Source organism: Narcine bancroftii, chromosome 1, assembly GCF_036971445.1.
Source record: "Narcine bancroftii isolate sNarBan1 chromosome 1, sNarBan1.hap1, whole genome shotgun sequence".
Lineage (NCBI taxonomy): Eukaryota > Metazoa > Chordata > Chondrichthyes > Torpediniformes > Narcinidae > Narcine > Narcine bancroftii.
In genome coordinates, this window is record NC_091469.1 from 38,216,600 (window position 1) to 38,704,186 (window position 487,587).

General features: G+C 41.0%; 1 protein-coding gene and 1 pseudogene across 3 annotated transcripts; one reads left to right on the forward strand and one right to left on the reverse strand.

Annotated features, from left to right (window-relative positions):
• Positions 1-17,709: 17,709 nt before the first annotated feature.
• Positions 17,710-481,856, reverse strand: LOC138757214 (ADAMTS-like protein 1). 3 transcript variants are annotated; one of them, XM_069924203.1, is made up of 15 exons: positions 481,689-481,856; positions 480,780-480,937; positions 349,157-349,276; positions 175,617-175,744; positions 129,770-129,815; positions 92,606-92,842; positions 79,024-79,150; positions 56,580-56,654; positions 54,615-54,772; positions 49,774-49,885; positions 44,367-44,505; positions 35,184-35,234; positions 33,450-33,654; positions 32,128-32,275; positions 17,710-17,798 (listed from the first exon to the last, which is right to left on the reverse strand). In XM_069924203.1, exons 2-15 carry the CDS (start codon positions 480,840-480,842, stop codon positions 17,710-17,712), a joined length of 1,698 nt encoding a protein of 565 aa, XP_069780304.1. In that variant the 5' UTR covers positions 480,843-480,937; positions 481,689-481,856. The 3 variants fall into 3 exon arrangements, with proteins under 3 accessions (XP_069780304.1, XP_069780294.1, XP_069780310.1); XM_069924193.1 differs by lacking the exon at positions 17,710-17,798 and adding an exon at positions 28,434-30,480; XM_069924209.1 differs by lacking the exons at positions 17,710-17,798; positions 175,617-175,744; positions 349,157-349,276; positions 480,780-480,937; positions 481,689-481,856 and adding exons at positions 28,434-30,480; positions 167,342-167,568.
• Positions 260,208-267,401, forward strand: LOC138753947 (phosphoserine aminotransferase pseudogene; annotated as a pseudogene).
• Positions 481,857-487,587: the final 5,731 nt, after the last annotated feature.

Here is a 487,587-nt window from a genome sequence, read left to right on the forward strand (position 1 = left end):
CTTGCCAGTATTGCACCAGTCAATTAACTCTGGAAGTACAAGTAGAGGTAGCAGGTAGTTAAATTAACGTGATAAGGAGGGGAAGCGATGGCTGTTATCATGGATTCATATCGCATCAAAATGCCTTTTTAATAAATGTTAAATTGAAGAAGCTTGTGCGATGCAAATGAAGAAATGGACATTGAGAAGCTGATAGTAGGCCCTCTTTTAATCTGATGCAATCATCTGCTTTTAGTTCACTCACAATACTGTTGAAGGTGAATTCTCTGGATCGAGATCCAGCAATGAAGAAGGAATTAACAGCTCCACATCAGTAATTGCTCTGTAAATGTATGAAAAACAAATTGAGGGGGCAGAATAACTCATTTGGGGTGGGGTGGGGGCATGACTGCCAACCCTGCTTTAAAGCCATTTCAATTTGCCTACAGACTGAATAATGTCAATGACGATGAAAAAAGTCTTGGACCTCCATTCTATCCTGTCCCACTGGGAGAATGACACCTCATACGCCAGGCTCTGTTCATTGACTTCAGCTCAGTGTTTAATAAAATAATTTCCCAGCAGCTGGTGGAGAAGCTGTCCTCACTGAAACTCAACACCCCTCTCTGTAACTAGATTCTGGACTTCCTAATGGAGAGTCTACAGTTTGGCCAGGTGGGCAGCAGGACATCAAGCACAATCATGGTGAGCCTTGGAACACCTCAGGGCTGTGAGATCAGCCTGCTCCTATTCATGCTACTGACCCACGACTGCAATGCCAGATCCAGCTCCCTCTGAGGCACCAATTTGCAGGTGACTCAACAGTAGTTGGCCTCAAAGAGGGGGAAAATCCTCATGAAACGGTGCAAAAATAATAACCCGAGTCCTCATATGGGCATGACCAAAGAGATGATCGTGGACTTCAGCAAGACGGGGATGACCACCCTCCACTACATATTAATCGCTCGATAGTGTAGAAAAGGTAGTGCACCAAGTTCCTCAGAATCCATTTAAGAAATGACCTATCTTAGACATACAACATCTCCTCAATTGTTGGGAAGGCGCAACAGTGACTGCACTTCCTCAGATGGCTGAGCGGGTAAGGCGACCGGCCACCATTCTATCAACTTTCTACAGGAGCTCTATCAAGAGCATCCTGGCCGGCTGCATCACAGTGTGGTTCAGTTGCTGCAGATCATTGGACCAGAAGACAATCTACAGGACCTTCCCCCATCAATGGGATTTACTGGGATTGGTTTTAAAAGAGGGCTCAGGAGGACCCTACCATCCAGCTGCCAACTACTTCTATATAACTATATAACAGTTTATGGCATGGAAACAGGCCATCTCAGCCCTTCAAGTCCACGCCGGTTCACTCAAACAACTCCGCTAGATCCCCCCCACCTATTCTCTGCCCATAACCCTCCAACCCTCTCCTATCCATGTATATATCCAGCCTCCTCTTAAATGAAAGAATTGACTCTGCCTCAACTATTTCCTCTGGAAGATTATTCCATTCAGCCACCACTCTCTGAGTGAAGAAGCATCCTCTAATGTTTCTCCTAAAATTTTGCCCCCTTACCCTTAACTTGTGTCCTCTTGTTTCAACCTTCCCTGCTCTCAGGAGGAAGAGTCTACTTGCATCTAGTCTATCTGTTCCCTTCATAATTTTAAACACCTCTATCAAATCCCCTCTCAACCGTTTACGTTCCAATGAATAAAGTCCTAACCTTGTCAATCTTTCTCTGTACTCTAGGTATTTTAAGCCAGGCAACATCCTTGTAAATCTTCTCTGCACCCTCTCCAGCTTATCTATATCCTTCCTATAATTTGGAGACCAGAACTGAACACAATACTCCAAACCTGGCCTCACCAACACCTTAAACAGTAGCAGCATCACTTCCCAGCTCCTATACTCTATGTCAGTGGTTCCCAACCTTTTATTTTCCACTCACATATCACTTTAAGTATTCCCTATGCCATAAGTGTTCTGTGATTAGTAAGTGATTGCTTAAGGTGGTATGTGAGTAGGAAGGGAAGGTTGAGAATCACTGCTCAAGATCCAATAATTAATGAAATATTTTGCTTGAGAAAAATTGTCATTGGCCCATTTCCTTTGGAGTTATGAAACTGCACATAACAAATCAATTTGGAATGATTAAAACAGTGGTTTTCAAACTTTTTCTTTCCACCCACATATCACCTTAAACAATCCCTTACTAATCACAGAACACTTATGGCATAGGGAATACTTAAAGTGGTATGTGAGTGGAAAGTAAAAGGTTGGGAACCTCTGCTCTATGTTATGATTTATGAAGGCTAACGTACCACATGCCACCTTAACCACCCTGTCAACATGGGAATCCACCTTCAAGGAATGCTGCACCATAACTCCAAGATCTCTTTGTTCTTGTACATTCCCCAATGTCCTCCCCTTTACTACATACGTCCTATTTTGATTATTTTTACCAAAATGAAGCCCCTCACACTTCTCTACATTAAATTCCATCTGCCATCTTTCAGCCCAGTTTTCCAGACAAACCAAATCTCTCTGTAATCCCTGAAAACCTTCCTCGCTATCCACAACTCCCCCAATTTTCGTATCATCTGCATATTTACTTACCCAGTTAACCACCCCATCATCTAAATCATTAACAACCGGGGACCTAGCACTGATCCTTGAGGCACGCCACTCATCAGGCTTCCATCCTGACAGACAGTTGTCCACCATGACACTCTACTGTCTATCTTCCAGCCACCTCTGAACCCATCTTATTATTTCTCTATTAATCCCTAGTGACTGAACCTTCCTTACTAACCTTATCAAAAGCTTTGATAAAATCTAGATAGACTACATCAACTATCCTACCTTCATCCACCTTTCCTGTCACTTCTTTGAAAAACTCAACAGGGTTTGTCAAACATGACTTCCCCTTTACAAACCCATGCTGGGTGTTCCTGATCAATCCCTGCCTATCCAGACAGTTATACACACCATCTCTAAGAATACTCTCCATAACTTTTCCTACCACCGAAGTCAAGCTTACAGGCCTATAATTACTTGGCCGACACCTCATGCCTTTTTTAAAAAACAGAACTACATTAGCACCACACCCTCCTCCAGTGATCGTTGAAAAATCACTGACAGTGCCTCCGTTATTTGCTCCCTGACCTCCCTTAACGTCCTGGGGAAAATCCCATCAGGACCAGGAGACTTATCCACTTTTACTGACCATAGAAGCTCAAAAGCCCTCTCTTTACTAATCCCTATCTTTTCCATAACTAAGCCATTTGCCTCATTTATCTCACATAGTCCAATGTCCTTTTCCTTCGTGAACACAGATGAGAAAAAAATCATTTAATATCTCTCCCATCTGATACGGTTCCTCGCACAGTTCACCGCTTGTATTTTCCACCTGTCTTATTCTATCCTTAACCCTCCTTTTACTATTCACATATCTGTAAAAATCCTTAGGGTTCACTTTTACCTTATCAGCTATTGACACCTCATACCTTATTTTTGCCTTTCTAATTTCCTTCTTTTTTTTTTAAATTTTTTATTTTTCACACCATAAATCACATTAGCCATGATACACACTTTTTCCTTTTCACACATATACAGTGACATTTTCTCCCGCCCCCTCCCTCCTCCCAACCCACCCCCCCATCCCCCCCTCCCATCCATTTAAGGTATACAATCTAGGATACATTAAACCAGTCAGACAATGTTGTCACTCAACAAAAATACACCAGAAATTCTACTGAGTCCATTCTTTTCATTCCTTCTCCTTCCATCAACTTAGGTATTGATTGTCCCCGGTAGGTTTTCGCTATTATATTTAATGTAAGGCTCCCATATTTGTTCGAATATTTCAATATTATTTCTTAAACTATGTTATTTTTTCTAATGGAATACATTTATTCATTTCTATATACCATTGTTGTATTTTCAAATTATCTTCCAATTTCCAGGTTGACATAATACATTTTTTTGCTATGGCTAGAGCTATCTTAACAAATCTTTTTTGTGCATCCTCCAAATCAATTCCAAATTCTTTGTTTTTTATGTTACTCAGGAGAAAGATCTCTGGATTCTTTGGTATATTGTTTTCTGTTATTTTATTTAATATCTGATTGAGATCTTCCCAAAATTTTTCTACTTTCTCACATGTCCAGATTGCATGAATTGTTGTTCCCATTTCCTTTTTACATCGAAAACATCTATCAGATACTGTTGGGTCCCATTTATTTAACTTTTGAGGTGTAATGTATAGTCTGTGTATCCAGTTATATTGTATCATACGTAGCCTCGTATTTATTGTATTTCTCATCGTTCCAGAACATAATTTCTCCCATGTTTCCTTTTTTATCTTTATATTTAAATCTTGTTTTCATTTTTGTTTAGTTTTACCATTTGTTTCCTCATTCTCCTTTTCTTGCAGTTTAATATACATATTTGTTATAAATCTTTTGATTATCATTGTATCTGTAATCACATATTCAAGGTTACTTGCCTCTGGCAAACTCAAACTGCTTCCTAATTTATCCTTCAAGTAGGATCTCAATTGGTAATATGCCAGCGCTGTATCTTGAGTTATATTGTACTTATCTTTCATTTGTTCAAAGGATAAGAATCTATTTCCTGAAAAACAATTTTCTATTCTTTTAATCCCTTTTTTTTCCCATTCTCTAAACAAAGGTTATCTATTGTAAAAGGGAGTAACTTGTTTTGCGTCAATATTAGTTTTGGTAATTGATAATTTGTTTTATTTCTTTCTACATGAATCTTCTTCCAAATATTGAGGAGATGATGTAATACTGGAGAACTTCTATGTTGTACCAATTTTTCATCCCATTTATATAATATGTGTTCAGGTATCTTTTCCCCTATTTTATCTAATTCTAATCTCGTCCAGTCTGGTTTTTCCCTTGTTTGATAAAAATCTGATAGGTATCTTAATTGTGCGGCTCTATAATAATTTTTAAAGTTTGGCAGTTGTAAGCCTCCTTGTTTGTACCATTCTGTTAATTTATCTAGTGCTATCCTCAGTTTCCCCCCTCTCCATAAAAATTTCCTTATTATTTTGTTTAACTTCTTGAAGAATTTTTCTGTCAGTTGTATTGGCAATGCCTGAAATAAGTATAATATCCTTGGAAAAATGTTCATTTTAATACAGTTTATCCTTCCTATTAGTGTTAAATCTTTCCAATGCTCTAAATCGTCCTGTAATTTTTTCATTAGTGGATAATAATTGAGTGTATATAGTTGGCCGAGATTTTTGTTTATTTGTACACCTAGGTATCTTATTGCCTGCATTTGCCATCTAAATGGAGATTCCTTCTTAAATTTTGAGAAATCCGCATTATTCATAGGCATTGCTTCACTTTTATTTACGTTTATCTTGTAACCCGACACTTCTCCATATTCCTTCAATTTCTTATATAATTCTTTTATTGATAGTTCTGGTTCTGTTAAGAACACTATAACATCATCCGCAAATAGACTGATTTTATATTCCTTGTCTTTTATTTTTATTCCTTTTATATTATTATCTATTCTTATCAATTCTGCTAGTGGTTCTATAGCTAACGCAAACAATAAAGGTGATAGTGGGCATCCCTGCCGCGTTGACCTGCTTAAGTTAAATTGCTTTGATACATGTCCATTTACTGTCACTTTCGCTAACGGTCCCTTATATAATGCTTTAATCCAATTAATATACTTCTCCGGTAAACTGAATTTTTGCAATACTTTGAACAAATAATTCCATTCTACTCTGTCAAAGGCCTTCTCTGCGTCTAAAGCAACTGCTACTGTAGGTGCTTTATTTCCTTCTACTGCATGAATTAAGTTAATAAATTTACAAATATTGTCTGTTGTGCGTCTTTTTTTGATAAATCCAGTTTGGTCTAAATTTACCATTTTCGGTACATGCTCTGCTAATCTGTTTGCTAATAGTTTAGCTATTATCTTATAATCTGTGTTTAGTAAAGTTATTGGTCTATATGACGCTGGTGAGAGTGGATCTTTCCCTTGCTTTAGTATTACTGTAATTATTGCTGTTTTACATGAATCTGGTAAGCCTTGTGTTTCATCAATCTGGTTGATTACATCCAGGAGGGGCGGAATTAATAAGTCTTTAAATGTTTTGTAGAATTCTATTGGGAATCCATCCTCTCCTGGTGTCTTATTATTTGGTAATTTTTTTATTATCTCTTGTATTTCTACTATTCCAAATGGCTCTGTTAATTTATTTTGTTCCTCTATTTGTAGTTTTGGTAGTTCAATTTTAGTCAGAAATTCATCTATTTTCCCTTCATTCCCTTCGTTTTCAGTTCGGTATAATTGTTCATAGAATTCTCTAAAGTTTTCCTTAATTTCTTTTGGATTATATGTAATTTGTTTGTCTTTTTTCCTTGATGCCAATACCATTTTATTAGCTTGTTCTGTCTTAAGCTGCCATGCTAGGATTTTGTGCGTTTTTTCACCCAGTTCATAATATTTCTGTTTTGTCTTCATTATATTCTTCTCCACCTTATATGTTTGTAGTGTTTCATATTTTATTTTTTTATCCGCCAATTCTCTTTTTTTAGTTGTATCTTCCTTCATTGCTAATTTTTTTTCTATATTTACTATTTCCCTTTCCAACTGCTCTGTTTCCTGATTATAGTCCTTCTTCATCTTGGTTACATAACTTATTATTTGCCCTCTAATGAATGCTTTCATTGCATCCCATAGTATAAACTTATCTTCCACTGATTCCGTATTTATTTCAAAATACATTTTTATTTGTTTTTCAATAAATTCTCTAAAATCCTGCCTTTTAAGTAACATGGGGTTTAATCTCCATCTATACATTCTTGGAGGGATGTCCTCTAGCTTTACTATCAATATTAAGGGTGAATGGTCCGATAGTATTCTAGCTTTATATTCTGTTTTTCTTACTCTATCTTGCATACTAGCTGATAACAAAAATAGATCTATTCTTGAGTATGTTTTATGTCTAGCCGAGTAATATGAATATTCCTTTTCTTTTGGGTGTTGTTTCCTCCATATATCCAAAAGTTGCATTTCTTCCATTAATTTAATTATAAATTTGGTTACTTTGTTCTTTCTGTTAATTTTTTTCCCAGTTTTATCCATATTTGAATCCAAATTCAGGTTGAAATCCCCTCCTATTAATATGTTCCCTTGCGTATTTGCTACCTTCAAAAAGATATCTTGCATAAACTTTTGATCTTCTTCGTTAGGTGAATATACATTTAGTAGATTCCAAAACTCTGAATATATCTGACATTTTATCATTACATATCTCCCTGCTGGATCTATTATTTCCTCTTCTATTTTAAATGGCACATTTTTACTAATTAATATAGCCACTCCTCTTGCTTTTGAATTATACGATGCTGCTGTTACATGTCCTACCCAATCTCTCTTTAATTTCTTGTGCTCCAATTCAGTTAAGTGTGTTTCTTGCACAAATGCTATATCAATTTTTTCTTTTTTCAGTAAATTTAGCAGTTTCTTCCTTTTAATTTGGTTATGTATTCCATTAATATTTAAAGTCATATAGTTCAACGTAGCCATTTTATACTTTGTTTATCTTCCCTTTCCGTTTTTCCATCATTACCTTTCCTCCTTTTCCATTTCTGTTTTCTTATTTTAAACCCTTTATAAGACAACATTCCTAAAACATCAAACATTTTCCTTATTCTCCTATTTAAAACTTCTTTAGCCCCAATCTCCACTTCCCCTCCTGAGTTGTCCTTTATCCCTTGTCGGACAACCACATCTCCCCTCTCCATTTGGGTTTGCGAATTCACTCGCAAGCGTCAGCTGATTTTGCAGTGACCGCAACTCCTCCCCACCCAGCACCCCCAGAAAAGATTTCACTTTTCATATGTAACAAAGGTCACTCTTTTAGTTCCCTCTTATTCCCTCTATTCCATTTCCTTCCCTTATTAATTCTTGTCTATACTATCTATATTTTCCTCTAAATACGGATACATTCACGTATGCACATTATACATATACACACTTATACCTCTTTACCCACATACATATAAATCGTGGTCATTTTTACTCTCATTACACGTCTTCATCCCTCAGTCTATTATTGTAATTGTTCTGCAAATTTTCGTGCTTCTTCTGGATCTGAGAATAGTCTGTTTTGTTGTCCTGGAATAAATATTTTCAATACCGCTGGATGCTTTAGTATAAATTTATACCCTTTCTTCCATAAAATCGCCTTTGCTGTATTGAACTCCTTTCTCTTCTTTAGGAGTTCAAAACTTATATCTGGATAAATGAAGATTTTTTGCCCTTTGTACTCCAGTGACTTGTTGCCCTCTCTTACTTTTTCCATTGTCTTCTCCAGTACCTTTTCTCTTGTAGTATATCTTAGGAATTTTACTAAAATAGATCTTGGCTTTTGTTGTGGTTGTGGTTTAAAGGCCAATGCTCTATGTGCCCTTTCTATTTCCATTTCTTGCTGTAGTTCTGGACATCCTAGGATCCTAGGGATCCAATCTTTTATAAACTCTCTCATATTCTTGCCTTCTTCATCTTCCTTAAGGCCCACTATCTTTATGTTATTTCTTCTGTTATAATTTTCCATTATATCTATTTTTTGAGCTAACAGTTCTTGTGTCTCTATCGCTTTTTTATTAGATTCCTCCAATTTCTTTTTTAAGTCTTCTACCTCCATTTCTGCTGCTACTGCCCGCTCTTCCATCTTGTCCATTTTCTTTCCCATTTCTGTTCAGGTCATATCTATTTTATTCATTTTCTCTTCTGTGTTGTTTATTCTTCTTCTTAAATCATTAAATTCCTGTGTTTGCCATTCTTTAAATGACTCCATGTATCCTCTAACAAGAGAAAGTATATCCTTTATCTTGCCTTTCCCTTCTTCTTCTATTTCACTGTACTCTTCCTCTTCTTCTTCCTCTGGGTTGGCCATCTGTTGTTTCTTTGTTGCCCTTTTCTTCTCTTCTTTCTTGTTTTCATTGTCTTCTGTGTTCTCTTCTTGCTGCAGGTGTTCTGCAGCTGTCGTTGCCGGCTGTGGAGATCGACTCCCCAGCTGGTCACCCCTCCCGTCGGTGTGTTTTTTTTCATGCGCGGTTGCGCACTTTTACTCGGCTCAACGAGCCATTTTTGTAGTCCACTTTCTACCGACCTGGGGGAGCGGGTTTCTCTCTCCACCGCGGGCCTCTTCGAACAGGTAAGGCCTTCTCCTTCTTCCTCCGTTGTCTTCTCTTCCTCTCTTCTTACCATTGATTTCGATTTTTCTTTTTTTGTCGCCATCTTCTTTCCACCTTTATACTCACTTTTCTTTAACTTTTATTTCTGTGCCTTTGTGTTTTCCTTTGTTTTTTCCGACTTTTCTGGAGAGGGCTGGAGTTCACCGTCCGGCCACTACTCCATCACGTGACTCCCCCCTAATTTCCTTCTTAAGGTTTTTTCTGCAATCTACGTAATAATCATACATCTTTTCCATTTTTTGTTTCTTAAATTTACTATATGCCCCCCTTTTATCCCGAACCAACTTCCTAATTTTTCCAGAAATCCATGGTTTCCTTGAACTTTTGGCCTCGCCTTTCGATCTGACTGGCACGTAAAGATCCTGTACTCTCAAATCTCTTTTTTAAATACCCTCCAAATCTCCTCTACATCCTTTCCAGAAAAAAGATCAGCCCATACAATTTTCTGCAAATCCTTTCTCATTTCTTCAAATCTGGCCTTCCCCCCACTCGAAGACCTTCAACCTCAGACCTGACTTATCCCTTTCCATATTTAAGTTGAAGATAATGGACCCATGATCACTGGATCCTAAGTTCTCACCAAAGCACACTTCCGTCACCTGCCCTACTCCTGTCGAGAAAAAGATACAGAACCACTAGGCTGAGGAACAGCTTCTTCACACAGGCAGTGAGACTGCTGAATGATGTCTCAAACAACTCTCCGTGACTCAACTATTTATTAACAATATTTTTTAAATTATATATTCTGTGTATACGTATTTGTGTTACGTCTGTATGCATATATACAATCAGAAGAAAAAGGAACTTGAACTTGAAAACTTTCCTCGCTGTCCACAACACCTCCAATCTTTGTTATCTGCAAACCTCCTGATCTAACTTACCACATTATCATCTAGATCAGTGGCTCTCAATCTTTTTCTTTCCGCTCACATAACCACTTTAACTATTCCCTATGCCATAGGTGCTCTGTGATTAGTAAGGGATTGCTTAAGGTGGTATGTGGGTGGAAAGAAAAAGTTTGAAAACCACTGTTTTAATTGTACCTAATTGACTTGTTATGTGCACAGTTTCATAACTCCAAAGAAAATGGGCCAATGACAATTTTTCTGAAGCAAAATATTTCAGTAACAATTGGATCTAGAGCAGTGATTCTCAACCTTCCCTCCCACTCACATACCACCTTAAGCAATCCCTTACTAATCACTGAGCACTGATGGCATAGAGATTACTTAAAGTGGTATGTGAGTGGGGGAAAAAAAGGTTGAGAACCACTGATCTAGATCATTGATAGAGATGACAAACAACAAAGGACCCAGCACCGATCTTTAAGGCATACAACTAGTCATAGGTTTCCAGTCAGAAAGACAATCATCCACTACCAATCTCTGGCTTGTCCCGTAAAGCCAATGCCTAATCCAATTTACTACCTCAGCATGAATACCCAGCGACTGACTTTTCTTGACTAACCACCCATGTGGGACCTTGTCAAAGGCCTCACTAAAGTCCATCTAGACAATATCCATGACTTTCTTTTATCAATTTTCCTGGTTACCTTCTCGAAAAACTCTATGTTTAGTTCAACATGACCCACCACGCACAAAGCCATGATGACGAGCCTTAATCAGACCCTGTCTATCCGATCTCTTAGAACTCCATCCAATAACTGAACAATCTCACTGCCCATCATTTGGCCAGATTATTTTTAGAGCCCCTTTAAACAACAGAACAAGATAAGATAACCTTCAATCCTCCAGCACCTCACCCATGGCTAAGGACATGTTCAATATATCTGCCAGGCCCCTGCAATTTCACCACTAGCCTTACTGAATGTCCGAGTAAATGCCAGGGGATTTATCAACACTTATTTATCTTAATATGGTAAGCACCTCAACCTCTTTAATCTGCATAGGTTTCCATGACATCATGGACAGTATTTCTATTATAGGTTCCATGACCTCATGGACAGTTTATATCTAATCAACTCTACCTACAGTCTAGTTTTCTGTATGTTCCAAAAAAAATCACCCGTTAGCTCCTGCAAAACCACAAACGCACATGTATATACACACGCAATACCAAAGAGCTCACAAACTCTATATGCACACACATTCAAACAAACACAGTATAAACTGCACTCACTTGCTGTGTCAATTTTCCTTCCTGTTCTCTCCCTGAATGTATTTAGATGAGCAAGTCAAGAATGATTTCTAGCACAGTCCTGATGTTGGTGACAGGCAGAATTACTCCTCAAGTCATATTAACCTAGCCTGGGCCTGGAGACCTGCCATGGTGTGGGGCATGATAAGGTGCTGGAGATGACAGGAAGGAGCTTATAAATAAAATCTTCACTATAGACAGATTCCTAAGTGGACTATACACACCCTATTCTCCAGCCTGGAAACTGCCATGAGAAATCCACACTCATCTGTAAAAGTTCACTTGAGACGGAGGGACTGGGCAAATATTGGGAATATTGGGGCATTATGGGACTTTTTCGTGGAAGCATGTGACTGTGGGTGATCTGTATTTGCATGCAAGGATAGGGTGGGTGGGTGGGTGTGTGTGTGTGTGTGTGTGTGTGTGTGTGTGTGTGTTTTGGTCTTGTGTGGAGCTTGAGAGTCTACTGCCATTGGTTGTGCTTGATTGGGAAAATCCTGTGAGTGTGGATCTTGTGAGCTTGCTGATATTGAAGGTTCGGTGTGAGAGTAAAGTTTGGGTAAGCGGGGACATGTAACACAGTGTGGCACGACACTGATAAGAAATCTGAAGAAAATGTAAAAAGGCATAGATTTTCCTTTAATTGGGTCAGTTTAGACACATCAATTGTTTTAGGTTATAATTGAAATGAAAATAATTTCCCAAGTGATTACAGTCGTTTCTCTGTAAATGTATTAAAACTGATGTTATTTTGTAATTTCCAAGATTCCATTATTGTTATGTAATAGTACAGAATAATTAATGTTACACAAATTGGCTTCTGCCTGCCTTAAGGTAGACAAAGAGTCACCAATAGTGTTGCCTGTTAGCCCTTCCAGTACGAGATCAAGAAGCAAAAGAGAGTCCCTTCAGAGTCACTGAGAGTTGGTGGGTTTTCCACCAGCTCATCCGCAGCCTCTGCAGCAGATTCTTGTTCGATCCACCAGCAACCTGAGCTCCAGGCTCAAACCTCCTATATGATCAGGAAGCCTTCAGCACCCGGGGTCCTTTGGGAACACTCCTTTCCCTCAACATTCTCCTGAATCCTGGTTCTGACACCTGGTTTCTATGAGCCAGTCTCCAGCAGCCCACAACCCGTGCAGGTCCCCCAACCGCAAGTTGCCCGTAGCCTGTGTGGGTCCCTCAGCCGCTGAGCCCTTTGCTGGTTCGCCACTGTGGTCACCACGTTGTAGGATCATCTCCTCTACTTCTTGTTCTCAACAGGGGCCGTTCCCGCCATTTCTGGGGCCCTGCACAGGTCCTCGTGGCTGATGCTGAGCACAGGCACAGCCATCTTTGGAGCAGACCCTGCGGATGCAGAATTTTAAAAGAGTCGGTCCTTTAACAGACTGTTTAAAACCTGTATGGAGCTGTCAGCATACCAAGCTGTGCCTCTGCTCTCCTGGGACTGCACCAGCAGCAGTGCTGCTGTTACATCAGCTCTGCCAACACCGTTATTTCTCCTGATTTTGCAGTTTCAAAGGTTGCTCATATGAGTATCTGCTCCATACATTGATTTCTATTGGAATACTCATTACTGTCACAGAACAAGGTTAGTGGCAGCAAAACTACTGCACAATATTTAAATGCAAAAATACTGAGGGATGCTCATAAGTTAAAGCGTTGTTTTGATTTTATTTGTAACTGTAACCAGGAATATCTCTCTATTCCTAAAGCAGTGAAGAGCAAATAAGATCCAACACATGGCTTCCAGATTTAAAAGTTGATTTAATGCTTAGAGCACAGAAGCCTGGTGTTACTACATTTTGCTGGCTAAATTCTAACAGTTTGAGCAGAAATGCTTAAATCACTTAGCGAATAATATCACCTGCAAGAAATTACTCCTGAAGAATCGCCTGACCTAGATGCTGGAACGTATAAAGCACTGTCCAGAGTGAAAATTAAGAGAGATTCCTTCAGTGGAAGTGTCTCCATGCACCAATTTGCTAAGGGCCTCTCCGAGGAAAGGAGTCACAGAGGACTCTTGGAATTAGAGTGCTCCAAGCTGAAATGGATCAAATCACAACTGAAAGTCAGCTCCTGACACCTGCCCAATGGTTATGATTCCATAAGGAATGTAATGCTTCAACTGTTGGAGGTTTGAGTGAAACAGGCTGCACCTGGGGACACAATAATGCATTCATCCCCCTAATTGAGAAATAATGTGCTCTAGGGCTGAAGGAGTGAACACCAACCCACGTAAAGCAAGAAGTTAATATAAAATGCCAAATCAAAAACAGGGAATTGGAAGAAGCACACATTTAGAGCAGGCTAACATTAAAGTACCTGGTTTAAAAACACAAATCCTACAGGTCCATCACTGAGAGGGACCCAATTTTCTAAGAAACTTAACAATGACTCTCCAGCAAAATTTCCTCAATGGCAAGCAATAATTAGTAAAAACATTAATTTCACAATTTTAGCCTTAATATAGCTAGAACAATCCTCCAGAGGAGGACTATTCATTTGAACAGAATTGTGATCCTTGTGTTGGCTGGACATAACTCCATTTGGAAGAGATGTAGAGGGCAAAGTGTACATCCTCTCAAACATTCTGATACATTCATCATGGAACTGGTGGGAGGAAGGGGTACACTTGTTGGCTAGTTATGGCTGTCATATTAACCACCCTATTAGGATAGCCAGAGAGGATTAAGGGTAGTGAAAGAATTAATTGTGAAGAGTGTCCCCTCATCCCAGAGACTGCTTGAAGACATGGCATTTCAAGGCGTAAAGCTTCTTTCTGCAGAGGACAAATTACCATTTTAAAACTCTAGTTTCTTTCCTACTGAATAAGATCTTTCACTGAGGATGAGGTAACTGATACTCAACTTTTATACAGGAGCATTAATGTGAAAGGAAAGATTCTCCTCAATTTGTCTGAACTGCACATAGTCGGAGTATGTGGCTTGTGCACAACTTGAACTACAGCTCTCACAGGACATTTGGAATTGAGACTCAACAACACAATAAAATCAGAGCAGCAGCAGGCCCCCTTAACATCTCTTGAGCCAGATCCCCATATACCTAATGCTTTTGATTTGTCAAAAGTTTATCTACTTCCACTTTAAAGGAGATAGCCTCCAAAACACTCTGGGGCAAAATGTCCAGATGTCTATGAACCCCTGTGAGAAGAATTTTCTCTGTAACCCAGTTTTAAATGATCAGTCGCTTTTCTTGAAACTATGACCCTGGTTCAATAATCTCCCACATATGAAAAAAAACCCTCCGTTGGAGTCAATATGTCTGGAGCTGTTTGAAATAGCTAACAGGTTGACAGCTTAACGTAGGAGCTTGGAGTAAGAACAGTCTGACTGATATGTGCCCTGATTCAAAACATAGTTATTTCAATAGGTACAGATAGAGCACCAGTTATTGCCATTAACAGTTTCATCCATCCTCACCAGCCATCATCAAAAGTCCAACCCACATTATCCCTACCCTCATCACTCTGCATCATGATTCCTATCTCTGGATTCACCCTTGGCATCACATCTCAGTTTGACGTTGTTCTTTATTCCAAGTCCTTCTTGCACGTTGAATTACTTCTGTATGCCTATCACCACTAGTGCCACCCTTGCCCTCCCAATCCAATGTCTTCCTCAGGTGTTAGATTGATGTAGAGTGTCATGCTGACAGGAAAAAAAGTCTTGAAAATGGACCAGGCCCAGCTCCCCTTCTGTTGCTTCACTCTTCTGCCTCTCCCTTCCATCATTCCAGCACCTTGTCCAATAATGTGAAGCAGATTGATGCTGGTGAGTTTATGAGGTTGGTGGGAACACTCTAGCTGGAATTGGTGGCCCATGATGCACCAAAAGAACTGGACACAATAGACGTGAACATTAATAAATGTGGACTTCTTCTCTACTACCAGTGATGAAGCTCACACCCATATCGCCTTCATTTCTCATATTTCTTCCCTCACCCTGGCCAGAATAAGGCCAGAGTCCCTTTGTTCCTCACTTTCCACCTCACCACCCTCTGACACTTCCTCCAATATCAGCAAAATTACAGCAGTGGCCACATCTTCCTCACTCCATGTTTTTCATTGGCATTCGGGGTGGCATGGTAGGGGTAGCAGTTAGCGCAACACCTCTACCGCACCAATGATCAGACCAGGGATCATATCCCGCTCTGTCTGTAAGGAGTTTATACATTCTCCCTCTGTCTGCGTGGGTTTTCCCTGGGGGCTCCAGTTTCCTCCCACCATTCGAAATGTACTGGGTGTTTAGGTTAATTGGGTGTAAATTGGGCGGTACGGACACATGGGCCGAAATGGCCTTTTACTGTGCTGTATATCTAAATTTATATATTAAAAAAATTCCCTCTGTGACTCTGGTCCTCTCTTTTCTCTTCACCCACCCTTCCACCTCCTTAGGCATTTCTCATTGAAACCACAGAAAGTGCAAAACCTTCCCTACATCTCCCTCTTATCTTCCCACAGGGCACAAACAGATCTTTATGTAAATAAAATCATGAAGAAAGCTCGCCACTGGGTATATTTTGTTAGGAGTCTGAGGAGATTTGGTACATCACCAAAGACTCCTACAAATTTCTATAGATTTACCGTAGAGAGCATTCTGACTGGTTGCATCTCTGTCTGGTATGGAGGTGCCAATGCACAGGGCAGGAAAAGGCAACAGAGAGTTTTGAACTTTGCCAGCACCTGAAACCCAATGGCATGAACATCATTTTTTCTAATTTAGGTCAGCTTCGATCTTAATCCACTTCATTAAGGACATCTACAAGAGGCCATGTCTCAAGAAAGCAGCTTTGATCATCAAGAACCCTCACCACCCAGGCCATGCCCTCTTTTCACTGCTACATCAGGAAGGAGGTACAGAAATCTATAGACGAACACCCATTGGTTAAAAAAAATTCTTTCCTTCCACCATCAGATTTCTGAATGAACAATAAACCACAGACACTTCCTTGATTTATCTCCACTTTTCACTAATTTATTTATTTATTTCAAATATGTAATTTAGACCTGTAATACTGCTTCAAACAGTACATTTTGTGACACATGTTCATGACAGATTCTTATTCTGATATGATCCACTACACTCAGTGTTCTAGGCATAGCCTCCTCTACATTGATGAGACAGAAGATAGATGGGTAACTGTTTCCTGAACACCTGCATTTTCTCCATAGGTTTAACCTTGAACTCCAGTCACCAACCATTTCACTATTCACACACAGACATGTCTACCCTCAGCCTCCTCCATTGCCAGAGTGAAGCCAAACACAAACTTGAGCAACAACACATCATATTCCTCCCGGACCACCTGAAACCCAATGACATGAACATCAATTTTTCTAATTTAGGTCACCTTCGATCTGATTTCATTTATTCCATATCTTCTTTAACCACTCCAGTATTTATTTTGTCTCTATCCTTTCTCCCTTTACAGTGGTCTCTCCCTTTTTCTGTCTATGCAGCTTTCCCACCTTCTGTCCAATACCCTATCACGTTTTAGCCCCTCCCTAGTTTCTTCCAAACCTTGATATAGTCCCTTCTCACTTTAGTCTCAAAAAAAATTGACTGATCATTTCTCCCAATATGTAGGAGCTGTCTGACCCGCTGAGTTTATCCAGCAGCTCATGAGTTCAGTGTCTGCAGTTTTTGTTTCTCAGACCTAAGCAGGTATTTTTGATCCTGAGAGAGCATCATCAACTGCAAGTTCCCTCCAAGTTGCACACTATTCTAAATTGGAAATATATCGTTGCTCCTTCATCCTCACTGGGTCCTCCCCAACAGCACGGTAGAATGGCCTCAGCTGTAGTTCAAGGAAGAGACTCCTCATCACTTTCTTCAGGACAACTTGGGATAGACAATAATGCTTGCCTTCCAATTGAAACAACCAGATCCTGTTAAATAAATGGATAAAACTACAGTACTAACTTTTCTACTGTGAGATTCAGACAGGTACAAAACATGCCTGGGCAATGTGCCGGAAGGCACACTGCATCCAGCAAATAATCTGAGTCTCGAAAGGTCAGATGGGATTGTTGGGCTGCGTTAGCTGGTTGATTCAGACAGACAGTTATTTGGTAATGTGCACTGCTGAAGGGGAAATAGAGAACATGAAAAGCAAACCCACCCTGGGTAGATGTAATGTGACTCTCCCTTCCTGTATGGCCATGGCTGTATGCACACATCAGATCATTGCTGCATGATCTATGTGGCAGGCAGTATTAGAACTGAATTAACAGCCTTGTTCTTATTAACTTGATGCTTTCTGCTGAATAGAAATAAAATTCCAAAAGACTCACGAAGGCTCCTCAGAAACAACCAGCAACTCCTCCAGCTCCTGCGCCTGTTTGTACCACGGCAGCTTTGCTTCCACGGGGAGTTTCTCTATAAACCAAACAAACAAATTAGCTGCAGGTTTGAGAAAGAGAGGAAGAAACTATATGTTCTGACAAGGTCCTAGTCTCCTGTCACAAATTGTTTAATGTAATTGGGTTGTCTTTTCTGATTGTCTTCAAGTGTTCACTAACGCTCATTGTTTTATATTTCAAAATTATTTGAGAAGTCAGGAAGTCTAAGATATTATGCTTCAAGGTGTAATTACTTCTCTGCACCTGCACTGACTGGACATGATTAAATAATAACTAGACCCACAGAGTGGGTCTTTGACATTCCTGATCGTTGCACTGATAGCAATTATTTTGCCATGCAAAGGCAAGATTATAATATACATTTCTCTAGTAAAAGGCCATTGTTAATTGCAATGACAAATCTGTCATCCAATATTAATAGCTAATTGCACAAATACAACACATCATCACTGATGATGAAGCATTAACTCAATTAATCCCACAACAATTTCCCTAGCACCATTCTGTTCACTGAACCTTTGTTTAGATCATGTTCACCACTTTGTCCTCGTCAATTCTCTTCATCATTTCTTTAAAATACAAATTAGATTTGTGAGAGATGATTTTCTATATTCAAAGCCTTGGTGACTATCCCTAATCAGTTCTTAACTTTCCAAATGCAGAGAGATTGTGTTCCACCGAATACATTCTTGTGACTTTCCCACCACAGATGTGAGGCTCATCAACTTGTAGCTTCCTGTCTTGTCCTTGCAGCCGTTCTTAAATAAAAACACAATATTTGCCATCCTCCAGCCTTCGGTACTTCATCTGTGACTAAAGATGAAGCAAATATCTCTGCCAGGGTCCCAGAAATTTCTTACCCATCTTCCCACAATGTCCAAGGATACACTTGATAAGACCCCAGGGATTGATCTATGTGTGCGCCCTTTATTATTTCCAGTAGCTCCTCTTTTATAATACAGTTATGTTTCAAAACATTACTATTCACTTCCCTTAATTCTTTAGATTTGTGACCTTTTCCATGTTAGATACTGATATGAAATATTCAATTGAGAACCAAATGATCTTCTGTGGCTCCACACAAAAAGACACTCTTTGAGAGTGATCCCTAATAGGACCTATACTCTCCCTTGTTACCCTTTTGCTGTGCATATTTTTGTAGAATCTCTAAGGATTTTCCTTGAACTTATCTGCCAGAGCCATCTCATGTCCCCTTTGTTCCCTCCTGATTTCCATCTTGCTAACTCCAACATATATGTTACAGGTACACGATCCTTTATCTGGAACCCCTGGGGGACAGTATGTTCTGAATTTTGGATTTTTCCGGATTTCGGAAAGCCCACCCAAATTGTGCTGCCATATCCACCCCCACCCCCTTCCAGTCACCCGGCCATCTCCCCCAATCGCAGTCCATTGGCTGTCTGGATGGCACCCCCGGCCGCCCGGACGGCTCCCCCAGCCGCCTTCCCCGACTGCCAGTCCCTTGGCCTCCCGGCCGCCTCCCCCAACTGCGGTTCCCCGGCTGCCTCCCCCAATTGTCGGTCCCTTGGCCGCCTCCTGCAACCGCCGGTCCCTTGGCTGCCTCCCCCAACCATTGGCTGCCCAGCTGCCTCCCCCAACCACGGTTCCCTGGCCGCCTCCCCCAACCGCGGTCCCTCAGCCACCTCTCTCGACTGCCTCTCCCAACCACTGGCCCCTCGGCTGCCTCCCCCCGACCGCCAGTCCCTTGGCCGCCCGGTAGTCTCCCCTGGCCACCGGACCCCACTTGATAGATTTTGGAGCTTTCCAGAATTTAAATGTCCGGATAAAGGATTGTGTACCTGTACCTCTAAAGGCATTTGTTTGATTCCAGCTGCTGATACCTGACATAAAGCTCCTTTTTGCAATCCAGAACCTCAATAGTTCCTTTCCCCAAACCCTCACACATCCTGCCAGTTGTGCTCCTACCCTACCTGCTTATTTTGGGGTCTGTCTGATTTTCTACACTCCTGAAGAAGAGCCCAGGGCCAAAACATCAACTGCCTTTTACTATCGGTGAATGCTGCGTAACCTGCTGAGTTACTTCAGTGCTCTTGTGTACTGCACTAGACCCCAGTATCTGCACATTTCTTGTTCACCTCAATATCCATCAGCAACCATGATTCTGTAATCTTGCTGTTCTTGCCCTTCATTCCAACAGAAACATGCTGGCCCTGAGCTCATCCTTGTGGTGGAACACTGTAAAACATACAGTGTACTGGTTGGTCCGCCCCGATACTGTAGCTCCTCCCCCTTAGAATCCCTAATAAAGGCAGTATCGTCCAATCACCTCCTTTAGTACTGCCTTCGAAATGGGCCAACAGCATACAAGAGATGTCTGTAAGTTTATAGTGATTAAAGCCTGTTAATCTTGACTTCTGGTCTGTCGGGTCTAATTGATAGCACTACAATCCTAATACATTTTTAAAAGCCTCCTTTACCAGTAAACAGCCTCTCCAAAACAATGACAGTTCATGTCTGATCCCCAGCTTGAGGTCCTCTCCTATCTTTTACCAGAACTCCTCTAAATGTAATTGAATTTTGGTCATTATCCCAAAGTGCTTCCCCACTGAATCATCAATCACTTGAACTGCTTCATTTCCTCGTTGGAGATTCAGTGTTATTTCCACACCCACACCCCCCACCCCCCCATCCCACAACCACGCTGTGGTCGGGTCCTCTACATATTATTTGAGAAAACCTTACTGGACACTTTCAACAAATTTCTTCCCATCAACCTCAGCACCATGGCAGTCACCATGGAGAATTGAAATCTCCTATCTTTATTATCTTATTATGCTGAGATCCATCTGTATTCTCCTTACATATTTGCTCCTCTAATTTCTACTGACTATTGGGGTACCTTTAATATAATCCCATCAAGTGATCATCCCCTTCTTATTTACAAGTTCCATACATTAGCCTCACTGGATGATTTTCCACAGAATATCTTCTCTAACTATGGCCCTCCTCTCTTCCCTTCATTTTTATCACCTCTGTATCACCTGATGATGTTTAGATACTTTCATAAACTGATGCCAAACAAAGGTTGTGCATAGCCAGGTTTCATACTGTTCAATATTTTTAGCTTGAATCCACATTAACCTTTCTCAGAACAGAAGCTACATGAAATGTCAATACAATTTGAGGGTGGCATTCATCTGGTGCTAATGAGATTGCTTATTTTTGTCTGTGTGGAAGTAAACACAAAGAAGTTGTATGGAAGAACAGCATGGAAGAATGGAGGAACCTTGGAGTCCAAATCCAGTGCAGGATGGTGGGGTAGTTAAAAATGATGATGGTATGCTGGCTCTCATTAGTAGGGGGATTGAGTTCATGAGTTGAGAGGTAATGTTGAAGCTCTATAAAACTCTGGTTAGTCCACACAAAATATTATCTTCAGTTCTGATCGATTCATTACAGGAAAGGATGAAAGCTTTAGAGAGGATGCAGAGATCACTCTCCAGGATGTTGCCTGGATTGGGGAATGTGTTTTATGAGGCAAGGTTAACAAAGTTAGGAGTTTTAAGAGGCACAGATAGGATGGACAGCCAGCACCTTTTCTCCTCTGTAACAGTAGCAAACACCAAAGGACCTCTATATAAGGTGAGAGGAGGACTGTTTAAGGTTTGGGTAGGTTTGTTTGTCAATGTTTTTTTATACACAGAGTGTAGTGGGTGCCTGGAATGCAGTGCCAAGGGTGGTGGAAAAGGCTGGTAAAATAGGGATATTTAAAAGAATCTTGGATAAGCACATGGATGCAATAAAAATAGAGGGTTATGGGTGTGAAGACTTTTTTTTGGAATATTTTATTTATATTTTCACACAAGCTTGAACAGTCATATACAGTGTCACGCCAACAATGGCAGCTCACATTCAAATATACATTTATTCATTTTCTTTATGACTATATATACAATCCGTGTCTCTACCAACTCCCTTCCCCCAACACTTAAAACAAGATGGCTCACTCAAATTTCAACCAACAACAACAAAACTTTAACATCAGGAAAATAAATAATAAATAAGGGGCAAGGAGGGTCACAGCTCAGTGGGTGGCTTCTGGGGCAATATTCATTCCTGGCTTTCCTTGATCAGGATCAGTGTGAGGGAGAGGAAACCGTAGCAAGGAATGGGGAAACCAATCACTGCCATGGGTCTATGTAGTGCATAAATGGCTGCCAGATCTTATGAAAGGTACCATATTTGTTTCACAGGTTATAAGTTATTTTCTCCAGGGGAATGCAGCTCTGCATTTCCTTGTTCCATCGTTCGATACTAAGACTAGGGTTGGACTTCCAAGTCGCCGCAATGCACTGCCAATGCAATTAACATAAATTGGATTTGAAATTTGGACAGCTTCATTGTAAGCCTTATGTCCATTATGTTTCCCAGCAGGAACAACTCTGGGTCCTGTGGGAATTGCTTGCCTATAATTTTCTCCAGGACTTGGTCTAGATGTACCCAAAAGGGCCTCACCTTGGTACATGACCAGGTTGCGTGCACGAATGTCCTGGTCACAACGCCACATCTGAAGCATTGGTCCGAGAGTTCCGGTTTAGATCTGTTTATTTTCTGTGGCATTACACAGCTGGTCCAAAAGTTATACTGGACCAGCCTGTACCTTGCATTGATGACCGTGTTCATGCTTTCCCGGCACAAGTCGGACCAGCGTCTCTCATCAATTGCAATGCCCAAGTCTGACTCCCATCTTTCTCTCGACCTATGAAGGCCCAGTTTGGGTCCCTCCAATTGGAAACGGCAATACATTGCCGAAATAAATTTCTTACCAATCACCCTTCAAATAAAGGCCTCTATGTTATTGCATCGAGGTAGAGCCATATTTAGACCCAATACGTCCCATAGAAAAGTCCTTGTTTGAAGATAGCAGTGAAATGCTGATTTGGCAAAGCATATTAATTTTTTAACTGCTTGTGGTGAATGTCTGCCAAGCTGCCTGTCTTCTCCCCTCTGGTGAGCCTTGCTGTACTAACATTGGCTATGCATTATCTCTACTGTTAAGGACACTCCCCTTGGATATAACTGTATATGCATCAATTGTCTTTCATTATTGTACCATTAGTTTCTGCTAATAAAAGCCATGATTATTTTATTAGCAGAAATGGATACAGCCTTTGAGGCTGATGGGGGGGCTATACCAGTTTAAAAGGGTATCTTTCGGAGTCACTAATGGTGTGTAGGTGTTTCAGAGGGAAATGGATAAGATTGTTAGGACGCATGAGTTACAGGGTACGTTTTCCTATCTGGATAATGTCATTATCTGTGGGAAAACACAGGCTGAGCATGACAACAACTTAAAGAAATTTTTAGCAACAGCTAAAGAACTCAACCTTACATTTAACGAGGGCAAATGTGTGTTTAATGCAACAGAGCTACCCATTCTGGGCTACATTGTCCGCAAGAGTGAAATCCGCACCGACCCGGAAAGAATGGCCCTTTAAAATCTAAGCTAATCCTCTCAAAAAGTCGGGTTGCCTTGATGAGAGTGGCCTCTGGCGCTTTGAAGTATTGCGGTGTTGCACATTGACTGCCCTGACATCACATTCATTTGCCAGCGAGTCGAGAGCCAGTGCATAGGCAGCATCACTTTCCCTGGGTTTCTGGCATCTTGTCAGCAACTGGTGTCGAGCAAGCACCACATTCCGTGGCGCTGCATAATAAGCAGTCAGACGTTCCCGGGCTCTTGCCAGAGCAGTAGCTCCTTGCGTTATGGCGAGAGGGACCTCACCCAGCAGAGAGTTCAGGTGGCCCCACTGTATCACCTCATCGACCACGTTGTTTCGAGCCAAGTAATCGAAACAAGCAATCCAGTGGTTGAAAATTTCTCTGGGCCTCAGGGCAGACTGGTCGATTATCAGCCGCTCTAGCTTGAGGGCTGCATCCACGAAAGAGTGGACATTAATTTCCCTTGCTCATTACAGTCCTCTATTCACCTGATGCCATTACAGCGCCAGGTGTCCAGGATCTTGTTACTTACTTTTATTAGGAGTCAGGGGCGTTTTTGGTGACTGAAGGTTTAGATTGTTGAGTAGGTCAGCACAACATCGTGGGCCAAAGGACCTGTACTATACTGTAATGTTCTAAGCTCTAAATAACAAGTTTTAATATTTAGTTTCAGAATGAACTTGCGTCAAGCCGCAATGACCACGTAATGCTTTTCTTGGTATTGGTTTATTGTTAAGAAATGCTGCAGGATCAAGAGTTTCAGCATTTGCTCCACGTTCCTTCTGTTGTCACAGTTACAACCACAAGGCTGCATCAAATATCGCCTTTGTAGTAATGGATTATTTCAGTGTATTAACATTGCCACATTGCAAAGGCTCTTGTTTGGGATGCTGAATCCTTTTATATATATTATATATATATATATATATATAGACTGAGCTGACATATAAGTCTCTGCACTCTAAAAAAAACTTTTCAGGCAATGGGCCTCAAAGAAAATCAAAAAGAATTGATTGTTGTTGAAATCCAAAGAAGCAGGAGCCACTACTATCAACCTGGGACAGGTAAGCTGGTTTGTCCATTGTTGGTCTTCTGATTGCTACCCAATGCAATGATCTCTCCTTACCTGAGGAAATGGAGTCTGTCTTCTTTCTGCTAATAAAAATATTAACTCCTTCCTGCCCCTGTAGAAATGACTGATCTTCTTCCTTCCACAGTAAAAGTGCCCAGCCCTATCTGCCACAGTGGAAATGACCCCTCCTCCTTTGACTCACCAATAAGCATGTGTGACTGTGGATTATTTTCCTCAAAACAAGAGTAAAGGAAATATAAGACACGTGATCCCACAATCCTTGCTGAGTGCTCAATTAATCTGGAAAGGCCTGGGTTGAAGCAGTGAAATCTTCTTCTCCCAAAGCAAGAATTTGGAAAGAAGTAAGTCTGATAGCAAAATGGAAATATGGAGCATTAGAGGCAATGATGGGTAAATTGGAGTGATAATTGGAGAACTGAAGGGTCAGGCTGCAAGTTCATTGAGTGCCAATGAAGGGATGTTTTGGTAGAATCCTCAGAATTGGTCCATGCATTATGTTAACTCTGTAATATTGGGAGTCCTGCAAGAGCACACAGAAGGAAGCCTAATCTATTTTAGGACTTGGGGATTACAGTAATAGGCATCACCTTTTTGTTGACTGTCTTGTCTCCAGAGTACTACCATAATCATCCACTGTCTCTTGTAATTTTTAATGAACTGTTTTCAAGGTTAACATCTGAGAATTGCAGCAGTACAATCTCAGAGCAGACACAACATGCTGCATCACCCCCTAAAAACAGCAATTGATCTGCTAAGTGGAATTCCCTTAAAAAAATACAGGTTGTTACAATTACAGATCTTATTTTGGAACCACTCATTAGAATAATGAGCTCCTGAGAAAAGAAAAAGAAACATTTTGATTTTACTTTTGAATAAATGACAGCTTTCTGATTCAACCACCAAGAGATCAAAAGGCATTCCTTATGAATTGGTCCCAAATGCCCACTGGAACTAAGTTTGGATGCAACGGATTTAATAAGAATTGCTTGAAGTGTGGATGAGCTTAGATTGGAATTTGTTTCTGCACCTGGAGTGAATTTGATGATTTTATGCTCCCAGCCTTGAAGTTCCTGGTTTAGAAAATTCAGGAAAGTTTTTCCCCTGACAGTCCATAGTTTGTCATCTGTCATCCATTATGAAAGTTAATTTCATGAGAATGAACAAATGCAAAGCAGGTCAAGCCTGCAGGATTCACCAGATGACCAGTGACGAGTTTGATCAGGCCAATAGTGGATTAGGCATTGGCTGTAATTTCCACAAGACTGTTGTGTCACACACTGGAGTCCTGGCTGATCTTGGCTCCAGTCCTTTGAAGGAACAACACCTGGGCAACCTCGAACCGGATGGCATTAATTACTGCATCTGGTGGTCCTGTTATAGTCTCCTCTACATTGGAGAGACTGCTTTATTGAGCATCTTGGCTCTGTCCACTGCAATAATATGAATCTCCCAGTAGATATCCATTTCAATTCCCCATCCCTGCCTCTAAAATGTAAAAAAAAATAATACCATGAAATGTTCAGGCAGACTATTTTTTAGTGTGGCTACAAAAATGGCACACAACAGTGCAAGTGCAGTCAAAACAGTGTTTTATAAATCTCCTACATAGCATCTCAACTTTTATATTCTATGCTTCAATCTATGAAGGCAAGCATCCAATATGCCTTCTACAACACCCTGTCTTCCTGTGTGGCCATGTTCAGGGAACAAGATCCAACTGTTCAGCAGGGTAGGAAGGGTGAGGAGGCCCTGCAAGAAGAGTTAAGGGAGTTAGACGCAAGATGGAAGGATAGAACTTCCAGGGTTGTGATCTCAGGATTGCAAACCATGCCGCATGCTAGTAAGGTTAGAAATAGGAGGATAATCCTGCTTAAAATATGGCTAACGACATGGTGCAGGAAGGAGGGCTTCAGGTTGCTGGATCATTAGGCTCTCTTCTTGAGAAGGTGGGATCTGTTCCGACGGGACGGTTTGCATCTGATCTGGAAGGGGACTAATATCCTTGTGGGAAGATTTGCTTGTGCTGCTCTGGTGGGTTTAAACTAGATTTGCAGGGAGAGGGGAGCCAGAGAGCCAGAGCAGATAGAGGAGTTGTTGGAAATGATCTCAAGTGCTTCTATTTCAATGCAAGGAGTATTGTAAGAAAAGCAGATAAGCTGAGAGTATGGATTGACATGTGGAATTATGACAATTTGGCCATTAGTGAAACTTGGTTGCAGAAGGGGCAGGACTGGAAGCTCAATGTTCCAGAATTCTGTTGTTTTAGACGTGATAGAACAGGGGTGGGGTGGGGGGGGGGGAAATGAATGGCATTGCTCATCAGGGAAAACATCACAGTTGTACTCAGGCGGGATAGACCAGAGGGCTCATCTACTGAGGCTATATGGAGCTGAGGAATGGGAAAAGTATGACCACACTCATGGGGTTGTATTATAGACTGGTCAGTAGTCAATGAGAATTGGAGGAACAAATCTGTAGAGAGGTATCAGACCAATGTAAGAAACAGAAAGTTGTGATAGTAGGAGATTAAAATTTTCCACATGTTGACTGGGACTCCTAGACTGTACAAAGGTTGGATGCCTTGGAGTTTGTCAAATGTATTCAGGAAAATTTTCAAAATCAATATAGAGAGGTACCAACGAGAGAGGATGCAATACTGGATCTCCTATTAGGGAACGAGGTAGGACAGGTGACAGAAGTATGTGTAAGGGAACATTTTAGTCCAGAGATCATAATGCCATTAGTTTCAAGTTAATTATGGAGAAGGATGGGTCTGGGCCTTGGGTTAAGATTTTAAATTGGAGAAAGGCCAGTTTTGAGGAAATGAGAAAGAATCTAGAATGCACGGACTGGGATGTTATTTTCGGGGAAGGATGTACTCGATAAGTGGTGGACCTTCAAAGGTGAAATTTTGAAAGTACAGTGTTTCTACGTTCCTGTCAGGAGTAAAGGCAAGGTTAGCAGGCATAGGGAACCTAGGGTTTTTTTAGGGATATTGGGGATCTGGTTCGAAAGAAGAGAAATGTGTATAGCAGGTATAGGCAACATGGAGCAACATGATACTTGAGGAGTGTAAAAAAAATGCAAGAAAAACCTCAAGAAGGAAATCAGGAAGGCTAAAAGAATAGTGGATAGAGTTGTAAAGAGAGGATTTAGCATATTGGCCTTCACAAATCAAAATATTGAGTATAGGGGTTGGGCTGTTATATTGGTGAGGCCAAATTTGGAGTATTGTGTGCAGTTTTGGTCACCTATCTATGAATAAGATTGAAAATATGCAGAGAAGATATGTAGGATGTTGCTCAGACTTCAGGAACTGAGTTACAGGGAAAGGCTAAACACGTTAGGACTTTATTCCCTGGAGTGTAGAAGAATGATAGGGGTATTTAAAATTATGAGAGGATAGACAGAGTAAATGAAGATAGGCTTCTTCCACTGAGAGTAAGTGAGAAACAAACCAGAAGACATGGGTTAAGAGTGAAAGGGGAAAGGTTTAGGGGGAACTTCTTAATTCAGGGAGAGGTAGGAGTGTGGAATGAGCTGCCAGCTGAGGTGGTGAATGCGGGGTCAGTTTTAATTTTTAAGAAGAATTTGGACAGGTACATAGATGGGAGAGGTATGAAGGGCTATGGACTGGGAGCAGGTTGATGGGACTAAGCAAATAAAATAGTTCAGCACAGAATAGAAGGGCTGATGGGTCCTGTTTCTGTGCTGTAGTGTTCTATGGTTCTACAATTCTTCATTTACTCTGTGTCCTACTCCCTTTTGACTTCCCAAGATACATCATCTCACATTTATCAGGATAAAATTCCATCTCCAACACTCCACTCAACTTTCTATCTGATCTTAGACTTAGTCTACCTTCCTCACTATTCACAAAACCAATTTTCAAGTATCTAAAAATTTACCAATCCCACTACCTACATTCACATCTAAGTTGCTAATAAATACCATAAACAACAAAAGCCCCAGCACTGATCTCTGGCCACAATATTCTAATTCAATGTCTTCAACCACTGATCCAATGAAGCAGCTCACCCTGATCTTCCAGAGAAGCCTACAATGCAAGATTTTAATCGAATATCTCACTAAAGTTCATGTCAACGATGTCAGTCTTCTTTGTTACCTCTTTCAAACATTCAATCAAATTAGTGAAACAAGATCTTTTTTTCTGCACAAAATGCTGCTGACTGGTCCTGATCAACCTCCACCTTCCCAAAGGTTCATAAATCCTATCCCTTAGAATTTTCTCCAATAATTTCCTTATAATTGATGTAAGGTTAACTGGCTTACAGTTACTTGCTGCCTTCTTAAATAAATGAGCTATCCTTGGGTTTTTGTTACAGCAACTGAGTGAATGAAATTGCATCATTCTTCATCAAGGCCCCCACTAGTTCCTCCATTGTTTCCCACAGCATCCTGGGATTGATGTCACCTGACCCTGATTTTTTAAATCTAACTTCTGGTGTTCCAAGTCATGGAACACTTCAACTTTCTTGAGACTGATATGCTCCAGACTATCATCATAACCCTTCCTGAACTCACTATCTTTCTCTTCTGTCTCCTTGCTGAGTACCGCCAAGTAGTATTTATTTTGAAATCTCCCACATTCCCCCCAGCTCGCACACAGATTACACTTTTGTTTCCTAAGGGATCCACTCTTTCCCTGGATATTCTCTTGCTCCTTACTCCTAATAAAGAATGTGTTGAAAGTCTCCTTGTCAAGGATATTGTATGGCCACTTTTGGCCCTTGTAATCACTTCCTTAAATTCTCTCATCCAACCCTCAATATTCCTTAAGAGATTCCTTTGATTCTCATTGCCTGTAACTGCCATCTGCTTCTTTCCTTTTTCTGATTCAACTATCCTTTGTCAAGCAAGGTTCCTTAATCTTGCCATCAATACCTTTCACCTTTGGCTTAATAATTGACTCTAATATTACTCCAGTATGTTAAGCTATCGACCACTTGTTCCCCACTTTTTTTTGCCTTCCCGCCTTTTTGAATGGGAATGTCTCAATGGCAGTTTCCCAACTCTTTGGCACTTTCCCAGAAACTACACGTATTTGGAAAGATCAGAACTAATGGAATGACCATCTTTGCAGCTATTTCTTTAAGGATTCAAGGGTACAGCCATTCTGTCTAAGGGATTTATTGCCTTTAGCTCTATTGGTTCGCCAATTATATCTCATTCCTGGGAGATACTTTAATGAGTATCATGAATTGCCATTCCCTTTAATCCATTAACCCAGTACAGTTTAGTTCACTGTGTACTCCATTGTAATACCCTTTAGTTAAATACAGTTCCTTGTGACCCAAGTTCCTCCCTCTCACACTAAATACAAAATTCTATGATATTAATGCTATTTTGAATACATTTTTTAAAACTTTGTGGTCATTTATTGAATCTTCCTCATTATCAAATGCAACACTGCCCGAGCAACCCAGCATTCAGGGAATCAAAGGCTGCCATTTAGCTATGAGAGAAGAAAGCTGCAGTACTTTACTATCTCCCACATAATTTCATCACCATTAGCTATGATCAAAAGCCAAAGAAATGCCAGAAAACATAAAAACTGAAAGTGTTGGAAATACTCAGTAGGTCAGGCAGCATCTTTAGAGAAAGAAAAACAGGGTGAACATTTCATTGAAAAGTCATCAACCTGAAATGTTACCATTTTGACCTTGCGATTTGAGAAGGAAGCAAAAGACAATGTGACATGTGGTCAAAAGGTACAGACCATATACTGTATATGATGACCCATAATTGTTGAGAGACATTGACCAGACGTTAGTGAGATGACACAGGCCAACAAGTAGTACAGTAGCACAGCTAACACAACTGCCTCACAGCTCCAGAGACCCAGGTTTAATCCTGACTTTAGGCTTTTTGTGGAGTTTGTATGATCGGCCAGAGTTTCCTTCGGGTGCCCTGCTCTTCATCCACATCCCAAAGATACACGGAATGAAGGCGCAATTGGACACTCGTGCAGGTGAGTGTAGAAACTGGGGAAGATTTACAGGAATATGGGGAGAATAAAAATGGGATCCATGGATGACTGGTGGGCTGAGGGTCCTGTTTCTGTTTGATTTTTCTCCATGATTCGATGAGTCTGTGGCACCTGTGATTAAAGAGGGACACTAACCATATTTTACCTGAGAGGACATGGATCACACTTCGATCTTACATCAGAAAAGACACAGATTACATTTGACCTGAAATAAAAACAGTACTTATTTTTCAGACATAGAGCATGGTAATAGACTCTTCCGGCCCATGAGCCAGTGCTGTCCAAATACCCCAATTACCGACAACCCTCATATGTTTTTTGAAAGGTGGAGGAAACCAGAGCACCTGGAGGAAACCCACACAGTCATGGGGAGAACATTCAAACTCCTTACAGACAGCGTCAGATTCAAACCCAGGTTGTTGGCGCTGTAATGGCGTGGCGCTAATCACTACACTAACCAAGCCACTAAACATTTAATGGATCAAAGCATCTGTGGGAAGAAAAACATATACCACAGATGATGCAGGACTTACTCAGTATTTTCAGCATCATTTGTTTTTATTTCCGATTTCCAGCTTCTGCAGTTTTATTATAATATTTACACTTTGTTATGAAGTTAGAGTGGGCACTCTCACACTTTGGCCTCATGTCTAAGAAAGCTCTGTTAGCATGTTTTCCTGTCAGAGTGCACAGATACATTTTTGACCAGAGGTCAAATGAAGACAGATTTTATACGTGATCAGAGAGGACCTTGGCTACACTTTGACCTGAGCTTAAACAGGGTGCTGATTACATTTCATCCTGAGGTCTGACAGGGAAATGATTTCATTTTGACTGTTGTAGAAGACCGAGATTACTCTTTGTTGTTTCATTGTGAATGACAGAGAGGTCAAGTAAAAATACAGAGTTCCAATAATGACCTTCTTGGGCAAAATGCTGGTGGTAAGATGCAAAATGACCGAGGTAGCTTTAAGGGCAAAGTACAATGGTTGTTCTCCTTTTTGTTATACCCTAGTCTTAATGTTTCTGGAGAGGGTATGTACTTTACAAATAAACCATGGCTTGAATCATAGATAGACTTGGGGCCAATAAAAAAATCCTCTGAATGAGGCAGTCAATGAATTGCTAAAGTTGACAGACTCAGACTAGGAGTTAAGATCATTAAAATCATCCGGAAAAAAATTAATATTCATTGAATATACTTCACAGAGGCCATCCAATCAACTATCTCTGTGGCACTTGGCCCTTCTCCTTAAACTTTCATCTCATGACGGGCTCATTATCAAATTTCATTCAATATATTTTACCCTATGAACTGTTTTGGTTAAAGTTATTGCAAATCTTGTTGTTACCTCTCATACTTTTATTTTGACAGATTTAGAATCCCTTCCCAAGGTGAGAAAACATAGATTTACTGATTAACAGCCCAGATTTAAGAAGAAACACTACAGCTAAGAATTTTTTTTGCCATCAGAAGTTTAGGTCAATTGTCATCAACTCTTATTTACTTACAGACACCCTAACTAGTCTGGACTAAAGCACAACTCTAAGATTAATCCAATCCATTCTTCTGTAATTTGAACTGTACGATATTCTTGTAGGAGTACAATTAAAATGCATCTTTGTACAACATTTCTCCACTTACAACATTAACAAAGTCACAACCTGCCTTTAAAGAATTATTAAAACTTTTGTTAAGATAAAGGGATTTGACAGTGCACTTATGAACATCATGCAGGATGAAACTGCTGGGCTTACCTTTTGGTTTATAACATGGAACCATAACAGTACATTCTTCTTTTACATGAGGCTTTGTCTTGGGATTGCAGCCCCCAGCATGCAGTCCTCTGTGATCAATACATAGGACCACCCGATATCGGAGGCCTTGTCCACATGTCACCGTACACTAGAGAGAGACAGACAGACAGACTGTCAACACACAGCAGCTCAGAGCTCACACATCTGCTGCAAGAAAATTCTTGGTAACTGGGAAAGTGAACCAAATAAATTAAGTAAAATCAAAGTAACAGAATAAAAGGCAGCATTTGATAATTCCAATTACTGCTATAAAAAAAAGGCCCTTAACATAAATTCTGAGCAGTACACCCCTCTATTAAAATGTCTTAAATGATTGATTAATGAGGCTGACCAGCTGTGCGCAAGCCCTGTTGACAAATTCTTAAGGTTATTCACTGCTGGGATTCAGTGGGAGAATGATGTATGCAGATTCAAATAATTCTGAGCAGATGGGAATAGCTGGAGTGGCAATTCATTGCAATGAGAATATGTTCAATCAGTATAGTTGCATAGTCTACTAACACCAACTGCACAGATTCTATGTGGAGAATAACTACTTGATAAAATGATGATGGAAATGAGCTCATCTTGAATACCACCTTCAGCAGCATGACAGAGAGAAAAATAAGCACTAACTCGCCTTTAACTTAATAACATAATGACATAAAATCAATTAATTATTCACATTATTGCCTAAACATATTTACCTACTTCTTTACTGAATTATATACATGCTGGGTCTGTCAGTAAATGCCATGAAAACAAGCTGTGAATGTGACCGAATGATCCTGATTTAATAAAAATGCATTCCTTCAAACCATGTCTAAACTGACAGCAGTTTTTGACATGCTTATAGCAGCATCTTACCCCACCTCAACCACCCTAAATGTTCTCTCCTTCACCATCAGAACATAATGGCTTTTCTGATAGCATCACCAAGCCTGTGAGCTGTACCAACATGGACAAGGGCAAGAGGCAAATAGGAACCTGTCTGCTGCCCTCCAAGATGCATAGCATTCTGACTTAGAATTCTTTCACCGTTGGAACTAAATCCTGGAGCTCCAACCCCAGCTGCACCATGACAATGTGATAATAGCAGCTCACCCCCATCTTCTCATGGAGAATTAGAGTAAGATGAACAAATGCTAGCCTTCTCCATAATGTCCAGATCCCCCCAAAATGAACAATTACAGAAGTGCCTGTGAAGGCATTTACTTTCGTTGGTGACTAGTACACTTATCAGAATCTTGAGACCATAAAACCCAAGAGTAAAAATTACTCACAGGAGACCATTCCTGAGACAACCATTTTGGACAATCAAAGAGGTTACAGGGCTGCATGACCGGAAACTTCTGTATGTACATGCACTTCCACTCCTCTGCATTATTGATTTGTCCATTGATATCTTCTTCTACACAGGAGACAGTGCGGAGTTGAGCACCTCCTCCACATGAACTTGAGCAGGCAGTCCAAGGGCTACTGTCCCACCTGCCAACACAGAACAGCAAGTGTTTTTTCTCGCATACTATGATAGTAAGTCTGAATACTGCAAAATATGAGTGTCACAACCTCCTTTCCTCAGCTAAAATCATTTGTGAATCAAGCATTTTGATAAGAAAGTTGGAAAATCAATTGCACAATTTTCATTTCAGAAGATAAAAGACCAGAAAGTTTAAACAAAGGCATAAAAAATCAAAAATGCATTACTGGGGAAATATGTCAAGGTTCTGAATTAAACTTTTTATCAGGACCTAAAACCAAAAGTCTGGAACAGCCTCAAACCAAAAATATTGACCTCTTTTCTTTGACATGCTGAATGACCGATTGCACATTCCGAACATTCCTGTTTCTGCTTTATTATCTTTTCCATGTGCTGGAAATTATTTCTCAGAGCAGAATATTACTGACACATGTGACACTGGAAAAAAAAAAGTATTTGCAACTTGTAAATTGCAGAAAATTGGAAACCCAGTTGGGTCAGCCAACATTTGCCACAATTCACAATTGCATCATTTCTGTGATAGTGTGTGTGGTGGGATGTATGGGGTGATGTGGGGGGGTGGGGGGAATGTGGGATGTGTGGGGGGGTGTGTTTGTGGGGGATGTGTGGGGGTGAAATGTGGGGGATGTGTGGAGAGGTGTGTGTGTGGAGGTATGGGGGTGTGTGTGTGTGTGGGGGTATTGGGGGTGTGTGGGGGGATGTGTGGGTGTGTGTGGGGGGATGTGGGATGTGTGTTTGTGGGGCTATGGGGGTGTGGGGAGGATGTGTGGGGGAATATGTGGGGGGATGTGTGGGGGGTATGTGGGGTGTGTGTGTGTGTGGGGATGTGGAGCATGTGGGGGATATGTGTGGAGAGGTGTGTGTGTGGGGGTATGGGTGTGTGTATGGGGGGATGTGTAGGGGATATGTGGGGGGAGATTTGGGGGTATGGGGGCTGTGTGTGGGGGTATGGGGTGGAGTGTGTGTGTATGTGTGGGGTTATGGAGTGTGTGTTTGAGGGGTATGAGGTATGTGTGTGTTTGGGAGTATGGGATGTGTGTTTGGAGGTATGGGGGGTTTGTGGAGGTGTGGGGTGTGTGTGGGGATATGAGGGGTGTGTGGGGGTATGGGAGGTGTGTGTGGGAGGTGTGTCGGGGGAGGTGGGGCAAGATGTGTGTGTGGTGGAGAGGTGGGGTGTGTGGGGGGGAGGTCTGTGTGTGTGGGGGGAGATGGGGTGTGTGGGGGGAGGTGGGCTGTGTGGGGTGTTAAAAGAAACACAAAAAGCTTGCAATGGCAATCTAGCTCCAAAGAATTGGCCCTTACATTTTCTGGAGTTTTGTTTTAGCAATGTAAGTAAACCAGAGTTTAAATGAAAGTTCAACAAATTCCAATGATTTTAAACCATTTTCTCTGCTTCATTCATTAATTTATTCTCACAATCAATCATCCTTAATTTCTTTCTCATTCTCTTATATTTTCTCTTTAATTTTGGAGGTAGCTTACCAACAGCATCAGTATCATTTCAAGTATTACGTACCGAGGAAGCGGATGGAAGTGGTCAAATGGAATGATCTGTTTGTAGCCATCACTGTTGGGAATAGCAATGAGTTATTCATTGTTAACAATGAGTGCATGAAAAGCACTCACAACAAAGCACATTCAATGATCATAGCCTAACCAAAGTGATACTTACATCAGTGAAGTACCAAAACTGGAGATGCAGGATACATTTTGGGAGAAAGAACGAGGACAAGAAAGATCAAATTATATAGCAAAAATGGGTTCGAACCAAAAGAGGGACCTTGGTTTACATGTAGTTAAATCTTTGAAAGCAGTTGGAATCCAAAATAGAGATCTGTCATATGAAGCTAGATAAAATACTTATTGGAGTACAACTAAAATCGTGGTGCATAGCTTTAAGGTAAGGGTTAATTAATTGAGAGTGAATTTGCAAAATACCTTTTCAGCAAGAAGATCTGGAACACACACTGAATGGATCGTGGACAAGGAATTCTTACAATATTCAAGTATCTCGAAGAGCACTTGGACTACCAAGACATAAAGGCTATTCATAGGCTGGCCTGCAGTTGACACCGAACACGGCTGATTAGATCACCTAAAGATGCATTCAGCAACATGCGAGGGTGTAGAGGAGATTCACCAGGATAATGCTTGAGATGAAGTACTTTAGTTATGAAGAGAGAATCAAAAGCTCGGTCGTTTTTCTCTGGAATGGATGCATTTTGGAGGGGACATGATGCAGATATATAAAATTATGAGTATCAATTCAATAAGCTCCAGGAATTCTTTCCCCATATCAAAGATAGATGGAAATGGAAGACAATTAGGGTAAGGAGTAAAAGATTTACTGCTACATGGGGTCCGATAGAGACCTTTTATCATCTGGAGAGCTGAGAGCACCTGGAATGCACTGCTTGAGAAAACGGTGAAGTGAAATTGCTGACTATGTTTTAAAAATGTGTAGATGTGTGCATGAATTATCTAGGCATAGAAGGCTATTAACCAAGTGCTGAAAGGCTGGATTAATACGGAGAGGTGTCCTGTGTTTGCATGGATGTGGTGGTTGAATGAACTGTTTCCACTCTGTCTGACTCTATTGTTCCATGCCCATAACAAATTGACTCTGTGGTTCACTATGTTGAGGAAGAATGAATTGCCTTAATGATGGAGAAGGTTAAAGTCATATTACATGGAAAAGTTTATAGAAAAGTGATGTATTTTCATTCGGAAACCTGCCTGTGCTTACAAAGGCACATCTGGAATAAAGATCTCCCCCCACCCCCCCCACCCCATACAAGCACCAAGTTGGCGTAGAAAGGGAATTTTCTATAACCTATTTCACATATTATCCATCTCCGAGCATGACACACTGATTAAAGACTAAAGGAGATCCACCCAGTGATAAATGTACCATGCACTCTCAATTAAGGCTTTCTTCTACATTTCACGGCACACTTCCATGCAGCTTTAGCTTCTATTCCATAATGACAATTATTTTATGAAATGTAAGTTTACGTTTGAGTTTATGTCACAGGAAACTCAGGTCTCCTATAATAATAATTGTATATCCAATGCTTTAGTTCAGTGACAACCTTTCAAGTTGTAATACTGCACAGGATTTGTTTTGTTTCAGTCATTGCAAGAGCAGATGCTATGATGTGAATTATGTGGAACTCCAGGCCTGACCCATAGGCAAGTCACGTTAGATGGTAAAAAGGGCTTAAGGCATGCTTGTCTTAATCATTTGGGACATTGAGCACTAAAGTAGGGAAGTCATGATGCATCTTGTATGAGATTTTAATAAGGTCACATCTGAAGAATTGTGAGCAGTTGTTCACTAAAGGAAGGATATGGAGGCATTGGAGAGGGTGCAGAAGAGGTTCCTCAGGATGTTGCCTGGATTAGAGTGCATTACTATAAGAAATTTGACAAACGTGAATTGTTTTCTCTGGAGTGCCAGAGGCTAAAGGGGCCAGGTGATGTAAAACAAATATGTATCAAATTAAGAGGCATTGATAGGAAGGATAAGGGATTTTTCACTGGGAGGAAATATCAAATAGTAGAAGGCATAGACTTCAGGTGGCTGGGAGAAAGTTTAAAGGAGATTTGAGAGGATATTTTTTTTTAATGCTGAGTGGTTGGTTCCTGCAATGAGCTGCCTGGGGAGGTGGTAGATGCAGATCTGATAGCAATGCATAAGAAGCAATTGAGACAGACACATAAACAGGCAGACAATAGAAGGACATGGACCACGTGCAGGCAGATGGGGTTAGATTAGCATCATGATCAGTGCAGATATCGTGGGCCAGAGGGCCAGTTTCAGTGTTGTACTGTTTTTTGTGGTTTATTAAAACTAAGTTAAATATGAACATATGAGAGAAAATGGGTGATAATATGAATCGAATTGCCATGCCAAAGTACACTTTGTCTGCTATAATGGAGGGAATGTCTCCAGAATCCCACTGATTATCCATTGCATTTCAAGGAAAAAAGAATTGTGCATAACCACATCCCATCTTGCTGCCCAGCTTAGTGGTTTCTTTTCTGATAATAGTCAACTCCTCAATTAAAGTTGTTGAATACAAATTTTCTGGAAGATTTTTTTCCAATCTGATGCCTTTTTCTGGGTTTTATGCCATCTAAATACAGAGGAACAGAGAAATTTTGTAAACATTGGAGACTTCAGGAAAACATACACAGGAGAATTGGCAGGCATGTTGCAGATGCAATACCACCTAACTGGCACAATTAAGTTCTTGGTCTTCGTAAATTGGGGCACAAATCTTTGACGGTGGCAGGGCAAGTGAACAAAGATGTTGATAAAGCATATGCAAGCCAGGAAGTTACACTGAACTGATGAAATTGGTTAGTCTCAGCAGGACTGTGAACATTCCTCAGTACTGTACACTGGGAAGAATGTGAAGAGCTTTGACAGGGTGGTGAAGAGCTGACATAAGGAAGGAAAGACGAGTTATGTAGAAAGACTAAAGTAGGTGGGTGAGATAGTTCAGAAAACATATGGAAGAAATATACAAAATCCTCCAGGTGTTGGTAAAGGAAAACTAATTCCAAGGCCTGGAGTATTGATAACCAGAGGAGCAAGATTTAAGTTGACTGGCAGAGGAGCTAGAGGAGAGATCAGGAAAACATTTTTTTAATGTGACTGGCTTTTAAAATGGCAAAGGATCTCATACTTGAAACATTACCCCATTTCTCTTTCCATAAATTATCTCTGATCTGCTGAATGTTTCAAGCATTTTCTGCTTTAAACATATTTTCAGTATCTGCAGTATAATTTATGTTCAAGGATTTGGAAAGAGCTGCCCAATAGAGCACAGAAGCAGATTCAATTGGAATACTTGAAAGGGAATTTGATTTATATTGGAAAGAAAACATTTCCATGGATGTAGTGATATGGGGAAAGAGAAGATAGAATGGAGTCCATGGCTTACTTGAGGAAGAGATGTGACCTTGGTAAAGATGATCTGACTCTAAACAGTTGGATGGGTATCAGTGATCTTCCTTCTTGATATGAAGAAAGTAAATTAAATAAAATGTCAAGAGGGGAGCACAAATAGATACAACCACACTGGTTTATCCCAATCCGCACACCAGAAATCATAATCTCTAACAAACTGCAGTAATGCCTTCTGAAGCTTTTGCGTGCAGAAGTGTGGTGGACATGTACAGTACATTAGGTTTGGTCTTTGGGTGAAAGCTAGAAGGCCTGAAGCCTACTTTACATGTAGCAATAAAATAATTTGTTGAGTTGGCTGCTGGAAAATAGCTATGATCTGATTGAATGGCAGAGGGGGTTAAGAGCTAGTTCACGTTCCTGTGCTGAAGATTTATTCCTGCACACAACAGGAATTTTTATCTCACATACTCTTTCAAACTTCAATATCCATTAAACGATAAAGAACATTATTGTTTCTTCCTCTAATCTCATATTTATCAGGGAATGCAGTAATGTGAACTGAAAGGTATCAAAGGAAAACCAACTGAAAAAAAAAGGTGAAAGCGGGAAGCACTGAAATCTCATAAATGTTAGCACAATTCATAAGCAAAAACATGCATTCAATTTAAGTTGTAAAAAAAAATTAACCATCTGGCAACATTAAAATTTCTCTTAAAAATGAACCATGCTACTTGAGTTAAATAAAATGTGTTGCTATTAGGGCGCAAAGGCAACCAACAATACAGACAATGCGTACTGCCCAATTCCTTTTGAGTGATTCTCTCCATTCAACATAACCTCCTTAGCCTGTGCCATTTAGAGACAGAAATATTTGCAACTGAATGGAAATGGGAAAAAAACACACAGACCCTGGCTATCTCTTAGGAGGTCTTGCCCAGAGACAAGGCTACTAATCGCCATTCTGTCAACTTTCTATAGGAGTTCTATCAAGTGTGTCCTGGCTGGTTGCATCACAGCATTGTACAGTTGGTGTAGAGCACTGGAGCCACAGGACCATAAAAGCATCAGAGAGAATCACTGGGGTTGCCCTCTCCCCACCCCACCCACCCCTCAATCGGATTTACTGGGATCTTCATTTAAAGAGGGTTTATAAAATCAGGGAGGACCCCTGCCACTGAGCACGGAGTATCTTCCAGCTGCTCCTGCCGGGAAAAAAGATACAGGAGTATCAGAGCCAGAACCACGAAGCTGAGGAACAGCTTCTTCCCATGGGCAGTGAGACTGCTGAATGACTGATAAAACCACTATCCATGACTCTACTATTTATTAATAATTATTTTAATATATGTACATATGAAGTGTGTATATGTATTGTTACGTGGGTGATATGTCTGTACGCACATTTTGCACTGTGGACCGAAGAATGCTGTTTCATCGGGTTGTACTGGTACAATCGGATGACAAATAAACAACCTTGAACTTGATGTACTGTATGTCCTTTTGCCATTTATAATCCTCAGCCCACACACCACTAGAACAAAATATAAATGCCAACCGAGGGAGCAATGGATGTTTGATATTTCTTGCACTGATAAAAACAGAAGAACTTCATGCTGGCTCATAGAGGGGTCATCTCCCTATTTCCCTTCACCATACATCCCTGCACTTTAACAATACATTCTCTTTTGTACATGCTCATCAATTCACCTTGGATTCTGTGATATAGATTAAAGGTCAGGCAGTCACACAGCGTGAAATCAGGCCCTTTGGTCTAAAATGTCCTACCCAAATTAGATCCACCTGACTGACCCCTTTCCACACATCTTTGCAAATTTTTTTCATGGGCATTTCCTCAACTACTCCTCAGCCATTTCATACAGGCACCACCCTCTGTGTAAAAAAAGTTCCTGTTAAATCTCTCAACCCTCATGTTAAATCTATGTCCTCTGGTTACCGATTCCCCTATTCTGAGTAAAAGACTCTCTGCGTTCAACTGATCTATTCCTCTCATGATATTGTACACCTCAATGAGATTACCCCTCATCCTCTTGTGCTCCAAGGATTAAAGGCCTAACCTGCTTCCCCTGAGTCCTGACAACATCCTTCTCAATCATCTTTGCATCTTTTCTAGCTTGATAACATCTTTCCTGCTGCACAGTGACCAAAATTGAGTACAATACTCCAAATGGAGCATCACCAACATCTTGTCCACCTGCAACATAACATCTTAACTTTTATACTCAGTTCTGTGACTCCTGAAGGCCAATATGTCAAAAGCTTTTTTGACTACCTTATCTCACTACTCTTGTAAGAATATTCAATGCGAAGTTTAAAATAAAACCCCAAAGACTACTTGAAGAATACTGTAAATATGCCAAGGCAACTTCATATTTCATCGTGACATAGAGGGAAGCCATTTGCCATCGAGCTTCTGGTCCATCCCACCGCTCTATCACCCCATTTCCCTGCACCTATTCTTCTTTATGTACATCAACTGCCCTGGGAAGGTGAGGAGATGACGGAGGAGGAAGGGGGTTAGAGTTAATGGGTGATAGGGAGATGCTTGAGAGGAGAGAGGTACAAAAGAAGAGGATGTGGGGAAGGAGAGGAAAGGGTAAGAATGTGAAAGGAAGGGGAGAGGGGATGGGGAGATGGGACGGGGAAGAGGTGAGGTGCAGGGGAGAGGCAGAAGGAATGACAGAGGAAACAAAAATGGGAGAGGGTAAGGGGAAGAGGGGTATGAGGAGAGGGGGGGTCAAGGGTGGGGAGCTGGGAAAGTAGGAGAGATGAGGGGAATTGGGAGAATAGGGAAGTGAGAGGGGGAAGGGGAGACGGGAGTGGAGAAAAAGGTTGGGAAAAGGGGAGTTGGAGAAAGGGGTAGTGGTCAGTGAGGGACTGGGGAGAGGCAGAAGGACAGAAGGGGAAGATGGGGAGAGGATGGTGAAAGGAAAGGATGAGAGAGAGAGAAGCAAGTGTGAGACAGGTGTGACTGGAGAGGATGGGGTGAGAAAGAAGAGTAAGGGTGAGGAGGGGAAGGATGTGTGAATAGAGTAGTACTTCATGTAGGATAGAGAGAAAGAATGGGGAGTGGAAAGTGGAGGATTGCAGAATGATACGGTTAGGGTCAGTGGAGGGGTGGGAAGGGCATAGCAGAGTGAAATGAAAGATGCAATGAAAGAGGGGGAGGGATAGGTAGAGAAGGGATGGGGAGATGCTGAGTGAAAGGTGAAGGCAGTGCAGAATAGAGAAGTGAGGAATATAGAAAGCTGTGAGGAGATGAAAGGGAGGAGAGAGTCCAAAAAGATAAGAATGAATGGGAAAAGAGAGAAAGAAAGAATTATGGAGTCATACAGTACTGAACAGGCCTTTTGGCCCATAGTTGGGCAACCAGAACTACACACAGTACTTTTAAGTGTGGTCTCACCAACACCTTGTACAGCTGAATCATGAGGTCCCAACCTTTGTATTCAATATCCCAGCCAATAAAGACAAGCATGCCAAACACCTTAATCACCTCTTTGTCGACCTGAGTTGCTATTTTGTGTATTATGCATCTGTACACCTAAGTCTCTCTGTTCTAAAACGTTTTCCAAGGGCCTACTATTCACCTTGTATGGCTGACCCTAGTTTGACTTACCAAAGTACATCTCTCACTTGACATAGAGTTAATTTCCATTTGCCATTTCTTGGCCTACATTCCTAACTGATCTATATCAAGTTGTAAACTTTGACATACAGGCAGTCCCTGGGTTAAAAACATTCAATTTACGAAGAATTCACAATTATGAAATGACAAGATGGCCGGAAGTAAAATGCTGTCAGCTTCTGTTTGAGCATGGTTGATCAGCATCATGAGAGAATTCGCTGTACAATACTCTTTTTGATCCACAGTTTTAAATTTGCAATGTTAAAGTTTAATTGTTGTTGCTATTTAAACCACCTCATAATACTTGGAAGACTAATTTAAAATATTTGAAATATAGGTGCTAAACTGTGGAATAGAGAGAGTTAAGTGGCTGTGTTCAAAGTTATTGCTGTCCCCGCTGTGATCAGGCTCCCTGCACTGCCCCTGCGCACTGCCTTAGACTGACGCGAATTGACTTTTTTCATCTCTGCTCTGATGCGGCAGACCAATGAGTTTCCAAATCACTGAACAACACCAGTTTGTATGGAGGGGTACCCCTGGGTGAGGGTTAGGGGCAGACCAGCGAGCTTCCAACCACTGAACAACGCCCATTTGTTTGGAGGGGAACCCCTGGGTTAGGGTTAGGGATAGACCAGCAAGTTTCCAAACCACTGAACAATGCCAGTTTGTATGGATGCTGAGCTGTGGAATAGAGACAATTAAGTGGCCATGTTGAAAGTTATTGCTGTCGCCGCTGTGATCAGGCACTGTGCATTATACGTAGCACGCTGCCTTACACTGACGGGAAACCTTTTTTTGTCTCTGTTCTGATGCAGCAGATCAGTGAGTTTTCAAACCACTGAGCCACATATTAGGCTCTACAATTCTTTCAACCCCAAAAATAAAATCAACGCCCCCCCATCCCCCCAGCATTTTATGACACCTTGGATACTCCCATCTACCCCCATTTGGAGGTAGATCATCCAATTATGTACTGTATTATTATGTTTAAGATGATGTAGTGTATTTCAGAGTGTTTCTTAAGTGTTTTTACATGCATAGAAAGGTAAAATATATGCTATATATGCTATATACAAAGATAAACATTTGACTAACTGATGCTAAATAAGAACCATATGTACTTATTCTGACTTAAATATAAATTTGAGTTAAAGGTAACCCAGGGACTGTCTATATTTCCTCTCTGTCCGGAAAAGAGGGATGATGGGAAATATCAGAACTGATATTATACTTTTGTATACATGTGATTGGAAAATTAGTTTGCTTTGCAACTATATTATTTGCTAAGTATATATATTCAAAGACATATTTTGTTTGAATTTAATGTCCAGAATGATGCCGTTCTGATAAAAATATTGCTATATTATTCTATTCAAAAGAATTCGGCACAAATACCTTTTTGTATCCCTGATTTAAAAGGTAATTTATTTCAGCAGATCGTTGGTAGAGGAAATCTGCCTTTAAAAAGATTATTACAGAGCCTCTCTCCTTCCCATAAGGAACAACCCACCTCCTCAGATCATTGGTTCTGGCAAGGCAAGTGTGGAGAATGGAGAAAATCATATTGTTACAAATCATGAGCCGATTGTGCATTTGAGTGTCAAATATCCAGTCTGAATAAAGCACCCTTGTTTCTTCGCAATGTTTAAAAATTTTTGTTGCAGAGATCCGAGTCTGTCGTGGACCTGCCTTGGAGATATCTTTTACCAAACTATTGTTTGTTCTGCCAGCATTATTAAATTACATTAGTCTACCCAAAAAATCAATAAAGGAAAGAAGCGATGAAATCAAACCCCACTGAAACTTTAATCTGTTACAAGTGTACCAGCAAAAACAGGAAAGGATTTGCTATCTTTGGCTCACTGCTTTATCTCTGTAGGCTTTGGAAAGTTTATTTGTGAGCTGGGAGTCTGCACGGAAACACATCAGACACTCAGAGAGATCTGGCCTAATGCTGCAAGCAACAGCATGAACATTTAGTGTGGTGATGTATGCTAAAACATAAAAGCACAGTACAGGCCTTTTGGCCCACAATGCCACGCCAACCTATATAAAGCTACTCAACAACAGTCTAATCCTTCCCTATCTCACATCCAATACCCTCTATTCTTCTTACAAATGTGGGTTGTACTGACCTGGCTGGACAGGGATCCATGCCACACTCCCGCAACTTTGGCTTGGGCTTTACATTTTCAGGGTAGTAATGACAATACTGATCAGACACCACCCGCTCGCTTCGCAGATCATAGCATTCAGCAGATGTCAGCTGGTACCCTAACAGCAAAAGCTTAGTAAGTTCAAACAAACCACCAGCAAAAATGTCCTTCAATCACCATCCACCTCTGACAACAATTTGTTCGTTACATGCATGTAAATATTTGTTATCATATACTTTAACATTCCTACATAACATTCTTTCTGATCTTAAGAGCCGGGAAGTGAATTGACCTCCTAGTTCACATTTAGTCAACAGAGACACAAATTTCCAAAAGACATCATGCATTGTAAATTTCTATTATTTAATTATATGCTATTCTTTATTTTAATTCAAATGAAGTTTCAACTGCCTGTGTATCACTTGACAAGACAGTTAAGGGTCAACCTTCCGTGTGGTCTGGTCATAGAAAGACCAGGTTAACTTTGTCTTCAGCCATGTAGGGAAGGCGGCAAGGTTTTACAACAATATGGTAGTTTCATGGTCACCTATGACAGCATTTTCGCTTTCAATATGAGATTTTTAAAAAAAATATAAATTTACCCTTTTGCCTCCACCACAACCAGCTAGTGGGACTCAAGCTCAAGTTTTTATGTCGATATCCCAGAAATATGGCTGCTCATCCAGTAATTTAACCACAGTGCTAACCAGTTTCTATGTTCAGATACAGTGGATCTCAAATGTAAGGAATTTAAATGTGGTGTTGTAAGGAAGGTGGACATGCATAAGGTGTGGACAGACACTTGTCAGTATGATGCGGTGGCGATTAGTGAGACGTGGTTGCAGGAGAGTTGTGACTGGCAGCTAAATATTCCGGGATTTTGCTGCTTTAGGTGTGATAGAATTGGAGGGGTTGGGGGCGGCGTGGGGGGTATGGCATTGCTTGTCATGGAAGATATTACAGCAGTGCTGCTGTGAGATAGATTGGAGGGCTTGTCAAGGGAGGTGGTATGGGTGGAATTAAAAAAATGAAAGAAGTTACAATTATAGGGGTGTATAATAGACTCACTTAGAGAAGCAAATGTGTGAGGAAATAGCTGAGATTTGTAATAAGCACAGGGTTGTATTAGTGGGGGATTTTATTTTTCCAAATAGAGATTGGGAAACACATTCAGTGAAGGGGCTGGATGGATTAGAATTTGTAAAATGTGTGCAGGATAGTTTTTTGCAGCAATACGTTGAGGCACCCACTAGAGAAGGGGCAGTGTTGGATCTAATGTTGAGGAATGAGATAGGGCAGGTGACTGAGGTGTGTGTTGGGGAGTGGGGAACACTTCGGATCCAATGATCATGGTACCATTAGTTTCAATATAATTATGGAAAGGCATAGGTCTGGTCCAAAGATTAAGATTTTTGAATGGGAGAAAGCCAGATTTGAAGAAATGAGAAGGGATTTGCAAAGAATGTTTTGGGCTGATTTGTTTTATGGGAAGGAGGTAGAGGAGAATTGGAGGTCATTTAAACGTGAGATTTTGAGGGTGCAGAATCTTTATGTTCCTGTTAAGATAAAAGGCAGGGCCAAAAGTTTGAAAAAACCATGGTTTTCAAGGGAGATTAGAAAGATGGCTTGAAATAAAAGGGAGACCTACATTAAATATAAGACACAAGGTACAAACGAGATGCTTGGAAAATACATGGATTATAAAAAGCTTACGAAAGAAATTAGGAAAGTGAAAAGAATGTACAAGGTGGCTTTAGCGAACAGGGTGAAAATAAATCTGAAGGGTTTTTACAAATATGTGAATAGCAAAAGGAGAGTCAAGGATAAAATTGGTCCCTTAGAGAATCAGAGCAGACAAATGTGTGCAGAGCCGAATGAGATGAGGGAGATATTGAATGAGTTCTTCTCTTCAGTATTCACTAGAGAAAAGGATATGGAATCGTGTAGGATAAGAGAAGCAAAAGAGGTGGTTATGGAAATTGTAGGGATTAGGATAGAGGGGGAACTTCTGAGGCATATAAAGCTGGATAAGTCTCCGACTCCCGACAGGATTTCCCCCAGGACCTTGAGGGAAGTCAAGGAGGAAATAGCAGAGACTATAACAGTGATTTTTCATCAGTCACTAGAGGGGGGCATGGTTCTGCAGGTTTGGCATATTGAAAACATAGTTCTTTTGTTTAAAAAGGGCTCCAGGTGTAGGCCCAGCAATTATAGGCCAGAAAGTTTGATGTTGGTGGTCGGTAAACTAATGGAAAGTATTCTTAGAGATAATATGAATAAGTATCTAGGAAGGCAGGGACTGATCAGGGACACCCAGCATGGGTTTGTGCAGGTAAGGTCATGTTTGATATATCTTGTTGGATTTTATGAGGAGGTGACTAGGAAAGTTGATGAGGGTACAGCAGTAGATGTCGTCTATATGGATTTCAGTAAGGCCTTTGATAAGGTTCCACATGGAAGGCTGGTAAGGAAGGTTCAGGCACTATGTATTAATATTGAGATAGTCAGATGGGTTCAACAGTGACTAGAAGGTTGATGCCAGAGGGTCACGGAGGATAACAGTCTGTCAGGATGGAGGCCGATGATGAGTGGTGTGCCTCATGGATTGGTTTTGGGTCCCTTGTTGTTTGTTATTTACATTAATAATTTGAATGAAGGAGTGGTAAATTGGGTTAGTAAATATGTGGATGATACAAAAATATAGGGGGAGTTGTGGATAGTTAAGGTGGTTTTCAGGGACTGCAGAAGGATTTGGACTGCTTAGAAGAGTGAGCTGAAAGATGGCAGATAGAGTTTACTATCAATAAGTGTGAAGTGCTTCAGTTTGGAAAGAATAATCAAAATAGGACATATGCAGTGAAGGGGAGGGCATTGAGGAATGCAGAGGAACAGAGAGATCTAGAAATAACATTCATTGTTCTTTGAAAGTGGAATCTCATGTGGATAGAGTGGTAAAGAAGGCTTTTGGTATGCTGGCCTTTATAAATCAAAGCATAGAATATAGGAGCTGGGAAGTGATGTTGAGACTATTCAAGGAATTGGTGAGGCTGAATTTGGAATATTGTGTGCAGTTCTGGTCTCCAAATTATAGGAAGGATATCAATAAGGAAGAGAGGGTGCAGAGAAGATTACTAAAATGTTGCTGGGATTGCAGTATCTAGAATACAAAGAAAGATTGAGTAGACTGGGTCTTTATTCATTGGAGCACAGAAAGCTGACGGGGAATTTGATAGAGGTATTTAAAATTATGAGGGGGATAGATAGAGCAGATGTGAATAGGCTCTTCTCTTTGAGGGTAGGTGAGATCAGAACGAGGGGTCATAAGTTAAGGGTTGGGGGCAAAAGTTTAGAAGTAACATGAGATGGAGCTTTTTCACTCAGAGTGGTGGCTGAGTGGAATGACCTTCCAGAAGAGGTGGTTGCAGCAAGGTCAATTTTGTCATTTAAGAAAAGGTTGGTTAAGTGCATGGATGTGAGGGGATTGGAGGGTTATGGCCAGGGAGCAGGTAAGAGGAGATCACTTAAATTGGTACAGTCTAGAGGGGCCAAATTGGCCTGTTTCTGTACTGTAGTTGTTATATGGAAAATGAACTTACATTAAAACAATAAAAAATGTTTTGTGGGCTTCCAGCTCAATGTAAATTGGCACATTGGAGCACACAGCCCAAGAATAATGAATGACTATGATCCTTTCAGTTCTGGTTATATCTATTTCCTGGTAGTTTTCTCTGTCCTTAAGTTACATCAAATTAAACTAATCCACTTCAGTTTTATTAAAGAAGAGTCTTGTAAAGAAAATGAAGAATTTTTCTTAATTTATCTTCACTAGATTAGTAACTCATGAGGGATACCCGGTGGATCTCCTGATTATGACTTACTGCCCTCCCTTAACTGGAGAATCAGTGCTCCTCCATGTTGTACAACATCTGGAGGAAGCACTTAAAATAGTAAGAAACGTACACAAAACGTATGTTGGTGGTGGGGGGGGGGGTGGGCACGCGCTGGTGCTCTCAATGCTCAACATCAGTTGGTTGAGTCAAGATTCATTGAAGAGGATTAGTTAACCAAAAAAAGGCAGAGAGTTGGGATAAATGGGTATCTTTCTGGTTTCAATCAGTGGTGAGCAGTGGTTGGTACAAGGCTGCAACTTTTCATGATATACATTAGCTATTTGGATGAGGGGACTGAGTGTGGTCTATCTAAGTTTGCTGATGACATTAAATTGAGCAGAAAAGCAAATTGTGCAGAGGACACAGAGACTATGGAGAGAGATTTAGGTAGGTTAAGTGAGTGAGTGAGTAAGGGTCTGGCAGATGGAGTACAATGTTGGTGAATATGAGGTCATTGACTTTGGAAGGAAACGGGACAGATTATCAATTGATTAAATTGTGTAAGATTGCAGCATGCTGTTGTGCAGAGGGATTTGGGAGTGCTTTGGCGTGAATCGCAAAAGGTTGGCTTGCAGGTGCAACAGGTTATCGAGAAGGCAAATGGAATGTTGACTTTCATTGCTTGAGGTATTGAATTTAAGAGCAGGGAAGTTCTGCTGCAACTGTACAGGCTACAGGTGAGGCCACACCAGGAATACTGTGTGCAATTCTGATCTCCTGACTTGAGGAAAGATATATTGGCCACGGATGTTTTGCAGAAGAGGTTCACTAAGTTAATTCCAGAGATGAAGGGGCTTGCCTAGAAGGAGAGATCGAGTCTCATAGAACTATCATGCTCGAATTCAGAAGAATGAGAGGGGACATAAAACATATATAATTATGAAAGGGGTAGATAAGAGGCAGAAAAGTTGTTTCTATTGGTAGGTGAGTGTAGAACTTGGGGACATTCCCTCAAGATTCAGGGGAGTTGATTTAGGATCTTGATGAGGAGGAACTGCTTTTCCTAGAGAGTATAAAATCTGTAGAATCCTGTACCCAAGGAAGCAGTGGCGGCTTCCTTGTCACATCTATTTAAGGCACTGTTAGATTTTTGCGTCATAGGGAAACTATGGGAAAAGGGAAGATATGTTGAGCCAAGTCCCTGGCCAGATCAGCCATGATTTTATGGAATGGCAGAGTAGATCTGGTAAGACAGATAACCTGCTCCTATTTCTTATTAAAGTTAGTGGAGTGGATGTTAAGTAAGAATTGTCCGATTATTAGCATGGTTATGGGGTCTTTTTGAGCAGGATTCAATATATTAAATGGTATTTCTGTAATTAACAAAATAAGTAGCATCTCAATAAATCGTTAGCATTCAATCAAGATTTTGAAAAACTGAGATAATTACTCAGTAGTGAATTTCAGAAGTTATTTCAACACCATGAATATAGATATAATAACAGCAATGACTGAGACCAAACAGTTATTGGAGTGATTAGTTATTTCGTTATTACCTCCACCACAAGTAACAGAACATGGGAAGAAATCCGTTTCCCTCCATTGATGTATAATTGGTTGGTAAAAGAAAAACTGGACCACACTCTCACCTGTACCCATGTACTGTATCTGGAAAAGACCAACAATGAAATAATTGTGCTACTGACACTTCCGAAAAAAATAATTAATCTCATCTCCTCAGTTACCAGATACCATTACAATGCTAAATACTGAATTGTGTCAAACCTTTGCAAATCTCTCTCTCTCTCTCATTGTTTATTTTTAATAATTTAATGTAGCTTGATAACAGACTGGCGGTGTAGAGTGGCAGCCAATAATAAAGCTGAATGGCATAATCTGGAGCCTGCGGAAGAATAATATAAGCACAGGAAAAAGCAGAGATAAATGTAACACAATTGTAAGAACTCGATGAGTTGAAGGCTCTATTGAAAGGCTGGAAAGCAATATTTGGTTAACATGATGATTGAAATCTTGATATTATCTGATCTCCACAACTGTTCTCCAGTTACTCATGAGTGGGTGCGGTTTGGAATGCTCTTCAGGATCACACCATTCAGTCATGGAAATCTAAGAATTTCTTCCGTCTCCATGGAATGAAACTCAAACAACTTCTGATCATGGGAATCACCGTCTGAAAATCTACCTCAAAATCCAGTTTGAAAATGTGAATATATTTAACCCATACTTCTCTGATATCGCTGTACATGTTGCAGCTACTTGTATATTATCACTCACTTCCACCAGATACAGATAGTTATTCATACACAGTCACACACGTATACATGCACTCACACACAGATGCACCTGAATGTACACATGCACAAGATTAATCCTACTGGATCTCGATAGATGTTGTAACATTAACCAACATGGAATAAAATGAATCGTAAACTGGGTGGTGCACTACATGTACACATGAGCCAAAAAATTATGTTTCTGTCTTGATACAAATAACCAGCATTACATGGTGCAGTCTGTTTTCAAAAGTGCAAGAATGTGAGTACTGTGAATTACCTTTGCAGTTAAATGCACATCAATACCATTTTCCCAGATCAACCCAAGCCAAGTTAAACAGATGCAATTACCCTTACACCCCTGACCTTAGGTCCCTGCAATTCAAGCATTAGGAAGAGCACTGCTGTACTTAGTATGGAGAGTTGCTGAATGAAGCTGCAAGAGAAGGAAGAGAGCATACTCCAAAATTCATAGACAGAGCCTCAGAAAGGTTGGTTGAATAGATAACCTGGAAAAGAGATATACCGTTGCGATGGAGCCATGTACACTAGCTCAGGCTTCTGCTTAATGTACCTGACAGGAAAAAAGTCAGGAAATTGCCAATACTTGTCTAGAGTTGTTGTACTTTAAAGAAACTGGCAACATGAGCAAAACTTATTCCCAGCTTTACCTCATTCTCTAGTGTGAAGGAAAGGTTCTCCTTGGGTACGGGACTGGATGAATTTCCTAAAATAGCAGTAAACAGTAAATATAGAAACGAGGTAGAGGGTAATATCCTGAGGGCAGGAAGCTGAATGTGATTGTGAGATGGTGTGGGCTACAAGAGCACTCCAGGGATGCATTGAGTTCACAGGAAGTCATAGATCTTAGTAAGAAGTGCCCCTGGAAGAATAGCTTGAATAGATACTATGCCACAGCATCCTCTGAGTGGATGAGGGCTTCAGTGAAGAGCCCTTCATTGCATTCCCTCATGTAGTTCCTGTGGCTACCTGTAGTGTCCCTTGAAGTCTATCTTCCATTTTAAATGTCATCTAGGTGAGGAGTGATCAGATCAAACAAATCCCAGAAGGTTCACTTTGATTCTAAAAATGCAGTTGGAGATGTAAGGGTGTTCAGTGTGAGCAGTGCTCAATGAATGTAGTTACCTCCAGAGAACCATGTAACAGCCTGGTATGCTGTAACCTAATGTGAATGTTGGCTCTGGAGATAAGGTGGTTGCAGTGGGAACAGCTTAAGTACTAGCTGGTAGGACTGTGAGTAAGCAACAGGTGTCCCAGGGCCAACAAAGTTGAGAGTCGTATTGGAATATTAAACATGGCGATTGCCTCATTGTTGATGACACTGGCGCATTTCAAAGTGGAAGGTGAACAGGTGTCCTTCTTGACCAGTGGGATGTTTCTAGTCAATTTTGCTTGATTGCAGCTTAATTATTATTCCCAACATCACCACATTCTTTTCACAGCACTCTGAGGACAAATTTCCAGTTTGTAACTTTCCCATCCCGAAAGGTCCAGATGAGATACAGAAATGGAAATTCTGGCATTATTCTGGCCTGAGAGTAAAAAACACACAAAACGCTGGAGAAGCTCAGCAGGTCAAACTGTGTCCTTTATGTAGCAAAGGCAAAGATACAGAACTGACGTTTTGGGCTTAAGCCCTTTATCAAAGTATGAGAAAATGTTGACAAGCATCCAAACCCTGGGCAGAGGGGACCAGGGCAGATGAGCGAGAGATGAAGGAGATGCGTGTGGAGGGTGAGTTGGGAGATAAGCTGTCCACCTACGTATACTACAAATCCTCCAACTCCCACAAATACCTGGACGACACTTCCTCACACCCTGTCCCCTGCAAGGATTCCATTCCCTTCACTCAATTTCTCCGTCTCTGCTGCATCAATTCCCAAGATGAGGTCTTCTAGTCCAGACCTTCTTCCACAAATGTGGCTTCCCCTCCACCACTATCAACCTGCATCTCCTCCTCAGCTGCCAAGGCGCCCTCTGCTCCTTGACGCAACAAACACAAAATCCCTCTCATCCTCACCTACCACCCCACCAGCCTCTGCATCCAACACATTATCCACTGGAATTTATGGTACTTACTACAGGATCCCAACACCAGACAAATTTTTTTCTTCTCCTCCCCTCTTAGCCTTCTACAGGGTCTGCTCCCTCCATGATTCCCTCGTGCACTCATCCCTCACCACTCATCACACCCCTGACACCTTTCCCTGTGTCCAGAGGAGGTGCATTGCTTGCTCCCACACCTCCTGCTTCACCGTGGTCTGGGGCTCAAAACAGGCCTTTCAAGTGAAGCAACATTTCACTTGTACATCCAGAGGACTTATTTACTGCATACGGTGTACTCTTAGTGGCATTCTCTACTTTGGAGAGACCAGTCACAGACTGCAAGATCGCTTCGCTCAGCATCTCTGCTCCGTTTGCAATCACAGCAACCTCCCAGTGGCCAACCATTTCAATTCTGGGTCACACTTCTGCACTCACATGTCTGTCCATGGCCTTGTGTACTGTCCCACCCTGACCACCCACATATTGGAGGTACAATTTTCTGTTTGGGCCCTCTCCAGACAGAGGACATTAACACTGCAGTGGTGGACAGCTTATCTCCCAACTCAGCTCTCACATGCATCTCCTCCATCTCCTTCATCTCTCGCTCATCTGCCCTGGTCCCCTCTGACCAGCGTTCGGATGCTTGCCAACATTTTCTCATACTTTGATGAAGGGCTCAAGCCCAAAATGTCGGTTCTGTACCTTCCACTAAACCTGCTCGCCTTTTCTTTCCCCTCCCTCTTTTCCTGTCTTTCCAATTCTCCTACCCACCCAGCCATCCCTCCTCCCCCTCACTGCTGCTGCCCCCTCCCTCCTTTCTCCACCTATCATTTCCTGCCTTTGCTATCTCCCCCCCCTCCCTCACACTCTTTTGTTCAGACACTCGCTGGCATTTTCTCATATTTGATGAAGCCCAAAACGTCAGTTATAAAATGTGATGAACTGCTGAACAGTATTGCATTCCTGATTTCCTGGCTCCTCCCTCTTTTGTCCTTGTATATAGCCTCCATCACCCTAACCCTTCCCCAGAAAGCCCACAGGATGAGGTCATTGTCCATTGTGAATAAAAGCCGGTAGATTGGTGACTCTGTCTCAGCCTCCCGAATTACTTACTGTGCATCATACATCTTCACCTTTGTATCTTATGTATCTTCAGCTTGGCTACATTAAGGACACCGTTTGACTTGCTGAGCTTCTCCAGCATTTTGTGTGTGTTTTTATTCCAACCACGATGTCTACAGAATCTTGTGATTTACATTTGCCTGAGAGTAGTCACCAATGTACAACTTAGATATTTTCCTCTGCACTGGAGAAGAATCTTGGCCAGACAATGACTTATACCTTTGTGGGTTATGAATTAAACCTTTTCCTCCACAGCTGTCAGGAATTATTTCAGTTATCAGGCTGGCTCTAACTTGGTATTGCAGACTCTGTACAGAATGAGCTACTTCTGTGCTAACCTCATTTTGGTGACCCTTGAGAGTTAATCATAAAAGAACCCAGGAGTTTTGCAGAGCTACCACCATTGCTGTGACAGAAAGGGAGGGAGTGAAAAGGCAAATAAGCATCTTGGTAATGGAGCTGATAATTCAGCTTCAAGTTACAGAATGTGGCATTAGAGTCATCCTGGGCTGCCAGCAGGTAATTTGCCTGCATTTCTTATTGTGTTTGCTTTGAAGATGGAATTGCTGGCAGATCAGATTTATCTTCATTATCTTGTAACTTATAAACACTCACTCCCACTGGAATTCAAAATGGATTTTAAAGCCCCATCTAAAGATATAACTGAGTATTCAGTTTTTACTTAAGAAAGTAAGAAAATTGTAGCTAAATTAAGCAGAAATATTAATGCACTGAGATTTCATTACACATCTTATAACTAATTACAATCCTGAACTAGCATGAATTGATGTGTTAGAATTCACAGTTCCTAAATAAATGACTAAAATTTAAACAAAAGAACTAGCATTTTTTTCATTCTACAAATCAAAAAGAAAATTATAATGACTTTAAATGCAAATAAGACAATGATTTACCTTCACAGTGAAATCTGCTCCAAGTGGCCCATTTGCTCTCAGAATCTCCTTGTCTGGGAGTTTCTGGAAATCAAAGCTCGTGTTTACACTGCTGAAGGGTCCGGGTGTACTGAGGTTGTTCTCCCCTTTCTGGCCCAGAAGAGTCTTTGTTTCAAAATCTTGGAAAAATGAATTAAAGAAAGTAATTCAGAACAGATTTTAGACACAATGAACTGGAAATTCTATCTTGCAGTGCAACATTTATTTGCACAACAGGAGAAATTTTATTTGGGGAACTGGCTGTGATGTATAAACAGGTAGCGACTGAGTAGCCTGCAATGTCCCTGGTTTTCCATCTGTCTAGTTCATGAGGGTGGCATGGTGCAACTCAGGACAACTAAAGTTGTTAATGCTTGCAAAGATACCATGCATCCCTAAACTTCACTGGTTAATGTATACCTGTGAACAGATTGCTTCAGTGAGAATGAGGGCACCCGAATCCAGATCCAGGTGGTACACTAGTTAAAAAAAGACCCTTCAAAGTGAGTTTCCCATATCCAATCTCAATACAATTTTGATGGGTCTCACTCTTTCCCCAACATTCGCTTGGGAGCACGTTTACCTGATGGACTGCTGCAGTTCAAGAAGGAACCTGCTCCCCACCTTCTTAGGGTCAGTTAGTGATGGGCAATAGTTATTGGTTTGCCAGCAATTCTTGGCTCTTGAAAAATTCAGAAATAAGAGCTGGCAGTGCTTTGGGAACACAGGATGGTGTATAGAGGACTCTGAACCTTAGAACCTGGCAAATGTCAAAAACATTTGTCTGTACTTAGTACAAAATGTTCCCAATGCCCAAAGGACATCAGACAATGGTCAGTCTGTCAGGAACACAGGGTGTAGAGATTTGGCCATAGATTGGGAAGATTGGACATGAGACAAAGGGTACTTTGATGGGAGTACTCGGCAACGCACACTGTGCAGTGTATTGGAAACACTAAGTCTGACACTGGCAGTGATCCAGCAATAGTGAACATTAGACTGAGCAATGGTTGCTCGACCCCCATTAATGGTCAAATAAAACAATCCAACATTGTCCAATGTTTCATTCTAGCGAAAGCACTCTAATTTTGCAGCATCTTAGTAAACATTTCTGTATCATATCAAAGCCTACTCATTATTCCTATAGTGGAACCTCCAGAACTCCACACAGTTCTGCAAATGTGGCCTAACCAAAGTTTTGTATTGCTACGAAGTTTTGTCCGAACACTTGCAGTCAATGCCCTAGCCAATGAAGGCAAACATGCTCTGCTAAATGTGTCAGCAAACAAAAGGGCCAATCCATCTATCAGAAAAGCTGAGTAATGGATAAAATTACACTTTAAAAAAGATTAAATAAATTTCTAACCTTTCCTTTCAACAAGGGGAAGGAAACTCAGAAAAGGGAAGATGTACAGAAAATTGTTTCATTGTGACCGTCATTGATTGTTTATTAATTTTTATAGACAATAACCAACGAGGATCAAGGTATTTAAAGGATCTATTTCAATTTTCAACTCTGTGAACGAGTGTGTCTCAAGCCTGTTTTCATTTTGAAATGGACATCTAAAAGAAACCACATCCAAACCACAAGCTCTTCTGAAAAAAGAAAGGAGTGCAAATGGAAATGATTGAAACAGACATACCTATCTCTTATTTGCATCATACAACAATAAGGATCACAGAAAAACACTTACTTAATTTTCAGAGACAATCAACTCAGATCTATCTGCGTTGCAAACAGACAAGAAACAAATCCTACCATGAAAGTACTGATTGAAGTGTACATATTGATGGATGCTATCCACGTTAATCCATGCCTACAGGGTGGAAGGTTGTTCTTAATTCTACTAAATGTTTTCCATAACATCAAGTAGGATGAGTTCCAAAACCACAGCAATAAACAGCAGATTAGAAAAGGATTGAGTTGTGAAATCTGAGTCAACTTACACAGATGGTCTGGGCCTTTGAGTACAATTCGGACATGCCGACTTCCATATGGAATAGCAATGATAGTGTCATCCACTGCAAAAAGAATTTAAAGAATTAGACTTTTCAGCTAAAAAGTATTTAAACATTTCTAATGTGTATTGTACTGAAATAAATTTTGTATATAATTTGTTCACTGCTTTACACAGAATGACATCAGAGACACAAGAGCACAAAAATACAATGATATGGAATGTTTTTACCTGTTATCTTTCATTACGGAAAATGAACTTGAGCATGATATATTTCCTTTTCAGAATGAAAACAATTGTTTAAAATATTTTATTAAACACATAAGATCTCAATAGGCCCTGTTGGTTAAACACAATTTGCCTTCTAAGTGAATTTAATCAAATGATTCAAAGCATATATCGATGAAGATCCAGATATCACTGGGGGAATCAGAGGTAGGGACCTTTCCTGGACCCATCATACTAATGTCATCGTAAAGAAAGCATGTCAGTTCCTCTACTTCTTCAGGAGTTTGTAGAGGTTCAGTATAACATCAGAAATCTTGGGAAGGAGGAGTCACGTGATGGAGTAGTGGCCGGACGGTGAACTCCAGCCCTCTCCAGAAAAGTCGGGAAAAACGAGAGAAAATACAAAGGCACAGAAATACAAGTTAAAGAAAAGTGAATATAAAGGTGGAAAGAAGATGGAGACAAAAGGAGAAAAATCAAAATCAACGGAAAGAAGAGAGGAAGAGAAGACAACGGAGGAAAAAGGTGAAGGCCTTACCTGTCCGAAGAGGCCCGCTGCGGAGAGAAGACCCCACTACCTCAGGTCGGTAGAAAGAGAACTACAACAATGGCTCACAGAGCCGAGTAAAAGTGCGCAACCGCGCATGCGCGACTCCTCGCGCATGCGCGATGCGCATACAAAAAAACACACCGACGGGAGGGGGGACCAGCTGGGGAGTCGATCTCCACAGCCGGCAACGACAGCTGCAGAACACCTGCAGCAAGAAGACACCACAGAAGACAATGGAAACAAGAAAGAAGAGGAGGAAAGGGCAGCAAAGAAACAACAGATGGTCAACCTAGAGGAAGAAGAAGAGGAAGAGGAAGAGTACAGGGAAATAGAAGAAGAAAAGATAGGCAAGGTAAAGGAGGTACTTGCTCTTGTTAGAGGATACATGGAGTCATTTAAAGAATGGCAAACACAGGAATTCAATGATTTAAGAAGAAGAATAAACAACACAGAAAAGAAAATAAATAAAATGGATATGACCTTAACAGAAATGGGGAAAAAAATGGACAAGATGGAAGAACGGGCAATAGCAGCAGAAATGGAGGTAGAAGACTTAAAAAAGAAATTGGAGGAATCTAATAAAAAAACTAAAGAGACACAAGAATTACTAGCCCAAAAAATAGATATAATGGAAAATTATAACAGAAGAAATAACATAAAGATAGTGGGCCTTAAGGAAGATGTAGAAGGCAAGAATATGAGGGAGTTTATAAAAGAATGGATCCCTAAGGCCCTAGGATGTCCAGAACTACAGCAAGAAATGGAAATAGAAAGGGCACATAGAGCATTGGCCCCTAAACCACAACCACAACAAAAACCAAGATCTATTGTAGTAAAATTCCTAAGATATACTACAAGAGAAAAGGTGCTGGAGAAGACAATGGAAAAAGTAAGAGAGGGCAACAAACCACTGGAGTATAAAGGGCAAAAAATCTTCATTTATCCAGATATAAGCTTTGAACTCCTAAAGAAGAGAAAAGAGTTCAATGCAGCAAAAGCGATTTTATGGAAGAAAGGATATAAATTTACACTGAAGCATCCTGCGGTATTGAAAATATTTATTCCAGGACAACAAAACAGACTATTCTCGGATCCAGAAGAAGCACGAAAATTTGCAGAACAATTACAAAAATAGACTGAGGGATGAAGACGGGTAATGAGAGCAAAAATTATCACGATTGATATGTATGTGGGTAAAGACAAAAATAGACTGAGGGATGAAGACGGGTAAGGAGGGTAAAAATGACCACGATTGATATGTATGCGGGTAAAGAGGTATAAGAGTGAATAGAGACAACGGGCATATGTGAAAGTATCTGTAATTAGAGGAAAACATAGAAAGTATAGACAAGAATTAATAAGGGAAGGTAATGGAATAGAGAGAATAAGGAGGGAACTAAAAGAGTGACCTTTGTGACATATAAAAAACGAAATCTTTTCTGGGGGGGGCTGGGTGGGGGGAAAAGAGCGGTCACTGCAAAATCAGTTGACGCTTGCGAGTGGATTCGCAAATCCAAATGGAGAGGGGAGATGTGGTTGTCCGACAAGGGATAAAGGGCAACTCAGGAGGGGAAGGGGAGATTGGGGATAAAGAAGATAGAAATAGGAGAATAAGGAAAATGTTGGATGTTGTAGGAATGTTGTCTGGTAAAGAGTTGAAAATAAGAAAACAGAAATGGAAAAGGAGGAAAGGTAATGATGGAAAAACGGAAAGAGAAGATAAACAAAATATAAAATGGCTACGCTGAACTATATGACTCTAAATATTAATGGAATACATAACCAAATTAAAAGGAAGAAACTACTAAATTTACTGAAAAAGGAAAAAATAGATATAGCATTTGTCCAAGAAACACATTTAACTGAATTGGAGCACAAGAAATTAAAGAGAGATTGGGTAGGACATGTAACAGCAGCATCGTATAATTCAAAAGCAAGAGGAGTGGCTATATTAATTAGCAAAAATGTGCCATTTAAAATAGAAGAGGAAATAATAGATCCAGCAGGGAGATATGTTATGATAAAATGTCAGATATATTCAGAGCTTTGGAATCTACTTAATATATATTCACCTAACGAAGAAGATCAAAAGTTTATGCAAGATATCTTTTTGAAGGTAGCTAATACGCAAGGGAACATACTAATAGGAGGGGATTTCAATCTGAATTTGGATCCAAATATGGATAAAACGGGGAAAAAAATTAACAGGAAGAACAAAGTAACCAAATTTATAATTAAATCAATGCAAGAAATGAAACTTGTGGACATATGGAGGAAACAAAACCCAAAAGAAAAGGAATACTCATACTACTCGACTAGACATAAAACATACTCAAGGATAGACCTATTCCTGTTATCAGCCCACATACAAGGGAGAGTTAGGAAAACGGAATATAAAGCTAGACGATTATCGGACCACTCACCCCTGTTATTGGCAATAGAGCTAGAAGACATCCCTCCAAGAATGTATAGATGGAGATTAAACCCCATGCTACTTAAAAGACAGGATTTTAGAGAATTTATTGAAAAACAATTAAAAATGTACTTTGAAGTAAATACGGAATCAGTGGAAGATAAGTTTATACTATGGGACGCAATGAAAGCATTCATTAGAGGGCAAATAATAAGTTATGCAACCAAGATGAAGAAGGACTATAATCAGGAAACAGAGCAGTTGGAAAGGGAAATAATAAACATAGAAAAAAAATTAGCAATAAAGGAAGATACAACCAAAAGAAGAGAATTGGCGGATAAAAAAATAAAATATGAAACATTACAAACATATAAGGTGGAGAAGAATATAATGAAGACAAAACAGAAATATTATGAACTAGGGGAAAAAACACACAAAATCCTAGCATGGCAGCTTAAGACAGAGCAAACTAAGAAAACGGTATTGGCAACAAGGAAAAAAGACAAACAAATTACATATAATCCAAAAGAAATTAAGGAAAACTTCAGAGAATTCTATGAACAATTATACCGAACCGAAAACGAAGGGAAAGAAGGGAAAATAGATGAATTTTTGACTAAAATTGAACTACCAAAACTACAAATAGAGGAACAAAATAAATTAACAGAACCATTTGGAACAGTAGAAATACAAGAGATAATAAAAAATTTACCAAATAATAAGACACCAGGAGAGGATGGACTCCCAATAGAATTCTACAAAACATTTAAAGACCTAATAATACCGCCCCTCCTGGATGTAATCAACCAGATTGATGAGACACAAAACTTACCAGATTCATGTAAAACAGCAATAATTACAGTGATACTAAAACAAGGGAAAGATCCACTCTCACCAGCGTCATATAGACCAATATCTTTGCTAAACACAGATTATAAGATAATAGCTAAACTATTAGCGAACAGATTAGCAGAACAGGTACCGAAAATGGTAAATTTAGACCAAACTGGATTTATCAAAAAAAGACGCACAACAGACAATATTTGTAAATTTATTAACTTAATTCATGCAGTAGAAGGAAATAAAGCACCGGCAGTAGCAGTTGCTTTAGACGCAGAGAAGGCCTTCGACAGAGTAGAATGGAATTACTTGTTCAAAGTATTGCAAAAATTCAGTTTACCGGAGAAGTATATTAATTGGATTAAAGCATTATATAAGGGACCGTTAGCGAAAGTGACAGTAAATGGACATGTATCAAAGCAATTTAACTTAAGCAGGTCAACGCGGCAGGGATGCCCACTATCACCATTATTGTTTGCGCTAGCTATAGAACCACTAGCAGAATCGATAAGAAGAGATAATAATATAAAAGGAATAAAAATAAAAGACAGGGAATATAAAATCAGTCTGTTTGCGGATGATGTGATAGTGTACTTAACAGAACCAGAACTATCAATAAAAGAACTATATAAGAAATTGAAGGAATATGGAGAAGTGTCGGGATACAAGATAAACGTAAATAAAAGTGAAGCAATGCCTATGAATAACGCGGATTTCTCAAAATTTAAGGAGGAATCCCCATTCAGATGGCAAACGCAGGCAATAAGATACCTAGGTGTGCAAATAAACAAAAATCTAGGCCAATTATATAAACTCAATTACAATCCACTAATGAAAAAACTACAGGACGATTTAGAGCATTGGAAAGAGCTACCACTAACACTGATAGGAAGGATAAACTGTATTAAAATGAACATTTTTCCAAGGATACTATACTTATTTCAGGCATTGCCAATACAACTGACAGAAAAATTCTTCAAAGAGTTAAAGAAAATAATAAGGAGATTTTTATGGAGAGGGGGGAAACCGAGGATAGCACTAGACAAATTAACAGAATGGTATAAACAAGGAGGCTTACAATTGCCAAACTTCAAAAATTATTATAGAGCCGCACAATTAAGGTACCTATCAGATTTTTATCAAACAAGGGAAAAACCAGACTGGACGAGACTAGAATTAGATAAAATAGGGGAAAAGATACCTGAACACATATTATATAAATGGGACGAAAAATTGGTACAACATAGAACTTCTCCAGTATTACACCATCTCCTCAATATATGGAAGAAGATACATGTAGAAAGAAATAAAATAAATTACCAAATACCAAAACTAATATTGACGCAAAATAAGCTACTCCCTTTTACAATAGACAACCTTGCCTTTAGAAAATGGGAAAAAAAAGGGATTAAAAGAATAGAAAATTGTTTTTCAGGAAGTAGATTCTTATCCTTTGAACAAATGAGAGATAAGTACAATATAACGGGAGATACAGCGCTGGCATATTACCAACTGAGATCCTACTTGAAAGATAAATTAGGAAGCAACTTGAGTTTACCAGAGGGAAGTAACCTTGAATATGTGATTACAGATACAATGTTAATCAAAAGATTTATAAAAAATATGTATATTAAACTGCAAGAAAAGGAAAATGAGGAAACAAATGGTAAAACTAAACAAAAATGGGAACAAGATTTAAATATAAAGATAAAAAAGGAAACATGGGAGAAGTTATGCTCTGGAACGATGAGAAATACAATAAATACGAGGCTGCGTATGATACAATATAATTGGTTACACAGACTATACATTACACCGCAAAAGTTAAATAAATGGGACCCAACAGTATCTGATAGATGTTTTCGATGTAAAAAAGAAAGGGGAACAACAATTCATGCAATCTGGACATGTGAGAGAGTAGAAAAATTTTGGGATGATCTCAATCAGATATTAAATAAAATAACAGAAAACAATATACCAAAGAATCCAGAGATCTTTCTCCTAAGTAACATAAAAAATAAAGAATTTGGAATTGACTTGGAGGATGCACAAAAAAGATTTGTTAAGATAGCCCTAGCTGTAGCAAAAAAATGTATTATGTCAACCTGGAAATTGGAAGATAATTTGAAAATACAACAATGGTATATAGAAATGAATAAATGTATTCCATTAGAAAAAATAACATATAGTTTAAGAAATAATATTGAAATATTCGAACAAGTATGGGAGCCTTACATTAAATACAATAGCGAAAACCTACCGGGAACAAACATTACCTAAGTTGATGGAAGGAGAAGAGAAGAAAAAAATGGACTCAGTAGAATTTCTGGTGTATTTTTGTTGAATGACAACATTGTCTAACTGAATTAATGCAACCTAGATTGTATAACTAAAATGGATGAGAGGGGGGAGGGATGGGGGGGTGGCTTGGGAGGAGGGAGGGGGGAGGGAGAAAAAGTCACTGTAAATGTGTGGAAAAGAAAAAGTGTATATCATGGCTATTGTGATTTATGGTGTGAAAAATAAAAAATTAAAAAAAAAAAAAAAAAAAAAAAAAAAGAAATCTTGGCAATCTTTATAGATGTGTAGTGGAAAGTGTGCTCACTGGCTACAACAGAGCCTGGTATGAGGACACCAATACTTCTGAGTGGAAGCCACTGCTAAAGGTAGTGGACACAGCCCAGTACATCATAGGCAAAACTTTCCCCACCATCGAGAAAATATTTTAAATAATTTTAGACGTACAATGCGGTAACTGGCCATTTCAGCCCACGAATCCATGCCGCCCAATTTACACCCAATTAACCTACACCTCTGGTATATTTTGAACACTGGGAGGATACCGGAGCCCCCAGGGAAAACTCCTTACAGACTTGGATTCAAACCCCAGTCCTGACTGCTGGCGCTGTAAAGGCAGTGGTCTAATTACTACATCAACCATCTACATGGAATGCTCCTGTTGAAAAGCAGCAGCATTCATGAAGGATCCACACTACCCAGGACATGGTCTTTTCCTGCTATTGTCATGAAGAAAGAGGTATAGATGCCACAAAACTCACACCACCAGGTTCCGTAGCAATCGCTACCCCTCCACCATCGGAGTCCTAAACGACAGACTCAGAGGCTCATTTAAGGACTCTTACTTTGCAAATTTTTTATTAACGAATATTTATTTTTTTCTGTATTGCACAGTTTGTTTACATTTCTTTCTTTATTTACATTTCTCTCTTTTGTATACAGTACAGTTTACAGTTACCGAAAAGTAGAAATTCTGCTGGCCTGCAGGAAAAAAAATCTCAGGGTTGTATGTGATGTCACATCTGTAGTCTGTCAATAAATCTGAATTTTGATTTGATATAAGGCAATCTTCAACTTATAACTGGAGAAATTGCGGAAAAGCTGAAACATGATTGAATTCAACTGAATTTTCATGCAATGTTTCATGAATTAATTAAAAATTCACATCATGAATTTATATTTCTGTAATTGATGCAATTGCTCATCTTGAATCTAACAGCACAAGATATCAATTAACATTCCAAGCAGATTGGCCTGCTCAGAAGAAATACTTTCATCATTCAATATGGGTAAAGGAGTTATGCATGCATCCATATAATAATATAAATTGAAATATTTCATAGAACAAATTTTAAATGAGGTAATCAACTTTTAATTTGTTTTTGTGTCATTATCTATAATAGGACAAAAATTCCCAGCCCTTTTTAAAATCACTAGAATTGGCAAACTAACACAATCGTTCAATCAAAGGGCAGCACCTTGAATATGACATCAGATCACCACTCCAGCATAAAAATAAAATATGTACTAATCATTGGAGTGGTATTAAATCCATTATTTCCTGATGCCAAAATACAAGTGTTTTCAAGTTATAAATTGCATCCAGGGATAAGTAAAATGCTTTTGGTTGACTGAGGGCAAACACCACAATCCTGTTCATTTAAAAGACCCAGATGCAATCAGTGTTACAACATTGGACATGGGCAATTGTGCTTTAAGCTTCTTTTTTATGACTTTTGGACATCAACCAAAACATAAACCATGCAGAAAACAGGAGCAGTTACTGGGGTGCAAAATCACACATAGGTCCTGCTGCTAAATCTGAGAATTACAATCCTATAGCACTGTGGAAGCACTTTAACCAGAAGGACTATGGTCCTGCCAAAGAGCATTTGGGTGTGGCCCATAGGATAAGGATGCAATAATCCATGAAAGAAAATGTATGAACAACACATTACTCTGCAGAAATACCAATAAAGTTCTCAGCATTTCTGAATGGCATTCTGTCACACTTCATTATTCAAAGGGATTCAGACAGACATATGAATAGGAAAGAAACCATATGCAGACAGATGTGATGAGATAGATTGGCATAATGGTGGGCCAAAGGATCAATTCTTACACTGTCCTTTGTGTGATTAGCATTGAATTTTGTAATCCAAAAAAATTGCATTTTTTTTAGTAACATGAAAATTCCTGATAAACAAATTGCTGACAAAAATTTCACGACAGAATAATGTTCGAAGATTGGCTGCTCTCTCTATTTTGTTCAAGGAGATTAGTGAAGGTTACAAAGCTACTGCAGAAGATATAAACATTTGTTAGCTGATAAATGTTGTACAGTTGTAAGCAAACATAGAAAATAGTAAATATATTAGGGTGCTGTCCTGCAGAATGAGGTCAGTGTTCTTTCCCATAGAGTGAAATCACCTGAGTGACATCAGAGTGCTGTCTCACAGAGTGACATCAGCCTGGTGACTCACAGAGTAACATCAGCGTGGTGACTCACAGGGTGACGTCAGCATGCTGTCCCATGGATTGATGTCAGTGTGCTGTCTCGCAGTGTGACATCAGAGTGCTCTCCCAGAGTGACATTGGCCTGGTGACTCACCGAGTGACATCAGCATACTGTCCCATAGATGGATGTCAGTGTGCTGTCTTGCAGCGTGACATCAGAATGTTCTCACAGTGACATCAGCCTGCTATCCCACAGAGTAATGTTGGTGTGCATCCTGTAGAGAGACGTCAGCCTGCTATCTTGTCAGGTGCTGATGGCGTGGTCTAATATAGAATGAATTGCACAATTTTCTGCCCTTGGCTACTGATAATTAAAGAAAGACAGATGGACAAATAGATATCAAAATGGAAAGTCAGCACATCCCATCCAATGAAAGTGCTTGTGCATTTGGATTTAAATGGGGATAAAACCATAAGACACAGGAGCATAAATAGGCTATTCAGCCCATCGAGTCTGCCCCACCATTTAATCATGAGCTGATCCATTTTCCCACTCAGCCCGACTGCCTGGGTTTTTCTCCATAACCTTTTGATGCCCTGGCTAATTAAAAACCTATCAATCTCTGACTTAAATACAACCAATGACTTGGTCTCCATAACCACTGTGGTGACAAATTCCACAGATTCACTACCCAGGCTCAAGAAATTCCTCCACATCTCTGTTCTAGTGGACGCCCTTCAATCCTGAAGTCATGCCCTCTTGTCCTGGACTCTCCAACCATGGGAAACAACCTTTCTACATCTACTCTCCCCGTGCCTTTCAACATTAGAAATGTTTCAATGAGTTCCTTCATTCTCCTAAATTGCAATGAATATAGACCAAGAACTGTCAAACACTCCTCATATGACAACCCTTTCATTCCCAGAATCATCTTTGTGAACCTCCTCTGAAGCCTCTCCAGTCAGTACTCCCTTTCTTAAATGAGGAGCCCAAACTGCTCAAAATACTCCTTAGACCTCACCAGTGCCCCATAAAGCCTCATAGCACATCCCTGCTCTTGTTTTCTATTCCTCTTGAAATGAATGCCAGCATGCATTTGTCTTCTTTACCACCGACTCAACCTGCAAGTTTATCTTCAAGGTATTCTGCATAAGGACTCCCAGGTCTCTTAACTTTTGGGTATTTTTAATTTTGGACCTGTATGGAACAGAAATTCACTGACTGTGTGTAGTTTAGATGGCTGGCCCCTCCTTTGTCTCCAACCCCACCTACTCCAATAAAAACCCAGGTTTTCCCACCTTACTTCAGATTCACCTGAGGACTATTGTGTATACTGGCCATCGATTGTAAGCTATTAAAAGTGTGTTTGTACTCCTCTCAAGTCTCTGAGTGCAATCAGTCGCATTACAGTACCCATTTAGAAAATAGCCTGCCTGCTTATTTTTTCTACCAAAGCGCATGACCGTACACTTTCTGACATAGTGTTTCATTTACCACTTCTCTGACAATTTCCCTAATCTGTCTGAGTCATTTTCCTTAACATTACCTCCTCCTCCACCCTTTTTCATATAACCATATAACCACTTACAGCACAGAACAGGCCAGTTCGGCCCTACTAGTCCATGCTGTAGCAAATCCCCACCCTCCTAGTCCCACTGTCCAGCACCCGGTCCATACCCCTCTAGTCCCCTCCTATCCATGTAACGATCCAGTCTTTCCTTAAATGTAACCAATGATCCCGCCTCGACCACGTCTGCCGGAAGCTCATTCCACATCCCCACCACTCTCTGCATAAAGAAATTTCCCCTCATGTTCCCCTTATAATTTTCCCCCTTCAATCTTAAACCATGTCCTCTAGTTTGAATCTCCCCCTTTCTTAATTGAAAAAGCCTATCCAGATTTACTGTCTGTCCCTTTTAAAATCTTAAACACCTCTATCAAGTCCCCTCTCAATCTTCTACGCTCCAGAGAAAAAAGCCCCAGTCTGCACAACCTTTCCCTGTAACTCAGACCCTGAAATCCTGTCAACATTCTCATGAACCTTCTCTGCACTCTCTCTATTTTGTTTATATCTTTCCTATAATTTGGTGACCAAAACTGTACACAGTTCTCCAAATTTGGCCTCACCAATGCCTTGTACAATTTCATCATAACCTCCCTACTCTTGAATTCAATACTCCGATTTATGAAGGCCAACATTCCAAATGCCGCCTTCACCACACCATCTACCTGAGTATCAGCCTTGAGGGTACTATTTACCATAACTCCTAAATCCCTTTGTTGCTCTGCACTCCTCAATTGTCTACCATTCAATGTATATGACCTATTTAAATTTGCCTTTCCAAAATGCAGCACCTCACATTTATCTGTATTAAATTCCATCAGCCATTTCTCAGCCCACACCTCCAGCCTTCCTAAATCACCTTTTAATCTACGGTAATCTACCTCACTGTCCACAACACCACCAATCTTTGTGTCATCCGCAAACTTGCTTATCCAATTTTCTACCCCTACATCCAGATCATTAATATATATAACAAATAATAGTGGACCCAGGACCGAACCCTGAGGAACTTCACTAGTCACCGGCCTCCAATTGGACAAACAATTTTCTGCCACTACTCTCTGACACCTTCCATCCAACCACTGCTGAATCCATTTCACTACCTCCTTATGCCTCCACCTTTTTTCCTAACCTCCTGTGGGGAACTTTGTCAAAAGCTTTACTAAAGTCCAAATAGACAACATCCACAGCTTTCCCTTCATCAACCTTTTTTGTAACCCCCTCGAAGAACTCAATCAGGTGTGTCAAGCATGATCTACCCCTGACAAAACCATGCTGATTACTCCCTATCAATCCTTGTACCTCCAAAAATTTGTAAATAGCATCCCTCAGAACATTTTCCATCAACTTGTCCACCACAGACGTCAGACTTACAGGCCTATAATTCCCAGGTTTGCATTTAGACCCTTTCTTAAACAGAGGAACTACATGTGCCACCCTCCAATCCTTTGGTACCACCCCCGTGGCCAGTGACATCCTAAATATCTCTATTAATGGCCCCACTAACTGTCCACTAGCCTCCTAGAGTGTCCTAGGGAATATTTTGTCCGGTCCGGGAGATTTATCCACCTTTATCTTTTTTAACACAGCCATCACTACCTCCTCGGTTATCCTTATATGCTTCATGACCTCCCCACTATTTTTCTTTATTTCAACTGGTTCAACATTTTTTTCCCTAGTGAATACCGAGGCAAAGAAATCATTCAAAATTTCCCCCATTTCCTCAGACTTCTCACTCAGCCTACCCTCGCTATCTACAAGGGGTCCAATTTTATCTCTCACTAATCTTTTACTTTTAATGTACTTATAGAAACCCTTTGGATTTATTTCTACTCTGTCAGCCAAAGCCTCTTTATGCCTTTTTTTGGCCTTTCTAATTTCTTTCTTAAGATTCCTCCTACACTCCTTGAAGTCCTCCTTCAACTTCTCAGCTCCCTGCTCTTTATACCTCTTGTACACCTCCCTTTTTCTCCTAACCAAATTTCCAATATTCCTCGAAAACCAAGCCTCCCTATGACTTCCAGCTTTTCCTTTGATCCAGACTGCGACATAACTACTCTGTACCCTCAAAATTTCTTTTTTGAATATCCTCCATTTTTCATTAACATCCTTACCTGAAAATATCCTGTCCCACTCAATACTCCCCAAATCCCTTCTTATTCCTACGAAATTTGCTCTTTTCCAATCCAGAACCTCAACTTTAGGCCTCTCCTTGCTCTTCCTTAAAACTACTCCAAAACTAACAGAATTATGGTCACTAGACCCAATTGGTTCTCCAACATTAATGTCCGCTACCTGATCTAGCTCGTTCCCTAACAGGAGATCCAGTATTACACCATCCAGAGTCAGTTCTTCCACTAACTGATTTAGAAAACAATCCTGAACACATTTAACGAACTCCAGCCCATCCAGCCCTCTAACCGTATGGGTATCCCAATCAATGTGTGGGAAGTTAAAATCTCCCATGATCACTACCCTATGATTTTTACACATATACGTTATCTCCCTACAAATTTGTTCCTCTAATTCCCTTGGCCCATTTGGTGGTCTGTAATACACCCCTATTAGCACCCTCTTGCCTCCTCCACCCCTCAATTCCACCCAAACAGCCTCACTGGTCGATCCCTCCATACCATCCTGCCACCTCACGGCAATAATGTCCTCCCTAACAAGCAGAGCAAACTTGGCCACAATACCATTCATTCCATAATCTACGATATGAACATAAAAAGAATCAGCCCCAACACTGATGCCTTCGGATACTACTACAAATTGGCAGTCAAGCAGAATATGATCTCTGTATTCCGATTCTCTGCTTCCTGCCAATCAGCCAATGCTTTGCCCACACTAGCATGTTTCCTGTTATGCCATAGGCTCTTATGTGCAGCACCTGTTCAAGGCCTTCTAAAAACTTGAATACAGTGCATTTCCTTTATCCAGCCTGCATGACACTTCTTCAAAGAATTCCAATAGGTTTGTCAATTAAGATTTTCCCTTAAGGCTTTGCCTTATCTCGTCATGTGCCTCCAAGTACTCTGTAACATCATCCTTGTCAATCGACTCCAATATTTTCCCAACCACTGACATCAGGCTAATTTCGACTGCCTTTCTGCTTTCCTGAATCGCAGGATGACATTTGTGATTTATAGTTTTTAAAATTTAGACACAGCAATAACAGACCCGTTTGGCCCATGAGCCCTTCCCAACCAATTACACCCAATTGACCTACACCGCCAGTACATTTTGAATGGTGTGAGGAAACCAGAACATCTAGATGAAACTAACAGAGCTACGTCATTCCCTCTGCTTACCTACTTATCCTTTCAATACACTGTGAAATTCAGCTCTCAATGACAACCATCCTTTAGTCATCACTCCGTGATGGCTACATCATACATGCCAAACTGTAGACGTACTACAAGACCATCCATTTATTTTTTTTTATGCTGCGTGCATTTAAATACAAAACTTTTAACCCTTTATTTGTTACTTTTTTTTTACTCTGGATCCCTGATTCTTTGTAACTCATCCTAATGGCTGCAATTTTGCCCTATCTGTCTGTCCTTTCACATAAACTCCCTACCAGCAGACCTTACTAGTGCACCAACCACCTCTTCTTCTGCTTCTTCTCCTGTGAATATAGTTTAAATCTCTCCACCCACCCAACAGCATCAGCAAACCTCACTGCCAGGATATCAGTTCCCCTCAAATTCAGCTGCAATCTATTCCACTTCCCTAGAAAAGGTTCCAATGATCCAAGAACTTGAAACCTTGCCTCTTCACCATCTCTTCAGCCAATCATTTGTCTGCACCATCTTCCTGTTCTAAACCTACTTTGCAGGACCTCTACCCCAGTCCTGTCTATGTAATTCATACCATGATGCACTACAATCACTGGTACATTCTCTACCCGCTCAGAGACATCCTGTACCCTAGCACCCAGGAGGCAACACACTATCCTGGAGTCTCTTTTGCAGCTGCAGAATCTCCCATCTATAATCCTATCAAGTCCCCATATGACTATTGCTCTACCTGACTTCACCCTTCGCTTCTGAGGCTCAGAGTTGACCATGGTGCTATTGGTCTGGCTGCTGCCTTGCCCAGATAGGCCATCCCAGTCAGTAGAGTCCAAAGAGGTATACTCGAGGGAATGGTCACAGGAGTATCCTGCATGGACTGCCTGTTCCCTTTCCCTCTCCTGACTGTTACTCAGCTACCTTCCTCCTGCCCCCTTGGTGCGATTGCATCCCTATAACTCCTGTCGATCATTCCTTCAGTCTCTCTAATAATCTGGAGTTCATCCATCCACAGTTCCAATTCTCTAACATGCATAGGGAAAATTGGAGTGGCCTTCACGGGGGACCTGGAGCTATATCTATTAGATAATTTAATGGAAATAAATGACAAATGGACCAAATATCAAACCTCATTTATCAAAATAGCACTGGTGGTAGCAAACAAAAAAATCATGATCATTTGGGCCAGAAAACGTTTTGCAAACGAGACTCTTGGAGTTTGCCAAGGTGGAATAACGGAAGAATTCAGCCACTGAAGTTGGAATTTGAGGGCCAAACCCATCGGGACCATTGCCTGAAGAGGGCGCACAAAATGAGTGACCCGGTGCGGATTCGCAAGACCAACATGGCCTGTTTCCGCTCCGTAAATGGTTATATGGTTATAGGTGCTGCAGTTGGATGGACTTCTCACAGATGAAGTCATCAGAGATATTATTGGCTTCCCGGACTATCCACATTCTGCAGGAGAAGCATATCCCTGCCCTGTCTGCCATTCCCACCGTCAATGATGCATGGTAGGCACAAGGATAGTACATTTAAATGAACTGAATCATGCTTGTGTGACATTGTGGACTAAGTATAGTAAAACCCCTGGTATCCAGCACTTATGGGTATTAGTAGATGCTGGGTAATAATATTTTCTGGTTTCTTGAGACTTACATTTACAATGCCTAACTAATACACATGCATTAAGAATAAAGTTTATAAGACAAAGGCAAAAATACAGCACTGTACTTACACTGAACAAACATTACTTGCATGAATATATAAACCTTAAAGTAGGGGTGGCCAACCTTTTACATTTCATGCACGAGTTCAGGTGCACCACACAACTCCTGTACCCCCATTCAATTCTTGTAAAAATATGCTAATATGGACGGATTTAGCATTTTTACATGCTATATTGAGTTAATATAAAAACAAGATAGGCATTACTTACCTTAATTAGACTTGTGAGTCAGTTTTGATTTTGCCAAGCTTCTAATGTTTGGAGTTAAATTAGTTACTGCAAATGTTCACAAAGGATGAACAAAGCACAATTCTGTGGCGCACAAGTGCCAATTGTAAACTGACTGGCAAAATTCGAGTATCGGCTCTCGGACCGGATAGAAAACACCCCAGAACCCCTGCCTAAGTGATCAAATTATGATAATAGTCCATGAATGGGCCCCATGTCTTGTCAAATTCAACCTTGGTCTCTTTAACATTATATCTAATTTTCTCCAAACTCAAGCAAGACACAACATCCTGTAACCATTGCATATGAGTTGGTGCTACGGTGTCTTTTCATCTTATCAAAATTGCGTTTTAGATTTATTCACAATAAAAACCCATTTCTAGCTTCAAGCTACTTGAATTCCAGCTATAAATTTTTTTTCTACAAATCGGTTTTGGTTAACAATGTTTGCATGAGTAAGCATACTGTTTTTATTATTATCACTGGGGTGCAATGCACTACTTCTAATCTTCCAAAGCACCACTTTTGGTGCATGCGCTATAGGTTGGCCATTCCTATCTTAAAGCATCACTGTTATGCTATGATTGGCTGTTACCGGCTGGACACGCCACCCAAGAATGATCCTACCCATAGCCCTTTGCATGCTCCCCATTCCACTCTGTCTTGATCAGTCAGTGGGGTTGACGGTTGTTCCGGTCTATAGTTCCTAAAACCCTATCAGTTCCACAATTTAAATCTATTGTGATTATGGATGGTGTATCAATTTTATTTTATTTTCAGTCAACATTTAACTGTTTCTGCATCTGCATGTTCCTCTTCCTCCATAGAGCCGTCTGAATGCTATAACATTATAATTAACCCCATCCTCCCCCAAATTTACAGATAAAGGCTCTGACTGAATCAACTCTTATTTACAGGGATAAGGAGACACTTTTAGAGAGTCACCCCAATGAAAAGTGGCAGCAACCAGCTCTTCAACCTGGGACACACAATTTTATTCAAATACAACTTTAATCAAACAGCTGCAACAAGCAAAGCATGACCAAGGCACTTCACTGGCTGCATATTTACTCCCATCTTCACCAAAGGTTTATGTGTGACTTCAAATAACATATACTTTTACAATTATAAACATACATATTTTTACCTAGTATTTTATTCTTATTTATTTTAATTTTTAGAATTTTTTTTGTTTTGTTTTCTGCCGATTGCTTGAATTCCAGATACCAGGGTTGTACTGTAATTAGATATTATCTGGTTTTAGTTGGAGCTCTGGTCCCCCAAGTAACAGTTAGCTTCAAAGAAATTAGGTGGCACCACACTTGCAAAATGTACTTTCTGTTCTTGGAGACACATTTTCTGTTCTTATTCCCTGATCCCAATTTTATTGAATACCATGATGTTATTGTTTGTAACTGATAATGAACAAGCTGACAAGAGTTGTCATAATTGGAACTGGATACCCTGGGGAGGAGTGGGGGAGTGCGATACCATTTGCCCCTCAGTATCGCTGAGTCAATTTTAAAAAAAGTAGGCACACGGCACAATAACTGTCCCTTCCAGTTCATGAGCCCATCCTGCCCAACTGCATCAATTAACTTACAACCCCCATACATTTTTGGGGGGTTGGAGAAAACTGGAGTACCAGAGAAAACCCACACAGATACAGGGAGAACGTACAAACGCATTACAGACAGTGCCAGATTCAAACTCAGGACACCAGCACTGTAATGGCATTGCCAAAGGAGTAATGAGTACTTAGAGCAGCATGCAATCTGCTGGAGGAACTCAGGTGGTCAAGCTATATCAGTGGGAGAAAAAGAATTGTTGATATTTCCAGTCAGAACCCTTCGTTAAGGCTGATAGTGTGGAGGTGAGATAGCCAGTGTAATAAGAACAGAGTGGAAGGGTTAGAATGGGGGCCAGGAGGGTAGTGGTGAACCAGCTAGGGGTGAAGGATGACAGACTGACAGAGAGAGTCACAGATGGAGATGGGAGCCAGAAGTTATCGATTGGCAGGAACCAGACAAAGGGAGGGTAAGCAATAGGGGAGGATATCAGGTGGAAAAGATAAGGGGTGAGGCTGGAGAAAGCTGATATGGAAACAAGCCTGGAATCTGATAACAAAGAAGGTGATAATAGTGATGTGATAGAATTATTAGGGGAGAGGTGAAGCAAAGATTGAACCGAATGGAACTCAGTTGGGAGGGGGTCCTGTTGGTGACATATGGGTGGAAGAGGATGGAAGCAGAAGGAGGGAGGGGAATGAGAAAGGGTTTGGGGGGGGGGGCTGGGTGGAGTATGTGGGAAAGTAGACAAAAATGGGGGGGGGTGGTAGAGGGGAAGGGAAATCTTCAGATTCCAGCATCTGCAGTTTCTTGTATCTCCAGAGAACTGTGCACCTGTTTGATATCTAGTCTTTCACAGCTCATCCACTCCCTAAATGCAAATGCCTGAATCATAACTGGAAGTCACTCTTCTTCTTCCTCATTCTTGCTAACAACATTTCCCCACATATTTTTTGGGAGTTGCAAGCAGATTGTGAATGGCTGTGATGCACCTAATTTAGGAGCCAGACATTGTCACAAAGCTGAAAGATCAATTTTTGTGGGATATGCCTTTAAAGCAGATGGAATCATGGTGAAGGGGCCTCCTCTGGGCTGAGGTGCACTGGGCTCACATGTGCAATGCCACAATGAGCGCCAACAAGCATGCAACAGGATCATTGAGTTCAGGTGTAACATGCCATATCGCACATGCAGAATGCTATCGAGTGGCAAGTAAGTTGACACAGGTCAAAGTCTATTCCTCTGCAATATTCAACTTTGAAATTTTCTCCTCATACTAATGAAGTTTTTGATAAGCTAGCAGTTCAACTAACCGGACAGCACAGTAAAAGAATTCCCTTCCACTGTTGTTTATTTCCCATTGATTTTGTATGATGTATGTTGTTTGGTTTATTTCACTAGTGTTGGTCAAATAAAAACAGAACATGCTGTAAAGTGGAGCAGGCAAGACAGAGACAGAGAAAATTCCAGATTCTGTTTTGCTTTTCCTCATTCTGTTTGAAAGTCATCAACGTGAAAGTTTAATTCTATTTTTTTATCTTCCTGCAGTCACTGCTTGACTTGCCGACTACTTCCCACATTTTCGTCTTTTAATTCCAAATTTTCAGCATTTTTACCTTTTGACTAACAATAATCAGACTTTACCTTCATTTGGAAAAATGTACCTGCATCTCTACCCACACTTGTTTTAAATTTCTCATGCTGTCTAAATATATCAACATGCCAGTAAAAAATCTGAGTAAAGTATCAGGAGATCAAAACCACATTTATATTCTGCCAAGTTGAAATGATCAACAAGTTAAGAAGTTACAAATGTATGAAATGCCCATGGTATTCTTGGCATGCCTTTACTTGTCACATTTGATCCATCAACACAACAAAAGAAAATGATGAAAAGAGACTGAACGCTGCTCAGGAAATCATTTCCTGTGTACACAAAAGGAACCCAGGTTTTATTTTGTCACCTGCCAATGTTTGAACACCAAGACGTAATGACAGTAAAATCATAAATCTCAATTTTCTCATTAAAGGACAAGAATTGGGACTATGTTTTTCTGTAATATTGAAAGCTATGAATGCATATGGAATTGGTCAATTTTTCAACCACAGCCAAGATATTTCAAGCCACGTAAAGTACTGCCAAAAAAAAACCTCCTTGAATAAGGAATAAAAATAAACACAATTTCTCTCTTTAGAAATATGATTTGAGATGCTATTGCATTCTGGGTAATAAGATGCAAGTCTGCTCTGTGTGTTCTAAAGTAATATTATACAACAGTTAAGAACAACTCCTTCTTCATCCTGAAACAGTACCTGGTATTTTCAAAGTTCCCTTTCCTGATCTCCTCAGCTTTCACTTGTAAAGTCTCATTCAGAACTCATTATTTCCATTTCTCTCTCCCGCACTGACCACTCCATTATTGCCATCTCCATAGACCTCACTTAACAATCAAAAATCTTGCCTCTACCTTCAATCCTGTCCCAGATTTCTCAAAATTATATTTGTAACATTCTCAGCTCTCACACCTCTGACATACTCCACACTCTACTGTCTCTCTTGAAACTTTTGGACTTTAAATACACACTCTGGAATTCTCCCTGTAAACTTCCCTAATCCACAACTCTTCCTTCATATGCCAATTTTGCCTCAGTAACGGAGCCTCTGACATATAATCCTGGCTGATACTCTAGGTTCTGTGGTTGTAGGCATAGCTTTTAAGATGAACTGTCAATTCAAGAACTTATTTTAAGGAAGACATTGTTAAAATATGATGTCTCAATGTCGTGGGCCCAAAAATTGTTCCTCAAGTAACATCATTAAAGTAGACTGGCCCAAATTTTGCTGGCAAGTATTGAATTTGTCCCTGGACCACATGGAATGCAGCCATGGAGCCTCACCTGCTCAGTACTTATCCAAGGGAGAGACTCATGTATTTACATTTGTCCAAGCATCCACAATAAGGAAAATAAAGCAAAGAGGTTGTAAGCTCCCTTTCTTTAATGATATTGGTTCAATATTGTTAATGATTTACAAGTATTTCTTGATGTTTTAGGTCAAATACTTTGTATTTAAAAACAGCTATCTTTAAATGACATGCAGACATTTCAATTTTAATTATTATGAAACATTAGTGACATTTGATGGTGCATTTGTCCCAACTGTTAAAGGGGAGTCAGGTAGGGATTCTTCAGTGCTTGAGTAAAGGTCCAGCTGGCATCCAGGACAATGAGCCAGGAAAGTCAGCCCCTGGACCTGACCAACTCATGCTGCCCTGCTCTGTCTGTCTATTCCAGATGTGAGGCAGACTGCTAGAGATACTGAATCCCAGAGCATTTCTTCACACCAACATTTTCATGGAGGAGGAATGGAGCAGGACTAGCCCTCAGAGCCGTAGATTAGCAGCAGCAATTGTGGGGCAAGGGTGGAGTGGGTGACAGCTGCCCTGAAGAGGTGCTGGAGCAGGTGTGAATGAAGATATATTGCCGACTTTCACCCTGAGCCCTTCAAGGAATAGACAGGGAATCTCAGAAAATCTCAGAATTCAGCCAATGCTGGCTGGGGGAGGAATCCAGACCAACAAAAAGTGTTAATTGGATATGATATGGGATGAGGTAAGAATTTATCCTGCTTGTTCAAAAAGAGATAGGGAAAAGGGAGAGAGAGTAAGAGCTGGAAGAAGGTGATGGGGAAGAAGTTCCCAGGGTAGGGGGGGGGGGGTGTTTAACAAGAGCTAGAGAAGAAATCATTAATGCCATCTGGTTAGAAGATGAGGTGTTATTCCTCCAATTTACAGTTGGTCTCAGTCTGTATGTCAGTAAGGGAATGGATGGGGAATTGCAATGGGTGCCCACTGAGAGATCCACGCTATTGCGGAGGACAAAGCCGAGGTGCTCAACAAAGAGATCTCCCAGTCTAAGTCCAGTCTCTCCGATGTAGAGGAGATCAGAGCAGGAGCACCGGATGCAGTAGATGAACCCTGCAGATTTACAGGTAAAATGATGCATCACTGTTTTGGGCCCCAAATGGTGGTGAGGGAGAAGATGTAGGTGCAAGTGAAGCATCTCCTGTGGTCACAGGGGTAGGTCCCAAAGGGATAATTTGTGGGGAGGGAGGAGTGGACAAGGGAGTCACAGAGAGAGCGATCCATGCAGAAGGCAGGGAGGGGAGGAGAAGGGAATTTATATCTAATGGTGGGATCAAGTAGTAGGTGGCGGAAATGGCGGAGGAGGATGTGTTGGATGCAGAGGGTTGTGGGGTGATAGGTGAGGACAAGAGGAATCCTGTCCTTGTTGCACGTAGGGGCAGAGGGGGCCAGGGTAGATCTACAGGTAATAGAGGATATGCGGGTGAGTGCCGAGTTGATGGTGACAGAGGGAAAGCCACATTGTTTTAAGAAGGGGGGATATCTCTGATGATCTTACATGCAGATGCGACAGAGATGGAGGAATTGAGAGAATGGAATGGAATCCTTATAGGGGACAGGGTGGTAAGAAGTGTAGTCGAGATAGACGTGGGAGTTGATGGGTTTATAGAAGATGTTTGTTGAGAATTTGTCTCCTGGAGACAGAGAGGTCGAGGAAAGGAAGAGTGTTGCTAGAGATGGACCAAATGAATTTGAGGTCAAAAGTGGATGAAGTCAATGAGCTCATCATGGGTGTACCAAAGTAGTCATTGATGTAGCAGAGGAAAAGTTGAGGGGCTTTGCCTTTGTAGGCACAGATTGCTCCATATAGCCAACAAAAAGGCAGGCATAGCTGGGGCCCATGGCAACCCCTTTGACCTGGAGAAAGTGGAATGAGCCAAAGGGAAAATTATTGAGGGTGAGGATAAGTTCTGCCAGCTGGAGGAGGGTGGTGGTGGAGGGGGACCAGTTGGATCTATTGTCCAGAACAAAAATGAATGTGTGAATGAAAATGATTGTTCTCAACGCGCAGGAATGAGAGCATCCATTGTCAAACAAGAAAAAGCTTCATTCAAGATGCTGAAGAATCTCATTCACCTTTAGAAGCTTTTTGTACCAGCTGAGAATGGATTGAGCCTCTGTGCTGGAAATGCATTTCAACAACCGGCTCACTGAACGCCTTCTGTCCCATTTATTCTCAAGCTGATAACTCACGTACCACTTCTGATGAAGAAGAAGCGTGTTCCCATCTGTTGCACTGGGACATTTCTGGCCCATTAAAGCAACACTGAACAGATATTATGAGACTGTTAAAATGAAGGAGATTTTTTTCTTTTGTCAAGTAAGGTCAATACTTACATTTATTTGATGACAGTTGAGATTTGAACTGTCCTCGTACGAGTCTACAAGTGGAGCCGTTGCCACTGCAGACTCCACAGTTATCTTCCTTGGCACTGCTTCCCAACTGATGATCACAGCCAACAACCTGCCAAGAACACCAGAGCATTACTGCAGCCTGCATTACATCAATACTGCAAGGGACAGTTACAGTATATTCAGAGGGACCTATCTAAAGTTACAGCTCAGATGCAGAAGGCATTAAACTCTGGTTATCAGCCACATTTTCCCTCAAGTACATAAATAAAGTGACACATTGTTGAAACTAGTGTTCAGGATTAGCTTCTTTATTTTCAATGTCAGTTAAACAATGATCAGAGACAGTCTTTCAGCACAGATACAGGTCCTTTGGTCTACCAAGTCAGAGTTTTACCCTCAAGCATCCACTTACACTCATCCCACTTTATTCTTTCCACACCCCCTCTGATTTGGTCATTCATCGACAACAGGGGTCAAGGTACAGTAGTCAATTAACCAATAACCTGAGAACCTTGTGATGTGGGTGAAGGTTTGCATATTCTTCACCCAAGCATAAGCTCTACACAACAGTAACAAACTTAAGTTGCTGAAGTTAGAAGGTGGCAGGTTCACCATCACCACCACTGTCCTTCTCGCTGAGCAGTTATGAAAAGTTTGGGTCAATGAGAATAAATCATTCCAAAATATGCTTCCAGTTTGTGACTGAGGAGGATAACACTGGGGGCTGACATCAGCCATTCAGTCTTGATATAGGGTCTTGACCCATATGATTGCCCCACCATTTCTATCCATGAATGTTGCCTGATCTGCTGAGTTCCTCCAGCAGCTCATTTGCTTGTTTCTCATTGTCCTATCACTTATATTATAACCTTCTCTCAGTTTGCCCCTCAACTTCCTATGCTATGAACAACTGGAACGGATGGGGTGGATATCGAGAAATGGTTGGATGGTGCCAGAACAACAATCTTGCTCTCAATATCACTAAGACCAAGGATCTCATTGTTGATTTTAAAAGGAGGAGGATGAAAGATCACCAATTTGTTCACATTGATGGGGACAGAGGTGGAGAGAGTTAGTATCTTCAATTTCCTGGGAGTCCATATATCAGAAGACATCCTTCAACCAGTGCATCAAGGCACCCATGACGAGAGCACACCAATGACTATACTTTTTAAGAAGTCTAAGGAGATTTGGCATATCGTCAAACACTCTATAGGTGTACTGTGGAATGTAAATTGACTGGTCACATCACAGCCTGGTTCAGTCATTCAAGTGCCCAGGGATGTAGATGGCTACAAAAGGTAGCAAACATGGCAAATATTTGGGCAGAGCAGTTAGTGTAGTGGTTAGTGCAATGCTGTCACAGCGCCAGCGATTGGGACTGGGGTTCAAATCCTGCACTGTCTGTAAGGAGTTTGTACGTTCTCCCCGTGTCTGTGTGGGTGGGCTTCAGTTTCCTCCCACTGTTCAAAATGTTCCAGGTTTGACGGTTAATTGGATGTAATTGGGCAGCACGGACTCATGGGCCGAAATGGCCTGTACTATGTTATGTATTAAAAAAAAATTAAAATTAAAAATAAAAGCCATGTCCATCATAGGTCTGACTTCACATCCATTGAAGACATCCAAGTGTGATGCTCCCTCAAAGAGGCAGCCAACTTCATAAATGACCCCATCACCCTGGTCACAACCTCTTCTTACTACCTTTGGGAAGAACATACAAAAGCCCAAAGAGCCACATCTCTAGGTTTAAGAACAGTGCCGATGGCTATCATGTTCTTGACCCTCCACTCGTTACACTAATCATGCCCTGCTCTGACACAACAAAAAGGACTATCTGCACTATTGTAAAACCACTTTTTTTCTAGCATTATGGTAACTGTGAATATTTATTATCTCTCTCTTTTGTGAGATGACAATAAACTGATTTTTCAGAGAAAACAAGCCAAATTGCTTTGCTAGTTTTCTAAAACACAAAAATCTCTGCAAATAATTAGAACATTTGTAAACTGCAAAAAAAATCAATTAAAACATTGTATTAGTAGTTAATTAAAACAAACAAAATTAAAAAAAAAACATTTTCCTCACACCCCAGGCTGGGAATCCTCATTCTCTCCATCAATAAGGCAGGCTTATGGAGAACTGGAGAGCCAGATTCTTCATGCGAAGCTCTGTACATCTGGGCTCTGCTTCTGGGATTCAGGATGACCCATTGATGGGATTGTAACAGCACGTGGATTGTGTCCCCCACATGGCTCTGTGAAGGATCTGAGTTGTCCCAGTACCGGCGAGCAAAGGCTTGCTGAATGCCTGCACTGCCCTTTGAAACCATCAGTTTTATCAGATCCATTTGGCCCAACGGACCAACGTTGGATTGAAAATTAACAATCAGCCCAGCATCAGCGGCTATTTGCAGTAGAGAATCATAAATATCTGTATGCTGAAAGCCTCAACATCAATTATTAAAACAGGCCGTTCCTACAGTCCCCAAACAGTAATTCATCTGACCACACTAACAGTTCCCCTTCATACCTTGAAATCTTGATCTAATCATTCTTTAATCTTTTAAGCCCGAGGGCACATAACTCAATTTGTGTAATCGCTCCTCCTTCTTTAGCCCAGGGAGTTCAAGCATCATTTGGCACTCCCTACTTCATAAGATGTGGTGCCCAGAATTGCTCCCAATGCTCCATGTATATTTAACTAGGGCTTTATGCAGCTGTAGCACGACATCTGCTCCGCCGTACTCCAGTTCTCCAAAGACTAGCATTCCATTAGATCTTCTGATTACTTTCGGTCTTGTTCCAAGATGGTTTAATGACTTTTGACCATGGATTGGACCAGAAAAGTTTTAAATACTATGACTTTAATTGTGGGGCTCCAGTTTAAGAACTGTTAAGGGAAATTCAGCCTCCATATTGTGAAAGAAAAGGGAAACCCAAACACTGGCCCACCCCCCAGCTGGGCACTGAACTAGCAGTACCTTCACACCTGCAGATGGACATTGAACCTCAGCACTCACACACCAGCTGGACAGTGAACTGTTCACAGCTGATGCTGCCCCTGTGTCTGGTCTCAGTCTTTCTCCAAGCTCTTGAGAACTTCCCCAAAATGCAATTTTATAAATGAAATAGCATTAATCTGTTCTGACATGTAAAGATTTATTGAAACTATTAAGAATGTGTTCAATTCTTCCCCCATTATGCTGGCTGGGTGAGATGCTGTTGTTGGGAGAGGTAAAGGAAGAAACTGAGGAGAAATGGACAGATGGTGATATCATGCAATATTAGAAGTTTGTTTGAAAGTCAATTATTCAATCAAAAGCATGCTTTAGGAATGATGTTTAGACTTTGGCAAGGCTCATAGTGATAGAGTCATACATCATAGAAACAGGCCATTCACTGTTTAACATTCTGGCCGTCTACAATAATCCAATTTGCGTGCATTAGGAATGTATCCTTTTCTGCCTTGCTTATTTGTGTCTTTCAAAATGCCTCTTAAATGTAATAATTGATCTGGCTCCACCATTCCCTCCAGCAGTGTGCTCTCTGTATAAAAACCTGCCTCTCAGATTCCCTTTCAAACTCGTTTCTCTGCCCTCTTGTCCTTGATATCGCAGACTAGAAAGATTTTGTCTATCTGCACCATCTATGCCTCTCATAATTTTATATACCTTATATTTCGGTGTATAAATCAGGTCATGAAACCCTAAAAAAAATCTCAAAGATGGGGGAATCGACATATGCTAGAATATACTTTTGAGACGTTAAAATCAGCTCAAAAACCACTCCATGCCAATTCGGTGTACAAGTTGATCCTTGAAAAACCAAAAACAAAACCCCAACTATCATAGATTTTCATTGAAATTATTATTGAAAACAACAACACATTTAGAACCCTTCAAAACCACTCTCGTTATTATCGTCTGAGGCAAAGATGGTGGCAAGCTGGTTAAATGGTCATCATAGGGGCCCCAGTCTGCATCTGATGAGGCGGATTCAGCTTTGTCATCAGTGTCCCACAATAAATCATCTTCCATGCCATCAATTGGACAAGGGATACTGTTTTAATGATTTTATTCCAGTCTCTATTTTAAGTTCGTCCCATGCCTTGAGCACGAAGTCACACAGCACATCAGGCGATGTGGCACACATTGCCCTGCCTTTTGTGAATGATTTTTCTGCACTCGACATCCATGTATTCCATTCCTCACACACAATCTTTGAATGGCTTCTTCAAGTAGACATCAAGAGGTTGAAATTTAGATGTCAAACCATCCAGGATAATCGGCATGTAAATATTATGTCGTGCTAATCTACTTTTAGTCTTCTCAGTTAATTGGCCATGCACGATAACACCATGGTAAACCTGGCCCATTTGTGGCCTGTATTTCTGGTTTACACAGATTTCACACCTTTCCATTCTACCATTCTATTGCCTATCATGTCAAAATTCATGGGGGTTTCATCCATGTTCCCAATATTTGCCAATGTAAGCCTATGTTTCTGCCGGTTACGTATAAAAAACTGGTGAAAACATACAACTTTATGGTAGTTTCTGAGCAATTTTTGTTTTTTGACCTAATGCCAGATTTCTCCTGTTCGTGAAATGGTTGCACCAGCCTACTGTAGCTTCAAAATCATTACCGAGTTCTGATGTAACTTTGGCCACTGCAGTGCAAATGTTCTTATTTTATTTCTGGTGACTGTGTAGCAATCTCACCTCTGTTCATGTACCCATTCTGCAACGTGATTTTCCAACTCTGGCCAATGACTGGTTCCTCTTCTCATTGAACATTGCCTTTTTGGTATGTTTCTTAAAATCTGTTCTTTCTTCCTCCAATCACTTACCAACTTCTCATATAAATATCAAATTTTCTTGAAGCAGCGCAGTTGTTGGTTTCCTTAACCATTTCTCTCACTTTTACTTTAAAACTTGCTTCATACTTTGGTCATTTTGATGGAGCCTCCATGATAACAATCACCTCCATAACATAACATAACAATTACAGCACGGAAACAGGCCATTAGGCCCTTCTAGTCCGCACCGAACCAAACACCCCTTTCTAGTCCCACCTCCCTGCACAATGCCCATAACCCTCCATCTTCTTCTCATCCATATATCTGTCCAACCTTTTCTTAAATAATACAATTGACTCCGCCGCCACTATTTCTCCCGGAAGATCATTCCACACGGCTACCACTCTCTGAGTAAAGAAGTTCCCCCTCATGTTACCTCTAAACCACTGCCCCTTAATTCTTAACTCATGTCCTCTTGTTTTAATCTTTCCTCCTCTTAACGGAAATAGTCTATCCACATCCATTCTGTCTATCCCTTTCATAATCTTAAATACTTCTATCAAATCCCCTCTCAACCTTCTACGCTCCAAAGAATAAAGACCCAATCTGTCCAATCACTCCCCATACTCCAGATGCTTAAACCCAGGCAACATTCTGGTAAACCTTCTCTGCACTCTCTCCACTCTGTTTATATCCTTCCTATAATTAGGCGACCAGAACTGCACACAGAACTCCAAATTAGGCTGCACCAACGTCTTATACAATCTCAACATCACCTCCCAACTCCTATATTCCATGCAATGATTGATAAAGGCCAGCATACTAAAAGCCTTCTTCACCACCCTATTCACGTGAATTTCTACCTTCAGGGAACGATGTACCGTTACTCCTAAATCTTTCTGCTCTTCTGTATTCCTCAATGCTCTCCCATTTACCACGTATGTCCTATTCTGATTCTTCTTACCAAAATGAAGCACCTCACACTTATCAGCATTAAATTCCATCTGCCATTTTTCAGCCCACTTTTCTAAGCAGCCCAAATCCCTCTGCAATCCTTGAAAACCTTCTTCATTATCCACTATTCCACCTATCTTAGTATCGTCTGCATATTTACTAATCCAATTCACCACCCCATCATCTAGATCATTAATGTATATAACGAACAACAATGGGCCCAATACAGATCCTTGAGGCACACCACTGGTCACCGGCCTCCAACCTGACAGACAATTATCCACTACCACTCTCTGGCCTCTCCCTTTCGGCCAATGTTCAATCCATTTGACTATCTTAAAATTTATACCTAAAGACTGCACCTTCCTAACTAACCTTCCATGTGGTACCTTGTCGAAGGCCTTACTGAAGTCCATATAGACAACATCCACTGCGCTACCCTCATCCACATTCCTAGTCACCTCTTCAAAAAATTCAATCAGATTGGTCAAACATGACCTTCCTCCCACAAATCCATGTTGAGTGCTCCTGATCAGACCCTGTCTATCCAGATGTTTATAAGTACTATCTCTAAGAATTTTCTCCATTAATTTACCTACCACAGACGTCAAACTTACAGGCCGATAGTTGCCAGGCTTCCTCCTTGAACCCTTTTTAAATAACGGAACCACATTCGCAATGCGCCAATCCTCCGGCACTATCCCCATATCTAATGACATTTGGAAAATTACCGCCAGAGCCTCTGCTATTTCCTCCTTCACTTCTCTCAATGTCCTGGGGAAGATCCCGTCTGGTCCCGGAGACTTATCCACCTTTATATTCTTCAAAAGCCTTAAAGCTACACCTTTTGTAAATGCTATATTCCCCATATTTACCCAATTTGCTTTTTTTTATCCCACATCTCCCAATATCCTTCTCCTTAGTGAATACCGAAGAAAAGAAACTCTAGGCTCCACACACAGTTTTCCACTCTGATTTTCTAAGGGACCAATTTTGTCTCTAGCTTTCCTCTTACCATTAACATATTTGTAGAACTCTTTTGGATTAGTTTTCACCCTGCTTGCCATAGTTTTCTCGTACCTTCTTTTAGCTTTCCTAATTCCTCTCTTAAGATTCCTCTTACATTCAATGTATCTTTCAAACATCTCCTTAACTCCATGCTTCTTATATCTAATGTACGCCTCCCTTTTTCTTCGAACCAAGTTTCCAATATTCCTTGAAAACCACGGCTCTCTCAAACCTTTTGCCCCTCCTTTTAACCCAACAGGAACATAAAGCTTTTGCACTCTCAAAATCTGATCTTTAAAAGACTTCCATCTCTCTACTACATCCTGCCCATAAAACAAATTGTCCCAATGCACACCCTGCAAGTCCTTTCGCATCTCCTCAAATATAGCTTTTCCCCAATCAAAAACCTCAATCCTTGGCCCTGATTTCTCTCTTTCCATAATGACATTGAAGCTGATGGCATTATGATCACTGGACCCGAAGTGCTCGCCAACACTAACCTCCGTCACTTGACCCATCCCATTTGCCAACAGTAGATCTAACACTGCTCCTTCTCTGGTTGGCACCTCTACATATTGTTGTAAAAAACTATCTTGCACACATTTCACAAACTCTAACCCATCCAGTCCTTTCACAGAATGTGTTTCCCAATCTATATGTGGAAAATTAAAATCTCCCATAATTACAATCCTGTGCTTATCACAAATATCTACTATCTCCCTACAGATTTGCTCCTCTAGGTCTCGGTCCCCTCCGGGTGGTCTATAATACACCCCTACAAGTGTAACCTCTCCTTTCCTACTCCTCAGTTCCACCCAAATAGCCTCCGTGGATGTGCCCTCTAATCTATCCTTCCTAGGAACCGCTGTAATATTTTCCCTGACGAGCAATGCAACCCCACCTCCTCTTGCCCCTCCGACTCTATCACACCTAAAACAACGAAACCCAGGGATATTCAGTTGCCAATCACATCCCTCCTGCAACCATGTCTCACTAATCGCTACCACATCATACTTCCAAGTATCAATCCACACCTTCAGCTCATCCACCTTTTTTACAATACTCCTGGCATTAAAATATATGAATTTCAGGGATTTCCCAATTTTTAATCCCTGTTTTCCCTCATCTTTAAGAACAACATTATTTACTTTTCCTGCCAATTGCCCTTCATCTTCTTCCAGAGCATTTCCCTTCTCTATCACCTGCCCATCCATATTCAAATACTTACTACAAACTTTCTTTGTTTGCATTCTAACCTTCTCCTTACTGCTCTGTACTATTTTGTTCCCTCCCCCCAACCATTCTAGTTTAAAGGATCCTGAGTAGCCCTAGCAAATACCTCTGCCAGGATTCTGGTCCCCCTGGGATTTAAGTGTAACCCGTCCTTACTGTACAGGTCACATCTCCCCCAAAAAAGGTCCCAGTTATCCAGAAACTTAAAACCCTGCCCCTTACTCCACCCCTTCAGCCACGTGTTAATCCTCCACCTCATTCTATTTCTATTCACACTGTCACGTGGCACAGGGAGTAATCCAGAGATTACCCCCTTTGCGGTCCTTCTTTTTAACTCCCTACCTAACTGCCTGTACTCACTTTTTAGCCAACACCCAGCAGATCAATCATGATAATTTTGGGGGTCAACTTATATGCTTGATACATGATAAAACCATTAAAATGATGCTGAAAAAGGGAGGGGGTCGATATCTGCCAGTTGATTTATACGCCAAAATATATGGTACTTCTATCAGGTCACCCTAAACCTAACCCTCCTTTATAGGGGAAACAAATCCATCCATTTCAATCCAGGACACATCCTGGTGAATATTCTCTCTCCAGCACAATCACATACTTTCTTTCCTCCCAATACTGTGGTGACCAGAACTGCACACAGTTCTCCAAGTACGATCTAATCGGTGTTTAGTAAAGTTAAACACAGATTCCAAACTCCTAAACTCCATGCCCTGACCTCTGAAGGCAAGCATGACAAATGCCTTCTTCATCACCTTTTCTACCTATGCTACCACTTTCAGGGAACTGCAGATTTGAATTCCAAGCTCCCTCTATTCATCAAATAGCCCCTTTCAAATTGCAGCGCCTGGGTAATCCTCCTGGGATCTGGGTCCATTTACTAGGGCAAAGGTGCTAGAATTGGGGACTCCAAGGTGGTTGATATTGACCCCCAAGGGTCAATGGGACCATCCAGAGGGGTCAATAAATGCCAGGGGATAGATAAGAGGTCAGTAACACAGGGGGTTGATAACCCGGGGGGGGGGGGGGGGGCGGGGAATTGACGTAAAATAGCGCCTCCCTTGCCTGTTTCAGCACAGCCGCCACTGCCTTTCTCCACCCGGTCCAGCACAGCTGCTACCACCCCCCACCCCCAGCATGGTGTGGGGAGGCTTAACTGCCATGAACCATGACCTGCCAACAAACTTCCCCCTCATCGTGCATTCACCAGATGGCAGTGCACAGCCTGCAGACCCCGGGATGCTGCATTTAACAGATGTGTGTTTTCTGCCCCTTAATTTGTCCTCCAATTGAGGGTGTAGGGCCTACACTCCCAAATAGAGGACAAATCAATGAGGGCTCAAAAGCTGGACTGTCCGGCCTAAAACTGGATGTCTGGCCACCCTACCTAGTGCCCCCCTGGTAGGTCTTACCCCACTGTCCAGCCCCCCTCCGTCCAGCATTTCCCCATTCAGCCCCCCCTCCCCCCCAGCCAGACACCACCTCACCCCCCCCCCCCCCATGTCCAGCACCAGGACTCCATGACTGGGGGTCATTGAGGGACCATGTATTCCCTGAAGGTGGTCGATGGTCTAAAAGGTTTGAGGGCCCTATGCTAGAAGCTCCTTTTAAATTGCAGGGAGATTGGCCCATTAAATTGTCAACCAGGCAATTTAAGGGGGATCCTGCCCCCGTAATGACACATCACCCATTCACCAGAAGTACTGCCGAATGGTCAGATGCTGGGAGCCCGGTGACGCATGCACGCAAGTGCTGATCTCACCAGAATAAGTGGGTCAGCCATTTTCATTTACAAATCAGCCATGGACGAGACCTAGGTAAGTTTAACTGGGTTCCCTGACTACCTCTGAGGTAGGCCAGGGACCCGATTGGGTTCTGACCAGTTGACTCGGTTGGACCCTTTCAAATTTCCACGTAATTGAGGCGCTAACAATGCAAATTGTCCGGTAGTTTGAAAGGGCCTAATATTTTTTAACACACCACTAATTACTGTACATGTTCTACCCCTATTTGACTTCATGTCACATTTGTCAGGTTTAAATTGAATCTGCCAATCAGTGCCGGATTAAGGTATTGCAGGGTCTGTAGCATTTATTTTAAGGGGCCCTAAATAGTGTCAACTGGCGCACACGCGATGAGGGAGGAATTGTGACGGCAGCACTCTCCCCCCACCACCCCGAGATAATTTCTGATGCTGAACTTGCATGTCCATTTTGGTAAGTTTGAAATAGTCCTAATTATTCTTAACAAAATGATGCTAGCTTTCTCAGATAACTATATATTCAGTGATTATCAGTGGCATATCTAGAGAACATATTGCCTATGGCAAACTCTGAAATTATGACCCCTCCCCTATTAAAACTTACTTACACATTTTGCACTTACACTAAAATTACACTTACACTTTAATTGCTCCCCCCCTCCTCTCCCCTCCCCTGTTGAAACTTGCACATTTTGTTAAAACAAAAGGTGCTTACGGCAGTGGTGGCGGCTGGGTCAATGCAAGATCAATGGCCGCCTTCATTATCCATAATCCCCCATGCAGCTGGAACCTCTACTGCTCTTCCTTGCTGTCTGCAGCATGCAGCTCCACCGATATGTAAACGAACAAAACCAGCCAGCTGACTGAGGGGCCGAGGTGAGGATTACTTTTTGTTCCTCTAAGGCGCGTTTCTGTTTACATTTTTGTTTTAATCAGGGTTATTAACACAGGTTATCAGTGTTGTATCTCATAGCCGCTGCACAAAGATGAAAACAAAAATATTTCCCATAATTTATAATACATAACACATAATCTGGTCCTGCTCCCAATGCTTCACTAAGCTCTCCATCTGATTGAAATCCTGCTGTAGCTTAGATGATCTTCCTAACAATATATAACACCACAATAATCATGTCATCAGCAAACCTACTCACTTCCAAGTCATCAAAACACATCACAAACAGAAAAAAGTTCCAGCAATATACTATCAGTCATAAACTTCCATTTATTCCATCCTTCTACCACTATTCTCTAACTCCTATCACCAATTTGTCAGCTCATCAATAAGGTGTCCATATGCTTTAAGAAGGTCAGTAAATTAATTCCAACGATGAAGAACTTCAGTTCCGTAAATGGACTGGAGAAGTTGTTCTCCTTGGGAAAGAGGACATTCCACTGTGATCTGACAGATGTATTTAAATCATGCAGCCTGTAGAGAGAGTAGATAGAAGGGAACAGTTGCTACTGGCAGAGGGGTGAAGAATCAATGTCACAGAATGAACGTGATTGGCAAAAGAAACAAATGTGACGGAAAGAAACAATTTTTTTAAAGTACAGAGTTGGTGACTGGAGTTAATTATTGGGGACAATAGAAAAGACAGATTCAATTGTACCATTAGGTAGGGAGCCGGATAAGTCTCGGAAAGGAATGAATTTGTACTGTTATGGGTGAGAGCAGGGACAAAGGACAAGATCCGAGGAGTGGGACAAGCTGCAATGCTCTTGCAAAGAGCTAGTGTGCACATGATGGCTAAGTAGACTAATCCTGCGTTATTATTTTGTGATTATGTGTGAAGGGGCAAAAGAGGGATGTGAAGGGCTGATTGCATAAGAGCGCAGTGGAATGAAAGAGTGAGATTATGTTATTGTGGCTGTGAGAATTTTTGAGATGGTGGGATGAGAGGATGATGAGTAGGATCAGGGTGGATGAGTAGGATCAGGGTGATGAGTCAAATCAGGGTGATGAGTCGGATCAGGGTGGATGAGTCGGATCAGGTTGGATGAGTAGGATCAGGATGGATGAATAGGATCGGGGTGGATGAGGCGGATCAGGGTGATGAATAGGATCAGAGTGATGAGTCGGATCAGGCTGATGAATCGGATTAGAGTGATGAGTCGGATCAGGGTGATGAGTCAGATCAGGGTGATGAGTCGTTTCAGGGTGATGAGTAGGATCAGGGGAGGATGAGTAGGAACAGGGTGATGAATAGGATCGGGGTGGATGAGTCGGATCAGGGTGATGAATAGGATCAGGGTGATGAGATGGATCAGGCTGATAAGTCGGATCAGGGTGATGAGTCGGATCAGGGTGGATGAGTAGGGTCAGGGTGATGAGTCGGATCAGGCTGATGAGTCAGATCTGGGTGGATGAGTCAGATCAGGGTGGATGAGTCGGATCAGGCTGATGAGTCGGATCTAGGTGATGAATAGGATCAGGGTGATGAGTTGGAGCAGGCTGATGAGTCGGATCAAGCTGATGAGTCGGATCCGGTGGATGAGTAGGATCAGGGTGAATGAGTAGGATCAGGGTGATGAGTAGGATCAGGGTGGATGAGTAGGATCAGGCTGATGAGTCGGATCCGGGTGGATGAGTTGGATCAAGGTGAATGAGTCAGATCAGGGTGATGAATAGGATCGGGGTGGATGAGTCAGATCAGGGTGATGAATAGGATCAGGGTGATGAGATGGATCAGGCTGATAAGTCGGATCAGGGTGATGAGTCGGATCAGGCTGATGAATTGGATCAGGGTGGATGAGTTGGATCAGCGTGGTTGAGTAGGATCAGGATGGAAGAGTAGGATCGGGATGGATGAGTAGGATCAGGGTGGATGAGTAGGATCAGGGTGGATGAGTAGGATCAGGGTGGATGAGTAGGATCAGGGTGAATGAATAGGATCAGGGTGGTTGAGTAGGATCAGGATGGAAGAGTAGGATCGGGATGGATGAGTAGGATCAGGGTGGATGAGTAGGATCAGGGTGGATGAGTAGGATCAGGGTGGATGAGTAGGATCAGGGTGGATGAGTAGGATCAGGGTGAATGAATAGGATCAGGGTGGTTGAGTAGGATCAGGATGGAAGAGTAGGATCGGGATGGATGAGTAGGATCAGGGTGGATGAGTAGGATCAGGGTGGATGAATAGGATTGGGATGGATGAGTAGGATCAGGGTGGATGAGTAGGATTAGGGTGGATGAATAGGATCGGGATGGATGAATAGGATATGGATGGAAGAGTAGGATCAGGATGGATGAGTAGGATCAGGGTGTTTGAGTAGGATCAGGGTGGATAAGTAGGATCAGGGTGGATAAGTAGTATCAGGGTGGATAAGTAGGATCAGGGTGGATGAGTAGGATCAGGGTGTATGAGTAGGATCAGGGTGGATGAGTAGGATCAGGGTGGATGAGTAGGATCAGGGTGGATGTGTAGGATCAGGGTGGATGAGTAGGATCAGGGTGGGTGAATATTTTTTAATGGTTCTGGTTACTTGTGTCTTATTTAAGAGACTCAGGAAATGCAGAATGATGATATAATCAAAGATGACCTAAATCACAAAAAGTTGTTAGTCAAATGTGACCTGAGTTATTCATCATTACTGAGTTTCCAGTGGAGGGGCAGGAGGGAAAACCTGCAAACAAAGAATACCAACAGGAAAAAAAAACTGGTTGGATTATTTGAAAGCAATACTTAAACTAACATTTGTACTTTAAATCAATGAATTAGTTTAATCACCCAGTGTAGTTAGACACTGAATTGTAATTTTGATAATCCAGGCACGAACCATATAGGTTACTTACTTGGCAGTTTCCACTGATGCACATGTGCAAGGTTTCAGTATAACACCTAGTTCCATCGAGCACTTTTGGTGCCAATTCCACAATCAGTGTAGTTCCCTTTGCCAGACATTTCAATGCACAGGGCTTCTCGGGGTCATTGTTGACAGGAAGCCATTCGTAGTACTGGCCTTGATACATGACATCATTATGAGCAGAGCATTGCTGAGCACGAAATTCCCCAGATCCTGGAGGGCAGTCCTGTAAATAAAGAACAAAAAAAGAAAAGAAAACCGATTGGATATTAGAACATAGAACAGAAGAGCACAGTACAGGCATTTCATCCCACAATGATGTGTGGACCTATTCGAACCTACTCCATGATCAATCTAAACCCTTCCCTCACAGTCCATAATCACTAATTTTTCAAACATGTAGGTACTCAGCTCAAATTCTTTTAAATGTCCTATTGTGCCAACCTCAACTGCTTCCCCCTGTGATGCATTCCATGTACTCAAAACTTTGTGTACAAAAAAAACTATCTCCCCTAAATGTTCTCCTGCTTACCTCCTATATGGAGGTGAACAGAACTGAACACAATACTCTAAGAATTTTCTAACCTGGGTTTTATAGAGCTGTGAGCAACATTCTAGGCATATTCTGAGAGCAATGCTTAAACTCAAACATTTGTACTAAAGAAGGAAATTATCAATAAATGATCACCAAGTGCAGTTAAACACTTAACTGTGAATTTGTTAAACCTGGCAAACTTCAACCTTTTATATTAAAAACATTTTGAATACATTGTGAGGTGGTGAGGACTTATGATGCAAAAATCTATCTGCAGTTTAAATATCTCTTTTTACTTTTTTGTGCTAGTTTACATTAATAATCCATAATTCATTCATAATCTATATTTGTAATTTTTCCTGTTCTCTTGTACAGCAGACCTGTCCACAGTGCCATGATCTTGGCTAGAGCTGCCTTCCCAGATGAGCCGTCTCCCCCAACAGTAAACAGTTTATCGGTTTTGGAGGGAGATGACTGCAGGGGATTCCTGCACTAACCTTCCTGCTTCTGCTCTGTCTGTTGGTCACCCATTCCCTAACTTTCCTGAGGCTCTTAAACTATGGTATTACCAACTCATTCACAACACTCCAAGTGTCGTGGATTTTCCAAAATGAATCCATGAGTAGCTCCAGTGCCTTTATGTAGTCTGTCAGGAGCTGTGGGTGGATACACTTCCTGCACACATTAGGCACTTTCAGATGGCCAAAATACCTTGATGTAAAGCCACATATTTGATCTCTATGTGGCTGTCAGGAGGCCACCTGGAAGCGCAGGAGGCACCAGCAAGGTGCACTTGGCAACCCTCCTCCAGGAGGGATAATTGACAGAGCACTGAGGTCCCTCCCAGCACCTGAATGCAACCAGCTAAAAGCAGCTGCTAAGGGGATGACAATCAGCTGGAAAGCGCCTGACAGCCCCCCTCCCCCGGCGCGGGACATCAGAGCAGGGGCAGCCGGCGCAGGCTGTCAGCGCTGGGGCAACCAGTATGGGATGCTGGGGCGGGCTGTCCCCACACTGATCCCTCTGCCCCATGTCGATCCCCACACTGATCCCACTGCCCCGCTCTCTCTCCACAGCCCTGTATCAGTCCCCACACTGTGGGGCGGCCGGCACGGGCTGTCAGCGCTGGGTTGGCAGGCGCGGGATGCCAGGGCAGCCAGTGCGGGCAGAACAGTGGGATCAGTGTGGGGACCGACATGGGGCTATGGGGACAGAGCAGAGCAGTGGGATCAGTGTGGGGACCGATACAGGGCTGTGGGGAGAGCACGAGCCAGTGGGAACAGTGTGGGGACTGATACAGGGTGAGGGGAGAGCATGGGGCAGTGGAATCAGTGTGGGGATCTGACGTGGGGCTATGGGGAGAGAGCAGAGCAGTGGGATCAGTGTGGGAACCAACACAGGACTGTGGGGAGAGCACGGGGCAGTGGGATTAGAATTGGAGTGGGGACAGCCCACGCTGGCTACCCCAGCACTGACAGCCCGCACCAGCTGCCCCAGCTCTGACAGCTCACGCCATCTGCCCCAACCCTGACAGCCCAAAGGGACAGTAGCCTGAGTGCGCTCCGAGGCACCTCCCGTCAGCTGTCCCTTTTAGGTGGCCATCGCTGCACTTTCAGCGCTGCCACCTGAACAACCATTCCACAGGTCTGAATCTGCTTCTGAAGGCGCATTCTTGGAGGAGAATGCACCTGAAAATGGCTATTTTTATCAGGAACAAGGGCAGCATCCCTGAGCTTCCTCATTATGCAGGAGGAGCAGGACACTGATCTGAGCTCACTTGCCATGAGTAAAAACTTTGAGGAAAAAGTTTGACTGGCTTTGGAAGTACTGTAGTAAAAAAAAAGTAGAAAAAATGTTTGTCAGTATAGCAGTATCGAATAGCATTAGCTTAATTTAGCATGCATGAAACAATTATGAAATTTTCCAAAAATTTGATTTTCAGATTCCAAATTAACTGATAATTTTGTTGTCAGACCAACATTGAGAATTTGGTTTCAATTCAGGAAACATTTTGGGTATCATAGATTTTTATTAATTAGTCCTATTTTCGCGTAATTCCTTTTTACCTTCAGTTCAAGATATCAGTTACCATTGAACTTTGCTATCCAATTTTTTCAGATTTTTTTTATTGGCCAAAATCTTGACTTCGGACAATTATCCACCAAATTTATAATGCCTAAATGTCACTTTTTCATTAATTTCAGGTTAGGAGCTTCTTGAATTCTTTAATTTTGAGGCTCCCTCAGGATCTGAAACCTAATGTGATAGGGAACATTTATAACTTTAAACCTGATCACAAACAGTTGCTATCGGTCCTTTATGAACTACTTTTAAGATCCAGGGATAATTCTCTGGACAGAATTAAAATAAACGATGGTAACAAGATTTTCAACAGTTAATTTCTGAAACTACGTGGGACTATCTTTTGAAGCTAGTGCATTCATCCTCTCTTTGTGCTAGACACTCATTAATACAGATTAAGGTAGTACATCATGCTCATTATTCCAAAATCTAATTAGCTAAATTCTTTCTAATCTCTCTTCTAAATGGGACAAATATGTAATTGAAAAAGATACACTGTATCATATGTTCTGGTTATGTCCCTCTCTTTCCAATTTTGGGAAGGTGTATTTCGTACCTTGTCTTTGGTTCTTAACATTACTGTGACTCCAAATTATTTTCTTGCTCTTTTTGCTATAAGTGGGCCAACGGGTCTGAAATTGACTGCTTCACAATCCCAAGTAGTTACCTTTGCCTCCCTCATCGTGAGAAGGGTCATATTAATAAGATGGAAAGACATTATCCCTCCCACTCATACTGTCTGATATGATAGTATGTCTGACTTAGATGCTCCACTACTGAAAGAAATCTTAACTTTGTTTTATTCATGGGGTTAATTTCTTAATTATTTTCAAAATTTGTAAGGTGAGCTTACTTTTGATTTTTTTTTTGACCCCATTGATTACCTTCCCTTTTTATAATTATGTAGTGGACTGTTTATGTTTAGCCAATAGCTTCTGAAGGGAGGGGGTTGACAATTAGTATTTTTTTTTAGGTTTTTTTCCCCAATGTAAAATAGGTCTTAATACCATTTTTATAATTATATGATTTGCTAACACTTTGTTATTATGGACCTATGTAACATGTACTTGATGAAACCAATAAAAATATTGAAAAAGATTTTTTCAAAATAATTAAATTTTATCAAGATGGAAAATTAAGCTGAGCAAAAAATGATAAAAGCAGCCAAAATAAAAGTGGAAGACTTGATCTTTACATTCAATACTGAAGCAACACCGAGCATTTTACTCATACATGCATAAAAGGAGTTAGGAAGCTCAGAATAAATATGTTTAGTGTGATTAGTTTGATATTTTCACAACGTTACAGCTAGTATATGGGGCAAACAGAGGGAAACGGTTTCTCGTGCACAAGCATCGTCTAATGGATAGAGGCAGATATTTCAACATTAAGCCCAAGAAGACGTGTCACATAGGAGACAATTTGGCCCATCGTTTCTCTATCAATCAAAAAACGTGCCTTACAATCCATTTCCACTTTGCAGAATTAGGTCCAAAATCCTGCAGCTCATGTTTCATCAAGACCACATCTGAATCGTAGTGGTTAGCGCAATGCCTTCACAGCACCAGCAATTGGGACTGGGATTCGAATTCCGCACTGTCTGTAAGGAGTTTGTAAGTTCTCCCTGTGTCTGCATGGGTGTTCCCTGGGGGATCCAGCTTCCTCCCACCGTTCAAAAATGTACCGGGGGTGAATTAGGTGTAATTGGGCAGTACGGTCTCATGGGCTATAATGGCCTGTTACTGGCTATTCTAAATTTCAAAAATTAATACATTTAAATGTGAGGAGGCTTTCTCCCTTTAGCATCCTTTATTATCGCTGTTCTAGACCCATCACCTTCCAGGTGAAGATGTATTCTTTTATCTGCCCTCTAATCCTTGTTCTTTAAATCAATATTTCCCCTTATTGTTGACCACATGCTGCAGGAAATAAGACTTTCTTATTTATTCTATCGAGGTCTCTGACAATTTTATACACCTCAACTAAGACTCACTCAGCATCTGCTGGAATAATGCAATATTTCTACATCTCAATAGATTTCCATGAACATGCATAAATGAGGATAGGAAACATCATTGAAAACAGTGTGTTTGAAGTATGGGACTCTTCAATAGATATGTTTGATGTTGCATTAGTTATTTGAGTTTTTTTAAATATAAAATCAAAGATATGAAGTATATGTGGAAAAGGCAGGTGAATGAAATTAGTCATAGATCAGTCCTAGTCCCAATGCACAGCAGAAATGATTTGAGGATCTGAATGCCACATTTTGTCCTCATTCTCACAAATAACAAAAGATCTGCTGATGAAGAAATACATCCTGGCAATAATATCACTCTGCATATTAGGACTGAAGTATGTAAGATCACTGTCCTATACCAGTTGTACATGCGTTGCAAAACTAGCAAATGTTGACAACACAAACATTCAGGAGCATGGTATCAGTGCCAGTTAATGAAAGAAACATGATCCTGCCAAAACATAGAAAGGTTCGCCCGTCAAGGATGAAGAAAACAAATTATATTGCAATTAGTGCGAGCATAAGTACTCACTCCACAGGTATCTGATCACTATTAAAAGAGCATAAACAATTGTTAATTCCTCAGTCGATAGAAATACATTTCACTTTTTTTGTATGATTGAAAGCCATCACATTTACACAATCAATTTAACTGTTTTTGAAGTTCCTAAATAGATGGGTTAGACACACTGGACAGTGAGAATCTGTACTGTTCAAATTACACAGTCTAAAACATTTTAATGTTTGATTTTGCAGCAATTCTAAAAATTCAGTTTCCCAAAGATTACTTTCACAACATTAGAACTTTGCAATGATTGCATCACATGCCAAGTTCAAAAGTTAGTGTTCTGTTTATGTAAACACATTTTGTCAGATACTTGAAAATCACTAGTTTGATATGATCCATTATAGTATATTCATGGCTACAATCATTATTTGAGTTTGCTAATCTTGAGTGCTAATTAACCCAGCACAGATTTCTCATGTTGCAGATATGTGTAAAGCAAGATTTTTTTGAAATAGAAATCGGGGCTACCATCTGGACTTAATGTAAATTATTGGATCTTGGTTGCTTTATAATTGTTTACATTTGAAGGGATGATATCCTTCCAGCAGGGAGTTGTCAAGAAGAATCCCTTTTAAATATTCATAACAGTGGTCCTGGGGGAAGAGGTGCACAACGGAAAATGCTATGCAAATTATTGCAGTGATGTGTTTTTGCAAAAGTTATACTAGATCAGGCATCACTCCTCCTTGCTGACCATCAACACTGGCACAGCTCAAGGCTGTGTCGTTAGTCGTCTGCTCTATTCACTATAGAGTCATAACTGTATAGGCCAGGGATGGTCAACCAATGGCGCATGTGCCAAAAGTGGTGCATTGGATGATTAAAAATGGTACTTTGCTGCCAGTGATAATAATAAAAAGGAAGCCTACTCATGCAAAAAATATTAATGGTTAATACATTTTATACTATAGGATCCCATATATAGTATATGGGATTCTGTAGCGTACCTGTAAACTTTTTATTTGTAAATAGGGATCAGTTTGGGGACCAACACGAGGCTGTAGGGAGAGAGCAGGGCAGTGGGATCAGTGAGGGAACCAATATAGGTCTATGGGGGAGAGAGTGGGGCAGTGGGATCAATGTAGAGACCAACATGGGGATGTGGGGAGAGAGCAGAGCAGTGGGATCAGGTATACAGTATACAATTTCTTATAGCTAGTGATTGCTCAAGGTAACTGAGTAATTATGGGACCACAATCGCATATGTGGTCAGACGTAACCTGAACGGACATTAAGCGGCACATACCTGATGTCACCACTGTTATTGGACAAATAATGGGAAATGATGATGCGACACGGGGATGGTGATCAAGAATCTGGTTGAGTTGTGTCAACAAGACCAAGGAGATTATTGTGGATTTTAGGAAGGGGAGGTCAAGTGACCACACACCTGTCTGCATTAATGAGACAGAGGCAGAGACCCCACATATCGAGGTAACTGTGGATAATGCCAACCAACGCCTCTAGTTTCCAAGATGTTTGAGGAGATTTGGTATGTCATTGAGTACTCTATCCAACTTCCACCAATGTACCGTGGAACGAATACAAAGTGGTCACGTCACATCTCGGTTTGGTAATTTGAGTGCCCAGGAATGCAGAGGCTGCAGAAAGTAGCAAATAAAGCCAAGCCCATCGTGGGCTCCCATCTCCCATCCACTGAAGGATGAAAGATGCCACCTTAAGTAAGCAGCCAACATAATCAAGAATCCCCCTCAGCCTGGTCACAAGGTCTTCTCACTGCTATCTTTGGGGAGAAGGTACAGAAGCCTGAGGTCCAGCACCTCTAGGTCCGAAAATAGGCTTCCTCCAATGGCTATCAGAATATTGAACGACTTCTTACTACCCCAACCATAAACTAATCCAACACCATAAAAAGATTTGAAGCACCTTGATCATGTACTTTCGTGATTATTATTTAATATGAGTATCATTTACATTTATTATCTTTCTGTACAGTAAATTAATGTATACCAATGAAATTTTTATTTCACAAATTTCCTGTTTAGCTGCAGTAAGTAATAATTTTGATGCATATGTGCACTGTATATACGCATTCAATAAATTCATCGTCATTAATTTCACTGTGTTGTGTGCATGTGATTTTCTGCAAAATTGAACACTAAGTGGCTCTCTCAATGCAGAGAAAAAGCCTGACTGTAAAGGTGGAGATTCTCTGGCACCGACTGCAACCCTCTTTTTATATATATAATTTATTATTTTTCACACTGTGAACCATATCAACCAAAATATGTACAAATGTTTCTCATTAAATTTACACAGTGGCATTTTCTCCCTTTTTTCCCCCTTTCCCTCCCTCCCCTCTTCCCACCCCCCTCCAAAACCCATAAATATTCAACATATACGATACAATAAAACCATAAAACAATATCTTCACTCAAAGGAAAATAAACAAGAAAAATGCGTCATCTATTTGTTACACACTGACTCTAGTCGTTTTGTCTTCTTATCATTTTAGGGGATGGAGATCCGAGGCAAGCTCTCTCTGTTATGTTCCATGTATGGTTCCCAAATTTGTTCAAACAATGTGTCTTTATTTTTTAAATTATATGTTATTTTCTCCAATGGAATACATTTATTCATTTCCATGTACCATTGCTGTATTCTCAGGCTCTCTTCCATTTTCCAAGTTGACATTATACATTTTTTTTGCTACTGCTAAGGCTATCATAATGAATCATTTTTGCGCTTTATCCAATTTGAGGCCTAATTCTTTATTTCTTATGCTACTTAAAATAAAGATCTCTGGATTTTTTTGTTATGTTATTTTTTGTGATTTTATTTAATATCTGATTTAATTCTTCCCAAAGCATATTCACTTTCAAACATGCCCAAATTGCACGTACAGTTGTTCCCATTTCCTTCTTATAGCGAAAACATCTATCCGATACTGTTGAATCCCATTCTTTTAATTTTTGAGGAGTGATACATACCCTGCGTAACCAATTATACTGTATCATGCATAACCTTGTGTTTATTGTATTCTTCATAGTTCCAGAACATAACTTTTCCCATACTTCATTTCTTTATGTTTAAATTGTTTTCCCACATCTGTTTAAGTTTATAGTTTATTTCATCATTTTCCTTATCTTGCAGCTTAATGTACATGCTTGTTATAAATTTTTTAATTATCATTGTGTCTGTAATCACATATTCAAAGCTGCTTTCTTCAGGTAATCTCAATCTGTTTCCCAATTTATCCTTTAAATAAGCTTTCAATTGATGATATGCAAACATTGTACCATGAGTTATTCCATATTTGTACTTCAACTGTTCAAATATTAATAAATTATTTCCCAAAAAACAATTTTCTATTCTTTTGATTCCTTTTCTCTCCTATTCTCTAAAGGAAAGGTTATCTATTGTAAAAGGGATTAGTGGATTTCGCGTCAATAATAATTTTGGTATTTGGTAATTTGTCTTTTTCCATTCTAAGAGGATCTTCTTCCATGTATTAAGTAAATGATGCAATATTGGTGAGCTTTTATATTGCACCAACTTTTCATCCCACTTATAAAGTATATGTTCCAGTACCTTCTTCCCTATTTTATCAAGTTCTATCTTAGTCCAGTCTGGTTTTTCCCTTGACTGGTAAATATCTGATAAATACCTTAATTGTGCAGCTCTATAATAATTTCTAAAGTTTGGTAACTGTAAACTACCTTGGTTATAACTCTCTTTTAATTTATCTAACACTACCCTCGGTTTCCTCCCTTTCCACAAGAATTTCCTTATTATTCTCTTTAGTTCATTAAAAAAAAATTCTGTTAAAGGACTTGGTAACGTATGAAATCAGTATTGTATCCTTGGGAACACGTTCATTTTAATGCAGTTTACCCTCCATATCAATGCTAGCGGTAATTCTCCAATGTTCTAAGTCTTTCTGCAATTCCTTTATTAGTGGCTAATAATTTAGTTTGTACAAGTGGCTTAAGTTATTATCTAACCTGATCCCTAGGTATCAGATTGCTTGTGCTTGCCATTTAAATGGTGATTCTTTTTTAAATTCTGTATAATCTGCATTACTCATTGGCATCACTTCACTTTTATTTGCATTGATCTTGTACCCCAATATTTCTCCATATTCCTTCAATTTCTTATGTAATTCTTTTATTGATATCTCTGGTTCTGTTAGGTATACTATGATGTAATCTGCAAATAAGCTGATTTTATACTACTTCTCCTTTATTTTTATCCCTTTTATTTTATTTTCTATTCTTATTAGTTCTGCCAAAGGTTCTATTGCTAAGACAAACAATGAGGGGGTTAATGGACATCCCTGTCTAGTTGACCTACTTAATTTAAATTGGTTCAATACATATCCATTTACTGCTACCTTCGCCAACGGTCCATTATACAATGTTTTAATCCAATTAATATATTTTTCTGTTTAGATTGAACTGCTGCAATACTTTAAATAATTAATTCCACTCTACTCTGTCAAAGGCATTTTTCTGCATCTAAAGCAACAGCCACTGTTGGTTTCTTATTTCCTTGAACTGCATGAATTAGATTAATAAGTTTATGGACATTATCCGCTGTTCGTCTTTTCTTAATAAATCCAGTTTGATCTTGTTTTACTATTTTTGGTACAATCTATTTGCTAATAATTTCACTATTATCTTATAGTCTGAGTTAAGTAGAGATATTCGTCTATATGATACTGGTGTTAATGGATCCTTCCCCATCTTTGGTATTACTGTAATTATTGGTGTCTTACATGAATCTGGCAAGTTTTGTGTTTCTTCTAACTGGTTCATTATTTCCAGGAGAGGAGGAATTAATAACTCTTTAAATGTTTTATAAAATTCTATTGGAAATCCATCCTCTCCTGGTGTTTTATTATTTGGCAGCTTTTTAAATATATCCTGTATTTCCTCTATTTCAAATGGTTTTATCAGTTTGTTTTGTTCCTCTTCTTGCAATTTCGGCAGTTCAATTTTAGCTAAAAATTCCTCTATTTTATTATCTTTCCCCTCATTCTCAGTTTGGTATAATTGTTCATAAAATTCCTTAAAGTTTTCATTAATCTCTGTTGGGTTATATGTAATTTGTTTGTCCTTTTTCCTTGATCCTAATACAATTCTTTTATCTTTTTCTGTTTTAAGTTGCCAGACTAATATTTTATGTGTTTTTTCTCCCAGTTCGTAATACTTTTGCTTTGTTTTCATTATGTTCTTCTCCACCTTATACGTTTGTAATGTTTTGTATTTTATTTTTTTGTCTGCCAATTCTCTCCTTTTTGTTATATCATCCCTTTTTACTAGTTCCTTTTCTGCACTTACTATCTCCCTTTCCAACTGCTCTATTTGCTGATTGTAATCCTTTTTCATCTTAATTACATAATTTATTATCTGTCTTCTAATGAAGGCTTTCATTGCGTCCCATAATATAAATTTGTCTTTCACTGATTCTGTGCTTATTTCAAAATATGTTTTAATTTGGCATTCAATATACTCTCTAAATTCCTGCCTTTTAAATAGCATGGAGTTTAACCTCCATCTATATGTTCTTGGTGGGATATCCTCCAGTTCTATTGCTAATAACAGGGGTGAATGATCTGATAGTAGTCTAGCTTTATACTCAGTTTTTCTAACTCTCCCTTGAATATGGGCCCACAACAAAAACATATCAATCCTTGAGTAAGTTTTGTGCCTACTCGAATAATATGAATATTCCTTCACTCTTGTTTCATTTCCTGCATTGATTTAACCATAAATTTGGCTACTTTATTCTTTTTGCTTGTCTTTTGTCCAGTTTTATCCAACATTGGATCCAAATTAAGGTTAAAATCCCTTCCTATCAATATATTTCCTTGTGTGTCTGCAATCTTCAAAAAAATATCCTGCATAAACTTTTGATCCTCCTTGTTAGGCAAATTCCAAAATTCTGAGTATATCTGACACTTTATCATTACATACCTCCCTGCTGGATCTACTATTTCCTCCTCTATTTCGATTGATACATTTTTGTTAACTAATATATCTACACCTCCAGCTTTTGAATTATAGGATGCTGGTCCTACGTGTCCTACCCAGTCTCTCTTTAATTTGTTATGTTCCACTTCATTTAGATGTGTTTCCTGCACAAATGCTATATCTATTTTTTTCATTCTTCAATAAATTTAGTAGCCTCTTCCTTTTAATTTGGTTATGTATTCCATTAATGTTTATAGTCATATAGTTCAACGTGGCCATCTTATATCTTGCTTACACCTCTTTTCCACCTCCCCACCACCTCCATCCCCCTTTTTCCCATTTTTATCTCTCTTTTCCCTTATTAAACTCAATGTACGACAACACATTTAAAACATAAAATACCCCAACAGTTCCCACACCCAATAATACCTTAACCCCAAATGCTCCCCCCCCTCTCTGAGTTTCCCCTTATACCTTGCCGGGCAACCACAACTCCCCTTTCTATTTTGATTGCGATCTTGCTTGCAAGCGTCAACTGATTTTGTAGTAACGGTTATTCCCTCTCCCCCCAGCCCCCCCAGAAAATACTTTTTTTACACATATAACAAAGCTCTCTCTTTTTTTCCCCCTTACTTCCTTCCTTCCTTTCTCTTTTCCCTCTTTATGTTTTTCCATCTTTATATATACTTTATCGCCATTCTTCATTCTTGTTACAACTCTTCACCTTTTCTTCTTTTCTGCAAACATTCTGCGAATTCTTGTGCTTCCTCCGGATCCGAGAACAGTCTGTTTTGCTCCACGGGTATAAACATTTTAAGCACGGCTGGATGTCTTAACATGAATTTATAACCTTTTTTCCATAAAATCGTTTTCACTGTATTAAACTCCTTCCTCCTCTTTAAGAGTTCAAAACTTGTATTCCAATGGCTTATTATCTTCTCTAATTTTATTCCTTGCTCGCTCCAGTATATTTTCTCTTGTCGTTTATCTCAAAAATTTTACTAAGATGGATCTTGGTTTTTGACGTGTCTGTGGTTTCGGAGCTAGTGCTCTGTGTGCCCTTTCTATTTCCATTTCTTCCTGCATTTCTGTCATTCCCAGGACCTACGGGATCCATCCTTTCATAAATACTTTCATGTCTGTGCCTTCTTCACCCTCCTTCACTATTTTTTCAATTTTCTGAGATAACAACTCTTGTGTCTCTTTAATTTTTTTTGTCACTTTCTTCCAATTTTTCTCTTAAGTAATTTACCTCCATTTCAACAGCCGTTTCCCGGTCTTCCACACTCTCTACTCTTTTCCCTATTTCTATCATGACTAGCTCTAAAGTTTGCATTTTATCATCTGCTCTTTTCATTTTCCTTTTAATTATACTAAATTCTAATGAAAACCATTCTTTTAATGAACTCATTTGTTCTTCAAAAAAAGCTTTATCTATATTCTGTCCATCAGTTTTACCTTCTATTTCTCTGTGAAGATCTTGGTCTTCTTCTTCCTCTTTTTCTCTGTCTGTACCTGTGTTTGTATCTTCTTCTTCTCTTCTTTGTGTTTGTGTTTCTTCTGTTTTTCCTGATGAGCTGCTTGTATCTCTTTAATGGGCCTCCTCTTGCTGGGCCTCTTGCTGTTGGTTGTCCCCTCCTGGGCTGCTCGTCTGTCAGGCCTCCTGTCGTTGATCTTCTTGACGGTTACTCCTCCGTCTTTCTCCCTCATCTGTTTCCTCGCTTCCCCCTCTGCCGCCTTCCTCGTCCTCCAGCTGAGTACCCTGGTGTCGGGCGTCCCTCAGGTGTTCGTGCTGAGGCTGCCCGCTCCTCTGCTGAGCTCTCCTCCCATCGGCATCCTCTTTTTCTTTTGATTGTGCACTGTGCACTTTTGCTTGGCTCCAAGAGCCATTTTTGAAGTCCACCGGTCAGGAGGTCATGACTCTGCAGGGCAGGCACTAACCTTGGAGATCGGGCACTCCTCGCCACCACAGCTCCCTATTCCTTCGTGCAGTTAAAGCCTTCTTTCTTCTCCGGTGACTTTTCTACTTTTTTTTCGGTCGTTTTTATTTTCTCCTTCTTGGGTGCCATCTTTTTTCTCTTCTCTGTCACTTTATCTTCTATTTCTTATATTTTATTTTTGTTGTGCTTTGTCTTTTCCTAACTTTTTTCCTATTTTTCAGGAGATGGCTGGTTTTCCTGACTGGCCACAACTCCATCACATGACTCCCCCGACTGCAATCCCTCTTGAGGAAGGATCATTGGTGGAGCACTGGGCTCCGCCACCTCACATGAATGTACAGCGGCTAGTCAGGGGCAGCTGATGATGTTGTCAGCCAGTCACCCATCTTTCCTCTCTCCCACCCATTCACCCCTCTCCCTCCATGAACCCCTCATGGCAGGGGAAACCGGTGGGAGCCGTGTCAGGGGCAGCCAGTGGGAGTCGTCAGGTGTGGAATGGTCAGCAGGGGGGCTGTCAAGATAGGGGCCATCAGGGGAGGGGGGGGTCAGCGGGAACAATCAGGGGCTGCCAGTTAGGTCTGTTAGGGCACAGGGGCTGTCAAGGGGTGGCCGGTGCGGGCTGTAACAGCCCCACTGGCTGCTCTGATCTTTGGGCCTTTCCAGCCTTTGCAGCTGGAACTGTCCTAGGACACAGAGCGGTTCCAGCTGCGTGGGGGATTTATGGGTTGGGAAGATGGCTCTTGCTCTGCTGTATATTTACGATGGGTGGCACTACTACACTAGTCGCCCGACCTCCATCAGATCTGGAGGGTGCTACGAAGCACCTTTTAGGGCTGCTCCATGAAAGGTAGGTTTATGTTTTCCCTCCGCGCTTATAGCTGGCCTCTAGGTGGAGGCCTGGCATGAAAGGGCCTTATGACTGCACAAAGTTTCCTTGCATGGCAGAGTTCACTGTACACTGGTATTCACTAGTACCTTCAACTTGGGAAGAGGGTGGACACAGGCTTTCCAGCAGCATACAAATATTAAGAATAGTTTCTGTGTTTCAACACCTCCTCAGAGAGGGTTGTGAAAAAACAAGACTTCTTTATGGCTGAAGGAACTCCAAAACTGTGGAGAAGCACATGGAGCCTCAGAAGTTCAGGGGAAGGAACAGTGGTATCATGGAGAATATCAACATTACCAAGGTGTTGAAGACTTGTTGATAGGGTAGTTAAGAAGGCTTATGATGGATTAAAGAATAACTTTTCGAAAATAAATCTGCAAATGGGGATTCATCAGGCGAAACTCTGTCCCGTGGCAAATCTGCCATTTGTTGTTGTCCAGGTTTAGCATTTGCACGTCGGCAATTAGCACATGTCCCTAAGAATCCTCTCCAATAGTTTGCACACCACTGACGCAGGACTCACTGATCTGTAGTATAATTCCCATGGAGGATGCAAAGGTCATTGTTGATGCCCAGCAATCTCTTCCATTCACCTGCTCCCTGGGAATTATCAATCCTGATGTTTTTAAGGAAGATCCTGCACATCCACTTTCTTAAATTCAACAGTCCATAGATTTGTTCTATAATGACCTCACATTGTCCAAGATCCTTCACTCCGGTGAACACTGAAGCAAAGTATTCATTTCAGACCTCGCCTACCTCCTTTGCACCCAGGCACACATTCCATCCTTTATTCTCTAGCTATCTTCACTTTGTTGTTTGATGAATGTAGAGGATACCTTTGGACTTTCCTTAATTCTACTTGCCAAGGCCTTCACGTGGCTCCTCCTAGTTTTCCTAAGTCATTTCTTCAGTTCCTTCCTGGCTACCATATATTTTCTCATGAGCCTTTTCTGTTTTTTTTTCCAAACCTGTAAGTCATGCTTAGGCTATAACCAGATAGAAAGAAGGCTGCTCCTTCATACATAACTCCACTCCTGATTCCACAAAGCTTTTTATGAGTGTGATGGAAAACATTCCTCTTATCTGAACGAATACATCTCCAACACAGCTCAGAAAACTTGCTGCTATCCAAGATAAAGTAGACTATTTGATCGCTATCCACCTACCAGTGCAAGTATTCACTCCAGGAAGATATGTTGCCTAATTGAAGATGTCACAAAAGAAAGCACTCATATCATGTTCCCACTTGGCTTTTCAAAACTGTCCTGCCATTCATTATGACCAATTATGTCCCAGGACTCTTATGTGTCACTTCTCCATTGGGTTCTCAATTCCCTGATCATTTAAAAAAATGTATCTACTTCCTCTTTAAATACCTCCAATGATTCAATCTTCACAGCCTTTAAAGGCACAGACTCTCAAGATTCACTACCCTTTGAAAGAAGATCTTATATATTTTACTTTCAAGTAACCAACACCCAGGGTCAGCGCCAAGGGAGGCATTTGTGGGCATTGCCCCCAAATGAAGTATTGTGACATCCGACCTGCTTGCGGTCATCACCCCCCCCTCCCCCAAATGAGGTATTGTGAACCCCCCACCTGCAGCACTAGCATCTAGAGTCCATGCAATGTAAGCAGCGTATTTGTCTGTTACATCAGAAGGAGGGGGACGGAGGAGGTTCATGGTAGCCAGGTAGGCACCGCCACCAATCTCCCTGCCCCTCTGCTGAGCGAGTTTTTGAACATCAGATTGTGCCCACTGCGGTTACTTTAATGCCCACTGCTAAGACTTGTTCTGACGCCGGCCCTGCCAACAAATCTTGCTACATTTGCTATTCTCACACTAATACAAACACCTCAGTGTCTCCCCATTATGTCTCCAAAAGTTTAAGGAATATAACTTCTCATCATCAAAGTTCTGAAGAATATAGATTTAATTTGTATAACTGCTCATTTAGGATGATATTCTCACTTCAGGAATTAGCCGAGTGAATCTCTTATGGATGGCCTTCAATGCCAGCATATGATTTTTTAAATGAGGGAAGAGAGAGGGAGAAAATTTATTGTCAGAGAAGCACTGCCATTCTTGCTGCAGTCACACAAGTGAGATACACCAAGGACAATAGCATAAATTAAACTACCACAATATACTATGAGACAAAAAAATAATAAATATAAGAGGAGAGATAAATAAGTATTCACAGTTGCAGTATTGGTGGTTAAAGTAGTTTAGGGAGGTACATAAACCTGATAACTGTTGGAAAAAAAGCTGTTCTTGAGCCAACAGGTGCTTTTTTGTTTCACATGGACACAATGCATCTTTGTGCCATAAATTTCCATGACTCAGTGATTCATTCCACCATAGTGTCTGAAGCATGCACTGCAGCACTCTCCTAGGCTGGCTTAAACAGCTCTGACTTCTCACAATCCATACTGACCAGGGCAGGGATATCTCTACCTGTCGACTCTCTTGAAGTCACAATTTACTTTGAACTGGAATTATACTGCTGATCTTTCATCATCTCTAAACCTGGAACTTCCACCACACCACCCCCCCCACCCCCACAACAGTATATGGGATCACCTTCGTCAGAGATGACACAGTCGAGCTAAGTTCTGATCTTGGCTGCTGCTTTTTAAAAAATATTTTATTTATTCAACATATAGATCATCAAGTAATTAACAATAATTCTTTTCTTTGGCTTGGCTTCGCGGACGAAGATTTATGGAGGGGGTAAAAAGTCCACGTCAGCTGCAGACTCGTTTGTGGCTGACAAGTCCGATGCGGGACAGGCAGACACGATTGCAGCGGTTGCAGGGGAAAATTGGTTGGTTGGGGATGGGTGTTGGGTTTTTCCTCCTTTGCCTTTTGTCAGTGAGGTAGGCTCTGCGGTCTTCTTCAAAGGAGGTTGCTGCCCGCCAAACTGTGAGGCGCCAAGATGCACGGTTTGAGGCGATATCAGCCCACTGGCGGTGGTCAATGTGGCAGGCACCAAGAGATTTCTTTAGGCAGTCCTTGTACCTTTTCTTTGGTGCACCTCTGTCACGGTGGCCAGTGGAGAGCTCGCCATATAACACGATCTTGGGAAGGCGATGGTCCTCCATTCTGGAGACGTGACCCATCCAGCGCAGCTGGATCTTCAGCAGCGTGGACTCGATGCTGTCGACCTCTGCCATCTCGAGTACTTCGACGTTAGGGATGTAATCGCTCCAATGGATGTTGAGGATGGAGCGGAGACAACGCTGGTGGAAGCGTTCTAGGAGCCGTAGGTGGTGCCGGTAGAGGACCCATGATTCGGAGCCGAACAGGAGTGTGGGTATGACAACGGCTCTGTATACGCTTATCTTTGTGAGGTTTTTCAGTTGGTTGTTTTTCCAGACTCTTTTGTGTAGTCTTCCAAAGGCGCTATTTGCCTTGGCGAGTCTGTTTATCTCATTGTCGATCCTTGCATCTGATGAAATGGTGCAGCCGAGATAGGTAAACTGGTTGACCGTTTTGAGTTTTGTGTGCCCGATGGAGATGTGGGGGGGCTGGTAATGATGGTGGGGAGCTGGCTGATGGAGGACCTCAGTTTTCTTCAGGCTGACTTCCAGGCCAAACATTTTGGCAGTTTCCGCAAAACAGGACGTCAAGCGCTGAAGAGCTGGCTCTGAATGGGCAACTAAAGCGGCATCGTCTGCAAAGAGTAGTTCACGGACAAGTTTCTCTTGTGTCTTGGTGTGAGCTTGCAGGCGCCTCAGATTGAAGAGACTGCCATCCGTGCGGTACCGGATGTAAACAGCGTCTTCATTGTTGGGGTCTTTCATGGCTTGGTTCAGCATCATGCTGAAGAAGATTGAAAAGAGGGTTGGTGCGAGAACACAGCCTTGCTTCACGCCATTGTTAATGGAGAAGGGTTCAGAGAGCTCATTGCTGTATCTGACCCGACCTTGTTGGTTTTCGTGCAGTTGGATAATCATGTTGAGGAACTTTGGGGGACATCCGATGCGCTCTAGTATTTGCCAAAGCCCTTTCCTGCTCACGGTGTCGAAGGCTTTGGTGAGGTCAACAAAGGTGATGTAGAGTCCTTTGTTTTGTTCTCTGCATTTTTCTTGGAGCTGTCTGAGGGCAAAGACCATGTCAGTAGTTCCTCTGTTTGCGCGAAAGCCGCACTGTGATTCTGGGAGAATATTCTCGGCGACACTAGGTATTATTCTATTTAGTAGAATCCTAGCGAAGATTTTGCCTGCAATGGAGAGCAACGTGATTCCCCTGTAGTTTGAGCAGTCTGATTTCTCGCCTTTGTTTTTGTACAGGGTGATGATGGTGGCATCACGAAGATCCTGAGGCAGTTTACCTTGGTCCCAACAAATAATATACCTTAGTAACAGTAATATACCTTAGTAATATACCTTAGTAATCTTGGCTGCTGCTTGTCTGAAATTTGCACATTCTGTGACTACGTGGGTTTCCACCAGGCACTCTAGTTTCCTCCTATATCCTACAAATGTGCTGTGATAGATTAAATGTATGAATTTAAATTTAGACATACAGCATGGTAGCAGGCCATTTTGGCTCATGAGTCCATGCTGCCCAATTTACACCCCCGGTATGTTTTGAACAGAGGGAGGAAACCAGAGCCCCTGTGGAAAATCCATCAGACATGGGGAGAACATACAAACTTCTTACAGAACCCTGGTCCTGATCGCTGGCGCTGTAAAGGTGCTTCGCTGTGTCGCTCAAATTAATTGGCCACTGAAAATTGCTCCCTATAGAGGTGAATGACAGAAGCTGGTGGGAGCTTATAGAATGCAGACAGGATGAGATTAATGTAGAATAATTGTAAATGGATGGTTGACAGTCAGTATGACCCTATAGGGGCAGCCTGTTTTAGTGATGTATCTCTATGACTCTATGAGGACAATAATGGCTCTGAAAGGTGTCTCACCACTATCTTCTCAAGGAGATTTAGGGATAATTCATTTTGTTTTTGAAAATTTTATTTATCGTTGTATCAATAAAAAATAATTCAATAATATAGCATAAATTATTGAGTCATGCATAATGATACAATTAAAAGAACTTTTAAATTTTTTCTACCTAACCCCATCCCTTCCAGATGATAGAAAAAAAGAAAAGAAAAAGAAACACCTATTGTTACATATATAATATTGATAGGCTGTACATAAACATTAATTGTTACTATAATCTCTCATTGAGAGGGGTGGGTGAGGTGGAAAAGGTTGATGGAAATTTATTCAAAAAATCCATATATGGTTTCCAAATATTATAAAAATTTTCAACTTAATTCCTTAAACTATATGCCATTTTTTTCTAACTATATACAATTTTGCATTTCATTATACTACATTTTCAGTTTTCCATGTTATTGCTATACATTTTTTCACAGTCGCTATTGCTACACAAACATTTCTCTTGACATTTATCCAATTTCAACTTTACATCCTTTTCATATATATACCCAAGTAAAAGTATTCTTGGACCCTTTGGTACCTTTATCTTCATAATTTGTCCTAGTAAAACACTCAAATCGTTTCAAAACCTTGCCACTTTTTCACAAGACCATACTGCATGTAAAAAAGTTCCTATTTATTTTGTACATCGAAAACACTTATCGGGGGGGGGGGGGGGGGGGGAATGGCAAGATGGCATAGAGTCTAGAAGTGTAATCTCGACCTCTCTGGCCAGACTTTTAAGAACCCGTTTTTAATTCTTTGTTTTCAGGTTTAAATTTTTTAAAACTTAGTTTAAAGTATCAAGGAATTGTTATGGCTATTAATGGTAAAAAGATTTAAACCTCAAGTACAGAAGAAATTACATTTTTGGAGTGTTGAAGATTTAGAGCATAAACAATCTGCTACAACTTCAAGTTTGTTTTCTTTCAAGCCTAAACCACAGAGATTGCCTGTGGGAGCTGATTAAAAAAAATGACTACTACTCACCAGGAGAAGGACATCGCTGGAATTACCCGTTCTCAGGAGGAAGGTGCGTGTGCCCCCGATGTGGATCCTGATTCTGGCACCCTGCCGACTTTAATGGAGGGGGCAGGCAAGAAGACGACTCCATTGCTTGAAATGCCCCAGGAAGTGTTCCAACCTGAATATCTTGATCTTTTCCGTGAGTTTTTGAAGCAACAACAGGTTGCGGGGGGAGAACAGCATCGGCCCCCTGAGGAAGTCGGGGTGCCTTCACTGGGAGTCCAGACCCGCAGTAAAACTGTTAAACTGCCTGTTGTTGAGATGCAGCAGGAGCTGCAGTTACCTGGTTCTGCCACTACGCAAGAGAAAGCAGGGCTGAGCTTTTCTGAATTACAATGTAAACAGCTAAGCCTTATCATTCAGCCTATGCTGAATGAAATGTCTCAGAGGCTCAGTTTGGAACTGGATACAGTTAAAATTCATGTGGAAGCATCTTGTGAGGATTTAAGACAATTTCAGGCTGCTTTTTTGAAATGTCAACAACAAGTAGCTTCTAATACAGAAAAAGTGTTGGAGGTGGAAAAATCCGTTAAAGAATTGCGAGAACGTGAGAAGGAGTTAGAGAGGAAAGTAGATTATTTGGAGAATCAAAGTAGAAGGAACATTGTGAAGATTGTTGGTTTGCCGGAAGTTATGGAAGAACAAGATCCTCTTCGTTTTTTTACCGAATGGATTCCACAAATACTGGGGTAGGAATTTTTCTCTGGAGGTCTGGTATTGGAAAGAGCTCATAGACCCTTAAGAAGAAGACCTCTGCCTGGTCAACCACCGAGACCCGTGATAATTCGATGTTTGAATTATTTGGACAGAGAAATGATACTTCGTCTAGCAGTGCAAAACACGAGACAACGACAAGCTCCGTTAATGATTCAGAATAGTGGAGTTTTTTTCTATCTTGATTTGAGTCAAGAGGTTATTCAGCGTCGGCGTCGATTTAATCCAGTTAAAGAAGTTTTGTGGTGTAAAGGTTATAAGTCTACTTTTCACTATCCAGCAGTGTTGGAGGTGTTTTATGGAGACTTTCAACCTTGGTTTTTTGAGAATGAGTGTGAAGCAATGAGTTTTGCTGACTCGATGCAAGATGTAAGAGGACAAAGATGTAGCCCACCATTGTCTCCTAAAGAAAAATCTGGTTGTTCTGGAAATGGAAGAAACGGCAGAAATGGGAGAAATGGGAATGGAAAGAGTCTGTTTCCTTGAAATGGGGTTGCCGAGACTGGAATTTCTTGGATGATTAGAAGATCTTTTTAATTTTTATTTTCTTTTTATGTCATTATGATATCTTGTTGTTATTCTTTGTTTGGCTGGGGAGGGATAAATTTGCTATATGTTCTACTAGTCATCAGCCACTGGTGGGTGATCCACACCCAATTTTTGTTTAGGGATTACTACCTTTTGGTAGTTTTTTTTGGGGGGGGTTTCTTTTTATCTTTTTTTAATTTTCATTTTATTTAGACTTTAATTTGTGGTTTCTTTTTCTCCTATTGGAGGGCCTATTTACGTTGATCTGAGTCTTTATATATTGATATTATTAGTTTTTAGTAATATTAGTGGATATGTCAAAGTTGAAGTTTGCTATTTTTAATGTTTGGGGTTTAAACAGTCCGATTAAGCATAAGCGTATTTTTATCAAGTTCGATCATTGATAAAACATGTGTTTGGTAGAGATATGATTTTACCTGAAATGATTAAATTTGAGATTTTTGGCATAATGAGATGAAATATTGTTTAATAATGGAAAAAATTACATATGTTTCGCGGATAACTATAGTTTTTTTTATTAATAGGTGGTTGTTATATTCAGAATATTTACATTTTGATTTATATTGACTAGATTTTAATATGTATGCTTTACTTTTCTTTATTTTTTTCTTTTTTCTTTAAGGCTCTCCATAGGAGAGTTGGCTGAAAGAGGGGGGGGGGGGGGTTCTTTCCTTTTTTTTTCTTTCTTTTTTTAATATATATAAAATATAATGTTCATGCTTTGTTTATTGTTATATATGTAACTTATTATCTGTATTTTGAACGAATAAATAAAGTTTTAAAAAAAACTTATCGGAATAATTAGAATTAAGTCCATTTAATTTTTGTGGAGTATTGTAGCGGCTGTCTAGCGAGCCAAGCGGGCGCACAGCACGGCAACGCGAACTGTCGCCGGTGCGGTTCTGCGGATGTGCAGAACCATAATCCAGGTGCTGCATATGATGTAGTAGCCATGTAGCAGGCGCACAGTGCAGCAATGCGAACTGTCGCCGGCATGGTTCTGTGGGCATGCAGAACCCTATTGCAGATGTCTGCCTACTCACCTAATGGACCGCACGCAAGGATACTGAATACCGAGGAATGGCACGTTGAGCTATTGAGTCTCCTGCCGGAAGGCGTGGGAGACTTACAAGGTTATATCTAAACTTGTTGGTCCCATCGATCGGCAGCAAACTCGTAGTGATGTCCCGCCTTGTCCTGTGGAGCCCGGGACATGCAGTATATAAAAGAAGCCTGTCAACCCTGAATAAATCAGTCTTGAGTTGACTAGTGTGTGTGTGTTTGTATTTCTTTAGTAGCTCTACCGTAGTAGCTGCTGCAGTATAATATAATTGATGGAAAAAATTAAATTGAACTATTTGGTATCTGGCATTAACCGTATTCATAATATTTTCTTGACATAGTTTTGACCACATTTCCTCTTGAATCTGTATATTTAAATCCTTCTCCCATTGCATTTTTGATTTATATAAATCTTTTTTCCTTGTAGTTTCTTGTAATCTTATATACATATTAGTAATAAATTTCTTGACCATAAATGTATCTGTATTATATCTTCAAATTGACTTTATTTTGGAAGATAATTCATTTTTTAGACATACATCACCATTTCGGCCCACGAGTCCGTGCTGCCCAATTTACAACCAATTAACCTATACCCCCAGTATGTTTTGAAAATTGGGAGGAAACCGGAAAACCCATGCAAACACAGAGGCAACATACAAACTTCTTGCAGACAGCACGGGATTTGAACCCCAATTCTGATCGCTGGTGCTGTAACAGCATTGTGCTAACTGCTATGGTAACCATGCCGCCATGCTAGAATTACCTATCATTTAAGCCCCTCAGCTTGACCTCCCTTCAGTGAGATTGTGATGACGATTTTCTGAACTTGATCCGGTCTTCAGCCCTTCTGGCTGGGTCAAAGTCAACTGATAACAGGTTCAAACATTGTACTGCCGGTAGGAATGAACTCTACACAACATTCACCCTTTGTGTAAAGGAATGTATTCTAGCTTCAGCCCCATTTAGCCTTATTTAAGCTCATGTCCTCTTGTCTGAGATTCCTCTGCTATTTGGGAAAAATATTTAAATTTTAATTTTAACATACAGCACTGTAACAGGCCAATTCAGCCCTACGAGTTCATGCCACCCAATTTATACCCCATGAACCTACAACCCAGTACATTTTGGAAGGGTGGGAGGAAACAAGAGCCCCTGAAGAAAGCCCATGCAGACACAGAGAGAACGTACAAACTCCTTACAGACAGCGTGGGATTCGAACCCAGGTCCGATCCCTATCACTGGTGCTGTAAAGGCATTTGCTAAAAGTATGCCAACCTTTTCTATATATCCAATCAAAGAGGTCCAAAAATTCAGCCTGTGAAGCCAAGGGAACTGAGACACCAGCTGTACTTTGGCTTTTTTTTAAATTTGCTATTTGGAGCTGTCTCAATATTATGGGCTGAGGGCTTTGTTTCTGCTTGATAAATAAATTCTTCTGAAGAACATCTGGCAGTATGCGCAGCTTGAGGTTTACACAAACCAATGGAAACACTGATGTAAGTGTTAAATCTGGTTTGTGAGGATCCAGGGGTACTGGTGACTGCCAGCAGGTCTAATCTGTGTCACACGAGAGCTTGGGGGCATAAAACTATCACTCAGAGCCAGGATCCCATCTATATTTGGACAATAGAGGAATTACAGTTGGAAAATCTCAGCAGGTCACACAGCAGGTGGGGAAAGAGAAATATGATTAATGCTTCAGTTCAAATGTCCTTTCTTGGAATGCTATTCAAACATAGGGTCTTTACCCCGAGGTTATAATTCTGTTCCTCTTCACTCAGATGCTGCCTGACCTGTTCCAGCATTTTCTGTTCTGTTTGTATTTCAGATTTCCACTGTGTCTCCATGCATTAATTCTTAAGGGAACCTATTGTCTAGGTAATTACCCCTTCAATCTTCACATAATTACAAAATCTCTTAGGATTGTCTGATACCTTATCTGCCAAAGGCCAAGACGATTTGTCTTGTCTATCTCCTCATGATTTATAAAACCTTCAAGGTCACCCTTTAGCCTTGAAAGATCAAAGGGAAGAAAAATCCAGATTATCCAATTCCTCCTTACAACTCAAGCCCTCCAGTCCCAGTAATATCCTTGGGAATCTTTTCTGCTCCATTTCCTGCTCAATGGTATTTTTTTCTTTAATATGGTGACCAGATCTCCACATTGTTCTCCAAGTGTGGTCTGATCAATGTCTTGTACAGTTATAACATTACATTCCTGCTCCTGTACCTAATGCTTTGATGAAAAAAGGCAAGCATACGAAATGTGTTCTTCGCCAATCTGCCTGCCTGTGTTGACACTTTCAGGGAACTATCCTTCTATACTCTGTAGACTTTACGTCCGACAATCTCCAGGGTCCTGCCATTTACTTCAAGTCCTGTTCTGCTATAACTTACCAAAATGTAACACTTCACCCTTGTCCGAGTTAAGTTCCTTGGCCGAATTTTCCAGTTGATCACGACCCAGTTTCAAGGTTAGATTTAAAGAAACTGTCTTTGAACCTGGTTTGTGTTTTCAAACTCCAGTATTTACTTCCCCATGGGAGAGGGGAGAAGAGTGTGTGAATGGGGAAGGATGGATCTTTTAACATTGCACCCCCAAGGCAGCAGAAAAATGTAATTAGAGTCATAGCCTCTCCTGCTGGTCCATTCCTCTTATTCTCTCTCTCAATCTCTCTCTTCCTCTGCCTTCTGTCTCTTCTCTTATTTTAAAGCTCAATTCCATATTTTGACTAAATTTAGTCAGGGAATGAAAATTAATGTTACTTTTTGATTGCTAAAGTTGTTGTGTTACGTTATATTTCACACACTTCTATTTAAATATAAAAATAATAAAATGAGATAAACACATATAGCAATCCTGCAATAAAAATGCAAGGGATAACTTATGGTCTTCTAAATATCTTGTTTGTTTTTGTTACTGTGAGGACTTATACACAGAATGTGAAAATTAAATCATATTGCAGTGACAACCCAATGGTTCAGTTGCTTTGTTATTCAGGTAGCAAACAGTGCAAAAAAAAACCTCACACCTGTTTCTTATAATTTGCAATTTCAAAATAATCAAAATTACTGAACTTTAATATATTGGATCATTGAGCTCTGATGTCTGATAGATGAATACTCATTTGTCTTATCTAATTATAAGCTTAAGTTAATTTGATACCTTGTTATTTTATATCTCTGGAAGATGAAGTCTTGATTACTGCTGAAGTTTTGCATAAGACCCACAAGCCTCACACTTCCACATGTATATTTGGCAGGATTTCAATTTCCAGAATGTTACACATCCTTAGTAATATAAAAAAGTGAGAATTTTTTTCCCCCTACTTGTTTATCAGGGACACAACAATTGCAATGCCATTTTCTGTAGTTTCAAACTGGAGAGGATTTAAATAGGGGTGTCAGGGAGGTGTGAACCTGAGCAACAAGGCAGCATCTGGAGGAGTTGAGGGGATGGCAGAAGCTCGGACAAGCAAGCCTCAAAGGAAGACAGGAAGGGACCGGTGAATGATCACAGCAAAACTGATGGGCTAAAGTGTTTATTTTAATGCAAGGAGTGCTGTGGGTAAGGCAGATAAATTTCAGAGCCTGGTTTGGTACTTGGAATTCCAGTATTGTGTCCGGTACACAGCCATGTCTAGAAGAGGAACAAGATTAGCAGCTTTGTTCCTGTTATGTTGTTTGAGACAGGATGAAGGAGGTAAACAAGGTAGAGGCATAGAATTCCTAATCATGGAGAGTATAAATGCTGTCAGAAAGAACACAACAGTGGACTCAACCACTGAGTAGTGTGGGTAGAGATCAGAAAAAAGGTGCAATCACTTCTGTAGGCCTGTACTATAGGGCTCCCAATAGCCACCAGGCGGTGGAGGAACAGATGTATAGACAGATTATGGATTTGCAAGGGCAACAGGGCTGCCATGGAAGGAGAGTTTAATTTCCTTAATATTGACTGGGATGTTGTTAGTACCAGAGGCTTAGAGGGGTCGGAATTTAAGTGCATCCAGGAGTTTATTAAAACAGTATGGAGATAGCCCAACAAGGAAGCAGGCCATACTAGGCTTTGTACTGGCAAATGAGCCCTGCCAGGTGATTGGACTTCAAGAGGGGAAAATTTAGGGAATAGCAATCATGCTTCCTTAATTTTCAAGAGAGTTCTGGACATGGATAAGCTTGGACAAACTAATTGGAGTTCAGGACCAGCCTGTTCCAAGGCAAAGGAAGGATAAAGTTGGCAATTAATGAGAGGTCAAGAAAAAAAATGACCCACGTGAAAGGTTTTGTAAGCTACAATCAAACAGGGCCTTGGAGGAATATGAAGAGCTCAAGCAGGGCACTGGGAAGGCTAAAAGTGACCATGAGATGACCTTGGTGAATAGGATTAAGGAAAATTCCAAAGCTGAAAGATAAAAGGATGACTAGAAAGAGGTAAGTGCACTCAAGGATAAAGAAGGGAATTTATTCTTGAAATCAAAGGAAGTGGGCATGATATTGAGTGTTTTGCATCAGTATTTACCAGAGATAAGGATGTGGGCAGTGATAAGGAGCATAATGTGAAAAATGCTCATGTATCTTTGAGACCAAGAAAGAGGTGGTGTTTCACCTTTTGAGGTGCTTGCAGAGAACTGGGATTCACTGGTAGTGTGTTGTGCTGTTGGCTGGCCCATCCTCCCAGCTCCGCCCCCATCTGTTCACTTATATCCCTGGTTTCCTGCCTAAACCCAGAACCCTTCTGAAGACTACTGTGAGACCTTACCCTTAGTTATAAGCTAAAAATGTTTGTTCTTCCTCCAGTTGTGAGAGCTTTTATTCACACTACAATTTTATTAGCTTATTCCCTAATGATGGAAGTGCTACTCAAGCCAGGCATGCTGCTCCCAACGTAGCTGAGGAGTTCACGTACTGGCTCGACTGCTTCCAGGCCTATCTGAATGCGACCAGATCACACTGATAAACTCAGGAGGTCTGCACTCGACTACAGGGTATGTCTTTGGCTTGGCTTCGCGGACGAAGATTTATGGAGGGGGCAAATGTCCACGTCAGCTGCAGGCTCGTTTGTGGCTGACAAGTCCGATGCGGGACAGGCAGACACGGTTGCAGCGGTTGCAGGGGAAAATTGGTTGGTTGGAGTTGGGTGTTGGGTTTTTCCTCCTTTGCCTTTTGTCAGTGAGGTGGGCTCTGCGGTCTTCTTCAAAGGAGGTTGCTGCCCGCCAAACTGTGAGGCGCCAAGATGCACGGTTTGAGGCGATATCAGCCCACTGGCGGTGGTCAATGTGGCAGGCACCAAGAGATTTCTTTAGGCAGTCCTTGTACCTTTTCTTTGGTGCACCTCTGTCACGGTGGCCAGTGGAGAGCTCACCATATAACACGATCTTGGGAAGGCGATGGTCCTCCATTCTGGAGACGTGACCCACCCAGCGCAGCTGGATCTTCAGCAGCGTGGACTCGATGCTGTCGACCTCTGCCATCTCGAGTACTTCGACGTTAGGGATGAAAGCGCTCCAATGAATGTTGAGGTATGTAGTCATTAGGGATGCTCTAAGTATGACGCTGCTATCGAGGCATTGAAGGCTAGGTACCTGAAGTTGCAGAACGCGTCCTAGTGAGACACCGACTCGGTCTATGTCGCCAGCGGCCAGGAGAGACCATTGATGACTACCTGCTGGATCTGTGGATGCTTGCCAATAAGTGCAGGTGCAAAGCAGCTATGGGCCACGTTCGTGAGGAGGAACAGATCCGGGACACTCTAGCCCTGGGAGTCCGCTCAATGTACACAAGGCAGCAACTGCTCGAGTCGGGAAAGAAGGATCTGGCTTGCCACGTTGAACTATCGTTGAACAGGCCAAGCTCAAGAACAAAGATCTCAAAGCCAGTGAGCTCACTAACCCAGGTGAACCCTTCCAAGGACCAACTGCTCCTAATATCCCAGCCAAAATGGCTTCTGCTTCCTGTGCTAGGGAGTGCTTCTTCTGTGGCAGGAGCCAGCATCCATTATCTTGTTGCCCGGCAAAGACTCAGTGTGTTCCAGCTGTGGCAAGAAAGGGCATTGGGCGAGGGTTTGTTGTGCGAGGAGAGGCCCAGGGGAGTCCACGGCCTGCATCACTCCTGGTTCTGATTCCAGCCCTAAGAAATCTGCCCCGAATTCACCCAAATGACACGCCAACGGAGAGTGGCAGTGAGGAAACGGCACGAAGAGGCTCAGCAGCCATCTTGCTGCAACCCAAATTCAAACTTGGTGCCTTCATCATCGGAGGAGGAATGAAGGTGGCCATCTTGCCATGCCATGAGGTTGACACCATCTTATCCATACAGGGGAACCCTGGACAGCGGGGGCCTCTTGAGTGAGGAGTATGGAGTCTCTGGGGTCCTGACCTCGATGGTTCTAGATCAGGACAAAACTCACAAGCTCAGCAACTCCATAGTGACTGTGAAGGTAAATGGACATTCCACTAAATGTGGTCGACACAGGCTCTACTGAAAGCTTCATAGACTTGAGGACTGTGCAAAAATATAACTTAAAGACATATCCTTCCAATTACCACAAATTCCTTGCGACTCATTCGCCTTCTACGAGTATTCAACAACATTGTTCAGTACATCTGTCGTTTGAATGGGGGGGGGGGGGGAATTCTGTAACTTTCGCTTGTATATACTTGATGAATTGTGTGCTCTGGTGTTGTTGGGCCTGACTTCCTGTGTCATCTTAAGAGTGTGACCTTGGAGTATTCTGGTCCCCTCCCCACTGTAATAGTTCCAAATAGAGGGCCCCTAAAATCAGAAACCACATGCAGCCTCTCCACACTGAATATCGACACCCTTCTCTCTTCCCAAATCTGTCCTCAGACTGTAAACCCATTGCTACCAAGAGCAGGAGCTACAGTGCAGCAGACTGAGATTTTATCAAGTCTGGGAAACAACATCTGCTTGATGAAGGTATCATCGAACCTCGCACCAGCCCGTGGAGAGCGCAAGTGGTAGTGGTAAAAGGGGAATACCAGTCCAGGCTTGTAATTGATTATAGCCAAACTATTAATCGATACACACTCCAAGACGCATACTCTCTCCCTCGAATTTCGGACATGGTGAATGTTATTGCATAGTATCGGGTCTACTCAACTATCGACCTGAAAACTGCTTATCACCAGCTGCCAATCTGTTCTGAGAAACATTCATATATGGCCTTTGAGCTACCGGTTGTCTGTATAAATTCTGGAGGGTCCCTTACGGTATTACCAACGGGGTTTCTATCATCTAGAGGTAGATGGACAGAATGGTGGATGAGTATGGGTTGAAGGCTACCTTCCCCTACCTCAATAATGTCACCATCTGTGGCCATACCTTGGAAGACTAAGATGCCAACCTCCAGAGTTTTCTCCACACTGCAAAAGCCCTGGACCTCACTTATGAATCTGACTAAACATTTGGCTATCCTTGGCCACGTGGTGGAGAATGGCATCATTGGCCCTGATCCTGATAGGATGTTCCCCCTGTTAAAGCTCCCCATCCCCAGGACCCCAAAGGTTTTGAGGAGATGCCTGGGGTTTTTCCTCATATTACACCAAGTGGATCAATCAATAATCTGATAAGGTTCACCCTCTCTTAAAAGCTACTAATTTCCCCTCTCAGCTGAAGCCCACACGACTTTTAACTACCTCTGGAACCACACTGAGAAAGCCCCCATGCACACAGTGGACAAGAATGTACCACTCCAAGTAGAAAGCGATGTTTTGGACGTAGCCCTGGCCGCTACCCTCAATCAGATGGGCAGGCCGGTTGCATTCTTCTCTCAGACATTGCAAGGCCATGAGCTCTGGAACCCCTCTGTGGAAAGAGGCTCAAGCCATTGTAGAAGCTATGAGGCACTGGAGATACTGCCTGGCTGGTAGAAGATTTACGCTCCTCACTGACCAGTGCTCGGTCGCATTCATGTTTAATAATGTCAAGTGGGGAAAAATCAAGAACGACAAGATTGCTCGGTGGAGGATCGAGCTCTCCACCTTCAATTATGACATTGCCTATTGGCTAGGAGCCCTTAATGAACCTCCAGATGCCTTATCCAGAGGAAGCTGTGCCTCTGCACATACTGACCAACTGCAGTCTATGCATAATGAGCTCTGCCATCCAGGGGTCACTTTCAGAAAAAAGATATTTATGCAAGATGCGCAATCCTCCCTATGGCACTCCATTCCATCCAGTCGTTACTATGTACCGTGACCAACACTATTCCTCATGAGCTCCTATTCACTATTCCCAACCTGGCTCACTGTGTCCAGCACTTCTCAGGAAACACATGAGGAGTCACAAAACTGACCCCCGGTTGAAAGGGTGAAGCTGCTCCATGCCAATCCCACGTACGCCTACAAGGAGTACTCGGATTGCAGGGAGGACACCTTCTCCATCAGGGACCTGGCACCCACCAGAACAGAGGGTCCGTTGCTTCAGGTGTCCTGCGAGCCATGAAGTTAATTCTCGCCAGCTCCACTCAGGGCCTCAGGGGATCCAGTTCAGGAGGAAAGTGCATCCCCCTCCACTGCAGAGCCAGAGACCGAGCCCGCCTCTCCTCCCTCACAAGGGGACCAGGAGAGCTAAGATACCCTGGTGCTGAGATACTCCACCAGGATCTCCAGACCCCCGGACCACTTAAATCTGTAAATTTGTAAATAACATTGTATTTTTCATCCATTTTTTTCTGAATATATATTCTCTGTCTTCATTCACAGACCCTAAATTCTACAGGAAGGGGTGAATGCAGTGAACTGGGATTCACTGGTAGTGTATTTTGCTGATGACTGGCTGCGGCTCGCGGCTCCATCCCCATCTGCTCACATATAACCCTGGTTTCATGCCTAAACCCAGAACTCTTCTGAAGACTACTGTGAGATCCAACCCATTTTTATAAGCTAATAAAAGTGTTGGTTCTCCCTATAGTCGTGAGAGCTTTTATTCACGCTATAATTTTCAATCTTCTTCAGCATGATGCTGAACCAAGCCATGAAAGACCTCAACAATGAAGACGCTGTTTACATCCGGTACTGCACGGATGGCAGTCTCTTCAATCTGAGGCGCCTGCAAGCTCACATCAAGACACAAGAGAAACTTGTCCGTGAACTACTCTTTGCAGACGATGCCACTTTAGTTGCCCATTCAGAGCCAGCTCTTCAGCGCTTGACGTCCTGTTTTGCGGAAACTGCCAAAATGTTTGGCCTGGAAGTCAGCCTGAAGAAAACTGAGGTCCTCCATCAGCCAGCTCCCCACCATGACTACCAGCCCCCCCACATCTCCATCGGGCACACAAAACTCAAAACGGTCAACCAGTTTACCTATCTCGGCTGCACCATTTCATCAGATGCAAGGATCGACAAGGAGATAGACAACAGACTCGGCAAGGCAAATAACGCCTTTGGAAGACTACACAAAAGAGTCTGGAAAAACAACCAACTGAAAAACCTCACAAAGATAAGCGTATACAGAGCCGTTGTCATACCCACACTCCTGTTCGGCTCCGAATCATGGGTCCTCTACTGGCATCATTTACGGCTCCTAGAACGCTTCCACCAGCGTTGTCTCCGCTCCATCCTCAACATTCATTGGAGCGCCTTCATCCCTAACATCGAAGTACTCGAGATGGCAGAGGCCGACAGCATTGAGTCCACGCTGCTGAAGATCCAGCTGCCCTGGGTGGGTCACATCTCCAGAATGGAGGACCATCGCCTTCCCAAGATCGTGTTATATGGCGAGCTCTCCACTGGCCACCGTGACAGAGGTGCACCAAAGAAGAGGTACAAGGACTGCCTAAAGAAATCTCTTGGTGCCTGCCACATTGACCACCGCCAGTGGGCTGATATCGCCTCAAACCGTGCATCTTGGTGCCTCACAGTTCGGCGAGCAGCAACCTCCTTTGAAGAAGACCGCAGAGCCCACCTCACTGACAAAAGGCAAAGGAGGAAAAACCCAACACCCAACCCCAACCAACCAATTTTCCCCTGCAACCGCTGCAACCTTGTCTGCCTGTCCCGCATCGGACTTGTCAGCCACAATCGAGCCTGCAGCTGACGTGGACATTTACCCCCTCCATAAATCTTCGTCCGCGAAGCCAAGCCAAAGAAGAATTTTTTATTCACGCTACAGCGCCTTAAGGTGAACAATTCCACTCTGCATAATTAGATATATCCCAGGTGATTGAAAGAGATAGGTGAAGAGATTGCTGGGGCCTTGACAAAGATCTTTGCATCTTCACCAGCGAAAGGAAAAGTCCCAGAGGACTGGAGTGTGCCTCATGTTTGAAAAAGGGAAAAAAAAGGATAATCCAGGAAATTACAGACAGTAAACCTCATATTGGTGGGAGGGAAGCTATTGGAATGAGTATTTAGGGCTAGGATTTGTGCACGTTTGGAAGGTCATAGTCAGATTAATGGCAATCATCATGACTTTGTGAGGGCAGATCATGTCTCTCTGATTTGATTGAGTTTTTTTGAGGTCACAAAGGTGGTTGATCAGGATAGGACAGTGGATGGATAGTTTAGTAAGGCATTTGAGAAGTTCCTTCATGATTGACTGATTCAGAACGTGCAGATGCATGGGATTCATGATGAGTTGATAGTCTGGATGAGGAATTGGCGGGCACATTGAAGGGTGGTGGTGAAAGGCTGTTATTCAGGTTGGAAGCCTGCAGGCAATGGTGTTCCGCAGGGATCAGCGTTGGGACTCTTGATGTGATAAGATAAATAATTTGGATGAAAATGTGGGAGAGTGCCTTAGCAGATAATCAAAGATTTGTGTAGTTGTAGACAGAGTAGAAGATTATCAAAGAATACAGCAGGATATAGAAGTGTGGCACAGTTAGCATAGCAGTTTGCACAATGCATTTACAGCGCAAGTGATCGGGAATGGGGTTCGAATCCCGCACCGTCTGTAAGGACTTTGTATGTTCTCCGTGTCTGCGTGGGTTTTCTCTGAGGGCTGCGGTTTCATCCCACCACAAAAAATGTACCGCGGATGTAGGTTAATGGAATGCAAAGTGGGTAGCATGGACTTGTGGGCCGCAATGCCCTGTTATTGTGCTGTATATCTAAAAAATAGCTACACACATGGGCAGATAAATGGCAGATGGAACTTATAAGATAAGTGAGAGTCATTGCACTTTGGGAAGTCAAATGTAAGGAGAATGCATGTAGTTAATGGTAGGGGTCCACAAAGTATTGATGTGCGGAGTGGTCTTGGGGTGGTGGGGGGGGGGGGGGGGAAGGGGGAGGATCCATGTCTATAGTTAATTGAAAGTGCCACAAAGGTCAATTAGGTGGTAAAGAAAGCATATAATACTCATGGCTTCATTGGGTGGGGCATTGAGTATGAAAGAAAGGATGTCATGTTACAGCTTATAAAATTTTGGATGGGCCACAAAGAACCATAGAACATTAGAGCACAGAAACAGTACCTTCAGCCCTACTACACATGGGAATAATGCGTGCATGTCTGTTTGCCCCATTACAGGAAGAATCTGGAGGTTTTAGAAGGGGTATAGAAAGGAATGAAGATGTGCAGGGCAAATGCTTGACACCAAGAGAGGTAAGTACCTGGAATAGGAGCACATATGAAAGAGGCATTTAAGCGCACTTGGATATGAAAGGGATGGAAGGATATCTATTCTGTTCAAGCAACAGTGTTTTAGTTTAATTTCGACATTAAGTTTGGCACAGATATGTGGGTCGAAGAGCCTGTCCCTGTGCTCTTCTAGTTATGTAGAAATCACCACAACAATGAAACAAATTGCCGCATTGCTTTTGCCCAGAAAGTGCGTCAAGAGGCGTCAAGGAGCCACACCTGATCACCATGTATTTCTTGACAACATTGATATCTGCAAATCTGTTGTTAATTTAGGTTTTGAATATAACAATTCAGCATCCATGGCCCACTGGGATTGAGAATTCTGAAGGTTCACTTTTGGGTGAAGACTTTTCCCCTTATGTCAGACCTAAATGCTGACCTTATCTTAAGAATGCGAGGCATCATTTGTCAACTCTCCAGCTTATATGGCATTTATATTGTCAATCATTCTCATAAATTTCAACAAGTTTGTCTTATCATAATCTCACAGCAGGTTTATTCAAACCCAAAATGAAGGGAAAAAAAAGAGAAAATTGTGGAATCAGTAATTTTTAACAAAGCATATGCCAAAAATTCCTAGTTCTACAATTTTCTTACTTCACACTCCAATGAAAAACACATTTAATATCAAACAGTCCTCATGATTATTATTTGAATGCACATAATAATTAAAACAGACAATGGAACAAGAAGCTCAAAATCTTTTGCATCAGGTGGAAATTCTGTTTCAATCCTGGTTGTTATGGGATAGGCAAAATAGGTGAAGTATTAGTTTTGATTGAAAGGTCACAAAACACACAAAAATGTCATTTCTGAAGATTCCCACAGGAAATATACTGCCCATAGGAAACAGTAAAAAAACCACTGCATTAAAACAATAGATCCTGTCTCCTGCCTTCAAACAGCTGTTTTCACAAGCTTGCGTATTTAGAAGTTTCTTGTCAAACTCGTCATTTATCCCTATTAAATGAAAAGGCAGTCTTTTCACTATCTTCATTTTAATCACAAATAAATTGTCTAAAATATGTTAAAAGTTGAAGGGTGAGAATGCATTGGGGCAATCTATACGCTAACTGCAGCAAATATTTCACTCTCTCCTGGCTAAAGGAACTTGTTTCCACTCATCAGCAAAAGATCAGTGTTCTACAAGCCTGACATCCTGATCATCCTCCACCCTTCTGATGTTTCTCAGAATGCAATTCATAAAATCATTCAAAATGGGGACTTCAGCTCGGCAAAGAGAGAGGAGAAGCTGAGGTTTCACTCAGACAAAATTAAGTGGAGGGAAATTAGAAAGAGATGTTCAAAGTCATAAGGAGTTTTAGTGTCTTAAATTAAGAGAAACTTTGTAATGGCAGAAGGGTCAGAAACTAGCACAGGCAACTAGCCGAGGTGCCACGAGAGAATATGTATTGACACACTGAGTTGTGATTTTAAATGTACTTCCTCAAAGGGCAGAGAAAACAGTTTCAATGGAGTATTCAAAAACAGAATGGGTAAATATTCAAAAAATGAATAAATTGGGGCTGTGGGGAGCAAGTTATGCATACAGGATAAAATGAAGAGCTCTTTTAGAAAGATGACACAGAAGTGATGGATTGAATGTCCAAATTTTGAAGACACATTCCTTTATTGGTGGCAAGAGGTGGATTGGTCACTGAATAACTCTGGGATCTAACTATTTCTATGTCCCCAATTTAGGTATTTTTATTCAAGCAACTGTCTAGGATGCCTAAATATTTGGCTTCATGGCGTTAGCAGCAGATGGGTGCTTGCACATCTTAGCACAATCTAAGCTCAGTTCAATTGGTCTGACGCCAATCTGATTTACATCTGCAAAACAAAAGCAAGGATAGAAATGGCATACTGATTACTAGTAAATCACAAAAATCTGTAGACCCCGTGGTAGAAGTATAACACAAAATGCTGGAGAAACTTAGCAGGTCAAACAGTGTCCTTTATGTAGCAAAGGTAAAGATACATAACCAATGTTTCGAGCCTCAGCCCTTCATCAAAGTATGGAAGAATGTCAGCAGGTGTCCGAACCAAAAAGGATGGGGGGAGGGGGGGGCAAAGGCAGGAGATGCTAGGTGGAGAAAGGAGGGAGAGGACAGCAGTGATCAGAGGGAGGAGGAGGGGATGGCTGGGTGGGTGGAGGGGGAAAACTGGAAAGGGGAAGGTGAAAAAAAGGTGAACAGGTTAGCAGAAAGCACAGAAGTTGATGTTAACCCATCTGTCTGGAGAGTGTCCAGACGGAAGGTGCTGTTCCTCCAATTTGTGAGTGGTAAGGTTGGGATAGTATGTAGTATGCAAGGCAATGGACAGACATGTGAGCATGGGAGTGTGACTCAGAATGGAAATGGTTGGTCCCATGATCTTATTATTCATGTCATCACTGGTTGCAAGAGTTTGATGTGTTAAATTCAACATATCCATGATACATGTGCTTTGTACATGTCCAGATGCATAGACAAAATAGAGCTTTTCTTGGTTTTATGAAGAATTATTTTTTTCCTCTAATCACAATTAACAGCCAAATCAATCAAATGATTATTAATTAAGGTTTTCAATGCATGAATTTGTTAATATATCCTCAGTCAGAGAATTGCTTTACTGTTGACTCTATCAAAGGATCAGGATTGAACACATGTGTAAGATTGTTAATTATGTATGTCTTATCTAGATGAATAAATTTGTACATTGATATAGATTTCCAAACCTACAGGAATTAACTTTTTGGATCTGCTAGCTAATAGAGTAGATGTGTTTATCCCAACGATAGGCCAGATGAGAAACTAATCAGAGCTCTTGGGTGCACAATGATGGGCAACGTGTTTTTTCTATTGGTACCTCAATCATGACTCCCAAGTACTACTTACTATTACAGGTAGACCACACAATCCTCCCCATAACCAACATCACTCCAAAGGCAGAAGAAAATCTGAAAATGACAAGCTTCTTTGAAGCTACACTGAAGGAGTTGGTGCATATGTTGGTCCATTTCTGATCAGAGATAGAGGGAGTACTTTGAATATAAATAACTTAGATTGATGTGGAATGAGAACAAAATAGAATCCAATTTGTGTGAATTTTGCTGCATATTTATACTGAAGTGAAATGGTACAGATAGCGTTGCTTGTTCTCACCCCAAGCTTGTCTGGTTGGAGACCATCATCTATAGGCCATCCAAAGCACCAAAGAGCTGTTTACAAACCTTACTTCTCACTCTTGTCTAGATTACAGAGGTAAATTCAAAGAGCAGGACTTACCATACTGCTGCATGTTTTGTATCGAATATTCTGCCCTTCACAATTTCTACAGAAACAAGCAAAAGATCAGAATCAGAATTTGTTGCCATAAACAAGTCATGAAATTCAGTGTTTTGCGACAGCATCAAGGTGAAAACATTCATATTATATCAATCTTACATTACTATTAAAAGCAAAATAATAGTGGGCAAAACGTAGGCAGTGTCTTTGGTTCATTGATTTTGATTATTCAGGAATCTGATGGCAGTGGGGAAGAAGCTGTCCTTGTGCCATTGAGAGCATGTCTTTAGGCTCCTGTAACTTTTCCTCAATGGTAGCAGAGTGAAGAGGGTATGGCCTGGGTGGTGGGGGACTTTGAGGATAGAGGCTGCTTTTTTTAAAGACACCGTCTCATGTGGATGTCCTCGATGGAGTGAAGTCTGGTGCCTATGATGTCACAGGCCGAGTTAACAACCCTCTGGAGTTTATTCTTGTCCTGAGAGTTGGCGCCTCCATACCAGGCAGAGATGCAACCACTCAGAATGCTTTCCAAGGTGCACGAGAGTCTTCGGTGACATACTGAATCTCCTCAGACATCTCATGAAGTATAGCCACTGACGAGCCTTCTTTGTGATTGCATCAACATGGAGGCACCAAGACAGATCCTCAGAGATGTTGACACTCAGGAATTTGAAGTTCTTGACCCTCTCTACTACTGAGCCCTCACTAAGTACTGGGTCGCGTTCCACCTGAAGTCCACAATCATCTTCTTGGTTTTGCTGATGTTGAGTGCAAGGTTGTTCTCATTACACCACTCAATAAGCTGATCCATCTCCCTCCCGTACAGATTCTGCCAACAACTGTGTTGTCATCAGCAAACTTGCTGATGACGTTGGAATTGTACCTGGCCAAACGTTCGTAGGTGCATAACGAGTAGAGCAGTGGGCTAAGCATGCATCCTCTGGTGTACCTGTGCTGATAAGCAGTGAAGAAACATTGTTTCCAATTCGTACTGACTGTGGTCTTCTGATGAGAAAATCAAGGATCCAGTTTGCAGAGGGAACAGAGGCCTGGAGTCTGTAGCTTCTCAACCAGTACTGAGGGAATAATGGTATTGAAGGCCAAGCTGCAGTTGAAGAGCAGCCATATATATGAATTGCTGTTTTCAAGGTGATCCAGAGCTGAGTGGAGAGCCAGCGATATTGCATCTGCTGTGAAGTAATTGTGATAATAGACGAATTCCAGTGGGCCCAGGTCTTTGATTAGGTACGTGTTAATTCTGGCCACGACCATCTCATCACAGTAGAAGTTAATATATAAATAAAATATATTATTCAGAAGTATATATATGAATTATAATAACACACACACACACACACACACACATATGTGGTGATTGAGCCGGCGCTCCAAGTGGAAAACATAACCAAAGGCCAGCAGCCCACACAGCGGCACTGGCTCCAACAAGCAAACTGGCGGGTGAACGGCAAGGGCAGCTTAAGGACCAGCGACCCCAAAATGTCACTGGCCTTGCTGCACTGCCAATGAACAGGGACAATGCATGGGGAAGAAGGGCACTGTTACGCAGGAAAGTACCTGTGCGCAGGAAATCCTCTTTTGTTATGCATGTTGTGACGTTAGCCAAGGGGGGCCATGGCGGGGACAGGGCAAGTATAAAAGTTGGGCCTGAGCCCTAATAAAACTCAGAGCTTAACCTGACTATACTATGTGTGTGTGTCTTCTTTCGAGTAGCATGTGGCTACATATATATAAAGATAATATCTAAATAGGAGAAAATTAAACCAGATATTCTAGTAATTCACAAGAATGTTGCTGAGATTACTGGTTAAGCTGGGACTTTTCTCCCTGTAGCATACATAGGAATCTAAGAAGGGACCTTGTGGACGTTTATAAAATATGACAGGCATAGATAAGGAAAATAATCATGGACTTTTCTCAAGGTTGGAGAATCTAAAACTAGATTTATGATGAGGGGAAAGCTTTAACAGAGCCCTGGAGAGACCTTCCTTGCACAGAGTGTGATATATGGAGGGAGCTGCCAGATGAAGTGGTAGAATTGAGGACAAATGTAACATAAAAAAAATATATTTAGGCCACCTCATGAATAGGAAAGTGCATGGTTGAATTGAGTGGAAGGACTTGTTTCCATGCTGAATAAATCTATAATTCCATAATTTACTAATGATGCTCCAGTAACTAGTTAAATCCATTCTCTCCTGCTCTTCACAATACTTGGTGTTTTTCCCAGGCATGAGGCTTAGTAGATTCCCCTCTATCATTGATGAGTACACCCATTTTCTGTTCGCCATCCCATGTTCAAACACGTCCACTTCGTCAGTCATAAATGCCCTAGACTCCATTTATGCCTTGTTTGGGGTATCCCAGCTATATTCAGAGCTACATCAGTACCTGCTGGTGAAGGACATCGCATCCAGCAGGACTACTAGCTACAGCCCCTGGGAGAATGGTCAGGTTGAAAAGGAGAAAGCTGCAGTCTGGAAGTCTATCAAACTGCCCCTGAAGTCCAAAGGCCTTCCAGACTCACGCTGGCAGGAAGTCCTCCCTATGTGCTCCATTCCATTCCGGTTGTTACTACGTTTCACGACCAATGCTACTTTCACTTTCGAAAAAAGGTCGACATCAGGAACTACACTCCCAATCTGGCTCACCATTCCTGGTCTAGTCTTTCTCAGGAAGCAAGAGAGGAGAAGCAAGACCAACCCCCTGGTGGAAAGGGTGAAACTGCTCCATGCCAATCCCACATACGCCTATATATTGTATCTGGATGGCAGGGAGAATATCCTCTATCGGGGATGTGGCAACCACCGGAACAGAGGGTCCGATGCCTCAAGTGCCCTGCGAGCCATGCAGCTCATTCTCACCACCCCTAGTCAGGGCCTGGGGGGATCTGTTTCTGGAGGAAAGTGCATCCCCTTCCATTGTAGAGCCAGAGATCCAGCCCACCTCTCCTCCCTCACAAGGGGACCAGGAGACCCAAGGAGTCCAAGAAACCCCGGTGCTAAGGTGCTCCACCAGGATCTCCAGATCCTCAGACCAGTTAAATCTGTAAATTTGTAAATAACTGTATATTTTTCAACCATTTTTTTCTGAACCCATGTTCTGTGTCTTCATTCACAGACCCTAAATTTTACAGGAAGGGGTGAATGCAGTGAACTTGGATTTACTGGTAGGGTTTGTGGTGATGACTGGCTCCGCCTCCTGGCTCCATCCCTATATGCTCACATTTAACCTTGGCTTCGCCTAAACCCAGAACCCTTCTGAAGACCATTGTGAGATGCTACCCATAGTTATAAGCTAACAAAAGCATTTATTCTCCCTCCAGTTGTGAGAGCTTTTATTCATGCTACAGGAATGGAGTGATGACAGGGGAAGAAGGGGGTGGGAGGGGTGTTTAATGAAAGCCAGAGAAGTCAATATTAATGTTATATGGTTGGAGAGTGCCCCAGTCAGAAGATGAGGTATTGTTCCTCCAGTTTACAGCTGGTCTTAGTCTGGCAGTACATGAGACCATGGACAGACAAGTCGGCAAGGGAATAGAATTGAGAATTGAAATGAGTGGTCACTGGGAGATCCATGCTATTGCAGAGGACAGAGCCAAGATGCTCAACAAAGCGATCTCCCAGTCTGTGTCCAGTCCCTCCGATGTAGAGGAGAACACAGCAGGAGCACTGGATGGAATAGATGACCTCTGTAAATTCACAAGTAAAATGTTGCTTTACTTGGAAGGACTTTTTAGGGCCCCAAATGGTGCTGAGGGAGGAGATGTAGGTGCAAGTGGAGCATCTCCTGTAGTAACAGGGGTAAGTGGGGAAGGGAGGAGAGGGGAATCATGTAGTAGGTAGCATAAATGGCGGAGGAGGATATATTGGATACAGAAGCTGTTGGTGTGGTAGGTGAGGACAAGGGGAATCCTGTCCTTGTGTGTGGTGGAGGAGGGGGCCAGGACAGATGGGCAGAAAAATTGAGGATATACAGGTGAGGGGTGAGTTGATGGAGGTGGAGGGAAAGCCACATTTTTTTAAAGGAGGAGGACATCTCTGATCATCTGACATGGAAATCCTCATCCTGGGTGCAGATCTGATGAAGACTGAGGAATTGAGAGAATGGAATGGAATTCTTCCAGGGGATAGGATGGAAAGAAGTGTAGTCAAGTTAGGTGTGGCAGCTGGTAGGTTTATAGAAGATGTCTGTCAAGAGTTTGTCTCCTGAGATGGAGACAGAGAGATCGAGGGAGAGTTTTGGTAGAGAAGGACCATGTGAATTTGAGGTCAGGATGGAAGATGGCAGCAAAGTGGATCAAGTCAACGTGCTCATCATGGGTACACAAGGCAGCACCAAAATAATCATTGGTGTAGTGGAAGAGTTGAGGGGCCTTGGCTACGTAGCCAAAAAATCACTGTGATTTTTATAAATGACCTTGATGAAGAAGTCGAGGGATGGGTCAGTAAGTTTGTAAATGATACAAAGTTTGGAGGTATTGTGGATAGTATAGAATGTTATTGTAGGTTACAACAGGATATATACAGAATGCAGCTTTGGGCATAAAAGTCACAGATGCAGTTCAATCTGGATTAGTATGAGGCGATGCATCTTGGAAGCAGAGTGCAGGGTTAATGGTTGGATACTTAATAGTGTGAAAGAACGGAGGGATCTTGTGGTTCAAATCCATGCCTCTCTCAAGGTTGATAGAATAGTTAAGAAGGCCTATGGTATGCTGGGTTTCATAAATCAGAGGATTGAGTTCAAAAATCATGAAGTATTGTTGCAGCTCTATAAATCTCTGGTGAGACCACACAGAGTATGGTGTTCAGTTCTGGTCACCTCATTGCAGGAATAATGTGGAAGCTATGGAGATGTTGTAGAGGAGATTTACCAGGATGTTGCCTGGATTGGAAAATATGTTTTATAAGGCAAGGTTAGCAGAGCTAGGATTTTTCTCTTTGTAGCAAAGGATGAAAGACGATTTAACAGAGATCCTGAGAGGTATAGACAGCCAACACCTCTTTCCCTGGATGGGAGTTGCAAACACCAGAGGACATCGGTACAAAGTGAAGGGAGGAAAGGTTTTTTGTATACACACAGTGTTCTTGGTGCCTGAAATGCATTGCCAAGGATGGTGGTGGAGGCTGGAATAATATGAGGAATTTAATAGACAAGCACAAGAATGAAAGAAAAATAGAGGGTTGTGAGGTTGGAAGGGTTTAATTTTTATTTTGGTAGGTATATATAGGTCAGCACAACATTCTGAGTGAAGGGCCTATACTCTGCTGGTAATGGTCTACGATCAGCTTCCATTCATAGAAATCGTGTGCAGTATAGGAATTCACCCTTCAAGAATTATTTTCAAGCTTATGACCAGCCAGCATGCCAACTCACTCGGAGGCAAGTTGAGGGGAAATGCAAACAGTTTCTATATTGTATCTTTATCCCTCGTGAATTTCATGATTAAAAAAAAAACGATGCCACAGTCTGGGGAGCAGGAGGGAACCACACTCTATGCTGTCCTACAGCAGTGAAGCAGCTTTCCTCAGAACTGTGGGCTGTGTTATAGCAGTCTAGTCTCCATTTCTCAAATGTCTTAATCTTGGCATAACTGTAGCCTGGACATTTTTAATTAGCAATGCTTTCTGAATGAAGTTACACAATAAATCTATTCAATATAGTCAAATTAAGTCATCTCTGTCTGATTTGTACGATTTACTTTATACTTATGCTGTTGAATGGAGCAAGGCATCAGATGAAATGTCCCATCTGGCAGCATGGAATAGTTACACTATTGTTACACCAGAAAACACAATCATTTCACTCTATGCACTATTATTCTACCTGAACTTAGCTTCTCACTGTGGTTAATCAAGTCTCCAGTTACTTTAGTTGGAATTTCAAGAATTAAACAGGACTGTTCTGCTTTACTTGAGAAGAATATTGGTGTTTTGTGAAATTAGAAATATCAGTTAGGGGCCTTATAGGACTATGCCTGTCAACAATGTGTGAAGCTGTCCAATAAATTCTAGGCTGCTGATGTGAGTGCAATTAAAGACAATGTGTCATATAAACAGCAAATCATACAGAAATCAGGAATATTAAAGCAATAACACAAGCTGTGATTGAAAATATTCCTTTGGACCATAATCTCCCTCTTAATCAACATTCTCTCTATTTCAATCCCCAATCTCTCAGTGGCTTTCCTTCCTTCTCTCAAACTCACGCTCCCATGCTTCTGTGTTGATGTGGATCTCAGGAAGAATTCATGATGGATCATTCACTGGTCTTTCTAGCTGAATATGGTGCTTGAATTTGTGCACTAGTCCCCTTAAGTGTTGCTCCTGAGGTCATTGCTATAAAGCTGGCTGCTATTAGATTCAGGAGAACATGATTGCTTCAAAATGGGCTGTGTCAATGGTGGGAGAAGGGAAGGAACGTGCTCCTGGGTCCTTAGGGAAGGATGTAGGATAAAATTACCCACAAAAGACATATCCTCAGTCCTGAAGGACCAGTGATACTCCCATATATTCATGGCAGGAAGTTACCAGGAAGGATTCTGCAGGGTGCGTGTACAGTCGATGAGTGTTTGAATGTTGGGGTAACTGCCAATGGCAGCAAATGGCCAAGGCCACACTGCCTGTTTTATGGACTGAAGGAAAAGTCCATGAAGTCTCTTGTTGAATATGGAGGTTGGGTGACATCAGTTATGCAGTGATCTGAGATGTGCTCAGCAAAAATATATATTCTAGTTAAAAGGAAGGACAGTAAGGTTGGGGGCAGCTAGCCTTGAATAACTAAGGAAATAAAGGAAGGCATCAAACTAAAAACTCATGTGCACAGTCGGCAAGAACAGTGGGAAACTGGAAAATTGGGAAAACTTCAAAAAGCAAAATAAAAATCCCATGAAGTGAGCAATAAGGAGAGAGAAAGTAGACTATAAGAAAAGATAAGCACAAATTATAAAAATTGACAGCAAAATTTATTGTAATTATTTAAAGCGCAAAAGGGTGGCAGAAGTGAAGGTTGGTCCCTTAGAAGTTGAGAAGGGGGAATTGATATCGGGTAATGAGGAAATGGCTGAGGCTTTGAATGATAATTTTGTGTCAGTCTTCACAGTGGAGGTCATATCAAACATCCCAAAGACAGATGTTATGGATGTGATAAGAGATCAGGATCTGGATGTAATAGTTGTCAGTAAAGAGGTCATACTCAGAAAACTTGAGGGTCTAAAGATAGATAAGTCCCCTGGTCCTGATTGAATGCGCATCGCAAGGTACTGAAAGAAACATCAGAAGTTATAGTCAAGGCTTTGGTAATAACTTATCAAAATTCTCTGGACTCTGGGTAGGTCCTGGTGGATTGGAAGATAGCCAATGTCATGGTACTATTCCAAAAAGGATGTATACGAAAGGCAGGGAACTATTGGCTAGTTGGTTTAACATCTGTAGTTGTGAAAATGCTTGAAGCTATCATTAAAGAAGAAATAGTGAGGCATCTGGAGTGAAATGGATCCATCAGGTAGCACAGCATGGATTCAGCAAAGGGAGGTCCTGTTTGATAAATTTACTGGAGGTCTTTATGAGTATATAAAGAGACTGTAGAGGGGAACAGATGGATGTTGTTTACCTGGATTTCCAGAAGGTGTTCAGTAAGTAGCCACATAAAACTTATACAGAAAATAAGGATGTTTAGAGTTAGGGGTGATGTATTAGCATGGGAAAAGGATTGGTTAACCAATAGAATGCAGAGAGTTGGGATACTGGGGTGTTTTTCTGGTTTCAAATCAGTGGTGTGCTGTAGGGATTGGTCCTGGAACAGTACATGATATACATAACTTATCTGGAAGAGGGGACAGAGTGTAGTGTATCTATGTTTGCTGATGACATTAAATTGAGTGGAAAAGTAAATTGTGCAGAAAATACGGAGAGTCCATGGAGAGATATGGATAGGTTAAGTGAGTGGACAAAGCACTGGCAGATGGAGTACAATGTTGGTAAATGTGAGCTTATCCACTTTGGATGGAAAAATTGAAAATTAAATTACTATTTAAATGATTGCAGCATGCTGCAATACAGAAGGACTTGGGAGAGCTTGTGTATGAATTGCAAAACGTTGGCTTGCAGGTGCAGCAGGTCATAAAGGAGGCAAATGGAATGTTGGCCTTCATTGCGAGAGGAATTGAATTTAAGAGCAGGAAGGTTAAGCTGCAGCTGTACAATGTACTGGTGAGACTGCATCAGGAGTTCTGCATGCAGTTCTGGTCTCCTTAGTTGAGGAAGGATGTAGTGGCTTTGGAGGTGGTGCAGAGGAGGTTCACCAGGATTGTTCCAGAAACAATGGGGTTAGCCAATGAGGAGAAATTGAGTCATCTGGAACTGTACTCACTGGAATTTAGAAGAAAGAGTGGGGATCCTATACAAACATCTCTTCTCTTTGCTTTGGCTTCGCGGATGAAGATTTATGGAGGGGTATATCCACGTCTGCTGCAGGCTCGTTGGTGACTGACAAGTCCGATGCGGGACAGGTAGGCACGGTTGCAGCGGTTGCAAGGGAAAATTGATTGGTTGGGGTTGGGTGTTGGGTTTTTCCTCCTTTGTCTTTTGTCAGTGAGGTGGGCTCTGCGGTCTTCTTCAAAGGAGGTTGCTGCCCGCCGAACTGTGAGGCGCCAAGATGCACGGTTGGAGGCGATATCAGCCCACTGGCGGTGGTCAATGTGGCAGGCACCAAGAGATTTCTTTAAGCAGTCCTTGTACCTCTTCTTTGGTGCACCTCTGTCTCGGTGGCCAGTGGAGAGCTCGCAATAGAACATGATCTTGGGAAGGCGATGGTCCTCCATTCTGGAGACGTGACCCACCCAACGCAGTTGGGTCTTCAGCAGAATGGATTCGATGCTTGCGGACTCTGCCAGCTTGAGTACTTCGATGTTGGTGATGAAGTCATTCCAATGAATGTGGAGGATGGAGCAGAGACAGCGCTGATGGAAGCGTTCTAGGAGCTGTAGGTGATGCCGGTAGAGGACCCATGATTCAGAGCCGAACAGGAGCGTGGGTATGACAATGGCTCTGTACACACTGATCTTTGTGTGTTTCTTCAGGTGGTTGTTTTTCCAGACTCTTTTGTGTAGTCTTCCAAAGGCGCTATTTGCCTTGGCGAGTCTGTTGTCTATCTTTGTCGATCCTTGCATCAGATGAAATGGTGCAGCCGAGGTAGGTAAACTGGTTGACCATTTTGAGTTCAGTGTACCCGATGGAGATGTGGGGGGGCTGGTGGTTATGGTGGGGAGCTGGTTGATGGAGGACTTCAGTTTTCTTCAGGCTGACTTCCTGGCCAAACATTTTGGCAGTTTCCTGCAAAACAGGACGTCATGCGCTGGAGAGCTGGCTCTGAATGGGCAACTAAAGTGGCATCGTCTGCAAAGGATAGTTCACGGACAAGTTGCTCTTGTGTCTTGGTGTGTGCTTGCAGGCGCCTCAGATTGAAGAGACTGCCATCCGTGTGGTACCGGATGTAAACACCGTCTTCATTGTTGAGGTCTTTATTGACTTGTTTCAGCATCATGCTGAAGAAGATAGTAAAGAGGGTTGGTGCGAGGACACAGCCTTGCTTCACGCCGTTGTCAATGAGAACAAGCACAATACTATGTCTACATAACACGACCAGTCTCTTTCCACTCTAGTCTAAACACTAACAACTGTGAACTCCATTGCAGAGTTCTCTCCAGTCTTAAAAAATTTTCTACGAGAACTTTTCTTTCTGATCCTCAACCAATGCTGCATCCCCTATAGAAACATATTAAATTATGAAAGGCATAGATATGATGGAGGTAGATAAGTTGTTTACATTGGTGGGGGAGACCAGAATGGGAACATAGCCTTAAGATACAGGGTGGTAGATTTAGGATGCAGATGAGAAGGAAATGCTTTTCCCAGTTGGGAGTGAATCTGTGGAATTCACTGTCCATTGAAGTCGTGGAGGCTTCTTCAGTAGTAGTAGTAGTTTATTTATATAGCGTATATATAGTAGTTTATTTATATAGCACATTGATCCAAAGCGCTGAACATACAATTAGGCATAAATTGGTTACTATTTAAATGACAACAAGCAGCCAAAATACACCGGTACAGCCATCTTTTTACATACACTATCCAACTTGGAACATTAATTCTTTAAACCTTAACCTATTCCTCCCAATTACATCAATGAACAACTTCCCAATTTCAAATAAACAACAGTGCGACAAACACCAGACAACAAAGAACATGCGGGGAACACAAATAAGCCTGGTCGCAAATCCATTTTGATATTAGAAAAAAGTCAAAATCGCAGCCTTCTTAGCACTGGTTTACCAATATCAGCAGTACTTCGATGTTAAAGTCTGCCAGCTTCAAAAGGGAAACTACCAACTAAATCACACTTTCTCGAGGTGGCAGATCAATAGTTCACCTCCAAAGCCCCTCCGACCTTGGACAATCTTGTGCCTCAGGTCGACATCAACCATGACCAACACTCCAACAAGGGATAAAGGACAACTCAGGAGGTGAAGGGGAGATTGGGGATAAAGAAGATAGAAATAGGAGAATAAGGAAAATGTTGGATGTTGTAGGAAAGTTGTCTTATAAAGAGTTGAAAATAAGAAAACAGAAATGGAAAAGGAGGAAAGGTAATGATGGAAAAACGGAAAGAGAAGATAAACAAAATATAAAAGGGCTACGCTGAACTATATGACTTTAAATATTAATGGAATACATAACCAAATTAAAAGGAAGAAACTACTAAATTTAAATGAATAAATGTATTCCATTAGAAAAAATAACATATAGTTTAAGAAATAATATTGAAATATTCGAACAAGTATGGGAGCCTTACATTAAATACAATAGCAAAAACCTACCGGGGACAAACATTACCTAAGTTGATGGAAGGAGAAGGAAAGAAAAGAATGAACTCTGTAGAATTTCTGGTGTATTTTTGTTGAATGACAACATTGTCTGACTGAATTAATGCAACCTAGATTGTATACCTAAAATGGATGAGAGGGGGGGATGGGGGGGGGTGGTTTGGGAGGAAAGGGGGGGGGGGAGAAAAAGTCACTGTATAGGTGTGAAAAAGAAATAGTGTATATCATGGCTAATGTGATTTATGGTGTGAAAAATAAAAAAAATTAAAAAAAAAACCATGACCAACACATCCTTCAGGATTTCTTTGGGCTGACACTATTCCACCACTCCGGTTGTATCAGGACACCACCTCCGTCTCCACCACGTTGCACCATTTCCACGAACATTGTAGCAGGCACCACTGGAAGGCTTAAGGCTACATTGCCATGCTACCCCACATCTCTGTCTCTTCAGTAGGCCTCACTCCACAACTGCTGAGCTGCAAACTTTGTAGCTTTGTCTCAGCAACCCACTAGTCATTTGGCGACCTAAGTCACAGTTTCAGAGTCACTGCATTTTACCGAAAACTCTTGTTGAATCCAGGTTTGTGCAGAGTGCATCTACTTGTTAGTTACAGCAGTCCCAGGATCCAGAGCAGCTCCTGCTGCAACCATAGTCATGCCACCATCTTGCAATCAGTAAATATATTTAAGACTGGGCTGACTAAGTTTTTTACATAGTAGGGGAATTAAGGGATATGGGGAGGTGGAGATGAGCCTATCCACAGATCATTGAATGTGGAGCAGGTTTGATGGGCCAGGAGGCCTTCTCCTGCTTCCATTTCTTGTGTTCTTACGGCATCCTTCATCCTCCATCGCTTCAAGGAGAAAGTACCAAGTTCACTCAATCTATCCTCATAAGAAATACTCTCCAATCCAGGCAACATTACTAGAATCCATTTCCACCTCATCCACTGTTCTATCTCATCAATGTTCTTAGTTATATCTTTAAAGAATTAAATCATGTTCATGAGGCATGACATTCCCCTGATGAAGGCTTGCTGACGATCCATAATCAGATTATGCCTCTATAAATGCTTGTAAATCCCGTGTCTCAGGATCTTCAGATTTATAATTTATTATCAAAGTACATACATGGACTGGTTGCAGGTCAGTGGGACTAGGCAAAAAAAATGGCTTGGCACAGATTAGAAAGCCTGAAGGGGCCTGTTTCTGTGCTGTAGTGTTCTATGGTCTACGACATCACATACAACCTGAGATTCATTTTCCTGCAGGCGAGGAGGAATTACCACTTATTGGTAGTGCAAAAAAAATACTCAAGAAGATATGTATACATGGTTTATTTAATATTTTATTTTTGATTTTCAAAGACACATAAATTAAAACAAACAACACAATCTCTTTCAACATTAGTATAGAACTTACAGAGTCTACTTTTCCCTGGGCCCTCTCCCCTCCCTCCCATACCCTAATACAACAAAGAAAAGATCATATAAATTAAACAAATACAAAGAACCTAATATCGGTAAAGTCAGAAACCCTTAAAGGAACTTAAGAAAAACCCAAAGAAACCTAAAATTAAAAAAAAGGATAAGGAACAAAATACAAGAGCACGCCATCTTCGACACTGATCTCAATCATTTCACTACAGGCACGGATTGTTGCATTTCCTTTATTCAGAAGGGGTATAATTATATCTGCGTCCCAATGTGTTGCAGATAGGATTGCCACACCCTAACAAATTGCCGCATTTCCTCCTTAAATTGTACATGATTTTCTCCAGGGGAATACAATTCTGCATTTCCGTATTCCATCATGTAATATTTAGTTGGGAGTCGGACTTCCACGTGATCGCTGTACATTTCCTGGCTACCAACAAGGCGACATTCACAAATTGAATTTGATATCTGGACAGTTTAAAATTAAAATTCATATCCATAATGTTCCCCAGAAGGTACAATTCCAGATCCTGTGGAAAATCCAACTTTGTAATTTTTTTTTCAGAATGTCACCCAGGTCTTCCCAGAAGGATCTCACCTTTGTACACAGCCAGGTTTTTTTTTTTTTTTTTTTTTTAAATTTTTTATTTTTCACACCATAAATCACAATAGCCATGATATACACTTTTTCTTTTCCACACATTTACAGTGACTTTTTCTCCCTCCCCCCTCCCTCCTCCCAAGCCACCCCCCCATCCCTCCCCCCTCTCATCCATTTTAGTTATACAATCTAGGTTGCATTAATTCAGTTAGACAATGTTGTCATTCAACAAAAATACACCAGAAATTCTACTGAGTCCATTTTTTTCTTCTCTTCTCCTTCCATCAACTTAGGTAATGTTTGTTCCCGGTAGGTTTTCGCTATTGTATTTAATGTAAGGCTCCCATACTTGTTCGAATATTTCGATATTATTTCTTAAACTATATGTTATTTTTTCTAATGGAATACATTTATTCATTTCTATATACCATTGTTGTATTTTCAAATTATCTTCCAATTTCCAGGTTGACATAATACATTTTTTTGCTACAGCTAGGGCTATCTTAACAAATCTTTTTTGTGCATCCTCCAAGTCAATTCCAAATTCTTTATTTTTTATGTTACTTAGGAGAAAGATCTCTGGATTCTTTGGTATATTGTTTTCTGTTATTTTATTTAATATCTGATTGAGATCATCCCAAAATTTTTCTACTCTCTCACATGTCCAGATTGCATGAATTGTTGTTCCCCTTTCTTTTTTACATCGAAAACATCTATCAGATACTGTTGGGTCCCATTTATTTAACTTTTGCGGTGTAATGTATAGTCTGTGTAACCAATTATATTGTATCATACGCAGCCTCGTATTTATTGTATTTCTCATCGTTCCAGCGCATAACTTCTCCCATGTTTCCTTTTTTATCTTTATATTTAAATCTTGTTCCCATTTTTGTTTAGTTTTACCATTTGTTTCCTCATTTTCCTTTTCTTGCAGGTACACAGCCAGGTTGAATGGATAAAGGTTCCAACCTTCACACCACACCTAAAGCACATTTCTAAAATTTCTAGTTTGGATTTATGTAATTTTTGTGGTGTGAGGTACAGTTGAGGCAGGAAATTGTATTGCAGCAACCTATACCTGACATTAATAAGTGCTGTCTCGTTGTCCAGACAGCAGTCTGACCAGCACCTCTTGTGGATTGTTGTGCCCAAGTTCATCTCCCTCCTTTCCCTCAACTTGTGTAAATCCGGCTTCGGGCCCTCACTTTGGAATAGGAGGTATATCATAGAGATTAACTTAAGTGTATTCCCCTTTCGAATTAGAATCTCCATGTCACTACACATGGGTAGGGCCATAGACAGTCCCAAATTATCCCTTGAGAAAGATCTTAGCTGAAGATAGCAGAAGAAAGTTTTATTAGACAAATCATATTTGTTCCTTAGCTATTCAAATGACATAAGCTGCCCTTGCTCATAACAATCCCCTTCTGGCACCAGGTGTTCAGAATCTTATTATCCAGAGTCACTGGTATTAATTTGTTCTGGGCCAAGGGCACTTTAGGAGATATCCCCACCTTTATTCCGATACATTGATTTATTTTTTGCCAAGTCTGAATTATGTTTTAATATGGGGTTATCCATTTCTTTGATATCAATTTAGTGCCCCATTTATACATCTTTTTTCCAATTGTGTGTAGTCCCATTTTTGCCCAGGATGGGGTACCACCCCTCTCAAAGAGTGAGGCAATAAACCTCAACTGGGCCAACCAAAAATATTTTTAAAAATCTGGCAATTGCAGACCTCCCAATTTATAATCCAAAAACAACTTTTCCATGGGGATTCTAGCCACTTTACCATTCCACAAGAATGGTAAGAAGTAAGTTTTAATAGACATCGTCAATGGAATAGGCAAGGACTGAAATAGATATTGTAGTCTTGGCATCACCTTTATTTTAATGCAATTAACTCTGCCCATGAAAGTTATTGGCAGGGTTCTCCATCTACCAAGGTCATCCTCAATCTTCCAGAGCAAAGGGAGATAATTGAGTTTTTATAAATTGTGTAAATCCTTTTCTACTTTTATCCCCAAATATTTAATGCTCTCTTGCAGCCATTTAAATTGACTCCTTTGTTGGTATTGTTTGTAATTTCCCTTGGTCAAGACATGATTTCTCTCTTATCCAGATTTATTTTATACCCAGAGATCGCACTATAATCCTCCAGTGTGGTCCTCAGCCTGGCCAATGACCCCACCCCCCCCCCCCCCCACTCACCCCAAATCAATCAAATATACTAGCACATCATTCACGAATAAATTGATTTTATGCTCTCCCTTGCCAACTTTGAATCTCTTTATGTTTGGATCCTGTCAGATGGCTTCTGCTAGCAATTCATTAGCTAGTATAAACAACGCTGGAAACAGTGGGCAGCCTGGACCTGTTCAGTGGGAACACTGGAGACATTTGCCCATTAGCTTGGGGTTTATAATAGAGCATCCTTCCCAATTAATTAATGGTTGTCCTAATCCAAATTTCTCCAGTACTTTGAATAAAAAGTCCCACTCCAGTCTGTCAAAGGCCTTCTCTGCATCTGCTTGCCTGGATCCACCCCTGACTGTGCCAGATGCACTACATTGAGTAATTTACATATATTTTTCTGTTGATTGTCAATTTTGTACAAATCCAGCTAGATCTGGATTTAACGATGGTAAATATTGAGCCAATCTATTGGCCAAAGCTTTTGCTATAATTTTAGAATCTATAATGAAATGGATCTATAGGAGGCAGGGTTCTTTTTTGGAATCACCATAATAATTGCTGTTGAGGAAGATTCTGGGAATGCCAAAGGCATTAAAAGATTCTTAAGATCTTTATAAAATTCAGCAGAGAACCCATCCTCCCTCGGTGATCTGTAAGGCTGAAATGAGCCCAGGGCTTTCTCAATCTCCCCTCTAGAGAAGGGGGTGTTGTATACATGTTAACAAATAAAGAAATGTAAACAAATTATGCAATACAGAGAGAAAAAAACTTCTCCAATAGCTTGTGAGACTCATTGCTCTATAATTTCCTGGGTTATCTCTATTTCCTTTCTTGACCATGGGAACAACATTTCCAACCCTCCAGTTCTCTGCTACTTCTCCTGTCCCCAGTGATGATACGAAGATCATTGCCATTGGCTCAGCAATTCCCCGCCCTCCCCTCACTTCCCACAGTAGCTTTGGGTGAATCTGCTTGATCCTGGAGACTTATCTAACTTCATTCTTTTCAAGAACTCGAACACATCTTATTTCTTAATGTCAATATGATCAAGCATTTCAGTCTGCTTTAAATCATGCTCCCAATTGCCAAAGTCTTTGTCTCTGGTGAATACTGAAGCAAGTATTCAGTCAGGATGTCTGCTACCTTGTGCATTTATTTCTGTGCATACGTTTCCACCATCACTGGATTGGTCCTACCCTCACATGACTCATTATCTTGTTCTTCACATTTTGAATTTTCTTTAATCCTGTTTGTCAAGGCCTTCTAGCTCGCCTAAGTAACTTCTTAAGATCTTTCCTGACAATCTTGTAATTCTATGGAGCACTTTCAGTTTCCATCTTCTCAAACATCTCATAAACATTTCTTTTCTTATTCTTTAGATTTTAAACATCCCTTGTACACCATGGTTCTTTCATCTTATCATACTATCCCTGCCTTAATGGAATATAGTTAGATAAAGCGCTTTGCCATTTTTCTGTTGTATATTTCCCCGAGTGCTCACAAATTTTGCTCCTAAGTTCCTGCCTAATAGCATCATATTTCCCCATCCCCAATTAAATGTTTTCCTAAATTAATTATTCCTGTCCTTCTCCAGCGCTACGTTTAGGGATTTGGAGTTGTGATCACTTTCTCCAAAATATTCACCCATAGCGATCCCAACCTCATTCATTTCCCAATACCAGGTTAAGTGCAGCCTCTCCCCTCATTGGTTTATCTACATATTATGTCAGGAAACCTTCCTGATCACATCTAATAAATTCCACTCTATTCAAACCTTTCACTCCAAGATGCTGCCAATTAATATTAGGAAAGTTAAAATCACCCATGACACCAACCTTATTATTTTTGCTCCTTTTTATAGTCTTCTTTCCTATCTGCTCCTAATTGTCTCTATTGCTATTGGGGGGGGGGGGGGGGGGGAATCTATAACTATACATCCAATAGGGTTATTGCCCCTTTCTCTTCCAGGCTTCCACCTACACTCGCAGCATGAAGGACGACACAGGACCGAAATTTTGGTTATTTATCCTTAACTCCTATGGACAGTGCAAGATCTGCTGTGTTCCTCCAGCATTTCTGATTTTACTGCATCAGAGCATCTGCAGACTTTTGTGTTTCATTCCACCTATACTGACTCAATAGATAATCCCTTTACTACTTCTCTCTTTTCTGCAGTCATGATAGTATCTCTGAGCAGCAATGCCACTTTCCCATCCCTTTTACCTCCCTCCCTGTTGTTTTTGAAATATCTATTGGCTGGCATGTTCAGCAGCCATTCTGGCCCCTGAAACAGCCAGGTCTCTGTAAAGGCAACAAAGTCATAATTCCACGTATGAATCACACGGAATAGAGAGTTCACCTCCTCTATTCCTAATAGACCTTGCATTAAAGTACACTCATTTCAGCCCAACTTACTGATTTTATCCTCCATCCACTTCCTGTCCTTCCTCGCAGTTTCTCTGCATAATCGTATCTGCCATTTCACTACCTGTTCCATTGTCCGACCTGTCACTCTGGTTTCCATCCCCCTGGCAAACTGGTTTAAACCCTCCCCAACAGTTCTAGCAAACATGGAAATTAGCCCTATTCCAGTTCAGGTGCAAAAGTAAAACACAAAACTCTGCAGACACCGTGGATGAAGTAAAACACAAAGCAGTATCTTTTATATTGCAAAGATGAATACCTTGATGAAAACAAGAATACCTTGTTCGAATGCCTGCTGACATTTTTCCATACCCTGATGAAAGGCTCTAGCCTGAAACGTCAGTTAAGTATTTTTGCTTTTATTATATAAAGGATCTGCCGAATTTCTCCAGCTTTGTGGATTTTTTTCAGTTCAGATGCAACCTGTCCTTAATGTACATGTCCTATCTTCCCCAGAGGAGATCCCAACGATGTGCAACCTGAACCTCTACTCCTCAGCCACGCATTCATCTGCCATAACCTCCTATTCTTGCCCTCACTGGTGCGTGATAATAGGCAGCAATCCAAAGATTACTACTCTTGAGGTCCTACTCTTTCCTTCCTTTCTTAACTCCCTATATTCACCCTTCACATCACTTCAAGTAGCAAAGGGATGTAGGATTAGTGACAACTGCTTAAATAAGAAATTTTATCAGATTACTAAGGGTGACAATCAAGCAAAAGTTGAAAACTTGGCTTCACATTATTTGAAGGATGTCAGAATCATCCCAATAGTACAAACATAGATCACAAAGGGAAACCAGAGTTCAAATTCCCACTGGAGGTGAAAGACCTGGAAATGGGTGTGAATTTTCTTTACAGCAAAATAAATCTATTTTCAGTAGCATGGCTATGCTACATCCAGTGTTGTGAGTACAGGGTTGAAGACAGGAATCAACTGAGGTGAATACAAGAATCACTATGAACGTAAGAGAAGAAAAGAAATAACATGAGATGACGTGGTGAGTGGAAGCACTTCATTCAAAGAGCAGGTTACTGTGCTGTAATTGATTCATATACTTTGTATATGAGTTCATAACTGTAACATAGTGTTTGATAGTTTATTTGTATCTCCAAATTGGAAAAATTCCAGCTCAAAATTGAAAAGCTTCATCTGACAGAGGCACAACACTACAATTGCTGGACACTTGGTAGAAAAAAACTAGTTGCATCTGAACTGAAAAAAATCCACAAAGCTGGAGAAATTCAGCAGATCCTTTATATAATAAAAGCAAAAATACTTAACTGACATTTCAGGCTAGAGCCTTTCATCAGGGTATGGAACTCCAGCTAAAAAAAAAGTACCATTCCTCTAGACTGCTGAGTGAAAGTGAATTAATACCACCCTGTGTCAGAAATTCACTATATCACTTGACCTCTATTGACCAATCAGCTTTATGCTGATCTGAGCTTTTCAAATCCAACTGCCTGAGTCACCTGACTCCAATTGGCAGATAAAATCCCTGCTGAAGTCTGCTGCAACTTCTTTTTGCATAAACTGCAGCTATAAATATTTATTGATTTATTCTTGTATTTTTTTGTTATCATGGCACATTGTGGTTATTTTATTTGATACTCTTTTTATTGATGTATCTTGTGGTGGCAGCAAATAAGAAATTTGGTGCATCTATACCTTGTATTTATGTATATGGCAATAAACTATAATATCTGGGCTTTAATTTTCCACAAAACACCATGTATTTTGCAGTTTAATTTCTACAAAGAAATTCTGAAATGTACAAAGACCAAACTCAACCATAAAGGTTAATTACCTGGTCTTTTTGAATCAAAGTAAAATAATCTGCAACAATCTTAACGCCTCATTTTTTAACTCAACTCATCTCAAAATATTTTGTTAACTGGAAAACAATTCATTTTCCCATTTCTTCCTTGTTTTCTGATTTAATAGTGGATTGGATCATCTCCGTAAGTTTCGGAGACCCAGAACTTTGCTTGATTAAAGCTTTCTCAGGTTAAAATGAACTTCTCATTTTGGCATCAACAAATGGTTGCACATTGTAGGTTTTGAAAATTGGAAAGAAAAATGTCAATCTTTAACTCATGCAAGGTGTACAAACAATGTAAGCAAGTACTTGATTATTAATCCACAGGTATATTAGCAGTAACTCATCCAGAGTCTTTATACAGCTGCAGTCACTACCCGTGGTGCATTAAGAGGTGACAAATTCCATCGAGTTCTTCAAGATTGATTCAGAATAGTAGCAAAATGGGATAATTATTCAGTTGGGGTTGAGTAGCAGATTGAAAAAGCATAATTCTTACCCTTGTGCGGAACAGTATTTAATGAAATAAATAAAGCTTTTAATCCTCTGAATTTGCTGAACATGTTCAAGGAGGAAACAGTCTCTTGAAAGCAGAAGGAAAAACAAAGGTTTTCAAGCTTATTTCCAGGTTAGCTCTGCTCCTTTACATTTGTGGTTGGATGCAATTAACAGATGTTCAGTTTAATAGCAAAGAAAATGATCGATGGCCAGAGAAAAGTGACAATTTTGGACAGTCTCTGAGCGAGCTGTCAAAAAAAAAGGTTTGCAGCCTCAGTAAGGGAGGAAAGAAAGTTTGGTGACAGCTTGTGGCAAAGGTGGTTTTAAATTTCAAATTTATTCTTGAAATCCTAGTGTTCCAAACAGATACCAGAGCACAGTCACATTAGTTTGCTACCAATGCCAGCACAGTTTAAGCACAGTAATGTCAAATGATTTTTAGTACACTGCTGCCAAAAAAAATGCAGAATACGTGGCATAGAAGATATTTTGTTGGATGTCATAAAAGTATTTAGGATATGAAATTTTGCAAATCATATTTGCATTTTGTGAAGTTTCCCTGGATTTATTGCTGAATTTATCATTGAGTTAATATGAAAATTATTAGTGTAGAATAAACCAAACAACAGTAAAAAAAGACACAATACATAAATGCTGGAGGAACTCAGCCAGTCTATCAGTGTCCATAGGAGGTAAAGATATATTACCAGTGTTTCGGGCTTGAACTCTTCTTCAGGGCATAAGCAAAAAGGGAGGGATCAGAATTAAAAACTAGGGGAGCAGGGGAAAGAATGGGAGGGGGTGGAGACCAGACCAATGGGACCAAAGGTATGGAAAGAGGAAAGGTGAGAATTGATTTTGGCTCCATGAAAGGAGACAGGAAAAAGGGAATAGAGAGAGAGAGAAAAAACAGAGCTAGAGGAAAGGAGACAGGGAAAGATGGTGGGGGTGGGGGGGATTTAATGGAAACTAGAGAAGTCAGTGTTAATGCCATTGGTTGGAGGGTACCCAGATTGAAGATGAGCTGTTGTTCCTCCATTTTGTGGATGGTCTCATTCTGCCAGACTTCTCAGAATTTATTGTAATGACATCAAGATGGTAAAGGATTAAATTATGATGACACGTTTTGTGACTTGTATTCCATTGAATTTAGAAGCTGAAGGGTTGATTTTATCAATTTATTTATTCAAAATGATCAGTGATCACTTCCTCTAGTGAGGGAATCTAGAACAAGATGGCTTAATCTTTTGGTTCCTTTATGAGTGAAATGACAAAGCTCCTAGACAGACAAAGTCTGGTAATCTGAAGACCACCCCAGAGTGGGCTGAGGATACTGGCTGTGTCAACAATATATAAAACATCAGAAAGAATGATTTGCTGCTTGCTGCCATCGTCAAGAAATCTTGGAGCTCGTAAGGGCACATTCGCCTATTCTGCCTCTGCAATCCAACTAAATTCACTCGAGTATTTTTTTCTAATACTTACATATGTACAGATTAGCAGCAGGAAGGGCCACTTTGGCCACATAACAAGATGGTGGTTGATGAAGTAGTAACCTCAATGCATATTTCTGCCTGCCCACACCAGCCTTTCACTTTCTTGCTTATCAGGTATCTATCTACCTATGTCTTAAAATCATTCAAAAATTCCACCCTCATCATCCTTTGAGAAAATAAGTTTGAAGGAATCACAACCTTTTGAGAGAAAAAATGTCATCTTATATCCATCTAACCCTTATTTTTAAACAGTGAACCCGAACTCTAGAATCTCCCATATAGGAAGAAGCATCCTCCACATACATCCTGTCAAGATCACCCAATTTCCTATTTCTTTCCATCAAGTCCCTTTTCACTGTTATAAATTCAAGCAGATACATCTAACAATTTTTACTCATTAGTTAACTTGAAAATTACAAATATTAGTCCATTCTTTGGAGATTTTCCAATGCATTCATGTCTTTTCTTACATAAGGAGCCTAATATTGTAACCAGAACTTCAAATATGGTCTAACCAATATCCTTTGTAACTGAAGTATTACTTGCAACTTTAGCCATTGTTTCTATTAACAATAACAAACTTTAGCTTTTTCAATTACTTGCTGACCTGCACTAGCCTTTGCAAATTGTAACAGGACTCCCAGATTGCTCTGCATTTCAGAACTCTGCAATTTCTCATCTTTATATACGTTTTTTTAGAAAAAAACTTTTTTCCTGCCAAATAGACATTCCATATTTTCCAACTTATATTCCATTTTTGCTCATTCACTTGACTTATCTACATTTGTTTATAACATTATTATGTCCCCTTTGTAATTTACTTTCCTATCTTAGTGACATCAAGACCCATACCTTTACCCAAGTCACCGTATAATTTATGAAGGGTTGAGGACCATTGACCTCCTTTGCAAACCATTCATTACACCTTGCTAATCAAAATTTGACACATAATTTTGTTTTGCACCTTTACTGCAGCAAATAATCTACAGCAAACATTTTTTGTTAATTTTCTATTTACAACTCAACAAAAGCCAACCTGTGCCACCCACTTACACCAAATTAACCTCCAACCTTGTATGTTTGTGAAGGGTGGGAGGGAACGGGAGCACACGGGGGAAACCCATGAAGGTAATGGGAAGAATATACAAATTCCTTACAGAAAGTTCCAGATTCAAACCTGGGTCACTGACACTGCAATAGTATCAAGGAAACCACTACACTAAATATTCTACCCTGCTGGTGATCTACAAAGTCCTAAAGGAAGGAACAAACAGAGATCTCATTCAAATATTACACATAACCAAATATCTACACTCAATGTGCACTCCAAACATCTACTTTCAATACACACACCAAGCATCTTCACTTAATATATACACCAAATACACACACCAAACAAAAAATGAATACATATACCTAAAACCAAATTTAAAAAAAGGTAAAACAATATCCAGTAAGTGGGAGGGAGAACTCAGGGACAGCATTTTACTGTCATAATGTCAAGAATTTGACTGTTAGATATAGGAGCAGAAAAAGGCTATTCAGCCCATTTAATCATGAGCTACCTTAAATACACCCAATGATCTGGCCTCCACAAATGCCTGTGGCAACAAATTCCACAGATGTACTTCCCTCTGGCTGAAGAAATTCTTCTGCATCTCAGTTCCAAGCAAATACCCTTCAATCAAAAAGTTGTTCCCTCTTGTCCTAGATATAGGAAAAAACTACTCTGACCACATCTTTCAACATTCAAACTGTTTCAATATGATCCCACCTCATTCTCCTAAATTCTAACAATTACAGACCATAAGCTGTCAAATGCTCCTCATATGATAACTCTAATTCCTGGAATCATCCTTGTGAACCTCCTCTAAACCCTCATCAACGTCAATACATCCTTTCTTAAATGAGGAGCCAAACTTCTCACAATACTCCAAGTGACATCTCTCCAGTGCCTTATAAAGCTTCAGCATCATATTCTTGCTCTTTTATTCTATTGCCAGCATTGCATTTGCCTTCTTTATCACCTACTCAACATGCATGTTTACCTTCAGGTTATCCTGCAAAACTTTTTTTTTAACGCTTCCACCAGTGTTGTCTCCGCTCCATCCTCAACATTCATTGGAGCGCTTTCATCCCTAACGTCGAAGTACTCGAGATGGCAGAGGTCGACAGCATCGAGTCCACGCTGCTGAAGATCCAGCTGCGCTGGGTGGGTCACGTCTCCAGAATGGAGGACCATTGCCTTCCCAAGATCGTGTTATATGGCGAGCTCTCCACTGGCCATCGTGACAGAGGTGCACCAAAGAAAAGGTACAAGGACTGCCTAAAGAAATCTCTTAGTGCCTGCCACATTGACCACCGCCAGTGGGTTGATATCGCCTCAAACCATGCATCTTGGCGCCTCACAGTTCGGCGGGCAGCAACCTCCTTTGAAGAAGACCGCAGAGCCCACCTCACTGACAAAAGGCAAAGGAGGAAAAACCCAACACCCAACCCCAACCAACCAATTTTCCCCTGCAACCGCTGCAACCGTGTCTGCCTGTCCCGCATCGGACTTGTCAGCCACAAACGAGCCTGCAGCTGACGTGGACATTTACCCCCTCCATAAATCTTTGTCCGTGAAGCCAAGCCAAAGAGAGATCCTGCAAAAGAACTCCCAGGTTCCTTTGCATTTGGGTATTTTCAATTTTCTCCCCATTTAAAAAATAGTCTGCCTGTTTATTTTTTTTCCACAAAATGCATGGCCATACACTTTCTGACATTGTATTTGCCACTTCTCTGTCTAAATCTTTCTGCAGCTTCCGTTTCATTAATATGACCTGCTCATCCACCTACCTTCGTATCAACTGTAAACTTGGCCTTAACCTAATTAATTAATATACAACACAAAAAGAAGCAGTCCCAACAACAACCACTGTGGAATACCATTACCAACTGTATTCCAACACTCTGCTTTTTGCCAATCAGCCAATGCTTTACCCATGCTGGTATATTTCCTGTTATACTATGTTGATACCCTGGTTAAGAAACAGGAGGAAGAAAATGTCATGTATAGACAGATAGGGAATGCAGGAGTTCCCTGAAGAGGGAAATCAGGAGGGCAAAGAAGGGACATGAGAAAGCTTCAGTAAATAAAGGAGAACCCAAAGAGGTTCTACAAATATATGAAGAGCAAAAGAGTAACTCGGGAAGTAATAAAGGCCCGTTTCAATGAAACATGGTTATTTATGTGTGGAGCGACAGGTAACGGGAGAGGCCCTGAATTAATATTTTTCATCTGCATTAACTATGGTATGCTCAATCAGGAATCCGGGAATTAATTACAGGAGTTGGCACAGCATGTTGCAGCTGTATAAGATATTAGTAATGCCATTTTAGGAATACTGTACAGTTCTGTCCATCTTTATGTAGTACAGATCTCATAAATTGAATAGGGTGAAAAAGGTGGTGGAGTGGACGTGTGTAAAAATCTATACAACCTTGTCTTAAATATATTTACTGAAGTCACCTCCACTGCTTCAATGGGCAGCAAATTTCACAGATTCACCACCCTTTGGGAAAAGCACTTCCTCCTCATCTCTGTCCTCAATCTACTGCCCTGAATATTGAGGCTACGACCCTAGTTCTGGCCTCCCCCACCAATGGAAGCAACTTACCTACCTCTACCTTATAGAAAGATAACATTATGAAAGGCTTGGATAAGATTTCCTCTCATTCTTCTAAATTCAAGTCCCGCATGACTAAATCTCTCTTCAAAGGCTAACCCCTTCATCTCTGCAATCAACCAAGTGAATCTCCTCTGCACTGCCTCCAAAGCCAGTGCATCCTTCCTCAAGTAAGGATTAATGTATAACCGTTTTATAAAGGGGCTTTTGGAGAAGAATGACCATAATACCAAAGTATTTTACATTGAATGTATTATGGATTTCAGGATTGTAAATCTAAGCAAAGGAACTATGATGGTACGAGGAGAGAGTTGCTGTAGTTGACTGGAAATATACATGGAAAAGCATGACTGTTGACAGGCAATGGCTAGCATTTGAAGAAATAATAAATAATTTGCAGAAAATATATATCCCTTTATCGCACAACAACCCAACAGGAAAACTGACAAGAAAAGTTAAAGATGGTATTAAATCCAAGAAAGAGGCTTATAAAGTTGCCATAATTAGCAGACCTAAGAAGAAATGGGAACATTTTAAAACTTGGAAAAGTTCAAAAATGGCCCTAATGCAACATGAGCATAAGCTGGCATCATACAATAACCAAATTAATCAAGATGCAAAAAGTAAAAGAGAGGGCAAATATGTATCCTTAACAAATAGAGCCAGGAGAACTTTGAGTGGAGAACAAAGAAATAGGAGAGAAATTAAACAACTATGTTGTACTTGTCTATGTGGAAGACACAAAAAGCAACATAAAATTACCAGAGGACAAAGAGTAAGGAGCTGAAGAGCATTCCAGTGCAGAAATGGGCTCTTCAACCAATTATGCCTATGGCAACTGCTGCACTTACATCTTAGTGTAGATATTCATTGCATCTGCCTGTATTAGATTCACAGCCTTCCACGGTATTAGTAAAAGAAAATACTGGAAAAATTAGCAAGGCAAAAAAATTGGGTTCAAATAATACTGCAAATTCTGAAATTTTTCTTTCAGGTTGTGGGCTCACAAATAAGATGAGAAAATTGACAAAAAGCAGGAGAGAGAAAATGGAACTGTCAGTTTATAGGCTTAACATTGGTGTTTAAGTGTTGAACCTACAGCGAAAAACACCTTGGAAAGATTAATTAGATTGAAGAGAATCAGCACTGTTTTTTGAAAGAAAAATTATCCTTAATCTATGGGAGTTCTTTAAGATGCATCTTTCCGAAGAGATAAGGGAAAGCTGCAGATTTATATTTTGAGAATGCCTTTGAGTAGTGTTTCACATGGTGCAGCTATCTCACAGCTCCACTGTTCTGGATTTGATTCTAATCGCTGGAGCTGTCTATGTGGAGTTTTCATGTTCACCTTTTGAATGCATGGATTTCTGGGCACTCTGGATTTCTCCCACATCCAATAATTTGGTAAATTCATTGGCAACATCATTAAAGGAGACTGATCAGAGAATTAAGGAGGTGTTAATAGCATATAGAGACACACAATGAACAAGGAAATAAATGGGGAATTATGATTTCCTGAAGCTGGCACAGGTGTAAGGCAAGGTCCTCAAAGTTGATCAGCAAGTTTGAAATCACTAAATTACTGAAATAGATTGAAAAGTGGTTTTTGGACAGAAAAGTGGGAATAAATGGAATTCTGAGATTGGCAAGCTTGGATTAGTTTGGCCCCTCATGGATCGATGTTTGGGCCTCAGCCATTAACAGTTTATATCAAAAATATGACTGAAAGGACCAAATGCTATATTTCTAAATTTGCAATGATCAAACAAAATGATACACTTTGTGAGTGGGAAATAGTTTGTCAAGAGGTTTCAAGAAGAAATAGAGAAACTAAGTGAGTAGACAAGAACATGATGGATGGAATAAAGAAGTAAAATGTTAAGTTATCCACTTTGGTGCACAAAACAGAAAAGTCCTTTTAAATGGAGAAAATGTTCAAAATGTTTATATTCAAAAGGATTTAAGTGTCTTATTATGCAGGTGTGAACTTGATTGGAACACAAATAATAAGTTGGTTTTTATTAATGAGCAGGATTTGAGTATAGGAGTAAACATTTCTTACCAGAATTATATAAAGCCAGGAGCAGCTTTCTTCTGTCTTATTTATTGGTTTGTGTGTCAATGCTGCACTATGCAAGAGCACCAAAAATGATGCTTTTTACTATTTTTCAGTTCACATTACAATAAAACATTATCGATCCTTGTTAAGGCTACACCCTTACCTCCTCCCTCACCACTATTTCGAGCCCCAAACAGTCCTTCCAAGTGAAGTAATACCACTTATGAATTTGCGGGAGTCATCTACTGCATCCAGTGTTCTATTGTGGCCCCTCTACATTGGAGAAACTTGATGCAGACTGCAAGATCTCTTCATTAAGTACCTTTGCTCTGTTTCATCAATATCAGGGCTCTCCCAGTGGCCAAACATTTCAATTCTGCACCCCACTCCCACACTAACACTTCTGTCCATGTACTGTTAAATCAAGGCCACTCACAAATTCGAAGAGCAACACCTAATATGTTGTCTGGGCACTCTACAACTGATGGCATTAACATCGACTTCTCCAGTTTCTGCTAGTCTACTGCCTGCTCTTCCTCATCCCTTTCTTTTTTCCTCCAGCTCTCCACCCCTTCCCTCTCCTTTCACAGATCCACCCCCCCTCTCCCTGTTTGCTAGTGTGCCCTTTCTCACTTATCTACCTATTGCCTCTTGCCTGTGGGACTGTGCTCCTCCCCCTGCCTCACCCCCTCCCATCATTTTGTTCGGGCACCTGCCTACATTTTGCTATGAAGGGCTCAAGCCCAAAACATTGGTTATGTATCTTTATCTTTGCTATATAATCTGTGCTGTTTGAATGGCTGAGTTTCTCCAGCATTTTAAATTTAAATTTTAGAAATACAGCACAGGAATAGGTAATTTCGACCCATGAGTCCGTGCTGCCAAATTTACACCTAATTAACTACACCCCACATATGTTTTGAATGGTGGGAGGAAACTGGAGCCACTGGGGAAAACCCATGCAGATATGGGAAGAATGTACAAACTCCTTACAGACAGTGTGGGATTCGAACCCCGGTCCAGATCGCTGGCACTATAAAGGTGTTGCCTTAACTGCTACGCTTTCCATGCGTTCCAATCATGGTGTCTGCAAACTTCAATCATGGTGTCTGCAGACTTTTATGTTTTACTCCTGGAGTGCTCCTGGGAGAGCTGTGTATTGAAATTTGGTATTCTTATCTGAGAAAGGAGATGTTTGCAAAAGAGTGCAGTTAAATTCATCAGCCTGCTTTGCTCTTTGCGGGGAGATGGCGTAGACTGCATTCTCTGGTGTGTAGAAAAATAAATCTTACAAAATACTTCCACTGCTCAATAGGCTGGATGGAGGGAGGATGTTTCTCTTGGCTGTGATATCTAGAACCAGGAGGCACAGTTTAAAAATATCAGGTACGCATTTTAGGATTGAGAGCAAGAAAAATGTCTTCACTCAGACAGTGGTTAATATTTGATACTTACTACCCAAAGGGACTATAGATGCTCAGTTATTCAGTTAAAAAGAAGTTCTAAATATTCTGTTTATTGAGGGGTGTAAGGGACAGGGCAGGAAAATTCTGCTGAGGTAAAAGATCATCCATGATCATGGTGAATGGCAAAAGATTGGTGTACTCCTGCTCCATTTTGCACTTCTATGGCGAAAAGAAGTCAAGTAATTTGGTCCTATTTTAAAGAAGAGTGGTTGAATAATTCCTCTTTAAACCTTCTAAAACTAAAGTTAATAAATTTAAATCTGAATAGAACAGTATTTGTTTGCAATCATAGTCCAAGAGTGTAACAGTATTTTAAATAAAAGATTTCATTTTGGTGCCATAATGATAAAAAGACTTTTCCTGAGGTTTGTAGAATTGGCTGAATATATGTTACTGTACCTTAAGCCAAAAGTGTCATGTTTACAGCAAACTTGAAGTTAGCACTTGAACTCAGTTGGCGGTATTTTTTATTGACAATCACATTAACCACAGTACTTTCATACTGGATAACAGAGGTCAGCTTCATTGAGCAGGCTTATTTTGATCATTAAACTCTGACCCATTTCCTCACCCAACAGTGTTGCCATTTCCTTCTCTATTTCTTTCAGGCAGCTCCTGAAGGTCGAGATGACTTCCTTCCCTTCTGGCATTTTAAAGAGTGGAAGGTGCCTCTCTGTACAAAGTCTTTTAGAACACAATGAGACTCAGCGATCGGAAGTCAGATAATTGGAAAGTGGGTTGACCCATCCATTTGCTTGCCATCTCAGCAAACTATTCAGCATTATAATTATCACTACTTCTAAAGAGAGAAGTAATGAAATTGGACACACCATCTGGCATCGAGGTAGGAACAAAACTTGGACATCGCACAGTCTCTCCTGGCCCAATCAATCTTAAAAGATCCTCCAAGGACTGGCATCTAAATTGAGGAATACTACACTGTCAGAGGGGCAATACACAAAGGAAGTTCCACACTGTCGGAGGGGTCTGTATGGTGGAAGCATCTCCCTGTCAGAGGGCCAGTGCAGAGGAAGCACTGCGTGGTTGGAGGGCAGTACAGATGAAGCGCCGCACTGTCGGAGGGGCAGCACAGATGAAACACTGCACTGTGGGAAAGGTAGCACAGAACGCTGTCACATTGTCAAAGAGAAATCACTGCAGGAACATTACATGAGCCCCTTCAGGCTATTAGATTCTTAAACCTCCCCTCTTCACACTTATATACTGCTCCGATCCCACATAAAGGAAGGCCACTTTTTTTCTTGCACAATAGTAAATGTGAATGTTTATTTTATAATCAAGCTTTTTTATTTATTATGTCTTTTTAATTTTTTTATCTATACCATTGTTATTATTTTTTTATTTGTGATGTACCTGTTCAGCTGCAGCAAATAAGAATTTTATTTCATGTGTACACTGTGCAATTTGTAAAACGATCAATTCAATATCCTCATCATCAGCAGGTAAATCCTAATGGAGTACTGCAGGGTTGGAAATTCTCACTTCAAATGAGACATTAAATCTGGAACCAAGTACAGTCACAAAAATCGTGCAGCTCCCCCTTCGGCCCACAGCGTCCAACTGCCTAGAAGTTCCCTACTGCATCACCCTCCGTTTTTCTCAGTTCCAATCACCAATCTAATAAAATGATCCTATTGTACCTGCCTCCCTCGCTGCTGCTGGCAGCGCATTCCTTGCACTCAACCCTGTCCATGTGAAGAACATACTTCCCCCTGTAATTATTACCAAGCATCTTAAAACTATTCCCCCTCATGTTAGCCATTTCAGCCCTGGGTTAAAAAAAAGCCTCTAGCTATCAACACGATCAATGCCTCTCATCATCTTGTGCACCTCTATCAGGTCACCCCTCATTCTATATCACTCCAAAGGAAAAGCCATCCTCTTAAGATATGCCCTCCAGTCATGGTAAATCTCCTCTGCACCCTCTCTACAGTGTGGTGACTAGAACTGAACATAATATTCCAAGTAAGGTCTAACCAAGGTTTATACAGTTTCAACATTGCCTCACAACTCCTGAATTTGATTCCACATTTAATGACGGCTAACACACCAATTAACTTCTTATCAATATGTTCAGCAGCTTTGAGTATCCCATACACCCAGACCCCAAGATCTTGCAGTTCTTTTTTTTTGTAATTCTTTATTTATCGCACTATGAACCATGTCAACCAATATATTTACAGATGTATCTCTTTAAATATTCACAGTGACATTTTCTCTTTTTTTCCCCCCATCCCTCCCTTCCCCCTTCCCACCCCCCTCCAAAAACATATAAAATACAATAAAACAATATCTTTATACAAAAGGAATACAAACAAAAATTATGTATTATCTACTTATTCGCATTAAATCTGATCATGTTTATCTTCTTATCATTTTAGGTGGTCCTAGGCCTGCTCTTTCTGTTATGTTCCCCCATATTTGGTTCCCAGGATTTTTCCAATCATTATAACTTTGTCTTTTAAATTATATGTGATTTTTTTTTTCCCCAATGGGATGCACTTAAACTTGGTTATATATTCCATTAATGTTTATAGTGATATGGTCCAACATATCCATCTTATATCTTTATTTTCACTTTTCCACCTCTTTACTACCTCCATCTCCTTTTTCTTCCATTACTGTTTTTTAAGTTTTCCTTTTTAATCTCAATATATGACAACACATTTAAGACATGAAATACCCCAACAATCCCCACAAGCAATAACCCTTTAACCCCAAATGAACCTCCCCTCCTTGGATGCCCTCCTGTCCCTTGACGGCAACCACAACTCCCCTTTCCATTTGGTTTGCGAACTTACGCGCAAGAGTAAACCGATTTCGCAGTGACCATTATTCTACCCCCCAGCCCCCCCGCAGAGAACAGTATTTTCTATATTTATAACAAAGCTCTCTTTTTTTTTCTTCTCCCTTTCTCTTATCCATCTTTATATATACATTATCTTTATATTTTTGTATATTTTTTGGCCGTTCATCCTTCTTGTCACTCCTCCTTCTCTCTTCTCCTGTCCTACAAATGTTCAGCAAATTCTTGGGCTTTCTTTGGGTCCGAGAACAGTCTATTTTGTTCTCCAGGAATGAATACTTTGAGTACTGCTGGATGTCTTAATATAAAGTTATACCCTTTCTTCCATAAGATTGTTTTTGCCGTGTTAAATTCCTTCCTCTTCTTTAAAAGTTCAAAGCTTATGTCCAGGTAAAAAAATATTTTTGTCCCTTATATTCCAACGGCTTATTGTCTTCTCTAACCTTCTTTCTTGCCTGCTCCAGTATGTTTTCTCTTGTCGTATATCTTAGTAATTTTACCAATATGGATCTTGATTTTTGATGTAGTGGCGGTTTTGGTACTAGCGCTCTATGTGCCCTTTCGATTTCTATTTCTTCATGTGAATCTGTCATTCCCAGCACCTTCAGGATCCATCCTTTTATAAATTCCTTCATATCTGACTCTTCTTTGCCGTCTTTTAGGCCAACTATTTTTATGTTGTTTCGCCTATTGTAGTTTTCCAATACATCAATTTTTTGTGACAATAAATCTTGTGTCTCTTTAAAAAAAAATTCCGCTCTCTTCCAACTTCCCTCTTAAATCATTTATCTCCATTTCTATAGCAGCTTCTCGTTCCTCCACATTTTCTACTCTTTTCCCTATTTCAGTCATGACCAACTCTAAGCTTTGCATTCTGTCTTCAGCTCTTTTCATTTTTCTTTTGATTGAACTAAATTCTAATGATAGCCATTCTTTTAATGACCTTATTTGTTCTTCAAAAAAGGCTTTATCTAAACTTTGTCCTTCTATTTTACCTTCTTCATTCCTTTGAAATTCTTGGTCTTCTTCCTCCTCTTCTTCTGTGTCTGCATCTATGTCTGTGTCATCTTCTTCTCTTCTCTGTATCTTCATCCTTCTCTGGTGAGCTGCTTCTGTATCCTTGCTGGGCCTCCAGCTGCTGTGTCTCCTGTTGTTGGGCCTCCTGCTGCGGGTCGACCCGTTGTTGGGCCTCCCGCTGCAGGTCGACCCACCACTGTGTCTCCTGCCACAGGTCGTCCCCCTGTCGGTCGCCCCACTGCCACTCACCCTCTTCCAGCCCTTCATTCTCTTTCTCATCACTCTTCTTTTCTTGTTTACTTCCCCCAGCCAAAAGCCCCGATACTGGGCGTCTCTCAGCTGGCCGCTCCGTAGCTGGCCGCTCCTCAACTGAGTCCCCCTCCCATCAGCGTTAACCTTTCCTTTTACTTACGCACTGTGCATGCGCAACTCTTCATGCATGCACAGTTGCACACCTCTTCTTGGCTCTGAGAGCTATTTATGGAGTCCACTGATCGGGAGGACACCACTCCTCTGGGGACTCACCAACACTGGAATCGGCCGCTCCTCTCCACGGTGGCTTTCTGCTTCAATGTGCAGGTAAGGCCTTCTTCTTTCTTCTCCAATGATTTTCCCTCTTCCCTTTTCTCTGTTATTCTTACTTTTTTCTCTTTTGGGAGCCATCTTCTGTCTCTTCTCTGTAACTTTATCTTTCACTTCCTGTATTTCATGTTTATTGAGCTCTGCTTTTTCATATTTTTTTTTCCCTTTTCTCTGGAGAGGGCTGTTTCCACCCGACCAGCCACTACTCCATCATGTGACTCCCCATATCTTGCAGCTCTTCCATACTGCTCATAATCCTTCCATTAACATTGTAATTCTTCCTTCAAATATGACCTATTGAAATTGGTTAAACTTCATTTGCCACTTTTCAGCCCAGCTCTGCATCCTATCAATGTTCCTCTTTAACTCTGGCAACCCTTCAGACTATTCACAACTTCTCTATTAAGCACCATTCCTTCCACTTCCTCATCCAGATGGGTTACATAACAGATACCAGTGGAATATCATTGTGAACTGTGGAATATTACCATACAGAATATGAACCATCTGCAAGCACCCTCAGCCTTTTCTGGGCAAGCCAATTCTGTATCCTCCTGGGATACCATGACTCCTTACTTTCTGAATGATCCTTGAATTGGTAACCTTATCAAATGCCTGAGTGAAATTCAAACACATTGCATACACCACTCAACCTTCAATGTGCTTAGTTACATCCTCAAAGAATTCAATTAGGCTTGAGAGACATGACATTCCCCTGACAAAGCCATGCTGAATATCCCTAATCAGATTATGGATTTCTAAATGCTTATTTTGTCTCTCAGGATCTTTTCCAACAGCTTTCCCACCCCTGAAATAAGACTCACTGGTCTATCATTTCCTGGGTTATCTCTACTCCCTTTCTTGCATAAGGGAACAACATTTCCATCCCTCTAATTCTCTGGTATTTCTCTTGTCCCTAGTAATAATGTGAAGTTCATTGCTAGTCGCTCAACAATCTCCTCTACTGCTTCCTCCAGAAGCCTTAGATAAATCTTGTCTGGTCCTAGCAACTTCTCTAGCTCCAATACATCCTCCTTCTTAATGTCACTTTACTCAAGCATTTCAGTCCATTTTAAGTCATCCTCACAATTGCCAAGGTCCTTTTTCCTTTTGAATATTGAAGCAAAGTATTCATTAAGACTTCAAGATTCAACTTATTATCATAGTAATAAAACAGTATTGTATTACATGGAATTCCTTTTTTTGCCAGATGCAAGGCAGACAAATTCACCACCAGCAGGAACTGCCTAAGCAGCACTTACAGTCTTGCAGTCAGATTTACAGTGAGAGTGAAGCAAACGAGATTTACCAAGTTTCCGTAGATTCACCTCCAGCACTTCCGCAGTTCCTGCAGCCACACACAGTCCAGTCCAAACCACTGGCAACCCAAGCTCCAGATATGAACCTCTGACATGGTCAGAAACCCTTCACTGCCCTCAGCACCTCCTCATATTCCGGTTCTGATACCTGGTACCCCTCCAGCCAGTTTGAGCCAGTCTCCAGCATTCTGCAGCCCGGCACGAGTCTCCCAACAGCAGTCTCCAGCACCCCACACCTTCGGCGGGTTCCTCTCCTCGAGTCTCCAGCAGCCCGTTGCATGACTGGTCCCTCAGCCGCAGAGCTCCCTCACTGGTCCGCCACCGTGGTTACCGTCCCTGCGACTCATCTCCTCCACTTCTCTTTCTCAGATGGTGCGTGATCTTCCCATCCTCTGGTGCCCTGCTCCAGTCCTCCACTTCCCCAGAGTTTGCAGCCCCTCGTGGCTGCTGTTGATTAGTATCTTGGGCACAGACCCTTGGTCACAGGACTTTTGCCAGCTCCTCCAACTCTGTGCACACATTTTTACAATCTTCCCTGATTCATCTCAACTTCACATAACTTCATCTTGTTCTTCACATACTTGTAATTCTCTAGAGCTCTATCAGCTCCTATCTACTTAAACCTCTCAAAGGCTTAACTTAGAATTTTTACAATGATGGTTCTTTCACTTTAACATCCTTTCCCTACTTTAATGGAATATATGTGTATAAAACACTATGCAAATGTTGCCTGACCATTACTACCATACATTTCCCCGAATACCTCTGCTCCCAATTTATGTTCCCAAGTTTCTAGCTTACTAGGATCATATGCATCCTACCCCAATTAAACATTTTCAAAAATTGTCTATTCCTGTCCTTCTCCAGTGCTATGGTAAAGGGGTGTTGTGACCGCTTTCTCCAAAATGCTCTCCTACTAAGAGAGATGTCACCTGATCTGGTTAATGTCACCATAGCTGGTCAAAAATAGCCTCTCTTCTAGTTGATCAATCTTAGGGAACCTTCCTGAACAAATTCAACTACATCTAAACCCTTCACTCTAAGATGGTGCCAATCAATATTAAGAAAGGTAAAACATCCCATCAATAACAACCTTATTATCTTTAACCTTTCCAGAATCTGCTTCTCAATCTGCTCCTCAATGTCTCTATTACAATATGGGGTCAATAACAGCCATTCTCAACAGGAGCCCTATGGCTTCGCTGGGTGCCACAGCACATTTAAGGAAATGTAACATAACTATTTTGGTGTAGTCGGTGGGAAAGAAGTACAGAAGAAACTAAAACGACTGATCACAGAGAACAGGTTCCATAAACTTTAGCAGAATCCTAATGATGCCATAATCAAAAACGGTAAAGAATGGCTAGTCTATAATATACTCCCAGTAGTGTTATTGCTCCCTTCCTATTCCTGACTTTGACCCACACTGATTTCATAGACAATCTCTCCACTACTTCTCCCTTTACGGTGCCTGTGATAGCATCTGTGATCAGCAATGCCACTCCCCTCTTTTACCTCTGCCCAATACCTCTCCCCTCTTTAACCATCCCTCCCTCCCCTTACTGAAACATCTGAAGCCCAGAACATTCAGCAGCCATTCCTACCCCCCCCCCCCCCCCACCAGACAACCAAGTCTCTGAAGTGGAAATATTTTTTGTTGTTCTGTGTAAAATCTATAGTTAACCATCCTCAATTAAATAGATTATCACAACTAATTTCCCCCAATGATGCCCACTCATATTTCCATATCTATCTCAGAAAATCAATTCCAAGTTTGTCACCCAAGGCAAGATGTTGCATTTGCAAGGTCCTGCCCAGTAACCCTGCAAGATTTAGCATCGATCTCATTCAGAATCTCAGGGTTGTATGCGATATCATGTACATGCGCTGACAATAAATCTGAACTTTGAACAGATGGGCAGGGCCAACAAACACGCCCAACAATAAATGTTTATGTTTTTTTTTACACAGCCTCTGCATTCCAGTAAATTATTTCCAATTTCCTGGAATGCAGTCTGTGTAAAAAGATTGGAACGGGAATAAGGACACATTCCCATTCCGATATTTTACCTTCTCGACCCCTAGTTATTTTCACGATCACCTAAGGTCTAAACTGAACTGCAGAAGGTAGGGAGACACTTCAGAATGGAAAATTCACCCAAGTTCTATGTTATAAAACTTAACCATTAAACTGTTCCATGGTAAAATGCTCAGATGGTAGGTTAGTTTGCAAAAGTTGCCAAATATGCCTCACAGCTTCTTCCTCTTTATTTATGGAGGCATGTAATGCTCCAAGTGGTGAATCAAAGGCATGGCAACTAGTACCCCCTCAGGGCTACCTTGTCAGAGGTAGCAAAAGTCATAATTGAACCATGTAATTTCAACTCAATGGATGGATGCACGACATTAACTGCACTATTCCTACATGTGGCATCTTTATGAGCTTTTACTTCAAAGAGAGGCAAAATCTAGATGCAAACTGTGGGCATTTTGCACTGAAAGACAGGTGAAACCCCGACCCCCTCTCTATCGTCCCAGAAAAACTATCGTCTTTAATTCCTTGCTCCTTTCCTGGAGAGGAGAAGATGCAGCATGAAATCTTGCAGCTGTTGTAAATCATTTTGGGGTAATGATTAATTCTCACAGACAATGATCCAATTCAGTTTTTGTTTTTGCAACCTATTTTGGGGAGGGAGGGTGATGAAGGACAGGCCAACAGACAAAAGGTAATCGATCACTGGATGTGGATAGGAAGGAAAAGGTGACAACTGATTGGGGAACAGGTTGCTCTGTGAATGCAGAGATGGAGGAAAAGTGACAGGGGAAAGAGAGACAGTCAGACAAAGCTAGAAGAAAGGAGAAATAAGGATAGGGGAAGCAGAGAGACCGGGTTGGAGGTGGGTGCAGTGAACTGGGATTCACTGGTAGTGTGTTGTGCTAATGGTTGGCCCCGCCTCCTGGCTCCACCCTCATCTGCTCACATCTTTCCCACCTAAGCACAGAACCCTTCTGAAGACTACTGTGCGACCCTACCCATAGTTATAAGCTAATAAAAGCATTTGTTCTCCCTCCAGTCATGAGAGCTTTTATTTACACTGCAGTGGAGATGGTGGGGATTTGGGGGGGGGAGGGGTGGTGAAGGTGCGTTTATGGAAACAGGAGAATTCAATGTTCAGATCCACAAACCTGCTTGTCCCAGTAGACCAATTATTTCCACCTGCTCCAGCCCCACTGAACTATAATCCACTTACCTCAAATCCATTTTGTCTCCACAGGCTCAGTCTCTCCCCACCTACATCCGAGATACTTCACATACCCTCCATCACTTCAACAATTTCCAGTTTCCTGAACTTCCAGTTCCCTAAAGCTCTGATAGCTCAGTGGTTAGAACACTGGTAAACTGGGGTCATGAGTTTGTTGCTCGCTGGGGCCTCATTTCTCTGAGGGGTGCTTGATAAAGTGGCAACTCTCTGCCTTCTTTAAGGTAGACAAAGTTAAAGAATTTTATGTACGTTACATTCTAAATGTAGTATTACGTGACAATAATGGAAACTTTACCTTTACTCGATTGGCTCATCTTCACAATGGATGTCCAATAGACCTCCATCCCCAACACCTCAAATCTTCCCCATTCCACCCCTCTCCACCTTCCGCAGCAACCACTCCTCTGTGACTCGGTTTTCCACTCCTGCCTTCCCATCAGACATCTTGTGTCTACAAGAAATGCTACGATGCTCACACCTCCTCCCTCACATGACTCTGCAGGGGTCATCTACTGCATCCAGTGCTCCTATTGTGGTCTCCTCTACATCAGAGATGCTGGACGTAGATTGAGAAATTGCTTTAATCTCAATGACAGAGATGGGCCATTTTCTCTGCAAGTGTAAGTTTGATTATTTTTCAGTGAACAGCCAGAACAAGTGCACAATAAGAAATTATTCAATTTCTCCAGAGCATTAGTGTCCTACTTTATATTTAAATAATGATAATTATTATTATCATGAATAACATCTCTCCTCTACTTGTTCCTTATATCATTGATATTCTAGTACTCCTTTAATGGTTACACAATCTTAATTTGATAATTGAGAATGTCTGGATAGAGGGACAGATTTCCAATAGCCATGATCATTATCAGGGGTCTCCTAAAACCACCTTGTATGCATTCGCCAAAGATCCCTCAATGACTGGGATCTATCATTATTAAACAAGTTTTTACTCTCTTACCCTGCTATCAGATCATGGACTCTGCTGCTAAATCAGATCCATTAAGCTGACTGACAGCTGGGAGGATATTCCAGTATCTTTTTCAAACATTGCCTGTGCCGTTGTCCCGGGGTTTCTTTAAACACCTGCTACACAACATTAAAAAGTTTTGCTGGAGGGGTAAGGTGGCAAGGGACTCTATGGAAAATTTAACATGGGACTGCAGTCTAGGCGGATCGAGAATGCCAGACTTAAAAAAATATTATTGCGCAGCTCAGTTGAGATACATCACCTTACTCTTCCAGGGAGGAGGTGTGCCATCCTCGACACAAATTGATCTGCACTTGGTGGGCAAGAAATGATCTTTTCCTTCTGGTTTTGTGTGTCTCCTCAATGAGGGGCATCAGATTAGGTTAAGGCTGCCCCAGTGTCTTCAGCCACTCCAAAACAAATGTTGCTGGAGACAGTGGTGAACCAGAGTCCCATTCTCATTTTACTATCTATCAGACTGAGGCTATACTATGTTCTCTGTCATGAGTATTGAATCTGTGGAAAGAAGATAATGTTTCATCCATTTCTTCTATTAAAGTATGATTCATGTTTTGAAAAGAATAGCACAATATGAGTATCTAGAATACTCTGCTTGAGAGTAGCATGGTTAGTGTAGCGGATAGCGCAACAGTTTTACAGTGCCAGCAATCCGGCTTCGAATTTGAATAAGGAGTGTCTGCGTGGGTTTTCCCCAGGTGCTCCATTTCCTGCCACCCTTTAATATGTACGGTGGATGTAGGTTCATTTGGATATTTGGGTGACATGAGCTTATGGGCCAGAAGGGCCTGTTACCAGGCAGTATGTCAAATTTAAAATTTAAAGGGTGGTGGAGCAGAGGTGCTGACAGCATTTCAGTCACCTAGGCATAGAAGGCTCCAGGCCAAGTACTAGAAGATGGGATTAATACAGATGGGAGCCCTTTAGATGACATGGCTGTAGTGCACTGAACGACCCGTTTCCATGCTGCATGTATGACTCTTTCACTTCACCTGACAATATCAGTTAAAATGTCCTGAAAAGCATTTTACATACTCACAAAATGGTGACCAAAAGTGGTTTGTAAATGGACATCTTTCATGGAAAATCTCCCAGAGGAAAAAGAATGTGTGTGAGGGGGTTGGGAGTGAAGCAGTGTAGAAAGAGTGGGAGTTACAAAAGTTTGTATTTATTTGTTTTTATTTGTCACAAAATACATAGTTCCATGAGAAGAGTTCTTCTGTAACAGATTAACAGCTATCTTCAACATTCACACAATTTGCAAGTATTGGATTATAATGAAAAGGAAGATCATTTTGCACCAAACAACAGGTTTCATTCAGGCACCTGATGGTACAGGGAAGAAACTGCAGTGAAAAAGCCCAACTGTAAAGGAGGAGATTCCTCCCCCACCTTACATCGGGAGACATTCCTCTATGAATGCGCCGTAGCCGGCTCCAAGGTGCCAACAGCAATCCCTCTTGGGGAAGGATTTTGGCGGAGCGCAGCACTCCACCGCCTCACATAAATGTAACGATAAAGAAGAAAATAAAAATTTAGCGTGTTGCCAGTCTTTCTAATCTACTTCCACTCTTTGAGGTGCTTCACGGCCGTTGTCTTTATGTATTTTGTTGGCTTTTTAAAACTGTGGGCTGTTATTATAACTGCGCGCCGAAATGCTCTAGATAAGGTTGCCATACTTTGGAAAGAGTATTGTATTTATTTCTTAAATTATGTTATTTTCTCCATGGGCACGCAGTTGTGCATCTTCGTGGATCATTGAGTTATGAGCAGGGGGAGTCGGATTTCCAGGTGATCGCAATACATTTTTTTGCTACTGACAGAGCAATATCTACAAATTTAATTTGGAATTTAGTTAATGTTCTGCCCACGTCCTCTAGGTTTCCCAGTAAGTGCAGCTCCAGATTCAGAGGGAAGTGTGCTCCCGTAATCCTAGTTAAGGTATGAGATAATTCCAACCAACCAGGACCATCTGGAGTGTATAATGGTACCAATTTCTAACCCACACTTGAAGCACATTTCCAGTGTCTCTGATTTTCATTTATGTAATTTTTTTGTGGAGTGAGGTAAAATTGGTGTAAGAAATGATATTTTACCAATCTTACTCTGGCATTGATCACTGATGTTACACTTTCCCTACATAAATCTGGCCAACACTCTTCATCAATCATTACTCCCAAGTCCGACTCCCACCTCTCCCTCGATCTTTGCAGGCCCGGTTTTATGCTCTCACTTTGAAGTACAAAGTGTACAATGTGCATTCTGGATATAAATTTGGGAACACCTCCCAGTCGAAGTAGCCCTTCCATTTCGTTCCCTTCAGATAGGGTCACAGTAGCACCTTATTTTGCTTCTTCTGATCTTAAGCAAAGCTCACATACCACATCGTGATGCATCCACTGAGTATGCTTTCAATGATGCACCTGTAGAGGATGATGAAGGACAAGGGGGCATGCCAAACTTGGAAGACTTAGTCTTCCAAGAAAGTCGAGGCTTGAGTGTGCTTTCTTGACCATCACGTCAATGTGTTTGGCCCAGTGGAGATGTTTATCCCAAAGAACTTGAAGCTATCTACTCTTTCAAATTCAGTGCCATTAATGTGAACGTGGGTGTGAACTCTGCCCCTTCTCCTAAAGTCAATGATCATTTCCTTCATCTTATTGACAGTGAGAAAGAGGTTATTATTTTGGCAGCAGAAAAGAGTGACATAGTATTCAAGAACCAGTACATTTCAAATAGATTGTGAACGATGGTGCAATTTAAACATAACAATGACAGTTTTCATGTCAGGTGACTCTGAGCCAATGTAGGTTTATGGTGGTGAGTGACTGAGACCTAATATTCTATATCCTTTTCCTCCTATACTAGCTGTCCAAGGTCCAATAACAGTTAAACATCAATATTTATCCTTGAAATTGGCAAATGCTTTGAAATTTAAGTGCAAAAAATGTTTGGCATTTCTTTCATGATCACACAAAATCCAATTTACAGGATATTTTGTATCATTCCAGAAATAAATTGGAAGAGATTCACCAGGATGTTGCTGGGACAATCGGGGTTGAGTTATAGGAAGAGGTTGGAGAGATTGTATCTTCATTCCCTGGAGCAAAGAAGGCTGAGGGGTGATCTTACAGAGATTTACAAAATCATGAGGGCCATGGATAAAGTGAAAATGCACAGTCTTTTTTCCCAGAGCATTGATTTAAGATGAGAGGGTAAAAATCTACAAGGGACCTGAAAGGAAACATTTTTCACTGAGAGGGTGGTCCATATCTGGAATGAGCTACCAGAGGAAACTGTAGATGTGGGCAGAACAAAAGCATTCAAAAGATATTTGGAGAGTTTTATAGATAAGAAGGGCTTGGAAGAATTGGTTCAAAGTGCAGGCAAATAGGATTTGCCCAGAATACCATGTTGATCATCATGGGCCAATTGGTCTGAAGGACCTGCTATATGCTATATGTATCTAAGGTTATCTGTGACCTACAACTTTGAGTTATCTGCTCCATTTAATTTCTGCATCAATTATGCACTAGGAAGAATCACTTTCCATGAAACAATACTTCATAAAACATGAAGGTGGAAATTAGGGAAAATGTTGGACTAGGAAGCTCAAGATTACTCACCACTCACTGCAACCCTACCCTGATCCCTTCTAGAAGATGCATCTCACTAGATTACCTGGATCTACCTCCCCAACAATCCCCTGATCCAGTTCTTTGTGCAGGGCTTGCTCACTTGATGATGAGAATGTACGATTGGTGCATTGAGATTTCTCAGCCAAAAACTTGTCATCATGCTTCCTGGTGAACACTCTCACTATCTGTTTGTCTAGGTCAGTAGCAGAACATTAAGCATCATCACGCTGAGCACTGGCGCACCTCAGGCTCAGCCCACTCCTGTTCATACTACTGACCCATGACTGCATCACCAGATCCAGCTCCAACAGTGTCCTCAAGTTTGCAGATGACACAACAGTAGTTGACCTCATCAGCAAGAATGATGAGTCACATGACAGAGAAGAGGTGGAAAATCCCATGATATGGTGCGAGAATAACAACCTGAGTCTCAACGTGGACAAGACAAAGGAGATGATCATGGACTTTAGGAGAACCAGGAATGACCACCCTCCACTACATATCAAAAACTCTATAGTGGAGAGAGTGGAGAACACCAAGATCCTTGGAGTTCACTTAACTAATGACCTATCACGGACGCACAAAATCCCCTCAATTTTCAGGAAGGTGCAACAGCAACTACCCTTCCTAAGAGGACTCAAGCGGGCAAGGCTACCGGCCACCATTAATGTCAACCTTCTAAAGGAGCTCTATCGTGAGTGTCCTGGCTGTCTACATCACAGTATGGTATGGTTGTGACAGAGAAATGGATTGGAGGTCAATTCACAGGGCCATAAGAGAGGCCGAGAGGATCACTGGAGTCTCCCTCCCCTCCCCGCCCCATTGACATGATCTACCAGGTTCGTTGTCTGAAGAGGGTGTGCAAAATTATTGAGGACCCCTTACACTCTTACAGCTGCTTCCATCAGGTAAGAAATACAGGAGGCACAGGAACAGCTTCTTCCCACAGGCAGTGAGATTGCTGAACAACTAAAGGAACTGCTCACACTAACCATCCAAGACTCTCACATTCATGAAACTATTTATTTATTTGTACATATGAATACTTGTCTTGTATATGTATTGTTTGTACATGTGTTAATGTATTATGTCTGGTTGTGTGTCTGCATGTTTTGCACCGAGGACTGGAGAAAGCTGTTTCATCAGGTTATACTTATGCAAGCTTGACTTGACTATCCACAGATGAAGCTTGCTACCAGCCAGCTTCCCTTTGACTTCTATCACTTCCCCACTGTCTCTACTCCACCTTACTTGTTTGTCACAGCCACCTCGGTGTATACTCACACGTCAAAGACATGCTGATAGGTTAAATGGCTGCTGTAAATTGCCCCAAGTGTGGGTGAATGAGGGGACAAATTGATAGGCATGTCGGGAAAAGCTTTGGGAGAATGGTATTGACAGGATTGCCCTTAGAGCAAACTAGGATCAATGGGCCAAAGGCCCTCCTTCAGCCTCATAACAAAACATGAGAAATTAGAAATTTCCCCTTATTACTGTGGTGATGTGATTCCTTTTCGACCATCTTTCAGTCTGTCTAGTGGGCAGCTCCCAACTCTAAATGCTAAGGTTAAAGGTCGCATTCCATTAGTGCAAAAGTCTTGGCAGGCACTCCATTGCTGACACAGGAGTATGACAGTCAGTGCTGCCACCTTTTCAATGAAGTGTCAAACTCAGACCACTGATGAATGGTGGAGTAGACTCAAAAGGCCAAACAGCATACACATGCTCCTACTTCTTCATGCATATAACATCTTTTGCATAACACAAATAGATGATCCACTTTTTAAAATCATGTCATTGGCTCTGGGATTTTGCTGTGCAAGCAATGGTGACGTTTCCCATATCAGAGGTGCAATTACATTTCAAATTGGTGGTGAACTGCTTTGGGGCACTCTAATTACTGGAAAATAAATACAAGGCTATTTTGTCACAACTCTGATCTCCTTTTACCTTTGCTTCTTTCCTTCATAATGTTTTTCAGGAAAGAATTGCAACACCAAGAAGAAAAAAAAAATACCCTGCTCTAAGTACCCACTAAACAAGTGCATAAATAGGCAATAATAGGCAAATTAGAAACATAAATAAATCAATGGCATTTAAAGCAACCATTACCCAAACTACAAAGTTCTCACTTTCGAAGAAGATCGACAATGAATTACAGATGATGAACGTGAACAAACTTAATCAGCCACAAGAAAAATTCTGATCATGAGCGGTGATACACATGACCATCAGGTGCATGATCCAACTTGTAACACATAAATCTGACATCCACACAAATTGCAACAGGCACACAAAAGGCCAGCTTAGTAAAATAAACTACCTCAAGGCACAGGAGGAAAAGACAGAGCAAAGTTACAAGCAGGTAAACCGGAACTAGGTCAGAGTATGGGACAGGGGTTAAAGATTGGGTCAGGGGTCAGAGAGCTAAAAGAATGAGAGAGTGAGCAACACTGCCTGAGACTTTCTTATCATATTTTATCTTACACAGGTTCTGAAATACACCTAGTTACATTTTATTGGTTGGACTAATATTGTTAACAAATATGTACTTTGCCTGATTGGTCTTGTACTTGCCAATGGGTGCCCGTCTTTGTGATAAAATATCAATCTAGTCTGATAAAAGAGGTGGGTGAGAAGGGAATGAAATACTGAAGCCTTGCTTAGATCAAGTCTGAGCCCAATGGAAAATGATCCGTTTAACTAATTATACATTTGGAAACAATTTTCAGCAAGAATAAAAGGTGTAATAGTATATGATCCCCATTAATTAATTCAGAGTGAATGGTTTGAAATTTTCTGTGTAACTTTATAACATTAAAGAATTTAGAGTTTGGGCTTTTGGTTCCCACCTGCTTCAGCTTTAGAAATATAAATTATTTATAACTTGGAGAGTTTTGTGGAAATGGAAAGCTGAAATTTATTGAAGTGTGAGGCCAACAACGAGCAAGTTCACAGCAATGATTCCGCACACAGGCCAATTCATTAGGAATGTGCCATCTGTTCCTGTCCCTATACATCGACTTTCCAAGGCTACAGGACCAAAATACTTGAGCTCATTCAACCAAACAACACAGTCATGAATGTCGCCAATATTCAACAGAGCTTTGGTTGAATGCAGGACAATATTTCTCTAACCTTGCTGTCTGTTTCAGGATTAAAGGATGCCAACATTTTAAAAGCACGGAAATATAACTCTGCCTCTCATGTTGGTCAGTACCAGGGTACATTCACTACTCTCCTCTTCCCCCTCACAGGCCACCCCTCTGCTGGTGCCATTGGTCACTAGTTGGTGGACATCTTACGGGCTCAATCCTCCAGTTCTGACACCCCTGACTCCCAACTACCCTCATAGTTTGAAAGAGGATGAGGCATTCCAAACTATCAGGCACACCCAGATTTTTAATTAATCAATGTGAAATTACTGAGAGAAAAGGAAAATGCTGTGGTTATGTTCAGTAGAACACTGACTGTTCCACTGAGAGAGTCCCTGATTATAGGTCACACACTAGGATTGCCTTCCATTGGAGAGGTTAGCCAGAGATATTAGGGCAGACAACTGGCTGTAGCCTGGCCCAGCAAACTGTCATTGATTCTCTTAGTGAATTATGCAAATAAAAATAGAGGAGCTTACCGGCTGCTCAGACATCGCCGCAGTGAGTATGAAGCCCCACCAGCACAAGTTCGTGAGCATTCACTCCACTGACCCCAGGCATCCCATTGTGAGTCTCCATCCTCCTCTGAACGGGCTGTCCGCCAACTCTGAAATACACGAATCCTTTTCTCAATAAATGCAATGCAGTAAATTCTCAAGCAGACAACAGCCATGAAAATTATTTCTCCAGCGATATCTAAGATTGAATGCTTGGTGTTTTTTTTTTTAGCCTGAGGGTAGATTATGCATCATTAAGAATAACAAGAAAATGTTTTTCTTACAATAAGTGCAGTATTCATTGCCAATTCAAATCCTTTAATGTGCATACTTTGATCTTTCTATTAGATTAATTCCCAGTGCAAGAGATTAGGATTTATTTCAGCTTTCATTCTTTCATAAATTTTCAGATGAAATATTTAACATAGCAAGCAAGGTTTCTGAATAAATAGTGTAAAGGAGTTGTATCGTGACTAATGTTTGATGAAGGTGAATGATGAATAGTTTTTTCAACACTTAAAATTACCATTGGATCACATTCCTAGATCTTGTTCTCTATTCAGTTTCTCATCACTATCTAACCCAATAATGGTACTGGTTGGGTGTAAGTCTGGTAAGTATGGTGGGAGTGGACATGGGATGAATAGAGGTGGTGTTTGGTTGGGAACGGGATTAAATTAGGATGGGTGGAGAAGGTGCAGAATGGGCTCGGTTGATGTGGGGATCTGGTGAGGTGGGATTGTATTTAGGTTGTGGCTATGGAGTGCTCGATGAGTCCAATGTAGGTTTGGTTTTGGGTGGGGACTTTTTGGGGGGGGACAAAGAAAGGGTTGAATTTGGATAAGAATGGGATATAAGGAGAGGTTGAGTTTGGTGCGTAGGCTGGGTTTTGGTTGAGATAGGGTTGGGACAGGATGGCCATTGTGGATGTGTGTGACAATGTAACTAAATAAAATTAGAAAAACATGACTTGCCCCTCACAAAGCCATTGGTAACTGTCTTTACTCTGATTATGGTAAGGACATAAATCTTATCCCTAAGTATCCTTTCCACTAGTTTTCCTACCACTGATGTATGGTTTACTGACATATAATTTCTTGGATTATCCCTAATTCCCTCTGAAACCAAGGTACAACATTGATTACTCTCCAGTCTTCTGAGCCCTTACCTGTTGCTGAAGATCTTTGTCAAAGCCCCAGCAATTACTGCACTTGCTTCTATCAATAATCTGGAATATAACCCATCAGGCCCCAGGGACTTGCCCACTCTAATGCTTCTCAAAAGAACCAACACCACCTCTTTTTTGATCTCAAACTGGCCTGACACAAAAACATTCTCCACATTATGCTACTTTTCCACATCCTTCTTCTTGGTAAATACTGATGAAAAGTACTAAGTTAGTACCTTACCCACTTCCTATGACTCCAAGCATAAATTCCCTCTTCTGTCATCCTCTTTTCTTCAATGCAAGTATAAAATGCCTTGAGATTTTCTGTAATCCTGTTTGCAAAAGAGATTTCATGGCTCCTTTCGGCCTTCCTAATGCCCTGCTTGAGGCTCTTTCCTACAATCATTCCAATCCTCCATTGTAGCTTCCTAAATTTGACCAAATTCACGACCTCTATTGTCATCACAGATTCTCTCATCTTGTCATAGCTGTCTTTCCTCTGCACTAGAGCATGTTGGTCCTGGACTCTAATTAGTCAGTCCTTAAACAAATCATACACTTTTTTTAAATTTAGAGATACAGCTTGGTAGCAGGTCCTTCTGGACCACGAGCCAGCGACACCCAAATACACAAACTCCCATACATTTTTGGAGTGTGGAAGAAAACTGGAGCACCCAGAGGAAACACACGCAGACACGGAGTGAATGCTCAAAATCATTACGCTGTAATAGCAACATGCTAACTGTTATATTAACCATGCCATTCATGTTGGTTGTGGGCTCATCTGATAACAGCTGCTCATAATTAATTCCCCCTAGCTCCTGTCTAATAATACTTTACTACAAGGTCCAAGCTTAGCCTTATTTACAACTATTTTGAAATTCCGGAAATTATGATCACTTTCCCCAAAATGTTCTCCCACTGAAATGCTACCACTTGCCCAGGCTTATTTCCCAGTACAAGGCCTAGTATATGGCCCCCTTCCTGGTTGGACCATAAACATATTGTTTCAAGACATTCTCCTGGATGCACTTAACATATTATCCCCTTATCCAAACCTCTGGCAGATGAATGTCTCAGTCAATATAGGGGAAATTAAAATTTCCCACTACATCAACTGCTGCTTTTTGTTTCTTTTTCTCCACTTCCCAGTGGCAATTGGGAGGCCTATAGGATAGCCCCATCAGGGAAGTTGTACCTTACTTATTTCTGAAGTCTACCCCACACTCCCTCAGTAGATGATCCCTCCATTAGGTCTCTCTGAGTGCAGCTATGACACTCTGATTAGTAATGCAACAACATTCTCTGTCCACTATTCCTTTTGAAGTATTGTTGGGAAAAGTTTGGACCATATTATCCTGGAGATATCTGATAGAGGGGCCAGTGTAGACATGCCCATGGAGGAGATGATGGTTTTTCTTCGGAGTCTAGAATTTATAATCCATCTTTTACTGGTGAGGGTGTGCCACCTCCTTTAACTACAACATTTAGTCATCCTTTAGGTTTGCCTGGCTCTGCACTCAGATCCTAAGCAACACATCTTTGTTTCCAGAAATGTGTAACCCCAGCCACTTGGACCCAAGAGCCAAGCTTTGGGCTCAAGAACTGAGCAGTTTTAGAACCCATCCAACATACACATTAGGCTGCATTAGAATTTCTGGGCAAGGCTTTGGCAGAATATTGCTTCCCTACATGAGAGGATTCATGCACTCTAATCTCCATTGTTTTGCTCTGAAGTCATTTTCACCAGCTGCTGAATTCAAGATCCTGAGGCAACTGGTGGTCAACTGGGTTATGAACCACAGAATGAGCTTCTCTCAACTACATTTCACTCAGATATCACCTGAAAAGCCAGGCATAGCAGAATGCAAGGCCTGATGAATTTCAGGTGGTTACAAATGAATGTACCACATCACTGAGGTGATCCCGACATCACCAAGTCCAGAATGATCACCAAAGCTAATGTTTACATCCTGTTAAAGGAGAACTCTGCAATTTGTCCATGGATTAATTTTTATTTAAATATTCAAAACAGTTTTAAAATAAAACTTAGGTCATCAGATAAATGTCAATGAATCAGCACAATGACTTAAATCCTCCCAACTGCAGGTAAGTACCGTTGAATGCATTTAGAAACACATAAGGTTACCTCGAGAGAATTTAAGTACCCATTCCTCTAAAACAACTCAAACACATTTTCCAAGTACATACCATAATTTAATTGCAAACAGTGATAGTTTCCTTCATTGCAATTCCTGGGATTACAAAACCCTCCTCTGCACTGCTGCAAGATGGCCCAATTATTATTTCCCCACTTGTTTAACTTTTACTGAGAAGCTCAGAATCCGTGTGTCTTTGGACAGGGGCTCATCTCTTTTCTCTGTCTTAGATCCAGTTTGGAATTAGTATACAGACCATGTCTCACAGCCTAAGGTTATTTGCTGGTCATTTGTATCATGGTTAAATTAAGACAATATAAAAGGGCAAATTATGGTATTTCAATCCATTAATTTGATTGGTTCAAAGCTGTTATTCAGAACAGATGACCACAATCAGTTGATGTTCAATGTTCATGATAACTTGGTTTTAATACTGAAAGGTATGCAATGAATAGGGTAAGCTGAAATGTGATCCCCAATCTTGGCATGTTAAAAGTATGCAGCTACACGCCAACACTTTATACTCTGTACTTAGGAAAGCACTAGTGCGTCACATGGTTCTGTTCCCTGTGGGCCACTTCCAAAGCTTCAGTGAATCTTAATTATGTTCAATGCACTCTCCAGTCATGGCCATTATCTGCTTCAATAGCTATCAGACCATGCTGCTTTCCAATTCACTGCTCAGAGCAGGATTCAGCCCTGCATTCCCTCTGTAAATTCATACTGCTCGACTATACACACAGCTTATTTATGTGGAAATATTTTTTTCTCAACATAAAACATTTTCAGGAAAAAAAATTCAGAATCTACAAAGAGTCTCACAATCCTATCTTTAAATATCCTGGCTAGCACAAAGATCCAAAAACATACCACTCTTATTCGTGCAGTCCCTTCATCAAAAGTAACCAACTTTGTTAAATGTAAGAGAAAAACCAGTGGATGCATAATATTTAGATTTCCAGAAGGCATTTGATGAGATGCCATATCAAAGATTAGTATGGCAAAAGTGTTCATGTGCAGGAAGTAACATACTGCCACGAACAGAAGATTATCTGGCTAACAGAGAGTCGGCATAAATGGTTCTTGGCAAGATGCAATGAAATGTGTGCCACAGGAATTATTATTGGAGTATAATTTGTGAATGACACATAACCAGGTAGGAAAGATAATTATGAAAGAAGGAAAGAGGCTATAAAATGATGTAGATGGGTTGCGTGAATGAACAACGACCTGTTAAATGGAATAAAATATAGGAAATTGCAAAATTTCCCATTTTTGCAGAGAAAAATAAAACAATTATCTACACGGAGAGAGATTGTGGAGTTATGAGATACAGAAGGCTCTGGATGTTCCAATGCATGATTTGCAAAAGGCTTGCATGAAAATGCAGCAAGTGGTCAGGATGGCAAACAAAACACTGTTGCAAGAGAACTAACATTTGGGAACATAGCTTAAAAATTCCAGAGGGTACATTCAAGATGGAGATGAGGATGAACTGCTTTTTCCAGAGAATGGTTAATGTGTGGAATCCTCTGCCCAAGAAAACAGCAGAGACAACCTCATTAAATAGATTTTAGACATAGCTAGATTTTTACACAATGAGAGAATTAAGGTTGCGGGGAAAAGGCAAGTAGGTGGAGCTCAGTCCACAACCAGATCAGTCGTGATCTTATAAATTGGTGGAACAGGTTCAACAGGCCAGATGGTCTATTCCTGCTCCTATTTCTTAATATATTCTTGTTATGACATTGAATACAAGAGGAGTTATCCTTTAGTTTATTGAGTACTGGTGATACCACATCTGGAGTAATACATAATGTTGGCCTCTTTATTTAAAGAAGATGTTAATGTAATGGAAACAATTGACAAAAGATTCCTTTGACATAGGTGTAATTGGTAGGTTGTATTAATAAGAAAGGTGGGGGCTGATCTGATTGTAACTTCACATTCACATTTCCATCTGCTTCCAGTAATCTTTCACCTTATTGCTTTTTCTGCTACATATCCCATGTAACCTATGTATATCATATGAAATTCAAATTCCTTTGATATAATTATTGCTCATTGTTTACATTTTTATACAAATTTCTTGCAGCTTGAGTAGTGCAACATCTAATCTGAGAAAGGGTGGATTTCTTGCTACACCTCCTCTCCCAAATTTTATTCCTATTCTTTCTTTCTTTAAGGTGCTGAATGTGTTGCAATTCAGTCTTGAGTATCTGTGTTGAAAATAACCAAGTTAAGATGAAATCCATTGTAAAGGGACTTGTGTTTTTTTTTGTTGGGTACAAATCTTCAAATTGGATTTCAGTCTCCAATTGTACATTTCATTGTATCAGTTCACTGTGGTGGGACAGATAAATTGTTTTGGGGCATGTCACAGTGTTTTGCTTGAGATAAAGTTCACAATGCTGGGGTTCACTTCATTATGATGATCACTGTGTTAAGTTCTTTATATTGCGATGAATGGGGTACAAGCTCGCTGTGTTTGGATTTGGTTCACTGTGTTGGACGACACCCTTCCATGAGAGAAGTGGTCACTCTGACCCATTATAACTTCTCCTCCCAACACAATCTCAGTGAGATGTCCTATTCCAAAATGATGACTCACTACTTCTTTCTTTGAATACTGCCTGACCCATTGAATGCCTCCAGCTTCTCTTTGTTCATTCAAGATTCAGGCATTTGCAGTTCATGTGTTTCTCAGGCACACTGGTATTCTGGTTAATGGTAGACAGCAACCTTTCTAGGAATGAAAGTGTTAACATATGAGGAACAAATTGTTGCCTCTAGGACTGTACCTATTGGAGTACAGAAGGATGAGTGAGGACCTCATTGAGGCACTTCAAATGCTGAAAGACCTGGACAGAGTAGATGTGGAAAGAATTTTTTCCACGGGAGGGGATTCTTAGACAAGAGGGCATAACTTCAGGATAAGAGGGTGTCAATTTAAAAAGGTGATGCAGAAAAATTCTTTAGTCAGATGGTCGTGAGTCTGTGGAACTTGTTGCCATAGGTGTCTGTGGAAGTGAGGTCGATGGGTTTATTTAAGGCAGAGATTAACAGGTATTTGATTAGTCAGGGCATCAAGGATTATGGGAAGAAAGCTGGGCAGTGGGTGGATGGATTAGCTCATGATTTGGAATGGCCTACTTCTGCCTCTATATCTTGTGATCTTTTGAAAAGCATAAAATGCCAGAAACATTCATGGCATAGAAGTTGGAACATTTATACATTCAACCTGGCTATGCATGAAAGTAAGATCCTTTTGGTATGACATGGTAGAAATTTTGAAAAAAAAAAGTGGATTTTCCATTGGAACCAGAACTGTATTTATTCGGCAATCTTATGGTTATTGTCACAAAACTATTAAAATATTAAATATAGTTCATGAGGATTGCACTAGCAGTAGCCAGGAAATGTATAGCTGCTACATAGAAGTCTGACTCCTTATTACTCACTAGAATATGGAAATGCAAAGTTGTGTCCCTTGGAAAAGATAACATAATCTTAGAAAGAAATATGAAGTGTTTGTTAAAATATGGTAACCTTATTTGAATCCTACTGGCTTAAGGATATAATTAACTTCCCAAAAAGGTTTAAATAATATAGTTAGGTTAATAGCATTGAATTCTTTAAAATCAAGATATGAACTATTGACTGAAGGCTTGCTCAAACACCCCTTCTTTTTTTACGGACAATTGTTTTTTTTTAATGTTAGCAATTGGGGGGTGGTGAGATTTTGGCAATCATACGAGACTGTAATTTTAAAATACTATTTCTATAATGTATGTAATAATGAGTGTTGGAAAAATTAAAATAAAATATTCATAAAAAAGAAATGGATTGAAGGTCAATTCACAGGACCATAAGAGTGCAGAGAGGATCATTGGAGTTTCCCTCTCCACCATCAATGTGGTCTAGCGGGATTGTGGTCTAAAGAGGACGTTCAAATAATTGAGGACTCCTTCCACTCTTCTCACAGCATCTTTCAGCTGCTCCTGTTGGAGAATAGATCCAGGAGTATCAGAGCCAGCGCCACCAGCTGAGGAACAGTTTCTTCCCACGGGCAGTGAGGATGGTGAACGACCCACGGAACTGCTCACACTAACCATCTGAGACTCTCGTTTGTACAAATCAACATTTATTTATTTTTATATTATTATTATGTATTTATTTTATATGTATTATTTTATATGCATTATTTGTATGTGCATTATGTCTGGTTATGTCTCTGCATGTTTTTACACCAAGGACTGTCGAACACTGTTTTGTTGGGTTGTACAGTACTTGTACAATGAGAGGACAATAAACTTGACTTAACACTATTACAATATTTCTGAATTAGTCATCCATTTGCTTGTTGATTTATCTCTCTGAAAGTGAAGGACATATGCAGCCTGACCTACCGAGCAGGTCTTCCTGCTCTGCTCTTTACAACTCCTACATTATTTGTCTATGTTCCCACTATTACTCTCAAACTGCTCCCATGAACCTTGTTTACAGCTTATTCCCATGGTCACCCCAGTTTTACTCCTCATTTCCCATCCATTTTGCAGCCTAATAAACATTTCCTTTCCTTTCAAGTCCCGAAGAAGGACCTTCGACCTGAAATGCAAACTTTTTCACTCTCTACAGAAGTTGACTGATCTGCTGAATATCACAGCTAATTTCTATTGATTTTAATTTTAATTTCAGATTTCCTACAGTTGCTTTGCTGTAATGAAATGACAAAACAGGAATCAGGCTGAGAAATTCTTTGGTGTGATTTAAAGTGTGGTAAAGTGTCATTTTTCTCATGCCTAATGGTTGTTTCATTTATGGGTCCCTGCTATGAATTCTGAGGTACCCAAAGCTCACAGAGATAACATGGATAAAAATGACCAGTGTGACTCATTTATATTCTCCAGAGAGGATTAATCAAATAAAAATGTATTGTGACAAAGATGCAATAATTATGAAGAATATCAATCTTCACGGAGACAGGGCAAATCCAAATTCCAAAAGAAATTTGGTGGATGAATTTGTAGTATGCAATGTTTTCTGGAACAAAACAGCATGGAATCAAGCAAAAGTCTAGTTTTAACATTGTCTTGGGTAATGCAAGAGGATTAGTTAGAAACTGGAAAGTGATCCTCTTGGGAAACAGAATTACAATACAACAGAATATTATTTACACTTCTGTTGGAAACTAGAACAGTGAATTTAAACAAAGCCATTTGTGTGGGTCAGAGGCTGAAATGGTCTCAGAAGGTTAGGAAATTACATTAGGTATGTTTTCCATTTGATAAACAATAACAAACATATGAAAAATTTGTTCATAAAGTTCATAATTTTAAGTACCTATTCCAAGAGGAAATAAAAGCTGAACAAAAAAGATCAACCTTCTGTAGTTAACTCAGGAGGTTAGGAACAGTATTAGATTGAAAAAAAAACATTGCACTGTTAGCGTAGTGGGTAGTGCAATGTTTTTACAGCACCCACGACCTGGGTTTGAATCACTGCTGTCTGTAAAGAGTTTGTACGTTCCCATGGGTTTCCTCCATGTGCTTCGGTTTTCTGCCACTTTCCAAAGACGTACATGGTTACTAAGTTAATTGGTCACTTAGCTGTATTTGGGTGGTGCAGGCTTGTGGGTCAGAAGGACCTGCTCCCATGTTGTACTTCAAAATTAAATTAAAATTAAAATTATGTTGCTGAAAAGAGTAGCAAGCCTGAAATTTGGTTCAGTTTAGAAAGCAGCAATAAATGACCACGCCATGGCCAATGAGGAAGAAAATCAAGTGTGAGGCTAAATCATCAAGACATAAAGATTTAAGTGTTTCTAGAATGATGCAAAAAAGGAAAAGAGCAGTAAAGAAATAATGTGGCCCTCTTAGAGGCAGAAGCAGGAGAAATTATAACAAAGATTAAACAAGTGAACAAATAATTTATATTCGACAATAAATATATTGGAAATATGGAGGATTAAAGGTCTAATGGTATAATAAAGAGAAAGTAACAAGGCATTTATGCCTATATATGTGAATATAGACACACGTCCACACAAAGATCAGGATTTTGCAGCAGGAACACATTTCCTAATTCCTAGCCCAAGGTCTTAAAGACTGGAATGAGCAAACTTCATAAGGAACAGTAATGAAATGAGGACTGTGGTGCTCGGGAAGGTTCAGCTCCATTTTCAGCCATGGGGTGTTTTCTATTTTTATCTTAAGCATATAGAAAGCCGGACTCTAATCATAATCCTGATCCAAGTACAAAATATTTGGCAAACTTACAATGCATTTATTGCAGTACTTACTTTGAAGTATCTTTTTTTTCCCCTTCTTTGACGTCAAAAGGGGGAAAAGCAGCAACAGATTGTCCTCTTTTCTCACTAAGACTCAATTACTAACAGCTGACTGGCCACACAAATACCTCAATACCTTTTCAGGTAACCAAAAATAGCTATTGGGATATTCAGAATCCTGGCTGTGACTGTTCTCTGCCAACATTTGTTATGTGCTCCATTATTTAATATAGAACAATCCAAATTCCAGTCTCTGTGCAATTCCTCACCAGGAGGTAACGTCTAGTCATAGAGAGCTAATAACACTTACTGACACATGGCCGTACCAATGTCTTTATATTCCTCATCCAACAACAGTTGGACTCGACTGAGGAGCCGAGCACTCTTACCTCTGCATTGGTTTATTAGTGACTGACTGGCACTTGTTGCTAATGTTAAGCGATGGAGAGGTGCACAATGCTGTAACAACCTTCTAAGATTACAGTAACAATATTCTCTTGGGGAATCCTGTCGGCACCAACTCTGCACCACATTATTAACTGTCCAGGAAAAGAAATCAAAGTAGCAACTAGATGGAGTAAGCTTGGATAGCTACAACCATGCTCCTTTAATGAAGTCAAACTTCCTAAAGGCACTTCAGAAAGGCACAGCCCTTTCCTCCAGCAATTTGTCAGTTATGAATTTACCAGAAGGTTTTCCCTCGGTGGAAGGAAAGGAAGGAATGAAAAACTCTGAGAGTGCCAGCTCTCAAATTTCACCACATTTGAAGTAACAAATCATCTTTCAAGAACAATGGCACTGACAGCAAAGAGTTACAGCAAAATCACCACTTTATAAAAATCACATTTAGCAGCTAACCTTTTGCATAGTTCTTTTTACATTATGATGACATAAATAACTTCAGCAGAAAACTTACACTGATGTGCCTATACTGCAAGTTTCATTATTTCCTTCAAAACAAAAAGAACAGGGCACCAAAATAGAAATAAGAACCATCTCCCTTCCCTTTGCCAGAGTCCTCAAAGGTGTTTGGGGAGCTGAAATTGTATGAGTGGGATGTGCTGGTGTGTGCACAGACCTTGACACCCTCTGCAACGTACGGTTCTTCACTCCAACACTATCAAACTGTCAAGGCACGTTAGAAAATATTTACAGGGCAAAACACATTTACACTTCTCAAACCTAACTACCAACAGATGCTAGCTGCTTGGCAACGATTATATTTTTAACAAGACAAAAGAAAACCTATTTAATTTATGGAATATAAATGTGATACTGTGCCAAGTAAATATAATGATTTTAATAATCTGTGGACAGTACAAATGCTGATATCAAACTGCAAAATATTTTACAGAATGGGGAAAAGAATCCAGAAAAGGACTTTAAGAAATTGGAAGTCAGGATTCCGTTACAATAATAATGACTTAATGTTATTTACCAGTACCATAAAGAGCAGGATCTGAAGAAAAATTGTAGCTGTTGCCCAGTGACAGGGGTCCATGTTAGTGGGCTCGCTGGCGTCCCTGGTAACCTCAATAAACTGCACACTGCTGCTCTGTGCAATGTCACAGAGATGGTTCTGCTAACACACTGCAGCCCTGTCTTTTTGAAGCCCCATCAGCAGCCTGCTGCTTGCTGAAGAAGGGGCTGCACATTTTCTGAACTTGGAGATCCAGGAACAGCAGCTGCCCAATCAGGCTTTACCTTATCAGACATGCAAATCAAGGAAAGGGGAGGGAAAAAAAAATCCCCAGGAGCTGAGGCTGCAAGTGAGAGTAAAGCAGTGAGAATGCGGCTGTGTTTGAGTTCAAGTGTGTGTGTGTGTGTGTGTGTGTGTGTGTGTGTGTGTGTGTGTGTGTGTGTGTGTGTCAGAGTGAGTGTCAGCGAAGGTGTGTGTTTGAAAAAGTATGTGTGTGTGAGAGAGAGAAGGAGGGTGCATGTACGTGTGTGTCTGTTATATGAGAGAGAGATCTCCATCTATTTGTGTGGCTGAGAGAAAGTGTGAAGGAGAGGAGCATGAATGTGCGTGAGAGAGAATGACAGAGGGTGAGTGAGAGCAAGGGTGTGTGTAAAAGGGAGTTTGGGTGTGTCTGCTTGTATGTGAGTACGATAGGGAGGGAGAGAGTGAGTGAGGCAAAGATTGGAAAGAGGGAGCATGAACAATTTAGAGAGCGAATGTGTAAGGCAGAGTGTTGGTGTGCTTGCTATTTTCCTACTAGTGGGTTCTCATGGCCAGCAGATTAATTCCCACTTCAGCTGCAGTAACCTTGGAGTTCTTTCTCATCTTCACTACCTCTGTAAATTAAACATTACATATATCCTGTGCAACGACTCCTATTGATCAGGATCCCAGCTGCTGTAGAAGAGCTACCTAGTGCCCAAGCAGCAGGTCACTGCACACAATTCTGCTATGCCATGTGTTAAAAAATAAAAATGTTTTCTTCATCTTGTTTAATAACCTGGCAAAGGATCACTTACCCCTAATTTTGAGTGTCATATAAGCTCGTTTCAATTTCATACAGAGAGGATTGCACTGGCATTCATTTTCAGGTGAAAATTGTTTGGGGAATTTGTGTGTGTGATTCACATTAGTGTTCCTAACATTTTGCTGGTGTCAATCATGCACCAAACAACATTGTTATTCAAATGATGCCTGTTTCCTGCCAGTACGACCATGAATTTTAGTCAAGAACTCCAAGTGACGACTTCCATAAAACAATTCGTGCAGAATAAGGAACACATCCTGCTGGTTTGTAAATTGGGCAGCTCCCAGACATAGTGCTGGCTGTTCAGAGCATTCCAAAGTCCAGAGAGTTGTCTAAAACTGACATGGCGTGGTGGTACGCCATTAGGCAGGTGAACTGGCACTGCTTGTCATGCACGCACCGAACAGCCGGCCAAAATGGCGCCGTCGGGGGTTTCCTCCCGACCTCGGCACCAGGCTCAGAAGCCGGCACTTGGGACTCACGTGACGCCTCAATGACGTCGGGGCCCCCCCAGTGCAGTTCTCAGCCAAGTCCAGGCTGGAAGTATAAGACCAGCCAGACAGCCTGCAATAAATCAGTTTTGCTCACTGAACTCAACCCATCTGGTTGTCTGATCCTTCAATGAGGAGTGCAGCCGCCACTACAATTGGTGACCCCAACAGGTTCAAGTGTCTTTGAACCCAACATGAACAACCCTTCGATCAACGCTATAGCCATCAAGCTTCCTGAATTCTGGGTTCAGGAGATGGAGACCTGGTTCAGCCACGCAGAGGCTCAGTTTCACCTCCGCCAGATTTCACCAGATTTGACTAAGTTTTACCATGTGGTCGCTACCCTGGAACAGGACACCGCCAAACGAGTGCTGCACCTCGTTCAGCACCCACCCACGGAAGATAAGTACGGGACCATCAAGTGGAGGCTCACCGGCTCCCTCTGCCTCTCCAGGCGCCAGCATACCACTCGGATGCTGCGCCTCAACGCCTTAGGGGACAGAACTCCCATCGAGTTGATGGACGAGATGCTCGCGCTCATGGGCGATCACACCAACTGCCCACTCTTTGAGCGCATCTTCCTCGACCATCTGCCTGAAGACATCCAGCCATTACTGTCCCAGGAGAGCTTTGTTGACCCTAGGAAGGTCACTTAAAAGGCTCAGGAGCTATGGCTCGAACGATTCCCGGAGGGCTCAGCAGTCCAGCAGGTTACGAGTCATGGGCATGAACATGCCAAGCCTTCCTCTAGCGCTGCGGTGGAACACCTGGCCCCTGCAGGGGCCTCAAAGAACATAGCCAGAAGCAAGTCATCCATTTCAGGCCTCTGCTTCTTCCACCAGCGCTGGGGAGCCAAGGCTCGGAAGTGTCGTTCCAGGGAAACGAGCAGGCTGGTCGCTGTTAATGGCTGCGGCAGCTGGCCAAGAACACAAAACCTCTACCTGCGGGATTCAGTCAGTGGCCGACGCTTCCTCATCGACACCAGGGCCCAGATCAGCGTCATCCCGACCACAGCCATTGAGTCCCGGAACTGGCCTCGAGGAACTCCCCTCCGTGCAGCCAATTCGACGGAGATCCGGATGTATGGAGACAAGACCGTCCACTTCCAGATAGGCCAGCAGAAGTTCTCGTGGAGGTTCACCATTTCGTCCCTTCCAACCACCATCTTAGGTGTAGATTTCCTCCTCACCCACAGACTCCTGGTCGACATTCGAGGTAGGCGACTGGTAGATGCCCGTACCTTCCAATCCGTTCGCCTCAACGCCTCCTGTACAGAGCAGCCGCAGATGACCATGGTCAGCACGCCCAAGGATGAGTTTCAGCGTATCTTGGACGAGTTCCTATCCCTCCTCAAGTCACAATTCTCTGCCGCCTCACCACCACACGGGGTGTTTCATTACATCCCCACCCAAGACCCGCCAGTCCTCACCAAGGCAAGCCAGCTCCTGCTGTACAAGTTCCAGATAGCGAAGGAAGAGTTCTCACATCTGCAGGAGCTGGGGATCATTTGACACTCCGACAGTCCTTGGGCCTCACCACTCCACCTGGTAACGAAAGGCTTCAGCGGCTGGCGCCCCTGCGGAGATTATTGACGGCTTAACGACGCGACGGTAGCTGACCGTTACCCGATCTCTCACATCCAGGACCTTACAGCCTGCATAGCGTGAGGGTATTCTCCAAGGTCGACCTGGTGCGCGGGTATCACCAAATCCCGGTGCATCCCGGTACATACCCAAAACGGCCATCATCACCCACTTCGGCTTGTTCGAGTTCCTGCGAATGCCGTTCAGGCTCAAAAACGCCGCCGGTCAGACCTTCCAGCATCTTATGGATACAGTAGGCAGGGATTTGAATTTCATATTCATTTACCTGAATGACATCCTTGTCGCCAGTAGAGAATGGGAAAAACACAAGTCTCACCTGCACACCCTCTTCTCCCGACTGGCCAACTTCAGCCTAACAATCAATCCGGCCAAGTGCCATTTCAGGAAAGAGTCCGTGTGGTTCCTGGCCCATACCATCATGGCCGAAGGAGCCACACCTGCCACTACGAAGGTCGCTGCAATCAGTGAGTTCCCACGCCCGGACAATCTCAAGGGGCTACAGGAGTTTGCGGGTATGGTCAATTTCTATAACCGCTTCATTCCAGGTGCTGCGCGCATCATGCAACTGCTCTTCGCCCTCATCGCAGCCAAAGACAAGACACTCGCCTGGACTCCAGAGGCCAGCAGGGCATCCAAAGCCAAGAAAGATGCCCTCGCGAAAGCTAACCTGCTCATTCACCCATGCACCGACCTGCATATGGCGCTCTCCATTGATGTCTCTGCCATAGCTGTCAGCGCCGTCCTGGAGCAGCAGGTGAATGGACAGTGGAAACCACTGGCATTCTTTAGCTGACTTCTTTGCCTGCCAGAGCGCAAGTATAGCGCTTTCGATCGTGAGTTGCTGGGCATGTACCTGGCGGTGCGTCATTTCCACTATTTCTTGGAGGGGAGGCCTTTCACCATTTTTACCGACCACAAACCCCTTACTCAGGTGCTCGCTATGGCAAGAGACCCCTGGTCAGCCCACCAACAGCGCCACTTCTCCTTTGTGTCGGAGTTTACCACCGACAGTCGGCACAAGGCGGGGAAAGACAATGTGGTCTCCGATGCACTTTCACGACAGGCCATTTGCGTGCTGACACCCGGTCTTGACTTCGACCAGCTCACCAGGGACCAGAAGTCTGATGAGGAGATTCGGGCCTTCAGGACTGCCATCGTGGACCTGTGATTCCAGGACCTCTCGACTCCTCACAGTGAGGGCACCGTCCTGTGCGATGTCTCCATGGGCACCCTGCGACCAGTGGTTCCTCAGCAGTGGCGCAGGCAAGTCTTCCACCATATCCATGACCTTTCTCACCCTTCCATCAGGTTCACAGTCCATATGGTGGCAGAACATTTCGTCTGGCATGGGCTTCGGAAGCAGATTGCAGACTGGGCCAGAACCTGCATCCATTGCCAGCTTTCCAAGGTACACAGGCACACCAGAGTGCCCATACATGATTTTGAACACATCTGGGAACAGTTCAGCCATATACACGTGGACATCATCGGACCCTTGCCTGTTTCCCGAGGTAACCGTTACCTTTTCACAGTGGTAGACCACATCACTCATTAGCCTGAGGCAATCTCGATGGCAGATGCCTCCACAGACTTCTGCTCCCGAGCACTTTTAAACGGTTGGGTTGCCTGGTTCGGTGTCCCGAACCACCTCACCAGTGATCAGGGTGCCCAGTTCACCTCTGCACTCTGGGCACAGCTCCCAACAGGCTGGGGATCGAGCTACATCACACCACGGCCTATCACCCACAGGCTAATGGGCTAGTCGAGCGATTGTACCGCCACCTTAAGTCGGCACTTATGGCCCACCTCACCGGCCCCAACTGGGTGGATGAGCTGCCTTGGGTGCTCCTGGGCATACGCTCGACACCCAAAGAAGACCTACAGGCGTCATCAACCGAGCTGGTCTACGGTGCACCACTAGCCCTACCTGCTGAGTTCGTCAACACACCTCACAACCCCCAGCAGTCACTGCACGGTCTACTTCCCTGCCTTCGGGTCCAGTTGGACTCCTTCACACCCCCACTGCCACCCAGACATGGCACACAGGCCTCGTACGTCCCCAGCGAGCTGTACTCCGCAGGGTACGTTTCTGTCTGTGGGGCCCATCCACAGCACCTCTACAAAATCATGCCGTCGGGGGTTTCCTCCCGACCTCAGCACCGGGCTCAGAAGCCTGTACTTGGGGACCCATGTGACACCCCAGTGATGTCTACAAAGACCATAGGAAGGGCCGTACAAAGTCATTCAGCGTTCAGGATCCACTTTCACACTGGACATCGGTGGTAAGAGGGAACTGCTTACGGTGGACAGGTTAAAGCCAGCCCACCTCTATCCCACTGAACCAGTAGTTGTGGCTCAACACAAGAAGCGAGGCCACCTGGCAACAAAGGACATTGGCACCTGTTCTGGGGGGAGGGGGGGGGTTGTGTGGAGGTATGCCATTAGGCACTCACGTGGCGGGGCAGCCGGCCAAAATGGTGCCGTCGGGGGTTTCCTCCCGACTTCAGCACCAGGCTCAGAAGTCTGTGCTTGGGGACCCACGTGACACCCCGGTGACGTCAGGGCCCCCAAGTGCGGTTCTCAGACTGGCCAGGCAGCCTGCAAAAAAATCAGTTTTTGCTCACTGAACTCAACCCGTCTGGTTGTGCGATCCTTCAGTTAGTAGTGTTAGCCGCTGCTACAATGGAGTGCTTTTCTAGCATTGATCTGCTGACGCATCCGTTCCAGAGGTACCTCAGTGGTGACATTGTGGGCAGTTCTCCATCCTTTCGGGAGTCATTTTAGCCAGTGTATGTGAGCTGAGTAGGTTTGTAACATCTAATGAAGTCCACAGCAGAGTAGCCGTGTTGATGCAGTTAAGATACAAGGAACACAAAGGACATAAAACAGTTTTTTTTAAAAGGATCTTTATGAAGAATATATTTACTGTAACCATAGCTGATCACCCCAGAAGGATCAGAGTCCTCAGTACAGGTGGCACAGACAGGTTGCTCTGTGAGGAGCCAACTACCTCAAAAATCTTCGGAGAAACCAAATCCTACCAGTGCTTCTCGGATCAGCAGTACCTTCAGAGGCCCAGAAATTTCCAAGGCAAGAAAGATTCTGAGGAAATAAGTACAGCCATTTCCTGATGCCTGGACTGCTCTCCCTCTGGTCAATGTTTACATTGACTCTCAATCTTTTCACCATGGGGTCTTTCCACACAGCCACAGGTTTCTCTGTTATACCTTCTAATTTGTTGTACCCCTTCATTGAGATATCACCTAGGTTCTTAGTTTATGAAAAATGGTTTCATCCACTTCAATTAAGGTGAGGGGTACATGTAGCATCTCCAGCTTACCAGTACAATCTTTCTGACTTCCCATAAGTGCATGTAGCCATTTACATGGTGATCAGGATCCCCCTGAATGAACGGAAACATTTCCTCAACAGAAAATGTTTCCATTCCTTTAAAGATCAGATCATGGTGGATTTTGAAAATATTCCACACGGCCAATCCCATGCTTCCAAAAAACTCAAATAACTGATTCATCCCAAAGTAGACTGGAGATGTTCAGTGGACAGAAGTGCCCAGAGGAAATAAGGGACATCTTATACCAATACACACATAAGTCACAGGAGCTCAGTGTAGATACAAGTAACATGCAGAATACTCGTGGAAAACATACCCTACATGGCTAATAGATGCAAACGTAACTATTGTGGGCTGCACAATCTAGCAAACCACAGGTAGTACCAGTGAAGATACGGAGCCTGGAGAGCAGGAGGAAAACAGCTTCTTGTTGGTGTCCCGTCTTAAGGTCTACAGGCACATACTTGCCTGTGTCAGAATGTGCAGAGTTCCAGAGGGTTCAAAATCTCTTTGAGAGTCTATCAGTAATATTGGGATGATCAGAATTCCACCTTGATCATTTTTATCAGAACTCTCCAAATAAAGTGACCCAAGATATCAGTATTGTATCAAAGCTCCTTTTACACATGAATGACATTAGCAACACAAAAATATTAACATATAATTGACAATTTCTACATTATATGCCCATAGTTCTCATATTTATAAAAGGTATTTTCGCTCACACGCTTGATTTCACATTGAATAGCAGAATAGTGAACAAAATAACTGCATATTACTATACTAACCACTGTTACCTTCATGTAACAATTTGCACCCCAAAGTCCCTTAAGGTCCCTGCCATTTACCTTAGATTCCATTAGTAATTGACATCCCAAAATGCATGACCTTATAATTGTCTAGATTATATTTCATTTGTCATTGTTCCATCCAAGTTTCCACTTCCGTTTTCCTTTCTACTCTTCCTCATTGTCTTTTGGATCTCATCAGTCCCATTTCCCTTCTCTTTATTTCATTATAATCCTGCTACTGTATTCTCTCTTGCATGCCCATCTACTTTCCTTTGATTCTTCTCTATTAATCTACACCAGCTGTTAATTGGAGTAAACTATCAGAAACTACTGCAGCTGCGGGGAGGACGTGCAACTCCAGCATCCCTCAAGGTCAGGACTGAACGCAGATGGCTGGAGCAGTGCTCATATCCTCTTCTGCTAAATATTCACAGTTTTTTAGAGGCTCAGGTCCATGCTCTGTGGCTGAAAGATCCTGACAGTGGAATTTCAATGTGCTACCCAACCAGCAATGAGTGGAGGCATCACTGATACACATGCAGACCTTGTGTCAGAAGGGAGAAACTCTACATTTTGGTCTTAAGCATTCACTGGATAAAATCTCAATGCCATCATTGACAAGCTTTTAATTCAAGATGTTTGTCTTTCTTACTCGCTGTCTTTAATAGCTTTGAAATACAAAAAAAAACTGCAGTGCTGGTAAACCAAAATCTAGAGGGCGCACAAAATCAGTGAACCGGTGCGGACTCGAAAGGCCAACATGGCCTGTTTCTGCTCTGTAAATGGTTATATGGTTATAAAGAGAAAATGCTGGAACTGCTCAGCAGATCAGGCAGCATCTGTGGAGAGAGAAAAAATTACAGCGCAAACAGCAGTTCTAACAAACTGAAGAGAATGGAATCAGGGTTGAATCCTGAGAGCTGCAAGGTGCCTCATCAGAAGATGAGAAGCTGAACTTCATTATTTTGCCTAGTGTTTTAAGAGCATGTAAAAATTCAAAGGGGAAAAGATCGCATAGATGGTGGGAAATCTTTCCTCAAAGCAGAGTTATGAAAAGCTAAAGGTTATAGATTTAAAGTAAGGAGTAAGATGTGAAGGGGGATCTGAGGAAGAACATTTTCATCTAATTACAAAATATCAAGATGAGCACTTGAATTGGCAAACCATAGAAGACTATGGACCGAGGACTAATAAATGTTTTTCAAATAATTTAGCATTTGATAGTCAACAAGATCACAGTCAACCAATGGGCCTGTTAATGTGCTACACCACTCGATGACCCCATGATTCTTTGAGTTGACTAATGAAACAAACCTGAAATTTGTCAGTCCGCACTTGGACTGGACGAGGGAAGAATTGGGCAGAGTGGGCTGGGAGCACAGACTAATTGATGAAACAGTTGAGGAACAGTGGAAGATTTTCAAAGAAATATTTTGTCATGCTCAACAAAAATATATTCCGGTCAGGAAAAAGGGCAGCAAGGGAGGGAAAAATCAACCGTGGTTAACAAAGGAAATAAAGGAGAGTATAAAATTGAAAGCTGCAAAGAGCAGTGGGAAACTGGAAGATTGGGATAACTTTAAGAAACAACAAGGGGTTACAAAGCGGGTAATAAGAAATGGGAAAAAGGATTATGAAAGTAAATTGGAGTTCACTTAACTAGCGAACTGTCATGGACACTGAACAATTCCTCACTTATCAGGAAGGCCTGACAGTGACATCACTTGCTGAGAAGAATGAAGTGGGAAAGGCTACCAACCACCATTATGTTAACCTTCTATAGATGCTCTATCTAGAGCATCCTGGTCAGCTGCATCACAGTGTGGTGTGGTTGCTGCAGAGAAATGGATCAGAGCTCAATCCAAGGACCAATGAGTGGCAGATAAAATCACTGGAGCCTCCCTGCACCCCATCGACATGTTCTATCAGGTTTGTTGTCTGAAGAGGGCGCACAAAATCATTGCGAACCCCTTCCAACCTGCACACAGCATCTTTCAGCAGCTCCTATTGAGGAAGAGATATAGGAGGATCAGAGCCAGTACCACCAGGCTGAGGACAGCTTCTTCCCTCGGGCAGCGAGAATGTTGAATGACCAAAGGAACTGCTCACACTAACCATCTTAGACTCTCATATTCATGAAACAATATTTATTTGTATAGATGAAATACTTGTCTTGCATATGTACAGTTTGTCTGTATGTGTGTTATGTCTGGTTGTGTGTCTGCATGTTTTTGCACTGAGGACTGGAGAACACTGTTTCATTGGGTTGGCACCCTGAAGAGGGCGCACAAAATATAAAAACAGAAAGCAAAAAATTTTATAAATATATAAAACGGAAGAGGGTGGCCAGAGTTAACATAGGACCCTTGGAGGATGAGAAAGGAAAATTGGTAGCAAAAAATGAAGAAATGGCCGAGGCATTGAACAAATATTTTGTGTCAGTCTTCACGGTGGAAGACACATCCAGCATGCCCAAGTGTGGAGTTAAGGATGAGAATGTTGGGGAATGCCTTGATAAAATAGTTGTTACAAAGGAAGTAGTGATGGAGAAACTAATGGGACTAAAGCCTGACAAATCACCTGGTCCTGATGATATGCATCCAAGGGTTCTGAAGGAAATGGCAGAAGTTATAGTTGATGCATTGGTGATCATATACCAAAATTCCTTGGATTCTGGGCAGGTCCCGGCAGACTGGAAAACAGCAAATGTCACGCCACTTTTTAAGAAGGGATGTAGGCACTAATTATCGGCCAATTAGCTTGACATCTATGTTTGGAAAAATGCTTGAAGCCGTCATTAAAGATGAAGTAGTGAAACTTTTGGAACGTAAGGGTGCAATCAGGCAGACACAGCATGGTTTTAGAAAGGGAAGATCTTGTTTGACAAACTTGTTAGGATTCTTTGAGGATATAATGGGTGCGGTGGATAGAGGGGAACAGGTTGATGTTGTACATTTGGATTTCCAGAAAGCGTTTGATAAGGTGCCGCACAAGAGACTTCTCAGTAAGTAACAGGAAAGTGGAGTCCGGGGAAGTCTATTGGCATGGATCGAAAATTGGTTGTCTGACAGGAGGCAGAGAGTCGGAATAAGTGGGAGTTTTTCAGGTTGGCAGAGAGTGGTAAGTGGGGTGCCGCAGGGGTCGGTGTTATGCCCACAACTGTTCATCATTTACATTGATGACTTGGAGGAGGGGACAAAATGTGGTGTAGCCAAGTTTGCAGATGATACCAAATTGAGTGGAAGAGCAAATTGTAATGAGGATGTGGAGAGTCTGCAGAGGGATATAGTTAAGCTGGATGAGTGGGCAAAGGTCTGGCAGATGGAGTACAATGTTAGTAAGTGTGAGGTTATCCACTTTGGCAAGAAAAATAAAAGAGCTAAATGGTGAAAAACTACAGCATGCTGTTGTGCAGAGGGGCTTGGGAGTGCTTGTGCATGAATCGCAAAAAGTTAGGTTGCAGGTGAAGCAGGTTATTAAGAAGGCAAATGGACTGTTGGCCTTCATCACTAGAGGAATTGAATTCAGGAGTAGGGAGGTAATGTTGCAACTGTATAAGGTACTGGTGAGACCGCACCTGGAGTACTGTGTCCAGTTCTGGTCTCCATATTTGAGGAAGGATATACTGGCTTTGGAGATGGTCCAGAGGAGGTTTACTAGGTTGATCCCTGGGATGACGGGGTTGACTTATGATGAAAGATTAAATCATCTAGGATTGTATTCGCTCGAGTTCAGAAGAATGAGAAGAGATCTTATAGAAACATATAGGATTATGAAGGGCATGGATAGGATAGATGTAGGAAACTAAAACGAGAGGACACAGTCTTAAGATTCAGGGGAGTAGATTTAGGAAAGAGATGAGGAAAAATAGTTTTTCCCAGAGAGTAGTGAATGTTTGGAATTCTCTAACCAGGGAAGTGGTTGAGGCTGTTTCATTAAACGTATTTAAAATTAAGTTAGATAAATTTTTACATGATAGAGGAATTAGGGGATATGGGGAGAAGGCAGGTAGGTAGAGTTAGATCATCAATTAGATCAGCCATGATCTTATTGAATGGCGGAACTGACTCGATGGGCCATTTTTGTCCCAGTCATGTTCCTACTTCCTATGTTCCTATTGACAGATGCTCTGAGAGCTGAGGCAAGAGAAAACTAAGAAGCAGATTGGTAGCTAGTTGGTGAAATGAAAAGCTCTTTCTGCTGCTTACACAGAGATTTTGTATGCTCTTGATGCATTCTTAAGGTTCTCAAGACTATCCTTCTTCATTTAGAATAGTCATTTGAATAATCTTTGAGAAATCATGGAATTCCCAGGAATCACTATGGATGTTATGCTTCTTTAAGAAGACTTTTTAGGAATCCGAGATACCCAGGAATCAATAGAGATGTTATACTCCTTCAAGGAGGCTTTGAGCACATATGCAAAATTTTTTTTTCAGTTCATCTGTTAACCTCTTCCTGTTTCGGGAAGTTTGACGTAGGACATGTAAACAATGTGGTCTGTTCCCATGTATCTGAATGTGTAGAATTGGAGCCTCAACATTGGGAATTTTGGCATGGATTTGAATGGTGACATTGAATTTTGAAGATTTTGCAGAAATGTTTGGAGTTATTTTCCCAGTGTTTTGCAATCTGTTGCTCAGCGGATCAGTAGGTGTTTTGAATTTGAGTGTAAGGATAGGAGAAAAACACAGTTCTAATTCCATGTAACTAAAGCCAATTGATCATATATATTCAGCACAGATGGATTGCCACCTTGTTGTGGTGGAGAAGCTTGTGTGGTCCTGAGATCCCAAGAGTGATGCCATCTGGAGCTATGCTCCTGGTAGGGCCACCCATGGAGATAAGGTGGAGGAAAGAAAAAGAACAATCGAACCATGACCTCAACGGTGTAACAGGTGGATGAAGTTACTTTGAACTCAACAGCTGTGAAGGCGGATGAAGGCTGCAACAAATTCATCAGCTCCAATTGTCATGGTTTCCATGCCATTGGAATTAGTTGGTCGATTTGTGAAGTATCATATGCTTCTTGGAGTGCAACATTAAGTACACATTAAACAGGCATCTTCACTGTGGGCAGTGCATCTAATCTCAGCAAAGAAAATATGAATTGCGGGTTGAAATTGCTTTTGTGCGGAAATCTTTAACAATTCACAAATTAATTAACTATTACTTTATTAATAATAATTTCTTGCATTTTATTTATTTTGTGAGAGTTCTAAATAAATGAGATCTATTTGTGCAACTAGTTTTGGAATTTCTGGAAAAAAGAGATCATATTTCACGTGGCTTGTGTTTCAACAATGCCATCTTCTTCAATAGATGCTTGAAGTTTATACATCACCTTCTCATTTTCACATGTAGAAATGAATGAAATTCAGATTTGCGCAAAGATATCAATGCAAGCTCGTGCTACTTACCCGTCTTCAACAACAAGGCCAAATTATGACAATCAAAAACCTCTGTACTTGTCTAACAATTAAATATTTTGGCAACTGTGCAACCAACACCATAGAAAATTAAGGAAGAAAAAGAAGAAGATTACTATTTAGAATAATATTAATCGGATTCACTATTATAGCACAGAGAATTGTCAATATGCTTGGGACATTACCATGATCAAAAGCAGAATTTTATTACAGACGTTCAGCCAATGGTGAAGCTCATTGAAAGAGTCTCCAACCTTTTACTCATATCCATTTAATATATATGCAGATAATCATCACCATTGGAAGTGACCCACAGAAATGTCAGTCTATCTTTAATTTAGGTCTGGGTGCAGCGCTAGCATTCCTCTCATTCCATGTGACGTGAACTTTCCCTACAGTTCATAACATTTAAAATGATGCACAGCTGTTAATTCCAGAATTACTAAAGTCTTTTTGTTTTCTTCCTGAGATAAAAAAAAACTATTACAAAAAGTATTCTGTACACTCCCCACACCACTGGGACAACTTGACCCAAGAGGTAGAATATCTGCACTGACAATACAACGTCTACATGATAAGAAATGGAAGTAGACAAGGCTCTCTTCAAGTGAGTTTTCACTTCAATTTCATTAAAACGGTCTGTCAAAGTGGCAGTCTAAACCTATATTTTAAGAAAAAAATCCTTAAATGTCATGGCTTTATTTCCCCTGCACATATTTTATAAACAACTAAGATGCATTATTAAATTTAGCAGGAATACTTCTAATTTTAGCAGAGGGGAAAGAAAGTTCCCTCCCTTCAGTATTTTGCCTGTTGTAATGTTTTAATCTAGAGTTAATTTTAACCATTAGGTACTTTAAATTAGCAATTAGTATTTACCATTTTATGGAGAAATTGAATTTTTGACTAGCTGTCTTAACAAATTTAGTATCTCACCTTGATGTTACAGCTAAACAAATGGGACAGAATTATGAAGCAGTCAAGGACTCATCAACTTCATACCTGCTCTTTGTAATAGCTATCTCATTAACCCCAGTTCACTCTTGCCCCATTAACATCACTCTTGACTATTCCCCTTCCTTAGCATCTTTTTAGTCAATTGATAAGGATCCAAGTATCAAATGGGTATGAGGAATTGCTGTGTATTCTGCTTCAAGGACACGTGCCCCTTCAGCCTGAAGGTTTCTCCATATGGACTGGATGGCAGCCTCACCTAAATGATGAAGGGACTGTAACTGTATCAATGTGAACACTTTGTGATGCTTGGATGTCGCAATCATATCCCATGGTAACTCTCTTCAACTGGAACATCTAGTGCTGAAGTGTTGACCCTTCTACCTCCTGAGGGAATTCACCTCTGTTGTCCTGAATGATCTACATGCCTCCACAAGCAGATCAACATCCTGTGATCAACAAAAATCCTACTTTTCTGTCATCACAGGATTTCAATCAAGCTAGCTCAAAGAAGGTGCTTCAAACCAGCAACCAACGTGCCCATGTTCCATCAGGGATCTAACAGATTTAACCATTGCATCAAAAACCCCTCCCACTCCATTCCATTTCCACAATTTCCAAGGTCAGTTCACCTTTCAGCATACAGTAACTGAAGAGCATAGAACTAATAGTGAAGACAGCATGGAACTGGTCTGAGGAAGAAGAGTGGCATCGTCATTGTTTGGAGTCAGTGGACTGCATAATGTTCAAGGACTCAGCAGTGGATCTGAATGAATAAACCACAGTGGCTACTGACTTTATCAGAAAAAGTGTGGATCATGTGTTCCTGCTAAGATTTTCCTAGAGTATCCTAATCAGAAGCCATAGATGAACCAAGAAATCTGTGATGTGTTGATGACCACATCTGTGATGTTCAGATCAAGTGAATCAGAGACATACAGGAAGACCATATATAACCTTCAGATGACCATTACCAACACAACAAAAAAATTCCAGATAGAATCTACAACAATTACAAAGGAGCTGTGGCAGGGCTTGTGTGCATCACATCCTATAGGGTGAAACGAGGTATCATCATTAACTGCAAAACAACATTTCCCAATGAACTCCATGCCTTCCTTGCTCATTTTGTGGTGGTACACCACTAGCCTACTGCAGGGGGAAACCTCTGTACCTGCAGAAGAGCATGGGGACAAGACAACACCTGGCTGGCTGTCAATCAGCCGACCTGAATAGACCAAACCCCACCAGGTTGGATGTCAATCACCCTCCGGGATATAAGCCTGAGCTGGCCCTTCAAAGATACTCTCAGAGTTTACAGCAGCTCTCCTTACAGCTGGCTCTGTGGAAGTTTATATCGAATAAAGCCTGTTGTACAGACTTTAGGTTTTGTGTGTTTGCTTCTGTCCGATAGTACACCACACACTTTAAAAGGAAAAACCATAATGCATCCTCATAAGCCTCCACAGCTTCCTGTGACTGTGCTTCTAGTTTTTGAGGCTGGAGTGAATAGAACATAGGGTGAATTCTTGGAAAGTATTTTGCCCATATGGTGTAGCTGGTCGCATCTTGAAGTTCAAGTTTATTTGCCATTCAATTGTACTGGTACAATCCAGTGAAACAGTGTTCTCCAATCCACAATTCAGAACAGTGCAAAACATACAAACAATACATATACACAGTAAATGTAAATATTTTAAAATATTTTTTTTATATAAATAGAGTCACAAAGAGTTGTTTTTGCAGTTATCCAGCAGTCTCAGTGCCAGTGGGAAGAAGCGATTTCTCAGCCTGGTGATTCTGGCTCTGATACTCATCTGTACATTTTTCCCAATGAGTGTAGAACCATAGAACCACAGAACATAACAGCACAGAAATAGGCCTCTTCGGCCCTTCTAGTCTGTGATGAACCATTTTTTCCCTAGTCCCTCTGATCTGCACCAAGTCTATAGCCCTCCATACTTCTCTTATCCATGTACTTGTTCAAATTCCTCTTAAATATTAAAATAAAGCCCGCATTCATCACTTCAGCTGGAAGCTCGTTCTACACTCCCACCACTCTCTGTGTGAAGATGTTCCCTCTCATGTTACCCATAAACATTTCCCCTTTCACTCTTAACTCATGTCCTCTGGTTTGTATCTCACTTACCCTCAGTGGAAAAAGCCAATCTACATTTACTCTGTCTGTCCCCCTCATAATTTTAAGTACCTCTGTCAAATCTTCCCTCATTCTTCTATCCTCCAGGGAATAAGTCCTAACCAGTTTACCCTTTCCCTGTAACTCAGTTCTTAAAGTCCAGCAACATCCTAGTAAATCTTCTCTGCACACTTTCTATCTTATCGATATCTTTCATGTAGTTAAGTGACCAAAATTTGCACAATACCCCAAATTTGGCCTCACCAATGTTTTATACAACCTTAACATAGCATCCCAAGTCTTATATTCAATACTTTAATTTATGAAGGCCAAAATGCCAAAAGTCCTTTTTACAAGTCTATCCACCTGTGAGGCCACTTTCAGAGAATTCTGTATCTGTATTTCCAGATCCCTTTATGTTACTGCACTCCATTTAATGCCCTACCATTTTCTGTGTATGCTCTACCATTTTCTGTGTATGCTCTTTCTTGATTTTTCCTTCCAAAATGCAACACCTCACACTTGTCTGTATTAAATTCCATCTGTCATTTTCAGCCCATTTTTCCAGCTGGTCCAGATCTCTCTGCAAGATTTGAAGACCTTCCACAACACCTCCAAGCTTAATGTCATTGGCAAACTTGCTGATCCAATTTACCACATTATCATCCAGGTCATTGATATAGATGACGAACAACAATGGTCCCAGCACCAATCCATGAGGCACATAACTAGTCACAGGCCTCCAGTCAGAGAAGCAATCATCCACCACTACTCTTTGGCTTCTCCCATCCAGCCATTGTCAAATCCAGTTCACTACTTCACCATGAATACCTAGCACCTGAACCTTCCTGACTAACCTCCCATTCGGGACCTTGTCAAAGGCCTTACTAAAGTCCATGTAGACAACATCCACAGCCTTTTCTTCGCCAACTTTCCTGGTAACCTCTTTGAAAAACACAACAAGATTGGTTAAACACAACCAACCATGCACAGAGCCATGTTGACTATCCCTAATCAGTTCATGGCTATCCAAATAATTGTATATCCACTTTCTTATAACACCTGTTCTACACAAGATGCTGCATTCTGTAATCAAATATATCAATACCATCAAAGCTAATGCCAAATGTGAACTTCTGTTTAAGCAGTTTTGTGTCGATAAAAATGCAGAACATGTGAGATTATTGCTTCACACTGAAGTAAGGTGGTTGTCAAAGGGAAACTGGTTCAAAAGGTTTATGGAACTGTTTGATCTCTTCTGAAATCTTGAAGGACAAACCTGAAATGAAGTACTTGCCAGAGAGAGATGGCAAAGTTTATGTGAGTTATTTGACAGAGATTTTTGAGAAACTAAGTACATTGAACAAACAATTCCAAGTAGCAAATATGATGCTTGTTGATGCAAAAACAAAGATATTTGGATTCATGACATTTCTAGAATTATGCCAAAGGAATATTTCTGCAAGAAATTCAGTCAATTCTATTGGTTGAATAAGTGTGAGGTAACTAATGTTGCTACAAACATCATTGTTGACCATTTGAAAATGTTACCAACTTCAATGATAGATTTTGTGATTTAAAGGCAGTGGATTTTCCCTCTTGGTTAACCCAGCCATTGCTGGTAGACTTATCTGAAGTTCCAGTGCAATACCAAGAAGAGTTATCGGAGTTTCCACAAGATGAATCTGTGAAAACTTTGTTCAAAGTGAAAGGAACCATGATGTGGCTGTCTAACAAGATTGAAAAGAAATACTCAAACTCAACTACTTTAGCAAGGCAACTATTGATACATTTTCCATCGTCTTATTTAGTAGAATGTGGCTTTGGTCCTATTAGTGATTTGCTACAAGCTAAGAGAAACTGACTGGAAATTACAAAACATGGAGATTTAAAATTGAAACTAACATAATTAGTCCCTTGAATCAAAAAAATCTGCAGCCAGTGTCAGGGGCAAGGTTCCCAATGAAGCGACGATGATTGTTGAATGTTTGACATATTGAAGTAGTAGTTGAATATTCCCGACCTTAATTACATTGAAATACATTTGCAGTAAATTATTCAATTAAAATTTCTTTTGAACATATAACTTTTTTCCGCTAATGATGGGGCATACTTTTTTTGAAAAATTAAAGGGGGCCTAGGGCAAAAAAGGTTGAGAACCACTGTTGTAGATGGTGTTTTTGTCGAATCGAGCTATATAGTCGTAGTGTAAAGTGAGTAGAGCAGGGGGCTACGAAGTGAGTAGAGCAGAGGGCTACGAAGTGAGTAGAGCAGAGCAGGATGTTTATTAGCTTTATTGAAAATGATCAACTCAAAAAGTTCTTATCCCCATTTACCATCCCCCATTAATGCCTTCTATTCATTATTAAAATCTCAAATTTCTTTAAATCTCTCTGTTTCAATACATGTATTTTTCTATGTCCTCCTGCACAAAGTGAACTTTGATGACATAATGATGGCTTAGTTCAAAATGTTTTTAGAAATGATCCTTCTCACAATAACCTCCAGTCATGTTCACAGGCATAACAACATTCTTCCAGGAAGGACCCTCCTGAATACATTATGCTTCTGTAAAACCCCACTTAAAGCTTCTGTAAAACCCCTGCACTCCAGATCTTCCTTTTTATGGAAGGATGATTTGTGGAATTGTATGGAAGACGTACTTCTACCATGTTCTTCATCAGCTCAGCACCAAACCATTGTGCAATACTTTTACACTTTGCTGGAAAGTATAGCTGTTGTAATTTGCTTACAAAGAGATCCCTTATGCAGAAAACAAGCAGAAAAAAAAACATTTGAATGATATCCATTAAACAATAAATGTATGTTTGGATACTCAATTACTGTCAAGACTGTACAATGAATTATTTTTCATCATCCAAGAAACTTAATTTATTGCCCTGAAGGATTGATCATTGGAGAAACACAAAAAGTGCAGAGGGTGGAATATTGAGCAAACAATGAGCTGTTGGAGGAACTCAGATCTATTGTCAGAGTTCATACATGACATCACATACAACCCTGAGATTCTTTTTCCTGTAGGCCAGGCAGAATTTCGACTTATTTGCAATGCAAAAAAAATCTGATTCAACATACACATGTAAATCAATAAATAAATAAATGCAAACAAACTGACTGCAATACAAAGAGAGAGAGAGAAAAAAAAACAGTAAAGCGCAAAATTAAAAGTCCTTAAATAACTCAACAGGTCAGGCAGCATTCATCAGTAGAAACAGACCATCAATATTTTGGGTTGAGACCCATGATCAAAACTAAAGTAAAAAGGTGATCATTTTTATATGAAGAGGAAAGAAGCTGGAGAGGGGTCAAATGATGATCGGGTTATTGGACGGAAGATGGGAGAGGTGTAGTGACAGAATGAGGCAGAAACCAATGGTAGTAGTGGATGAGGGAGTTAGTGAGAAAAGCAAAAGCGGGAAAAGATAAAGAGATGCCAACACTGAAACCATACAGAGAAACATTAAAAAAAGGTGGCCATTCACCCTTCAAGCCTGTTCCAACATTCTATAGGATCATGGTTGATCATGTAACTGCAGCACTCTATTCCTGTTATCTCACCATTTCCCCATCCAATCCCCTTTTGAATATATCTAATTGGCCTCAACTACTTTCTGTAGTAGGGAGTTCTACAAGTTCACAACTCTAAGTGAAAAGGTTTCTCCTCATCTCAGTCCAAAATGGCTTAGCTTTTATCCTTAGACTGTGACCCTTTGTTCTGGACTTCCTCAATACCGGGAACATTTTCCCTGCGTCCAATCTGACTAGTTCATTTAAAGTTTTACATATCTCAATCAGATCCCCTCTCATTCTTCTACATTATAAAGTGTATTAACCTAGTTTATTCAGTCTTTCTTTATAGGTCAGACTTGCCATCCCAGGAATTAGTCTAATAACCTTCGCTGCACCCCCTCAGCGGCAAGAATGTCTCTCTACAGATATGGAGAACAAAACTACACATAATATTCAAGGTGGAGCCTCACCAAGGCTCTATACAACTGCATGCTCTATACAGACCTCCTTGCTTCTGCATTCAAAACCTCTCACAATAAAGGCCCACATGTCATTTGCTTTTTTTTTTCCACCTGCTGTACCTACCTTTAAACATTCAATAACTGATGCACCAGGACATCCAGGTCTTGTTGGACCTCCCACTTTGTCACCACCTGCCTTCCAATTATTGCCACCAAAGTGGATAACCTCATATTTACCTACATTGTATTGCATCTGCCATATTTTGGCCAATTCGCTGATCTGTCCAAGTCAAATTCCACCCTCTTGGAATTTTCATCACAGGTCACACTGTCACCCAGATTAGTATTATTTACAAATTTAGAGACATTAACACAATATCTTCACCTACATTGTCAATATATATTGAAAATAGCTGGGGTCTCAGCACTGAACTTCGTTGTACCTCTTTAGCAACTACCGTATATTTTAGCATATAAGACGACCTTCTGATAAAGTGGGACCCCGATTTCCACCTGAATTTCACAGTTTTGTCATGTCTGTAAGACTGAGCTGGTGCCATGTTGACTGAGCTGTTGGATGTGGCCGGAAGGTGGGTGTTAAACATGGGGCCTCCAGCAAAATGAAGTAAGTATGAAGTGAGTTTTCAGTTCAAAGTAATTGAAGTGGCCAAGGAATCTACCAAATGTACTGCTGCAAGGATGTTTGACATAACTGAGAAGATGGTAAGAGAGTGGAGAAAGAATGAAGATGTTTAAAAAAAATACCAAAGAAACAAGGTTCGATGAGAAGAGGAATCATTTGTTGGCCACAGATGGAAAATCACATTGCAGAATGGGTACTCGAACAGAGGCAAGATTGCCCCATAGTCACAAGTAATAAAATCAGACCATATGCATTGAAAGGAGCAAGGTCAAACCCAGGACACAGCAGAGATTTTAAAGGTACAGTCGGCTGGTGCAGCCATTTCATGAACAGGAAAAATCTGGTAACAGTGTGTGACAAAAAACAAAAATTGCTCAGAAACTACCAAAAGTTTTTGATCATAAAGTTATCAATTTTCAGCATTTTATTATCAGAAACAGCAGTTTTTTTGTACATTTTAACGTAAAATGATGGATGGATGAAAGTGGTGTAAAACTATGGATAGACAAAGTGTGGAACAGGTGCTTACTCAAGAAACAGAGTTTGTTGGTCTGGGATATGTTTTGTAGCCATTTAACTGATAACATTAAAAATAGATCAATACTGTGATTGCTGATATACCAGGTGGTTTGATTTCTTTATTACCACCTCTAGATGTCTGCTTGAACAGGCCATCTAAAGGTCGTGTGCGTGAGGAATGGAATAATAGGATGATGAGTGCTGAAAAATCATTTACCAAAGGCAGGGCAATGTGGGCTGCATCGTTTGATGTGCTAAGTGATTGCGTGATCACAGCATGGGACAAAGTGGAAGTAGAGACTAATAAAATCTTTCTCAAGTAGTACGGTACCTCTCACGCAATGGACGGTATGGAAGGTGACTTACCGTGGGACACTGACGACAAAGTGGAAGCCAACTCATCAGTTTCCGATTGGGACCTGTATGATGACAGTGTAAACAGCGAACCTCTGGATGTGCTTGCCGAATTCTTTGACTCAAAATGATAATAATGATGGTGATTTTGAAGGATTTTAGATGTGTTTTTTTAAACAATAAAAAATTTCTTTCTAATATATCAGTAGCTTAAAATTTGATGTAAGGTAGGGTCTGAGTGGGTTATTTTGAGTAGAATTTTAAGGTCATCTTTTTGTATCTGGTCTATAAGATGACCACTGTTTTTTGGCATGGTTTTTGGGTGCTTCAAGGGTCATCTGATACACTGAAATATATGGTTCAAGAGTCATCTTATACACTGAAATATATGGTTCAAGGGTCATCTTATACACTGAAATATATGGTTGAAAATGACCTATTTATTTCCACTCTATGCCTCCTACTTACTAAACAGCTCCCTATCTATGTCAATACATAGCCTCCTATGCCATGTTCTCTCAGTTTGCACATCGATCTCAGTTGAACCTTTTCAAAACATTTTTCAGAGTTCAAATAAACCTCATCAACTGGTTCACCATTGTCCCCTCTGCTTGTTACATCCTCAAAAAAAATTTGAGAAAATTTGTCAGGCAGGAGATCATTTTCTTATATCCATGATGACTTGTGTTATACATCTTTAATAATTGATTCCAGCAGTTTCCCCACTCTGAAGTTACGCTAACTAGTCGATAATTCCCCGATTGCTCTCTCTATCCATTATTTCTATAGCCAATTCCTTAAGCACTGTGGGATGCAGACTATACAGCTCTGGAGATTTATCAACTGTAAACACCATCAATTCATAACAGTAATTTCCGTCAGTTTCTCCTCCACCTTAATATTAGAGGGATAAAGATATCTGGGATGATGTTGGAAAACAGGGCTCTAGTAGAAGCTTGGAAAATATGATCTCAGCCCCATTCTCTGTGGAATTGCCTGTGATCTCAAAGCTTTCACCCAAACATTCCAATTTCATTTCCAGCCTAAAACATTGTAGACAGGTGGCGTTGACATCCTCCATATTGAAGTGGTTTGCAAGGTTAATCATGGCCCACGTTATTCCAACCCACCAACCATCTTTGAACCACTCCAGTTCATATACTAAAAAACAGATTTATGCTTGATACAATCTCCCTGGCCTCACTCTCAGCCCTGGAATACCTGGAAACCAAAGACTCCTACATCTGATGACTATTTATTGACCAGCGCTCCACTTTTAACATTATAGTACCAAATAATTGAATCCCCCAAGCTATGTGACCTTGGTCTCAGCACCCCTCTCTGCAATTGGAACCATGACTTTCTAACCTGCAGGCCATCATCAGTGAGGTGAATGCATCTCTTCGACAATCGTCCTCAACACTAGGATAGTAAAAGGTTGCATACTCAGTCCTTTACCATACTCTTTATAAGCCCACAACTGCATTGCCAAACACAAATCCAACTCCATCGAAAAATTTGCAGATAATGCCATCATAGGCAAATTCTTCAACATCATCTAAGAGGGTAGAAGAGAGAGAGCAACATGGCTTGGTGCTAGGACAACAATCTCTCTCTCCCTCAATGTCAGCAAGATCAATGAATTGATTGTATACTTCTGGCAGAGGGTTGGAGTGCACTATCTAGCCTGCATCAGGCCAGATAGCTGGAGATAGCCTGAAGTTCCTAGGAGTAAACATCTCCAGTGACTTGTCCTAGTTCACCCATATTGATGCAATAGCAAAGAAAGTGCATCACCACCTTTACTTCCTCCTTAGCCTGAGGAAATTTGGCATGACACCTGCATCAATTCATTACTTTTACAGATACCCCACTAAAACATCCTATCAGGGTGCATCACTGCTCAGCTCAAGAACACAAGAAACTTAGAATTGTGAATGTGGCTCAGTGCATCACACATACCCGTTCCCTCTCCATCAACTTCATCTATAGACCCTTTCACACTTGCAAGTGGTCCCAGGAATTAACAGTCAATCGGCCTAAAAAGTGTTTAGTGTGAAAGGAAAATCGTCTCAATGTCTGCGTGAGATGACCTCATCTCATGACGGGATAGACGGCCTCAACCCCTTGTACAATCCCTGGCTTCTGCAGATGGCAGTGTTGCAATCAGGCAAGTGTAGAACAGGCAATTGCATTCTGGGATAGAAATGACCCAAGTTTTTGCATGAGTAGAGGAACGTGAAGGAAGAAAAGATTAAAATTAAGGTATAAACTTTGCTGGGATGCAAGTGTGAAAAGGGCTCAACTTACACCCCACTAAATTGGCCATTCAGTGTCCTGGGATATGAATGGGGTTTGGCTTTTCATACTTGACCACTGCTAACTGGGACACCGAACGCTTTCACACTTGCAAGGAGCCATCCCCGGGGTTAGAACTGTTCTACATTCTTCCAGTGACATCATGACTCATCAAGTGATAGTCAACCTGGCCTAAATCCAGTTCAATGTATTATAATCTTATATTTGAACAAAATCAATTATGCCTAATTATAACATAATTTAGGTTTATGCACAGCATAGATTGAGCCCTTCAGCCCCAGTTTTGGATGTGCCAACCTACATATACCTTTATAGGGGACTGTGAGAAAGTATGAGCAATAAATAGCAACAGCGGACAATTTTTAAAGCAGGGTGGGAAAGTTGGTAGTGCAATAGTACTCAATTTATACAGCATGGGAAAGCTTCAACGACTATAGAGCACAATTTGTAAAGCGAGGGAAAGTTGGTAGCACTATCATCTATAATTTATAAATACAATGGGAAAAAGTGATGGCGGACCTGCCCTCTCAGAATTCCATGTGGCAGAGAAAGGGCTGTAGGCCTGGCTGCATACATGCAGCATTTATAGAAGGGTTTCTCTGCCACAAAGCATTCTGGGAAGTCAGGTCCGCCATTGTTTTTTTTCCATGGTCTTTATAAATAGGGCTCTATAGCACTATCAGTTTTCTCACGTTGTTTAAAAATTGTCCCCTATTGCTGTTTATTGCTCTTTCTCTCCCCATTGCGACTTTCCCATGGCAAAGTTTATACCTTCATTTTAATCTTTTCTTCCTTCATGTTCCTGCCCTCATGCAAAAACTTCAGTCATTTCAATCCCACAATGCAATTGCCCATTTGGCACTTGCCTGATTGCAACACTGGTGTCTCTGTACTAGAAGTCGAGGCCGTCAATCCCTGACGTGAGATGATGTCATCTGATGTCAGCATTGAGCTGATTTCGCTTTCTCACTTGCCACTTTAAAGGGCAATTGGCGGTTGATTCCTGGGATCACTTATAAATGTGAAAGGGGCTTTGGAAAAGCAGCCAACATATGTAAAGACTCATTCCACCCCAGTCACACTCTCTTCACTCCCCTCCCATCAGAACGAAGTGTGAGATTACACATCATCAGTCTCAAAGACATTTTCTGTTTCACCATTATCAGACTCCTGAATTATGTTGCCTTTCTTCCATTCTTTCCCTGTAACTCCACAGCTTTATACTTTTGAACTGTATCTTTTCTGTTGTAATATTTCTGATATGTTTATTGGTCTGCCACCTCTATCATGGCCTCTTGGTACATATGACAATGAATTTGAACTTGAAGATGTGCAACTTGATTGAGTGAGTGCCACTGTAAATTGCTTTGCATGTTGGAGAGTAATAAAATCTGGGGGATTTGATGAGGACGTGGGGAAAATAAAAATGCAATTAACGTAGGGTATATGTAACTGGGTGGTTGATATCATCACCAAAGGTTTCCATGACTCTATGATCTTGATGAACGACAGAGATTCAAAGGGTCAAATAGCCTGCTCCTATTTCTTCTCCTTTAACTTTCTAACATTGTAAATAATGGTTATGCAAATAAGTCTCTGCAACATGGCAGTTACATCTTAACTAGCATTACAGTTCTACTGCTCCTGTGCAATCTGGGAACACTGCCATGGGATCTATTATTTCTACAAAGGGATGTGGTCAGAAGCACATGGAGAACTTGATAAATTAATGAGAGAAAATATTTGCCCAGCAATTTATCCCCAGCTGTTCATGCTGAATGCATTGGATAGTTACTTCCGTACATTGCATTTTGCCTCTGAAGACTAATCAGCTGGTTTCATTATTCAGTTCAACAGATTCACTGTGAACGCAATTTAAATCACAGAAGTGTCCGAGAAACTCAGCAGGTTATGCAGCATTCTTTATGGCAAAGAAACACATTTTGGGCCTGAGCCCTTCGCCAAGGTATGAGCAAAAAGCAGTCACGTACCTCAAATGAACAGTGGGGGAAATGGCTCAGCAATGTCAATTCACTCTCAGTACAGGGAGAGGGGCTGGAAACATCACTTGCATGGTTAGGACATCTGAATTTCAAATTATTTATGCTTCATGGACACAAGTTCACAATGGAACAAAATTTTGTTTTGCTTTGTTTGCTGGTCTAGATTGAATTTGTCTCTGATGGGACAATAGAATTACTGAAGAAGGTGCATATGGAAGAAATATTAAATTATTAAATTAGAGCTTTATTCTAACCACTTGTCAAGTGTTGCAAGTTTATTCTCGCCATTTAAAACAGTGAAAACATGGCTCCTGCCTTGTTAATATTTTTGTATTTTTTCTGTGCTATATTGGCCTCAACTATAACCTTCAGTTTCTTCTCACAATCCTAATCATAAAGAGTCTATTGGGATACAGCAGTGACATCAGGTATTGGTCAGTGCACAGTTGGTACCACTACCATGAGATGGAATGTGAAAGCTCACTGAATAATCCACTTTGGCCTCTTCCTGCTGGGATACAGACTGTCAGGGAACCAGTCGTAGCCAGTTACGGGTCCTTCATGAAGGGCAAGATAACTCAACAGGCTGCTTTCTTTTGATTTTGGATAGGATATTAAAAATTTGGTGTTTTTACCTTCCACCAGTTTCCACTTCAAATGGAGATAGTCAGAGACCTGGAATGCTCATTCACCAAGTCAAAGATTTTACATTTAAATTCAAACATACAGCACGGTAACAGGTCATTTGGCCCACAAGTCCGTGCCGCCCAATTTACAGCCAGTTAACCTACACCCTCAGTATTTTCCGAGCAGTGGGAGGAAACCAGAGCCCCTGTGGAAAACCCATGCAGACATGGAGAGAACGTGCAAACTCCTTACAGAAGCACAGGATTTGAACCCTGGTCTCTATCACTTGCACTTTAAAGGCATTGCGCTAACTGCTACGCCAACTGTGCCATCCCACTTGAAACAATTGTTCCAGTTGTTAAACTGCTGCAATAATATCTTTCACCCTGGATGGAGATTACATTTGTTAACGTGTTCACTCAGAATAATTGTATTCCATTATTGTGCATGAAAAAGTTATGCCCCTAGAAATTACAATAGTTGCATGACTCCTTGCAAATTGCACTCATGAAAGAACATCCTCATGGTTCAGCAAGTAAGGAAACTGGTCTGAGATGATGGAACAATTTAGCATGCATTTTCATGGCCAATACAGATTATAACCTTGTGTCTTTGTACAGTCTTATTTTACATCACATATTGTACATTCATCACAAATCATGGAGTCAGAGCATCACACAACATCCAGGTAGACCATTGGATACATCATATCCATGTTGACCAGTGGACATTCATCTGCATTAATCCTATTTCCTAGCACTTAGTCTGCATCCTTCTATCCCTTAGCAATAAAGGGGTCATCATGAAACATCATCTTATGTAGAATCTCAAACAACAATAAAAGAACATAAGGAGGAAGTAGAGAAGTCTAGTGACATCAGATCAAGATGACAACTTCAAATTAAATGTTATCAACATAGAGAAGTTCGTCATTGAGTTCGGGTAATGGGAGGTGGAGAAGCACACATCCCTGAGCTTGAGGACATTTGGTATATCATCAAACAATCTTGCATATTTCTACTGGTGTACTGTGAAGACCATTCTGATTGGTTGCATCACTGTCTGGTATGGAGGTGCCAACGCACAGGACGGGAAAAGACTATGGAGAGTTGTGAACTCGGCCAGCACCATCAGTCTCCACTCCATCGAGGACATCTACAGAAGGCAGTGTCTTAAGAAGCAACCTCTATCCTCACCACCCAGGCCATGCCTTCTTCACACTGCTACCATCGGGAAGGAGACCCAAGAGCCTGAAGTCAAACACCCAGAAGGACAAGGACAGCTTCCTCCCCTCTGCCATCAGATTTCTGAGTGGTCAATGAACCACAGTCACTGCTTCACTTTCTCTCATTTTTGCACTCATTTATTTATTTTTAAATGTAATTTTATAGCAATCTTTGCACTGTGATGCTGCCATAAAACAACACATTTTGTGGCATGTTCATGACAAATTCTAATTCTGTATACAGTATATCAAAAGTTCTGAGATGGAGATGGTGGAGAGATTCAAGTTATTTGGAATGCACACCACGAACAGCCTGTTCTGGTCTAACCACATAGGTGTTATGACCCAGAAAGTGAACCAGGAACTTAAAAGCCTGAGAACATTCAGGCAGAAAGTCCTGTAGTAAGAGTTTATGGAACTCAGCAGTCATTTAAAGAGCAGGACCTCAAAGGTTGTTATCTCTGGACTGCTTCCAGTGCCATGAGCTCAATCCCCAAGCCTCTTACCAAATTGTACAGGTGCACCATTGAAAGTATCCAGTCTGGTTAAATATCACAGCACTGTATGGGAACTGCTCTGCCTGAAATTGCTGTATATATTTAAGAAGAAAAATGTCTGTATGTATCTTGGTCAACTTGGTTTATAGTGTGAAAAATAAAAAATTTAAAAAAAATTGCTACTTTTCCCTTGGTTATAATTTTAACTTTAATATGATTATTGAATAACTTTAATTGTGCCTGCCAGTGATAATTCGTGACCCTTCTTTTGCTTCTTAAAGTTCCTTTTAGAGCATCTCCCTACTCTTTTTGTTCTGCCTCGGTCATCTTTAGCTCCTGGACCTGCTAATATATTTCCTGTTCTCTTTTTGTCCAACTCTAAATAATTTGTGGCATCCAGGTTTCCAGCAATTTATGCTCTTGTCGAAGCATGCTGGCACTGAACTCTTGATATTTCTCCTTCAACTGCTTTCCACTGCACATATAGACTTGCCTGTAAGTAAATGCTCAGAGTCTACTGAGCCAAGTCCTGTCTTATTCTAATAAAATTGCCTTCCCCCAATTTAAAATATTTATTTCATGTCCATCCCTATCTTTTTCCATAACCACTTTGAAATAGATGGAGTTATGGTAACTATTCCCAAAAAGCACTCCCACTAACTCCACGTGGCAAGCTCATTCCCCAAGATAAGGTCCAGTAATGATTCTTCCCTCAGTGGTCTGTCTACATATTCTCAAAAGTCTCTTAAAACCATCTAAAAATTCCACTCCCTCTGAGAATTTAATGCTACGGCCATCCAAGTTAATATTTGGGAAATTAAAATCTCCTGGTGCTATAATCCTATTTTTTTTTAATTCCATGACTGATATCCGATACATATTTCTTCCTCAATCACTTGTTGATGGTTGGAGGATCTGTAATACACTCTCAGCAAAGTGGGAACACCCTTGTTTTTCTCATCTCTAAGCATATAGCCTCAGGAGCCCTCTCAGATATCCTCTCTCAATTCTGAAGTTATGCACTCATGGACTAACTGTGAATGCCATCTTTTCCTTGCCTTCCCCTTCTGTTTTGCATAAATATTTAATACCCTGGGATAATGAGTTGCCAGGCCTGGCCCTTCTTCAGCCAAGTTTGAGCGATAGCAACACTGAATATCCCTGTGTAAATTACAACTCTGAGTTCATGGACTTTTGGAAGCAACCCCTGGTGCCATGCTCTAGGCCAATCAAGCATTATGACTTATAACCAGTAACTGCTGCTTTCAGTGTTTGTCTGACGCTAAAGCGAAGATGGAGTGGCCTCTCTAGGGCGCAAGCCAGGACAAAGTTGATATGGAGATCCACCTATGGCCGATGCTGTGGGAACTACTCCCAACCCCCCCCCCCCATGCTAATGACAGGTCTAAAGGAATGATGAAAGTCAATACAGTTTGGTACCAGCAGCATCCCAGGAGTTGCTGAGTACAGCAGTAGGCCACCTTCAGGACTCTGTCTCTGGATTATTCCTCTGGGTTTAATTCCAAAGCCTTTCCTGTGAGCAGATATAGCCACAAGGCAGTGGAGGTTTGAAATTGGAGTTTTCTCTCTCCTAGATGAGTTACCATCCGTGATTAGTGAGCCCCATCTGCCTGGAGCAACTGGTTTCAAAGCCAGTGGCCTGGCTTTGGCCCTTCTCCTGTTAGAGAGAACAGCTCTGCCAGGCATATGAACTATGCCACAATTGAAGGCCAGGAGATGGACTTGGTTGTCATGGCTGTTTGAGTTGCACGCCATGAAGATCATGTGTATCAGTGGAAGCTCGTCCCCTCTACCATCCTTCGGCTATGACAACCTTTAGAGCCTCCTCAAATTCTCCCCAAGATTGACTGTCCCCTGAAACTCCATAGTATCATCAAGTTATTCCATGATGACACGAGGGCTGCTGTTCAGTACGATGGCAGCTCATCAGAACTCTTCACTATTCGTAGTGAAGTCAAACAAAGATGTGTGTCGACCCCAACATTATTCAGCATCTTCTTCTCTCTGCTATTGAAGCACACATTTGGGATGTCGACAGAAGGAATCTACATGCACACCAGGTCTGAGGGTGGCTGTTCAATCCTGCACACCTGAGAGCAAGTACAAAGGGGCGAAAGATCTTACTATGTGATATGCTCTTTAATGATGTTGCTGGTATAACCTCACACACCAATCAGCAACTTAAAACTCTCATGGACTGCTCCTTAAGGCCTGCAAGGACCAGATTTAACATCAGCCGAAAGAAAACAAATGTCCTTGTCCAGAACGTAGTGGAGACACTAGTCATTACCATTGGGAACTACTTTATACAAGTGATCCATGAGTCTACATACTTGAGGCCAACCATGAGCGACACTCTATCCCTCGATGCTGAAACCAATAGGCAGCATCCATCCTTGTTCGACTCGCCTTGCGGATCTGGGAGATTCAAAAACTCACTGCAAATACAAAGACTGCAGTGAAAAATACATTCGTTATCAGCACCCTCCCATATGGTAGTGAGTCTTGGACCACCTACTCCAAGACGGAAAGGAAACACAAAAGTTTTCACCTGTGAAGCCTTCGCCGCATCCTCGGCATCACCTGGAGAGACAAAGTCCAATATTCTGAGGTCTTCTCCCGCGCTGGGCTTCCCAATTTTCCCGCTTTTAAGACAACATAGACTGTGCTGATTGGGCTACGTCCATCGCATGAAGCAAAACAGGCATCCTCTACTGAGAACTAGCAATAGGCAAGAGGAATGTTTGTTGCCCCCAGCTTCACTTCAAGGAGCTCTGCAAACATGATATGAAAGCCTTAAAAATCACCACACACCATACAGCAGATGACTGCAACAAATGGCAATGTACTCCTCATCAACACCTAGAGCAAGGTGAAAGAATGAGTTCAGTCAGTTTGAGGAGTGGAGAGCTGAGCAAAGAGCACAGCAAACAACAATTCAACAATGCCCTAAATGAGCTGTGGCAGAGCCTGCCGTTCAAGGATTGGCCTCCATAGCCATAGATGACGCTGTGAAACAAACCAGTGACTACCAAAGACAGTCCCCATGGTCGATCATGACTGAATGAGGCCAAGAATGGACCTTAGAATCACAGAATCAGAATTTATTGTCACGAATAAGTCATGAAATTCCTTGTTTTGTGGCAGCATCAAAGTGCAAACATTTATATAAACCACCTTACAAAAATAAAAATAGTGCACAAAAAGTCAAAGTAAGACAGCGTCTGTGGTTCATTGATCATTCAGGAATCTGATGGTAGCAAGAAAGAAGCTGTCCTTGAGTCACTAAGTGCTTGTCTTTAGACTCCTGTACATTTTTCCCAATAATAGCAGAGTGAAAAGGGTCCAAGACTCACTACCATACAGGAGGGTGCTGATAATGCATGCATTTTTCACTAAAGTCTTTTTATTTGAGGTGAGTTTCTGATTCTCCCAGACCCGTGTGAACAGTCGATTAAGGATGGATGCTGCTCTGCCAATTCACCTATTGGTTTCAGCATCGAGGGATAGAGTGCGACATGGAGAGTGGGAGTCCTGGAGGATAGAGGCTGCTTTCTTTAAGACACTGCCTCTTATAGATGACCTCGATAGAGTGAAGACTGGTGCTTGTGACATTGCAGGCTGAGTTAACAACCCTCTGACATTTTTCTTGACCTGAGCATTGGCAGCTCTGCACCAGACAGTGATGCAACCAGCCAGAATGCTCTCTAGAAGTTTTCAAGAGTCTTTGGTGACTCTTAGTTAGACTGCTTGCTTTTAAATAGAAGCAACTTCGTTTTGAATTCCTCTATAGCATTTGCTCACTTGTTCTGCTTGCTGGACTGACTAACCTATTCTCCTCCAGTTGATTGTACCTCTCCATCCCAACATCTACTTTGAACTAGTTGTGAGTGGGGAAACAGGTTTGGTAGGTCTCAAAGGCAAGGACTCTGAACACAGTTTTAATGTAGGGAAGAATTTAATTTACAGAAGGCAAGTGTGGGAAAATGGCAACTGATGGAGAGCAAACACACACACACACACACACCCCTTGACTCAGTGCAGACACAAGGGACACTAATGAAACGCTCCTAACCCTTTTAACAGTGCACATCTTACCAACAGTTTCTCCAGCACTCTTCCACCTTTATAATGCTGGAGGGACAAGCCCACATCATTTACTGGGGGCCAATAGCTCAGTGACAGGAGGGTTAATCTAATCAAAATAGCCAATGGCCCACGGCCAAGTACAGGCAGGCTGGAGAGTGGAGTCCAGGTCATTAACATGTGGCCAAACAGCAAGGTGTGCACTAATGGGTGGGTGGAACCAAACGTTGATTGGCAGCTGGTGTGTCCTCCGACTAAGTCGGGGGCAGTGGTGTCACATGACAGCCACAACCCTTCCCAATATGGAGCTCCATTCTGCTGCCATTTCAAACTTATCTCAACAGAACTAGCAAAGCTTCCTCAATGGACGTTAGTTCCTTTCTGGTTTAGGTGTGACCCAAATCTCTTCTCTTACCTATATTGTTAGCACCAATGTGTATCACAATTGCTGGCTGAATTCCTTATCCTTTCAGAATGTTCTTCAGCCACTCGAGGATATTGTTGAACAATACACAAAAGTGCTGGAGGAACCCAGCAGGTCAAACAACGTCCACAGAATGTAACAAGCAGTTGATGTTGTAAGCTTCAATTCATCATCAGGAATTCATATGTCACTCCTGATGAAAGGCTCAGGCCAGAAACATTGACTCCCTATTTCTTATCCCACCTGGCCACCCTCAATCATCCTTCCTCCTGTCGGGAACAAGATTCACAAGTGTCAGATCACACACTAGCAAATTCAGAGACATTTCCTTTCCTACTGTTATCAGACTCCGAACAAACCATTCCGTTCCAACTAACCTCTCATCATAGCGCTACACTCTGTCTACTATGTATAGGTTCGCAGTGAATTCAAAACAAACTTCCTCATAAACACTTGAAAATGAACTTGAATCCAAGTAAACATCATTCATGCGGAGCTTGATATCTTTGTAAAATAACCCCGATGAGTCAAACATACAGCAAAGTCAGAATGGTGCACAGGCTTGGATATGCTTGGAATGCTGCAAGTACAAAGTTCATTTAATTTCAGAGTGGAATATGATTGTGAAGATTTAAATGTCTGATTGGGCCACTCCAAACATTTTAAAGGCAATTTCCACATTAGACACCCAAGAAATTATGTCATTCCATTCAATGCTTCTTTTGAGCATTTCCAACAAAATCAGACCATGTTGTTTTGAAGTGCTTCTGTTATTGGCATTTTGAATAGACTCAGATTGCAATAGCATAGGTCACCAAGTAGATCCCACCTCAAGGCTGAACCAACCCCCCCCCCCCACCAACTCCAATAGTTTCCCTTACCTTTATCAACCTCCTATGATCCTTCAACACTGATACCCAGAGGTCACAATCTCTCTCCAGTTGCCATGCCCACCCTCTACCCCAGCCCTGAAATCCAATCCCAATTAATTAATTATTGTCATTTGTTGGCATTCATTTTTGTGAATCTAAACAAGTGGTTCTCAACCTTTTTCTTTCTACTCACCTACCACTTTAAGTAATCCCTATGCCATCAGTGCTCTGTGATTAGTGAGGGATTGCTCAAGGTGATATGTGGGTCAAAAGAAAAAGTTTGAAAATCACTGTTTTAATCGTACCTAATTGACTTGTTATGTGCATGGTTTCATAACTCTAAAGGAAATAGGCCAATGACAATTTTTCTCAAGCAAAATATTTCAGTAACTACTGGGTATGGAGCAGTGATTCTCAACCTTCCCTTCCCATACCATCTTAAACAAGTCCTTACTAATCACAGAGCACTGATGGCATAGGGATTACTTAAAGTGGTATGTGTAGAAAGAAAAAGGTTGAAAACCATTTGTTTAGACTCACAAAAATGAATGCCAACAAATCACAATAATAAATTCATTAAAACATAAATATGACATATGGATTTGATTGCAGAGTTTAAACTAATGCCCTAAATGTAATTTTACAAAATTATCTTAAATTAGGAATGGTTCCTTTATATTAAAAGACAACAAGAGTTTAACTAAAACAGTGCATACCTATTCATGTCAACTTCCAGAAGAATTTTGATAAACTTCATTATAAGAGAATCAATATAAACATTCATGGAACTGAAGGCAAACTGTCAAAATATTGAGGAAATGAGCTGCTTGGGATAATAAGTAGGTACCTCTCATTGGCAGGACATACAGCAACTTTTATAGATTAAGTGAATAGGCAAAAATGGATTTAACAAAAGCCAATTCTAAAATATAACGTAAATAATAAACAAAAATTTGAATATAAATAAACCTTAAATATATATACATATATATATATATGAATTTGATTGCAGAGTTTAAACTAATGCCCTAAATGTAATTTTACAAAATTATCTTAAATTTGAATATAATATAAAGTTAAAGAATTTCATGTATATTACATTCTAAATGTAGTATTACATGACAATAATGGAACCTTTACCTTTAAATTATAAGATTTTAATTTTTATATACATATATACACACACACACACACACACACACACACACACGCACACACACACACATATATATATATACATTTAGAATGTAATATACATGAAATTCTTTAACTTTTGTCTATTGTAAGGCAGGCAGAGAGTCACCACCTTGTCCAGCGCCCCTCACAAAAACCTACAGTAGCACCTGGTGTTCCTTGGTGGTCTCCCCTCCAAGTACTGACCAGGCCTGAGCCTGCCTAGCTTCTAAGATCACACAATCTCAGGCGTATCAAATTGAATAACAGAGCAAACCTCTAAATAATGAAAAGCTGGAAAGAGAACAACGAAAAAAGATTTAGGGGTGAATACACTGATTTCATTAAAATATTATAGCAAAGGGTAAGGTTAATCAGGAAACATTAACCCATGTCAGCACCAACATGCAAAGAACATACAATGTAATCCTTCCTTGCTCATTTTTAGCATCACAAGGTTGTTGCAGGAAAAATCTTAATTGATATTTTTGTGGCTTTATTAAAAGAAATTCATACACGATCAAGTAAATGTGATCACGAGATTCAAAACTCCAGTTCATGATTGAAATGACAGATAAAAAACACTGCAAAGCTTTGTAAATTACTCTGTTCTTTAATCCAGAATTAAACTGGAATGTTATGTGATTTTTGACACAGTCTACAATAAATCACAATGAACTTCAACTCATTGAATCTCTCCCCCTGTTCAATGCACAGAACATAAATACACAAAACAAAGATCTTGTAAATACAGAAAAATGGTTTTAGCCAAAAATCTCAATTTATCACAGTATTTTTATTTGAGAAAATAGTTCATCAAATCATTTTGTCAAACGTCTTCAGACTTCTAAAGTTATCAGGAAAGAATATTCAGTTCCTTCACATCAAGCCAAAATTTGAACAGGACCCATGACCTTGGGATTGGTTGGGACAAGAGTTGAACAAGGCTTCCTCTTCTGCTCACCTCTACAATGGAAACATTTATTTTCACATGTGGCATTCATTAATTACAAAAATACTTTGCTCAGCTGCAATTCCTTTGGTCTGTGCAATGAGTTTACTGTATGTATTATTTTGAATTCCATACACACTCAGGTTTGGAAGAATGGGAATTTAAACATACCTTACATTTTATTTAGAGGAGGAGTCTTAGCCACCCGGTGGTGCCTTGGTACCAGGACAAATTTCAACAGTTTACCAATGGCTGCAGGGCCAAAATCAATATTATAAATTAAATCAACATTTTTTTTTGGACAAATTTTGCACTAGATTCTTGTCTCTTATCCAAATATTTGCTCTTTGTGAAGTGGAGGGAAAAGGAGTGCGAAGGTTTTGTCAAAGAAAATATCATTAATTTCTCCTTATCTTCTTTCAAGAATCATCCAACATCTGGAATAATGAATCATCCACTGGGACTTCAGTTTCAAAATGCTCTTTCTAACTTGATCTTCTGTTCATCACTACTGGTTTGCCCTTAATAATTGATTAGCAAGTGTATTCAAGCATCTAGTAGGCATTTAGGAAATGCATAGAACTTTTACCCTGCACTGTCTCCTCATTTGGGACAGTTCGTCCTTTATGTCACAATAACAAATCTGGCAAGAGCTGTCCTTGTGCAACATGTGAATTAATCTGAATACAAGCTTGTCTGACCTGCATGCAATGTTTCCAAATTTAAGAAATGAATATGTTCAGGAAAGAGTGACTAAATTAAAAACATGAAACAGTTGCCGAACAAGAGTATTCAGCAACAAGTTGAAGACAGGTTGTATGTGTAACAAAATGTGCTGAGTAGTTTGTTGCCTAGCCCAAAGGGAATATCAGCAAGTAGACTCCAGCTAATTGAGAAAAGTCATTAGCCTTTTTGCAAATGGCATCCCAGTTAATTGGCCGTGCAGTGTCGCAGGATAGGAAGCCATTTGTGCTGTTTCCATTGGGCCACCTTTAACCGGGTCACTGACTATGTTTCCATTGAACACAACTCATCCCCGGGGGTCAGAGAGTCTACCTTCAACTGGAAATAGGTGACATTCTACTGTCCTTTTCCCACTGGTTTAATCAGCACGCCAACATCAGCGGACGCCAGAGATGTGAGTAGTGGTCGAGGCCGTCAATCCCTGACATGATTTGACATCATTTAACGCCGGTGTGCCAATTGTTTTCTTTTTCCACTGGATAAAGTTAATTCCTGGGACGAGGTGCCAGTGGAAAATGGGTTAATGGTGAAGAAGTTATGTCAATCAGAGCAGTTGAGCATTTCCTTAATCTGTGCACATTGCATGAAATTTCACCGACATGATGCATCCTTAAGAATTAAATTGAATACAAGAAGCTGAGAGACTGCTTTTTGACTGTATGGAATTGATTTATAGTATTAAAATATTAAACACATTCTATAAGTTGTGCACATTAAGCAAAATTCACACATGCTTCCAATAATATAGAAAATAGCTGGTTATTGCATTGGGTTAAGCAGTACATTTCATGGTTGAAACCAATTCCTTTTCTGTCAAGATTCTTGAGAGGAACTACAGTAGTGTAGCAGTAATGATATGTTAGAGGAGGTCTCTTAATGATGGATTGTCTGCCAGTCTACCCAAATGATGAGTGATTTACTAATTTGTATACCACATGTGTGGTCTCTGGGGCTGCAGTGTGTGGGAGCACCAGGAATCTGTAATATTACCTTCAGGCATTTTTATTTCAATGCTGAATTGCTTTCAATATGAATAATTTTAAGAGTCAAACAAACATTAATCCTTCTTCATCTCTGCAAACCCATTGGCCAATCTAGCTAAAGGTTTCAACATAAGTATGCATAGATTTATTCAGCCAGTTCAACAGTAAATCAACAGCATATTGCATATTTTACTTCTTTTGAGGCAGAGCCTAAGCTGATATCTGTACACCATCAAATGATCTTAGACACCATTTAGCCACATGTTTGATTCTTTCATGTAATGGGTGACCTCTTGGTTCCTATGGCCATATCCAAAATAAGGCATCACGAGAATGAGAGCGACCATTTCTTTGTTGGTCAAATTTGGTTAGTGGCGATCACATGATCACCAGAATGATCTCACAATGAAGGAAAATGTGACAAAATCAAAAACCTCTAAATTAAAAAGATTTCTAATCTATAGCTTTTCGATCAGTGTCCAAAAAACATTCTCCTTGCAACTTTTAACTCAATTTGCAATCATGCTACTATTCATTCAATCATCTTGCTTGGAAGTACCTGCAGACAGTGATGCCAAACTGTTGCCACTTTCCAACATTCGCTACGCTGACTTTGGAGTCACCCTGCAAGGAGAAGCCGCCCCAAACTTGCTAACTGATCTTTGTTGGTGATTTCCTGTCTATGCAACATCACGGAGTGTAGCAGTTTGACTTGAACCAGTGACAATTTCACAGCACTCCTGATGGGGGTACCTGCTTGCTGAATCTGGGTGCAGGCACAGTTTCTCCATTCATTTCACTGGAGAGGAATAGGTTTGAGGCAGGCTGCTAGATAAACTGAAAAAGCATCAGGTAATTTACATTTATTTGATTTTTATTGATTTCAAATAGTTTACTCGAATAATTTTAATTGCTTTAGTTCTTATGAGATTATTAATTTCTAATATTCAAAAAAATTAATTATACAACAGCTCTGAATGTTTCTGATGATCAGAAACCCTTTATACACAACTGTTAGAAGACAGGAATTAATTGCCTTTTAACCTCTTCATTTACCTGTGCAAATACAACAGATGTGGTATGGGGGGGGGGGGGGCATTTTCATCCTGTGTACCAAGGTAAGAAATATCAGAGCTGAAGCATTTTGCATCGGTTCATGTCTAAAAGGCGCACTTACCTGGCTTTACTTGGTTCAATGTGAATGACCTGAGCTGGCTTTAAATATGACAATTAAGTGGGATCAGAGTGGAAAGGAGGTAAAAGATTGCACGCTAGAAATGGGGGCATGGCTGTCCAGCTCATGTGTTTGGGCATTCACATTTAATTCCCAGCCATACTGCACTCCCCACCCAACCATCAGCCAATAAGTGCACTGAGCAGTCTCAGCAATTATTTAATCAACTCCCCCAACCCAATCTCTGCTAGAAGCTATCAACATTCCCAACCCTCTCAGTACCATCCTCTCCTCTTATTCTCCACCAGTTTTCTCCCTTCCAAACTTTTAATTCCTAACTTTGGCTGCATGTTTCTGTTCCTTAAAATATGCAGTGCACTAAGTTTCCAGTGGCAATTTGAGATCTCGGCTTTTCAGAATGGGCACGATGTAAATAATCTTTAGTGCCTCACTGCTCCCACCATCAGCCTTGCATACCAGTTAGGTTCTTGGCCACTAGCCGAATGCAGAATAAGGATTGAGATACATCCAAGACTTCTAAGGTTTTGGGAATGCTTACAGAATGTTAGCAACAAAATTAAAAATTAAACAGCCACAGGCAGAAAATGGACTTATGATTGCAAACAAGCACAAAATTAAATTTTTTTAATGATTTATAGGCCCCATAATCTTCGAGAGCCTCGAAATAAGGACAGTGTTATTGAGTGTATTTCCGAAGCAGATGTGAAGCTGGACGGTTATTAAAGAGAGAAAGTGAACAGATGGCAAAAGAGCAATCTGGGAAGCACATCATGTCGGGAATCCACGGGGATGGAAAGGGGACTCTGGTCGAGTTTGGAGAAATCTACCTCAACTTTCATCTCACTGGAAAACAAAATGATAAGCCTGTTATCCAGAGTTATCACCATCTGATTTGGAAATGAATATATATTTATTTTTATTTAGAAATGTAGACATACAGCTAGGTAACGTGTCATTTCAGCTTATGAGCCCGTGCCACCCAATTCACTTACAATCCTCGATATTTTTTGAATGATGAGAGAAAACTGAAGCCCCCGGAGGAATCCCATGCAGACACGAGGAGAACGTACAAACCCTTTACAGACAGCATGGGATTTAACCCCTTGTACTGATCACTGGCACTGTAACAGCATTGCGCTAACTGCTACACTAACTGTGCCACAGGATAATAGGTGATATATGATTGAGCTTGCAGATTGCATTAACCACACTTAAAATGGAAAGAGCAGAAAGAGAGTGAACAATGTTTCCATTTAATAACATTATCTTCACCTTTTATAATAGACAATTTTCAGAGATAAATTTGGCTGTATTTCTCACCCTCAGTGAGCCTTGTAGGTGTGAGTTTATAAGCCACAGCAGGGAAGCAGATGTGATTAAGCCAAAATAGTTCCACAGAGACCAGTAGAGGAAATAGGCAAACCTTCCATGTGGTATTGACTCAGATAGTTTATAAAGAAGTTCCTTCATCACAAGACATACAATAGATGTGTTTCTGACCATACAATGCTATTGATCCACATTGCTACAAAGAACACAATCTCATTCTACAATGTAAAGAAATTCTACTTCTGAAGTAAACAGAAGTGAACAAAATACAATGAACCAATTCTTCAAAATTGTTCATTATGGCATATTAGGAATGTATTTTGATAATTTACATCTTTTCTCTTCTCAAGCTCTGTTGCTTTTCAAAATACAATGAGCCAATTCTTCAAAATATTCAAAAGACCAAATTAATATCAGAATATACTGAAGTGTTTCAAATGAAACTACTGTACTGAGTTTCTACAAAAGAATACATGTACTAGAAGCAGGAATAGGGTTTACAGATCCTGAAATCTGAAACTCAATCAATCACGGACTTGAATGTATTTGGTGACTAACCCTCCACAGTTCTCTTGCATAGAATTTATAAAATGATCTCTGGCCTCAGGCCAACCCCTTTTTTTTAAGAATGTGATCCTGCGTTCTAGACAGCCCAGCCTGGGAAAATGAGAATTTTGTATGTTTCAATAAGATGATCTCTCATTTTTCTAAACTCAATAGAGCATTGACCAAGTTTGTTAAACTCTCCTCATAGCACAAACCCACCATCTATCTGATAAACTATTGCTATGTTCCCTCTATTGCTGAATATCATTGTAAATAGAGAAACCATTTCCATCTATGATATTCTAGATGTGGTCTCACCAGGGTTCAATGTAATTCAAACAAGAAGTCTCTTCTGTTGTAATCCCTTCCAATTAAGGATAACACTCTTTGCCTTCCTAATTGCTGCCAGCATTAGCATTCAATAATCAATGTGCTAATGAACCCAGGTCCCTCTTAATACCAACATCTTTCAATCTTTTACCAGTGGCCAATAAATTTCACTGAGATGACACTGCGGTGGGCACCAAAGATTGATTCTATTGTGCCCATTCACTGCGAACTTCAATCTGCAGTTCCTTTTGTGTCTCCCTACCACCTTAGGAGCTACAGCGAACAGCAAAAAAAAATGCTGGCCTTACCTGCATCATATAAATAAGATTTTGTTTTAAATTATCATGTTAAATGTCAACAATGACTCAAATGACAGAGAATAATGCATTAATTCAGTTCATAATTTAATTTGGTAGTATTGACATCACTGGAGAGACCAGCATTTATTGACCAAAGTTAGCTCATCTTTCTATAGGTGCTCTGTGATTAGTAAGGGATTGCTTAAGGTGGTATGTGGGTGGAAAGAAAAAGTTTGAAAACCACTGTTTTTATCGTACCTAATTGACTCGTTATGTGCTCAGTTTCATAACTCCAAAGGAAATGGGCCAATGACAATTTTTCTCAAGCAAAATATTTCAGAAACAATTAGGTCTAGAGCAGTGATTCTCAACCTTCCCTTCCCACTCACATACCACCTTAAGCAATCTCTTACTAATCACAGAGCACTTATGGCATAGGGATTACTTAAAGTGGTATGAGAGTGGAAAGAAAAAAGTTCAGAACTACTGACTGACATCAATTTTTCATCAAAAATAAAATGGAATTTTTACATTTTTACTGTCTAATTATTAATAGAGGTATATCCATAAGATTTTCTGCTACTCAAGAAAATTTGAAGGCCCAAATCTCGAACTCAATTTTCTGACATTCAATGAGTAGACAAATTTAATAGGATCCCAGGTGTTAAAACTGTTTAATTACAGTTGCAATATGGCAACATAATTGCTTAATAGAAAATGTTATCATTTTGTCACATTCATACAGTAGTACATTTTCAAAGAACACCTTCTGTTTCATGACGTATTGATAGGAATAATATTGATTTTTCAAATTTAAATAAAGGATTTAATTTGAAATATTTTTAAATGTTTAATTCAGGTTTGCAAGTCTAATGTGGGAGATAGACAGAGTAAATGTAGGTAGGCTTTTTCCACTGAGTAGGTGAGATACAAACCAGGGGACATGGGTTAAGGGTCCGTGATAGTACAGATTCTATCACCAATGTGTATATGTACATATGTACAGATTGTAGTGTAGTAGGATGACTGTGATTGGCTGAGAGTGTAGCCTCACCTACTGCAGGTCTTAAAGGATTGCTCCTAGCCAGACCAGGTCATTCTGGACTGGTCGACCTACTTGTGATATGCTCCAGTCTTTTAGTTAATAAAAGCCTTGGTTTGGATCAACAAGTCTTTGGTTCTTTTGACGTGCATTACAAGGTGAAAGGGGAAACTTTGGAGGGGGGGGAACTTCTTCATACAGACAGTGGAGGGGGTGTAGACTGAGCTACCAGCTGAAGTAGTGAAGCGGGCTCAATTTTAACATTTACCATATATTTTGGCATACAAGTCGACTGACAGATAGGTTGACCCCCTATTTTTAACCTAATTTTAATGGTTTTATGGTATATCCAGTGTATAAGTTGAAACCCAGTTTCTGGCTGTCTGGGTCACCCAGCAACAACCCAATTTCTTTTAAAATACCCCAATCACCAAGTAACAAAGCTGTAAATTACCGTAAGCAAGTAAAAAGAAACAATAAAAAAAACCTCAGCCTACCAGACAGGAGCGGGAATCGCAGACCTACGTAGCAGGAGCGGCAACATTGTTTAACTGGTGGGAGTGGGAACCTCGGACCTACATGGCAGGAGTGGAAACCTTGGGCTCTATAATTGTAGAATGTCTGGATTGGTTATGATGGTACTCAGCAATGAGGAGGTGTTGGGGAACAGTGGCACTGGCAGAATCGACTAATACGCCAAGTTGGTGAGTCAAGGGTCGACTTATACACCGAATCGGCATCAAACTGTTTTTGACCTGAATTTAATATTTCAAAAGTATATCTGGCATAAAGTCGACTCCCATTTTTTGAGTGATTTTGGAGGGTTTCACGACTCGACTTGTATGCCAAATATACAGTAAGAAAAGTTTAGACAGGTACGTGGATGGGAGAGGTGTGGAGAGCAATGGACTGGATTCAGGTCAGTGGGTCTAGGCATTAAAATGGTTTGGCACAGACTACAAGGGGCGAAGGGCCTGTTTCTGTGCTGTAATATTTTATGGTTCTAATTGTAAATGATGTAACCATCTATATTCAGCACCCTTTACCCAAAAATAAAAAATAAGCATCCCCACAAGGTCTCTAATGGAATTCATTTCATAATCCAGGAGGATATTTTGGCCTTTGGTTCATAGGTTGTTGCTTTTTGAGAATAGACATAATGCTGAATTCCAACGAACTATAGGTAGACTTCAGAAAGTGTCAAGAAAAGCCCTTCATTTAATCTGATTGCAAGACTGGTATAAGTGTCAAAAGAAAATGCCATTTTCAATTTGTAAAACAATTGGGAAATTCTTCAGAGAACAAATCATGTCATTGGTCAGACTTTGATGTGGGCAGATAAATGGCAAATAAAATCCCCTGTAAAATGCCAGCCATCGATCACTTTCAACAAAAAAAGTTTCATCATCAACCACATTACCATCACAGTCTTCCCCTTCCTGGAGAACACATGACTTAAAACTCATAGTTTCAAGAAGAGGTCAGAGGCTGGGTATCCTCCTGCATTTCAAGAAAAAGAGGTCAGAGGCTGGGTATCCTCCTGCAACTCGTAACTCGCATCCTGACACCCCAAAGTCTGTCACCCATAAGGACCAGATTAAAGGTGTAATGGAATACCTTCTCATTGACTGGATGAATGTAGTTCCAACAGCTCTTATTTCAGTATCATTCAGGATGAGGTAGCCCACTTGCTTGGCATCCGATGCATCACCTCCACCTGCAGCAAACAGAATGTGCCACCTACAAAATGCACCGCAGTTACTTACCCAGGCTACTCTGACAGCACCTTGATACCATGATCTCTATGGAGGTCAAGACATTGGAACAGCATCACTTACGGGTTCTCTTCCCAATAATAAAACAAGCCTTAAAATATATCATCAATCCTTCATCCCAAAACCTTTGCTGGAATGACTTCAGGAATTCAAAGTGTCTGACCCCCATCACCTTCTCAAGGACAATTATGGTTGGAGAGCAAATGCTGGCCTGAATAGCAATGCCCAGATTCCAAGGTATGAATTATATAGTTTTTGAATTCTCTAGAGTCCTCTTCAGAAAAGTGAATTAATATCTTAAGCATGTTATTTTTTAAAGTTTTCTCCAGAGAATTTAATCAATAAATGATCCAGGTGGATTTCGGAAATGAAGGAGTTATGAGAAGAGATTTTTAAAAATATAGCTGTGGACTATATTCATTGGTATTTAGAAGGATGAGAGATGATCTTATGGAGACCCTTAACATTGTAAAAGGAATAGACGAGAAGAACCGAGGAGATTGTTTTCACTGGCAGGTGAGACTTGAACTATGGGACATAGGATCAAGATTCAGGGGAGTAGATGTAAGACAGTGATACAGAGGGACTGCTTTTCTCAAGGAACAGTGGATCTCTGGAATTCTCTGTCCAAGAAAGAAATAGAAGCTGCCTCATGGCATGTTTTTAAGACACAGAAAGATACATATTTTGAAGAATAGGAGAATTAAAGGTATGGGGAACAGTTGGGTAAGTGAAGATAAGTCTACAACCAGATCAGCCATGATCTTATTGAATGGCAGAGAAGGCTTAGCAGACTACTTTTTATTTTCTTATTATCTATTTTAAACATCAACTATCATTTTTTAAAAAGTGACACAAGCTTGAAAAAAACTACATAATAACAGAGAACAAGGTTTATGTTTGCAAGTTAAGAGATAAAAGTTTGCAAAATTGTTCCACATTTATTGGTTTATTAAATGATATTGGAATATATTCTGACATTAAAAGTTCTGTTGGGAGTGGGCGTAGTAAATTGTCTTGAAGAGGACCGTGTTCAACTTTTGCCACTTAGACCAATGTAGACAGACTAAATTCAAGAGAAGAGCTTCTTTTGTATTCAGAGGTCAAGGATGATGAATATACTTTTTAAAAAAAATGTTTTTGTGCTTCCTGTAATTCTTTTTCAAAATGTTTTTATCATTCTGAGAGATGTGTGTGCCTTTTTCCAGACAGTCTCTCAAGATTAATGATAACTTTCATCTACTCTGGTTTTGTGAACTCTGTGGATAATGTGGAAACTGCAGATACATTAGACGATGGCTACCAGGGGGTGGCCAATTTCTTCCACCACTTACCCAGGCCTTCTGTATGCTTTTGATGCATAGCTTCAATGTTCTCAATATCATCCTAAATTTTCATTTCCTGCCTTGAGCGGGCTCCTCAGAATTTGCAAAAATACCGCTTTGAGCACATTTTTAAATCTTTTCTTCAATCTGTCTGTGGTGGTACACCACCAGCCTACTGCAGGGGGAAAACCTCTGTACCTGCAAGAGTGTAAGGGGACAGGACAACACCTGGCCGGCTGTCAATCAGTCAACCTGAAGGGATCAAGCCCCACCCAGTCGGGTGTCAATCACCCTCTGGGATATAAGCTTGTGCCGGCCTCCCGAGACCTCACTCAGAGTTGCTGCAGCCACAGCCAGCCTGGCTCTGTGGAAGTCTTTGTGGATTAAAGCCTGTTGTACAGTCCTTAACTTGTGTGTGTCTGATTCTGATTCAGCGCACCACACTGTCTGGTAATCTCTTCTCTTGATAGAACTTGAAACAGAGCATACCCTGTCAGGAGTCAGGGGTCAGGATTCAAAACATCTTGGCCAGCCAATATGGCGGACTGAGCATAATTGGGGTTTTGGCAAAGGAAGTGTGGCTTAGAAGAGGACAGACATTGGTTCCCTTGTCCTTTTGATGGATTTATAAAATCTGGTATTTTTCCAGTGCCTTAAGATGGTTGTTGTAGATGGTCCAGGTATCAGAAGCAATAACTAGATAGAGTTCACACCTGCTCGGTTGAGTTCTTTACCTTCAAATATACTTTTACTTAATCTGCCGGGGCAATGAAGGTCATTGGATGGATGAACGTGTACACTCACAACAATTCTAAAGAGGAATACATGAAAACGCACTACAAATGCTTAAACAAAAATATATTTAGTTGTTGAAGATCAACCATCCGAACACCAGGAAAATGTCCCTGACCCAAACATTTTTAACTTCTGCACTAATGATTTTTCTTCCGTCAGCACGTCAGAGCAAGACAATTTTCCAATATTATACAATGTTCAAAACAATCTGCAACTCCTCATCATATACAGCCCATGTAGCAAGCACTAAATAATATTTGGGCACAGGCTGCTAAGTCGCAAGTAGCAGTTGCACCACAAAAAATGCCAGGCAATGACTATCTTGAACAAAGAAGAGTCAAAAAAAACTCCCTTTGACTTTCAATGGCATAATCATCTCTAAATTCCCCATCATTAATATCCAATGTCAAGTTGGCTGTCATCTGATTGCACAAGTACAACCTGACGAAACAGCGGTCTTCAGTGCAAAACATGTAGATACACAACCAGACATACAAACAATACATGTACAGGTCAAGTATTCATATATACAAATAAATGTTTTTTCAGATATATATGAGAATGGGGGAAGAATGTCACGTCATGCCATAGGATCAACACGTAGGCTCCTGACTTCCTTGGGAAATTAGTTTAAAAAATGTTAAATAAGTACTGTTTTAATTTTAATAATATCTCTAAGATATATTTAAACCCTTTTATTTTATTTCTACAATGCCTTAAAAAAAAAGAAAAAAAACAACTGTAACTACCTCTGGAGTCCAACAGGAAGAGAAGAAGAAAGAAGATGTGAGGCCTATTTCAATGGTCAAGCACGGAGCTGGAGTCTCTGTAGGGGACCTCTGCCAGCGTCTCCCATCCGCTACCATGGAGAAATGGCATCGGAGAGGAACCTGGGGTTGAATAGCGCATGTGCGAGCAACCAGACCTAAAGCATTTCTGGGAGAAACCACTTACTTACTGAGAAGTTGGGAACCTCAAGCTCAGCACCTGAGAAAGAAAAATTTGACTCCAGAGGAGGATTGTTGGCTGAAGATGAAGAAGAAAAATAAGATCTACAAGAAGAGATCGATGAATATGTAGGAGTTTAGAAACAGTTATTATTTTAATTGAAGGAGTTTAGAAATGGTTATTATTTTAATTGCAGGAGTTTAGAAACAGTTATTATTTTAATGTTAGGAATTCTGAAACAGTTATAGAAGGTAGAAAGAAAGAGCAAGAAAAAAGCTAAAATGTTCTTTGTTCTCAACTTTTGTCTCGAGCATATTTTGTGAACGTGAAGGCACTTCTCACAACTTGGGAGCTCATCCAGGATCACACTCCCTCCACTGACTGGTGCTTGTCTGAAAAGAGGTTGGTGCACCCCGGCTGATTTAGCCGGACTCCTGGTCATCGAGTGTCCGGCCAGTGGACGTAGCGAGTGATATCCGAGAAGAGACGTTGAGAACAAAGGACAGGACAGCCGTGCGAGTGACGTGCTGGGAAGGCTCGACAGCTGGGTAAGACTGATTTATCCACCATGGATGGGAGAGAGGGCAAAAAGAAAGGTCTGAGAATAGGACCGATTGATAGAATTCCCCCGGGAAGCCCATTGGGGAGGCAACTTTATCCACCATGGGTGGGGGAGGGAGCAAAAAGAAAGGTCCAAGTATAGGACCAATTGATAGAATTCCCCCGGGAAGCCCATTGGGGAGGCAACTTTATCCACCATGGGTGGGGGAGGGAGTAAAAGGAAAGGTCTGAGCATAGGACCGATTGATAGAATTCCCCGGGAAGCCCATTGGGGAGGCAATTGATGAATTGGGGTGCGGGAAAGACCCGCGGGAAAGATAAAAAGAAAATGATCCAGTACTGTTGCCACGAGTGGCCTGAGAATCCAATTAAGGGGTCTTCAGTATTTTGGCCAAAATACGGTTCGGATGAGGATTGGGTATGCCAGACGTTGAATACCTGGCTTTATGAGCATAGACCCAAGGACTCCGAAAGTAGAGATTATGCTGCCTGCTGGTTGTTTGTAGAATTTGACCAGATGGTGATGAATACAAGGGATCCGGCGAAATCTTCCTGATAATTGGGACCCCTTGCAGGCATTACCTCCACCGTATCCTGAGCCGGCTCCTCCCTTGCCCTCTCCTCCCCGCCCGCTTTATCCTCCCCTCCCTATGTCTGCCACTCCAACCCCTCTGAGTCTCATCAATGAAAATGAATGAGAAAACACGATAAGGACTACGTTACAAGCTAAGGGTCCTCCGCCGCCTCTTACCCCCCAGGTATATAACCCAGACTGTACAGGATTATTAGAAGAGCAGTGTGAAAAACTTCACGAAAAGAAGGCTGGGGAATTTGCTTTGGGTCTCAGACATCATAAGGAAGATCCAGTTCCATGAGGAGCCTGGGGACCGGACCCTTCTCAGGCGCAAATGTTTCCCCTTTGCGAGGTACCTTTGGGAGGTCCAGGGGGTGGAATAGGCTTTGTAAATGTCCCCTTGACTAGCACAGAAGTGAGAAATTTTAAACGGGAAATGAAGTCTTTAATTGAAGATCCTCAAGCCTGTGTGGAGCAATTAGATCAATTTCTGAGACTAAACATTTACACCTGGGACGAGTTAATGTCTATATTCAAAGCTTTAATTTCTTTAGATGAGAGAGGAATGATTAGACAAGCTGGAATTAGGGAACACCAGGGAGGTCCAGGAACAGTTGCTGGAGAGGACAAATTCCCTCTGGTCAATCCACACTGGGATAAGGGGACGGTAGATGGTTGCACCCGGATGGAAGAATACAGGGTGAACCTGATAAAGGGAGTGAGGGAGTCAATACCAAAAGGACAGAATTTTAAGAAAGCATTCGAGGTTTCCCAGGGCCCAGAGGAAACCCCCTCGGCCTTTTTGACTAGACTGCGGGCAGCAATACAACAATATGGAGGATTGTATATAGAGTCACCAGTTGGGGAACAATTAGTTTTGACAGGATTTGTTACAAACTCAGCCCCAGATATACGAAAGAAACTTCAAAAGACTGAAAATTGGCATGAACATGGATTATCCCAGCTCCTACAAATAGCCCAAAGGGCATATGTCCAAAGGAGTGAGGATAAGCAGAAAGGAAAGGCGAAGATATTAATGCAGGCGGTAAAGGAAGTCATAAATGGACAGCAGGGAAATCAAAGACGCCGGACCAACTGTCCGGGCGGGAGGATGGGAATGAGAGAAAGAGGAAGGCCAGGATTTGAAGGATGGGACGAACCCCAGGGTCTCCGACCACGAGCGGGGGCTCCAAGAGGTGGTCCCAACAAAGGATGGCAGACAGGGCCCAAGGTTTGTTACTATTGTAAAAGAGAGGGACACTTCAAGAGGGAATCCCCCCAGAGGGCCAGGGACACACATCTATGTCCTGATTGAGGAGGAAGATTAGGGGAGTCAGGGTTCTCTCGTAAAGAGTGCCGTGGGGCAGCATGGAGAACCATTGGTAAACTTAAGCATAGGACCCCATGAAGAAGATATGATTTTTATGGTAGACTCAGGAGCTGCTTGTTCTAGTATTTTAAGCAAACCCAAGGGAACAGTTTTTAACGGGAGGGTGATTATTTCAAGGGTCGGGGGATCTAACTTTGAGGTTCCTGAATTAAGGGGCATTAGGATACAAATGGGGAGAAAAGTAATAAGGGGAGACATTCCACTGGTTCCCCAGGCAGGAGTCTGCCTGCTGGGACGGGATTTGCAGGATTTATTGGGTATCGGGACCCGGCCTCACGGAAAGGGAATTGGGGTCCAGTTCTACACATTGACACAAGAAGATCGCGAGTTGATCAACCCCAAGGTGTGGGCCAAGAAGGGAAATAGAGGGGGGTTGGACGTTCCCCCACTTCGGGTCACGCTAAAAGACCCCAATCAGATTGTCAGACGAAAGCAATATCCAATCCCAATGGAGGGAAGGAAGGGACTGCAACCTGTAATTGATCAATTATTATTGGATGGGTTACTCGAACCCTGTATGTCCCCCTTTAACACCCCAATACTGCCAGTACGAAAACCAGACAGTACTTATCAGCTGGTACAAGACCTACGAGAATTAAACAAGGTAATTTTGGCCCGATACCCCATTGTACCTAATCCATATACTATTATGGGAAAAATAGATCCAATTAGTAAATGGTTTAGTGTGATAGACCTGAAAGATGCCTTTTGGGCTTGTCCTCTGGATGAGGGTAATAGGGACATGTTTGCCTTTGAATGGGAAAACCCGTATACTGGACAAAAGAACCAGTATCGCTGGACAGTTCTCCCGCAAGGCTCTACAGAGTCCCCTAATCTGTTTGGCCAGGTATTAGAACAAGTGTTGGAAGAAGCTCCAAAAAGATCAGACTGTCAACTAATACAATATGTAGATGATTTATTAATCACAGGAAAAGAACAGGAGGCTGTCAAACAATATATGGTGGATATGTTAAACTTTCTGGGAGAAAAGGGGCTGAGAGTAAGTGAGGCGAAATTGCAATTTGTGCAGCCAGAGGTAAAATACCTGGGCCATCTAATTAGTCAGGGGTGTCGGCGAATAAGCCCAGAGAGAATACGTGGCATTTTGCAGGTCCCACCTCCCAAGGATGCCCGAGAGCTCAGGAAGTTCCTTGGTCTGGTGGGATATTGCCGAATTTGGATAGAAAATTATTCTAGTTTGGTAAAATTTTTGTATGATAAGTTAGCTGGCCTAGATAATTCTCTTGTTGTCTGGACAGAGGAAGAAATGGAGGGATTTAAGAGGATAAAGAGTTGTCTCGCCAAGGCTCCAGTGTTGGCATTACCAGATTTGAATAAACCATTTGACTTATTTACTAATGCAAAGGATGGGGCAGCTACGGGTGTATTGACCCAGGAGTGAATGGGGCTCCGGCAACCAGTGGCATTTTTGTCCAAAGTATTGGACCCAGTTTGCCGCGGATGGCCGGAGTGTGTCCAGGCTATTGCTGCCACCACCCTCCTGGTAGAAGAGGGTCGAAAGATTACCTTTGGCGCACCCATGACTGTCCATACCCCGCACACCGTCCGAACTATTCTGTTACAGTGTGCGGGGAGGTGGTTGACTGATTCAAGAATTCTAAAATATGAGGCAATTTTGATGGACCGAGATGACCTGACGCTGGTTACTAATCGGGACCAGAACCCAGCTGAATTCTTAGTATCTCCGTCAAGTGAGACGGCCTATGATAAGCTGGAACATGAGTGCTTGGAAATAATATATTTGCAGACTAAGATCCGGAGTGATCTAGGGGATGAGCCTCTATGTGAGGGAGAGAGATGGTTTATAGATGGTTCTTCTCGTTGTATAGAAGGAACTCGTTACAGTGGATATGGCATAGTGGATGGAAAAGATGGTTCTGTTATCGAACCTGGTCGCCTCCCCGGACTCTGATCGGCTCAGACATGCGAATTATATGCGCTGTGTCGAGCCTTCCAGGGACTACAGGGGAAAGTAGGAACAATTTACACAGATTCTAAATATGCTTTTGGAGTTGTACATACCTTTGGAAAAATTTGGAAGGAACGGAGGTTAATTACAGCAAAGGGCCAAAAATTAGTCCATGAAAATTTAATAATCAAATGTTTGGATGCTTTAATGCTGCCTAAAGAGGTGGCCATGGTCCATGTCCGTGGACATCAGGTAGGGGAAAGCCTCGAAGACCGAGGTAACAGACAGGCAGATGAGGTCGCAAAGGAGGCATCCATGGGAATCAACTTCAGCTCACCCACCTGTGTGCTGAGACAGGTCTCTCCTGGTTTGAATGTTTACCCCTGGCTTTGATTCGTATTCGTACCGCTCCCCATCGTGATACTGCCGTCTCCCCGTATGAAATGATGTTCCGCCTTCCTTATCTGGGCTCCCATACAGACCTCCTAATACCGGAGGCAAATGACCAATTTATATCTAAGTATCTGCAGGAACTTTCCACCACATTGGCTGATCTGAGAAGAAGGGGGATTCTTTGGAATTCCCCATACATACCATTCAACCCGGTGGCTGGGTATTGATGAAGAGTTGGAAAGATGTTAAGTTGACACCAACCTGGGATGGTCCTTTTTGAGTCCTTCTAGTTACGGATACTGCTGTATGAACGCGTGAAAAAGGGTGGACTCATGTCCAAAGGGTGAAACGTTATAACCAGCCCCTCGAGAATATCTCCACTGACCTAGAAGGTTCATATTGGCAGTCAGAGCGACATCCTAGCGACCTCAAGCTCACCCTGCGACGAAAAATTTGATTTGTGTATAATAATAATGTCCTTGTTTGTATTTTTCTTTATTTTCCCCATTGCTTTCGCCTCCACTCCGTCTTGCTCCCAATGTGTTAAGTCCTTTTGGAAGAGGGGCAGCACTTCGGGTAATGATGTTGAGCTTAGGGAGATTAAGTATTTGAGAACTGGACGGGGATGAAGGAGGGTTGTGTAGTCCCAAGAAAGAACGACAATTGTTCTTTTGCCTCCGAGACATATACCATTTTTCTAAGTCTAGGAGAGGGTTCTCCCCTAGGTAAGTCAAGAAATAGATTCTTCCTGTCCTGCCCCCCCACCCCCCCGGGACCCTTCTGTGCCTCCAAATTAGGCAAACCGGGAGACCCTCTAGTGAAGGAAGTGATTTCACTGCGGGCAGGTTCTAAGTATAGTGGTACCAACATGATCACCGTTTCGCCACGAGTCTCAAAAGAACTTATACGAGAGGGCAAGAATACAAGCCAATAGGCATAGACTTGGAGATAACCTATGGGTCGATTTACATCAACTTACCGTCCAGGAGTTTGGTGTTCGTAACTGTTGGATTTGTAGCGGCCCAACCCGGGATGGAACTTGGCCATGGAGAGGTGAGCCATTAGATGATCATACGCTTCTTGCCTCCAATCTTTCCACTAGCACTTCTGGTTGATCCTGTGAGTCTTTGAAGTTGGAAAATCATCCACAAGGCTTTGAGTGCTTGGTAAAAGAACACGGCAGGTACCCAAAGGGCGATTTGGCTTGCTGGTGCTGGAATAATATCACTAGTGGAAATTGGGTTCCAACCCCGCCTACTGGCTTCTTGTCCCTTTCTAATCGATCAGATGTTCCCTGTGTACCCTCGGTTCCCATTAATGACACATCTGACCTTGCCGACGTTGAGTTTTGGAACTGCACTGGTTTCAACCCTTATCAGGCCATTCCTGTGCTGACATTCTTCTGGGAAGATTCTAGTCCTTCCGGCTATGCACCCGATGGCTTATATTGGATTTGTGGGAATATGGCTTATACATACCTTGAACCCGACTGGAGTGGGACTTGTTGTATTGGTATGATTCAACCACATTTCCATCTTCTTCCTCCAGATTCTGATGAACATATTTCCACTCGATTACATCCCCCATACAACGCCGTTCGGCTGAGATCAGAAAATGGGGGGATGACTGGCCCCCTGAACGCATAACTTCATACTATGGACCGGCGTCGTGGGCACAGGATGGTTTGTGGGGGTACTGAACTCCAATTTACATGCTTAATTGTCTAATCCATTTGCAGGCTGACCTAGAAGTAATTACTAACCAGACAGCTACTGCCTTAGATTTGTTGGCAGAGGAACAACAGCAAATCTGGGCTACCGTTTATCTGAACCGCCTCGCCCTGGACTATTTATTGGCTGCAGAAGGTGGTGCCTGTGGTAAGCTGAATCTCTCCAATTGCTGCCTTACAATTGATAATAATGGACAAGCTGTTAAAGATATCTCTTCAGGTATACGGAAACTCTCCCATGTGCCTGTGCAAACATGGCACCCCGCCATTGGCTCATGGTTGTCTAAATGGTTTAGTGGCTCCTGGTCATGGATACATTCAGCACTTATCTTTTCTGCCTTTATATTTCTTGCCTTAATACTGATCCCTTGCATCCTTCCTTGCCTCCAGTGTTTGGTTAGACGAGCCATTCGACAAATCAGTCCCAATATGGTTCTGCAACAACAGGATTATGCTGAGGCAGCAGAGAACCTTCTGAAACTATGGGACAAAGAAACCTCTATTATTTAGACAGGTTTGAAAGCGTAGCTCTTTTTAAGGGGTGGATTGTAGGAGTTTAGAAACAGTTATTATTTTAATTGAATGAGTTTAGAAATGGTTATTATTTTAATTGCAGGAGTTTACAAACAGTTATTATTTTAATGTTAGGAGTTCTGAAACAGTTATAGAAGGTAGAAAGAAAAAGCAAGAAAAAAGCTAAAATGTTTTTTGTGTAAAATGGCGCATGAAAAACAGCAGAACAGAGTAAACAAGATAACAAAGGAATTTAAGAAATATGCACGTACACACACAAAGAGCTTGTTTAATAGGGGGTGGGGAAAGGAGGTGTGAGTACGGGATAGGAGAAAGTCGGAGTCAGTCAAGAGTCAGGCGAATAGGGAAAAGTGCCAAACCAATCCAAGAAGGATAAATGTAAGAAAAATGTAAGGGGTGGTGAATTGAAAAATGTATAAAAACAAAGAAGCTTCCCGCCCTCGGTGTACTTTCCCGAGGTAGGGGGAGAGTACCCAACCTTGCAATGTTGTAAATGTAAATAAATGTTCTTTGTTCTCAACTTTTGTCTCGAGCATATTTTGTGAATGTGAAGGCACTTCTCACAAATAGATTAAAAAAAATTAATCCACATCTTAAACTAGAAGAGTTATCCGCAATGATAATGCATCAGCATAAAGTAATGAAAGGGGAAATGAAAGAAGGATTGAAGAGTTTGAAGGCTGAAATGAAAGAAGAAACTAACAAAGTGCTAGATGTTGTTGGAGTGGATTGAGAGATCAAATCTTCAAGCCAAGAATTTTTAAATATGGCCTCTATACTTCTACAAAAAAAATGGTATTTATCCCTCAAATTATATGTTATCTTTTTAAGAGGGATACAAGATTTAATTTCAGTAATGCTATCTTTGTATTCCTAAACCTAAATAGTTGAATATTTGTATAATTGATTATCTCCTTTCTCTTTAATAGGTAGATATAGGGATAAGAGGGTGGGTATTTGTGAGGAGGGAGAGGGAGGTTGGGGTTTTTTTTGTTATTATCTATATATTTTTTTGTATAGGAATTTATTATAATCAATGTAATTATGGTTTTAAAAAATTTAAATGAAATATAAAAGAAGTTGTTGGAGAAAATGGATGAGAAGATTACAAGAGTACAGGGCATATTGAAGACAGGGTGTCTACTGTCGAAAATATATCACTGGTTTAATTACAGTAAATTAAAATATTTTAGATAAAGTGGATGTACTGGAGAATTTTAGCTGAAAAAATAATATTAAGAAAGGAAGTTTCAGATTTTATTTGTTTCTTTCAAGAATGGATCCCTAAAGTTTTGGGAGAGCAGAATTTTGAAACTATAATTGAAATTGGACTCTGAGAACAAAACCTCTTCCTAATCAAAGGCTGCATGCTATATTAATAAAATTTCTACGATATCAAGATAGGAAGAACATTTTAAGCCTTGCTGTGAAAGGAGCAAGGGAACAACTAGGCCCTTTTCTATGGGAAGAAGATAGAATTTTGGTTTACCCCCATTTGAGTGAAAATTTGTTGAAGAAAAGAATTTAATTCAGCTATGAACATATACATTTTTTAAAATTTAATTGTTTGTATCATTACAGGAAAAAATGAATAAAACATTAATCAAATATCCAAAGCCAATGATACAAAAATAATACTTTTATATTTTACTTCCCATTCCCCCTCACAGAAGAAAAGAAACACCTACCATTTAATATACAATAATATTAGCATAGGCAATCATTAATTGTTAGTAAAAATTACTAATTAAGAGGGGTAGATAAGACCGAAGAGGTGGATGGAAAATTATCCATAAAATCCATATGGTTTCCAAATACTATAAAATGTTTCAACTTGATTCCTTAAACTATACGTAATATTTTCCAAAGATATACAATTATGAATCTCACTATACCACCTACTTAATAACACTTCTCTAACACCTTTCCATGATATCACTGTACATTTCTTTGAAGTTGCTATTGCAATACTTAAAAAGAATTCTTGGTATTTATAATTTCAATTTTATATCCTTTTCATAAATATCTCCAAGCAAAAATATTCTTGGATCCTTTGGTATTTTTATCTTAAGGATGCGAATGTTGGGGAGGGCCTTGATAAAATAGTTGTTACAAAGGAAGTAGTGATGGAGAAATTAATGGGACTAAAACCAGACAAATCACCTGGACCTGATGATATCCATCCAAGGGTTCTGAAGGAAATGGCAGAAGTTATAGTTGATGCATTGGTGGTCATATACCAAAATTCCTTTGATTCTGGGCAGGTCCCAGCAGACTGGAAGACAGCAAATGTCAAGAAGGGATGTAGGCACTAATTATCGACCAATTAGCTTGACGTCTGTGGTTGGAAAAATGCTTGAAGCCGTCATTAAAGATGAAATAGTGAAACTTTTGGAATGTAAGGGTTCAATCAGGCAGACGCAGTATGGTTTTAGAAAGGGAAGATCTTATTTGACAAACTTGTTAGGATTCTTTGAGGATATAATGGGTGCGGTGGATAGAGGGGAACAGGTTGATGTTGTATATTTGGATTTCCAGAAAGCATTTGATAAGGTGCCGCACAAGAGACTTCTCAGTAAGTAACAGGAAAGTGGAGTCTGGGGAAGTATATTGGCCTGGATTGAAAATTGGTTGTCTGAGAGGAGGCAGAGAGTCGGGATAAATGGGAGTTTTTCAGGTTGGCAGAGAGTGGTAAGTGGGGTGCCGCAGGGGTCAGTGTTAGGCCCACAACTGTTCATCAATTACATTGATGACTTGGAGGAGGGGACAAAATGTGGTGTAGCCAAGTTTGCAGATGACACCAAATTGAGTGGAAGAGCAAATTGTGATGAGGATGTGGAGAGTCTGCAGAGGGATATAGTTAAGCTGGATGACTGGGCAAAGGTCTGGGGGCAGATGGAGTACAATGTTAGTAAGTGTGAGGTTATCTACTTTGGCAAGAAAAATAAAAGAGCTGAATATAATTTAAAGGGTGAAAAACTACAGCATGCTGTTGTGCAGAGGGACTTGGGAATGCTTGTGCATGAATCGCAAAAAGTTAGGTTGCAGGTGCAGCAGGTTATTAAGAAGGCAAATGGAATGTTGGCCTTCATCGCTAGAGGAATTAAATTCAGGAGTAGGGAGGTAATGTTGCAACTATATAAGGTACTGGTGAGACCGCACCTGGAGTACTGTGTCCATTTCTGGTCTCCATATTTGAGGAAGGATATACTGGCTTTGGAGACGGTCCAGAGGAGGTTTACTAGGTTGATCCCTGGGATGAAGGGGTTGACTTATGATGAAAGATTAAATCGTCTAGGATTGTATTCGCTCGAGTTCAGAAGAATGAGCGGAAATCTTATAGAAACATATAGGATTATGAAGGGTATGGATAGGATAGATGTAGGAAGGTTTTTTGAGCTGGCCGGGGAAACTAAAACGAGAGGACACAGTCTCAAGATTCGGGGGAGTAGATTTAGGATAGAGATGAGGAAAAATAGTTTTTTTCCAGAGAGTAGTGAATGTTTAGAATTCTCTAACCAGGGAAGTGGTTGAGGCTGCCTCATTAAACATATTTAAAATTCAGTTAGATAAATTTTTACATGATAGAGGAATTAGGGGATATGGGGAGAAGGCAGGTAGGTGGAGTTAGGTCATAAATTAGATCAGCCATGATCTTATTGAATGGCGGAGCAGGCTCGATGGGCCATTTTTGGCCCAGTCCTGTTCCTACTTCCTATGTTCCTATGTTCCTAACTGCATAATTTGCCCTAATAATAAACTCAGTTCATTCCAAAACCTTTCCACTTTTTCACAAAGACTACACTGAATGCAAAATAGTCCTTATTTCTTTCACACATTGAAAACACTTATTTGAATAATTAGGATTAAGTCCATTTAACTTATGTGGAGTATAATACAATTGATGAAGAAAATTATATTGAGCCATTTGATATCTAACATTTACTGTATTTATTGCATATTATCAATTAAAAATGTATTTGAAAAAGAGATTGGGAGCATTTTTGAGACTCCCTGAGCAAAGTCAATTTGAAGATATAATAACAGATACATTTGTTGTTAGGAAATTTATTACTAATATGTATATAAAATTATAAGAAACTACGAAGAAAAAAGATTTATAAAAATCAAAAAAATGGGAGAAAGATATAAAAATACAAATTCAGGAGGAGGTTTAGTCAAAATTATGTTATGAAAGTGTTACAAATACAGTAAATGAAAATTCTTTTTGATAAAGAATACAAATTTGTTCTTCATTGCCCTGCAACTTTGAAGATTTTTGTTCCAGGAGTACAGAACAGGTTCTTTGTTAACTCTGCTGAAGTGGAAGAACTTGCTCGGAGTCTTCCTGAAGTGGAGTCTCTAGAAGGTGCTATGACTTTAATGCAATGACTACTTCTGTTTACTCCAATTTTAAAAGTGAAATGGAAAAAAATGAACAAATATTCTTTTTTCTTTTTCTCTTGTTTCTTTTGATTTCTGGAAAGCTACATTAATTGTGGTTAACTAATTAATTGATTAATTCCAATTAAGTGTATGTATGAGTGTGTGTGTATGTATATATATATATATATATATGTAGCAAGGGAGTTGGGAAGAGTGTGGGGGGGGGGGGGTGGTGGTGGTTGTGCTAATTGCTGCAGGATTATGTGTGCATCTGTGACCTTGATCACAACCTATAAAATGGAGGGAGTTTGCATTGTTTTTTAGACAACACTTATCAGGAGGGTTTTCTTATCATAACTATGTAATTATAGTTTTCTTGTATCTTTATTTGTATTTATTTCTCTTTTTGGATTGCTGGAGGGGGTACGTACTGACACATGAAGTTGGAATTAGAGGAGATTTGCAAAAGGAGGCAATGGAAGGGGATTGATTGCATTTTGTCTCGATGAGTAAAGTGATGAAGTTTGTAAATTTTAATTTTAATGGGTTGAACATAAGGATGAAAAGAAAGAAAGTATTAACATACATTAAATTGGGATCTGATGTAGCTTTTCTTCAAGAAAGACATTTGACTGAAAAAAAAATTCAAATTAAAAGTGATTGGGTGGAATATGTAATGTCATCTTCGTTTACCACGAGGGCAAGAGGTGTGGTAATTTTGATTAAAAAAAAGAACCTTCCAATCAAAGTTCAAAAAGTTGTTAGAGACCAAGCAGTATAAGGGTACATTTGCCAAATATTTTCAGAAATGTGGACTTTTTTTGAATTTGTATGCTCCAAATGTTGATGATAAGAAATTTATCCAAGTTACATTTCTCAACTTGGAGAGGCACATGAAAACATTTTAATAGGAAGGGATTTTCATTTTTGTTTAGATCCATTTTTAGATAGGTCTACCTGAGCAATGACAAGACAAAAGCAGTTAAAGCTAAATTGGTTTTGATGAGAGATTTCAATGTAATAGATTTATGGAGAAGGTTTCATCCTAGAGAGAAAATTATTCATTTTATTTGAGTAGATTTGACTCCTACTCTAGAATTGATTTATTTTTGATTTCAGCTCAAATGCAGGCTAGGACCCTTGAAGTGGATTATAAACCAAGGATTTTATCAGATCATTCACCTGTGTTAATAATGATGGAAATGCCTGATAAGGTGAGGTCAATATACAGATGGTTAAATTCTTTGTTGTTGAAAAGTAAAGCTTTTTGTGAGTTTATTTGATCACAAATTTGGATATTTTGTGATATAAATTTGAATTCAGTAAATGATACATTTATTATATGGGACATCTTAAAGGCATATTTAGGAGGTCAAATTATGTTTTTCTTCTAAAATTAAAAAGGAATACATGAAATAGGGAAACCAATTAGAAAGAGAAATTATAGTTTTGGAAAAGGATCTTAAAAATTGTACCTCTGAAGATGAACATAAACTGTTGATTAATAAAAAAAACAGTATAATACATTATAAACTTAGAAGTGAGAAAGCAAGTACAAGAATGAAACAAAGATATTATGAACTAGGTGAGAGGTCACATAAAGTATTAGCTTGGCAATTGAAGGTGGAGCAGGCTTCAGGAATAATTAATGGAATTAAAAAGATGCTAATGCAGTTACGTAAAAGCCTCAAGAAATAAATTAATCTTTCAAAAACTTTTATTCAAAATTATACAGTTTGGAGTCTAAGGGATGAAAATAAAATAAATAATTATTTATCACAGATAATATTGCCTAGATTAAGTTTGGAAGAACAGACTGAACATAATGCCCCATTTACTAAGGTAAAGGTAAGAGAAGCCATATCTTATTACAGAGTAATAAATTTCCAGAAGAAGATAGATTTGTATCTAAATTTTATAAAGAATTTAAGAATTTATTAATTCCTATATTTATATGTATTAGATCTGACTTCAGAAACTCATACTTTTCCAGAATCATTTTTGATGGCAATAATTACAGCGATTCCTAAAAAACGATAGAGACTCTTTAAAACCTTTATCTTATAGACCTATTTCATTGTGAAATGTGGATTATAAAATTGTTGGAAATATTTTGACAAATAGAATGAATAAACTGTTACCTTAAAAAATATGGACCTGAAAGGTTTTGTTAAAAAGAGATAATCATCAGAAAATGTAGTTAGATTAATTCTTTGGCTTGGCATCGCAGACGAAGATTTATGGAGGGGTATGTCCACGTCTGCTGCAGGCTCGTTGGTGACTGACAAGTCCAATGCGGGACAGGCAGGCACGGTTGCAGTGGTTGCAAGGGAAAATTGGTGGGTTGGGGGTTGGGTGTTGGGTTTTTCCTCCTTTGTCTTTTGTCAGTGAGGTGGGCTCTGACGTCTTCTTCAAAGGAGGTTGCTGCCCGCTGAACTGTGAGGCGCCAAGATGCACGGTTGGAGGCGATATCAGCCCACTGGCGATGGTCAATGTGGCAGGCAGCAAGAGATTTCTTTAAGCAGACCTTGTACCTCTTCTTTGATGTACCTCTGTCTCGGTGGCCAGTGGAGAGCTCGCCATATAACACGATCTTGGGAAGGCGATGGTCCTCCATTCTGGAGACGTGACCCACCCAGCGCAGTTGGGTCTTCAGCAGCATGGATTCGATGCTTGTGGACTCTGCCAGCTCGAGTACTTCGATGTTAGTGATGAAGTCATTCCAATGAATGTTGACGATGGAGCGGAGACAGCACTGATGGAAGCATTCTAGGAGCTGTAGGTGATGCCGGTAGAGGACCCATGATTCGGAGCCGAACAGGAGCGTGGGTATGACAACGGCTCTGTATACGCTGATCTTTGTGTGTTTCTTCAGGTGATTGTTTTCCAGACTCTTTTGTGTAGTCTTCCAAAGGTGCTATTTGCCTTGGCAAGTCTGTTGTCTATCTCTTTGTCGATCCTTGCATCAGATGAAATGGTGCAGCCGAGGTAGGTAAACTGGTTGACTGTTTTGAGTTCTGTGTGCCCGATGGAGATGTGGGGGGGCTGGTAGTCATGGTGGGGAGCTGGCTGATGGAGGACCTCAGTTTTCTTCAGGCTGACTTCCAGGCCAAACATTTTGGCAGTTTCCGCAAAACAGGACGTCATGCGCTGGAGAGCTGGCTCTGAATGGGCAACTAAAGCGGCATCGTCTGCAAAGAGTAGTTCACGGACAAGTTGCTCTTGTGTCTTGGTGTGAGCTTGCAGGTGCCTCAGATTGAAGAGACTGCTATCCATGCGGTACTGGATGTAAACAGTGTCTTCATTGTTGAGGTCTTTCATGGCTTGTTTCAGCATCATGCTGAAGAAGATAGTAAAGAGCGTTGGTGCGAGGACGCAGCCTTGCTTCACACCGTTGTCAATGGAGAAGGGTTTAGAGAACTTATTTCCGTATCTGACCCGACCTTGTTGGTTTTCGTGCAGTTGGATAACCATGTTGAGGAACTTGGGGGATATCTGAGGCGCTCTAGTATTTGCAAAAGCCCTTTCCTGCTCACGGTGTCGAAGGCTTTGGTGAGGTCAACAAAGGTGATGTTGAATCCTTTGCTTTGTTCTCTGCACTTTTATTGGAGCTGTCTGAGGGGAAAGACCATGTCAGTAGCTCCTCTGTTTGTGCGAAAGCCACACTGTGATTATGGGAGGACATTTTCGGCGACACTAGGTATTAGTCTATTAAGGAGAATCCTAGCGAAGGTTTTGCCTGCAATGGAGAGCAGCGTGATTCACCTGTAGTTGGGGCAGTCTGATTTCTCGCCTTTGTTTTTGTACAGGGTGATGATGATGGCATCACGAAGGTCCTGAGGCAGCTTTCCTTGGTCCCAGCAGAGCATGAAAAACTCATGCAGTTTGGTATGCAGAGCTTTGCACCTCCTGGACTACGTTCTGGTGGGAGGAAGAGACAAACGAGATGTGCTCCACACCAGGGTCAGGCCCAGCGCGGAATGCCACACTAACCACCGTCTTGTTTGCTGCAAGCTCAACCTTCACTTCAAGCCAAAGTTCAAGAACAGTGGAGCCCCCAGAAAGAGGTTCAATGTTGGAAACTTCCAGTCAGACGTAGTGAGAGGAAAATTCCAGGCAAACCTCCAAGCAAAGCTTGAGGATGCAAACTGCCTCATGGACACATCTCCTGAAACCCTCTGGGATCAGTTGAAAATGGCCATACTGCAATCCACTGAATGGGTACTGAGCTTCTCCTCCAAGAAAAACAAGGACTGGTTTAACAAAAACAACCAGGAAATCCAGGAGCTGCTGGCGAAGAAGTGATCTGCCCACCAGGCTCACCTTGCAAAGCCTTCCTAGCCAGAGAAAAAAACGAGCCTTCCATCTCTCATGCAGCCATCTTCAGCGCAAAATCCGGGAGATCCAAAATGAGTGGTGGACTAGCCTCACCAAACGAACCCAGCTTAGCGCCAACATTGGCGACTTCAGGTGTTTTTATGAGACACTAAAGGCGGTGTACGGCCCCTCGCCCCAAGTCCAAAGCCCTCTGCATAGCTCAGACGGCGAAGTCCTCCTCAGTGACAAGATCTCCATCCTCAATTGATGGTCAGAACACTTCCAATCCCTTTTCAGTGCCAACCGCTCAGTCCAAGAATCCGCCCTGGTCCAGTTCCCTCAACAACCCTTGAGTCTAGAGCTGGATGAGGTCCTTACCCGGGAAGAGACATATAAGGCAATTGAACAACTGAAAAGTGCCAAAGCAGCAGGTATGGATGGAACCCCCCCCCCCCCCCCCCCAGAGGTCTGGAAGGCTGGTGGCAAAGCTCTACATACCAAACTGCATGAGTTAGATTAATTAGTATAATGTATATAGTGCAAAAAAAAAGAGGCAAGTTGAGTATTACAGTGCCCTTAGATGCAGAAAAGGTATTTGATAGATTACAATGGGATTTCTTGGAGAAATTTGGGTTTGGATTTAATTTTTTAAAATTGGATCCAGCTTTATTTATTTACCTCCAGCTTTATTTATTTTAGCTATAGAAACACTTGCGCAAGTAATTCAATTTGATTAACAAATTAAGGGATTCAGGGTAGGTCAAGAAAAACATAAAATTAATTTAATTGCAGATGACATTCTACTATATTTAACTGATCATAAGACATCTTTATGAAGATTATATGTTCAGTTGTAAAAATATGGAAAAGATTTGGTTTATAAAATAAACTGGGTTAAAAGTGAAATTATGCCATTAACCAAAGGTGATTATACTCAATGTACAAGGGACACTCAGTTTAAGTGGCTAAAAGAGGGTATTGAATATTTAGGTATACATATAGAGAGGAATTTGAAGAATTTATATAAATTGTATTATTTGTCATTACTTAAAAAGATTGAGGGAGATTTGAAAAATAATGGATAAACTTACCTATAAGTTTATTTAGATGAATATAGAGATTAATATATTTCCAAGAATACAATATCTTTTCCAAACATTACCTATTTTAATACCTCAAAACATTTTTCAAGAATTAAATAAACATGTAAGGAAATTTCTTTGGTAAGGTAAAATGTCAAGAGTTTCTATAGAAAAGTTAACATGAAAATATGGATGTCAACAGCTCCCTAATTCTAGAAATTATTACCAAGCAGATTCATTGCTTCTTTTTTTTAAAGTAAAAAACTAGCATGGGTTAATATAGAATTAAAGAAAATAGGAGAGAAGAAAGCAGAAGAATTTATATATGTGGGAACCGAATTACGCCTCTTTATGCAATCCAAAAACTTTTTCTTTCTTTCTTCTTTTCTTTTTATATAGAATTATATATAATTTTTCTGAGGAAGAGGTTGGGAGCTTTGGCAAGGGGGTGAAAACCATCATGTTTGTAACTTTTGTTTCATTTGAAATCTGTACTACATTAAATCACCACATGTATGGAAACATTTTAAAGAAAATATTTAAAAAAATGAGAGTCTCAGATGATTAGTGAGAGCAGTTCTCTTGGTCGTTCAGCATTCACAATGACTTCTAGTGCCTTCTCACTGCCTAATATCTTAGTATTTATACACTGTAGCAAGTGATTCATCTGCTGACACTCCTAAAGCATTTCACTGTTCACAAGACACAAGTCAGAAGTTTGATGGAATAGTCTCACATGCCTGGATGAGGGCAGTTCCAATAACTCCCAGGAAACTTGACACAATAGAGGACAAAACAGCTGACTTGACTGGCACCTCATTAATCATACTAAATATTCATTCCCTTCATCAGCATAATGACTTCTACCGCATGCAGCACTCAAATATGCAGCATGTTACCCGTGACATTAAATCAAGTATTCAGCTGTCTGTGAAGCCTTACAAAATCCCATAACATCATTTGATGGAGGCCAGGAAATTTCTGTGGTTGCACAATCAATTTTCATTCTTGAACATCACCAAATACAGACTGAGAGTCATCTTTCAACTCACTACTAATTACAGGGTTCGTGATCATTGCAAATTTGCCGCTATGTCTGCCCACATGTCAACAGTTACTCCATTTCAGGGTAATTCATATTATGTAAAGCCATGAAATCATAGAATGAAATAATTCTTGAAACATTCCACACATCTGTGATAAGTGTCATATACACTGCTAATCTTTTGATGTGCTAAATAAGGCTGTGCTGAGTTGAAGGTTTTTTTAAAAATTGTAGATCTGGCTGTATTTGGAGCAGTACCTTTACAGACAAAACTTTAATACCTGTCTGACTGTTGCATTAGGTTATATTTCAACTATTTTTCAGATCTCATGCTCATTCAACCAGATACCCCTCAACTTGCTGTCAAATTTAAGAGTTTCAGATTAAGATACATTGGTTCTAGTTAGCCATTCTACCTCCTTAAGAAATATATTTCTCCTGCCAACTATTCTATATTGTCCTCCCTAGACATTGCAGATACTTTTTTTTGTCTCTGTACCATAGATTAAATACATGAAGCAAAAGCTTCAAGCTAAGTAGCTCAGTCTGTACAAAGACTACACAAACCAATCCAAGACTTGAGAGTAAATATAAAAGCAGAGGATACATGTTATACTCAACTTCCTTTGAAATATTGCCAATAATGCCATCCTTTTTTTAGCATTTAAACTTCCAGCTTTCTCCTGCATGGTATCTGTAGTTTTGGGAGATGACCGATGAGGCAGTATTGTAAAGCTGATGAGTACTACCTGTACTAACTAAAGAAACACTGGGAGTTTCACAACGTTAACACCTTAGTGCAGATCCTTAAATGCCATGAGTGCATACAAGTAAAAACACACAACGCTGGAGAAACTCAGGAGGTCAAGCAGTGTCCTTTATGTAGCAAAGGCAGAGATATATAACTATATATAACTTACGTTTCACACTTGAGCCCTTCATCAAAGTATGAGAAAATGATGGAGAGTGTCATAATAAGAGTGGGAGGGGGAAGGGGGTGGCATGGCAAGAGATGATAGGTGGAGAAGGGAGGGAGGGCACTGCAGCACTGAGGCGGGGGGGGGGGGAGGGTGGAAAGGCAGGGCTATATAGGTGAAAGAAATGGACAGGCAGGAAATGGGGAGAGGGAAGAAAAGGCAAGCAGGTTTAATGGAAAGCAGTGAAGTCAATGTTCATGCCATCTGGCTGGAGAGTGACCAGCTGGAAAATAATTTGTGAGTGGTCTGGATGGGAATAGTACATAAGGCCATGGACAGACATGTCAGCGCAGAAGTGTGACCTGGAATTGAAATGGTTGGCCACTGGGAGATCGCTGTGGTTGCGGACAGAGAGGAGGTGCTGAGCGAAGCGATCTCCCAGTCTGCAACCAGTCTCTCCAATGTAGTTAATGCCATAAAGGGTGCACTGGATGCAGTAAATAAGTCCCCTGGATGTCCAAGAGAAGTGTTGCTTAACATGGAAGGCCTGTTTGGGCCCTGGACTGTGATGAGGAAGGAGGTGTGGGCGCAAGTGGTTCACCTCTTGCAGGCACAGAGGAAGGTGCCAGAGATGCAGTGGGTGGGGAGGGATGAGTGCATGAGGGAATCATGGAGGGAGTGGACCCTGCGGAAGGCTAAGAAAGGAGGAGTGGGAAAGATGTATCTGGTGATGGGATCCTGAATAAGTGCAGGAAATTCCAGCGGATGATGAGTTTGATGTGGAAGTTGGTGGGGTTGTGGGTGAGATTGAAGGGGATTCTATGTTGGTTGCATCTGGGGACAGAGGGGCCCAGGACAGATGAACAGGAAATGGAGGCGATGAGTTGAGGACTGAGTCAATAATGGTGGAGGGGAAGCCATGTTTGTGTTAAAAGCTCTGGACTAGAAGACCTCATCTTAGGAACAAATATGGCAGAAATAGAGAAATTGAGAGAAGGGGATGGAATCCTTGTGGGGGCAGGGTGTGAGGAAATGTAGTCCAGGTAGTTTTGGGAGTTGGAGTGCTTATAGAATATGTCAGTGGAAAGCTGGTCTCCTGAGTTGGAGACAGAGAGATCCGGGAAGGGGAGTGTTATCGGAAATGGACCAGGTGAGTTTGAGGTCCTCATTATTCACCGTTTACTCTTATTGTTTTAATGACCTCTACCAAATCACTTATTGTTCTTTTTGGCAGTAAGGAGAGCAACCAAAGTCCTTCTTATCAACTTACATCATTCCTTCCTGACTCTCATGCCCCGATCACATTACTTGTTTACCACATCTGACTCTCAGAATTATTGGGCATAAAAATGCTTTTCCCCAAATTGCACTTTTTGCCCTGGATTGTCCACTGACAAAGGATTCACACCTCCAGCTCCCTTCCCACTTTTTCCCAAGACTCTCCCAATCATTCCCCATGGAGCCTAGTTCAGGGAATCAGTTGGTTAGCACTAGGAAAGGTAATGGAATCTTTACTCAAAGATGCAACTGGAATATATAAATACAAAACTTAAAGAATAGCCAGCATGAATTCAAGACACTTGAATGCTTGATCCACCATATTGAATTCCTTAAATAACAGAATGACTAGATATGGATGTGGTAAACTACTGTAATGTATAATTATCTGGTCGAGCATATCTATTGGCCAGTTGTACCTTTGGCCCCTCCCCACAGGCTCCTGTATAAAGGTTATTGTCTCACAACCCCATGCAACTCAGTGCAGAACAACTGAACAGTAGGGATATGTTAGGCTCTCAAATGAATTAAAACTTATTGGTTTCTCCAAAATAGTTTCCTGAGTGATTGATGGTGCATCAGTGGGCGCCAGAGTAGATGATATTCAACTTGGCTTTGATAAAGATAATGCATACTCAACTCATAACTAAGCCCAGAACATGCAGTGTTCGGTAATGCTGCAGAACAAGCTGGCTGGAAAAAAGTAGGGTTCATGATGGGGACATCGTTCTCTACAGTTGTTCAGTTCTTGCAAGGATATCGTGAAATTTCCAAAGGTATTAAAAATCACCAAATCGAGGTCAAATTAGAGGAAGAAATTGACAGATAATGGGAATATAGTAATACATTTGCAGAAAGGACATGCAACTGGTAAATGAACTGCCTCAGATGTGTATTTGAATCAGAATAAAAATAAAGAGCTATTTTGTATGGAATTAAGTTGTGGGCTGAAATAAGTGATTTCAAACTGGGAGTGATTTTGTGCAGGAAACAAAATGGGTGAAGTAAAGGAAGAATTGGGAAAGTAATCAGTTGCTGAAAGGTTACAGCAAATACTGTTAAACACACAAAAACAAATGAAACTACTTTGAATCTTGCTGATAACATGATTTAACTAGATTCTTCTGGTATTGAAAATCTGGAACATGTCAATCACTGCAGTTTCACCTGCAGATTTTCAAAGCCCTGCAGAATGCAGGGATATCCAAAAACTGCACATCCTGATCAAAATATTGAAATGTGGATTTTTTTTCCCCCAAATGTAGCAAAGCATATCAAAGCCAAGCTGGTCGTGGATAAACTTTGTGTCAGTTAAAGAATTGAGAAGAGAGGTCCTCGTGTAATCCAGCTTGGTGTATTATATGCACCAAGAAGCCTTTCAACTGTGCCATTTACACTTGCAAAAATACTGTGCGAAAGTTCAAGTTTGTTTATTATCCGATTGCAACAGTACAACCCGACGAAATAGCACACTCTGGTCCAGGAGCAAAAATAGTGCCAACGCACATACAGACAAACTATACATATCTTTCTTTGGCTTGGCTTCGCGGACGAAGATTTATGGAGGGGGTAAAAGTCCACGTCAGCTGCAGGCTCGTTTGTGGCTGACAAGTCCGATGCGGGACAGGCAGACACGGTTGCAGCGGCTGCAGGGGAAAATTGGTTGGTTGGGGTTGGGTTTTACCTCCTTTGCCTTTTGTCAGTGAGGTGGGCACTGAACCTATATACATCTTACATTGTAAGAGCTAAGGGCTCATTGTTTGGCTATGAGCATCAATAGTGTCCCCGGGTCCAGAGGCTGCGCAAGTTCTGTTTCTTCCTGTGCGCACACGCTGTTCGCTGGGAGGTTGGTGCATGCACAAGGGTTTCGGATGGTTGGTAGTTAGTTATCTCGCGTTGACTGATCAGGTGGTATAGCCGGTGGGTGAGTGAAGCTCCAATATTATCAGTTGACCGTTACCAAGGAGACTGATTGTTACATGTTACCAAGTTCAAGAACGTTACCACAGATGTTATAAGTGCTTTTGTGTTAATTAATAAACCATTTAAAACTCATCTGGACTTGGTTAAGAATTTATTCATACTCTTCAAGTTGTGAAACTTGATGAGCTGTCGGAACAGCAGTTCTGGACTGACTTTCCTGACTGCCTCAGTGATGACCAAAAACCTTCAACAGAAGACAAGCATTTCTTGGATTTAGTCTCAAAATCTGATCAGCTAGCCGATGCCCATTATTGCATTGGATCACCTTTAAAGGAAAGTCCTATGAAGGAGTTGGTTAATCCCTTGGACACAGAGTCTGATCTGGAAGTGGAAACAACTAGAAGCATATGGATCTTGAAGCTGCATCTGTTTTTCCTTATCATGAAAGGGTGGATGTGGCTTTCTTCATCCCTGATGTACAATCCATTCTCTATAATCTAATAGCTGGTTTTGCATCTACTCTTCCTGCTGAAGATGCTATTGTTGAAGTTTTAAAATACAGCCATAAAGACATGGATGCTGCAATGCGAGCTGTAAAACAAGAGCTTGCTGTCCAGGAAGGTACAAGTTTGGAGTTGAAACAGAAGCATGAGGAAATCCTGGTACAGAATGCAGAGATGAAAAAAAATTGTTGATGAATATGCTAAATTCAAATGATGGTGGCTGATGTCAAAAGGGATGAAGAGGCCAAGGCAGAGCTAAAGAAAATAACAAAAGAAAAACATCAAGTCTTAAAGGAGATTAAATTAATTGAAACATTCGGTTTTCTGGGCTGTTCAAACAATTTGAGAAACAAAAAGAAGTACAGGAATGGATGTGTTGGATTCAGGATGGAAGACTTTAAGATTGACAGATACTTCAAACCCACAAACTTTGGAACAGTGACATCTGCTCATTTTGTTGATGTGTCTGAGGATGGTTACAGAACTGTTGGTTACCTGTTTCTGCATAATAACCATGGTCAGAAATTGAGCAAATTTAAGAAGAATTACCCAGATTCAATTGACATCGTTAACACCCATGGTGCAGATGCATTGAGGTTGTACCTTATTAATTCCCCTGTTGTAAGAGCAGAACATTGACAGTTTAAAGAAGGAGTGAGTTATTCTCTAGGATGTCTTCCTACCTTGGTACAATGTATACAGATTCCATATTTCGAATATTCAGAGATTGCAGAAGGAAGATGGTATTCAACTTTTTTTCAATAAAAGTACAGTGATAACATCATGGATAAATGGATGCTTTCATTTATGCAATCCCTAATCTAATTTTTTAAAGCAGAAATGGAAGCATACAGACTCTACACTGTGGTCCCCAGACTAGTCAAATTTGTGGATATGTTCACAAACTGATATGTGTGAATAAAGCATAGAAGGTTAAAGGGTGAAAATGCTGTTGAGAATTTTGAAAGAGCTTTGGAAACTTTATTTGCTGTTTTATTCAACATGTGCCAGCTAATGGCACCCGTTACACCATTTATCACTGAACACATGTACAAGAATGTAAGGCACTTGGTTGATCCATCCTCTGGAGAAAATAAGGAGACACAAAGCATTCACTACCTCATGCTCCCACAAGTAAGGGAGTCCATTGATAAATGTATTGAGGCAGTAGTCGCCAAAATGCAGTCAGCTATTGAGCTCAGAAGAGTGATCCGAGATAAAATGACCCTCCTGTTAAGTACCCTTTGAAAGAAGTTGTGGTTATTTACCAGGATTCAGAAGCACTGAAACAGCTGTTCGATTACAGAGGGCTTGGAATTAGTGTTTTGGAAATGAGCCGTAGATCAGCAGATTTCATCAAAATTATCAACACTGCAGAAAATGACCTGCAAGAACTACTAAAAATTCCAGAAAACTACAAAGTGATCTTTCTCCAGGCAAGTGGACATTTCAGTGCTGTACCTTTAAATCTTATAGGATTAAAAGAAGAGAGGAATGCAGATTATGTGGTTACTGGAGCCTGGTCTGCCAATGGTGGAACATGGTAATGCAGGAGGTGACCTCACTACACTGTACAGGCTGGCTTACTTCCGACCCTGCAACTCCTCCCTGTAAAGTTCCCAATAAAGGCTGATAGCCCTAGTCTCCTCCCTCCATACCAGCCTTGGTTCCGGGCCAGCAGCATGTAAGATGTGCCTGATGTTTCAGGTTATTAAAGCCTTTAATCACTCACTTCGAGTCTGCTTGTGGTTATTGATCGCACTACATTTTAATAACCTGATTACTTGCCATGAACAAGGTGATCTCTAGTGGAGAAGCTGGAGACTGACCCCAAAGATCCAGAGGCCTCTGTAAGGTTTGATATGTGGTTACACAGCTTAAAGGCCTTCATAAGATGCAACGAGATCTCCTCACACAAGCACGATTTGCTCTTTTCATTGTGAGCCACCAAGTTTACCAAATAATATGGGACTGTGAAAAGTATGAGGATATGATAGCCCTACTGCAGCAGCAATATGGTGCTCCCATGGACTCTATGTATGCACATTACCTGCTGGTCACCCGGTGCCAAGCCCCCAGTGAGTCCGTTGAAGACTTTGTGAAGGCCTATGGGTGCGTAGATGTAACTGCGGTGGTCTATCATGAAGAAGAGTTCATCCATGGTTGCCAATTTCCATCTGAACCACATCCGCAGGCGGCTCCCGGAGAAGGGCAATTGGACCCTACAGAAAGTCGTGCAGATGACTCGATTGCATGTGGCAGCCCAGAAGAATGCCAAGGCTTACTCTGCGAGCCACATGGCCTGTAGTATGTCGAATGACTCAAAGACTTGTTGACTTAAACCAAGGCTTTTATTAACAAAAGATTGGAGTGTAGTACATCAAGGTCGACCAGTCCAGACAGACCTGGGTCTGGTTAGGAGCAACCCTTTATGACCTGCCAGTAGGCGTGGCTACGGCTCTCAGCCAATCACTACTACTATATACAAATATATACATTGGTGATAGTATCCTGTAATATCACATCGCCATCTAGGGACTCAGGGACCCTGACTGCCGATGCTGCTGCTGAGCACGAGGTGCAACTACTGCCAGACCAAGCACCCAAGGAAGTACTGTCCAGCCCATAGCATGGTCTGCTCAAACTATAGGAGGAAGGGCACTCCACCAAGGAATGTCATTCTAAAAATTCCTCCCACAGCGCCATGTGCAGACTCGCATCGCCATCTTGGATCAACCACTTCCATCGTCATTCTGATGGCCACAAACCGAATGGTGGGAACAGGAGGAAGATAACACGGGATGACATCACATCCAATGTCTCTTCTGGACTCCACCGCACGTGATCCATGGGGGCAGCCATCTTCAGGATCTCCAGGGTGACCATCTTGACGGCAGCCGTCTCAACACTACAGCAGCAGTGACTCCGACAACGAGCTAACTCTGGCCTCCATCGTGCGGACCAGAACAGGCCACAACAATTGACGTGATCAATGATGGACATAGAGATAAACAGTTGCACCACGGGCTGACTGTTCAACATAAGGAGAGCTGAAATTTTTATACACCTGTGCACAGTTTATCGCTAATCTCTTGCAGAGTTCCCTGCAAAGTGTAAGGTAGCTCTAGTGTCCAAATCCTAAATTGCAGGTGCTGCACTGTGACCCTAACCGTGAGGGGCATGAAATATAAAAACTTCAAACTGCTCATGGTGCTCCACCTCTGAGTGCTAGTCATACTGAAGCTGGACTTCCAATGCTAGCTAATGAGTGTACTCATGCAGTTTGGTGAGCCCCATCCTCCCCTTATGGTCAGAAACAATCAATTCCTGGATGGTCCGCCCACCTCTCTGAACGCTGTCCAGGGCACCCAACCTGTGGACTGGTCACCGTCCGGGTCTCTCCACCAACCCTGTTCCAAAACCTCACTCCTAACTGCAAACAGGTCGTCACAAAAAGTAGGCAATGCAATCCAGGGGACAGAGAGTTTATAAAAGCTGAAGGCGACTGCTAGCTGAGGACATTATAGAGCCCAGTAACAGCCGCTGGAGGGCACGTGGTGGTGGGTAAGAGTGGAGAAACGCCAGACCATCAACAGATTCAACTTAGTGAACGCTTATCCCTTCCTTTGCATAGCTGACATGGTGAACGAGATCGCCCAGAACCGGGTGTTCACCATCGATCTCAAATCAGCGTATCATCAGACCCTGATCCTCCCAGAAGACTGTCCGTATATAGCATTCGAGGCTAATTTCCTGCGGGTCCTATTCGATCTTATGAATGGAGTGTCTGTGTTCCAACAGGAGATAGACTGCATGGTGGATGACAATAAATTAAAAGCAAAATATCCGTACTTGGATAATGTCACCATCTCCAGCCATAACCAAGAGGAACACGACACAAACCTATAGATGTTCCTGGCCACCACTAAAGCCCTGAACTTAACATACAACCAGAAAAAGTGTGTGTTCCGCACTTCGGGTCTGGCAATACTAGGGTATGTGGTGGAGTATGGTGTCATTTTCCTGGACCCTGAGCACATGCACCCCCTTCTGGAACTCCCACTGCCCCAAAGCCTCAAAGCCTTGGAAAAAGTCCCTGGAGTTCTTCTCATTGGGGACCAATTGAGCATAGTATGCGGACGAGACCTACCCCAGTGAAAACCACCACATTTACCCCATCGGTGGAGGCCCAGAAGGCCTTCGAGGGCATTAAGGATGAGATTTTCAAGGTGGAGATGTGTACCATTGATGAATCCATCCCTGTCTAAGTGGAGAGCAATGCCTCTGACCTTGCCTCAGCCCCCACGCTGAACCAAGCAAGCAGACCCGTGGCAATCTTTTCCCAGACCCTCCAGGGCCCCAAACTTAGGCTCTTGGCCATCAAGAAGGAGGTGCAGGCTATAGTGGAGGCTGTGGGCCACTGAAGGCACTATTTGGCCAGCAGACCATTCACCCTGCTGATGGACCAAAGAGCTGTCACTTTTATGTTTAACAATAAGCAGCGGGAAAAGATCAAAAATGACAAGATCATGAGGTGGAGAATTGAAGTCCACCTAAAATTATGAGATCTCACAATTAGCCACCCGATACTCTGTCCCAAGGAACCTGAGCTAGGGTGCAGGTAGATTGCATCCAAGCCCTCCACGATAGGTTCTGCCACCCTGGGGTCTCAGGCTCTACCATTTTGTGAGGGCCTGCAATCTCCCCTATTCAGTGGAGAAGATCAGAGAGCTGACCCATAACTGCCCGGTCTGTGCGGAGGGCAAGCCGCATTTCTACCAGCTGGAGAAGGCCCAGGTGATAAAAGGGCACTCGCCCCTTTGAATGTCTCAGTATGAACTTCAAGGGCCCCTTCCCTCCATGAATCAGAATGTGTATTCCCTGAATACCTTGGCGAGTTCTCACACTTCCCATTCACTATTCCCTGCCCAGATATGACAACACCCACAGTTATTAAAGCCCTCCGCAACCCTTTCACCTTGTTCAGATACCCCAGTTACATTCACAATGATTGGAGATGCACTAATATTTCCTGTCCAAGGGTATAGCCACAAGCAGGACCACCAGCTGCAACCCCCACCGGAATGGGCAGGTGGAAAGGGAGAACAGCAAGATCTGGAGGGCAATCCTCTTGGCCCTCAAGTCAAAAGGAATGCCCTTCTCCCAGTAGCAAGTGGTCCTTCCAGAGTTGCTACATGCCACCAAGTCGCTTCCTCTGTACTGCTACAAACACCATCCCACATGAGAAACTATTCTTCTTCCCTTGGAGGTTGGCATCGGAAACCACACTGCTGGTCTGGATGATGCCCCCGGGGTCGGTCCTATTCTGCAGACATGTTAGGGCCCACAAAGCAGACCTGTTGGTCGAGGAAGTGCACATCCTGCATGCAAACCCCCAATAGGGTTAGTGCTCTGTACTGGGTGTCAGATGTGGGAACAATGGGTGGTCTCCACTCTCCCAAATGGCCACATCTGCACCAGGTGTACCGAGATGCAGTTACTAAGGGAGCAAATTATGGATATGGAGTTGCAGATTGATGATCTGCGGCTTGTAAGGGAGAGTGAGGAGTTAATCGACTCAACTTTCAGGGCGATAAATGCTCCAGAACCCGTGTCAGATAAGTGGGAAACCGTCAAGGAGGGAAAGAAAAAAGCGAGAGAAATGGAGAGCACACCAGTGACCATCCCACTCAGCAACATGTTGTGTTGGATTCTGTTGACGGAGATGACTGGACAGAAGATGGCCACGGGCACCAGGTCAATGGCAATGAGCCTGGCAGAGTGGTGCAAAAGAAAAGGAAAAGGAGAAATGCAGTAGTTGTTGGGGACTCCATTGTCAGGGGTACGGACAGGAGGTTCTGTGAGCCAGATAAGTATACCCGCATGGTGTGCTGCCTCCCTGGTGGAAGGGTACGAGATATCACAAATCGGGTCCAAAATATTCTGAGAGGAGAGGAAGAGCACCCTGATGTCTTGGTACATGTGGGTACAAACGACATTGACAAGAAAAGGGAGGAGGTAATGAAAAGGGATTACAGTGAGCTGGGAGGAAAGCTGAAAGACAGGAACGCTAGGGTGGTGATCTCGGGATTACTACCTGTTCCAAATGCAAGTGATGAAAAGAATGTAAGGATAAGGAAAATGAACGTGTGGCTGAGGTGCTGGTGTACAAGGCAAGGATTTGGCTTCTTGGATCATTGGGATCTCTTTTGGGGAAGGCATGATCTTTACAAGAGGGATGGGTTGCACCTAAAATCAAAAAGTTGTCAACATTATGGCAAGTATGTTTGATACAGCAGTGGGGCAAGGTTTAAACTAATTTGGCAGGGGTATGGGAACCAGAGTGATAGGAAAAAGCGTAGGGAAGATAACGTAATGGCCAGGAAAAGTAACATAGGAAAAGTAATGTTGGGAGGAGAAAGTAAAAAATCAGATGGTGCAGTGAGTTTTCAGGTCAATGATAGTGTTAAGAAAATTACAAAGAAAAATAGTGGGCAGAAAAATCAAAAGAAAAGGTTTCAGAAGTCACTAGATATTAAAAGGACAAAGAGCATAAGGGCACTTTATCTGAATGCCCGGAGTATTAGAAATAAGGTTAGTGAACTTGAGGCGCAAATCGGTACCCATGCCTATGATTTGGTAGCCATCACGGAAACATGGCTACAAGGTTACCCTAAATGGGAATTAAACTTCCAAGGGTATCAGGTGGTGCAAAAAGATAGACAGGATGGTAAAGGAGGTGGAGTTGCACTCTTAATCAAAGATGAGCTCCAGGCAGTACTGAGGAATGATACAAGATCTAAAGAGCATAATATTGAGTTCATTTGGGTAGAGATAAAGAATAACAAAGGGAAAAAATTATTGGTGGGTGTTATCTATCGCCCACCATATAACAATAGTTTAGTGGCACAGGAAATAAATAGAGAGATAAGTGAGGCATGTAATAATGATACGGCAGTCATCATGGGGGACTTTAACTTCCACATAGATTGGGAAAATCAAGTTGGTCATGGGAGTCTGGAAGAGGACTTCATAGAATGCATCCGCGAGAGCTTTCTTGAGCAGCATGTTAAGGAACCCACAAGAGAAAATGCTCTCCTGGATCTAGTGTTGTGCAATGAGATAGGTAGAGTAAATGATGTAATAGTCAAAGACCATCTGGGAAATAGCGATCATAGTATGATTGAATTTCTCATTCAGATGGAAGGGGAAATAGTTAGATCCAAAATTAATATATTATGCTTAAACAGGGGTGACTACCATAGGATGAGGGAGGAATTGGGCAGAGTGGACTGGGAGCACAGGCTAATTGATGAAACAGTTGAGGAACAGTGGAAGATTTTCAAAGAAATATTTTGTCATGCTCAACAAAAATATATTCCGGTCAGGAAAAAGGGCAGCAAGGGAGGGAAAAATCAATCATGGTTAACAAAGGAAATAAAGGAGAGTATAAAATTGAAGGCGCAGATGTACAAAGCTGCAAAGAGCAGTGGGAAACTGGAATATTGGGAAAACTTTAAGAGACAACAAGGGGTTACAAAGCGGGTAATAAGAAATGGGAAAAAGGATTATGAAAGTAAATTGGCACAATATATAAAAACAGAAAGCAAAAAATTTTATAAATATATAAAATGGAAGAGGATGGCCAGAGTTAACATAGGACCCTTGGAGGATGAGAAAGGAAAGCTGGCAGCAAAAAATGAGGAAATGGCCGAGGCATTAAACAAATATTTTGTGTCAGTCTTCATGGTGGAAGACATGTCCAGCATGCCCAAGTGTGGAGTTAAGGATGCGAATGTTGGGGAGGGCCTTGATAAAATAGTTGTTACAAAGGAAGTAGTGATGGAGAAACTAATGGGACTAAAGCCAGACAAAGCACCTGGTCCTGATGATATGCATCCAAGGGTTCTGAAGGAAATGGCAGAAGTTATGGTTGATGCATTGGTGGTCATATACCAAAATTCCTTGGATTCTGGGCAGGTCTCGGCAGACTGGAAGGCAGCAAATGTCACGCCACATTTTAAGAAGGGATGTAGGCAGAAGACTGCAAATTATCGGCCAATTAGCTTGACATCTGTGGTTGGAAAAATGCTTGAAGCCATCATTAAAGATGAAATAGTGAAACTTTTGGAACGGAAGGGTTCAATCAGGCAGACGCAGCATGGTTTTAGAAAGGGAAGATCTTGTTTGACAAACTTGTTAGGATTCTTTGAGGAAATAATGGGTGCGGTGGATAGAGGGGAACAGGTTGATGTTGTATATTTGGAATTCCAGAAAGCGTTTGATAAGGTGCCGCACAAGAGACTTCTCAGTAAGTTACAGGAAAGTGGAGTCCGGGGAAATATATTGGCCTGGATTTAAAATTAGTTGTCTGACAGAAGGCAGAGAGTAGGGATAAATGGGAATTGTTCAGGTTGGCACAGAGTGGTAAGTGGGGTGCCGCAGGGGTCAGTGTTAGGCCCACAACTGTTCATCATTTACATTGATGACTTGGAGGAGGGGACAAAATGTGGTGTAGCCAAGTTTGCGGATGACACCAAATTGAGTGGAAGAGCAAATTGTAATGAGGATGTGGAGAGTCTGCAGAGGGATATAGTTAAGCTGGATGAGTGGGCAAAGGTCTGGCCAATGGAGTACAATGTTAGTAAGTGTGAGGTTATCCACTTTGGCAAGAAAAATAAAAGAGCTAAATGGTGAAAAACTACAGCATGCTGTTGTGCAGAGGGGCTTGGGAGTGCTTGTGCATGAATCGCAAAAAGCTAGGTTGCAGGTGTAGCAGGTTATTAAGAAGGCAAATGGAATGTTGGCCTTCATCGCTAGAGGAATTGAATTCAGGAGTAGGGAGGTAATGTTGCAACTGTATAAGGTACTGGTGAGACCGCACCTGGAGTACTGTGTCCAGTTCTGGTCTCCATATTTGAGGAAGGATATACTGGCTTTGGAGACGGTCCAGAGGAGGTTTACTAGGTTGATCCCTGGGATGAAGGGGTTGACTTATGATGAAAGATTAAATCATCTAGGATTGTATTCGCTCGAGTTCAGAAGAATGAGAGGAGATCTTATAGAAACATATAGGATTATGAAGGGTATGGATAGGATAGATGTAGGAAGGTTTTTTGAGCTGGCCGGGGAAACTAAAATGAGAGGACACAGTCTCAAGATTCAAGGGAGTAGATTTAGTACAGAGATGAGGAAAAATAGTTTTTCCCAGAGAGTAGTGAATGTTTAGAATTCTCTAACCAGGGAAGTGGTTGAGGCTGCCTCATTAAACATATTTAAAATTCAGTTAGATAAATTTTTACATGATAGAGGAATTAGGGGATATGGGGAGAAGGCAGGTAGGTGGAGTTAGGTCATAAATTAGATCAGCCATGATCGTATTGAATGGTGGAGCAGGCTCGATGGGCCATATTTGGCCTACTCCTGTTCCTACTTCCTATGTTCCTATGTTCCTATACACCCATGTACAGTACCCGGATGGGTGGGAAGATATATTGTCTGTCTGGGACCTGGCTCGAGCAGTGTCCCCAGCAGAGGAGCTGCACCCAGAAGCCCTTGTCAGTGACCAGCCAGTCCCATGTATCATCCAAATAACCACTTGAAACCACCACCACTACCCCTCCGATCTCTGCCTCCACTACCCCTACAACCACGAACTGAACTCCCATTACCTTCAAACCCCTCGGAACTCATTCAGACCATCACTATTCAGCCCTTGGACATTCAGTCCACCATACAGGTCATCGTCCCACAGGAGCCAACAAAAATGCAACCAGTGCAGTGGCGAACACAGCGTTGGATAAAGCCATCAGGCTGACTGAACCTTTGAACTATGAAAGACTGCACAACCGGTAATGATGGATGCTGTCCCACTTCACCCCACCAGACTTTATCTGAAAAGAAGGGGTGAATGTGGTGTAACACAGTAGTTCAGGTGGTGACCATACTACACTGTACAGGCTGGCCCACCTCTGACCATGTAACTCCTCCCCAACTCCTCTCTGTAAGATTCCCAATAAAGGCTGATAGCCCTAGTCTCCTCCCTCCATACCAGCCTTCGATCTGGGCCAGCAACATGTAGAGACGTGCCTGACATTTCAGGTTATTAAAGCCTTTAATCACTCTCTTTGAGTCTGCTTGTGGTTATTGATCACGCAACGAAGTGAATATTGTGCACCCTAAGCTTGATGCTTACAGAACTATTCCTAATCCGAGCAATTGGAACTTTAACCAGAATGCCTCTAATGTTTACTATTATACCAATGAGACTCTTCATGTTCTGGAATTCCCCTTTATCCCAGACATAAAGGAAACTGTGCTGGTCTGTGACTTGTTCTCAAGTTTTCTTTCAAAGTCAGTGGATGTAACCAAGTTTGGTTTGATTTATGCTGGTGCTCAGAAAAATATTGGATGTAGTGGGGTGACTGTGGTAACAATCAGAGAGGAACTTCTGAGATATGTACTGAAAGAACGTCCAGTCATTTTTGACTGTAAGATGTAAGGGATTAGCAGTTCTCTGTACAGGTACACTATCCGGTCATCTAAAATCTGGAAAGCTCCAAAATCCGGCAAATGGGGAGAGAAACAGCAGCGCGAGTCACGGGGTGGGGGGGGGGGGTGCGAGGGGGAGAGACTGGCAGCATGAGTCAGGGGGGCGAGGCAGAGAGACTGGCAGCGCGAGTCAGAGGGGTCGAGGGGGAGAGACTGGCAGCGTGACTCAGGCGGACGAGAGACCAGCAGCAAGACTTGGGCGGGTGGGTGGGGGGGGAAGAACGGCAGCATGAGTCGGGCGGGGGAGGGGGGGAAGGGGCGGACGAGAAGGGGAGAACGGCAGCACGATTCGGGTGGGCTTAAATCTGGCTTTCCGAAATCCGGAAATATCCGAAATTTGGAACACACTGTCCCCCAAGGGTTCCAGATAAAGGATCGTGTACCTGTACAACATTCCAGCAACCTACAGTATTTACATTATGGGATGGGTCTTGCAATTGGTCAAAAATTCTGGGGGTGCTGAAGCAATGGGCCAGAACAGTGCTGTGAAATCAAAGCTGATTTATGATTTAACTGATGGATCAAATGGATTCTCTGTGTGTCTGACTGCTCAATCTGCAGAAGCACAATGAATACTCCAATATTCATTGAGAATGCAAATTGACAAAGCTGCTAAAAATAACATCATATCCTTATATAATGCTGTGACAGTGAAAGAAACCCAAAACCTGGTTGAATTTATTTTGTTGTTTTTAGGACCTTGCCCCTTGACCATGACACAGACTACAGACTTTACTGGTCCAAAGATCACTCTTTTCAAGGCTATGTGCTGGTAACCTCTGGCCTAAGAAGAATGAAGATCTACATAATATTGGAATTTTCTGTATTTGATTGTTATTTATAGTTGTGTAATTATTATTTGAGACAATAATTAAGAGCCAAAACCTTGCTGTTTTCCATTGTTGGTTTGGCTGCAGGCATCAGCAGTGTTCCTGGGATCCAGAGGCTGCGCAAGTTTGTTCCGGTGAGCATGCTCTATTCACAGGCGTTGGCGCATACACAGGGATTTTGGGCGGTTGGCAGTTAGTTAGCCCGCGTTGACTGGTAAGGCAGGATAGACTGTAGGTGAGTGAGACTCCGATATTTTATGTTGACCGTTACTGAAGAAATTGATCATTACATGTTACCATTACCAAATTCAAGAACGTTACCACGGATGTTATGAGTCTTTTTGTGTTAATTAATAAATTGTGTTTAAAACTTACGTGGACTTCATAAAAAATTTATTCAAACCTGTCACAGTAAAGAGCCCACTTAGCCTCTGAGCGGCTTTTTTTATGGATAGTAGTCGCTACATGGATAGTAGTCTGGAAAAACAACCAACTGAAAAACCTCACAAAGATAAGCGTATACAGAGCCATTGTCATACCCACACTCCTGTTCGGCTCCGAATCATGGGTCCTCTACCGGCATCACCTACGGCTCCTAGAACGCTTCCACCAGCGTTGTCTCCGCTCCATCCTCAACATCCATTGGAGCGCTTTCATCCCTAACGTCGAAGTACTCGAGATGGCAGAGGTCGACAGCATCGAGTCCACGCTGCTGAAGATCCAGCTGCGCTGGGTGGGTCACATCTCCAGAATGGAGGACCATCGCCTTCCCAAGATCGTGTTATATGGCGAGCTCTCCACTGGCCACTGTGACAGAGGTGCACCAAAGAAAAGGTACAAGGACTGCCTAAAGAAATCTCTTGGTGCCTGCCACATTGACCACCGCCAGTGGGCTGATATCGCCTCAAACCGTGCATCTTGGCGCCTCACAGTTTGGCGGGCAGCAACCTCCTTTGAAGAAGACCGCAGAGCCCACCTCACTGACAAAAGGCAAAGGAGGAAAAACCCAACACCCAACCCACCAATTTTCCCCTGCAGCCGCTGCAACCGTGTCTGCCTGTCCCGCATCGGACTTGTCAGCCACAAACGAGCCTGTAGCTGACGTGGACTTTTACCCCCTCCATAAATCTTCATCCGCGAAGCCAAGCCAAAGAAGAAAGAGTCGCTACATATATATGTGTATACATATTTATACACACAAACAAACATATGTGTACGTATGTCATGGGAAGTTGTTTTAGCAGTCTCACTTCCCATGGGAAGAAGCTGTTCCCCAGCCTGGTGGATCTGGCTCTAATACTTCTATCTCTTTCCAAACAGGAAAAGCTGGGGTCCTTACAGATTTTGCAAACTCTATTTTAACAATGATCCTGGTAAATCACATCAATGAGAGGTTTGGGTTGGGGGGGGGGGGGGGGGGGCGAAATCAGACCTCAGTGGTCTTTTCTGCTGCTTACATGGTCCTATGGATTAACCTCCGACCTTATGATTTACACATTCTGATGCAGCCAGCCAGGATGCTCTAGAGAGAGCTCCTATAAAAGATTTACATAGCGGTGGTCAGTAGCCTCGTCCACTTCAGTCTTCTCAGGAAGCGCAGTCGCTGATGTGCTTTCTGACAAGTGAGGAGATGTTGTGTGTCCAGGATAGGTTATTTCTTAAATGGAGTCCGAGCAACTAGGTGCTCTCTACTCTCTCACTTAATATGTAGTGGATGGTGGCCATCTCTGGTCCTTCAGAAGTTCACAATCATCTTTGTCTTGTCCACATTGAGATTCAGGTTGTTACTCTTGCACCATTTCACGAGATTTTCCACCACTTTTCTGCATTTTAACTCATCGCTGTTACGGATGAGGTCAACTGTCATGTCATCTCCAAACTTGATGACATTGTTAGAGCTGGATCTGGTGAGGAAGTCGTGGGTCAGTAGCATTAACAGGAGTGGGCAAGGTAGACAGCCCTGAGGTGCGCCAGTGCTCATCGTGACGGTGCTCGACATTCTGCTGCCTACCCAGACAGACTGAGGTCTCTCGGTTCGGAAATCCAGAGTCCAGTTACAGAGAAAGATGTTGAGTCCCAGCAAGGACAGCTTCTCCACCAGCCTCTGGGGAAATTCATCAACATGACCAATAATGGTAAGGTGGCTGCATCATTCACACAATAATTCTGGTACAAGTGTTTATCTACAGCCAGCTGAATTAGCTCAATTTCCTTTACTATTTCTCTTGCACAAGAACAAAAACAAATAATCTCATCATCGTTCATCAAAAGAAAAATGGAGGCACCGCGGGAGCTGCTGCAATGGCAGCACTGCTGTTGTATGGACCCCGGAGAGCAGAGAGCGCACACAGCACTGCTGAGAAGGGTTCAACCACCCAGTCCTAATGTCAATGGCTTCGTACAGGTATTAAACGACCTGTTTAAGGAGATAGTGTTATTTAAACTAATATCCTGCAAACGCGGGTCTGTGCCCAAGATGGCGACACCTGTGCTCAGCAGCGACCATGAGGGGTTGCAGAATCCAGTAGGAGAAGCAGAGAAGATGATCCTACAGGACAGTGACCACAGCAGCAGACCATCGAGGGGTTCAGTGGCCGAGGGACCCACACAGGCTGCAGGGAGGACCAGCATGGGCTGTGGGATGATGGAGACCAGCTCATGAGAGCCAGGTATTGGAGCAAGTATTCAAGAGGATGCTGAGGGCAAGAATGGTTCCTGATGTGCTTCAGCAATGAAGGCTTCCTGATCATGTCATTTCTGACATGAAATTTGGTTATGAGCCCAGCTCGCCCACAGATCAGGACAGGAATCTTTGCAGCTACAGAGGCTGCAGAGGCACTTGAGGTGAATCCTCGGACACGTAGTTACTTTGAAGGGACTTTCTTTTGCTTCTTTTTCTCTTGTATTTAAGGGGTGCCAGGCAACACTAATGGCAACTCTTTGTCTATCAGCAGGCAGAAGGTAATTTTGTGTAATATTACATGTTACATGTCAATGAAGGAATCTTGAATCTTTTACCCCAGTATCCCTTTTGTGAACTAGCCTCAGACCCAAAAATCTATTCATCTCGGTCTATAAAGTTTTCACCAGCTCAGCTTCCAGTAATACATTTCAAGATTTGCTTCCCTCTAGGTGAAGAAGCTTCTTCTCATCTTTGCCTTGATTGGCTGGCCCTTTATTTGAGACTATAACCTTGTTCCATGCATTCCAGCCAGGAGAAAAGTCAATCTGCATCCATCTGTCAAATCCCATAAGCGGTTTGGACTTTCAGGGCCATTGGAGTTAATCTCCTCATAAAAAAAATACCTTTAAAATAAATCTTGTAACTTTAGCTGCATTCTCTCACATACATCATCCATTAAGTGAAGAGACCAGACTTTGACACAATATTTCAGAGATGGTCTCATCATCGATAATGGAGTATAGCCTCTCCACTCTTAAATTCAAATCATGTGAGTTTTAAGTCTTCTGCCATGGAAATAAACACAAAAGCTCGGTTTAATTGCTCTGCCTATTTTTTGTTCCCCATTATTACTTATCCTATTGTTGTACAGTTTGTGGAGGGTCATGTAACCCCTTCGTCTGGAACCTGGCGGGAATGTGGATTGCTGAGGGGCATGTGGCCTCTCCGTCTGGAACCTACTCGGAAGTCATCTCACCTGCCAATCAAGGTCAAGCCTTGTCCACAGGTCAGCGCACTCCTAGTCATTGGGCCCTTTAATTGGCTTATCAATACCTGGGCCGGACCATCCAGCTGATGACACTATAAAGCCCACCACATATGAGCCATCTTCCTCTTTCTCTTCTCAGATAAACCTGAGCTGCACTTCAGGTTGGGAACTGTGGGCAATACTGGAGGATCATTGGTAAGGTGTGGACACACAAAGGATTGGGAGCTGTAGTATTGTGTGCCTAGTGTCCTTAGTTTAGTTAGATAAGAGCCACGCCTGCCAAGGATATCAAGGGGTGATGGGTATTGTATGTGGTGTTGATTGTAAAGCCTTCTATGTGTGAGTGGTATCGTTTAATCCGCGAGTGTGTGTCTTTCATCCCTATTGCAACTCCCCTACACCTGTAAATACTATTGTTCAATCAGCAGTGTTCAGACTCATTATCCTTGGGACCCATCAAACTGGTTAACACACATAACAATTGGTGCTGCAAACAGGGTCTTTAGAGTTCCGACTGAACACAGCTGCAGGAAAGATGTTCTGGAATCGGGACAAGAGAACAAGAGCAGGCATCGAGGATAGGATCCCTGGGTGAACTGACAATAGTGCAGGGTTTGGAAGCTTGTCAAGCCTGTTGGCAGACAACAGCAAACCAGTAGTCTGGCCCAAGGACCTGGACCCATGTGGTGAGAAAATGGGTCAAAGATCCTAAAAACAAGGGCTAATCAAAGGGATGCTTTTCGGATGCCAGGGTCTCTCCTGAAAAACCAATGTGAGATCATAGAAAGGAAAGACTTGGAGAGTGTCCAGAAAAATAAGGAGATAGAGGTGCTCCAGCAGTGCTGCTGTGCACTCCAGGAGGCAGCACAGGCTGCCCAAGCCTGAGCCACAAATCTTGAAATGAGAGGGATGGAGGTAACCTGCAGGCTGGTTAAAATGCAGCAGCTGTGCACAGCACGCCAATCCAGCTGGCAGATAGACCTGATTAAGGTCCGTGTCAGTGTCCGGCAAGGGGATGGGCTCGACACATGGGTGAGTAAGGGGGATGTGTGGATGGGCAGTGAGGAGGAGGAAACCTGCTCCACACATCTTCCCTGCTTTGCACCTTAACCCCTGCAAGCTAGACCATCTTGTTGCAGACCTGCAATGAGAGCACCATGCTGACCCTACAGAATGGGGAAGCAGCAGATAATGAGGGGGGTTGGGGGGAACCTTGAATGGACCTACCTGTAGCTGCTGCAAAACCACAGTGATATGGAATATTCAGCAAAAGAGCTGACCACACTGGTAGACAAATATCACCAGTGCCCAGTCCTGCCGTGTGGCGCTTAGGCTCTGGGATGAGGGGACCCCCAATGTGAACCTCTCCCATCAGGAAGCAAGCACCTTGGTCAGCTTATCGGACCAGTAAACAGCTAATAATGTCCTGTGGGCACCACCTGAAGGGATCAGCAGTGGCACCTCCCTGTTTGATCGGATGGTGACGGTAGTGCAAGCCCGATACCCAACTCTGCTAGAATGGAACCTATACCACCGACCACAGAGAAACACAATTAGCAAGAAACAAGGGTCATCAGGGAATGGGCTTTAATTAATGGCATACTGTATATTGGGGAGCCTGTGTCTGCCATTTCCCCCGAGAACACATGGATTACTGATGCCCTAGCAGGCCACATAGTCACCACAGCACAATCTTGCCTCTCACGGAACTGACAACTGGGAAGACTGTCCAGGAAGCCATCAAATTATGAATACATGGAACGGGGGCATCCGGTCAAGTTTGCAAGGCTGAGGGACGGTGGCCCCCAGTGTACCCGCTAAGAGATGTTTATGGCATTGCTACTTGCTGGCATGGAGTGCCTTCAGATTCATGGGATCCCCATCTTTACTTTGTACATGCTTAGGAAAGAGCATGCAGTGGGGGAGGGAAGGGGTGGGAAGAGAGACCTGTTGTGGAGGAGCTCCAAAGTCCACACCCACAACTCAGAACAACCCTCCCTCAGCTCCTTCACCAACCACAGTGGTCCCTTAGGGCAGCAACAGGGACCTGCCCATATCCAGCAGCAGGAAACATCACCCACGGGATGGCAGACATCTGTCCCACCCCTTCCATTGGCTAGAGCCAGGGTACCTGGCAGATATGCTCAGCTGTCGTCTTCTGATCATGTGACCCAAGGCCATATATCCCAGTAGCTGTACAATGGGGCAAAGGGAATACACAGCATTGGATGGCCCAAGTAAACACTAGGGCTGAGCACACCAGCAATCCTGTGATTTGAGGAGGACTCCAGGTCTCCATAGAAGGTTTAGGAGGCTCTATAATCCAGCCAGAGAAGTTAGCCTCTACCTATCTATAGGCAATGATGCACCCCATTCCATCTCTGTTTTGATTACTGACTCACCAAGTGTATCTTGGGCATGAATGTGCTGAAGGGGCAATTCCTACACACCAACAATGGGTCACCTGCACGACCATAGTAGTTGGGATAGCAAAATAGAAGCCCACAGTCATTCCCCCACCCTCCAAAGTAATCTGCAGTTGACAATACTGGGTGCTTGGGAGCAACAAAGAGATCACAGATTCTAGAGACAAACTATTGTGTTAAGGAGTCATCCAGCTTGCTGTTTCACTATTCAACAGCCTGGTCTGGCCCGTGTGAAAGAAAAATAGCATGTGGTGCATGACCATCAATTACAGACAACAAAACAAAGTCACATCCCTCCTCACTGCCACAGTCCCCAATGTAGTCACACTGTTGGAGGATATTGGGGGATGGGAGAATAAACATTGGCATATCATTGTCGACTTCTCAAATGCTTTCTTCTCCATCCCACTCAGTTCCGACTTCCAGGATCAATTTGCCCTCACCTGGGAGGGCAGAGAGTATACATTTTGTTGTCTGCCCCAAGGCTATGTGCACATGAATCTGAGGGCACTCCATGCCAGCAAGTATCAATGCCATAAACAACTCTTAGTTGATCGGCCCAGACTTAGAAACCTGTCCCACTCCCGTGCCCTGGCAAATGTGGCCTGGAAGATCTGTTGGCCACCCCCTTGGTTTGACTCATTGACTCAATGGGGCAATTGGCAACCTCAATTCTGGCTTCATCATAAGAGAGTGAAACCCCTACCCCCCCCCCCCCCCAACCAGACCCTCTGCCCATCGTCGTGTCTCATCAGCACCCAGATGCCCATTTTTACGCTGTTTGTGCAGTGATGCCAAGGGTCTGAGGTCACTCTGCTTGGGGTGAATGGTGAGAGAGCAGATTTGAGTAGCTCAGTCACATGGTGGACTGTAACAGAACTTTGTTTTGCCATCTCCCAAAGGATTCTGAGGGATAGAACCGATCAACACTTGGATGGCCAGGGGAAAATTAAAGAGATTTATGCATGGGAAATTGTGGCTCATGAATCAATAGAATATTTTTTGAAGAAATGACAAAGTGGGTAGATGAGGCAAGGCAGCTTATGTATTTTAGTGAAATTTATGATAAGGTCGCATGTGGTTGGTTGTATGGAAGGTTAGGGCACACAGGATGGAGGCCAGTAGTCCAAATGGGTAAGATATTGACAGTGACAGGAGTCAGCGTTTGTAGAGGGCGGTTCTTAAGCTTAGAGGTCCATGACCAGTGGAGTGCCTCAGGGTTCGGCCTCAGGCATTTCCATCCTCATCCAGAAGGTGCTGAAAACCAACGGGGTCACTAGTTGTAGGAGCTGCTTAACACATGCTGCACGACCAATTAAAAAGGACACACCTAATGGTGTTCAGCAAAAACATGTGTTGTTATTTTTATTTAACTCTACATCAACCACCTTCTTTCCACCAGCCTCTCTGCCACATCGCCCCCCCCCCCACCCCGCCTTATCCATTTGCTACAGACCTGCAGCAGGTGACTGCGACACTCCTTCCAACCCCATGCATGTGCATTACATTTCCCAAGCATCACCAGCAGCGACCAGCCCTGCTCAAGACTGCATACTTGTGCGAACAATGACAAATTGTTGTGATTGCATGTGAAGTTATACAAGGTGTTGGCAAGGCCACACTTGGAATATTACGTGCAATCTTGTTCGACTAGCTATAGGATATTATAAAGTTGGGTACAGATGAGTTTACAATGTTGTTGTCAGGATTCAGGAAAGTTGAGTTATCATGAGAGACTGGAAAAACTAGGTCTCTTTTCCTAAGATGGTAGGAGGTTGAAAGGAAATCTTACTGAGGTCCAAAAAAAAATCATGAGGGACACAGATGAGGTGAATAATGACAGTCTGTTTCAGAGAAGGAGAATCTAAGAAGAGAGGGTATATCAATAAGGTGCGAGTGGGATTTAGCAAGGACATGAGGGAATAGTTCTTCACTCAGAGGTTGGTGGACATTTGGAACGAGTTGCCAAAGCGGTAGTTATGCTTCCTTTATGAATCACTTGGATAATTACATGGATGGGAATGGGCTGGAGTGGTATGGGCCTAATGCAGGCAAGTAGGACTAGAAAAAGGAGGGCACATTGTTCAGCATGAACAAGGTGAACCTTTGGGTCTATTTTGCTGTGCATGTCCAAGAAATCCTTAAGGCAGTGGTAAAGAACTCATATAGTATACTGGTTTTCATTAGCTGGGGCATAAAATACAAGACCATGAAGATTTTGCTACAACTTTATAAGACATTGGTTTGGGCAAAGATGGGGTTCAGTGAGCAGTTCTGGTCACCACGTTACAGGTAGAATGTGATTGCATTGGACAAGATGTAAAAGATCCACCAGACATCAGATAAGGTTTGTTTTCTGAATGGCTAAAGAGTGATCGAGATATATGCAATTATGATGGACATATATGTGGCAATTAGAGAAAAACTTTTCCCTTTCACAGTTGTCCATGGCCAGAGGGTTTAGGGCAAGGGTGGGAGATTTACAAGGTTTCTCTGCTAAAGTTTAAATCTGGAAGGCATTACCTGAAGGGGTAGGAACTCTCACAACATTTAGGAAGCATTTAGACAGGCCCATGAAAGGGCATAGCCTAGAATGCCATAGGGAGAATATTGAGAAATGTGCTGAAGAGGGATAAACACTGGATGGCTGCAACAGTCAGCAGGTCAAATGACTAGTTTCCATTCCATAAATGAGCATACACACAGTATTCAGTCAACAGCATTTGATTTTCAGTCAATTAACTGCGCAGAGATCAAGATCAAATTCACATTTGCTGCCCAAGATGGCTTAGGTCTCCTGTATCTAGTGATTTACTTCCAATGGCATTGGAAAAGCCCAGTGAAATCTAAACCATTTAAATGAACACAGGAACTTCACATGTTTGATACCAATACAAACACTGCAACATCACATTCTTATGGACCATTCAGTGCTTTTTGCAGCAGCGCCTCACAACAATTGCAGAAGCAAAACATTTCATCCCATCAATTTTTCCACCACAAATTAAAATCAGCACATTGAATATTGTACAAGCACCAAACCTCAATTTAAAACAACCTTAAGAATGTGCTTGAAGACAGTTTCACTATCTTTGTGAATTAACTGTATGGTGTTTTAAATATTATACAGGGTACAAAGTAGAAACAGTCAAAACACAGAGGATGCTTCATTGTGAAATTCCACAGATTTCCACTCCCAGAGTAGAAAATAACTGTGCTGACAAATCTGTAGGATATCCATTGTGATTAGGAGGAAAAAAAACTACTACAGTGTAACATTGCCAAAAAAAATCTTTAAAAGGTAGTTTGTAGAAGTAGCCAACCAATGTAGGAACTGAACTAACATCTGGCACTTGCCCAACCTCCCTTCTCTCTCTTTGAACCTCTTTCCCCTGAACGCACAACTCCTTTGGGGCTTAAACTTACCACTGCACTTTTCTGAAAATAAAACCTCAATTAAAGAATTTTCCAGGCAGAATCAGCACATTGCTTTGAGATTTATGCCATTTCCAATAAATGTGTCCAGTGGGACTTCAGGTAGCAACACCCCAACTGTGGCAGAATGTGGAATGTCAGCTGCAAATGATAATGGCAAACACACATTCTTTCATTAGAGAAGCTGAGCAACAGTCTGTTCACTTAACAAAGCCTCATTAGTCCTTCCTGTGAATGTTATTTAAATCTGCAGGCCAGCTGATAAACCATTTCCTTATTAAAATCATGTTTAACCATTTGCAGGTCCAGGCTTTATCCAAACCCATGCCTACATTGCATTTAGCTTCCAATCAGGACAGGAGTGGAGATGCTGCACTAAAACCGACCCTTCATCCCAACAAGCCAGCACCACCATCAAGTACCCAGATTTTTTTAGGCACATTCCTACTCTAAGCCATTTTATTCTCCCCATGTTGTATCAATTCCAGCTCCTCTCTCTAGGTTCTACCACTCATCTCCATAAGAAGACAAGTTTTGTGAGGTTGTAGATTCTGTATTGAATCCAGAACCCAGTCCACTGTTTTAACAGGGCAGGAAGCCACAGACAGGCCCCTTCACATCCCTTTATCTTTTCCCAACTTCTATGTGAATTACTACTGAACTACCTCTAGCACTGAAACATTACTTAAATAAGCATGGACACCAATGTAGGGTTTCTATTATTATTGAAGTTAAATGAAATCAATAGTTATGTCTCTTGTATTGCTCTATCTCTTTCTCCCTCTCACTCTCTCTAACACTCCTTTTCAATTCCACAGTACTATTTACAGTGCTTTACTTCTTGAATCATCTAGCAAAATTCACTCTTTCTGATCTAGAATCTGCATGTTGGAAGACTGATTTGATTGGTTTGGGAGACCTTCTGCTCACATTGGTCCCAGATATCCAAATCTACTGGTTCCAGATATCCTGAATATATCAAAGTGGGTCGGTAATCAAGAGCAAACAAAGCATAGATGGAGGAACTCAAGTTTATTATCATTTGATTAGTCAAGTACAAGCGTTCTCAAGTCCTCAGTGTAAACATGCAGTCACACCACCAGACATAATGCACATACGGACAATCAATACCTATGCAGGACAAGTATTCAGAAATACAAATAAATAAATACTGTTTCATAAATATGAGAGTCATAGATGGTTAGTGTGAGCAGTTCCTTTGGTTTTTCAACATGCTCACTGTCAGTGGGAAGATGCTGCTCCTCAGCCTCGTGGGCCTGGCTCTGATACTCCGGGATCTCATTCCCAGTATGAGCAGCTGAAGGATCAGGCCCACAACATTGTCTGCCTTTTACTTTCCATAAATGCTGCATGACCAGAGTTTCTCCAGCCCCTGTGTGCTCTGTATTGAAGAAGCAGGGAAGGAGCTCAGAGGCAATAGAGTATAGGACAGAGGGTGTGAGAGATGGAAGCACAGGAAGATGGAGAGATTGAGAGGAAGGGGTGAAGAAAAGTTAGAGACAATGGGCAGGGGGAGTAAATACAGGACTAGGAAAGAGATTGAAACATTGGAACCAGATGGGGATGGGGGTTACCTAAAATTAGAACAATCAATATTCCTTCCATTAAGCTCACCTTTGTGTTCTCCATGGCTCTGTAGTCAAGAATATTTCAGAAGTTTGTGGGCAAACAGTTAAATGCAATAAACCATGTGTTCATCATAGGCCAATATAGCTGAAGGAAGAGACCATTCATATACACAATGGAAAATAAGAGTCTAACTGGAACAAAACAAGCAAAATGACTATATAATTAAATTAACAAAGCGCCAGGATTGATTTTTGGAATAATGTAATGAAAATGCTAAGAAGGTATGTTAAACTCCCATCAAGTCTTGCCCAGAAGCAAAGAGGGAAAGTGAAACATGAATACAAACATGTATTGTTTGCAGCAAGTTGAAGATACTGTACATTTAAGGAGTAGCAGGTAAAACAAGGAAGGTATGGGGTTTAAAGAATGGCAGGGCAGATTGCAAGGCTGCATGGTTGTAAAGTATTGAAAGGCCTCTCTAAAACACAAAGCATAGACCTGCTGAGCTGAAGCATCTGTATCTGTGCTGTAAATACCATAAACCAATATTACCAGCAACTAAAACACTCATGATTTATAGATCAGTTGCTAGTGCATTTGAAAGTTTGCTGCAGGTCTTACAAACTTGCAGTAACTTGAAAGGGGGGGGGGGGGGCAGTTTGATGACCAGTTTGCAAATAAAACATAGAACAATACCGAACAGTAAAGGCCCTTTGGCCCTCAACATTGTGACGACCCATATATCCCTTCTTAAAAAAAAGTACTAAACCCTCCCTACTCCACAACCCTCTATTTTTCTTCCATTCCATGTGTCTTGTCTAAGAGACTCTTAAATGCCCCCAATGTTTCTGCCTCCACCACCATCCCCAGCAAGGCATTTCAAGCACACACAAACCTCTGTGTAAAAAAAAAAGTCTCCCCTAAACATCCCTCTCTTAACTTTGTACATATGTCCTCTGGTGTTTGCTGATCCTGCCCTGGGAAACAGGTGCTGGCTGTCCACCCTATCTATGCCTCTCATAATCATGTAGACTCTATCAAGTTTCCTCTCATCCTTCTATACTCCAAAGTGAAAAGTCCCAGCTCTGTTAACCTTGTCTCATAAGACTTATTTCTCAATCCAGGCAACATCCTAGTAAATCTCCTCTGCACCCTCTCCATAGCTTCCATATCTTTCCTATAATAAGGTGACCAGAACTGAACACAATACTCTGAGTGTGGTCTTAATAAAAATTTGTAGAGTTATAACATAACCTCTTTACTCTTGAATTCAATCCGCCTATTAATGAATCCCAGCATCCAACAGGCCTTCTTAACTATCCTATCAACCTGTGCGGTGACCTTGAAGGATGTATGGATTTGAAGCCCAAGATCCTTCTGTTCATCCACACTCATAAGTAACTGACCCTGTACTCAGCCTTCTAGTTGGACCTTTCAAAATGCATCACTTCACACTTATCTGAACTGAAATCCATCTGCCACTTTTCTACCCAACTCTGCATCCTCTCTATATCATCTTGTAACCTTCGACAACATTCAGCTCCATCCACAACTCCTCCAACCTTCCTGTCATTCACAAACTTACTGACCCATCCACCCAGGTCATTTATAAATATCACAAAGAGCGGGGGTCCCACAATCCCTGTGGTACTCCATTAGTCACTGACCTCCAGGTAGAATACTTTCCTTCCACTAATATTCTCTGCTTTCTTTCTACAAGCCAATTTTTTATCCATACAGCTAATTTTCCACTGATCCCATAACTCATGACTTTCTCTCGTGGGGGACCTTATCAAATGCCTTACTAAAATCTATATAAACCACATCTACTTCCCTACCTTCATCAATTTCTTTTGTTACCTCTTCAAAAAACTAAACTAGACTTGTGAGGCACAACCTTCCTTTCAAAAAGCCATACTGACTATCTTTGAGTAGACTTTACTTATCCCAATGCTCATAGATCCTATCCTTAAGAATCATCTCCATTAGTTTATACACCACTGATGTTAGACTCACCAGTTTATAATTGCCAGAAATCTTCCTATTACCTTTTTTAAACAAGGGGGGATTAAATGTCTCTTTTTCCAAACCTCCGCACCTCGCCTGTGGCCAAATAGGATTCAAAGATCATAGCTACTGCCCCAGCTATCTCTTAACTCATTTCCCACAGCAGCCTCGGATAAATTAATAAAGAATATCCGTACATATAAAAAGGCAGAGTACAGTACAATTCACAAATAAAGCTAAGGAAATTATCATGTAAGAAATGAAGGAAATAGGAATCATGGCTTGGCTTCATGAACAAAGATTTAGGAAAAGGGCTGTCCACATCTGCTGCAGGTTCATTGGTGGCTGACGAGGCCAATGCAGGACAGACATGCCCGGCCACAACAGCTGCGAGGGAAGTTCCATTCCGGGTTTTGTGCTGTTGTGTCATGGTTCTTCCTCCATCTCCTTTTGTCCTCAAGACCAGCCCTGCATGTGTTCTCGAAGGAGAAGACAGATTGGTGAATGGTGTGTCACCAGGCCACATGATTGGAGACCACTAGCAATGGTCAATGTGACAGGCAGCAAGGGATTTCTTCAGAGAGCCCTTGTATCTCTTTTTTGGAGCGCCTCTGTCACAGTGGCCATTGGAGAGTTTGCCATACAGCATAACCTTGGGCTGGCTATGATCCTCCTTACTAGACATGCCCTGCCCAGCATAGCTGCATCTTCGACAGTATAATCTCAATGCTGGTAACCTCCAGCTGTTCGAGGACTTCAATGTTGGTGATTAAGTCACTCCAGTGGATTTTAAGGGCGGTACAGAGACAGAACTGGTGGAAGTGCTCAAAGGATTGTAGGTGGTGATGGTAGGTGACCTACAACTTGGAGCCGTACAGGAGGGTGGTCAGTACAACAGCTCTGTACAGATTGATCTTTGTGCCTTTCTTCAGATGCTTGTTGTTCCAGACTTTTTTGTACACCCTGCTGAATGCACTGTTTGCCTTTGCCCGTCTATTGTCAACCTCTTTATCGATCTTGGCATCTGAATAAAATTCCAAGAACAGCAGTCCAAGAGGAATAAGAGAACATAGCCACAAAAGTAAGTGCCACGTCTACCAGTCCATGTATACTTAGATTGGTCTTTTCTTTTTCTCTTGAAAGAAAACTACAGAAAAAATTCCCATGTCAAAGTGTAACAAAATTTGCATTGGCTCAAAAATTGCCATTAAAGTACCACAACAATTCAGCGACACTTGGAAAGTAAAAAGACCTGCAACTTTTCAGTTTAATCTTCAGTACTTCCATCAATTGCTTTGGCACCAACATCCAAAGACGCCCATTTACATGGACATGTGGTTGCATTGGCACTACTCTGCCAGGAAATTACACAAGAACCTCATTATACTGGGGCCTCATTCAAAAATGAACGCTGGAGAAATATTGGCAAAAGGCAGTTAAATGGACGGTAAAGCTGCGTAAAGCTCTATTTGCATTGCCTTTATTATCTGATTCTGTACTTATAAAGACACAGAAGGATACCACTTGGCCCACTGTATCCATGCTGGTTCCCACAGGAGTAATTATGTTAGCCCCATTCCTCTTTTTATTTCCTTGTTACCCATGCCACTTATTCTCTCTCACATACCCATCAACATTTCTTGCCACCTAGTTACACTAAGTAGTAACTTACAGTTGTCAATGAATGCCTAGAGGATGTAGAAAACCCACTTAGTCACAGGAAGAAGGTACAAATGCCCCAGAGACAGGACTCAGTCAGGATTGAATTCCAGTCACGGTGAGGCTGCCTGGCTGTTGAGCTTGGAAGTGACATTGTTACTTCAGCAACTGCATGATACAATATTCAGTCCATCAGGCCAAAAACTTAAAAGGGTTAACAAAATATTAGAAACGATACAATATCATTGAAAAATGCCCATATATGAAGCTGTTACTTATAGCAGCAGAGGACATAAGATATAGAGCACAGCACAGGAACAGGCCCTTCAGCCCACAATGCCTGTGCAAACAATGATGCCAAATTAATCACTTCTGGCTGAATGAGGCTGTAATGGAAGATTCTAACCTGTTTTTTTAAACTTGCAGCTCTGGGTTCTGCAAGGCTGAGAACCTGCTTGTTTTTTAGAATCAGCAGATACAAGCTAAATTCCACCAAGGGGTTAGAGTTGCTGTTATCTGAAGAAAGGACATCTGTGTACCAAGAACATTTAATCTTCCTGCTTGCTTTGGTCACAGACTGTCAGAGGCCTAGCCTTGATGCAAAATAAACCATTGTATTCAAAGTGATAAGCTGAAAATTATGTTATTCGTTAATAGCCTACCATGCTAGCTTGCTTGCTTATCTTTCTTGCTGTGCTGGGAATAGGTGCTTGGGTAAGCAGTTTTTGGGTAATATAAGTCATGGTCCCACTGCTGAAGTTTGAGACTCTCCGAGAGGTGGCAACATCTCTCAGCAAGAAGAAGAACTTCTAGAGTCCAGCCAACATCCCAGTCAGGGGAGGTGGAGAAGCTGCTAACGGCACCCTGACAACTTACTACAAATGTGCAGTCGTTGCCTCGCTTCGGCAGTTGGGACCAGTCCAAGCGTTGATAAGTATAGTTGGGAAGGGCTTGCATATTGTAGTGTGAATTCAGCTTTAGATTTAGCAATAAAGCCTTGTATAAACTGAACTGCTCTCAGTGTGTGTGTCTATTTTCTTTCGGTAGCTCAAACACTGTGACCAATCTAAAACGAACAAAATGAGAGGTATAAGTTTACCCAAGACAGAGGCCCCTATCCCTCTATCAACTGTGCCTGCCTAAATGCTTTTTAAATCTGAATATCAAATCTGCATCCACATCTCTACCTCCTATGGACCCTGCGAGACCTGCTGAATTCCTCCAACATTTCTGTGTTTTTATTGCAATCATGGGGTCTGCAGACTTTCATATTTCACTACATCCACCTGCCCATGGCAATGAATTCCAGGCACTTCCCACTCTCTATGTAAAATAGTTATCTTGCACATCTCCTTTAACATTTCTCCTTTCCACCTCAAACCAATGTCCTCTAGTATTTGACATTTTTACCCTGGGAAAGAATACTCTGATTATCTACACTTTTTATACCACTCATAGTTATATAAACTTTTATCAGGTCTCCCCTTAAGCCTCCAATGTTCCAGACAAAACAATCCAAGATTATATGATCTCTACTGATCGCTAAACCCTCTAATCCAGCCAAAATTTCAGTGAACTTCTCCTCCATCCTCTCAAAACCTCCTCACATGTCCTGTAATGCACCACTCTCTACTATGGCCTACCCAGAGTTTTACACAGCAGAAGCAGCAGCGTGCCGTAAGCCTTCTTCACCATTCAATCCATTTATGTTGCTACTTTCAGGGAGCTATGGACTAGCAGCCCTCAATCCCTCTCTACATCATTACTCCTGCCATTGATTGTGTACTTTTCCTTTCGTCTAGCATCTCACATTTGTCTGGATAAAATTCTATCTGGCATTTTCTCCACCAATAACACCAAATGATCTATATCCTACTGCATCTTTTGACAATCTTCCTTGTAATCTGCAACTCCACCAATTGTTGTGTCTCCTGCAGACTTAATAAGCAGCCCATCTACATTTCTGTCCAAATCATATATATCAGTAAAGTTACTGAGACAATCACCTCTTGGCACAATGTGCTTCATAGAGTCATAGAATATAGGAGCAGGAGAAGGCCATTCAGCTCTTTGAGCCTGCACCACCAATAAATATGACCTTCACTGATCATGCGATCTTACTACCCCAATGCTGCTTTCTTTCCATACTCCTTGATCCCTCAAGCAGCTTGAAGAGAATTCAGCTGTGTAGAAGGAATTAATCCACAAAAGTTGTCTTGAAAATAGGGTGCTGCCTGACCAACAGGGTATTTCCACAATTTTATAGGTGAGATTTCCAGCAACGACATTATATGGTACACCATATTTATAAGTCAATCTTTCACACTGAGAACCACAGCAACACAAAACTCTGCTTTCACATTTCTTGGAAAATGGAAATACAATCTCCACTTCCCAAGCACCAACTTATTTTCCTGGGGGAGGGGACACTCTTATTGCACTTAATTGAATGCCATTGCTCAGAGAAGGGATTTAATTCATGTTAAAATCACATCAGTTTGTAGTGAGTCTGGGGCTTAAACTATACCTTTAAAAATATTCCATCGCTAATGAAGTCAAACATTCAATTTTCCACCAACTGGTTAGATGGTACTCAGACTTTGTTTTCCCAGCTTACAGAGCTGACAGCCTAATTTATTGGAAGATTTGGCTAAAGAATTCTTTGACTGAATGCAATAAATTTAGTTTTATAAGTCATCCTATTTTAGCCAAAAACAATGCACATCAAGGCAATAAGTAAGGTTCTTTAGTTATCTTTGAAATAGCTAAATTTGACCTGATACTGTACTCCAGACTTTTCATGTGTTGAAATTTGAGTATTTTTCATTTAAACTGCTAATTATTATCACAGACTGGGCACACTTTAAGCATTAATGAAATAGGAATTGACTCCTATTTAACCCATTTCCAATGCTATTGAGCTCTTATTTCCAAATAATTTAGAAGTCCTCCACCACCTGACTTCAAATGCTGTATTTGAAATTATTCACAGTGCAAATGTTTTTGTTTCCTTATTACTTCATCTATAATTCGGGGTCTGAACTCTTTCTTCTCAGGTTAGGTGGATGCACAGACATTGAATATTCCATCCATCTGCTTTGTCTGTATGTTCCTCTGTGCTTCGAGCTGGCAGTGAGATGTGAAGTAGTTTATGGCCGCCATAAATGTCTGTTCTTCACTGGCAATCTGATACGCTGGCCAGATGCTGAATGCAATGAATTTGGATCACAGCTCTCTGAAAATTTTTGAATAGTACAATAAAATACAATATTATTTACTTTATTTTTATTGTACTTCTGATTGTTGAAATACAAACAGAAAATGCCAAAATACCAGGGTCAGGCAGCATCGGTGAAAAGATAAACAAAGTTTGTATTTCTGACCTTTGTCAGAACTGAGAAGGAAAGGAGTTTAGTTTTAAGTTGCAGAGAAGTGGGTGGGAAGGATGGATAAGGTTAAGGGAGCCAAAATGTAAATTTGCATGGGTTTTAGTGAAGCCAGTCTTTTTTTGTGGGTGACTTGGAACTTGCTCTGTTTCAGTCCTACTCAGAGGCTCTCCCTCAACTCATTAACAATTGGATTGGTCCTCCTTCTGACATTCATAAAATATATGAGAACTTAATTACTTTTCTGCCCATTTCTATCCTGTTCTCACCTTCACATGGTCTATCTCTGACTCTCCCCTTTCTTTTCTTCTTCATCTCCATCTCAGGAGATAAACCTGCCACCACCATTCACCACATTCTCCCGCTCTGCCTCGGAAATGTCTTCTTCTTTTCCTGAATTCCATCCTTGATCGTGCTTTTATTCACTTCTCATCTCTTCCCCACGCTTGTTTTCCCATCCCATCCCCTGTAGGAGAGAACAAGGAGAGAGTTCCCCTGGACCTCGTATTCCACCCCACTAAATTCTACATTCACTGATTATTCTTTACAATTTCTGGAGCAATATGTATTCCCCCTTCCCTCTTCAGCATTTGGAAGGGACCATTCTTCTACATGACTCCCAGAGTACTCTCCATATCATCAGCACCAACAATCATGGCACATTCCCATGAAACTGAAGGAGATACAGTATTTATCTCTTCCCTTTCTGCTATTCAGCAATCCAAGTGAAGCACTTACACTTCTTCCAATCTAACACAATGAATATGGCCTTGTATTTCTGCCACTTTTCTACAAAGGTCTTGTCTATACTGGAGAAACCAAACTCAGATTGAGTGATACATGAGGGACAGAAGATTCTAGAATCTGGAGCAACACACAATCTGCCCGTGGAACTCAGTAGGTCGGGCAGCACCAATGGGAGAAAACATAGGAATATAACATATAGAGGTAGGAGTAGTCCATCTGGCCTGTTGAACCTGCTCTGCCATGAACTCAGTTCCACCTAACTGCCTTTTCCTCATTACCCTTAGTTCTGCAATGCAACAATTAATCTAAATATGTCCTAAATATATTTAATGATGCAACCTCCAGTGCTTCCTTGGGCAGAGAATTCCAAAGCAGCTTCTCCTCATCTCTGTTCTAAATCTACTGCCCCGAATCTTGAGTCTATGTTCACTTGTTCTAGTCTCACTTAACAGTGAAAATAATGTTCTTGCCTTTATTATGTCAATCCCTTTCATAATTTTATGCATTATGTTAGATCCCCTCTCATTCTTCTCAATTCCAGTGAGTAGAGTCCCAGGAGACTCAATCCCTCCATTTTGGTTGAACTCCTCTTTTCCAAAATCAAGTGGTGAACCTCCACCTCCAAAGCCTTCTCAAGTAAGGAGTCCGGAATTGCCACTCTACTCCAGGTGCGGACTCACCAGCACCCTGTGCAGCTACTCTTGCTCTTAAGTTCAATAACTCTAGCAATGAATGTCAAATATTCCATTTACTTTCTTGATTACCTGCTGCATCTGCAAGCCTATCTTTTGGGATTCCTGCACAAGCACTCTCAAGTCCTTCTGCACAACTGCATCCTGCAACCTTTCACCATAAAAATAGTGATCTGAACCAGTATTTTTCTTCCAAAGTGGATGATCTTGCTTTTTCCAATGTTGGGCTCCATCTGCCACTTCTGTCACATCCAAAAACTGATAGAAAATGCAGGGGTAGGAGGAGTGAAAGTACTGGTTGACAACACTGTTAATTACACCATCCACCACTCTTCTAATGATTTACAGACGACTAATTTTGTGGTGATACTCTGGATTAGATTTATCCTGCCTTATTATTGTATTTAAAATCCTGCCCAACTTTCAAAATGCAAATTCTGCATATGCCTGAATTAAATTCTGCTATTCCTTGGCCCATCTTCAAAATCAATCCACATCTAGTTGTAATCTCAGATAAACTTCTTTACTGGGTCCGCTGTCATATAACCATATAACCGTTTACAGCACGGAAACAGGCCATGTCGGCCCTTCAAGTCCGTACCGGTTCACTTGAACAACTCCACTAACGCCTCCGCAAACTCCTGAGGAAGTAGAGGCTTTCTTCATGATGCCATTGGTGTGTTGGTTCCAGGAAAGGTCTTCCGAGATAGTGATTCCCAAGAACCTAGATTTGCTCATCCTCTATTGATGACAATAAAAAAATCAACTCATTAAGGAAAAGTTCTGATAGGTTCACAACCTTGAGGAAAATTTCATAGAATATGCTGAGTTTCTTGAAAAGCATGATACTGAACCTACAAGGAAACATGCCACCTTGGATTTGGACCTGCGCAATGAGACAGGAAAATTAGCAATCTTGTAATTAGGGATCCTTTAGGAAAGAAGGATCACAGTATGATTGAGGGTACAGTAGTTTAGTCTAAAGCAAGTGTGTGTTTGCCTAAGAATGAGGGAGGAGTTGGCCAGGGTAGATTGGGAGCACAGGCCATATGGAGGGACGGTTGAGTAACAGTGGAGGACTTTCAAATAGATTTTTCACGGTGCTCAACAAAAGTATATTCCATATCATTAATGGAAATTACATGTAACAGTGGGCCAGCACTGACCCCTGGCACACCATTCGTCACAGGCCTACACTCTAAAATAACAAACCTCAACTACTGCCCTCTGACTCATGTCATTAAGCCAATCCTATAAACAAATGGCTACTCACTCTGAATCCCATTGAATACATAGAACAATATGGGCTGTTCAGCCCATAAGATTCTGCAGACTCCAGCAAACCTACTCCACAATCATTCTAACCCTTCCATCCCTCACAGTCAATAACCTCCCATTTTTATTAGATCCACGTGCCTATCTAAAAGTCTCTTAAATATCACTATTGTATCAGCCTCAATGATTACCTCTGACAGTGCTTTCTGGGTACCCACCACTAAATGTAAAAATCTACCTCTGACATCTCCTCTAAACTTCCCTGTACAGATGGCATCTAACTTTCCAGATTAGCCTAGTAAGTGGGAGTTTTCCTACTGCCTTGTTAAAACCACTGCCTTGACCTTGTAAATCCTCTTTGTCACTTCTACTGCATATTCTTGCAGTCTGTTCCTCTAGTTATCCATCTTTTCATTATTAGATGTTGTACAACTGCAAGGCTTCAGTCTGACCATTTATTAGGAGGTTCCTCAGCCTTGTCGATGAGGTAGATGTTTGTTTAAAATTTGTCATGGACTGAGAGAGCAGGACTATGGATGAGAGGAGGTGTGTTTAAAAGCAGCAGGAGATATATGGGCTTGTTTAAATTTCTCCATTGGCTAATTAGCTAAAGCCAATAAAAGGAAGGCAACGTCAAGTAAAGCAGCTATTGTGTGAGTGGTCCAGTGTAGGAGTGGGAATTTGAGGCTTTGGTTCAAGAGGCTTTGGTGGGTGAGGGCTTTGGTTCCAGAGGCTGAGGTGGTGGTATAGAGCAGAGGCAAGATGGAGACAGGTTTTTCTAAGTCTTTCTTCTTTAACAGACAGTGGGAATGGCAGCCAGGGCATGATCATGCTCCACTTGCAGAATGTGGAAAGTCAGGGAAGCTAACAGTATCCCTGATGACTTCACCTGTCAGACGTGCATCCAAATATATGTCCTTGCAAACCATGTAAGGGAATTGGACCTGATGAACCCTGGATCATTCGGGAAGATGAGGGAGTGATAGACAGAATTTTTAGGGACACAATCACACCAACATTGGAAAGTAGGAAAAATGTAGCTGGATGACAATCAGGAGATGGAAAGGAAATAGGCAGGAAGTGTAGGGTACATCTATGGTCATTCCACTCAGTTAAAGATATACCTCTTCGCATACTGTTGAGGGGGATGATGGCCAATCTGGGCGAGGCAGCACCCAGATGAATAGCACTATGGATGGTTCTGAGAAGGGAAGGGTGAAGTTTGGTAGAGCAATAATCAGAGGGGGGATAGTCAGGGGATTCTGTGGCTGGAGAAGAGATTCCAGGATAATGTGTTGCCTTCCAGATGCTCAGGTCCAGCATGTCTCTGAGTGGGTGCAGAATATTCTTAAGGGGAGGGGGAGCTGCCAGAGGTCGTGGTACATATCCCAACAAATAACATAAGCAGGGGAGGAGTAGAGGTCCTCCAAAGTAAGTTTTCTTTTAGACAGCGGGGCCCTCGAGGGCAGCGCACCCTTCCGGCCACACTCACCAGACCGCTCCGGCCTTCAGGGCCTCTCATCGGCACCAGCAGCTCAATGTGGGATCTGTTTAATCTTGTATTCGTATGTGTAAGTTCACCTTTTTGACTTCTCTTCACTGATCAATGGTTGACTTTAGATTTTACCTTTTAAAGAATTTCCTTTTAATTTCCTTCATCCCACTTCTGTCACTATGTTTCATCTTGTATTCATATGTCTGAGTTCTAGACAACACATGGATGAAGGAAAATGTTCTTTACTTTAAAGTTGTTGTAAACATCACATGAGGCATGCCATGAGGCTGCAAGCCTCCATTACAGATCTGCATAACTGTATGTCAGCCCCCTGCTGGAAGCCAAGTCTAATCAAATGGTAAGCCATTGCTAGTTGCATTGCAACCATGATCACTATCATTACAGGATCGATGACCAAAATGGCTGTCTTCCCTACCCATAATCCTCCATGCAGATGGAATTGCTCTGTGTTTCTCTGGCTAGCATTGGCAGAGTGGTTCCAGAGTGGAAGATGGCCATTTTCCCCATTGATCCCATATTTTCCAACTTGCAGGCTGGAACAGCCCTGAAGTGGAGCAGTGCTCCGGGACACTCCAGTAAGTGGATGGAATCTGTTATGGACTAACCCGACAAGGGACTCGGATACCGGGCAGACAAGCTCGGATATTAGGCAGGCAAGGCGAGGTCATTTGTCCCCTGAAAATGGCACCCAGGGTATATGCCCTAGTCCCATATCCTAGATACACCTATGTTAACAATGCTACTTAACAAGACAAGAGCATATGGTATAACAGGAAACATACTAGCATAGGTAAAGTTTTGGTTGATTGGAAGGAAGCAGAAATTCAGAATACCGGGATTATATTCTGATTGGCTAATGAGATGCTGGTGGTGTTCCACAAAGGTCGGTGATTTGGGTTGTTTTTTTTTAAATGGTGTATATTAGGGATTTAGATTATGGAATAAATGGATTGTGACCAACTGTGCAGATGATATGAAGGCAGGTGGAGTAGCAAGTTGTGTTGATGAAACATGGAGGCTGCAGAAGGACTTAGACAGATCAGGAGAATGGGTAGAAAAGTGGAAAATGAAATACATTGTCAGAAAGTGTACGGTTATGCACTTTGATAGAATAAATAAATGGGTAAGACTTTTTTTTTAATGGGGAGAAAATTGAAAATACCCATATATAAACGGACCTGGGAGTCCTCATGCAGGATACCTTAAAGGTAAACTTGAAAGCTGAGTCGGTGATGAAGAAGGCAAATGCAATGCTGGCATTCACTGCAAGAGGAATAGAATATAAGAGCAGGGATGAGCTGTTGAGGCTTTACAAAGCATTGGCGAGGACTAACTTGGAGTACTGGGCTCCTCATTTAAGCAAGGATGTACTGATGTTGGAGATAGATCAGAGGGCGTTCACAAGATGATTGCAGAAATGAAAGGGTTATCATATGAGGAGTGTTTGAAAGCTCTTGGCCTGTATTCATTGCCACTTAGGAGAATGAGGGGGATCTCATTGAAAAACTTTGAATGTTGAAAGGCATGGTAGAGTAGATGTAGAAAGATTGTTTCCTATGGTGAGAAAGTCTAGGAAGGACAAGAAGGTACAACTTCAGGATTGAAGGGCATCCACTTAGATCAAAGATGCATAAGAATTTCTTTAGCCAGAGGGTGGTGAATCTGTGGAATTTGTTGCCAAGGGTAGTGTGGAGGCCATATCTTTAGGTGTATTTAAGGCAGTAATTGATTAGCCAGAGAATCAAAGGTTATGAGGTGAAGTCCGTACAGTGGGGCTGAGTGGGAAAATGGATCAATTCATGATTAAGCAGTGGGGCACACTCAATGGGCTGAATAACCTATTTCTTATGTCCTTTGGTCTTCTGTAGTTTTTGCTCTCTACCAGCAGGTAACAATTCTATTTCAAAAATAAGCAATCACTCTGTCATTTTAAAGTCTGATGTTGAATTATGAAGAACTCAAAGGGAAAGTAAGTTTGAGGGACCAAAAACGAAGGATACTTTATGTGTGGATAGATTAGGAGAATAGCACAGAGGTGGCAGATGAAATAGAATGTTGGAAAGTGAATGGACATGCACTTGCTTGAAGAAATAGATGGGGAGACTACTATTTAGATGGGGAGAAAATTCAAAATTCTGAGGTGCAAATGGACCTGGGAGCCCTTGTGCAGGATGCCCTGAAGGTTGACATCCAGGTTGAGTCAGTGGTGAAGAAGGTGAATGCAATGTTGTCATTCATTTCTGGAGGGATAGCATACAAGAGCAGGTATGTAATGTTGAGACTCAAAGTGCTGGTGAGACCTCATGTACAGTTTTGGCCACCATATTTGAGAAAAAGCATGCTAGCTTTGGAGAGGGTTTAGATAAGTTTTACGAGAATGATACCAGGAATGAAAGGGCATCCACTTAGATCAAAGAAATATAATGGGAACCACTGTCAGTGCTTGAACTGTACTCTTTGGAGTACAGAAGGATGAAAGGGGGACTTCACAGAGGCATTTCAAATGCTGAAAACCTGGACAGCGTAGATGTGGCAAGGATGTTCCCCATGGTAGAGGATTCTAGGACAAGAGGGCATAACTTCAGGATAATTGAGCATCAATTTAAAACAGATGCGGAAAAAAATCTTTAGTCAGAGTGTCATGAGTCTGTGGAACTTGTCACAGGCGGCTATGGAAATGAGATGATTCTGAGATTGACATATATCTGATTAGCCAGGGCATCGAAGCTTACAGGGAGAAAGCCAGGGAGTGGGGCTGAGTGGGTTGATGGATCAGTTCATGATTAGAATGGCCCAGCAGAATCAATTAACCAATGGGCCTACTTCAGCTCCTATATCTCGTGATCTTGTGACATTAATAATTTAAAAGTACACAAACATTTTTCATCTGATAGCTTAATAAAACAATTTAATTGTTTTAATCAACAAATTTGTCCTTGAATATTTGGAGATAAAACGTTTCAACAACCTGCAGCGTACACGAAGATATGGCAAAAATGTTGCCGGAGAAATGTATTTGGGCTCCTGGTTCCATTGTCATTGGATCCAATTAGAAAAATTCTATGAGATGTGTCATACTGAATTATACATCCAACCCAGTTGTTAACATCTTATTGTCCTGAAATGTCTTTGAAGTTTCGTATTTATTTTGTTTCTAGGGTTTGATAAATTATCTGTAACACACACCCACGAGTAAAAGGTCTTGGGAATCTAGAGCTGGAAGAAAAAGCAAGAAGTAAAAACTTCTCCTCAGAAAGTACTAGAGAAAATAAAGTAATCGTGGTTCAAAGGCATGCAAGATTTATGGCTCATAACTTTAAAAGTTAAGCTTATTCTAATTCATTCATTGTCAATGAACACAAGAATTGATTAACTGATGTGAGTTAATTGTGAACAATCTCCAAAATTTCAAATTATGAGTTGGGGCAGCAGATTTCACATCTGAAAGAACTGCCGTCGCACTTTGTGTAATCCTGAGTTTAGTCCTGACCTCCAATGCTATTTGTATGCTGATTCTCCTGGTGATAATGTGGGTGCCCTGATTTACTCCCACATCCCAAAATCAGGTCGATGGATTAATTCGTCGCTGTAAATCATCCTTTGTGTTTTGGTAAAATGTTGCTTGGGTTTTGATAGGAATGAGGGGAGGAAAAGGTTAGAGGGAAAAGAATTTGAGGAACAGGGTTGCACTGTGAGCCATCATACAGCTGATGGACTGAATGATTTCCTCATGTGTTGCAAGGAAATATTGAAAATGAAAACATTCATTATTGAAAATTTTAAAACACATGTCTCTAAGGAGGCTCACTGCAAACTTTCAGATACACAAAAATCCCACGGTATGGTTTGAGAGTTGGTTGTTGGACAGCTGATGCAGCAATAATAATATAGGAGTTGAGAGGTGACGTTGAGACTATTCAAGGCATTAGTGAGGCCGAATTTGGAATACTGTGTGCAGTTCTTGTCCCCAAATAATAGGAAGGATATCAATAAGGTAGAGAGAGTGCAAAGAAGGTTTACTATAACAATGATGCCTGGATTGCAGTATCTAGAATAGAAAGAAAGATTGATTAAACTGGGTCTTTATTCATTGGACCGTAGAAGGTTGAGGGGGGATTTGATAGAAGTATTTAAAATTATGAGGAGGATAGATAGAGTAGATGTGTATAGGCTCTTCCTCTTGAGGGTAGGTGAGATTGGAATGAGGAGTCATAAGTTAAGGGTTAGGGGGAAAAAGTTTACAAGTAACATGAGAGGGAGCTTCTTCACTCAGAGTGGTGGCTGAGTGGAATGATCTTCCGGAAGAGGTAACTGCAGAAAGGTCAATTTTGTCATTTAAGAATAGGTTGGATTAGTGCATGGATGTGAGGGAATTGGAGGGTTATGGGCAAGGAGCAGGTAAGTGGGACTAGAGGAGATCACTTAAATTGGTGTGGACTAGAGGGGCCAAGATGGCCTGTTTCCGTACTGTAATTATTATATGGTTATAAGATTTAGGAGCAGAAGTAGGCCACTCATTCAATCTTGTCTACTCTGCCATTAAATCATGAGCTTATCCATTCTTCCACTCAGCCCCAAATTGCTTCTACAAGTTTCCCACTCAATCTACTGAACTCCAAGGAGTACCATCCAAAAGCCATCAAATGATCCTTGTATGCTAATCCTTTCATTCCAGGAATAATTCTTTTCAATCTTTTCTGAACCCTCTCCAATGCTAGATAAGGAGCCCCAAACTGTACCGCATACTCTAAGTGAGGCCTCACCAGTGCCTTCCAAAGCCTCAATATCACATCCCTGCTCTTACATCCTCATCCTCTAGAAATTAATGGCAACAATGTAATTGTCTTCTTCACCTCCTTTAGAGTATCCTGTGGAAGGATTCCCAGATGCCTTTGCATCTCTGAATTTTGAATTTCCCCCCCATCCAAATTTTCTTCCCTATCACAGTGCATGATCATACATAATGGCTGGTGCTGAGCCTGAAGACAGGGTTAGTGTGGTTTGCACCATAGGTAATGAAGAGGTGAACACCATGAAGGGATATGAACACAAGTATAAGCAATTTCAAACAGCACTGGTGAACTGGAAGCCAATGTATATCAACAAGCACAGAGGATGACTATAATGATCTTGAGAGTTTATTGTCAGTACTCAAGTGCAATAGCATTGGACTGGAAACATAATTTCACAGCTACCTTGGAGAGTCAACTGCTTTGGAGTCAAACATGGGTCCACACCATGTAAGGACAACGTCTCCTTACATGAAAGGTAGGACTCAATTAAATTTTGTACAGAAAACTTTAAGCTCAATTTCTCTCATAGCAGATTCTTAAAACCTCTCGTTGACTGATCCAGAGAGGGAGAACCATTCAATAATCACACCGCGATGTAATGTACAATCTCTTCAGTTTTCCTCAACCCCTTCTCGAGTCTATTTGCCATATCCCCTGAGGCAAATCCTAAACTTTGTAAGAAGTGGTCTTTTGTACCATCTGTTAAGGCAAGTTTATCAAGACTGATCAGGCCAGAGCTCAAGTTCACATCCATCAACAACTAGTATGTATCCCATACTCGTGCCAAGTATCAGGTTGTTCCTACTAAATGTAAGACTGCTTCAGCACGTACTGTGGTCTGTGGCTGGTGTTAAGTAAATGGGCACCAATACCAGGGTATCCATATGTTGGCATTTAACTCACTATTTTGACTTAGATCATAAAAAAATCCAGGAAGTCTATAAAATTAATAGACTGCTAACTACTAGCTCATTAAAATGTGCATAAACCCATTGCAAATTACCCAGCCTCTAAAATAGCTTACTAAATATGTTGATTAAGTATTTTAAACCTTTAAGTTTTATTAAAGGTTCAATTCACAATCCAAATTTTAGACTAATTTTTTTTTAATCACTGTCCGTAAACTGTACCTTTAAACAGATTAACATATGTTTCAAATCACTTGCAGCTCACCTCCAGTGCTTGCAAATGTTTATTAGAGGCAGGATCACATCTCTTGACTGACAGCTAAGATAACAGTCCATTTACTTCACACGACTGCCACGCTTCATCAGTTTTCTTAAATTAACCCCTGAACTCTAGTCATGTTCATTAGATATGAAATTTACCTTTACGGCAACTACAATTCCAGAATCCCCTTGTGGTGGAATTTCCCACAGGAATGCAAATAGAGTACTTATACCAAATGTCCCAAATTACCACCACCACTCCTTGTTATTTAGACTCAAGTTTTCTGACAATGACGTCACCAAAATTCAATGCTAAGCTGGAGAGGTGGGGTGCCATGAATCAAACTAACATGTAGCTCTCTTCAAGGATGAACTTTAATACTCTACAGAACTTAGTTGAGGATGGAGAAGAGACAACGCTGGTGGAAGCGTTCTAGGAGCCGTAGGTGATGCCGGTAGAAGACCCACGATTCGGAGCCGAACAGGAGTGTGGGTATGACAACGGCTCTGTATATGCTAATCTTTGTGAGGTTTTTCAGTTGGTTGTTTTTCCAGACTCTTTTGTGTAGTCTTCCAAAGGCGCTATTTGCCTTGGCGAGTCTGTTGTCTATCTCGTTGTCGATCTCGTCTTGTCTTGACTAACATTCATTGGAGCGACTTCATCCCTAACATCGAAGTACTCGAGATGGCAGAGGCCGACAGCATCGAATCCACGCTGCTGAAGATCCAACTGCGCTGGGCAGGTCACGTCTCTAGAATGGAGGTCCATCGCCTTCCTAAGATCGTGTTATATGGCGAGCTTTCCACTGGCCACCGTGACAGAGGTGCACCAAAGAAGAGGTACAAGGACTGCTTAAAGAAATCTCTTGGTGCCTGCCACATTGACCACCGCCAGTGAGCTGATATCGCCTCAAACCGTGCATCTTGGCGCCTCACAGTTCGGCAGGCAGCAACCTCCTTTGAAGAAGACCGCAGAGCCCACCTCACTGACAAAAGACAAAGGAGGAAAAACCCAACACCCAACCCCAACCAACCAATTTTCCCCTGCAACCGCTGCAAACGTGTCTGCCTGTCCCGCATCGGACTTGTCAGCCACAAACGGGCCTGTAGCTGACGTGGACATTACCCCTCCATAAATCTTCGTCTGCAAGGCCAAGCCAAAGAAGAGCACTTAGTAATGATTTGTACACATTAGACATATTTATTTAACTTGGAGACATGGAAGCCTTTCCATTTATAATGGGATGTATCTGATGGCATAAATGTGCTTGAAGAAATTGAAAACAGCATTCAAAGAGGAAGGTGCAAAAAGCGATGAAAAATGATGTTTATTCCAAACCAAGGCCATCTGCAACATTTTGTATTCCATCTCAGTGGTCTGCAGCCAGACGGCATTAACATCAAACTTCTCCAATTTCTCCACTCCCTTCATTTCTCTCTATCCCTATCCCTCTGCCTTCCTTCCTGTGGCTCTCACTCCTTCCTTCTCCTATCAAAGAGCTTTCTTCCCCTCCCAATTACCTCATCTTGTTTCTCCTCTACCTTCCCACCTGTATCCACTTAATGCCTGTAACTTGCTCTCCCCTTCCCCTTCCTCACACCTTTTCATTCAGACACCTGACGGTTTATGTCTTATCCCTGACAATGACCTCAGGTCTGAAATGTTGGTTACCCGATACTTCTTATGGACCTGCTCAGTTTCTCCAGCACTTTGTCTATTGCATTGGAGGAAAAATAAGTTTAGTTCACAAAGAGAAAAATGCCAAAACAGTTCAAAACCTTTTAATTATTTAAATTACAAAACAAATATAATCCAAAGTAATAAGACACCACTCTTTTAATTGTTAATCTTAAGTAAGGAAGGAATTGCCATGTGGCAATTAACTCTTGTCTTGTCATTAAAGGGCTAACATGATTGAAATTATCCAATTTATAATTTTTGTTTAATTTGGAGATACAGCACGGTAAAAGGCCCTCTGGCCAACAAGCCTGTACTGTCCAAATACACAAATCAATGTACAAACCTTGTACATTGTTGAAGTGTGGAAGGAAACCGGATTACGTGGAGGAAACCCCCCGCAGACACAGGGGGAACGTACTCACTCGTTACAGACAGCATCGGATTCGAACTCAGGTTGCTGGCGCTGTCACGGCGTTGCACTAAATGCTACGCTAACAGAGCTGCTCCCTTCGCAAACTATGCGCAAACTATGCTGCTCTTTTGTACTTACCATATTAGAGCAAAACCCACGTCTTTGGAAGTGTTTTAACAGTGAGTTAAACACTAGGGTTTTACAGGATCCAAAACTAAATCAGTGCCTGTTGGAGAACAAATTTTAACTGAGTTTAACTGATCATCTGCCACTAGTCTCAGTTTGCTGTACTATTTCCATAGGAATGTCAATAAGGGCCCTTTGTTTCATTTCTACTGTGAACAGGGAAATATTAATCACTGATTAAATATATTTTTTCATTGATAAATTGGATAATTTTTAAAAAGCCGAAACACAATTTGCTCAAAGATTCTTGACTGCTGGATACTCGTTCCCAGAAAATCAGAGCTTTAATGTTAACGAGTGCTTCCAGCTCTGTGAAGATAATCTTCCACAAGGTTTGTAATCTGGCCTCTGGCACTGGGTCTCCGGTGACGCACTCTCTGTAGTTCTCACATGGTCTGAATGTCATAATTTGTACAATTAACTACTTGCTCCCAGGACATTGGAGTATTTGCTTAATGTACATCGATACACAATTTGTGTCACAATCTTGAATGTTGATATTTGTCTAGTTCCTGTGCTTTCATTTCAAAGTTCTGACATGCCAGAGGGACACTAATAGTGATTAGGGTTAGGTCAGTCTTCAGCACACTGAGACATTTTTATGTCTTGTGTTAAAGTCAAAATGAGCTACAGATCCGGGAACCCTTTCTGTGCAATTAAACATGAAGGAATATCAATAATAATAATATTTAAAATGTCACTGAGTCTTATATTGAGCTGAAGAAATTCATCCATTTAAGCAACACTAAGATACAATAATTGGCAAATAACTCCAGTCACGGTAATAGGCAATTCCCATTATCCACCTCCAGAGAGGTAGGTAATGTGAATTGAAGCTACACGCTGTTCGGAAAGTAATAGGGAGCAGATGAATAGCACTCTTGGAGACAAAGCAGATCACTAAAAGAGGCAACGCAAGTCGCTAAAAATAAACACGCACTGAGGGTGAATTGTGGGGGAAACATGCGACATATGTTAAGACCTCACTGTCCATCTACATCCTCTATCTACAAGTTTTAGAAGAAGCAAAAGATCATATTGGCACTGATCTAACATTTTCCTGTCCTGTGTTTCATGCGGCCAGAGACTATTATTTAGGTCCTGAGTAAACTACCGGTACCTGGAGAAGATGAAAGACCATGGCTACACATAATAGTTCTTTGACTGGCTAATGTTCAATGGCTTGACCAAAAACAACCATTCTAAAGACAACCAATGGACTTGAGTGGCTTCCATATTATACACTTCTTGAGTGACACCTAACACAAACTATAATGTTGAAGTATACTTGTGCCTACACTAGTTTACTTTTGTTGAAGGTGCAAGTGAAATTGCTATGGAACAAGCACAGCTGGAATCTCATCTGAGTCCAGGTGACATTCAGAGTTGGAACTAACATTCAATGAAGGTAAAAATATTTACTTACCTTTATACCACACAGTAACATTTAGAGTAGTACACCCTCTACTACTGTGGATTTTGTGATAAATGTCCTACCGCTGTACTATGCCTATTAATTATCATTCTGAGTAATCCAGCAAAAGCTCGGAGCAATTTAATCCAATCAGATTTCAACAGCACAGCTCTCATTATTTTATATATTGATGAATATAAAATCTTATAAGCTAAAACAAAAGTCCTAGATGTTTGAAATCAGAAAGTTGACTCACTCATGTGAACAAAGTTCACAACAATTGACAAATTCGTGTGAACAATATTCACAATCGGCCAATGGTGCACTCAACAAACGCTCAAGAAGTGCTCTGAGGAAAAAGTGGCTTAGATGGAAACATCACTTGCTGCAAGTCAACACAAATGTGAGTTTTTAGATGTAACCTTGGGTCTGATCGATGTACTGTACATTTCCCCATATCCGAAACGCTTGGGATTAGATGTTTTTTGGTTATTGGGTTTGTTCAGTTATTGAAACAATGGCTTTTAGCAGCTCAGCAGGACTACTTGCATCTGAGGTTAAACAACAACAAAAAGCAATAGCAGGCATTTCAAGCACAAAAAATGTTTAATACGTACCAAAAAACAACTTTATCTCTGCTTACAAAAAAGATAAATGCAGCACCAAACACTAGAAATTCTCCTTGATGGTTTTTCAAATGTTTCCTCCAGTGTCATTGGCCTCATTAACAATGGTTTTGTCTCTCTGTTCCCTTTGATTGTTTCATAATCAGCAAACCGTAAAGTGGTCGGATCCATTCTGTCAATACATGACCTTAATGCAGTGTTTTTATATGTTTAGGCCCTTTCAGATAGGTCAAAAATCCAGGTGTAAAGGTGGAGAACCTCCACCAAAACGCATAACCACATACCTCTCTGAATGTGCGGAGGCCGTCTCCAAGCCGCATAATCCAACCCCTCTCGGAGAGGGATAATTGGCAAAGAGTAGCACTCCGCTGATCGATCTGAATGTACGGCACCAGTCACCCCACTCCCATGGGCTCCAGAGGGCACTATGAGGCGCCTGTTGTTTGAATGGGATGCCGGAGCAGCCTTTTAGGGCTGCTGTCTGAAAAGTAAGTTCTTCGTTTTCCATCCACTCCTGTAGCCAGCCTCATCATTAACATGAAATGGCCACGTCATTAACTTCTGTTCATCACTTTCCGAATAGAACTTCAACAGTTTATACTTCTGTATTTTCAGGTCATAGATTGTGGTAGTTCCAACACCATACTCTTCTCACACTTACACCACTGTCCAGTTTCACCAACAACTTGACTTTCTGTTCTATAGACAAATATAAATGCTTCCTCCTTTTCTTTTCACTGACACCCATAGTGGTATCTGCAGACCTTTTTGCCATTTGTATCTGTATCTTTGTATAGTACATGAGAGCTGTGTTGTTACCAAAATAGTGCCAACAGAGCATCAGAGCCCCACATGGGCAAGTCAGGTGATAAATTGTTTTCAACTTGTGATGGCATGTCGGTGCCTAAAAAAGTTCAGTTTTTGAATCATTTCACTATTCAGAACTCCAGATACAGGGAAACATTCTGTACAATCAATCTCTGCATCACAGGGGGTTGTATTCCTAGTAAACGATCCTTGTTCCGATTTTCCATAATAGGAAGCTGTGTCCTCTGTGCATGTGTCAAGAAATTCAAGTTGAAAGAAAATATATGTTGTGTCCGCCTACTTATTTATTTTTCTATTTATTTATTTTAAATAGGTTCTGTGAGAACTAATTTCCTTGCATGTCTCAAAATTTTGAGTGGAGATTTGTGAATTCTGTAAGGGAGGATTTCCATTATCCAAATAGGTCTCCTGTATGAAGCTGTTGCTTCCTCTTTGGTGTGCCAGTGAAAAGGCTGAGCATTTTCAATAGTTCCTACTTTTTCGTGCTCTTCAGTAGAGTGAGAGAATAAATAAATAGAAGACGTACGTTTTTCTTCCACTCCCCTTTCAAGGTGTGCCAAAGAGCCTTACAGCCAATTAAAAGACTTTCAGATTGCAACTTCTGTGGTGTTGTGAGAAGTGTGGCAGCAAATTTAACCTCACAAAAAATAATGAATCAACAATTTGTATCACTAATGTTGAATCAGAGGTAATATACTAAGGGGACATTGGGAAAACTCCTCTCTTCTTCTCAGAAAAAGTGACATGGCATCTTTTCCATTCATCTGAAAAACCAGAAAGCTTTGCATTGTCCCACAGTGCAGCACAAGTTCATGAGCAGCTGAAACATCACCCTAGATTCTGTTCTCCAGTTTCTAATGTGAAAATTGAAGGGGGAAACTTCCAGCTCAGAGGCAAGAGTATCACCCTTTGTCCCTAGGGATGATACCAGACTTGGAATGAAATAATTATCCTGGAAATGTATCAATACTGTGAAATCTAGTTACAGAAATGAATAATACTGGAGCTTATCATTCAGCAGCTGGAACAAAAAAATTGTAATTTACATCTGAACCAATGTTGCTTTGCCAACATTTGGGACTTTAGTCCTTTGCACTCAAATACAAAGATGCCCACTGAACATTGTGAGCACTGTCCGTTTCAAATAAATTTCAGCAAATGAGATCTCTTACTTTAGGTCTGACAGTAAACAAAGAATACAATGTAAAGGATAAAAATCCAAATATTGGGCACTGGCTGCTTCAGTGGGTTAAAAGAATTGCTCTTTCATTTCTTGTAGTTCGTTTTGAATGAAATTCTTTCAGAATATATACCACTCTTCTCCATCTGAGGCTGTAAGGATCTGACAAGAAAGGACTGCTTAAAACCTTCATCTAGTGAGTCTAGAACTCGTAAATTAGAAATTTTATCCAGAGAAGAGACAAGGATCTGCCAGTGGAGAAAGGGAATATTTAATCTGCAGAGAGTGTCCAGCCATGTGGAACTGATTAGCGCAGCATACTGACCTTATGCAGGGTGATCTAAGGACTGCAGAGTCCACTGATGTACTGGCAAAGATGTATAAATTTTCCAAATGTCAGTTAGCACCACAGGATGTCCCAAAGCATTTTACAGCCAGCAAGGTATTTTTGGATTGCTTTCAACTATTGTAAGGTAGGAGACAAGGCACTCAAATTACCCACAGCCAGATCCCATAAGAGTAACGTGACAGTGACCTCATAATTTATTTCAATGTTTATGCTTGGTGATCCATGCATGCCAAGACACCATAAAGAATATATTTATTGTGGTATCATTTATATTGACTAAAAAGGAAATGTTGACAGCATAGTGACCTTTTAAATCTGAAATTCCTCTGACCTGCACCTCCAACAAAGGAATCCTTCTGATCTGCACCTCCATCTACAATGATCCATTAGTATTGTCTCTTCAACAGCGCAGCTCTCCCACAGGTACTGTCCTTCTACAGACTATTACCCATTGACTACAATTCCACCTTCCACACCACACATGCAATTAAACTCATTCCCAAAATCTGTGACCGAGGCTTTAATAAACCATGACAACACTTTCTCCACAATCACCCTTTACCCTTAGTGAGCTGCAAGTCCTCTGCACTCATGTCTCGGTGGTCAAATACTGCTCTGACTGTCTATATATTTACAGATGACATCATCTGCTGTAGGCCAAGACTCAAACGACAATAATTTGTAAGTTAGAAGAAAGAGTGATGGACTATTGGCTTGATGAAAGGACATCTTCTCCCTCAGCGGAGTTGGTCATAGTCTTCCTGAAGAAGAGTGGAGCTCACTTCCTATGGCATTGAAATGGATAAGATTGCCAACTATGATTTTAAGTTTTTCAAAGCAAGCATCTCCAGCTACCTATCCTGGTCAAACCATGGCGATGCAATAGCCAAGAAAGTGCATCTGTGTTTCTACTTTCACAGAAGCCTAAGGAAATTCAGCCTGTCACCAATAGGATGTATCACTGCGTGGTACCAGGAAATGCACCATTGATATCCTGGTCATACTCTCTTCTCTACCTGCTGCCAAACAAGAGATAATTTGAAACTGAAGACACAACTTCCAGAGAGAAGGACTGCTGTTTTCCTACTCTTATCAGACCTTGAAAATTGAGCTCCCATTTGTAAAATATGATGTGCTAATTGTCTACTTTTCTCTATATGCTGAACTCTGCCCTCTTTAACTTGCTGTAACCATGCATTTTATTTTCACTGCACTTCAGTATGAGTTGATGTGCCTTGATCAAACACAAAACAAAGCTTTTCACTGTATCTGGACGTATTTGACAATAAACAACACTCGATGGGAGTGAGGGACAAGACAACCCAAACATGATATTCAACTCAGTTTTAGTCTGCACACTGTAAAGAATTTAATGATTAATATTACTAATTAAGGTGGCTAATGCCCTCTGAGCACTTTTGTGAGTTAAAAATAGCAAAAAAAACTTACAACGTCTGTGCACTGTAGATCAATCATGCCACCGTATTTTTATAAAATGCATTCTAGAAAATATCAAAGAACAAACACTGGAAAAGATTAAATATATTGTTCTCTAAAATGTGGCTATTTACATTGGCTGTGAGCTAATTTTGTCTTCTCTTTTAGTGATTTACTAACATAAACATTCAGATCGATAAATATTTGCGGTCTGCTTCCTTTGGGTGCATAAAATCAGAAATGACTTGCACTTATACATTTCCATTCATATCCCTATAATTTCTTAAAGTATCCCATACTGTGATAATGTCTGAAGAACAATCATAAACTCAGAAAACAAACAAGTGATAAAATAATGATGAATTCATCCATTGCTGCAGAGTAGGGTGTTGGTTTGTTACAAACCAAGCAAACACTATTGCTCTCCTCATGGTGCGCAAATCATTTATGGTCATTCAAGGAGGCAATTAAAACCCAAGTTAAGCATCTTACCCAAGAGAAAGCATCAAAAAATACATCCCTTCCTCAGAACTGTCCCTCTACCAGTGGTTTCTTAAGGCTGCTTCTCTGACAATGCAGGCCAGTCCTGATTTTTCACCTGCAACTGCGCAAGGCAGCAACGTATGGCTCATCGGCCTCCTCCTTGAAAGTGTTCTGGAACTGCTAACTGACATCCTTGACTCTCTTGATCCTGAAGTCTGGAAGAATATTTGTGGTCTCTATTCCGAACGCTTTGCTCTCCTTGTCTTCCCCCTTCCTTGTTGTGCATCAAAGTCAGCTGTTGTGCCACAGACATAGCTGCTGTGATCATTCTCTCTGTGATTCCTTAGTCCACTCTTCCCTACCCACCCATCCTTCCACTGACTGGCACTTCCAGCTGTAACCATGGAAAGTGTAAAACTTGTCCCTACATCTCCTCCCTCACCTCAATCCAGGACCATAATCAGACCTTCCAGATATGGCAGAGTTTCACTTGCACCTTGTCCAATCTAATCTACTTGGTGTGGCTTCCCCTAAATCGGTAAAACAAAACACAGATTTGGTGACCACTTCACTGAGTGCCTGCGCACCAGCCACGTGTGCAAGATGAAACCCTCAGCTACCAGTGGTTTTAATTCCCATCATCATTCCTGCGCATACAAGTCTGGCCTCAGCTGCATCCATTCACAAAAGTAAATTTGAGAAATAACATACCAAAATATTCTTGGGTGGCCTAAAGCCCAACAGCATGAATATTGATTTTCAAATGAAAGTTCATCCCTCCCCCACACACACCCATCTTGGAAAATAATTCCGGCTCTGCTGGAGTTGTCACTAGCGCTGACATGGGGAGTGTGGGAAGCAGAGACACGGCGCTCCTCCGCAGAGTTCTACTGCCCAATCCTTCTACCGACAGCTCTACATAGGCTTTAAATGGCCTGTTAAAGGAGCCGACGATATTGTATCTTAAAATCCTGAGACTGTGGGGTCTGGGCCCAAGGTGGTACCTGTGCTGGCTGTGGCCTTGGGGTTGCAGACTCCAGGGAAGCAAAGCACCAAAAACGGGAAGAACATTCTCCAATTGAGAAGCAGAAGCAGAGGGGATGATCTTAACAAACTGTGATCACAGTGGTGGACCAGTGAGAGGCTCTGTGGCTAAAGAACACACTGGCAACGGGCTGTTGGCAACTTGAGGTGTGGAACCCATGCACGCTGCAGGCTTCTGGTGACTGCGGTCAAAGAATTCACACCAGGGTTTGGACTGCTGGAGACTGGCTCAAGATTGGCTGAAGGGGTTCCAGGTATCGAAACCAGGATGTGAGAGGGTGCTGAGGATGGGAGGGACTACTGAGGGGCCTCAGCAGTTGAAGGATTCCTTATCATGTCAGAGTTTGCGTGGTTACAGAGGCTATGGGAGCACTGGACATTCAGTGAGCCTGAAGGGAGCCTCTTTTGCTTCTATTTCTCTGACTGTAAAATAGGGGGGGGGGGCTGAACAATTTCTGCTGATGGGAAATCTTTACCTGCCTGATGGAAGATTCAAAGCAGTTTTGTGTGATATTACCTCTTGTTTCTTTTTCTCAGCCCAAATGATTCAATCTGCTCACTGTGAGTGATCAGAAGAAACCCTTGTCCTTGGTCTAAAGTCTTTGTGTTTACAGGACAAGCTATTCATGTATATCATATAATTTACTACATGTACTTGGAAATCTTTAGCCCACAAGCATGCTAATGGTTTTGGACTTTATCAACACAAGATGTTTTTACAGTTCTTGATCTTTGGGTATTATTTCTTAACTTTGGTTCACAACTCAGTGAATATATGAAGAAAAACTATGCTTTAAGAAGATCCAATTATCAATATGTATTTAGAAAACAGAACATTTGGAAATGTTTTGGAAAGATGGTTCTGATTTCCAATTAGGCATTTTAAATGGGAAGATTCTTGTGTTAATTACACCTTGTCAGTATCTATTACATTGAGCACATTCAGCAAGATTGAAATTTCAAGCCACAAAAATGCCTTGCTAAACAACCGCTCTTCAATATTAATGGATTTAATGTTGGCAATCAAGCAGGTTTAATCAGGGATGATTGAAAGTCTGACATTAATTGTCCTAACATAGCTTTGGGTCGAAACAAAAACAGATTAGCAGGCAGACTTTATGTAAGTTAAAACGGGGTTATTATCACAAGCCACAAGAAAGCTGGAAAATATTGTAAAATTATATTACCAATTACATGGCCACTTAGACAGTAACATGACATGCCTGAGGTCATCGAATCTCAAATCTACATCATCAAGAACTAAAAGTTGCTATTAGGTGACTTTAGATGGACAAATGGACAGAGAAAAACTTTTTTTTTTGAGTACAGTTTTGTTTTGCACTATCATTAAGCAGAAATTCTGCCACGCCCACAGGAAAAAGAATCTCAGGATTATATGTTGTGTCATTTATGTACTCTTACAATAAATCCAAACTTTGAACAGATAGGAAGACAGGTATTTTGATAGATAAATGGATAGACAGTGGAAGAAGGGAGGTAGAGAGATACAGATCAGGAGAAGATGACAGTCTGCTGGAATACCTGCATTGCACAGTTCAGGTGAAGGAAATTCACCTTTAAATTAATTCATGTATCACCACTCAGAAATCCAGGGCACAAAATAAAAATCTGCTGTGACAAATTTTCTATGGAGAAAAGTAAATAAACACAAAATTTACTCACTCATAGCTCACATTTCTTGATGCAGGCACAGCTTCGATGCATTATGGAAAATCCCAAGTGGACCATTGTCTGGGAATGAAACCCTCCCCTAACAGGAGGCAGGGGAGGAAATCCTCTGCATAATTAATTAGTGTGGCAAACCTTGATTGTCCACGACATTCCAAGGGAAGTAGATGTTTGTGATTCTGCCTCCCAGAGGGAGAGAGCTGCAGGACACCATGACAGAGCTTCATCTGTTTCTGAGGCCATTCATGTTGTGATACATTACACTGCATTGCACATCCAATAATATTACAATTCTACCCATAATTTACACAATACAAGTTGAATCTCAGTACAGCAATTTAAAGATGACAATGAATTACACTAAAAATTCTGTAAATACACCTTGGTGACACAAGCTTGTATAAACAATTACACTTACTAAGCATTATCGTGAATAGACATTATCTTGTAGACTCGAGATAAAATTCTACAACCTCCGGGCAGTGAACTGGGATTCACTGGTTGGGTGTTGTGCTGATGGCTGGCCCCACCTCCCAGCTCCACCCCCATCTGCTCACATATAACCTTGGTTTCCTGCCTAAACCTAGAACCCTTCTGAAGACTACAGCGAAATCTTACCCATAGTTATAATTTAATAAAAGCATTTGTTCTTCCTCCAGTCGTGAGATCTTTTACTCGTGCTACAATTTTATTAGCTTATTCCCTAAACGATGAAAGCGCTGCTCAAGCCAGGGGAGCTGCTGACAGACCCTCTGTCCCCCGACGCGGCTGAGGAGTTCACATACCGGCTAGACTGCTTCCAGGCCTACCTGAATGCGACTTCTAGAGACGACTTCCACACCAATGAACTCAGGAGGTCCATCCACACTCGTTTCGAGGGTAGGAATGAAAGGGTATGCAGTCATCAGGGACTGCTCTACGTATGATGTGCCATCGAGGCGTTGAAGGCTAGGTACCTGAAGTCACAAAACAAGGTCCTAGCGAGGCACCAACTCACTCTACATCGCCAACAGCCAGGAGAGACCATCGATAAATACCTGCTGGATCTTGTGGACTCTTGCCAAGAAGTGCAGGTACAAAGCAGCTACAGGCCAAGTTCGTAAGGAAGAACAGATCCGGGACACTCTAGTCGCGGGGGTCCGCTCGGGGTACATGAGGCAGCAACTGCTTGAGTTGGGAAGAAAGGTCTGGCTAGCACGTTGAACTGGCCAAATTGTTGGAACAAGCCAAACGCGAGAACAACAACCTCAAACCCAGCGAGCTCGTTCACCCAGTGATCCCTTCCAAGGACCAGCTGCTTCCGCTAACCCAGCCCTAACAGCTGCCGCTTCCCATGCTAGGAAGCGCTCCAGTGCTGGGTAATGCTTTTTCTGCAGCAAGAGCCAGCATCCCCGATCTCATTGCCCAGCTAAAGACTCAGTTTGTTCCAGTTGTGGCAAGAAAGTGCATTGGGCGAGGGTTTGCCATGCAAGTGGAAGCCCGGGGAAGTCTGCAGCCTGCACCGCTTCCGGATCGAATTGCAGCCCCAAGCCATCTGCCCCAAACTCACCCAAGCCCACCTGCTGTGCAACACGTCGATGGAGGATGGCAGTGAGGAAATGGCACAAAAAGGCTTGACGGCCATCTTGTCGTGACCCAAATTCAAACTCAGTGCCATGAGCATCAGAGGAGGAAAGAGGGCTGTCATCTTGCCGTGCCACGAGGTCGACGCCATCATACCCATGCAGAGCAACCCAGGACAGTGGGGGTCACTCAAGTGAGGAGCATAGTGTCTCCGTGGACCTAGCCTCGATGGTCCTAGATCAGGACAGACCTCACCAGCTCAGCAACTCCAATAGTGACTGTAAAGGTAAATGGACTTCCACTAAATACCTAATTGATACAGGCTCTACTGAAAGTTTCATAGACTCAGGAACTGTGCAAGAGTACAACCTAAAGATGTATCCTGTCAATTATCGCATATTCCTTGCATCCCACTCGCATTCTACACGTATTAACAATATTGTATAGTACATCTATTGTTTGAAGGTATGGAATTCTGTAAATTTCACCTGTGTTGTTGGGTCTGGACTTCCTGTGTCACCTTAATAGCGTGGCCTTGGAGTATTCTTGTCCCTTCCCTCCTGTAACAGTTCAGAACGGAAGGCCCCTAAAATCAGAACCCACATGCAGCCTCTCCACACTGAATATCGACCCCCCACCTCTCTTCCCGAATCTGTCCTCAGACTGCAAACCTATTGGTACCCAGAGCAGGAGGTACAACACAGCAGACCGAGATTTCATAAAGTCTGAGACACGACATCTGCTCAATAAAGTTATCATCGAACCTAACACCACCCGTGGAGAGCGCAAGTAGTAGTGATAAAAGGGGAAAACTCCCTTGAATTTCGGACATGGTGCAGTATTGTGTCTATTTGACCATCGACCTGAAAACTGCTTATCACCAGTTGCCTATCCATTCCAAGGACTGTCCATATATGGCATTTGAGGCTAACGGTGGCTCTATCAATTCCAAAGAGTCCCTTTTGGTATCACTAATGGGGTTTCTATCTTCCAGATGCAGATGGACAGAATGGTGGATGAGTATGGGTTGAAGGCTACCTTCCCCTACCACGATAATGTCACCATCTGTGGCCATGCCTTGAAAAACCATGATGCCAACCTCCAGAGTTTTCTCCGCGTGGCGAAAGCCCTGAACCTCACTTATAACTCTGACAAGTGAGTGTTCAAGTCTAAACATCTGGCTATCCTTGGTTGCATGGTGGAGAATGGCATCAATGGCCCCGATCCTGATAGAATGGGCCCCCTGTTAGAGTTGCTCATTCCCAGGACCACAAAGGCTTCGAGGCAGTGTCTGGGGTCATCCTCTTCTAGGGAGGGCATACATCTATGGGCAGCCTTATTAGGCTCCAGAATCTATAGAAAGCAAGCATTTGTAAACCAAAATAAATAACAAAAATATTCCTACACTTTGCTGCATCTATACCCTCCTGCCCTCCCTGTAACCTATCTGAATTCCCTTTCAGACTCTGCATCCTTCCCAGAGCTCACTTTCCCTCCCAGCTTTATACTGACAGCAAACTAATTCCCTATTCAGCATGTCAAAATTATTATATTCCCATCAAATAGTTCTGCAATCTTTATAGAATTGAAATACAGTCCATTGATTCAATTAGAATCCCAACAAAGTTGTTTCCTGAGAAAATCTCACACACATGCATCTCACCACCACAACTCGCATTGTGATGAGTATAAATCATGTTAATGAGAATATCTTTGGCATATGGAGGAGTCAATGCAAGTCAGTTCCTAGGGTTTCCAAAGATCCTGCTAGAAATCACACATAAGGATGAGGGAACTTGGTGAGTTGCAACTGCAGCTGATATGATAGGTATTTGACTGAAACCAATATGAGTGGTAATCAGTTTATCCCACTGCAATTAGACGTGAGTGATGGTGAATTTATCCCACTGTAGAACACATAACTTGTACTCTTGTCTAGGCCGGAAGGCTGCCTGTAGCCGCTGGCTACATACTTAGAGTGGAAGCCAGTTTTGATTTCCGATTTAAACATTTCTCATGTCAGTCATCAGAAAATTACACCGGTGATATCAGATGCCGGAGTCAGCCATTGAGAAGGGGAGAAAGGAAAAGGAGATCCTGAGATGGAAAAAAGCTGTTTCTAAGTTGAAGCTAATAAATAGATTTTTATATTAAAACTATATCAGCATGTTTCAGAAGTGTCCGGTGCATTGTTACAATGAAAAATTAAATTTGTTCCTAGATGGGGTGATTTTTCATATTCATTTGTTGGCTATCTTTCAGGTCTGAGAATTTACCAATGCCACAAAAACTAATTTCCCATATTTTATCCCTCAGTACTGATGGGCAAAATTTGACATCTAAATCATCCTTTATGGCTACAGCAGTTCGCTCTCAGGGCTTCAATTACAATCTATTTCAGTAGTGAATCAAAGTGGGAAGTTCAAAAATCTGATAAAAATTCACAAGTAGGTGTACCCACAATTCACTGATTAACTAAGATAATCAAGTCATTGGTAGATGACTGAAAAATTGATAGATGTTTATGAGGTATTTTGGTGGACACATGAACAGGCAGGGAACAGAAAAAAAAAACTTCTTGAAACTGGAATCTTGAACAAGCAATGAGAAGCTGCATCTATGAAAAGAAATAGTCAGTAAACACTTCACATTGGGACCCTTTATCTACATTTTATGGAGAACAGAAAGATATAGTAACAAATAGGTCTAGAGCAGTGGTTCTCAACCTTCCCTTCACACTCATATTTCACCTTAAGCAATCCCTTACTAATCACAGAGCACTGATGGCATAGGAATTGTTTAAAGTGGAATGTGAGTTTAGGGGGGCCGTTTTAAAACCACTGACATAAACTCTCTTAGGAATCAGTACAGACTGTAGAATAATGTATATTTCAAATAAATTTAGAGAAAGTGGAAGAGAATTACCAACATCGTTCATAATGTACATGTACAAACCCCTGCTGAAAAGATTCTGGTCGATCTTTCCTGCAACATCAGCCTCCACAACCTTTTTATCTGGTACACTTTACTGTAACAGAATATAGATCTGTACATCACAATGGTATCCTTTTCCAAAGTGGTGGTGCATAAAATCTGTTATCAACCTGTGAATAAATATTGAATCCAACAAAATTTCAAATACTGATCCTGAACTGTTAAATGAAGGAAATTGAATACTTTCTTTCAGCTAGAAGTTTCATTTTATTCCTGCTGTGGTCTCCTCTACATCAGAGAGACTAGTTGCAGACTGGGAGATCAGTTTGTTGAGCACCCCTGCTCTGTCTGCCACAATAACGTGGATCTCCCAGAGGCCACCCATTTCAATTCTCCATCCCACTCCCTTGTCAACATGTCTGTCCATGGTCTCATGTACTGCCAGAATGAGAGGGACAACACCTCACCCTCCAACCAGATGGCATTACAGGTACTCCCCAACTTATGACCGTAATTGGGACTGAAGGATCGGTCGTATCTCTAAATGGAGGTAAGTCAGAATTTTGACTCCGTGCATGGAGTACCGAAGTCTTAAAGCAAACTTTTTAATTCAATCTTTTTTCATCATAGATTTGACGATAACAACTTAAAGCTTCCTGAATTTGTTGATCAACCTTGGCAAATCTTTCCACATTCTGGTCCAAGCTTACAATGTTAGTTGGCGTCCTGGGGTCTGTAGGCTGGATGCGGCTATATTGATTCCTGTGCGCATGATGTGTGAGTCATCGGTTGGCGCATGCGTGAGTGTTTGATTGGCGCATGCGTGGTGGGTTCCCGTATTGGACTTCGGTTGGCGCATGTACAAGTGTTAAATGCCCTGATGAAATTGAATTTGCGCCCTTAACTCTTGCACATGCACCAAACGAACTCCAGTATGTAACCCCACCATGCATGCACCAACCGAAGACTCGCAAATGCGCACAGGAATCAAGATGACCATGCCCAGCCTAAGGACCCTGGGACACTGACTAACAAGGTAATTATACACATTTTGGCTTACATACCCTGTATCCCTGTTATAGTTTATCAAATACAACATAAACCGCATAAATTTTATATTTTTTCCTATATTTAAAAAAAATTAATTTGGTAGTATGTGTGGATGGATGCAAGTCGCATTGGTCGAAAGACGGGGAGAACCTGACTTCTCTGGCTTTAATTAAAATCTCCCCCCAACCCCACCACCACCCCCTTGTTTCCCCCATTGTCCCTCCCTTGCCTATCTCATTTTACACAAACATGATAAATTCCATCTAGACCCTTATCACATCCATTTAATACCTTTTGATGGTCTGGATCCCTCCCCCTTGTGAAATATGTTACAGATATTCAAGTCTTCCTTGACTTTTTGTGACTCTTAATAATGTCCAAGATTATAATTGGAATGATATACGGAACATGCAAAGCCAACAATAAAACATTTACAAGCTGATTTGGAGAATATCAATTAATTTGTTACATCAGCACATATAGGTTGATGCACAATTTTCTGTTTTTTTAATCATGTGATTTGAATTCAGTTCTTTTATATTCCAATAGCTGGGGAACACGATGTAGTGTGTGACCACCAAACCGCTATATTAATCTTTTTGAATCTGCGATTTTCTGATATTTCCTGCTTCTGCCTTTTCTGATTGTTTCCTTGAAGAAGGACTCAGGCCTGATATGTTGGCAATGTATCTTTGTCGAAAGATCACGTAGATGCTGAATAAACCAGCTGAGTTCCTCCTACATTTCAGGGTTTTTAACTACTATCACAGCGTCTGCAGCCTATCGTGCTTCTCTCTTGTTTCATTTTGATGTCACAATTCTATTTGCATTTGACTGGAAATACTTTCGCAACAAGAAAGAAAAAACAAACTTTTCAATTTAGTTTTTTTTTTGTTTTATTTTAATCAGATCACACCTCTGGCTCCCTCTCAGCCTGTACTGCTAGATTCCCACATGTTGAGAAAACACTGCCTGCAATTTTCTGGCCTTTAATTCAGTTTAGAGTAGCAGCCTGTTCACAGCCAGTTTCGAAGTGCTTGCCGACAGCACATGCTGAGAAAATTGGCCTTCAAAGTAATCCTCCTACAAGTCAGAGCAGTCTAATTTCCTTCAGAAGAAAACAAAGGATTCTGCTTCTGCCTTATTAGATGACAGCTTAGGACACCAGTTAACAACCCTACTCAACACTCAGTAATCAAAGGATTAATATTGCGGTTTGGTGGTCACACACTACATTATGTTCTCCAGCTATTGGAATATAAAAAAACTGAATTCAAACCACATGATAAAAAACAGAAAATTGTGATCAACCTACATGTGCTGATGTAACAAATTAATTGATATCCTCAAAAACAGCTTGTAAATGTTTTATTGTTGGCTTTGCAAGTTCCATGTATCGTTCCAATTATAATCATAGACGTTATTAAGGGTCACAAAAAGTCAAGGAAGACTTGAATATCTGCAACATATTTCACAAGATCCCAACACATTCAGTCACTGAATCAACGAGGTTTGACCTCCTATCTGAGAGGTGGGCGGACATCCCATTGAACCACAGCTAGGAATAGTGCAAAATTGACGGATCTTGTTCAAACCCATACACATTCTTTAAATTTCCTAGTGATTTGGTGAGTAAGCACATCAAATTTTGGGACACTTGGATAAGAAAAGCTGAAGCCACTATGGAATTCTGTATCAGCTTCATCATCACAGCCAGCAGGTGATGGCATTTACTAACTTAAAAAATATAAGCACCAACCAGAACCCTTGCTACTGAACACTATGTGAGTGGCAGGTAAATGATGGATCAAATCTTAATCACATTGTCCTCCCTCTGTTCATTCAAAGATTTGCCAATTCTAATTGGTGCCTATGAACCTATTGTCTTCAGAGTTTTGAATCGAAGAACCATCAGATACAAACAATTAAGTCATTGCATTCAATTTTTCTGTCGTTTCACATATGAGGTCTGCTGAGACATCTGTTTTTATATGTGCTCAATGTCTACATAAAGTAAAAACCACCAAAGCTGAAAATCAAAAATAAGAGCAGAAATGTTAGAAATGTTTGGCAGGTGGGGCAGTATTTACGCAGAGTAAACACGTCATCAGAATCTTCCATTAGTTTTGTTCAATGTCACAGACCTGAAAAATTAACTCTCTTTCCACAGATGCTGCCCAAACCTGCTGAGCATTTCTAACATTTTCTGCTTACTTATGGAACCAGTTCTCTATACTAAATGCTTGGTAATGGAAATAATAATCCTCACTATTCTCTGTATTATCCAGTTTAGAACAACATTGCAGATTAAATATCTTCCACATTTATCTTGCTGTCATTTGCACTTAAAATAGAGACGGCGTAGTAACCACTGCTCATTTAATAGTGCCAGAGAAACTCTGATCCAGCAGCATCCAACGTCCATAGGGGCAAAGATATATTACCAATGTTTCAGGCCTGAACCCTTTATGATTTGGGACATACTGAGCTTCTCTAGCACTTTTGTGTATGAACTGCACTCACAGTGTCTGTGGGCTTTCCTGTTTGACTCTATTTAATAGACTGCATGATTCAGAAGATGAATTCCACAAAGACCTCATCCCCTACAAACTAGGTGCCAAACAAATTGCAAACCCCACAGACGGTTAGTATAGTGGATAGCGTGATGCTATTACAGCGCCAGTGACCCAAGTCCAACTCCAATGCTGTCTGTAAGGAGTTTGTACATCATCTCTGTGTAGGTTAATTGGGTGCAATTGGGTGGCACAGGTTTAAATAGCCAAAATCCACTTCTATCTTGTTGAAAATAAAAGTTTAAAAATATTCCTCATAGGAAGGATTCCCCATACAGTACATTCTCCACTGATTAGATTTCTCACTAACTTCACAAGTGATTAGATTAGCAATACAAAAATTACCAAGTTATAACCAATCCAAATAAACACGACAAAATAAAGATCTGAACCTTAAAATATTTTTCTTAAATAACCATCAGACAGCTTCCTCTGAAGATTATTCCATACTTAGCAATGACACATAAGTAAATAAACAAGTTTCTCTCAGATGCCAAGAGCTGTAACAAGGAAATTATAATTGGCTTGAATACAAAAAAATGACTTAAACCATAAGTCCACAATGAGAAAACGATTATGAGAAATCTCTACCAAAATCAATTGAAAAATCTATTACTTGAGAGTGAAATGATCATCATTCTTCAATAGGTATATGTTTAGATACACTATGATTGACAAAGACCATATCCTGATGCCTCTGAATCATCAAAAGGATTTTCAATCAGGCCAGCTTAAAGAAGGTACTTCCAAACTATTACCAGCATGTCTCCTGCAATAAACACCCTCTGTCACTACTGCACTACCACCTATGATTTTCACACAGAAATTCTGCAATATTTCTGTAAGGAAGACCTGCCATTAAGGTAATTTCGGTCATTTACACTGAAATGAACAAAATTGGCATCTTTCCGGGTCAGCGTGCCTTTTTACACAGCAAACCGGCATTCCACGATCAAAAGGAGGGATGGCTAACTCAATAGCATTGGCGTCTAGTGTCACATATACCATATTTGATAGCATGTTAGACATACTTTTTTTTCCCCAAAAAATATGCGAGTTTGAAATTAGAGTGATAATGATGAGTAATGTCATCAGCAATGCTGTCGGTCCCCGCACCGGTCACTGTTGCATTGAGAAAGTGTCAGGTTCATGAGAGATGAGTCTGGACACAAGGGTTTGTAATCAAACACTACTTTTATTAACGCACAACAATTAATAGAAGAGCATGGGAAAATCTTGGTGAGAATAAAACACGCACAATTTATAAAAGATCATGGGAAAAAATATATACAACTTAATAAAATGTTATTTGAAACCAACTGCATAGTCATTACCAATGATCAAAAATCTTCCCCACTCAAATCGTTTTGAGGCTGTCCCCTCAGCCCTTTACTTTTTAATCTGGCATTAGAACCCCTTGTAATTGCCCTCTGTGATTCAAGGTATCAGTAGAAGAGATGAAGTACATAAAGTCTCTCTACATGCAGATGATCTTTTAGTCTATATTTCAGATTCTGCTAATTCAATCACTGCAATGCTCTCTTTACTATTGGATTTCGGGAGTTTTTCTAGATATAAACTAAATTTTCAAAATGTGAATTATTCCCAATAAACTCACATGATCCTATTCATGATAATATGCCATTTAAGATTGTTAATGGGTATTTTATTTATTTAGGTGTAGGAATCACTAGGAAATTTAAAGAATGTATAAATTAAATTTTTCTCCTTTATTAGATTTTGTGAAACAATTTTTTACTAGATAGTCCCTTTTGTCTTTGGTTGGCCATATTACAGATGTCAAGATTATACCTAAATGTTTATACCTATTTCAAGCTGTGCGAATTTTTATTCCAAAATCTTATTTTGATAATATTGATTTCAAGATTTCATCTTATATTTGGAACGGTAAGAGGGCCAGATTGAATAAGCTTCACTTACAGAAACTTAAGATGGAATGGTGGTATGGCCTTACTTAATTTGAGATTTCATTATTGGGCATTTAATATTCTCTATTTTCTTTGATTTATTACTTTGATAAATGTGATCGTCCACTCTGGGAAGATTTGGAATGAAATCTGTCCAGAATTATTCTTTAGCTTCTTTTTTAAGGACCATTATTCCCTTTTAGACTATCTAAGATCAGTATTTTAACAATCCAATTATTAAATATTCATTGCGTATTTGGTTTCAATTTCAAAGGTTTTTTTGGACTAAAACTTTTTGCCTTGGCTTATATTATATATCTTAATTATTTTCTTACATCATCTTCTCTTGACCAAACATTCCTTATTTGGAACATTAAAGGAATTATCTCTTTTGTAGATGTATTCAGTGGTTTGATGTCTTTTGAACAACTTTCTACCAAATATTTACCAAACATGCAATTTTTTTAGATATTTAAGATTAGAAATTTCCTGAAAACAGTAATGTCTAATTATCTAACATTATAACAGCCAAATTTACTTAACATTTTCTTCTAGTAAATGCCTTTCAGAACGGTTTAATTTGTACTATTTATTCTCATATTAACTTTGAGATGAGTCCCCATGGATAAGATTTGACAAATATGGGAATCGGAACTTCAACTAACATTATCTCTTGAAACATGGGTAAGAATTATGAGACGAGTTAATACTTCTTCACTTTGTGCTCATCATTCTTTAATACAGTTTAAAAGAGTTCATAGAGCTTATATGTCGAAAGATAAACTAGCTTGCATCTTTCCTTATATGAGCTCTACTTGTGATAGATGAAATACTGACTCATATGGTTTGGTCACATCTCATGTTAGAAAAAATTTGGAAAGATATTTTTAAAACTCTCTCAATGGTCCTGGTTATTCAATTACAACCTAACCTCTTAACTGCTCTTTTTGGAATTACAGATGTAGATTGTTTAACTACTTTTACATATCGAGATATAGCTTTTTCTACACTATTAGCTCAAAGGGCCATTTTACTTAAATGGAAAGACTCTCTGATTCTCCTACCTTATTTCAATGGCTTTCTCATATGTCCTTCTTAAATCTAGAAAAAAAATCAGATACAACTTTAGATACAACTACTAAATTTCAAGAAACATGGAAACCATTCATTGATTTCTTTCATGGGATATAACTGGCATTATTCTATTAACTAACTCTTCCTTTCCAGATGTAATATAATTCTTGCCATTTTTGTTATCTGTAGGTGTGGACCAGAGATTAAACTATTCGACAGATCCTAGGGATAGGCCGCTCAATGATTTTCTTATATGTATATATAGATTTATATGTGTATATAGATTAAAATGTAGATTAGTTTGTTCTTTTATATATAATATTATATTATAAATATTTCTTTATTTCCATTTTCTTTGTTCAGAGAATTGTTTCTAATATGTCACATTTTCACTCTGGAATTTATATATGATACTGATACAGTGCAGCCTTGGACATACCATTTTAATTGTGTTATTTCTATTCTCCTTATGCTGTGTATATTGTGAAATGTTAATAAAACAAATGAAAAAGAAAGAATTGAATAAAACATGCATGCACAATTTATAAAAGAGCATGGGAAAATCGACTGCAATTATTGATCTATAGCAGTGGATTTCAAATGTTTTCTTCCTACTCACACACCACCTGAAGTAATCCCTTAACAATCACCTCTATCTATCATTGGGTGCTGGTGGCAGATTTTAGGGGCAGCGGGCAAAGGGGCGAGTGGAGCAGTGGGCTTCAGACTGTTCAAACTGAGGACAAACCCACAGACCAGCTTGCTCACGGCACAAATTGACTAGAGACACCTGGGGAGAGCTGAGAGTGGGGCCGTGGGATCAGTGTTTTATCACAAGGCCTCTCCCTAACACTAATCTCTTCTCCTTAAATATCTGAAGGTCTGTCAGTGACTGTCTTGAATACATTCAGTAACTGAGGATTCACACCCTCCTTCTGTAGAGTTTCAGATTCAGTACCCTTTCATATCATTCTTTTTATCTTGAATGATCAGACTTATTTTGAAAGACCAACAGCCAACCCACTTCTGTCCTGTCAAAACCATGAATTATGTACTTATGATTAAATTATTTCTAATTCTCCTCCCAGCAACACATCAGTCCTTCACCCACCTAACAAAATGATGAGTCTAATAGAGGATGCATCACTATTTCACCATCAGCTCATTTCAGACTCCTGCTGTTATGAGAGCATGCATAGACACATGAGATGGCCTAAACCCCAAGTGCCTGCCTTGTGAACTACTCGCTGTTAGCCAGATCGATTCTGCCTTTTACCTTTGCTATATAATTGCAGCTCAATCTGGCAGACTAGCATCAAATCAATGATGTACTAAGAATGAAACACTTTGTGATTGTCATCACCCCTCTCCATGAGCAGCTCTCAGCAACAGAGAGCAGGCAGCAGACCACCAGGAGAAAGTTGGACAGCGGGCTGGCAGGAGAGTGGGGCAGAGAGCTGCCAGGAAAGAGTGGGACAGTGGTATTATTATTAAAAATGATTTTTACTGTCGTCTTACTTTCATGTTTTGTCCAGCTTTAAATGCTTGCCCATAAATACACTAAAAAAAATCATGGTACACATTCACATCCTAACACGAGTTAGTCCCAGAATGCCAGAAGCATCTTTTACACAGCCAGCATTCTGGGACTGTTACTATGTCTACTGCTGGTAAAAAGTCAGGACTGGAATGACACCCCCCCCAACCCCCCTTTTCGTCTCAGTGCTTTTTAGACAGCAGCCATTCTGTTAAAAAGGAGCAAATGTCCTGGAACGAAAGGGCTCTGTAAAAAGCATAATCAAGGATTATGCACTTTGGAAAGCCAAACCTCCTTGCTGTGTTTCTCTTTCCTGCACATAGAATCTGAAGAGGATGGAACCAGCAGTGAAGGTTGTACAGAAATAATCTCAGGAGGCAGAAGAGCAGCTTCTGGAGTTGGTGGACTGGAATATGCCACAGTGGCTACCAACTTTATCAGAAAATAAACAAGTGTGTTCCTACTTAGACTATCTGTGTGTGTCCTAATTGGAAGTCATCCGAGAGATCTGCAAACTGTTGAAGACCAGATATATGGCATACAGATCAGGAGATTCAGAGACCAGGTACAACCTCCATTGGCCATTAACAATGTAAAAAGACAATTCCAAATCAAACTGAAGTCTCAGACAGATCCTAGTCAGCTGTGGCAAGGCTTGCATGCCATCACATCCTGTAAGGTTAAACAAGGCAGTATCATTAACTGTAATACATCCCTTTCAAATGAGCTCAATGCTTTTTGTGCTAGCTTCAAAAGGTAAAACAATGAAGACCCCTATCACCCTGGTGACAAAATCTTCCCATTGCTACCTTTAGGAAGAAGACTTAGAAGCCTGATGACCAGTACCTCTAGGTTTAAAAACAGTTTCTTTCCAACAACTATTCAAATCTCGAAACTCTCCCAACACAATAAGCATAAACTACACTAAAACCAAAAAAAAAGGCCTGTCTGTACTATACTGTTGTCACATTTTTTAAATTACACTCTGGTAAATTTGAATATTTGTTATCTACCTATCTTTTGTATTTATCACTTTTCAATGTATTTTAATGTTCACTCTTGCTGATATTTTCAAACAAAGTAGCTGTTCGGCTGCAGAAAGGAAGAATTTTGGTACATACGTACATTGCACAAGGTATATGACAATAAAGCCATAATCATTAACATTTTCAATGATCCAGCAAGAATCCATCCTGAGGAGTCAACAGTGCATCAAATAAGTAAGTTTAAGGGTTTCCTTTTTCAAACAATGCACCCTTTCTACAACCATCAACTCAGCCCTCACCCACTTATCCTCCATTACCTGCACAACTGCCCTGGCCCTCTCCGCCCCCAAGCTCACTCAACAAGAACAGGATTCCTCTTGTCCTCACCAACCACCCAAACAGCCTGCACATCCAAAACATCCTTCTTCGTCATTCCCAACACCTACTATGTGATTCCACCTATTCCCCTTTTCTTTCCTCTCTACCTTCCACTGGGACTGCTCCCTCCATGACAACCTTGTTTATTCCTTCCACCCCACCTATCGTCTCCTTGGTACCTACCCCTGTGGCTGCAGGAGATATTCCACTTGTGCCTACACCTCCTCCCTCAGCACCTTTCGGGGCCCCAAACAGTCCTTCTAAGCGAGGCAACATTTCACTTGTGAATCTGCAGAGTCATCTACTCCATCCAGTGCTCCCGTTGTGGTCTCCTCTACATCAGAGGGACTGGGTGCAAACTGGGAGATCGCTTTTTGCTGACATGTCTGTCCATGGTCTCATACACTACCAGATTAGGACCACCTGCAAATTGGAGGTACAACACATCTTCCGACTGGGCATCCTCAAACCAGATGGCTTTTGTTTAACCCCTCCCCTTCACTTCTTCCCCCATTGCCTCCCCCCAGCTCTGTCTCTCTCCCTTTTCAGTCTCCTTTCAGACAAACATAATCAATCCTCACCTCTCCCCTTATCACATCCGATTAACACCTTTTGTTGCTCTGGAGACCTCACTCAGGCAACATTGTTTATATTCTGAGGTTTTGTGGTGGCTCACCACGAGGCAGTCGAACTGCCCCCACTTGTAAGCCATGCGGCGGGGCAGCTGGCCAAAAGGGCGCCGTCGAGGGTTTCCCTTCCTTCCAGCACGGGGCTCAGAAACCCGCGCTGGGGGCACACATGACACCCGGGTAACATCAGTGCCCTCCAGCGCGGTTCTCAGCCAGATATGGGCTGGGAGTATAAGTGCAGCCCAGCAGCCTGCAATAAACTAGTCTGCTCACTGAGTTCAACCCATCTGGTTGTGTGTGTTATTGCAGGAGCAGTGTAGCCGCCGCTACAATTGGTGACCCCGACTGGTTCAAAAGTCTTTGAACCCATCATGAGCGAGCCTGGGATCATCGCTATAGCCGTAAATCTGCCTGAATTCTGGGTTCAGGAGCTGGAGACCTGGTTCAGCCACACGGAGGCCCAATTTCACCTCCGCCAGATTTCATCCGACACGACCAAATTCTACCATGTGGTCACTGCCCTGGACCAGGCCACTGCCAGACATGTGCTGCACCTTGTTCAGCACCCACCCGCCAAGGACAAGTAGGAGACCATCAAGCGAGTGCTTACCGGATCCCTCGGACTATCCAGACACCAACATGTCGCTCGGATGCTGCGCCTTGATGCTCTGGGGAACAGGTGCCCGATGGACAAAATGCTCGTGCTCATGGGTGAGCACACCAACTGCCCACTCTTTCAAGTGCATCTTCCTCAACCATATGCCTGGGGACATCCGGCCGCTGCTAGTCTAGGAGAGCTTCACCGAACCGAGGAAGGTTGCCTAGAAGGCCCAAGAGCTATGGCTCGCATGATTCCCAGGGGGCTCAGTGGTCCAGCAGGTCATGAGGCACGGGGACGACCACACCAAGCCCATCCCTAGCGCTGTGGTAGAGCACCTGGCCCCTGCAGGGGCGCCCAAGAGCATAACTAAGGCCACAACATCAGCTTCAGGCCTCTGCTTCTACCACCAGCGCTGGGGAGCCAAGGCTCGGAATTGTCGTCAGCCCTGCTCGTTCCAGGGAAACAACCAGGCTGGCCACTGTTAATGGCTGTGACGGCTGGCCAAGGACACAGCCTTCTCTACCTGTGGGACTCAGTCAGTGGCCAGCGATTCCTCATTAACACTGGAGCCCAGATTAGTGTCATCCCAGCCACGGCCATCGAGTCCAGGAACCGACCTTGTGGACCTCCCCTCCGTGCAGACAACACAACAGCAATCCAGACGTATGGAGACAAGATCGGCCAATGGAATTTCACGTGGAGGTTCACCATCTCGTCCCTCCCGACTGCTATCCTGGGAGCAGACTTCCTCCTCGCACATGGGCTTCTGGTGGACATTCAAGGTAGGCACCTGGTGGAGGCCCGTACCTTCCAGGCCATTCACCTCGACGCCTCCCGATCAGAGCAACCACAGATGGCCACGATCAGCACGCCCAGAGACGAGTTCCAGCGAATCCTGGATGAGTTCCGACACTCCTCAAGCCACAGTTCTCCACTGCCACCACATCCCCACCCAGGGCCCACCGGTTCACGCTAAGGAACACCAGCTTCTGCCTAACAAGCACCAGGTAGCGAAGGAGGAGTTTTCGCACCTGTTGGAGCTGGGGATCATTCAGTGGTCCAACAGCCCATGGACTTCACCGCTCCCGAAAGCCTCTAGTGGCTGGCGTCCCTGTGAAGACTATCAATGGCTTAACAAGGCAACTGTTCCTGACTGTTACTCCATCCCTCACATCCAAGACTTTAAAATCCAACTTCCACAGCACGAGGGTCTTCTCCAAGGTTGACCTGGTGCGTGGATATCACCAGATCTCAGTGCACCCTGAGGACGTAACCAAGACGGCTATTATCACCCCCTTTGGCTTGTTAAAATTCCTGTGCATGCTGTTCGGGCTCAAGAACGCCACTCAAACCTTTCAGCGCCTCATGTGCTCTGTGGGCAGGGACTTGGATATCGTCTTTATTTATTTGGACGACATCCTCGTCGCCAGCAAGGACGGGCCACAACATAAGGCCCACCTACGTGCCCTTTTCTCCCAGCTGGCTGACTTCGGCCTTTCAATCAGCCCAGCCAAGTGCCAGTTCAGGAAAGAGTCCATGCAGTTCCTGGGCCATACCATCATGGCCGAAGGAGCCATGTCCGCTGCTGCGAAGGTCACCATTATCAAGGAGTTCCCACACCCGGACATCCTCAAGGGGCTGCAGGAGTTCACGGGTACGGTCAACTTTTACAACCGTTTCATCCCAGGAGCTGCGCGCATCATGTAGCCGCTGTTCGCCCTCATCGCAACCAAGCACAAGACGCTCGCTTGGAACCCAGAGCCTGCACCGCATTCGAGGCCACCAAGGATGCCCTTGCGAAGGCCGCCATGCTCACCCACCCGCACACCGACCTGCATGTAGCACTCTCTGTTAATGCCTCTGCCACAGCCGTCGGTACCATCCTGGATCAGCAGGTGAATGGACATTGGAAGCTGCTGGCATTCTTCAGCCGCCTGCTCTGGCTGCCGGAACGCAGGCCTTCAACCTCGAGTTACTAGGCATGTACCTGGCAGTGCGGCATTTTCGCTATTTTTTGGAGTGGTGGACTTTTACCATTTTCACCGACCACAAACCCCTCACCCAGGTGCTTGTGATGGCAAAGGATCCCTGGTCGACCTGCCAGCAGAGTCACCTCTCCTTTGTGTCAGAATGTACCACCGACGTTCGGCACAAGGTGGGCAAGGACAATGTGGTTTCCGATGCACTCTTGCAACCGGCCATCTGCGCACTGACACACGGCCTCGACTTCGACCAGCTCGCTTGGGACCAGGAAGCTGATGAGGAGATTAGGGCCTTCAAGACCGCCATCACGGGCCTGCAGTTCTGAGATCTCCTGACTCCGAGCGGCAAAGGCACCATCCTGTACGATATCTCCATGGGCAACCCGCGACCAGTGGTTCCCCAGCAGTGGCGCAGGCCACATCACATCACATCCATCACATCCACGACCTTTCACATCTATCCATCAGGTCCAAGGTCCGGATGGTGGCAGAACAGTTCGTATGGCATGGGCTGCAGAAGCAGATCGCGGGCTGGGCCAGAACATGCACCCATTGCCAGACGTCCAAGGAGTACAGGCAGAATAGGACGCCCGTACACGTGTTCGAGCACATCCGGGAATGGTTCAGCCACATTCACGTGGACATCATCGGGCCCTTACCCATTTCCTGGGGCAACTATTACCTGTTTACGGTGGTGGACTGCACCACTCGCTGGCCCAAGGCGATCCCGATGCCAGACGCCTCCACCGACTCCCAAGCACTGTTGCATGGTTGGGTCGCCAGGTTCAGCATCCCGGCTCACCTCACCAGTGATCGGAGCACCTAGTTCACATCTGCGCTCTGGGCACAACTCGCCAACAGGTTGGGGATCCAGCTAAACTGCACTACGGCCTACCACCCGCAGGCCAATGGACTGGTCGAACGTCTGCACTGCCACCTTAAGTCGGCGCTCATGGCCCGCCTCACCGGTCCCGCCTGGACGGACGAACTGCCTTGTGTGCTCCTGGGCATCCGCTCCACTCCCAAGGAAGATCTGCAGGCGTCATCAGCTGAGCTGGTATACGGTGCACCGCTGGCACTATCTGGTGAGTTCGTCAATGCATCTCACAATCCCCAGAGATCGCCGCACGAACTACTTCACCTCAGGGCACACTTGGATTCATTCAAACCCCCACCACCGCCCAGGCATGGCACCTGCCCATTTCACGTTCCTGGCGAACTGCTTTCCGTGGAGTACGTTTTCGTTCGGCGGAGCCCGACTACGGCATCTCTGCAGCGACCATACGAGGGGCCATACAGGGTTGTACAGCGTTCCAGCTCGATGTTCACGCTGGACATGGGTGGCAGGTGGGAGCTCTTTACCATGGATAGGCTGAAGCCAGCGCACCTCGATCCCATTGAGCCCGTGGTCAGTGCCCAGCCCAAGAAGCGAAGCCGCCTGCAAAAAAGGACATAGGTGCCGATTCTGGGGGTGGGGGGGCGAGCTGTATGGCAGCTCACCACAAGGCAGGTGAACCGGCCCCGCTTGTAAGCCACGCAGCAGGGCAGCCAGCCAAAATGGCGCCATTGGGGGTTTTCCCAACACGGGGCTCAGAAACCCATTCTGGGGGACCACATGACACGGGTGACGCCAGCCCCTCCAGCGTGGTTCTCAGCCAGGTCCGGGCTGGGAGTATAAGTCCAGCCCAGCAGCTTGCAATAAACTAGTCTGCTCACTGAGCTCAACCCATCTGGTTGTGGGTGCTATAGTAGGAGCAGTGTAGCCACCGCTACAATTTCTTGCTTTTTGCTCATTCCCCTTATTCCTTGAAGAAGAGCTCGGGCTTGAAATGTCAGCAATGTATCTTTGTTTCCGATGGAAGCTGAAAGACCGGCACTTTGGTGTGTTTTTATTACAATCAGAGCATCTTCATACTTTTGTGTTTCACTTAGTTTAAGGGAGAAATCAGCAGCTGGAACCAGCCCAAGTCCTATCTCAAGCAAAAGCACAAGAAATACTTTCAATCCTTATTTTCACTCAGCATTTCTTAAATCTGCAGCAACACAAGAAAAGGTATTTTTAAAGCAATTTTGCAAATCTCTGATAATCAGCCCACCCATTCTGTCATACTTTTTGAAACAATGCTTAACATTAGCATAAGTGCAATGTAAATACAAAGATTTCCCTTTGTCCTTAGTCTTTACCTGTCCTTCTTTAACATGCTGTAGATACTGGAAATTTTGATGCAGGGAATGAGATGCTTTTGCTTTTCAGCAGTATTTTTCTTGAAGAAGAGAAAGACTAGCCATAAAAATAGCTTCGTTAGACCAAGACAACTCTACTTATGGTTTCCTTCACCTCAATTAATCCCTATGAAAAACTGTGAGCAAACCCATACAGAGCAGTCCAATGGTTTGAATGCAACAGCTTTCAATCTACATTGTAAATAACAAGTAGAAAACAGATACTGGCATTGTTGTCTCGAATTAGAAGGTAGCTACGCAAACCTTGCTCCCCCATGTGAGCATCTAACACTGATTGGCAAGTGGTGAAGGCTTGTTGCTTTAGAGAAGATATGTTGTTCATCTTAGACTCCAGCTGCTTGTCCAGATATATGTGAAAGAATACAGGACACCATTACAGAACAGTAGGGATTTCTCCGTCTGGCCAATATTTTAGTCCAACATCAGGAAGATATCTGTGTGCAAATGATCTTATATACTTGCTTATAAAATGCTTTCTGGAAACAATGCAGCAGCTGAGAAACATGCTGGAAAGCAATCAACGTCACTTTGGTTTCTTGACTTAGTTATCAATGAAAAATAAGAATCAATTAAATTATTTAACAAAGCAGTGTTGTAGGAAGTGAAGTATTTGCACTGATTTCAATCTAAGCTGTGTACTTAGACAGGTGCTCCTGCTAGACAAAGTTTATTTGAGCATTGCCATCACCATTGGAATTAAATTGTTCCCAGGTACGCCACACATGTTCCACAATAAGGCAAAGAATCACCCATACAAGCATAATCATTTCCAAAAGTGCACAATACATTTGATTGGAAAATGAAGCCTTCAATAACTCTCAATGGTATCTACTCCTGCAATATGTTAGTCTGAGTGAGACAAAGATCTAGGCTGTTGTAAGGACAAGGAGTCTGGTGTTGGAAACTGACTGCAGGAAACCACATGCCCAGCAACCCACAACTCAACTACACCCACTGGCTCTTCTATGATGGAGCCAGCATAGTAAATAAAGGCTTTTGAACACATAAAATGTACAAGAAGTGTTCATTTGCACATAAAGCCTTGAGTCTCAAACATAAAATAATTTTACATCAGGGAACTCGTCCACAATATATGCAAGGGTGCTTTTATGAGCAGAATGATCTCTAAGCTCAGAAATGTGTGCATATATCCACCTATGGCTTTCCTGTTGAATTATACAATTCCAAAATAAATTTCTTCTTTTATATTCTGTGCCTTGCCCAGCAAAGGTGACTCTCCCAAGTCTGGCATGGTAGGGTGTTCTGGAGTGTTGGAAATCATAGTATTCAAGAAAAGTTAGCCAACGGATACAAAATTAGCTTCATGGAAAGAGCCAGACAGTGGTGGTAAAGGATTAATTTTCAGATTAGAATCCTGTGACAAGTGGTGTGACGCAAAGATCCACGTTGGGCCAACAGATATATTAATGATTTAGATGAGAATGTGGGTGGCATAGTTAGTATGTTTGCAGATGACAGCAACATTGGTATTGTTGTAGATAGAATGTTCTTCCAGGTTAGACTCGATCTGGATCAACTGGGAAAGTGGGCCATGGAAAATGATTGATCGAAGTGAAATCAGCTTGGTCAGAGGTGAGGTTTATTGCAGTTTATAAAATTCTGAGCAGCATATATAGGATAGATAGTCTTTTTTCCCTGGAGTAGGGGAATTTAAAATTAGAGGGCATAGGTTCAAGGAGAGGGGAAGATCTAAAAGAGATTTGAGAGAAAGATTTTCTATACAGAAAGTTGTGGTACAGGTATATCGAACAAAGTGCCACAGGTGGTGGTAAGATTATGTACAATTTCAATGATTAAAAGACATTTGAACAGGTACATGAACAGGAATACTCTGGAGGGATATGGACTAAACACAAGCAAATGGATAGGCATCTCAGTTGGCATGGACAAGTTGGGCCAAAGGGCATGTGTCCATGCTGAAAAAGACTAACTCTATGAATCTAGAGCTGAAGAATATTTTTAACTTCACATTAGCCTTTTAAACTGCACCACCTGGGTAGCCCTCCTGGGACCCAGGTGTGATTATTGGGGCAAAGGTGCTGGAAGTACTTTTAAATTACAGACCCATTAAATCGCCAACCTGGCAATTTAAGGGGGATCCTGCCACCACAATGATGCGTCACGTACTCATCAGAAGTATTGCCAGATGTTTGGATGCTGGCTGCCTGGTGACACACCCGAATAAGTGGGTCAGCCTAGGTAAGTTTAACTGGGTTCCCCGACTACCTCTGAGGTAGATCAGGGATCTGGTTGGATTCCGACGGGGTTGACTGGGTCAGACCCTTTCCAACTGCCGTGTAACTGGGACACTAACCGGGCAAATTGCTTGGTTAACCGCATTTTACATGGCAGTTTGAAAGGGCCTATTGATATCACTGAGGGTTTTTTTTTAATGCTGTAGTGTTTGCTTGCTGTAGGGCTGTATCGATTTTAGACTGTATTCATGTGGCGATGGCATCAGTCTGTTGGGATCCCAAAGGCATTTGATCCTGCAGCAAAAAAATGCCCAGACCAGCAGTCCATGCACGAAGACTTATGAAAAGAATGAGCTTAGTCCTACCAGCAGGAACATTGATGAATGAGTCCATTGTTAATTCATATGGTATTGGAATATTTTTGAATACCTGATGGGGAATCAGTCATTCTAAAATTGTAATTGTGAAATGAAATGCTGAAGCACAAAATTCTTTCCAAAGTTAGGATTTGTACAAACTATTATCTCTATGTAACCTGCCCCATTCCTCCTGCTGCTTTACCCCAAAGGATTTGTTTCTAAATCTTGAATGATCCTATCTGGAAGCAAAGAGTCAATATCACATTGAGTTTTCTAAACTCACCCAAGGAAAACTGTTAAACATCACTGCTCTTGCAGGAAAACGGTGGACCTCAACTGTTATTCTGGGAAAATTGTAAAATCATACTGCTATCCCATAAAACAATAAATCACTATTTTCTCAGGAAAACAATAAAACTCTTCTCTCATTCCTAAAAAAAAACTGTAAAATTCCATTGGTATATCTGGACAATTGTTAAATGTTTCTGCCATTCAACCCTAATGACCATCAACTCCTCTTCTGTACCAATTCACTCTGGCCTCAATTCCTTGAACTTTCACAGATTTATCTACATCTTAAGATGATCAAGCCTATTAGAACTTTAGGAAAAGAGAATTATATAGATTCTTATGCACCCCAATCCTTTAAGGTTCCTTTATTGTCACATGCACAATGCACAAAATTTTGTTAACTTTTGTTTGCTGTCAAGGCACACAAAGGGATGTCCCTCACCCAGCACCCCTTCCCAGAAGAGAAAGAGAAGCAAAGGAGTGCCCATGGACTCCCCACCTCGTCCACTGCCTCCTACATCCCCACAATTTCCTTAGCCGCACAGAATCTTGCCAGTGCCACTGGTGAACCTGAGCTCCAGGCGTCCCAGTTCCTCCAGGCTCCTTGGCCTCGGATTCTAAATCAATCCCATTAACACATGAGGCCCTTTAGAAGCTCTGCTCACCACTGGCATTCTCATGAATTCTAGTTTCAATACCTAGTTCCCAGCAAGCAGTCTTCAGCAACCAGCAGGAGCCCTTTAGGAGCTCTGCTCATCACTGGCATTCTCATGGATTCTAGTTTCAATACCTAGTTCCCAGCAAGCAGTCTTCAGCAACCAGCAGGAGCCCACAGCTTGGAGCGAGTCCTTCAGCATCTTGTCCATGGTCCACTGCTGTGATCTCCTTCTCTATTGGGTCCTCTCATCAGGGGTGGCTGTTCTCCTGTTCTGATGCCCTGTTCCAGTCCTCTGTTCCCCAGAACATGGACTGGGCTGCCATACATGGGCACTGCCATCTTAGGCACGAATCTCAGTGGGTTTACCAAAGTTAAAAAGACAACACCACCAGACCTGTTCTACAGGCCAGTTAAACCTGAAAATGGCATTACAACCAGACAGCAGAAGCTCACAATGCAGTTTTGTAAGGCACATCTCCACTTCTCACTTCTCCAGGGTTCATGCAGCACCACTACGCTGTCACCACAGCAGCAGCAGTGCAGCCATTTTATAATCATGTAAATTAATCCCTTGTTTGAGATTCTCCCCATGGATGCTCCAACGGACATAGCATCCATGACACTGGTAATGCTGGATCTCCTTACACTTCTCTGGAGGGGCAATGTTTTTCTCCCAGAGCTTCTTTCCAGTTAATGCCTCACACCATCGTTTCTACAAACATGTGCACGAATGAGGCAGTGAGGTTAAAAGACCGAACCATGATTGACATTCCTGCTCCACACCCATTCCGGATCTCTCACCCACAGAAGCATGTGATCAAAATTATAGCTACACAATAGCAAATACATTTAAATATTGATTCCATGCTGCATATCAATAGTAATTGTTCTACAAATTGAGGTTCTGCCACAACATGATTCGCTTCCAGTGTTTAAAAATCTGCAGAATCTAGTTTGGCTGAGGCATAAACTTTCAGTTACTCAATATGTAGTCATAAAATTTGGTCACCATAACTAATTAAATTGTAACGTCACTCACTTTCCCTTGCCAATCTTGCTTCCAATGTTCACACATCTCCGAGTTTCAATTCGGAAAATTAACAGGCAGACTGAGGACTACGCAGATGGCCAAGTGTGGCAGAAGAAATGTATCTCAAATTTGAGACAAGAGCTGCTAAATCCTACCAAAGCAAAGTAGATGCTGGAAGTCTGAAATAAAACCAGAAAATGCTGAAAATACTCAGCAACTGTGAAGAGAGAAACAGGGAATAATCTAGGCTGAAGACACACTTCGGAACTAGAAATGTGAGAAAACAGTTGTTTCAAATTAAACTAACTTAAAATGAGGATACAAGGCACTACAAATGCTGCAACCTAGAGCAAAAAACTAACTGCTTTACGAACTTAGCAGGTCAAGGCAGCAGCTTTGGAGTATAGGGATGGTCAGCGTTTTGGGTCAAAATGCTATTGTGCATCAGAACTTAAAATGAATTAATTTTCTTACTTTTCAAGTTAAGATGAAGTATCTTCATCCTGAAGCATAAACTCTTGGTTTACTCTCCACATACAGTATGCTGTTTGATCTGCTGAGTATTTCCATTGGTTTCCATTTCGTTAGATTTAAGATTATTCCCTATGGAGTCATACACCACAGAAATAAGTTCCGATTCAGATTTAGATTTATTGTCAAAGTACATAAATGACATCTTTTCCCTAGGGATGAGGCAGAATTACCTATTAGTAATGAAAAATAAAACTGTACATAATGAACACGTAAACAAATAAAGAAATGTGAACAAACTGACTGTGCATACACTCCTGGGCTGCGTCCACTATCTTTTGCAGCACTTTATGCTCAGGGGTATTGGCGTCCCCATGCTAGACCATGATGCAGCCGGTCCGCACACTTTCTACTGCGCATCAGTAGAAATTTGCCAAGCTAAGGCTTCACCTTCCATTGGGCAGACCTGACACTGGCATCAGGTAAAGGCAGAGGTGGCAGCATTTGCTTCATCATCAACCCATCGTGGTGAACAAACATCATGGTTATGTCTCGGTCCTGTTCCCCCAAGCTAGAACATTTGTTGCTCTATCTGCTGAGGGAGTTTTCCGCCATCATCCTGGTTGCAGTGCACATTCTGCTCCAGGCTGACATGAGGCTGGCAGTAGAGGGGTCGAGCTCTAGAATCAGCAACCATGAGACAGCAAACCCCAATGCCTTCCGATCATTGTAGGGGACTTCAACCAGGCCAGCTTGAAAAAAATCTCTGACAAACTACCATAAATAAATCATCTGTGCAACCAGTGGAGCTAACATACTTGACCACTATTACACCACCATCAGGAAAGCTTACTGTGCCATCCCATGTCTGCACTTTGGCAAGTCTGATCATCTGACTGTAAAAGCATAGACTGAGGACTACAGCACCAGTGGTGAAGACAGTGAAAGCATGATCGAGGGCTGCTTTGAATCGAGGGTGTTCAGGATTGGTGATGAAGAACTCTAAAGGGAGTACGACCTAAAGAAGGCTATCTTAACAGCAAAGAAGCAATTCTGAGAGAAGTTAGAAGCAGGATCAGATGCACACTAGCTATGGAAGAGCACGAAGGCCATTACATCATACAAGGCAAAACCTAATATCATAAACGCCATTCATTTCCTGATGAGCTGAACATCCTTTGTGTTCACTTTGAAAAGGAGAATTCAACTATACTAATGAGAGTGCCTGCAGAAGTTGGCAACCCTGTGACATCTGTTTGAGGGGCCAACATCAGAACATCTTTCAAGAGGGTGAAGCCTGATTGTGGACCTGGTAGGGTACTGAAAATCTGTGCCAACTGGAGTGTTCACTGACATTTTCAATCTCTCACTGCTGCAGTCAGAGGTTTCCACTCCTTCAAAAGGGCCTCAATTATACGAGTCTCCAAGAAGAGAAGGGTGATGTGCCTCAACGACTATCGCCCAGTAGCACTAACATCTACCATAATGAAATGCTTTGAGAGGTTGATCATAGCCAGAATTAACTCACACCTGAGCAAAGACCTGGACTCGTTGCAATTTACCCATCATCACAATCAGTGCTCAGCAGATCCAATATCCACTGACTCTCTACTGAGCCCTAGAATACCTGGACAACAGCAATATCGACGTTAGGCTGCTTTCCATTGATAACAGCTCAATTTTCAACACCATCATCCCCACAGAACTCATCAGCGAGCTTCAAGATCTGGGCCTCTGTACCTGCCACTCCAACTAAATCCTTGACTTCCTCATTGGAAGACCACGGAGAGCAGGTCAGTAATGACATCTTCTCACCGACAGTCAACAGTGGCGCACTTCAAGGATGCGAGCTTAGCCTACTGCTCTGCTCTCTCTCTCTCTAAACCCATGACTAAGGGCAATTCAAATGCCATCTATAAATTTGCCGATGACACCACTGTTGTTGGCAGAATCACAGATGGCAATGAGGAAGTGTACAGGAGTGAAAGAGATCAGCTAGTTGAGTGTTGTCACAACAATAAACTTGCACTCCAGAAAAACAAAGGAATTGATTGTGGACATCAAGAAGGGAAATAAGGAGAACACTAACCAGTCCTCAACGAGGGCTCACCAGTGGAAAGGGTAAGAAAAAGACACTTGCAAATTTCTTCAGGTGTGTCACAGAGAGCGTTCTGGCTGGATGCATCATTGCCTGGTATGGATGTGCCAGTGCACAGGACAGAAATAGGCTACTGAGAGTTTTAAACTCAACTAGCACTTTCATCGGCATTTGTCTTCCCTCCATTAATAACATCTTTGAGAAGGGGTGCCTCAAGAAAGTAGTATCTATCATCAAGGACCCTCAGCACCCAGGTCATGGACTTTTCTCATTGCTACCATCAGGAAGGAGGTACAGGAGTCTCCCCGAGGTTACAAAAACTGTTTCTTCCCCTCTGTCATCGGATTTCTGAATGGACACTACCTCATTTTTTCTCTTTATTCCATTTCTTATTTATTTTTTTAATCTTTTATTTTAGCAATTATACTTTTATAGGAAGTTTGCACCTTGTTCTGCACAATACTGCTGTCACAAAACAACAAATTTCATGACACATGAAATACCCGATTCTGATTCTATGTACTTGCCTCTACGACATTCACTTTATCCTCCAAATTTCTCTTTTTAGTATCCACCTCCTTTCATATTGCATACTCAAGAGGCAACATCAAGTAAAATGCATAACAACATTGAACTGTACAGCACAGTATAGGCCAGGCCCTTCGGCTTACAACATGGTGCTGACATATATATAAACCTACTCCATCATCAAATGAACTCTTCCCTTCCTGAAAGTCCATAACCGCTATTTTTCTTACACTCAATCTCAAAGCCTTTTAAGTGGCCCTATTGTAGTAGCCTCCACCATTCCCCCCATTAGTGTACTCCAGATACCCACTACTCTCTGAGTAAACAACTACGACTGAGATCTTTCCTACACTTTCTTCAACTCACTTTAAGCAGATGTCCTCTGATATTGGCCTCTGCCACCTCCCTGGGAAAATGGGGCTGGCTGTCCACTATATCAATGCCTCTCATAATCTTATAAACTTGTTGAAATCCATCTCTTATCCTCAATTACTCCAGAGAGAAAAGCCTTAGCTTGTTCAACTTTTCCTCATAAGACATGATCTCTAATCCAGGCAGCATCCTGGTAAATCTCCTTTGCACTCTTTTGAAAGTTTTCACATCCTTCCTCTAGTGAGCAACCAGAACGGAACACAATTGAGATCTAATTGTGGTCTGACCAGAGTTTTAGAGAGCTGCAACATTACCTCATGGCTCTTGAACTCAATCCCTCGACTAATGAAGGCCAACACACCATACGCCTCCTTAACCACCCACCCAGCTTGTGTAGCAATCCATTATGGATAATCAGAATCAGATGACTCCAAAGTGAAGGGATCAGTAGTGTCCCAACACATTGGGCTGCCAGACTTCTGGTCATTTGGGTAAAGCGTAAACTGTCTGCCCTCTCAGATTCCATGGCACATTTGAAGAAGAGAAATATTCCCTTTGGCCAATAATTTTCTTCAGTCAATTCTCAGGAATAACTACTCACTGATTATTACCATTTGTGAAGCTTAGCTAAGTGCAAATTTGCAGTCATGTTTATCCTTGAAAAAGAACATCTTTACATGAAATAGTTTGTGGGGTCCCAGAGACACCCATATACATGCAGGGGATGCAATAGTTTGTGGGGTCCCAGAGACACCCACATGCATGCAGGGGATGCACAGGGCCTGCTCGTGCACAGCTTACTCGTCTCCCAATTTTAAGAAAATAAATTTAGTCTATTTAATGAAACCAATTGAAAAGCATGAGTTAACTCTTTCCTGGATGTCAATTTCTCCAGTTTCTGAGAGCTGAGAAATCTGAGACATCTGCTGCCTTATCCTTTGACTCCATGAGTCCCAGAACAAGGCAATACAAGGCTGGTGATTGCAATTTGGAATCATCCTGCTTCTGGGTGGATGGCCATGGTTTTCACACTGCTTGGAAATGGCCCAGTAATGAGTATATCTATTACAGTGCCTGTCACCCTGGATGGGAGATCAGCCTGCTGATGTAAAATTAATAGCACGTGCTTCTGTAGTGATGTAAAATGAACAACTGGTGAAGATACAAGAGCAAACAGCAGCCCCTGCTGTTTGCACACAAAGCTGTTACAGAGAAGGCTGCTGGAATGTGTCTCTGGCACAGAGACTATCCCTAATGCTGAGACGTGTATGATCAAGACTTTCTCCTGGACTTCACTCAATCTTTGAGCCAAAATTTAGCAGGAGTTAACTTAAAAATGCATAAATCAATTATACTGCTGATTTCCCATTTGAATCCTATATCACAGTGAGAATGTGAGGCAGTGCCTGGAAATAGTTCTGAGGCATATTTCAGTAAGTGATGGTTTTTAAGGGGGTCTGGTGGATATTGCACAGAAACAACTGATTGAGTCCCTGAGCTCGAAACAGTCAGGAGCAGGCTTGGATATCACTTCACCATGCCCACCCACTCCCATACCACCTGTCAATGGGAGTATATGTGTTTCATTTGTTTATCCTCAGTTCAGTCAGAATCATTTTTAATTTCTGCAATTCCAAATATAGATGTGCAACTCAGTTTGCAAACTTCTTTGATTTGTGTCTATCTGGAGGACGTGATAAAATAAGGGTGTGAAACAGGATCCTTCCTCGTTCTACTGTCTCACCAGATTAAATTTAAGGACAGCTATCTTGTGCTTCATGTAGTTTTTGGCTTCTTCTTAACACAATGTAATCCTCATACCAATCAGGAACCATTTCTGCACTGTTTTGTAGGGAACTGTTACTAACCAAATGAGGTCATAACGTCTTACACAGGTCTTCTATAACCTGGTAAAAGAACTGCATATCCACAGGACCTCTGGGTGAAGACAGATGAAAAAGCTTTAGCTGTTGCACTCCATGGTTGAAGATGGAAATGGCTATACAGCCACCTCCATCCATTCATTGTCAAATATGACATGGCTGATAGCTTTGATCCTATACGATTAAAGATCACCTTTGCTCAGTTTGTCATACACAGGGCAGATTCAAATGTTGGGGATTCAAACACTGCTGCAGATTTGGGATACAATTTGTGTTGCTATCTCAGTGCAGTTCTTAGAAGTCTGAGATCATCAGGATGAGATGTAAGTGTGAGATACTGTTGTTTTGTTGGTGAAAAGGATATTAAAAGTGGTGATATATTGTATGACGATACAGTTTTGTGCTAGCTTGGCCAACCTTCCCCAGTTAATCAAATGTTACCAAACCTGATTGGCTGAATACTTGCTGCTTGTCAGGGCTCGGTGAGGACCAGACACAACAATACAAACCTAAAAATTAAATATAAAAAGATGACAAGAAACCAGAAAATCCTGGAAATACTCAATAGGTCAGGCAGCAGCTGTGAAAAGAGAAATAGATTTGTTACTTCAGATCTGACACTCTTTAATAGAACTAGGAAATGCAGTTGTTGCTCTCAGACAGTTAGTTCAAACCAGCCCTTGGAATTGTGGGACAAGGGGATTCAGTGGGAAGTAGTGTTGAGGGAAGAAACTCCGGGGTTTGAATGGTTTCTACCTGCTGCCTGCTGCTTAAGGTCTTAGTATGTGATTGAAACCTGACCTCTGTGATCTTGCAGTGAATGATTAGGTGATATTGTGAAGAGTATCGCTTGCTTATTATGGCATTGATAAGTATGAAGAGTTGCACATTAGAAGTGAGGGTACCATCCACCAACCTCATGAGATTATTTGATATGTTTGAGGGATAATCAAAGAGAAAACTCTACAATTAAAAGTGAACTGTTGAAAATAATGAGGTGGCTTTCACTGAGCGATGGGAACAAATTTAAACAACAGAAAAAGCAATGAAATTAAACTCAGTCCCAAACATCTGTAAATCAGAATCCATAAATTATTTTAAATGATATGACCAATGATTAACACCAGGAATTGGGAATCATTGATCAAATAACTGCCAAATATTTGAGAGGTTCCACAGCCCAATTCTATCCAACAACACTTTATGTTCAAACTTATTTTGCAAAGTTCCTGATGTTAAAACTGGATTGCTAATCAACAGCGGATGCATAGTTGGCTCAGTATTAATATGTTCAGTGTATTCAATACTGAAAATCTAAAGGACTACAGGAAAACCCTGGTATCCAGCACCTATGGGGATTGGTAGATGCCAGATACGTGTATTTTCTAGTTGCTTGAAATTTACTCAAAAATCTAATATAACTGCATGAAGAATAAACAATTTAAAAGACATAAATACTATATTGTACTTACACTGAACAAACTTCACTGGTATGAATATATTAAACAAAATATTTTACTTTATTTTCAGTCACATTCTATGAAAACATTTAACCATTGCTACATCTTCATGTTCCTCCCCCTCCATAGAGCCACCTGAAAAATGAATGAAATATTATAGATAATTAACCCCTTCCCAAGTTTACAGATAAAGCCTCTTACCGGGGGTGATTCTTACTAAGCAGGGATAAGGAGACACTTTCAGAGAGTCACCCAATGGCGAAGCGTATCAACCAGCTCTTCATCCTGGGTGACACCAATGCTTTATCACACAACTTTATTCAAACAGCTGCGAAGAGCAAGGCATGACCAAGGTACTCGCTGGCTGAATATTTGCTCTCATTTTCATCAAAGGTTGATGTGGGTCTTCAGAGAACATTTACTTTTGCAATTTTAAATGTTCATATTTTTTACCTATTAATTTATTATGTATTTTTATTTTTAAAATTTATTTTCCTCGATTTTTTTTGCCAGTTGCTTAAGGCTGCAGGTTACTTGAATTCCAGATACCAGGGTTTTACTATATTCTCAAAATACTTAACTTTATTGGGTGCTCTTTTACTGTTTGGGATTTTCCATCACTTAAGGTAACTTATGGCCAGCCAGTCCGAAGGATAACATGTTAATCCTTCTCATGTTAAACCACTACTGGACTAGTGTGCTGTGCTCTGCACTAGTAACTGGCCATGTTGCATAAGCCCTGTATTAAAATAAATGCATGCCCTCCAGTGGCTACTTTCTGACATTTTCAAAAGGAAATCTTAAAGTTTGCATTATACTGTGAGAACCTGTGCTCAAATTAAAGCACAGCATGTAGGGCCTTCTGTTCTGTTCAAGGAACTGGCAGACTATCCCAAGAGCAAGCGAATTTTTCAATCTGGGATGAAAACAACATTAAAATACCAGATTAAACTATTTCCAATATCAGACTGAACCTTTCCAGTAGATTCTCAATAGATTTCCAGTAGATTGTATTTTTAATCAAGAAGAGGGAAGAAAGTTAATGCACCGGAAAACAGGATCTAGATGAACTGGATAAACAAATCATGTGGGACAGAGATTGGGTAAATAAGCTTATCCATGTTTTCTAGAATAGGTGAAGTGAAAATTAGAGGGCATAGATTTTGGATAAAAGGAATTTAAGAATGAAAATAGACTTGAGGGGCACCTTCTTCACACAGAGGGCAGTGGGTATTTGGAACAAGTTGGCCAAAGGAATGTGGAAGTGGGAACAATTGTTACATTGAAGAGACATTAGGACAGGAACATGGATAGTAAAGGGTGAGAGGTATATGGATGGCATGCAGGGAAATGGGACATGCTTGATTGGCATTGACAAGTTGGGTTGAAGAGATTTATTCCATATTGTAGAACTCTATGGCTCCAAGGAATGATAATAAGTTTATTGCAAAGAACATTAACACTGAAATTCTGATTTATTGTAGCCAAACAGGTACATAAGATATACCAAATTCAATTTTACACCTTAAATTGTCCCAGTACAGAAAGAGATAAGAAATGTAAAGTACAAGAGAGAGCGATAAATACATAGTCACAGTTGCAGTTAGTACAAGAAAACAGTAATGTTTCAATAGTTCAGACAAGTCTTCTTGTGGTCCCAGAGTTGTTTGTGGTCAGGGTAGTAAGGGTAGGTTTAAAAACCTGATGGTCATTGGATATACAGTAAACTGTTCTTGAACCTCAAGATGCTGGACTTCAGGCTTCTGAACCTTCTTGCTGAAGATAGCAGTGAGAAGAGGCTGTGACTAGGGTGAGTGATGGTGGTCCCTTATAACATTGGCTGCTGTATTGAGACATTGCCTCATATTGATGTCATAAATTAATGGATTGATGCCTGCAATGGAGTTGCCTATGATTGCTACCTTCTGCTGCTTTCCATGCTCCTGGGCACTCAAATTACCAAACCAGATTGTGATGCAACTACCAAGTATACTTTATACCTGTGGAAGTTAAGATAGAGTAGTGAAGGACATGCTAAATCTCCTCAGACTTGTTAGAAAGCATAAGTGTTGATGTGCTTCTTCAGTTGCCTTAATGTGCTGGCTCCAGGAGAGGTCTTCTGACGATAATATGGACTTCCAGGAACTTGAAGGTGTTAATCCTCTCTACCTCTATCACATCTACATGGACAGATGTGTGATGCCTCAGGTCCCCTTTCCCAAAATCTCCTCGGTCTTGATGATGTTGATAGCAAGATTGTTGTTCTTTCACCACCAAACGAGATTCTCAGTCTTCAAAACTGTATAATGATCTATCATTTCCCATTAGTTGGCCAACAATGTGGTGAATTTATAAACCATAAAAACATAAGACGTACTGTAGGAGCAGAATTAGGCTTTTCAGTCCATTGAGTCTGCTCTTCCATCAAATTAAGTCTCCATAACCTTTGATGCCCTTACTAAGTACCTGTTAACCTCTGTTTTCAATCTACCTAGTGCCTTGGGCTCCACTGCCATCTACGGCAATGAATTCCACAGATTTACCACACTTTGGCTAAAGAAATTTCTCTGTTCTAAAGTGACTTCCTTTTATTCTGAGGCTGTGCCCTCTGATCCAAGACTCTCCCAATGCTGGAAACATCTTCTCAAAGTCCACTTTCTCTCCAGCCCTCTCAATGTTTAAATGGTACCTGCCTCATCCTTTTCAACTCCAGAGAGTACAAGCCCAGAGCCTTCAAACAATTCTTACAAGTTAACCCTTCCATCCCCGGGATTATTCTAATAACCTCTTCTGGACTCTCTCCAATGTCAGCTCACCCCTCCTTAAGTATGGAGCCTAAATTGCAGGATATAGATTGCATTGTAGCCGAATTTGCAATGCAGTCATGAGTGTACATAAAATGGAGCAGGGAACAAAGCACGCAGCCTTGACGGTCAGTGAGAAGGAAGTGATGTCATCAATCCACACTGATGGGGGTTTCCAGATGAGGAAGTCGAGGATTCAGTGGCAGAGGGGTAAACAGAGTCCCAAATCTTTTCCTTTGATTATTGGTGTTGCTGGTACGATTGTGGAAAATGTCAAACTGTAGTCAAGAAACAATAGATGTTCTTGTGGTCCAGGTGATCTCAACAGAGTGAAAGGTCAGTGAGATGGCATCCGCTGTTGACCTGTTGTGACAGAAGGCAAACTGAAGTGGGCCCAGGTCCTTCCTGAGTCGGGAGTTGTTTTGCCCCATAACCAACCACTCAAAAGCACTCCATTACGGTAGACAGAAGTGCCACTGACCAACAGTCATCGAGACAGGTCCCCTTGCTCTTCTTAGACACCAGTACAATGAATGTACTTCTGAAGTAGGTGGGGACCTCTGGCCACAGAAGAAAGAATTTGAAATCAACCTGGCAGCTTCCATGTTTTACCATATGGCACTGTGGGCCTGAGGGGCTGAATTATCTACTGCCTGTATTTTTTCGCTATAATTAGTCAGCATTTTAAGATTTTTAAATTATTATCTAAAATCCTGCTTAATTGTAATAGAACTTGTGCTTTTATTTATCTTTCATGTCACTGACTGGCTTCAATGCTCCAGGAAGAACAGTGTGTAGTAGGGAGTTTGACAACAGTAAAATGTTGCCCTCATTCCATTCCTTTCTTTTGATATTCAATGCCAATCCATCAACACATTCATAAACATCTCATTATTTGAGGCTAGGCATTGTAATATCACACACCCACACCCATTACTAAACAGATATCAATCTTGGGGATGGCTCCTGAGATTCTCTTCTTCCCACAATACAAAGGTGCAGTTAAAACAAAACAGTACCAGCATCCTTTCATCAAAGCAGCAGTATCAAACATGGCCGCAATATCATTTGTCACAAAGTAGGAAATGACATGAAATATTTGTGATAATTACTGACTATCACGTGATTCTATTCAAAATGTGCCAGCAAATTTAACACCCTTGAATGTCACAGCAAATTGGAAGTGACTTTCTTACAATAGCCAGTTACCTTGATTCCTAATGCTATCATTAGTTATTGTTGTCATATTAAGGCTGACATATTAATTTTTAAGTGCCTCAACACAGTCTTCCTCTCCAATGTTGTTATCGCATCGAATGTTATAGATGATATATCACTTAGCATTGACGCTGGGACAGATCAGATTCCCAGGAGACAGATCAGATTGTCAGGGCCCAGCTGGGCCCCAGCAAATTCCAACCTTTGGAGGCAGCCAGTCATCAAAATATTATTGTTAAAACCAGATTTCCTTTCAGTGACATTCCTTTTCCATCTAATCAAATAACCCTAAATGCATCACGAAGGTAAGTAACCCATATCTATTTGATGCCAGATTGTCTGCTCCTAGTCACTGGGGCTTTACATCAGTGTGTGCAGGAGCCCATGCGCTGTTGCTTCCTTGATAGTGCCAGGAGTAGATCAGTAGGAAGCACAGCTGGGAAGGTCCCCTTACAAACAAGTGCCCAGTATATTTGGTCTTGACACAGATAGAAGAGGCCAATGACGAGAGCAGCAGAAAGGCTGGAGAACCTGGGCAGGTAGTACTGGACATAATACTCTGGATGGCAGTGTATGCTCATAGCTTGCATTTTCAATGGATTCAATTCATTTCAAATAGAAAGTGCAAGAATGTCACAAGTGATTAAGGCAATTTGCTGACACCCTTCATGTAAAAATTTCACATGATTGGCAATGCTTGGCAAGCAACAGCCCAATTTTTGGCTTTTGCATGTGCTGTCAGAAGTCCAAGTGACAGCTGCTGTGAATGTTAATGAGATCAATTAATAAGCACAGAGTGACTAGAACATGGGCAAAACTGGCACTAAACAGTGGAATCTTGACAACCTGAGTCTGGGCATCAGGGCTCCAGATAACCGACCCCCATTTTTCCAGCCTACTGTCCCCATATGTCCAGCCTCCAGATAATCTTCCCTTATTTGTTCAGTCTCCAGTTAAATGGCCTCCAAACTGACATCTGGCCTATCTGCCTCTGGATATCCAACCTCTGAACATTCAGCTCTCAACAATCTCCTTCCAAAGCCTTCCCTAATCCAGCACTAACTACACAGCCAGCAGGGATACCAGTGCCTCACAACTAGAAGTCCTAGCACCCAGGCAAAGCTCAGGTCCATGCCTAATTGAACATTGGTAAAGAAAGTGTTCCTTGCTTTGGAGAAAAATTATTTCCTGCTACATTTGTAATTGTGAAAGATGCAAAGGCATCAAATTCAGGGTAATTGCAGAAGTTGCAGTGTAATTACAAACTTCCTTTTCTCCTGCTGTTGGAGCCAGCTCATGGGATGCATCTATTTACCAGAACCCCAGTCAATCAAAATCTCCCCAACTGCCATTTGCTCAAATGGACAGATTTGCTTGTCTCAAGAAACAGGTGGGAAAAGGCTTATTCTCTGTTCTCTTTCACCTTCTGCTCCTCCCAGTTTCAGACCTTGACACTTCTTTATTTGTTCATTGTTTACGTCACATATACTGAGATACTGCAAAAAAAGTGTTTTGCATGCTATCCAGTCAGGTCAATTTATACATGGAACAGCAAATAGTACAAGCATAAAATCATAGGGAAATAATAAAAACATAAATGCTGGGCATTGCATCACATAAGGCAAAAATGCAGGATAAAATGTTAAATTAAAAAGTTCAGGTAACAGTGTAAGGTATCATTTTATATTAATGGGAGGTCCAATCAAGAGTCTGATAACAGAAATATTCTAGAATTTAGAGTTTACTGTACTCAGACTCATGCTTTCTGCTGTTCTTCCCTGAGTCCCCAGCCACTGCAGAGAACAGTGAACATTTCTCCTCATTACGAGCATTTGTGCAAAATCCTGGCCAAAAACACACCTTTTCAGACACCATAGCTTTTCAAGTGAAAAGGTTCCTGAGTACCAGTGATCAGCAGTACTCAGTAACTAACCAGAATCTGTGCCTGGTCACTGATGCTGAGGCAGCTCTGGTTCTAACTAAATTCAGGGGTAGATATTAAAATATGTACCAACCATGTCAGGACTTTGAAATACCTCTAGAATCCACAATTACTTATAACCATCAATTGTGTTGGTAGCTAAAGCAACTCCAGAGAATTGAAACAACTAAATACAAGGTAAATAATAATGGACAACAATTTTTTTCAAAAGGTTTGCTTCCTAAAAAAGAAATGGAGATTATGATAGACAAAACTGAATACAAACTAATTTCAGATTTGCTATATTACCTAGGAAGTTGGAGAAATATTAAATGAACTTTTATTTAATTTAGCATGTTTAATCACATAATAATAATGACACCAAGCTTTCAGGTTGACATCACATGTTGCACAACTATGTGAGAAGCCTAGCGTTTCCCTTAGTCACCAATTTTACAACACAAGTAGAGCTCAAAGACTTTCTAATAAGTGCAGTTATGCTGTGTCTTTGAGCCTGAAACGTATACCCTCCACAAACGTCATAGAATGTATCACAGCTGTTGCAACATTGACGAGACATTTCTGCTGTACTGAGTCTTCCTGAAGATAATAAATGCTATTGTTAAGTACACACAACATGCTATTACCTGAAGAACAAGCGTTCACTCTATATCAGTGTAATGCACAGCATCTGTTTATATGAGCTGCTTTTATAGCCTGTCTGCATATATCCTGACAAACCATGCTCAGGCCTAATACAACATCTGCATAGCACCTGCACTGAGTGCATGCCCAGGCATGCTTGGACTGACTAAAACAGATTGGCTTATGGGCAACATACTACCAGACTTAAAATATGACAGGAAATCATAAAAATAGGTTATATCTAAAAAACAGTGTGTGATAGAAAATTTTTAAGATGATTTTCATGATCAGCACCCCAAAAGTCATAAAATACACCCAAAAGTGTTGAGGAAGCAAAATCTTTGTGGCCAGTGTTAATATCCCATGTCTTCAAATTTCATTTATTACTCATGAATTATTGGTGATGAAAATATTAAGGTATAAACAAAGCAGCTTGCGCACAGCTGCTGAGTTTGCCAGTAGCTATTTCAGCATCAGGCTCTGCAATGTTGGTGAGGTGCAGTAAATGCAGCAGCTCCTACCCATCAACAGCTCACAGTTGAGAAAGTGAACATTGAACATAGTGCACTACAGCACAGTACAGGCTCTTTGGCCCATGATGTTTCGCCAACCTATATACTGTATGCCCACTAAAAAAAAATAAACCCTCCCTATCTCATAAGCTTCTCTTTTTTTCTTTTATCCATGTGCCTGTCTGAAAGTCTCTTAAATGCCCCTAATGTTCCAGCTTCCACTACCAGCCCTGGCAATGCATTCCAGTGTTTAAAAAAAAAACTTACCCCTGATGTTTCCCCTAAACTTTCCTCCCTTCACTTTGTACACATGTCCTTTGGAGTTTGCTACTTCCTGGGAAAGTGACCAGATACTACACCAGATGGCAGACCTGCCTTCCTGACAAGATGTTATTCCAAGGCTCCAGGTGATGAAGCATTCATGAATATCTTCTTGGACCTGCCACAGTTAACGCTCACTGAGTAACACTCCAGCCTGAGTCAGAAGGGAGGAGCACAAATATTCAGACCAAAGTGCAATACCAAAAGAACAGTTGAACAGGCTACCTTTTTAGATGACATGGAGACAGAACATATAAATAAGGAGCAGATGCAGGCCATCTGGTTCTTCAATCTAGCTCTGCCATTCAGCAAGATCATGGCTGATCTTTCTTAGTGTTATTTTCCAGCATTTGCCCTGTATCTCATGATTCCCTCAAAATCCAGAAATCTATCAACCTCTGTTTTGAATGAAGACTCCCCCCCCCCACCATGATAGAGAATTCCAAATATTCACTGCACTAAATGAAGAATCTCCACGCCAAATTGCCTGCCTCTTATTCTAACCTTGTGACCCCTGCTTCGAGACTCCTCAATGAGCAGAAAGTCTGTTGAGCACTGTGAGAATTTTGTGAGAGACATGAAATCAAGACTCATTCTATTAACCTAGGTGATCATTAAAGAACAAGGGAGCTACCTAATGTCCTGGTCAATCTTCAAGCAATATCCACAAATCAGATTAGCTGCTCAATATCATGTGGATCTGACAGAAATTTGTGTGCAAATTTGCAAATTCTCAGGCACATTTCCCACATTACAACATGATATACACTTTAAAAAGTACCTTACTGGCTGTGAGGTGCTTTGGGCTACAGTGAAAGATAAAACAGAAATATAAACCTTTTATTCTTTCTTCCAAGTACCTTGTGAATTCCTTCAAAGGTGGTCCTGGCCTCTGCCATGGTTGAAACAGAGCAGGACAGGAGCCAATCATTATGGGGATGGATGGGAAAATTGCACAAACTATTCACACTTCCCTGCAGAACTCGAGACAGCTATTCAGTAAGCGGCTCAGGAAAGCAGGTGCAGTGCAACTATAGAGCATTGTCTAATAGATATTAAAAGGCTGTTCCAGTTACAGTGACGCACTGTGGCTTTTTGATAATTAGGACAAAATTGTAAGGTGGAACCCTATTTAGGTCATTTGCCCGTGAGAATAATTTTGTAGAGTTTTTCCTTTTGCCAAGCTGGGCATTCCACTGCGATCTTTTGAACTTGTAATGTTCCACCTCAGTTTATTTTGCAACAGAACCTGTTAGCTGTTTAACACTCTCCCCAACGCTCAGGATACTTCGTGAAATTTGATGCATTTGGCTTCATCATTGTTGGTGGTGTTCTGATATGGTCTGTTTTGAGATTGATCAGGATAAAACAGTTATTTTTGGAGATTTCATGTGGCAAAGCCAAAACATTTCCAAATAACAAAAAAAAAATATTCAGGGCACCTAAACACTCAGCAACGTTTTACTTTGCAGGTGGAAGGGGGGAAGCAGGTGGGATCTGATTAAAGGTTTTCACCCTGAAACATTAACATGATCAGCCCCTCACTCTTGTGATGGGATTTATTTTTATGTCTCAAAATCACAGAAATTGTGACATAATCACAATGCTTCTATTTTTTAAAAAAATATGAGCACTTCCTGGGAAATATAACTAAACAGTGTTAACTGCAGCTGAAATCTAATTGGATCCATTTTCCATGATGCTCTCTGTCCTTTTCCAGTGTGGCTACAGAGTCAGGCTATGAAGATGAACATGTGTGTGCAGCACCCAACTTTGCATATCACTGTACAATCTTTTATTTTTGAATCAATTCCTATTCTAACACTTTCTAAAAATGTTAAAACTCATCTCCACATTGGCTCAAAAATTGAAAAAATTCTTCCAAAGTCCTGAAGAAAAAAATAAATGATTATATTCTGAAACACTTTGAGTCCACATCAATTAAACTTAATCCTGGAAACATTCTGTGTTTATTATTTAAAGATGTTTTCTGAGTTGAAGTTTGATGTCACATCCCTGTTTTGGGGTGATTTCATAGTTTCATCAATTGAGAACTCAAAAGGAGCAAACAGGCTTGCTCTGGAATTCCTTGCCCCTGATCAGCTTTTTGAATGATGAGGACTTATTAGTCTAACAATCTTCAGTGTCATCACTGCTCATACCCAGATGTCTTTTGATGAGGGAGCAGTATTCAATAAACTTAAGAAAAGGGAATAATACGAGTTTTCATGGATTACATCGCCACAATTTATTTTCAAATACCAATTTGGAGGCTGCTTGTTGCTGGAAGGATGCAAAGAAACTTTGTTCACTTTTGCAGGGGCACTTTAAATAAATGCATACTGCACATTGACCTCATATCAGGATGTGATAATGTTGTTTATTATCATGTCTGGGGGTTGGGGTGGAGAGGAGACCTGTGCTGGCCCCACCCACACACCACTTGACCTATGGCTCCTAGTTAATACAGGTGAATGCATTCCTAAAGAGCTGTACCACTGTCTCCAGTGCAAAAATACCAGGCTTATCAAATAATAAAAACAACTTGCCTACATTAATACATTTCCAACTACTTCACCAGTTTTAAAGTTCTCCTGCTGGAAACTAGTAAAGTAATTTGATGGAGACAGAGTGCCTGAAAGATTATGAAATATTGCATCACATGGGTTTTGGCCCTGCATGCCTCAAATCACTCAACACGGGTCTAAATCGATTGGGGAGTAACACAAATTGGTGGCAGATAATTGGCATTTGACAAATATTCTGCCAAATTTTCCTTTCCCACTCTCAAATGACTTCTAATTAGTTCATTAATCTTGACAAACTGAATCTGCTCACATCAAAAGGAGCCTAAAAGCAGTTCCATCAGCAACCTCTCCAGGGGAATTAGGGGTCAATAATAAATGCTGGCCTTTGCAGAGGCGCTAAAGTTTCACAAAAGAAAATAAAGTCAACACAATAACTTAAATGACTCATAGATTAGAAATTGGCATCATGATGAACTCACCCAAGACACTGATATTTCTTACAAGTATAATTGGGCTTCAAGGAAGTTACATCAATTAAGTTGATTTCAGTTTGCTTTCAATTAAGTTGATTTCAGTTTGTTTTTTGTTTGCTAAAGTCTTATGTTTGTTACTCTAGACAATCAAAAAGTGCCATCTACAAAGCAAGAGTCCTGGTGACTTCCACTTGTCTCACTCAATGTTATATTAGTGAGGCTTTACAAACAGCATTTTCAATTTTATTAGGTTGAAATAACTTTCTTGTCTCATAAGAAATGAAATCAAAGAAAAAAATCAAATACTTTCTTGTGATAGAGTGGAATGTTTGATAAAATTTCTGGAACTGCATTCCAACAGCAGAAGTATACTGGGGGAATAGCTTTCTTTGGGTGGCCAAGTAGCTTGAGTATTTTAGCAGTCATTTCTCATGTGGATTTAGAAATAAAGGTAGCCAAATATTCAAACTTGCAGGCTTTGCACGAATTTGATTGATTCTCACTTGGAGTCAAACATTACTGAAGGATTTCTACTTGGACAGAAAACAAAAAAAGTGGTTGATACCAGGCAGATCCAGTTGGCATTGGATTAGGAGAAGAAAAGAAGCATTTTATTTCCAACATGGTAGATGAACACAAACGAAGTTCAGTCAGAAAGGCTTCATTTTTATATTTTCTATGAGTTATGGCAATGTTTGTATAATTATACTTGCCACTGGCTATTTCATAAGTTACTAACCTGCTCTTCAGACTTGTGGCTCGGGGATAGGTCTCCAATTGATTCTTCAGGGTAACTTTCTCTACGGATCAGTGTGAATTCAGGGAGAAATTCTGCCCCTTGTACATCAACTGCACACACCTGTAATTAGAAGTTTTAGAAACTGGTTCATGTTTTATTTCAGTATTAATTAATGATTTTTCTAACAATTCAGGTTTCTTTCTAAAACTCCAACAGCACTCATTAATGTGACAGTTTAGATTACCCAGTAGTGACAAAGAGCATTAACAAAGCTTCCCCAAGTGATCACATCACATCAAGCAGTAATCTCTGCTGTACCGAGGACTTGGCTTATATCATCAGGCACCCTGCTGAGTATTTCTCTCCGGCTTATTTTTAATCCTTACTATATTTTCAGTCAGATGTGCTCCACGTGGACAAGTTCAGTTTGCAGTGTGAAGCTACAGTTCTGCTGGCTAAGGTGTCAAAATAAGCAATATCAGTTTCAACTGCTGGTTCTATAAGTCAGTTTATGGATGACAGCTTCTTTGATTTCAAGGCCAACCGATATTGATTACCTCTATGAATTATGCTTTCAAAAGCTACAAGATTTAACTCCTAACAATTTATAGTTTTACAGTGTTCATATGATTCTATAATCAATTAAGCAAAGAGAGTGATCTGCACATCCTGCAATAGTTAAAATTTCATCAATGTACAAGATTATATGGATTTATCAGCAATTTAACCCCAGGTTCTAAACTAGAATTTGTTTGGAAAATATATGAAGCTTTCTTTCATTAACTGTTTTGAAATGTCTAACAATTTTCTTTATGTTCAGTTCTTTTCATTTTTTTGAATATTTTATTTTGATTTTTATCACAATCAGTACCAAAATTATCATCGCAGATAAATATTTAAATGAGAATTAATCATTGATACATGTTCCAAATAGAGCTCCTATTCCCCCCCAATAAAACCCTAAATAAATGAAGAAAGGGGGTAGAAAAAAGAATAGAGAAAAAAGGAGCTGTCAAGATCTGGAACCCAATTCAAAACAAAGGGGACAATTATTTTTGTCTAGATCTCAATAAAAAGAAGAAAAATGAAGGGAAGAAAAATAAATGGAATGAAAATCTTATTTATTAAGTATTCAACCCTACACTTTGTAGGTAAGATTCCCATAACTGCAAAAATGTGTTGTATTTATTCCTTAAATTGCAAGTGATTTTTTCCAGGGGAACACAACTCTGCATTTCATTATTCCAATGGTCTATTTCTAAAAGGGAATCAGACTCCCAGGTAACTGCAATACATTTCCTGGCCACTGCAATTTTAAGAAACTCTAATTTGTACTTAGACAGCCTCATTTTAGGTCTTACATCTGAAGAAAAACAATTCTGGACATAGAGGCAATGATTTCCCAATAATTTGATTTAGTAAAACTCTTAAATTTTCCCAAAAGGGTTTCAATTTGGAACATGACCAGGTAGAATGTAACAAAGTACCTGTTTCTTCCCCACATCTAAAACATATATCAAAAAAAATTAGAGTTCAATTTATGTAATTTTTGCAGGGTATGATATAGGTGATGCAAAAAATTATATTGCGCCAGCCTACATCTTATATTAACTGTTTTGGTCATACAATCACAGCATAAATTTGAATAAATACCAACATTCAAGTCTGATTCCTATCTTTGTTTTGATCTATAGAACTCCCACTTAGGACTTCCCGATTGGATTAAAGAATACACAACTGATGTGAATTTCTTTGTGTTCCCCTTTTGAATTAGAATCTCCATTTCATTGCACTCTTGTAACATCATAGACAGTCCAAATTTGTCTCTGAGAAAGGATCTTAATTGAAAGTAACAGAAAATTGTATTTTTATAAATATTGTATTTATTTTTAATTGTTCAAATGACATTAATTGCCCTTGTACATAACAATCTTCTACATATCTGATCCCTTTATGGAACCAGGCATGTAGAATTAAATTGCCCATAGTTAAAGGAATTATTTGGTTTTGAAACAAGGGCATTTTTGGTGTAATTTTTTTCCTAGTGCCAATTAAATCATTCATTTTTTACCAAATACTCAAACTGTGTTTTATTGTTGGTGCTTCTTTTCTAGCAAAAATAAATTTAACAGCCCACTTATATATAAATTCTTCTGCCACTCTTTTCCCTGACTTTGTGCAGTTCAATTTCTACCCAAGAAGGCTTCATCTGGGCCACCCAATAACAGTATTTAAAGTTGGGAAGTTATAATCCTCCCATATCATATTTCCAAGTTAATTTTTCCATGGAGATTCTAGCTAACTCAACTTTCCATAAAATAAATCCTAATTAATTTATTTAAAATTTGAAATAATTTTTGTGGTAGTGATGTTGGGAGAGTCTGGAAGAGGTACTGTAGACAAAGAAATATGTTCACTTTAATACAATTTACTCTACCAATCAATGTTAATGGGAGAGTAACCCATTTATTTAAATTCTCTTCAATCAGGGGGAGATCATTCAAATTATATATTTTTTAAAATCATTATTTACTTTAATCCCCAAATATTTGATCCCATTTGTTGGCCATCTGAATTGTGTATTTCTTTTGCAATCTGTATAATCTCCATTTATTAAAGCTATTATCTCACTTTTATTCCAATTTATCTTATATCTAGAAACCTTCCCATAATTTTCCCATTGCAGATGCAGTCTTTGTAGGGAAGTTACAGTTCTTTTCATTTTAATCATATGTTTGAATGGTGACAATAGTTGCAAGAGTATATGAAATGGGGCAGAGGATTGGCATAGTGTAAATTATGTGGCTGGCCTCTCCACTGGGACAGATTCCACCACCCTTGGCTCAGTGGGGAGCTTTTCAACAATTGTTAAATGGAGTTCCTGCACCAACTACTTATAATCAAGGCTACCAAGGGGAAACCAATGCAGATAATATGAAAACAACAATAAGATAATGCAATACACAAAAGGGCTGGAGAAACTCAGCAGGTCATGCACCATCCATTGGAAGTAAATGTTTCAGACCTGAGCACTTCCTTGGGGAAGTTCTCCAACATTTTTGTGTATAGCACTAGACATCCACCATATGCAAATTTCCTTGTTTAATGGCAATATGGCTTCCTTTATATATATTACCCTATAAGGATTCATGGGAGATATGAGGAAATCCTACCATTGAAATAATTGGAGGAGGTATTAAAGCATGTGCTAAGACAGGAGAGGTGGTTGAATAGGTGGAAGGAAATAGAAGTAATACCTGATCATTCTAGCAATGGGAGCTGAAGACAAAATACCAAAGAGGGAAGAGTATATGTCTAGATGATTGAGAACACAGGAGGAGGTTTGAACACAGATACTGGGAAATCAAAAGGAAGTCCAAAATAAATGAGCTCTCCTACGCTTATAGGCCACATGTCGTGTGATGTAATTTGGACCAAGGTCTCATCTGCTTTCTCAAGTGCATATACAAAAAAATTTCAAAGGGGAGAAGGAGCAAAACACTCCTCAAACCATGTAGCATTCCCTTCAATCTGCACTGTATTTCAATTAGGATAGGATACAACAGACTCCTCTATCAATATATCTGAAACAGATTACTTGTTCTTTCTGACAGAAGTGTACAGAGGACCTTTCAGGGCATACATTGGGCATCACATTTCCTACAACAATGTACCAGCAAAATATTTGATACAGCATTATATGTGGTAAGAATGCAGACATCTCATCTGATTTATTTGCTAAGGGAATCATTTAATGCTTGCATAAGATCTGTACAGGATGTGAGTTATAATCCAGTGTCATTCAACTCTTTTTACACATCTGAACTCTTTCAGTAAAATCATTCCCAGTACTTGATGTGCTAACTGCTACAGGCTTTGAGGATGTGGGAAAGTGAATTGGAAAGGCATAGAAGAGGGAGAGGGAACTAGGTAAGCAGGAGGTGGGGGAAGAAGGATTGAGAGGTGAAGGATTAGGGGAAAGGGTATCTGGAAGTAAGAGGGACTAGGAAAGGGTAGTGGAGTTGGGATGGGAAATAAAAGAGAAATGGACAAGGGCACCATCTTAGTCTCAACTTGAAGGTGTATAGTCAGAGTGTGTCACTTGTGTGGTCAATCTGCTCGTGTTGAGAACACGTCTGTGTGGGGGTTAGGGTGTGTTACTTGTCTGCATGTGTATCGGTGTTCACTCCTTACTGTGGAGGTTTTCCTCCTTGTGAACAGACTAAGACTTCACTTTGTCCAGCTCATGTGCCAGCTGGAGTGCAACATTCAGCCTGTGTTAAAAAGAATTATTCACAAGCATCTTCCATTCAAAATGTCTGACCAGAAACAAATCATGCCTGATCCCAAAAGAATGCCTATGGAGAAGATTTTTGCAACATGACAATATGTTAACAATACTTAATTGCATATGTTTCATGATTTGCTGAATTACTCCAAGAATTCTTTGTCTGTTTCATTGTATATATTTTGGATCATGAAAAGTGCTTTAGGAAATACATTCTTTTCTCAGCTCAGCTAAATTAAAACCAAATTACATTCTAAAATGACTGCAACTGTAAAGGATAAAATGGTTTAGAGAGGCAAAAAAAAGATTTACCCAGATGAGGCTGTTATATGAAATGGTTTGCTTGAAGGGATGACAGAGGCAGGTACTCTCATAACAATTATGGTACTGTAATATTTTGACACATAAGTTGAATTGTGAAACCCAAAAACCTCTCAAAAAAATGGAGATCAACTTATATGCCCAATATACTTTTGAGACCTTGGATTCAGCTTAAAATCCAATCTGCGCTGATCCGGCATATAAGTCAACCTTTGAAAAACCAATTTGGTGTATATGTCTGTTTCATCTTGTATTCTGAGTTCTTAGACAACACATGGATGAAGGAAAAAGTTCTTTGCTTTAAAGATGTGGTAAACAGCACCATAAGGCATGCCATGAGGCTGCAAGCCTCCATTACAGATCTGCATACTGTGCGTCAGTCCCCTGCTAGCAGCCAAGTCTAACCAAACAGTAACTATAATCAAGGCCTTGCTAGTGGCCATGCAAACATGATCACTATCATTACATCTCCTTTTCTTAAAACAAAATTAGCTTACTTTTAACTAGCACATTTTCTTTGTATATCTCTGCAATTTTAACTAACACCAGGAACTTATATTTTCATTATTATCAACATTATTAACATTTTTTAAACTTGTTTTGTCTAAAACTTGAAGAGTGAATAAGTTAGCACTACTTCATTCTATAACAGAAGTCTTTAAATTTGCTCAATGAGTCTCTTTGGAGGATTCACGTGTCTTGATGATCTCATGATTGATTGTCCTTGAATATGAGTGGTTGTTTCAGACGATGTCTTCTTAGCTGTGCATTCAGGTTTTTCAACAGTATCTGTCTTTCCATCGACTGTGGCTGGTTAAATTTGAAGGTTTCGATGATCTCTTCGCAGAACAGCACCTTGATCTGTTTGAATGGTGTATGATCTTGGTTGGACTTCACTAAGGACAGTTCCCGTCTGAGTCCATAAGTTTGTTTTGTCTCTTAGCCTTACTTGGTCACCAGTGTAGAGTTCCTCTGTCAAAGTAATACTTTTGCTTTTCTTTCTGTTATTCTTTGAATTTCCTCACTTTCTCCCACTCTTTTGTTTTTAGGAGGGTCTCCTGAATGGGTAGGTTTGATCTTAGCCTACGTCCCATAAGGAGTTGTGCTGGAGACATATCACACTCGAATGGCATTTTGTGGTATACTAACATGCTCTGGTAGAAGTCCGTTCCACTGTCTTTTGCCTTGTTCGTCAGTCTTTTCACTGTCTGTACTGATTTTTCCACTAGACCATTGGATTGTGGAAAGTGAGGACTTGAAGTGGTGTGTTCAAAGTCCCATTCTTTGGCAAACTGTTGAACTTTAAATTGCAAAACTGGAGTCCATTTTCTGAGAAGACCTCACTTGCCATTCCATGTCTGGAGAATATGGCTTTCATACTGTTATTGCACCATCTGCAGTGATGGTGTTCAGTTTACACACCTCTGGATACAGAGAGTAATAGATTGTGACTGCAAGATAGTCCTTCCTTTGACATTCAAATAGGTCAGCGCCTACCTTCTAGTAAGGACTGTGTGGTGCTGGGTGTAGCTTTAGTGGTTCTGCAGGATTGCTTACTTGATATTTCCGGCATATTATACAGTTTGACACTTCATTTGTTATATCATTGTTGATTCTTGGCCAGTACATCCCCTCTCATGCTCTTCTCTTACACTTTTCGATTCTGAGATGTTCTCCATCGATCCTTTTTAGCATCCCTTTTCTCAGACTCTTTGGGATAAGGATTTGGCTTCATTTGTAGATGATGTCTTCAACCACTGATAGTTCCACCCTGCAGTTCCAGTACTCTGAAGTGTCAGATGAGCAGTCCTACTTCATGTTGGGCCATCCATCCAAGATGTTTTTCTCAGTTGTCTCAGTGTTTTGTCTTTGTTTGTCTCTGACTTTATGAGCTCCATTTTTACATCTGATATGGGCAGTGCACTTCTGATCATGTCTATGAAGGCATTCACGTCTTCATCCATTTTGGTGTTTGCTGGTCCTCTCACGTCAACAGCTCTAGACAACGTGTCTGCTGTGTACATTAGCTTACACGGAGTGTACGCCACATTCAGTGTATAGCGTTGCAGCCTAATCATCATTTTTTGTATTCTAAGTGGACAGTAATTTGATGGGTATTGGAATAATGCAATCAAGGGCTTACGGTCAGTCTCTACACTGATTGCTTGTCCTGACAAAATGAGAAATCTTTCACAGGCGTATGTGATGCTGAGCAGCTCCTTTTTAATTTGAGCGTATTGCATCTCCACATCTGTTATTGAGTGTGATGCATACGCAATGGATTGCCAGTCATCGTATTTTTGCTGAAGAACTGCACCGAGCCCACTATGTGATGCGTCTAATGATATCTTGATGGGTCTCGCTGGGTCGTAAACCCTCAGAACTGGTTCCTCTGTGAGCAGTTTCTTTAGTTCACTCCATGACTTTTCATGCTCGTGATTCCACTCCCATTCAATGTTCTTTTCTGTACGTCTTCTCCATGGACCCATCTTTTCTGAGAGGTTGGATATGAAGTTGACCATTCCATTAAACCTCTGTATGTCCTTTTTGCATTGTGGTCTTGGTATGTTCCCAATGGCAGACACTTTTTTGGGATCTGGTCTGAGGCTTTCACTACCAATAATATCTCCTACCAATGTTAGTTCTGTCGCCCCAAGCTGGTATTTCTCTCAATTCAGCTTCAGGTTTGCTTTCCTTGTTGCTTCCAGCACTTTCCTTAAGTCTCTCTTCAAGCTCTATTCTCATGGTTCCAAATACTATGATGTCATCCATTGAGGTGTCAACTCCATCTAGATGCTCATAGACCATATGGAGAGTTTTATGATACACTTCAGGAGCTGAGGCAATTCCGAATGATAACCTTAGGAATCTGTATCTACCAAATGAACTATTGAACGCACACAGCCTTGAACTTGCTTCATCCAATTTTAACTGCCAAAATCCTGATGATGCATCTAACTTGCTGAAAAACTCTGCATTTGCAAACTGTGACATGATTTCTTCACATGTCTTAAGGTTAAAGTGTTCTCTCTTTGTTGTTCTGTTTAGATCCCTTGGATCCAGGCAAATTCTAAGCTTTCCATACTTTTTGTCCACAACAATGAGAGAAATCACCCACTCCGTTGGTTCATCAATCTTCTGAATCACGATCAGACTTTCCATCCTGTCCAACTCTGCCATTAGTCGCTTTGGAAGTGCAAATGGAACTTTTCTGCATGGATGTATTATCAGTGGCACATGTTTATCCACTCTGATCATGTGTTCTCCGGGAAGGCAGCCTAGACCCTGAAATAGGTCATTGTACTCTTTCATGAGTTCATCATAGACTATCTCTCCTTTGCTTTCCACAACAAGAACTCTTTTTACCAGATTCAGTTTCTCACAGCCTGTTAAACCTAGTATGCCCTTTACATCCTTTAGTACCACAATGAATGCTAGCACATGCTCTCTGTCCTTGTGTTTAACTTTGACCATACATTCTCTTTGCACTGATATATTGGTACCTGAATATCCTGTCACCTTCACTTTTGTTCCATCCATCTTTGGTCTTGGTCTAATCTTCTTAAAATTGGTCTCTCATATTACATTAATTTGTGCACCAGTATCCAATTTAACTGAAATGTACATGACATTCACTTTTAATCTCAACATCCAGTCACTGTTTTCTTTCTTGTATTCAGTTACAACATCTACATAAAATTCCTCTATCTCCCTTTAATCTGCTGCATGAATCTTGCTTTGTTGCACTTGGTTCCTACAGCAACAGACATAATGGTTGCTTTTGTTGCACATGTGGCATGTTTTACCATATGCTGGACATTTTTTTAGTAGGTGATGTATACCACATCGATGACATGGTTTTTGATTGTCCCTTTCATTTTTGTTGGCTGGCCACGCTTCTCTTTTCACTTTGGCATACTTTTTGTTAAACAGTTTATGTCTGTTCTTCCTCACTGCATCCATGTTGCAGCTAGTTTCACTGAATAGCTCTTTTGCCTGCATTTGTACAGTTTTTGTAGCCCTACAGAGTGCTATGGCTTTTTCCAGGCCTAGATTTTGCTCTCTTAGCAATCTTTCCCTTAGATTATTATCTGGAATACTACACACAAGTCTGTCTTTTATCAGCGAGTCAATCAGTCCACCAAATTCACACGTTTTGCTTCTGTTTCTCAATTCAGTCACATACTGATCAATACTTTCTTCCATTTTCTATACACATATGAAAAATCTGTGCCCTTCAAATGTCATGTTACGTTTAGGTATGCAGTATGCCTCTAACTGTTTCATTATTTTTTCCAGTTTTATTTTGTCTCCTTCAGCTGCAAATGTGAAGTTATTATACACCTCCAGGGTTTCATCACCCAGGACATATAAGAAAACTGACAGTTTCACTTTATCACTTTTCTCGCCAGCTCCAACTGCCACTAAATACAATCTAAAATGCTGTTTAAATCTGTTCCAATTTTCAGCCACATTACCTGTCAACTGAAGTTTCGCTGGTGGATGTAATCCTTCCATTTTTCACTTTGCTCATTTACTGATCAATTTCTGACTTTAGATTTCACCTTTTAAAGTATTTCCTTTTAATTTCCTTTGTTCCACTTTTGACAGCAGTTTCATCTTGCATTTGTATGTGAGTTCTTAGACAACACATGGATGAAGGAAAAGGTTCTTTACAATTGATGTAAACAATGCCATGAGGCTGCAAGCCTCTATTACACATCTGCATACAGTGTGTCAGCCCCCTGCTGGCAGCCAACTCTAATCGAACAAAAATATAATCAAGGCCATGCTATTGGCCATGAAAACATGATCACTATCATTATAATGTCAACACTGAAAAAAACAAAATAAAACCTGGCTGCGACTGATTTTCTTTGAGATTTTTATTGAAAACAACAACACCATTAACATCTTTCAAAATCGCTCTAATTGTCTGAAAAAAACACATTTAGAACCCTTCAAAATCACTCTCACAATCATCGTCTGAGGTAAAGATGGCAGCTAGCACATCCATACTCTCACTGTTTAAACAGTCATCATATGGGTCACAGTCTGTATCTGATGAGGCAGCTTCAGCTTTGTCATCAGTGTTGTCCATGTTTCCGATATTTACCAATGCAAATTGGTGTTTCTGCTGCTTATATATAATAAACTGGTGAAAACTTACAACTTTATGATCAAGATCTTTTAGTAGTTTTTTGGTGTAATACCAGATCTTTCCTCTTCATGAAATGATTGCACCAGCCTACTGTAGCCTCAGGTTCGACACTGAGGTCTGGGTGTGACTTGACCCACTGCACTGCAAATGTTCTTACTTTATTTTGGGTGACTATGTAGCAATTTTTCCTCTGTGCTCATACTCATTTTGCAACGGGATTTTCCAATTCTGGCCAATGAGTGATTCCTTTTCTTAAAGAACATTACCTTTTGGTATTTTTCTTAAAGTTTCTTCTTTCTTCCTTCAATCTCTTACCAACTTCTCATGCAAATCAGATTTTCTTGCAGAAGCACAATTGTTGGTTTTCTTGTCCATTTCTATCATCTTTAAACTTAAAGCTCTCTTCATATTTCTTCGTGTGCTGCATTGTGTGGATGCACCCTCCATGATAGGAATCACTTCCTGATTAATCTTCGCAATCTATGGGGGGGGTCGACATATATGCAGATCAAAGGCCCGTCTCAGGCATCACGAGCTTTTGGTGGGATTAACGTAAATCAGTCAATGGGGCACCTCGGGCAGACAGAAAATGGGGTTGACTTATATGCAGGATATACCATAAAACCCTTAAAATGTGAATGAAAAAAAGAGGGGGGGGGGTTGACTTATACGCTGAAATATACAATAAGTATTTAAATGAGCATGAGAATAATCAAAAGGCATAGAAGACAATGGATCAAATGTTGGAAAGCATAATTAGGGGGTGCTTGATGATCACCATGGATTTGGTGTTCCAAAGGGCCTACTTCTGTCAAATTTAAATAATATGTTTTTCTGAAACATCTTTCATTTCTAGTAAATTCATCAGAAGGTATAAAGAATTTTTGGGGAAGGCAAGTTGATAACTACTTTAGAACAATTTTCATGCTGGGAATTATAAACTATTATCAAAAAACATGAGATCTCTCAAATCAATTTGCAAAATTACAGCAGTGGCTTATAAGGAAGTTGTAAATGGAATTGGACTCATTTTAACCAAAGTTTCAGAGAACCAAAGAACATTATAACACAGAAACAGGCCTCTTCAGCCCTTCCAGTCTGTTCCAAACCTTTTTTCTGCCTAACCCACTGACCTGCACAAAGTCCATACCCCTATACCTCTCCCATCCATGTACCTGCCCAAATGCTTCTTAAATGTTAAATTTCATCACTTCAGCTGGAAGCTCATTCCACACCACCACCACTCTCTGTCAAGAAGCCCCCTCTCATGTTCCCTCTAAACATTTCCCTTTCACTCTTAACCCATGTCCTCTGGTTTGGATCTCACCTTACCCTCAGTGGAAAAAGCCTATCTATTCAGTCTATCCCCTGCATAATTTTAAAGATCTCTATCAAATCTCCCCTCATTCTTCTACACTCCAGGGAATGAAGTCCTATCCTGTTTAACTTTTCCATGTAACTCAGTTCCTCAAGTACAGGCAACATCCAAGTAAATCTTCTCTGCACTCTTTCTATCTTATTGATCTCTTTCCTTAGTTAGGTGACGAAAACTGCACACAGTACTCCAAGTTTGGACTCACCAATGTCTGATACAACTTTAACATAACATCCCAACTCCTGTACTCAAAAATTTGATTTATGCAGGCCAATATGCCAATAGCTCTCTTTACAACCCTAGTCACCTCTGACACCACTTTCAGGGAATTATGTATCAGATCCCTCTACAGCAACTTCTTTCCATTATAGTCACCTTGATGCTAAAAGAATGTTGTTGAATATGACCCATTTAAACAAATTTGTATTAGAGTTAAGTTGAGTTTTCCAAAGTTTATTACACAAGATTGTTAATGTTATTATACGTTGTTAAACGGTCAACAGAAAATGCTGCAAGAAGATTTTACCATCCATTCCATGGAACAAAAGAAACTAAAATCTTATCTCCCAAGCAAGCAGAGAAAAGTAGTTATGAACATGAAGCAAAGATGTTGCTAAGAGATAACAAAAATATGTTGAACAAAAAAAAAATCACAAACAGACAAGTGGCGAGGATGAAACACATTTTAACCCCAACAATACCAGCCCATAATTATGATATTTATAAATAATAATTAACATCATAAAGAAAAAATCAAATATAGTCCATTTATATACACATATACACACACACATACACACATATATACATACGTATATATATATATATATATATATATATATATATACATATACACACATACATATACACACACACACACACACACACACATATATTTCTATATTTCTTTTACAAGAGGCAAAGTGTTTTAATAATTTACTTTTATTTCCTCTTGGATTTTACCTGAGTTTTTAATGTGTGTGTGTGTGTGTGTGTGTGTGTGTGTGTGTGTGTGTGTGTATGTATGTATATGTATGTATGTATGTATATGTATGTATGTAAGAAGAGTAGCATTAAATCTTCTTTGTATTTTTAATATGGGAATTATCATACATATTCAAAGATATAAAAACTGGGGCATGACCAGAAATGTGTGTGACAGATTATGTAATAGTTTATATTGTATATAGATATGTTTTTGGGAGATAAATTGTGGCAGGTCTTTTTTAGTGTAGGTCACATAAACATTTCAAAACAAATCTCAGTTAAAATACTTGCGCTCTGCTCAAGCCAGACAGTCCAGCTCTGAGTGCCTTTGCAAAAGCTTTGGGCAGTGCCTAAAGAGACTTCACTAATGGATTATTGTTTTGGAAAGCAACAGATGAAAGAACTCGGAGAATTAGGTCGGGAGCTGCATGCCGTCTAAGTGCAGTTTGCTGTTTGAAGAGGGTCATGTGGTTTTGCAAGCAGAGCGAGACAACAGGTTTTTTCCCTGAGAGAGAGAGAGAATTCAGTTCTACAGTTCAGTAGCAGCAGTTGGGACTGGAACATGACAAGCTGGCAAACTTATGGAAAACCCCATTTTGGAATGGACAGATGAAAGTACACCCATCCATGGAAAAACTGTACCTTCAAATTATAAAAATGCCAAAAACCTAAATAAAGCTTCAAGTCTGCACTTAATTTTATTTGGCCTCAGTTTGAAAATTTTCACTTGATCTTGAACAGAACTAATATTTTCACCCCAAATAGTCACATCAAATCCTACCAGAAAAGGCTTCTGAGAGGTGAACATGTCTACATAGCACATACCACTCACCATTCAGGTTCACAGTCAAACAAATCACACTAGAAAATCCTCTGCCAAACAAATCTCACTGGGAAATCCAGATCCCTCCTCCCCTTCACCAAAATCCTTTAGATCATACTGAGATATCGCTCCACCATGCTCACAGTCATAAAAAGGTATCCAGTGGAAATTCTTTCAGAATCAGAATTTATTGTCATGAATAAATCATAAAATTCAGAGTTTTGCAGCAGTGCCCCAGAGCAAGCTTTCACATTACGAACCATCTTACAACAGGACTATAAAAATATAGGGCATGAAAAGTCAGGCAGTGTCTTTCGTTCATTGATTATTCAGGAATCTGATGGCAGTGGGGAAGAAGCTGTCCTTGTGCCATTTGAGTGCTCATCTTAAGGCTCCTGTACCTTTTCCCTGATGGTAGCAGGGTAAAGAGGGAGTGGCCTGGGTGGAGGGTACATTAGAGGATAGAGGCTGCTTTTTTAAGACATGTAGATGTCCTCTTCCACCACATTCAAACAGATCATACTGGGAAATCCCTCTGCTAAACAAACCCACCACCCCCTGAACTCATCTCTGCTCATTCACACTGTGAGAGTTGACCTGCCACCCATTAACCAACATGGTATGTGTGCACTTTAGAGGATCATTGGATTTAGAAACAAACCTCAGTGTCCAATCAATTGCATCAGGGTATAAGAAGGAGCAATTGGCTTCAATATGCACCAATAGGTGGCAAATGAGCGGCACGGTTAGAATAGCAGCTAGCGCCAATGCAATTACAGTACTAGTGATCTGTTTTCTAATCTAGCACTGTAGGTAAAGAGTTTATACATTCTCCTCATGACGTGTTTTCTTTCTGGTTTCCTCCCACCCTCCAAAATGTACAGCGTTATAGGTTATTTGTGTATAATTGGGCAGCATGGGGTTCAATGGCTGGAACTGGCTTCTACTGTTCTGCAAATAAAAATAAAATCAATACTTAAGGGACTATTTCAATTAAAGTAAGAAGTCAGCCACAAAAAAGTCACATGATAATTTCCATGCAATGAGCAATACCACTGTAAATTATTAGCAGGATGCAGTTAAATTTGCTCAATCATTCTTGAAAGATTGACAAACCTATATTGTAGTAAAACTGTCCTCACTAAATAGTAAAGTTACTCATTTTATACTACAAAGGGCTTGAAAACATATATCAAAAGAGTTAAGAAATAAATGTGCTTTTGGGGGCATAACAATTAAGCTATTGAAAAAAATAAAATATTAGTCTCATTCACTCAGTGAATTCTGTGTTTTTCTCTAAATCACTTGGCTGAGCCAAATCTAAAGCAGCCATTAGCTTCTTCCACAAATTGAACACAACAGTTGTTCTGTTGAGATGTGTTCATTTCAAGTTAACAGAGGCAGGCCGAACAACATCGGCCTGCCAGAAGCATTAAATTAATATTCCTATTCCCCACCCACACATTCCCTGTAACACCCTTACTCTGGAGTATTTGTCTGAAAAATATCATGCAATTTTTAATACTTTTGAATCTCCTGGCTTTTTATTCAAATCTGAGGAAAAGGCAGTTTGCCTTCGTGGCGCCATCACCATTGCCCTACCTCTGAAGCATTTTATATGAACATATAAAAACTCTCTGGTTCTCGAGAATCCATTCTTTTTTTCCATCTTTTCACCCTCTGCTGAGTAAGAATAGGTAATAAGAGGACAGCTGTGGGATTTTGTTCCACTTTTAATATTTTTTTTTGTTTTCAAAAAGTAACATTTTCACAGGTTCAAGAACAATGCTATTAAGTTTCATCTGAAATACCATCAATGTAACATTATGTATGTGAAGGGTTCTAATACCTGGTACTCCTTCAGCCAGCTTCGAGCCAGTCTCCAGCAATCCTAAGCCTGGTGTGAGTTCTTTGACCACAGTCACAGCAGCCTGCATCCCACATGGGTACTTCTCGTCAAGTCACCAACAGTCCGCTGCCTGCGAGTTATTCAGCCTCAGAGCCCCTCGCTGATCTGTCACTAAGTTCATTGTCCCATAGGCCATTTCCTCTGCTTCTCCTTCTCCCTGTTTTCTGGTGCCCTACACCAGTCCTCTACTTCACTGGAGTCTGGAACACTAATCAGCATTTTTGAGTGATGCAGAAGTGTGTTGGTGGAGTATGTTCTGCAGAGATTATGGAATTGCCAGTGTGAGCTTGTTATTGACTTAGTTCAATTTCCATTCAACAAGCAATTCAACAGAGTGGTGCCTGGTCCTTAAGATTGTCAAAATGTCAGGTTTGAAAATAGATAGAGAAGCATCACGAAAATATCAAATATTACATAATGACTTAATATAAGACTTGAAAGACCAATAATAAATAACTAGAAAAAGAGCTATTTAAGTGAAAGTAAAAAAGGAAATATTCAAACAATCTTGATCAGTGGTTTTCAACCTGTTTCTTTCCACTCACATACCACTTTAAGTATTCCCTATGCCATAGGTACTCTGTGATTAGTAAGGGATTGCTTAAGGTGATATGTGGGTGGAAAGAAAAAGTTTGAAAACCACTGTTTTAATCATACCTATTTGACTCGTTATGTGCCCGGTTTCATAACTCCAAAGGAAATGGGCCAATGACAATTTTTCTCAAGCAAAAGATTTCAGTAACAATTGGGTCTAGAGCAGTGATTCACAACCTTCCCTTCTCACTCACATATCATCTTAAGTAATCTCTTACTAATCACAGAGCACCTATGGCCTAGGGATTACTTAAAGTGGTATATGAGTGGAAAGAGAAAAGTTGAGGACCACTGATCTAGATAGAAAATCTAGAAAGGAAACAGCTAGATGGTGATGATGCAGCAAAGCCTTGAATCAAAAGAGAAAATTAAAATTAAATCCAATTTTTAAAAAAATTTAGTCATACAGCATGTTAACAGGGCCTTCTGGCCAAAGAACCCATGTTGCCCAATGACATCAAATTGACCTACAACCCCCATATATTTCAAAAGTTGGGAGGAAAATGGAGCACCCAGAGGAAACCATGCAGACATAGAGAGAATGTACAAACTCCTTATAGACAACACAGGATTCAAACTTGGGTCGCTGACACTGTAACAGCATTGTGCTAACTGCTTCGCTACCTATGCCACTGTAAATCTAGTAACAAGTAGGCAAAATAAAGCAAATGATTCAAATAACCAAGAATAATGTAATGAACAATGTGAGGTTATTGTCATATACACAAGTACAATGTACAGTTGTGCCAATATTCATATTTGCTGCAGCCAAACAGGTATGAAGATGCACCAACTACAATAGTATAAAAAAATCTAACACTAAATAGCCAGACAGAAAAAGAGACAATAAATATAAAAAGATATTTAAATATTCATAGTTGCAACAAGTGACATTTCAATAGTGCAAACAGATCTTATGAGTTTATGGCTAGGATAGACGGAGTGGTTCAAGACGCAGTTGGATAAAAATGGTTCTTGAATCTGCAGGGGCCGGATTGCAGACTTCGTCCTGAAGGTAGCAGCAAGAAAAGGTTGTGACAAGCCTGATGGGGGTCCTTTATGATGCTGTAAAAACACAGAAATGCTGGTGGAACTCAGCCAGTCTTGCAACGTCCATAGGAGGTAAAGATATATTACTGTCATTTTGGGCATGATCCCTTCCTCAATACCTTCCTCACAAACAGCATCTGTGTGTGTTTTACTACAGTCACTGTGCTTGTAGACTTCCATCTTTTATGACGTTGGCTGCCTTCTTGAGGCTCTACAGGTATACCCCGCTTTACAAAGATATAGTGTTCCTGAGAAACCATTCGTAACTGAAAATTCATAAAGTGAAGACCCATTCACTACTACTGGAGGCAATTTTCATAAAAGTGAAAACCTATTATAAACCCATTATAATGTCTTTGTAAAATTAAACACAATTTTCTTTGCATAAGGGAATTTTCATAAAGTGGGGTTTATCTGTATCTCAATCGATTTTTTCAATGAATGGGAGATCAAGACCTGCAATAGACTTGCCTCTGATCTTGGGCATTCTAATGACCAAACCAGGTTGTGATGCAACCAGAAAGTATATTTTGCATAGAACCCTTGGAGACATTTGATAGAGTATTCAAGGAGATGCCAAATCTCCTTTGACCTTTTAGAAAGTAGAGGTGTTGGTGAAAGTCCTACTGGCCAATAGTCATTGAGGCAGATTATCTTGCTCTTCTAGGCCATCCATCAGTATGATGGATGTCCTTTTGAAACAAATGGGGATCTCACACCATTGCAATGACAGTTCGAAAAAGAAGGCAATCCTAAAGACAAGGAGTGTAGATTTATATAAATGGAATCAATAAAGGATTTTATAAACATATTAAACAAGATAAGAGTTAAAGAAAATCTTGGGATAATGAGATGAAAACATTTGGAAGATTGCTGAAATAGAAAATTAACACAAAATTTGCATTAAAGAATATGGAATTAAGTTGTTGGAATACAAGAATCAGAGACAGATACATGAAAATAAGTATCACAGAAGAATTCAGTGGAAACACAGAACAAAAAGGACACTGGGCTATTATACCTGTAGCATCGATTCTAGAAGACCAATGACCAGAGGATAAACAACAGAGGCTCTGCCCATAGTCTTTTGTTTTCTTCAGCATCGCTGCCGTGCCCATAGAACATAGGGATGTCAATGTAACATCTTTCTTCACCAAATAATAAAGGAATAATTCTGATCTACACAGACTGACCCACCTATCAAAATGTCTATGAGATTTTCACAAGGGAGCAAGGCACAAACGTTTTCAAGTTGTTAGCACAGAAGAGAATCTACCTTTCACCTTGACTTGAACACGGAATAGCCTTAAGAAGAGATTACTGAAGGCTCTCACTATTTGATGTAACCCAATAAGATGGGTTATTTTTGACTAATTATTTCCTGAGTACTTCATTAATGCCACAAGAAGTGGTAAAACAAAATGAATTTAAAAGTATGGGCTGAAATAGGGACTGAAAAAACAAAGTATTCAGGAAGGCTGCAATGAAAGGTCTCAGGACCATACGGCAGGAAATAAATGAAATCCTTCCCACGCGTATAAACAGTGGTCAAGAAAAATGTGACAAAATAGTTCCACCAAATCACTGCCAGCTCACACCTAGCATAAAGTGTGATCATTGAATCTTGAAAAGCTTTTCCTTGTGTATTTTTCAAAGAAAAATTGTTACATGACCTCATGGCTTTTTAAAAAATTTCATCACTTCCACTAAGTCCACATAAAACAACAATAATCAAGGGATTGCACTTATATGGTCTGTACAGATTTGACTGTAAAATGACTGCTGAATACCCAGCAATATTCTGCACAAGTTCACAAAGAGAAAGGTCCCATTGAATGCCTTTATGTACCGACAGCAGTCAGGTTGAACAGCATTTCAGCAGGTACGCCCATCCTCTCAACTCAGGCTGATGTCAGTACTTAATGCATAATTAAGAAACAAAAGTGAAAAAAAAAATCAGCAAAAGTTATTCATTTCCTGAAGATTTCAAGCCCTGCTCTGTTTAAACAAACTGCAAAGCTACAGTTGCCAAAATTATATTGGGTCTTTAAAGATCAATGAACTCCATCCTCCCCTACTTTTAATTAAGTCTGATTGTCTTCCTGAACTGCATCATTTCAGTCATTTGCAGGATATGATCCCACCCACAGCAGTTCTCAGAGTTTGGCCTCCATTTCAGTGATGGGGGATGAATGTCTCTTGCCAGAAAATAATCAGTTTATGAGGTCAAAATCAGATTCCACCCGTTCTACATAATCAATCTCTGTGCATTATTCCAGAGCCATTAAAGGAGCAACATTAACCAGCAAAGTGCTTAGCAAGGTCATCTTCCACAGTAGTAGATGTCTGAACCAGTAAAATTAAATCCAGACTCAGTCAAGTTTTCTGCAGAAGACTAATGCAGCAACATGTTGTAAATAAAGGTGATGTTAAGGAGATGCAGCAAGTCGGCAGAGCGCAAAAGAAATTACTCATATCAGCGGAAAATCCATTTTAAAGATTAGCAGTTCATAGGGGCTAAGGGTTCAATACACACTATTAACTCAAAGAAATATCAGTAACAAACTGCAGGTAACTGCAAGTTCCATCTACTCAGGGCCTTCAATGCAATGAAAATAGCCCAATATACTTCATAGATACTTTGCTAACCAAAACAAACTGACACTGAGCCTCAGGGTGATACCTGGGTGATGAATAAACTCTGCATCAAAGAATTAGATGTCAAAAGAGTTGAAGCAAGACATGGGAGGTAGATAGGGAGTAATATTTGATTGAGGAATAGGTCAGAAGAACATGTTTACACAAAAGGAATCTGGAAATCTAAAATGAATCCTATTGAACATCTCCAGCCAGCTATAGGCTTCAGGCAAACCACCCCATTTCTCATCACTTCTCTGACAGATGCAAGAAAAATCAAAACATGTTAATTTGCTGAAGTAAGGGAATTAAGGGATATGGGGGAAAAGGCAGGAACGTGATTATAAACCAGTCATTAGATCAGCCATGATCATATTGTATGGCGGAGCAGGTTTGATGGGCCAGATGGCCTACTCTTGCTCCTATTTCTTATGTTCTTAACAGCATATTTAACTGTAGACGTCAAGAATACAATGTCAGCAATGTTACATTCTCATTGCATCACACTCTTTTGAGATACACTTTATTGAAAGCACATATTTGACTGCTGTGGTATAATTATTAAATAATGTGATATTAGAAGGACAAGTGAAATCTATGACTGAGTTAACTGATGAAAATTGGAGCAATGAGAGAAGGTTGATGATAGGAAGTAAATATTAATATCGCTTTTAATGTGATTAACATTGACTTTAACTATAATTGGTTATAGCCACAATGGTACCACAGCCACTGACACTTGAATTTGGAAAACCAATGGCCAATGTTTGGAAGGAGGGAATGCCTAACACAACAGTCCATCTGTGGATCTCCATCATTAGGAACAAAACTAGGACTGAACACAGGTTTGACAGCTTTCTGATGGGGCCTATTATCATGCCAATGGTCCTTTAGTCTTTCCTTATACTGAGACATCTAATAGCTTCAGAGCACCTTAACCTTAAGGATAAAGCAGTGAATGCTGGAACTATTCAGCAGGTCTGGCAGTATCTTTGGCAAGAGAAACAGCTAATGTTTTGATTCAATCAGCTTCCATGAGGACAGACATGAGTACTTGCTGCTTTATTTCAGATTTCCAACAACTGCAGTATTTTGAGTTTCAATCAGAGGGATGATCTTGGTCAGGACTCACCAGAAATGAGTTACGGCTGTTGCATACAATCAGTTATGATATCAAATATTCAGACTTGACAGTGCCCTCACTGAGAGATGATCATCACTTCATTCGCGAAACTTTCAAAGTTAGCATATTATTCAGATTCTTGTATTTACAACCTATGGCACAACAAGTCATCTTCCTAACTCCAGCTGAAAAGATTGCAACTTCGTCAAAGTTCAAGGTCTGAGAGAACACTCTATCATTTATAACAGTCTCTCAGATGAGATAGTAAATGAAACCCTATCTGTGCTGAATTGGCTAATATGTTACCCAACTGACCTTTCTAAACGAAATTGTCTCGTTGTCATCGTGCTGCTGTTTGAGGGAGCTTTCTGTGCACAAACACATACCTTGGCTTTGGGATGCCATGAGATACTATACATTGAATTATTATTGTCATATCAACTGGGATACATCGAAAAACTTTGTTTTCAGCATGCCACCCAAGCAACTTAACTCTTACTAAGTACAAACAAAAGACTTCCTTTGAATCTCACTTATTTATTCCAAAAGCCCTCAATCGATATTGTCCATCATGAAAACAGCTCTCTGAATTTGCCTATTTTACAGTCAATGATTTCATGCCAAGAGATTTCATCAATGCATGTCATTCTGGACTGTTTTGAAGGTAAGAATCACATTTCATTAATGCACAGCTAACTTTGTGAGTACTGGAATCTTCGTTATATGTATTTCCTGATATAATAAATTTTCATTGCATCTCGGGATTGCTTCGAGACCATGTGACCTCTGTGAGATAAAGGCGCTCATTGTCCTGATTTATGTCTGGCTTCCCATGTTTGGTGTCCTTATTGTGGGATTGGAATGTAGCCATCTAGGCCTAGACTTCAACCCAGAGAGTGGGCTGTGGGGAAGTAGACAAAAGGTTGGAGCCAGCTGGAATGAATAAAAATACAAGCTCCTTTGGGGGCAGGGTGCATCTTCCACACAGGCACCCTAATGGGTCCAAAAATCTGGTGTGGCTGGGAGACTAAGATTGAGCTGGAAGATTGAGGAGCAGGGACAGAGAATCAGATTGCAGGGTCTGATGGTTACTGGGCCGGGGTGTCAATGGAATTTGTGCAGACCAACCCTGCTGGATTTGGTGGCAGAGGAAGAGGGGACATACAGACACTGAGTATGTGCATGAAATAAAGGGGATGGAAGGTGTTTGGCCCATGTGAAGACCTAGATGGGGGCTTTCATAGAATATAAAAACAGTGAGATCACACTGGTATCTCAGCTTCAGATTCCACCAACCACAGTCTCTTGTAATTCCATCATGTCTGATCTGACTCAGGCATCAACTCCTCTTTATTGGCACATGGCCATGAATTCCATGACATTCTTGAAATGTATCTACTTTTCCTTTAAAAACTTTTACAATCCTGTGGGATAGAGGATTCCAGAGATTCAACATCCACTACAGAAAGAAATTCCTATACACCTTATTATTGTACCATCTCTTCTTTCAAAATTCACCCACCTTGAAACATAATGATATTTACACTATTTTGCCACCTTAATCTTACAAGTTTCAATAAGATCACCCTTATCTTTTTGAAATCCAAAGAAAATAGACATGGCACATGCAAATAATATCGGAGGTGTGTAAGGATGGAACAGCAGTTTCCGTGCACATGGATAGGGTGAATCAGCTTGGTCGAGGTAACCTTGAGGACGACTTCACAGCCATCCATGATAGCTTTATTGAACAGCAAGTTACTGAACCTTCAAAGGTACATGCTATCTTGGATCGGATACTGTGCCATGAGACAGGCAAAATTAACAATCTAGTAGTTAAGGAACCTCTTGGAAAGAGTGATCACAGTATGATTGAGTTTCTCATACAAATGGACGGTACAATAGTTTGGTCTAAAACTAGTGTATTATCCTTAAACTAGGGAATCTGCAAAGGGATGAGAGAGGAGTTGGCCAAGGTAGATTGGGAACGCAGGCTATGTGGAGGGACAGTGAGAAAGACTTTCAAAGAGATTTGAAAGTATATTCCAGATAAAAGCAAGATTGGGAGCAGCCAGCCTTGGGTAACTAAGGAAAGAAAGGAAGGCATCAAACTAGAAACTTTACCGTAAAAAGTCGCCAAGAGCAGTGGGAAACTGGAAGATTGGGTAAACATTAAAAAGCAAAAAAGAACCATGAAGCAAGCAATAAAGAAAGGGTAGGTAGTCATAGGAACATAGGAAGTAGGAACAGGAGTAGGCCAAAAATGGCCGATCGAGCCTGCTCCGCCATTCAATACAATCATGGCTGATCTAATTTATGACCTAACTCCACCTATCTGCCTTCTCCCCATATCCCCTAATTCCTCTATCATGTAAAAATTTATCTAACCGAATTTTAAATATGTTTAATGAGGCAGCCTCAACCACTTCCCTGGTTAGAGAATTCCAAACATTCACTACTCTCTGGGAAAAACTATTTTTCCTCATCTCTGTCCTAAATCTACTCCCCCGAATCTTGAGACTGTGTCCTCTCGTTTTAGTTTCCCCGGCCAGCTCAAAAAACCTTCCTACATCTATCCTATCCATCCCTTCATAATCCTATATGTTTCTATAAGATCTCTTCTCATTCTTCTGAACTCGAGCGAATACAATCCTAGATGATTTAATCTTTCATCATAAGTCAACCCCTTCATCCCAGGGATCAACCTAGTAAACCTCCTCTGGACCGTCTCCAAAGCCAGTATATCCTTCCTCAAATATGGAGACCAGAACTGGACACAGTACTCCAGGTGCGGTCTCACCAGTACCTTATACAGTTGCAACATTACCTCCCTACTCCTGAATTCAATTCCTCTAGCGATGAAGGCCAACATTCCATTTGCCTTCTTAATAACCTGCTGCACCTGCAACCTAACTTTTTGCGATTCATGCACAAGCACTCCTAAGTCCCTCTGCACAACAGCATGCTGTAGTTTTTCACCCTTTAAATAATATTCAGCTCTTTTATTTTTCTTGCCAAAGTGGATAACCTCACACTTACTAACATTCTATTCCATCTGCCAGACCTTTGCCCACTCATCCAGCTTAACTATCCTCATTACAATTTGCTCTTCCACTCAATTTGGTGTCATCCACAAACTTGGCTTCACCACATTTTGTCCCGTCCTCCAAGTCATCAATGTAAATTAGGAACAGTTGTGGGCCTAACACTGACCCCTGCGGCACCCCACTTACCACTCTCTGCCAACCTGAACAATTCCCATTTATCCCGACTCTCTGCCTCCTGTCAGACACCAATTTTCAATCCAGGCCAATATACTTCCCCGGACTCCACTTTTTTGTAACTTACTGAGAAGTCTCTTGTGCAGCACCTTATCAAACGCTTTCTGGAAATCCAAATATACAACATCAACCTGTTCCCCTTTATCCACAGCACCCATTATATCCTCAAAGAATCCTAACAAGTTTGTCAAACAAGATCTTCCCTTTCTAAAACCATGCTGCGTCTGCCTGATTGAACCCTTACATTCCAAAAGTTTCACTATTTCATCTTTAATGACAGCTTCAAGCATTTTTCAACCATAGACGTCAAGCTAATTGGCCGATAATTTCCAGTCTTCTGCCTACATCCCTTCTTAAAAAGTGGCGTGACATTTGCTGTCTTCCAGTCTGCCGAGACCTGCGCAGAATCCAAGGAATTTTGGTATATGACCACCAATGCATCATCTATAACTTCTGCCATTTCCTTCAGAACCCTTGGATGCATATCATCAGGACCTGGTGATTTGTCTGGCTTTAGTCCCATTAATTTCTCCATCACTACTTCCTTTGAAACAACTATTTTATCAAGGCCCTCCCCAACATTTGCATCCTTAACTTCGCACTTGGGCATGCTGGACATGTCTTCCACCATGAAGACTGACACAAAATATTTGTTTAATGCCTCGGCCATTTCCTCATTTTTTGCTACCAGTTTTCCTTTCTCATCCTCCAAGGGTCCTATGTTAACTCTGGCCACTCTCTTCCGTTTTATATATTTATAAAATTTTTTGCTTTCTGTTTTTATATTTTGTGCCAATTTACTTTCATAATCCTTTTTCCCATTTCTTATTACCCACTTTGTAACCCCTTGATGTCTCTTAAAGTTTTCCCAATCTTCCAGTTTCCCACTGCTCTTTGCAGCTTTGTACACCTGTGCCTTCAATTTTATACTCTCCTTTATTTCATTTGTTAACCACGGTTGATTTTTCCCTCCCTTGCTGCCATTTTTCCTGACCGGAATATATTTTTGTTGAGCATGACAAAATATTTCTTTGAAAATCTTCCACTGTTCCTCAACTGTTTCATCAATTAGCCTGTGCTCCCAGTCCACTCTGCCCAATTCCTCCCTCATCCTATGGTAGTCACCCCTGTTTAAGCATAATATATTAGTTTTAGATCTAACTATTTCCCCTTCCATCTGAATAAGAAATTCAATCATACTATGATCGCTATTTCCCAGATGGTCTCTGACTATTACATCATTTACTCTACTTATCTCATTGCACAACACTAGATCCAGGAGAGCATTTTCTCTTGTGGGTTCCTTAACAATGAAAAAAAATATTAGAATCACATGTAAAAATGGACAGTGAAAGTTTTTATAATTATATAAAGTGCAAAAGGATGACTAAAGTGAAGGTTGGTCATTTGGAGTATGAGAAGAGGAAATTGATATTGGGTGATGAAGAAATGGCTGAGGCTTTGAATGTCTATCCAGGTAAGGACCTGGATGCAATAGCTATCACTAAAGAGGAAGTACTGAGAAAACCTGAGGGTCTAAAGATAAATAAGTCCCCTGATCTCACCTTAACATTTCATCCTCAAGACAGTCCCAGTCTTGTCCCTCTAACAATGGCATCTCCAATGGCACAGTGCAGCTTCAGTTGTTCCCCTCCAATATTGCAATACTCCCTAAGCACTTGCCATCTGACAATGCAGAATTCTCTCAAGACTGAAAGCTCAACAGAATGGTGCTCCCCCTCTGACAATGTAGCACTATCTCAGTACATCCTCTGACAGTCCAGAACTCCCTCAATATTGCTACCTTCATTGATGGCAAAGCTGAGATCTCGATCTCCAATTTTGTCGTGCTCCCTTAGTATAGCCCCTACAACATTGTGGCACATACTCGACCCTCCCTTTCCAATAGTGCTGCATGTCTGATATCTCTTTATAAATGTCAGAGCTCCTCTATTTCTTCACTCTTCCAGGGATCCTGCCCTTCTCATTGAATCCTTCCCATGCTGCTGGTTCATCTGATATCAACCCCTGACACTCTGGAGAAAAGAATCCAAATTTGTCCATCCTCCACTTCTACTTTATACTCTCTAATCCAGTAACATCCTGGTGAATCTCTTCTGCACCCTCTCCAAAGTCTCCACATCCTTCCTCTAATGCGCCAATCAGAAGTACACACAATCGTCTAAATGTTGCATTCTCATTTTAATGGGGACAGGCAACACTTCCTCAGTGCCTTTTCCTATTTGTCAAAGTCTGTCTATCAAAGCCAATCATAGATATCAATTTTCTGTTAAAAGAATTATGAATTGTTCAAAATAGAAAAGTTTGAATTTCCAATCCTTTTCAATTTTCAGAATTGTAAACATTGATAACACTAAACTACTTCTCATGGACACTTGGTCAACTTCATCATAAAATTCATAGATAACTCACACTGTTGTGTCATTATGGTATCAGTAATGAGCAGCATGGTATTATGTTACAATGGCTAGAGGTGCCAGTAGAGGTTGTTTAAACAGTTCAGGTCATTGATGATGTGCAGCACCATGTACCTCTATGTTCTCTAGATAACCAGGTATTTTCTAACCCTAATTTCTGAGTCTTCTTGTGCTTTCTCCATTTTTACTGCTGACTGCCTGGAAAACAAGCCAATGCAAAATGATCTCACAACAGGAAGAGGTAACTCGAGGTTGATGCCAATTTTATAAATCATGATTATATGAACCATATTATCCTAATCATCCCGACCACAACTCCCACTTCCACACTTCACCTAACCGGTGGTTGTTGAGGTACAAGCCATACCATTGGTTCATACCATTGACACTATGTCACTCTCCAGGGAAATCAGAAACAAAGGCATTAAATGGAAGCAGGAAGTCTCAGACAACGCTGTTAGACTTTCCGTGATTAAAATTTATTTTTAAAAATATAAAGCACTGATTTGCCTCAGATCTATTCCACCATTTAACAGCCACATTTTAGCCCAAAGTTGCAAGGTTACGGTTTGTCCAGCAACACAAACCAGGAGTAGGCATGGGTCTTGGGCTAAATTAAAGTTGACTTTAACTTAACACAAATTGCCTGCTAATGAAAACAGGTTGATTATTTAGCTTAGAATGCCCCTGGTCCAATAGTCTGAGGGTTTTCATAATTAATTGCTGCATCATTCAAGAGATTTATATTTTCTGTTCTATAGTTCTGTATAAGACGTTGGTGCGGCCTAATTTGGAGTTCTGTGTGCAGTTCTGGTCGCCTAATTATAGGAAGGATATAAACAGAGTGGAGAGAGTGCAGAGAAGGTTTACCAGAATGTTACCTGGGTTTAAGCATCTAGAGTATAGGGAGAGACTGGACAGATTAGGTCTTTATTCTTTGGAGCGTAGAAGGTTGAGAGGGGATTTGATAGAAGTATTTAAGATTATGAAAGGGATAGACAGAGTGGATGTGGATAGACTATTTCCGTTAAGAGGAGGAAAGATTAAAACAAGAGGACATGAGTTAAGAATTAAAGGGCAGAGGTTTAGAGGTAACATGAGGGGGAACTTCTTTACTCAGAGTGGTAGACGTGTGGAATGAGCTTCCGGGAGAAATAGTGGTGGCAGAGTCAATTGTATTATTTAAGAAAAGGTTGGACAGGTATATGGATGAGAAGAAGATGGAGGGTTATGGGCATTGTGCAGGGAGGTGGGACTAGAGAGGGGTGTTTGGTTCGGTGCGGACTAGAAGGGCCTAATGGCCTGTTTCCGTGCTGTAAATTGTTATGTTATGTTATATGTTAAATATCCTTTCTGATTTGCATTGGATGATTTTACGCTCCAATGGACCCTGAGCAGAAAAACTGAACTGCTATTTTGGATTATGCTTCCTCATTTCAAAGCACCATGACATAAAATAAACATTTCACAGAATGCTCTCACTTATCCACACAGAGAGGTTTCGAGATGCCACAGAAATTGGCAGTTATCTACAATCTCAATCAAAAATTTGGCTTTGGGAACCAAATGTCATATTTGCAAGCTTGTTGATAGTACATAGCTAATTTAGAATTGTGAGTAGTCAGGAGGATATTAAGAAACTTCGGGAATATAAATGGCTGGATGAGTGATTGAGAGCATGGCAGATGGAATATTGTAGAAAAATGAGAAGCATTCCACTTAGTGCATAAATACAAATTTAAAAATTGCTATGTTCACATGGTCTCCTGTGTTTCCTTTAAATTTCCTGACAGGAACTAAATTGCTCTGATGTAACATCATCCCCAATCCTCCTCAACTCCTATCAATTTCCTTCCGGAAGCTTTGTATCTCCCAACGAGATTCAAAACCTTTCAGGACAGCATTGTGTCCATCGAGTCAGCTGCAATTTGCTATTAAAATTGGGGATAATTCATTGTATTAAGATAGTATATGTGACAGAGGCTGTTTCATCTATTCATTTCCCTCAGGTCAAATGAGATTATCATTGTCAGTGGTTAGAACGTGCTACTGGTTTTCAAACCTATATCTGTATTGAAGCACAGAAGAATTCTACACGCAACCTCTAACCAACGGACAAGTATCGCAATCTCTAACCAACGGACAAGTATCGCAACCTCTAACCAACGGACAAGTATCGCAACCTCTAACCAACGGACAAGTATAGCAACCTCTAACCAACGGACAAGTATCGCAACCTCTAACCAACGGACAAGTATAGCAACCTCTAACCAATGGACAAGTATAGCAACCTCTAACCAACGGACAAGTATAGCAACCTCTAACCAACGGACAAGTATAGCAACCTCTAACCAACGGACAAGTATAGCAACCTCTAACCAATGGACAAGTATAGCAACCTCTAACCAATGGACAAGTATCGCTCAGCTGACAGATATGATGAAAATTCAAACAATTTGAAACTCAGGTTGTTGACACCCACATGGATGTGCTGAAGTCCAGTGACACTGTGAACGTACAAAACTAGAAAGTTGTGTATATCAGGTGACCATCATCACTTAGAAAGATAGAATGGAGGAGCAAATAGTTCAAGGCATCAACTTCCAGCCTTATGAGTGAATCAGAAATGCGAGGCACAGTTTAATTCACAGCACAAGTACAACATCCTTGCCAACGACTCTCAAATTATGATTTGTGGACCATCTCCCTCTCACCTTTGGGGAATCTCTCCTGTCTCTGTATTAAGGTTCATACACTGCAAAGTGTCTCACTGAGCTCAAATTCAGAGGTAAGATAGAGAGGGCAGGTAGGGAATGCAGAAACCAAGAAGTGGATTCACAGAAAAAAACTGGGCTCACTCATCGTCACTCCAGGAGAAGGCATTTTCAACAAATTCCCATTTGACCATTTTCCACATAAATGAAAAGTCTGTGATCAAATATTACATATAAAAGTCTAAGAGTATGCTTTCTGCCTCTTGTGCCTGCGCTGCTACCCATTAATATCATGGCTGATTTTTTTAAAATGAATTCAGCCCCAATTTCCTGCCATAGCTGATATGCCTTGATCCCTTGAATTTCTAAAAAAGATCTACTGATTTTAAACACCCAACCAAGAGAAACATTAATTTTACATTTACCCTGGAAATAACCTGAAGAATGCTGCATGTTTTAATGAGATCAGCTCATATTGTCAGAGTGTTATGCATATTTCAGCAGTTTACTGAAACTTTGAAAATTAACAATAAATTAGAAAAATTAGACTTAAAAGCTATTTTTCGTATGAACCACTAATAACTTGATCAAAACAGTAAGATGCATTGTCAAACTGGATCAAACAAAAACATTCCCTGTAAACTCACAAACTGTAACATATGCCTAAGCAGCCAAAAGTCAGAAAATATTTCAAGATAATTTAATAAGAGAATATTAAATTAATGTTAACCTGTTGCTTACAATTTAATCCACTAATTTCTTTTGAATGAGTTTTATTACAGTACCATCAACACTAAAATCAAACAAAATAATCCTGAGATGAATGATAAATCAGCACAGTACTCAATCTGTTCAAAGATAGAGAAGACGAGACAAAGCCGCAAATTAATCATGGTCTCAATCAAAGTTAGAATAATGTTGAAACCAGATAGGTTCCTCAGGTAACACTGCTCAGTTATTAGTTTTCTGTCTCAACAATGTTCCAACATAACCATGGTTGGATGCAGAGGTCTAGGCTCTTCTCAGAGCTTGTGATGCTGCTGTCAGGACAGGGGATAAGATGGTGCTAAGATCAGTGAGGGCTGGACTGTCCCATGCAATCCAGAAGGCAAAGTGGGGGTATGCACAGAAGATCCACAGATAGTTGCACAATACCTATAACACGAGGCATATGTGGCAAGGAATCAAAACTATTACGGATAACAAGTCAACCTTGTGAGTTAAGGATAATGATGTCTCCCTTACGGACAGGCTGAACATCTTCTATGCATGGTTTGATGAGAAGAACAGGATAATGCCAAACAAAGCTCCATGTCCCCCTGATGAATGCCCCCCTGCATAGTCGGGGCTGAGGTGAGGAGAACCTTTTCCAAGGTGAATCCATACAAGGTGGCGGGACCAGACAACATATCTAGTCTGGTACTGAAGGATTGCACAGACCAATTGAAGGAGGTCTTCACAGACATGTTCAACACCTCAGTGCAGTAAATCTATGCATCGTTCCCGCATGGTTCAAGACAGCCACCATCAATCCAGTGCCCAAGAGGGTGACAATAATAGCCCTCAATGGCTTCAAGCATCTGGTGATGGAAAACATCAAAGAACACCACCCAGAGATGCTGAACCCATTTCAATTTGCTTATAGAAAAAAAAATCCATGCTATAGCCATCACCTCATTCTGTCCTGACCCACCTGGAGAACAATGCCTCATGTGCCAGGCTGTTGTTCATTGACCAGCTTGATATTTAAAAATGATCATCCCCCAGAGACTGGTGGAGAAGCTTTCCTCACTGGGAGTCAACACTCCTCTCTGTATCTGGATCCTGGACTTCCTAAAAGAAATACCACATTCTTCAATGGTCGGTAGCAAAATATCGAACACATCAAGCTGAACACTGGCACACATCAGGGCTGTGTGCCCTGTTCACTTTACTGACCCATGACTGCATCGCCAGATCCAATAGTGTCATCAAGTTTTCAAATGATTCAATAGTAATCGGCCTCATCAGCAACAACGATCAGACACATGACAAAGAGGTGGAAAATCTTGTGAAATGATGCAAGAGTAACAACCTGAGTCTCAATGTGGACAAAATGAAGAAGATGGTCATGAGGACCAGAAACAACCACCCTCCATTGGACATTAACAATTATGCAACAGAGTGCGTGGAGAGCTCCAAATTCCCTGGACTTCCCTGAACTAGTGACCTATCATGTACACTCACCATCTTCACACTTGTGAGGAAGGTGCAAGAATGATTGTACATCCTGAGAAGACTGAAGCGGACAAGGCCACTGGCCACCATTACGTCAACCTTCTATAGGAATTCTATCGAGACTGTCCTGCCTGGCTGCATCACAATGTGGTACATTTGCTGCAGAGAAGTGGATCAGAGATCAATCCACAGGACTATAAGTGAGGCAGAGAGGATCACTGGATCATTTTCTGAAGAGGGCATTCAAAATCAATAAGAACCCCTTCCACTCTACACACAATACCTGCTCACATTGGAAAGAAGGTACAGGAGGATCAGAGCCAGCACCAACATGCTAAGGAACAGCTTCTTCTCACGGGCAGTGTGAATGCTGAACGACCAAATGAACTGCTCATACTAACCATCCGAGACTCTAATATTCATGAAACAATATTTATTAATTTATTTGCATTGATGAAATAGTGTTCCTGCATATGCTACAGCCTGGTCCCAACTTGGGTCATCAAACTGTCATGGTATGAAATTGTATTTAAAATGTATGAAATTAAGAGCACTGTGAATTACTGTGAATCATTTGGCCCCTGCTGAAAGGTCACATTTTACTGACATTCTTTCCCATTTTAATTTATGTTGATAAACAAAGGATACAGATTTAAACTATGTTGTGAGAAGTGTTTGTTATAAATGCTTCAGGAGCATAACACTGTATATATTCGTGTGTCAAACTTTCCACTAACTTAAACAATTTAACACTGAAATGCTTGTTGAACACATTCATCTTTTCCCTCCAAGCATCACATTCCAACACCAAGACTGCAGAGCATTCTTTTGAAGAAACCTATCAAAATATGAACTGTCTGTTCCTTTCAGAAGCTGTCTGACTATTGTAGATTTCTACCATGCTGTGTTTTATAGGCAGAGTGCATGGTGGGTGCATTCCAGGCCCATCTTTAATATTTCTACAGTGGGTCAGGATATTGGTGCAAATGTGATACAGTATAAAGAATTCTTCAATGTTTAACCTTTAAAATTCTGGTAAAATAAAAATCTTTTCTGACCAAGTAGCAATTCCTCCATTTATTTTTATTGACATACATTAGATTTGCAGAATTATAACGCATGGATACAGCAGGAGTCCTAAAATCCGGGCTGCTCGGGGATTGAGTCAGTGCGGATTTTTGGATTTACTGGATCCTTGGGCAGTACTTTTAAAATTCATATTTTAGCAAAAATAAAGAGATGAACAGGTAAATTTTGAGAGTTTATTCGTTAGCAAATGCATTATGCTTCATTTATCAAATGGAAAAGCAGTTTTAAAGAAAAATAAAGTCATCAAGCATGCTTGCTTGCCGCTGTGCATGGGTGGTGCTAATGCATGCATACAGGCATGCACACATACAAAAGCCCGCTAATTTTAAACATTTTGAGAGTTATTGAAAAGTCCAGATCCTTGGTAGTCTGGATTTCAGGCATCCAGATATTTGTACTTCTACCGAGTAATAACTATCAGGATTAAATTTTTAGGGGGATGTTAAATGGTGGTAATAATGTTGAAGATGTGCTTAAGGCTGCACATCTGATCTATTCTGTAGCAAATTATCAAAGAAAGTAGGGGGGGGTTGTTGGGGAGGGAAATCAGAATCCAATCACTCCATCCAGGGGCAGTGGTAAAAGTCCTTTCCCTATTGTCAAAGACAGTAGCAGGGCCCCAGCCAGTCATTCATTCCCAAGCATTCTTCTCTTCCCTCATGCTCTTCCAATGTTTTCAGGATCCACATGTTGTTCCAAAGGCTGATATGCAATGGTGTAAATGGAAAACTCTCGATTAATTCTCAGGAAAAGACTATGATGGCATTGCAGCCATTCATACAGGGACATTTTTAACATTCATTCCCAGGTGCAAAGTGTCACAAATTCCAATGGACAGGAATTTGCAGAGCTTGATCAGGAGAGGGTATTAGCAGGTAAATGAATGTCTGGCAAGTAGGAGGCTTTGAAAAGTGAAATTGAAAGAGTTCAGTGTCAACGTGCTCTTAATAGACCGAAGGGCAAGGTGGGGGGATTTAGGGATCCCTGGTTAATGAAGGATATAAAGACTAGTCAGGAAAAAGGAGGCATTTGTCAGATATGGGAAGCTGGAATTAGCCAAAACCCTTGAGGAGTATAGGATGCAGGAGTACCCTAAAGGGAAAAAAAAATCAGGAGGCAAAAAAAGGGTCTGAAACATCTTTGACTGAGAAGACAAAGGAGAATCCCAAGAGATTCTATAGCATATTAAGAGGAAAAGTTTAACCAGGGAGAGAATAGTCCAATCAAAGATCAACGTGGTATCATTGTGTGATGCCATGGAAGATGGGCAAGGTCAAAAGTGAAAATGTCTTGTTTGTATTTATAGTTGAGAAGAGGTATGGAATCCAGGGAAGACCGTAATTATGACAGACAGGGGCAAGTCAGAGAGTGTGGTATGTTTGACGTAACTGCATTTATATTAATGCAAGAAGCCTGATGGGAAAGATGGATGAATCAGGGCATGGGACTTGGATATTACAGACATAACAGAAAAGTGGCTGAGAGAGGAGCAGGACTCAACTTTCCAGGTTCAAATGGAGGTGGAGGTAATAGAGGAGGGATATTGCATTTTTAATATCAGAAAACATCAGGCAGTCCTTGGAGAAGATCTGCTTGGGGAAATCATGCAGTTGAAGTGTATAGATAGAATTCAATAAAAAGGTATAACATGAATAAAAGCTCTCACAACTGGAGGGAGAACAAATACTTTTATTAGCTTATAACTGAGAGTAGGGTTCACAGTGGTCTTCAGAAAGGATCTGGGTTAAGGCGGGAAACCAGGGTTATATATGAGCAGATGGGGGTGGAGCTTGGAGGCAGGGCCAGAAATCAGCACAAACCCTAACAGTGAATCCCAGTTCACTGCATTCACACCTTCCTGCAGAATTTAGGTTCTGTGAATGAAAACACAGAACTTGGATTCAGAAAAAAGTTTTAAAAAATTAGTTATTTACAAATTAACAGATTTAAGCGGTCCATGGGTCTGGGGATCCTGGTGGAACACTTTAGCACCAGGGGGCCTTGGACTCTGGGTCTGCTAGACCCCTTGTGAGGGAGGAGTGGTGGGCTGTGTCTCCTGCTCAAAGGTGGAGGGGATGCACTTTCCTCCTGAACCAGATCCCCAAAGGCCCTGTCTGCAGGTGGGGAAAATGAGCTCTATGGCTCGCAGAGCCCTTGGGACAATGGACCCTCTATTCTGGTGGGTACTAGGTCCCTGATGGAGACAGTGTCCTCTCTGCCATTTGGGTACTCCACATAGGCATACGTGGGATTGGCGTGCAGCAGCTTCACCCTTTCCACCAGGGGGTCAGTCTTGCTTCTCTTCACATGCTTCCTGAGAAGGACTGGACCATGAGTGGTGAGCCAGATTGGGACTGTAGTTCCTGATGCCGACCTTCTTTCAAAATTGAAAAGGAGCTCATGAGAAGCTGCGTTGGTCGCGGTACATAGTAGTGACTGGAAGGAATGGAGTACCACAGGAAGGACTTCTTGCCAGCATGAGTCTGGAAGGCCTTTTGATCTCAGGGCCAGTTTGTCAGCCTTCCAGACCATGGTGTTCTCCTTTTCAACCTGTCCGTTCCTCTGGAGTTTGTAACTAGTAGTCTTGTTGGATGCGATGCCCCTCACCAGCGGGTACTGAAGTAGCTTGTCACTCAAAGGATAAGCTCCAGTCACTATGTATATAGCTGGGATACCCAAACAGAGCAAAAATTGAATCTAGGGCCTTTATGACTGACAAAGTGGACATGTCTGGACATGGAATTGTGAATAGGAAGTGGGAATACTCATCAATGACAGAGAGGAAGAAAGTTTCCCACTCATGGAGGGGAGAGGTCCCTTAAAATCAAGACTGAGCCATTTGAAGGGACTGGATGACTTGATGAAGTGAGCCTTTGCGGGGCAGTAGAAGTGTGGCTTGCACTCCGCGCAGACATGGGAACACCTGGTCATTTCCCTGATGTCTTCCATAGAGTAGGGCAGATTGCGCGCCTTGACAAAATGAGCCATGCAGGTAACCCCTGGATGGCAGAGCTCATTGTGCATCGGTGTGTGCAGAGCCACAGCTTCGTCTGGATAAGGCATCTAGAGGGAGATTAAGGGCTCCTGGCCAATATGCAATGTCATAATTGTAGGTGGAGAGCTTGATCCTTCACCTATCAATATTGTCATTTTTGATTTTTCCCCTCTTGACATTATTAAACATGAATGTGACCGAGCACTGGTCAGTGAGGTGCATAATTTTCCTACCAGCCAGGTAGTTTCTCCAGTGCCTCATGGCTTCTACAATGGCTTGAGCCTCCTTTTCCACAGAGAGGTATTGGAGCTCATGGCCTTGCAATGTCTGAGAGAAGAATGGAACCGGCCTGCCCACCTTGATGGTAGCAGCCAGGGCTACATCCAAAGCATTGTTTTCCACTTGGAAAAATACATTCTCACCCCCCACCCCCCCACCACATGCATGGTAGCTTTCACAATGCCATTTCAGAGGTTGTTAAAAGCCGTTTGGGCTTCAGCCAAGAAGAGAAAAGTAGTGGCTTTTAAGAGAGGATGAACCTCATCAGCGTATTGAAGGATCCACTGGGCATAATGTGAGGAAAAACCACAGGTATCTCCTCAAAGCCTTTGTGGTCCTGGAAATGGGGAGCTCTAACAGGGGGTGCATCCTATCAGGGTTGGGGGCAATTATACCATTTTCCACCACGTAGCCAAGGATAACCAAACATTTAGTCCTGAACACTCACTTGCTGGAGTTATATGTGAGGTTCAGGGCTTTTGCCGTGAGGAGAAAGCTCTGGAAGTTGGCATCATAGTCTTCCAAGGTGTGGCCACAGATAGTGGCATTATCAAGGTAGGGGAAGGTAGCCTTCAACCCATACTCATCCACCATTCTGTCCATCTGTCCCTGGAAGATAGAAACCCTGTTAGTAATACAGAAAGGGATCCTCCAGAATTGATAGCCTCAAAAAAGTTAGCCTCAAATGCCATATATGGACTGTCCACAGAATGGATTGGCAGCTGGTGATAAGCAGCTTTCACAGTTGATGGTTGAATAGACTCGATATTGTGCAATATCATTCACCATGTCAGAAATTCGAGGGAGGGAGTATGCGCCCAGGAGCGTGTACCAATTAATAGTTTGGCAATAGTCAATTACTAGCCTGGACTTGTTTTCCACTTTTACCACTACCACTTATGCTCTCCACGGGCTGGTGCTAGGTTCGATTATAACCTTCATTGAACAGACATTGTGTTTCAGACTGTATGAAATGTTGGTCTACTGTACTGTATCTACTGCTCTTGGTAGCAATAGGTTTAAAGTCTAGGGACAGATTCAGGAAGAGAGGTGGGGGGGGGGGGTCCCATATTCAGTGTGGAGAGGCTGAATGTGGGTTCTAATTTTAGAGGCCCTCGTTCCGAACCATTACGGGGGGAGGGGACCACTATACTCGAAGATCACACTTTTAAGGTGACACAGGAAGTCCAGATTCAACAGCTCCAGAGCACATATTCATCAAGTGCATACTTTACAATATTACCCCCCCCACTTTCAAACGACAAGTGCACTATACAATGTTGCTGAATATGTATAGAATGTGAATGAGACACAAGGAATATGTGATAATTGGAAATATACATCTTTAGGTTGTATTCTTGCACAGTCTGTGAGTCTATGAAGCTTTTAGTAGAGCCTGTGTTGATTAGGGATTTAGTGGAATGTCCATTTACCTTCACAGTCACTATGGAGTTTCTGAGCTGGTGAGATCATCCTGATCTAGAACCATCGAGGGTTGGTCCCTGAAGACTCCATACCCAAGTACGATTTATATATGCCACTAAACAGGTACGCAAGACATATTAACTACAACAGTAAACATTAAATTACTCCAGTGCAGAGCAAGAGACAAAACTAATATAAAGGATAGATGAATAGATAAATAATTATTCACAGGTATAATTAGAGCAAGAAAAAAGGTGGCATTTCATGGTATAGACAGATTTGTAGGTGTTCCTGGAGTAGTTTATGGTCAGGATAATAAGGCAAGGTTCAGGAGCCTGACAGCCATTGAATAAAAACTGTTCTTGAACCTAGAGATGGAGGACTAAAGGCTTCTTTACCATATTCCCGAAGGTAGCTGTGAGAAGAGATTGTGACCAGGGTGGTGTTAGCTCCCAACATGAAGATGGCAGGTCAGAACTTGATATGGACTTAGCTACACTTGCAACTTTCTGTAGCCTTTTGGTTTTCAGAGAAGGATATCTGAGAGCTCCTCATCTCTACGTTAAATCTATTACTCCGAATCTCATCTGACCTACCAGTGCTTCTCTTTATATTATCTGTTCCTTTCATAATTTCATGCATTTATTCTGAATTGCAGCAAGTATAGTCCCAGAAGACTCAATTTCTTCTCAGAGACCTACCCCATCATCTCTGGAATCAATCGAGTGAACATCCCCTGCTCTACCTCCAAGGTCAGAATATCCTTCTTCAAGTACAGAGACCATAACTGCAGGCAATACTCTGCATGAAGTCTCACCACTACCTTGCAGAGTCGCAGCATAACCTCCCTCCTCCTAAACTCAATGCCTCTAGCAATGAAAGCCAATATTTCATTTGCCTTCTTGATTGCCTGCTGCACCTGCAAACTAACCTTTTGCGATTCATGCACAAGCACTCCCAAGTTGTTCTGCACAGCAGCATACTGCAATTGCTTGCCATTTAAGGAATAATCTGAAGTGTTGCACTTTGTGGCTAAACCAAGGCAGGATTTAAACAGCTATTGGAAGGACCTTGGGCAGTGCTGTACCACAAAGTGACTTGGGGGATACAGGTACAAGGTTTAATGAAAGTGGTTATGCAGGCAGACATGGTAATAAAGTTGCTTGACATACTTGCCTTCATGGGTCAGGGGACTGAGTTCAGGAGGTAAGATGCCATGTTACAAGTATAAATTGCTCTCATTGCTTGTACTTCCTTGCAATTAGATCAATACTTCACTCTATTAAGACCATGTGGTAGCTGATGTGTCACATCCCTCCCTCTTTAAAAGCATTCACCTGCAACTGGAGTGAAGCACGTCTTCAATGACACCAAGAAAAAGTGAAGGAAAATTGCATGGATGTTGGAAGTCTGAAAAGTAAAACGGTATGTGCGGGAAATAATAGGCAGCTTCCATGGAAACAGAAACTTTCACTGCTTCCAGTTCCTGTTCCTTCATCAAAACGGTTCATGATGAAGGGTAATTCATCTGAAATTTTATTTCTGTTTCCCTCTTTTCATGTTGGCTCCCAAATGCCCACCAGAAAGGTACATGCATTCTGAGTTCAGATAAGTTTGTTGGGCCTGTCAGTGGTGCAAATCATATAGTGGTGTCTGGAATATAAAGTTCAGAACTGGAAAAGCAATGTATTCAAGAAGGACAAGAAAGTTTAAGTGGCCATTTCGGTATGGATGATAAAATGTCATTACACCATTGAAATGAAATTACATTGTTCTGATGCAGGTCAGTGGGGTAATGTCATATGCTCTCCATCTGCTGAACCCTGAGATAAGGGGGATCAGGATTGCTGGGGAATCAATAACATCAGCAAACAATTTGATTAGGAAACCAAAACTATGAATCCATGGGGATAATATGGTTGATGTTTTGAGGGGTGGTGGTACATCATTTCAGAAGTATTTGAATCTTCTTCTTTGGCTTGGCTTCGTGGACGAAGATTTATGGAGGGGGTAAAAGTCCACGTCAGCTGCAGGCTCGTTTGTGGCTGACAAGTCCGATGCAGGACAGGCAGACACGGTTGCAGCGGCTGCAGGGGAAAATTGGTTGGTTGGGGTTGGGTGTTGGGTTTTTCCTCCTTTGCCTTTTGTCAGTGAGGTGGGCTCTGCGGTCTTCTTCAAAGGAGGTTGCTGCCCGCCAAACTGTGAGGCGCCAAGATGCACGGTTTGAGACGATATCAGCCCACTGGCGGTGGTCAATGTGGCAGGCACCAAGAGATTTCTTTAGGCAGTCCTTGTACCTTTTCTTTGGTGCACCTCTGTCACGGTGGCCAGTGGAGAGCTCGCCATATAACACGATCTTGGGAAGGCGATGGTCCTCCATTCTGGAGACGTGACCCACCTAGCGCAGCTGGATCTTCAGCAGCGTGGACTCGATGCTGTCGACCTCTGCCATCTCGAGTACTTCGACGTTAGGGATGAAAGCGCTCCAATGAATGTTGAGGATGGAGCAGAGACAACGCTGGTGGAAGCGTTCTAGGAGCCGTAGGTGATGCCGGTAGAGGACCCATGATTCGGAGCCGAACAGGAGTGTGGGTATGACAACGGCTCTGTATACGCTTATCTTTGTGAGGTTTTTCAGTTGGTTGTTTTTCCAGACTCTTTTGTGTAGTCTTCCAAAGGCGCTATTTGCCTTGGCGAGTCTGTTGTCTATCTCATTGTCGATCCTTGCATCTGATGAAATGGTGCAGCCGAGATAGGTAAACTGGTTGACCGTTTTGAATAACCAAAGCATAAAACCCTATGGACCAAGTAGTGGTCAATGGGATCCGTGTTGATGTGTATGATAGTTACCATGCATCTGTTGCTCACCTGTATGACGATGATATTATTTATTTTTAGTATCAGCAAATATTGATTGCCTGCAGTGGGCAAGAGGTTTAGTATCTGCCACTCACCAATAGTGTGGTAGCTCTTGGTCTCATAAAGAGGAGCATGTCGTCCTGCAGGCAGGAATCTCACCTGATCTATAAAATTTAATGCAAGAACTTCACATTGGGCATAGGTGAAGTGGACGAGAGTTTCTGTAGTGAAAAGTTAAGGTAACTGGTAATAATCATGACTTTAAGTTAGTGGTCTCTAAAGTGGTTAACATCTACCCTTGTGTGGGGGGGTGGGTTAAATGGGACTATGCAAGGGGTTGAAAAATGCCAGGGGGTCAAAAGGGGGTTGATAAATGCTGGGTGGGGGGGGGGGGGGGAAATCGATTGAACTTTTGGGGTCAAAAGAATTGTAAAGCCTGAGGTCTCCGCTCCTTCTGGGAGCCTGACATCCCCACTCCTGCCGAGACCCAGAAGTCCCCTCTCCTGCCAGGAGCCCGAAGTCCCTGGTTCTGCCCAGAGCCCGAGGTGACTTCAATGCGGATGGCACCAGACCCAATGTTGAGAATGGAGTTGTTGTCAGACCCAGCTCCATTTGGCATCTTCCCGGCCAAAAGGAAAGGTTTTTTTTTACTATTATTGTAATCATTTGCTTGATTAATTTATAGATTTGTTACTTGGTGATTGAGGTGTCGTAACAAAGTTTGGGTTGTTACCTGAGGTCTGGACACCATGCATATGGTATGCAGTTTCCCTCATTAATGCATATGGAAACTGCATGCCTACTTAAACACTATTTATTTATTTGTACATGCCTGAGTGTCGATGAGGGATCAAGGATTCCAAACATGTGTCAATGGTCAAAATAGTTTGGGATCCCTGCTTTAAGTGAAGGATGCTGCAACATTCCTGAAATTATGCAGCTGTAGGATCAGATGGGCTGTCTCAATTCCCCTCTCTAACATTAAACAGAGCTCTTGATTAACATCTCATCTACTTCCTGCATCACTGTGTCAGGCCCCTGCCTGTCAAGGATAAGATCAGATTTGTCCTGGTCTGAAATGTCCATCCAGGCAACCTCTGCATTTGATGGATCATGAAGAATCTTCAACCTGGCAATCTTACCTCTTTCTCCTTGGACACCACTCAACTTGCAATAATAACTTCCACATTTATTGTTCCTACTTGGGGCTGTTTTAGACCGAGCTTATAGAGTTCCATTGGCTACTGTAGTACCTTAAATAATACTTTAAGGCTGTCATTTCTTTAGGGATCAAGTCATGTAACTACCGATGACTTATCAAAAGTTTGAGAAAATATTAATAAACTATTAGTTTGTCCGATCCCCTTTTCCATTTCATGCCTTTTAATGACAAATTTATGTATAGCATTTTGCACACGTTTTGAAGTTTTTGGGACCATTTCGAGCAGGAGTTCATCCATTGGGAAATAAAGCAAAGCAAGGGTGCTGTGGTCTCATCACATTTCCTGCACTTGATGATGTCACCAACATGTGTGTCTCATTTAATTGTTAATTACAGAAAGCTTGCAATGTACATAGTAAATTGGCTGGTAATGAAGCCATCAGTCGGGTCAGTGAGAATAAAAGTTGGGAAGTCACATTTGGAATACTGTGCGCAGTTCTGAGTGCAACACAATAGAAAAGAAGTGGAGTCTTGGGAGAAAGTGCAGAAGAGGTTCACAAGGATATTTCTAGATTGACCATAAGACCGTAATATCATAAGAAATAGGGGCTATTCAGCCCATCAAGTTGATCATGAGCTGATCTATTTTCTCAATCAGCCCCACTGCCCAGCCTTCCCCATAAACTTTGATGCCCTGGCTAATCAAGAACCTTATCAATCTCAGACATAAATTCCATAGAGTAAGGCAATAAATCCCCACAGATATACTACCCTTTGGCTAAATAAATTCTTCCATATTTCTGTTCTAAATGGATGCTCTCCAATCTTGAAGTTGTGCCCTCTTATCCAAGACTCTCCTACCATTTTACTCAACTACCTTTCTATGTCTATGCTGTCCAGTGAGGTCTCATGTTGGCTTATAAAGCCTGAACATCACGTCCCTGCTCTTATATTCTATTTCTCGGAATGAATGCCAGCATTGCATTTGCCTTCTTCACCTCCGAGTCAACATGCAAGTTTACCTTCAGGCTATCTTACACCAGAACTCCCAGGTCCCTTTGCATCTGGGTATTTTCAAATCTTCTCTACGATTAGAAAATAGTCTTCTGTTTTTTTTTCCTACCCAAGTGGATGACTGTACACTTTGCAACATTGTATTTCATTTGTCTCTTCTCTTCCTATTTGTCTAAAAACCTTCTGCAGCCTGCCTGCTTCCTCACGACCTGCTCCTCCACCTACCTTGGTATCATAATAATTGGCTACAAAGCCATTCATTCCATAATCTAACTCATTAATGTGCAACATAAAAGAAGTGGCCCCAAAACCGACTTCTGTGGAATTGGAAGCAAACCAGAATATAATTTTCGTATATTGACTCTCTGCCTCCTGCCAATCACCCAATGCTGTACCCACAATAGTAGATTTCCTGTTGTATCATGGGCTAATACTTTAAGTAGCCTCATGCGTGGCACTGTGTCAAACAGCTTCTGAAAAATCTAAATATACAACATCCACTACATTTCCACTATCTAGCCTGCTTGTCACTTCTTCAAAGAATTCCAACAAGTTTGTCAAGCAATGCTTTCCCTTAGGGAAACCATGGTGGCATTAGCCTACTTTGTCACGTGCCTCCAAGTACTCCATCATCTTATCCTTGAAAATTCGACTCCTACATCTTCCAAACCACTGATGTCATGCTAACCAGTCTATAATTTCCTTTCTGCTGCTTCTCACCCTTCTTGAATAGTGGGGAGAAAATTGTGATTTTTCAGTTCTCTGGGACCACGTTAGAATATATTGATTTTGAAAGATATTTCCATCGTCTCCAATATCTCTACCTCTACTTCTTTCAGAAACTGATGGTGCAATCCATCAGGTCCAGGAGAATTATCAACCCTAAGACCATTCAGCTCTCTGAGTAGCTTCCCCCTTAAAATAGTAACTGCACTCACTTCCCTTCCCTCATACCCTTGGACATTTAGCACACTGCTAATACCTTTCACAGTGAAGACTGATGAAAAATATCCATTTAGTTCCTCTGCCATTTCCTTGTCTCCCATTATTATTTCTCCAGCATCATTTTCAAGTTGTCCTATATCTATTCTCACCTCTCTTTTATTCTTTATGTACTTGAAGCTTTTTGTATCCCTTTGAATTATTTGCTAATCTACTATCATACTTCACCTTTTCCCTCGTTACAAGTTTTTTAGGCACTTTCTGCAACTTTTTTTTAAAAAACTTTCCAATCCTCAACTTCCCACTTACATTTGTTTCTTTGTATGCCCTCTCCTTTGCTTTATGTTGGCTTTGACTTCCCTTGTCAGCCACAGTTGTGACAGTTTTCCATTCAAAGATTTCATTTTTTGTTATATAATTATCCTGCACTTTCATAATTTCTTGCAGAAATTTCATCCATTGCTACTCTGCCATCTTTCCAACTAATGCCCCCTTCCAATCTACTTTGGTCAGTTTAACCACTGTCTGTCCAGGTCAGTAGCAGAACATCGAGCATGTCACGCTGAGCACTGATGCACTGCAGGCTGTGTGCTCAACCCGCTCCTGACCAACGACTGCTTCACCAGATCCAGTTCCAACAGTGTCATCAAGCTGGCAGATACAACAGTAGTTAGCCTCATCAGCAATAACAATGAGTCACACTTCAGAGAAGAGGTTTAAAATCTCATGAAATGGTACGAGAGTAACAACCTGAATCTCAACATGGATAAGACAAAGGGGATGATCAAGAACTTCAGGAGGACCAGGAATGACCACCCTCCATTACATATCAACAACTCTGTAGTAGAGAGAATGGAGAGCATGAAGTTCCTTGGAGTTCATTTAACTAGTGACCTATTGTGCACACTCAGCATCTCCTCATCTGTCAGGAAAGCGCAACAGCAACTGCACTTCCTGAGAAGACTGAAGAGGACAAAGCTACTGGTCAATCTTCTATAGCAGCTCTATTGTCAATCTTCTATAGGAGCTCTATTGTCAATCTTCTATAGGAGCTCTATTGTCAATCTTCTATAGGAGCTCTATTGTCAATCTTCTATAGGAGCTCTATTGTCAATCTTCTATAGGAGATCTATTGTCAATCTTCTATAGGAGCTCTATTGTCAATCTTCTATAGGAGCTCTATTGTCAATCTTCTATAGGAGCTCTATTGTCAATCTTCTATAGGAGCTCTATTGTCAATCTTCTATAGGAGCTCTATTGTCAATCTTCTATAGGAGCTCTATTGTCAATCTTCTATAGGAGCTCTATTGTCAATCTTCTATAGGAGCTCTATTGTCAATCTTCTATAGGAGCTCTATTGTCAATCTTCTATAGGAGCTCTATTGTCAATCTTCTATAGGAGCTCTATTGTCAATCTTCTATAGGAGCTCTATTGTCAATCTATAGGAGCTCTATTGTCAATCTTCTATAGGAGCTCTATTGTCAATCTTCTATAGGAGCTCTATTGTCAATCTTCTATAGGAGCTCTATTGTCAATCTTCTATAGGAGCTCTATTGTCAATCTTCTATAGGAGCTCTATTGTCAATCTTCTATAGGAGCTCTATTGTCAATCTTCTATAGGAGCTCTATTATCAATCTTCTATAGGAGCTCTATTGTCAATCTTCTATAGGAGCTCTATTGTCAATCTTCTATAGGAGCACTATTGTCAATCTTCTATAGGAGCTCTATTGTCAATCTTCTATAGGAGCTCTATTGTCAATCTTCTATAGGAGCTCTATTGAGTGCGTTGTGGCCACCTGCATCACAATGTGGTACAGTTGCTGAAGAGAAATAGATTGGAGGTCAATCTACAGGACCATAAGAATGGTAGAGATGAAAAATGGAGTCTCCTTTCGACACCATGCCCCCTCCCAACATCGAAGTTATCTACCAGGATCTTTGTCTGAAGAGGGCGTGCGAAACTATTGAGGACTCCTTCCACTCTGCAGATAGCATATTTCATCTGCTCCCACCAGGGAAGAGATACAGGAGTATCAGAGCCAGCACCACCAGGCTGAGGAACAGCTTCTTCCCATGGGCAGTGAAAATATTGATGAATAGCTCATACTACTAACCAATACTCATATGTGTACAAAACAATATTTATTTATTTTTATATATTTAATTTTTGTTTTGCATATGTTTTATTTGTCTGTATCTGTGTTATATCTGAAAGTTTTTGCACTGAGGACCGGAGAACGCTGTTTCGTCAGATTGTACTTGTACAATCAGATGACAATAAACTCAACTTCATTTCATGTCACTGAAATACCAACACATCAAATCTTTGTTTTTCATTGTTAAATATCAAATTGAACTCAATTATAATGTGATCAATGGCCTTTAATGGTTTCTAAGCTCTTGAATCACCTCTGGTACAGTGCACAACACCAAATCTAGTACAGCTGATCCCCTAGTAGGCTCATCAACAAACTGCTCTAAAAAAAAACCATCGCGTAGACATTCTACAAATTCTCTCTCTTGAGAACCAGTCCAATTCTGGTTTTCCAAAGCTACTTGCATGTTAAAATATCCCATGATTACCATACATTGCCCTTCTGATCTGCCTTTTCACTTTGCTATTATAATTTGTTGTGCTCATCCTGGTTTCTGTTTCACGGTCTGCATATACTGCAAATAACTGCCAATAGCATCCTTTTACCCTTGCCATTTCTGTTTCAATATTTTTTATTGTTTTTAATATAATAATAAAAAAGATTTATGCATAACATTGATACAGCTGTAACAAAGTAAGAAAAAATTGTTACATTATATAACATTATTAATTCAAGGATATTTTGAAAAAAAGAGAAAAAATTTAGAATATTATTATATAATCCAAGCCCTAAAACATTCCAATGTTGCAAGGCAGTGTAAAGAAAAAGTACACTTCTGGTATAAATAGGGAGAAATGCAAATCCGCAAGAATTGCAGATTAAATAATTATCATTCACATTAAAGGTTATAAAAGCAATTCAAAAAGGAGGCCTAAAGATTTAAAAAAATTAAATTTAAAACACTTGTTGAACATCTTATTTTCTCCAAAGTTTGATCTCTCATTATCATGTAACCATTGACTATGAGTGGGTGGGACAGCATCTTTCCATCTGATCAAAATTACTCGTCTTGCAATAAGAGAACTCAAGGTTGATACATGACTGTGAGATGAAGATAATTTCACCACCTTCTGTGCAACCATCCCAAATAAGGTCATTAATAGATCTGGTGTTAAGTTTGCATTAATAATTATGGATAACGTATGGAAAACCTCTTCCCAATATTTGATTAGGGTCGGACAAGACCAGAACAAATGAATTAATAACCTGTTGTACCTGCAACCCAACCTTTTGTCATTCATGCACAAGCACTCCCAAGTCCTTCTGATTACAGCATGCTGCAGTTTTTCACCATTTAAATAATAATCCACTCTTCTATTTTTCCTACCAAAATAGATGGCCTTGCAATTACTAACATTGTACTCTATCTGCCAGACCTTTGCCCACTCACCTAAATTAACTATGTCCTTCTGCAGCCTCTCCACATCCTCTGTGCAATTTGCTTTTCCACTCAATTTAGTATCATCTGCAAACTTGGCTACACTACCCTCTGTCCCCTCTTCCAAATCATCAATGTTAATGGTGAACACATGCAGTGATCCACTGTCTGCCAATCAGAAAAATATGCATTTATCCTGACTGTCTGCCTTCTGTCAGTTAACCAATCCTCAATCCATGCCAATATACTTCTCCTGACTCCATTCATCTGTATCTTATTGAAAAGTCTCTTGTGCGGCACTTTATCAAACACCTTCTGGAAATCCAAATATACAACATCAATCTGTTCCCCTCTATCTACTGCACCCATTATATCCTCAAAGAACTCCAGCAAGTTTGTTAAACAAGATCTGCCCTTTCTGAATTCATGTTGTACCTGCCTGATGGAACTCCTTTATTCTAAATGTCTCACTATTTCATCCTTAATGACAGCTTCAAGTATTTTCCCGACTACAGACGTTAAGCTAACTGGCCGATAGATAAGCTGTCTTCAGCCTACATCCCTTTTTAAAAAATGGCATGACATTTGCTATCTGCCAGAACTTGCCCAAAATCCAAAGAATTTTGGTAAATGACTACCAACGCATCTTCTATAACTCCCACCATTTCCCACAGTCCCCTGGGATGCATCCCATTGGGAGCAGGGGATTTGTCCTCTTTCAGTCTCATTAGTTTGCTCATAATTTTCTCTTTTGTAGCAATTATTTTATCTCCAAATACCTAAAAAAAATGAGAATTTGGTAAATTAAATTAAGTAGAATGTTGCTTAAATGTAGCAAGATTATTGTCAAAAATAAACCATAAAAACGTATAGTACCTAATCTAAACCATTCCTGAAAAGGTTGAAATCCTTTCCATTTCAACCCACAACTATTCTACATCTTCTGATCCTTTGTCACATTTTCCTAATGATTAAATGTTATTCCTTACCACCCTCTCTGCTTACCTGTCTATCCTTTCAAAAGATATTCAAGCTGTTTCCAGTTCAGCTTCCAATGGCATCTATCCTTTAGCCATGACTTTGTGATGGGAACAACATCATACCTGTCAATCTGTAGTGTTAGTACAAGCTCATCAATTTTATTTCTTATGCTTTTAAATATGAAACCTTTACCACAGTATGTGTTACTATTTTTGACTGTGTCCCTGTTGCATTCCAACTCATCCGAATGGCTGCAATTTTACTCTCTTTCTGTCCTTCCACACACACTCCCTACCAGCTCTCTTTACTTGTGCACCAACTGTCTCTTCCTCTGCCTCCGCCTCCCAGATTTCAGATTTATTGTCAGAAATACATACATGATGTCACATGCAACCCTGAGATTTTTTTCCTGCAGGTGAGGCAGAATTATCTCTTATTGGTAAAACAAAACAAACTGTGTACAACATATACATGTAATTATATAAAGATATTTAAAAAGATAAAGAAATATAAAGAAGCTGTGCAATACCGAGATTATTTTTTAAAAAAATCAATAAAGTGCAAAAGTAAGAGTCCTCAAATTAGTTCCTGTTTGAGTTTTGTTGAGGAGTCTGGTGGTAGAGGGGTAGCAGCTGTTCCTGAACCTGGTGGTGCGAGTCTTGTGATACCGATACATCCTTCCTGATTGTAGCAGGGAGAACAGAGCATGTGCTGGATGGTGTGGATCCTTAATGAATGCTGCTGCTTTCTGACAGCAGCATTCCCTGTAGATGTTCTTGATGGTTGGGAGGGTTTTGCCTGTCATGTCTTGGGTTGTGTCCAGTAGCTTTTGGAGGGCTTTAAGCTCAGGGCATTGGCGTCCCCATACCAGACCATGATGCAGTTGGTCAGCACACTTTCAACCACACATCTTTAGAAATTTGCCAGGGTTTCTAGTGTCATACCAAACCTCTGCAAACTCCTGAGGAACTAGAGGTGCTAATGTGCTTTCCTCATGACTTCACTGCCCTACGAGTACGTAATACGTACTACTTGGGACATTACTGCCTGGAGGTTGGGCCCCCCTTAGATCCACGATATCTACATGAATCCAGTGCCAGATTAATGTAGTAGCAAAAGTAGCATATGCTACATGCCCTGCATTTTCAAAGGTCCTGCACTAAATGCATGCCCTATTACTGTAATACTGCATTTGCTCCATTAATATAACTGCAGTTTTTTTATATGTATATCAGAGTTGTTTTTAGATTATTATAACACCCCCAATCAAAGAACAGATTATAAGAGAAAGGCACTGATGCAAAAGAATCAACAAGTCCATTCCAACATTCTGAAATTTTAACTGAAGACTAGTTATCAAAAAAATATGCAACGAGTGAAATCTTCACAGATTATAATCAAATGGGTTTAAATGTTTAGTGAGAATGAAAGAGAGAAATTGTTTCATTTAATTGTTCAAAAGTACAACATTTTGATGTTTAATTTTACAAACTAAATTAAAAATCAGCGAGAAATCCAATGATAATGGTGAGATAAAGCATGCAACCCCGCCTCTTTCGAATTCCCCGATAGATCTCCAAACCAATTGCCAAGACGGATCTTGCTGCAGCTCAGAATTCTGACTTGGGGCTACCCATTTATATCCTCTTTATTGGCACAAGGTCTACCATTCAAGTCCATTAATAAAGGTTTCTTTGTTAATATGTGTAAAAAAAAATGCAGTAAACATTTTTAAGAGCACGTCGCGATATTTCAAACTAAAACATCAAGCTAAAGATACTCCTTGCTGTTGATCCAACACTGTTCACTTAACCAGGGGAATCCATACTGATGCTCTTTGGGGCTCTTGATGCAATTCCTAAATTAAATGCTGTCTTTCAGGCAACTGTTTCCCTTTTTATTCAAGCCCAACATTACAGCGGACTGGCCTATGCTCTCATTCCTGAAGTAAGAGCAAGAGGTCTGCATGATACTGCAGGGACGGGCGCTGGTACTGAGGGCCAGGCAGGTCTCCAGCCACATGCAGAACATCTGACAAACCCCTTTGCTGGGGTTTCTGTTTCCCACCACCAGATATTCGCTGAGAACTCATTGTTCTTCACCCCATCACCTCTTCCCTTTGTCCGACACCCCTTGAAACATGCTTCATCTGCGTAAATTTGTATTCATTCATAAAATGTGTGAGACTGCATTGGCAATCATTTATTGCTTTGAGTTCATCTCTTTCCTCTGAATTTAACTTCCCCTGGCATTTGGTGTCCTACTTACTCCTTTCATTCGCTCTTTTATGAACTACTAGATGTTTTAATATTTATGTGCATTTTTTAAAATTTAGGGTCACTTTATAACATATGCTATAGACCCCGCTTTAGCTTAATCCAGCTCAGCATGAACCAGGTAATTCGTGGTTCAGTGTGAATGGCTAACTGGGTACTGCAACCCAGCTTGTTTACCCACCCTCTAGGAGGGTTGGCAGTGTGAAAGGGCAAAGACAGAAGGGGCAAAGGCAGGCCACTGGCGCCTTAAAACCAGTTGCTCTGGGCAGATGGGACTCGTTAACCACAGATAGCAACTCATCTAGGAGAGGGAAAACTCTGATTTCAAATCTCCGCTGCCTTGTGGCTATATATCCACTCACAGGAAAAGGTTTGGGAGTAAACACAGAGGAAAAATTCCGAGTCAGAGTCCCGGACAGTTGACTGGTGTACTCAGCACTGGCAATGGCAACTCCTATATTGCTGCTAGCACCAAACTGTATAGACTTTTGAAATTCCTTTGGACCTGCTGTTGGCATGGAGAGGACGGTCCCACTGCATGGGCAACAAACTGATCTCCATATCAACTCTGCCCTAGCTTGTGCCCTGGAGAGGCCACTCTAGCTTCGCTTTTGGCACAGTACCCATGGTCGACCACGAAAAAATAAGATCACTCCTCAGCCTCCTTCTCTCCAAGGAATAAAGACCCAGCCTGTCTAACTCTCCCTATAACTCAACTCCTCAGTCCCAGCAACAACCTGGAGAAACTCTTCTGCCTCTCTTCCAATTTATTTATGTCTTTCTGACATCTTGGTGACCAGAACTGTAAACAGCACTCACCTACGCCTTGTACAACTGAATCATGAGGCCCCAGTGTTTTTAACTTTTATCCCACTTCATCATGAGTATTACAGCAGTTTCAGTCAGGAGCTCACCACCACCTTCATAAGGACAATTAGAGAAGAACAATTATGCTGGCCTTGGCAGTGATGCCTAGATCCCAAAAATGAATATCCATACATAAAATAAAATACACCAATTGTAAACACTTGTTAGCTACAATTTTGTTGATTTGGATGTAAACAAGTTTCTTTTTCATTTCAAGATGTTAACATAGGACAAGTTCAATTTTCTAATTGAATACTAATGTGTATTCAGGCTTGTTTTCTCAGCAGAACAACATCCAAAACGATTAATATTTCTCACTTTACTTTCTCAAACAATATTGCTTTTCTGGAACCATGGCAATTTGAATAAATTTGACTGTGAATTACTGACTAAAAACATTTGCTTTGGCATTTGACCATATTGTAGGTGGCGTGACTTATCCTGGCTGAAATGTTCCAGTCTGAGACTGTCCTGAAAACACAGACGTAGAAGCTTGAAAGTGATTAATTAGGGAAATATCTACAAAAAAAAAGCTCCTGTGATAACACACATTTGCCATAAAAAAGGGTCATGTGGTTATTTAAATTACACTTAAATGTTGATTTCATTTGCTGGAATCCAGATTAAAAATTTACTATCATGGAACTGAAATATCAGGGTTCCAGACACTGAAATCATTCAACGAGGTTTCTCAGCAAGCCAACAGTGAAGGAGAATCAGCATTTTGGCGACATCAAACATTCTTCAATAAAATCCATTGCAGATTCAATTGATTAGATTAGATTCAACTTTAGAGTCGTTGTGCCAAGTAAAATACAGAGCCAATGAGATTAAAAAATTAGCATCCAACCAGAAGCAAAAAAGTGCTACATCCAAATAACTATGTGCAAATAAAACCAAGCACACACAGCAAGCAATTGTAAAAGCAATGAGTGCAGTACCACTCAGCGCTGGTGATTTAAGGTTCAACAGACAGCCTCAGGGAGGTGGGAAATTCTTCTTGAACCTGCTGGTTTGAGATGGGAGAAGAGTAAAAAGTCCATAGTTTGGGTGTGATGCATCCTTGATGATGCTCTTCGCCTATTAAAATGAATCATGATCAACTGTTAAGACTTTGCAATGGACCTGCTTGAGATTCTCAATAACTTTTAAACTCAATATCATACTCTGTTGCTATAGAGGGCTCCATTATCCTGCACACCCAAGTAATATTCCTCAATGTCTCTTGTCTCAAAATATTACAGTTTCTTCAAAACTTCGGTCAAGAGTTGCTGTCTATTGTAATGTGGGAGACACAGCAGCCTGTTTGGACCCTGCTGTTCTTGTGAAAAGCATCCTGGGATCAATTACATCTCTCTGAGGGATTTGGCAGGGAGGCATCAATTTTATGTCACACCCAAAAGATGTCACTTTTGGGAGTAACGCAATTTAACTGTGATGGATGACTTAACATTCAGAATGGAAGTAATCGCCAAGTTCAGGAAAGATCAACGGAGGATCACCTCAGCTTTTAATTGTATTTATACCTCTTGTGATTTTAAAACCTCTAAAATTTCATCCATTGGCCTCCTTCACTTCAGGAAATAAAGACCCAGCCTATCTAACCCATTTATATAACTCAAGCTCTCCAGTGCTGGGAACACTTGTGTACTTCCTCTGCATTCTTGCCAATTTATTGATATCCTTTCTATAGCTAGGTGACCATAATTCGAGCAAGGAGTTAATGACATCCACATCAACTACTAAAAGCACTGCTACACCCACAATCACTGCTGCTGAAGTCAGGACAGCATTTCACAGGTGAATCCATGGAAGGTGACTGGCCCAGGTGGATTTCTAGAACCGGTCCTGAGAGACTGGATAGATCAGGTCAGGATAGTAAGACAAGGTTCAAAAGCCTGATAGCCATTAGATAAAAACTGTTCTTGAACCAAGAAGTGCTGGGCTTAAGGCTTCTTTGCCATATTCCCAAAGATAACTGTGAGAAGAGGTTGTGACTAGGGTGATATTGTCTGCGTTCATGAAGATGGCAGGTCAGAACTTGTGATGAACTTGTTTATGTTTGCAACTTTCTGTAGCCTTTTGGTTTTCAGAGAAGAAGGTTATCTGGATGAAATAGGAAAGTGGGGCAATAATTGGTAAATGGAATTTAACTCAGATATGCTCAGCACAAGAACATAAGAACATACAAAATAGGAGCAGGAGTAGGCCTTTCAGCCCATTATGCTTGCTGTGCCACCCATACCTTGATGAAGGGCTCAAGCCCAAAATGTCAGTTATGTATGTTTACCTTTGCTATTATAAAGGACACTGTTTAACCTGATGAGTTTCTCCAGCACTGCATTTTACAAAAACTTTGACTGCTTCCAGTTCCTTCATCAAAACCTTTCATGATGAAAGGTCATTCACCTGAAATTATAACTCTGTTTCTCTCTCTGCATGTTGGCTTCCAATTGCCTACCAGAAAGGTACATACACTTTGAGTTCAGGTGAGTTTGTTGGGCCTGGCAGTGGTGCAGATTAGATCGTGGTACTGCATTTTTATGTCTGAGATATAAAGTTCAGAACTGGAAAAGTAACTTATTCAAGAAGGACACTCAGGTTTAAGTGGCCATTTAGGTGTGGATGTTAAAAGGTCATTACCCCATTCAAATGAAATTACATTGTCCTGATGCAGGTCAGTAGAGTAATGTCATATATTGGTTGAGTTATGCTCTCCATCTGACTGAATCTTGAGATTGCTGGGGAACCATAACATCAGCAAACAATTTGATTATGAACCCAGAACCATGAGTCCATGTGGATAATACGTTTGATGTTTTGAGGGATGGTGGAAGCAGGTATTCACATCATTTCAAAAGTATCAAGTACTAAAGCACTTGTTGTACTTACGATCACTGCTACTGAAGTCAGGACAGCATTTCATAGGTGAATCTATGGAATCCAGGTGGATTCTTAGGACCTGACCTGAGAGCCTGGATAGATCAACTGGAGAACACATTGACAGATATATTTAATCTTTCCCTGCAACACGCCACAGTTCCCACTTGCTTCAAGAAGGCCACCATCGTAGCAGCTCCAAAGAACCGCATAACTAAAGGTCTAAATGACCATCAACTAATGGTTTGGACATTCACCATCATGAAGTGCTACAAGAGACTAGTCATGGTTCACATCAACCCTTGCCTACAGGCCAGCCTTGATCTACTTCAACATGCATAACACCCAAGCAGAGAGCCATCTTCCTGGTTCTCCATTTGGTCTTGGAACATTTGGATGCCAAAGACATTCATGTTAGATGACTCTTCACAGACCACAGCTCAGCTTTGTGTATCACAGTCCGCAGAAATCTCATTCCTGAACTTCAGGATCTAGGTCTCAGCACTCCCTCTGCAAATAGATCCTAGATTTCCTGTCCAATAGACTGCAATTAGTGAAGATGGGTAACAACACTTAAAACTGGTGCAATTCAATAATATGTACTCAGTCTCCCCCTGTATTCCCTCTACACCTACGACTGTGCAGCCCAATAACATTCCAACTCTTGTCTTCAACTTTGCACAATCTACCACGGCAGTGGGAAGGGTATCAAATAATGCTGTGACTGAATTATAGGAAAGTGATTGAAAGTCCAGAGGCATGGATTGGAGAGAATAGATAGTTTCAAGTTCTTAAAAATAAATACCTCCTATGAATTGACCTGGGACATGGACGCGACAGTAAAGAATACCAATGCCTCTACTTTCTTAGAAGACTAAAGTAGTTCAGTGTGCCCCCCTTGTCCCTCAAGAACATCTACAGGTACACCATTATAAGCATACTTGCTGGAAGCATCAAAGCTTGGTATGGGACCTGCTTTGCTCCATATCGGAAGTGATTACAGCCCAGAAATATAATGCAAACTTTCCGCCTTTCTATGGACTCCATCGATATCTCCCACTCTTTAGGAAAAGCACCCATCATACTGAAGAACTCGTTACATCCAAACACACTCTCTTCTCCCACCTGCCAGCTGGTTCAAGAATGTGAAAATGTGAAGCAACAGGCTTGAAGGCTGTTTCTGCCTGCAGTTGCCAGGGAACTAAATGAACCCCATAACAGTGCTTTCATTCTGCCCTTGTTTGGTACTTACTGATCGTGTTTTCATTATATCTCTATACACTGTAAAGTGTGCTCTGTATGAATGTTGGAGATCATGTCAGACAGCTTGCAGAAGCACCCTTCTCACTGTACTTGGTATAATGTGTCAAATAAACTAAAAAATTCTCAGACCTATGATGTTGAAATTATTAGTGTTTTAAGTTATCCAGATCTGGAAAGTTGTGCAAGGATTGTGAAAAAGATGATGGGTAAGCCTGTGCAGCATTATGGTCTAGTGCCTACAGTTCAATGTGATCGAGCGTGAAGCTTTAGGTTTTGAAAATTATGCCTTAAAAGGGGGTATTTTGAAAGGAATGAAGATCTTTTAACAATTTAATCTGTACCATGGAGCTCTATGTGTGCACCTGGCTTGCGATTTGTGTGCGTTTCCTATAGTCCCCATCCAGACATTATTTTAGGGTGCACAGGATGAGCACTTAATAACAAAGCAGGATTCTGTTCAGCTCTATCTCAGGATTACCCCTACGGCCTTTGAAGAATTGATGGGGGTTACCAGCTTCAGCTGGTGTGAAGCTGAAGCTTGGATGCAAAGTTTGTCCAGGCTCTTTCTTGAGGAGGTCAATGCTCTGGGCTCAACAGTGAGCCCAGCAGCACAACAAAGTCTCAGATGCATTCAGGACACCTCAGAATTTAGTGTTCAACTTTGCATGCATGAAGTTCCAGATGTGCTGAAGTGAAAATGGTCAATTTTATTCCAAACTCTTGGCAATTGGTCAGCATGTTTTTGCCAAGTGTACATCAAAGCAAAAGTCCTGAAGAAAAAAAAGCACTAATGACCAACAAAACTTGTCTGAGTGGCCTGAGACTTCAGTGGGAGTATTGTGCGGAGTTTTAGATATTGATGGTAGGAATTTAAAATAATAGCACTGCAAATTAGTGAGGATAGCACTGGTACTGTAGAGATGATGTAAATCCTGTGCCTTGGAAACCTTTTCCTTTAGAACCTAGAAGAAGAGAGACCCCATTGAGGTCACCATAGTGGCAAAGGGTCATATGGCAAACAAAACCATGGTGTGGAATTCCCAAATGATTTTGCTTGGAACATACCAGTAGCTGGGAAACTGAATAAAGTCCAGTGAACAGAGTTATCTTGGTATCAGTTTCCTTTCGATTATTCAGTCCAATATCAAGTACATGATGAAAACCTGGATTAGAAAGTTGACTTCAGACTTCACAAACAATTTCACAAACGTGATCCAAAATGAACACTTTTCGTCTATATTGGTTGTCCTTCGGTTCAAAGAAGACATGTTGTTGTGCAGTCCCAGTCTGGATGCGCAAAGTCTAGCACAATGGGGGCACTGGAAGTCAGTCTTTGTAATAATCGTGGCTGCTGCTTTGTGACACCATTCACGGTTTTCCATCAGTTTTTAGCAGTGCCTGTCTTCTCAACTGGTGTAGGCTTCATGGCACAGGGCTCGCCAACAGGATCTGTCAGCAGATCCAGCTTTTTGTTCTCTTGGCCGGATGCCACAGAAATATAGGTTTTCCTTCACAGTATCTTTATAGTGCTTGCGTGGACAGCCTTGAGGTCTCCTTCTGGTCTTCAGTTCACTATGGAGCAGCTGGCAAGGCATACGGCGGTCAACCATTCTGATGATGTGTTCCTCCCACTGCATCTGGACTCTGATGATCAGGGACTAAATGCTGGTGGACTTCACATGACCCAAGACCTCTAGGTTGGAGACACGATCTTGCCAATGGATGCCAAAAATGAAATGGATGTGATGTCGGTGCAGAGTCAAGGTCTCACATCCATATAGGAGAGAAGGGATGGCCTCAGCTCTGTAGACCTTCAGCTTTGTGGAGGTGCCATCATTGTGTTGATTGAGCACTCTGGTATGCAGCCTCCCCAGACCCTGTCTGGCCTTTCTGATTCTGGAGTCAATTTCTTTGTCCAAAGATCCATCACTCAAGATGATGCTCCCCAAGTATATGAAGCTGTGTACATTTGTCAGAAGGGTGTCATTAACAGTGATTTTTGGCTCTATGGTGTTGGTGTTTGGCACGGACTGATAAAGTACTTTAGTCTTGTTCAAGTTGAAGGTCATGCCAAGAACATAGAGCGCACAGTCATCAGCAAAAAGTGTTTCTTGAATGACTGTGAAGAGGCGCTTTGTCCATGCATTCAAAGAGAGCCATTCATTGAGTTCACGAAGATGCGGGTGAAAATCTTGCCTGCGAGGTACACCAGTGAAATACCCCTGTAGTTTATGCAATTTGATTTGCTTCCCTTATTTTTGTAAAGAGCAACAATGAGGGCATCGTGGAAGTCATCAGGCATCTCCTCTGTGATCCAGATGTCTTCCAGGAATTCTTGGAGCACCTGTAATGCATTTGGGCTTAGAGCTCTGTAGATCCTATCCTGCCCTGTGGCTTTATTTGAATTTATCTGCAAGATCGCTTTATTGATCTCATCAGTAGTGGGCAACAGGTCTAGGTCATCCAGAATTGGCTGCTGAGGGATATGCTGTAAGATATCAGGATCAACTATAGACAGCCTATTAAGTAGGTTGGAAAAGTATTCAGCCCAGTGGTTTTTCAGTCCTTCCAGGTCTCTGATCAGGCTCGAGCTATCTGATGACAGCAAGGGGGAGCATCCAGATTTCGAAGCATTATAAATTGACTTTATGGAACTGAAAATCTCTGATGGCATGCTTTTCTCTGCCACTACTTGTCCCTCACTTAGTAGTTCCTCCTGAACTTTGGAGGGCGGATGTTTAAACTTGCCTTTCTTTGAGACAAATGATTGGTCATTTAGCCAATCTGCATAGGCCTTATTGTTGGCCAAAAGAGCTGCTGAAATGGTCAACCTTTCATCAATGTTTACCATGGAAAAAGAAAGATTTGAGGGAACTTGGGCAAGCTAATTGTAATCTCTTAAAGAGAATCCACATTATAGAAAAGGAGGTGTAAAAATTCTTAAAATACACAAAGATTGATGAATCCCCAGGGACTGATCAAGAGTGTCCAGAACATTATGGGAAGCCTGTGTAAAAATTGCAGGAAAGATGGCAGAGATATTTCTAACATCATTAACTATGGATGAGGTGCCAGGAGACTGGAGGGTGGCTAACATTGTGATTTTATTTAAGAAATGTAGGCAGCATTGCTCCAGATCCTTCAGCTTCCCACCAAGCAATGCCCAACATTCTTTTAGAAATAAATTATATAACAATGAAAAAGAAAGATTTTAGTGAGTGGAGGAGGACAGCAAGATGAGAAAATTGGGCCCTTTGCTGAAACAGTCCATGATTCATTTAAATGGAAATAGCTTGCAAAAATAATAAGAGCAGAGAGATTGTCAAAATATTTTATAGTAAAACCATCGCAAATTATGTAATATATGACAACAGCCTATCGGTGAACTCAATTTTTTTTTTGCTCCTGTGTCTTGCCATCAAATCACCTGCCACCAATCAGTGAACTGCCTCACCAATTACATTTAGCTGGAAAATGTGAGGTTCATATGCAGCCACTTGTGTGTTCTCTGAGTTCCTGCACCAGTCCAGGGAGAAATAGAGGACCATGATATCATGGAAACCAGTGAAAAGGAAAAAGATCACCTCCATTTTTTTTTTAAACATTTCCCTAAGCTAAAATTACACAAATAAAATCAGGAATTAGATTAGCTTTATCCCTGGTAGTCTGGACAAATATATTCATCATACTATCTGCCATCAACTAGCGATTGTAAAAAGTTACTTAGACATGTGTCTTCAGCATTTTGCAGTATTCACGACAAAATATTTATTTTTAAAACAATGTTTAGTTGTTGGCAACAGGAGGTGGAACTTAAACACCTGAAACCAATTAGCAGGTGAAATGGATTGTATTTTTCATTTTAAAATATCTTTGTCATCGAGATCTAATTGCAGTTTCATCATAAATAAGACTTCCCTTTGGCTACTGGCCAATTATATTTTATTGTCAGCATCACATAGTATTATAGTATTTATGTGTGATATTATTTTGGGGCATTAATAGCATTGCAATGTGAAAAATGACGCTTTCAGTGTTTCAAAGGGTGGAACCACTTCTGGGACCTTTGGGAAATAGTGTCAAAGTTTGGATACTGGGCAAAGGAAAGTACGTTTCAGTGATTCTGAACAGCTTTACCTCAGTTGTAGTGTTAAAACATTGGGAACAATTATTCAGTTCAGCCATCCACTTCATTTGCAAATGAAGTAAACAGAATATGAAGTGTTTGTGGATAATATCCAGGAAAAAAATGTCTGGCATGTTGACAATATTTTTGAGAAAAACTAGTGCTGCAGGGCACTTCAGAACCAGTCACCATCTTTTGAAATGCTGCTATGTTGCAATGTTGGAATTGAGACATTAAAACATTGAAAAGAGCAAGAATGGGCCATTCACCCTTCAAACCTGCTCTCCCATTCATTATAAATGTGCTGAGCCTCTTTCTCTGCACCACACCCTTGCTCTCTTTCCATACACCTTTATGTGTCTTTTGCCTCCAAAAATCTATCTGCTTTTTAAATATACTCATCGACTTAACCTCTGGTATTTTCTATTGCAGAGAATTCCATAGGTCCTCTGCCCTTCAGACTATAAGAAACCTCTCATCCCAGACCGCAGCAGCAGTAGATATGCTGGAAGCAGATCAGCTGTGATCATGTTGAGTTATGATCTCCTCACACTTCTATCTTTTTATGTTCTTGTCATTTATCCTACATATCCTGAGAGTCTGACCCCCTGAATTTAGATGTCCCAGCCCCAAATAATCCTACCTTCTCTAAACCCTGCCAGGGGAAACCTTTTCCTTGCATCCAGCTTGCATAGCCTGGTACAAATTTTCTGAGTTTCAATGTGATCATTACCAATCAGATGGGGGTAACTAATGTTGAGATTGCAATATAAATTTTGGCCAAAGGGCAATGCTATTTATGCTTCTGAAACTTCGGAAACAGATGGTCTTTGGTTTAAAATCTCATTCATAAGATTGTACCTCCAAAACACGGTCATATTCCCTACATATTACACTGGTGTGCCAGCATAAATTCCATGCTTGGACCCACAAACAAAGTCAAAGTGAGAATGCTATCAAATGACCATTTCTAACAGGTGACATACCTAAAGAGAACAGTGACCATGTTATCTCTCTCATTCACTGACTCAGAGGAAATGAAACCCACCGCCCGCCTTTATGATGAAGACCCAATTAAAATGATGTAGTTCATTCATATCAAATTTCACTGAGATTCAGCAAGCCAATTCACAATGAGCAAACAAAAACCTGATTTACTAAGATTGGTACAATAGCATTTCAGCTCCTCAGCTGGACAACATTGCTAACTCCTTATGTAAAGAGAGAAAAATACTATAGTAAGTGAAGGTTGGAAAGAAACATAGAAGTGGAAATGTTCAGTGGGCAGGGGCTGGTTTAAACCCTATGTTGAGACTCATGAACTCCACCTCTTCAGCTTCCTCTTCTTGTTCCACATCAGGACCCTTTAGAGCCTTTTCCTTTTTGCTTCTTTCATAATATTGAGGGACTGCGAGCACAGTAGCTTCAAGACAATAGGCATAAAGCCCCAATCAGACTATATTATTGTTATACTTCACTGGTTGTACCTGTTGTTTTAAAAATATTATTTGAATATATCAGTGGATTGGGATTTTAATATCTGTATCTAAAAATAGAGACAAGGAAATCCCATGATCCCCTTAACAACCATTGCCTCAATGTCAGCAAAATAAAGGAGTTGTCATCGTTAACTTCAGGAACTTGGATGAACACATGCCCCTGAATGCATCAATGGTGCTGAGGTGGAGATGGCAGAAAGCTTTAAGTTACAGCTGTAAATACCACCAACAATCTGCTCTGGACTTAACCAAGTTGACACGACAGCCAAGAAAGCCTCTATTTCCTAAAATGGCAGAAGAAATTCAACCATATCCAGAATGTTTCTCACCAATTTTTATAAGTGCACCATAGAAAGTGTCCTGTCTGGATGCATCAAAGGTTGGCAGAGCAATTGCTCTGCCTAAAGCTGCAAGACATTGTAGAGAATTATGAACACAACTCAGGCCAGCACGCAAACCAGCCTCCTCTCCAATGGCTCTGGCCACACTTTCCACTGCTTTAGCGAAGCAGCCATCTCACCCCAATTACACACTCTTCTCCCCTCTCCTGTCAGGCTTAAGATACAAGAAAAGACAGTTTATTTCCTAACCTTATCAGACCCTTGAATGGATCTCTCATTTGCGAAATGATGACGTTTTTGCACTGTTTCAATTGAACTTTTTCCCAGTAACATTATACTCTGCAATTTTGTTTGATTTTATACCACCTGTACTTGTCACCATATCTCTGTGGACATGACTATAAACAAATAATTCAATTCAGTTCAAACATATTCACATTCACTGTGATACTATCAATCAACTTTATAGGTTCTGCCAGTGCAATATGACAGTACACGTCTACATGCTAAAAATAATAGCACATTGCAAGTTTTCCAGACATCTTTTGCTGCTTCCTTTTCCATAAAAAATCCAAACTGCAAGTTTCCTTTCTAAGGAGACTGGTGATGTTACAATTCATGAAGTATTCCAACTAACCTTACACACAGGCAGAGAACTGGACCTCCTCCATCCTGCCACCGAATCAATTGTTGTGATTCAGTAACCCCACCTCACTTGGTAACCTATTAAAATATTTTTAACTGAAGCGAGGATTCATATGCATTTCTTCCAATCTTGGATATTGTCTTCAGTGTTACACAATACACTCTCCTCTACATTGGAGAAATCACAATGTTTCCCCTGAGGTCATCTGTATTCAGACCTCAGGGGAACCTCCAAGCTCCATCTTACAAGCCACTTTAATTCTCCTCTGTACTCCAACTCTCACTTGTCCACCTGTGGTCTCTTATACTGTTACAATGAAGTTCAACACAAGCTTGATGAACAAAGCCTTATCTTCCATCTGGGCACATTGCAGCCTGAAGTAAAACAAAAAAGTCTGCAGACACTGTAGCTGAAGTAAAAACACAATGATGGAGAAACTCAGCAGGTCAAATAGTCAACTTCATAGAGCAAAGATAAGGACACAAAACCAACATTTCAGGATTGAGCCTTGTAAAGGTGAAAACCGTGTGGTTTTGATTCTTGGTTAATTTTGTGTTGGTCTCTTTAAGAAAGACTATTGTTTGTAGTGTTACCATTGTCACTATGACATAATATTTCATAATATCCATGCATCTTATGCATCTAAGAGCTTGCATCTTATTCTTCGACAAACTATGAAGGAGACATGAGCTCAAGATAATTTTCTTTCTTTAAAGTTGAATATCATTATATCTTTTAAAACAGTATATGCTTTATTTATTCATAATTATGAAAATTTTAATGTAAAGTTATGCAAAATGTTTACCTGTTTTATCAACAAACTAAAGCTACTTAAAGCTGCATCTACAAAGTTTGGTTTATTGGATTAATAAGATAGTCATTTGAAATATTAGAACCTGGAAAGTGTCATCTATATTTTGATTCAAAGAAAATTATAATTGTGAACTTTGTTTGGAAGAAAGGCTCATAAAATTTGTTTGAAAGAACTCAACTTGTTAAAAGCAAAGAGACATTCTTGCTGTAAAAATTAGAATATTCCAGAAGCCTCGATGAGAACATGACTGTCAATTATGCAGTTTAAAATTGAATTAAAGTCTTGGAAGACACCTGTGACTTTGGAAAGATAAGATACAGCTCTGGTTCTCTGGTTTTGAAAGCCCAAAAGAATGTGTTCTTAAAAGTTATAAACATAAGATAACTAAGCTTGTATGCAGAACCACACAAAGATAATTCAGAGAAATTTTCTTAAAGGGATAATGCAAGATACAAATTTGTTTACAGTTCCCAGGAACCAGGAGAAGCAAGGTTGTAGAATGAAGAACCCAAGATGGATAAGAAGTCGTCTTGTTGGGCTAAAGATGATAACTATATAACTACATAACCATTTACAGCACAAAAACAGGGCAGTTTCGCCCTACTACTCCATGTCAAATATCATCTCCCACCTAGTCCCACTGACCTGCATTTGGCCCATAACCCTCCACACCTCTCCTGTCCATATACCTATCAAACCTATCCTTGAATATTAACATCAATTTCGCTTCTACCACCACTGCCAGAAGTTCAATCCATACCCCCACCACCATCTGCGTGAAGAAATTCTCCCTAATGTTTCCCCAAAACTTTTCCCCTTTTACTCTCAATCCATGGCTTCTTGTTTGAATTTCCCCCACTCTCAGTGGAAAAAGCCTATCCACATTGACTCTATCCGTCCCCCTTATAATTTTGAATACCTCTATCAAATCACCCCTCAACCTTCTACGCTCCAGAGAATAAAGTCCCAGCCTTCTCAACTGTTCCCTGTAGCACAAACCCTGAAGCCCTGGCAACATTCTCGTAAATTTCCTCTACACTGTCTCTATTCTGTTTATATCCTTCTGTCTTGGGTAAACTTGTACTTCTCACTTTGTTCGTTTTAGATTGGTCACAGTGTTTGAACTACCGAAAGAAAATAGACACACGCACCGAGAGCAGTTCAGATTATACAAATGTTTATTACAAATTCAAAAGCTGATTTCACACTACAATATGCAAGCCCTTCCCAACTATACTTATCAATGCTTGGACTGGTCCCAACTGCCGAAGCGAGGCAACGACTGCACACTTGTAGTAGGTTGTCAGAGTGCCGGTAGCAGCTTCCAGAGGTTCTTCTTCTTCTTGCTGAGAGATGTTGCCACCTCTCAGAGAGTCTCAAACTTCAGCAGCGGGACCATGCCTTATATTACCCAAAAACTTCTTACCCAAGCACCTATTCCCAGCACAGCAAGAAAGATAAGCAAGCAAGCTAGCATGCTAGGTTAATTATCGAATAACATAATTTTCAGCTTATCATTTTGAATACAATGGTTTATTCTACATCAAGGGTAGGCCTCTGACAGTCTGTGACCAAAACAATCAGGAAGATTAAATGTTCTCGGTACACAGATGTCCTTTCTTCAGATAACAGCATCTCTGGCCCCTCGGTGGAATTTTGCTTATGTCTGCTGATTCTAAAAACAATTAGGTTCTCAGCCTTGCAGAACCCAAAGCTGCAAGTTTTTAAAAAAAGTTTCTCAGCTCTACAGAACCAAGAGCTGGAAAGTAAGAAAAAACAGGTTAAAAAAAATAGGTTAGAATCTTCCATTACACCTTCCTGTAATTTGGCGACCAAAACTCCATACAATTTTCCAAATTTGGCTTCATCAATGCCTTATACAATTTCAACATAACATCCCAACTCCTGCATTCTATACTCTGATTTATGAAAGCCAACATACTAAATGCCTTCTTCACCACCCTATCCATCTGATTCAACTTTAAGAGAATTATGTACCATGACTCCTAAATCCCTTTGTTCCACTGCACTCCTCAATTGCCTACTATTTAACATGCATGTCCTATTTTGATTAGTCCTACCAAAATGTAGCACCTCGCATTTATCAGTATTAAACTCCATCCGCCATTTTTCAGCCCACTCTTCTAACTGTCCTATATCACCCAGCAATCTTTGATAATCTTCCTCACTGTCCATAAAATTGCCAACCAATTTGTATCATCTGCAAATTTACTAATCCAATTTGCCACCCTATCATCTAGATCAGGGGTGTCAAACTCAAATTCACGGAGGGCCAAAATTAAAACCTTGGACTAAGTCGAGGGCCGAACTAAATATTTATTGAAAATTTTCAACAACATCTGCATGTTTTCTCTTCTTTCAACATATGTAATGTTAAACTTTAGGATATAACTTTAGGAGGATAATGTTACAGGTCAGGAGTAGGTAGCTCAAGTTCACCCTTTGCTTGACCTGAGGGAAACATATTTGGTCCCTGTGGAGATGTAGTCAGCATTCACAGGCTGTGTCCATTTTGGCCTGCATCAAGACTCAGCATTTTCTGCTCACTCCTCAGGCTCTAGGCCTCTATTCACCCTCGACCCACCATCCCTCTACCTGACCAGTCCTTTACCCAACCTCTACTCACCCCTCATTCCACTCGCTCTGCCTCTACCCACCCCATCCTATACATGCCCCTCTACTGCCTCTCCCCTCAACCTGTTCCTCCCTCTACCCGTCTCTCACCCTCTAATCACCCCTCCCCTACTCGCCCTGCCCCTCCCCTTTTACCTCTTCCCTATCCACCCCTCCTTCTACTCATCCCTCCCTCTAGCTGCCCCTCGCACCACCATAACTTCCCCTGCCCATTACTCCTCACCTACACCCTCTGCCCATCCCTGCTTACCTACCCACTCAGGCCCAGCGTGCTGCCGATCAGCCTTTGCGGAACAGCGGGCGCCGTGCGCAGCCTGCCATGTCTGTCGCGCTAACAGGAAATCACAGGCGCTCGCCAATCCGCCGCACCGCTCGACAGGTGGGTTGTGCGGGGAGCCTTCCAACTGGCTTGCCGGCTGATGACATCAACAGACTTCTCGTGTTACAATTTTGTTTTCCCCATTCTCAAAGTTTGCACGGTCAACCTGCAACACTCTTGCTCCCTCCACGTCCCATGGATCTGATGCCCGGGTGTTGTTAGGATTCCCAGCAGAAGGTTTGTGGAACTTTACCATTCTGGATTCCTTTTTGAGAATATTCTGGCCATCTTTTAAGGGGGGTGGTTTTAGGGGGGAGGGGATAGTTAGGGGGTGGAGAAGGATGTGCAATGAAGAGGGAGGATGGTGGGGGTGACATTACCAAAAAACAGCATCAGCTCTCGCTGCAGGGCGGGCCACCTCCAATACATTTTTTGAAATGATCTTGCGGGCCAAATATAATTATATCGCGGGCCAGAGTTTGACATGTGTGATCTAGATCATTAATATATATGACAAAAAGTAGTGGACCCAGTACCGATCCCTGAGGCACTCCATTCAACACCGGTCTCCAATTCGACAAACAATTTTCCACCACTACTCTCTGGCATCTCCCGTCCAACCACTGTTGAATCCATCTCATTATTTCATCATTAATACCTAATGCTTCCACCTTCCTTACTAACCTCTTACGGGGAACCTTATCAAAAGCCTTACTAATTTCCAAGTAGACAACATCCACCACCTTCCCTTTTCAGTAAACTCCTCTAAAAACTCTATAAAATTTGTTAGACATGATCTTCCAAAAAAGCTTTCATTGCATCCCATAAAACAAAATGACTAGAAACAGAATTAAAATTTCAATTTGCTGTTTTAAAAAACTAATAAATTCTGGTTTTTGCAATAGCATAGTATTAAATCTCCATCTTGAAGCTTTCTGAACATCTTGTGAACTCAAATATTCTAATAATAATAGTGAATGATCCAAAACCAATCTAGCCTTATACTCCACAGATGTAACCCTATCCTGCAAATGTGCTGATATTAAAAAATAATCAATTCTAGAAAAAGAATTATGTCGCGAGGAATAAAAAGAAAAATCTTTCTCTGTAGGATTAACTCTTCGCCAAATATCAATTAAATTCAAATCTGCCATCAAATTAGTCACTTGGATTGCCATCTTAGACTTCTTAATTACTCTTGGGTACTTGTCCAATAAAGGCTCCAACACCACATTCAAATCTCCCCCAATCATCACATTAGAGTTCGATTGTCCAAGTAATAAAGACGTATCCACAACAAAAGCTGTATCCTCAACATTAGGAGCATAAACATCAAGCAAAGTCCATGCCTCATTAAAAATTGTACAATTTAATTTTAATAATCTTCCACCATTTTTCTCTTCGTTCTGTAACTGAAATGGTAGATTCTCATGTACCAAAATTGCCACACCTTTTGCCTTAGAATTAAACGAAGAATAAAAAACTTGCCCAACCCATTCACGTTTGAGTTTCAAATGTTCCTTATCTGTTAAATGAGTTTCCTGTAAAAAAGCAACATCAACTTTTATTTTTTTAAAATAAGCAAGTACTTTCTTATGCTTAATAGGATTATTTAAACCCTGAACATTAAGAGAAGCAAACTTCAATTGAGACATTTCTTACACTCAATAAAACACAACAACAAAAAACAAACAAACCAAAAAAGGAAAAAAAAGAAAGAAAAAGAAACCCCCCAAAAAAAAAGAAAAGGAAAAAAAAACCCTTAATTCCCCTTTGAAATTACAACCAGAAACAAAAAAAAAATTAAAAACGTTATATATAAAAAAAATTAATTATTTAAAAAAGATAATAAAAAAAGGCTTCGCTCCCTAACCCAAAAATTAAAAAGAAAAAAACAGGTTGGAGGTCACAATTACCTCCTCCCGTTTAAACCGCCTAATGCGGTAACTCCCCCAAAATATTGGGTGTGAGATAACTCACACGCAGCTGATGACTTCTGGAAATTGGTGCCCACCCAGTTCCCTCTCCTAACTCCCATCACTATTTGAAATCTTCTCAACAAAAAATAATTTTTTTAAAAATTATTTTTTTTAATCAACTTTGCCATTGCGACCACCATTTCTTCTAGACATCTGATTCCCATCTTGCAGCTCTGCCCTCTTTGGAGACCGTGGAGGACTACGTCATTCCTGGAATTGCGTAATTGGTAAAGACTGAGCAAAATCCATAGCTTCTTTAGGATTGTCAAAGAATTTTGGTTGATAACCATCCTGAAAAATCTTCAGTACCACAGGATACCTAAATGTTGCCTTACATCCTTTTTTCCACAGCAATTCTTTCACAGAATTAAACTCACGTCGTTGAAACATAATTTCCTGACTCAAATCCAGATAGAAGAAAACACGATTACTCTGAACCATCAAAGGAGATCTATTTTGCTGTGCATTTCTAATAGCCATACGTAAAATAGTCTCTATATCACAGTAATTTAAACAACGAACCAGAACAGGTCTTGGATTCTGTCCTGAAAAAGATCTCCTTCTCAAAGCTCTATGAGCCCGTTCCAATATTAAACCTTCAGGAAACTTATCTTGTCCCAACACTTGTGGAATCCATTCAGTGAAAAATTATCAGTTATGCCTCTAAAGTAAAGAAGGAGAGAATTAAAGAGATTGAAGACTTAGAGAAAAAGATAACTGCTACTGAAAAAGAATTTCAAAAACATGCTACCGAAACGCAAAAGAATCAATTAACTAATTTAAAATTTAAATATAATGAATTACAAACATATCGGTTTGAATGTTTAATGAATCAAACTAAGCATAAGTTTTATGAATGGGGTGAGAAAGCTCAAAGTTTTGTCATGGCAATTAAAAAAGGAACAATTATCTAGGATTATACCAGCGATTAGAAAGAAATCAGGTATTACTTTTAATCAAAAGGAGATTAATGAGGAATTTTGTAATTTCTATAAACAATTGTATACTTCGGAATGTAAAGATGTAACTGGAGACGCAATAGATTCTTTCTTGAAAAATATTAACTTGCCACAATTGAATCAAGAAGACAGATTAGAGTTAGATAAACCTTTTACAGAAGATGAAATAAAAAGGGCAATAAGAGACATGCCGAATGGAAAGGCACCTGGGTTTTCTATAGAGTTTTATAAAGTTTTTTATGCTGATGTATTTTCCATTTATAAGGATGTATTACAACAAACTTACAATACTTTTCAATTACCTGAGTCTTGTTCTAACACAATAATTACAGTTATACCAAAAAAAGATAAAGACCCTTTACAGGTTTCTTCTTATAGACCAATATCGTTGTTAAATGTAGATTATAAAATTGTAGCTAAAATTATGGCTAATAGATTAGCTCAATATCTGCCTAAAATTATACATGGTGATCAAACGGGATTTATAAAAAATAGGTATGTGACAGATAATATTTTACGGTTAATAACCTTGATAAATAAATCTAAATTTCAGTTGAATTATCCAATAGTGGTTTCATTGGATGCAGAAAAGGCTTTTGACAGAGTGGAAAGAAAGTTTCTGTTCAAAGTACTTGAGAAATTTTGTTTTGGTTCTTCATTTATTGGGTTGATAAAGGCTTTATATAATAGCCCGAAGGCTAGAATTGCTGTTAATGGCCAAATTTCAGAATCTTTTAGTTTGACAAGATCTACTAGACAAGGATGTCCGTTGTCACCTGCTTTATTTGCTATAGTTATTGAACCTTTAGCACAATTAATACGTCAAAATGAAAATGTTAAAGGTATGAGAGTTCTGAATGAGGAATACAAGATTAATTTATTTGTTGATGATGTTTTATTATATTTGGTGGATACGGATACTTCTTTACCTGCAATTCAAGAATGTTTAGAAATTTATGGCCAATTATCTGGTTACAAAGTAAATTGGGCTAAAAGTGAAATTTTGCCAATTTGTAAAGATGATTATTCAGTATATAAAAATATTACAAATTTTAAGTGGACTACACAAATTAAATATTTAGGAATTAATGTTAATACGGAATTTCAAGGATTATGTTCAATTAATTATTTTCCTTTAATAAAAAGGATTAAATTAGATTTGATTAGGTGGAGGGATCTACCTTTGGGTTTACTAGGGAGGATTAATACCATAAAAATGAATATTTTTCCTAGAATACAATATTTGTTTCAATCAATTCCTTATTTTTTTAAAAAAAGTTTTTTTAAGGACTTATATAAAGCGATTAGAGAATTCTTATGGAAGGGAAAATTTCCGAGAGTAGCAATGAGAAAATTGATGTGGGATTTTCAATTTGGAGGTTTAAGATTACCGAATTTTCAGCATTATTATGAAGCAGCTCAATTCAAATTTCTTAGTTCATTAATAAATATGAACGACCCACCTAGTTGGGTAAAGATAGAAATGGTGATTATTTTAGAAAAATTTCCTCATGAGTTTTTGTTTCGATGGAATAAAAATTTATTACGAACTTATGATGTACCAATATTGAAACATTTATTGAATTTATGGACAAGTAAACTTAAAAAATTGGGACTTAAAAATATATATTCTGGAAGATTGCCATTAGATAATAATCAACTTGTTCCTTTTACGGTCTCCAATGCCACTTTTAAACAATGGGAAAAGAAGGGAATAAAAAATTTATCTGATTGTTTTTCTGAGGGTTGTTTTTGTTCCTTTGACGAATTACAAAGGAAATATGGTATTAGTGCAAATTCTATATTTGTATATTATCAATTAAGATCTTTTGTAAAACAGTTATGTGGTCGACATATGATTGTATTGCCTGAATCTAGTTTTGAAGAATATGTACTTTCAATACCAAAAAAGGGATATATATCTGATTTGTATTGTATTTTACAAGAAATTGATAGTAAAAAAGACTGGGATAAAGATAAATTGAAATGGGAAAAAGATTTAGGACATAAAATAGCTGAAGAAGCTTGGATGGAAATTTGTCAGAATAGTATTCGGAAATTAATTGATGCTAGACTAGCGATGATTAATTATAATTTTATTCATCAGCTATATTTAACGCCGGAGAAATTTAAAAAATTTGGTCTTAGTAAGTTGGATTCTTGTTTTCGATGTGATCAGACGGCCAATACTTTTTTGCATACTGTTTGGCTTTGTGATCGATTGCAACAGTTTTGGAAAGGTATTCAATCTATTTTTAACAGTTTATATAATATCCATCTTGTATTAGATCCCGATATATTTTTATTAGGGAACATGCAATCATTAATTGATTTAGGTTTAGAGGATTATCAGATTTCATTTATCTATTTAGCTTTAGTCGTGGCTAAGAAATGTATAGCACTTACTTGGAAAGATAGAAATATACTAACTTTAGATAAGTGGTATTTGGAAATGAAATTTTGTTTGACTATGGAAAGGATACCTTTTTCAATTCAGGATAAGATGTCTTTTTATAAGTTAAAGTGGACTCCGTTTGCTAATTATATGCATTTAAGTTTGATTTAAATATATGTTTAAACGTGATATTTTAGTATTGACAATTTTTTTTTTGTTGTTAGAATTTTTTTTAGGTTAAGTTTTATCTCTTTTTTTGTAAGTGGGTATTTTTTTTCCATATATAATATTGTTAATTTTATTAACTCTTCACTCTTTATTTTGGGGGGGGAGGGTTGGACTAATTTTAAGTTAGACTATTAATATTGTGTTACAATTAACGGGGGGGGGGTTATTTTGTGTAGTTTTCGGATGTAATATTGTAATCATACCATTTTAATTTTTTTTATTTTTCTTTAAATGTAATTCTCTATTGTATTCATGTTATAAAATTTTAAATAAAGTCTTCAAAAAAAAAAGACATGATCTTCCACATACAAAACCATGCTGACAACCCTGAATCAATCCCTGTCTTTCTAAATAGTTGTATAAACCATCTCTAAGATCACTTTCCGTTAATTTACCCACCACCGACATCAGACTTATAGGCCTATAATTACCAGGTCTACTTATGGATCATTTTTGAAGAGCGGAACAACATGAGCCACCCTCCAGTCCTCCAGCACTTCCCCCGTGGCCAGTGACATTTTAAATATTTCTGTCAACGCCCCCACTGTTTGTTCACTAACCTCCCTCAGGGTCCTAGGGAATATTTTACCTTCCTCCCTCCTTCATTTATATTCCACCTTGATCTTTTTCAATATAGCCAACACTACCTCCTCATTAATTCTTATATTATCCATGAGCTCCCTACAATATTTCTTCACTTCATCGAGCTCAATATTCTTTTACTTAGTGAGTACTGAAGATAAAAAATTATTTAAAATTTCACCCATCTCCTCTGGCTTCTCACAGAGCCTACCCCCCTCATCTTCAAGGGCTCCAATTTTATCCCTCACTATTCTTTTGCTTTTAATGTACCTATAGAACCCCTTTGGATTTATTTTTACTTTTCCTGCCAAAGCAGCTTCATATCTCCTTTTAGCCGTTCTAATTTCCTTCTTAAGATTTTTTAAAAACTCTCCTTATATTCCTCAAGCAGTCCATCCCTTCCTTGCTGTTTATGCCTGTTGGACACATTCTTCTTTCTCTGAACCAAGTTCCCAATATCTTTTGAAAACCAAGACTCCCTACAATTTCTAACCTTTCCTTTAATCCTCATGGGGACATACCATCTCTGTGCTCTCAGAACTTCTCCTTTGAATATCCTCCATTTATCAGCTACATTCTTCCCTGAAAATAACTTATCCCAAATCACATTCTCCAAATCTTTTCTCATCTCCTCAAAATTTGCTTTCTTCCAATCAAGAATCTCAACCCTTGACCCATCTTTATTCTTTTCCATTACTAGCTTAAAACTAATAATATTGTGATCACTAGACCTAAAGTGTTCCTCAACACAAACCTCTGTTATCTGACCTCATTCCCTAATAGGAGATCCAATACTGCCCCTTCTTGAGACAGTTCTTCTATGTATTGATTAAGAAAACTTTCTTGAAAACACTTAATAAACTCTACCCCACCCAGCCTCCTTACCGTATAGGTGCCCCAGTTAACATTCAGAAAGTTGAAATCTCCCACAACTACCACCTTATGTTTATTATACATACACGCAATCTCCTTACAAATTTGCTCCTATAAATCCCTCAGCCCATTTGGTGGTTTATAATACACTCCCATTAATGTATTCATGCCTGTCATTCCTAAATTCCACCCAAACAGCCTCACTGGACGATCCCACCAAACCATCCTGCCACAGCACTGCTGTAATGTTCTCGCTAATAAGCAATGCAACTCCTCCACCTTTTATTCCCCGCTGTTCTATCATGCCTAAAACAATGGAATCCTGGAATATTTAACTGCCAAACATGGTCTTCCTGCAACCAAGTTTCACTGATGGCCACAATATTGTATTAACATGTGGCCATCCATCCCTTAAGCTCATCCTCCTTATTTACAATGCCCCCTGCATTAAAATATATGCACTTGAGAGACTGTCCTCCACATATACTCCTTTTACCAACTACTTTTACCTTCCTCCCTCCTCCATTTATATTTTTTGTTCCTTTCCCTCCATTCCTTCCAATCTAGATGTTCTTCCTCCCTACCCTCTGCACTCTCATTCTGATTCCCCCCCCACCCTCCGCCAAATGAGTTTAAACCCTCCCCAAAAGCTCTAGCAAACCAGGCCACCAGGATATTGGTCCCCCTCAAGCAAACAGCTCCCTCAGAGCGCTGTTTGGTTGTCAGTTGAGCCAGCAAGGTGGACCAACAACACTTGGCAGGAGGTTGGAGCCAGCCACCAAAGAAAAAGTGGCTTCAACTACCAAGCAAAAAGAGGACACCATCAAGGCTCTGCAGGCCTCATTAGCTGACAAAGGTTAGTGGAATTGAAAAATTGAATGTATATTGCAAAGTCCCACTGTTACTGTACCGAGTGAAATGCAGATGATAGAGACTCAATCAGCAGTATCTGAAAGTTCAGATGTGAATCCTGATGACAGTATTTCCAAGGTTATGAGCACAGAAAGAACTTCAAAGTCTTCAAAGGCATCTAGACCAGGGACAGTTTTGCATGCTTCAAGCATATCAGCTATGCATGCTAAGGCGCAAGCAGACTTGGCTAATGTCTATGCACAACAACAGTGGTTGAAGGAAAGACACGCTTTAGAAGATATGGAAGCTGAAATGAAGAATCAGCAAGAAGAACAAAATAGATTATTGAAGAGAGAAAAGAAAAGACTATCTATGAATATGACCAAAGCTCAGGCTTCTGCAAGATGCATCACTCAAAGTGAAGTACCCAAAGGGCTAGCACCTAATATTCCAGCAGATGAATGGGTACCGCAGCCACAAGAAACAAGTCTACTCGAGCAAGGAGACCTGGGTGTCGCTGATAGTACTCAAATGATATTGATCAATCCTATGGAAGGAGCTCGCAACATTCAATCTCTTCAGAGCACACAATATATGAATCTTCCTGAAAAGGGAGTATTTCAAAAAAGTTCAACCATGAAAGTTGATCATACTCAACCACTGACGCCTCCTCGTGTTGCTGAAGAACCAGCGACAAGTCAAGGATCTCCACCAATGCCATCACTTCCATACCAAGGATCCCCATCAGTGCCAACACTTACAACTCAAGGTCCTACGCGTATGTCATCAGTTCTAGATCTGTTTTCTCCATTCACAACATGGTGGAAAGACAATATCACTCAGAGCAAAACAAAATGAAATTTCTGCTGTTAGCACCACAACAAGGTTTATATGGTTTGCCCAAGAAGGAAATCCCAGTTTTTAAATGGAGATCCATTGCAATATCTGACGTTCATGAACTCCTTTGAACATCCAGAACAAGGTTCTAAAAAGGCAAACAAAAGAATTATTGCATCATCATTAAGGCGAAGAACATAAAATCACAAGGGCCCACATAGACAAGATTCTTTCTTGGCCAGCAATAAAATCAGAGGATGCTAAGGCTTTACAAGCAGATGCTCTCTTTCTGAGAGGATGTTGTAATGTAATGGGAAGTGGTGTATATTTGCAAGAGCTGAATTTGCTTGCTAATTTGTTGATTATTGTAAATAAATTATCTTATAAGCTGAGGGAGTTATGGAGAACCAAAGCTGAAGATCTTAAACTGATTCCTGGAAGGGCCGTCACTTTTGAGGATGTTGTACGATTCTTGGAATGGCATGTATATTTTTACACTGTACCAGTATTTGGAAATATTAAAGATACTTCAATAGTTCCGAAAGAGGTAAAGAATTCTAAAGCATCGTCTCAACAGAAACCAAAGGGAAATACCTTTGTTACTGCTGTGTCAGATAAAAGAACAAGATAAAACAAGGAAACAAAGGAAAAGGAAGATCAGACTGTTCAGGAATCCTCTTTGGACGGCAAAGTATGCGTTAGAAAGACATTCATGATTGGAAAAAAAGTCGCATGATGAGAAATTAACCTTTTTAAAGAAGAATGGAATATGTGTAAAGGACACATCAGCAAAACTTTTAATAAGCGACTCAGTTGTGTGATATGCAGTTTTAAACATCCCAAGTTAATGCATACTCAATGAAGTAAAGTTGAGAAGGAAGTCAAACAATCTGAATCCAAGACCAAAGAGACAGAGAGGATGCCTCAGCTTTGGTTCAGACAAACAGTCTTACAAAGACTCGTGACAAAGCTCTCTCAATAATTCCTCTTCAGGTTAAAGCTAAAAAGGGAGCTTCATACTGAAGACCTACACATTTCTTGAGATTTCGTACTTTTGTAGATATGAGTGAGACAGGGTGGTAGTCATTGAGGCAGGACACAGATGACTTCTTCTGCACTGAGACAATAGTGGCAGCTTTGAAGCATGTTGGGAACACGACTGTTCTCAGGGAGATGTTAAAGATGTTGGTGAGAGCATCTGCTAGCTGAGCCACTTCCCCTCTGCACTCTCCCATGAATGTTATCCAGTCCAGCAGCTTTCCGTGGGGTTACAGGTGGTCTTGGTTGGACTGTACAGGAGGCCATGGACAGATGTGTCAACATGGGAGTGGGACACAGAATTGAAATGTTTGGCCACTGTCAAATTTTCCATCTTTGGGTCACCTGCTTTCACTTTGTGTCAGAATTAATCATTTCTCCCAAACAACCAACTGTGATTATGTCTTTTTTTCCCCTCTCCTTTAGTATACACTGACCTGTGGGCATGTATCAACTAATCTGCTAACTGCAACATTAGTTCATTTGGTTTCTGCTTATCACAGATATCACTCTCATCTCAGAGTCATACAGCACAGAAACAGACTGCCACGTCTTTGCTGATCATTATGTAACTACAGTATCTCCACCAATCCCATTTATCCCAGCATGTCTTTTGTCACCTTTGTTCTCTCCCTCCCTCCCTTACTTCATCTGTTCCATAAAAACAATAGATTTCCTCACTTTCCCAGGTCTGAGGAAGGATCTTGGACCTGAATGTTACTCTTTTTGCAGATACTACTCATCTTGCTGAGCGTTTCTAATATTTTGTTTTATTTCATTTTATTGCATTTTTTTTCCATTTTCTTAAATAAACAGTGGAAAACTCTTACCCCGCCATTATTTGCTACCCCAGGATGCCTAAATTAGTCAATTAAATTGATCACGCAGCCAGTTTCTTTAGCTTTCAAGCATAAGCCTTAGAGGTGGTGAGTGCAACTCAGAACATAGCATAAACCTTCCCTCCCCTCCTCTACACTTCACACTGCTTAGGAAAGTCAGCTAACAAAGGCCCATCACATTCTGGAAACATCTCTTCCCATAGGTGAAAAGTCTCAAGAGAACAAAAGCGCGCACCAACAGGCTTAAAGACAGGTTTTTTTCTCCCCTGCAGCCAGTTCAACTCTTGAACAGTGCTCATGTGCTGCTGTTATGTGGTATTAATTTATTTTTTTCCATCGTAACTCTCCTCTCTGTAAATTGTGCCCTTTACGTGGCTGTATGCATACTAGAGCTACTTTTAGACCAGAGATTCTCAACCTTTTCATTCCACTCACGTCCCACTTTAAGCAAGCCCTCAGCCATTGGTAAGCCATCATTAGTAAGGGATTGCTTAAGGTGGGATGTGAGTGGGAAGGGTTGAGAATCACTGCTCAAGACCCAAATGTTATGGAAATATTCTGCTTGAGAAAAATGGTCATTAGCCCATTTCCTATGGAGTTAGGAAACCATGCACATAACAAGTCAGTTAGGTACAATTAAGACAGTGGTTTTCAACCTTTTTCTTTCCACCCACCTACCACCTTAACTGTCCCTTACTAATCACAGAGCACCTATGAAGTGGAAATAAATAAAGGTTGAGAATCATTGTTTTAGACTGTTCACAAAACAATTCTTTCTCACTGTCCTACATATAATGTGACAAATAGACTTGAAGTTTGCTGAGAGATCTCTCCTTTTAGCAATATTGCTGGTCCAGTTTAAAGCACCAAAATGGAAGCTGCCAAATTTATGCAAGTTATTTGATTTGTCTATCAATTTCCATGAGGGAAACTTACACAATGAATCCTCTGTTCAATGAGTGCTAAAGTACAATAGAAATTGAAACGGGATAAACCACGGCCCATTGGAAATCACTCTTAAAATGTCAAAAGGTTTCTCATCAGGATGCTACCAAGTTATCAAAGAGATGACGACTGTGGGTAGATTAACAGATCTAATTAATTTCAACAAAGTTTGCATTGGACGACTTACAGAAACTCCTGGTGCATTATGAAAAATGTTAAGTGAATTTAAGTCCCAGAAATGGGTGCGTTTGGGATGGAAATGATTTAAAACGTAAAAGAGCAAACTTAATCTGCATTCTTGTCATGTTTCAGCAAGAGTAAAATAATGCGAATATTTAATAAATTTGACTGATGTTCCAGGTTTTTATCTTGGATTGACAAAGTTTCCAAGATCCTGGGCCATCGGATAACTGAAAGAAATTAAGGCAAAATAAGCAGAGGAAAGTAAATACATTTCCCGCCCACTTGGGGAGAATAGCAGTGATGCAGCTGGTAGGATCACTGTCTCACAGCATCAATTACTCATGTTCAATCCTGTATGGCTCTGCCTGTGTTTCCTCCAGCTTCTCTGATCTCCATCCACCTGTCAAAACGTATGGGGGTAGTAGGTTAATTGGAATATTTGGGTAGCATGTGCTCATGGGTTGAAGGATCTATTACCGTGCTGTATTTATCCCCCAGATCTGTGGAGTCGGCAGACTTCCCCGGTTAATACATGGATTTCCTCCGGCTGCTCCAGTTTCCACACACATCCCAAAGACATGCAGGTCAGGAGGCCACTGCAAATTGTCCCAGGTGTATAGGTGAGTGGTAGAATCTGGTGCGGGGTGTAGAGAATGTGGGGAGAATTTAAAAATGAGATTGAGAAGGATTAGTGTAAAATGGTTGGTTGATGTGCGGACTCAATGGGGTCTATCTCTCTATAACTATGACAGATGGAGTAAGAGCGATTTCCTCCCCATTGCTTTCCCTGCAAGCTACCCATGCCTGGGTCTAAGATTTAGGCATCCAGATAGGTTTCATAACTGCCTTTTCCCTGCTGACTCCTCTAAAGAATTCCCCACCCAGCACAGAGCTGATAATCAGCCTGACTTTAGTGGAGAATTGACTTAAAGAAGTGTATTCAGTTTATAGATCAAAACTTTACCTCTTCTTGCTCAGTAAAACTTATGCCCAGTCAAAATCAGACTCATATTTAGATTCAGCATCTGGTGGCCAAGGATTTGAGGCATTAGGGAGGGTTCTTTTGGCTTCCATCCTTGATTCTTCTTTGGTGATCAAGTCGAGGAGCTAATGCCAGCAGTGAGCTTGAAACCACACTCCTGCCACTCATTATTGAAGTGGAAGAATTAGGTACCCCTGTAAGTACCTCAACAACATTTACTGTGAAATGGCCAACTCTCCAATGGCTGGGACACATGACATACTTTAAATTGAAAGCTGTGTTGACAGAGATTAAAAGTTCTATCAATAAAATAGATTGCAGGAACTAATGCAATCTCCAAAAAGTGTTTTATGTCAAACTGAACATCAGGAAAAGCTTTGTTACACCCAGGAACTCAGAAGGCCACAGAAAGCAGCACACACAGCCAAATCATCACAGGCTTCATCCTCCCAACCACTGAAGACATCTACATGAGGTGGCTGCCTCAAGAAGGCAGCGAACATCATAAAGACCTTCACCCTGGTCACAATTTCTTCTCACTGTTACCTTTGGGCAAAAGGTACAGAAGTTTGGTGACCAGCACCCTTGGGTTCAAGAACACTTTCTTTCCAACACCTATCAGGATGTTGAACCTTTCCTTACCCCAAATCATAAACTACTCTAGCACCACAAAAAGGCATCTCTTTGGTAATAAAATGCCACTTTTTTTCTTGCACTATGGTAACTATGAATATTTATTATCTATCTTATAGTAATGCAATTGTTTAAATGAAGAACCTGTTCAGCTGCAAGAAGAAAGAATTTTGGTGCAATTGTACAATGTATATGACAAAAATTCATCACTTATCACTCATCCATTGTGCCATGAAAATGATCAATCCGAGGGAATTCTGGGGCAAGAAGCAGAATTCCATTATGGAATAAAGTCTTTTGTCTGCCCCTACACTACCCCCACCCTGATCCTCAACTAGCTGTCGACTTCAGCCATTCTTTCTATGCCTATGAATTCATGTACAGTCAAGGGATAAACAAAAAATACATCTTCTGTCATGTAAAAAATTCATAAACTATCCACAGCTGAAAAACATGCAACATTGCTTTGGAAATTGAGGCCCTGTGTGTTCATGGACAAGTCACTTTCAATCAAGTCTGACTTACTTCAATAAATTGCGTGAGTTAGTTCAGCAGATGCTCTAAAGAATGATAGCATCTTAGGTGCATATTTAATGAAGACATTGATTGCCAAATACAAGAATATTTTTAAATGAAATGTTTGGAAAGCTTCTGCCAGCTTTCCTTTCTGTCGGATGGTATTCTTCAGCAGCCAGGCCAGATCTGTAGTCTCACTTGCAAACTCCAAATTTTAAATCGACAAGAAAGACACAAACATGACTTCACGATGTGAAAATCCTCGTGTGTGTAAGTGAACTATTTTTTGACTTGATGTTAATCTGTAGTCAAAACCAGTGGGCAGAGAGAGCCCAATGACAAAGGAGAGAGTGTATTTCTTGGAGACAGAATCTACTACAATGTAGTTCAACTCAGAATATGACAAAAGGAGAGGGAACCATCAAGATTATAGAACTGTGAGGGCACTGAACACGTCCTTTAAAAAACAGAGTGAAAGAAAACACTTCTGTCCGGATGGTTCAGCCCTGATTACATTTGGACTGGAGCCAAAGTAAAGTTTATTTTAATACCTTAACAAGGTTCTGATTTTATACATGTAGTGTGACTGACATCATTTGTCAGTTTGAAACAGATGCTAGGGACTTTGCACAGAAAGGGTTCCACACTCAGTGGGGTCTACAAGAAAGATGAAAGGTCAGGACACTGAATGAATGAATACACAGTCAAGCAGGACAAATCCTGAGATCAAACAGCCTGTAGGGCTTCCTGGAATTAGACATTTCCTCAGACTTTAAAATCTCTGGCAGAATGTATTACCCCCATGTGCCAGTGAGGATTCCAGATTCCTAGGTGCCATTGTGCTTTTTTTCCAAAATTCATTTTTTCAGGATCCAGGCATCAGTGGCACTTGGTGCCACTGAGAATCAAGTGGTGAGCTGTTTCTTCAGTGGCTGCAATCGTTCTGATGAAGTTGCTCACAATATTGAGGATAGAGGTCCAAGGATTTCCACCCACTGACAAGGAAGGACTTCCAATAAACTCCAAACCAGAATGGTCTGTGACTTAGAAGGAGATGAGGAATATTTTCCTCTCCATCAGTGATGTGAGTGAGTAAATACACAATACAGCAACTGCACACTTGTGGTAGATGGAATGATACTTAAAGAGTGGTGGAGATGGTACCAATCAAGTGGACTGCTTTGTTCTGGATAGTGTTGGAGTCAACAAGCATTGCACTCATTCAGGCAAGTGAAGAGTATAACATCACACTCCTGAATTGTGCCTTGTAGTAAGTGAAACAAAATATGGGTGTCCAGAGATTACTCTTCTGCCACCAGCTGAAGGAAGAGGTCATGTTAATTATAATACTATTGTAAGTCATTGTAAGCAGATGGACTCTCTATTGTGATGGGATGTGAATGTTACTTGCCAGTGATCTGTCTGTGACTGAATTTTGTTCAGGGCTTCCTGCAGCCTGGCAGGTGGTGAGACATTTGTTGAGTAGCTATGAATCCGCACTTCTGACGTTGTGATGAAATAAAAGTAATTGATGAAGGAACTTGTGCATCTTGGCGCCTCACAGTTCGGCGGGCAGCAACCTCCTTTGAAGAAGACCGCAGAGCCCACCTCACTGACAAAAGGCAAAGGAGGAAAAACCCAACACCCAACCCCAACCAACCAATTTTCCCCTGCAACCGCTGCAACCATGTCTGCCTGTCCCGCATCGGACTTGTCAGCCACAAACGAGCCTGCAGCTGACGTGGACATTTACCCCCTCCATAAATCTTCATCCATGAAGCCAAGCCAAAGAAGAAAAGAAAGAAGAATATATATATATATATATATATATATATATACACACACAGTGATGTCCTTAGGGTTGAGAAACAGGGGTTCTGACAAACACAACCATCTTTCTTAATGTCAGGTATGACTCCAATCACCAGTGTGCATCCACTTTGATGCCAGTTTTATCAGGGCTCCATGATCAAATGCTATTTTGATGTTAAGGGCAATCAAAGAATCATTAAACATTTGTGACACAGAAGATACCATTCAACCACCACCCCCATTAACCTTCCACTTTCCAGCAATGGATTCATAACCCTGTAGGTCTCTACCTTCCTATCCAAGTACTGTTTAAATGCGCCTTTCCCACCCTGTGCATCATTTTCAGATCCCAAGCACATTCGAGGTGCAAGAAAATTTCCTCATCTCTTTAAATCTTTCACTGATTACTTCAATTATTGCCATCTGCCTGTAATCTTCTCACCTTGAAATTTAGTTCTTCCATGGACCAAGGTCGTGATGATACCTGGAGCTGAAATATTCTGCAGATCCCGATCTGTAGCTTTCATTACTGCAGATGATTCAGATTTGCTGGATACCATCCTTGTTCAGCATTCACAGAATGCCCACTCCACTGAACAATTCTCTCTTTTCCTCTCCAGTCCCCACCTATTCATGCCCAATGATGCCCTTTTGCCTATGCTCTGCCTTCCCCCCTCCTCCTCTTGTCTTTTTATTCAGACACCTGCCTACTTTTTGCTCATACCTTGAAGAGGGGCTCAGGTCCGAAATGTTGTTTATATATTTTTACCTCCTATGGTGGCTGCATGACCTGCTGAGTTCCGCTAGCAGATTTGTGTTTTTTTCATACAAACTGCAGCATCTGCAGATTTTCATGTTTCACTCCATCCAGATACTTTATTACTAAATCTCTTCAAAGATTGCCTAACCTGAAGATGTTCTCCTCCTCTCTTCAGGAAAGTTCTGTGAGAGTCCCTCTCACTGCTCGACCTCTGGACTGCAAGCTGCTCTCAGGCTTTACAACCATGTACTCACCCAGACTCTCTTCCACAGTCAAGTTCCTTCTGAGGTTCTAGCCTCCCCCACCATCTTGTGCTATGTGGTTACCAGCTCCATTTCCAGACCTCCCAGTTTGGTCCTCACAAGGACCACAGGTACCAGATCTGCATTGACTGTTGCCCTCTTCACTTATGGTCGTATTCCATAGACCACATAAGAACATAAGAAATTGGAGCAGGAGTAGGCCATCCGGCCCATCTAGCCTGCTCCATCATTGAAAAAGATCATGGCTGATCTGATCATTGACTCAAATCCACCTACTTGCCTTTTCCCCATATCCCTTGATACTGTTTTTTTTAATGTAAAAATCTATCTAACTGAACCACAAATAGGTTTAATGAAGTAGCCTCAAACACTTACCTGGGCAGAGAATCCACAGATTCATTACTCTCTGGGAAAAACAGTTTTTCTTCATTTCTATCTTAAATCTACTCCCCTGAATCTTGAGGCTGTGTCTCCTTGCTCTGGTCTCATCTATGCTCCTGCCTCAATCTTATCTACCACCCTCACTCTGCATACACAAAGCCAGCCCCCTCAGTTGATCAGTTCTCAACTTTCCTCTCCTTGTCCTTCTACCCATGTCCAATTATGGTCTTTTGCCTGTTGGTCTGTGCTCCTCCCCCAGCCTTTTAATTCAGGTGTCTGCCTGCTTTCTTCTCACACCTAGAAGGACTCAGGCCCTACACGTTGGTTACATAGCTTTACCTACTCCAGCATTTGTGTTTTTCCACTGCTTTCAGCTCTTTCCTGATACCACGTGGAGTAAGTTGGTCTGGAACTCAGAAATATGCAAGGATGCTGACAACAGAGCTGCTGCCACACAGCTCCTGAAACCCAGGATCAATCTTAACATTTCCTGCTGTCAATGTGGAATTTGCATATTCTTCCTGTGGCCATGAACATTTCCTACTGGGTTGTCGTGTTTCCTGCATAATCCCAAAGACGTACTAAATCGGAAGTTACTTGGCCAGTGAAAACTGCCCATTGTTTGTAAATAAGTGGCGGCAATTGATGGGTATGTGAGGAGAATAAAATGGGATTAGGGTAAGATTAGTGCAAGTGGGTGCTGGATGGTTGGTGTGGATTCTGATGGTGCCTGTTTCTGTGACACTCTAGAGCTTCTTTATATTAAAAAAAAACTTTTATTTTTAGTAAACCTTTAGTTTCCCACCCCCACCCATTGAAGCTTTGCCAGTTTGGTATCTTTTAGATGTGTTTGTTGTTCCTTCCATGATCTTTGTGCTCCTTTATTGAATCAAGGTTGATTCCCTGGCTTGAGTGCAAGAGTAGAGTGACCAATATGCTGGTTCATGAAATAAAAAATGTGCCACTGCTCTGTTGATGGTTCATAACTCCACATAGGTGCCCAGTTTTGAGCTGCCAGATCCATACTGAGTGCACCTCATTGTTCACATTTGTAATGTGTTATTTCCACAATGACTGAAGAGTGACCTTAATGCTTTTATGGCTGATGCATCTGCCACAGGTAGGAAGATATCAAGTAGGCTTACCCTTGGAGCAGCTTCACTTATTAGCTGCCAGAGAATTAGTCAGCCCGATCTGCGGTGGTGCCACCAAGCCACCATTGAAATCCCCATTCAAAATGCATACTGTGCCCTTGCTACTTTATATGCTTTCACATGTAGTTGATTATGAATCAAATGGGTTGGGGTAGGACTAGTGTAAATGATCATTTGATAATCACCTTGGACTCATTCGGGTGAAAAGCTAGTTTCTGTACTGATCTTTTGCTGACACTTTATGGAGCATGAGTTGATCTGCTGTGGGAAGATAGCAGGAGGAAATTTCCTTCCCAATAATTGACTTAATTACTTGACATTTCATCCGGACTTAATGGTAAGGATACTAAAGACAACTCTGTCTCATCTATTTCACTGTATCCAATCACCTCAGGTTCATTTGTTTTCATGGTTGGTCAGCATATACCCAGAGATACTGGTGAAGGAATCCAGGATATTGTCCATAAGAGATAATTCTGGATGTATGACTAAGACTGGCTGTTGTTTGATTGTCTCTGAGGCAGAACTCCCTATTCCCAGATGTTCAAGAGGAGGATTTTCCAGTCATCTTAGCTAGGAGTGACTTTGTCGTGTTCAGATACAATGCAACATTTGGTGTCAGGTGGTCTTTTTCATTTTCTTGATGAGAAAGACAAAGTTTCTCCTAGAACCACATCAATATTTTTGAAGTCAAATATATTTTTTAATCTTAACTTTCATTTCTAAGATTACAAATTCTACATTGACTAACCATTTCAGCATGTTGTTTTCATTATTTATTTGGGTTGAGTTTTAGTGTCCAGAGTACAATGGCAAACCATGTACTGCTTCCAAATTCAAGGAAACCTAGTGGAATGAACAATTACAAGCAAATATCAAGATTAATTAGATCCAATGTAAACATCTGTGTACATCCTACCTCACTGCATCAAAGTTATTCATATCAATGTGACCACCACCCTGACAATATTGGAATGAGACAATGAGTGGTGAAATACTCTTTTCCAATCAAATTGTGGTTCCAGTTCACAGCTGTGTTTCTCACAGAGTAGCCTATTGATATCTTATTCCCACACAAACACATGAATCATTCGCACCTCTGCAATTCATCCAAATCCTAACTGACAAGGAAAGAGCTCCTCCCAGAAAATAAAACAATCCCTGATGAGTTCAACTGGAAACAATCCCAGTTAGAGGGACAGGGCGCAACTCAATCATGGAAAACTGGCAACTCAATCAGGAAGACCTAGTGTGATGATGAAGGGTTAAAATATGCAGTGTTATAGTGGAAAGGTTAATGGTAGAAAGAAAGACTGAGTATTCAGTGCTTGTACAAAATTAATTCAGGAATACTTAATGCAATTCTCAGAACTATATGGTTTAATTTAATTTGTAAGCCCATTAAGTAGCAAAAATCACAAAATGCTGGAGAAGCCCAGCAGGTCAAACAATGTCCTTTATGAATCAAAACATGTTGCTTTGAGGAAGGGCTCAAGCCCAAAACATCAATTATGTATCTTTGCTACATAAAGGACCCTGTTTGACCTGATGAGCATCTCGAGCATTTTGTGTTTTTACTTCAACCACTTGTCCACAGAATTTTGTGATTTACTTTTAAATAGCACTGATTATTTATGGTGTGACTCTAAGGATGCTAACGAAAAGAACATATTTCTTCCTTCAAATTCCTTCTACAATGCATCATGCCAAAAGGACAAGGATGGACACATTCTCAGCCACAAGCACCGTCACTGTGTTGCAGGTCAACTCTCTGCTATCACTTTTTTAAAAAAGCACTAGAAGACTTGGAACCAGAATTCAACAAATAGAGGTCGAAATGGCTTTAATTCATTTTTTTAAAATTCCGTTTCCCTATTGTCTCATTAGTGGTATTTAACCAACCTATAATCAGTCAAGATAGACTTCACCTTGTCACAGCCAAATGTTATTTACCGGTGTCCAGAAGGAACTCGCTCACCTCCAATATTCCAATCCCACTCTATCCAAAACTAAAGCTTAAAGAACACTTAACTTCACATTTATGACCTCTCATTTTAGGATGTCCTCAATGACTCTGGAAAAAGCAACAGACATTCAAGATTTCTTGGGCATGCATCCCACCTTTCTTCTGTGATCAGCATTTCTGTTATCTGCCTTGTAAAAATAATAATTTAATGAAAGTGATCTTTCCCAAATAGAAGTATAAACTCTACTTCTATTTAAAATTACTTGCTGGCACACTCTGCTTCAAACAAACTCCAGATCTCTGTGTAAAATAATTGAGAAGAAATCATACAAGCTAAATGGGGCAGGGTTAAAGTATTTGCCTGACCAGAGAAAACCAAGAGTGTATGTGCACATGTCTTTGAAGAATATGATAAAGGTTCATTAAGCATTAAATAAAACGTATAGGATCCTGAATCACAGCATAGAGAAAAAAAAATAATGCCAATGGAAATTGCCACATTAACCTCAGATGGAGCTATCTGATCAGCTCTGGGAAATGAAACTTCAAGAGTTATCCAAGGGATGAAGGGGTTTAGTTATCTGGAGAGAGTAGAGATTCTTTGATTGTTTCCTAAAAACAAGAAAGGATAAGGGCAGATTGTAGGTGATGAATATCATAAAGGTGGAACTGTCTGTAATTGGAAGAACTGGAGAAAACACTTTTCTATAATGATGTCAGTGACAGATCTGCCTGTTGGGTGGGAAGACTGGAATCAATAGGAGCATTAAAAAGTCATAGGGTCAGACAGCATAAACCAGCCTTTTGGTCCAATTCATCCATGCCAACAAAGTTGGCACTGGGCTACAGAAGAGATAGAAGCAGGGGTAGGCTATCTGGCCCATGAAGTCTGCTCCGCCATTCACTAAGACATTGCTGATCTGGCTCTGGACTCCGCTCCACTTACTTATCTTTTCATCAAAACCTAAACTTCCCCTACAATGGAAAAATCTATATAATTGTGCCTTAAATATATTTAATGAGGCAGCTTCAATTGTTTTTTTTTAACCATAGAACATTCACTGCTCTGGGAAAAATAGTTCCTCATCTAGATCCCAAATCTACTCCCCCAGATCACAAGGCTATGTCCCCAAGTTCTAGACTCACCTGCCAGTGGAAACAATTTTCCTGCCTCTATCTTATCTATCTTCTTCATCATTTTGAAAGTTTCTACAAGATTTGCTCTCATTCTTCTGAATTCCACCAAGTATTCATCCCAGGCGACTCGATCTCTTATCATAAGCCATCTCCTCAACTCTGGAATCAACCTAGTGAACCTCCTCCAAAGCCAGTATATATTTTCTCAAGGAAGTACAGCAGAACTGCACATAGTACTCCAGGTGCAGCCTTACTAGTACCCTGTGCGGTTGCAGCAGAACCTCTCGGATCTTAAACTAAATCCCTCAAGCAATTAAGGCAAATATTCCATTTACCTTCTTGATAACCTGATGTAATTCAAGAACTCCCAAGTCCCTCTGCCCAACAGCATGCAGAAATCTGATTTAAATAATAATCTAATTTTCCTTCCAAAGCAGGAGACCAACATTGGACTCCATCTGCTAGAACCTTGCTTTTCACTCAATTATGTGAATCGGAAAACTTAAATATGTTTACAAATCCCCTCTTCCAAATTGTTAATGCATATTGTGAACAGTTGCAGCCCAGTATTGACCCCTGAAGTACTCTATTCACCGCTGATTCGCCAGAGAAACACTAAGCACTCATTTATCCTAATTCTCTGCCTTCTGTTGGTAAACCATCTTCTATCCATGCCAATACATTACTCCCAACTCCATCCATCTTTATTTCATGGACAAGTCTTTCAAGTGGCACCTTATTGAACGCCTCCTGGAAGTCCAAGTGTACAACAACTACCTGTTCCCCTCTATCCATTGCACTGATTATATGCTCAACGAACTCCAGTAAATTTTTCAAACACTATCCGCCGCTTCTGAATCCATGCTGCATTTACCTCTTGGATCAGATGTCCCACTAGTTTTTCCTTAATGATAGATTCAAGCATTATACTGACTGCAGAGGTTTAGCTAACTGGCCTATTGTTACCTGCCTTTTGCCTACAATATATCCATTTTTAAACAATGGTGTGACGATCACTCTCTTCAAATCTACCAGGATTTGCCTAGTCCAAAAAATGTTGGTAAAGTATCTCAAAAGCCTCCATTATAACTTCCACCATTTTGTTCAGTACCTTGGGGCCCATTCCATCAGGTCAGGGTCATATCCTGGATGTAATGGATGCAATATGAGGATTTAGATACAATCGCTAACACTAAAGAGAGAGTGCTGAAAAAATGAGCATTACCTTTTCAGTGATAGCAATTGCATTGAGATCCTCACCTCCCATCCATAACATCTCTCATTGGCCACATTGACATGTCCACTACCCCAAAACTGACACAAAATAGTCATTCAAAGCCTTTATCATTATGCAATATTAATTCTCCCTTCTCATTTTCTAAGGGGGGGTGAAACATGAAAGCTTGCAGACATTGTGATTGGAGTAAGACGCAGAAATTCTGGAGGAACTCAGCAGGTCTCGCAGCGGCCATAGAAAGTAAAGAAATATAACTGACATTCCGGGCCTGAGCCCTTCTTCAGGTGTGTGAATTAAAAAGCTGGGGAGAAGCACAGGCCAAAAGACAGAGGGTGATAAATGGACATGGATAGGAGGACAGGAGAGGAAATTTGAGAAATGATCAGGAGGGGTAGTTCTGTGAATACAAAGATGGAGGAAAGGAGACAGAGGGAAAATGAAAGCGAGAGTGTAACAGAGTGAGAGGAAAGAAGAAATAGGAATAGATGGGGTAGGGGGAACAAACAGAAACCAGAAAAGTTGGCATTAATGTCATCTGGTTGGAGGGTGCCCAGACAGAATATGAGTTGTTGTTCCTCCAATTTGCAGGTGGCTTCAGTCTGGCAGTGCATGAGGCCATGTTCAAGCTTCCTGGCATGAGAATGGGATGAGGAATTAAAATGGGTTGTCACTGGGAGTCCCCACTGTTGTGGCAGACAGGGTCAAGGTGCTCAATGAAGCAATCTCCCAGCCTGCGTCGTTTCTCCAATGTAGAGGGAAGGACAAAAAGAGCACCTTATGCAGTAGATGACCCCTGCAGATTCACAAGCGAAGTGTTGCTTCACTTGGAAAGACTGTTTGGAAACAACCTTGTATAAATAAAGCTCATCTCCAAAAGACTAAAAGTAATGGGATTATCGCTACCAAACTTTAAATTCTATCATTGGGCGGCCAACATATGTAATTTACTCTTATTGTTAGCCGACTGCCCTTCATGGGTAGAAATGGAATTTAATTTTCCTAAAAGGACATCTATGTTGGCTATTTTAAGTTCATTTTTTTTGTTTTGCAAAATTGACTAAGAACCTAATAATGAGGCATAGATTGAGGAATTTTTTTGTTTATCATACTTTATCTCCTGCCATTCCTATAGTAACTAATAATCTTTTCCAACCCCTATTTGTTAGATTCAGGTTTTAAGGAATGGTATAGATTAAGCATTAAAAGTTTTAAAGGTCTTTTTATTTCAGATAATTTTGCTTCTTTTGAACAACTAACAACAAAATTTAATTTTTCTAATAGGCATGTTTTTTAGATATTTAAAAATTAGGCATTTTGTTCACTCCAAACTTTGATTTTCCTCGAATTTCTGAAGTTTATACTCTTGATGTATTTTTTGATTTGCAATTTTCCCCATGGATGATTAATATCAAATATTTATAATAATTTAATGGATTTAAGAATAGCCTCAATGGCCAGGATTAAGAACGATATTTGAATAAAGCATTCTCGGATGAGGATTGGGACACAACTCTTAATTTGATCAGCATGTCTTCATTTTGTGCACAACATTGTTGCAATTTAAGGTGGTGCACAGAATACACATGTCTAAAGTTATCTCGTTTTTATCCTAATATGAATCCATTATGTGAAAAATGTAAAATTTTTGAAGTTTCATTGATTCATATCTTTTGAAAGTGTCTAAACTTAGAACATTTTTCGAAAGCTATTTTCCAAACTTTATTAGAACAATGCCCTTTGATTGCTTTATTTGGTTTTTCTCCAGAAGATGATACATCTCTGTCCTCAACCCAGAAGAGAATCTTAGCTTTTGCTCTTCTGGCTATCAATGAAGCAATTTTGATGAAATGGAAAGATAATGTTTCACCCACTTGCATTCTATCATGCCTTATTTAAGTTTGAAACATAGATATGATATTAAAGATGCAAAGTCTGAATTTGATAAGATGTGGGGCCCATTTATGGATTATTATCATAATCTGAGGATTTAAGTGGTGTGGATGCTCCAGGGTTTCCCTGTCCAGTGTCTGGGAGCCATTATTTGATTCATATTTACAATATATACAGATAACCTTGTTTAGAGGGAGGGGGTAGTTTAGTAGGGAGAAAAATATTTTTTATTATTAAGACTAATAAGTAAAGGGGGGGTTAGCTATAGATTACAGATCATATCAGAGAACAACATGATCACATCAGAGAAGTACAAAGGGAATTTTACCTGTATTGATTGTATTCAATATTTTTTTTGACATAATTAAATCATAACTCATTATTATAATTATAGAATTTTATGTCCTGAATGAAATAAGTGATGTAATGATTATTGTTATGCTTCGAATTTACAATATGATTTGATTTATGTCATCATTAGTATTCTTTGTGTAAAGGGTTTACGTTAAACTCAATAAAATATTTTTAAAAGGACAGACTGTTTGGGGCCCCAAATGATAGTGAGTGAGGAGGTGTAGGGACAAGTGTACCACATCCTGCAGTCATACAGGTAGGTGCCAAGTGGGCAATTGGTGGGAAGAGAGGAGTAAACAAGAGTCACAGAGGGAACAGTCCCTGTGGAAGGTGGAGAAGGGAAGATGTGTCTGGTGGTGGGATCACGTAGTAGGTGGTGGAAAGGGCGGAGGACAATATGTTGGATGCAGAGGCTAATGGAGCGGTAGGCAAGGACAAGGGAAATCTTGTCCTTGTTGTGCATGGAGACAGAGGGAACCAAGGCAGCTATGTGATAACGGAGGATATGTGTGTGAAGCCTAGTTGATGGTAATAGAGGAGAAGCCATTTTTTTTAAGAAGGAAGACATCTTGGATGGTCTGGCATTGAAGACCTTGTCCTGGGAACGTATGCAATGGAGAAATTGTGAGAAAGGAATGGAATCCTAACATGGGGCAGGGTGTGAAAAGGTGTAGTCAAGGTAGCTTGATGGATTAATAGCAAACAACTGTTCAGAGTTTACCTCCCAAAATGAAGAGAGAGAGATTGAGAAAGGTGATAGCTGCTAGAGAAGGACCAAGTGGATTTGAGATCAGGGTGAAAGTTTATCAAATGGACAAGCTCATCACAGGTGCATGAGGCAGCACCAAAGTAGGTATCAATGAAGAGGAGGAAGTGTTGAGGAGCCTTGCCCATGTAGGCTTGTAACATGTGGATGGCATTAACATCAATTTCCCCTGTTAACGTTAGCACCTCCCTATCCCTATTTCTCCTTTTTTCTAGTTCTGCCTCTCCCCTTTTCACTCTGTCTCCTTTCCTCCGGTTCTCCATTCATAGAACCATCCCTCTCTCAATCAATTCTCACCTTTCCTCTCCTGTCTTCCTACCCAAGTCCAATTATCACACTCTGTCTGTTGCTCTGTGCACCCTCCTCCCCCACTATTTCTTTCCTTTTACACATCCTTTTAATTCAGACACCTGCCTGCATTTTACTCACAACTCAAAGAAGGGCTTAGCCTCCAAACATCAGTTATATATCTTTACCTCCTATGGAGGCAATGAGACAGCTGAGTTCCAGAAGAGATTTCATCTTCTAAGGAATCTACATTCACTTTAGCCACACTTTTCCACTTTGTATAATTATTAAAACCTTTACTGTCTGTTTTTATAGTTTATAGCAGTTTACTTTTATAATTTATCTTCTGTTTCTTTATTTCCTTCTGAGTGATTCTTTGTTACTTTTTTTTAAAAACTTTTCCCAATCTTCCAATTTCCCACTAGTCTTGGTGACTTTGCATGCATGAGCTTTCAATTTAATGCTAGTCCATTTGCCTGCATTTTGTCCACATATTCCTAAGCCCTGCCTATTGATAAGCCTGTCCAAATGTCTTTTGAATGTTGTAACTGTGGATGCTCAATTTCCGATTTGAATATAAATTCTCAAACACTGCGGGGACTCTTTGAATTACTTTTGTAAACTTTGACTTGTTATGAAGGCAGAAGTATTGACTAATGAGGTAATTTATCACTCTAATAAGAATTTTGTCTTCCTTTTCTTTTTTTTTGGCCAAACAGCTTCTTTCATGGTAGTGGGTTTAAATTTTCCTTTTTCTTTAATAACAAAATAATATATCAATACTATAAAATCTGTGATTAAAATGTGGGTACCTTGGAGGAAATGATATGATTAAAGTGTAATGTGTCTTTTTGAATTTTAATATATCTATTCTGTAATTTTGGATGTGAAATTCCAATGTTAATAAAAATATTGAAAAAGAAAAAGAATGTTGTAACTGTGCCAATTTCTTCATTTTCCTCTGGCAGATCAATCCAGATATGAACTGAATTAAAAGATTGCTCCTCAGGTCCCTCTTAAAACTCTCACATTTCACCTTAACCTCTGCCCTTTAGTTTTAGTTGTCTATCCTGGGAAATAGTCTGTGAGCATTCACTTTATCCATGCCCTTTATGATTGTATAAACTTCTATAAGTCACTCCTTAGCCTGTGCTTCAGTGAATAAAAAACCTGGCCTCTCTCTATAACTCAAGCCTTCCAGTCCCAGTAACATCCTAGTGAACCTCATTTGCACATCTTCTAATTTATTGATATTCTTCCTACAGCTGGACAACTGCACACAATACTTCAAGTGTGTTAATGCCTATGCCTTGTACAGCTGAATCATGGGGTCCCATCTTTGGTACTCCATCCAAAGGCGGCAAGAAGACCAAATGCTTTCTTAACCATCCTGACTGCATGAGTTGTCACTTTCATGGAACGATGTACTTGTACTCTAAAAGGATAAATATTTTCACAGAAAGGTTATAGCATATAGTGAAAAATGCAGATGCTAATATCTACTTCCTTGAATTCCCAATCACTATATTTCTGCTCTAAATTCATACAGCAGAATCAACCACAGTGCCATGGACGTGGTTCTAGCTTACTGAACCATCACCTTCTCCAGTGTTCGGAAATAAGAGGCAATGCAAACAAGGGACCCTCTGTCTGTATCTCACGGTCACATAATTTACAATGTCAAGTATGATGGCATCAGCTGAAATTTGGATCATGGCCTTTTCCAGTTAACGACACATTTTCCATATATCATTGTCGAGATTAGATGGATCCTGGATATCCCACATGACATAGAAAGGGCATGTCACAACCTATTTATTAAAAGATTAATTGAGACCCAACTGCTCTCTTGGATCGATATTCACTCAACTCCCAGCTTTTTTTTTTAACTGCTTTAACCAATTAAATCTTATTAATTTAACCTTTCACATTTAAAAATATTATCAAACATAACTCTCCCCAACCTCACTGCATTTCATGATTCAACAAACTCCCACATTTTGCACTTCATAGAAGCTAAGCTTCCTAACCTCTGTATGTAAACAGAACCAACACAGATCCCAACCTCTGGCTTAGTTCCACCACTTGTTAACCATATCACTGATAGACATTTTGACTTGCACTGTTAATTAAATAACGGTAAGGTTAAGCAATTCAAATGGGAAAACTTTACTAAATTTTGGAACAAGAACACCCTTGCTCTTACATTTCCCCATAGTGCATTCAGCAGAAGCTGTACATACCCAGCCCTCCACTTTGTTGCAATAATACCAGGTGGGAGAAAACTGTCCAAAATGTTATTTGGTTTAATCCATATTACATCACAATTACCACTCAAAACAAAGTAATTTCAATCCATGTTAGAAGCACCATAAAGGTGAGGACCCAAGAAATCCAAGGAGTTTTCAGCCCATTTCCTTGAATTCCCACCTCCAACAAATCTTGAGTACTTCACCCTGAAACAATTTTCAAACATTCCATAAAAACAACCATTTCCCAACCTAACTGTGCATTGCTACAACTGACCCAACATAACCCTCAAAACATCACTTCCAAACTCAGCTGCACTCCACACTATCAATCATCAAACATTGACGTAAAAGATCTGCAATATGACAAGAGACCAGCGGCAACCTTTTCTTAATTCGCAGGCCATTTTAAATGTCCCTTGGCTTAACACAGAACATCTAGACTAGGTCCAAGAGCCACCTCTAAACTGGGGAGGGGGGAGAGTTTGATCCCACACTACCAATTGAATTTCTGTTTTATTTTGCTGGGAAAACCCATGGAATTTTTGGGTTTGTTGATGTCAAATTTAAAACCTTGGTTTACATATTATTTGCTTATTACATCAGTAATATTTCTCTTTATTGTCTAGCCATCGGCCCTCTATAATAAAGGTCTGTGGACCACGGGTTGAGAAGTTCTATTCTAGCCCACAAAATCCAATAATTGTGGAGAACCACCACCCTCACATCTAATTCAGAGAAAAGGGCAGCTGTTAAGTACCGTTATGGCATTGATTGGCCCCAAATGTATCTACATTGCTGCTCCTTTAATGCTTACACAAGTGACAAGGAACACTATCTAAACACAAGTAGCTTTATCTTCATGATTGTCTTAGTGACCGGGATGTAAGCACGAGACTGTTCCCAGATCAAGCACGCTGTAACTGCTGCACTAACCAGCCTGATTGCCCACTGTGCTGCCAATCAACTAAAACCAAAGTCTAATTCCACAAGCCAAACTCTTCCTCTGCACAACTGCACAAGCCTGATAAGACTCGAATCCTAAATGTCAACTGGAACAGTGCCATCTTTCTTTTTTTCTTTGGCTTGGCTTCGCGGACGAAGATTTATGGAGGGGGTAAAAAGTCCACGTCAGCTGCAGGCTCGTTTGTGGCTGACCAGTCCGATGCGGGACAGGCAGACACGATTGCAGCGGTTGCAAGGGAAAATTGGTTGGTTGGGGTTGGGTGTTGGGTTTTTCCTCCTTTGCCTTTTGTCAGTGAGGTGGGCTCTGCGGTCTTCTTCAAAGGAGGCTGCTGCCCGCCAAACTGTGAGGCGCCAAGATGCACGGTTTGAGGCGTTATCAGCCCACTGGCGGTGGTCAATGTGGCAGGCACCAAGAGATTTCTTTAGGCAGTCCTTGTACCTTTTCTTTGGTGCACCTCTGTCACGGTGGCCAGTGGAGAGCTCGCCATATAATACGATCTTGGGAAGGCGATGGTCCTCCATTCTGGAGACGTGACCCATCCAGCGCAGCTGGATCTTCAGCAGCGTGGACATCTTACTTAATGCACAAACCCTGTTTACCTCACAGTAGCCAAGCACTGCACGGTCTTGAACAAGAGCTGCATTGAGAAGATGAAACTTATTAAGGAAGTAATGTTGAATAGCAAAATACAATCAAGCAAAGTCAACATGGTTTTATGAAAGGAAAATGGAGTTCAAGAAAGTTATAAAAACTCTTTGATGATTTAACTTGCAGCATGGAAAATAAGGAACAAATTAATGCATTTCTATTTAGATTTCCAAAAGACATGGCATCAGGCACTGCACAAGGTTATGGAGCATGCACAGGAGGTAATATTTATAACAGATATAGAATTGAATAACTAACAAAATAGAGAATCAGTATAAATGAATTATTTTCAGTTGGCAAGTTGTAACTTGTGGGGTACCACAGAGTTGGGGCCTCAATGATGTTAAATCTATGTTAATGAATAGAAGCAAACACGAAATATACTGTGTCCAATTTTTAATTAAAATACGAAGAGAAGTGGGAAATCAGATTGTAAGGAAGGCACAATAATCCTGCAAAGGAACATTGCTACATACGCTGTGTGGGAAAATATTTGGAAGATGAAATATCGTATAGGAAAATTTGAAGGGATCCATTGCAGTGTGAGGAATAGAGATGCAGAATTTTTTTTTCAATAAAGAGAGGCAAATCTGGGTATCCTTACTTACGTAACCAAAAAAAGTCCCTCAATCATCTGCAAAATGATGAAAAGTATTGTCAAAATTCTGAAGCATGCCAATACGAAAGAAGAGATGTACCTAAAGATGGATAAATCCATGGAGCCTGACCAAGAGTATCAAGGAAATTGTGGGAAGCAAGGGAATAAGTTGCTGGGGCCGAGATAGAGACTTTTGTATCTTTGTTAGCCACGAGTAAGGAACTGGGAAACTGGAGGGTGGCTGATATTGTAACTATTTAAAGAGGCAAGAAATGACCATCTAATGTGATTGATACAAAGGGTCCATAACCAATTACCTCAACTTAAATATGGACAATTACAATGGCATGATGTTAGAATTTTCCGAAGTGAAACAAGTATGTACCATAAGGGATAAAACATTAGATAAGCAGGAAACACACAGGAAACAGTAGATATTGAAATCTAAAGCTGAAGTAGATTAATGATACCAGATAATTAAAAAGCCAATTTATAATCCTCACCCAGTTAGAAAGAAGGATCACAAGAGAAAGGCAAACCGTTAGTGGTTAACACAGGAGGTCAATTGAAATGTAAAATCAAGGTCTAGAGTATTAGAAGTAGAGTATTAGAAGTAGCAAGGACTACAATGAACTTCACAAGAACCAACAGTAAAAGGGAAAAGTGTGAGGAAAAAATTGATTTTGAGATAAAACTGGCAAGAAATCAAAACGAACAGCAAGTGTTTCTATTGATATACAAAAAAGAGAGTACTTCAAGTGAGTGGGAACTAATAATGAGAAATAAAGAAACAGTAGACAAGTTAAATAAATACTTTGCATCAATATTCATGATGGAGAACATTACAGTTAATCCAAAGATAGCTGAAAGGATGGTTTCAAACAATATGAAAGAACATAATAAAACAATCATGACAGATAAGGTATTGGAAAAACTAACAGGAATGAAGACAATCAAGTCACCAGGTCTCAATGGCCTACACCCAACGTGGTTTAAAGGAAGGACCAGCAGAGATAGTTGAGCTATTGGTTAAATCGGTTTTAAAAAATCTGAGAAAATGCCAGCACATTAGAAGACTGCAAATATGAATCTATTATTCAAGAAAGGCAGAAGACAAAAAAAGGTAACTATAGACCTGTTATCTTAAAATTGGTTATTGGTAAGACACTGGAATTCAGGAACCCAAGGAAGAAATATTTGATCATTTAGAGTCTTCATGTACCAAATTAGGTCAACATCACTTTATGAAAGATAAATCATATGATAAATTTACAAGTTTCCTCAAGGATGTAAAAAGCAGAATTGATAGTTGGGGAGAATGTGGATATACTAAACTTGGGTTTTCAGAAGTCGTTTGACAAGGTGCCATGTTACAGGATTATGCATAAGGTGAGAGACCACTCTACTGGACAATGCATGTTTCCATAGATTTAATATTGGTTAGCACTTAGATAGCCTAGAGTCAGAATAAACAGGTTTCAACACTCAATTAGTAGCATGAACAAATTGGAAGAGGAGGCAGAGTGCAAGGTATTCAAGTTTGTCAATGACATGAAAATTGGCAGGAAGAGAATATTTGGCAGGAATGAGAATATTTGGAGCTTCCAGCAAGATAAGCTCCATGTGTAAATGAAAACTTAGCAAATAGATTTTAATGTGGGAAAATGAGAGGTCATGCACTTGGGTGGAAGGAATCAAAATGCTATCCATTGTACAAATACAATAGTATTGCAGATTAGACATCCAAGTCTTCTTGTGGACAAATTGCAAACAGTTAGCAGAGAGCTGTAATAAATTATTAAGAAAGTTAATGGCATATTGGCCTTTATAGCAAGAGGTTAAAATTGTACTGGTGAGAATAAATTCGCTGTATTTTTGGTTCTCTTATTTACAAATGATAGACAGTTCAAAAGAAATTCATTGGGTTTATTGGAGGGATGATGGGATTATTTTAATCACAAGTAGTTAAAAAAATTAGATGCAATGAAAATAAAAGAGTGTGGCGGCCTGCTATTGCGGAGATCGGGCTGGCACATCGCACAGCAGCAGACGCGAACAGAGATCGCTAAAGCGACTCCCAGGATAATGAACTAGCAGGAGTAGAAGCTGGGGCATCATCAGACCAACAGCCCTAAAATAGCGTTGGTCAAGCTGCCCAGCTAACTCAGCAGAAACAGGCTGGGGACAAATGGCATTCATATGCATGGACAATACGCCCGCTATTGTTATTTATATGGATGATTCAGTCAACCAGCAAAAACGGCGGGAACTTGAACAGTATAAAAGCAGCCTTTCCAGCCCTAATAAAAGAGTGAGCTTAACCTGCCACAATGTATTTCTTTGTAGCAGTCACCTACAAGAGTGATCTTATGAACTGAACAGGGCATTTAGAATGTTGAAAAGCATGGAGACAGTAGATGAAGAAAGGTTGTTTCCCATGGCAGGAGAGTCCAGGACAAGAGGGAACAACTTCAGGATTGAAGAGCATCTACTAAATACAGAGTTGTAGAGGAATTTCTTTAGCCAAAGGATGGTAAATTTATGGAATTTGTTGCCCACAGGCACTTGTGGAGGCCAGGTCATTGGGTGTATTTAAGGCAGAGATTGGCAGGTTTTTGATTAACCAGGGTATCAAAGGTTATGGGGAGAAGGGGGGCTGATTGGGGAAATAAATCAGCTCATGATTAAATGGTGAGGCAGACTCAATGGGCTGAATAGCCTATATCTGCTTCTATGTCTTATCGTCTGATGCATGACAGAGTAGCTTTTGAAATGTTTCCTCTATTCAGAGGATCTTGAATGAAAGTTAGAGGGTGATTATTTAAAACTGAGGTGTGTCGGAACTTTGTAATTATTTACCTCATGGTTATGGAGATTAGATCACCCATAGTATTTGAAGAGGAAATGGATGGATGTTGGGAGAAAGGAAATGAGTGCAATGGGGAAATGGCACAGAGGGGGAGAAGAGGCCAGTCAGGATCAGATTGAATGGCAGGACAACCTTGAAGGACCAGATGGCCAACTCCTGTTCCTGTTTTCTAATGTTCTTGTAAAAGTGATTTATTACTTAATTATTACTTGTAGACCAGACACTGAGAAAACATTTGAGCCTTTCACTTAGGAAAATATTGTCAGGTCGGAATTTATATTTGACACTAACAAGTAAGCATGACATGACATTCTGAATTCTCTGTGAACATCTTGTTACCCATTTTAGCAGGAAGCATGTTTGGACAGATTGGGTGATGTGTGGATATTCTCTTGAAAAGGGAGAAAGGAAGATGTTTAAATTTTAACTAATGAAGGCAAATTGGCAGAGGTTCAGAAAATAAAATTAGGAGAGGCATAGATAGGGCAGACTGTCACTGACTGTTCCCCATGGTAGGTAAAAAACCATAGAGGAAGAGGTTTAAAGGGGATCTTTAAAAGGTAAACCTTTCACACAATTTGTAGCTGCTGCCTGGAATAGCTGGCAGATGAAGTGATGTAAACAGGAACAGTAACAACATTTGAACAGGTACATGAATGAAAAAGGCAGTGGATTAAGGAATTAATGCAGGCAAGAGGGATAAGTATTAATAGGTCCAAGGGTCAGCATAGATCCAATAGGCCAAAGGACCTGCTTTTATGCTCTGCAGCTCAGACTCTAAAACACAACCATTTTCCCATCAAGGAAGATGGAATATATCTTGGTGAAATTGTGGAGTGCAGTGGAGTGAGTGTGTCAGATGGAGGGGGGGGGGGGGAAGCAGTGAGGAACTGTAGGAAAGAAGTACAGAAGGAACAGCAAGTGCAAGATGATTATAATGGAAAGCAATTCTCCAAATGGAGTTGTTGAGAGTCAAGGTGTATAATTTTCCTCACCTTTTATTCCATAAGATTACCTCAACTAAAACATAGATTTCCACACCGGTGGGGGGGGATGGGAATATTTTGGGAAATAATTAAAATGTTGGTTTGAAAAAAATAAACTCATTATGTTGATGTGAAAGATGTGACTTGGCAACACTATCAGTATGACACAATTGTGGCAACTTCAAAGTAAAATCACTTTGTTCTTTTTATTTTCGTAACATGTTTTTGCTCTTCCAATTTTTCTCTGTTGTTTCTCTTATAATGTTAACCAAGGATAATAACAATTATAATAACTATTTTCTCTGACCGGTCTCATTATCATCCATTCTAAATTATCTCATTGGCGATGAGGATTCCAAATTATCTCAAAAATCATGTCTCGTCCGTACCCCTTTACCTTTTGGTTTAGTAGTGAGTGAGACCTGTATCTGTATGCATCTTTGTGCACAACCTTATTGATGGGGGGGGGGTTGGGTTGGGGAGGTTCACCAAAGGCACCAGCCAAAATTGGAAAAAAAATAGGGACCCCAGAAAGTAAAGCACGAGGCTAGGGCAGTTTTGATGCACTCCCTGTGAAAAAAATATCAAACTGCGCTGATGCTTTCTTTCTTGTTTTTAATTAAAGAGTCAGTATTCTTCCTTTGATTTAATCATTACTTTTATTACATTTTTCAATTCTAAGACATAATAAAATATTGATTAATCTGTTTCAGGGAACTCACGCTGTTGTATATTCAAAATGAGCAGACCAAGCAAGCCAAAGGTTCATCAATATTCAGTGGAGATCTTGAAGTTTGGGTTTATACCTGCTGTACATGATGAACATGCACATTTTTGCCTATTATGCCAACAGACTTTGACAAATGAATCAATTTGAAAACAGGCCATTTTGAAGCTCATTTGAGGGTAAAAGAAAATTCTAAACATTTCAATTCAAAATTGGAGTATTTTAAATCACTGAAAGAGAAGTTTGAAAATAGATCAAAAATCACTTTGTTATTCACTGTGCAAACTACAGCCCTTAATCATACTCTTGAAACTAGAGATAAAATTTCTCTGCTGATAGCAAAACATGGGAAGGATCATATGATTGGGGAGGAACTGATTAAACCCCCAATATCATTGTTTCTCAAAATAGTTCTGCAAATGGATTACAAAGATGTCCAAGCAATGCCACCGTCTGCAATAAAATAAATGACATGAGTCAAGATGTTGAAAAACAGGTTATTGAGAAGTTGAAATCACAAAAGTTCTCAATACAACTGGACGAATCTACCATACGTGACAGTGAGACTCTGTTATTGGCATAAGTGAGATATATTGATCAGGAAGTGTTTCAAGAAGAGATGTTTTAGTGGTAAATCGTTCCAATGTTCTAAGTCATCTTGTAATTTCTTCATTAATGGCTGAGAATTTAATTTGTATAGATGGCCTAGATTAATATCTAGTCTAATACCTAGGTATCGGATTGCTTGTGTTTGCCATTTAAATGATGATTCTTTTTTAAACTTTGTGTAATCCGCATTATTCATTGGCATCGCTTCACTTATATTTGCGTTGATCTTGTACCCCAATATTTCTCCGTATTCCTTCAATTTTTTATGTAATTCTTTTATTGATAATTCTGGTTCTGTTAAGTATACTATGATGTCATCTGCAAATAGACTGATTTTATATTTCTTCTTATTTTTATCCCTTTTATTTTATTTTCTGTTCGTATCAGTTCTGCCAATGGTTCTATTGCTAACGCAAACAGTGAAGGAGACAGTGGACATCCCTGCCTCATTGACTTGCTTAATTTAAATTGGTTCGATATATATCCATTTACTGTCACCTTCGCCATTGGACCCTTATATAATGCTTTAATCCAATTAATACATTTCTCTGGTAGGTTGAACCTCTGTAATACTTTGAATAAATAACTCCATTCTGCCCTGTCAAAGGCTTTCTCTGCGTCTAAAGCAACAGCCACTGTTGGTGTCTAATTTCCTTGTACTGCATGGATTAAGTTTAATTTTCTTAATAAATCCAGTTTGATCTAGTTTTACTATTTTTGGTACACAGTCAGCCAATCTGTTTGCTAATAGTTTTGCTATTATCTTATAATCTGAATTAAGTAGAGATATTGGTCTATACATGCTGGTGTTAGTGGATCTTACCCCGTCTTTAGTTTTATTGTAATTATTACTGTTTTACACGAGTCTGGCAAGTTTTGTGTTTCTTCTATCTGGTTCATTACTTCCAGGAGAGGAGGAATTAGAAACTCTAAATGTTTTATAGAATTCAATTGGGAGTTTGTCCTCCCCAGGCATTTTATTGTTCGGAAGTTTTTTTAATATATCTTGTATTTCCTCTATTTCAAATGGTTTTATCAATTTGTTTTGCTCCTCTTGCAATTTCGGTAGTTCAATTTTAGCTAGAAACTCATCTATTTTGTCGTCTTTCCCTTCATTCTCAGTTCAGTATAATTGCTCGTAGAATTCCTGAAAGTTTTCATTGATCTCTGTTGAGTTATATGTAATTTGTTTGTCCTTTTCCCTTGATGCCAATACCCTCCTTTTAGCTTGTTCTGTTTTAAGCTGCCAAGCTTAAAAGCTTGTTTTGTGCGGTTTTTTTCTCCTAGCTCATAATACTTCTGCTTTATTTTCATTATGTTCTTCTCCACCTTATACATTTGTAGTGTTTTGTATTTTATTTTTTGTCTGCCAATTCTCTTCTTTTTGTTGCATCTTCCCTCGTTGCTAGTTCTTTTTCTGTACTTACTATTTCCCTTTCCAGCTGTTCTATTTCCAGATTGTAGTCCTTTTTCATCTTAGTTACATAACTTATTATCTGCCCTTTGATTAAGGCTTTAATTTCATCCCATAATATAAATTTGTTTTTCACTGATTCTGTATTTATTTCAAAGTACACTTTAATTTGACGCTCAATAAATTCTCTAAATTCCTATCTTTTATGTAGCATGGAGTTTAATCTCCATCTATACGTTCTTGGTGGGATGTCCTCCAGTTCTATTGCTAATAACAGGGATGAGTGATCAGATAACAATCTAGCTTTATATTCCGTTTTCCTAACTCTCCCTTGGATATGGGCTGACAACAGGAACAGGTCAATCCTTGAGTATCTTTTATGTCTACTCAAATAATATGAGTATTCCTTCTCCTTTGGGTGTTGTCTCCTTCATGTATCCAAAAGTTGCATTTCCTGCATTGATTCAACCATAAATTTGGCTACTTTGTTCTTTCTGCGAGTCTTTTGTCCAGTTTTATCCATCTTTGAATCCAAATTAAGGTTAAAGTCCCCTCCTATCAATATATTCCCCTGCGTATCTACAATCTTCAAAAAAATATCTTGTATAAACTTTTGAAGGGTAAATTGCATCAAAATGAATATCTTCCCAAGGATACAATACCGATTTCAATCATTATCAATTCCCTTAACAGAGAAATTCTTCAATGAACTAAAGAGAGTAATAAGGAAATTCTTATGGAAAATGGGGGGGGGGGCGGGGAGGAACCAAGGATAGCACTAGATAAATTAACAGAATGGTACAAACAAGGTGGTCTGCAGCTACCAAAATTATTATAGAGCAGCACAATTAAGATATCTATCAGATTTTTATCAAACAAGGGAAAAACCAGATTGGACAAAGATAGAGCTAGATAAAATAGAGGAGAAGGTACCAGAACATATACTTTATAAGTGGGATGAAAAACTGGTGCACTATAGAAGTTCACCAGTACTGCACCAACTGCTCAACATTTGGAAGAAGATTCACGTAGAAAGGAAAAAAAAACAAATTACCAACTACCAAAATTATTATTGATGCAAGATCAACCAATCCCTTTCACAATAGATAACCTTTCCTTTAGAGAATGGGAGAGAAAAGGAATTAAAGGAATAGAAAATTGATTTTTGGGAAATAATTTATTATCATTTGAACAAATGAAGTACAAATATGGAATAACTCACGATACAATGTTTGCATACCACCAACTGAAAACCTACTTAAAGGACAAATTGGGAAGCAGACTGAGATTACCAGATGTAAGCAGTTTTGAATATGTGATTACAGACACAATGATAATTAAAAGATTTATAACAAGCATGTACATCAAGCTGCAAGAAAAAGAAAATGATGAAATAAGCTATAAACCCAAACAAAAGTAGGAACAAGATCTAAACATAAAGATAAAAAATGAAATATGGGTAAAGCTATGCTCCGGAACTATGAGAAAGATAATAAATAAGAGGTTACGCATGATACAATATAATTGGTTACACAGGCTATATATCAAGCCCCAAAAGTTAAATAAATGGGATCCAACAGTATCAGATAGATATTTTTGCTGTAAGGAGGAAACGGGAACAACAGCACATGCAATTTGGGCATGTGAGAAAGTGAAAAAATTTTGGAAGATCTAAATCAGATATTAAATTAAATCTCAAAAAGCAACATACCAAAAAATCCAGAGATCTTTCTTCTAAGTAATACAAGTAAAAAATTAGGCCTCAAACGGGATGAAGTGCAAAAAAGATGCATTATGATAGCCTTAGCGGTAGCAAAAAAAATGTATAATGTCAACTTAGAAATCAGAAGAGAGCCTGAGAGTACAGCAATGGTACATGGAAATGAATAAATGTATTCCATTGGAACAAAATAACAAAATTTTAAAAAATTAAGTCACATTATTTGAACAAGTTTGGGAACCGTACATGGAACACAACAGAGAGGGCCTACCGCGGACCTCCACCCCCTAAAATGATAGAATGAGAAGACGTCAAAATGAACTGACCCAGTATGTAAAAGTAGATGACACCATTTTCTTGTTTATTTTCATTGTGTGATGACATTGTTCAATGGGTTTATTGTATTGTTTATGTTGAACGTTTAATGGGTTTGGAGGGGGGTGGGAAGGAGGGAGGGAAGGGAGGGGGAAGAAGGGGAGAAAATGACACTGTGTATATGCAAGAGGAAAATGTTTGTGTGTATTTTGATTAATATGGTTCATAGTGTGAAAAATAAAAAAAATTTAAAAAGAAATGTTTTGTGAATCATTAGAAACAGCTACTACTGCAGTTGATTATCTACAGCAAGCTCAAATTATTTGGATGAAAATGAAATACCAAAAGGAAACATTGCATCTTGTGCTACAGATGGTGCACCTGCTAAAATGGGTAAAAAAACCCAGGATGCTTAAAATCATCCACCAAGAAAACTTAGTTGCCATGAAAGTTTCCCGTTTTACACGAGCTGCTGCATTCTGTGATCAAGCGTATCAAAGCTTATGCCAAATGTGAACATCTGTTTAAGCAGTTTTGTATCAATAAAAAAGCAGACCATGTGAGATTATTGCTTCACACTTAAGTCAGGTGGTTGTCAAAGGGAAACTGCTTCAAAAGGTTTATGGAACGGTTTGATCTCCTCAGCGAGTTTTTGAAGGACAAACCTGAAATGAAGATCTTGCTAACAACAGATGGCAAAGTTTATGTGAGTTACTTGAAGGACATTTTTGAGAAACAAAGTACATTGAACAAGCAACTCCAAGTAGCAAATAGATGCTTGTTGATGCAAAAACAAAGATATTTGGATTCATGACACTTCTAGAATTATGCCAAAGGAATATTTCTGCAAGAAATTTCAGTCAATTCTATTGGTTGAATAAGTGTGAGGTAACTAATGCTGCTACAAATGTCATTGTTGATCATTTTGAAATGTTGGATACCAACTTCAAAAGATAGATTTTGTGATTTAAAGGCAATGAACTTTTCCTCTCGGTTAACTCAGCCATTGTTTGCAGACTCATCTGAAGTTTAACTGCAATACCAAGAAGAGTTATTTGAGTTACAACATGATGAATCTGTTCAAAGTGAAAGGAACTATGATGTGGCTGTCTAACGAGATCAAAAAGGACTATCCAAACTCAACTACTTTAGCAAGGGAACTATTGATACATTTTCCATAGTCTTGTTTAGTAGAATGTGGCTTCAATTCTGTTAGTGATTTGCTACAAGCTAAAAGAAACTGACTGGAAATTACAAAACATGGAGAATTAAGGTTGAAACTAACAAAATTAGTCCCTCAAATCAAAAAAATCTGCAGCCAGCATCAGGGGCAAGGTTCCCACTCAAGTGATGGCAATTGATGAATGTGTGTTTGAGATGGTTGACCTATTGAAGTAGTTGAATATGAAATATGTGTTCCAGTGTTTTCCCAACCTTAATTGCTTTGAAATACACTTGCAGTAAATAATTTAATTAAAACTTCTTTTGAACATAATTTTTTCCCCGATAATGGTGGGGCGTACATTTTTTTTTGAAAAATTAAAGTGGGGAAAAAAGGTTGAGAAGCACAGGTCTTCAACTGTCCAAGGTGTCGGAGAATATTCTCTCCATCTAATGGGAATTCAAACAAAGTGAGGAAAAGGACAAAGTAACATCATGCAAGAACTGCAAACCGATTGGCTGAAGAGTACAGATAGATTTATATCTTTTCAAGTTTTGCCGACGCAAACAAGAAAGTCTGTGGATGCTAGAAAACTGAGCAACATGCAGAGAAAGTGCTAGAGGAGTTCAGCTGGTTAGACAGCAGCATCCATTGAAAACAATAGTCAGTCAATATTCCACAGCGGGCAGGGATTACAATTCAAGAAATTTCAATAAACTACCTGTTCTAATGGTTTATTTTTATAGCTTCACCTGCACAAGAAAGAAAGTAATGAAAAGGCAAGGTTAATTCAATCAGTGCAAGAAGTTAATAATTAGGGTATCTACCAAGACATTACAGAGGAAATGCAAGGTTTGAGGTAATGGGAGTGTAGTTGAGATAATATTGGCTGCAATTCCCATGGGTTATGGACGTTCCCCATGACCTGGAGAACAAAGTGTGCAAAAAGTGTCACTAATTATGAGGAAGTCACAAACTAGAAGGGATGGGGGAATTTTAAAGGAAATGTGTGGAGCAAGTCTTTTGTTTTTAAATAAACAGTGGGAGGAGCAGGCAATAGGCTGCAGCAAGTAGTGGAGAAGCAGATTCAATATTAGTATTTAACAAGCTTCTCAATTGACACATAATTTGGGCATTAAGTTTGACATCGACATCATGGGGTAAAGGGCCTCTTCTTGTGCTTCCTGTTCAATGCAAGTAAACTGCAGAACATGATACCAAGGTAAAAGGTTTGGCCAGGGGGCAACAACGTGTGGTCAAGGGCGTCTCCATTCTTAGATGGGAAGACTGGAGTCTCTTCAACAATCAATGCAAGTCCCACATAATGTGTGGTCTGTGTGGTGGCTGAATAAAGGATAACAATGAAAGGCTGTACTGAATTTTGTATGGGGCAGGTGTCCATACCAATAATATGCTTGGCAGTAATTAAGATACAACAGTCATATTTTCAGGAGATAGTAAGTTTAAAAAGTAGGAACTTGAAGATTGTAATTGTAGGATTGCTCCAGTGTCAAGTGTGAGCAAGGGTAAAACTAGTCAAGTAAAGCAGATTTAAATATATCTGGAGAGTCTCTGAAAATGGAGGCTTCAGAATTCTAAACACTGGCACCAATTTTGAGGTGAGAAAAATCTGTGCAGCTAATTGGTTTGCGCCTCAACAGGAATGGGATTAATTTTCCCGTGGGATTTTAATTGAATCGGCAGGTGCTAACACCAACACACAGTTGTAAAAGAGGATTCAGTTCCACAAAGCAGTGAGCCAACACCAGCACCCAAAAAACATGGAATCGTGCAACCTTTGTTGGAATTAGACAGAGAATACTAGAATTAGACAGAGCATACAAAGATAGGTTTAGAATGTATATGTGTAAAGTCAAAGTGGGCTGAATATTGTTGATTGGGAGGAAAATAAGTCTAAAGACAAAGAATGACAAATAGTAGATAACAGGGAACTAGACAGACATGCAAAAAGTGAATAAAGAATAAGAAGAAGAGTGAGGTCTACTTGAAATAATTTTTAAAATGATATCCACATAAAGACAGAGGGCATGGCTGGAATACAAAATGTGTATTTTTTTTTCATTTCATTCTTTCCCTGAGAAAAGGATGGTGCCAATGTATCACTAAAAGGGGAAGTAGCAGAGATAGTGAATGGAATGAAAATTGATCAGAAGGAGGTACTTGAAAGGTTGCCAATGCATAATGAAAGCACAACATCCAGTGTGGATGAAAAGCATCCCTTGTTTTTGAGGGAGAAGGAGTGGAGGTTGCATAAGAGCTTCTGTATTTTTCCCCATCTTCCTTAAATACAGGGGACTTGCTTGAGGTTGAGAAGATGGAAAAAAGGGATTAAGATGCTGCTGACTGCAGGCCCATCAGTTTACCCATGGCTGCACAGAGTTGTCAGGAAGCAACAATCAGTAAATTGGCCACTTGGAAAAGTCAAAATTAATAAGGAAGAACCAGCTTAGATTTGTGAAAGGCAAATCATGTTTGAATAATCAATGTTTTATCAAGGTAACAAAAATGGTCGGTGATTGGAATGCAATAAATCTCATTCATGTGGATTTTTAGAAGATATAGAACGAAGTCCCAAGGAACAGGCCAGTTAAAAAACAAAATGAAGCCATTAAACAGTCACTAATAGAAAATTAACCTCAAAGCTGGGTACAGAATGAACAATAATGGACAAAACATTACCCAGAGACAGTTAAGCCAAGTCCCTTCCTCACTCCAAGTCCTAGGATCGGGCTAGAACAGGAGCATGGTCCAAATCTTAAGGTATTAAAAACTTATCATCCTGCAACTCCAGTCTTTTGGTATTATTGATAGTATATCAATTTTAATACCATAAAATTTTGCAATGGACAAGCTGCTAAAGCTGGATAAACTAGATGTAGATCAGTAAAACGCCTAGTCCAGGCACCTCCTCGCTATGTGCAAGCAAAGGCCCAGTGAGCCCCTGAAAGAGTACATTTGGGCCCTGCACGAACTTGGGAGGGCCTGCGGCTGTAAAGACACAACTGCAGCAGTCTATAGAGACAGGTTTATCCGATAGTGGCTATTGGAGCTTGACGAACCAACCTTGGAAAAGGCCGTAGAGATCGACGAAACACTGGATGTAGCCTGACGTAACTCAGACTCATTCACATCCGACAACAAGGTCACCTCATGGGGATCACAGGCTCTGCCATCTTTGGATGCGGGATCCCACTCTACCACTGCGCATGGGCTTCCTGACTTCACCACTGCCACCACCAAGCCCCGAAGTCCTACTGCTGCAGCCAACTGAAACACTCCCAGAAGTGCTGTCCAGCGAAAGAAGCAGTATGCTCAGGATGCAGGAAGAAAGGGCGCTACACTAAAGTATGCAAGTCCAGACCTTCCCTCCCAAGCAGCACCATATGCAGGCAGTGGGGGCAGCTATCTTGCTCAAAGACACTTCCACCATCACTTCCGTCCCCGAAAAATAGCACAGCGTGCATGTCGGGGAAGCAGTCATCTTCCCAGCCTGTGGGCGTCCGGTACTGACAGTGACTCCAACCGGGTTCTGGCTTCCGTTACACTCAACCAGCACAGCTCTCACCAACTCGCTTGCTCGACGATGGAGGTCAAAGTGAACGGACACCCGGTTACCTGCCTGTTCAGCAGCAGTAGCACCGAAGGTTTTGTCCACCCAGAAGCTGTGTGGGACTGTTCACTCACAGTGAGTCCATCCGATTGCAAGATATACCTGGCATCCAGGTCACAGTCAGTCAAGATTCTGGTCTACTGCATAGTATCACTGTACAGGGCATGACTTATGACAATTTTAAACTGTTGGTCATGCCCCAGCTCTGCGCACCAGTAATCCTGGGGCTGGATTTCCAGTGCCACCTCAAGAGCATCACTTTGGCATTCAACAGCCCCCATCCGCCCCTCACTGTCTGCAACCACCAATTTTTAAACTGCCAGGTCTATGCTGAATACAAACCATGCTTCTACAGGCCCGATAAGTCACTCCTGATCAAGGGTACCCAAACCTTCAAGCACCCGAGTGTGAATTTCAAGGGGCCCCAATCTTCATCCAATCAGAATCTGTACTTCCTCAACATTATCGACGATTAGTCCCAATTCTCTTTTGCCATCCCCTGCCCAGACATGACCATGGCCACTGTTACAAAGGCACTACACAGCATCTTCGCCCTAGTATGGTACCCGAGCTATATCCACAGTGACCGGGCTCCTCTTAAGAGCAACAAGCTGTGACAGTACCTTTCAGTGCAGGGCAATAGCCACCAGTAGAACCATGAGGTATAACCGCAAGGGGAATGGCCAGATGGAGTGGAAGAATGTCACGGCATGGAAGGCAGTCTTCTTGGTATTAAAGTCCAGGGGTCTACCATTCTTCCAGTGACAGAAAGTCTTCCCTGATGCCCTCCTATGTAATGCCATTAACACCACGCCTCATGAAAGACCGTTTTCCTTCTCAAGGAAATCAGTGTCAGGTACAATGTGACCATCCTGGCTGACGTCCCGGGTCCAGTTCTGCTCAGGAGGCATATACAGAGCCACAAACCAATCCACTAGACGAGAAGGTCCACCTCCTCCCCACCAATCCCTAGTACGCCCATGTAGTGTGCACAGACAGACGCGAGGACAGTTTCTGTCCAGGACCTGGCCTGCGCAGGAAACCCTGAGACCACCACTGACCCAGCACCACCTCCCACACCCATTGACCCCCATTCACGCCCAGGCACCAGCTGCTATGACCACCATGGCTGATCCCCACTACTCCAACCTGACCCCTGAAGACCCCACCCTGCCTCCATCCCCAGGCACACCAACTGCCTAAACACTCCCACCTGACCGGAAACCGGCAGCTCCGCCACAGCCACCACCACGTCAGTACACAAGGAACAGAAGACCACCAGACTGGCTGAACTTGTAATAGACCCTGGACTTTTCCACCTGGGACATTTTTAAAAGAGGGGGTGAATGTGGTGATACACCACTTGCTTACTGGCACTGTATATTTGTATACTCCATATGCATAGCTGGCCCGCATTCCGTCGGTGACTCCACCCTCTGGAATCCCCTAATAAAACCAATTAAGCCAAGTCACTCCCTTAATACAAGTCCTGGGATTAGTCTAAAACAGGAGCATGGTTCAAGTGTAATGGTATTAAAAGCCTGTCATCCTGAAACTCCAGTCTTTTGGTATTATTGATAGTGTATCAGACACATTATTGATGTATATGTAGATGCAAAATTAAGATTTCTAAATTTGAAGATAGCGCCAGGCTTGAAATGTGGTAGATTTTCGAGGAAGAGAACAAAAGATCCCAACAAAATACATACTGTTGTAATCGGCAAACAAGTGTTTTATTTTTGAATGAAATTAAATGCAGAGAAACAGAAAGTGATGCATTTTAACAGCAAGAATGAATACAATAGAGATAAAATTGTCTTAAAATGGCTGGGTACATAAATGAAATACATCTTTCACAACATGTTTAGAGTGGTTAATAAATCACAGGGATCACAAAATTCATAAATGGAGACATGGAGCACAAAAGCAGTCAAGTTGAAACTAATCAAGAGTACTGGTTAGTACTTGTGACAGAGTATATAGAAATGTTTTTGGGAGATAAATTGGAAAGGTTTGTTAGTGTTACATGCAAACACTTTAAAACAGATCTTATTTAAAATTTTGAAGCTATGCTAGACATAGTGGCTTCTCACACATTTTTGCCAGAGCTTTGAAGAGTCCTCAAAAGACACCACTAATGGATTATTGGAACAGGACAAGTTGGCAAGTTTTGGAAGACAGCCGGATCGAAGCCCTGTGGTTCATGCAAGAGGAGAGGACTGGCTGTCTAATGTTTCACTTTGAATAAGTGAAGTAAAAAGGAACTCTGGTGACCTGAAAGAAAGAGGTTATCATCTGGAGAACCCTGAAGGGGCAAGTTTCATCAGCAAGACACTGAAGTGGCTGATGGAAGTACATCAGTGGTGGATGTCCTGGAATAATAAATCTCTCTCTGAAAACCGACAAGGACCTTCCTGAGCGGTAACCATTTACCTTTCAAGCACCAAAGCTTGGTGATCTTTATAAATGTTAAATCCTGTGCATAGTATATGAATTACCCGCAACCAGAGAAATGAGATTGGACTGTGAACCAAAGAACTTTTCTGAACTTATACACACATTACATACAAGTGCGCTTCGAATTAGAAAGGGATTAAGTTAGCTTAAGTAAGTTAGTGATAAGTTCAAGTTTGATTCTATTTTCATGTTTAAAGATAATTAAAAACAACTTTTGTTTAAGTAACCATTTGTCTTGATGAATATCTATTGCTGCTGGGTTATTGGATCCTTTGGGTTCGCAACATACTCAACTGAAGAATAGCAACAAGTTCTGGTCACCTTACTTTAGGAGGTCTTTTTAGAAGCTGGAGTAAAGATTTACTGGAATGGTTCCAGGTATAATAGCTTTTCACCTGCAAGATTTAAGAAACTGGGTTTGCTCGCTTTAGAGTAGTAAAGCCAGGCTGGAGACTGAATAAGGGTCTACGCTGGCTGGATTAGTCACAGTGAACACACAAAAGATGCATTTCTTTTAAATTTAAAGATACATCATGGTAACAGGTGATGTATCACACAAGCCCACACTGCCCAAATGCATCCATGTTAGATGTTAGGACTTTTTTTCTTGTTCACGTACAAACCAGTTCTAAAATGGAACTGTGTGTAGAAATTGTCAGTTATTAAAGCCTTTCAAAAGCCACTGGACAGGCACTTGTGAGAAAAGAACAGGGAGATGGCACTGATGGGATTGTGTCAACAGAAGCCGATACAGACCCGGCGATTCTCTTTAAGTGTTCCCTATGCCATAGGTGCTCTGCGATTAGTAAGGGATTGCTTAAGGTGGTATGTGGGTGGAAAGAAAAAGTTTGAAATCCACTATTTTAATCATACCTAATTGACTTGTTATGTGCACAGTTTCATAACTCCAGACAAAATGGGCCAATGACAATTTTTCAAGCAAAATATTTCAGTAACAATTAGATCGAGAGCAGTGATACTCAACCTTCTCACTCACATCCCACCTTAAGCAGTCCCTTAGTAACCGCAGAGCACCAATGGCATAGGGATTACTTAAAGTGGTGTGCGAGTGGAAAGAAAAAAAAAGTTGAGAACCACTGACAAAGATAAAATGACCTCCATTTATATTGTAACCATTCTAGTTAATGTCAGGTAAAATGTAGTTGTGATTATATTTTTTAGCAGTTTAATTTCTCTCAGTAGAATAGGTAAAAAAAAAACTCCACCTTGTCAGATTTTACATGGATAAAACAAGCACAGGCTCATGGTACTCGCTACCAAGCAGAGTTAACAGCACGTTATCTTAAGTTGAATCCCACTTTTGTTATGGCAGAGGTTTTTTTTTCATGTTCTATGGGCACTGTAATTCTGCTTTAGTCTTGAACTGCAGATGGGTGCAGTCCAGATTTGCAACAATAAGCAGGTGTAGATTAAATTTCTGTTCCTGCACATTCAGTGGTGAGGATTGCACATTGATTTCATACCCCTTTAAAGCAACACCAGGCGTTGAACCCACCCAAGAGAGAATGCCCATCAACATCAAAAGGACTAATAGTTGTAAGCATTCGTAAAAGTTATGGGCTAATGTTGCTCATTCAGTAAAGCTACATGCAAAACAGGCAGGTGTTTACTAATGCAATAACAAGAGAAAATGGCACTGCATTTATATAAATTGTACTCAAAAAACTGAAACCACCCAGAGACAGATGTTATAATGCTTTCAAGAGTTTGAAAGCCAATTGGCCATGTTATTACAAATGATCTGCTAATCCAACATTCTCCACTTGTAACAAAGATAGAGGTGAAGGAGTTGTCATAACAAACTAGCAGATTCCTATGGCATTGCTCATGTGGCATTTGGAACACATCTGCTGAGTTGTTAAAATGGCCGCTACTTGGCTATTCCCTACGGTAGATGTTAGTACATTATAGATCAGGAAATTGCTTGAAAATTGTTGGCTTCAAGTCAAGAAGCTAGGATGAAATGTGTTGCTTTTGTTTGATTATAAACCTGCTTTGCATGTGTAACTAGGTCAAACATCTGGAATTATGTCTGGAGGGTGACTGGCACATACAACATGCAAGAGATAAAAGATTGAAACATGAATCTCAAGATGAAACAAATCTTAAATTACACTAAGTATTGAGTGCTGGGCTGCAGGAGAAGAGTGAATGTGGTCATGGAAAAAGATTTGGTAGACATTGCATGAAATGTAACTCAGAAACAAATAAATTAGTGTGCTTTGATGTAATTGGACCGATCAGGCAATATAAATTAAATCCACATCTGGAAGAGGGCAGAAAACTAGGCAAGAGCCTGTGTTTAGACCCAAGTGGACCACAAATGAAGGGAATTGAGTGGAAAATAACTGGAAAAGAGGCTGAGATCTGGTGCAACAGCATGAGGCATATTGGCAGCACAAGGGAAGCAGACGAACTCCCAGCCAGATCCATAAAACAAAAGTGAAACTTGTGGGAGGGTGAGATGCACCTGTTAAGTCTTAACAACTGAACAGGACAAAAGGGACATACTGTTTGGCATTCAGCAGTGGGAAACTTACCAATCAATTTTCCATTTTCCACAGGGAAAGGAGTGAACAAGTTTCCTGCTCAGTTCATTCATTTGGATATTTAACTTTTGAATTACCTGTACAGAAGGACAAATGCAATTTAGGAAGAGTATAGAATACATTGCAACTTTATCAGCTGAAGAGAACAGGACAGAGGATTTCATCTCCAGTAAGTGGTACTAAATGCAGTGAAGTGTTGGACACTGAAATTCAGTCCATTTACTTAATTAGAATAGATTTCTGAGGCAGTGTTCAGAACACTAATGGAATGATGCACTCCTGTGCAGTTGGTGCTACTGATCAGGAATGAGTTGAGGCATAAATTCAATGTAAAGAATTGACCTTGACATGAAGACTTTTCCAATGGAACAATTTTAGTTACCCCGTTTGAATGAACATCTTCTGAATTGCCTATCTTGCTGCTGTCTCAAACAATCTGAAAAGTTAAAAGAATTAAAAACCAAAAATACTGGAAACACTCTTTAGGTCAAATGCCATCTGTGAAGGAAGAAAATAAATCAATGCAAATACCAGGAAATGCTTCAATTTGCAAAATAGTATGTGTTAATGAAGACAGTTGCCAACAAGAAGACACAAAGGGTGGATTTTTTTTGTGGCAGTGTATGGAAAATGCACTACTTTCATCTCTGCATCTGTGCCATTTTTCTTCCAGCACTTAATTAATTACATTAATTCTGTGAACTTGCTACACTGTAATGAAATGAAGCATGGTTTTGAGGTGTACGCCAACACTTGTATCGCACTTCCAGAAGCGATGATGACATAAAAAATAATTGCCATTAGAAAGGAAATAATCCCATTCAAATGTTTTGACTGTAGCTAAGGGTTCCTTAAGCATTCACTTAGAAACTTTGGTTAACCATCTTTACCTCGTATGGATGCTGTAAGACCTGCAGAGTTCCTCCAACGCTTTTGTGTTTGTACGACAATCAGTGTCTACAGACTTTTGTGCTTCACTCCATTTAGTTGCTCTACTGTGAAATCTCTTCAAGGATGCCTACCCTGAAGTTCTCCTCTCCTTAAAAGGATTCAGGAGGGATCAGCATACAGGATGAGACTGAAAGCTTGGCTGAATGGTGCACCAACATCAACCTCAAACTCAATGTCACCAAAACCAAGGAGCTGATTGAAGTAAAGCACAAAAATATCCAGTCACTGCGGTTGAATTAAAACCATAATGCTGGAGAAACTCAACAGGCCAGTGTCCTTTATATAGCAAAGATTGTTGACTTCAGGAAGGGAAAATTAGAGGTATACAATCCAGTGATCATTGGGTGGGGTGGAAATCAGAGGTGGAGAGGGTGAGCAAATTTAAGTTTTTGTGAGTCTATCTCAGAGGATCTTTCCTGGACCCAACAGTGTGAAGAAAGCACGTCAGTACCTCTACTTCCTCAACAGTTTCCTCAACATCTGGCAAATTTCTACAGATGTCTGGTGGAAAATGTGCAGACCGGCTGCATCACCAATACCTCTAACTGCAAATCCCTGCAAAAGCTAATGGACGCAGTCCAGAACCCTCCCCACCACCAAGAACATTGACAGGGTTTGCTGCCGTCGTTGAGCAGCACCAATCATTAAGGATCCTTACCACCCTGAATACACTTAGTTTTTGCTGCTACCATCAGAAATGAGGTATAGGTGTCACAAAACTCACACCACCAGGTTCAGGTACAGCTGCTACCCCTGCACCTTCAGACTCCTCAACAACAAACTCAATACGGGATTCATTAAAAGACTCTTACTTATGCACTTTATGGATTTATTTCTCCCTCTATATTCCACAATTTGTTTACATGTGTTCATTGAGTACATCTCTTTTGTTCTACCAATAAGTGGCAATTCTGCCTCAACCACAGGAAAAGTTCTCAGGGTTGTATGTAGTGTGACAATAAATTTGAAATCTATGAGACCCTCTCTCATGGCTTCCCTCTGCACTCCCTGCTGTTCTGAAGCTTTAGAACCATGTACTCACCAAGACTCACTTCCAAAGCCATGTGTCACCTTTTCTCACTGTTCCAATGGAGCTCTATGTAAGTTCATTATCTCATCTTCAGTCCAGGCAGGTTACAAACTTCAGGACTCAGTAATGAATTCAACAATTTTATTAACTAGCCCTTCCAGTTGCTATCTGCAATTGGCCAGTTTTATTCCAAGGTCAGCCAATTGAAATGTAAATTAAGTTTTTCTTCTCTCCACAGACCAGCTGGATATTTTCAGTATTTTCTCTTATTTTAGATTCTCAGCTATTGAAATATTTTGTGCTTCACAATTCCAACATGGCTTTTTGGTTGCTATTTCCGCCCCCCTCTGTTCTTTTCTTTTCTATTTACACCAATGGTTTTCAAACTGCCCTCCGAAACTCACATCCAATTTAAGTAATCCCTATGCCATTAAGTACTCTGTGATTAGAAAGGGATTGCTTAAGGTGGTCTGTGAGTGGGAAGGGAAGGCTGAGAATCACTGCTCTAGACCCAAATGTTACTGAAATATTTTGCTTGAGAAATATTGTCATTGGCCCATTTCCTTTGGAGTTATGAAACCGTGCACATAATGAGTCAATTAGGTAGGATTAAAACAGTGATTTTCAAACTTGTGGCACAGGGATTACTTAAGGTGGAATGTGAGTTTTGGGGGACAGTTTGAAAACCACTGATTTACACCTTCTCCACGAAGACCATCTTCCATGAACATTCACCTCTCTTTCTTGAATGTTACCAATTTTTTATTGATCTTTCCTCTATCACATTCATTCCCTTTGTTATCTCCACCCTGGTTATTCCACGCAATTTAAAATCAAATCTGCTTTAGGCTATAGAGAAACAAAAACTGCAGATGCTGGAGATTTGAGCTGAACTGCAGGAGGAATTCAACTGATCAGGCAGCATCCACGAGTATAAATAGTCAGCAAACAACTACTTTGAGCTCTTGCAAAAGCTCACTGAATTACAATGTTAAATCCACAGATGATGTGACTGCTTTGCTGTGCATTCCCAACATTTTCTGTTTTATTTCAGATCCAAAGGTTAATTTTGTGTTGTTGGAACAGGGAGCCAGATTCAGAAGGGGCAGAAGGAGTGAGAATAGGGTTTAATGGGTGATAATTTACAGAGAGCTTCAATTATTTCTGACATCTTACCTCATCAAGTTCTAACCCTAGAAGAGAATGGAGTTCCTTGAATTTTGTATGCCCCCAAGTATCATTCACTCCACCACTGGCAGCCATATATTCATTCCCTCAAGTCACAAGTTCCAGAACACTCTCTCTCTCACCCTCCTCCTTGGAAATTGTACTTGAAACCAACCTTCAAGCTTATGGTCGTCATTCTCAATAGATAGCTCAAGTTAAATTTTATCTTGTTCCTTCAAAGCACTATGCCTCACATTACCATGCCAAATATGCTAAATAAATGCATTTTGTTGTGATTGCTATGGTGCTGGGTGACAAAACCAAAAGTTCACCAAAAACAATATAGTCATGACCTCTTCAATGTGAAACAGGAAGCAAAATGACCAGAACAGTGGTTGTGATGGTTCTAATGTGCCTCAGGGCACAGGGAGTCAGATGGATTAACTAAAAAATTATATCTGCAATTGTTTGGATCTACAATACTGTTACAATGAAAATATAATTCTCTTCCAAGTCACACACTAGCCTGACTTGGAAATGTGTGTGCGTTCCTTTGCTGTCACTGGGTTTAAATCCTGGAACCCTTCCCAATTGCACAGCGGGAATACCTCCATTCAGATTGCAATAGGTCGTCACCACCTTTTCAACAGCAATTGGGCGTGGGCAATAAACACTGCCCTTGCCATCCAGGTCTTGCATAAATTAAAAACACAATTGAAATACACACAATAGTTGCAAGCTGTTACTTTGTAAACATGACACTCCAACACTGCGTGCCTACAAACAGCTGCTTTTAATATTCCTACCATGGAAGTTTGGAAATTGACAGGTTGACTAATTTAACAACGGTTGGCTGTCAGTGAAAATTGACTACCCTGTAACAAGTGTTGGAGCACATAATTTTTACAGCATGTTCGTTCACACAGTCTTTCTGTGATTTCTGTCTGACTTGTTTTAAAAACATCCAATTAAAGACATATTTATGAAAGATTAATCCATGTGGGTATCCAAGCTAGAAAGGTTGAAAAGCACAGAATCATAACTTAATTTATCTTAACAATTATCACTATTTTGGCTGCTGTGCACCTTACATTTTGTGCTGGGGTCTAAAAACACTCACACATTTCCAATGAGTTCCTTGACTGGCAATAAGATATAGCCCATTCTGCAAGGCTTTCCCCTAGATTCTTGCTCGACTCCAAAGTGAATGCTATGAATTAGGCAAGATTTTTAAGTTGAAAAATCAATTAATGGTCACCCTCTTCTTGCTTCCAATGTAAATTGTATTCACTTTGACCATTAACATAAATAATGCATCATTGTTCCACCTGATGGTAATCATGAACACCAATTATTTTCCAACCAACTTCTGCTCTCAGTGGAGGGTAGTCCAAATAAACAGGGTGATACTGATAAATTAATGACTTAAAAATGACAGATGGGAATTTATTCCTGATAAATGTAAGATGATGCACTTTAGAAGTACTAATGAGATCCTCAGGAGGTTGAGAACAGAGGGATCTAAAATTGCAAGTCCAGGGATCCTTGAAAGTGGCAGTGCTTGTGAATAATGTCATCAAAGTATACAAGATTATTTGAGGCCACAAATACACGAGCAAGGAAATGATGCTCCAACTTTATGAAGCGTTGGTCAGAACTTAGATGAGTACTTCATCCAGTTCTGATCACCACACTGCAGGAAGTATGCTGGAAAGAGTACAGAGGAGATTCATCAGGGCATTTCAGTTATGAGGAGAGTCTGAGCTGGTTTTCCCCATTCCCAAGTTTAAGAGGGGATAAGATTAAGAAACTAATTAGCTCAATGTTGAGCAGATGCAGAGTTCTGAGATGCAGAGGGATCAGTGCCCTCATACTATCCTACAATCGATAGTATCCATGTCCAGAAAAGTTCACAGAATGTTAACAGTTGAGAGAGGTTATGCTTCAGTTACCTACAGCATAGGTCCTAATCTTTTATTTAAAGAATGAGTTATGTTCAGATTTATTTTCAGAATATAAACATGAAATCACATTCAACCTTCCTTCTGCAGGCCAGGCAGAATTCTACAACTGTTCCTGAACCTGCTGATATGAGTCTTGTGGTACGTATATCTCTTTCCTGATGACAACAGCAAGAACAGAGCATGTCCTGAGTGCTGTGGACCCTTGATGATTATGGCTATTCTCCCATCGCAACCTTCAATGTAGATTTTCTCTACGGCAGGAAGACTTTTGTCTGTGAGTACTGGGATGTGTCCACCATCTTTTGCAGGGATTTCTGCTCAAAGTTATTTGTGCCCCAATACCAGACCATAATGCAGCCAGTCTGCACACTTTCCACTAAACATTGTGGAAGCCTGCCACGGTTTCCAATATCATAGCAAACTTGTGCAAACTCCTGAGGAAGAAGAGACGCTGATGTGCTTTCTTGACAATATGTTGAATCCAGCAAAGGTCCTCCGAGGTAGTGATGTCCAGGAATTTAAATTTGCTGACCCTCTCTACCTCTGCTTTCCCAATGATATCACACACCTCTGACTTCCCCTTCCTTGTGTCTTCAATCAGCTCTTTGGTTTTGGTGACATTGAATGTGAGGTTGTTGTTGGTGCATCATTCAGCCAAGTTTCAGTCTCCCTCCTGTGTGCTGACTCGTCGCTTTTAAAAAATTCAATAATGTGGTATTGTCAACAAATTTGTAGATGGTGCCGTTGTCATACTGAGCCACATCATCAATAGATGTAAAGATGGAATCAGAGAAAATGTGCTTGAATAATACCTAGAACTGGCAGGTGGTTTTATGAAGGAAGGTTGCACACACTAGCTTGTACCTCTTGGAGGTAAAATTGAGAGGGCACTTCAATACAACATATAAAGATACTTGGGGATAAATGTGCAAAAGATGCTGAAATGGAGTCACAGTTTAGAATACAAATGCTGCCCACTTAATAGAGATGGAGCAAACTGAATGAAAGAAAGCAGGCCATCATGTTTTAAGGCAGAAAAAGATGGATGCTTGATAAACAGTGGTAAACTCACTGAGTATATTCAATCCCATTCAATGGGAAGCAAGCTCAAGAGGCCCACTGGCTTCCATCTGATTTTGTTTCTCATGTTCTGTTGCACATTGGTTCAATAGTGTTTTGTCTACAGAACGAAACACAAAGGAACCTTGCCTGTGTGACTTAATTTGTAATACGCTTGGTCAATAGTAAGTATATATAATGTAGAGGGTTGAAGACTGCACATGAAATCATGGCTAATTATGCTAAATCGCTGGGGTGTTGCTCATGGATGCATATGCAATAGATTCTCGTACTTCAGGAAGGTCTTGAAGATCCAGATGGAAGATTTCACAGTACTCTGTCAAATAATCTTCTCTCAACCAGCTAATCCAAACTCAAATTAAATAATCAATCATTGCATAGTGGTCGTGGTTGCCTTCATAAAAAGCTGCTTGTTATAAAGGCACGCATGACTACAATGCAAGCAATTTAATGGAGGTGAGGAAACTTACTGGATTACACAAGCAATTTACTGCATGTGAAACAATTTGAATAAAGAATAAATTTGGAGTCTAGGGAAACAGGGGATGGTCTCATTGAAACATACTAGATCCTGAGAAGGATTGTCTGGATGAATGCTAAGTGGAAGAGGGAAAACCAAGAACGAGGAGGCACTGTGTCAGAACAAACTTCATCCACCACAATTTCTCTGTGTAAATATCAGAAGACATTTGGAAGAGAGGACAAGCAGCACAAGGGCGGATCCGATAGTCACTGCAAAATGGCAGCAACAAATAACCTGGGATTTCTTCCTCTATCAGCTGACGATTGGTGTGTGTTGACCATCCCAACACTGAGAAGATTTTTCACACCATTCTCTCTGTAGCTCTAATGATTGCATGGAATAGGCAAAGAAAAGCAAGGCAGCATTGACTGAAAGTTTGGAGATATTCCAAACTTCAGATAAAATAAGTTTGCCCATTCTCTGCAACAATGCACAGCTGATTTTTTAAAAAGCCAGTAAAGAAAGTTTCCAGTCTGAATGATGCCTTTCATAAAAAAGGGTGGAGAAAGTCATTGACCTGAAAGGCTGTCACTCTGCAGATGTTGGCTGACCATTCTTTTGTATTTTTACACGATGAGAAGAAAATAATGATGTGAAGAAAATAATGATGTTAACACCTATTTAGACCCTGCCACCCAGAGGCAATCTTTATTCAGATTAAAATTAAAACTTTGTTAACATCGGTATAGTTTTTAAGCCAGCAAAACAGGAAATTACATAAACTGTGCTGTAAAGTCAAACATTATGTGCAGATTTCAGCATGGGGTGCACATTGCAGGTTCGAATCACATTTTTCCAATAATGCTACGGTATCGTGGCACAGGAAATTAACTGTTTCAGTGAAGAAAATGGAAGGAAACATCTCTATTAGATAGATCCACGAATTAACTTCCTAATCATTCATTACTGAAAATTCTGATGTTGCCATTGCAGACTGCATTCTCCAGTGACTTAAATACCTACAATTCTAACAAATAGGTCATTTGAATTATTAGAGTCAGTTTAGCTGAGACTTTCACCAGACTCAAAAAAATGTCCCATTTCAGGACATGGGTCACATTATCTTGAACACAGAAAATTCATTGCAGCCCTTTCAAAACGACAGTTAAACCTGCTGCATTTACTTGCTCAAGTTAAGGAAGTTCATAAACTGCTTCTTCAAAGAACACAAGCCTGCCTGGTGCCTCACTGTGGACATGGCAATTTCCCACACAACTTCGATGACTACATTTCAAAAGCAAACCAGTGCTCATAATATACTTATAAGAAAGAAACACTCCTTTCCTACACATTGAGACACATTGCCACAAAGTTGTTGTTTTTCTAAAACCAAAAATATATTTTTATTCATTTACAAAAAAAGAAAGCCGTTCCAAGTCTTTTTACACCCATAATGTCAGTCATATCCAACTCATTCTCATCAACATACATTGATACACTTGTTCTCCTAATACACCTTTACCACCACTGTGGCACCTTGTCATTTCTCCCCCCTGTTGGTTGAGGGACTTCCCCTTGGTCTCAGCCCCTCAGCACAAACTCCTGCAGCCTGGAATGCACCAGTCAGCAGCATTCCTGGATCAACATTTCAGGCAGACCAAAGTACATCTTTCATTGAATTGATGGTCTCCCTGCAGTTCTGGTTGTCTTACTCTGAGTTTGTTTCCAGGAATAGCCCATAGATCAGAGAGTCTTTTCTCACAGTGCCACTGGGGATGAACCGTGTCAAAGACCCTTGCATCCTTCTCTACATGCTCTGTGAATCTGAATTCAGCAAAAAGGTGGGCAACAGTCTCCACTCTACTGCAGTCATCTCAAGGACAACGTATGTGATGGATGAAGTTCTGGTTGTACAAGAATCTGATTGGCAGGGCTCCTTTCAATGCCAGCCAGACCAAGTTTGGTGTTTGTTTGTGAGCCCTGGCAATGAAGCATTCTACCAAATGACCTGGATGGTCATCGCCACAAAGTGCTTGAAGCATAGGCATGTTCGTAACAGACAGGATGCACAGCAAAACTCTGTAAGCGGCATGTGATAAGTACCACATACTTTATTGATGGGTCCAGGCTCCAGAACTTTGTTTATATTGACTGTACAATAAATAATGATTGTGCAATGCTCCTTCAGTTCTGCTTTCCAAAAGTTTGGAACTGCCTCAGAGCAGCTCATCTGACATTTCAACAGTCCCTCAGTTCCAGTGCTCAGTACACCCTCAATACTACCAATATACTGTATATTGCAGCAGTTCCTCAATGCTACCATTATAACAATGAACTCTTTCTGTACTGCCCATCCAATAGTCAAGTGATTCTCAGGATTGACCCTGTAACAGGAGAGCAGTCACTCATTTTTGCATTGAGGTTTCAGCCCAGATTTTGTGTTCACATTTGTAAAATTGACATTGTGTAAAATTATTCGATACCAAACTGAGGTGGATGATCCAAAACACTCAATTGAACTGGACAGATTTCAATGGAACACACACACTGCAGAAGGCAAAACAGAGTGAGCTCAGTAAGTCCATCCTTCTTCATTGCCAGAATTTTTTTTTGTCAAGCTTACCTTCAAGAGAAATGTCCATTGAAGAAATTATGAAATTTAATTCACTAATATCTGTAACTATGAAATATATTAAATTGTATTATTTGCTCTCGAGACATGGAGGGATTTGAAAACCCAGTTAAATATCTTTTGTTTTGTCATATTCACCTCCAATTTTCACTCAAGTTACTGAAAGTAGTTTTTTTCTTTAAATGAAGAACTTTGATTCTAATTTTACTATAACAGTATATGACATCCACAAAATGGTGAACAGAAAAAATGATATCCCCATTATCCAGAATACAAGCAACCAGCAAAAAAATTGCAGAAAATAAATAGGTACAAAATATGAAAGTTTAAAATTAGCACCCTTAGTGGTCAGTTCACAATCTCACAAAACACAATTGCAAATTCACTTATCTGGCATCTACCAATCCCTATAGGTGGCAGATATCAGGGGTTTTACTGTATTATAATTTGGATTATTGCATTGTAGAGGCATTGAGACAGACACTTAAATAATCAAAGCATAGATGGATAAAGATCTAGTCCAGAGAAATGCATTCAGTTTAGATGGGCAAAAAGGTCAGCATAGTTGTGGTGGGTCAGAGGGTTTGTTTCTGTGCTGTACAACTCTGTCTTTATAACCCCATGACTGATCCCAGCCAGATTTGCATTGAAACATACAGTGGAACCCCAATTTAACGCGATGAGTCATTGGAATGCGCCGCTTAACATCCACGTTCTGTTCCTTGAGATGGGACGTTGAACGAGCCCATTATAAAAGATGCAGTACCAGGGATAGCCACCCTGTGGCACAGTGGATGTTTAGAAGTGGGGTGTATAAATGATTAAGGCAAGTACAGTAATGTTCACCTTGGTGGGGAATTCATCGCATGGATGACGGGAGGGGTCGGTTTGTGCTAACATGAACAGGGGTGGGGATTGCTCCTGCGATCTACCAGTGTATATATTGTACACAGTGAAACCCTGCTTTTTTTCCTTCGTAATAACTTATTTTGTGTCCCAACTATCGCGTTATAGTGAAGTTCCACTGTACATAGTTATATAGGACAGTCCAGCACAGGAAAAGGCCCTCCCAGCCCAGCATGCTTGTCTTCTCCCTCCTCTCATCAGGAGTGTGAAATCACACACCATTTCTTTACTGCTACTCCCAATCCAATTCTCAATAATAAAATTATGTTCCCCTAACTCAGCTCAAATTGTCCCTGCACTGTAACTCTACTCTCTGTACTGTGCCTTTTCCCACTATACTTGGGTATGGATACACTTACTGAATGGCACGTGAAACAAATCTATTCACTCTACCTCTGTACACGCAACAACAAAAATAAACTAGAAATTTTAAGCTTCTTTCCTCTCAACTTAAACCTGCACCCTTCAGAATTTGACATTTCTACTTTTGGAAAAAGATTCTGTCACTCCAGATCAATCTAAGTTCTGTATAACTGATACACTTCAATTCAGGCAACATCCTGGTGAACATCTTTTGCCCTCTTTTCCTGTAAAAAGTGGTGACAAGAAGTGCACACAATAATCCAAATAGTCACTAATTAAAGTTCTATACCACTGTAACATGACTTGACAACTTGAATACTCAATTTTCTGAATAATAAAGTTTGCCATATGCCTTCTTTACCATCTTATCCACTTGTGTTGCCAGTTTCAGGAAATAAGAATTTGCACCCCAAGGTCCCTCAGTACTTCAATGCGCCCTCAAGATCCTGCCATTTATTATATACTTTCCTCAGACTGTTCCAGATTAAACTCTATTTGCCATTTCTCTGCTTATATATCCAGTTTATCTATATCCTCAATAACCTTTGACAACCTTCACTCTCCAAACTGTCAACTTTCCTGTCATCTGCAAACTTACCAATCAGCCCACCCACATCCAATCATTCATATAATCACACACAGAGGTCCCAGCCCCGATCCTCGCAGCACACCTCACAGACCTCCAGTCAGATTAAAATCCTTCGACCACTATCCTCCATCTTCTACGATCGAGCCAATTTTGAACCTAATCTACTAAGCTTCAATGGATCCCATGGGCCTTAATTTTCTGGATCAGCCCACTAGGAGACCTTGTCAAAAAGTTTTACTTAAAGTCCACCTACACAGCATCCACTGCCTTGGCTACATCAATCATCTTTGTCACCTCATCAAAAACTCAACCAAGTTTGTATGGCATGACAATCTCCCGCACAAAACTATGCAGACAATCCTTAACAGGGGTCCATACTTTTCAATATGTAAGTAAATCCTATCCCTAAGAATCTGCTCCAATGATTTCAGTGCAACTGATGGAAGGCTCACTGGTGTACAATTTCCTGCTGTGTCCCTATTGCCCTTCTTAAAGGCACAAACAACATTCTTTTTTCTGCAATCTTATGGGACCTCATCTATGGCTAATGATCTGTCAAGACCCCAGAAATAACTCTGTCTTACCCCCCCCCCCCCCCAATAACCTGATATTAGAAAGCAATATGAATTACCTCTATACTGATATGTCAATACTTGTACAAGGTGCACTTTTCTCCCAGATATACATCTTAATGCTAGAAAATTAAATTGTGGTGATATGAAATTTCTTAAATGTGAAAGATTTCATGCAAAGCTGTTTCGGTACCTGGAAGATGCAATCAGTTCACAGCAAGCAACAGTCATACCATAATTGATATGAACATGAAATATCAAGTCAGTGCTGTAAATATTCATCAGGTCAGATGGCATCTGTGGAATCAAAACTGTGAAGTATTTTTAGGATCAACTGTTTTGTCTCACATTTCCAGAATTTACTTTTTTCCTACTTTCCAATTACTGTTGTGACCATGAACTGTGTGACCAGTCTTTTTACTGGCATGATGTACAAAATGATCTCCCATGATATTGTCAACATTTCTGATTATGTCAAGGTGTTAGCAATTTACTGCATACATTCCTCTTACCGATGACCTCCCAAATTGCACCTTATAATTATATATGACTGATTGGTGTGTGTCTGTATATCACAAGCAACAGAGGGGCCCAGCACTGATTCCTGCAGAACACGACTGATCATAGACTTCTAGGCAGAGTAAAATCAAATCCAACCACATGTCCAAATACTAACAGATGATAACAACCTGGCCCAAACATGGGTCACTTTTATGCTGAATGATTTTATATGGTTATGACAGAGTTTGCCTGCACCATTCACTAATGCACCAAAATCTGGTTATTATTTTGAATAACTTATTTATGTTGAATTTAATTATATAATATATATCCAATTTTAACAGAAACTATGATTTTATGTTGTCATTGCTGAATAATGAAATGCATATTGTCGTACATGTATAATGGGGAGATATTCTGCAGCTTCAGCACAGAGTTCTTCTAGTTCTTGTCCTCGTCCTTTCACAAAATAAATCACTAATAGTGTCATAGAATCGTGTAGCACAGAATAAGCCCTCTGGCCTAACTTGCCCATGCTAACTAACCAAGTTCCCATACTGGGCTAGTTCCATTTCCCTGCATTTGGTCAAAAAGTTTCCAAGACCTTCCTAACCACAGATCTGTCCAAATGTCTTTTGAATATCAAAATTGTGCCCACATCCATTGTTTCCTCTAGCAGGTCATTCAAGATACAGACTACATTCTGAGTGTAAAAGTCACCCCTCAGATTCCTCAATCTTTTCTTAAACCTATGGCCAATAGTTCTAGAACTATTTAGTTTGAGAAAAAGATGAGCATTCACTTTGTCACTGCCCCTCATTATTTTATAGACCGACAATCACCCTTCAGTGTTCTACATTCCAGGAAATAAAGACTCAGCCTTATCAATCTTCTCACACCATCCCCATCCCTCACAGCTATGCAAGTTACTGTCACTCAGCGAGACTCAGTTCCAAGGAAGTGAGTTTAAATAGTTTAAAATTCAGCCACAAACAATTCTGTATGGATCAAGTGGAACTGGTTCACTTTCACTGTCTGTTAATAGCAGAACAACTTCATTGCAAATAGCGTGAGCACCAAATACTTTTTATAATTTCTGCAAATGAGCACCAGATATTGGGAAAATTTGCTCGGATGTCTTGGCTACTGGAATTCAGCTGCCAATCCTTTTACATTAATCACAACATCTGATCAGTGTTCAGCCCATAATCAGAAAATGATTCTTACTATGGGCAACAGACCCCATAGGATGAATTTAAAAACTACACTGGAGTTAAGATGTACTGAATTGAATGAGGCAACACACAAATCACACCAGAGGTGTATCAGCTAGGTCTCTGCCATCTGACAAATTGCATGCAATGTTCAGTCTGAACAATTGGCAAGAATAAATGAAGTCATAAGGAAGTTAAATAACTAATTCAACTATTTATCATGGGGATTTGAAAAAGACTGCATTACCCTTCAACTTGCAAAATATCATTACACTCACAGCATCTTTCAGCAACTCCCATCTGGAAAGAGGTACAGGAGTATCAGTACCAAAACCTCAAGGCTGAGTAACTGCTTCTTCCCATGGGCAGAGAGACTGCTGAATGACTCAATGAACTGCTCATGGAACTGAAACTGGCATACAAAATGAAATAGAAGTTGTAAGATTAAAAAGCATTTAATTCCAAAATTCAGTAACATTGCTGATAGGTATTCAGATTCAGTAAACTTATTCAAAATACCAGAAGGTGAAAAACAAAATTTACAGGATCTCCGGGAAAGAATAAGTGAGCAGAACCAAATGTATAGGTCTGTGGGAAAACAAAAAGTCAGTGGAGGTACAATGCACTGAATAGACTCCTTCTGTCACTCAATAACATGTTTTCTGTTACATCAAGGAGTTAAATATGGATGCAAAGTCTTCCAAGAGCATGATGCAACCTTTGGTTTATATGCTGCCTATCTGAAAGTCGAGGAAACTGTTGAGAGGGATCATGGTCCCAGGAGAGTTTCAGGTGATCAACCCACTGTAGCACCTTCAATATCACCATTTAAGGTGAGCTTTCCGAGAGCAACAGAGATTCTGATGTGGACTTGCATTTGTGCACGATTCATGAGTATTTGTCAATTACAGTGGCACAATTATAAAATCCCACCCATTAATGGCGACTTTATAGCTCCGCAGTCAATCGATGAAAGTAGAATCCAAAGACAAATCATTCCCTGCACTTTGCTTAACTAAACAGATAATGTGGACCCATCAGCTAGACTGGTCTTGAAGGAAGGAAGGAAATAAGCCATATTTCCCACCCTGTAGTAAAGAACAGTTTGAGAATGTCACACTGAGGTCAGCTTATATCTGGTTCTGATCCAGTCACCTTGGCCACACCCTTCAAAATTCTGACTGAGTCCACATGAAAAAAAAACTTAGTATGGAATGGCAGACACACAGAAAGGAGTTGTCTTGCTTTCAAGGGGCAGTTAAAGAGTCACATGTGAGAATTCACCTAATCCACAATATCATCTTCATGGGAGGAAAAAGTTTAAGACAAAATTCAGTCACAAACAAATGAATATAAAATAATTTGAATGTTATTTTTGTTAAGGGAGGATTAAAAGGTAATAAATATCAAATACTGTAGCCACTAAACTGAATGGAAATTTTCTTGGTATATTTTTACTTATCTTTGTGACCTATTGGACATTCTTGGCAACTACCAACACAATTGAGATTCTGTGTATGTCAACAAAACTCAGCCCTTGGCAAAAAGTTGTTGACCGTCATTCCAATAAAAACTTGCTCAAAAAAACACCTTAAATTATGCATTGCACCTTAAAATGTAGTAAACCGCTCCACCGCATACAACAGGACTAATTTTCAGACAAATTTTCACACTGAACTACAGAAGGAACCCTTCAGCAGACTAGAGGAGTGGGGGAGGGAGAGCAAGGTAAAGGAGTTAAAGAAAGAATGTCAGTGCTTCAGTCCTTAGTACTGCTGTCAATGGTGTCAAAGCAGGCAACGTGAAGCCTGTTGAAAATACTGGTGTACATAAATCCTGAATATATTTCAGATAGAGATTAATAGCTTTTTGACAATAAGGGGATCAAGGGATCTGGGACAAGCACAGAAAATCAGTGCTGTGGTGAAAGCTACCATCTTGTTGAATGATAGTGCAAGCATGAGGTGTTGAATGAACTCTTACGGTGATTGCAAGTAAAACAATTTTAATATTACTGGAAAACTCAAATACATGATGTACAATAATGTAAATATTCTGATTGCCCTCTTAACTGAACATTTTATTTCATTGGTTCACCTTAAAAAAAAAAATAACTTCCATTGTCAAAATTCAGAAATAGTTGTAAGAACTTGCCAATCCAAGACTTTTACTGAAGACACTTTAGCTCTACAGGAACATTCCTGAAATATACTCTCAGGCAGCTGACAGTAACCACATTAAGGAACTATGCAGCCATGACCTACTACTAAAGCAAGAACACTGGCTAATCAGCTCATTCTCACCTATTCTGAATAGACTATTAACACACACGGAGGCTTTTGTTATATTACTATGGACCATTAATGTGTGATTAATGAGCCACACTATAGAACAAAAAAAAGGGTGCAAGGTCATTTTAAACCATGAAATCTGTAACACACTCATGTTTACCAAGAACCAAGTGTCACAAAAGAATAAAGACAAACATTTTTACCTGGTTCAAACATCATCTGTGAGTTTAGTTTACCTGTTTATTAATGTGCTGGTCCATGACCAACAGCTGCAGATCTCAATCTTGGCATGTGTCGCACCCATTGCAACGTGACTAATAACGTGTGTAACTATGATGAGAGTTTTCACAAAGCCCTCAAGTTGTGTTAACTGATGCACCTGCAATGGGTCAGCCAAGATATTGAAGACACCCAACAGCACATATGGTTGAGTTATTTAAATATATTCAGTGAGAATGAATTTCAAGTGCTTTTACAATTCACATCCACTTCAGCATTTCTAACTTGGACACCATGGGTTGAATGGCTTTTTTAAAATATTTTTATTGATATTTTACATATAACCAATTAAACAGTACAATCATACAATGTGCTACAAGATTCAAAAAAATATTTAGAAATAATTCTCCTGATAAGCAAAACATGACATTAAAGTAAAATTTAACAAAAAATAAATAAAAAAGATTCAAAACCCCAACCTCTGAGCAAGGTTGAAAGTTGACATGAATAAATCAAGTGACATCAACTGGGAGAGGGACAACACAGTGCCAAAATTTCAGAACTAAACTATGATAAATAGTCCATAAATAGGCCCCAAGTCTTTTGAAACTTAACCTGCCTAGAGTCCTTGACAGCATATCTATTTTTTTTCTAGTGTTAAACAAGACATAATATCCCTTAGCCATCGTGCATGTGTAGATGGAGTGTTATCTTTCCATTTAATCAAAATTTCACTACTAGCTATCAATGAAGTAAAAGATAAAATGTGGCTTTGAATTGAAGTCAGTAAAACATCAATATCTTGACGTGATCCAATAAAAGCAATTAAAGGGCAAGGTTCCAATTTTAACTTAAGAATTACCGATAATGTTTGAAAAACACATTTCCAAATTTTTTCTAGACTATGAACTAAAGCAGCATCACTTATTTTACTTTTGCCACATAAAGGATTTGTGTCAGAATAAAAATAAGACAATTTAACTTTAGACATATGTGCTCTATGGATCACATTAAATTGCAGCAAACAGTGATGTACACAAAAGGAAGTAGGATTAATCAAATAAACACTAATAGCTTCAATTGCTTTTTTTTAAAAAAAGCAAAACTTTGTAATTTAATGAATAGTGACTGAAATTTTAGATCAAAGTAGTTATCCAAGTTTCCTTCAACTTATGCCAAGTAGAATCAGTAAATTAAAGTTGGCCTTTTTAGGACCAGGTCTTGACCCAGAACAGAGTGTAATGTAGGGAGAGGACAAAAAGAAAAATATCTCCAACACTGGCATTAGCTTGAATGATCTGTATAGAACCAGAATACTTTCAGTATTCAAGTATAGAAGGTTAATGAGAGGTTTCCGGATTTTCAAAAACTTAACTGCAGGGTAGACAGAGAGGGATATTTTCTGTTGGTGGGGATGCTGAAGAAGTGGGGGTCAAACATGGAACAGGGTTGAGGGGTCAAAAGCCTCCTACCCAACTGCATTATCTTTCCGGGCCAGGAGATGTGCACCTTTTCCAAAGCCAACCCCTGGAAAGGTCTGGTCTGGAGGCTGCTGCGCTGAGACGGCAGGTGCAGTTACGACCCCGACCCCTGGAACAGGTAGCAGACCACCTACTTTGCCAGGGAAGTGATAAATGCCACCCAGGCCATTCCTAGTGGCGGGATGGATGGGTTTTAAACCGCCAGCCCACAGCGGGACGTTGCTGGAATGCAGAAGTTTAACTCTGGCCAGGGGGAGCCCAGATTGGAGAGTGGAGCGGCGCCTAGCGCCCTCTGCACACTCAGACCAAGCGCCCTTCACCGATAGTTGGGTCCATTGACAATAGGCGATCGCCTTAAATGACACCCCATTTCATAGATTATACAGCTGTGGATGTGGACGGGCGGTGGGTCCGCGGGGGAGCACCTGGATGTGGACGGGCGGTGGGTCCGCGGGGGAGCACCTGGATGTGGACGGGCGGTGGGTCCGCGGGAGGGGGGGCATGTGGATGTGGACGGGGGGTGGTGGGGTGACAGCTTCCTACCTGCACTGCCGAGCACAGCAGCAGGATGCTTGCGGCGGTCCTGTGGGCGGGTGATACGCTCATCTTGCCGCCTCTCCCGACACGCTGCCGCTCCCGCTGACGAGCTGTCCTGGCTGCTGGGCAGGTCCCGGGGGCGGCGCGGGGCCGCTTTGGCAGTCCTGGCGGATACAGAGGAACAGTTGAGGCTGACCGGCCAGGGGTCTGTCGGCAATAGAGCGGGGGGGGGGGGGGGGGGGGTGCATCTACAGACTGCATATCCCCAGAACGCCCACTGAAGTCCTTCGACCGACTCAGAAACCCGCCCCTGGAGGCTCGTGATGGTGAGGGGGAAGCAGGGGGTCTCCCATTCCTGCCCGGTGTCGGACAGCCGAGCGTCCACTTCTCCGTGGTGGAGGGGCTGTGCTTTTGTCAGGAGCTTCCCAGTCTCGTGGCCAACCTCCACTGTCCCCCGTGTCCTTGTTGAACACCCGGGGGTGGAAGCAGCAGAGAGCGGGTTCCCTCCAGGTGGGCCCTGGCAGCTCAGCCGGAACTCTGGTGGGACGCCCGGAGTGGGCGAGGGGCACCCGGCCCAGCGTTAGACCACTGGCCATGCGTGGGGCTGAGACTGGGTTCCACAGGCAGTTCAGCGCTGCCAGGTGCACTGCCGGCTGCTTGAGGAATGCCCGGAGGAGTCCGCTGACCCAAAGCAGCGCCCATCTCGAGTGGCTCCCTCCCAAAAACCCAGCGAAGGGATGGGTGAAGTCGCCGACTGCCTAAGAAGCTCTGCTGCGGCGGGTGCGTCTGCGAGCATCTAATGTGCAAGCGTCCTGTCCTCACCATCGCCTGACCCGCCGCTGCAAACCCCGGGACACACTGTTGGCACCTATAGCCCTCCCGCTTGTGCGTGGAAAGACTTTCCAGCGCGATTACCTTCCCCCTTGAACCTCCGCTGCGGGAGCTGAAGCGCAGCTTCTGGCGATCCCCGGTCGACAGGTTGCGATGGACAACCTGCAGCTCAGAAGCAGGAGAAGGGGGTGGAGGCGGCCGGCCCCCCGACCCTCCCTCACCTCCATCACTCCAGACATCAGTAGGTCCCAACCCAGGATCTGCTCACAAGCGTCGCATTCGCCAGGCAAAGGCAATCGTCGCTCAGAAAGGGTTCCGCTTTCAGTGGATACGTTCAAGGCAACTTATGAAGGAGGATGGAAACGAGAAAGAATCGTCCCCGTCGCAATGACGGAAAGCATCCCGGCGGGACGCCCCCATCCAGACTTTAAATCCCGAGATCAAACCCAAGGGCCTCTTGGCTGTCCTGGGCTAGATCCTGCGATCTCCAGACCAAAACTCTCAGTCTCAGAGACAGAGCTCCATGGATTTGGCCGATTAAGAGTTTCGACTCGAAACGTCGACCCTTTTGCTTCTACTGAAGCTGCTGGGCCCGCAGATTGTGTTTGGCTGCCTTGTTTGATGGGGGGGGGGGGGGGGGAGTCATAGGATTTAGTCAATGGACATGAGGATTTATTTTCATTTGGTCCCCATGAGTCTCTCGTGTCCAGGCGTCACAGCCGGAGACATCTCGTGTCCAGGCGTCACAGCCGGAGACATCTCGTGTCCAGGCGTCACAGCCGGAGACATCTCGTGTCCAGGCGTCACAGCCGGAGACATCTCGTGTCCAGGCGTCACAGCCGGAGACATCTCGTGTCCAGGCGTCACAGCCGGAGACATCTCGTGTCCATGCGTCACAGCCGGAGACATCTCGTGTCCAGGCGTCACAGCCGGAGACATCTCGTGTCCAGGCGTCACAGCCGGAGACATCTCGTGTCCAGGCGTCACAGCCGGAGACATCTCGTGTCCAGGCGTCACAGCCGGAGACATCTCGTGTCCAGGCGTCACAGCCGGAGACATCTCGTGTCCAGGCGTCACAGCCGGAGACATCTCGTGTCCAGGCGTCACAGCCGGAGACATCTCGTGTCCAGGCGTCACAGCCGGAGACATCTCGTGTCCAGGCGTCACAGCCGGAGACATCTCGTGTCCAGGCGTCACAGCCGGAGACATCTCGTGTCCAGGCGTCACAGCCGGAGACATCTCGTGTCCAGGCGTCACAGCCGGAGACATCTCGTGTCCAGGCGTCACAGCCGGAGACATCTCGTGTCCAGGCGTCACAGCCGGAGACATCTCGTGTCCAGGCGTCACAGCCGGAGACATCTCGTGTCCAGGCGTCACAGCCGGAGACATCTCGTGTCCAGGCGTCACAGCCGGAGACATCTCGTGTCCAGGCGTCACAGCCGGAGACATCTCGTGTCCAGGCGTCACAGCCGGAGACATCTCGTGTCCAGGCGTCACAGCCGGAGACATCTCGTGTCCAGGCGTCACAGCCGGAGACATCTCGTGTCCAGGCGTCACAGCCGGAGACATCTCGTGTCCAGGCGTCACAGCCGGAGACATCTCGTGTCCAGGCGTCACAGCCGGAGACATCTCGTGTCCAGGCGTCACAGCCGGAGACATCTCGTGTCCAGGCGTCACAGCCGGAGACATCTCGTGTCCAGGCGTCACAGCCGGAGACATCTCGTGTCCAGGCGTCACAGCCGGAGACATCTCGTGTCCAGGCGTCACAGCCGGAGACATCTCGTGTCCAGGCGTCACAGCCGGAGACATCTCGTGTCCAGGCGTCACAGCCGGAGACATCTCGTGTCCAGGCGTCACAGCCGGAGACATCTCGTGTCCAGGCGTCACAGCCGGAGACATCTCGTGTCCAGGCGTCACAGCCGGAGACATCTCGTGTCCAGGCGTCACAGCCGGAGACATCTCGTGTCCAGGCGTCACAGCCGGAGACATCTCGTGTCCAGGCGTCACAGCCGGAGACATCTCGTGTCCAGGCGTCACAGCCGGAGACATCTCGTGTCCAGGCGTCACAGCCGGAGACATCTCGTGTCCAGGCGTCACAGCCGGAGACATCTCGTGTCCAGGCATCACAGCCGGAGACATCTCGTGTCCAGTTAACAAATCCAGAGATGCATCACACTCAGACATTAAATGCAAGTGCATCTCACACCCAGATATTACATTCAGAAATATTTCATGCTGAAATTTTAATCATTCATAGATTCACCATGCCCAAATATCAAATTCAAAGACATGTCACACCCAAATATTATATGTAGAGCCACCTCGTGGCCAAGTATCAATGCTAGCGATATCAAACTACCTGCCTCTCCCACAGATATCAAACACAAACCCTTTGGCAAATATCACATTCAGAGACAATTCGCACCCAGATATAAAATCCTGCAAAGCATCACAGTAGATATCAATTGCAGGGACACCTCACATCTTGATATTAATTCCAGGCTTGCTTCACGCTCAGATATCAAATCCAGAGATGCTTTGTGGCCAGATATTAAATGGTGAGATACTTCACATCCAAGTACCAAATCTGGAGATATCCTACACCCAGAGATCAAATCCAGAGCCACTTCTCACCCAGATATCAAATACAGAGGTGGCACATAGCCAATATTAAATCAAGTTATGTTTCATGCTTAGACATCATATCCAGGATGCCTCATGTTCAGACATCTCACATTCAAACATCAAGTACTGAGACACCATTCACACACATATCAAATCTAGGGACACCAATTCCTTTAATTATCAAAGGAATTACAGGGCCTCATGCCCAAATAGGAATCAAAGAGTCACCTCACACATCTAAATATTAAATTCAGAATAACTCCATGACCACAAGTCAGATCCAGAAATGCTTCAAGCCCAGATATTAACCCAGAGATGCTTCACACCCAAATATCAAATCCAGGGACATTCAAATTTAATTATTAAAACCAGAAATCACTCACTCATAATATCAATTGAAGGGATACCTCATGCATATATGTAAGAGCTGACAAAATAGGAGCAGAAGTAGGTCAACTGGCTCATCAAGCCTGATCCACCATTCAGTAAGGTCATGGTTGATCTGTGTGTTCTCAGCTCCAGTTATCCACCTTTCTCCCATAACCCTTAATTCCCCAGCGATGCAAAATCTAACTATCTTAAACATACGTAATGAAGCAACCTCTAATGCTTCCTTGGGCAGAAAATCCCAGAGATTCAAGATTCCCCAGCAAAGGTAGTTCTCCCTCACCTCCATTCTAATTATACTCCCCCAAATCTTGAAACAATGTCCCCTAGTTCTAATCTCATCTACCAGCAGAAACAACTTTCCTGTACTACCCTATCTATCCCTTTCATAATTGTGTATGGTTTTATGGCAGTATTTCACAGCCTTTTTCAGTACAAGGCCTGCCTTTCTTTTGGCCCAACATGCCATAGCTCACAGGTGACAATGATCGAGCAATATTTTCAAGTCAAAGGCCGCTCTGTAAGAAACTCATCCAAATATTAAATGCTGAGATACTTTATATCCAAGTACCAAATCTGGAGATATCCTACACCCAGAGATCAAATCCAGAGCCACTTCTCACCCAGATATCAAATACAGAGTATAAAATAACAAGTATTCTATTTAACATTTTTGAAGAACAAAAAAAAACACTGCAAGCATGCACTGAATAAACATCCTTGGTTCTGGTGTAGATAATGTCCAAATCGTGATAAACACGTAAAATAAAACACAAATTATATTGCAATTTATGAAGGATGTCTTCCAAATAATTATTCATACATAAATACACAGTCTATTAATTAATGTTTCATTTATTTCCTTAGTGTTGGGGTGTTTTCTTGAACATTAAAAGCTATTCATTTGCTCACAATAGCCAAGTAAACTTGTAATGCATCTTACAGTCATGCAATACCATCGAGGAGAAATCTACGATGAAAATATTTTCAAAAATAATTTTAGAGGAGAAATATCTCATGCGTTTTACCTTATAAACACTCAAGTCTTGACTGGAGTGAAGAACAGTGAGCAGTAAGGCAGAATATACTCACTTCTGAATCAGTCCGAATCGGTTTTTGTTGTTGAATATTTTACTTTTGATTTTTACACTCAAATATATACACACACACACGATGTGTTAATCCCATCCCTTTACTTCTCTCCCCACCTCCTTCCCTTATACAATTGATTAAGCAATCAATAAACATATGAACACAAAATCAATTAATTACCCTTTCTTCATATAAAAGTGTGTAGTCTGAATCTGTCTTGTGCGAAGTCTGACAGGAACTGTGACAGTGCTGTGTGTTAAGATACTTATATTGAGAGATGGCCCGATGACTTCACTGACTGATTGCTCGCCATCCCATCCAAAGTCACCCAGAAGGTCCAAGACATGACCTCAGACACACCCTGTCTTCAGTGGTTTGGGGAGTCTCCCTGGCCCACATGGAATCATGCCACATGAAACTCATTGGCTGGGATGTAGCCGACCGCTACAAAGAAACACACATACACAGCAAGGCAGGTTAAGCTCACTCACTTTATTAGGGCTGGAAAGATTGCTTTTATACTGTTCAAGTTCCTGCCGTTTTTTTTTGCTGATTGACTGAGTCAGCCATACGAATAACTATAGAGGGCAGGAACATCCATGCATATGAATGCCTTTCTTCCCCAGCCTGTTACTGCTGAGTTAGCTGGGCAGCTTGACCAACACCATTTTAGGACTGTTGGTCTGATGCTACCCCAGCTTCTACCCCCACCAGTTCGTTGTCCTGGGAGTTGTTTTAGCTACCTCTGTCTGCATCTCCTGCCGCGTGATGTGGCAGCCTGATCTCCGCAATTGCGGGCCGCCACAGGGAAACACATTTCAAAGGGATCCCCTCTCGTTCTTCTGAATTCCACTGAGGTGAGACCCTAGTGACTAAACCTCTCCTCCTAAGATCACCCATTCATCTCTGGAATTAACCTGGTGAGCCTACTCTCACCTCCTCCAAAGCAGATACATCTTTTTCCAATCAAGGAGACCAGAAATACACACAGTACCCTAGGCATGGCTTCACCAGTGCTCTGCACAGATGCAGCAGAGCATCCCATACTCAAATTCATCCCCTCTAACAATGAGTAGCTGTAAGCACTTCCAAGGTCCTCTGCACCACAGCATGGTGAAATCTTTAAATAATTGTCTTTTTCTATTTTACCTTCCAAACTGGATGACCACATTTATCAGCATTGTACTCCATCAGCCAAACTGTTGCCCACATACTTAACCTATCTATATCTCTCTGTAAATTCTCCACATATTCTGCACAATTTAATTTTTCACTCCATTTAGTGTCATCAGAAAACTTAGATAAGGATCACTTGTGAATTGTGAATGTATATCATGAACAGTTGCATGCCTACATCAAACCCTGCAGCACTCGGTTTATCACTGATTGCAGTAATTTACCCCACTCCCTGCTTTCGATCGGTTAACCAATCCTCTATCCATGCTAATACTTTACCCCCACACCAGATACATGCCAGTTATGGCAGGGAGTGCAGGCCATAATATCTTACAAAATGAGGTTGAACACCATAGATGGCTTTGATGCTTCATTACCCAATACGCTGAACACCTATGCCCACTTTGAGAAAGAGAACACAACAGTGCCTATGATAATTCTTGTGAAGCGGAGGACCTGTGATAGATCTCTAAGGATGCTATTAGAAGAGATAAGAGGGTGAATCTCACAAGGCATGAAATCCTGATGGTGTTCCTGGCAAGGTACTGAAAATCTGTGCCAACCAAGCAGCCAGAGCATTCGTGGATGTTTTCATTCTCTCATTGCTGCATTTGAAGGTTTCCATCTGCTTCAAAGGGCATCAATCATCCTGGTGCCCAAGAAGAGTAGAGTGATCTGCCTCAACAACTATCACCCAGTAGCA

Excerpts from the sequence above, each read along its gene's own strand:
- LOC138757214 (XM_069924193.1), bottom strand. The coding sequence starts at position 480,842 with ATGAGCGTATCACCCGCCCACAGGACCGCCGCAAGCATCCTGCTGCTG. Across the intron at positions 349,277-480,779 it reads TGCTGTGCTCGGCAGTGCAG|GTGTGTGCAGTTGATGTACA; the intron begins GTAGGAAGCTGT and ends TTCTAATTACAG. Across the intron at positions 129,816-175,616 it reads CGGCGATGTCTGAGCAGCCG|AAATTGTGAAGGGCAGAATA; the intron begins GTAAGCTCCTCT and ends TTGTTTCTGTAG.